Source organism: Sturnus vulgaris, chromosome 2, assembly GCF_052056855.1.
Source record: "Sturnus vulgaris isolate bStuVul1 chromosome 2, bStuVul1.hap1, whole genome shotgun sequence".
NCBI lineage: Eukaryota > Metazoa > Chordata > Aves > Passeriformes > Sturnidae > Sturnus > Sturnus vulgaris.
The window spans coordinates 59,312,054-59,888,769 of NC_142244.1; the positions used below are offsets into that span (position 1 = coordinate 59,312,054).

At 39.8% G+C, this 576,716-nt stretch overlaps 5 protein-coding genes and 1 long non-coding RNA gene across 18 annotated transcripts; 3 read left to right on the top strand and 3 right to left on the bottom strand.

Moving 5' to 3' along the window:
- Positions 1-50,603: 50,603 nt before the first annotated feature.
- Positions 50,604-58,382, bottom strand: LACC1 (laccase domain multifunctional purine nucleosidase 1). Its single transcript, XM_014895392.2, has 6 exons — positions 58,088-58,382; positions 54,222-54,817; positions 53,499-53,680; positions 52,846-53,011; positions 52,046-52,271; positions 50,604-51,595 (listed from the first exon to the last, which is right to left on the bottom strand). Exons 2-6 carry the CDS (start codon positions 54,787-54,789, stop codon positions 51,421-51,423), a joined length of 1,317 nt encoding a protein of 438 aa, XP_014750878.2. The 5' UTR covers positions 54,790-54,817; positions 58,088-58,382; the 3' UTR covers positions 50,604-51,420.
- On the top strand, positions 56,178-68,676 carry CCDC122 (coiled-coil domain containing 122). 3 transcript variants are annotated; one of them, XM_088159692.1, is made up of 5 exons: positions 56,178-56,553; positions 60,434-60,566; positions 62,094-62,492; positions 63,607-63,723; positions 66,358-68,676. In XM_088159692.1, exons 1-5 carry the CDS (start codon positions 56,492-56,494, stop codon positions 66,520-66,522), a joined length of 876 nt encoding a protein of 291 aa, XP_088015818.1. In that variant the 5' UTR covers positions 56,178-56,491; the 3' UTR covers positions 66,523-68,676. The 3 variants fall into 3 exon arrangements, with proteins under 3 accessions (XP_088015818.1, XP_088015819.1, XP_014750882.2); XM_088159693.1 differs by lacking the exon at positions 56,178-56,553 and adding an exon at positions 59,708-59,784; XM_014895396.2 differs by lacking the exon at positions 56,178-56,553 and having other exon boundaries at positions 60,200-60,566.
- A 9,383-nt stretch (positions 68,677-78,059) lies between these two features.
- On the bottom strand, positions 78,060-89,370 carry LOC148224812 (uncharacterized). The gene is made up of 4 exons (XR_015801494.1): positions 89,307-89,370; positions 84,948-85,060; positions 84,125-84,339; positions 78,060-78,872 (listed from the first exon to the last, which is right to left on the bottom strand). It is a non-coding gene; the product is annotated as an uncharacterized LOC148224812 (long non-coding RNA).
- Positions 89,371-89,474: 104 nt separating this feature from the next.
- Positions 89,475-443,281, top strand: ENOX1 (ecto-NOX disulfide-thiol exchanger 1). Of its 4 annotated transcripts, none has more exons than XM_088159695.1 (18): positions 89,475-89,525; positions 161,669-161,745; positions 200,801-200,878; positions 294,886-294,996; positions 310,271-310,405; positions 311,237-311,374; positions 343,598-343,771; positions 345,254-345,460; positions 352,122-352,355; positions 362,886-363,098; positions 376,629-376,735; positions 380,014-380,131; positions 400,104-400,288; positions 415,182-415,289; positions 419,944-420,000; positions 436,131-436,233; positions 439,217-439,302; positions 442,324-443,281. In XM_088159695.1, exons 5-18 carry the CDS (start codon positions 310,396-310,398, stop codon positions 442,453-442,455), a joined length of 1,872 nt encoding a protein of 623 aa, XP_088015821.1. In that variant the 5' UTR covers positions 89,475-89,525; positions 161,669-161,745; positions 200,801-200,878; positions 294,886-294,996; positions 310,271-310,395; the 3' UTR covers positions 442,456-443,281. The 4 variants fall into 4 exon arrangements, with proteins under 4 accessions (XP_088015821.1, XP_088015822.1, XP_088015820.1 ...); XM_088159696.1 differs by lacking the exon at positions 294,886-294,996 and adding an exon at positions 304,474-304,502; XM_088159694.1 differs by lacking the exon at positions 294,886-294,996.
- Positions 443,282-476,787: 33,506 nt separating this feature from the next.
- On the bottom strand, positions 476,788-496,049 carry DNAJC15 (DnaJ heat shock protein family (Hsp40) member C15). The gene is made up of 6 exons (XM_014891468.2): positions 495,925-496,049; positions 490,114-490,165; positions 488,630-488,703; positions 482,259-482,335; positions 480,339-480,409; positions 476,788-477,260 (listed from the first exon to the last, which is right to left on the bottom strand). Exons 1-6 carry the CDS (start codon positions 496,024-496,026, stop codon positions 477,190-477,192), a joined length of 447 nt encoding a protein of 148 aa, XP_014746954.1. The 5' UTR covers positions 496,027-496,049; the 3' UTR covers positions 476,788-477,189.
- A 7,553-nt stretch (positions 496,050-503,602) lies between these two features.
- EPSTI1 (epithelial stromal interaction 1) lies at positions 503,603-552,995 on the top strand. Of its 8 annotated transcripts, XR_015801495.1 has the most exons (13): positions 503,604-503,887; positions 514,072-514,130; positions 516,123-516,206; positions 520,025-520,098; positions 520,729-520,812; positions 526,411-526,484; positions 537,635-537,728; positions 540,886-540,969; positions 543,715-543,788; positions 545,751-545,848; positions 545,940-546,100; positions 550,860-550,892; positions 552,382-552,995. XR_015801495.1 is itself a non-coding variant. In XM_014891464.2 (12 exons), exons 1-10 carry the CDS (start codon positions 503,691-503,693, stop codon positions 545,836-545,838), a joined length of 912 nt encoding a protein of 303 aa, XP_014746950.1. In that variant the 5' UTR covers positions 503,605-503,690; the 3' UTR covers positions 545,839-545,848; positions 550,860-550,892; positions 552,382-552,995. The 8 variants fall into 8 exon arrangements, 5 of the variants coding, with proteins under 5 accessions (XP_014746950.1, XP_088015825.1, XP_088015824.1 ...); XR_015801497.1 differs by lacking the exon at positions 543,715-543,788 and having other exon boundaries at positions 503,603-503,887; XM_014891464.2 differs by lacking the exon at positions 545,940-546,100 and having other exon boundaries at positions 503,605-503,887.
- The last annotated feature ends 23,721 nt before the right edge of the window (positions 552,996-576,716 follow it).

Below are 576,716 nucleotides of genomic sequence, written 5' to 3' on the forward strand. Positions count from 1 at the left end.
CTGTAGATACGAAGTCTTTAGATATGGTTTGCATGAATACTGTTTCCTTCTGAGGATGACTTGCATGTGTAATCCAAGACAAGTGGGAAGGCTTCAGGACTAGGCTATAGTCATTTCAGAAGGGATATAGGAAATAAGCCTAACATTTTTGTGTTGGAATGCAAGGTGATACAGAGTTGATAATCAACCACAAATTTTAAAAAAGTCAGTTTAATGAGTGGTGAATTTACCATGCTTTCTCATAGAATGAATCACAAAATGGTTTTGGTTGGAAGGGACCTTTTAAAGGTCTTCTAGTCCAACCCCCCTGCAATGAGACTCTTCTAGTAGGCCAGGTAGCTCAGAGCTCCATCTGACCTGACCTTGAATATTTCCAGGGATGGGGAATAAACAGAGACTGATAAGTACATTAGCCAATTCCATTGAACTTTTGCTCAAATTTTATCGGGCCTGTAGTTAGGCCACACTCATACTCTGTTCTATTTGCCATTCCAATAGTCTTCTCTCCCAGAAGCTAAAGAGAGAAAACCAATTTAAATTTTTTCATAGAGTTTAACTGAAAAAGCCAGGATAACAACTGCCTAGGATATTATGACATTATCTAAGCTGTATGGGTAATGGTAGCAATTGAATGGTAGGAAATTGGAAATGGCTGCTATGAGGTATACTCACATAATTCATATACATGCACCTAACTCACATTCTAATTAAATAACTACTTAAAACCCCTGTAGGTGTTGTGCTCAGAGCTCGTCTTTCCTTGGGCTATACAGCAAATCATTTATTTGCAAGTCAATGGGAGACACTAGCTTCTAGAAAGAAAGGGATTTTATTAAGGCAGTTTATTTATACTTTAAATATTTGATAATATTTTGACTACAGAATAATTTGCATTCTAAATAAGAATTAGTTTTGCACTTCACAAAATTAGAATATGTAAAAAACCTCATGAAAGAATCTAAAATTAAGTAACAAGTGTTAATATTAAATTCACTTCGGAATCCAGTCAATTGATTAGGGATTTTTCAAGCACATAATCATGATTTTCCTATAGTACATACTTCTTCAGTCAGGGGTATGTATTTAGTGTTTTGGGATTGGAGGTTTTTTGTGACATGTTTACAAAAAAATTATATTGAATCAGAACAAAAAAAAGTTAAAATGCACATCCCCCCTAGGACTGGAAATCTCAGATATAGGGAAGGAGAGAGATTGAAAAAGGCTTTGTGTGATATTGGATTATTGGATTATTCAGTATCTGTCTTTGGGGAGAGCTAGTGTCATACACTGATATTTGTTCCTGTTTTGTGGTCTGTATGTGGGCAACATTTGTGTACCTCCCGTACTAAGTCTACAGAAATGTAAACACAACTAAAGTCCATGCGCCAGCTCTGTGGACTCTAGAGCCTACTAGTAAAGAGCATGTAACCCAATCCATGGGGGTAGGAATCAGTCTGGAAATATGGTTTTCCTCAAATCAGCCATAAAGCATGAAAAAGCACAAGCTTCTGAATTTACACATTCTCATAACTGCAGGCGTTTCTAATATAATCTCTGCCCTTTATTCAGTGGTGACAAGTCCTGAGGGGGCAAAGGAGTAGGATGAAGCAGTGACTCTTGCACTCTCTGGCCTAATTATCACTTCATCAACCCTAGCAGTGTCAAAAAAGGAATGTCAATCCATTTTCAGCTCTTGACTCCCTTGTGCCTCAGAAGGCCCCTTCATTTTTAAGAATTTTAAAAGCAATTTCTGTGACTCTGAGATTTATCTTATTACTATTTTTTCATCTCTTTCTACTACTACCACGGCTACTACTAGGTTTTGTCCTTCAAAACTTTTTGTACACATTCCAGAGAACAACCTGTTAAAGCCCAGTGCTGCTTCTGAGTAATTTCCCAGACTGTTTGTCTCCTGACTGGAGCAAAATAGGAATCTTAAGCATGATGAGCAATGAAGATAATTGAGCAGAGCAAACAAATCTTTACTTCTTTTGAGAGAAAGAGGGGAGAAAATAGACTTGGATCTACTGGATCATAAGAGAGATGAAGAAAAGAGAGAAAGCTATGCTTATCCCAGAGATGGAACTCCATTACAGCCTCAAATCCTCTGGCTTTGCAGAAGTTAATACTTGCTGGTGAACTTTGCTTTTTTGCTGCACTACAACAGCAGCTTCTAGCCAACTCCCTGACTTCTCTGGGAAGACTCTCCTGGTTTCTATTCCTCACACCTGCAGTGTTGAGTCATCATGTTTAAAAGGTGTAGCTGGCACACTTCATGGCTCCCTTGCTATGGCTGTGCAGAGAGAAGTCTCTGCACTGGAGACAGCAAGGACTGTGATGTGCAGAGGAAGCTACAGCAGTGTTACATCTCAATGGCACAGGCAGAAACAGAAGGGTGAGAGGTTAACCACACTTCTCTTGGATGGTGCTGAGGGAAGAGGAGTGGACAAAAGGAGTAGTCACATTGATTTTGGCCAGAATGTTTAAGGGACACCTGGTCAAAAAGATCTGTATGCAGAGGTTGTGAACGGCAGGAGCCAGGCATTAACAGGGTTTTTCTATAATGCAAAATGAAAGACTGCCCTGCCACTTGCCAGCCTTTCAATGCCTATCCATGTTACTTTGCATACCTACATTCTACAGTGAATTAAAAATTGCACCGGGTGAATTGAATGTGGGCTAGTAGAGTGTTCACACTGGTGTGGAGACTGTAGAGCAGCTGTGAACAGTGCACAGGGAGCTCCTTCATCCTCTCATCATCCTCCATCACTGCTCTGGGGGCTCCAGGGTCCTTCAAAACCTCACACAAAGCCTTTGCACACACATGTACATCACTTCAATATGAGTTGAAGGGTTAAAATGTTATCTAGCCTTGAAACAGGCACTAGGAAAAACAAGATCTGGTTGATACTTGTCTGGATGTGGCCAAAGCTCCTGGCTGCTGCTACCAGGAGACTTCTTGGCAGGAATACAAGAAGATAGTGCTGGATTCCATTCAGCACAGAGCTGTGAAGCTGGGGAACAATACCTGCCTGGCCTGCTCTGAGCCTCCAGTATGAATTATTCTGTCACTGTATGAGCCTATGAAGTGCTGAGGTCCAGCTATGTACGGATTCAGGACAGAAGCTGGAGCTCCAAGGCAGCTACGTAGATTTTACAGCATTTCCAGGTTGTATTTGTCTCTGTGCTGAAGTCTGTTCTACGCAGACACAAAGTGGAGCCTGAGAACCTCTGTCTTAACCATGAAGGGACACTAATTATGCAGTAGTAGTAATTTATTTTCAAACGCTCAGCTGCAGCACTTCAGTACCCATGGACATGGGCCCTGTGGTCAAAGGCACCCTAAAGAGCTTTCCAGACATGTGTCCATCCAGGTCTGTCACCTCCACATCGGGAAGACAAAATTTATCTTCTTTTTTTCAACATTACCTATGGCTGGGTAGCATTTGAATCCCAGACTCACTGCTAAACAGCAGCAGAGTCTTGGGAGACTTGGATTTTGCTCTGCCTTCAACTTGTGTGTTTTTTGTACAAGCTTGAGAATTTCAGCTGAGGCAGGTTTTCTGTTTGACTCTCAACACTTTCAAGTATTATCCACACAGGAGCCTCAAGTTTCCAGGAGGTGGGAGTTTTTCCTTCCATGGTTGTTGCTGAAGCTTAAACATACTGTCATCACTTCAAATCACCAAAATGAAACCTTCGTTTATTTTCAGCTATCACTGTGCTTGGGAAGGACTAGGAAGATCCCTGGTCAGACACTGCCTTCCTACCCTGAAACTTATAAACAGCTGCTCAGGTCTCCTGCCAGCATCAGAGTGGAAGACGGGGCTGTCCTGCCTTGCTTTAATCCCAGTGTTTCCCGAAGAAGTAATGATATGATGTGGCTCCTGACCCTCTCCTTCCTCATTAGATCCTGAATCAAGCACTCCTTAAACCCTAGTTTCTGTAAATAAATGATTCATATGGAATTAGAATTGCAAATTCTAATTACCAAATAAGATAAAAATCCAGAACTTCAGTGGGTTATTGAAGACCCAGATGAATGGCCAAACAAGCCAGAAAACTTTTAAATGAGATGGTAAATAAAGCTGTAAGACTTACTTGGAACAAAACCCTTTACTAAGTCTTTTCATTTACTTTGTAGGTATGTCTCATGGGTGTTTGGGTGATTGGAACAGCACCCACCAGATCCACTAATTGCATCAAATCCAGGTGCTTGCTTGAAGCCAACATTTACCTATGCAAATTAACATTTTTGTGTTCAAAGTAAATTCCAGCAGCTACTCACGTGTACCAGCAGCTGCAATTACTCTTTGTTTTCACCCAAACAAGTTTTTGCATGTGCATCCGTTGTGCCTGTTTATGAAAATGTTATTTATAAATATTAATTTTATATTTTAATAACTTCTATTTACACTCCTCAAAAAGACCAAATTACTGCTGCAGTAACTGGCTCAACACTGACAAGTACTTAGGCTGAGATAGAACAGATACTTCTCTGCAGTGCATGCCAGCTTAAACTATTCCTACCCCCTGCTTCTTCTAGAAGTATCTGTGTCAATAAAATCGTCTTATAATTTCTTTTCTTCTGCAGCCAAGTAAACACCTTTAATTACATTCAATTAATGTGGATTTTGCCTTACATGGAGGCCTGAATTTGGATCATATCCCAACAACTTCAATTTCCCTATCACTGTGTCATAATTATTATTGATGCCTGAATCTGTAAATTGGTGTTGCTAAAGCTCAGATGATTTTTCATATTCATGCAGCAAGGATAAAATAATAAAATAAAATTGCTACCTCAGTCATTTAAAAAAAAAAAAAATTTTTCTGAAGTTATATACAAGAGTAATGGCCTCAGCAGTCCCACTGTTGACCCAGAGGCTATTTTGTTGTTTTGTTAGCCAAGATGCCCTTAGCTTGTCAATTCATCTTTCCTGATAGATTAGTGAAACACAGAGGGATCCACATTTTCCTACTGTTTTCTTCAGAGTAACAAATGGCTGTGCCAGCTCCAGCTATGCCAGATGGTGCTGTACAGGAACATCCCTCTCTCACTGGGTTTCTGCAGGGATCCTGCTACCCTGCACAGCCCTGCCACTGTTCAGGTCAGTCTGAAGCAATTACAGGCTGACATCCTGTTTGTTGAGACCTGCCATAGTGCAGGGTCTCACCCCACAGGCTGCTGCACACATTTCACTCAGCATTCAGGTGGGAAGCATTCAAAGCTCCCAGTGCTTTATCTGTAGCCATGACTGTCCACATCCTTCAGGCTCTGGGTTTTATGCAGTTTGTGAAGTGAACTCAGTGAAGACCTTGGTTAGGAGAGAATTAGAGGTGTTAGATTTACACAAAACATGCAGGTTTTATTATACTGATAACAACTCCCATTTCCAAACCACAGGGACTTTTGTGGTGTCATTTCAGTCAACTGCACAGAGTTACTTTTGGGAGCTTCTAGGACATAGCTTGTTGTCATCCTCTCAGAAGCAAATTTTTCTACCACCTGGTGGGTTAAAGGCTTTCCAATTAGATGATTTTTTACCCTGAGATGCTAAGCTCCCCTTAGCATAGAGAGAACTTTTACTGCTGGAAGTAACTAGAGATTATTGGTCTTCAGGGAATTCTATAAGGGTGGCTCTTCATTGAAGCAGGTTGATGGTTATTTGAAACAAAACTGAAGGTTATTTGAAAGGCTTGAGTATTGCTGTATTGTTGTGTTTGAGAGTTGATAACCCTAAGATTCCTCTCCTGGTTTGGTTGTTCTGCTATTTTAAATAGCACCAGTGACTCCCAGGGGAGAGGATGGACTTAGTTCTCCCTGTTAATAATTGCCACTAATAAATACCCAATGTCAAACAGCAGCTGGACTGGAAGATATCCTGCCCTCCTGCAGACTGTGATATTCCCCAGAGATGCCACCACTGCCAGCTAAAGCAGAAATTGCTGAAAAAAGCAGGTTCCATCTGTCCTAGACTTCCCCACATAAATGCAGAGCAGCTGGATGAAGAGCAGTGGGCTCCTAGGGAGCTGGTGGAGATAATGGGAAGTCACCAAGGTCCAGTTGGGTGCTGTGGTTTCACAGCCAGAAGAGAGCACAGGGCTGTGCACTGCACTGGGTAAACAGAAGTAAGCTGGTCTGTAAGGAATGCATGACAATACAGTGAGTCAGATTAGTTCCTAGAAAGAAAAAATAGGATAAAAATTTATTTTTTATGCCTCCTTAATTAGGCGGCTTTTGCATTGCAGAAGGCAGTGAAGCCAGTTCTGGGAAAGGCTCTTCTGGTGTCTCCCGAAGAAATCAGAGTGAACAAAGGCAAGCTGCCCTCTCCCCTTCCTCTCTGCAGAGTCTCAGCCTTGCTTCTCCTGATGCTGGAAATAAAAACAACACCGGTGGGAGCCGAGCTGCCTGGAGACACCATCGATTCTGCTTGATTTGTTTGCTGGCTCGCAGGCAATCTGGCAGAGCCCATCCACCTGCCAGACTGCAGGGGCTCGCTGTGTTGTGCCAGCAGTGCCTTGAGACCTGCCAGCACGCCGCTGCTGCTGACCCAGCAGAGCAGCCACTGGTGTGGATGTGCCACAGCCTCCCCTGCCCGCGCTGCTGAGGCTCTCCAAAGCAGCCAGGAGTGTGACCGACCCTAAACCCACTGCTGGTGAGCTCAGGGGTGGGCACTGCCTGCCTGGTGAATGTGGAAATTAAAAAGACAAAGACAAGGACCGTGCTTCACAATTCCTACCAGCCCCCTCTGCAGCTTCCCTTATCTCCAGGAGATAACATCACTCTGGGAGCTGCTCTCCTGCTGACAGGGAATGACCAGGGATGGATGTTTTTGCCTCTGAGCACCAGCCTGTGCACATGTGTTGGCTTTCTTTGCTCCAAACTCAAGTGCCAAATGTGACAGATCCAGCTGGGTCTGTGGAAGTCCCTCAGGTAGCAAGTGGGAGCACAAAAAGCTCAAGATCAAATGATTAATATAAATACTATTTTGCCTAATTTATTAAGTGCTCTCATCTCCACAGGTGAAGCTGAAGGAGCAGGCTCAGTTGCTTTGCAGCTGCTGCTGCAGCCTGGTTCTTCAGCACTCTGTCTTCACAGTGAGACAGTATCTGGAGTGGTGTGGGATTTCAGCTCACAGATGGTCATCCATGGAGAAAAGGGGAGAAAGACAGGGAGAATCATCAAATCAAATTGATATCTGCCCCAGATCTTGGGCTCCTCTGCAGAAAACCATCACCTGGAAATCTCACATTGGGGCTATCAGAGCAAAACCTTGTTTGAAAAGGAGTTTGATAAGGAAATTGAAATATTTTAGGGTCTCTGAAATGCAGAATGGGAAGTTTTGTAGCCTTCTGACACAGACTGCAGAATATTAAAAGTATTATTAAAAATAATATTATTTGAAAGCAATATAAAATTCACAAAACTTCAGACACACTGGCAACACAAAAGCTTGATGGTTCTGACCAGTCTCTGGTCAGAGAGACAGTAGATGTTGACTCCAAAAGCAAGATTCCTCCCCACTGCCTTAGCACTAGCAGCTTTGGGAAACCTTCCCTCTCTGTGCCTCCCTCTTCCCCCAGGCACACTTTGCCTCATCTCTCTCAACTCTCTATGTTCCCCAGGGTAGAGGTGCTCTCTTACTCATTTTAATACAGCCTCCAAAACTGCACTGATTTCAGCTCCTTGGTAGTACTTATTGAAAACAAGTCAGAGAAAACTGGGTTGGAAGAGACCTTGAGAGGTCACCAGGTCCATCTGCCTGTTCCAGCAGAATCAGATACTGATCTAATCTGTGCTGGACTTCTGCCACCTCCTGCTCTGCCAGCTTGATGAAAGCTACACAATTCTCCTTAATAAACTGTTCCACGGCTGCACTGTCATCTTTACCATGAGAAAGCTTTCCCTAGTACCCAAGCAAAATTTCTGTATTGATAATTTAAACCCCTTCCATTTTGTCTTATTCTGCAAGGACATAGAGAGCATGCCCTTTTTCTAGCTTGCAGTACTTATCCTATTTGAAAACTGGTACAAAACTGATATTTCTTCTAGACTAAACAATCCCAAAGATTTTCCTCACATGTATCAGTGCCAAAAGCAGCAAAGTCTTGACAATAATTTTAGTCTCACTAAAGAGAACTTTTGAACACAAGCGTACAGTGAATTTTCCAACAGCGGAAAACCCAACCTGGCAAGCAGAAGTGACAAGACAAATGCCTTCTGCACACTTGCTGATGCCCACCACTGTCTGCCTCCACATTAGCCTGAAACCCAAGGTGAAACTCAGCTACTCAGACCTCACAGAAAGTTTGCACAGATGTATGCAAATCTGCTGGCTTTGTGCTGCATTGCTTAGTGGCAGTTGGATGTGGGTGTGATGGCTGGCTAGGAAAGGGGAGGGAACAGCAGCCACATTGCACCTGCCCCAAGCCTCTTGTGTGAGCTGCCTGGGGCTGGTTGGCAGGGATGGGATGGGATGGGATGGGATGGGATGGGATGGGATGGGATGGGATGGGATGGGATGGGATGGGATGGGATGGGATGGGATGGGATGGGATGGGATGGGATGGGATAGAAGAAGATCTGAAGGGCAAGGGAGTAGCAATGTGAAGAGGAACATAAAACTGGAAAATCAAAAGCTGTGAGATGTCTGTGCAGGCCATCAGATTGTGAAGGAAAGTGAGCACTGCTCTTGCTATCTAACTTAGCTGTGGTGCTCAGTTGAGCAAAGGGCCCTGTTTCACTGCTTCCTCTGGTGCATGTGCTGCTTGCACTAACTTTTTACTCCTGCTCTGAAGTGCTGATGGAGCCAAGGTGCAGCATGCTAAGGACTATGACAATTCTCTGTGACTTCCCTCTCCTACCTTCCTTGACAGCCCAGACTCAGTGCCTGGTAAAAGCTTGGGAGAAAACAGGAATAAAGCAAAACAATCCTGCTGCCAAGTCAGGGCAATTGAAGCCAAAGACTGATGTAACAGTCAAAGAGTGCATAAATGACACCATTAAAATGCCCTTCTGTACCTTATCTGAAGATCCAGAAGCTGCAGGACACTGTAGGGAATTTGAGGAAAACATTTTCAAGCAATACTGGCAGTGACTAATAGCATATTAATTCACAATTACAGATGGGTATCAGATCCAGTGAACAGCAAGCTTTGAAAGGGCCAGGTAATCTCCTGAACACCAACTGCATCCAAAGGGGTCCTGGGTCTCAGGACACATGGCAAACTCCCTACAGGAATGTTTCCCTGCCATTTAGATGGTTTTGGGACAGTGTTAGGAACCGGCCAACAGCAAATAACATACAAATGTTCTGAGTTGATGTGCAAGGGACACTCCTTTTTCCTGGCATTTACTCTACTTTTTGCCTTGAATACACCAGGGTGAGTCCTGAGATATCCTTGGTGTGTTCACCACAACTTCAAATAGAAATCTTTTACTGTCTGTGTTTTGTAGTTCTTATCTAAGCCTTATATCTAACACAGCTGGAACAAAACTGCACTGTGGAATTCATGTGCTAAGCAGAAGTCCTTGCTGATGAGCAGCTTGCAAGCATCCAGTTTCTTTCAGAGCCATAACCACTTCTGACCTTTTCTCCATGTGACTTTAGGTTACTCTGGGCTCTCAGGTTAAAAACCCTGCACCAGCAGAGAAACTCCAGATGGAAGACTGCTTGTTTTCACCTTCCTCTGAATGTCCTGTCAAGCAATTTGCTGCCATTAAAAATCCAGACAAACAAGATAACTGCACACACAAGTCCTGTTTGTGCTGTTGGGCTTCTTTACTCTAAATATCGCTGGGTGGAGGAGCCCTGACCAATAACACAGTGGAGTCCTCTGCTTATCTGCACCAAGGCCTTGGCATCTGCAGAGGCAATAAGCCATTTTCCTTGAGCTGTTCAACCAGACACATAGATTTTTAGGGTATAAAACTAAGTAAACAGTCAAAAACTTTACTTGTGTTTCTCTTGCAGTTAGTGTAAAGAGGGAGATACTCCACAAAAGGGGTGCATCCCATCTTTCCTGGGCACCTTTTTAAGGATGGTGGTGACTCCCATCTTAGTGACATTTTTAGACCTGGCTCCTCCTGCTGTGGCAGGGAGACTTTCCATCTCTTGTTGGCTGAAGGCTGATGGAACCATGTTCTTTCGCTGCAAATTCTCATCTCACTCACTTCATTTTAAACCTGGAAGCTGCCCATGAAAATTAAAGGCTCAATTTCATAAGGTTCTTCCAGCTGCTCAACACAAGCCCTCCATCAACTGGCTAGTGAAGATGGGTTTACAGCAGCCTGGTAAAGTGATGCATACTAATGTGGCTTTGACTGAGTGGACCAAATTTTTTTTCCATAATAACATAAAGTTCCCTTAGGAAGCTCGTTCTCCTTGTGTCTCAAGAAGTCTGGACATGAGCATGTGTTGGCTTTGAAAGCACTCAGTGACTCAACTCCTCAATAGAGACCAATAGTGAGGGAGAAGTTTGGGTGGGTTTTTGTTGGGTGGGGTTGTTTTTCGTTTGGTTGGTTTGGGGTTTGTTTCTTTTTCCTTTGTTTTTCGTTTGCATTCTATACTTTGACTCTATCCCAGCAAGGGGAAAGCCAGCCAGAGGTGGCTGAATTTTCAAGTTTCTCTGTGTGTCCTCCAGAGAAGCTCAAATCCCAAAGCCACACAAACAGACCAACAGTGCAAGAATGGAAATCCTGTTCAGGTCCCAGTGAGGCTCATTCTTCAATGTCCTCTCTGCTTGATCTAAGCAGGGTTTGTCACAATCACCAGATTTTTGTCTTTTAACAAACATGACGTATCTTGGCTCCATTTCCTTCCTGGCTTATCATTATTTTGTTAGCTTGAAGATAACTTCCAGGAGATCTGCTCTCACCTTAAAGTCTGATCAAAGCAAATTCCCAGGGCTTTTTAAAAGAAGTTATAGGGGAAGAGGGTGGGTGTCTTTCTGTCTGGTAACAGTTTATTTTAATCTGCATGTTTTCTCCTTTTGTAATCCATAAGCACTCATGTGTTTAGAAGGCTTGCCAGTTATGATAGGTTTCCTTGACGTTACTGCAACAGGCAAGGCTAAACACAGCTGTCTGGTGCCTGGAATCCTTAGGAGTCCTGCAGGACCTGAGTAGGAAAAAATAAACTGAACTTTAGACATACTCAAGCTAAAGGGCTTTTTCAGCCAACTCCTTTGTAAATAGTCAAAAATTCTAAGTAGATATGGTGGGACAAATTTGTGTCTGGGGTCACTTCAGTAGCTATTCTGGCACTCTGCTCAGAATTCATTTGCTGCAGTTCATCGTCTACAAAAATCTTTGTGCTACGAACAGGCAGTACATAAATCAGAAACCAAGACTCAACTTCATAACTTTTATGTTCATGGAAATGAAGAGACAAGAACTACTAATAGAGAAGGCATGCATCTAAATGTCAATATAATACCACATTTGATGAGTTTTCATTAACTGCCAGAGCTGAAACAAACATTTCAGGATAATATGTGCCAAAACACTTTGAAATATTCAGAGAGCATATGAAGATGCATGCTGTGAAAAGGAGATAGATGCCATTCTCCATCATCTTTGATTTTCAGTCTAGATTTTGATTGTTCATCCAAGTTTTAGAGTAGACTGATAGGCTTCTGAGTCATAGTCTGGAAGGACAAACCAGACATTGATTATTATCCCAGAATAACACCAATGGAAAACGTGTCCAAACCTCCAGCAAGCCAAAATGCCCTACTTCTCCCCATAGGTAGTTTGTGATGGGTTGCTATTTTTTTGTATCCAAGTTCTAAGCTTAATTTGCAGTGCAGAAGGAGAGACTTTCCCACAGACGGATATTCAGAAGAGGAGCTGAATTCTGACACTCTGCAGTTGTACCTATCTTACTGCACCTGAGCACAATTCCAAGCTCCTCATCTGGAGGCATGCACCAGACATGTCCCAGCCCAGGTGCTCACCAGACTCTGAGCTTTTCTGTCACACAGCTTTCCACAGAGAGGCAACCCAAACCAGGTGTTGAGAACAGTCTGCTCTGAACAGGTCCTCAGTGAGGGAGGTGGGTGGCTCAAGTTTAATCCCATGCACGAGTGGACAAGCTTGGCTTCTGCCCTGGTCTCTGGAATAGCCTCTCCTCCTCCTCCTTCCATAGGAAAGTGAGTCCTGAGGACACGTGCTAATGGCAGGTGATGCAAATGCTTGCTCTGTGCATCCCCTTGGCACAGTGTAATTGGCCATCTGAAACCCTGCAAGGGGCCAGGGATGCAATGTGTCACTTAAACCCTGCATGAAGGCGGGGAGGACAGCTGGAGAAAAGTGTTGCAACACAATGACAAATCAGGGAATGAACTCAGAGGCATTAAGGAAGGGCAAACGATGAATTGGAAATGTTTTCGGAATTCATCCAAGCACCACACTTTTGTTTTATTTTCAAATGTACCACATCATAGGAAAGAGGCATGGCTCTCTAATGTTTCTCCTGGAGAAACCGGAATTGAATGTTATTTTTAGGAATAGTATGTGCAGATGTTCACCAGATATTAACTAATGTTTAAGTATTAATTACATGAGAGGTAATTTCTTTAGCAAGCACTTCATCTTCTGATTCATACAGCAGCTCTCCTGTTGCCTCTTTATCTTTAAAAAAATGAATATGTCAGTAATGCCAAAACCATACTAAGCACAACTTATACAAATGAACATTCTTCCAAAATAGCAACAACACCTGCTGTACATGTGCTTCTCCCAAAAGTCCCTAGATGACTTGGGTGAGTCTTCAGCAGGGAGTAGATATGTAATAATGAAGTTTAGGTGATGATTTGTAAACCAGTGAATACTCAAAGCAATAATCATAGCAAAAACTAGGAGAAATCTGCAGGATGAATTATGTTCCCACACCAGCCAGTGAGTCACCCTGAACATCACAAAGAGGACTGGCTAAATTAATCAGAAACTAGACCCTGTGTACAGCTTTCAGCAACCTCTCATAGTAAACAGCAGACCAGGTGATGTCAGACCTATAAATGTGCAAACTCACATGGACATTCACATACATGCTTCCTTCTCACAAGTAAGTCACGTTCATAATATATATTGGGATTTTGGGAGGTTTTATACCCACCTTCAGTGCTACTGTGTTACCTTTTAGAACCAGGTGAATTCAACAGAAAATACCATGGCAATATTTTGAAGGGCCATACTGTGTTTCGAAAAAGCGTTTCTTCATTAAAAATGCATTAAAAACCACCGAAATCTGAGGTACATATCAATATTATAGTAGGCACTTGAGGTTTACTTTCCTTAGATTGATCTCACTCCTGTGTAAAGTCTGCCTCGGTAAACGCCAGCTGTTTGGTTTTGTTGTTTTCTTTGAAATTGCTGTGCCCACATTGAAAAAGTCAGCTAAAGAATATCACAGTGAAAGCAGAACTCTTCTGTAGGAACTGATCTATTTCCTAGAACGTAGGAAAAAAAATCAAAGCTTGACATTATTCTTCCATGTTCAAAGACACGTCTTTAATCAATAAATTTATCTGATTCACTGCTAGTTTGACACCACTGAAACAGCAGAGGAATTGCACGTTCTTGTATATGACTTGAATTTGTTCCTAAACATAAATATGAATAAGCAGAGCATCTGCAGCTACTCTGGATGCACTGAAATGACAAGGACTATCAATCCTCATGCTTCAGGGTACATAATCTGATAACCAGCTGAGGTCAGGGAGAAATATCTCCCACTGGTATAATATTGTCTAATTGGATTCGTTATAAGCCTTTTATGTCTTTCTCTAAAAAATCTTATATTAGCCACTAGATGGGCCAATGGCCTGCTCTGGCATGGCAATTTCTGCATATCTAATCCACAAAACAGTTGGCAATGGGTGCTGCTCCTGTAATAACTGAATCAGCAGCACACCAGCTGGAAGGGACTCAGGCTGCATCCACACAGTGGCATAGAGCACTCCAGATGAGGTTTTAGTTAGGAGGTGGGAAAGAAGAGGAGGCTTTTTGCCATGGTGAGCACATTTATGGAATATCTGATTTACAGACATCTGATATAGCTGAGGTACAGCATCTGATGTACACATCACCTGACCTGGAATCTGGAAAAGGGCAAGAAAATTTGAATAGAATAGAATAGAATAGAATAGAATAGAATAGAATAGAATAGAATAGAATAGAATAGAATAATGTAGTGTAGCAGAATAGAGCATAGCATAGCATTGAACATATCTGAAGGTTGTATACAGGAACAAGGATCCTGTAACTGGAGGTGAGCCAGTGCTTGTCTGTGGAGCCCTGGCTAATCACATGCCAACCTACTTCTTTACTTCCACTGCAGAGAAGGAGAGCAGATGGGTGGGCTGGAATGAAATACAAAATAAAAGCAGGCGCCTATGGTCAACTTTACACAAAGGATGATAAAACCCCTCATTACCTAACAGAAAGCAAAAGTACATTAATACTTCTTTAATGGCGCTTCCCACAGAAGCAAAATCTGCATCTGCTTGTTAGCCACAAGGTGCTTGGGTGATTATCAGTGAAAGGGAGCAGAAGGCCGTATGTGATGCAATTAGGAAGGCTGCTCAGAGAGCAATTTCACTGCTGAAATGAGGTCCATGCTATCAGAAACAGAGATCCTCCCAGACTGTAGAAATCAGAAGACAGAGCGAGAGGTTTCTGTTATCCAGTTAGCTGAGTCATGGGTCAAGGTATATTTTCCATCCAAGGCCATTCTTTCTAATATGTCACACTTCAATGACACTTGAGACTCAAAAATGAGCAATCTTTTTTGTTTGGCTGCTTGCCAGGGTAGTTGGAGACTTCTGGGCTGTGCACAGACAATGCTTTACTCAACTAAAAGCAACCGTACTCTCTTTCTGTCCTCGGGAGGAGAGCAAAAACAAAAACAGCATCTTCATGTCCCTTTATGTGAAAAACACACTACTCAAAAAGGAAAAAAATAGTGCACTTGGTTTCTCTTTACATTTATCAACACCAGTGAATGTATCAGTTGGAATGAGTTTCCAGCTTCTCAAAGAAGCTCTCAGTAGATAAGTTTATCTGTCATGAATCATATACATAGGCTGCCCCATAACAAACAAAATAAACACTGCCACAGTCATTCTAAGGAACAACCCTGTTGACAGTTGTCTTGCTATCTTGTCTGCAATGCAGAGCAATATTCAGGTAGCTGAAGTAGCCCCAGGAGGATGGAGTTTTTCTGAAACTTTGTGTTTTCCTCATTTGACCTATTTACTCATATTTGGAAAAGTTTTGAGGAAATTCTTCTAGAAAAATGGGACACTGGTCTTGTTTAGACTAAAGGCTATTTATTATCTGTTAGAAGATGGTCAGCAGGTGAGGGTGGCTCACAGGCAAATCACACCTCCCTCCTGAGCTGAGCATGCTACATATAAATACCTCCACCCTGTGACAGTATGAGGCTGCTGGTTCTTCTGCATCTCTCATGGTCAAGAAAATGAGCCAGAAAATGCAGCATCTCTGTCTCTTACCTGCAAAACCCCAATGTGTCAAAAAGCAAATGGAACATCTTCTTTTCCCTTCCTGTTGACTTCAAGAAATGTATGTGGTGATCTGTACCTCTTGATCACTTGGGAGAATTTCAGTATTCTGACCATAAGAAGGTGAAGCATCCTCAATAAACTGATTGGGGTAAACTGGCCTTTGTATATTTGGGACTCAGATCCTAAGCAATACTTTTTGGTTTTTTGCTGGCATAGGCTGTGAACATCAGAGGAGACTCAGGGGGAAGGGACCTGGCCTTTCACTCACAACAAAACTTTTGAAACCACCTCTGTAATGTGCCTTCCTTCAGGTCCGCCTCAAGATACACCTGAGCACTTGTGACCTCTGAGCAATGTTACAACATGTTGTGGACAGAAGGGACAGCCACAGCACTTGTCCCCAGACAGATCTGTGAAGGTGGACTGTGAAGCACCTGCAGTGGTTGTGACCAGCAGATGTGAAAGGGCTGCACAGCTGGTCTCTTAACTGCAGGAGATTCCCTGACCCGTGGCCTCAGGGCAAAGGAGGTGACACAGAGACAGCAGCAGGCATGTGGCTAATGTTGACAGGGATGAGTAATTACTGAGTCACCACTTTTCATTGTTTTTCAGTTTGGTTTTGGCAGGGTGTTTGTCTGCCAGGTGGAGAGCATGAGAGATTCAAATCCCACTTTTCTTCCTGGGGACTGGGAACCAAGGTGCTGGCATATGTAGTTTCACTCCTAAAATCAACTACCCAAACTGAAAGGGACCACCAAGAGAGAAGTAGAGTTCACAGTTTCCAAAGTGTCAAAGCTGACACTGCTGCATTTCTCCCCATTTCTGATTCAAGGGGGGGATTCTGTTTCAAAAAAAACTTTTGTTCTCAGGCACAAGAAAGTGACACTTGAGGCTTTCTAAAAATAAATATGTAGTTAAAATGAACCTGGTACAATTCGTCCCTTAGCTCTGGAGAGCCCATAGAAGAGGGGGACGAAAGGAGAGGACAATGAATTTATAATCTGGCTTTTAGCAAGGTGTAAATTTACCACCCAGACTCCCACCCATTACACCACAGACAGGAAACCAGCTGGTGGAGGGTGCAGCAAGTTTGTTGTTCCTCCTCATACAATGACTATGTGTGTTATTGATTTCACAGGCCTAACCATGACTGGCGTATTTTTTAGATCTTGCCTGTTGCCCTTTTACGTTTTCAGATCAGCTATGCATTTCATCAGCCTCCTGCCCACCAGCAATCATAAAATATGAGCCTTTGTGGGAAAGCAGAGACGTAGAAAGAGTTTCTTATGAGACGGTGGCTGGGATTGTTCCAGACACCTCCAGCCAGCTGCTCTCCAGGCAGCAGCTTTGCCATACAAGAGACAGTAAACATCAGCTTTGGAAAGTCAGACAGTTGGGCCCTTTGGCTGCAGGCCACTGAACAAGCTCTCCTGACTACTGAGGCGTGGCTCGAAAAATAAAAGGGCTCTTTAGTGCTGATATCTTTGGACGCCACTGTGCAATATAGCTGGAATCAGTCCAAGGTTTCCTACCTGCTTTGCATCTTAGGCTATAAAACAAATCCACACACATCAGTTCTTTCCTGGTGCTTGGCTTTCATGAAAGTATCTCCTGCTGTTAATCCTGCCTGGTCCAGCCTCGGGCAATGCAATGTCACTGGGCTGCTGCATGGCCAGAGGTAACTGGAAGTAGATGATGTAACTGGTGGAGTGGTGTCATCTCTTTTCCAGGGTGCAATGCAGGAACTGTACTCCTTTGCATAAATTCTACCTACAGAAATTCTGCAGCCTGTGCCTTCCTCCTGACTGTCTGTAATGTCAGCTGTATCAGAAGAAGGCAGCACTGATGAGAAAGGCACTTTTTACAGATGAGGCAGGACTCTCATATTCTTGAGGGCCTTACAGTCAAACTATAGGAAAGACAGAGATGAAGACCAAAGGGTGATCAGCTCCTGTATATGGGGAAAGTAAATAATCTAGGATTCTGCAGTAGGGAAAAGAAAATTACATGGAATGTAAAATACTGCAGCTTTCCATATAGGTCAGAAAGTGTGTAATTGCTCACTGCAGGGGAGGAGCTGGGGACAGTGAATTAAATGATCAAGCAGAACATTTCAAGGAAACTAAAGGGAACATTCTTTCACACAAAACATAATTCAATAAGGAGAGTCACTGCCATAAATTTTTCTCTGCCATAAATTCACCACCATAAACTTTTTGAATACCAAAAGTACAAACAGGTCAATAAAAGAGAGTGTGAGCTCCAGGCCTGAAAGGGTAAGATGGAGAATGGCTCCAGAAGTCCATAATGCATGGATTTTATTAGAGGTTAGGTAGGTCCCCTTTCCCTTTCCCTGACCTCTTTCTTTCATTCTTTTTCAGTAGCTGCTACCAATAACTGTTAAAGACATGATACTGTCTTGATGGGCTTTTGATTTGACTCAGTGCAGACACTCTTCAGAGGTTTAATGGACCAGCTCCTCTTTGGAACAATTCCAATGTCTCCAATGAATATGAAGCAGAAATGATTTCCTACATGTCTGACAATTCCTGCTTTGTTTCCATTTCAGCATTTCCTAAGACTTAAAAGCAGCTCTTAGCCTCTGAACTTTTTCTTTGAGTTCATGTGTTGGTTCTTTCAGTTATGCTCAGCATTACATTAAGACAAGCATAAAAAAATACAGTATTGTTTTATTAAATTGTCACAACTAATAGTGCCAAACGAGGGGCTGAAACTCACATATATCCTGGTGATTGGATGAGGATGTACTACATTACTGCCACTCTGGACCTGAGCAATGTGAAGTACTTGTCAAGAGGGTAAAGGGCAGATCCCTGGATTCCCAAATATGGGAAACCCCTTGAAGGGGTGCAAGTGCTGGGTATGGCCAAGTGACCACAGCCAGCAGGTCAGGTCCCAGCCCCCCGAGGCAGCTCCCTCAGCCCCCAGCTGTTTCTGCAGAAGAGGGAGGACCGGGTAGGTCAAATCAGGTGTGTACGTATATGGGGGGTGTGTGCACTTACCTACACAATCTCCCAGTCAATGCAATGGGTCTGTTTTGGTACATTACAGGACACAGGCAGTGTTTCAAACCTTAGAAAGTTGCAAACAAATGGCATAGCCTGTTGTGGAACTAATTGATTCTAACAGTTTTGGTTTAGCTGTAGGATTGCTCCATTTTAAGATAGCACTAAAAGAAATTAAACATTTATACTATTTTTTGCTTTTAAATTTTATTTCTTTGCTCTTCTTCTAATTTCAGGGCTTCAGAATATATTCACCACCTCCTGGGACCCTTTTGTGGGTTGTCAGTTCTGCAATTTGTCTAGGTTACAAATCAGTTTGCTTTGCAGGTTTGTAGCTTGAACCAGAACTGCTAGTGGGAAACACGAATGAATGAAATGAAAGAGACCCTCCAGGCACCACATGGATTTATAGCACAGATTGCCAGTGCCACCTAGAAAACAGAATGAGATCAAACACTAATTCAACTGTGTCTGCAGGATGCTCTAGAATCCAACATGGCCAAAAATGGACATATCAGCCTTTTTTTAAAATACGAGTTACAGTTCTCATAAACCAACAGAACAGAAGGATACAAACTGGCCCTTTCAAGCCATTATGAGACTCGTATATATGCTTGCATATATTTACTGCATATACGTGTTTCTGTAGGCAGGTTTTTTCTTAATGCAAATTGCTTTGAAATGTTTTCAGCCCACATTTATTAACAGCAATGCAATCCTCTGTGTGAGACCTATTGGTGACCTTCCCTTGAAAACAAGATGCAATGAATATGGTGAAAGCTGTACACTTTTCTGTGATCACAGTCAGTAGATTTATGATTTAATAATCAGGAAAAAAGCAGTTAAAGAAAACCCTCCATCTCTCAACCTGCTAAGGGAACCTGATTGCTCCAGAGCTCAGTAAGAAGTCACAATTTAATAAACTCCACCTGGTGTTGCCTCACCAATGCTGCTTTGTACATCTCTATTGCCCAGGAAGTCTGAGGTTGGTTTTATTGTTCTGAGCCTTTTGATTATGCTCAAGCTAAAATGAGGGATTGCACATTCCAATTTGTGGTGACCCTGCCTTGTGAAAGGGCCTTACTGTGAGCAAAAATAGAAATGAGGCTCGTGACCCTGTGTTTTAAATCATTTATTGTCACTATAGTGTGTAGTCTTGATTTCGCAAAGCTTCTCTACCTGCACACTTAAATGTATGCTTAAAACCATTTGTTTTATCCAAACAGAACCATGTATTTAAATCTATATTTACACACAGGAACTTGGCTCAATGAAGTTGTAAAGCAAAATGTGATAACTGAGGTTTCATAGCAAGCCAGAATGAAGCTGTGACACAGTCCTAAATAATATGCAAATGGTGACATACATCACAGCTAATGTCATAGGAGGAAAGGAACATTTCTGGCATAGGGAAAAGATTGACACTGACAGCTAGTGGGGGGAAACTAAAAAAATCCTAAATCACACCAACAACACACACAAAAGTTGAAGCTGTCGCCATGCTAGGATCTCTAGAAAATAAAATACAAAACTCTCCATCTGCCTAACCAATATCAGAAAATGAGGCAAAAGCGTGAAACCAAAGAGGAGTATAAAGTCACTCCAATTGCTCCCAGATGCCCCCCAGCAGGGAAGGGGGAGAGATTAAATCAGCGGTATTGAAAGAGAGGGAATCCAGTGCATCCAAAGCAGAGCAGGACAAAAGTAAATTGAAGCCCACATAAGTGGTACTGAAAAATGGACAGCCTTTTTTTAAGGAGAACATGATCTGAGTACAAGTAAAATGAGTTCTCTGTTAGATTTGATTTAAGAGAAAGAAAAAAAAAATCACGGACAGACCACAGGAACAAAAATCCTGATTTAATTTTAACAAACTACAGTGAATGATGCAGACGGAACAGAGGGAGGGAGAGCTAAGTGGATGAGAGGTTAGTGTAGATTCCAGAAAAAGGAGCCTTTTCAGTAATTTCATTACACCTAACACAGCACCTGCCACAGTTTGAGCCATTTGTTTTCTCTCTGTGAGCTTCATATTTATTCTTGGATGATACTAAGTTTTATGTGTACAGATGCTACAGGATCTGAAAGAATTAGGAGAAATGTGTCAGAAGTCATAACTTGCTTCTTCATCCAAAAATATCCAAAGAAGTGCTGGATATCCTATTTCTACAAATGTTTACTACCCCAAACACAGAAGAGACAGCTGTGTATGAGCTTGTCCTGGCAAAGGAGTAGAGAGGGTAACCTCATCTACCCTTTCAGTCTCTGAGCTTTGATGATTCATATTTTGCAAGAGCAGCTTTGCTTATAAATAAGAGCAGGTTTAGCAAGTGAAACCAGTTAGCCTTTAAACAATTAATGAATGCCTCCTAACAAAAGGCAGAGCTTGAGCCCAAAGAGCAAACCCCTCTTGCTGCGAAATGCTTTCCAGAGTTTAATTTCACATGTAGGACCAGTAGCACTCACAGCAGGAAGGCAGAATGAGTCATGTGGGGAGGTTGGGAACTGGGATGAGAAAGCATTGCAAAAGTACTCGTAACATAAATTGCTTATCACTCTGTACTTTGTTCTTCAAACAGAGATGATTTTGACACTCTATCCTGTTTCAAGGAAAGAGGAAACCCTGGAGGGTGCTAGACCGAAGGCTAATCCCACCAGCACTCTTACCATCCTGAATGGCAGCAAAATTGTTTCTCATGCAATGCTATTAAGAGAAGACAAAATCAAGAAAAAAACAGATTCAGAAAGTGGGACTGCCTATTTGTTGCCCTGTTACTGTATGGACTGATTAATTTCAGAAAGGATGAAAGAGAAAAAAGCATCTTTCAGAGTTGCTATCTGTTTTCAGAGCCCTTTACGCGATTTTACATTAAAAAGTGCAAGGCAAAGATGTTCACATATCCTGGCAGTTCAGAAACTAAGGAAGCCTCCATCCAGTTTATCTCCAGCTTGGTACTCCCTTATCATTTATATCACTGCCAGTTCAACCGAGATAAAGGGAGCCTTCTTCTGAGGAAGAAGGGATTTTGCCCATCTAGGGGCAAGAGCACACATCCTCAAATCAGCTTACACTGGCTGTCATTTCACAGAGACTTTTATTCCTGAGAACCACCTGCACAAGTGACTCCACCAACCTTGTAGGGAAAAAAATTTTATATTCTTCCCACCACATTTCTCTGGATTGTTGAAATGATGCCTTTGGGAAATAGCAGAATAGTTACACTTAGGAAATAGATACAAGGATCAATTCCAGCTGCTTATATTTTTTTCATGTGTGTTTCTACCAATGGATTTTGTCATATCCTTTTTTTTCTCCCTCTATTTTTTTTTCATTTGTGGGTAGATGGAAATGTAGACAACAGTATGTTTCCTAAAGAGTGCTTGTTTTAAACAAGGCACTAGGTACCAAATGCTGATTCACAAATAAAAGTCCAACTTTGATTCCTCTCCTATGCTATCTCAGCCAAGATCCTAATACATGTATACCATAGTATCAGATTGACTCCTTCAGGGAATGAAAAAGTGATTTTCTTACTGATGTGATGGATAATTCATCCTGTTGAGAATCAGTGAAATCAGGGCAATCCAATCTATACTAGCAAAGATTATCACTCTCCTTCAATAAGGTGTTTTCCTTGTCTGCCATTGCTGCATCCTGGGAAGCAATTATGCTTGGCCAAAAAATTCCCTGATTCAAAATAAACAGCATATTGCCAAACTTTGGGAAATATGAAAGTGTCTTACTAAGGTAGAAGTCAGTCATTTCACTTAGTATATACGAGCATAGTCCAGTGTTTTGTTCCTCTGGCAGAGAGCAGAGACAGCTGCAGGAGCAGTGCAAAAGCCCAAGGAGCTTTTTTTTCCCCTCTCAACACCTGTGGCAGTCATCCACGCCAGGAAAAAATGGGGTAGAGACATTTCCCCCATGATCCAGCAACATTTAACACCAGTCTGTGCTGGGATGAGTGGACTGCCTCCATGGGCACTTGAGAACTGAAGCCAATAGAAAACCCTTGGAAAAACAGTTCAAATAGACACTGTATTGGCCCTGAGATATACAAGCAACTGAGATTTCTATGACATTTGGCTTTTTCATTTAGTTTGGGTGTTTCAAAATGGGTGCCATGAGCCCATTTTCCTTGATGCCTTTTTCACTGTGACATGGGAGTAGTAGCCTAGTGGTATTTCCCTTTGCTTTTGCCTGTCCACAGCAAGTTCCTGAGGAACTGAGCAAAACAAGAGTTTTGCCTGGCTGGCTAGGGATTGAGTGAGTCACTTGCTTGGGGGAATATGACTGTCATGTGTGGGGACTTTCTGCTTTCACAGATCACAGACAAGGAGGAAGAGCAGATTCCTGGTACAGTGCTCCATGGCACTCTGGGGAATCCAGAGATGGAGAAATAAAGGGATGTGGATCTCTAATTCAGAGCAGATTGAAAAAAAACAGTGTTGGAAAATGTCTGTATTTACAGACATATTACAGAACACAAGGATCACTTAATTCAGCAGCTGGAGACACAGGAACATCCATACCCTAGATTTAGGCTTGCTTATTGTGCTTTTAGTATGGGATTTAGCTTATTACCTTCTGGCATACATATGTGAGCCAAACAGACTCTGCTTCCTAAATTATAGTCAATGGAAGGAAAGAGGCACTTCCAAGCCATTGTTCACCTTACCTATTGTAAAATACTTCTGCAGGCTGAGACAAATTGAACTTGCAATGTCTTTCACCTGCAGTAATTGTACTCTAATCCTCACAAGGTAAAGTACATCACAGACCCATAGTGAACCTCCAATAAATATAATCTGCTAGAAGTATCCCAGTAAAGGTAATTTTTTACTTCATTAGACAGCTTATTTCACTAAGCAGCACTTTCTATATTATGCCTTGATCATCACCTATCCCGCAGCACAAATTAGCACTAAAGAAGCCTGCTGGCAGGGTCATGTGTCTATAAGATTCACACTCGGATATCCTGCCCAAACCCCCACCTGCATTGCTATCACTGTCCAGAAGCACTGAAGAGGCAGTGAACTCTGCCTACCAAAGTGCCTAAATGTGCTCGTCCATCAGCCTGCCACCCTGCCCCCCCCAAAGTCTGACTTGTCAAATATGTGAATTTCAGAAAGCTGAGACGGCATCACAGTCCATCTACTCCTGGTAGCACACGATGATGAGGAGCTCCAAATGCTTCTGGGAATCACATGCAGCCTAAGAGGGCTCCTTTGAAGAGGGAACAATGGGGACACTGCACGGTGCCTGGGCAACCTGCCTTTCCTAGTTCAGCTGCCAGCAAATCAGAGGATCCCAGGAGTCGAAATTCTGGCGTGGGGCACATCCTGGGGTGGCAGAGACACCACCACTCTGCATTGTAAATGCATTAAGCAAAGATGGAAAGTGAGGGAGCCAGGTGGGAGCTTCATGCTAAAACACACAGGACCTGGCAGGTCTGAGGACTGCAGCTGATGGTTTCAGGGAGGAGTTGTGTTCATCAATTCTGAGCTGGAAGGACAGGTTAATCATGCACACGGCCTAAAGCAAGGAAGGCAAAGAGATGAAAGCTGGGGAATCCCAAAGAGGTGAGAGGTGCAGCTACACACACCCCAGTAAAGAAAACCCTGAACTTCATTTTGGGAAGGGCAGCTTGCTCTGGTGTAAGAAGAAGCACACAACCTTGAGTGTTTGTCCAGGTGAACATCCGTGAGTAGCATATTTACATTCTTCCCCATATTAACAGTGGGCACATTTTTCTCTTCTGCTTAACCAGGTGAGCAGCTGCTTACATCTGATACAGCCTGATGCAGGGGTGGGCTGTGGCAAACAGCCTTTGCTCTCTTATCCTCAATGCTCCTGTATTTGTGAGTGTGTGTATGAGGCACATCCCATAGACTTTTGTCCTGAGAGGTTAGAGGTGATGGCTCACAAACTGAGCAGATTGAAATAGTACCTATTATCAATTTTCTTATTGTATGGGGCACAGATCCATGGAAAGGTTGAAGGTTATGTGAAGGTTATTGGAAATCTGCTGGACCAAACCTTTGGAAACCACTCCTCTAGGAGTCCTCTCTAGGTGATCATGGGAGAAGTTATCATTCGTGCGAGAGAACAAACAGGGCTATCACCACTCAAGTGATCTGAAATGAGGTGAGTTCAACTAAGTCAAAGCAGAGCTCTGTCTCTAACCCATGCCTAGTCATGTAAGTTAATCTTAACTTCCACTACATATGTACAAACAAGGGGTGGCACTGTCACCAGTGGTAGTCTTCTGGTGCTTTCTCTTACCCGTGACTGCACACAAGACTGTCTGAGATCAAGAAATTGCTGATTGTGCCTTGGGGTAACCGAGGCACACTCTGACACAAGGTAGTAAGCATTGGGCAGCTCATACACAATAATATGTTGTTTAGAAAATCTTGTCAGCCCACATCACTACATTGTAGCAAAGTTTTGGTTTCTACATGCTAGGTAGACAAACAAGAAGAGATTCAGAGTTAGGGCTGGCTCTTTACTAAAGATCTCTTACTCATGCAGAAACACTATCCAAATCACAGAGGATCAGGAAAACCAACTACAGGCTCCCTGAATTTCTGTATGAAGCAATCACAGTTACACAACTCATAATTGAATTTACTGCATTTAGCTTTCTGTTCTTTATTACAGTGTTGACTAATGAAGTCTTACTTGAGAATAAAACTCTGCTTCTGGTAACATTGTGGTGTTAATATAATTATTCATTGTCTATGTGTTGTGTTTGTGCTGGTGCTAAATAGCAGATTTTACAAGTGAAATCTGAAGAGTTTATTATAAGCAAAAATAATTAGCTTCCTATTCTGTAGGAACAAGTCTGTTGTCCACCAGACTGATTAGAACTTCAGTCAGTCTTGTGTAATGTTGCAACCAAATCTCTGAAATATTTTTTTTAAGGTTCAAAGACTTGAGAGTGAGGCAACTCATCTGGATATCATATGAAAAGGCTGACTACTTTCATTTATCTCTGTATCACCTTATTCACTGAACTGTCATTATACAGCTAAGAGGCTTCTATAATTATTTTTGTCCCTGTTTCTGTTATATAATTATAACACAATTTCATTTTATTTCTGTAGGGTCTACAAGTTCCTGTGTGCACAGGCAGAAAAGAAATTTCCAAAATCTAGGGAAACTTGAAGTCAAAAGCAACAAAAACAGAGACAGTCCACATTAGGAAAGATGTTAATTAATTCTAGAGCCATCAAGTAGACCAATGAGAATGATCAAACATCTGTGAAGGGACACGGCAACCTTTTTCAAGCATATGAAAGATTGTTCCTAACAAAGGAATTAATCTTCCCTTCAAGTATTTGTGTTAGGACAGGAATTAACCTGCAGCAATGAAGATTTCTCTGAAACATGAGGAAAAAGCTCTCTAATTGCAAGAACAGTGAAGCAGTGCAATAGACTTTCTAAAAAGACTGCAGATAATATTTTTTGTCAAGGAATTTAGACATCTGCCATCACTATGCATGCTGCTGTGGGATGACCCTTGAAGAGTCCTTCTGCTTTGTGAGTGTATGGGATAGCTGGGCAGGCTGGCAGGGCAGAGTAGACATATTCTGAGATGGGTGAGGGTCAGAACAACAGTAGAGCTGTCTGGGGTCACTAGGACAGGTGCTGGCAGGAGGCTTAGTCGTGACCTGTCAGGAGAGGAGCTGCTTTAGGACTGGATTTGTGGCTTGTGGGGGTCTAAAATGCAGTTTTAAAGAATCTATGTTGTAAAAGAATTTGAGTCCACATGCGATGTTCGAAAAGTGTATCTGCCTATGGTGCCATGCAAACACAAAAGGGAAAGAGTCACTGCCAGAAAAGGGCTCACATACAAATTTGTCAGCACCAGCATGTTGAGAGCCAGCTAGCCTCATACAAAGCTTTATCTGCAAGGCACAATGGTTAGTGGATAATGATTTATTTTTCTAAGCAGGTCCCTGCTCACCACAGTTCACAAGTAAAAACTCAGCCTAAAATCCTGAGGGTAGGATCTGTCACTGCAAGATGTGCCATGCTCCGTGTGAAGGAGGGGAGTGGGGCCAGGCACTCAGATATTTTGAGATTTAGTCCTCTCTCCAGAGAGCTGCCAGAGACATCACCAAATCTTTTACTATATCTGCTCAGAAAGGCAGGCCAGAAGTGCTGGGATCAGTTCATACAAATCTCTCCTCAGGTCTCTGTTGTGCAATGCTGGTTTCTGTTCCTCTTCTTGCAATAATAAACTGCAACTGCTGCTTCAGGGATTCTACAAAGGATGCAGCTTATGTAATATCCATTTAGAAATGACAAAGCTTTCTTTTTTGGGCCTTTCATGTAGTAGTCCACCCACATGCAGGCGGTGCACACAAATGACGTATCACCCGGGGGCCGAGACTTGCTGCAGAAATTGATAGTAAGCTGTTGTTATTCTAATTATGTGGTTGTCTTCCTTAATTAAAGCTATGCCACAGGTCATTTACCCTGGTGCAGAGTCCATGAACATTAATCCTGGCAGTGTTTTGGAATCAGAGAGTTCTCATTAGCATAGGATTGGCTGTGAGGGAAGTATAATAATCTGAAACCCTTTACAAAGGAATGTAAATTAGCATCCATGCCTCCCATGTACTATTGACATAGTGAATTATTTTACTGGCTAGAAATGAAAATGAGCACGGAGCAACGGCTCTGATAACTGCAGCTCAGGCTGTTCTGTGTTTGCTGTGGGGATTTCTGTGTGTGTGTGTGTGTGTGTGTGCATCCACAGCCAGAAACTCCAGTTATCATCTCTGATGGCTCACCAGCTCTCGAAGCTCAAGCTCCTCCCTATGCAAAGCATTGCAATCTGTTTACACTGAAGTAATAACTGAGAATAAAAAATAGACTTTAGAATGCCTTATTAATCCTGGTGTTCTTCACTCAGAACATGGAGCCCTATATTAGGAGTGGATTTAGGTTTGGGAGTGGCTTCTGAACCACACTGTAATACCAGGAATAATTCTTCAACTTGTCTAATCAAACAATGTTAGAAGTTTATTTCTGGTCACAAATCACACTTCAAGACAGATCTTTAGTTTTGCAAAGATTAAAACAGATCTCAGGTAGAGAAAAAAAAAAAAAGAAGCTGCTTTTTATCAAGCACTGATTCCACAGATCAGCAAGAACATCACCCACAGCTAATCAAAAAACACCTCTCCAAGGAGACAAGCAAACAGTGATCACCTATGCTAGAGCTGAAGAGAGGAACACCACACCCAGGGAGAGAAGTCAGATGTTCTGACTGCTGGTCCCCCACTCCATCTATCCCACACCATCCCTTTTGCATTATGGGATTATAGCAGGGTAGAAATAATAGACACAGGTCTACAATAGGAATTGTTCTTCTACAGAGTCAAGTTCTCCTTTATGTAGGATAATTACTTCCCTGGCACACTTCCCATCCTGCTCAAAAGCCAAGCAATGGCCATGGCTAACAGCCAACTATGGCCAACAGTACTATAATTTTGGAAATTCATTTTCAAAACAAAGAATTATGCTCCTCATAATAAAGTATAGCCAGGGCATTAAGCGATAAGTCCTGTTTTCCTCAAAGTTAAAGAAACCAGTTCTAAATACTGGCAATATTTACTGGAAGAAGAAAGAAAACACCCTAAAAATAGGAAATAGTGCATAAAAATGAGAAAAACCAGCTACTGATCTTAAGGGTTGCATTTAAACAGTGATAAAGCAGTCTGGAGTAAAGCAATTCCAATTCTATTTAATTTATGCTATGATATTGATAGGATCACCAGTAGCACAGTATCCAAGTAGTTCACAACACAGAGGTGATATTAGCAACATCATAATTCTACAGATGAAGAAATGAAAGTCCAAATTCTCAAAGTAATGAAAGTTTACAGATAAATATCTTGACAAAGTGACTTGCACTATAGTTGGTCAGGAAATCAAGTTCAGGTTTCTCACTCCCTCAGCAGCACTCACATAACTGGCTCAAGGTTTGCTTTCTGTGGGATGGTTTTGCTTTTGTTACAGTATAAAATAATTTTAACCAAGACCATATGGTGTTACTGAGTCCTATTCTGTGAGTTTAAGAACCGTTCAATCTCACTTGCACTCTGAGGAAAGTAACATATTTTCTTTTGAATGTTCAAAGTGATCTTGTCTGTGTTTGTGTGTGTGTGTGTGTGTGTGTGTGTGTGTGCGTGTGTGTTTGTTAACAACTCACAACTGATTTATTTTCCCAGGCATATCTCTGTTTTTAGCAGCCATTTGCTCCTGGTCTCCAGTCATCATCACACAGTAGTTTGAAACCAGCCTACTGTCATCAGAATTATTTGATCTTCAGGGTGAGAGAGCAATGATGGTTGTGGGCACTTCCAGAGAGTATCTGAATGTCACAACAGGAGGCTGGGAGCTGACGAAGAGGCTCCTTGCTCAAACAGAGGTTCAATGTTCTGATGCATTTAATCTTTTTTCTGTGTTTTGCTAGGGGCAAAAGAAGTTGGAACATCAGTTAACAAAAAGAAACCAAAAAACCACAGGGCTATAGAGTAGTTCTGGGAAGGACAAATTCAAGCAATCTCAACTACTGTCTACAATCAAACTTTTGCTCCTGATTAGATATCTAAAATGTCTGGGGTGTATAGGCAACAGTTTCTGGTTTTATTCTATGGCATTAACAAACGTGGCAAAGTTGGGGCAGCAGAGCCTTTGACAAAGGTGATCACCTAAATCAACCAGACATCCATAGGACACGAAGTGATTAATATTCTGGGCCTCAGAGAGGTGGTGAATGCCACTGCAAGTGCAATCCCTGTCATTCTTGAGAGGTCATGGTAGCCAGTCAAGATTCCCAATGACTGGAAAAAGGCAAAAGTCACAAACGTGTTCTTGAAGAAAACCAAGAAGGAGAAGCTTCTTGAAGAGGTGAGACCTTCTGCCCTACAAGCCAACACTTCTCACTTTTCAGTCCCTGTAAAGGTCATAGAGAGCATTTCCAGGCACACAAAGGACAATAAGGTGATTTGAATCAGCCAGCATGGATTTTCTGAGGGCAGATCATGTCTCACTTACCTGGTTTTCCTCTGTGATCAGATGATCAGCTCAGGGGACAATAGGAAAAGAGATGATGTTAATTTTGAAAGATCTTGGACACAGTGTCCCAAAGTGCCCTCACAGCAAAATTGGTCAGGCATTGACTGTGTAAGTAGAGAGCAGTTTGGACGAAAATCTGGCTGGACCTTTGGGTTCAAAGGCCTGTTATGAGCAGCATGAAATCCAGGTGGCATCCAGGTCATGGAACAATGGTGCCCATCTGTTCTATATCTTTATCCGTGACCTAAATGATAGGACAGAACTCTCAGCAAATTAATGGACGATACCACATTAGAGAGAACAGTTGATAAGCTGGAGAGTTGAAGTATTGCATGGAAGAAAAACAGCAGGCTGGAGATATGAGCTGACAAGAAAAATGAACTTCAAAAAAGGTAAATCGCTGCATCTGGGATATAGTCATTCCACTCCCCAGTATGGGCTGGGTTGTCAGCTGGATAGAAAGTAAGTTTGCAGGGAAGGATTGGGGTGATACAGTGGAGAGCAGGTTTAATATGAGCCAACAGTGTGCCATTTCTAGAAAGAGGGATGGCCACATACTGGGATCTGTCACCAAAAGCATAGCCAGCAGGTCAGCAGCACTACCTTTTGCTCACAACCTGGTGAGACCACACGTAGAGTAATATCTCCAATTTGGGATATACAAGGGGGAGCCCAGAGGAGGGCAACCAAGGTGGTCAGGGTGCTGGAGCACTCAGCATATGAGAAAAGGCTGAGATTTGTTGAGGAGAAATTACTGCTACAGTTGACTACAACTACTTGAACAGAAAGGTATAGAGAAGACTTCCTCCTCAGAGCTGCACAAAACCAGGAAAAGCACATGCTGCAACGTGCTAGCTCTGATTATGTATCTGGAAAAAAAAGATCATTCCACAGGTGGTAAAATATTGGCATAGATGCCCCAGAGAAGCTGTCTCCAAAGGTATCACATTTGGAGATACTCAGGACTTGACAGAGCTCTGAGCAGGCCGGTGTAGCTTGGTGCTACTTTGAGAAGCAGGTAGGACTAGATGACCTGGTGAGATCACTTTCAGCTAAAATTATCACGATTTTGCAATTCCGGGTGAGCCCAACGACTTGCATTTGTATTTTGAGAAGATAGCAAGTCCTAACCTGAAAATTTTAGAAGACAGAAAAGCCATTTCTACTATTACAATTGGGTTTCAGCCACAGTGATAGAAATGAGCTCTTTCTCTCCTCTCAAATTGCCTTCTCAGCGAAAGAAAAAAATGACTGCACAGAAATCAGAAATAACCAAGATTTACTTTATTTACATAACACCCCTGCCAAAAAAGCAGATGATCATTCCAGTGTGCTTTATTAGATATGCTGTCTAGGCTCTCATCAATTTGCATCACTTGCCATTACCTCCTGGGAGGGTCCTCAGGAATGAAGTCCTGGTACAGTCCCTGATATAGCCTCAAATGGGCCCTCCAGTGATCACAGAAACACAAATGCAAAGATATCCTAAAAAAACACGGTACACACAAAGGGCTTTTACTCTCCCAAGTAATTTTGGACAAACAGCCAAGTCATTGCCTCTCCTTCTATTTTTATCTGGGATGAAGCCCTTAAAATGAGGACTACAAGGGCAGAAGGGACAGACATAATTCCCAGAAAGCTGCTTGGTTGTGGGAGGTGAGTCCTCAGTGTCCCCGCAGAGAGCTGGAACATGAGCAGGGCGGGGAGCCTTGGGGTGAACACAGCTGGCTGTCCCTCCCCAGCTCTTGCACCGGGATCCAAGTAAAGTGAAATTTTTGCAGCCAGTTGCTGTTTTCATATCTGCATCACAGCATGCAACAGTGTTGATCCTTGTGTTTATATGGCTCCGATTACACAGGGAAAAAGACAGCTGTTCCCCTAAAAGAAGTCTTGTGGGGCTGCATCTATGCTGCTCAGCAGATCTTTTTGACTTTTCTTTCCCTGCCTTCATTCTCCGCCCAGCAATTCACAGCCGATGAGTGTTGTTTATAAGCACAATGTTGTTTCAGAGACAGTGTGATGCATCACAGGGGGATGTCCTCACTCAGACGTCAAGCTCAAGGCTGATCAAAAGTTGGACAAGGCTGCATTTGGCTTTTCTGACAGTGGACTGCAGCTGGTGGCTCTGTTTCTGCCACAGAAAGGGGAGGTAAGGGATGGCTGCTCCTTCATGCTCCACGGGGCGTGAAGGGCCGTGGGAGGAGAGACTGCTTCTTCTTCCAGGTGCAAACACAGCCCTCATGGCCTCAGCCTTGGCCTTGGCTGCCGTGGGCCATGGCTCTGCAGCCTGCACAGAGTGGCGATGGGCCATTCTGCAGGTCTGCCAACCAACTCCCCTCTGCAGCTGCTTTGTTTACCTGTGCTTTGTTTACTGTGGAAGAAAATGCCTGGGACCAAGGCAAGCGTCCAAACCCAAGCTGACACAGCTCATTTAGGCTTGGCAGGGAGTAGCCCTTCTGGATTCAAAGCCAGTGAAAGGATGGGACTGGCAAAAGGGCACTTTGCTGCCTATATTTCTTTAGAAAAGCTTTGTTTGTTGTGCTACCAGTCTTGGGAAAAGGGCCTTTGACAAAAGAAGGGCAGAACTACAAGAATTTGACTCTGATCTTGAGAGGAGAGGGAAAGCAAGGCCACGTTCTCTTAGTGTGGGTTTGTTTGGGTTTTTCCTTAAAACACAAAAGACAGAGAAAACAATGGACATTTTTATCCAGCAGGGATGGGCAGACATGTCCATGGGATGTCCTTTCAGGTCTTTACTTCTGGGGCCAGCCTGGCCTGGTCTACCTTGAACTTGCTGAAACAGAGAGCAAAGACAATAAAAACATTGCAATTGCACTTCTTGCAAGGTCCATACAGATAACATAGGGATACTGACTTCAGTGGGATTTAGGTACCCTATATAACTTTGGGGAACTGGACCTGAGGGTCTCCCCAGATGCTGAGTCCCTCCTCCAGGCATGGTCTGACTTTAGTTTATTGATTACTGGCTCTCTGTGTGTGTGTGCATGTGTGTGTGTGATATATTAAGTCATCTGACAAAAACTAGACATTCCTCAGGCTGTCAACCACAGAAGCATTTTCTTTAAATGTATGTACATGAAACCAATTTCATTACCAAAATGCTGGCAAACCCTCTGTCTTGCTTGAAGCTCCTAGAGTCCTTTGTTTCCAAAGGCACTAGTGGTGAGCAAATGCATCAGGCTTCAGGACAAGCCTGCTCTCTAAAATGGCAAAAAGTCATATCCAAATGACTCCTCCAAAACACACAGATAAATAAAGACAGAAATTTCAGTTCTGGGCTGGGAAAGTTGAAGGAGGGAAGTGGCTCTGCCAGGCAAAGCAGACAGACTGGCCACACAGAAACTGGTAAATATGGGAGACTCCCAGTTCCTGAAGCAGGACTCACATATCATGACCAGGGTGAGATGGTAGAGCACCCCTGAAGTCATTCTTGTCACCTCAGTCTCCTCCAGAAAGGAGATGTGGTATCCTGCATGTGTCCCTAGTCTGCATGATGTGGAGGCTGGGACTTGTGGTGGATCTTCCTATGTAGCCTCAGGCAGTCCCACATCAGCCACAGCAGTGCTCAAATAAGGACTGGGAGAACTACTGGGATGATGTGTGGTCAAAAACTGAAGGAACTGAATTAATGGAAAGGGCAGAACTGATTTCTGTTTGACAGGATTTGAAATATTTCTTTTTTTGCCTGTTTATTTTTATATCCTTCTTAAGACTTATTAAATTGGCTTCAAAACATAACAGTTAATCATTAAATATCCAGATTTCTAGGTTAAAAAAATCCATTATTTTTAGAAAATAGACATGATTTGTAATGACATTTACTAGAAACATTGTTCATAGCATAGCAAACACAAACACTGGACAAACAAATTGAAAGCTGAAAAATCTTCCTGCTAAGTTTCATTTAAAAAAATTTTAAAAAAAAACATTGTTTGGAACTTTTTAATATTGGATCATTTGAGCATCTGGAAGCACAAATGTAATCTCAAAACCAAAAGCAAGACAGGAGGGGAAAACCAAACCAAACAAACGCTTCCTAGCAATCCAAATGCTGTAAATGATGAAAAACTCCTTGCTGTGTTTGGATGCAATCCTGGATGGTTTTGTGGCGTTTTGAGTTACCAACTCACCCTTCAGAGACACAAGCACTCGTGTTTGACAGACTTGTGTGGGTAACCCCGAGATGTGGGGGCTGAGGTTACATGGAAATGCTCTTTTTTGGTAGGGTGTGTGCCCAGCTGTGGCAGGGGGGCACCTGCCTCCCGCTCGGAGCAGCCCTGTGACTGCTCCTGTAAGGTCACGGTGCGAATTCCCGGGTGGATGCGGTGCGGGTCCCCGGGTGGATGCGGTTCGGGTCCCCGGGTGGATGCGGTTCGGGTCCCCGGGTGGATGCGGTCCGCCCCGCGTGTCCGGGCGGACGGTGCCGCTGCGTGGTGCCGCGCCGGCACTGCAGGCTCTGCGGGATGCGTCCAGCCCCGCAGCCTCCCCGGACAAAGGAAAGGGGAAAGGCTGGGAGGGGGAAGAAGGACAGGTATTATCCCGGAGCGGGGGTTCAAGCACGGCCGAGCTCCAAGGATGCTTCTGACCGCAATCGCCCAAGCTGCCAGGGGCTGGCCAGCCGGGAATGGGCTTCGTTTCTTAAAACACGGGCTCAGCGTGATGGGGCTTAAGCTCAGCCTGAAAGGGTTCGTTGCGGGAACCACTGAGTCAACAAAAAAATACTCTCCTGAGCAGTGAGGATCCCGTGTTGCAGAGAATCCAGATCGGCTAAAAACCAAGTGAAATTAAAGGAAAATTCCTCTTTTTTTTTTTTTTTTTTTTTTTTTTTTTTTTTTTTTTTTTTCTCTGTCCAGATCATGCAAGGATTCAGGATGAGGATGTTTATAAGAAGCTTTGTTTTGTACATCAGGGACTTGCAGACCCTTGTGTTGTGCTGCAGCTGCTATTTACAGTGGATACTTAAGGAGGTATTTCAGTAAGAGACCAAGAGGAGCCAGAAACAGGAAAATGTAGTTCAAGGCCCTGTTCCCAGCCTACCAAGAGGATTGGGACAGACAGTCCTTCTCCAGCCCCTTGTGTCCCTTACCTGCCTCTGTTTTGCCCCTCTGCTGTTCCTGACACAGTGAAACAGTGCCTAAGACAGAGGGACATCCATCTAGAGCTGCCATCACGCAGATGACATCAGGAATAACGCTAACAGATGGCAGGTCTGAAGAGGAGCCGCTGCCACCAATGCAGGCTGGCAGGCAAACATTCCTGCTCTGGCAGCTGGAACAACGGCAGCGCAAATGAAACATGAACAATTTCCTCCCCGCCAGCAAAGAAAATAGCTCCAGGGAGAACCCAGGGAGAATAATTGTCAGCCTTCTCTAGGTATCATGGGAACACAGGCCATTCAGTAATCCCCTAGTAAACAACTGCGTCTTATTTTTAATACAGAATAAAACCCCAAGAATCTAAGAGTGGGTACTGCACAATCGCTGAATTAGCTGCACCCGTGCCCCCCTCCTTCTGACCTTTCACTGAAAATCACTGAAGTGAGGCATGCAGGAGTTCTACTGTAACCTAAATGGGCTCATAACAGAGGGTGAATCTCTTGTCACAGAACGATGCAGATAGAACAAATACTTAACATTCTTCTTGCTCCTGTCTTTGAAAAAGATGCTGATCATTAGACCAGTGAAATTCCTCCTTCTCTTGGGACTCAGCCAGGCCTCTCTGTCTTCAGATGCCTTTTTTCTTTTTTTTTTCTTTTTTTTTTTCTTTTTTTTTTTTTTCTTTAGTCATGGTTAAAATATGCTGCAGCCTTACAGCATGTACTGCAAGCTGGCTGGTGTGCCCCCAGAAACTTTCGGTAGCAGCAAGCAGGGACAGGGTTGATGCTGGCATTCACAATGCACATGGCTTATCTTCACTGATATTCAAAGAGCTACAACAACACAGAAATCCTGTAAGTCTCAATAAAGTCAGAATCCCGTAAATACTTGCTGGTAATTCATAATAATATACTAATAACCGGTGCTATTTGGTTTAATGGGACTGCTCCTCACAGAGGGAAATGTGTTGGACTACCAGAATATCTGCACTCAGGCTTTCCAGCAGCAGCTAGCTACGGGTACAAAGGGAATAATAAAAGAATAAGATAGACATACCTCCCTGATGCATTTTTCCAGTTTTCAGTAACTTCCTATGCCACTGGCACAGTACTTGACTTTTTGGCTCCTATTATAGGGAATGTTCTTCTATCTCCTGTGAAATTTAGCAAACACATCTGTTGTCATCCCAGCAGGTACCAGGATTCCCTCCAAGCAGGAGTCTCAACTATGATCATTTTATGCCATGGGGTCTACTTCACTTATATTTGCAGATTAGCCTGTTTAAGAGGTCTCTCTGAAATAAGAGACTTGTGTAAGGATAATGCAGTATATATATGACTACCTGCTTTTCTTTTCTGCAGGGACCCACTGAGCAACATATCTTTGGCCCTCGTATAAGAAAACTGATGAATACAAAACTGCCATGAACACAGATTGTAATGAGCACAGCTGCCGTTTAAAAAAGTAAAACGGCAAGCTATTTCTATATCCAGGCTTGGAGAGCAATCACTCTTCATACCCTGCAGCCTGGCACAGACACAGACCAAGAAAAGATAACGAGAGGCCTGCTCAGTCCTTATCACAATTTTTATTTTGCTTTCTTTTTCTAGGTCCTCTCTCCCCCTTGCCTTCACTGGTAAAACCCTGCTCTCATTTCCTCAGACATGGATGCAGCAGAAATAACATGGGTAGGAAGCATGTTTTCTTCTGCTAGATTACTGGCACCCAGGAGCTCCTCTCCAAAATTAATTCTCCAGCCAGTATCTCTCATCCAGCCTCGGGAGTGGAAAAAGCCACGGAGACAGACACGAATCACAGGTGATGCCTCTAAACCTCTTTTTATCCTCCCTTCAATCTGATTCAAGGGGGGGAGCAAAAAACCCCAGCATATTCTTGTAATGGCAAATAATAACTGTAAAGCCTCTGGCATTTCTCAGAGAAAGACCTGAATATATTTTGTCAGGACGGTTGGTTGAACACTGCTGCAGCTCCATAGCCCTTCATTTCTGTACACAAAGCCTCGAAACCATTAATTTCTTAGGAGAGAGAAGAGAGGTGGGAAATGGGGGGGTCTGGCTTATGATGTGAGCAGCAGCCAGGCTGCCCAGGACTTTGGCACATCTCCTCCCTGTGATGGGGAGGATTTGGTTTCCATGGCAGCAACGGCGTGATTTCCCCCACTCTTCCTCTCTGGGACTTATATTCCACAAATGCATGGGAGTTATATTTCCCCCCAAGGCTTTCATTTTTCTGCTGCATGGTTTTGTTGTGCTCCAGCAGGTCTGCCTTTTTCCGCCTTTTTCTGACACTGGTTTGGGGAGCGAGGGGGGGCCATGGGGATGCCGTGCAAGCATCACTCTTGCCTCCCTCTCCCTCTTAACACGGCTCCACAAAAGATGCAGTGTTCCCTGTCCCCAACTGACTCATCTTCGCTGAGGTCCCCCTTTTCCTTGCCTGTCTCCAGTGATCAGCTCACGCATGCCTGGCTTTCCATAACAGAACAGAGATGTGTGCAAGTGCCAGGCGCCCGCACAAAGCTGGAGCGCTGCCTGCAGAGGAAATGTCAATACAGGAACACCAGGCTATTTACAAAACCCCTTTTTATCCTGTGACAGAGATGCTTGTATCTGTAAATATACCTGCATATACTCCCCTTTTGATTTTACCCACGTGAAGCATATGAAGACTGTTGTTTCTCTTGATGAAGGGGACTTCTTTTTGTCAGTACAAAAGAGAGGAAAACATGCTCAGAAATAGGATGGCCTAACTGCAAACCACACCAAGTATTCTGGGGACTCGTAGGAGGATCTGAAAAGCAAAGCCAATTCATTTTTTGTAGCTGATCTGCCTTCAAAACAAGTGCTCCTTTAGTTGTACACATTTGACATTTATCTGCTTCAGGACCAAGGAACTGAGCTGTGTTCTTATTAGTATCATAAAATGTTTTCTTCTTCAGTATGCAGTCAATGCAGAGAAGAGGCCAAATTCTCTCTGATTTTAGCAGGCTTCCCAAGATATGGGTACACAATGTGTTGTGCATGTGTGCCAATATTTCCTGTGCTCTGGAACATCCCAACCCACATATCCAGGGCAAATGCACACCAGGGAGCCCTACTGGCAGCTGGGATGGGAGAGCTGGGGATCAGCACTGGGCAGAGCAATCCCCAGCTTTTAGATCACAGCTGGCACTGGTCCTACCAACACAGAGGCTGCCAGGCTGAGCCCACTTTTGGTGCGGGCTCACCATATAGGGCAAAAAGGTTACAGAGCCCTGCACAGCTTGATGCCTTGACCTCTCATGGAGCTCTCAGTCCATGCAGCAGTGGGAAGTGCACAGCTTGGCAGCCACCCACATTCAAATACTAGTCAAGACTATTCCTGCTGCTCTTACCAGATTGTTCCCACACTTACTGTTGCCGTCTCTTCATCTAGGAGAAAGAGAGTTCACTTATTGACATAAAGATATTTATTCGCTACCCTGTTGTTATTTATAGTCAGTAATGTTTCTAAACACCTTGAAATAAATGGTTTTGTCATTGCTTTATTGCTTTTAGTGATATCATTGGACTTATGTGGTGAAAGACACCCAAAGACTGCACTCAGGAATCAAGAGCTCCTTGTGGAAAGCAATGCTGAGATAAATTTGACCACAAAAATCTCATTAATTTCCATATGTCACTGAAATCTCCAGTCATCTTGGAAGGGCATTTTGCTGGAGAGCAACATCTGTTCTGGCTCAGAGAGATGGTAGTAAACATCACATCTTAATTAAAACTCTGTATACAGTTTTGGGAGACATACTGGTACCTCTGAGAAAAAAAAGGACTCTTAATGGCTTTGCTCCCATGTGCTGATAAAAAACGCCTGTTACTGTCCTTGTTTTGGCAAATGCCAAGTCCCCATTTGTCAGAGTCAGAAAAGAGTTTGGAGGAAAGGCAGCAAAAGGATTCTGACTCCTCTTGGCAGAGCGTCCCTTGGCTGATAAAATAGCTTTACTTTTCGCAACCACATTGGTAAGAAAACCCCTCTGTATTAGCTCCCAGAGCTTACAGATGTAGGGTACAGGTTTCGCATGGGATTTGTTAGGTACACTCTACCTTTTCTTCCACTGCACTTAAATATATCTCCAAATGTGTTTTTTTCTAGCAGCACAATGCAGGCAGATCCTGATACACTAGCTATTGCTTTATCAGTCAGGTTCACAAATTGATTGCAATGCAAATATTTCTTATTCTTAGGTTCCCTTTCTTGCAGACCTGCAACAGTACTAGCATAGTTATATTCTCATTCAATATGAATAAAAGAGTTTCAAAAACCTGTTTTCAGCATTCAACCCTGACTTGGGCCCTGCAAGTTTCCGATAAAAGTGAAATTTCATGAGAACCCTGTTCTAAAACTTCTTTTATTTGAAAAAGACTGGAATAAAACTGGGAATTCCCGAAAGGATGTACCAGCACACACAAATTATTAAAATATTTATTTTAGTTGAATTCATTCAATAAAAGGACCATTGCAGAGCCCTTCAGGATCAATCATGATATAGAAATAAAAATATTCAGCATATATAAGTGAGAATATTGGTTTCACCAAGCATCTGCCGAAGGCTTCCGTGGTTCCCACATTCTATCAAGTTCCTCTGAGGTCAAGCCGCCTGTGAGTTCTGGATCCTCATTGCCCAAACATCTCCACAGAAAATAAAATATGTGCTGGTCTTATCTAACTGCTGTGTAGGTGCACAAACCTGAGCTAGGTAAACCTTTTGTAGTCAGTGTTGCAATCTGTCAGATCTAGATAGCATAGTATGAAAATGAACCACACACAGATTTTCTCTCCTGACTATAAAGGAGGTCTTGGTTGACTAAATCAAGTGTAAATATCAATATTTCATCTGTCTGAAGTCAAAGAGCCACAGAATGATTTAATGTAGTCTGGAGCTCCAAAGCCCTACTCAGAGCAGGGCTAGCTTCAAAGTTAGATCTGAAAAGCTGAAGTCCTTGTCTAGCTGAGATTTTAAATTTCCATGGCTGCATATATTATTGCCTTGCTGAGTAATGCCCTCACTGGGAAGGAAAAAAAAAGACAGTTTCTATGCAATCAGAATTTCCCTTTACATAACTGCTAACTGCTCCTTTTTCCATCACTATGCAGCATGAGATCCTTTCACTCAGGGTTAATGTGACTCTGACTTTCTCTAAAATCCTTCATTAAAGCAGGCTATAAAGGTGTGAGCAATTCCCATCCTTGGTTCACAGGGCAACAGTCAGCTGTGCATTCTTTCAAAACGCATGAAACCCCAAAATATTTCAGATTATGGAGTGCGTGCTCAAATTCTGGGATTTCCCAGAAAAGCCTTTTTGTCCACTAGAATTTATATCCAGCACTAGTGCTGAAGTGGGAAGATTTATGCTAGGCCACTAATTTATTTTCTATTTTGGGTTCATCCTTCCTTTGATAGCTGAGCTGGATTTACACCTCTTGGCATAATCTGATGTTGGTACAAACATGCATTTTGCTTTTGGAGGCACAGCACAAAGGCTGCTCCACAATCCAGGCTATAACTCTTTCCCTGTAGGTCTTTCAATCTATATAAAGCACAGCATATCTGAGTACAAAGCAGATAGAAAGAGCACATAGGTCACAACTGCATGACTGTGATTGTCCAGTGAATCCTGTGAGTGTACTTTGTAAGTTGCAGCCTGCTTTAATTAGCTACATTTCTTTTTTTTTTTCTTTTAGCAGTAACCTGCTTGTTGTTTCAAAGAAAATTAATAAACAAATCAAACCAATCCAAAATTCATTCTATTTCTTTTTCTCTTAAGTAACTTGATATGATAGTACAATAAGTCAGCTTTACAACTTAAATATAAAAAAACCCTGATATTCATACATTTTGTTTCGTTATGAATGGTGTTGACATGAGTGCTGACCACAATTATGAGCTTATTCTGTGCTTTTGCTGAAAGCAAATGAATGATGCCATAGCCTCACTGTCAGGAATGTCTAGAATTGCAAAAATGAAGTAGATAGACGTAACAAAAAATCAGAATCTTAGTGATTTGTGTCTTTGCGAAAGTCTAAGCAGATAATTTCATAGATTTTTGTTTTACAAAGAAAATAGGAGCTGCATAAATATGTAAATGAGCCATCCAAGAATGAGCAAGCGGGAGAAATATTATTGCTATTTGGCTGGCTGGCATGATATATATATTAACAAAAACATGCTCAGAGTCATACATGGCTCTTATGTGCATTTTTAAACACAGATGCATAGCTGAAAGTGTGTGCCTATGCATGCAAAGAAGTGATAAAAATATGGATGGAAGCATATGCATTCAAATGAGTTGGCACATCTATTCAAACAGCAGAGAAATCTGTATGTGTCATGATATCCTCTCAATTCCAAGAATCTTTCTTCCTGGTCTTGTCTGCATGTTCTCAATCTCTTCTGAGATACTGGAGACCTCCAGCTTCATTGCTATATTTCACATTTTCTGCCAATAATTCTGTGATCACGGTCAAAATATTTTCCGTGTTAGACTTTCGCATATTGATCCTACCACCATATTCCTTTGTAAAACTACTCGTACTTGTTTTCATTTAGGAGCAATTTCTTTGTTAATCAGTATGGAGTAGAGTTTGGCCTCTTTAAGATGTCCCCTTACAGACTGATGAAGCCAGAAGTTTTCCATGTCCAGCTCACAGAGAATCCTTCCAAATCCAGGTCTAGTTCCCAGTGTGGTAGGCTTGAACAGTACTGTCATGATCACCACTGGAAAATAGTATCATCTCAAATTATATCCAATGTGATGAAAAAAATTAGAAGTTAATACTAGATAATGGAGAAAGAAGACTGCAAGGCACATCATTAAACAAATAACAAGAGAGAGGCCATGGCAGATTGGCTTTTGGATAACAGTACTCCATCCTCTTGTTTTTTAAGGGAGATGTTCTGCTCCCTATAAATAAAGAAAATTTTCCATTCCAAATTATTTGGGATTGTTCGCTTCAGTATTTAAACACACTCTCTTTGGTAGTGATTTTACAGTTCATATTCTTATTTTCACAAGTTTTATTCATTTTTTGCTGGCACTTATTCTCCCATCATGAAGACTTTGAACTTGTGTCCATAAAACACACTTTCAGTTCCCAAGCAGCTATACCTGGGGGAAGGTAATTCACACTCCTCCAGTCAAAGGACTAATCAGATTAATCACAACTGATCAGTAATTTAAAACACAAACCAAAACATCCACAAAACATTTGCACATCATCAATCCTCAAAGCTGAACATTTTAAATACCCCCCAATTCATAACACACCTATGAAACCTGCAATCTGCAAACAAAAGTAAAAAATGCTACAGCAATTTCAAATTGTTACCTCTGGTCACTACAAAATAAATAAGAATTAAAAAGCTGCTTCCCACAATGGACAAGGCAGGAAGCAGGAAACAGTTGAAATTTTCCTGAGTTGGTCTGTAGAAACTGCATATTCAGAATTCGAGAATTCTGATATCCCTATCTGTTAGAAAAGCATTCACTTTCACACAATGGGCCTTCTAACAGCATCCATAGTCAGTCTAAAACTGTGGAAAAGCATTACAGCATCCAAAGGTAGATAGTTATGACTTTTGAGAGGCATGAGGGTCACAAGCTTTTACAGCACAGAGCCAAAACCAACTTTGTCTCCCAAAACTCATGAAAAGGTGCTATTTTTTCATCATAGATGCTGTGTATTCGGGGTGTGCTGTGACAAATGCAAACTCTGCTGCAGACGTCCCCTAAACACATAGTAGGAATAACCACGGGACTTCCATTCTTTGGGCGTCTCCTAGAAATCTCCCCTTCTTCCTGAGATTTGAGGCCCTCTGGTATATGTCTCATGGCTCTGAAATTTTGGGATAGTGCTTTCAGGGCCTGGAAGTGTGGCACAATCCTACATGCCTCTTGATCTGTAGATCTTAAATATCTAGACCCTTCAGATCTTTGTGCATTGTCTGCAGAGCTGCTATTTTGTGAGCTGTGCTATTGGCATTGCTGTCCCTCGTAGTGTCATTGCCCAGGAAGAATAAAACCACCATAAATTCATAGATCACAAGTTTCTACTTAATATCATCTTATGAGAAGTGTGGAATACATATTAAACTGAACCTCAAAATCTTGAATCTACTACTACCAATATGGCTGAGCTAGGCAGGATCAAGAATATCAGAAATGTCTATTACTTCAAAACCAGTAGTGCTCAAGATGCTTGGTAACTTTGGACTGCACAAACTGGAGCAAAATATACAGTGGATAGGGAACAGAAAAATCTACCTTGCCATTCCACATGTTTCTATCAGAATCCAAGATAACTGGGTTATTTCTCTTCATGATCTACCTTTTCTCAGCACTGAATCCTTGCCCAGAGACTTAGGTGGCTGCCATGTAAATAAGGAATAGTTTCATTATATTTATCCCCTTTGTCCTCTCTGCCCTTCCAGGACTGATCAGGAGGTTGATCTGCCTTGTCCATTGTGAAATAACTTCCATCACAATAATTAGTACAGCTGAGATTAGAAATGTTAGTAAGTATTCACACAGGAGAGTACTTGCCCCCTATGCTCAAGACGTTCAGATGTGGCCTTATAGCAGCAGGGTGCCTGGACTTCTAAGCAGTAAGTTTGGGATTTGTTCCATAGCAAACAAGAAAAGATTCTTTAAAATTTAGGCTCTCATCTCTTGAGCCAAACATACATTCTGCCATTTATTCGTACAGCTCCCTTCAGAGAAATATTATGATGGAAAATCTTCCAAGTCTGCTGAATTGGGCTGTTAGCCAAGCTGAATGAGATTTCAAAAAGCAGTTTCTCTTCCATATTTTCAGTCCAGAAACACAGCTGCAGTGGACAAGGGCAGATTTGCCCTTCATTGCAATTATTCTGGCCACAGCAAGGTTCCAAAGTCCTGCATGCAGGTAATACATACAGTTGTCATTACCTGCCTCCCACAATTAACCGTGGTCCTCTGCCTGCCTGCATGGATTGGAAGCTTGTGAGTGCATGGTATGCCTGTAGCAGGGTTTGAATTAGGGATGAATAAAGAGGAGAACTGAGATATGTCCATAAGAATTCAATACTACAACCTGTCCAGGTTCTGGGGAAGAATCCTGACCACACAAAGAAGCTTCAATAGTTTTAGCAACTGTGGTAAATAGCTACACATAGGGAGATGCTTGGCAGAATCCCTCTCTGCTGGGACAATAAGGTAGGGGGCCACATTTCCACACTGATAAATTCTTCTTGCACTAAATCTTTAATAGGCAGGTGTAGAAATGTCTTCATCATCATGATGCTGTCTTTTTCTGCCTCTTGTATCCAAGAGTGTCTCACCATGAGTATCTGTTTCAGGCCAGCTGCATCCCAAATGAGATTTTTGTTCCCTGCTTCTGTTTGTGTATAACAGCCTCCAAGACTGCTGCAGAGCCAAGGAATGACTGGCTGCTTTTTCAGTCTCAGATATTGGCTCCATAGGAAGTGGTTCATCATTAGCCTGAGCACTCTTTAACTCACTTGCTAAAAGGAATGCTGCTGTATATCTCTTTTCTCCTATAATTTATTATAGTGGGCAAACAACCTCATTCTTTCCTTCTAGCCTCTGCCCAGTTTGCTAGGGATAAATGAGTATGTACAAAGGCATCCAGTCCTGATGTGAATATAATTCAAGGAATGAATTTTCAGCATCGCACATACGAGTATTTTTGATCCCTGCAAAAACTGTGAAATTATTTCCATATTATTTTAGTTTCCTAGTATCAGCTTTCCAACCTCAGATACTTAAAAAGTTTTTGCTTAAGTTATAAATTCTCTCCTACCATAAATTCTGTGCTAGCCTCAAAAATAACAACTGTTTTTCACTTTCTGGGTTGAGCCTCCTTCATGAAGATTGTTTCTGGAACAACGTGATGAATTATGAGTTATAGCCGGGAAGCCTAAAATCAATCCTAATTGAAGTGCAATAGGTTATGACTCTTGGAAAACAGGGAAAAGAGGGAAACCAAGGTCATTCAATTAAGGCTGTTTCAAGGGGTTTTTTTTTTGTATCAAAAACCACCACTTTGAAAGCCTAACAGAAAGAAACCAAGCCTCTGTACACAGTTCAAATGTCACTTTCCTTCTAAAAGAGCATGTAAGTGAAAGCTGATTAATACCTAATTGACATTAATAAGGCAGAAATTGGAGAACTAAGAGCTGAAGGGTAATCTTAGGAAAGACTAATGGAGTTAAATGTTGTATGTAAAACTTAGCTAAACATTTATTGAAGGGAATATAACAATCTGCAATCTATGAAGGAAATATTTATTGAAGAAATAAGAGGACTAGTTTATGCAGATAAATATACATAAATAGTAAGATGAACTCTGTGGCAGACAGGCTCTTTTCAGCATAAATTGACATTTTTATATTTGTTTTAATTTACAATGGTACTTCTTCAGTTTTAAAGTTTATTTCAGATTACTCCTAATATTCAAAATAGGAAATAAGAGCTGCTTCAAAAGTTGTATTGAAATCTGTCATCCTGAAGTTGTTGAAACTAGCTTTGTCTAAATCTTTACCCTTTCTCCTAAAAGAACATTTTAGAGAGGTCCAACTTCCCCATTTTGTGGTGCCTGTATTTTCTATCAGACTTTTATGTTAAATAGTAATGTAAACCAATGAAGAGGGGTCAGCTGAAGTTTGCACTTCCTAGCCAATATACACACAGCCAGTCCCCTCTTAAGAAGCCATTATTAAAGGAAGTTAGAGAAGCATAATTGTACATAGGACGAGACTCTAAAACCCAAACTATGTCACTCTGATGAACACATCTACTAGAAAAGGAGAGTGCATAATTATCTTTAACTTTCCCAACCTCATTAAAAGCAAAAAATTGCCACTAACCTAGCCCCTAAAACATTAAGTGAATGCAGGGTTGCTCAGGAGATTTTTCTCAAAATATCTCACCATATTTTTGCCACCATGGCATTTATGTTAGCAACATATAGTTTGAACAAAAGCTAGAACATAAACATCAGTATCAACTCTGCATCTGTGTTTCTGCCATGGCTAGCATGGAGTCATGTGAGCCAGGATATGTCCTGTGCTGAGAAAACTCATGGATCCAAGCTGCAGGGTAATTGAGGGAACTGAGGAAGATCTAAGTATCAAATACAGCAATAAACATCCACAAGCCTAAAGGAGCCTCTCTAAGGAGTTTCTTGATTGACTCACCCTTCATGTCCTGCAGCTTTCTATGGGGATGATATGAAGAAGAAAGCAGAGAGTCAAAATAAAATCATCCACATGACCCAGTTTTCTTTAATGGTAGTTTTATGAAGCACTTACTACAAGCACCTATTAAAACTGACTGAAAGTGTTTGAGTCACCTGTCACAGTTTTGTTTTCACAGCTGAGAATTTTGCGATTCATTCTTGTGCAGGAAAATTAAGCTCACATATTTCTAAGAAAGATAACCAAAGGAAACCAGAAATGTTTTCCTTTAGCTGCAACATATGCTTCAATACTGCTTTAGGATAGAGCTTAGTGCCTGAAAGAGAAATGCGAAGGTACTTATTTCAGAGAGCTGTCATTGGAAAAATCACTTTCAACTGAAACATCTGACTGGAACTATGATTCACTATTTAAAAATATTGCAAAAATTATACTATTTTAAAAAAAATTATACTAAAATTATATTATATCTTGAAATATAAACACTGTTTTCAGGCTCCCTTATTAAATGCGTGTTCAGTTTTATGGTAGGCTCACCCCTCATTTTTATGTTGCAACCTATTTATTTCAGATGTTTAGGCCTTTGCTACATGTAGAAGGGGAAAGATCAACAAAACAAACACAGTAGTTAGTAGTTCTGAATTACATTTGCACAAGAAGAGAGAAAACGAACCCTTAGATAAAGTTAATTGTGAAAAGAACTCTTAGTTTAGTCACATATTGATTTTTGTCTCAGATCTCTTTTCAGCTGCAGGAATCAAATAGAAATCCATGCCACTTCCCTGCTCCCACGACTGTCAGAATTCAGGTTGCCCTGGAGACATGATGCTGCATTTGTAGAAGGATAAGAGAGAGAACTCAGTCCTGCTGTCCTTTGGAGACCATGCTCCCAAAATTCTTCTGTGGGTCTCCTCTCAGCCCTGAGAGCTTGCAGACAGACAGCCAAGTATTTGTAATGCGAGATGCTATTGCAAATTAAATGCTTACTAATGAAAGATCAGAGGGATCACTTAAAAAAGCTAGCTTCCAATTTCTCTGCATGCCTTTGGGAAATAATCATGCTTTTTAGCAGCACAGCCACAGGCACTGTATATTTAAAGCAAGCACAACAGCAAAATCTCTCTGTCTTATAAAAAGGTGTTACACTGGATAATGATTAGTAGCATCCTGGATATAAGAATATACTCAACCAGGACAGTTTTTAAATTCACATACATATCTATCCAAGTCATTCATCCGTAAGCACTGGATAGTATCTGCTGGAAATGGAAAGTAGAACAAGCCAGCCTCACAGGCAGAGCTTGCTGTCAGTCTTTGGAGGTATGTAAATCCCTCAGCAGGTCAATACACTATTTCCTCTTTCACATATAGGATTTACTACTCCTGTCAGCACACTGTCCTGTTAATATTGTTGCACAAGAGGCTGGAGTTCAGGAAGGACTTTGGCACTCAGAGAACAAAAGCTTCACACACATGACATCAAGGCGAGTGCACACGCGCAGCCCCTCTGGGCCTGGGGACAAATGAATGCAGCTCATCTCCCTCTTTGCATCACCCAGCAGCAAATTGAACATGGAGTGGAAATGAGGACAGCAGTGAGGGAATCTAGGAATATTGACTTCTTTGCTATGTAAGCTGGAAAGTGGTAGCTCTTTTGGAAACCTGTAAAACGGGAATGGTTTGGAGGATAGTGATAAAGACCCTGTGCTGAGAACAGGAAGTTTCACACGGCTGCTAAAGGAAAAAAAAAGGCACAAGCAGACAAAAGAAAGCAGCACTGGTGCTGCTCTGAGCAGAATGGCATCTGTGTCTTCCAACCCCCTTCCAACCAGATTTACAGTCCTTGCAGGGCGATTGTGAGTGGTGCTGGACAGAAATACAGCGATGCACAAGAGATAAGCATGAGGAAAACAATACAACCACTTTGCAAGTGCCTGATACTGCTGGGGAAAGGAGATGCTTTCCTGTAATTGAATGCTTGTAATTTGGGAAGGATTACACACTTTCTGTGAGTCAAGATGTGCCCAAATGCTTTGCTGAACGTCCAGGCCCATGGCTTCTGAATTTATAGCCAATCGCAAAGGCAATGGTCAAATACAAAACTGCTTTGTTCCCATCCTGTCTCCTCAGGTTGTCAGCAGAAAGAGATCAGCAGCCACTGATAGAACTGACTCTACAAATGCACTTAAAACATTTTTCATCTAATTTCCTTAATAGTTTTCACCTTTGCCATACTTGTGGCAATAAAAGGCATGGCTTGGATAAACATTTCACTAATTATCTCAGGCTTTGATCTATGCTTCTGAAGTAGCACACTGCTTCCCCAGGCAGAAAGCTTTGCTAGAGCTGCCCTCTTCTACTGGAATAGTGAATAAAGCCTTTCTCAGAAATGTTTTAGTACACTTCATTCAAGTATATAATGTGAATAAAGAGGCTCATATTGAGAATTTACAATACTAGCAAATGTTAATTGCACAGGAACAACTAGCAAAAACAATATTCAATGTGTTCATGTCGTGTGCTCTCCTGAGGGCACACCATTACCATAATTAATAATGTTATTTAATAACAATTGTAGAGCAAATGCAGCTTATAAATTCAATGGATATTAGGTTAATAAATGGGATCTAATAATTAGTTAGGTACGGCTGAACAATTTATGAAGTATTTTAAGAGCTTCTCTAGAGATGGTGAATCAGGGGCGATGTGCTTGCCTCCTTCAGTGAGCAACAAGAATGAAAAGTAAATAAACAGTGAAACAGCCTAGTCTCCTTCTGATCATGCCCTTCCTCCAAAGTTTTCTTTTTAATACCAGGATTACAATGCCTTTGTAGCAAGGGCTTTTGAAAGAAGCTATGATTCAGAGCCTAGCCTGATTTGAGACTGAACCTTACAATATTTTTGCATCAGTTGTGGAGTTTTTCACCTCAGTCATCCATGTGTAAAACACTGTTTCCTGAAAGGTTTACAGTCATGTAATTTAAATTCATGCAAAAGAAAATAAAGAACAATTGTAGTAATGATTTATCTGCTCATTCTGATATTCTCTCCAGCTTGCACAGCCCTACCATGACCTGAAAATGGTATTTTTCTAAACATAAAATCTCTACTGTAATCCTTGAGCAGGTAAGAAAAAAGCAGGGCTTACTATCAGTATCATGTTAATGATAATATAATTGACTTAATATACTGTTGAGCATTTATAAGTGACCTAATATATTGTTGAGCATTTGAACTGTAGTAAGTAGCACAGTAGTGCTGCAAGGTCTTTCTACTTACTGCAAGGATAAATGAATTAGTTTAAAACCATCTTTGAGGTTAGACGGGATAACAGCAGGCACATGGGCCCCTATGATGTTTCAGCTGTCAAGTACCTTGCAGAACCAAGTAACTCAGCTGTTTTTGATGGCAAACCCTTGACACACAAGGGAAGAGGGTTAGGTGAAGGGCACCACTGACAGACAAGCTTTGGCTGAGTTTCAGGTGCAGGGACTGAAAGCTATGTAGTGCTACTGCCCCTATAGCTTCAAGAAGAACACCTTACTCACCTCACTGCTATGTCAATCAGTATCCATAAAGTGGTACAGACATCAGGGCAAAGGGACACAACTAAAAGGTGAAGGTATGCTGTTGGGTCGGTGTTTATAACTAGTGCAGCAAGATGAGCCTTTCAGTGTCCATATAATTATACTATCCTATATTTAGAACAAGTCAATAATACACATAATACATACCATACACACCATTAGCTGGTGTGCAGCAATGAGCTCGGCAACTCTAAACTGAGCAGTGTGAGTGTTGCCTCTGTTGGATCCTGAGCCTCCGGTTTGAAGCCAGCTGAATAGTGAAAGCAATGGAGGGGTTTTAAAGACATAACTGAAAATTGTCAGTGACTGCAGACTGTAATTTATTTTGTAGGTCAGAGAACATATTCAGAGCCAGGCTCTTCTCTGAGAAATACCATTTACAGGTAAAAGGAAGTTTTTAAAAAATGTCTGTTCTTCCAGAAAACAAGGAAAGGTCTAATTCGGTCAACTCCAAATCAAAAGGAAAACGGATTATTCCTCAAACACAGATATTAGAATAACTTGGCAGATGACTGTAGAGGCAAAAGTAGCAGTGTGTTCTGTGCTGTGCTGTGCTTTGCAAACTGCATGGTTTAGACCCCTATGCATGCATGCATGCATGCATGCATGCATCCATCCATCCATCCATCCATCCATCCATCCATCCATCCATCCATCCATCCATCCATCCATCCATGCCTCCAGGATGCAGGAGCAGCGCGAGCGAGCACTGACCTCTAGTGGGCAGAGCAGTGAGAGCGGGGAAGTCGCAGAATCCAAAACACAGAACACTTCATGCGCTCCGCTGGCCCGAGGCTTGTGCTTGGCAGCGCTGCAAGCTGCAATCAGCACAGCTTTACTGTTAGCAATCCCTCACTGTCTGCGTGTCAGAAGACATCATGTCTATTGTAAAATCTAGAGGCATTTTTTTAATGGCCAAAAGAAAACCGTGCACGCTTACTGCTTAGTAAGACACGTAAGTTCAACTACTGGACAGTAAAATTAACTCAGGATAAATTCACAGAACTTTTTAGATATTTATTGAATAACTTGGCATTGTTGAGACTCTGTCAATGACATTATCAAAACACCACTGTTTAAAGAAAAAGAGTCCTAAGGAGACATGAACCTACACATCATAAATTAAGAATTTTAGTCCTATTTTTCCTATAACTAAAAATTACAGAATGGTGAGAGTTCGGGTATTTTCAGTCTGCCCCAAAGGAGCCTGCTTGCTTCTCACTTTCAAGTTATTTCCATAGGAAAAGTCCTGTAAATATTTTGGACTTCTTTAAACTAATCCAAAGAAGAAAATTAATCCCATGCACAAACTTTTGTAAGGCTTCAGCTAAAACTATCAAAGTTGGGCATCTCAAACATGTAAAAATACTGGCACTACTGGCTTCCCTGCCTGCATTATCAATGTCATACTTAGTGTCATTCAGCAGTCTAAACCAGAAGCTAATGAAGACTGACATTTTTTGGGCTTCCACCACTTTAAGATAATGAGGTTTCTGGAAAATATTTGGTCAAGGAGGATCCATAAACTTGGAGCTTTTATCTGGGTCTTGTAGAAGGATTTTTCCACTGGTGTGGTTGTCCTTGTTTCCTTTGCACCCTGTCCCACACAAGAAGTGTTGTCCTCACACTACAGGTACTTATTCTTGCCTCAGAAGGGCAAGGAAAGGAACAAGCAGGAGAATCTCAAGACCCATGGATTCCCTGCTTCCAGCCTGTGAAAGAAAGGAGGAAAATCTTCTGTGAGGAGAACAGGATTCCAGACAATGCAGCACACTTATTATCTAAATGCTGTTCTAGATTAAGAGATACTGTCTCAGTCTTTGATTGATATGAAGCCAATCTGTGTCCCAAAGTTAGTGCCATCACGAAAGTGAGAGTAAAATTTATCAGGGTGGCATGCAGTACAGAAAGTGATGTTTTGGTGCTGGTCTGTGATAGAATCATCTTGGATGTTCTCAGGAAGAATCCCACCTCTCTCAAGAAGAATCCTGAAAAAAAAAGAGAAACAGAAAATATTTTTTGTACAGCCTCACATTCCATAAGGAACTATCATTAAGGTAGAACCTCAGGTACCAACTGAACAAACTGTGCCATTATTGTGATTGGAGCTTTCATTTGCTTTTTTAATTTATTTTTTCAGTATTAGACCAAAATAATTAATTCCTGTAATAATAATTAAATAATTAAATAATTAAAACCTGTAAAATCACAATAGATTTGTACTTTTGTCTATAATCCATAAACTGACAATATATAACAGTGTAACAATAAAAGAATGGCTGAAATCCAGCAAAAGTGAGCAAATACCATTCATTTAGAAGTATCCTTTTTTGACCTGCAAAGAACTAGAGAGTACTTTGTTGAGAACCCTCACCAGATTAGTGCTGAATATTGGTAATGAATGTGGAATTAATCTTTTGTTCCCTCAGGAGGCTTACCTCGTTGCTCTTCTGATATCAATATAAGGACTTGCAGAGTCAAATAGTCTCACACACTTTGGATCAATTCTGTGAAATTCTTTTGCTGATTCATGGGGAAGTTTATAGCAGCAAGGTCCCACAGATGGGCCCAGCACCACAAGGATATCTTTTACATTGCAGCCATATTCGGATACCATAGCATTCACTGTGGCCATAGACACTCCTAACAATGTGCCCTTCCATCCTGTGAGAAATGAGAGGTTGAAAAAAAATTGACATAAATTTTCTTTTTAATTTTCTAGCAGCTAAAAATATATGCAATTATTAAAGGCATAAACTAGGAGATGCATTTACACCTAAAGTTAAATAATTATATCTAATAATAAATTAGCTTAGAAACCCACCCTACTCCCTCCCCAAACCTACACATTAACACTCATCAGTTTTCTAGTATAATTTTGTGGAGATGGAAACTAGAGAGAAGTGTTTAGAATTCCAGAGTTCTTTTTCCCAAGTGTCCTGGTTTGGGCAATTAGAGCATAACTCACAGCTCCTCTGTGCTTGAAACATTTATGTGGGACTACAACAGAAATACTTCAGAAATATATTTTTATTATATGGTCAAATATTATTCTGCTTCAATTTTTTTTAGGAAAAAAACAAACCCCAGGCTCAAGATAGAGATATTTTTTGGAATAGACAGAAGCCAAGTTTGTGCTTGGGCATTGTTTGGAATAGATGTAAGAAAGCTTTGGGTCCTTGTATCTCAGTTTCAGTCCCAGGAAATCTCTGCATTGCACAGGGAGTGAAATTCCTACCAGAATGAGCAGCACCGCAGGCTCTTCTGATAGGATCAGCAAACAGCACGGGTATGCAGTCAGCACCTGGAGCTGCCAGCGTGACACCCTTCTGATTCGTAACTATTCCATCATAGTTGTCAGGCTCTGTCTTTCCCATAATACATACAGCATTAGCATGATCAACCTGCCAAAACAAAATCAGAATGTGGACAGTGATATGGCTACAAAACAACCCCGTTCTGACTAGTACAAGGTTTTTTCTTTGACGTGAAACACTCTTCTGCACTGATTACACGTGGAAATCAGACGAACCCTGCTCAAATGCTGTGATGTATCAGTAGAAAGCTACTATAGAAGCAATGGTGCATTTTTCTTTTAGGAGAAAGTGCTCTGATCATTTTTCTGATTATTCTACTTGTTAAGTAGAACTACTTGGTAAGTTAAATCTTAGAACAGACTTGGAAGAACCAGTGCTGCTTCTCCATACTTTTACAAATGGCTGATAGTTTGGATGGCTATTCCCTCAGACAAGCTGCCAGCATAAATGTTTTAATTGTCCTGCTTATCACGGGTTCTTGCTGACAAAGATAAGAATAATGCCGATAATTTAGCCAGTGATACATGAAGGAATATCTGAGCCATTTACTCGAATCCATCGTTTTATAAGATACCTTGACTCTGTAAAAAGCCTCTGGGTTAAATCCTGCAGCATTAGCTAGCCGGCGCAGATTTTCTTTAACAACAACTTGTGGGTCCCTCCGCTTGGAGCTGCTGAAGAGATTGCACGAGCTTAGAGTTGGTATGTAGGAGATCCCACCTGTCCTTGTGGTGAACCCATGTAAGAAAATATCACCTGGCAAGGCAAGAAAACACAACAAACAATTGCTTTCAAAATAAGATCAAACCAGCTATTATGTGAGTTTATACTGAAGAGACCTGGAATCAGCCAATCAAGTAATGCTTTACCTTGCATTTAGCTGTGGCATTTAAATTTAAGGATTCCTAATTTCCTTCTTGCTCATAATCATGCCACAGCAGGGACACTGAGACATCAGGCATGTCTGGAACTGCAGACCAGAAGAAACTCTTACCCTGCCTTTCCAAAGGATGATGGTAACTCTTGAAGTGTGTAATTCCCACACAGACAGGAAGAGATTTTATAGTCTGCCCTCACTAAACCCAGGACTGTGTTTCCTCGGATCACGCTCAGGCCCAGAATAGGCTTGCCAGCCTTTTACTGTATTTCTATTGACATTTCTTCCTCTTATATACATTATACACTATTACAACATCATATAGAGTTACTTGATGCCTGAAGGCATTTCCAAATCTCATCCATTTTGCAACACCCTTGGTAAGTCTCAGTAAAAACTTTTAGCTGAAACTCTCTTTACCTGGGATCAGGGAAGATCTGAGGATGGTGAGCTCCCCTTTCAGGCTTGGCAGGCTTTCCAAGTATTTCTGAATCTCACTTCGGATGAGTGCCACATCCTGTGAAGGAATCATTTGCCCTTCATGCTGGTGTTCAGATATCTGCAGGTTTTCACAGTCAGACACCACCTGTAAATCCTCGAATTCAAACTGGTAGACTTCTGTAAAGAGATGGTTTATATATACTTTCATTAAGTCTTTTCTTAAGGTAGGGAGAATAACTTTAATGATGCTCAGGTCTTTTTCATCCAGTCTCTGTTTGATGGTGTACAAAGCAGCAGCTGTAGTCTCAGCACATACCACCTCCAGTTTTCTCTTCAGACTCTGAAAACTTCTCAGAGCTGGAAACAAGAACTCTTGTTCACCTTTCCTTTCACTCCCCTGCCTCTGGCAACACATGACAAAAACACATGGAGCATGGATGGAAGACCATTTCTCAATAGCTTCCAGAGTGCTGTGCAGTAGTCCTTGAATGTTGTTCTGCAAGTTGGTTGGGAGGCTGAACAGATCTATCAGTACTGCTTCCACCATCTTCCAGGATATTTAAAGGTTTCTCCAACTGTCAAGTAGTAACAAAACACAAAAAGCAAACAAAAAGTCAAGAACAGCGCTGTTAGTCTGAGCACAGAATCATGTTAAGGCATTTAATTCAGTGATACTGGGTAGAGAAGGTACAGAGCAGTTAATTACTGACTTAGGCCTTCCCAGCTGCATCAAAAGAAATTCCAACAAAAGAAAACTAGCGGAAATGAGAATAATTATGTATTTATTTAAGCATTTAGGTATTTCCCTACCACCCCACCTACCTCAGGTCTTTCCCAGGTCAGGGATGATGAAAGGTTGGTACATAAGATTAGATTTATTGACTCAATTAACCCTCATTTGCCTAATGGATCTTCTTGACATGACTGATGGGCCGTCCTCCAGCTTCCACGATGCAAACAAATACAGAGGTCCCTTAGCTTCCTGGGACTGAAGGAGTTTCTGTAACAATTTCTTTGGAGGTGTTTAACATACTTATGGCTGAGGTGGAGCTCATGTCTGCTACCCCTCCTGGCAGTAGGGTGCTGAGCTATGAGGGCAATGACATTTTTTCCCCACAGGCCTTCATAAGACCTTCTGTACTTCTCTCTCTTGCGTTTCCAGAAGTATCAACTTGCTAATTTCTGACTTTTGTGTGAAGGGGCACGTGACCACGATAGTTCTTCTTTTCAGCATGCACAAGAACTCAGTAGAGGTTACTGAAACTTTACCTAGTAATGAAAGAAGTACTTAAAACTAAATTAAAGCATGAGAATACTGTGCACAACTTCCTGCCTCACCTTTTTCACTCTGCTAGCTGCACTCAGCTCTGAAACCAAGCTGTGTTAAGCTTACCTAATATCATCCTATCACTTACATTTTGTCCATGGTGCAATTCCAGTTTTGGTGGTTAGTTTTTCCCTTTTCTGAACTTTGTTGATCCAAGCCTAGCTAGGCCTACCTGCGGAAACTTGTCAATCCATCTTTTCCTCTCTCTGTTGCTATGAGGGCCTATTTTACACATCCTCTCAGAATTGTCTTACTTTCTTTTCTCTCTCTCTGATAATCTTTCTGTTTCCAGTGCAGGTATCCAGAGGTCTGGAACGAATGACTAGATCCCTCTGCTTTGGGAACCTTGAAGACACCTACTTAGATTTCATGACTAAGCACCGTGCTTGATCTAGGAGAAATATATCCACCTTTATCAACAGTTGTAAGACCCCATAATAATTCGGAGTAATCTGTCACACAGACTACAGAAACACAGAAGCAATTTCTGCATGAATATTAATTTACTTGTAGGAAAATTCATATTTTTGCATGAACAAAAAACTTGAGAATATTTTAAGTATTTGAAATCAATGCTCTGCTACCAGAGCAAACCACACCAAATAATGCTTGGCACTATTTTCCTGCCCCAAGACATCATTCTCCTGTAACCACATGAATATTCTGGCTTTACATCACTTCATTATCCTGCAAAAAAAATACTTCTGTGTGTATTTGAGGCTGATCATTATGGTAGACATGATGTATTCCTTGGCATTTTATAGATGACAGTAGATTCCCAGAGTTTCTACACTGAAATGAGAGGTCAAAGACCTATGTGGTTTTAAAGGATGGCTTATTTAGAGAAGTTTTACAGAAAACATTCTGTATTTTCTTCATTGTTCTTTCCCCCAGACTGGAAGAAAAATAATCCTGACTGAAAATGATGTTTTCCTTTCTGCGAATTGAACACTTACAAAGATTAATTAGCGACTATCAAAACAGGTGAGCTGAAAATACCAAGATGTGATAGCAGACAAAAGCAACCACCAAGGAATTTATGACTCCTGATTTTGCTCAGAGTATTATTTACACACAGCTGATAATGGATTTTAGAGGAAAGAGCTTGCTAAGAAAGCAGTCTGAAACAGACTCATGCCAAAGACCATGACTTGGGAAATCAGAGTATTTCCTTCCCTACCCTGACACTCTCTGTGGGAGGCCTGCTGCATGTGACATGATCCCAATCAAGGTATAGCTAATAGTTCCAGGGAAGGCAGTACAACAGAGGGGTGTAGCGCAAAAACAGATTATTGCTCCACTTCAGATATGTCAACAGTGGAAGGTAAATAGAGTTCATTGCTGTTCTTGTACTTGCCCAGAAAAATAACACCAAAGAAAGGGTGGAAAGAAAGTGTTTGATGAGGGAGAGGTAATTGCATACATTGTTATTCAGTTGTGTATGCACTGCAAAAACTCCACAGGGGCAATTATTGGGATGTATGCATAGAACAATGGGGCTGATTCACCCTTCCAGCTTTGCATCACAGAGTCGTAGTGAGGACAGTGGTGTCAGAATAAATTTGCTTACAATCATAGCAAAACTGGTTCCTTTCTAAGTCATTAAAAAAAAAAACTTTCTCAAAATACATGCTTGCCAAGCACAGCAACGTTTTAGCTTATGGGAGATGTATTATTTGGTTATTCAGGTTTTAATTAACATGCTCTACAGTCCCAGTGTTCCATCGAAGCCACATCCAAAAACACTTATTAAGGAGTTGATCGTTTCGGTACACAATTCAAGACAAATACTTGCACAGACTTGAAGCCAAGGCAACATATTATCTATTTTCTCACTCCCTGAAACTGGCAGTACAAACTTTTGGAGGTTATGAGATTTTCTTGCACAGATATCAAGAAAAGTAGGTCAAAGAAAACGATCGATAATGATATGAGAGGTGAGAAGGTAACAAGAGCAAAAAGTAGAAATGCAAAGTGAATACAGAAAAAGAACAATGAAGGAAATAAAACCAGGCTGCAGAGAAGAGACAGCCCAGGGTAGAAAAGAGATGCAAAAAAGCAATTTTCAAGAACCCCAGAAATCTAATTCTGAAAGTTCACTGTCGGCCAAGACAAGATTGCTGACAATTTCCTGCATCTTTGAATCCTGCTGGTCATATTACATTAGTAGAGAAACTGAGAGAAAAGACATAATTTTTTGAAAATTAAAATGGCAGGAGATATTTAACATCTGCCAGAGTGAGAAGCCCAGAGAAAGAAAACAGGTCATTGAAGCAGCCCAAAAGAACATTGATAATAGCACATGTATAAAATTTCAACATGAGCAAACACAAAAAAGAAACTCCAAAATCCAGGAGGAAAAAGAAATATATTTAAGCCTCTTAAGCTGGATTAAAATAAAACATTCTTCCTCTTTTAACCTAGGCTTTTTTAGGCAAGGTTGAGGAAACAGAAATCACCACATATAATGAAAATACTGAAGCATACGCAGTTTTCATAAACATAGGAGTTTACTTACAAAGGTAGACAATCCTATTAAATTCTGAAAGGCACCTTCTGATAAAATACACAGACATTTCCAGCTTTATATATCTCACTTCTTTCAATCTCAGAGCTGATTTGTACAAGCTGGAAATTCCTATGCTGCAGCGGGAACCTGTATTTCTTCTTTTCGACGGGACCCTGCTTTGCTGCTGGTCACACCGGAAAGAACAAACTGTTCTGCAAGGCACCAGCACGATTAACAAGTGCCCAGGGAGTGCTGAACGCGGAAGCAGCGTTAACCCCGCTGCGCTCACACCTTCTGCTGCGCCAGCTTTGCACAACCGCAAACCAACTCCCAAATGCACGGCGCGGCCAAACACAGCCCCACAAAGAAGTTAAAGGAAAACTTGTGCACAGAGAAGGAGTTTCCTTTTCTGAGCTGCAGCTGCATGTTCCATGGAAGAATTTGGCAGCCAGTCATGAAAAACTGTGTTCTGAACCTACACAGATAGGTTACACAATGTCAGCTTTTGGGGCCACAGGCCTCAAATGACGATGGCAATTTCTCCTTGCAGCAGTCGGGAATTTCACACAGCTTAGTGAAAGAGTCTTAATCCTTTGACAGGACAATGCAAAGGTTAAAAGGCAAGCAAGGAAATGAGGGATTTATATCAGGCTTGTGCAAGAATCAAATAATAAATACATTTCCTCAGCTGTGTTAAAATCATAGTCATGACTGTTAAGTATATGACAGTGGAAGAAAGGGACAAGAAAAAAAGGACAATAATTTTTGATGGAACAGAGGAATTAATAAAGTCTGATTTCCCATAAATTGCTGCCTCCCGTTCGTCCTTTCACTGCAAGCACAGTAAACGTACATTTCTGCCAGGTCCAAAACACACATGGTGTGCCATATCCCCTCCTGCTAATACATTCAGCATGTGCTGGACAGAGGGATGACAGCTGAGTCTTCCTCCCAAAGGGAACTGATGAGGCAACCTCGTCCTTCCTTACCCAGACATCTCTTTTCCTGAAGTTTGCAGAAATCGGTCATCTCTGAGGCTTTCCACCCCCGCTGCCAAATGTGACTGAGCTAGGTCATTAAAAATTGACAGAACTGCTGGGTGGAGAGAAACCAATGCAATCATTTTCTTTCCTTCAGCTGGACTAAGGAAGTAAAATTAATTACTGGTGTTATTTTTGGTGCAGAATGCTGAGAAGGAAAAGGTCAGAGAAGGGTACAAAACAATACTGAAAAATGACAAATTGACATCACCTGAATTAAATATTGTATTCAGCTTAAGCCTTCAGAAAAGGAATGAAATAAATAGGTCATACGCAGAGATGAGCAATTAGTTTATAAAACAGTAGTTACATATATATATATATATGTATTTATTTATTTATTTATGTAACTTGGTTAATATTATATATAATATATAATTAAGTTGCTTGCCATAACATGTAATATTTTTAATTAGATGTTAAATACGTTGTAAAAATATAAAAATCGAATTATAAAAATGATGCGATTTAGGATTAAAATTCCCTAGAATTCCCTAGATGAGTACAAGCGGGCCAGGGGCAAGTCCGTGCCTACAGAGCAGGGCACGGCATAGCCCAGAAGAAACTGGGACACGTCTCCTTCGTAACCCAGCGGCGCTCGGGAAAACCGGATGTTCTCTGCACAACAAACGATGGCAGCAAGTGCACTCTAATACAATGAAGGGGGTAGCTTGGGGAACTTGGGAGCAAAGGGCACGGAGCAGGATGGCCTCAGGCATAGAGGGCGAGCCACGGGTGGTGACACAGCCCCATATTTCCTGAGGCTTCCCTGCCGCCGCTTTCCCTCCGGCTCCCGCGGGATCGGCCCCTCTCCGGGCGGCACCGGCCCCTCTCCGGGCGGCACCGGCCCCTCTCCCGGTGGCACCGGCTGCTCTCCCGGCTCCCCGTGGCCCCGGGCTGCCGCAGGCCCGGGGCGGGCGCGGCCCGGGCGGTGCGGGCCCGGCGGGCTGAGGGGCGGCCCGCAGAGCGCTGCAGGTGCCGGGCGGCGGCCGCGGCAAGGCGGGCGCTCGGCAGAAACGCGAGAGAGCGGCCTCAGGCATGTCAGATGCTCTTTAAAAGTTACGACTGTGCTCACAAGCTGAGGATCTGTTCTGCAGAGAAGCCGGGAGAACGTCGCAATAGTTTAATGCTTTTAATTTTTATCTAATTCTCAGTGATTAGCTTCGAGTAACCTGTTCTTGCTAATTAAAAATTAACCAAATTAAATTAATAAGTCGATGTGCGATCCCACGGTGCAGCCCTCAATATTGTTTTGTGTACAAGAACTAAATGGAAAGAAGGTAAACAATTCACCTCTTTTTTTATCCCCCCCCAGTTCTTCACTTCTGCCTGAAATGGCCAAGCAAAATTCCCCGTCGCTAGCTGAAGTTGTAAAGCAAGTTGCAGAGCAGCAGCAGTCACAGGTGGCAGATGTGGAAAAAAGCAAAACAGTTCTTTTCCAATTGCAGGTAATAAGCCTTATTTAGAGTAGTTTAATCAATTATTTTTCATTAGATGAAGAAGTATTTCCTTGAACAAAATAAGCTGATGGTGCTTCATCATTCAGGTGTAAGGCAGCAATTCTGTGTGTGGTGTTTAGGTTCAGCCAAAACCGGGGCTGTGTATTGTTGTTTGTAATGCCACAACACAGCTGAGTTCATTGCAGCAGGTGAAACGTTGGTTTGTTACTTGAAAAAAACAAAACAAAACAAAAATACAGAGCTGAAGCCACAAAGCAAACACACAACAACTAAATGCAAAGGTTTTTGTCTTTGTTTTTTTTTGGTTTTTTTTTGTTTGCTTTTAGATTTTCACCATAGCATATTTTAGCATATTTTTGGACACAAAATACCTTTCCCCCGCCTTATGTTTGAAATAGGCATCCTAAATAGTCATGACATACTGGTATTATTCAATACTATTTTGTAAAATACTGGATATGTGTAGTTTTTGTGAAGACTCTGTGATAATTTCTCTTTTATTAAGCTATCAATTATTATTTAACCTTCAAGATCAAATTTCTGTTGAGAAAGTTACTTTTGTGATTACCATTGACGTTTTTGAGCATGGAAGAATGCAAATGGAAATAGTAGAGTTCCGATTATAACATCTGTGCATAGCTCTACAACTGAAATAATTGATATTTGAAATTTTGCACGAAGATAACATTTCTGAAGTAGCAGTGAAATCTTGTATTTTTTAGGAATGTCACTAGACTGGCAACACTTTACAAAAAGCTTTGTCCTGTATTCTGTAATATAGTCTGATAATGCTGCAAAAACAATTTGTGATCATACAATTTAAAAACATGTATCCGTCTTAAAAAAGACTCACAGAACTTTGAAGCGCTGGGTAATGACAGGTCCTTTCCAACCTTGATGGTTCTGTGATTTCCTATGATGGTTTGAAGCACTACTTCCTGGTTTTGTTCACTTTTGTCAGTGAGATTATGTAGAGGCCTTTTTAGGACTAGACACCTATTTCTTATGAGGTTGAAATTAGCTGTGATTAATTCAACTCCCAGCTACTGCTGTGATGAAATCAGGATTAAAAACCTCAGTTGAACAGTGAAGTTAAACTCCACCACCTGACACACCCCTCTATGTGTCTGTGTGGATTTGCAGGGGATTTTTTGCATCTTTGGTTATTTTTAGTCTGATTAGGACTTCACCAACTCTAAGCAAACATTAGAATTGGGTTTGATCTGCCACATTCTATATATCTTGCAACTGTGAAGAACTTAAAAGTGAGTTCAAAGGTATTTTATTTAATATTTTAGACTCAATCTAAGGGGAGAAGACTAAGATAGTATTATTACATTGTGCCTCTAAGATGATGATATTAAGAAATGTAAGCCTAATTATCTTCATTCAAACCAAATTAGACAAGTAAAAAAAAAAAAAGAGTGTTGAATAAATATAAATTACAGTGCTTAACTAGACACTTCATATTTTCCTCCAAAAAAATTCTTAAATGAACACTGAAATATTTTACAGGCAAAGTGTCAGGAACTAGAAAAAGAAATGAATTCTGTTCTGTTAGAAACAAAGACAACAGAAAAGGAAATACATCTGCAAGATGATGCCATAGAAGTGACAAAATATCAGTGTGAAAATCTGGAGGCTCAAGTAAGAGCCCTGTATTCTGAAAATTTAAAACTGAGGTGTGATGCAGAAACAGTACAAGAGGAGTTTGAGATGATACTTGCAAGAAATAATGAATATCGGGAAAAAATAAAGGATCATAAACATCTCTTTTGGGAGATGGAAAGTAAATTGCCAGTTATGATTGAACTTGCTAAAAAGAAAGAGTTTGTGGAAGAATTGAAGGCAAAGAAAGAGGATTTATTATGTGATCTCCAGAATCCAGAAGGATCTGTTATAAAACAAGTGCAGGTACTATATTTCCTTTTTGATTCTTTCCTTTTATGTGAAATAATTTTGACACAGTTCATATCATATGATTATTTTGTCTAATATGTTCATGGTTCATGAGGGACTGACTACAAGGGAATATAGGTAATTCATAATGCTGCATTAATAGGAGAAATTTTTACTTCAGTATGCAGTGAAAAATATCAGGGTTGTTATCTGTGTAATATTGTTAAAAAAAGTTTATGCTGTGATTAAATGAACTCAAATCTGAAAATATTACAGAGATGTAAATTAAGCTTTATCTTTGGATAAACTTAGATGGATGCTTTTCAGAATTCCATAGAAGATTACCATATTGTTACATTTTTCAGGTAAGAGCACAATATTCATTAAACTTTGCTGTCAACAAAATAAATTTGAGCTGTTTGCCAACAGGAGGTAGATTTGATGAAATGGTGATAGAAATAAGAAGACAGGAAAAATATGTTTGGTATTCTAATCTAACACTGTTGGTTTTGGTTGACCCAATTGAAATTTTTACTGAAAGGAACTACATGGGAATTTTTTTACCATGGAATTTTGCCAGTATATGGACAAACACAAGCATGAAGTTGAAATAGGATTGCAAATTTCAGCTTTGATGTAACTTGCATTATTGAAAATTTTATGGTACTCTATTAATGTAAATTGACAAAAATTTGTACAACAGATCTTTCAATACTGATAAATAAAGGCTAATTAACATTGTATTTTCCTATGAGAAAGAAAAATATATCTCAAATATTACATTAAATATTCTTCCATTTTGCAGTTAATTACATTTTAAATAAAGACCACCAAAATGAGCTCAACATCCTGTATTGTTGTAGTTTGCATATTTCAAATCAAGAGTATATATTCTTATAGGTGTAAAACCATGTGATAAAATATTTAATAGTTAATTTTTAATTACCCATTCTAAATTATTATATTTTTAATTAGTATGAATAGGTTTATTGTGAAATTGATTATTATAGACCTTTATCTCATCTCTATTTACTAAGACTGTTAAAATGAGACAGTTTTAATAAGTATATTAGATTAACTGTGCAGCATTTCAAGAAATGGATTTCTGTATCTTGACTTACATCTGCAGGAAAATATCACACTTTTAAAATGTGAAATCACAACATTGAAAGATGTCATCAATAAAAAAAGAGATCTGCTGGAAGAAGAGAAAAAAAAGCATGCTAAGCTTAGAAAAGAAATTGAGGTGAGTCATTGGAATAAAATTTAATTGCAGTTCTCCTGATGGAATGCAGATAATGCAAATGAAGTTTGAAGTACTTTATACACCATTTCTGGCTATGCATTGTTCAAGTATATGCAGCAATGTTCTTGTCTTAAATTCTGGATACTGATAGTCTTTCTAAAATTCAGAGCTTAATTGTGAAGAACATTTTTTTCTGAAGTCTTTTGAGAAGGAGTTAATCTGTTAACTTTTGGAATGATTCCTGGAAAAAGAAGAGCTCACTGCATGGTACTAAAGCAAATGCACATTTTAAAATTTCTGTAATACTTCTGAAATACTTTACATTTCACTGTTGACTTGATTATTAATGACTTGATAGGTCATCATTGGAAGAATCAAATGCAAAGGAAAATGGACTTCCCATGACTCTCCCTAATTTGAACTGACATTAAATTAGGAATAACACAGCAGCTCCTAATTAGCTGACATGATAAAATTCTGATCAATAGTTAAAACCTTCTCTTTTAAATAATTGAGCTATATTTTTCATTTTGTTCCTTACTAAAATACCCTGTATGATTAGATAATTTTTAATTTGGAAGTTTTGTACCATTTATCTTGTCAGTTCAAATAAATGCCACAAAATTTAATGAATGAAGTTTAATAATATAAAGATTAACTGATTTAAAGTTAGGTCTATTGCCCATTGTAAAATGTAGAAGGGAGAAAGAATCATTTTTTCATGTAACAGAGAACAGAGAGAATATTGAACCTGAAGAGCAAAACATAGCTGCTTTAGAATAGGTCTGCTAGTCAGCATTAGAGAAAATATTTTATTACAAAGGCAGCATCTTCCTAAGAAAATGCTCTAAACCCAAAGTTAAATTCGGTAGTCTAAAAAAGGTTCTGTTCTATTATTGAAATCAATGTAATTAAATAGTGAAGGTTAGCCTTCACTTTTGTTCTTCAGCTGTTTGGGTTATATGTTCTTTTTGTCTCAGAAGGAAGCAGGTTCAAACCCAAAGCCTTTCAGGATATTGTTTTCTATTAAGAACTCTCCTCAAAACAGTTCTGTTTTTAATATAAGAATTGACAGTGGATAGACAGAGACATTTATACCCAGCAGTCCTCAGCATAGCTTGGGAGAGAATACTCAAGCACAGGAATAAAGTGAGATACTAGGCACATGAATGAGTTTTATTGAGCTGCAGTGGTAGAATTCAGGTACAGACTGCTGGGACCTGATGTGCTCCAAGATATCCACAAATAATAGAAAATTTGTTGTTATGTAAAAGTAATTTTAAAAACTGCAGCCCAAAAGACTGTCTATTCCTCTGCCGCCCTCTTTCCCCAATGTCAGTGTGTGACTGTTTTACTCTTGGCAGATGCTTGCCTATCCTGTCCTTAATCCTGGTGGTGGAGGTACCCCAAATGCCCAGACAATTTTTTCTAGTGTTTGACTTCATGTACATAAGATCCAATAAAAAGCATGATGTTGTCCTCCCCTGTCTCCAGTAAACATATTAGCGCTCCCTCCCTTAGCAGATGTGCCAGACTGTTCCCAATAATGATGCTAGAGACACATTTCTAAAAAAAGCAGATAATATTGATCATAGATGTTTCAGTGTCATACAACGTAGTCCTAGTGATGCAGATGCCCCAAGCACTTGCTTAGATGAGTGAATCTGACAACATCCCTCAAAAAGTTGCAAACAATTACAGTAGAGAGTGAGGTAACATGAAGGAAGACAAGCCATCGCAAATAAAAGGCAGTAATTTATAGAACACCAGTGAGGCAGTTTGCTAGTTACTTGTGAAATTTAGGCAGTGAGATTTGCAGGAAGTCACTGACAGTGCTGTGGTTCTGATGTAGCTGTACATCATCATGTGCATGTGAAATACAGAGTATTAATGGTTCAATAAGCAGACACGAGTAATTTTACACTACCACTCATGCTATTTAAACTGGGGTAAGCAAGCCCAAATTTCATTAAGGGAATGCCCTTTTTAATTGTAGTGAATGTTTCATTCTTTTAACAATTCAGAATTCAAATTTTCAGAGGATTTTCTGTAGCAGCCGTTCTTCTCCACATAAGGCAGTAATGAGGGCAGAATTGACAGTCCTGCATTGCTGCAGTATTGCCTAAGAAAAATGTGCCATTTTAAATGCAGTAGAGCTACGAAGGTGCTACTAGAGCCATCGAGGTTACCTCATTTGTAATCCCATTTATACCCAAACAAGTTTATAGTCTTCTTTCTCACCTCTCATTCTGGAGCCTCAAATCTTCCACGTGCAAAGCCTTCCCAGAGCTGTGACTTGCTGAGTCCTTGGGTGGTATTTACTTTGTTAAATTTTAGACATCTACAGAGCAGGTATCTACACTGAACTCCGCATTTAAGCTTTTAGTAGGACAGAACTTTTCTTTCCTTAATGGGAGAGTGAGGCATGATTCATGTCCTAAACAAGACATCTGAAATAAGTCAGATGAATGGCTTCCTAGATGTCTCTGTCTCTTCAGTAGCTAAAAATAAATGTGGAATGACTTGGTCAAATGTCAGAATAAACACTTGGACAGAACTAGGTGAGCTGAACTCACCTCTGTAAATAGTTCTACTTGAACAAAATTTTGAAGTGATTTTTTTTTTTTTTTTTAGGTACAGAATAAGAGATATGATGCTATTTTAAAACGTTTGCATTGCCAACTGAACAAAGTCCATTCCAATAAAAGACAATGGCACTGGAACATTCAGCAGTTGGAGAGGAAGGCCGCAGAACTAAGAAAGTGTCTTGGAGTAGCAGAGTTACAAAACATCATGTAACAAACTTAACAAAGCTAGAATGTGAATTATCTTTTCCAGACAGGGGAGTTTTTTCTGGGAAAGCTACAAATCTTAAATAGCCTGATTACTGGGTCAGACCTCAGTGATTTATTTCTTTTTAAAGTTTTTCTCTCTTTCATTTTGTGGTCTTAACTAATAGCCACAATAATAGGTTAGCTGTTCAGGAATAACTTAGCTGTTCAGGAAGAAAGTTACTGACACTGCCAGGTGTTTTCAAAATATATGTCAATTTTATCTAAAAAGTTATTTGAAAGTCAAACAAATGAGATTTGGGAAGTTCCTTTAAATGTCATTTGGTCTTTGAAGGTTGGGATATATGCTGCTTTTCATACAGAAAAATTAATATTGGTATATATTTGCACTCCTGAGAGGCCAAAGTTATTTTATCTTTTATCCACATCCCTTTTTATTGCAACTTGCTAAGGAACTATGAAAGCTTTGATGGCCTGTATTTTGCTCTGTGGGAAGCTCATACAGAAGATATTACAGTCTGCCAGGATTTTCTGGCATGGGGGACAAAGGGGCCAAACGCTGTCCAGCTGTGGACAGCTTCTGTGGACAGAAAAAAGATTTTGGAACAAGTACACTCAGAACTAGACTTCAAATAATCTGACTTCAACTGGTCTAATAGATGTTAGCAAAGAGGAGTGAATAGGTACCACATCTGGACAGCTTTTAAAATGGAACAACTCACCTTCAAGAAATAGGAATGCATTACAGATGACTGATGATAGAAGAATTTATTATCTGGAGGATTTTAACTATTACTGGCCATCTAACATCTAAGTGCTTGATGATCTAAGATGACTCAACGTAAATGAGAAGGTATTAAAAATTCTTGTTAAAATGCTAATGAAGAGTAGCTATTTTTCTTTACATTCTTTTTATTTTTATATTGCTTGACATTTGAAGAATTTACAGAACTTTCCCTGCTTTTATAATTAAGGCAGTAGTTCTGCTTGGACATAACTTGTAATGTTTATCTGTTCTGCGAAAGTAGCTTTTTATTTAAGGTGTTATCTTGAATAATTTACTCATGAATATAAAATGAAGACTTGACTGTTTACTGTGAAAAATGTTAAATTGCTTATATATTATCTTATGAAAGCAAAGCTTAAAATGTAGTACTATTATTACCTTCATATATTAATGTATATTTACATTTCCTTTAATATGTTATTTCACTTAATATAAAGTTATTTTAAGCAATATCCTGATTCATGAAGGCTCTCAACATTGTTAGTCTCTTAAGGCTTTTTTACTCAGTCTTTTTCCCTTGCAATAATATGAACCAGACTGCTTTCATTAAAGCAATAAAGTAGAAATAAAAACTTCAATATCCTATGCTGTAGTAACATTATGTCCTGAATATTGAGTCTGATCGAGTTTGTAGCACAAAACTGTAACATTACAATTGTTACAATCCCTACACAGAACAAAATAGCATCCATTTTATGCATGTGTCTTCTAGAAAGGGTCCAGATCTGAAAAGTTAGAGAATTTACTGTTATTGTTAGCTTCAGCAATTAAATGCTCTTATTTTATTTTGCATGATTCCTAGTTTCAGTTTATTCATCCATCAAGTGAAATGGGTGTACTTTATATCAAGTATAATGATATAAGTAAAAATACTGATGCACTGTCTTCTTGATAGGTGCAGTAGTTCAAGCCTTCTAAAGCTACTGACTGTCAGATCTGACCAATAACTTTAGCTTAATGTATCCCCCCCAAAGTGCTACAACATCCAACATTTTCAGGGTTTTAAGACAATGTACCCTTAATTATGCCTTTTACCACTGATACTACCTTGTTTTTATTTTTAGTTTGTCATTATTTCTGCTCCAGAACAATTGATGCATCAAAGCATGTTTTGTATGTTACTTCAACTAAGTTCACTTTGGCATCTTTTACCATGGTCTAATATTACACTTTAGCCTTTCATTTATTACCAATTAAAAACAACTCTAGCAAACAATCCAAACGTTCTAATGTAACAACAACATCACACCTTTGTTTTTCTTTCTGACCAATGAAGATGTTCATTATTGCTTCCCTGGGAATTAGGGCGGTTTCTGCATATCAATACATGTACAGAATGACTCACTCATCTCAAATAAATACCTTGGACTTATATCTCCCTTGTTCCTTTTCATAAATCTCAGCAGTTTCCAGTATCTCAAATTACTTCTGTGGTTCTTTGTACATGTTTTGAAATTGTTTAATATAATTTAACAAGGGTGCATACAAGGGCTGTATACTCCCTTTACTGCTACAAGTGGAGGAAGTGTTCCCTTCTATACAAACACCTTCCTTATCATCCAAGGTCTAAGTTGTCTTATACTCCTTGCTCTTTGCAAGAGAGCCCATGTTTTTGCCTCCTGGGACCCTTGACCCCTTCATGGGATCAGCTACCAAAGGTGTATTCCTCCTTTTTCTTCAGTGTAAAACTTGCTTTTTCAGCACACATTCTTGAACTGTAACTACATTTTGTGGCAATAAGACTGAGAAGCTGAGGTGTACTTTAATTTCCAAAGCTCCCTCCATTCAGATGGGGACACAGCTAAACCATGCAACAGCTCCTTTCTGACCTGCACAGATGAGCTTCTTGGTAAAACTAGGATGTGAATTGGAAGGAATCACAAATGGCAGAGGATCTTTTTGATACAGAGTTCAGATATTACCAGGTATATCCCCAGTAGTTACCAGAGTATTTGAGACACAACTTAGTCCATTTAAATATGTATATTGAATAAACAAGTTTTATTACATGCATATACTGATTGTTGTTGTCATCCCACATCACTGTCCTAGTTAAATGGCACAATTATAATCTCTTATCCCACATAAGCACATCGTTTGTTTGTTTAACTCAACTGCCTTAAAACATGACTTGATTATCTTTTTAATATTGGAAGCTTTGTCCTCAGTTTCCAGACTTCTACTTTAGCCACTGACTATACCTGAAATCTGTATTCAGTGCTAAACACCACATTTTAGAGGATCAAACATAGTTTACCCACTTCCATTAAACAGAACTTTGTATAGCAAAGTACTTACATACTTTCCCAGGTGCAGCATCTCAAATTTAACATTCAGTGTTCAACAGAAAATAAATATAAGGAAGGTATAAACATTTTACTAGGGAATTACAGTTAATTGGAAGAAAACCTGGAGAAAAAAAAGTCAGCAGAAACAAGGAAATACAAATTACTGCCTTCTCTAAACTATCTGCATTCTGTACAACAAACAAAAAAAGAGAAATTATGTAGCTTTTTATAACAATATCTAGTTTCAACAAATCTTGGCAATCTGCTGAAGCATATTTTTCTTGGTACAACATTGAACAGTAGCAGTTTGATTCCAGGGCATTTTTCCCCCTCTTTGCAAGCAAGCACAGACAATAGGAGAATGGTTTATTATTTTTGGGAAATAACTTAATGAATGAACTTTATAGTCTTATTACACAAAGCTCTCTAAGCTCTGTTGGGGAACGTTGCTGCCAAACCCACATCAGTCATTTCTGAGGATGGATGTGGGGCTAAGGAAAGAATTTCTGGCTTCAGTCCTCTGCAGAGAATGGCAAGAGGGGTGACTGCCCACTCTGAACAACAAAACAGCAATGAGCAGTGGGTATGTAAATAACTAAGTGTGGGAAAACTTAACAACCAACGAGTCCTACCCACCAACTAGGAAAACTTTAAAGCACAGGAAACTGGATTTATTCCCACAATATAGAGGGGAACAGGGGGGAATTCCACACTTGACAGGGAAAATATACAGCTGTTGAATCACTCATGACATGCAGCAAATGTACAGTTGTATGATAAAGGGAGGTATTTCCCCATGCTGTAAGCTGATGCTCCACAGGAAACTCTTTCATGTGACTCAACAACCTCAGGTGCTGGAAGCAGAGGAAATGTGTCAGATAATGCAACATACCTGCTAAAATCACTGCTCTCATTAAGGCTACATCAGATAAACAACAGAACAACAGGGGAGGGAAGGAGGTAGGTGTCAGTGCTTTGCTGCCTTGCCTCTCTAACAGTTTGCCTTGTCTCTCAGGAGTCACTTGCAGAATTGTGTGCACAAGTGTGACAACAAGTAGTGCACGATATTCTACCATAGTTCTTACATGGTGCTTCAGAGGAAGAGGAATCATGACCATGTCATGCATTGATGGTACATCATGCTGCTGAGAATGAGAAAAAAAACCAAATTTCAGAACTCTTAGCTGATTTTCTGAAATGCATTAATATATTGTTACCAAAGTAATTATTAGATAATATTATATCATTAGATTAATAGTTAGAGGAAACAACATGTAATGACCTAAAAAAATCAAGAAAAATTTAACCATTAACTGCGAAGGGCAAACCAAGATAAACAAAAATATCCCTACCCCTGAAAACAAAGATAAATGTACTGCACATGGCCTATGTGGATGAAAGGGGGCCATCCAGAAGGACCTGGACAAGCTGAAGCAGTGGGCTCATGAAGTTCAAGAAGACCAGGTGCAAGGTGCTGGTGTCAAACCCTGGTGTCAACGCAGGTTGGGGGATGAGCAGCAGCCCTGCTGAGAAAGACTTGGGAATGCTGCTGGATGAGAGACTGACTATGACCCAGCAATTGTGCACTCACAGCCCAGAATGCCAAACATGTCCTGGGTTGCATCAAAAGCAGCATTGGCAGCAGGGTGAGGGAGGGTATTCTGCTCCTCTCTGGTGAGCAATCCCTGGATTGCTGTGTCCTGCTCTGGGGCCTCCAGCATAAGAAGGACATGGACTTGGCTGCAGCAGGTGCAAAGGAGGACATAAAGATGATCAGAGAGCTGCAGCACCTCTTTTGAGGATGAAAGAGTTGGGCTTGCTCAGCCCAGAGACGAGAAGACTCTGGGGAAACCTTACAGCACCTTCCAGATACCTAGAGGGAGCTACAGGAGAGCTGGAGAATTTTTACAAGGGCATATCGGACAAAGGCGTAATGGCTTAAACTGAAAGAGCTTTAATTTGGACTAGATGTAAGGAAGAAGCTTTTTACAATGAGGGTGGTGAGGCACTTGCACAGGTTGTCCATAGAGGTGGTGGATGCCCCATCGCTGAAATCTTTTAAGGTGAGGTTGGACTGGGCTTAGAGCAACCAGATCTAGTTGAAGAGTTCCCTGCTCATTCCAGGGGGTGTTGGACTAGATGCCATTTAAATATCTCTTCTAAGCGGAACCATTCTATGAAAGCAAACAGAAGAGACAGTTTTATTGTGTCACTGAATATAATTCTTGTTGAAAATGGTTGCTGCAATACCGAGCAAAGGATAATGATCTGTTGAGCAGAGATTTCTCCTTTTAGGAAGTCACATGAGCTCTTTCTACCTTTTTCAGTAGCTTTTTTATTTAAGATAGTTCAATGTTTGTACAGAATTCAGTAAAATTGTCTCTAAATCTTTCCAAGAGCAGCAAGCTTGTTAATATCTTATTATAAATGCCATATACCATATATTCAAAACTTATTGACTGTCACATAAAAACTTCGATGCTTTTCTGTCATCTGCACGTTGTAATAATTAACGCAATCCATCACTTGCAGTGATTTCAGCAAGGCTGGGGGGACCTTTCTGGGGTGGAGCAAACACCAGCATTTGAAACGCAGCTTCTGCTTCCCCGCACTGGCACTGAAGTCCAATAGTTCCCTCCAGTGGTGAAATGTCTTCTTACACGGCAAAGGTGCCTTTCATCTTCCGCTTTTGAAGGGTAATCATCGTGAGAAACGTTAACATTTCTACGAAACACGATGTATAATCCTAAATGCTATTTTTATTCCTAAAAGTGCAATATGAAAAGGAGATGCTGCGTATTCCAGATTTTACAACTGGAGGATTCAATGTATTCATTCTTAATTTTTGATCTACTTTTTAAAAAGGATGAATTTGGCAAATTTTCTTAGACCTTCTGTTTTCATCTTAGCTATAATGCAAAGTCCACTACAAACAGAAGGAATGCGCTTTTTTCTTATAAAATAACGAAAAATACAATTTTTTCCTTAGGTCACTATCTTCTTAATAAGAATTATTCTGTTTAAGATCCTTGACTCTTTGATGAAGAATATACTTCTGAATTACCAGATCAGACTCACAGCTGACTAAAACTGATAACAGTTGATAGTTACAGATTTACAATATATTATGTAAACCTGTGTTCCCAGGCTTCTAAAATAAGTCTGCCTGGACTGAATCTTTTGGCCTGAAACTGCAGTTCTGTCTCAAGGTCAGTGTTCTGGAAAGCTGAAACATAAGGTATGAGTGTCAGTGCTTGAGGCTCCCAATATACTTGCCAAGAGAAAGGCATCCTGCAGCTGATTCAGCTCTTGCATGCCTTATGGCACAGTCTTCCCACTTCAAAGGAATCCTAGTGCAACTATCCTTAAATTAAAAGAACTCAGTTAAATACCTATTTTGTGTTATATAAGCCCAGAAACAGCACAGACAGTCTGTTGTTTACACATATTTAAAGGTTTATTTTATGGGTGCATGCTGTGGAGAAAATGACAGCTTTGGCAGGGGATTTTAAGGGGAGAAGGAGGACAGTTTCGGGATAACCATCGTGTAATGACTGACTTCTAGAATTTTTCTCTTTTTGAGTAATGGCACAGAATTCTAATCTATTGAATCCTGACTTTATAACATTCCTATAAAATTTACACTAATAGACCAGTTGTCTTCTCAATCCCCTTGGATGAAAGCTGTCTGAGGCTCATGATTAAAATTTTATCCTCAGGCTTTGTCATATCTGTCATATTTACTAAAGGACTGGAATGCCCTGCCTCAGGTGCAGTACTGATGCATTATCTACCTTTTGTGCATCTTTACTAAAGTTATTACCATCTCTCAAATTATGAGTTCATATTGTTGCTGAGACTTCTCTAATTGCTAGTGCATTTATTTTGGGTTAACTGGTGCAGTTTGGAAAGTAAGCAAGTATTTTTGCAGAGGAGAGCCTGGGTATCTGATGGTTCTTCCTTTTTAGTCATGGAAGGAAAGAAACACTTGTAGGGATGCTTCATCTGAACTGCTTCACATAGTTACTTCAAGGTGACAGGAATTGTGCCCTAAAAAGTCCCATTTCTCTCAGTTGACTGTAAAAGGAGTGAAGTGTCACTACCTCAGATGTAAGTAACCATTATTCTGATGTCCAAAGTAAGGTAAGATATATCCAAACCTTAAATTCTTAAGCCATTGCAGCCACAAGATCACTATTAGTAAAGGCTCAATATTGTCTTATTGCTGGCCACATATTTTCCTTTGCATTTCTGGCCTTTCCTATTGATTTCCTGAGCTGCAAGCTTCTCATTTATATATTATGTTCAATAATGTAACAATTCAATGTTGTCATGTTTTCCCAAATATTACGCTGTGGAGCAGTGGAAAGCTGCCTTTAACAGCTATTTCCATTTGCAGTGAACCAGAGTAGGCTTTTGGCTAAAGATTTTTGCTTTCATGGTGGAGTACTCTCCTTTTTAGCATCTTTCAGTTTCTTTCATAGAACTCCCATTTTTCTTTTGCTTTTTTTCTATCTGCTTTTCTCCAGACTCACAATTTTCATCAACTATGGAAAAATAGCCATTTTGCAACATCAGCTAATATTCAGGGGAATCATCTTGCCTATCTTGGACACCTATTTAGAATTTAGTAGCTCACATTGTGGTGGTGCCTACAGAGAGGATCTGGATGGGAAGAAATCTACCACTTGGATAGCTAACATGAGGTAAGATGAGACTTCCTAGGGCTCTAAGATGGGTGGCATGTCACCTTTTAGCACGTTGCCTCTCTTGCCTGAAGAAAGAGTCCAAGGCAAATAGTTCTAAACTCATGGAGGATGATTAAAATTACATGACATAAATCCCATCTATTATCTCCAGATATCCCTGACTGACTGCAGGCCAGGAATTAATGTAGCTCTATCCATCGTATCCATAATTGAGTTACTCTGCACTGAGAGCAATAATACTTTCTGTGTTAAAGGATAGCAAGGAATAATTTTAGAAACTCTAATAAGTCGTGTGACCTCCATGCTACATTTCTGAAATTGAATTCTCCCATGGCAAGACAATTGCTCCCCCGCAGTCTGCCTCTCACTGCAGACAAGTCATAAGAAATAATTCAGCTATGGTTTCATGGTCTATAAATAATTTCCCTCCTTCCCACTCTGCTGTATTCTTTTCTTGTCTTTTATGTTTTAGCACATTCACAATTAGTTTCTGAATTATCAGGATATACAGACAGGCTAGCAGTGTCTTTGTAGTACTGCATCATTCCCTACTTCACCTCTCGCCCTAAGAAAATTTTACCTAAAGGTCTTGAGCATTCCAGTCATGTGAACTATCTCACCAGTTGTTAATAATACTTGCATCAGTGAAAATTTCCAGAGTCTTCTTTGCCACCTGGACTTTTAAAATTAGTACCTAATGACCAGAAAAACTTTGAGCAGTGGTTGGAATCAAAGTAATAAAAAGTATAGCAGAGGAATGTGAGACAGACACAGGCTGCAATGAGTAGAAGTAATAGAAATTGGGGAGGGGAAAGCAGTAGTGGAACATGAGGTTCCTAAGTCTGAAAAATCCTCAATGGTCAGCAGATAAGCTTGTCTTGCTCCAGCTGCTGGAGAACAGTAACAGTCCATGTTTCTGTCAGGGTCTGTTAACTCATGTGACAAAGACCTGAAGGATTGATCCTGTTGTTAACTCCAGGAGTGTCAGAAGAATCTCGCAAGGTTACTCTTTTTTTAAAACTGGCTCTTTGAACTAAGCTGTTTGTTTAATGCTCAGTTTTCCATGGAACTTCTTTCTCTTCTTCACGACGCCTCCAGTGCTTCCTCACAGGGTGCAGTAGCTGTTTAAATTCTTTAAGGCAGTAAGTGCAGCAGCTGGAGAGGTATCACCTAGATTCCATTGCAGCTCAACACTGCAGCTACTCCTTCACTCTGTCATCTAATGGCTCAAGTGTATTCAGCACAGCTTTTGCTGTCTTCTGCACTAGAAAAGAAATGTCTTGAAAGTCCCAGGTGAAAGAGAGTTTTCTTATTAATGTTCTATATTATGCTTCAGGCTCTATAAGGTATTCTGTTATTCAGCAGCGTATTGCAGTTCCTAAACCTCCAATACCCTTGAGATATGGTTTTACATTCGAGTTTTGGTGAGCTACCCATAATAACAGCAGAGTTCTATGGCTGAACTTGGAATCCTACCCAGAGTAAGGTTTCTCACAGAAGCGTGTGGAGAGGAAATTCATTCCAGTGCAGTTGATGTAATTCCCTGGTCTGCTTTTGAGGGAAGCTGTGTGCAGGAAAGATTTTATTTTCTAGGTAGGAAAAAAACATTTTTCAACAGGTTGTTTGCATTGCTGTATACAACCTCTCTCTGAATTGCTGAAAAATGTTGTTTCTATAGCCATACCCATTTTAATGAATTTCTCCTTAATAATTATTCAATTATTCATTCTGCTGCTCAAGAAAACCAGCATAACAATGATTTAACACAGCACTGCAGAAATTAGCGCTCACAAACCAACAAAGAAACACCTCACTACTTAAAAGGGGATCAAAGTGTGAAATCACAAGTAACTCTTTACAAAAGTAAATCACTACAATAACACCACTTCAGTTCTTAATAGCAGTCACAGTCTTTTGGTGGGTTTGACTCCTTTCCTTCAATACCTAAAAAGAAGCTACAGAGGATGATTATTCCATTTTAAGAAATGTAGCAATTAAGAATTTCAAAGCTTTTCTGGTTTTCTATTGAAAACTAGGATCTAATAGATCAATTGCTGAATCGCTGCAGCTTTTGTGTAGTCTAAACCTTCTCACTTCAGCAAATTGGAGTCTGGAGTGGAAAAGGGAACCATAGGTTGGCAGTTACACCCATAGGGTGTTTATCTGTCACTTTGCAAACTTAATCTAACTCACTTTGCCTTCATATTGCTCAAGCAGCTGCAGATGGTTTTCTTTCCATTTGAATGGCTTTGAATTCTCTGCTTCTCTCCTAAGTGCTTGCTTACTTTATTTTGTTTTTGTCTTCCTGTTGCATTGTAGGACTAGATCATGGTAGAAGGGATTTTGACTACTTTTTATGTTATTGGCACCAGAGACATTCGTAACCATGCTTACTTAGATCTTTGAGAGTGCTAATTTTCGCATACAAAGGGAGTGTTAAACTTTCTTTCCTGTCCTTCCCAAATGCTTTAATTTTCTGATACCATTTAGTATAATTTTATTTGCTTTTAATACTTGCATGTGGAAAACAATCTACATTGGGAAACAAACAACACAAAAGCTGTCATAAAAGCATAAAAGAGCAGCTGATCAGAGAAATAGCAATGCAACATTGTTTTTAGAAGCAATGGAACACAAGAAGAGCTGACATATTGTTATGCTAACATTTTTAATTAATGATGTATAAAAGGTCAAGTATAAATGAGAAAGATTTGCTAATAGAAAACGTGCTAGTATACTAAAAATAGAAGTTTAAATATGTGCAATAGAAAAGCCGAGAATTCTGAATAAATGTTTGATTGGAAATACATTGGTTGAGTTTCTTTTCTCTTCTGAATGGAAAATGAGGCATACTTGTGAGGGATAGCAAAAGGGAAACTTTGGCTATTGAGGTCAGATTACCAGTGTGAAATACGTGCCTACTATATTTCTTCCTCATTAATTTACAGCAATTGTCTTTGAGGCATAGTTGGGGACAAGTTTGTTTAACCTGACAATTCCTTTGAATTGATAGCCAAGTGGGAGCACTCCTTCAGTGGGGATTTAGCAGTCATGAAAGCGAATGGTCTGTTTCACAGCCATTAAAGCTCTTACTTCTGCAGATGTGCCTAGTAAACTCCAGCTGGGAACAACGCTCCTTAGCACATACACCACTGTAGTTCTTTAGTGCCGGGATTCCAAGTAACTCGTCTCCCTCCACAGCCTGCGCTTGGTGTTGTGTCTGATCAGCCCCCTCGCCTGCATGGCAAAGAGACTTTCCCTACTGGAATGGGCAGCAAGGCAGGACATCACCTGCAGCGAAGGACTCATCCTCTCCTCAAGTGTCTTGGTGAAATTAATTGCTCTAAGAAAGCAGAATTGCCCTGCAGTGGTGTCCTTCGCTAGAGCTTTTTGGTGGTGTTGGAGATGCCACAGCACATCCTTTCTTCCTGTGTTTGGGACAGAGGTGCTGACATTCAGAAAAGTCAAGGCAAACAGTTGCTTTTTTGAATTACAGATTTCCTTTTCTGTTGAGGTGCTCCACAAATGGTTCTGCCAGCATTTCCCATTACAATCTCCTATATTTAGAAATATACAGCTCCATCAAAAATGAAAGAATAGAACTTGGCCCTCTAGAGGGTGATTTTTTCCATGTGAGATAATTAAACAGATCCACATGGACAGTAAAATTCCTCTCTAGCCACCTGTGGCATTATACTCCTTCCATTCAATAAACATTTTCCTTGTTTTACTGCACGTTAAAAGGCTGATCTGTAATGAGTAATTTTCTTTCATTTTAATGAAAAAACAGACAAATTCTTAAAAAACACAGACAACTTAGCAACTCTGCTCAAAAGTGAAATGCAGACAAAATCTCTGATATTGTACCTCCCCTAAAGCAGTATAATCACAGTCATTTTCTGTCCCAGAGCCTGCAAAATATGGCAGAGACATTACAGAAGACAAAGCCACAATTGTTACTGCAAAATTACTAAGATTTGTAGTCATTAATTTCTGGAGAAGGAGAAAATGTGAAAGTTGAAGTCTTACATAGTATAAAGCCTGTAATCTGGTGCCATTTTTTAAACTGGAACAGTTTGATGAAACAGCTCTCAAACTTTTCCACTGTTTCCAGCATGCTCCTGAATTCTCTTCCAGTTTCAACTGCAGTCTTTAACTCCTGCTCCTGGCTGTGAATCCTGCTTTTGCAACGAAACCTCTCTTGCACTCACAGCCTTTACTGAGCTTTAATCCCGTGTTTATGAACCACTGTAGTTTTCACCCAGTATATTATTTTGTACATTCCGCTCTCCTTCATATATAACTATCACCAGGCTTTTTAATAAAGCTGCAAAAATGCATTAGAAATGACAACACTCATGCAAAATCATTGTCACTTGATGCTGCAAGAAGTACAAGTCGCATCTTTTGGTCTGCAAGGTGTCTGCCAACTCCAAGCTGCCTCGCAGCATTCTGCAGCAAATTTGGTCAGCACAGTCGAGGAAAAGGGATTGTCTGCACTGAAGTGATTGCTGTTTCCACTTCCTTTGTTATCGTTCCCATATCTGCAGCTCTTTGACATGGCAAGTCACTGCTGAGAGAGAAGTGTGAGGTGATTGTCAGCTGATGGCCCAGCATCAAAACAGACCAATTAGCAATGTCCCCATCTGCTGCCTAGGCTCATGCTTGTTCCCAGCCTGTTCTGGGAGCCAGGAACTGAGCTGGAAGCTGTGGCCTTTATGCACAGCAGCAAGTGGCCAATTTCTTCAATGCTACATGGTGTCCAAAGAAATTCTTACAGGATCTGGAGAATGGAAGTATTACCAGCACCTTTCTTACAGGAGCTAGCCTTTTCTCTTAAGAGACTTAACAGACTAGCTGGGGGCCATTTAAGACAGCAGGTTGGAGTTGGTGGCAAAAAATCAGCTTCTACCCTTGCACATCCGTACTAGGACAGAAACTGCCCTGTGTGGTGGAAAGAATCAATGTGCTGAATATCCTCTTCATTAGGTTAAAATCATACAGTAATCTGACACCGATAAAAAATGGAAAGGGAGACTAATGAAAACCTTATCCTGTATCTGGCAGGACACCAAATCCTTAGAACTTTGGATTTATGATACGGGGTCATCAACTACTGGGTAAACTAAACTGAGAAAATATTTGCACACGTTGACATGAAAACAGTCTGCTAGAGCAGGTTTGCCTGTTAATCACAAGCTGTATACCACTTTTATTGTCACTAGCTTCTTTGTGACCTCTAGAGTTCCCCCCTTTTATAAGTCATGATTACACATGTGGCAGTAGGGTTCTTACCCTGTGTTTTGTGATTTTACATTTCAGAAGCCTCTCATCTTAAGAGCTATCTGAAAGGCTTGCACAGTAACTACAGTGTTCCCAACTCCAAAATGGAGTTGCATTGCCTGAAATTCCTGTATATGTCTGTTGCCAAAACTCCTACTCCTGAGGACTATATCAAAATCCTACCTTGGTGTCTGGGAGTGGAGATGGGACTCTGCAGCGAGAGTTGTCTGAGTATCTTTGCCCTTCTGATTCTCAGCTGGTTAGAGTATGGTGCTAAAGTGTCAAGGCTGTGGGTTTGATCCCCATATGGGCCATTCACCTAGGAGCTGGACTTGAGTTGGTCCCTTCCAACTCAGAATACTCTGTGAAATCTACATCTGTGTCAAGAGATGGTTTCCAACTTCTTATATTTTTAAAATCACAAATCACTTCATGAGGCACAGGTAAACATGATCTTCATTGGCAGGAGATAAAGTTGAAGCCCAAGAAGCTGTAACTTGCTTTGATGTGGGTTTCACTTGTAGCAATAAAAGCCCTGATAACCTGCATTCCCATCCTTTCCTGCTTATCTGGTTCTTACTGGGTGAAGACTATCATGACAAACATATTTTATGACAAGTCAAACTGAAGGAGAGCACCTTCATGTGGATTTGCATCTGTTGGGGTTGTGTTATATCTAAGAAGAACTATTATTCATGCTTTTTCCTCCAAGGGGGCACTAAGAGACACTCTGCTTTTTTGTGAAGCACTTGACATAATTGTGTATTTTTGCAACTGTTTCCCCTTTGCCAGATACTGCGATTGCACTTTTTCTTAGGAAATCAGATTGAAATAGCTCTCCAGCCAATTTTGCTTTTTCAAGCAAATGATCTAGATAAATTAAAAGCAACAATAAAAATAATATCTCTGGCAGTTCCTTTATACGAGTCCAGTTTGACCCCAGAGGAGATGCCAAGACTGCTCAGTGTACCTAAGAGTAGAATATGTCACAGTTCATGTGGTTTTCTGAGGCATAAGCCAGAGAGTCAATCAGAAAAAATATTGACCTGTAAGAAAGAAATTGACCTGTAACATCTTTGTCTGTCTGTATACTTCTTCTGTCAGGGCTGTTTACATTTTCTACTTTGTTTAATAGTAGGAACTGGAGTGGGTGGAAGGGAAAAAGCCCATCATGATTGGCTGTTCTTTTTCTAACATAAATTTAATTGGGAAGGATTGGAGTAGCTCTCTTCTTCTCTCTGAGGAGCCTCATCCCTGATTTGTCCTCTGGGATGGCTGCATCTGGTTCAGCTTAGCTGTATCTGTCTTCAGTATCGACCCTTAATCCAGTTTCACATGTCTGCTGGAATCCTGCCTTTTCAGCCTTGCTTGCATCTTGCAATTTTTCTTTCTCCTACTGCTCTTATTTCATTTTAGGCTTGTTTTCTTTATGGACTCCTGTAAATCATCTGGAGATCCAAGAAGTATGCTATCTACAGTCCTGTTGGCTTGATTTCTTTGGTGTTTTAATGCTACTTGGAGTAGCTATATTGCACAATCGAACTGTGGCACTGACCAAAAAAAAAAAAAAAAAAAAGAGAGAGCCAGTAGATGGCACCATTTATTACATTATAGAAGATTCACAACCAGAGCTTGGAGGGTTTTACCCCTTAAACCTGGCTGTCAGTAAAACACAAATCAACCCTCCATTTTCAGAGATGTTACTTACAAGCTTAGTAGAGACCTCACTTTATATCCTTTCCCAGAGCTTCCTGGAAAGGACTCGGTGGCAATGCCTTAAATGGAAAAACATTTCAGAAACAATAATGGAACTAGAGGTCAATAGGATACAGCCCAGGGGAGCTTTCTTCTGTTTTGCTCTCAAAACACACCCCGCTGCTGCTTTACTTTCTTCATTCTATTAAATAACAGATTTACTTTGAGGCATATCTCCAAACCCAATAACTTCAGAAAAGAATCTAGCAATGGTCAATTACAGACATGGTTTAGCTCTTCTGTAATAATGAATAGCTGTATTTTATTACAACATATAGCAGCTGTTATCTAGGGCTCTCAGAGTGCTTCAGAACACTAATGAACACTTGCAACACCTCTGCCAGATAGGGAATAGTAATTCCCCAGGAGTCCCACTGACCTCAGTGGCTGCTTGCATGGTCCTACATGTCTGAGAAAGACATACTCATGTGAGTAAAGAATACAGTACGAGGAGTAAACAGTGCAATATATTTTATGTCATCTCAAGTATTTCTTTTTCCCAAAAGAAGTAAAAAAAAAAAAGGAAAAAGAGAAAGAGAAAAGGAAGTAGTTTTGTCTTTCAGGAGTTAGCCTCTACAGCATTTTTGGTGGGGGATCAGACTGCTTGCTTGAGGGTTAGCTCCAAGTTTTCAATTGATAGTGCATGCACTTTGTGTGCTTCAAAGACAGATTTAGTGACTTCAGCGTCATTTACTATTAAAGGTTAAAAGCTGTTGCTCTTTCTAATCTCCTGCTGCACAGCCAATGTAATTTTAATACTGTGTGCTGTAGAAAATGAAAGAAATGCAATGCTGAAACATTTAGAAGGATATATTTTTCCATCTTTAAGTTATGAAAACTGGCCGCAAAAATCTAGTAAGCGTTTCCAGTCAATGATAGTTTCCTGGCATCAAAAGATTCTGAAAATGAAATATCCAGCAGGGAAAAAAAAAACCCTACACACCAAGAGGAGAAGACAAAGAAAAAGAGAACAACTCAGATTTTCTATATTTATCTCTGTGTTATGTGTATCCGCTTCACTGGGTTGTCAATTTTAATTGGACTGCAACCTACTGCAGTTGGGTTCACACTGGTTCAATTAAAAAATCCTGTTGCTACTTTTTTTCCATATTACTCAGAGATAGGAGTATTGTAGGAGCAATAATGTTAACCCCAGTGTCCTGGCAGAATGCCAGCTTAGGTAATTATATTCTGCCGATGGAAATTTCAGTTGCCAATTCAGCTGAATATATTAGTCTTTATTTTCCATTCCTGATCATCACATTACATAGCACTGCTGTGTGTTGCTGAAGAGCCACCCTACCTGTGTGTGGCTGCTTTATAGTGATGGCTGAAATAAGGAAAAAAAAATCAGAATTTCTCCTCCTAGAAAAAAATCTAGACTATTTACAACATCACAATGCAATGTTTGGGTGAGAGTTACTTGAATTAAGGATTATTTGATAGAAGTATTCATGGAAAATGTGGATGGACTGTACAGATAGTGGCATGCACAAACTTTGGATAGTGATGTGGTTATGACACAGTGGAAGGATTTTATAGTCTCATTTAGGGAGATATTTGCAGGCAAGGTAGGTCAGGCTGAGCCTTTGACTTGAAGAATGATCTAGTTTGGGAAAAATAATCTTTTAACAGCCTATTTGATGAGATTGCACAAGGACTACTTATTACCTAAGGCAAAAAGAAGAGGCACAGGTGAGGAAAAAATGGTGATAATGCCCTCAGAGAAGAGTGTCTGGACATAGTAACTTTACACATCATTTTCTGCAAAGATGAACAGTTTAGGAAGAAATGAAACCTTCTTCCCCATCCTCCAAGAACAAAAATCAGGACTAGTCTACTGAAATTGAATCTTGCAGAAGGTTTACTTTTGTCTGTTTTGAAAATTACTTGTGGTGTTGTTGAAAAAACAGATATTTGTCCACAAAATATTCAGTACCTACTTAACTCAGTATTTATTGATATTAACATGAGAAAAATTGAACAAGTGCTTCGAGTATGCCTCCTTTCCCTTGATGGGGCAATAATATCTGGATAAGAACTGAGAACAAGGATTATGCCTGCTTGGAGTGATTTCTAAATAAAAAGTAGAAAATAAGGAGAACAGTGATGAAGTATAGTAGGCATTCATGAGACCAGCAGCGAAGAGACAGAATAATAACAATCAAAATACCAATCTTCTCTTTTGAAAAATCTCTGAAGCCAGTTAGGTGCGTTCTGACTCAAAAGGCAGAGAAGTATCTTAATTCTCACAGACTGTTGACCATAATTTGGCACCTACCTGTGATTTGTGCCTTGGGGATATCTACAGCTTACAAATATTCTTAGCGTTTGCTTCATTAGTGAGGAAACTGCATTTTTTAATTTGTCAGTCTGCTGTTTAGCTTGTATGATCCACACTGTCTCTCTACCTGAGTTTACTGAGCTTATGTAGTGTTGCCTTGTGAATTGTCTTCATTTTTTTTCCCTGTGGGATTATAAAGACCTCGTTCAGCAGACTTTTCCTTATCTAAGTCAGAGTGATTATTCTGAGAAGCCTCTTTGAGTTAGCTGGAGTTTCAGTGGAACTGGCCACAGGGTAGAAAATCATCTACGTGACCAATGATGTGAGCTTTGGCCCAAATATCCTGCTTCCCGTACGTGGTGGTTTTGAATTCTCCCAGATTTAATTTTTCACACCCAGGAGAAGAACACAGTTGTTTTCATTTTCTGATAGAGATTGGAAGATGACAACCAAGCTCCAGGGCCAGTGGCAGTTGCCAGGACTGGCAGCATTAGCTCACGTACCTGATCACAGGGCAGCGATGCCATCCGTTAGCGCACGGCACACGGGGAGCTGTCAGCTCTGGAGCAATCCAATTAAGTTACATGGTTTCTAAAGCTAGATGATTTGAGGAAGCTTAAAACAGAGTTAACACTGTGCTGGCTCAACGGCTGTGTCAATTATCTGGTTGTAGCTCTGCCTGCTGAAGCATGTAGAGGTTTTCTTCTCCCCTTCTTCCCTAAAGCAAGACCAGGGAGAACACATTAAAGTGTTAATTATTTCCTACCTTTATTATTATTTATTGAATGAGAATCCTTATATATATTTGAAAGAGATAGTAAAGATAAATAGAAAAGATATAACATAGCAAAAATCCCCGACAAAATAAATTGATTGTATAATGTATTTTTCAGACTTTTTCTGAAACTGAAATATTGAAGTTCCTTTATAATAGCTAAAGTGGCATTAATTTGCATGGAGGTCGCTATTTGACCTTTGCTGTGAGAAGCCTACATGTTCCTTGTCAAAATCTTTTCCTTCTAACCTTTAGTTTCAGATATCTGCCTGCATTTCTCTGTGCTATTCCCATTATCTTTGTATCTGAAATGCGTAAGACAGAAAAGGAAAGTGGCTTTGTGGCATAGCTTTCTATTTTTTACAGCATCTCTCTTTGTGGCAAGTTAATCAAAAGCCCTGTGTGAAGCCCTCTCTGAGCTCAGCCCTCCATCCTTCCCAGGTATTCAAGGACTTGCAGTCAGGTAACCCTATCACACTCTCACTGCAGGCTCCCCACAGGTACGTGTGCTTCACTTTTTGTCTAGTAATTTGTACAAGGAGCTGCCTTACCTGCTTTGTGGGAAACAGGCAAGATTATCATACTCCTCAGAACTCTGCTTCTTTTTAGTCAGAGGGATTGTCCATCCACAGAAAAATTACCTAGCTCCCCCTTGGTGAGAAGCCTGAGGAAAGAAAAGAGTCACTCACTGAGCACTAACAGCACCTGGCCTTCTTCATCTTACTGGGAAATTAAAATCAATTTTAAACAAAAACACTCTGCTGCCAGCTCTGAGAAGCAAAATCACAGTTGTGACAAAACAGATGATAAAATTAATACTGCCTTTACTGGGAACACAGTTTGAGCCCAGATATATTGATCTAAGAAATTACCAGTTTGATCTCATCTCCAACCTCAGAGCAGGAAGCAGGAGAGCTGCCTGCATCTGTACAGGAGTGAATACAATGTACCGTGTTATGTTTCAGGAAAGGTGAATTGCAAGAATAAAGGAAAATACACAAAATAAAGCTAAAGATGGAGGAGCAGAGTGGCTGTACACCTGCTTTGGAGACTCCTAAACCCAACCTAGTTCTGCAAAGGTTCCTCAGGATTTAACATTACCAGAGTGGGTAGAATTACTTAATTTTTATAATGTAATGGGGAAAACATCTTACTCTTGTATGCTGTGTCAGACACTGATGGAAAACGAACTATCTGTCTCAACAGTTTAGTTGGCATGAGCATTCCCATTAGCTCATGTCTTACAGAAAACTTTCTGCAAAATTCAGAGGTTAAGTCTGGCCTTCTATGAAGAATAAACCAATATTGGTGTGGATATTTTTGCAATGGCTTTTGAAGTATTGAACCATGGACTGCTTGTTGCTCAATTGCTCCATTCCATTTTTGGCATCAAGATATTTATCAACACATGTTGATACATTGCCTTGTTGTATTCTGTTTGCCAGCCAACAAAGCTGACTCGGGAAGATGGACACATGCATCCCTTCCAGTACAGAAATTATGTTCTCAGAACAAATTCAAGTCTTCTGCTGTGAACTTGAGTACAACATCATATTTAGAATTTAAGGGTTAAAAAAAAAATTAGCAAAAATGGTCCATCTGCAGTCACTGGCAAAACTCCCAAGGGAAAGCTAGGAAAAAGAAAAGGAATCAGGAAAATTTTAAAATGCAGTTTTCTCTTTTACTGTGTTTCTAATCCCATTTTCTTGGCTTCTCTTTGTCTTGCTTTGTTGTTGTTTGTCGCTAGCCTGCATGTTCTCAAGGCTTTATAATGCTTCATCTTAAGGGGGAACCTGGAGAGCATATTTTCCCTGCTAACAAATAACCTGGATCTTTTTTCATCACTGAAGCCAATCAGAGGCGGGAGATTACAGTTGGCGGAGGGCTGAGATTTGCATATTAACAGCGCAGTAATTGAAGAATAGCTGTCTTGCATTTAGACCAAACTGTGCCCTCTGATTCGCCAATGCAGATGAGGGATTCAAAGGTCAGTTTTGGGGTTTTTTTTGTTTTTGTTTTTGTTTTTTTTTTTAAGAGACGACTGTGCAGTCCTAATGATATTAAGTCAGACAGTGAACCCTGTATGCAGGATGTGAAGAAAGTGGAGTGAACCTGCTTGGCTGTGGCTCTGTCGTGGCACAGCCACTGTGCCCTCTTGAGTCTCCCTGCCTGTATCATATTGTGTATATTAATGTTTCAGCTTCACAGTTCTATTTCCATTAGGGAGAGATTGCCCGTGAGCCTCTTAGTGGATAAATAGGAATTTACAGCTTTCAAATATTCTCCTAAAGCTTGCAGGATCCACAGAAGAAGGAATTACACATTACTATTTTTTAAGCTTTAAAAGGTCCAGAGGGCCTAATTGTGCTCTCAGATATGTCTGTGCAGCTCTGATTGAAGTCTTGGGATATAATGCATGCTTATGCGACAGCTAAAATGAGTCCTTTTTTAAATTAAAAAAAAATAATCCTTCAGTTATTAAAAAATTAGATTCTAAAGTCTCCAGGGTCAAGTTAGCAAGTTCCCAAGAGCTATTCAGAACATAACAAAGTGACGTCTTGGCTGGAAGTCATCTCTGTACCAACCTGCAAGTAAAAAATAAATGCTGAACGTGAAATACAGTAATGACAGTAACACCTTCTTCTGCAGATTTGTGCATCCGTGTTTGTGTGCTTGCACTTGTCCAGGCAGTTCTGTGGCAAGGAAGGAGGGGACAACCCTAAACTGAAATAATGAAGTAACCTTAACAAATGTGTTCATGCTTCATTCAGTTACATTTAACAAGACAAATACTGGCAGAAATATTTTCTTTTACCTTTGTTTTATATCAAAAAAGGCTTATGCAATTGACAAGAGGAGTGTGGTTAAACCTTGTTCTGTTGTTGTTATCTATGAGTTTCTAAGTACAATTGCTTTTAGTGTTAGGAAAAAGGAGATGAAGAAGCAAATTTAACACAGCCAAAGGCAATACAGTTCAGAAATATATTCAGGTCCGGAAGTTTGTGTGGGTTTTTTAACTAGTCCTTGATTTTGCAAGCTAGTTTACACTACAGGTGAAATACAAGTTGTGCATGAATTTCCTCATGGGATTTCTGTGTCTTTTTCAAAAGGTGCTTGCTTAGGGGTGAACAGGCTTAGAGCCTGGGCTTTAAAAGACTGAAAAGATGTGTTTTACTATAAATAACTTAGAAGGGGATTCCCTAGCTACAATTACGTCTTACTTCCATCAGAGCTACATTTAATGGAAATCCTTCCAGCAACTTTTTCTTTATTCAGCTATCTACCACTAAAAAGCAAAGCAAGAACCAGTCAGGAAACAAGTAATCCACATCTGCACAGCTGGATCAAGAGTGGCTACTGCTCCTTACCTAAATCAGTGCATTAATTTCCTTATTTTGTCCTCCATGTGTGTCCTTGTGTAGCTCAGTATAATATGTGTCAGTATTATTTGTTGTCACTTCTCAAACTAAAGCTGTGACACTAACCCTGCCAGCCAAGAGAAAAAAGCTACACACAGAGGCAACACAAGCCAGTATTGTTTAAATCAGATGAGCCCAGTGGTGTGGAAATTGCTTCTGTTGCATAAGTGTACTCACTGGTAGACCCAAACTGATGGGCTGGTAAGCATACGTAATTAGCCCAACACCTGTGGATGTAATTCCATATTGCTTTGGTGAAAGAAGAACTGTGGAAAATAATAGGCAAGAGATCTTTCTATCAGATTCTCTTCCTACCACTAGAAATCATAGCTGCCGTCTGCAATGTTTAATACCTGATGTTAGTTTCCACCTTTCAGCTACAGCTGCTTTTCACCTGTCCACTAATTGTCACCTGGAAGTGTGCTGAAACACGTAAATGAGCATACAAAGGCTTTCTCCGGCACTAAATCACAACCATCTCTACCGAGGAAAGGGACTACTTACAGCAGCCCTGCATGGTAATTCAGGCCGGGAAAGAAGCAGGTTTCCCCCCTTCAAATAGCAGGAAGAGTTCAGATTAGCCAACACTGTCCTTGAGAGCATAAGTGCAGCTGCAAAAACTTTAACTCTGCTCAGGAGAGGCGTTCAGCAGCCTCTCTGGGAAAGCACTTGTTGCTGCCAGCACCCCTGGGCCCAGCGCCTTGTCCTGGGAAGAGCTGTCCTCGGCCACCTGCCCCACAGCTTCCCGGATGGAAAGGTGAGGTTAGGTGCTCTTGCCACATTTGAGGGTTGTCGCCTGCCCGGGAGATGAATAAGCAAAAACCCCTCTATCTACGGGTGTTCCCTAAAAGGTGCTGGTTTAAAGCCATGGCTAAAGGGTAGGTAGAAGCCTCGTAGACAAGACATGCAACTACTCCTCACGGGAGGATTCCCAAGGAAAGCACCGATCCCGTCGGATGGGGTGCAGCTCATCAACCTGCACAGGCTGTTGTAGCACAAGGGGCGTTTGAGGTGGGGGAGGCCTCGGGGAAAACTTGCGGCAGGATGCTCGGCTCAGGGTGCTTGGAGCTCCGCAGGGCCCGCTCCCCGCCACCCACCAGCGCCGGTTCCCGCCCCTCCGGCGGAGCGGGCTGCGCTCCCCGCGGCTGCGGCGCGGCTTCACCGCGCTCCGAGCGGCCCCGGCGCGGCTCCACCGCGCTCCGTGCCGCCCCAGCGCCCGCCCCAGGGGCCGCGCCCGGCACCTCCCCGCCGGGGCCGCTGTCCCCGGGACGCCGTGACGGCTGTGCGCTCCCCGCCCTTCTCACCGCCCCTCTCCCCTTTCCTCCTCCTCCTCCTCCTCTTCTTCCTCCTCCTCCTCCTCCTTCGGGAGCCTTGCCTCCCCTGCACACCTGCCTTGCCATTTGTCGGTGGCTTTGCTAGGAGGGGGAATTTTCCCTCGGTCCCTTGCAGCATCCCTCCCCGGCACACACACGCACACACACACACACATACATAGACACTCGCAGGCTCGCTCTCACAGCCGGACGGGCAGGAGCACCGCGCTGCCCGTGTCTCGGCGGCCGCCGCCTCTCCGCACGCCGGCCCCGCGCTCCCCGCCGCCGCGGGGCGTCCTCCGCCTGCTGCAGCGCCGCCGGGCCCGGCAGCCGCCGGAGGGGGGCGGCGGCGGCGGCTCCCGCTGCTCCGCGGCCCCGCACCGGCAGCGGGAGGGAGGTAGGTACGGCGGTCCCGCGGCGGCAGCCCGCCCCGGGCGGCTCCCGGCGCTGCGGAGGGACGGGGACGGAGGGAAGGAGGGAGGGGAGGGCAGCGGGAGAGGGGCGAGACGCGCTGCCCCAGCTCCGCCGGCGGCGCTCGCCTCGCCCGGCTCCTGCTCGGGCTCCGGCTGCGCTCCCGCGGGGCCCCCGCGCCGCCCCCGCCGCTGCCCGGCGCCCCCCCGGCACCGGCTCTTCCCGGTGAGTCAGAAAGTTTGCTCTCCTGGGCGCCCGGTGTTTGTTGTTGTTTGGGGTCCGCCTGTTTTAGGCTGGGCTTTTATTTTCCCGTTCCCGCTAGTGGGCTATTTATTTATTTATTTATTTCATTTCTTCCTTCTTTTTTTTTTTTTTTTTTTTTTTTAATTGCAGTCGGTGCTGCAGCGCGGGTAGAACGGGGCTCCCGCGGCCGGCGCTGCCCCCGCCTCGCCGGGCAGGCTCCCCCGGGGCACACGCGTGGGCAGGCGGGCAGCGCACCCGGGGCGGCCGGGGCCGGGAGCCGGGGTCCTTCCCGCTGCCCCCCTTCCCTCCAAGAGCTGCGTGCCTGCGGCTGCAGGTCGCCGGCAGCCCCCCTGCAGTTGGCAGAACAGTTTTTGGTGGCAGCTCGGCAGGAGACTGTCCCATTCCTCTCCTGTTTCTCCTCGTTCCTTGGGAGAGTGTTTTAAAACAGGTTTCAGTGAAGCTATAGGTGACAGGATCCCGGTGTCACCGAGACCTGCGCTCCGTTTTGTAACTAGCAGTGCTACTGTAGCGGGTTATCAGCTGGGAACAGCCGTATTCGATCCTGGTGAAGAGAGGGGTTGGTTGTGGGTCATGTCCATCTTCCGCTGCTTTCATCTAATTGCTAGAAGTAGCTTGCTGTTGTTCGGGGTAGAAGAAGCTTGCTTGCATTTTACTCTTTTGTTCTTTAATTCTAAATGTGGTTTAGTGGGGGCTCTTAGTTTCTGATAGGAAACTATGAGAAACTATAGAGGTTGAGTAAATCCATCTCTGAGCAGGAGAGTCAAGAAGCTTTTCAGGTCCTTCCCATGAACTATGTATTTTCTATGTTGTGTGTTGTCACCGCTTTTTTTTTTGTCTTATCACTGGGAGTTCTGCTGTAATATCCCAAAAGCTTTGATGTTTTTTAGCAATGAACCTAATTCATTTTTTTTCCCTCAAATTTAAAATGGAGTGATAAAATGCATAGGCATTAATAAGTAAGTTGAAAGGACTTTGAAATAGTGCATTTTGTGCATGGTGTGAAATTGTAGATATACATAAAAGAGTAATAACTCCTCTGCCGGATTTATTTTAAACCTTCTTCTCTATGACTTTGTTCTGAACTCTCTTTGTCTCTCAGCTTTTAAGTCTGATTGTTTTTTGCAGTTGAGGTCTCCTGTCATGTTGTGGGAATGCATTGGTAGGCACCCACTTTTGCCTGGTCCTCATAATCTTTTATTCTCTTATTTTGCAAAGACTTGCCACGGTCAAAAGTATGTGAAATTCGCTATTGTGGCTTTAAATTTTAGCTCGCTTTTCCTTTTATTTATTTCTCTATTTGTTAATTTATTTATTTATGTTACAACCGGAGGGGGAGAGTAGGGAATTGTCTCTGACTCTTCTATCTGTCAAAAAAAAAAAACCAAAAAACCAAAACAAAAAAGATTGCGTAAAGAAATTAAAGCACTGGAACGACCTAGATCTGAATTCCAAGAACAAAAATTACGGTGGCATGTATGCTTGCCCGCACCAGTCATTCTGCAGCATGTGGTATTTACAGAACTTGCAGTGCACAGTAGCTCTCCAGTAGTAAGAGAACGCTTTGTATCCTTGGAAGTGAGAGAGTCTTTGACAAGTCAGCAAAACTATAGATACAGTCAAGGAACGCTGATACACGTGTGAGTGTGTGCATATATAAATATCACCAGATTGCCTGAGTTCATTTTTCCTCAGTATAGTTTGTCTTCCTCAGCCTGGAATATATACATGCTTCCCCCTGAATTTTGAGGCTTTTTTTTACTGCTCTGCTCTGTGTGCATGTGCTTTAATGTTAGTCTTAATCTCGCTGTAAAATATAAAATAATCCGGTAATAGATTTAGAAGACTTTATTGCCAGGCAAACCAGGCAATAGATCATGAAATCAGACAATAGTATTTTGTTTCCTAGCAACCCCCTACTGCAAACAGAAAACAAAACGGTGGTGGATGCTTCCACATTATGATAGCTATATGTCGAAATCCCCAAGTAGTAGACACTGAAGTACTAATTGTGCTGGGAGATTCACTCCTATTTGTTTCAGCTGCTTTGTTAATATTTTCCTTTTTTTGAAAAAGATTTTCTGGGGTAAATGCAGTTAAATGTTTAAAATCTCACTCTGGTCTCTTAATAATAATGCCTGTTAGAATGAAGAGTGCACAAGATTAAGTAGAATTTTTGCCATTAAGAATGATTTGGAGGTGTGTGTTCTTATTGCAGGATTGTTTCTAAATCTGTGCTATTACGGACTCTTGAAAATCAGATATATCATCTCCTGTATCCAAGATCCAATATCTTTCTGGATTTTGTGTTGTTAGTCGTCCTTTAGCTTTGTGCTTTTAAACTATGTTTATTAGAATGTATTGAAAGAAAAATCATTTGTGGCTCCTAGGAATGGAAAGTAAAATCCAAAGTGCATCTTTGCCATGTTTATGTTCTTGGCACCCAGTTCAGCCCTTCCAAGGAATCAGTGCTATCACCGTTCAGCAGGATTGGGTCCTAAGCTGTCATCTTTCTAAAAGTGCTTTTGATAATGCAGTAATTCCCTTAGTAAGAGTGCCTGAGCACTGAAATGGCATCTCGACCCTGAATCAATCTGGGATGCACTTTGTGCACTGCCATCTATCTGAAAAAATCCATTAGTGCAAGCTGGAGATCTGACCTGGGATGGGTGCAGGTGTTAGTGCTCTGGAAGCTGCTGGAGATGCTAAGCTGCCATAGGAAAAGGAGGAGAGCAGGCACGGATGTACAATGCAGCAGAGAAGTTTCTATGCTTTTGTCTCTCTTTTACAGGAGAAAATGGCAAAAAAGTGTTTGCTGATTTTTACCTGCAAGTCTTCACTATCCAGCAGTATTTACAGACATCCCACAGTAAATTGAAACAGAGGTAGTTTTCCTATTGGTTGCATCAGTGATTCTGTGAAAGTGAAAATGTTATTCCAGTCTGGGAAACTGTAAAATCACAAGAAAAATTTGCTGTGGGGAAGACAGCAAACTCAGTCATGTATGCATTATTAAACAAGAGTATTCGCGCTTGGCATGGGAAGGGTGTTCTCTGAATGACTTAGGGGTTCGCAGTATTATTTAAGAGATCCCATGTGCAGTCACAGACAATTTATTTATATTGCCTATAGGTATTTTCCTGGTTCATCTCAAATACTGAGGTGCAAAAGGGTTACAGCAGATGCCACTTGAATAAAAAGGGTTGAAGTGGAATGGTCAGAGAGTATTATAATTCAGATAAATATCTATGAGCAGCTACTTTCTTGTCTATATTTGAAATCACATATTTTAGTGCATGTGTGGATGGTTTCGTTTAGAACATGCTAATTGAATTTTGGAAGGCTTTATGGATTGAGAGGAAGTAGTCATTTTCCAATTTTTCTTCTCCATTTCTTTCTCAGATGGCACTACTCCCAAAACTTGAATCTTACAATTAGGTAGTCCACAGATGAAGCTTGATATGGCTGCCTAATTGCAGTCCCTACTTCGCCTCTGCCTGTGTTTGCCAGGCAGCAGAATGAGAGAAGGCAAAGAAAACAAAAAGTACAAACAAAAAACAAGGGGGAGAGAAAGGTCATGAAGTATTCTGTATATAAACAATGGAAGTCATTTGGAAACGATTTAAAATGCTCTCCATGAAACTCCTTTTATGCCAGCTGCATTTGTCGCTGGTGGTGAATGTAAAGCTTTCATCTGCTGTAATGTGGGTTGGACACGATGGAGACAGCCAACCCATGACCCTAACCAAAGACCTTCTCCCTTCTTCCCACTAAACATCATCTTAAGCAGAACAGTGAGTTATGTTCATTCCATTTAAAGGTGTTTAGGAGACAGGAATTAGGAAATGGACAGCTTTGTTCTTTCTCTTTAACTGCGCAATCATGGTTGTGGCTAATGAGCTACCAGGGAATGTGCTGCATATCTTGCTGAGATACACAAGCTTTTCCAAATTTTTCACATGGCTTTCTTTTATTATTATTTTTCAAAGTGAGTACTGAAGTAATGAGAATATAGAGTTACTTACTGCATGTTTAAAGCTATAGGCTTCATGATTACTGTACTGAGGGATATTTACTTAGGTATTTATTTCCTGTTCTTCTTTTAAGAAAGGAATGAAAGCATGATGCAAGTTTTGGGCTCTCTTGAAGCTTGGTTTTTAAAACTCTGTTACCTTAAATCATTGAGCTGTCAATTCTTGCCCAATACAGAAAGTAGACCATCCAAGTGATTACAGAACCTGAGGATTTGGTTCAACACAACACTGATTTGCACACCCAACTTTTTATTTAAAGTGTATGTTTAAGCTCATCTCTACTTGCTGAGATGAACTGGATTTAAGAAAGTGGTGAGAGTTAGGCATGTAATTAAATGCTTTGTTGAATAGGGAAAAACCTTTAAAACTAATGTCTTTGCTTTGTAGTAAACAGAATTTCAGGACAATTCCTCCGGGAGAGTAGAGTGAAGGGAACAAGTAGGGGGAAAAGGCAAGTTGTTGGGGCGAGGGGTATCAAATCAGGAGCTTACTGGTGGGTGATAGTGATACTGAAAGGGATTGAGAATGAGTCTGGAGTAGGATTTGATTACAGAAAAGCATGGCTTGTGCTTGAGCTGTCAAGAGAAAGGTACCATTTTGGCGAACAAAGAGGTGGGATTCCCTTTTTCTAAGAATCTGTTGCAAACACATATGAAAACTGAATATCAACAGGAAAATATTGACAATTTGGCTGAAGCTCAAAGAAGAGCAACAAAATATTCAGGGGTCTGGAGGAACTAGCTTGGAGAGAAATATTAAAAAATAGACATCTCTAGTCTGGGACTGCATATGGGGAGATGGGTTAATTACCCATCTCCCCATAGGTAGTTAACATGGGGACATGTCAGATGTCTGTGTTTGAAATGTATTTTAGTCAAAGCAGTTAGATTTTTTTCCTGCCTTGTGGGAGAGAATACCTAGGACTAAATGGAGAAATTGAGGAAATAAAAATTTAAGATGAATTCTGGGCCAAAACTCAGCAATAGAAAAATGTATTGCAGCCTATATTAGCCTGGGTGAAGTGCAAGCCCCCCACAACTCTTCAGATGTTTAAAATAAGAGTAGGCAAATTTTTGGCACATGTACTGGGGAAGGCAATCCTACTTTTTCAAGGAGATGAAGCACAAGATCTAACAACCCCTTTTCGTGCTTCTATTTTGTTCTAGTTTCAGCTGAAGGTTACAGAAGATCAGATCCCAGCCTAGCCAACTTTGACTTGGCTTCCAGTGCTGAGACAGTTGTGTTTCGTGCTTTTATAATGCAAGATTCAAATGCAGGGTCATCATGTGGGCTGAGGTTGAGTCAGTGATGGGATGGTGGATGTACAAGGATTAGCTACAGTAGGTTTTTTACTAAACAGCTATGGGTTAGTAATTTGTTCGTTTTGCCTTTTGGAAATGAGGAGCATCACATGTGGTGTAGAGGGCACAGAGGTGACAGCTTCCTGTTTCTTGACAGTTTCTGCAGCATTTTTTAAAAATCATTTGAGGACACTTACTGCCATCAGGTGCAATGATGGATAGCAGGTACTGCTGCTTCACTCCTGTCCCCCATCACAATGCCCTGATGTCAGCACAGCTGTCTCCTGTGATCTGGCTAGTCAGTGTGCAGTGCAAGTCCTGATGACCTCTGCCACCAGTGGTGCGTTTTGTAGAAGAGACTGAGAAAGGGGGAGAGACATAGAGATGATGTTTCCAAGGATGCATTGCTTTAAATGTCTCCATCATCCATGTAAACTGGGAGAAGACTTAGCCAGGGAATGTGCAGGTTCAAGGTATCATGTCAGCTTTCTTGTGGAACCTTTTCCTGGGATTAATTTTATTCCAAGTCACACATTCACAGTGGTTTATTCCACGTCACATTATTCAAAGCATTCAGAAAAAAAAAATGTTGTGCAGACTGATATCATCAGGGAATGTTTTCCAACATCCATGCCAATTGCAGAGGAGGAGGTGGATTTCCCTCTGCTGTGCTTTATGGATACCTGACAGCCAACTGTTTAAACAAGCCTATTTTGGTAACCATTAGATAAAAAACAAGTGATCCCTTCTTAGTGTGTTAATGATTAAAACAGTAATCCTGCAGGAGTATCACATACAGGAGAAGGCTGATCTGGGGTACAGCTGGTTGGTGAGACTGACCTTTGGTTTAAGTACTTGACAGTGCAAGAAAAGAATGTTTTGAAGTAGTGGAAGACAGATTTAGGTCTTCTGTGTGCAGTATAATGAGGAAAAAAATGGTCTATTAAAAACCAGTACACTCTCAATACACTCCCAGGTGTATTTGCTTATATAGAAATCCTCTATAGAGGTAAGCCAGGTGCTTGTCTCTGGGAGTTGGTGGATAGGCTGGTGATGGAGGTCTGAGAAGAGGTTCATTTTGAAGGAATGAAATGAAGGAAGCTTTGTTTTTTAGGCAAAACATAAGGATTAAGACTGAGGTTGATTGCTAATGCGTTCTTCTGCTAGAGGGACAGTTTTTTGGGGATGGATAATTTGTTTGTGGATGGATAAATCAGATAAATAGAACCCATACAATTGATCAGGTGGATCAAGCTTGGTAGGTGCTGGTAGTCAAATTGTATAGATTGGTTTACTTAGAATTATTTGTGGGTGTTAATAACACTCTTTTATGTAAGTGTGTCTAAGATCAGGCTTGTTGGATGGGATAGTTTAGACTGAAAGGTACTGTGTAAATGTAAGATTATTATCTCTCCTTTGCAGGAAGAAGCTAGGTCAACAGTAATCTTAATTACAACTTGTTTCTGTTAATAGATCTTTATTTTTAGAGTTAGGTTAAATGAGGCTTTAAAGTGCTTTTATACAGGTACTTTTAACGTAGTGTTACCATTTAGGATGTGGGGTTTTGTATACTGGATCTTAACAATTCTTGTGGAGGAACAGTTTCGCCATGTCCAAAGTAGGTAATATACAGCTATTCTGGTATGGCAGGTTGTCTCTATGTAAGTTTTAAAGGGACTTGTGCCCTACACACCGTGTAAAAATGCTTCAGGACATAAGAGCTCTGCATAGGGTAGAATACAGTGAGGATTTAATAGTATTTTTAACAATTCTGTTTAGATTTATTCATTCCTTTTAGGAAGTATTTTGTCAGGGAAGCAAAGAAGAAATGAAATAGAAGGAGCTGATAAAGGTATGGGGTGAATTTAGGGAGGTGGATTGCAATAACCAGAATGAGAACATGCTCTTAGAACGAGCACTGGTACTTCTGCCCTTATAAAAAGTATTTCGGCAATGACAAATAAGTTTGTTTCATCTGAAAGCAGCAGATTGCTTCCTAGTATTTTGCTGGTCTGACATTCTGTGAAATTGTGTTATATCCTAATTCAGTGGCTGTTCTGTATATAGAATAAGAGCTTGCTATTTTCTACCAAGTGAACCATTCCCTCTCTTTCTGCAGTGGTAGAGGTATTTTGGTGTTAGAGGTCCGTAGATTAATCTTTTCTGATGACTTCTGATAGATGTTGGCATGACTCAGAAGAGAGAGCTGCGTTTGCTGAATAAGCGATCTGCTTAGTTCGGAGTTTTTCTTGGAGGTGGGACCTTTGCTTAGCAGTGAAATCTGCTGAGATCACAGGACAGGGCGGTATGGTTACTAACACATCACAGTGTGGCTGTGATCCTCTGCTGGCAGATATGGATGTGAGCAAGCACTCTGTGGATTTACCAGCTGTAAATGGGTGGTCTGCTCACGCATCCTCATGCCTCCCCCACACACGTCCTTCTGGCTTCTACTGTCTGCAGGCAGAGCATAAGTGGAAGTACTGGTGACAGGCTGTTCCGTAAGAAAGCTGATCATTTAAAAATCCTGGAAAATGCATTTGATTTAGAATCTTCTGTATGTTGTATTTCCATTAGTTTGCCTAAAATGGGCATCTCTCTGGTTAATTTCATTTTAGCTAATGAAGGCACCCTTGGCCATTTTTTTTGGTTCAAGTTTGTTCATATCTTCAAAGTAAGAAGAAATACCATTTGTGCTGATGAATCACTTTCTGCAGTGTAATCTCCCATTTCATATGAACCAGAGAGCCATTACCATTTAATTCATTGACAGCCAGTGAGGGAACATGCCATTTCAGTTCCTAGAGGGACCTGGGCAAAACTTGAGCAAGAGCCTCAGCGTGCTGTTGCCAATATACTTAGCTACCCAGTTTCTTGTCAATTCTGTAAGCTTAACACTATTATGTAAAAGCATGTAAAACCAGGTATGGTGTGTATGTCATTAGTTGGGTTTTTCAGTTTTATTCTTTGTGATATGCTTGCTTAACTTCTGTATCATTTTACAGAACAAATGTAATGTGTAGTTTATATTGTTTTCTTTACAAAAGAGAAGGGAGCTGTAAATTCACCCTACGAAGGAAACTATTAAATTTTTTTTTAAGCCAAAGGAGGCTGGAAAATTGGAATTTCTTTTTCAGTTTCTTGGAGAATACCAAGGGAGATTATATAACTGCATGAAATCTCTGGGGAAAAGGAGAAGAAGCCTTGCTGATAATGAAAGAACCTAGTAACTGCTTAATGTAATCCGCTCTTCATGGAAAATGATGAGAAGGGAGAGATGGGAGACCTGCACAGTCAGATCAAGCTTCATTTGTTCTAAGCTGAAAGTAGGCAGCACATCTGATGGGCAAATCTGTATAAGGCCAGCTTGTTGGTCTGACGCCTATGTTTATCTTTTCCACATTAACTAAGTTGATTCTGTTCAGTGTTATATGCTACAAATAAAACAGAAATTATAAAAGTAATAGTTTTCAGGTTCATCTTGCCCAAGAATTGAGGGAGTAGCTTGGAGTGAGTCAGTCAACTCACTGTAATCAAACAGTTCTTCTATATCTCAAGTATAAATGCTGCATGACTAGCTAGGCAGAAAGGACTAGTGGTCATCTTGAAATAATGAAGAAAATAAGTTTCTTCTGATTCTCCAGTGTCAGAAGGCTACCCACTGAAACTGAATATTGATTTGAAAGCAGAAGGTTGAATTTGATAATCCTGAAGATGAGATCCCTTGCATCATTGAACTGCAGCTTCAATCTTGATAGCTTCAAGCTTGATACAACCTTTGCATCATTGAAGTACGGCTGTGATGATCACTGAAGTCACTGTTCTGGGTTTCAGTGGCACTTCAATGTAATTTTGTTGTAGAAGAATCTTTTTTATATGGGGGGACTAAAAGCAAGAGTCACTTATGGTTTTAAACACGAGGAAAATGAAGTCTTCTGAGTTGGTGAGAAACCTCCTTTCATGCTAATACAAAATGAGCCATATAGAGTGAGATGTAAGCGTGTATGTACTGCCCTTTCAAAGACATTTAAATTCCACTAGTTCACTGTTAAACCGATGAAGGAAAAGGGCAGTGCAAAACTCAAAACCATACCTAAATGAAACAGCACTTCTGTTAATGCAAGGTGTTTAGTGAATATGAAAAGTCTTCAGAAAGTGGCTAGAAGCATCCATGCAAGACAAAATTCAGACCTTTGTAGTGCTCCCAGCCATGTCTCTAAGGGATGCCACGGGATGGCTGTACAACAAGGAGTCGTTCTCTAAGTGCCTGAGGAGCAAGCGTAGTAGTGGCAGAAACAAATTGAAATGAGGACTTCTGAGGTAGGTTTGTCCTGATGCTGAGTTCATCTTGGTGAGAGGGAACGGTCTGTATAATTAGCAGTTGGCTGGAAACAAAAAAGAGTATTTAGGCTTCCTTCCTTCAGTTACTCATGGACATCATTTGAGGAAGTTCTTACTTTTACTTTTGTCTCTACTCTGTGGTCCTCAATAATGCAGCTTTGTTTAAACAGAAGTTGAATGTGATTTCTGTAAAGACTTTTTATACTGCATTGTATAATTCTTTTATATTTCTATATAAATATAAAAATTCCCCAGAGACTCCCCAGGGAAGTGAAAATTTTAGGAAGGCGTGCAATGATGGTTTCAGAAGGATTTCCAGCAGCTACAGCCTGATGATGCTCCAGTTCTGATGGAAACTTTCTTCATCTAACTTGCAAATAACTGACATCAGATATCTGAGAAAAATACTGAAAGAGATTTCAGTAACTATAAAAACTGAATTGCAAGATTAAATGCTTTACATGAAGATGGAGAACGAGAAGAAGTCTGACCTACAAGGAAAAGGTCTAAATGCCCACAGTGAGTGGAGTAAAATAATTGCCTAAATATGTTGCCAGAAATAAAAACTTTCTAAAGTTTTTTATAGTGGCAAGGATGCAGAAGGATCCTAGCATGGGTTGTGTGGACACTGTGGGGCTTTATCAGTTGGTGCCCTTAAGAATTTGATAGATATAACTGTGTTGTCTCGAAAGAGTGCAACTGATCCTGTTGCATGGCTGCTTCCAGCTTTTTTTGTCTGTGATTCTCACCAAGCCCTACAGTGAGTGGGATAACAGGAAGTGAGACAGTCAGAAGGAGCATGGTTTCCTAACTTAAACTGAAATCCAGATGATCAGTCTGTTACCCCTGTTTGTGTCAGAACAGTGGAATATATAGCAGCTGAGTTGTAGGAGATGCTGGCAGTTGAACATGGATAGTTCAGGCTTGAAAATTTTCTTCCCTGTCCAGCTAAGTGTGTGGCCTTTTTCCATCTTGCACGGTTAGGCTTGAGACATTTTGATAAATTCACTTTGTCATGCATGATCCCCTGCTAACATAACTTGAGGTTCAGACCTGGCTGGTGCAAAACCATCCTGAAGCAAGCATAGCTGGAGAGAAGATTAATCTGTCTTCAAAAAGCTTATGTAGCCATATCCCAAATTGTTAGGGCACCCATGAAAATAAACTCAAAGAATGGTAGATCTTACTGTCTAGAGACTTACTACTCAGCTACTGTGTTTTTGTGTGTTTTGAGTTGCATGCTTTCGGTTTTGGACCATGTTGGAGGAATAATCATGTTACAAAATTAGTTTGGTAGTCTGCGGTTTGTGTTTTTAATAGAAAATGCTTTGTGGACGTCTTGCAGTGTTTCCAGTGGCTGTCTTCAATCAGAGGAAGAAAGTTGCTTGAGTTCTGGGAAGCATGTGAGGAAAAGACTAAGATTCCATTAGATGCTAGTTTCTGCTTTTCTCCAGATGTTTGCTCCATAAATAGTAGTAAAATAGCACGTAGACCAATAAAAATAACGTAGTATATTAGAAGTACCAGAATATGAGTTCTTTTGGCAGACAATGTTGAACTCTCCTAGAAAACAAATTAGTTCCTGTGCATTATGTGTTCATGGAGGTTAACATGAGTAATGAGTCAAATGTTCTTTTAAGATGTATGGGGCCAGATTCAGATCTCCAGTGATTTAAATTTTGAGTAATTCAAAAGATATTTATGAGTTATACTTCAATAACAGATTACAATCTGGTTCGTATTCTGTACGATTTTAATAAGGTTATAAAAGGGACATTCATCTTCATTTTCCAAATGTGTAGCAAGTTACATAATTAATCCAATGTTGTCTTCTTTCTGGAGGAGGCTGTTTAACTTGAATTTCTTTGTCAAATACCATGCAGACAAGTTCATGTGGTGGTTACATTAACTAATGATAGAGTTATCCAGATACATAGTTCTATCATTAAATTGAATTGTTTGCAGTAGAGAAAGAACACGTTGCTGAAGAGAAGAAAGCATGCAATTTTTGCAGTCACTATGCAATTAGCTCATATAACCCCTGTGCTCGTCATGCTTTGTGTAAGATCCAGGGTGACCAACTGTAGGTCATTTATGTGAGAACAAAGACCCTGGGGCTGAGAGACAGTTTATTAAGATAATACTGTGGTGTGAAGATCAGCTGTCACAGCAGTTTCCAATGGAAGCGTATCTGTATTTATTGAATGCTTGCATAAATAAGAGTTGCTTGAGTTGGGGTGTTTTGAATACTAAAGGATGGGGAAATAACCAGATAAATGGTGGTGGTGTGAGCATGGAACCGAACTCATCTTGTTTTCTGCAGGCTCCCCTTTGGTGGCAATGGCTCTGTGGATTTTCTGGTGCAAGATTGAGTGCCTGACATTTTAACCATGGGATGTTCATAATTTTTGCCCTTTAATCATCCACTTATTTTCATTAAAATGAAGGGACCTCTGTCAGTTTTGGGCACTCTCATCCAATGTCACCCAAAGTTAGCAAGGAAAAGGGAGGAGAAACAGATTAAGTTGCCGACAGAGCATCATTTAAGATTCATTCTCAGGAAGTAGGGCTAAAAAGTATTTTTCCCAGATGTTTCTCTTTCCAGATAGAAAAAAGAAAAGTTGAATTGAATTCTTTCATCCATGTCAAAGACTACAAAGTGTGTTGTCACTTGCTGGTGCGTCAGTGTATTTGTCATTGGGAAGCCCACAGCAATGTGCTTTCTAAATGGTTTATAAAAAATGGGCATACAATCTGTTTAAAACAAAATAAACTTGTTGCTTTTATCTGTTAAAGCAAAACAAAGCTGCTCTTGTTTGCAGACTACTCGATGACCTTAGCGTGTGTGTAATGGCACGTCTGGTGCACTGTTAGAACCAAAGTAAGAGAAGCAAGTTTTGTGTCACAGTGTCTCATAAAGCATTTTCTATGTATATTTTTCTACTAAAAATCTTTGATAATCTGTCGTTAAATATGAAAGATTCTTATTTCAGCTTTACAAGAGCATCAGATTCTTCTCTCTGAAGCACAAAGAAAACTCGGTGCTTAAGATTCAGCTTTGCAAACCCTTCCCCCTTCTTGAAACATTCATGTGGAAATACACCATTAACTGTGAAATTCCCTAGCAGCCTTAACAGCCTAGAAGAAGAGATCCAAACCCTAGGAATACTCAGTTCTCAAGAGCATTTGTACTGTCTTTTGTTAATATTAATTATATTCTAATAAGTGATTTGATAAATTCTTTTCAGGGTCTCTCTTGTTTTTTTCTCTCCATTCCAATGGTTGTTTTGTTGGAACAGTGCAATATTCCCCCTGGTGGGAAGTGGAACCCAAAGCTTCCTAGCATCTCTCCTAGAAAGCCTTCAAAAATCCACTTCATGGTGATTCCTTTGCTAATTTCTTTGCCAATCCGTTTTTTTTTTCTTTTGCTCTTTGTTTTTTTAGTGATGAATAAGTTTTGACAGCTGATAGAGGAATTATTAGTACTTTATAGCATAATAAATTGCTTGCTGACTCAGTTTAGGGGGAGAAGTAATTCTTTCATATACATGGTGGCAGTAATATGTAGTACCTTGATGGCTTTTCTACCTCTTAGTTCTCTTACCTAGTAAAGACTAGTCATCCTTACAAATCCAGAGCTGATGCTGTGGTATGCAGTATCTCAGGTGTCTCAGTGCTGAAAATCATTCAGGCGTTGCTTCAGCTCATCCTTAATCCCACAGGAGCTGAGAGATTCTGGCAAAAAATCCCACTGCTTGATGGAGACAGGGCTGAACACTAAAATGAAATCAAATGGAATTTCATTAGCCAATGAAATTAATTTCATTTACTTTTGTTCCAGCTCTGGTTTCTAGAGTAATTTTGGGGAAGGCATGTAGAGCTGTGGTAGTTTCTTGGGGTTAATTTGGTTTGTTTGTTTGTAGGGCCTTTTTTGGTTGGTGGATTTTGGTTGGTTGTTTTTTAAGCTGTAAGCAGTCCTTTCTGTATGCCTGTCTCTCTATCACTTTTTGTCTTTCATTTTTATAATCATCCTTTCTCCTTTTTTTAAAATAGCTGTATGTCCCATGTCTTTTTACCACAACTTCTGTTTCTTTTATAATTCAGACGTGTTATTTTCTGTTTAATGCACTGTCTTCTCTGTTGCTTTCCTTTTCTTTGCTCTCTTCATCCTTTTTACTTGCTTTTCTCACTATTTTATATTTTGAGGCTCTGTCCTAGAGATTCTAATTAATTTATTTCTACAGGGATAGAGTGTAGACTACTCTAGATTACCTCTTTTGTATTGTGCAAGTGAGAGAAATGTGCCCATGTTATATGAAGCAAAGATGGGTAGTGGATGTAGCCCAGCAGTGCTGTATGGCCACACTTAATTTCTTTTTGTTCCAAGGCTTAGAAACTCAAGTTTCTCACTTGAGTTCAGGGCTCGGGTAGGCTTTCCTGTCACCTTGCTCTCAAAAGCAATTTTCTAATAGCAATCTCTGTTTTGTTCCTTGCATTATATGCAAGGATTATAGGATCAGTAGTGTAAGAGGAGACCTGCGCCTCTTTAAGTGTAAGAGTTTTGTACAGTTTGTTAGAATGTTCATGTTTTTGCACGAAGAAAGCTTTGTTTTTATATAGGGATCCTTAATCTGAAGCAGTTGTTCCAAAGAAAGGGAAATTTGTGCCATTTATATTATTTTTTAAAAATAATATTATTATTATTATATTTATGTTTCATTATTTTTAAGTGGGTAAGTCAATTTGAGAAATGTAGTTATGTATTGTAAAGTCTGTAATCTTAAATGTTCAAGAAATATTCTCACATGTCTTAAGTATCAAAATTTGAGTATGAAATAGGTAATACTATTGGAAAGCTCAATGAGTGGTGAGCCAAAGTAATTAAGGAAAAGTAAATAATCTCTGAGGTTCTCGTTCCCCATGAAACTAATTTTGTATCTTATCCTTCATGTATTTAAAAATAGTTCCCTGCTAATTCAAGATGCTTGTGTACTATGTCTGTGAAGAGCACTTCAGTCCTATTGAAGGGGGATAGCAGATTAGGGAGTTATTTGAAACAGACAATTTTTTTTTATTTTAAGAGACACTTTCATTTGGGCAATCTTAAGTGAACAAATCTTGCTGGAAAATTAGTTTGATGTACAGCAAGACAGCAGGTGATCAGCCAATCATTTTGCGAGGGCTTATGACAAGGAAACATCTGGTTTTGTCTTTAAAGGCATACAGATGACAGTACTTTCTCGACAAAGATGAGCTTTTCTCCTCAGTCTAGTAAGGCCTTAAATGTTCTGCCATACATGCTTTCCTGTTTTACCTCTGCTGTTTGGAATATAGATTATTTTATCTTTTTCCCTAGACTAATAAAGTGTGCCTTGGGAGAGGAATGGGATGTATTAGAAGGGCAGGACTGCTCTGGAGCTGCAGTTCTGCTGTGCACGAGTCCGACAGTGGTCTGATAGGAGAGTGACACAATTTCACTGTCAGCTCCATCAGTATCTTCAGTAGTTATCTTAAGAGGGTTAATAAATCACTATGACATGTCTCCAGGTTTCTGTGCTGAAGAAAATTTATTTATTTCTGTGTGCATTCTGCTCATGAACTCCTGAGGTCTTCTGTTGCCCAAAGAGGCATAATGCATGTGTAGTTTTTTTTTCCTTACTCAAGGAGGTGCAGGTAGTGAAATGAGTCAGCAAGGCTGGACTAGCAAAGGGGCTCTGTTTGTGTGTACAGTGTGCATGAAGCATGGTGCTGTGCTGAAATGTGTGGAGGGCTCGCTCTGGGCATGTAACATAACTGCAAGGATTAGCAGCTTATGCAGTAGGTGTAGTGCAACCCCTTGGGCTCTGAACTGCCTGCCTCAGGTGTCGGGAGGATCTGCTCAGTGTGCAGGAACCCTGCAATTACAAGGTTCAGTCATAGCAGTTACATGCCTAAAGTAGACACTGCAGATGTATTCCCTCGCATCAGATGAGGATGTATGTGTAGCTTATTAAATAAGGATGCCAACCTGTTTGATAGCGAATTTAGAGGAGCAGAAGATGGTCCCTTTTTTTTCCAGATCTGCAGCCTTCTAAGATGAGCCAGTAAAGCTTTTTTAATATCTTTTTAATGTATGTTAAGAGAGAATTTCTGGTTAATTAACTGCAGATCCTTGTGCAAACTTAGAAGGACTGGAACTTCATGCACGTGTCTTGCTGTCATCCTCATGCTCTCTGAAATCACTGAGGAGTTCTGTGCAGAAAAAGTCCGTGCTTGGCCAGAGCCCTGCAGATTTGGTGAAAGAAAATAAAACTATCATTTAGCATTCTTGAGAGCAGGTAAACCTATTCAACGTAAAGGAAATTCTGTGACCTGTTATCTAGAGCAGGAAAACTGTTTTTTATTAATCAATCAAACCAAATGTTGGAAATAATAGGAAAAATTACTTGAGGGAGGTAAAAGCAGAGTTAAGGAATATTAGTAGGCAGCTGGTACTGTTTGTGAAAATAGACTATTCTTAAAGCTTTCATACGCTCTGTGTAGTATATAGGAAAAAAACCTTTCCCTTTTTCTTCCCAAGAGAAGCCATGATTTTATCTCAGTAATTGAAAATAATGTCTGAAGTTGTTCTTAACTAAATTTACATGAACCCTTTATATAATCTATTGTTATCTTTCATGGAATTTCTCAGTAAATGCTGCTGCCTGTGCTTGGATGGCATGATCCTATATAGAAAACAAGGCCGAGCACATCCTATTCATGACTCAAAGAACACCATTTCTAGCCTAATTATGGTGCCATTTGGCAGTGATGCTGTAGTTAAAGGTGATTGTTGGTGTTTCTGTTATAAATTGTGTGTACTTGAATGACTTCATTCATGCCAGGCAGAAGCCTGACTAGCTATTTACTTACTCATCTTTTTTCCCTTCATTAAAAATCCCTAGGTGAAGTAAAGTTCTGAATTTCTTTGGAAATATCTGTTAATCTATCAGTCTATTTGTTACAAAAATACTATGCTTTTCCTTCATTTCAAAACTTCCTTCTGTTGTGCATCACATGTGGTAACTGGTTGGTGACTTGCATCACTCAGCACTGTGAGTTGCTCAAAGAAAGCCATGCCTGTGAAAGAGGGGAAAAGAAACGCCAGAACATATGGAATTGTCTACGTTGAGCAATCTGTGCACAGTTATGTCTGCAAGCAGAGATGGTTTCAGTTGCCCCAGTTGCTGCAACTGGGCAATATTAATACAAGGACTTACTCCTTCCAAGGGAACATTGCCAGGTTCCTCACACTTCCGTGAACACTGAGCCATCCCTCTAGACATCACTCAGTAGTCAAATCTGTCACACTTGCATTAATATACATTAACTATTCTGTCATTTCCTGCTGCATAATGACCAGTGCTAGGTACAGTTGCATTTCTGTGTTTGTGGAAGAGATGGGGAAAAGAACCCAACTACACTCAATTAGAAAATGCTTTTAAGCAGTTCCCTCAAAAAAAAAAAGCACAGTGAGTTTTACAAAAATAGTGGTTAATGTGGGATTTTTTCAAAGCATCTCCTACTTCAAATGCTTTTTGTCTTTTTTAATTAGGCAAAGGGCCTCATCTGGTCTGTTGAACTTAGTGAGTGTTTCCTGAGTGACCTTCTAATGTCTGTTCAAGGCCCCCGAAGTGGTAATGCTGAGAGGTGTAATTGGCCCTATAAATCTCAGTGGGTCGTTAATTCTAAATCTCAATAATGTTAAGACCAGGATGCATGTAAATGAAGCAGAGTGATGAGCATAGCAGAAAGATTTATACAAGCATTTTCTTGCTTTGCTTTGCCCAGTAGTAGAAATTGTAATTTTGGCATAGAAACTTGCTTTCTGCCTTATAATCAATTCCCTTATATTACCTATGTGTTTTTAGAAATTTATAAATGCATCTTCTTGGGGAGATGGCTGGGCGTTTTTTTCTTTGCCTATCAGAAGGTAATAGAACATGACTTGTAAATCTCAGTAAGATTCATATAAGATCTTCAACTCTAAAAATTTAACGGGATAAAACAAATTTTCAAAATGTTATTGCACATAAAACACTTGCTCCTAATAATCATGGAATCACAGAACGGTTTGGGTTACAAGGGACCTTTAAAGATCATCTGGTTCCAATCCCTCTGCCGTGGCAGGGATGCCACTCACTAGACCAGGTTACTCAGCGCCCCATCCAGCCTGGCCTTGAACCCTTCCAGGGATGGAACAGCCACAATTTCTGTGGCCAGCCTATTCCAGAGTTCATTACTGCCACAGTGAAGAAGAGACAGTTCGAATTTTAAAGCACACATGTGAGTTTTGGTTTGGGCCTGTGGGTGACAGGCTCCTGAAGTGTGCAGGTCTGTAGTTGTCTCACAGGTACACAGGGGATGCTTATATCAAAGTGAGCTATGAATTCACCATCTCTGCAAGTACTTTACGAGAATTGCTAATGAAAGCCTTGTTGTTACTCAGTGTGACCAGAAAGGCTTTTCAGTGTGTTCCTTTTGAAAAAGAAAGGAAAAAAAAAAAAAAAAAAAAGAAAGGAAAAAAGAAAGTCTTACTTGGCTCTTGGCTCAGTAAGAATATTTATCTTGTTTCCACCAATCAGAAATTATTTTAATGTATCCTTATCTCATGGTATGTGTGGGGGGTGGTTGCTGCTCTATTAGAGCATAAACAAGGGGTCAAAAAAAAAGAAAATTAATCAGTGCAGTGGTGTGGATTTTGTCCTATGTCTTTTGATTGTCAACTGTGTGTCCTATCCATTCTAAAGTCCTCTTTCCACTTTCCCTTTGTGCAGTTTACCCTTCTTTGCTTCAGTCCCCTGACAGGTGTTGGTCAGAGGGATAACTTCCTTCAAGGCAAAAAGACCCCCAATGTATGCTAGCATAAACAGAACACTGGGAGGAAACAGTTAAGATAAAAAAATACAAAAACACACAGACAAAAAAAAAAAAAAAAAAGAATCAAGCTTTTAAAAATTAAACAGGCCATTTATGTGGGAAATTGAGTATTGGTGTTTTTATGTAATCTGAGGTGGAAAGGGAATTGTTTGATATCCCATACTGTTCTGATATAACAGCACGTTCAAGCTTTCTGAAAAATATATTTGTCATCATATCTACCTCTATTTATAATTGAAAAGAGAAATTATGAAAGCTTATTTCTTGGTCTCTGGCTTTTCTGTGCAAAGACATGTGCATTGCCATACCAATTCTGAGAGACTCTGTTAAGGATTATCCTTACAAATGCTGCTCAGGACTTAGCAGCAATGGGGGCTTAGGTAGGAGGAAAAGAAAAGGCAGGATTTGTTTGTTCGTGTGCAGGCACTTCCCTCTGTTCTTCAGGAATGAGCTTCAGTTTCAGTTTCATCTGAAATTTTGTGGCAAAGCAGCGACTTTGACTACAACTTTCTTTGGTTTTTGTACAGTGGATGCCATCAAGCCTTTTACTGTATCTGGAATAGTTCTGTATTCTTTTTTAAATCTATATTTAATCTTGTGCTGGTGCCCCTAACAGACATTAGTATTCATACACAAAATATACTACATGATATACTTAACCTGCCTAAGCTGGAGCCTGACCCAAGGGAAGTGTAAGTGGACCTGAAATAGATCAACTGATGAGTATTTCTATTGCAGAGAGCATGAGACATGCTTTGGTTCAGTTTTGAAACAAGAAAAACTAGGTCAGGATCTGGGATAATGAGAAAAGATGTAGCAAGAACATCTCTGCTGTAGATGAACCAGAATCTGATTCAGGCCAATCAGACTGTTTTTTGCAAAGAAGGATCAAATTCAGAATAGCTGTGAAGCTGCTTTAAGCCAAACTTCTGGCAGAGCACAGGTCTGCTGTGGTTGCAGAAATGGCTGATTTTTGAGAACTGTCAGCCAGTCAGGTTACACACCAGTCAGGTTACACCAAATATTCCCAAATAAAAGGTTCAAAAATGTTAATTCTACACATCTAACCAGAACAGATTTGCAGTTTTCAAGCCAGGTAGTACTTAATCTTGTGTAATAATATTTCTTTCTGCCACTTTTGTGTATTTAAGTTGGAATACAATTCCAGATTCTAGAATAGATAGCGTTTTCCCTGCTAAGAAACTTATCTGGGGATAGTAGAATAGCAAAATTCTATTTAGTTTTGCTATTTAGTTTATGAAACCTTGTTTATTGTCTTACTGTCTATGCCACAGATTTTTTTTTTAAACTTAAAATTATGGTAGCATTGAAGTTAGTGTTGGAAGATTTTTTCTATGAACTTCCATCTCAGAGATAAGAAGATCAGGATAAGAACATTCACAGGATCCACACACTCCTCTGGGTTGTCATTACAGGCACGGAAAAGAGATGTATGGTAGAACTTCACTTCTGTGGGCTCTGTGGTGTCATTTCCTTAAATGATGTGAATGGGAGAATTATCCCAGTGGTTGTTTGTTATGATCCTTCTCACTGTAAAGGTCGTTGCTAATTGCTGTTCATCATTTTGGAGAGACTATGCTCAAATATATCTTTGAATATTCATCTTCCATAGATTTGTGTCTAGGGGACTTAAAAGTGACAACATGAGTACATAATAAAAAAACCCCGTTTGCACATAAGCATCTTTAGTTCTTAAAAGTGAAGGAAGGAAGGAAGGAAAGAAGAAGGCAAGTAATTTTCCTCATAATTTACCTAACTTCATCTCTTTAATTCCTGCCTCAAACCCTCTATTTCTGCTCCTCTACACCCATAGTTTTGGTTAAGCAAAGGAGGTCCTTTCTCTTGGTGAAAGCCAAGGAAATCTCAGCAGCATTCATAACAACTTTGTAGTCCAACTATTTTCCTCTGTGTGCAGTATAGTACTTATTTTTCTTTATTCTATTTTAAAAATTTGTTGTCAGTTTTTACGTGTTTTGACTGAATCTTCAGTGTTCTCTACATCAAAAATGTTGGTGTTCCTTTTTCAAGCTCTTAGAAAAACACATCCAAGGGGAGGAAAATGTATAGTTTGTTTCTTCAGAATGCTGCTAGATTGTGATAAGAGTATCATTCTGACTAAGGTTTGATTTCTAATCTCATTTGTTTGGCTGCACAAACGTCTATGTTATATAAATATCACGGAGGATTATTTGCCTCAGTGCGGGGAAATTTTTCTTCTGAAAAAGCTTGATTTTTTTCAGAAACTCCTTGAGCGAGTTGGTTTGAAAACTGCTGTATTTATGTAATCTCAGCATTCCATTTATGAATTCTGGTTCAGTTGCTTTATCATGGGATGCCTCCAGCAATATGCAGTTGGAGCCTGGAGCAGGAGTGATAGATGACCATTAGCCTTGGTGGTGCCCACCAGAGTGGGAACTACTGGTGCTGGAGTCTTAGGAAAAGTCTTCAGCCAAATTACTCCACAGGGAAAGCAGTGGGAACATTCATTATTTTTCCAGAAGCAGAATAAAGTGAGTTTATAAACAGGACCCTGGGGAACTCGCTGAACTCCAGGAAGCTAGGCTGACTTCTTCAGGAAAGTAGTTTGCTTTGCATGACTGTCTGTCCTAGAAGGAAGGAAATGTCCCATACGGGTGATGGGGCAACATCATGTGGTTCAGTAGAGACATATGGGGAGGAAAAAAAGCCATCCTATATTCCTGTTAAGTGTCTTGTTTCAGTGTACTTTAGGGAAGGGAAGCAGAGAAATACAAGTCTAAATAAGGTAAAACTGACTGTATTAGTTCCAAGCTATGAATTCTGTGTGTCTATAAGAACATAGCTGGGAGAGAGTGTGATTTATCTAGCATGTTGTTTTTGGTATCTTTGCATACCCAGATCACATTTCTTTGAGGAAATAAAGGATGGGAAGGGTATCCAAAATGCATGTGACACATGGCTCAGGTAGAGAGCAAGGACTGCCTAGCATAGGCTGCTTAGGGGCACCCTGGCTGGGTTGGGTGTGTTGGGACCTGGATACAGTCATCTGGGAAACTATCCAAACTTTTTGAAAATGTGTGAAAATATACTGTCCAAGCCATATCAATTCCCTTAGAAAAAAATACAGAATTTTACTGCCAATTGTGTTTTGAATTGTATAGATTGGGAATCTATGCTCTTATTCATCATAGAATAGCAGGAGAACATAAGGATCATTTGGTCCAGCCAACCTTTTATGGCAAAAGCACATTCTAAACAAGATGGCCCAGCACCCTGTCCAGCCAAATCTTAGAAATGTCTAATGTTGAGAAATCCACCACTTCCCTGAAGGAATTATTCCTGTGTATGGCTGTTTTTGCTGTGAAAAATGTTCTTCTGTCATTGTAATCTCTTCAGGAGTAACTTGTACTCATTACCCTTTGTCTTTTTAATGTGACTCATTGTAAAAGGGATCTCCATCACCTTTGTGGCCACCCTTTAAATACTGTAGCATGATGAAAATTGTTTCCCCTAAGCCTTTTTTCCTCAAGGCTGAACAAAGCCTCCAGAAAGGCTGAGAGAACTGCCTGTCTTCTTGTGCCAGGCTTCCCAGTCGTTTTATCACCTTTGTGACCTATCTCTGGGCCCTCTCCATCCTGTTCACATCTATTTTGCTGTGGCCTGACAAGTGCTGAGTAGATTGGGACAATGCCTTTATCTCTGCTAGGGATGCCCTTGATGGTTCATCCTATTGGCTTATTTTGCCACAGCAGCTGCACACTGCTGTTCACTTCTATTGAGCTGCTTGTTCACCAGAACCCCCAGCTCTCTTTCCACAGAGCTGCTCCCCAGCTGGGGAGATACCAGCTTGTCCTGCACTGCTGGACTATACTTCCACTAGTGCAAGTTTTTACGTTCGTATTTGGTGAATTTCATCAAGTTCTTGTTAGCCTACACTTACAGGCTATCCAGGTCTTCCTGTGGAATGGCTCTCCCTTACAAAGTGCCCACTTCCCTGCTCAGTTTGATGTCTGTGGCAGATTTCATCCAGGTGCACTTGATCCCATCATCCAGATCACTTTTGAGGACATTAAACAGCATTAGGCCCAGTATTGATCTCTAGGACACCCCGCAGGTTGCCAGCTTGTAAAGGAGCTCTTTACCATCACCCTCTGAGTGCTAGTGGTCAGCCAGTTTACCACCTACCACATGGACCACTTGTCTAGACCTCAGTGCATCAGTTCTTAAGGAAGAAGTCATGTGAAACTGTATTGATGCTGGGGAAATCCAGGTAGACAATATCCATTGCTTAAGCCATATCAACTGAGCAGGTTCCTTTGTCAATGTGTTTAGGTTTGTCAAACATGCATTGCCCTTGGTGAATCCATGCTGACCTTTCCCAATTATGTGCTTCATCTGGCTTGTGATAGTTCCCAGAAGATTTTTTCCATAACTTTCCAAGGGAATGAAATATGACTGATGAGCCTTTAATATTCTGTATCTCCTTTAAGTCCTTGACAAAGATGGGAGTGACATTAGCCTTCTTCCAGTCTTCTGGGATGTCTCTCAGTCTGCATGATTTCTCAAAAATTATGGAGAACAGGCTCTCAGTGACATCAGCCAGCTCTCTTAACACCCTCATGAGAACATTGTTAGGGTGAATGAATTTGTTGGGTCAAGCTCAAATTCACAACCCAGCTCTGCCATCACTTGCAATGGCTCTGTGTTATACCTAACTTTTTGTTAACTCTGTGCAATAACCTAACTTTTTGTTTGCAAGGCTTAGGGCCCAACTATGCTTGTGATGACAGAAGTGAAGAAAGTGTTGAGAACCTATGCCTTGCCACTGTTTTTAGTGACTAATTCATCTTTCCTGTTCAACAGCAGGTCAATATTTTAGTTTTGTACCTGCCTTTTGTTTATATATCTGAAGAACTCTTTCTTGTAGTTTTTGTGCCTCTTGGGCTTATTTTCATTTGAGTTGAGCTGTTACTTTTCTACTTGCATCTTTGACACCATTTCTGCAACAACAGCAGATTCCTGACACTGGCCACATAGTTCTCAACTGGTATTTCTCCACGTGTCCATCCTTGCTATGCTCCTCTTGGTTTTGAGCAGGCTCAGAAGCTCACAGTTAAGCCAAAGGGATCTCTTGCTCCATCTGCTTCCCTTACCTTTAAAGGGGATGGACTCTTTGTGCTTCCAGGAGAGTGTTCTTGAAGAACTCCCAGCACTCACTAGCTCCTTCATGCTCCATGAAAGCTTTCAATGGAATTCCTCCCAAACATTGCCTAGTTCTGAATACCTGCTGCGCCAAGAATTAGTACAAATACTTTCTGTTAACCAAAGCTATTGTAATCGAAAAGCAGAAAGAAGGAGAGTTGTGTTTGTCAGACACTAAATATAAATCTGAAAGAAACGGTTTTACAGACTCTTTTAGTTTCTGCTGTGGCTCAGAGATTTGGAATCCTTTTTCAAGTGTACATTTGCCAGCAGCCAGGGCTTCCATAGTGCAAACTCCATCAATCATCTGCTTGTATTTCTGCAGCACACAGCACAGCCAACAGGGCATGAAAATCTAGACTGTCATTTCTTGGAACTAGGAGAGGTAGCAAGAGAGGCAGTGTATTTATTGAGAACCTCTGTGTGTGAGGATGTCATCTCACAGCCTTCTTGTTTTTCTCAGTTGTGGTGTTTTTTTTAAAGTGTCATATGCATCAATCTCTTAAGATGTCTAGTAAACTACATGACCAAAGCTGTTATGTGTCCTAGATACTCTTGATGTGTTTGATGTTGCTGAGAAAATGAGGAGTTAGTTTGCATCTTCAGAAAAAGTAGCCTGAATTCATCCCAGGTGACTTTGAAAATAAATGTTTCTCAAGGCCATCTATTCTAGAAACATACATCACCCAACCTTTCCCTTGTGTGGAGAGGCAGATACCTTTATAGATCTGTATTTGTGGGCGTAGAATTAGATCTTAGCATGGCTGCCATCTTCTCAAGATACCTGTTTCTCTGCATTGCCCAGACAAAGAGTCTAGAATTGTTCCTTTACTCAGTTCAGGTCCTTCAGCTGGGAGCAGCCTGTAGGTGGAATCTCTGATACTGTGGGCATGCAGCTTTTCTATAGCCTCTCTTCACCAGCTCTATACTCTTTTGCAATAATTTAGAAAAGCATGGACTACATATGCAGCTGAGATAGCTCATGATTGACCTTCAGCTGTGCTGACACAGGAACAGGTAGAAGTTGAGAAGACATGCTGACCATCCAGCACATCTTTCAAGTAGAAGTAAGAAAGGAAAGGTAGCTGCTACACCTAATTCAGGCATTCTGATGATCTTTGAGGATACAGAGCACCAAAGACAGCTGAGACCTGATCTGTGAAGTAACAACTTGCTAGAAAACTTTGGAGGGTGCCTTTGAGGGCTGAAGAATGGTATGGTTATATTAATGTGCTTAAGATCTGCTTATCTCCATGGGAAAACATGATTATTCCATTTTGAGAAGGAATAAGGAAAGACATATTTTGATACCTTTCAATCCAAAGAAGTCAGTTACCTTTTGGGTGCACTCAGAGGTACACTTTTGAAGGGAATATATGAAGGAGAAAGGGGTGCCTTTACTGGATGTACAGTTAAGAATTTGGGTATAACTGTAGTAAGTACTATTCATATATTTCATATTGTGTTAAGTTGGGATTTTTAAAAGAAGCTCATTACAACTTTATTATAAGTTAAGCAAATTACACTTTCTATCGTTTAAGTACTAATATTTTATTGAAGAACATTATTCACCAACTATAAATGCACTGGCAGTAGTCATATATGATTAACAATTAATTCTTACAATCATTGCATAAAACACAGAATAGGCATTGCTTTAATCCATGAAGTTCCCTGAGCAGAATGCCATAGGTGTGTGATCAGAGCACATACCTTCCATGCTGCTTGCCTATTCTATTCATCCTAAGTAATATCACGTATGGAAAGTGAAAATCGTTGAAATGCTAGTTAGTAATATTTGTAGGGCCCAGTATCCCTGGGTGACCTCCCTGAGACTGATTCCAAGCAGTTTGTGTTCCTAGGTTTAAACACTCTGCCTGATTTTTGAGACAGCTTTTTCCAGTTTTCCCCTCCCATAAATTTTTTTGTTAAGAAGATATTCTTTTTCAGTGTCTGGGGCTTTTAATTTTTGAATCATTCACAGATGGCAGAATGCTGCCTGGCTGTGGTGAGTGTCCCTGGATGCTGACACACTGCATTTCTGTGTTGTTTCAGCAACAAGGGGAGTTGAGTGCAGTCAAGGGGGCTCTGTTTTGTGGAGGGCCTTTTCTATTACAGGAATGATATGAGTGAAAACTAGCATCATGCTTTCTTAATTCCACAATGACAATAAAAGGACTGTGCATTAGTGGTGTTCTAGCTAGGTCATTGTCTTTTGAACGTCTTTATTAGGTCAGAAGACTTTAACATACACTTACATGCAGTCTCTGTTCTGAGCCCTCCACATCTATTATATGCCATGGAGGCTTTTAAAGTTTAGTTTAGCTCCCAGCATCATTCTTCAAATTACAGTAACTTACTTCTTGGCTGAGAGCACTTCTGTGAACTAATCTGTAATGTGTTTACTTTGGCTGGAGGAATTGAAATGCTTTAAAGGAAAAAAAAATTAAAAACTCCCCAAATGTTCCTGCAGCTTTGCTTTTTCCTCTTATTATGCTAATCTGATTGTTTTTAATGTGAGGACTTCTTTTGCCCTGGGTCTTAAATACTCTGCAGTGTCATAAAAGGTATACCACTTTACACCTAAGTAATGTTGACTTGTAAGTTAGAAAATCTGAAATTATCATTTAGAATACTGCACTGTGTAGGAATATGTCCATTTTTTCTGTTACTTTCCTGAAATATAAGAAGTCACCACATTTAACATCTATGAGGTCTTACCAGGATGTCCAACTAAGGCTGACAGACTGAATGTAAGAAGAACAAAAATACCTACTTTAATATTTGGTTTTTTAGTCTTTGGAAAAATAATTTATTATATGCCTTGGTTATTGCCATAATTTAAATAATGGGAAAATTAATGGAGCATTAGAGTTAATTGCCCTGTCTATACTTAGTGGGACAAAGAGATTCAGAAGTGAGAGATTTCTCAGTATTTGGGAAGTTTTGTTTCTTTATTCTCTGATAGTTAAGTTCACACCTCTGTGTAGCGTAACCATGGAGACCATTCTTGCCTTTTTTGTGGACTTTTCTTAGAAAAGACTAGGCTAATGCTCACACTAATTCAAGAGGTAATGTAGAATTCTCTTTAAATATCCTTGCACAATTCTTGTAAGGGTACCTAGAATCTTGTATTTCTTTCTGCTCCCCCATTCTTTCAGAGAAATCCCAGTGGGTAATAATTTGCCTTCAGGCTTTGCAGTGAGTGGTTCAGGTAAGTAGGCTCTGTTGCACGCCCCGTGCAGTTAATACATAGGCAAAAGTGATGAAGGAGAGTGCAGCTTGGGACTCACTGATGTCGCAGTGCTGATGATATGCAGGCCTGCTGCCCTTGTGCTGGACCCAGCTGCTAATTTCCTAATGTTTGGCTGGAGCCTGGGCTTGGATAAAAGGGAGCTGGCTGTAGCTTGGGCCAGATAATTTGGAGATGCTAATGGCTCATTTGTTAAAACAAGTAGAGGGCTTGGCAAAGGGAGAGGGAGGTTCTTTCTGCCTCACCTCACCCTTTCCCACCGCTTTCCACCTTGAGAGTGTTTATTTTGTGAGTGCTCTTTGGAGTGCTCATGGACACTGGTGTTCCTAGGTTTGCTGGCAAGGGGAGCAGTTGCTGTTCTGTACTGTGCACATCATCTCTGGGGGGCCTGGTTTCAGGAGAAAAAGGAATGTACAGCAGAAGTGCACCATTTTGTTCCATTTCTTCCTCGTTTCTTCCTGGCACCAGCACTGTGAACTCTGTGCCTCTCCTGCTGCCAGTCCCTTCCCATCCCTCAGGAAGAATGCAGCTCCAAGCAGTGAACAGCTGAGCTCAGCAGAACACACATGCCGTGGCACCAGTGCCAGAAGCAGGTGAGGGGGCAAAGAAGCGACGAGTGACCCCAATCCAAAGGCTCTGAGCCCAAACCAAGCCCCAGCAAGGCCAGTGCAGCCAGTGGAGTGGTCCAGAGAGAGTGGCACTACGTGGAGTCAAACCAGTCTGAAGAAGACAGCACTGTGTGCAGTCAAACCTAAGGAATGGAGCAGTCCAAAAGCTGGGTGCATGGCGCAGTGTGGACGATCCGGCTTTTTGGGGGTTTGTCCCTCATTGTCTCTCATTGGGGAAGAGGAACGCTAGCTGTGGGGAGCATCCACCATCTTGTGTTTGTCCCAGCAGCCACACAGAACTGAGCTGAGGGGGTGGTGAACACCTTTTCTGTGTAAAGCACCTTCTCCTTTGTATACTTTTGTTACTAATATTGCTGCGTCACTGTGTTTCTTACTCCATTGCTGTTTGCTTTCAGTAACTTGTTATCTCAACCCATGGTCTCTGCCTTTGTCCCTCTCTCACCAGAGTGGGGCTAAGAGAAGGGGAAAGGCTTATCTGAAGTTTAATTTCCATTTGGTTTTGAACCACCACAGCTAGTCACAAATGCACCTTTCCATCTTTCTTCTTTGTGATTACAAGTGTTTCTTGTGAAGATGGGTCATCCTGTCGTACGTGTTTCTGATTGGTACATTCTGGCTTTTTGCAGTGGCTTATCCATGAGTGTGTCTGTGCAAGCCACTTGAGAGAGAGGAAGAAATGTCACCTGTTGCAGGCCATTGACTGCCAGTTACTGATTTGGGCTGGTGGCATGAACACATTTATGTCTGTGGTTAAAAGTTCTGTATTTCTTTTCTCTTTTGGCCTGGATTCAAGGAGCTTTATGCAGAATAGTTTGGCTTTGCTTGAGATTTATTGCTGGAGTTGAGATAGGTTCTTATGTGCACCCATAGGAGATGAAGACTGTTGGTACATATGTCTTCAGCATGTTAGCCTAGATGGTGTGTGCACAAGCTCTCCTTTGGGGCCATGGTCCCTGCTCCTTGTGAAGAAGCCATCACACACCAACCGAGCTTCCTCACTGACAGATCAGTTCCAGAAAGAAGTGAACTTTCCGCTTAGGAGATTGTGGCTGTTTTTTGGCAAATAAGTACTTCGTGTTGCTCCTTAAAGAGGGAAATTCTGCAAGATTTTCTGTCTGTCTTCAGTAGCAGTGCCCCAGCTCAACAGCTTGAGGTTAGGTATTTTAAGCTGTTGTATCAGTGTGATCAGCACTGGGCTTAGTGATGTGTGGAGACAGTTTCTCACAGGACAGTCAGATCCAAATTCTCTACTAGTTACAGAAGAATTTTACAGTATGAAACATAAAGGTGGTTTATATATATATAAATTATATAATACATATATTTTTACTTGCTCCATATCCACTAGCTCAAATTGAGGACATATGGCTGCATGATTTACAAGCTGTAGCTTCCATTGTTAGCCATAAGTAGGAGACAGTATGGAAGTGACAGTGGGGTGGATTGCTGTGGTCAGGTCTGCATTTGGGTGGAGCAGATGAAATTGTGCCAGGTAATAATGGAGAAAAGCTATCACTGGCCACCTTTTACAAGTGAGATGCCCAAGCATAGAGGTGTGAATTTGAATGTACATCCGGAGGCATGGGATCTAATTTGGAGTGCCGCAGACTTGATTAAAACATGACAGTAGACAGCTCTTGCCATCTTGGATTTGACCCAGAATGAACATTTCTGAATACTAGAAAATAAATATGAACTGGACCTTGAAGTAGGCTTTCAGGTTTGTGTACAGGGTATACTTACATAGGTTTTTATTGTTTCAGTAGAAGACTATTTGATACTCTAGATTTCAAAAGATTCTCTAGCTAACTGCAATTAGAATATTAGAAATGTGTGATAAATACGGGTTTGGTCACTTGGTAAAAATGCTTTGATACAACTTTCTTTAGCTGGCATTGTACAAGATATTTTTTTAATTTACAATGTATGTTCATCATAAAGGGATCAAAATACACTGTAATTGAAATAGCTTTGTTTCCAGGGCAATTCTTTCCTCAATTATTTTTATGTGTTCTCTACTTCATATTCCCTCAATTGAACTGTTTTATTTTTAGCATTTTTATCACTTTTTAGTGGTGAATTTGTTCCTGTTGGAGTTTGGGCTTTGTCATTTCATTTAGCAATTTTCCTGGGAAGTCAGAATGTTACATAAATGTAGAAAAGATGTGCTGTACATCAGTTTTGATTATCTTGAAAGCACTACAGAGTTTAAATCTATAAACACATGTACAGATATTTTAAGCACAGTAACGATTCTGCTAAACTTGATGAGTCTGTTTTCAAAGTTAGAGGAATAGGAATTTCTGAGCACTAAGTGCACAGACCTTCACTTGCCTCTGAAATTCATTCTTTCCAGAGTGTGGCTTACTAATAGTAGGGGTGTATTTTTTTTTTTTTTAACAGAGTAATAGGAAAAACGTTAGAGGGAAGCAAGGTCTTCTGGTGGCATGAAGATGACAGTTTGAAAGATGCTGCGCAGGGTCCATTTTTCAGCTAATGCCCCTTTTATCCACAGCTGACAGCAGCAGCAGAGCAACAAAATCTTGCTCCTTAAGCTTCATGGTTCATTCTTAGTGATCTGCTTTTTTTTGGTTAGTAAATCACACTAGCTAATAAGATGTTTTAATATATGATAATATATTTTAATAGCTATCTGGTGTAACTATTAAATTATAATATTGCCTGTTAAACTCCATTACTAATTACTGAGAATTTTCTTTGGAAAAGGTGATTCCCCACCCCCATCTGCTTTTGCCCCTAGGGAAGCTTTATTAGTTTCAACAGAGACTTGCTAGTGATGTTTTTTTCCTTTTTACAAATAGGTTGGAGTTTGGAGTGCCTTTTAGTAGAATCTCTAGGTGTTTCTGGAAGCAAAACATTAAAAAGTAAAGACTAATTGGATTATTCAGGAAGAAAGGAGAAAATACAAAATAGGGACATTGGAAATAAGGGTGACCACTGAATAGAGCTCAGGGAGTAAAAATACACATGTGGGAGATGGAGGGAGAGGGGAAGGCCACGATGGAGAAGGAAAAAAGAAAAAGAAACAACAACAAAAAAAGCAAACTGCTGTGCTTTGCCCAGGATATACAAAGAGCTCTAGGTACTTTCTGCAAAAGCAGCACTTCCTACATATTGTGGTGGGAATGCAGGCATTTCTCTTCTTTTGGATGAACTTTTCTCACAATTAAAAAAGTTTACCAAGGATTTTGTCTTTCCTACAAGTCTTCCACTCAGGAATTCTGTATTCATGCAGGGGAAGATGTACTTCTTGAAAAGTGTCTTTTTCCAGAGAGATGCAAATGTTGCACTTTTGCATAGTTGTAGAATCACATTAACCACCTTGAGAAGAGCAGAGGCTTTGTGCTCTCCAATAATTTTCTTTCTTTGGGAAGCTGGCAAGAATTTAAATGTTCTTCTAAATCTTCTAGTAAAAATTAGTATGTTCCTAACACTGTAAAAGCACTAAAGATGCAATGGTCCCTAATCACCATCAAACAAAGGATGAGATCTTAGTTTGATGGAAAAACCAAGTGCTCCTTTGGCTCCACTTTGAGGAAGTTTGACCCTGATACCCATCAAGAACACAACAGAGCAGCAAGTGAAGGGCACTTATGCAAGTAAAGTCCTTATGCATGATAACATAGTAGGACTTTATGGAGACACTGCAAAATTTTCTTCTAAATACCCAGTGGCAGATGACTTCTTGTACAGAAAGAACAAGATTTTGTTGTTTGTTTTGTGCAGCCCTTCTGTTTCCCAGCCTCTGTGTTCTCTAAGTGACACACTTGTGTCGGGGGATTTTGGCATAGTGGCAAATGTTTCCTTTTAAATTGCAGATACTCTACAAGGAAGAACCATTGCAACTTCCTCTTTTAATTTTGCATCCCACCCCTCTTCCTGCTGAGACACCTGTCTGTACTGTTTCACAAGGTCAGACCAGTGATACCACAGTTGTCTATTTTTTCTTTAGAAGGACCGTGATTATGTTCATGAAATGTTATTTTATCAAGACTCATCAAGTAAGGGGTAAAAGCAGAATAAATTTCATCATCTAACAATATTTTGTGGGGGAAATTTTCCAGAATCAGATGTTTTAAGAAAAAATACACTGAAATTGTAAGACCTGTTGTTCATAAGCAGTAGTTAAACTCCTGGCCTAAATGTAGCATGAATGTCGAGGCAAGGTGCAGAAGCTTTCTCCAAGCAGCCTGTGTTCAGCCATTGAAATTTCCACAGACTCTGACAAAGTAAATCAGTATATACTCCTATTGGGTCTGTTTGGTAAATTGTTTGAACAAGTTCCTCATTTCTCAGTAACATCTACTACCTGAGGACTGCCATAAAAATATGCAAGATACTAGCCTGTCTGCCTATCACTAACAGAGTTGAAGTGGTTTGAACAGAAAAGCCAAGTTAGGCCATGTCTTAGGATGATCTCCAAGTCTATGCAGCATGGAGGACAAAGGAATGAGTCTTCAAACTGCTTTAAAAAGCAGAACTTTATCAGTGCTGCCACGAAGACTGGCATCACTACAGCAACTGCTTTACCCTTTTCCTCAGCCTTTACATTTAACATCCAGAGCACACAAGGGACAGAATCTTACCAACTGTAGTATGTGTGACATATCTCAATGACAAGTGGAGAAACTCCAGTGATTAAGAGTTTGGTGATCTCTGAGTGGTATTATAGGAGGAGCTTTCCTGGCCTGCACACTCCAGTGTTAAGACAAAAGAAAGGAAAATGTGGCACCCAGATGGCCACCCAGCTGTTTTCTCACTCCCCCTCTTCAGCAGAACAGGGGGAGAACATGAGATGAAGTATAGGTTGAGTTCAAGACAGTTGAATGAGGAAAAGAGAAGGCAAAGCAAAGCAAAACGATTTGGTCTCTACTTCCATCTGCAGGGAATGTCCAGCTGCTCAGGGAGAAGCAGCAATCCCATTACACATAGCAGGTGCTTCAGAAGACAAATACCTTAATAATGAATGCACTTCTCCTTTGCCTTTCTCCTAACTGTATTGCTGAGTATTACACTGTACACTATGGGATGTCCCTTTGGTCAGCTGTCCTGGCTGAATCCCCTTCTGACCAATTGCCCACTCCCAGCCTCCTGGCCCCTGGGGCTGTGGGAGAGATGGCCTTGGTGCTGTGTGGGTGATGCTCAGCAGCAGACAACATCTGGGTGTGTTACCAGCACACTCCTAGACACAAGAGTGAAGCACAGCACTGTGAGATCGGCTGTGAGGAGTGTCAGCTCCAAACCAGGCAGGCCCACTACAGCAAGGAAAGTAATCTTTCCATGAAGAGACAAAAGGACAGAGAAGCTGTCCTTGCAGAGACAAAAATATAAGGAACAGTACCAAACAGGCACCTGTGCACAGGAGCACCTTGTGGAGAGAAAGCCAGTGCTAGTGCTGAGTGTGAGAGTTTAATCCAGCACGTCCTGCAGTCTCTACAAAGCAACTTCCATAAGAAGTAAATGGCTGTTCAGGGGTTTCAGCAGATGTGTAATATTTTCAACACTTGCTGCTCAAAGGTAGTAGTGATTGTAAAAGATGTAAATTTTGTAGTTAACATTGATGGTGCCTGACAGTACTGTTCACCATCCTAAGGAAGGGAGCAAGCACAAATCCCGCTCTTACTTGTTATCAAACAGCATAATCATGAACAATGTCTGAAAATACCATATAGATGTGGAATAAACTTTAGGCTACTCTGTGGTGTGGTTAGTTACTACAGGAAAAATCTGCACATATTTATTTGTGTGGTAAATGGCACTATTACTCATGCTGTTTCTTTAGTGAGTTATTTTGACTAAAGTGCCACAGTTCCACAAAATGACCCATCAACTTATAATAAAATGCTCTTTTAGTAAGTTACTGCTGAAGGGATGTACTCAGAAAGTAATGAAAATCTACCAGGCTTCATAACACAAGTTTTCATTTCCGTTTTTTCAGTCTGTTGCAAAGTTTCTAGACAGGCCATCCATAACAAGGCCTAGATAATTTGCTTAGGAAGCTGCCTTTGCTGTATTTAACCTTTTTGTGGTCAGTATTTTGTATTTCTAGATCCTACTTCATTAATGAGGTTGAAAAATACTGTCATTGCAAATTAGTTATGGGTCAGCAGCTGCTAATTTTACAATGTTGCACTATTTTCTTCTCAGCTTTGCAGACACTCTCATATCTCGTTTTATGGCTGCCTGGGGATAGATGTGAATATCAAGCAGAATCCAAAACTTTTTTTTCTTCTATCCAAATACCTAGCCAATGGTTCCACTAAAATTTGGAAGCCTAATTTAAGTATTCTGAAAGAGAAAGGTTGTAAATGCAGGTGTCATGATAAAAGCATAAAAGTTGTGTAAATAGGACAACCTGTTGTGATTTTGCCCAGAAAAGCTGGGTCCCTTATAGGGGGAAGTCCCTTATAAGTTGCTTATAATTCCCTTATATGTGAAAGTATTCAGGGCCAGGTTGGAGGGGGTTTTGAGGACTTGTCTAGCATAAGGTGTCCCAGTCCTTGGCAAGGAGCTGGAGCTAGATGATATTTAAGGTCCCTTCCAACACATGGAATGATTCATGCTGTTGAGAAACTTCTTTTGTTTAGAACAGTGATTCACAGTGAAGGTCACAAGAATCATCTCATGGCATGTCAGTGATCCCAGGAGAATAAGAAACTCAGAAACCCAGAACCCTCTCCCTGTCTTCTCCCCACCAATTCTGTAAGAATTTTACAATTTTGGGGCAATTTTGTGGCATTTTCTTTACTGCAAATCATCTGTTTGCTAGAATAGTTTCAGCACCAAGCTGGATAGCTACTGGCCAGTCATGACTGCTGAAGAGGAGAATAGAGAGCTTTTAAAAGAGCACATTTCTCCCTGTTGAAAGACAATCTCCTCTCTCCCATCACAGTTTTGAGATTAGAGCCTCATGGAGACCTGGATGCAGTTATTCTGCAGTTTGTCACTCATCTCCATTGTTTACTTCTCAGCACTCCAGATGAATTTTGGCCTCAATATACAGTTGCCAGGGGAAAAGTGTAATGCAAACTTTTGTTTCGCAATGGTCATCTTAGGTTTCCTCAACCTGGAACAGCAGCTTCCTGAAAAAGGCTGTGCCAGGTAGAGTTCATCTTACCCTCTTCGTGTGCTCCTTTGTCTAGGTGAGATTAAAAATCTTGTTTTTTCTCCACAACTCTGTGACTTTTAGCAAATATAATGTGTTACTGTCTGCCAGTGGAGTTGAATGTAGTATTTCTTCTATTAGTTGGTGTAAGTTTAAAAATACTGCCGTGATCCACAAAGAGAAAGTAAAAGCTGCCAATGAAATGTTAGAGAGGAATCTGGGAAATTACCTAGTTAGACCTATGTGGTGTGAACTCATCATTGCAAGTTCAGTGGGAAGCTGCTGAAAGCCGTATGTGTGGATCCAGTTACTTAGAAATGCTTCTACCATAGCTAAAGTATGAGAAGGAGGGAAAGAAGAGGAGGAAAGAGCAAGCCCAGCAGACCTTCCTTGCAGACAAACGCAGGGCCAACCCCGTTTCTTCTTCTGACCTCCTGAACCACAGATTCTCGGGGCTTGTGTGCATATTTCCTTATGAAAGAGACCCTTGCTACCATCTTTGTAATAAAGTGTCTGGAGTAAATGTATCCATATAAAGAGACGATAGGGATATAAAAACATTTTTTTGGTTGTCTCTGGGAAGATCAAAGCTCAAACCTGCTTTTGTGAGGATTCAGAAGATTAATAACATCATGTTTCTTTCGTTTATGGGCGTGGTATGTTGGGGCTCAGTCCAGCAAACATGTAGGTGTATGACTGATGTCATTCAGGTTGCAAGCTACACCCAGTATATTTTATAAGGTCCTGTTGGAGACTTTAAGCCATCTTATGGCCTGAATGAACTTCATATGAAGTTGCACTCTAGAGGGTTTTTCAGCCAGCAGCTGATTATTTTCATGAGGCCTCAGATGTGGATTTTTCAGAGATCTTGAATAGAGCACTCTGATGCTTTTGTAGTCCAGGTGGCAGGAGTGTGGGCAAGAGAATAAGCAGAGGCAGTTCCAGTCACTGCCATGAACATTTCTTCCTGCTTAGGATGGTGATTTCCTCACTCCTCATTGGTAGGCTTTCAGTCCCTTTGTATACCAAATGATACTCTGCGCAGAAAATTCTGTGCTTCAAGTGGAGAATAAGGAGTAATGAGGATTTCAAAATGAAATTGTTGGGTCCCAGATGTCTACTAAGTAGATTTGCATGTCTTTCCGAAATTTACTCCAAAATACATCCATCTTTGGATGTTGTTTTCTATTCTGTATATCTATATATTGTGAATATGCTCAGTATTAGAAGTCCCTAAACCTACATTTGATTCCAAAAGGACAATTAAATTTTTATTTTTTCTTGTGTACAATGTGTTTCTCTCACTTTTTTCTTTTATTCTATTCCCTAAAAAACATAGCCAGAAAAAGTGGTTATGACCAACATTGCAGCTTTGACTAAACTTGGAAATGGAAAGCAGGAGTTAAAGTTGAAAATTGGATCTTAAAATAAACTCTTCAACTCATTTTGTTGGTGGTGATTACATTAGTGTCCAAGAAAATGTGTGATCTTATATATTACGCATGCTATAGTCCTTAGGCAAAATAGGGTTAGATGAGGACAGTGTCAGATGTAGCATTTGTCATTACCTTTCAGTTGCCTAATTTCATGCTGTTGTGGATTTGTGTTGAGCTATTATACTTGAATGTAGATTTTTCTCTGATTTAATGAAGTTTTTTTTACAAAAATTCTTCTTGGCATGCTTTATTTCTGTGTCACTTTCAACAGCAGAAATGTTTCTTGTTAAATGCAAACTCTTCTCCAGTTTTGATTCTTCTTTAAAGAAAATAGTGTGTGAAAGTAATTTCAACTATTTGCTTCTCTTTTGTAATACTGATAACGTGTGCTATTAATGACCTTGCCATTGTATGGTTAAAAATATTTTTTTTCCTGTTCAGTAACTCTACCTTCTGTTGTGTAACTGTTCCATAAAGGTCATATTTTTACCAGACAATAATCTTAAATGTCATGCTTTCCATTATGTTTAACTACTTCATATCTAGATATATACCTGGTGGAGCAGAGTACTTTGCTAAATGAGTTTTGGAGATTGTCAAAGTAATTTAATTCAAAATAAAAGGAATGTCGTTATTCTTCCTATGCCTGTACATTGCTACTTTGATATCATCATCAGTTTTGAGAATACATGTAGTTGATCTGTTTTCTGTTTATAAATGTGGCTGATGTACTTTATAGCAAAACAACAGTGCTTAACACATGGCAATGATTTAACAAAAAGAAACACTTTGTGCCTGAATGCCGTTTGCCTTCTGGCATTCTCTTGGGATTCCCATAAAACACGGGAAGTGCAACAACTACCTGCATGTTTGAGGATGCAAGTGTCTGACCAGGGGTACTTATATATAGTGGTTATGTATTTTTGGAGCAGTGTTTAAATATTTCATAGTGGTTTATTTGGGCATATGTGTGTTAGGTGGGGCATGCAGTGCACCCCACAGCAGAAGGTGACCTGTAACCTCTACAACATTAAAGGCTTTTACTGCAGGATTTAGCCTAGTATTTGAAATACTTGTGGTCTTTGCTGCATGTTCTACAGGGAGGACACAAACCTGGCAGGATTTTGTTTCTATTCTCAGACTTTTACTTCCATTATTGTTCCAGACTGTTTGCATTTCCCTTAAAATCTTTCCTCTTTGGCTTCTTCTTCCTCCTTCTTTTATATGTAGGATAGTGGTTTAGAAGGAACTAACGAGGGAAGATGGGAAGGCTTCCTCATAATACCTCACTGAGGGAGAATTTACTTCATGAAGCAAAGAGTTAAGCTGCCTTACACAGCCAATTAAGTGTATGCAGTCTTTTACTATGCATGCCTGCCCTTATGGAGGTAATAGTAATTTATGTAGGTAGCTTCTGTCATTCTCTCTTAGTGACCTGGGCTCAGACTGTTACATGTTCAGTGCAGCTTGACAGTGAGGGAAGAAGACTTATATATATACACAGGTGTAAGGCAGGATTGTTAAAACTGAGGTAGTAAGGTGAAGTTAAAGATCATATTGTTTGCTCATCATTTGCAAGCAGGTAAAAAATCAGGTCTGGTAACTCTTGCAAGGTCCTTGACCAGTCATTAAATTACTTGCCTTAAGAAAGACCCGCCAAGTTGGCAATTAATGGGACATAGTCCAGCCAAGAATGTCTTAAAATTAGTCGTGTATGAAATTGTGGTATAAATTTCTTTTGCCTCCCTACAGTTTCTGCTGGTTCATAAGTGGTGAATCACTGCTGGCCTATTATTGAACTGGGCTTATCTGAAATGATACTAAATGTAGAGATTATTTTGCACTTTTTGGTATTGGAAGATGAGTTGCCATCTTTAAGAGATATATGTTGAAATATAAAGTAAGAGTATACTTTGTATCTATTAGGTTTTGTTTTTCTGAGATTGCATATGTATATTTTGCCACAAAAATACATGTATGTATGTGGGTATATGTGTACTGTGTATGTATTTTATAAAATTGTTTGCATCTAAAGTATAACTGTTATGTACCATCCTTGCTCTGGCCTGATTGCAGGCTTGTGTTTCTTTTCAAGACAATTATTGGCTTGACTCTGAGAAGAGCACCAACAAAACCAGCCTGCTTTTTGGTATCTGATTGCTTCTCGGTGTCTGAAACACAGTAACCCTCATCTCCACATTTCCATGTATGAACTCTCATAGACTGCCAGTAGCATTTACAGGTCTTAGTATTTAGGAACCTGAGCCATAAACAAGGGCCCTCCATTTGTGAGGGCACAAGACAGAGTTGTGTGTAAGCTATTTAGGAAAGCAGCCAAAGGGCAGTGAGGTAAGAGAGAGCAGAGGGCTATGGGCAAGTTAGAGAACTACAAGGAAATGGTGACACAAGTATTGACCAGCATGGCAAGCAGTAGGTTTAGCACATAAAGAAAAAATAAATTTGGAGGCATCTCAACAAAGCATATTTTAGTGGATTTTTCATGGCAATGTTTAGCTAGTACAGTGGAAACTAACATCACCATAAAAAGTGGGAAAATATATCAGGTGTAAGATTACAGTAAAGAATCTTTAGAAGTGAGGACAAGTTATGTTGGATGCACAAAGGCAAAAAGGAGTGATGTGGTTAAAGTGAATGACAAAGGAAAACAACCTTTGCAACAGGCAAGATTTTGTGTGTTAGATATAGAGAAGAGGATGCCTGTAATGATGGATCTGATAAGATTTTTGGGCAGGAACATAATAGGTTATGTAGAACAAATCCACTGAATTGACACATAATTGGGATTTCAGAGACTATCTGAGTTGAAAATGTCGTCCATATTGTGGTTTGCATAACAAATAAGACAGTGATGTTGTCCAAAGTGATTAGAGGAGGGTATGGAGAGCTGAGACAGGGGAGGATGTTACCTGCTTTATTTTACTCATTCTAGTCTTAGGCAAGATTTCTCATGGGGAGGAAAGAGGGAGAAGGATTACAAGGGGGATTTTAGTGTTATGGGAAGAGGATTTAATGGGAACAGTAGAAGGGAAGGCAAGAGCAGAAATGGTAGATTTATTGCTTGTCCACTGGGAATTTTTGTTTGCTGATGTGCAGAGATAAGGCACGGATGAAAGGAAATTAAGGACAGAGCTGGTTTGAGTGCCCCATAGGAAGCTGGCAGAGGACGATACCACCTGAAATTTGATATTCCTTTGATTAAGAAGGACTGTAAGGATAAAACATCTATGGAGGTTTGTGTGTATTTTATCATGTATCTACAACTCAAGACTGTAGGATGTAATAAATTTTGAGATAATTTTTGAAGACGGCTGATTTTATTGCCAGAAACATTTAGATCTGGGGAAACATTTAAAAGATGGATGAAAACTGATTTGGAGTAGTAATTATGTGCTCTAGGGAACAATGATAGCTATCAGAAGATTATGCACTTGTTGGGGTGCCATACTTGAGATGAGAATAAGCTCTTTTTGAAGACAACCAGTGAGAACCGAAAAAAAAAAATTCTCTCTGGATTATGCTGTACTGCAAATAACCACAGATGAGAATTTCTACATAAATCATATCGGTAGCTAAGTATATATATATATATATATATGTATATATTTTTAGAGGTGATGAGCATTTGTTTATTCCTCTTTTGAACAGTTACTCCTGTGATGCAGACTTCAAAGAATAGGAAAGAGAGCATAGCCTCCCTTAGGATTTCATCTCTATTCAGGAAAACAAGTAGTACTTTAAAATTCACTTAGTTTTTTTAGATTTCACTAATTTCTGGGATTTAGATTGTCAATTCATGTAAAATGGCATGAAGTTGTTGAAGTGAATAGTTCAGAGAAACTGACAATGCACATTAAAAATTGTGTTTAGAGCAGAATTTATGTTAAAAACCCACCCTATTATTGTTTCAATTGCTCAGAGAGTTTCTTTCATTGTGTTAGACTTTAGGAGATTTTTCTCTGTGTGTGTGTGTATATAGAAGGTCCCAAGTGACATCTGGAAAACAATACATGGAGTAATAACTTGGGGGAGAAGACTAGCCAGTTGTAGTCCCAGGCTCGATTATGGCTAGACTAAGGAAGTGAATTCTGTTCAGTACTCTAATTCATAAGATGGCAGTGAAGAAAATTGACAAAATCGTAAGTGATATTTCAAAATAGTTTTTAAAGCATGTTCGCCAATAAAGGGAATCAAAGTATAAAACTTCTGAAAAACAACCCCAAACCCAAAACAGACTTGATGCCAAATCTCAGTAATTTGTAGAAGGTAAGTAACTTTTTAAAGTTAGTGAATAGGAGAAAAACTCCATGACTTTAATAAAGAATCTGCATTCTTTATGCAGCTGTTCTTTTGTTTGTTTTTATAAGTTCTGATCTAGGTGAATGTAGTATAATTTTTAATCTAAAAAGTTGAATATTTAGAATCTTTGACTCCGTACATAGACCTTTTTTTTATATGTATTTGCTATGTTTCTCATCTTTTTCTGTCAGGAATTTTGAGTTATTAGTGACTGCCATGAAGAGCCAGACCCTTGTCAATATTGCAGAACAGTATGATAGGGCCCTTTGAATATGGTATGAAAGGAAAGCTGGAAGCTCACCATCTGGAAGAGACCATCAGTGAGCTAAAGCTGGCATTTCTGGCTTTCTGCCAGACCTTTCCTGCTGTCTGACTAACCTCAGGATTGGACAAGGAGGGATCTCCAGGTGGCTTAGTGTCCTGATTTTCCTTCTCTCTGCCCCACTGAGTGAAGTAACCTGCAGTACAGCCAGAATGGTGCAGTCCTGCTTTCAGAGGTTAGACAATATATAAAAGTAAGGAAATAAAGATGCAAAAAACCCCCCAAAAGAAACAAAAAAACCCAACAAAAAATACAAACAAACAAAAACAACCAGAAAAACTGTAGAAGAAAGCTTAAAATCCATGTATTTTGCTGGCAAAATCAACAGTTTGAGTCTCCCTATGGCTTCATAGAAATGTTAGCTGTAGGGAACCTCTGGGTGTTTTTACTCAAATTCCCTGCTCAAAGCAGGACTATTACTAACACCACTTCAGATCAGCCAGGCTTTCATTGGTGCACATTGGTGAGCTGGTTTCATATGCTGGACCGTTGTGCAGACGAGGAACCTTTCTTTGCAGCAAATACAGCTCCTTGTTCTTTTTGTCTCTGCCTTTCCTTTGCAAACAGCCAGCATCCATGACCATATTCTGGTCACATGTGCTACCTCACATCTGGGATTCTGATTATGCCACAGCTCTGCTATCGTACACAAACTTCCAATTCTACTTGTTCATTGCTCAAACTCTGTTCAGTGGTGTACCTACTGCTGTTTGAGAAGCCTGAATGCTCTCTGTTTCATGGCTTTCTCCAATATGTACTTCCCCTTTATCTGCACTGCTTCCTCATTTACTTCTTTATTTAGCTACCATTCCCTCAGGACTCTATCTTAAAGCTTTCTCCACTGGGTAGCAAACCTGTTTGCAAAGATGTGCTCTTGTGTGGACCTTGATCTGAGATCATCCAGCATCATGTCTGTAAGCATGGGACTGGGGATAGAAGAAGGAACTACACTACTTAGCTGATTGAGATTGAAGTGCTTCTTCACATTTTTACAGCTCAGGACCATTATGGTAAGGTAGTGAAATTCGTCTGGACACAGTGATGTCCTGCTGTGTCCTTAGTTCATGAGATTCATCAAACTGGCTAAGCAAGGACTTAATGCGCCTTGCAGGAGCTTGTGTGAGGTGTTCAGAAGTTAATGAGCTGAATTAATTCTAAGAAAACTGAAAATAAAGTCTCAACTCTATATAGATAGAGAGATATGTATAGGTACATATATAGCTGTTGGAAAGAACGTTCCTGAGGAGCAAGAGAGTTTATGAGGCATTTTGATGTCTTTATATGAAGCTGTACAAATTTCAGCCACTTAACTTTAGCAGGAATATCCTGGAGTGTTTGAAGTGGGTGAATAATTTAAAATAAATAAGGTCAATGAAGAAGACCCTGTTTGCCAGTCTGAAATGTAAATTCTGAAGAACCTTTAGAGATTTTGTTAATACAGAAAAAAGAGAGTAAGTTATTAGGTCCTGCAGTTTATAAACTGTTGGGGTGAAGAAAGTTCAGTTATCTCAGCACTTTGTTTGGTAAAGATATTTCAGCACGTGGCCATCAGTCTTTGTTGTGTGAAAATTTAACTTTTTTTTTTTAATATTCTTGAAAGTACATCTGAGAGGGTTCATGAAGACTACATGAGATGTCTAGATGTTTTTCTCAGAAGCAGTCTGTGAACAATATGCCATCTTTTAAAAACATTATTAATGATGTTACTTCCTGTTCCAGAATTGCCCTTGGCTACAGGAATAGGTAAAATTTTTATGGTGACATTTGCATTCTCTACTATTAAATAGGTGGGTTTTTTCTACTGTTTTACTTCAGGGCAGGCATTTGGCAAATATAGCAACTGTGGTTGTTGGACTGGATTCCTTTCTGAAAATTTTATTGCCTGTGCAAGCATAATGTGGACACACGCAGCAAAATTTGAAGTACATATAGTGAATACCACAAAAAAAGTTCATAGGCCATTTTTTCTTTCAAAGTTTATTAGTAATCATGAAAACACTCAGGCAGAGTTTGCTTTTTGACAGTTTGCTTTTTGTGGTCAATAAGGTGTGCTTATTGTCAGAACTCTGTAAAGGTTTTCTCACCTCTCACCTGTCTCATATACATCACCTGACTACAACAGAGCATGATATTGGACAATGAAGATCATGGTAAAATGTAATGTATGTTGGTGTAATGTTTGAATTAGATTTGATACTTCAGTCTTTCTTTTGCTTCCCTCAATAAAAGATCTCTGAGAGGTAACTGTTACCACTGCATTAATAATAATGTCTGCTGTAAGATAAGGACAGCTAGATTATTCAGTCATGGTGGCTTTGATGAAGGAAGTGTACTGCATCAGCAGGGTGTGTGGTCCACACAATTGTTGTGGTCTCACTTCAGAGTTACTCATGAGTAAGACAAAAGGGTATGGTTCTGAGCAGTACCCATTCCTTCTGTGCCTTTGCAAGAAAGCAGGAGGGAGCTCAGTGGAGCTCCTTTGCTGCTGCTAATAGTTCTGGAGGTCTGTGTTGGGATACTGAGAGGATGTAGTATGTGAAGATGTGGTGATCATTGCATGTCTGCCACAAGTTCCAACTCTTATGAAGTGCCAGGAAAAAAAAAATCAATCTGACAGCTGTTCCTCTGTGAACTGGCCCTGGGAATTGCTGAACATCATTGGCACACACAGTTGTGCATCTGACCTAGGGATGAATAGCTCTGAATTTTGTTAACCCCTGAGAGCACTCATGGAAAAGAAATTCAGAAATCTTTTAGGCTATCTTGGTATCCCAAGGCAGGATCAGTTACATTCTGTCAGATCCCTAGTTTGTTCTTAAAAACATTCTATTCCAGTGTGGCACAGTTCTTACTCTTACAAAATAAAAATCTTTCTTGCTGCAGTTTGAACATATTGCTTATCATTCTGTCTTTTGTGGATGTTTCTTATTTTCAGCAGCCAGTTTGGTATATAGCAACTTACAGATCTCCTTTTTTATGTCTTTTTTCATACATGAAACAATCCTCATTCTGTCCAGGTTTCCTCACAGGTTATGTTTTCTAGAAATCTGTCTCTGCAATTGTTCTGCATCTTTCTTGGAGTGTGATGCCCCAAACTGAACATAAGACAGGTCTGTTCAGAGAGGATTACTTCACTAATGCTGTAGCTTTTTAATGGTATTGTACATTTATGCAATATACAGTAAAATAGGCATTCTTTTCTTGAGATCCTCTCCTACAGAAATGAAACTGAAAAAGTGGTTCCTCCTGCATTTATACAGTTCATTATTCATGCAATTAATTACACTGTTAATTACTAAGATACCCAAGTACCTTGTATGTGTTTCTAGTAATTGACTCCTATGCCACCCTTAAGCTGTAGATTGGACCCAGCATCAAATAAACATTAGAAGGTAGGTGCCTAAATGTACATCATATGTTAGTGGTGTCACTAAATTCCCAATCTAGTCAATGGAGCCTGGCCAATTGGACATGCCTTACTGAGGGTCGGATGAAGAATCTCATTTAGGTCCCCAAACACCAATAACTGTATTGACTTGTCCTCCATTAACTGTAAAAATAATTAGTTTACAATCTGGACTGGGATCTCATTTACCCATGTCATTCTGATTTCTGATCCTGCCTTCAAAGATACTTGCAGTCTCTTAGAGCTCAGTATCGTCTGGGAATTTCATAAACATAACTTCTATTCCACTGCTGAAGCCATAGATATAAATATTGAATGGCATTGGACCTGAAACAACCTCCACAACCCTATGGAGCCCTGCACAACATGCTGCTCCGTTGTGATTTCAGCAATTGTTTTCTGAGGGTTTCTTCAACTAGACAGCACCCATGTTAGCACTTGAATAATTAATTTAAGCCTGCTGTTGAAAAATGCTTTGCTGTTTTGTGGTTTTTGCATCCTTAGGATTATGAATTCTCTTATTTTACAGTGACATTAGAAAAAAACATCCTATTCCCCTCCTCCCTTTATTAAACTGCTCTCTTTACCTTCTGTGTCAAAAGCTGACTTCAGTTGATTTTGAATTTTTGCAGAACAAAATGTCCTGATGTATTTCTTTCTCAACTACTCCCAGATGCAGAAGTAGTTAAAAGACATACTATTCCAGTCCTGTACTCTGCATGGTTCTGGCAATGTTTTGAAAAATCTTTTCTCCCAGATCTCCCTGGTTTGGTGGTTTGCAACAGATCTCCACCATGGGAGTGTTCCTGGCTTTTTCATCTCTACCTTTGCAATCATCACATGAAGTTTTCCCAAGATCCCTATGGCCTGAAACTACATCAGTTCTGTGTGTTCTTAATGTACAATGCAGCACCAACCCTTTTGAAAGAGCAGTGCCTCTTTATAACCCCACAAGGGTTATCCACGTCTCTGTTACTCCAATTAAATAAGAGTTTCTTTAGATATGTGGCTTCTCCAGTTTCTTTCCAATTGTGTAGTGTGGGCACTTAGAACTTCAGTGGACTCATTCACTGTTCTTTCTTTATGTTCTTAATTAGTTTATTTCAAGTAGCTCTCAGACCCCAACATAAATCCTTTTCAAAGATCCTCACAGGATTTTGGTTTTTTTTCCACACCAAGACTGACTTAAAAGTATTTTTCAGTTAATGCAATAAATCAGAGTGTAAAGATGCTTTCCTCATTTTCATCGTATGAGCTCCATTCCTGTCCGTTTGCTTACACAGTGCTGCCCACTTGCTTTGGAAGCCAAATTCCTCAGCATCTCCCAAGTCTGAAATAGAAAAATGTCTCATCAGGAATAGGTTCAGTTAGAAGTCTTTTTGCTTCTACATCTAGCAAGTTGTTTCCTTGTTGCTGCAGTGGTGGCACCGATTGTGGTATTTGAAACAGTAAGTTGGCACCATCCACTGTGTTTCTTCTCCTTCGTGCTCCTGAGCTGGAGCTTGTTTGTGTTGGAGATGCAGCTTTGCCAGCCACTTCGTGTCTTGCACAGGACTGGAATGCTGTCTTTCAGATTTCACTGTGAAACTTACTTCTTTGATCTTGTAGTTTCATTTCAGCACATACAATTTCAGTCCGCACTTGTGACAGTGAAAATAAGAGCCTTGTAACTCTTAACCCAGGCCTCTTGTGCTCAAACTGGTTTCCTCATCAGGGGTTTAGAAAGCAAGGCATGCTTTTGATGTGGCAGATTAAGAATTGTGTCTTATTTTAGAACTTTTTCATACCAGGGTTCCTTAAATAAAATATGTGGAGTTCCAGCTAGGATACTTGATCTCTGAGTATTTATTTTCCATTTAAATAAATTGATTTTGCACTGTTCTGATGAGGTCAGGGTGCCAGACTTTAGGTTTACTTGATCTTAGCAGAAGCGGGTGTTGTGCTAAAGAAATTCCACTGCACTGGGAGGCTTTGAACCTTGTGGTTTTGGCAACAGTGTCTTTCGACTTGCCAGCAGACCTACAGTGAAACCCTACAGTGTCTGTCTTGAACGGCAGTGAAACAGTTAGCAATGCTAACATTTAGAACAGCTGTAGTTGCTTCTCTGGTGTTGCCATCCAAAGGGGGAGAGGGGCCTTGAGCTTGGACCTCCGTGGTGGCAAGGTGGGAGCACAGCCAGATCCACGGCATTCAGGCTTTTGGCCAGGGCCAAGATGCTTCAGGTGAACTACATTCCTTGAAAGCTGGATAAAGGAGAAGTGGAACTGTAAACTAGGGGCAAATGTATATTCCATGTTCTTTTCTGGACCTCATGCCCAAGTAACTTTAAGCCTCTTTTATCTTCTTTCTTTCATGTACAAAGTCGTGTCCTTTAGCTCATTTGTAACACACGAGCTTTTCGCTCCAAAACCTCCATCTCAGTCTTGGGTGTTGGCCAGCATTTGGGAGTCTCAAGTTCTGAATTTGTGTAATTTTTCTCTTTGAAGTGCTTTAATTTGCCAGTTCTAGGAAGAGCTATCAGAGTGGGGTCTGTTCCCTTTTCATGGCTCAAAGGGGGCCTGCTTATGACATATCTAATCAAATGGAATTAGGGGGAAGATGCAGACTGTGGTTTTGATTCCTATTAGTGAGAGCCTGAAGAATTACTTTCCTGCGTGAGCTCTGATATTCACTATGTTATTTAAAGGCCTAATGGTCTGTCATGTATAATTTATGCAATAGAGGTGCATTTCCATTATATTAGATGCAGAATGATATTAGCAGCAATAAACTGCTCCAATTGTACTTTTTTTTGGTTTTTTTGAGGTATCACAAAAGATATTTGAATAGCCTTTCCCCCTAAATTTATTTTACTCTGCTCAAAAAATCATGGAATCAGAACTATTTGAGGCTTGAATGGATCTCTGAAGTCCATCTGGTCCAACTGCTTCTTAAAATAGATCAAATTACTCAGAGCCTTAGTTGGATTTTGAGCATCTCCAAGGATGGATGTCCCAGATTTTGTGGGTACAGGAGGCATTTCTGTCACTGTATGACCCCTCTTTTGACAATTTTTCCACCCTCTTATATTCAGTGAGAATATCCTTTATCACAAAGTGTGTTTATTGCCTTTTGTGTTGCCACCTTGAATCTTTGGGAAGAGTTTGGCTTTATTTTCTCACTACCATCCTTTTAGGTAGCTATAGACAGCAGTAAAACCTCTGCTTATCATCATTTTCTAAAGGCTGAAAACCTCCTGAGTTTCACAGCTTTATCTTATATGTAATTTTCTCCAGAATTTAATTTGTTTCTGAGACAAAAGTATATTATATATGACTTTTACTATTTATTTTATTTTGTTGGGAATTGTAGGTCACTGTTGTGCAAATTAGGGGTTTTTGTAGAGCATATATGTGTGAATGTGTATTTCTGAAGTTTCTCTGGATAATATGTAGAATGTTATATTTAATGCTACTGAAATTTCAAATCTTTCTTTTTGTAAGTAATAATTGAGATAATATAAAATGGAAATTTACAGTAGTGCTTTTTGTCTGTCTGTCCATATATCTACCACAGAATGATAGAGGAAAAAAGTAGTCCTGTCCTTGAGACTTTATTTCACCAGAAGTACATTACATATCACCTGTTGATGATTTCTTCTGTTCAGCTTGGAGGCAATGATCTTCAGCTGGATTCCCCAGAGAGCTAATCAGAGTCAGTGCTACTGTTGGGATTAACCATGAGAAATTTCTGAGCTCTCCTTGGCAACTCTTACCCAGCTCTGGAGCATTTGTTGTCAACAGAAAGACCAAATTCTGCCAGACCTGATGGTGGGCAGGAGAACATTCCACTACAGCATCGTGCAGCTCTGCTAGAAAGGCGAGGAAGCTGCTGCCTAAGGTGCATATCCAAGGAATCTGAAGAGTCTGCTGATCAAACCAAGCTCCTTTGGCATTCAGGTTTGCAAATTTAAATTGAAGATAATTGAGGGTTTAAACTTCCCCTTAAACATAGATGATATTGTTTTCTAGGTAATCAAGTTCCTAGTTCTCAGAACCTTTAGGCTGTCTTTTGTAAAGCCTTGCAAACCAATGCCTTGTCAGTGAAGACAATAATTGATACTGTCCTTGAACCTCCTGCAAGTCCTTGCTTTTTGGCACAGACTTTATTACTCAAATATGAAAAAGCTGGGAGTTAACACGCAAACTTGCAATTCCCTGATCTTAGCAGATGGATCATAGCCATTTCAGAGATCAATGATTGGTAACTGAATTATTCACCCTCTTAGCAAGGAAATATCTTGGAATCTGATCTGCAGTTTTCTTCAGGAAGCCCTAGTCATTTGCAGATAAGTTTTTTTTTCCCACTTGGAAAGAATTTTATGTGTACTAGATGCTCTTTGTCTTCCAGCTCTCATTTAAAATTAAAAAAAAAAAAGTCTGTCTAATCCCTAATCCTCTCCTGGGGTTCTTAAATTTTGCTGGAGAGTATAACCTGTCATAGTATCTAAATGTGCATCCTTTCAATGTGAAGATTTTGGTTCCTCTTACATAAAAATTTAAATATGTGTCTGGCAAGATATCTGCTTCCTACATGTTTCAAACAAATATTTTTACTTTAACAGCAAATGTTATCTTCTTAGTAATATGTAATGAGCTGTTAACTAGTATTTTCTGAGTCCTGATACTCAAATATGTAGGAATATATTAAAAACTGTGTTTTACCATCTTTTTGGGCTAATTCTTTCCTGCTTTTCTTGCTGTAAGCCAGTAAATTCCTTGTTTGGTTTCGTGTTTCTATCACAGAGTGCTGCAAAGCTCATATTTTTTCTGAAGCAACCTATAAATGCCTGTCTCCCAGAATCTTTGCTGTTTTCCTTTCTCTTGACAATGAGCCATCTTTCTCAACGTCTTCTTTACAAATTGCCACTTCTACAATGTTTCCTAGTTTTGCCAGTATTGCAGTGCCCCATGGTTTGGTAGCAGTGGCAGGGAAGCTCTCAGTGGCTGGCTTGGTGAGATCCCCCTTTGCCTTGTGCCAGGAAGGATGGGCACGCTGGGAATCGAGCAGGGAAGAGCACAGAAATTGAGCAGCAAAGAGCAGAGCTGTTGGAAGAGAGGGATTTCTGAAGTGGCCTCTTTGCTTGCTGAAGAGCCCTGTCGTGGTGCCCAGCCTGTGAGCAGATGAGGAGTAGGGAGGAGACGGGCTGAAACCCTGGTTGCTTATCTCCACGCTCTTCTCAGTTGCTCTGTTTTTCATGCCTCCAGCTCAGCTGTAAAGCAATAATTAACCTGAGCCTTTTAATTTCTCCCAGTTGGCTTTAAATTAACTCTGTTGTCATGTTGCGTGGAGTAATCCTTCAGGCATCAAAGATTTGAATTTTTTATGGCTGCATGGGTATTTACTGTTTGGTCAGTTTTCATTTTATTATTATAATGGTATTCATTATTTTTGGAATGTTGACATTTGTGGAGAAGAGTGTCTTAGATACTGCACACATAGAGAAGAGAAAAGAAAAATCCCTGCTCTGTTAGCGCTGCAGAGAAGTAAAAAGATTTTAACAGTATTCGTGGCCAAACCTCCTAATGTGAGATAAAATGTGGCAAATTAGTTTGAGAAAATTTCAGTTGAAAATCCTGTTACTAACCTCTGTTTCTTTCTTGAATAGACTTTTGTTTGTTTAGATGTACTGAAGTGGTATTGTTTGCAGTTGTTTTAGGTACAGACAGCTCTTTTCAAGGCAGGACAATTTTGGGTTTCTTGTAAATGGCATTCTTTAAACAGTTTGCAATAGGAAAGAGCCAAGGAAAAGACAGGATCTTTATTTCAGCACAGACTCTCATAAATCTCATATTAGTATCAAAACAGTGGGACTAGTGATAATTTTTTTAGTATATCATAGGTTTATTTGTGCTCTAGTTACTGGAGAGTCTAAAACTGCTGTTTTATTAGTGTTGTTCAGTAATATGGTCCGTAACTATAAAGCCTATTAAACACTTCATAAAGCCTTCAAGGAAACTTCTTACAAATGTTACACTGTGTTTTTATAAGTTATAACTCTCTGGAAATTGGCTTATTATCCATTTTCCATCAAAGTGAAGTGTTCAGAAGAGTGGAAGATGACCTAATGTAATCTAGATTGAAAGCATCAGTGAAACTTGATGTTGATCCTTGATTTGATATTGTATATGTTAACAGTGAATTCTTGTCAAAACGCATGTAGCTAGATGGAAGGCAAGCGAGAAAGACGTAGCCAGAAATTAAGGCTGCTGCTTGCATCGCTGTAGTAACAATAATTTTTTTAGTGAAGCTGTAGCCTGCTTATTTATTTGTGAAATGAGTGACAGAAACTCCAGCACAGGACAAGATAATATGGATAGGGTGAACTTTAAATATTCAGAACATGAACTCGCTTCTTTGCATTTGTTAAATGATGGTATGGAAATCTAGTAACGTACAAAAACTAATCTAGCAGTGTGCCAAAGTAATTAAAGCAAAGTAAATAATCTCCAGTGTTCTTATTCCCCACAGAAAATGTTTAATATCTTATCTTTCCAAAGTAGTTTTCTGCTAATTCATGATGTCTTTGTAGACTCTCCTTATTCAGCCAGTGTTGTTGTTTTCCATGGTGTGGAAATTTCTCCCATCCTGTCATAAGGGGGAAAAACGTGTTGGGTACTGTCTGTATTCCAAGAATTATATTTCTTCCCTACAGTGGAAATAATTAAGCCTACAGCTGTAATCACCTCTGGTCATTTACTGTTTACTTAGCCAAAGGGCTTTGTTTACCTCATGTGTATGCAGTATATGATACTTTATAACATTGTCTGAGTGCTGTGGGACATCTTGTTGCTGGAATCCAGGGACCTGATGCTGATTTTGTTTTGGTACAAATTAGAAGTAACTCTGTAAAAGTTGGTGAAGCATGAGGCTGTTGTGAGGCAGATCAGATTATCTGTCTTTGAGTCATCCCTAAATATTAGACTCTGATGACCCGTTGCTCTTGAAGTTCCCTGTTACTGCAGACAGGAGAAACAGAATAGGTCATAAATTGTGTTAAAATTGGCCATTATTCCTACATAGGAGAGCATGTTCCCTTACCTATTACTGTATGCTGAAACTTAGTTTTAAATGAGCCAATAAGTAATGTTCAAGTCAGTGCAGTGATGCAGTGGTCTGACCTGAAACCACTCTTTTTGTTTTGATGCTGATTACAAGAATGTAATGTAATGTGTAGACAAGGAAATGACAGAAGACAGGAAGAGCAGATGCTAGGCAATTAATGTACTTTTTTGACCAAAGGGGACAAAAAGTCACTGGTTCTAAACAAAAGATCCTTTGGAGACTGCATGATCATCTTTCAGTCTGGACTTTCTGTCTCACATCACAGCCACTGTGAGAGGATCGTGGTCGCATTGATTGTTGGAAAATTGCCAGTTCTGTTACATCCCTTTATATCCAAATAAATGTTAGTTTTTGTGTGATGGATGGTGCCTTTATTGGGAACTTCCAGGTGTTATGGGGAGGCTGAATCCAGCAGTCCAGTTAAGATGAGGATGCTAGAGCTGCATGTCCCTGGGTCCAAGCAGCAGCAGGACCAGGCTGTATTCCTTCAGGAGCGTGCTAGTAGGCACACACACATGCAATACACATGATATACATGGCCAGCTGCACAGATCCACAGACACACCTTGTACTGATGCAAGCTTGAACAACAGCAGTGACCACATCCTGCTCCCCTCGCTGGCTGCCCAGCACTTACACCTCTTATTAGGAGTATATAATGTGTATATGTACAGTGTGGACAGTCACTGTTCCCTAAATATCCTATTTCTGCTGGTGCTGGCACTTGGACATATGAGCTGCCAAAGCCTCTGTTTTGGTCCAGCTTCCAGAACAAGCTCGCTGACACACAGGCATGGACACAAATGCACACTACAGATGCCCTGGCAGCTGGTCTTCCACATGCCAATAATCCAGTAGCTGGCTCTGGGTCCTCTTCCTTCACACAGGTGTCCCAATCTACACCCAGGCACTCCAGTCCCTGCAGCAGCTGGCTGGGACTCCCCTGGTCCCTGTGATAGCCACCTCCTCTGGTGGCCTTGTCCATGGGGACAGGCTATAGGATGACCCAAATAGCCTCTCCCATGGAATTCTGGTAATGGATGACTCCTCTGGTCCCCAGGGTGAAAGCTGCCTTTGTGGGGCTGAGTTAGGGGTTATGTCTCCCATGGGTTACTGGGGCTCCCTGAGCTGCCACGGTGCCTCCAGGCATCTGTGTGCTGGAGATGGGAGGACTCTAGTGATGGGATAGGGGAAATGGGGCAGGAAAAGATTTGGGTACTCCTTGCAGACTGATGAGCCCCTGTGTTCCTTTGGGTGTGTGCAGAGCAGTTTTTACCACAATCATCTAACACCAGGTAGCTAGACAGAGCAGGTTCAGTGGAGCAGCTTTTCCTTAATGTTTCTTGACATTAACAGCTCCATTTCTCAATTAGATTGGGAAAATAAAGTTGATTATGCATGTCTGCAGGGTGACACTGTACTGTTGACCAGTAACTGTAAAGTAAACAGGAAAGGTCGCAATAAATAGTGTTTTAGTTTAGTTATACCACCTAGAAGGCCACAGCAACTTACAGCAAGGCTGTTGTTATTGTTCCTATGGCCAGTAAGCAATGTTTAAAATACTTATATATGTATAAAGCGATAGATTTGAATAACATGGCTCTGTTTTTTTTGAGAGCACTTTATGTAAATATAGAAGAGTTCTTGTGCGTGTTTCTTTAGTAGCATTTCCATGTACTTGTTTTGTTTCCAGTAAATATTGCGAGCTTAAGCCTGCCTGTAAAACAACTTCCGTCTTTGCACTCTGACAGAAATTGCATTCTGAGATGAGATGTACAGATAAAGATATTTGAAGAAAATAGTGGATTTGCTTAGATAACACTGATGCTTTTATAAGGCCATTAATAAAGGTCTGTCAGAGCTAACAAAAACTCTTTAGAGGGTACAATGCAAAAGTGTTTAGTGTTAGCTTTAGTTTAATTTTCCCTAGTTAGGCCATACTCATTTCCTCCAAGGAAAACAGGACTGCTTATTTTTGCTAATTAGAAGTACATCACTGGTCTGAATCACATCTGTAATTAGTAGCAAGACTTTAAGTAGATGTCAGAGATTTTTTTTTGGTATACGATTTGCATTGTTAATCTACTATACATGCATACGTATGCGTAAATACAGATTTAATGAACAAAAGGAGCAGCTGGTTGTTTTTCAAAGCAATCAGGTGCTTCATAGGCTGACATTGTTGTTCCTTCTGCTCAGAGCTGAATTTGTTGCATCTGAACAGCTCGATTTTGTCACTGGAAAATAACTGGGGTTGGGAAACCAGAAAATATGCCTCTGCTTTGCTTCTGTCATCCACTCAGTCTAGTAATGCACTCCACAGAAGTGTTGGTGTAAATAGCATTCCTTAGGCTTGTTTGCTTGATTTTTGAGACAGATAGAGGGAAGAAAGTGCTCAAAGGAGGGAAAGATTTTGAGGGAAGGCTTGCAGCGAAGCAGGCCTGGGGGATGGAAGAGCTGGTTTGGAGCATGGTTCATGTCCCTTCTGAGTCCAAATTGAACCACTGAATAGGTGCAAATGTAGATGGCAGGATAAAAATGGAAACTATTCAAACCAAAAGCAATTAACTTGTATACAGATGGCTTTCTGGCATTCACAGCTGCATAGATTTTGGTTGTGTACTTTTTTAGATGTGCCACAGAAGGTTAAAGCCTCTATACGTCCATCTCCAGCTGTTCATGCACATAAAATAGATAAGAAAATTAAGCCAAGTGAGCATTGTGTGTAGTGCCAGACTTGCTTGCCGAGATAGGCATCTCAAACAGTAGTGCAACATCCTGGCCTGTCAGATGGCCCTTGTATTGGCCTTTTATGAGAAGAAATTACATATTTTATATCAAAGGAGTCACTTCAATTTCATAAAAATGAAATATGGAGAAGTGCTACATATATGTCATATCTCTAGGATAAAACCTAGGGCTGAGAACCCTGAACAGAGGTGGAGGATTGCTGAAAATATGAAATGTAAGTTCTTCAAGCAGCTTTGATATATCCTGGAAACCGTGTCTCTGGAAACTCTATGATTTAAGCTGTTTGACATAGAAACAAGCATGCTCTTCATGTGCTCTTTATACTCCAATGCAGGCAATTAAGTTTTAAAAAAACTTGTTAAGCCATGCTTTAAAAAAATGAAACCATTTTGGGTTAATGTGAAATATGCTTTGATTTGCATGTAGAACATGATAAATACTGGTTTGGGTCAGTAGAAACCTGCATTTTTCTCTTGCATTTCTTCACCTTAAACCAAAAAAACCCAACAGCTTGGAAATATCTGGTTCAAATGGTCAAAACAGTTAGACCACGTTTCCCAAGACTGTAGCTGTAGTGTAAGTGCCTCTGCAGATATTTCAGGCTGGTACACAACCACTATTGCAATGCAATTACTGCTCCGTGTGCATATGTTGGCTGTGAGTTGTCACCACTGCTCAAGTGGAACAGTTGCAGCCCTGGCATAAAATTATCTGAATTTTGTTTCTCAAATTTTTTGTGGCATTATTAACTATAATGATCTGTCTGAAGCTTCAGGTTTTGGGGTTTGCCTTGGTGTTTCTTATCAACCACAGCTGCAAAAAAACCCAAAAAAACTCCTTTATCTGTTTTACTTTTGGTCTGACTTCCAACTGAAAAGCACCATAGCCATCACCTGGTGAAGCCCAGTTGGCTGGCAGACCATTGGAGGGCTTCCCAGAGGGCCCCAGTCTTTCCTTATCAACTGTGTGCAGTATGGATCTGTGCATGGATTGCTCTTAATCTCTGCCTGCTCCTGCTGTGTCGGCACAGTTGGTGAGTCTGCAGCTGTAGGAGCCATGTGCTTCATCTTCCTGCTTATTTCTTACAGAGCTCCCTTTTGGCCAGTGGGTACCTGGGAAGGGATGTCAAGGGTCCAGCTTCTTCTCTGTTCTGAGAAGTGGGACCTAGTCTTTCAGACAGGAATTCTCTGTGGGAAATGAGTGGGTCCATCCTGCCAAATCTAGAGGGATATTGCACCTGTTTACTCATCACTAATAAGACTTCTCTGTTTAATGTTCTCTGGGGTATGTGTTTCTCCCTTGATCTACTTGATGTGCTTTCTTGTGGTTAATGATCTGAATTTGCCAAGCACACTGACTCATTTTGGTGCTGGTTTCCATTATGTAAGCTATTAACGGGTCACTGCTCAGATGCTGGAAAATCTGTTTCAGGCTAATAGCAAGGTGCACAAGTGCCTCTCCATGGTATATTTGCTACCTGTGCACACGTGTTCTGGCTTGATAGTTGGTAGCAAATCCCACAGCAATATGGGATGCTGCATCTATTCTATTAGCAGTCAATTCCTAATCATCCTCTCATTAACACATACAACACTTCACCTTTTCTAGGGTTTTTTTACTATGTGACTGAAGGAGAGTGAGAGGAAACATGCTGACATGCAGAGGAAGGTGTTGATAAGTACGGAAATCAAATTCTTCCCAGGAGAAGCAGTGTTCTTGCAGTAGAGGAGGTAATAATGCAGAGTAAGGAAGTGTCTTGGAGATGCATATTAAATCTGTCTCTCTGGCATTTTCCCTGAAAGTCAGTAACAAGGCTGTTGAGGAATTTGAATTTATGAAGGCAATTCAGAAGAGAAGTAGTGCGACACAGAAAAGCATTGAAGAAAACTTGGTGGGGTTTATTTTAGGTCCCAAGTATTGACAACTCAAAATGACACTGTAGCAGCAGACAGCAATTACTGCGGGAGCAGATCCTTCTGTTGCCTTTTCTTTCTTACATTCAGATAATGTCCTTTTGCTTACAGATGGTTCCTTCATATGCACACAGAGATTTTTAGTGTTTCCTTCACTGTATAGATAGAGAATTGATGAATGAAAATTAGAGATGGGTCTAAGCTTGGATTTTATTTCTGAAATTCACCCATTTTCCATGAGGAGAGGATCATGCTTTCTGGCTGTTGCAACACTCCTAGAAGAAAAGAGTTCAGGTTATTTTCTTCTTATATGCTGTTTCTATGGCTGAAAGCCCCTAACAGGGTGAGCTTTCATTTGTTGATTTTTTTTTTTCTCTCTAGATGATGTCTGAAAATCTTTCAGGGAATGAAAAAGGTGAGCAAGGAAACAAAAACCCCACTCAAAAGAACCTACCATTGATGCCTCATTCATTTTGGAGGAAGATCTCTAAGTTAGGCCTCTCATGACTAGGATAATCGTAGGAGGAGCTTTCATTCATACAATCATTCACAGGCTGATGGCTTAAGTCAAAGATCTTTGATGGCAATACCTTTCCTTACCAGGGAGAAAATGAAAAACCCAGTCTTTGGATGTGCATGCACAGAAAGGAAATATCACAGTTAATGTGTATGCTTTTCAGCATAAAGCAGTGCAGAGACAGTTTCCCTAGAAGAAAAAAAGGACACTGAAGGATTTATTGTGTTGCGGTATTTATTATGTAAGAGGAATTTGCATGGTAAAGAGAGAAAGCAGATTTTATTCAGAATATAGAGGACGGGATGAATGATGTTAATGAAAAGCTGATTGATGGGAGCAGAAGTTTGTCTACTATGCCACTCATATTTTCTGAACCCCAGCAATCATTTTATGGACATCTGAGTTAAATGATGGGTATATGAATCCTTTGGCAAGCTAAATTTTTATAGTCTGCTGTGCCAAGATGGTGGTGGGATGAATCCAGATGTAATCCTACAGATGTTAGTTAGGGGGCCTGTTCTCCTCAGTTAAGAGGACAGCTTCAGAGAGTGATTTAGCCCAGATATGTTTGGCATTGCATTTTGGCACTACGATCTCTCCCCACATGGAGTGGAAATGTAATACAGGCACAGCTTGGACTTAATCCATCCTCTTCTAGGTCCTTCACCAGCTATTTCAGTCAGGACTCCAGTTGCCATATACTCCTTGCTTTGTCCCATTGAAACTGAGGGGGCCTAGACAAGGGGTGGATGGTTGTTTAGATGCCTCTGTTTTTCTTCAAACACAGGAGCCGTTTTGATTAATGGGTGGTACTCTGACGGTTGTGATTGTTCTGTTTATTTCGGTTCTTGTTCTAAGAATAAGACTGCTTGAATCGCTGTGGTAATAAATGTGATCCCAAGTAGAAGCATGTGTTTTGCAGACTATTTTTGTTATCTGATTGGGTTTCTTCACATCCTCCTTTTGTGACTAAGTTGAACCCACAGTCTGCCGAGTGTCTGCCAGGATAAGAACCTGCCTGCCAGACTCAATGCCACTAATCATTTCCCTGTTTCGCTTATTTCAGCTAACATCCCTAAACATCAGCTAGCAGGTCCTGAAAAGAGCTTGTTTGGTGGATGGAAATCAGTGTCCTGATTTCTCTTTGACAACTCCTAGTGTTGTGCTGGTGGCCATAATTGGTAGGACATCACATCCCAAGAATTCCTCTATGGCACTACCACAGCTTGAGATTGCTTTGAGCCCCCTTTGTAGCAAATAGAAATATCCTATAAGAAATTAACTCTGCAGGGATGAAGGGCTTGTAAACCAAGTGTTCAGAGTGACACCTTAAACTGAGGCACTGTGAAAAGCCAAGATTATGTGCCCTCACTTGAAGCCTAGCAATCAAGCTGACAGCATGGAGATTGCCTTGTGGTACACTATTATCAATTAACCACCTGTCAGGGATTTTCTGTGACTCAAAGAAGTAATGGTTGGCTGACTGCTGCTTCCTAGGTAGTTCCTCATAATATTGTCTTATTTCCTCTGTCTTAGGTAAAATCTAATCTTTGACATTGCAAACGATTTGTCTTTGTTCTCATTATGTCATGCATGTCTGTGAGATGAGTCAGACACACAACTCATCATGACCAAGACAGCTGGAATTATACAGAAGATACTGATTTAGTTGCTATTATTGTTTTCTCTAATATATGGGAAGTCAACCATATGTTAATTATTTGTCTTCAGACCAGCTCCATTAAAATTAAACTGGTATTGTTAGTGGCGAGAAAATCTCTTTCAGTCATGTGAAAACACTGTGTAGCCAGCAGACCTTGTGATCCTTTTCTTGGGTTATAAATCTTTCAAAACATGGTGTGTCAGTGTGCCTTTCTTCCCTAAGTGAAAGATGGGACCCTTTACTCTTCTGTATTTGTTACTAGTCTTTATTAATTGCATGTATCTTAAAATTCACAGTTTGTGGACAACTGTTCTTCCTTTACCTGAACCTACAGAGGGATCTAATGCAGGAGAACCATAAGATGATCTGTTAAGATTGCATGGGGGATGGTGGTTAATTAACCTGTCGTGGTTAAAAACCTCGGCCTTCACTATTGGAGTTGTGAGACATGTGCTTCCAAACTCCCATTTTCTGAATTACAGAATTTGTACAGTGCTGTCAATGTTTAGTTCTCTTTGTCTTAGGAAGGGTTAAACTGAAAAAAATCCAACCCACTCTGTGATCTAAAGAAAAACTGGGAAGACTTTTTGTCTTAAAACTGTTGAATAGCTTCCTGTGCAGACAGGGAGTGTTATCTAACTGACTGAAACAATTTTAAAATATGATATGCCTCCACTGCATGAATAAATTTTACAATTTGGGCCTTAATTGGGTAATGCAATTGCACTCACAGACACTTCAACATTGTGGCAACAATCAATGCATATAAACTTACTGGATTTCTGTATGTAGTTATCTAAGAATCTCATTTGTAATCAAACAGTCTTCTTCTAATTCAGAATGCCGAGCCAATTTTGGTAGTCTTTTGTAAATGTTTCTAATTTGAAAATGCCCTATAATTGTTACGTTTGCTCAATAGTACAAAGTGCAGGGGGAGTCCAGGGGTATTTTGGCTTTGATCTGAATGTGTCACCCACTACATACACAGAGCTGTAGTCCCTAACAATTCTTGGGACACACTATAGAGATATTTGTGAATACTTTGTGAAGATGAGTATCCCTTCGTTCTCCCTTTTGTCTCCTTTATCCCCCAAACTAAAAACCATCCAAAGAAAACCTTGAAACAGTCCTCAGGACGGTAGGTTAAAATGTGGAGCTCAAAACAAGAGAGGTGCTATTGATGGTGTTTAATCCTAAAACTCAGAACTCAGACTCCCAAATTGGAAGATTTTAAGAAAAAGGAAAGCTTTCCCCCACCTCAATCTTCATGCAGTTTAATTTTCCACAACTTCTCTCACTGTGGGTGTGTGGAGGTTGGAAGTAATTTGAGGTTGAAAAGTGCAGCTTTGATTTGGGGCCTTCTGTACTTATTCCAGCTGAGATGGTTGCCTTTTACTTACTCTATAACAAGGACAACGGTTCCATGCTTTTTATTTCTGTCCAGCTTCTTCCTTCCTATTTTGCCACTTGGCCCTCTAGACATCCTGCTCAAGTAGGCCTATTAACATTCAAAATCCCAAGCCTCCAAATACTTTTTCTAGCCTTCGAGTTTCTCTTTTCAGTTGAATAAAAGCGGTTTGATGTGGCAGGTGTTTGTTTAGTTGGTTGGTAGGGTGCTTTTTATGGCTTTTCTTTTTGTTTATTGGTTTGGGGTTTTTTTTGGGGGGGGGGAATTGTTGTGCGGTTTTGGTGTTTTGTTTTGTTTTGTTTTGTTTTTTTTTTTTCCCATTCACTTTATCAGTTTTCCATTACCTTTTACATAAAAATCTGAGGTTGTGGCAGGACTTCCTATCAGTTTTGGTTTCCTAAAAGTGAGCACACTGAATCAATGACCTCAAAAACTTCTGGTACCTAATGCTGAGTGTTAGAGTAAGTGCTTAACAGTAAGCTAGAGTCATTCCACTTCTTCCTTCATCTGTTCCTCTGTGTGGCATTTGGAAAATGCTTTAATCAGCTTTCCCATTCCTCTGTCTCATCGCATTCAGGTCTTGCTATTTGCTTTTTGTTTTTGCTTTGCTTAGACATCATGCAGAAAACAAGCCCAGGGGCAGCAGCACAGACTTTGTTGCTGGATTTACATGCAGAGCTCTGCCCAGGTTGCCCAGAAAGCTTCAGGATAAAATGAGTTCATCATGTTCTCAGGGTATTCTGGTAGGCAGTGTTTTCTGCCTCACGGTCATTTGGACATGATAAAATTCTGCCTCATACAGGCTCATTCCCTGTCTGCCCCCTTTCCTATCCCTACCCACTGCCCTGATCATGTATCCACCCCATGCAGTCCCCAGACCTGTCCTTGGGCCCCAGTGCCTTCCCATTGATTATCTTCCATCATCTGCACATCCCAGGCTGCTCTTAGAACCCCATCCAGCAGCCCTGTGTGTCCAGCCCCTCCGAACTCTACTGCAGCAGCTGTTTTTTCTCTCAGCATAGGTTCAGACCCATTAAAAGCAGTGGGTTCATCCCACCGAGGCAAGGTGCAGGTGGACTGCAGGGTCACAGCTGCCACCTTATTGCCAGAACTCGTCTCCAGGAGTAGGAATTAGCAGCTGCATCGGTTAAAGGGTGGCTCATGCTTTATGTTGAGTGTTATCTTAAAACAAGAGAAGAAAAAAAATCTCAAATGTAGAAGCATTTAGAAGGATTGTGTGTGATAAAATTCTAATTTTTGCTTTTTCCTAACTCCTTTGGCAAAGGAAAGAAAGTAGGAAAATAATAATTTGGGTTCTCATATGGGAAGTTCATTGGAAAAGGGGAAGAAATCAGGGAGGAATAACGTGGATAATTCAGAATGAGTGGCACAAACTGTGAGCTGTTGATCACTGCTTTGTTATGCAGACATAGATTTCCATTAATATTCCTTCTTTTGAAAAACAGAAATCCTGTCTCTGCTGTTGTATGTTTAATTGAGCACTTGAGGCAAAAAACCCCTCACGACAAAAAATAAAGCAAAACATAACAAAAGACCCTATGGTATGCAGATTTATTCTTCAGATGATGTTCATAGAATGCTTTGGTTTTTTTTTTTTTTTTTAGAAAAGTTGTTTCCTGCTGTACATCCTAACTAGATTCTCTGAAGTCTCAGACCTCTCCCATGAAGTGGGTAAAGGGGTTTTGTCACCATCACAGAATGCAACTGCTGTGGGAAAACTGGAGTTGAAATTAGTTTTGGGAAGCTAATATTACACTTGAAAACACTTTCTTCAGAAAATATATTTTTGTGTATATATATATGCTATTAAGGCCATCTAATATTTTCTGGAGAGAGAAATCAAATCCACAGTTAAATTGAATAGTCATTGCTTAAGAAGGCTTCTGTTACTTGTGGCTTAACTGTAACAGAAAACAGACTGTGTATTAGCACAGACTCTCAGGAAGATATTTTATTTATAAAATGTCAAAGCCTCTTCAAAATTAATGAGTAAAATATTGCTTGTCTTTAAAAATGAGTATCACAACTTTAAGAAAATGTTGTTGCCCCACTCCTTGTAGATCAACATGTGGCAAGATTATTTCAGTGGAAATTTGTGCCCGCAGGCTATGTATTTTTTGTGTTTTGTTGAACACCGGTTGGCATCTGAGATCAAGAAAGCTTAAACCAATTATGAGTAGCTGGTGCAGCAAAAATCATGATTGATACATTTACAACACAGGGTCGATTCTTCTGGCAATGTTATTGTATTTAGAGGGGGAAAGGGGACATCAGGCATGCGACTTTGTAGCCCTGAATTAACACAGTGCTCTGACCACATACAGATGTTTCCTCCCTCTGTGCAATCAGTGTGTCTTGCACTGATTGCAGCCTGCAGACCTCAAAGAAGAAACAGCTGTGCAATTGTTGCTAAGCCTATTTCCTCTTCCCTCTGACTTATTGGATTATTTAATTCAGCAGAATGATAGGAATTTAAAAATGAGAAAGCGCTGTTGAGTCATCTAGTCCATCTTGCAACAGGATTGTCCTCTCCAGATCTTTGTCCAGTCATGGAAAGGCTTTGTGATGTAATTGGACTTCAGCCAATTTCCTTTGGAAGATTATTCTACAATAGAATACACTTCATTATAAGAATTTTTCCCTGTCAGCCTAAACTTTACTTTGCTTGGTATAATCACATTATTCTTAGCTATATTTTCCTGAGAAACCCTATTAAAAAAATCCTTAGTGTGTGTATCCTTCCAGAGCTTGTAGATAATTATCATATTTCCCTTTCAATAGTGGCTTTAGTCAAGCTATACATATTTAGTTATTTTAATATTTTCCTACAAATCAGCCTTCCTGATGACTTTTATTGCTATCATTGAGCCAAATCTCAAATTCTTCTATTTAGTATTCAAATAGAAAAGGCAGGACTGAATAAAGACTTACAGATTAGATCATGATGTCATTGAAAACTCATCCTTTGAACCAGTGTTTGTGCCTTCAGATCTGTCTGAATGCCAGCTCTCCTGAGGCAGACTTCAGTCATAAGATTTGTCTCAACTTTCTTATCTACAGCCTAAGTGCCTACATCAAAGCTACTCTCCCTAGATTCCTTTTATGATCATTGGAGTCTATAGCTGCATGCAATTAATCTAAGCTGTTTTAGGTATCCACATTTAGGATGAGAGGAATTGAGTTCTAGAGGTTTGTATTTCTCTCTTTCTAAGGTCTCTGTCCTGGACCTGACTTCCGTGGTATTTAAATATGAGATGCGTGGATTTTTTGGACTGTGGCTCAAGAAGTGAGAAGAGTCAGTCTTGACCATGGCAATGCCACTTCAGTTTCAAAACAGCAGCAGAGTGGTTTGATGCATTGTGTGTCCTGAGACCATTCCTAACACAGCCGAATGGCATTGAATTCAACACACAAGTATGATGGTTACATTGAATAGTGGGGTGGATGAAATTGCCTTTTGCATAGGCACAGAATCACAGAATATCTCCAGTTGACAGGCACCCCTAAGGATCATTGAGCCCAACTCCCTGCTCCTTGCAGGACAACCTAAAACTAAACCATATGACTAAGAGCATTGTCCAGATGCACCTTGAGCTCTGACAGGCTTGGTGTTGCAACCACTTCCCTGGGGAGCCTGTTCCAGAGACCAGTCACCTTCCCACTGAACTTCTCTGTGTCCAGTCTGAGCTGAAGCAAGTACAGCATTTACCCAGAGAGTATGAGTCTAGATGCCAGATATATTGGTTTTCAAGTTTCTTTGGATTGAAGGAAATCTATGATCAATGCCTTTCATTTTCAAAAGCCTCTAAAAAATGGCTCTTACATGACAGATGCCAGTAACTCTTCCCTTCTCTATCAGGTATTTCTTCTCTGCTGACAGCTTAGTGCTCACAATCCTCACTGCAGCCCTGGGCAGATGTCTGCTCAGATGCAGTTCTTGCCTCTAGACATTTGTTATGGATTGCTCTCCATACAGGTCCATTCCTGGTTTATACTGGAGTAACTAGGAAAAGAAATCAGCATCTGCCTGTGGTTGGTTACATTCTGTCGAACTTCCTGATAAAATATGCGAAGCTTCCATTCCTAATAACTTGTATACAATGTCCAGGAAATAAAACCTTTGTATTAAATTACTTTTGGAGGGCAAACACCAGAGAAGGAGGCGAGCTGTTGAAATTGAGGAATAATAACTGCTCAAGATAATAGGTTTATTAATTAGTCCTGAATGAATTTAGACTGAACATCAACAGAAATCTTTCAAACAGCCCAAGAGGGCGAAGTTCTGGAATAAACTCCCAAGTGCACTAGTTGAGAAGAAAAGCAAAATAATTTGGAGAGAATTTGGTAAATATAGGGAAGTTGTTATGAGAATACATAGAAGTATTTTCAGGGATTGAAAATAGCCAGCCAGGCATGCAATGTGAAGTCATAGTGTTACTAAAAGGGCTAAATAGGAGACTGACCACTGCTTATGTGTCTACACTATCACCTATTTCATGTTTAATGCAGAGGTTAGTGGCTTCTGCTGGTTATTTACAGATTTCAGAAGGCCGCAGTCCAAGGTCAGTACAAGAATTTCCTTGTTGTTTCCAGACCCTTGGAGTTTGGGATGTCTCTTCTTGAAAAACATATGGGTCTTTTGTTGGTGATGCTAGGAAGGGCTTGTGTGGAGTGCATGTGTCTGTGGAAAAGACACTGTGTCATCAGTCTTCGTGGGCAAAGCAGGAACAGAAACCTGGACAAGACTCTTATGAGAAGTGTATTCCTTCAATACAGCAGCCCAAGCACTGTACCCTGCCTTTTCCCAGCTGAAGCCTCTGCTGAAAGCTTGCTAGTCAATGGGTTCTGCTCCTAATTCAGGGTAACTGGAACAAAATGCAGCTACCCTCATCATTCACAGAGACATGCAATCCTCAGAGACTGCAAGCCTACCACAGCATGCTATAAGTCATGGTGACACTGGCAGACAGAGTACAGGGCTGTCTGTTGGGACAGCTAACTTTGAAGCATCAGCATACTGGAGATGAGAAGGACTTGGAGCAGTGTGTGTTAGGCAGGTATTTTTAGCTGCCTTTTCTTAAAATTGCCCTGCTTTCCTAATACTGTTTTATCATCACCATGGTGAACTAATTCTGCCACTAGCCTGTCTGCTAATAATTCTTATCTTGATAAGCTATTCCTCATTGGATCTGACTTTTCAGAGAATGACATCTTGGTGCCTGGCCTCCTTTCCTAACAGCAGGCGTGACTGACTGCTTAGGAAGACTTCCTAGATTCCTCTCAAGTTGTTTGATCTTGCTCCTCTTCACAGCTCCACCTTCCATGTTTGTTTCTGTGACAGAAGAGAACATTATCCTTTTCTTTCTTTCAAGTAATATAAGCAAACACCTGTAAATTGCATTTGGCCCCCATTATGATAGGTGTCTATATGAAGGAGAACTTGATGGTCCTCTTGTTTCTCCTATGGATTTTTTGACTTACCTGTGGTTTCTGAGACGGGATGTTACTGGTGGATATTTCTGAGTGATTACTCCTTTTATGCATGAATGGGGTATCATAATCTTCAGATGTTATGGTACCAGTGTTTAAAGACTTTCCAGGACAAATGAATGTCATGGTCACACTGAATTTGCCCATGTTGTCTTCATAAGTCTTGTAAAAAATATTACCTGTATTGAACTTACTGGAACCTTTTTTTTACATTCCTTATGATGATTTGAAGAGGGGTTTCCAAGCATTGTTGCTTTAATTAGAAAAGGTAAAGGGTTAGAGATTTATTGCATCTATTGCATTCAGTTGTTTAGCTAGTCTTTCACTGGGATGAAGAGTGCAGTGCTTCTGCATTGCTTTTAAAACAAAAAAACCCAAAGGCACGTATTTCCTTATGAAATTTCTATTCCAATCTCTAGATTGCAGTGACAGCTGTACATTTCTTTGATTTCAGATGCTCTGTAGAGATGGAGGAAGGTGGCTTAGGCTCTGCATTGTTGAACCAAAAGCAGTGGCTGTGTTGTGTGCCTCCTCTGCCTTTGTCAGGGCAGGTGGGGACCCTTCCCTTCAGAAGTGTCTACCACAGTAATGTTGCTCAGTACTTCCACAGAAATATTTCAGGTTGGGAGTCTTTTCACCTGGGATGCTACTTTGGAGACAGACCAGAGCAGTGAGTCCCCTCTTGTATTTTCCCACGGGTCAGGGAAAGAAGGCATTTTTCAGCCACTGGAAATTCGCTTGCTTTGAGTAGAAAAAGGTCTGCAATCTAACAGACTCTTTTTTCCCCCTCATTTTTCTTTTTTAACAGGGAACAGGGGTTTGTACTAGCTTGTCAAGGAGCTTATCAAGCAAGGATTGCACTTTCTCATCTATGTCACTGTCAGTTCGGGATTATCCCAGAACTATTTGCTGTTACTGGTTGTGCTGCTGTCCAGCATAGGTAGTTTGTCCATAATAGTGATGAGTTAATACCCTCACTGCAATGGATGGCAGGAATCTGTCAGTGGGTAGGGTTGTGGGACTGGGTGGACTGTCTCTGCTTCCCACCTGTTTTGTTAAAGGAGTCCATCCTGATTTTAAATGCTGCTGTTCCTGAAGGAAAAAAAACCCAACAAACCACAAAGTAAGAGGTTAAAAAAATGTTTTCATGCATTATCATGTAGCACACTCCATTGCACACAGTGTGACTGTAATTTTGTCAGTGATGGTCTACAGCTTAATATACTTTATTGAAGCAGTTTTCTTCTGAATCTGGAATCCATATAAGAGGCTCTTTTTGTACCCTAAAATCTATTAGATGTTACATCTTAAGGGAGCTATAAGAATACTGACTCGCAAGAATGATAATTTTCTATTTCGGGGAAAAGTTAGAATGTTTAATTTTACTTATGATAATTAGTATAATTTTATATAGGTTCAGGAGATAAGAGGGGAGGGGAGGTGTGACATGGAGCTTCCTTAATTTGCCTTTATTACCTATATCAGCTGTGAATCTGTTGGCCTTGATGCACAGTCAAAAGGGGAGAGATTTTTCTGTACTTGTAGATTAATGTTAAAAGGAACAAATTTAAAATAGGGATGGTAATGATGGAAGCTGAAAGAGTTATTTTGAGAAATGAGGTATAATAAAGGAAGGCTTGTCAAGTTAATTTATTCCCTGATTTTAGTGTTCAACTGAATGCAAAGCTGGAGGACCAAATCTGAATGCAAAAACAAAAGACATAAAAATGAGAACTGCCTGCTTTGTTAAATATTGCTAACTGGCATCTAGAAGTGATACTGGCATCTAAAAGTGATACATAGTGTTAAAGATATCACCCCTTAATTGTCAGTTATATAAACCTAAATCTAGAAAAATGTTATAAACACTCACTCTAATGTATATTCATTTGCACAGAAATAAAAGCTTTTTCCACAGTGCCTGGCACATCCTGAATATTTAGTGTACCAGAATGGAAAGGATTTTACAAGTTAGTGCCTTTAAAATGAGGAGATCACAATACGTTTCTGACATGGTATTCCAGCTTGGACTCTTATTTTACAATTTAGTTAATTCTCAGTGCAGAAACTGTGGTCCCATGATAGAGAGATTTCAGAATCCTGCACCAAGTACTGCTCATCTTGGTCATTTTGCCTAAGGCACTGAGCAAAAGTTGTGTCTAGGTTTGACAGTAACAGCAATTACTTCTGTTTTAACAGGAAACATCTAATGCACGAAGGACCTAGTGCACAAGTCTTGTGAGGAGTGGCTGATGAAAGTGAAGTTGTTTAGCCTCGAGAAAAGGAAGCTTGGGAGGACCTTATCCCTCTCTACTTGAAAGGAAGTTGCAAACTGGTGGGAGTCAGTCTCCTCTCACAGGTTACCAGCAATAAAACAAGAGGAAATGGCCTGAAGTTGTGCAGGGAAAGTTCAGATTGGATATATGGAAAAAATGATTCAGTGAAAGGATGGTCAGGCATTGGAACAGGCTGCCAGGGAAGTGGTTGGGTCCCCAGCCCTGGGAGCATTTAGAAGTCATGTAGATGTGGTGCTTAGGCACATGATTTAATGGTGGCCTTGACAGTGCTGAGTTAATGGTTGGACTCAATGATGTCAGAGGTCTTTTACAACCCGAGTGGTTCTGTCATACTGTGACATAAAATACGAGTTGAAACTGTTTATCTGTTAGACTACTACACTGGGAATTCTCCTAGCATAACATAACCAAAAACTACTGGAGAAAGTGTTACCTAGTGTTTGTTTTCCTTTTATGGCCCCAGCATGAGAGACAAAGAGATAATGGTGGTACTTCACAGTCCTATTTCTCTTTCCCATTCCCTGGCCTTAAATGTAGGTGGAAAAGCCAAGATCTGGGAACTTTGCACCTTCTAGTTTCTGATGCACAAACTGTGCCATGTTCTTTTTCATGTGGTTTTTTTTTTTTTTTTCAAAGTAAAAAAAATTAGGGAAGTTCTGCTTATTTTTCCACAAAGTTCTTAAAGGTTGACTGTAGATTTTAGCTTCTTTGACAAAACACGAGTGTATTTTTATCTATTGTTATTCAAGTCAGTTGGTGAAAAGAACTTTCAGTTCTCAGGAGGGATAAATCTCTAGAAAATGTTGATTTTTTCCATCGAAAATAATTTTAGCTCATAAGCTATTCTTTCCTTATCTTGATAAAAAAAAAGATCAAATTTCTAGATCAATAATGTTGTTTTGTGGTGTGCTTTCATATCTGAGCATTTCTTCATGCTGTAAATATCAGCCTGACTTGCACTCAGGCTTCAACCTCACATCAAGCAAGAGCAGAAAAAAATAGGGGCTGTTTTAATGCAACAAGGCTTGGTAAAAACAATTTTTTAGAAGTGCCAGCATGTCAAAACATTGAAGGAAAATATTGAAGAGTACCAGTGTGCTTCCAGTTAGTCTCTTGCTGCATATTTTTTCTATTGAATAATCACATCTTCCCCTGCCTAAAGCAGTGGTTCATTGTATGTAATGTGTGCTTCAGGGCATTAAAGAAAAAAAAATTGAAATTATCTGGAGGAAACCAAATCACTTTATTTCAAAGACAAATTAGATTGATCTATATGATCATTCTCCATAGATTTCATAGGCATGTTACTTGTTGAAGTGGTATCAGGCGTTTTATATATTATAGCAATTTGCATACGTTCATTAAGCTGCGCTTTGTAAAGCTCTCTGACAGGGGCATTTGATGAATCCTTCTGTGGACTGCATAGCTGCTTTATGTGGAGCAATCTGTTAAATCATGCTTTTGTCCTTCAGTTTGTCAGAATCAGTAAGTGAAGCAGATGTTAATAACTGTGGGAGAGTTTGGGGTTTTTTGGTGTTTGCAGAATATGGGATAACTGTGAAGGGCATAATGTGTTTGTAAAAGTGACAGCTGGTGTTATGAAAGATAGAAAGTCTGCTACAAGTGAAAACTTTCTCTGGCATCTTTTAGCAACTCCAGGAGGCTTTTTGGGACAGTCAGGTGGGTGGTCAATTCTAAAATAAACACTGCTAATATTATGCACAGCAAATTGTGTGCTTGTACTTAACACACAATTGTTCTTATCTTTGGTTGCAAACGTTCTGTCACAGAGCTATCTCAGCCTTGCAATAATTCATAACATTTTTCTGTAAATATGTCATGAGAAATTCTCAGGTCAACAATCCCCTGAAATGTGTCTTTGAGAAATATAATCGCATGCATTATCGAATTAGTAGGGTTTTACACCCAGTGTGTTTGAAGATTACCTTTATGAGACAAGGTTTGCAGGACCTGACAGCTCAGTCCCTGGAATCTCTACCTATTGTCGCTTGGCTGAGGATGTTTCAGCCAGGGAACAGCATACATTTAGGTGGTTAATGTGCTACATCTGATGGGTGGTAATTCCTGTCAAGGTGTGGTAAGATGAAAGCTTGTTGCACTGCAGAGGCCTTGCAAGTGAAGGTAAAATGGGCAGTCATAAATTGGGTAAGAAACGAAGGGGATAAATAAGAGGGAAAACATGGCTTAGGGAGTGCCTCAAGAGAGGGCAGCAGAGGTGGAGGTGCTGATCTCCCTTCTCTGGGGACCAGTGACAGGACACAGGGACATGAAGTTGCAGGGAAGTTGAGACTGGGCATTATGAAAGGTACTTCACTAAGTAGGTGGGCAGTCACTGGAGCAGGATCCTCAATGTAATAGTCACAGCACCAAGCTTGTCAGAATCCAAAGAGTGTCCGGACAATGCTCCTAATCATTTGGTCTAGTTTTAGATAGTCCTGCAAGGAGCAGAGAGCTGAACTCAGTGATTCTTGGTGCCTTCCAACTGGAGATTTTCCGTGATTTTATGTGGAAAAAGTTGTTACAAGGCTAACTGATGAAGAAGTGGGAAAAAATTAAGGACATTACTGTAGGAGAAAAAGGAGGACATTACTGTAGAAAATAAAGGGTAAACTTTGGCCACCTTCTGATCTTGCAGATTTTTATTGGTATTATCTAGTAAGTAGCTCCCACTCATTTTAGAGGTGGTATTTGGCAGAGATTCACTTTAATGACATTCTCTTTGTGATTATGCATTATTGTGGAAATCTCTTGGTGAATTGAGTAGGAGGTGCAAAGGGTGGAGATGTAGTGATGTTACTCGTGCCTGTGTGATTGAATCTGAGCTTCTGAGCCTGGCTTGTCTGCAGCTGACATCAACAGCAGGAATGGCTACACAGTGCATAGAATAAATAATCGTAGAAGTTGTCGTGTTTGTTGTGATTGCCTGAAAATATGTAGAGAAGACCAGTGAGGGATTTCTGTTGTTCTTGCACATGAAAGTAGGCAGCAGCTACAAATCAACGAACTGTTGCTTTTGTAGAGAAGAATTGGCAGAATCTTTCATGCTGTTGCTGGATAAAAATTTCTACTGCTTCTGTTCCTCAGAGTGAGTCTTATCTTTCTGTCTGATTATCTTGCAAAAAATGAGCAGTGAAATAATTATCCATGCTGATATTTACATTTCATTGCTCTGCTTGAAAATTACCAGCTCACAAAAGGGAACAGAGGGAGTCCAGGACTCCTTGGGTGGGCTGATCCTTTGGGGAAGCAAATGTCTGCTCTTCAGCTGGGACAAATAGGTGCTCCCAGCCAGGTGATCATTGATGCATAGTGGGCATAGACAATTCTATAGCTTATTCTCTTTGCCTTCACTGGGAATCATGTGGCGGCTTCCAGTAGCACAGCTGCTGTGGAAAACTCAGGAAAAACTCTGTGGGGAAAAAAAGAGACAATACTTTTTCTAATATAGACTCTTAATTATCTTTAAGAGCTGTGGCTGTGTGGCAATCCTGTGTGAAATGGTGTTTCTTGTTCCAGAATGCCAAGTTGCCAATAGTACCACAGAAATATTCAGTAGAGCATGTACTAATGATGGTGATTACCCAGAACAGAGATCAGACCAAGTGCATTTGGACACATGAACTTTCCTCCCTTTTTTAGTTTTTCTTTTTTTTTTTTTTTTTCTCTTTTGTGTCTTTCCTTAGTCTGCTGAGCTTGTTTCTTTCTACTGCTGCAGCTTCTTCCTTTTTGTTTTGTTAAGCACATCAGATTTAACAAATGCGTTATGTTCAGGGTCACTGTGTGAGAATCACCAGGAAAATTTGCAGAGACTCTGGGACTAATTGTGATTAGGTGTTATATGTATCCTTACAAGAATGCACATCCAGAATTTCACACCTGTAACAGAACTGCCATGTTCAGCTTTTTTGGACGTTAAAGAAATAATTCACTTAAGGATACCTTTGATTTTTCCTGTGGTTTGCCTCTTCATATCACTGTTTTGCTGCAAGCTAAAGGCAGAATACTGCTTAAATGTACATAAGGATGTTTGTGGTTTACTAAATCATTTCTGTTTTCTGATATGCCACTGGCAGTTTTTCATACTCAATATGTTGATTTTGTTTCTTTCATTGCAAATGATTGTGGCAAAATTGCTATTTGAAAATTTTGGGGTTTTTTTGAGTTTTCTACTATTTTGAACTTGTGTAGAAATTGCTTAAGAATCTATACAATATTATATGCCTTAAATGTAATGCGCTATAAATTATCATACCATCACTGTTATCACCCACAACATTTCTTAGGTGGTGAACAGATTCAGAAGGACAGGCTCATAGACTCATTTCTAAGCAGTAATTTTGCATTATATATTTTTTCCATTATATATGCTTAAGCCATATACTTTTAATGACTTTAAATATATATAATCTTTTTACCAGATCTTGGATTCTGAACTTGAAGAAGTTCTTCAGGATTATATGCTTCCTGAAACTCGGAAGGTATCTGCAATAAATAGGTACGTGTAATGGATACATTCATGTTTTGTGTTGGATGGTTGGGACCGTGTGAGTTTTATTGGCAGTTTAATGCTGAGCTTCTTACAGCTCTTGATAAATCTCAGGTGCTGTAAATGGGACAGTGTGATGGATCTTTGCAGACTGAATTTTCAATAACATATGGTTATTGTAGGGCAGAAATTTGGAAGGACATGACATTCACAGTTGCTCAGAGATAAATGTTTAGCCAAACCCACAAACTTAACTTCAGAATGACAAAAAAGGTGGGTCTCCACAAGCTATTAAAAAGTTTTGAAGGTAAAATCAGTGAGAGGAAGTGGCTCTGCTCTTGATCCGTCAGTACTTGAGGCTGTGCTTCATCTGGTTTTACATCTGTGTTTCCTTTGGGGTTTTTTTTTGCAATTGTTGAAGCTGGTAAAGGTATGAATATAACTAAATATGGGAAGGAAATGACCATAAAGGTTGAAAACTGGGTATATTGAAGTTCCTGGAAATTTTCTTCTTAGGCTCACGTCTCCCTTCAATCATTTACAGTAAATATTCTGGCAATTTCAGAAATACATTCTTGCATATAACAAAGCAATTTTCAGGTGATTTCTTTTTTAAAAATCAGGTCACACTTCTTGGTTCTTGAAGTTCTGCTGAACTCCTAGCAATGGAGAAAGATAAATGAGAGAAGACTTAGAAGTTCTTATTCTTTCCAAAGAGTTCATAGACCTAGGCAATTTTTTTGAGATTCAGTTCAGTTTGAAAGAGTGAAAGGTTTCTTGGATACCTGGATGTAACAGCTGGACTTACCTTGATCTGTGTGAGACTTTGAAGAGATTTAAAAATGGGAAGAGGTTAAATGCTTATGCAAGAAATTCACAAAAATGGATTTTTGCACTAAGTTGCTTATTCTGTAAGAATTTGAATGCAACATATCTTCTTAATGTGCTTTACCTGTAGATCCCACGATATTTAGCAAAAGCTGGAGAAGAACCCTTGTCTCCAGTTTATGTATGGGTCAGGTACCTTCCTGGATCACTTTATGTCCTACTACTAGAGCTCCTGGATGTTCAGGGCTGTGTCCAGGCCTGTGAGAGGATCCCATGTCTAATCATCCTTTCAGAGTGGGTGCAAAAGATCAATGTTCCTGATGTTTACGTTTTCCTAAAATTTCCCATATCTATTGACGTGCCCTTTCTGCTCCCTTTTGTGATACACTTCTTCACTCTCATTTCTTCTGCTTTGTTTTCTACTTTGCTTTCTTGTTTTGCTTTCCCATGTTTTCTCCTCTTCTTAATTCATTTGCAGTGTCTGGAGATTAGCTGTAGTGAGACCTTACACAAGGAGGAGTTCCAGGAGAAAAAAATCATAGCAGAATGAGCTTCCCTTTTACTGCCTCTCTAGAGAGCCTGCTGTAAAAGGCAGCTTGCTGTCATTCCCGTAAATTTTCTTTTGCAGCCAGCTCTGCTGGGTGTCCCCTTTGTGCCCTGTGAACATCTGTGTTGCAGCTTACGTCTGAACCCAACCAGAGAACAAATGTGAGAACCTGCTTCTTATTTTGAGCAGGAAGCTGCTGCTATTAGTAGGGCACGTGGCCTTGGTTCACCTGCGACTTCTTAATCCCCAGCTGGGAGCAAACCAGCCGTCTGCATTCTCCCCTCCTGCCAGCTGTGCCCTTGTCCCTGGGGTAGCAAGTTTACCTGCTTTCCTCCAGACACTGCCCAGGACCTGTCGTTTTTCAGCATTCATTTTCTCCCTGAATTTTCCCCAAGATGTCACACAGAAAAGGAAGAAAGGAGTGAGCACTGCAGGACTTTGGTGACATAGTTTATTTTCTGCTGCTCCTGAAAACTTCTCCTTGCATACACACAGTCATGCAGGCACCACCCTTCTGCATAAGCAAGAAATATTTAAGCATTGAAGTGTTCAGACTCCAGGGATGCTGGAGCAGAAGAGAAAGCTTTATTTGCTAGGCTGTGCATAGGGGTTCCAAGAAAAGCCGGCAATGTTTCTATGCCAGTTTTGGACACAGCACAAGACAGCTTAGTGAGCATAAACTAGGATCTTAACCTCAAACAGACTTGCTTTAAAGAATTTTTTACTTTAAAAGGAAAAAAAAAAAAAGGGGTGAAGAAAAGGAAGCAGCAGTGCTGCCCAGTTTGCAAAAGTGCTATCCCACTTGGGCGTGCTCAGGAGTGCTTTATGTGCATAGGTGCTGAGCTGCAGTCTCTGTGGCATATGCGTGTCTCCAAGAGAAAAAGGAAATCTGTTGTGTCAAGTTGGCTTCAGCTTATGCTCGAAGGGCTGTTGTGACAAGCCTGGAAGGTGCAGAAACTTTTGTGAAAGATCAGGTGTGATAGCAGAGAGCGACTAACACTTGGGGGAGGAAGCTGGAGTATTTGAGGTCAGTCTAAGTTGGCAGCCATCAGCAGGCAAGGGAGCACAGCTGATTTAGCAAGCCCATGCACCAGTTCAGCAGCTTCCCTCAGATATTTGGGTTGGAACGACTCAGAATTAGCAAACCTTCCTGGCTGATGTTGCTGAAAAGGCTACTGGACAACTTTGTTTTCCTTTTCAGTAAATGAGTTCCCTTGCGGTAGAAGAGTATGTGAGTTTCCGAGCTTTTCAAGCCAGGTTAGAAAAAGTTGGCCCCTTTCTTTCCAAAACTATCCATCAAGGCAGTCCCAATGCACCCCAGACATCTCTGGGTGTGTGAATCCTGTGCAAGCAGTGGTCTCCTCTATTCGTTTTGTGAATGTACTTGTTATGGAGGGAAGGGCTGGTCTGGCTGATTGTATGGCTGTAAGTGCTGAAGAGCAAAAATTTCTAAACAAAAAAATCTGGTCCTCTTTAAACATTGGCGGACAGATATCTGTCTTCCATCTGTGGCAGCCTGTGCCAAACAGCAGAAGAACTGCAAAGTTCTTCTCAGAGGAATAACTGGCACGCTCCAACTTTTTTTTTTTTTTTTTTTAAACTTCACACAAATCTGAAACATTAAACACAGAAAGTAACGTTAAATGTGACGAGCAGGCAGAAACTGGGAAGTTCAGCTGGAAGGGCTGTGCATGGAACAAAGCCCTGGCACAGGGCATGGAGCACCTCAGCACTGCTGCTTGGGCTTTGCTGTCGAGTGACAGCAGGCAGCAGTCACCATTGTGGAGGCAGTCCCTCAGCTGTCCCCTCCTGTAGGGGCCAGGGAGGTGGCTGGTAGTCTTGAAGGTGTGTGTGGCTCACAAGACCCCTGCAGAGGTGCAGAGTGACTTATACCACGAGATGTGGCACCTGGAAGGAGGACGCTGAATACATACTCTATACCAAGTACACAAATTAGTCTTCTTTAAAGAAAAATAAAGCATTCTGACCAAACAAAGAACTTTCAGATACCAACTGTCAGGAAATAGTCTGAATTCTGCATTGAGCTTTCTTAAAAACACGAATGTTTTACCTCTTTGGAAACACTTTCAAACTGACTTTTCGCTTAGTAGTGTTACCAGGAAAAGGTAATGCATGAATCTTCTCTTCTGTAGCCAGTAGGGAAGTACTTCTCCCTTATCTGACCATGATTTGACAGAGAAGTTTCTCTGGACACATTGCTGGCTTATGTTCAGCTGGCTCTCAACCAGCACCCCCAGGTCCTTTTACACCAGGCAGCTTTCCAAACCATTTTTCCCAAAGCCTGTAGCATAGGGTTGTTGTAACACAAGAGCAGGACCCAGGACTTGGCCTTGTTGAACCTCATACAATTGTTCCTGGCCCATCAATCCGGCATGTCCAGATCCCTCTGCAGAGCCTTCTTGCCCTCCAGCAGATCGACATTCCCACCCAACTTAGTGTCCTCTGCAAGGAGACTGAGGGTGCACTTGATCCCCTTATCCTGACCATTGATAATGATATTAAGCAGAACTGTTTAATCGATTAGACTGAGATATTTTGTCTGCTCTTGTTCTTACTTAAGACTGCATCCAAAAAGGACTGTATTGTTTTCAGTGAGCTTGAATCAGTCTCATGGAGCAGCTGGGAAATAAAGCAGGACTGTGCATCAGCCATTGTGAACTAAGCAGTAGCAATTTGCTTTGGTTAGGGAAAGTGTCAGCTTTTAGCAGTTCCCTGTTCATTTGTAATTCGCTTCCCCATCTAGGCACACTATGTTTTTAGTAATATGCGCCTCTGCTGTGTTGTCCCTTTTATCAATCAAAGTTATTTTGCTTTTCTGACTTGGCGTGGTGTTGCAACTGTTTGTCTCCTTTGGCAGAGCTAGGAGAATGTGTGTTTATGATAGGTGATTACAAGGATATCACTTTGATGCCTGGGAGAAACTTCTCCTAATTCACTGGAACAGTTGTGGCCAAGTCCTGCTGCTAAACATGCCGTATGCTAGCCAGTAACACATGATATTAATAATTGAGGATGTCAATAATGGGTGACACAACTATCAGACTTAAAAAATAAAGCACTAATAAGGAGCTTTGAAATAGTCTTGTTTAAGATTGGTTGCTGTTTGTAACACCATTAATTCTGAACGGGAGTTTAATTCCAATTGCAAGAAAATGAGGGAAAATGAAGGTACTTTTTCTGCTTAAATGGATTAATGAATTTCAGTATGGAAGAAAGTAGCAGTCCCCTGTGTGAGTGTGTTTTGTCCATGTTACATTGCTCACCTAGCTGGCTGTCACCTGCAGGGATCATTTCAGTAGACCTCCCAAACCTCCCCTGCAGAGTCACTGCCTGTCACTACATCCTGTGTGTGCATGGGGTGTGGTAAATGGTAAATGTCCAAGTGGGATTTTTAGCTTGAACGCTCAAGAAACCAATGCCAACAGCAAAGAAAATGGGTACAATCTGCTGTTGGTTCTGTTATGCTTTTGCTCGAGGAAAATGTTTCCAAACTGGGGAGGCAGGTGCACACTCGTGTGGTGCCTTTTGTGTAGATACTAATGATGCCTCCAGTGCATCCCGACGTGTATCCCTATTCAGTGTGCGAGGGTTGGATCTGGAATCCTACCCACATAGAAAATGTGTAGTAGCTAAATGTAGCTACACATGAACAAAGTATCCTTATTTTGTCAAGATAAAATACCCAGCACAGAGTATCATAAATTGATCCCTGGAGGACAGACCCAGAATATAAACTGTAGTACTTTGAATATATGCGTGTTATAACCGTATTGAACACTGTGCAGCAATTTGTATTGTATTACAGCTGACAAAGTATTTTACCTCCTAATAACTAACTAGTGTAAATAGTGTTGAGATTTTCCCCATATTTATGATTATATTAATTGCTTTGTGTATTAATAACAGTTAAATGTCAGAACCCAAGCTCTAGCTGCCAGTAATCCACAACCAACTTGTTTGCACATTCAAAATACAAAACTGAAGAGTAATTGCCCTTTCTGCTAGTGCATATCAGAGCTCAAATTTTACATAGAAAAGCCCACTCTTAACTAAATATTGTAACATTCAATATCAAATCTAGTGGTAATAGAATGTCTTCCAGAAATTAAGAAAAACCCTCTAACAGATCAGAAGACATCTGATGAAAATCACTTTAGCTAGGAATTGTGACTTACTTCCAAATGAAGCTAAGTTTTGAAAAAAGATGTTTCCTGCTGTCGAAAGCAGCATTTTTCAGAGCCAAAGCTGGAACATCCATATGCAGTGCAATGTTTTTGTTTTGTAATGTGAGATAATTGGGCTAACAGAGTGTCACAAAGAAGCATTTGAGGATTGACTGAATTTTTCAAACAGAAGCTATTTTTCTGGAAAGTTTCCAGAGAAATAATCATTCTGCATTGCTATCTTGCGGACTATAGCATTTTTATTCTTAGAGACAAAGCAAATTGAGATTTCAGCATAAATCTAGCTAAAACTTCAGTTGAAGAAAGTAACTTCTTCAGCTTCAAGGGTTTTTTGTTTGTTTGTTTTTATTTTTTATTTTTGTTTGCTTGTTTTTTTTTAAACTTTTATGTTCTTTGTAGTTATGTTGCTTTATTTGTGTTGAAATCCTTGTTGGAGGCCAGCATTTAATATGGTTGATGGTTTTGAAATTTTGCAAACCACTAGCATTTGTGAGGGCAACAGAGTGAAGAGTCAGTTCCAACTTAATATTGCAGATGTACTCTGAATTATCCAGGGAAGAGCAAAGGTTGATTAAATTCACAAAATAAGGTGATTCATAGTTTTCTAAATATGTCACTCAGCCTAAAATTAACTCAATTATTTACCAGTCACACACATGCTAATGAATCCTGACAATCTCAATTGACCTGCTGCAATGAACTTTGCTGTCACCTAATATTATTTCCTCTGTATTTTCACTAGAAAGAGTGATTGTAGCATTTATCACGTGCAAAGCAAAAAGTGCTCGAGGATTTTATTATTTTTTAATACTTGCAATTGCAGGGCACTAGTAAATTAATTACATTTAATTAGAGACACTTCTTTTTTGTGAAAGTGTTTCCTAAAGTTTAATCCCCCAGAGATTTAACATGTGATAGTGATGAAAGTGGCTGCTTTTAAGGCAGCATTAATGATACAATTTGAGAAATGAAGTTGAGCTTATCTTTATATGCAAAATGTGACAAAATTACAAAACTTTAAAGCAAATATGGTATATAAGATTTATTATTATTTCTAAAATTAGAATCACCTTGGAATGCCATTTTTAGCTGTGTTACCAGTAGCTATAAGAAATTTGTAAATTAGCCAAAATAATAAATGAGTTTATCTACTTTCCTACTAAATACAGAAATATACAATTTAAATAAAAATGTGGTTATTCTGGATTTATACTTGAGTTACGGGTAAATCTCCAAAAGGCTGCCTTGGATTATGAAATGGTATCTCTTTCCTTTTCCAAGGTTTTTGCTTCAAAGCTTTACAGAATCCCGGATGAAAATCAACATTGATCCATAAAATAGACATCACAGTAGCATCCACATGGGTAGGGCACAACAGCTGAAAAGATTTCTGGCCTGCGGTTATTTCTGTCAGGGAAATGGAGATTGATAAAGATATAGATATATAATATTTAAAGCTGCTGGGCAATGGCAGGCTGTTTGCAGACAGCTGCATGTTCAGCCTCTCTTGCTAGAATGGTTAAGTGGCTAATTAAGTGGGCAAGTCAGGTCTGAGCCTACCCTCAGGGAGAAGACTGCTGTGTCTCAGCCTCCTGTGAAAGTTTTGGGAGAGAAGGGTTTGAAGCTGCAGCAGTCTCATTGTGAGTTGTGGTGCTGGCTACGAAATGGGTCTGCTAGAACCCATTGCACAGGATTTTACTCAGTAGCTGCCACCCACAGTGAAACATAAAAAGTTTTAAAAACCCTGAAAATTTCTGAAAACTGAAACTAAGGCATCATATTTAATTGAATTTCTTTCTAAGTAGTTCCAAATTGTTTCTGAATTTGTTTAGAAAGATGTTTGCTTGATGTTTTTGGTGTTTTTAAAAAAATAATTTCCATGATTTTCATACTTGATTCATTCAGTGACATCAGCTATGGTGACCGAACAGTTGTTTCCGTGGTGACAAATTGCAGTGTTACAAACAGGCTTGTATGAATCAGGTAAGAAAAACAGATCAACTATAAATGGAGAAAATTTGCTTACAAAAATAAACCAGAAATATTTGGTGAAAGTTTGCTGGAGAATGGCTTGGAAATCTAAAAATGATTGTAACATAGGTGAGTTTTCATTTCATCCAAAACTCCAGTGTGGCTGGTTTTATTGTGAAGCATGACAGGATCTGTCCACATCTGGTGACAGCAGCCACCTGGAGAATGCTAAAAATAGATAAGTAACTTCATAAGTAGTGTGAATTAATTTAACTGCAATAAAAAAATATATAGCTTCTTGCTCATCCTCTAAAATATGACAGCCAGCATCACAGCTCATTGTGATTAAGGTCTATCTTTCTAATAAATTGCATCTTAAAAGGATCTTGAGTGCTTCTCTTATGTGACAGATACAGTTCTGCTTCCACAGAGGTGCAAGCCAGGAGCTTGACCACTGAAGATGATGGAGCTACATCAGTCTTCTGTAAATTCAGGGAAAAGTGCCTTGCGGTCTCTATGTGTAAAAAGGAATGTATGTCCAAACTTAGGACGCCCCAAATTATATGTTACATGGCATACTGTATTGTCATGGATTACCATATATTTTGGCATACACAGTAGTAATGCCAAAAAGACCCTGGATATATCCAGTGACAATATAAATTAATTCCATGCTTCTCATGACAACTCTCAGTGGGAATATTGTGCCTTGGCTGGGCTCAGACGTTATTTCCAATAAGTATGGAAATAATGGCTCACAGTGCTGCAAAATGCTAGGAGATCTCCAGGGAAATCTCATCAGATTATGTGATAGGTTTGAAATTAATTCATGTCCCAACTGTATTTACACAATATACAGTTGTCTCTCTGATGGCTTATAAAGAAAGGTAAATGCAACCATCCTAAACCAGTGAGGGGACTTGCTGCAATATGCTCTCTTGGTAGAGAAGAGGTATTTTTCTGAGTTGTACACAAAGTACAAGCAACTCAGAAAATGGTTATATAACTTTCTTACACTGCACACTTATTGTTGTCTTGTTTGTAACCTCATTATGCCATATCATCATATTTCTTGCATTTCTCCTTGCCTCCAGTTCAGTAGACATGAATTTTCACATTGTCTTTTTTTTCCCTTTCAGATTTTCAAACTGTTGATAAATTTTTGCTTCTGGTGTGGGTATAACCCAGCTATAGATTCATCCATTGATATATACATACACCTATTGTTCCTAGATTGCTCTTTGGTGAAGACTTCTTTATGGCACTGTTCTGGTGTATTCACTGTCTGGTTTGGGATTGTGCCAATGGTTTGGAATATTTTTAAGTAGTGAATGTCTCAAGAAGCATATGATATATTTGCAAGCCCATCAACTGAGTTTCTTGAATTGGGCCTCCTCTGGAAGCCATAAGCTAAAAGCTCAAATATGAATCTTTATAAGATTTGCCGAAAATATGTTCTCTGGCCAAGAAGCATTTAAAGGACAAGGAGAGGAATGGTCTTCTTCAGAGATCTGCTTGAGTACTAGGGCTGAGTATTTTTGGAGACCCAGGGCAAAAGGGAAGTTAGCACTATATGTGATGAGCAAGGGCTGTGAGCCTGGACTTGATCTTTACTTTTTTTAAAACTATATGGCTTTTGACATTGCTTTTGAGAAGATGCAAATAAAATGGACAAGATACTGTGCATACTGCAGCTTCTCTCTCCTCTCACTGATTTAACTTTATTTTTATCTGGCTCCCACATCTATATCTCCCCTTCCCTTCCCTTCCCTTCCCTTCCCTTCCCTTCCCTTCCCTTCCCTTCCCTTCCCTTCCCTTCCCTTCCCTTCCCTTCCCTTCCCTTCCCTTCCCTTCCCTTCCCTTCCCTTCCCTTCCCTTCCCTTCCCTTCCCTTCCCTTCCCTTCCCTTCCCTTCCCTTCCCTTCCCTTCCCTTCCCTTCCATTGTAAAAAGGTATTTTCTTTGTTCCTGTGTAAATTCTCTTAGGTTTCCTCAAAGACTCAGCAGCACAGAGAAGAACCTCTAGGATCCTTTCTGTTGACTTTTCTTCTCTGCCAATAGACTGTCTACAGATAATTTTCTAGTTATTTTTTCTCATTTATTGTGCTTGCATTTACTCTTAAGAGAACTCCATTCTCCTTTTCTTTCCAATAGCTATCAGGTGTGGCAGGCAACGGGTTGATCGGGCAACCTACTTTCTGTCTCTTTACAGACTGGTTACTTCGATGGAAGCATTTGATTCAATGGTTTTGGTTTGCTGTAAACTCTAATTCTAGTGAAAGTTTCTTTTCCCCCCTCCATTTTTTTTGCTGATAGGATCAGTGTATCAGCATCCATATCTGGCACTGGAATCTAAATGTAATAGATACCTGGCTGCCTTTCATTAATCACATAGAAAACAACAGAAAATCAAAATAATAATTTATTTCGTCTAAATTCCAGATTCCAGTTGTCTTTATCACTTATAAAATCCATCTGACTACATATTAGAATCTCCTCCATTTTACCTGATAGGTACAAATACAACCACCTTTATTTCTACTTATTATTGATGGTAGCTACATTTTCTATATAATTAGGAATTGTATTTTTCCCTCATAAGCATTTGAGGAGGAGAAAGGACTGTATCGTTCTTTATTCTTGTTAGATTTGCTGAGCCAAAGTAGTTGGGACGGGACATGCACCATCCAAAGAGCTGTTCACTAAATTCTGATCGATCAGTCACTGAGATGGCCAAAAGCGAAACAGATTGGTGATATGCCTGCTGCTGACAGCAGAAATACAAGATAGTGAAATACAAGATGTTGCAGCAAGAGGGTCTGCGGCATCTTTATGACTGGTACTGATGTATGAGATGGAAAGAAATCAGGGTGTTTCAATGCTGGGTTTGTAAGTGGCAGTCTAGAGAAAAACAGTTGTTATTATCTATCAGCTAAACTGGTTTTCAATTGAATTGTTTGGGCCTTTGTTAACTTTATATGCCAAGAAATTAAAAATTTGAGTACCTTTCTTAGTGCTTTCTGAAGCATTGAAAATATGAACCTGAACAGTGTATGGTGCTTTAAAATTGTGTTTAGCATAGAGGTATTTATCTATTTGTCATGCAGAAGGAAAATTAATAATCTTCTTTGTGCACCAAAACTTTTATACTGAATGTTTTCTGAAATTTCATTATGTAAAAGCCCTATGGAAGCTGTGCTGTCCAAAATATTTTTCTTTTCATGTACTGTAATGTGTGTTTGTTCAAACAAAGAAATGCTTATCTGTTGAAAAGATAGCAGTGATAAATTACTTCAGCTTTCATGCTTACCTACTGTTTTCCATTTGGCATTAAATTCCTAGTTGAATCCCAGAGGCAGATATATCTGAATTCAAAAAGTTACCTTGATGCCTTTTTTTTTTTTTTTTTTAGCCAGCCCCTGTGTCCTGATGATAAAAAAAGGAAATTTAGTCATCAAAACCGTCCTTCTTATATAGTTTAAATCCCACTAGATATGAAAAGGGTTGCAATTTTTGTAATTTTCTCTGAACTATATTAATTTTCAGAGGCTGTGCAGGACCTCCACCTTTACTGCCACAACAGCAGCACTTTAGATATCAACAGTTTAAATATCAGTTGAATCCAAATAGCGTGCAAATTGAGCTTCCTATACTTACCCTGTCTCATTATGGATAATGTTGCATATGCTCTGTTAATCCTTTTGAAAAATTATTGACTACTGAATAACTTTCTTTTACTACTATAAATCATATCTTCTTGGTATTTTTTTCCATGTCATTGACTTTTAAGTTCAAGGGTCTGTTTTATTTTCATCAGAAAACAAATTTCTCTCTATGCTTAACATGAAATATTCTGGGCTCATGTTTTCCATTTTAATGGAGATTCATCACTCTCCCCTGCCTTCTTCTCACTGAATAAGTGATACTTATGCAATGCACAAGTAGAGCATACAAAAACAGAAGAGTAACAAAACAGTTCAAGAAGCTAAAAGGGAAAGTGACGTAAGTTAGCTGTATTAGCATATCTGAATGTGTAAGAAAAAGTAATTGTGAACTCTTGCCTTATTTGCCAATCTTTATCATGCATCAGTTGACAGACTAATTGTTATTTCCAAAATAACAACATTGGCTTTTAAGCAGGAGATGCTGTCTGTGCTAGCTGACTCTTCAGATGTTTATCTTTTCTACATTTCCGCTGATCCCTGTTGGTTGCCTCCTGAAGGAGTGTAGGCATCTGCTTGTGGAAGAGGTGGAATTTCTCACACTGCTTTAGTAGGAGAATTTCCTGCCCTGGGATGAACAAACAGGTGCTTGACCAAGCTCTTAACCTCAGTGTGTGACAGTTTCTATCTGATGATACATGTACTAAAATAGAATAGTTTGGTGGGAAGGCACCTACCACGGTTGAACTTCATGACCTCTTCAGGGCTGAAATATTGATACTGGGCTACAAAAACCAAGATATGGAGCATCTTCTTTTATAAGGTAAAATTCTGCTAGGCTCAATACACTACTCGTTATTAGAATTACTATTAACATCACTACTATTATTTTTTTTTTATTCCAGCTGGGTCCTCCACAATCCTAAAAGGATTATTTTAGTGTAAAATCCTACGAGGAAAGGTGCACTTTTAAATAATGAAAGTCAAGGACATTTAGTATCTTGCAGAGCTGACTCTACAGCAAAGGCAATATTACTGTTATTTCAGGGCCATCAAAATTCAAGCCCTTCACGTGTGGAAGAGCTGTCTGAAAAAATGATTTTGAAAATGCTACTTCACATTTAAAGTAGCTGCAAAAAATTGTCCCCAGGATGGTATTATCTGTATATAGCCAGTAGTTTAACAAGGAGCTCTTCCAGACATGTTCCTGCTCTTTTGAAACAAAATCTGTTTTCTGGAGTACATTAGCCTGCAGAGGAGAAGAAACAGGGAAGCTATTAATATATTTTCCCATTTAACCACAAATGCTCCTAACTCTCACTGAGAATATAGATAGTTCTCTTTTGGCAAGCAAATGCTGTTAAGGGCACTTTGCTGGATGCATTTGTGCTATTCTATAATCTTGGTGGTCTGCACAAACAAGCACAATACCCAGAAAAATGACAGCAGGTGTACATTAATTAAATACAAGAACCACCCTGGCTTGTTGGTAGAAGGGGAGAACATGCAGCTCACCTCCTGCTAATGGCATTATTGACTTCCCTTGTAAATTACTCCAGCCCTGCAGTCCTTCACTTTGGTGAGGACAGGATTTTGTTGGTGGGAGTTACAATTACTGGGATTTGGCCAGGGAATACCTTCTAAATTAACAGAGCCAGAATGCTGCAATTATTTCTTCCCAAAGAAAATATATATGTTTGTATGTATATATTTGGTTTTGTTGCTAGTATTTAGGCTGGGTAATTTGAAATGTGAATGAAGTAGGTAAGATGTATTTTGTGGAGTGTGAGATCATCCTTCTTGTGGAAAATCTTTCTGAAATTATTGCGTGGTGGGTAGAATTCAATCCATGCTATAGATAAAAGAGGCTGCTGTATAAAAATATTTTGATGAAGCACAGACACTGTCATGTCTACATGGTATGGTGAATTTCTTTATACTCAGAAAGTAATCCAAGCCTGTTAAAGACAAGTAAATAATATCAATTTTTTTCCTTTCCCCTTCCCCCCCTCTCTCTTTCTCTTTTTCTTTCCTCTGTATTACATATATGATAAAAATGCAAAAGTCTTTGGTGACCCTTCATGCATAGCACTACTCTATGTGAAAGTTTTGTGATGATGAAATTATCAAGAGAAAGCAAGAAACCAATTTAGCTATATTGTTATTACCATATTTAAAAAAAGGTAACCTTTGGAGAGGAGAGTTTCAGTGGACTGAAAATGTATCACAGCAATGAAGCAAGTGCTTCTCTGAGATGGTCATGGGGAAACAAAATATTCTGCCATCAGGCTCTTGCCCTCCTCCTCCCCCATCCCTGACAGCAGCACAATGTTTACTGTCGTTAGTGGCCACCTGCTTCCCTTCAAATCCTCCTCTTGCAAAACACAGTCATTTCAGAGCAGTCATTATACATTTGGAAACAGCAAAGCAACTTTCCAAACCCCACTGATTGTGTTGTATAGCAACCCCACTGTATGCCATTTCTGCTGCTTGGAAGGCTGGTAGCTGCTTGGCAAGCTGAAGAAGAAGCTTCTTCCCAATAACAGTGTTTTTTCTTTTGTCCCGGAGTGTGGTATTATTTTTCTAGTGGTATGATTAGGAAAGAAAATATATACAAAGCTTAAGAAATATTCCAATGTATTTATAATACAGTATTATGATGGGAATTAAATAAAGTCACTCAAGTGCTTGAGTTCATTCAAGTACTTTGGGAGCTTTTAAAAAGAAATAATTGTTGCATAGAAAGTCTTGCCTGAATAGCAATTATTTGATTAAAAGAATACTGGCCCAGGTCTTGTGCTTGGCTTTCTATGAGCTTAACCATGCAATCATTTTTTATTGCCATTGTTGAACCTAGATGGATTTAAATAGGGCTTCTCCCACGTAGGTTCTTTAATGATACTTTTAAGGAAGAGAGCACAAATAAATTGAAATGAAATCCCAAACTCACATCTCAAGGAAGAGGGTGGGACAGGGTGTGAAAGGAACCCTGGAGCTGTCGGAAACAGCAGGAACAGAATTATGCAGCAAGGAGACCAGGGAGCTGGAGTCTTTCTGAGGATGGAGAAACAACATTCTTTCTGCTGAGAGTCCTTTGCTTTGACTGGATGCAGATGACATTCTCTCTGAACCTACTGCTGCCTACAACAATACTTCCAAATGCAACTGGCACCCGTTCCTGCTGCCTGCAAGCAGTTATAGAAAAGCAAGCTGAGTTTCTAGGTTTTGTTAGACCCACCCTACCAAAGAAATACAATTTCTTAATTGTGCATGAGGAGAATAAAAACAAAATAAATGGAGAAGTCATGCTAAAATTTTTGTAAGACTTGAAAAAACTTGTATTTTGTCAATTGAAATCTGGAGTGTTGAGAAGGAATGACATTGCATCGTGGCAGATCTCAACAAGGATTGAGAAAGGGTTTTGCAGAGTGAATAGCAGCTGATTGTTAAAGCATGGTTGCTACATGGTTGATGGCAGGAAAAATGGCTAAAACTCTAAAATATCATATAGTAGAAAGTAAGTTTTAAGAAGAATTCTGTCTGCAAAAGCCTTGTGCTATAAAATTCCTCTTGCCAAGAGTGGAACAAGGACTTCACAGATAAAGAAATAGCAACAAACACAGCTGTTCCAGAGGTGATGGAAATGTGCTTGGAGCAATGATGCAAGCCCTCAGTGATGATGGGTGTGTTGCCCATATCATCCTCTTCCAAAGAAGTCCAGAAATACTCAGTGCATCCTTAATAGTCTGGAGAAACTTGGCAAGAATTGTCACTGAGTATTTATTTGAAATGTAGTTGCAGGGAAGTATGAAGCAGATACTCATTTAATCTCAAGACTACAGAAAGATGTGAAAAAAGACCCAAACAACTCAGAGGTGCAATTATTTACCTTAAGGCATCTGATTTTTACAGGTTCAAAGAAAACAGATCTGTTTCTTGTCTACTGCTGTTGGAAATTTTGCAGGGTTTATATAGAGAGTATTCTGGTTTTCATTAAATAAATACCTTTAAACAAGTTATAACAGAATTCTGGAGGATTACCACAGTAGTCTATTCCTGTTGACATTAAGTGATAATGTCTGAGAAGCTGCCACCATAACTTGCTGTTATTAGTGTTCTGTCACGTATTTGCATCGGGTCACTCCTGTACTTGGCATAACCTGAAATGATTGCAAGATTCTTGGTATGAGAAGAAAATATGTGAAATTATTGGGTTTTTCTTCACTAGTGGCTGGGGGGAGGAAATCATTGTTTCAAGTTCTTTTCTGGTGTTCAGGAAGAAATGGATTGAAAAGACAAAAAGAAACTCAGTACTCCAGGAGTATGAATGAAGAAACCATAGAAGAGTATGTTGTTCTTTTAGTCTCACATCCAGTTTTCAAAATAGCTGGATAAATTCAGAAGTAAGGGATTTTTTTTGTTACAATAAACATATACTTCAAAAAAAATCCCCCTAAAGTAAAAAATTTAATGGATTATGCCTGCCCATCATCAATAGCTGTTTCCATGAACAAGAAAAGATATTTAAAAAAATAGTACAGGTAGTATTATAACTTATATTGGAATTTTGACACCACAGGTCTGCATAAAATCAATGCATTTTAGCCATTCAGCCTCAGCTGTTAAGGATTTTAATGAGTCCCTTCACTTTGTAGATTCTGAGTTAGTATAAACTGTTTCCTTTACATCCTTTTCATGAGCCCAAGAGATTCAACATCCCTGGAGAAGATGCTGAACAAAGACAGGATTTCTAGCAGAGAATCCTCTGCCCATTTGCTTTGGACATCAGGCAGTAAGGTCCTGGTGGTTGCTATTAGATTACCCCTGTTCAGAGTATTAAACAAGGTTAAAATTCGAGTTAATTTTTTATCTAGACATTGTGACTCAGTGGGAAATGGGTATGTTATTCTGGGATAGGATTTGACCTAAATTTGTTTCTTGGTTTGATTTGCATACTGACCTCTTATATTTGAGATCTCTGAACTCTCTTCTGTGGTCTGAAAAAATTGCTGAGTTGATCAGTGCTAGTAATTCAAATTACAATATCTGACATTTCTTTGCTGATCTGTTCTGTTTGTATATATCTCTGAGCGTGTTCCCCAGTCAATACTAGTGTCTCAGTAATTCCAAGCTGTGTCTGGGAGAATATTTTACCTAAAAGAAAAACAAGCATTTGAAGTGGTGGGGAGTGGCTGGAACTGGACTTTAGGCTTGTCAATAGAGTGAAGGAGGGAATCAGTTTGAATGATGTTCAGATACAGCGGCTGTTTCATCTTCATCCCCTTTATGCTGTGCGTGAAAAGTAGCAGAAGAGGTGGAGAGAGAAGTCACTTTAAAAGAAAAAGAAACCAAGGAAAAATGTAGAAAAGCATAGCATGGAGCAAAGTTGGGAGAATAGGTGGAATGAGTCTGCCTAGAGTGGGATAAAAACACCAGAGGAAACGTGGTAAAGCCCCTTCCAAGGACTCTGAATCTCTGCTCAGCACTTCAAGGCAGCTTTCTCCAGGCTAGCAATTCCATCTAGCTGGTTTGAGGAGCTTCAGGTAGCAATGAAGATGCAATGGCAAAGACTTTAGCTTGGCTGTTCAGGGATCCTAGGAAAATACTTTGGATGTTGTCATGCTGATATCTGTGTTACTTTGTTGTAACAACCCTTACCAACCGGGAAAAACAGACTAAGGCAGTGCAGTAATGTCTCAGTGCTGCAAATGCACCTTTGTTCTCTCCTGCTTTCCACCATTTGCTCCCCATTGCCCAAAGGCTTTTTATCCTCTGCTTCTTCTACCTAGTTAAAGGTCCTTGACTAAATATGTAGCAAGGCAGACTTGCTGAAGCAGATTCTTGATCTGACATCAATCCAGCTTTAAATTTGCATATGAAAATGTAATAGGGTAATTTATCACCTTTATTCTGGTAAAGAGATAAAATTGCAGGCAGCTAACAACCTTCATTTGTATGTTGAAAGTTAGAGGCAAGTTATGCAGTTAGATAGCAGCACCTTTCCTTTTCTGATGTGGATTACCCAGAGGAGTAATCATAATTCATAGTTTTCCACTGGCAACTTTACCTGATACTGGCAGGTAAATCACAGAGCAGAGCATGGTGCTGTCCTTGAGCTTTGATACTTTCAATTGTGGCAGGTCTTAAAAAAAAAAATTCAGTATAACCCATGCAGGACTTTCAGCACAGCTTTTAAAAATAACTAAGGAGTTTGAAAAGACTGTGCTCTATATGAAAGCAGACAATAAAGTGAGTGTGTGGAGGAGGCTTCATTAAGATTGTTTGACCTATGAGCAAAATAAAGAGGAGGACAAGACAGGCTTTCCTAGTGATTTACTTTCTATGCCTATGAATCATGTTTTTTTTCTTCTGTTATTGTGATTGCATTTTTTTTTCTCAGCACTGCTCACCCTATCATTATGGGTAGAAAATGTAAAGGGATTGTGATATTTTCTCTGCAGTCATGAAAGGAACAGGACACTTCAAGGGCATGCTATAAAAGTTGTTAGGACTTCAAGATGCTGTAGCTTGTTCATCTGGAAGCACTATGTACGATCCGTATTGGATTAATGCAAGTAATGATGGGGGATGCTGGCTATACCATAAGCAATATTGATCTCACATATTTACTTTTTAAGTTACCAATTACGTTAATTTTCCTCTTTTTCCCCAGAATTTCTGGGTGAGTACACTTTTGAGGCTGTAAATCCCATGGGAAGGAGCCAGGCAGTTCATGCTGGCAAAGAATCTGGCAAAAGACATTGCTTAAATATTTGCCAAGAGCAACAGTGGCTTGTTTGAAAAATAACTGTATGTTTCAGCCATTGTCTTAGGGGGCTTATTGGAAAAAAGCAAATAGAGGCACAAAATTTTGAACTTTTTATAAAGCTATCAAAATATTAAGGAGTATTTTAGTGTAATTTAAATATATTTTAGTATCATTTGATGTGGGTTGGCTTTTTTGCTATTTTTGGTCGAGAGGAAGGGAAGAGAAAGCAGGAGGGGCTGTGTGCTGTGCAGTCAGTGAGAAACCTTGGAATTGGAAAGTACAAAATGAAAAACAGCAGATGTGAAACAGTGGTTTCTGACTTCCTTCTTATGAGCACAAATGTATCAACTTAATAACATCATTTAAAACCCCTCTTTTGGGGCCATGGAAGTAAAGAACGTGGAAATAATTAGTAGTAGTCGAAACAAATCCACAACAAGTCATTTGTTCTTGGTGAAATGTTTCTCCGTGTTGCTTTATGGTTTCTATCTGTCCAGACAAAGTATTCCCCGGACATAAGGGAACACTTCTGACATTGTATAAGATTTCTATGCAAGACTATAACGTGGGCATGGCTTTGTCACAAAAGACAAATGTTCCTCGCAATGTGCAGCAGAGCTCTTTGCTGACTGAAGGGAAAGATGGAAGTGCCAGTGATACACCACACTGCAGGCATAATTGCCTTCAAATATAATAATTTTAATCCAATTATACCAGCCAGAGAACTGGTGGGCTTTCATACTTGTGGTGTTGTGAAAGTGGTGGTAAAGTGAAATATTTTTACTGGTGGTAAAGTGAAATATTAGTTGAGCTATGCAGCCAAATAACTAGAGAGGATTTATTTATGACAGTTACTGGTGTTTTTCAGAACATCAAAGACCTAGCCAGCAGATTATGCAGCAGATGTATTACATGAAGTAGAATTGATCATGATTTTCTGGATATTTGGGGATTTTGTAAAAACGGAGAGCATAATTATTGAATAACTTCTACTACAGTTCTCACAGGTTTTTTTGTTGTTTTGATCCTCCCTCCCATACTAGTTACCTTGATCTGGCAGAATATGAATTTTCCCTTAATAGAAGTTGGGAGAAGGATCATCAGCTCCTAATTAACTCAGCACACTTGACATTGTGCTACGAAATATGTGATGTGTCTAAAGGTAGATTGGTTTATCTTAAGGTTTGTGTTTTTGAGCTCAAGCAGCCTGAGTAGTGTTTTTCTTCAAGAGGAGCTTAGGCAGTAGGAGTGGTACAAATCTTCTCAAGCTGTGCAAGAGTGGCAGGAAACATGGGCTGTTATCAACAGAGCAAATGCAGGTCACTCGCAGGTGGGTTGAAGGATATTTTTTCCCATTTTGTTTAAATATCTGCAGGCAGCCAGAAGCATTCTAATTTTTGAAGTGCTGTTTTGTTAACTGAAAGAACCTAATGAAATTTTTGCATATGAGTTGCAGCATGAGCTCTCAGCACTTTTGAAGGCAGCAGTGACAGTGGATGAAGTCTGTGAGGGGTTGAGGCAGACATTATAGCACTCTTGACCCATCGTTGTTGCTTTTCTATGATGTGCCAAGACAATCCTATAAACACTAACCACCTCCAAAGTGGATAAGCTGCTGTGCTGAAGTGTGAGGGTGGGCATGACAGGTAAAGAAAGGCAGAAAGTAAATGCAGCTGTTTGGTGTCTGTAGCACATGCCAGCACCACTGACAGCAATAGGATCACTCCCCTTTTTACCAGCAGCAGTGTTAGTTTTGTGGCATCCGAATATTACTGGACTTCAGGAGACTTGTGGCAGATTTCTGAGGAAGTCTCCAACTGAGAGTAGATTTGCTTAGGTCTTCCATGAAAAATCCACTAAATCAAAAGACACCATTTGGGATAAAAAATTTGTGATGTTCAGAGTGGTGGGTTCCCTACTGATAGCACTGAGTGTGATAACAGATATTGCTCTGTTATCTGACACATTTAGTTCAGATTAAAGCTTACACAAGTGTGAAAACATCCCTTTTCACTGTAGAAATGTTTGAAGAATTTCTCCTGGGAACAGCACTGAGCTGGTAGGTCGTTTTCGAGGTCCTTTTAGTCTAACAGGCCTTTCCCAACTCTGGAAAGCTTATGACAGTCAAGGGAAAAGTTGAATAGCCTTTGCTGGGATGCTGCAACAGCTTCATGAGAAATAGAAGTGGGTCATTCTGGATGTAAAATTCAACTGAAACATGTTTTGTCAGCACTGAGACATTTGAAGATCCATCTGCAGAGGGTGTGTCCACTTCTTCTGCCATGACATCTGTTTGGAAGAAAGTGTAAAATTTCCTTTGTGATTCACACTAGAGCTACAGAACTGGGAAATTCCCTCTTCTCTCGTTATGCTTGCTGTCTCACCCTTGAGTGGAAAGGACTGTGGTTTGCTAAAGGTCCAAGTGAAAATGAACTTTAAAAAAAAATATGTGTGGAATCAAATGGTAATTTCTCTCCTCATAGAGACTGGGAAATTTAGCTCTTATTGTGACACTGTTAAAATAGCTGAAAATTGTTTAACTAATAAAACACCATAGAAAGGATTGTTGTGAGGCATCCTTTCCAAAGTGGGATAATGAGTAAGAGAACAGAAGGCAAAATGCAGAAATTTGTTTCAGAATCATGGATATTGTATGTTAAATATTACTGTTTATAGTGGAAAAACCTGCTATTTTAAACTACTCTTCAAAATCTCGTGGTTTGGACTAGTTAATTTTGTTTCCTGCTTGGGTTTGAACATATCATGTCCCTTGGAAATTAGACGTTGTATCTAGTGTTCCCAGTAGTAGTGCATTAAGCTGCAAAGTGCTGGATTTCAAGCATATTAAGCAGTAAGTACTCTTGAGTTTTATTGTTGCCACATACCTTCTGATAGCCAGTCCCATAATCATATAATGTGATGCCTCAAAGTGATATGTTTATTGTTCTAAAAAGATTAATAGGCAGATGTTGACCCTGGCAGCCAGATAGAAGGGAAGATTTCCAAAGCATTAAATGTGATATTGAATTTGCTGCATTGAGTGATCTGTATTTCAGCTAGGTTGTTCATCTGTTAATTGTGATCTGTAAGTCCAGTTAAAAATGTTTTTTAAAATACTGTCAGAAAGTCAAATCCTGTATTTGCAGTCCTAGTGGGCAGAGGATAAGGTCAATTTCTTTTCTTATTGTGGTATCCTGAACACTTCAAAATGCTTCTATATCTATGCATTTTGAAGTGAATGCTGCTGTAAAATCCAGGTCACTTCAGTTGCTTTAAAACACAATCTCTGAGGATTTTTGATAATGTTGACTACTGTATCCACCTCTGGGGCTCCCAGCATAAGAAGGAAATGGACCTGTTGGAGTGGTTCCAGAAGAGGGCCACAAAGATTATCAGAGGACTGGAGCACCTCTCCAATGAAGGCAGGCAGAGAGAATTGGGGTTCTTCAGTCTGGAGAAGGCTCTGGAGAGACCTTATAACACCTTCCAGCAACTAAAGGGGTCCTACAAGAGAGCAGGAGAGGGAATTTTCGCCAGGGCATGTGAACAGGATAAGGAGTAATAACCTTAAACTGAAAGATTAAATACTAGGATGAAATTATTTACTGTGAGGGTGGAGAGGCAATGGAACAGGTTGCCCAGGGAAGTTTTAGAAGCCCCATCCCTGGAAATGTTCCAGGCCAGGTTCGATGGGGCTTTAAGCAACCTGGTCAAGTGGAAGATGTCTCTGCTCATGTTATGGAGGTTGGAACTAGATGATCTGTAAGCTCCCTTCACACCCAAACTGTCCTTTGATACATGCCCACTGAGTTAGAAAAAATGATTCCCTCAAGGCAGAGTTTCTTAGCATGGGCACAGTCTTACAGCAAAGCATCAGAGCAGACTTTTTTGTCAAGAGGAGCAGCCTCTGTCTCATACTTTGCAGCTCAGATAATGGGTGGATGAAGCACAGGACAACTGCTGAGCACATAAACATATCTTTAAAGGGATCTATTTTGAGGAATTACAGAAAATAGAGTCTGTTTGGAATAATCTAGCAAGTACTCAAGTTTATTTTCCATTGTCTGTGAAAGCAAGGAGATTAGTGCTTACCCACAGAGGAATCACATTAGATCTCCCTTTTAAGTTGTTACAGGATATACAATTGAGTAGGATATACAGTTGAGTAGGCATGTCTGTAGGGCTGAAATGAGAGAACTGTCTCTCATTTGTTTTCTTCAGTCAAGCATAAATCTCTAATTTTAAGGGCATTCTACCCTTGGTTTAGATTTGTTTATTTTAGTTTTACAGTCTCCATTTAAAATCCATTTTAATGAGCTGTTTATGCAATGATAGTGTTTTTAATATATGTTTAGGTTTTGTGCAACTCTAAGTCAGGCAATGATGTGTGAAGAGGGCATGAATTAATAATATGGCAAAGGCAACTGGAATACCTCCAATGTACCAGCCAAATGAGATTTTGAAGTGGGACTGTCTGCCCGTTTGCTTGCCTCTGCCTCAGACCCCAGTTCAAGCTGCTGTTTCTCTCTTCAGGAGTGACTTTTCTTTTCTGGCCTTGTTGCATCCTGAACCTAGTTAGGACACCCAGATTGGTGCATGAGTGATATCAATGGAGGTGTGGGTTTGAGTGTGGGATCAAGGTCAGGGAATGGAGGAATGCCAGGGAAACCAGCATTTCTTCCCATATGCCATCATTCTGCACTTAACTCACTCGGTATGGGTGAAGTAGAATGGTAACAAGACTCAAGTCAGCACCTCAAATCAGCTCTGCAGTAATCTTTACTCAAGGCCATAGATGGCCAGCTTGGGACCCTCTGCCAGTGTTTGAAAAGTGTTGCAAGTAAACCCAGATTCCAGAAGCGTCTCCAATAGGGAACATGGTGCATGAATGTTAGCTGGGCAAAGATTTTCAAACGCTGTGTTTGACTTTTCTAATCATGGTAGATCTGCATGGGACAGTTTGGTGACCTGAACCTTGCCACAGTGCAAGGTATGACAGGGCCTTTTGATGCTCTTTATGTGTTCCTACTTCCTGACCACTCATAAGAGGCTTCATAATTTGTCTCCAGACATACCTTGAATATAATAACAAGAATAATTAAAACTCAAATAGCAATTTGGTGCTCTGACCATCTGGGATCCAGCCTGAGAGATGAGATGTAGTACAGACCCTAAAGCTGTTAGTAAGGTAAGCTTTCTTCCTTTTTTTTTTTTTTTTGTAATTAATTTAAATGGCTCTTAAGTTATTTTTAAATGAGTTCATACTCACAACAGCTTTGAAAATTTGTGTCTTGCCGGTGGGATCTGACTGCTGCTTCTACTGCTGTGCCTCAGTCTGATTCCCAGCTGGAAAAACCAAACCTCTGTATCAGCTGGGTGCAACCTCAGCACAGTGATAAAGGAAAGTGAATAAATAGTTGGAAGCTTTTCTAAACATCATGTAGAGAATCCTCTTTTTAATATATGAACCCCAGGGAGAAAGGAAAACAAGGAGGAAAAGGATATTGCATTTGCTTTATTAGAGTAAGTGTGTGATGGCTCTGTTACTTGCTTGAAAAGAGGATGCCAAGAAGTATCGAGTGCATGAAGTTAAAGCTGATGGAAGTGTTTTATGGAATATCACTTTCTAGCAAGGTTTTCTGTTCTCATTGTAGAGGTTTTCTGTTCTGCTTTTCATCCTGGAAAGGCTGGATTGGGTTTTATTCTACTAAGGAAACCAACTGCACATTGAGTGCTAAGGGAGGAGCTGGAAGAATGGCAGAACCAGAGCAGTTAATTCTGGCCTCACCTTGGGGCTTCTGCATCCCAAGTATGGCAGCAGAGTAAAGAGGAGTCACAACTGCACTGATTATTTTCCAGTGTGAAATAGTGTCTCTGTGGCAGGGTGTGACACTCCAGTGCTGGCACTTCTAGCCTCGTTAAGCTTGCTATTAAGAGACAGATCTAATGCTATCAGGTGCAGTGGTACACTGATGCAAATAAGCAACTTTCAGGGCCCAAGTTAAGCCGGGGGACACTGCACCCGGTCACTTTGGCAGCTCATTTGGAGTCAGGAGGGCTTATGTGAAACTGGGTAACAAACACTGAGGTGGTTGGTGTATCTCATGCCTCCTTAGCTGGGACAAGCTTCCTGTGGGTATGGTGGAGTTACACTTCCAAAAGCCTGTGCAGGAGGACCGATGAGAATGAATTCCAGCTAGCATCAAAGGGGGGAGGGAATCCTTTCAGATGCCACATGCAGAGGAAAGGTAAAGAGGTGATTGTTTCCTTAAGAACTTCTTTTAAGTTACAGGTGAAGCTGAGGCAAAAGAGAAACTCTTTCTCTTATCTAAATGTGGACATAGGTTTTTGGCACTGACTGCTGAGTAGTCTAATACTGACTACACCATTTTTTTCTTCATTTAAAAAAAATCTGTCTTTAATGCAGGAGAACTGGCAAAAAGAAACATCCTGAAATTTTTTTCATTTTGCAGCCAACACCACAAAACAAAAAATCAGGTCTTGGTGACTCAGCTCTTAGCAGTGTTGTCCCATGCTTTGGTGCAGCAGTGAGTGCAAAAGCAGTAGTTTGAAGAGATAATGCTGCCACATGTGGCCAGCTGAGCCCTGATATGGGCTTCAGTGCTGTCATCTTCAGGGCTGTTGGTCAGACAGCTTATACCTTCTGCTCTCAATATGCTTATGTCACCAGGAAGGTTTTGGGGCTGAAGCAGCCAAAAGGCACTTTTTCAGGGCCAACCAAAAGGTGCATTTTCTCCCAGGGGCTCCTTTCTTGTTTGTTTGGGGGTTTTATTGGTTTTTTTTTTTTCCTTTTCTTTTTACTGGTTGCTTTGTGCCTAACAGACAGTTGCAGTCCTCACTTGAAGATATGCATCATGGTGGGCAGCTTGGGGTTGAGCTGAGCAATTGTGCCAGCTGTCTTTCAAACCTGGGTTTTTCAGTCTAATCTCAGCATTTACAGTTCTTGCTGCCGAGAACTATCAGGCCCAAGAACAAGTAACATCACCAAAAAGGCACTTCAGCAGTTTGTATTTCAGTCCATCTTTAGCAACTGTCTTTTAAATTTCCTGTGGATCTTATAGGAGCCATATGAAGTACCCTGGAAAGCTTTGTCAAAGGAGGGGTACCAAGATGCTAGGGGGAATTGCCACTGAGGGTTATGGAACCATCTTCCCAGCCCTTTTCAGCTCATTCCCAGGTTGTGAGCCAGGAAAGTTCCTGCTTGATTCAAGCCTATCAGAGTGTGATTCCCAGATATTTTACCTGTGTCCAGGGAATGTCTCGTGGTAAGAGTACAACTGCACTTAGTACAACTAAGTACAGCAGCTCAGGAGAGTGCAGGGAGGAGGACAGGGGGAGGGACCTAGCAGAACCAGACAGTTTAACTGTGAGACAATTCGCTTCTCCTTCACCTGGACAGCCAGGCAGTGCCTTCAGCTTCTGTCTGAGGAGCTTCTCTTCAGCAGTTAATTTGCACCTTTTCACTATCTCACCAGATCCAGGGTAAATAAATAAATACATACATACGTACATATATATTAATAGAAAAAAAAAACCCTAGCACTTTAAAAATATCAAAATCACCACTAGAAAAACAGAATAATTGTAGGAAGAAGAAAAGCTTGGTTGCAAGTGGGCCACATAGAGGAGAGACCACAAATTTCTTGTTGCAAACAGATTATTTCCATTCTGGTGTGCTGTTCACTGTAGAAAAATTCCACTTTGGTCCTCAAACAAGACGACAGAGGAGGATGACATCCTGGAACTGTCTTCCACCACCTTTGAAGGACTGGGACAATCTTTCCACTCAGAGTTTCGGAATAACTTCTGCTGCATGGGACCAATAAGCTTGAAGCCCTTGAAGAGGCAAGAAACAGAGCTGGTTCAGTCCAAATTGTCTTGCAGCTTTATTAGGAGGAGGGCAGCACATTTGTATGTTATTGTCTAGACATGTACAAACAGACTATTTCTGTGTATCCTTCAGAAAATAAAAAGTGACCCTCCAGGAGTCTGTCCATGCTTCTGTCTTTGCCCCAGGCTGGAAAAAGGTTTTAGAAAAGTTAGGTTCTGAATGAGAATATCCTTTTGGAAGCAAAGGAAGGGGGAAATTAGCTACCCAAGAATAGCAGTTTATTGTAGCAATGGTGTATAGATGCTGCCCTCCATCTGGTGGGGTAGGGCAGGATAGAGACAAATGCTGCCCAGGAGAGCCTGCCTACCCCTCAGTGCTGCTGTGTGACCATTCATTTCTGTACTCTGTACTCCTGCCCTTGCAGATAATTTCTAACCTTTTTTTTTCCCCACTCTCTGCCTCACTCTGTTGGTTATTTACTCAGAACATGATTTTCAGCCCCGTCAAAACACTTCAACCTGCATTCTCATCTCTTTAGTCCTGTTTTCCTTAATCCATTCTTGCTCCTCAGCTTTCCCATATGCTGCTAAAAGCTAAAAGAGACCCCCTTATCCTCAAATAAAATTTAAAAAGTACTACTGAGTTGTGAATGTAGTGACTGTCTAATCTGGCAATTGTCCTCTCTTCCCCTTCTTTCTCCCAAAGGCTTTGCTGTTCAGCTTCCCTCTTTCACTTCTGCAGTAGGAGTAAATTCCTTGCAACAGAGGAGTATCTTTTGCTTATCCATTTTAATCACAACCTTAATGATAATTCAAATTGTATAAGGCACAGATTGGACTCTGTGCCCAAACTGTACAGGACTGAGACCCTATAGTGTGTTACTGGAAAAGTCTGTCTTATTCCTGTAGGTGAAACAACAGATCCTGTTAGCGGGAAATGAAATGATTAATAACAACTGGCCCGTGCTGTTCCTCTGACAAGCCAGCTTGTTGAGAGTGGTTTGGTGACTGATAAGATAAGGGAGTGGAAAAGAGACGTTGAGAGGCTGTTTCATTGAAACTTAAACAAATCTCACATGCTGTAAATTGGTTGATGTCCTGCCCTAATACTTCACTTTTGTTATTAACCAGAAAAACAAAATCAAATCAAAGTTCCCAAGGCAAAACAAAACAAAGTGAAAGTTCCCAAGGCACAGCAAACCAAAATAGGCTAAATAAAAATATGCTGAAAGACATGCATAATATATTAACTGTAGTTTGCTTCATTTGTAAAGAGCAAAAGAGAACAAATAACCAATGTTTTTGCCCCTTACGGGCCTTTGTCTTCTCTGAGCTGTTCAGTGGAGGAAAAGATTTTCAAAAACATTTTTTTCATAAGATTTTCCAAGCTGCCCTGCAAATATGTATTAACTATTAACTTGGTTTTGGGTTTTTTTTGAATCAGGACATTTCCAGCTCTCTGACTAATTGGAGTAAATTTATGCCAACAATAATGTAACCAATTCAAACCTGCACACCTTTCTATGTCTAGCAAGTGGGTGCTACTGAGCTGTACAGAACAATTTACAAGCTGCCAGGATTAGACATTTAAACATCATTTCTGTGATATCCTCCTCAAAATTGCAGCTAACAATTTAGAAGCCTTTTTTTTTTTTCTTCCCATCTTAGTCATACATCCTCTTAAAATGTAATTCTAAGTAATGTAGATTTAAAGACTAATTTAAAATCAAGTGTTTATTTTTCGGTTTCTTTTTGTTTCTTTTTAATTTTTTTTTCCTAGAGGGGGTGTATCCTGCAAATGCTTTAGAAATGAGAGCCTTATTTCCAGTACTGATACAACCGTTCTGGCTCCAGTGCTGTCCTCAGCCTGACTCCTGTCCACATGCTGTCTAGTCCACACCCAGCTGGCTGCCGTTCTGTGCCAGAGCTTGCTGACACAGCCATCACTTGGAAACTTGTAGGAAATACCATCAAAATATGTCCAAAACAGAACAGCATGGGATTTCTGAGGGACTTGATATCCTCTTCTGCACTTAAAGCACTGTAGATATATATATACACTGTGGTGCTGTTGGCAGATGGAAACTAGTGTTTTTATGAAGTTGATTTAAAAGGTGACAGATTCCAGGCAGACAAAACAAAACAGATTTTCTTGCTATTCTAATTCCTGCTGGATATACACCCGGATATCTAAAGAAACAGTGTGCTTTTCAAACCTTTACCTGAAATGACCTTGCAGAAATCTAGAGAATTGTCTTTGCAAACTTGTAGTCAAAGAATGTGTAAGGACATCTTTTGTGAACCAGTTCTCAAAACAGGCTCAGGCTTTCTTTGTGACCCCCTTTCACCCCATGAAAATCCCTTTCTAATTTTTTAACAGTTTCTGTGTTTGAAAGCTTAAAAAACTGAATTGGAATATTTCAATCTAACTGAAGAACATTTACAAAAGTAGAAACTTGTATTGCAGAGAAGAGCCCCACTTGTGTTTGTAGGGTGCAAAATACATTGTATGCTGCTGTACATGCAGCTGTCCCTGGTTTTGGAAATTATTTATGAGAGCTTTCATCCCTCACAGATGTCTTGCTTTTATGATTTTTAATATGCACGTGTATTTGCAGACACAGAAGTTATCTGCACAAAGGGTTGCTGTTCTTTTGAGATTATGGCTTTTAGGATTAGGCTACTAGAGGCCCTATCTCCATCTTTTCCAGAGCTGACCTCTGTTTGTGCTTAGTTTTCAGTGTAAACTGCCTGTGCATGCAGCTTTTCCATTATTCTATTAGTATTTCCTTTACCAGCTCATGACATAGATTCTTTAGCAATGAGCATATTGCAAATGCACATACAAGTCAGTTGCAGGCACAGGAGGAACCTGTCTTGTTCCAAACAACCTTACTTTATGTAGCTATAGTGGCTGAAGTGCAGTGGAGTGCTTTGCAATTTTAGCATTGATTCAAGAAGAATTTATTCCAATGCAGAATTCTTCTGCTCTTTGGGGTTTAGTAGTCACAGGCTAGTTCTGCAGAATCTTTCCATGTGCAGGGCTATAGGGATGTGAAAGGATGCCATTAAGATTCTCCCTTGGATGACACACCCTGATACATGCTTGCTGTTTTTTGGAGGAGTTGTTTATTTTTTTTCATTCAAATTTTTCTTTGCTAAAAGCTTTCTGCCAGTAATTGCAGGCTCCAAAGTCAGCGGTAACATGGCAAAGACACATCCCAAATATAACGGATCCTAATTATACTTTCATTTCTTAAAGTCTCTGTCAGGCTGATTTCTGCTTAAAGAGCAGCTTGCCAAACTGGAAGTGAGCTGGCTGGTGATGTGGGTAGGAAAACTATGCAGAAAAATAATGACCTTTCCCTCTGTCAAGGGCATCTGCCTGCTCGTTACTGCAATGATGTGGTGTCACAGAATCCCTCAGGTGTCCTCACTGATTCCTGCTGATAGAAATCCAGAAATCCTCCACTCTGCTCAAGCAGACCTTTTTTGTATGTTCATGTGGACATGATGAGACACACGTATATCCCCTCCAGGCTTAATTATGTGACACATGACTGTGAGTGAAAGAGGAGGCCAGCAAGGAGCTCCAGCAAATCTCCATCTGGGCAGCTTTTCTAGCCAGAAGTAGTCCTGTGGAACTCCCACCAGCACTTCTCATTCTTCTAGTCTGGAGTCGAAAAAAAGGAATGTATTTCTATATTGTGGCTTGCTCTGAGTAGTTTAAGACAGCAGTTTTCAACCTCAGTTGCACTGCTAACCTCTCCCAACCACAAAAAATCACTGTGTGGCCCTAGTCTCATCCCATTACTTAAAATAAACACAAACATGGCAAGTGCTTCTACCCTTGCTAGAAGTATTTTGTGTGTAGAGTCATAAACGCTGGTTTTAGAGGAGGCAGTTCAGTCCAAAAGACCATTTTCTGCTTTGCATAAACCTGCATAAATTTTGCTGGGTCAAGGATAAGACTTTATTGCAAGTAACTCTCTGTAACAAACCAGTAACAAATGAAACCAGAATATGCCTCTTTTGACAGAGGGCAAAGTTGGGGAAAAAAAAGGAAAAAAAGGCAGAAGAGAAAGTTTGTACAGCTCAATAACTTTTGACGTTTTTATTGCCTTCCTTCCAGGAAAATGGAAGAAGTGGACAATGTTTCTGATCATTGGAAGGGACTTGGGGAAAGTCTTGTCCACATAGGAAATCTGTGTTGGCAGAAGAGTGTCCATGGCAGGCAGTTACTCATCTGAGTAATTCCCTAAAGGTTAACCAGAATTCCTATTTGATGGGCAGATTTCCCAAATCATTGAACTGATCAGAAGCTTTGCTCCAATGCTTTGAGCACTATTCCAGGTGTCAGATCCTCCTTCATTCCTTTTCTTTTTCTCCAGTAACAAAGAAGAAACTCGAGTTTTGCTTTTGATTGTTCCCTATGATCAGCTCCTGATAGGGACTCAATTCGTGCTGCTGTTGCCTCTGTAAAAAACCCCCATGGCAATGCAAAGTTCCTTTTTCATTAGTAGGGACAGCATTTGCAGGCCTGATAAAAGCATTCTCCTCCGGGTTGTTGTTTTCTTTAGACTTACTACTGCTACCATGTCTCATGCAGACTTCATGGTCCTAATGCTAAAATGACTCTTTCCTGAGGGAGTTACTCACAGAGGTGGTAGACACATCACTATTTTTCCTCCCCTGTGTGTGTATGCTTTCTTTCTGGTATCTCAGAAATGTTTCCCTCCTGTTATTAGTAGTCTCATTTCATGGTATATGGAGATTATGGTATTGTGTATTGGAGATGAGACTTTGCCAAGCAATGATTTTTCTTTTTTTTTTTTTAATTTGCAGGATATTGTTGGTTTGGATAGCAGATGCAAATATGTAATCTCGTAAGAAAGACTGTATGGATTGCAGTCTTTATGTATATATTCTGTGTTGCAGAAATGCCTCCACTGTCAGTTGGTTCATGGGCCACATTTGGCCCATTTTATGATCTATTCATGATGGTGCTGTACAGTGTCTAATCATGCTAGACTGATAATAAAAAAATCTGTGTTTGCATGATACAGTTCTCCATTATATTATAATGGAGAAATTACTGCTGTTTTTATTCCTGTTAGGATCAGCAGTAATTTAAGCTCAGTTGTAGCTGCTTTGATATAAGTGGTTATGTGCTTTGAAATATTATGGTGTTCCCTACCTTTCTCCCCTCATATGTGTATAGTCTTTCCCAAATGGCTGGGCTGCTTTACCTGTGAGCCTGCTACTGCTCTGGGCTTGGATGGCTGACTTTAATCTCTCTTTCAGTGCTACCCCAGTCATACTAAAACTCTGTGTCTTTTGCTCACATTTGGGCACATATTTGTAGGGTATTTTGTTCTATCTCTGTGCTCTGCTGACTTTGGATATTTTTAGCTGGACCTAGCTTGGTGGGAAGTTGTAATTGTCCTTCATTCAGCACATATGAGACCACAGCTGAAGTACTGTACCTGATTTTGGGCTCCCCAGTACAGGAAAGGCATAGGTAGACTGAAGCAAGGCCCCTGGAGGACCACCAAGATGTACTGTGAACTGGAGCAGAGGATGTATGAGAAGGAGTGGAGACATCTGGGACTGTTCAGATCAAGAGAAGGTCACTGGGGAATCTTACTGCTGTCTAAGACTGCCTAATGGGAGGGGATACATAAATCAGACCTTTTCAAAGGTGCATGATGACAGGAAAAGAAGCAACAGACACAATTTGGAACATTTGAAATTCTGACTGTATACATTTGGATGGAGAAAAGTCACCATAGGTATGATCAAAGACTGACACAAATTGTCCAGAAAGGCTGTGAAATCTCCAACCTCAAAGCTGTAAAAAACTTGACTGGAGAAGACTCTGAGCAATCTCCTTTAAGCTCAAGAGGACCCTCAGTGTCCTTTCCAATACAAATTATTCTGTGACAACCTTAACCTCAGCGAGAGAGAGAGCAGATGATACAGGCAGCTTTGAAAGTCTGGATGGAAAGCTCTGGGAATCACTCTCCAGAGAAATTGGATTTGGGGCATAGCTAGTTACAGAATCATAGAACAGCCCAGATTGGAAAAGACCTCGAAAGATCATCTGTCCAACGGTTTGTGGAAAAAGAAGCCTAGATGACAATATCTAGCACCCTGTCCAATTGCACCTGGAAAACCTCCAGAGACAGAAATTCTATCATATCCCTTGGGAGGTCATTCCAGTGGTTGATTGTTCCCAGAGTAAAAATCTATTTTTCATATTGAGCTGAAACCTCTCTTGGTACAACTTTTATCCATTGCCCTTCTTCTTTTCCCGGTGTCTCCTTGAGAAGAGAAAGCCTCCATTCTCTTTGTAGCTGCCCTTTGAGTAGTGGAATACTGTGATGAGGTCCCTCTAGCCCTCTCTTTTCCAGGGTGAAGAGAGGCAATGACTGAATGTAATTCTCATCCAGAGTTTTATAAACAGTTCCACTGAAAGAGAGGAGGGCAAGACAGCTTGCAGGAAGGTGAAGGACAGAGACAGTAATTCCAGCCAGTTCTGATGCCTTGAAGTCACACCCTCCCAGATTGGTCTCCTCAACTTGCTGTTGTTTATACTTTTTGGGCCTGAAGCTGCAACAGTGTCCTTGGTTCTCAGGCTAGAAAATGATTGTTTTGTCTAACTAAACTGTGAAGAGAGCTTGTTAACACTCTATATGAAGTTCAGAGTTATATACTAATGCAGCACAGAAATATGAAAAATATGAAAGCTAAAACTTAAGTAAACATTCCCTCTTCTATTTTTGGAGGACTTGGAGAGGAACTGGGCACAGAATACCACTGCTGACCTGCAGCTTGTCCAGGACTGCTGTGGTTTAATCCCAGCCAGCAACTAAGTACCATGCAGCCATTCACTCCCCCCATCTCCCAACACCCCTCCCTGTGGGGAGGAGAATTGGGAAAAAAGTAAAAGTTGTGGATTGAGATAGGAACGGTTTAATAAATGAAGTAAAATAAAATTTAATATTAATGATAACAATAATACTGCTGCTAATGATTATAATAATAGTTATTGTAATGAAAAAAGAAGAGAGAAGTAAACCCCCAGAAAAACAAGTGGTGCACAATACAGTTGCTCACCACCAACTGACCAAATGCCCTGCCCATTTCTGAGCATGATGTTCTATGTTATGAAATATCCCATTGATCATTTGGGATCATCTGTCCTGGCCATACTCCCTCAACTCCTTGACTGGCAGAGCACGGGAACATGAAAAGTCCTTGACTCAAGGTAAGCACTACTTATCGACAATTAAAACATCAGAGTCTTATCAGCCTTATTCTCCTGATACATCCAAAACACAGCACTGTACCAACTACTAGGAAGAAAATTAACCCTATCCTAGCTAAAACTGGGATAAGGACACATCTAGTAGACAAATGATGTGGAACACTGGCTGATAACCCTACATGGGGTTAGTAAGCAGGATCCTGAACAAGATGCTCACAGTTAGGCAGGGCTATCTGTCTTCCTTTGCTCCCTCCCTTACTGCCTGTCTGCCTGCCTTCAGTCCTGGGTAACACCCAAGCTGCTGGCAGCACAGCAAGGAGGCTGGTGAGGATCGTTGCATTAACCGTTGTTAAAGGCTGTTAGCATTGTGTGCTGTGACATGTACCTGGTATTTATTACTTTTCCCTGGATTGCATGTTATCATCTTGGATGGATGTGAGCCAGTTTCCAAATCCTGCCCTTCTTCTTTCCCTCCCACGTGTTCAAAATCCAGCTGTGTTCAGCAGGTATAAAAATGCTGACCTAGAGAGCCCATGACAGCCAGCTGCACTCCCCTATTCCCTTTCTCTCCTGTTTCCTTCACTCATTTTTCAAATGAAGCAGTTCTGCACTTTCTGGTGCTCAAAATGGGAACTGTGCTTCTCGGAGCAGAAACTTTCTGCCCTTGCTGTCAGTCACACAAGGAGTTCATGTGCCAGCTGCACCAGGTTAGGAAAAGAATCACTTGTACAGGTGCAGGGAGAGCCAGCTTGTCTATAATTCAGTTTTCAAGCATATAGTATGTTTTGCTCAAGCAAATAATTAATTAAGTAGAAGAAAAGACACCTGTCACACTCAGAGGGTTCGAAAAGTGGAGCAGCCCTCTCTACCTGGCATTGCAGAAATGTGGCTAAGAAAATACATGATGAAATGGGGGTGAAATTTGTTGCAGTGAAAAACTGAACAAAACCAGCACCCGTTGCTTCTGTGCTTTTTGACTGTCATACATTAAATGCCCAGACCCATCAGGACACCACCGTTCATTATTTTATTATGGAGAAGATGCAACCTAGGAATCTCTGGAAACTCAGGGAGGCATGAGGGTATTTTTTTTTCCCCTCTGAAAACCTTTTTTCTTGAAAAGTAAGCAGGACAGATAAAAAGGGAACATTCCCTTCATTGTCATGATATTGGTGAATTAAGGTATCCTGGGACCAAGAGTCTAAACAAAGGGGTATACTGGAGTGTAACCACACTGTGTGAATTGAAAGTCAATAGCAAAAAGCTACGTACAAGTAAGCAACTTCACATCATCTCCATCAGTCCAGGGCACTGAGTATCCCTGCATGCTCCAAGCCAAGCGTTGGATTGTTTGGGGGCTGGGAATTGCACTGTTGGAAGTCACAGGCTGCCAACCTGTTCCCACAGACACAGGCAATTCCTGCAGTGAGCCAAAAATTAAACTTCGTGGCCAAGAGTTAAACCTTGTAAACCTGTGTCAAATAACAACCCTTTCGTAGTTCATATGGTGTTTATGCATTTGTACTGTTAAAGAATAAGTCTTATTTGGAAATAGGTCTCAATTTTTAAATCTTTTAAATTTCCCTCTTTACATACTGTTCTTGCACTATAAGAAGGCAACATCTGCTGCTTTTAAAATGTACTGTTAGCTCTAAGACTTGAACAAATGCTACATTAAGTTAATCAACCTCTTTAGACCAGTGGGTCATGGCACTGAAACTGCCTGTTCATGAAAGCTCAAAATTCTTCAGCTTTGGAAATCATGGAAGCACATAAATCACTCAAAATAAACCCACAGAGAAATTACCTCCCCTTCCCCACTGCTGTCCTGCTGTGGGAAAGACCTTCTGCTATCCCTGATTTCCCCCTGGAGTGAAATCACATCCACCATTCAATACAAAATTAATAAAGGTATATAGAGCATGTTGAGCAAACACTGACATATCCCCAATGGTGAATTTACATCCCCCCCTTCTGTTTAAAATTAATAAAGGAAGGCAAGGCGTGCAAAACCAACACAGGAGAGTATAAAACCCCTCATGTAAAGCCCGCCAAGGCTTGGCATTGAGGGCGGGCTCCTGCGCTGGAGTCAGCGGCTCTAAGCGTGAGGCAAATCACACAGTGGAAATGCTGCTTCCCTTTCTTGGGCAGGTTCAGGAGGGCTGCCTGGCAGCATACCCAGTGGATTTGTCACTCAGGAGTGGGCATTGCCTCAGCTATTTGATGTGTTTGCAGCGTTTCTGTGACATTCCCTCCTTCCTGCAGGTGATGTGCAGGATAAAAGATGCTGTTTAAATTGGAGTCTTGCTCAGCTGCATCTCACCTTCCACTTGCCTTCTGCCCTTCTCTCTCCCAAAGGCACACTCTGCTGTCATCAGCATATAGTTATGGGTCTGTAGAAATGTTCTGTGATGTGAACAGCCAGCCAAAGGCTTCATGGGCTGTTGTGATGGACCAGGGACTGCTGGAGCAAGGGATTGAAGATACTGTGAATGTCTGTAGCATTCTCCCCCTTCAGAAAATGCCTGGTTTTAGTATAGAAAATAGGTAAGCATCTTCAAACACTTCTTAGATAATCTGCCTCAATGATTCCCAGGTGAACTGGGAAGCCTGGCATGGAGGTCAAATACCAGCAAGGTGGGCTTTCACAGCTATCCTACAGAAATTATATATAATCCTTTATACTCAAAGCAGTCAATAACCTCTTCTTTACCAGCACCTGTTACATCTGTACCCTTCAGAGCTATGCCAGCCCCCTCCACAAGTGCCAGCCATTGATCCAGCTGCAGAAACTTCCCATAACTGATCGTGAACAGTTGGAAACTGTCAGTTTTCAAAATGTTTATGACCACACATTTCTGAAGAGATAAGCTGTCTTGTGTTGCATGCTGGCTTCAGGTTAAGCTATTCTTTATCACTCTGATGTTTTGTAGACACCGCTGGTTACTCCCAGGTTTGCAGCATCAGCTTCTCCCTCCAGTTCATGTGTATTTTATGAGCCCAGAGATGTTTTGGCAGAAAGTGGAGCTGTGCCAAAAAGAGTTGTTCCTGCTTGTCTTCATGCTTGCCTTTTTTTCTGTACTTGCAGCGTCTGTAGAAGGGGAATGTTGTAGCTGTGGCAAGGAAAAGCTGCCCAAACTGCTTCGTAGAGTGATGGCTGGTGCTCATATTTACAGCTGTCCAGGAGCAGTGTGTCAAACGTGTGTCTTAGGTCCTCACCTGCCAACTCCTCACACTGCTTCTAAGAGAAATTGCACCAGTTTGTGGTGATCTATTGGAGGTCTGCAAATGGTACCAGTTGCCACAAAAAAGCCGCATTTATTTGGAGACTGCCTTGCAAAGACTCGGGAGATTTTTTCAAGCTTGCTGTCCCATGTGGGATCACACCAGTCATCAGGCATCCCCCTCGTGTCCTATGGGACAGACCCACAGTGTCCTCCACCTGCCAGCACTTCAATGGGACTTCAGTGGGTACAAGGCCAAGGCTAATCTATGAATTCTGGAAGTGTATTCTGCAAGCAATGCCCTTTTAGCTAACTTAAAGGTGAACTGCTCGTTTGGATGAGGAACTGTGTGCAAGGTGAGATGAAGCTGTTGCAAGAAAACATCTTCCTTCCAAGAAAATTCCTTTCCATAGGGGAGCCTTTAGTCATCTTTGTAACCTTTGTCATCCTCTCTTCCCTGGGGAGTTTACTCTATGACCTTTGCTATTCTACCAAGGCACCTCATAAATTATTATTCTTTTAAATGGCGCTTAGACTGTTGTTGTGACTGCTAGCCTTGAAGATTTGCAGTCTACCCTGTAATTTTGAGGGGGAAAAAACGGTTAAGTGACAGAAGAAATATTGTACTTCACGATAAAACTACTTTTGTGTTTCATTTTCCACTCAAGTCATTCATATCCCTGTCACTAACCTCATTCAGGTCAAGGGCTTGAGGCAGAGAATGGGCATAATATTTTTGGTCAGACTGATGCATCTGAATATTGCAAACATCTGTAATTTTGAAATTGAAATGAACATTATGTTAAATCCTCAGGCAAATATTATCAAGGCATAATAGATTACTGAAGTTTGCATTTTTTTTTGGCAATTCAGACCAAGGCTCTGTTGACTCGTTATTCCAGACATTAATGAACCTGTTTACACAAAGGGAACTCCTTCTTATGGCTGCAAATTAGATCTTGGATTCTGCAAACTGCATAGGAAAATCTGTGTGCCAAGTAGTTGAGATAATAATGAAAAAATTAATCAGCCACACATTAAATGTGAAGCATGGAAGAAAACATCTGCAGCACTCAGTGGACGTCTGGGTAACATACTTGCAGTGCTGTTTTGCCAGCTTACATCTGGAGTGGTTCATGAGAAGAGAACAGATGCTAGTGTGAAATAGGTCATCATAGCAGCAGGGCATCAGAACAGAACACATTTCTTTTTTTTCTTGCAGTAACAGCTATTTCTTTTTATTCACACCAATTATGAAAATGTTAGCCAAGTATGCAATGTGAATGCATGTATTGTGACAAGCCAATACTCCTAAAGGGTGTCAAGGTAAAAAAATAACCTAATGAAGAGGCTTCAGAGAAGCCCTTTTGCATTACACACTGAGTATTCTTTGACAGACATAGTGATTATTTTTTGTTCAGATTATGATTTTTTTTCTTCCCCCATGCTTTATTTTTGTATTTAGTAGAGATGTTACTAAATGCCTTCTAGGTGGCAAATGCCCAGAAGCGAAGATGCTAATTCAGGCGAGTTTCATCAGTCATTTCAAAAGAGAGGTCACACAGATAAGAGAAATGAACAGTACACAGTATGTGAAGCAGTGACATTCAATGAGCCCTTGTCACTAGCAGCCATTAGCATGGAGGCCTGCTGTTACATTTCAGTGCTTTATGTGCTTTTCTTGTCCAGGCAGGGAGCCTTCGGAGCACTCTAACAGTTCGTAGCGTACAAGTTATTGTTTCTTTCTTGAATGCTTTGTATTTTTAGTACCATTTCGATTTCTCCATGGCCCCTTGTGCATCTAAATTTTAAAGAGAATCAAAGAATGCATAATTCATATCTGTCCCAGAGGTAATGGAATGACTCAATGATATCCGTGAAGGAGATGATTTTAAATTTCATGTCTTATGCAAGAGGTCATATTTATACAAAAAGTGCAAGAATTGGTCTCAGGGATACACAGATAATTATCCTTACAGTAATGAGTGTGGATTCCGGGAGAGAGTTCCCTCGGAAGGGAAGCTTTAGTGTCTTGTGTTTCACCATCACTTATGTATCGTGGCATCATGGTTGTCATGACTGAAAATTTAGCAACTGATAGATTTCAGGCTACAAGTTGTATTTTGACTTGGAATAGCACTTGCAGGAGGTGTGAAAAGACAGGTTTGCTTTGATTCTGTTGAAGTATTCATGCAAGATACGAAGCATTTGTTTACTGCTGAAATGGTTTCCTTCATTTAAAATAAAAACAATTGTTTATTGATGTTGGGCAGAACCCACCAGTAGATGCTTTGTCACAGAGCACAATTCCACTAGACTGTTTCTGCTGTCGTTTCCCAAAAGCCTAGAAGTGCCAAGGCTAGAAATAAGTGCTTGGTTCTGTGGTATGCTATATGTTTGAAAATGCACTTTAAGGTCTGTATTACAGACAGTTCAAAGGGAATATAAATTGGTGCAGTATTCTCTCTTTTCTTCTAATCCAGTTCCATATATTTGTTGCATTTTTATCCTGAAACATATCTTTAAAAACAACTTACCACTTTGCATTTTATTTAACTTGGACTTTGCTATATTTATATGATTGTTATGATCTAGCTGCTCCTGTAGTGAAAATGTTTAACATCCTCTAAAACAATTGTACTCTGACTTTTAGCATTGTGTATCCAAGGAGACAGCTGATCTTACTTGCTTTTCCTTTGGAAACTTCCTAGTTTTAACTCTTCTTTCCACTTTTTGCAGGATTGGCCATGAGAATTTCTAACGTTCCATTGGAAATACTGTGATGGGGCCACTAAGAAGTTACCTTCCAGTGTACAGGTCTGTACACTGTATTGTATTCTGACTATTTTTTGTGGTTTAGGAATGGTATTCTCCGATTTAGTGTTCCTACTGAAACCACTCCAAGCTCTATGTTGCTCACTCCCCTCCTTTCTCCCTGCCTTGCTCCCTCCTTCCCTCCCCCTTCCTCTCCCCCTTGGTGGACTGGTGAGGAGAGTGGGAGTTACAAAAGATAAAGATCACGGATTGAGATAAGAACAATCTTCTGGAAACAGCAATGAGATAAGAAAAGGAACAGTAACAGCAACAATACTAATGACAGTGTGTGTAAGAGAGAGAAATCTTGCTGACCCTGTGGAAAGCTCTGACAATACACGGCCACTCCCTCTGCCATGATACCCCAGTCCAGAATCAAGTCCTTTCCCTGGTCCTTGGCAGATGACCTGAGGTGGTACAGGATAACTTCTGGATCCTGGCCATACCCGATGCTGGCTATTGCAAAAAGAAACCCTGCCCCGGCTGGAACCAGGACAGTATTTCAGCATGTAGACCCTTGTGGTGACTTGTTATCTTTTTATCTTGAATGCCTGCAAACCAAATCCAGCTTTATGCTGTAGAAAGTGTTGTGAAAAATTATTTTTGTTTCTCACCAGATGCTTAGGACATAACTATATTCTGTTACTGTTGTAACAGCTGTAGAGTAACCCATTTGTCTTTCCTTCGAAGTGAATGATTGCAGTTTACAGAGTTGAACTGCAGAAAGGAATTGGGCCTGTGTGTCATTTTCTTCTCACTGCTATGCCTTTCAGTATGTTTTGGAGCTGCATTACCCTAAAAGGCCCTGCAATCGATTGCTTCCACCCAGTTTGCTCATATGTGAGCAGCTGACCATAGTTACAGCTGTGGATGTTTTCAGAAGAACACTTAGCAGAGGATCAGCAGAGTTACTGAAGCTTTTGGGTCAGGAGGAGCTCAGGTTCATAGAAAGTTTACGAAAATGGAAGAAAAAGTTTATATTTAAGAGACTGTAAAAAGAATATAATAATAATGGTGTGAGTCCTGTAGTGTCAGTGTGGCAAGAAGTGGTGAGAAGCCTGTAGCTAATGCTATGTCCTTGTCAGCTGAAATGATAGTGTGGCCAGCAATCACTCTGATTTAGAGGATAGAAAACACTCCTCTGCATTTCAATATGTTTTTCTATGCAGCTATATAACGGAGAAAAATTTGATTTCTTACTGCTTTCAAAGCTAGTACTGAACAGCATTTTTATAGAAACTGCTAAGAAAAATGTGTGGGAATCAACTTTTCTATCTGAGTAGTCATACCTTGCTATCAGTCACATTTGAGGTCTGTAGGAATTGTATGTCCTAAATAACAATTTTCAAAAATGTTCGTTTTGGAATATGCTGTATTTCATTTGTTTGGTTTACCTTGGCGTGCTTTGGGTGTGACTGCTTTCCTTGTTGACTCTGTAGTCACATACTGTTTCATTAATCTAGGAATTCTGCAGGGAAAGTAGCCTGTAAACCTTAAGCAAAATCAGATGGATTTAGGAGATGAGAGGCATCCAAAGCAACTTTCAATTCGTTCTTGGAAATGATTATGATTTGGTAATACATTTTAAAAGCAACATAGCTCCAAGACCCTTTAGAAATTCTTTGAACTTACATGTAAACCTCACACAAGGGCACAGCTTCTGTAATGAGCAAAACCCTTACATCAGACTGGTTGAGATACTGCAGATACAAATCTGATGGTGGTGCCTTGGGCCTGTGTTGAGTGAAAGCTGTGTGTTCAAAAATAAGTAGCTTTTCAGTGTAATTGAACAACTGTTGAATGATCTGTGTCATCCTAAGGCTTTGACTGCACTGCTTCTTTCTTTAATGATGATATCCCTTCAGGCAAAATTTGTGGTTTTCTTAGACGGGGGTGGGGAGAAAGAAGTGCAAAACACTGGAAGACATTTGGGATAAAGGGAGAAAACTAGTTGCAGTGTTGGCATTTGCATACTTTACTTTGCTAGCAGCAGCAGCTTTATAAAATCTTTCTTTCCAGACCTGTCTATGAGTGTTGTTTGAATCACGGCTCACCAAAGGCTTCCAAGAGTTACTGCTAAAACTGCCAAAGCAAAGTGAGGTTGGGCCTGTGTGTTAATAATGTGATACAAACAGCAATGTGATGCAATCAACAGCTGCCATATGGAGAAAGTTTTAGGCAAGTCATTTGTCTAAAACACATTTTAAAAGTTTCCCTGTTCAGCAGTCTAGTTCTTGGAAAACTGTGATGTACATACAAATTAGTATTGTGCCATTTAAAAAGAGGATAAATATGATATTCATATGTACATGTTGGATGTATGTATATTAAGTGGCATAAAGTAGTTGGGTATAGGTGTACTGTACCTTCATTATAATGCAGAAGCAAAGGAAAACCAATTAAATTAAAAAGCAAGACAGTTCTACTGTAAAGGAGATAGAAGGTGTGATTTCCTCTTGGAAAGTCTTGCCCTGAGGTATTATCAAAAGATATTGGCAGAAATAGATATTTACATCAATAAGAATGACATCATAGATATATTTTTCATATTATGCCTTTATGAAGAAGTTACAGCAGTTACACAGCAGTGACAGAAGGCTACACTCGCCAAGCCTCAGCCTGGGGTCTGGATGAAGCTGCTTCTGCAACTGTGTACCACTCTCTCTTGTACCACTTCTCTGCAGTGTCTGGTATTGATGTTGAATGGAAACAGGATAGTGATCTAGCTAAATAATTCGTTTAACCTGGGTCAGCTATTTCCATTTATCCCATGTCTTTCACTGCAAATTTCAAGGGTTTTTTTGTCATTTGTAAGTATCTCCTCCTCCTGTCCCACCAGAAGCTCCAATGGAGGATTGCAGTGAGAAAGCAGAGGGAGCTGGTGCACAAACCAGGATTGTGGAGGAGCATAGTTAACTTTGTGCATCTTATATGTAAATTACCTGGCTACAAAAAGGCAGGAGGGAAAGGGGATATTACTGCCTGGAAATATGCCATGTGTGTATTTGATGCATATATTTGAATTATTGAAAAGATGGGAACAAAATAGTTTGGTAGCTGGAGAAAATCTGTAAGCTAGATGCTTGAAGGAAATATGGGAAGATAAAACGAGAAGGTGGGGGAAGTGAATCTCACAAAGCTGCCATGGAGGGAAGGTTATATTTTATTAGAAGAGAAATCCAAACAAGATTGATTTTGTCAAAACTCTTTGTGCCCAAATAATGAGTCTCAGGTGCAAGCTAATTATAAGCACAATGATCTGGTGCAAGGACTTAAGCACAAGTCTTGTAAGGAGTGACTGAGGGAGCTAGGGGTGTTTAGTCTGAAAAAAAAGGAGGCTCAGGGAAAACCTGTCATTCTCTACAACTGCCTGAAAGGAGAGTGTAATGAGGTGAGAGTTCGTCTCTTCTCCCATGTTACAAGCAGTGGGGTTAGAGGAAACAGCCTCAAGTTGCACCAGGGAAGGTTTAGATTGGATATTAAGAAAAATTTCTTCACGGAAAGGTTTGTCCAGCTGGAACAGGCTGTCCAGGGAGGTGATGGAGTCATCATTCCTGTAAGTGTCCAAAAAACATGGGCATGTGGCACTTAGGGACATGGTTTAGTGGTGAACATGGCCATGCTGGGTTAACAGTTGGACTCGATGATCTTGGAGGTCTTTTCCAACCTCAGCAATTCAATGATTTTATATGCATTTGTTATTTTCATTTTTGAATGGTGGCTCAGAGTGTGTGTTACCATCCAGCTCTGATTTTTTGTTTCCCACAGCAAGACACAGAACAAGTTACTATGAGAAAATCTAGAATGGCAGTTTGCTCACCTGAGTAAGAGCTGTGGCCAGAGGAGCTGCAAGAGGCTGAAACTCATATATATGCAGGAAGAGCAAATAAGCAACCAACCCAGACAGCAGATTGATCTTTTTCTGGATTTTATGTTTTGAGTTCTTTTCAAGGTATTTCTAGGAATGGTTGCAAATACCACCTCTGCTGCAGGAATGGTCCAGAAACATCCTTAAATACTTCCCTGTTGTTTAATTATAGCTACTTCCCAAAAGAATGGGAAACCAATTGAGAGACTCCTGCAAACGAAGCAAAGTTTCATAGGCTCAGGTTAGGAGTAAGGCTCTTTGCTTGCCTCACTCCAGTGCCATCATCTTCTGCTTCAAAGTGGCACTTTGATGATAATCTTTGCCTATCTTAATTCCTGAGGCATAACATAAAAAGAAGGGAGATCTTTGATGTCAATGGTCAAGAACACCTTAGGACACCAAAGATAATTTGGCTCATTTGCCTTCACTATCAGCAAGAGCAGAGTTGTCTAGATAATCAGAGAGATATATTTATCTAATCTGTCAGTGAAGAATATTTCAGTGCCACCCCATGTAATCTCTTCCAGACCTACACAACACTTGGGTATTTCTAAAATCCACGTTATGCTCTATTTGCTCCATAGGAAGCCATTTGGTGTCTTATTTATAGTGAAGCTAGAGAACAGTTCTTTATGGTAATCTTTCAAATATTAGAAGGGAAAATGACTTTACATTGTAGCTGATTTAGGTTGTTCATCTGTTTTTCAGAATAAGCATTTTCAGATCTCATAGGTCCCATTTCAAATACTTCTTTCCTGTCTTCATCCTTCCATGTGTTGCTAAATTCTTGGTACAAGTGCCGGCATTAAGAAGCTGAATATAGTCAATACAACTTCCAGATAATACAAATTATGTAAAATAAGACCAGAATTTAAAAGTTCAATAATTAATTATGGAACTACACCCTCAGCTAAAATGACTCCAATCTGTATTATGCCTCAGCTGTGTGTAAATGGAGTCACTGTTAGTGCCTTCTCTCTCTTCCACCAGTTAAACTCTCTCAGTATGATACTGGGTAATGAATGACACTGTTGGAGGAGCACTAAGTGTGCAACTGATGGCTTTCAGCATATGGATAATGTCACATCTTGTACCTTTTCATTGCCTGCATTCTGCCTGCACAGAAGTAGCTGAACAATAGATGAGGTGAAATGGTGGCCAGAGCACATTTCAGAAACAATAATTGTCCATTAGGTCCCTCTAAAAGAAAGGCAGCAAAGAACTGCTAAGTTTTGTATCCCTAAGGCCCTCAGAAGACTCAATCGCCTGTCATGAATAATAATAATAATAGAAGAGAGAGGACAGCTGTTCAACTGAACACCATCAGTATTGACACCTTCCAGGAGTAGTAATCCCCTTGACCGAAGCAGGTGTCACAATAAGATAAAAGTCATAAGTTCCAGTGAGAGTCTGTTGCCATATACAGAAAGATATGAATTGATTTCACTTCTGAAAGGCTGTTAAAACATCTCCAGCTGAGAGGAGAAATCCACTGTCACCACTACTGTTCAAGTCTCCAGAAACAGCTCTGAAACTTGAAGAGATATTACTTAAAAAACAAAGACTGTTCATATGGTCAAGCACCAACCAAAATGAATAGTTAAAAACCAACCTTTATTTTTTTCCACCACAGCACAGAACAATATTGGCAGGGTTTTGTCCTTTTCTCCTGCTTTTTAGCTAAAGTATGAAAAAAGGCTACCTGTTCAAGTAGTAAACATTAAAGGATTTTTTGAATTAGTTTACATGAGGGCAAATAATAGAATCTTGGAATCATTTAGGTTGACAAAGACCTTTAAGATCATCAAGTCCTACCCTTACCCCAGCACTGCTGAGTCCACCCTAAACCATGTTCGTAAGTGCCACATCTACATGTCTTTTAACTACCTCCAGGGATGGTGACTCCACCGTTTTCCTTGGGCAACCTATTCCAATACTTGACAACTCTTCTAATGAAGAAATTTCCTCTAATATCCAAGATAAACCTCCCCTGGTGCAACTTGAGGCCATTTCCTATTGTCCTGTCACTTGTTATTTGGGAGAAAAGGTTGACCCCACCTCAGTACAACCTTCTTTCAGGCAGTTGTAGAGAGCAGTAAGATCTCCCTGAGCCTCCTCCAGGCTAAACAACCCCAGATTCCTCAGGCACTCCTCATAAGACTTGTGCTCAAAACCTTCACCATCTTCCTTGCTCTTCTCTGGACATGCCCCAGCACCTGAAGGGTACAGAACTGAACACAGTACTTGAAGTGTGGCCTCAACAGTGCTGAGTGCAGGGGGATTGTCACTACCCTAATCCTACTGGCCACATAATTCCTGAATGATGGCGAGTTTGATCCTGCAATTAATATATTCACAGTGCTATCAGCATTAGAAAATGCCTGTGATAAGTATTCACCTCTTTTTTGTCAGTTAAAAGTCTTTGACACCAACTTAATTTTGGACCGAGCTTTGTTCATCTTCAGAACTCAAAGCTGAGCAAAGTCAAATCAAGATCATAAGTAATAGTAAGGCAAAGTCTTGATTTTAACGAAGTTCCAGCCTTCTTTCTAGGCTGAGGTGTAGCACATACAGCATTCTGGGATTGAGAGTCCCAAGATATACTGCTCCAGAATGACTCAGGTTTCTAGGCTCAATTATCACTTCAGAAAAGGGAAAATACAGAAAAAGTGACTCCTAGATGCCTCAAGTTAAAAAACTAACCAGAATAAAAAAAACAAAGCTTGAAGGAAACCATGTCAACTTTAATATGGTTGGTTGACTGTATGGAAGAAATGACCCAAAAATGGCTGTAGGCAACCATTCAGGAAAGAATGTGTTTCTGCTTAATGTCATTGATCCCACATTCAGAAAAAAAACCCGAAACAAACACTGAATATTAAATTCCAGAAGTGTTATGAGAATCTGAGGAATCTTGACCAACTTTGCTCAAACAGGAAAAAGTAGAAAGATGAAAAAATATCTTGGGTCAAGCTACTCTTTAACTTTGAGCCTTCAGAGCACTATTAAAAATTAACTAAGGAAATGATAATACATACTATTGCTCAAAATATCCTAGAACTAAAAGAAAAAAAGTTCTTCATCCAAGTAGCCACAGGTTTTTGTCCTAGAACTATCCTAGAAAATTAGGAAGTAGCTTGAGGGTCCTGCAGCGTTATCACTTGTACTGACACTTCCCTTTAGAGCTGGGGCTGACCCATTTCTGAGGGCCTCCACTGATGGAGTTCTCTGAGCAATTCATTCCAATGCTTAATTTCCCTTACAATTAGAAAAATACTTTTTTTTCTTTTCTTAACATGTAAGTTACTTCTACCTGCAATGAAGAGGAATAGGTTATTCCCTTTTTTCTTGCAACCATATTTGAAATTTTCAGTCTGTTTTGTCAGGTTTCCCCAAGTTCTGTCTTCTTTGCATTAATCAACAAATTATTCCTTCAATTTTTTGTCATGTTTTTAAGAGTACTCACTGCTAGTCGGTTACACCCTCTTTAAAATGTGGCATCCAACACTTCACCTAAGGTTATGGCTGAACTCTTTCCAAAACAAAGTAATAAAGGAGAATTCCCTCTTGTGTCTTGTAGATAACATTCTCCTTTTTATTTCCAATCTAATATTCACATATATGTGACAGTGACTGTTGAAGCTTGTGCTCTACTGGCTAACCTCAGGTCTTGCATAGCGAGAAAAGCCTATTTAGTTATTTCCCACTGAGTGTTTGCTAAGTTAACTGTTTCTGACCTCACTTCTCAAAGTTAATTGCCAGCAGCTCTAAGTTTGTCTCAGTCAGTGATATATGTATTCTAGGGTGAAATTTGTAAGGCCTAGACAATTCGAAAAATTTTAACTTATCTCAGTTCTTTCTAATCTATTTTTTCCTATTATGAACGGAATTGCCATTCCTTTGTCTTCAGTGTTCACTTTTGTGCCTCTCTGATCTCCACTGATCCTGCTAATAGCTTTTCCTCCTGGTGTGTGGCAAACCACCTGTCCTCTCCCTCTTGCTAATACTGGTTTCTTACTATTGCGCTTAGAGGTTTTCTTAGGAAATTCTCCTACCTTTACAGCCCCCAACAAAAGTACGCTGAAATGTTACATTGACTGGAGGAAGGTCATTGAAAGACAATTTCCATAATATGGGACTTCACAGAGGCACTAGAATTACAAGAGCAGTTGAAGATAGTAACGACAGTACTTGACAGGTTGCACGCAGATGTCCCTATTCTTACAGTCTCAGAAAAAACCTGACCTGATATAACTGAAATAAGAACCTGCACCAAAGAGAATAAAAGAAAACATTTCAGAGGGACCAAGGATCCTGAATGCAAAGGTCAAGTATTAAATCCAGGAGAGGGCTGACTCTGAAATATAGCACCCTGTTTGTAAAATTGATTGATATCATGTGTTTTGCTTAAAGGAGACTTAATTGCTTCATAATGCCATTCTTCAATGTTTTAGGGCCACTAATTCACTTTAGTTAATCATGATGTTCTGTATTCCTGGCAGTCCGTGAAACTTTCCTGAGTGTTGCTCTCTTCACCTAGCTTTTTTACTCTTTTGAGGTGACAATGCAACAAGCAGAGAAAAGAGAGTGGAGATGATTATAGAGTAACAGATTAAAGACGTAGTTTATTCTGCAGTGAATTCTTATGCCATTACCCAGTATTCCTTTCTTTTTGCCGGCTTTTTTTTTTTTCTTTTTTTTTTTTTCTTCTTTCTTGGAGGGTTGTGTGAGCTATTCAGCAATGTTTTGGAAATCCTGGCCAAAGTTCTGCAGACCAGCTCCTGTCAGGCGCTTGTGTCTGTCACACATGAGTGAGATCAATCAAATGCCCTATCTGTTCCCAATGAAGTGTAGATATACAGAGATACCTGGTTGTTCTCTTGCTCTGGGGCATGAAGCATTTTGAGCCTCTGATCTTTCTATAATCCTTACAGGAACATTCCCCTTTAATGCTAGAGGCCTTTGTCTCCAGATTTTGTAATGGTCACTCCTGCAACCCTTCCACCATTAATGCATCTTTGATTTTTCCACCTCCGTAGCTCCGTGTGTAGGTTGAAGTCAGTTGGGATTTCTGTTTAGGAAGTTTGTCTCTGCCAAGAGCCATACAGCCAGCAGGCAGCTTGCAGTGCCACAGGATGGGCTTTCAGAAAAGAAGTCAATGTTTGATAGCCAAATGCAATGAAGTATTTTAAGGTCTTAAAGTAGTAAAAAAACTCCACGAATCATAGATGTCCTTTATGACAGCGTTTTGTTTCTTTGGAGGTGTTTCACTGCATATTCTGAAGATTCACTTGACTGCTGGCAGTCTCAGCACTGAATGCATGATGTGCTTAAGACTGTGGAGCCTAAATCAAAGTGGAGGGTTTTAACTTAGCAGCCTGTGGCTGGTTATGAAGCTTTTCCTTACTTCCTTAGTTCTCCACTTGTACTCCCCTCTGCAGAATTTCCCCCAAAGTTGAAATCTTGGTTTATATTTCAGTCTACCAGGATTTGGGTGCTCAGTTAAAGTCCATGGGCCTACAGCTAAGGGTTTGCCTCTCCACAGTGGAGGACGAGTTCTCTGTCCATTTTCCAAGCCAACCAGAAGCTGTGTATCACAGTCAGGAAGATGCTGAGTACAAGCTAATAAATTTCCATGATTGGCATCAGTGCATTCAGCTTGGCCTCAGCACTGCTGGTGAGTTGATGTGGCTTCCAGTTGTCTCCAACCCAGAACAGAGCAAACACTCAGGGGGCTGGTGTCATCTCCCACACCATGCAGGCACCTGCTATGCTAGACTTTGCACAACATTTAAAGCACCCCAGAGCCCTGGAAACAAAGTACTCTGTGAGCAGAGAAGAAGCCTCCTTCAATGGATTAACGTCCCCAGTCCCTTAAAAGTCCCCCCTCAGTTTCCTGGCTGTCCCTCATGTCCCTGGGGGCGAGGCATGTCGGTGCCAGCTGGCAGGGCTGCCCACACCTGCCCATCCATGGGCTGCTCCCAGGCACAGCTCACGTTGGCTGCTCTGCCTGCCTCCCTCTCCCTAGGCAGCAATTTGTGTGCAGCTTCACCGTCCGGCTGCTGGTTTTCATTAAACTTCCAGTAATGAAATTACCTCTTGTGACTTCTCTCCAACTTTTATGCTGGCTCAAAAGTGGGTTCAGATTTGCTACTGCCCCTGTTCTGCCAGGAAAGGTGTAATAGATGGACAGGCAGAGGTTCAGTTAAAAATAACCACAGTGAATGAGACTCAGACTTGTTCTTTGCGCTTAGGCTGCATTTTTATATTATTTCGATACTGTATTACACAGATCTGATCTGGGAGCATACTGCCTTCCAGCTCTCATTTCCACACTCATCACCAGAGGCTGCCCTCCTTTTGGCAGAGCTTAAAGGCTCAGCAGATCCTTTGTAAGTGGGAACTGAGAAATGATTCATGTTAAAAGAAACATTTTTTAAAAAGATTTTCTTTAATGACCCTAGTATGGTTTTGGGTATGGCTAGGAAAATTATTGAGCCAGGGCAGCTGGGGGATGTGGTGGAGGGGGGAATGGGTCAGAAACAAGGCTCTGTGCTACTCACCAACATTGAGAACTTTATATCCCTCAGTGCAACCAGAAGTAAGTCCCTGATCCTTAGTCTGCTTATCTCTACGTGTTTTATCTCCACAGTTTGGTAGCTTATAGGAGCCGGTCCCAGGAGAGAAACTGAACAATAAAAAAAGCGAATTTTTAAACTGATGGAAACGTTTTTACTAGAAAATTGAAAATTTTGAATGTTCTTGATGTCTTGATGTTCTTCTGTATTTCTGGCGTCTCAGCTTTCATGACTGCATGATCTCTCCAGTACTTTATTGTTCATATTCCTTGTTCAGTATGGGAGATGATCAAAAATTTTCACTTTAGGTCTTCCAAGAGGTGAGATAAAGAACAAGAAGTTTGATCTCAAAAAGATTTAACTGTACTGTGGTCCGTAACTGAGTCAATTACTTTGAGTATCAATAGTATGACAGAATATTCAAGGCCACTTCGGCTTGGCTGTAGAAAATGACAAGTATAATGAGGAGCATATGTTCCATTGTCTTCATGTTTGTTTTGTTTTCCTTCATGGAAAGAGTCGACTGATGTGACTGGAGCATTTTGCCCTTGGGATTATTACTAGCTTCTTAATAAAAAAAAAATCTGAGTAATTTGACTATGTTGCCAACTCTACTCTGGTCCCTGCTCCAGCTGAGACAGGTTATAGATTGGACGAGATTTGAAGCGACATTCCTTTTCAAAGAATTGTTTGGTGAAAAAGCAAAGAGCCGTTACCTCTTTAAGAGAATCTGTCACCTTGTCCTCTAGAAGAAAGGCAACAACAATCTTTTCCAATAATGCACCCGTTATCTCCCTCCTGGAATTTATCAGGCAAGAAACATATTGATCCAATTTGCAGGTTGCAGCCTGTAGTTCTCTAAACATGTCCAAACCCCTGGCACATGATGATGGCCAGAACTTAGTCTGAATTTAGTTTGCAGACATGTACCTACCCCCCTGCTTTCTCCCTTGTGGATTGCTGTTCTTTTTACAATCCAAGCAACCTAAAGTAAAAGAAACTTCCTCTGTTTAAACTCATTAATTTTAACTCTGTTCTTTAGGAAATTCTCTTACAATGTTTTTCTCCATGGTTTCTCACCAGCTGTGAATTTGGAGCAAAAAATAAGGCATGAAAGTGTTTATATCCAAGCAAAATATGCTTAATTGGAGTTGAAAAAAGGATCTAGAAACTTTTTTCTATTTATTATTTATAAATTGTTGTCATTTCTTAATGGAGATAGTATTTTGTTTACATAGAAATGGCACTTCACTTTTAATCTCTGGGCCTGTTCTTTAGGATTGTTTTTTAAGATAACAGACAATCTATACTTCTCAGAGAACCCTGTTGTAATGATTCACTGTGCTTTACCCATCATTATCAAACAAAAATGAATGTGAAATCATTCATTTTCTGATCGATTTAGAGTGTGACAGATAAATCTTCCTTGTTTGTTAGAAACCACTTAGAGAGGCTACTATGGCAACAAAATTAATGACAAAGAAGGAAGCTGTTAATTAATTGTTCAGGCTGACTAGAATAAGAAAATCCTGAATCTTTGCTAAATCCATTTACTACCACCCCAGTCACTCTTGGTTATTTATTTGAAGAGCTAGTCCATCTTTTTACTGCACTGGAGAAAGAAAGACTTCTATGATAATAGAACTGAAAGGGCACACGGACTTCATTAGCCTTCCCCCTGTGATCCTGTAGGACGTGATGGCTGAAGTTTGGGTCGTGCTCACAGTGATCCCCTCAGCTGCTGATGATTTGATGAATAAAGCTGATAATGCCTTTAGGCCACTAAGGACATAAACAAATAGGAATAGTCCCTGCCTCCAGAGGTTTACAGTCCACAAAGCTGATACATGCCAAGCAAAAAGTAATACTGGGATGCTGGCAAAAAAAGGGTATTTCCAATTGCTTTTTGAATTAGTCCTGGGATGCTACCAGAGAAATTATGTTGATGTGTGTTAGTAGGCATGAGATGAGTTGAGGAATATGTGATCTCCCCAGGAAGAGAGGAAGAACTCTTGAGATGCCTATAGGCAGTTAAGTATATAAACTACAGCAGTTTCCTTACTACTAAACTTTGCATATTATACTCTATAAAGCAGGATTGATGTTTTCTACCACAGGAGGATCAGCCAACAAACTGATTTGAGGCATAACTTATGGAGAGACTGATCCATTTTTCTTTCCAGAATAAATTACAGTTTGAGAAAATAAATACATCTCTATAGAGAGTTCAGAGCATGAAAAGTTTAGGCACTGTCCATTTTTATATTTATTTAACTGAAAGAGCCGGTCATATGGTGGAAATGCAGATGCTCTAAGGTCTGTTACCATATGGCCAAAACTCTGCTTTTCCAGAGAATATTGATTGATGGGTAAGGTGTCTGCTTTTTGAAGTGGGGTGAGGAGTTATTACCATGTAGCAACAGGATGTTCCTTCTCCCTTCTTGTTTGGCATTGTTTACTTTTCTGTCAGCTTTCCAGACATATGACAATTGACCTTCTAAAGTATCACATCTATGGAATTAGAAGCTTATGGAATATGAACTGGGGAACCAAAGAGTACCCACTTTAAATTCCACAATGAAATTCCTTCAACAGATGATTCTTCTTCACAAAGGCAGCAATTTTGCCTCCAAATAACTTAGGAATAAGCTTCCAAAGCTGTGACAGGAATCAAAAGTAGTGATTGAACAACTGAGAAGCATTTGGTTTTTTGTAATATTTCTTCAATAAAGAGCTAAAACCAGATTACTGATGTAAAAGAATAAACTCAAATGCTGCTTGCAACAGCGTATTACATTCTTCTCCCGGTGGAACCCAAGGAGTTGTTACTCTAGTGGCTCTTTCCCCACTAGGTTACATAATTTCTCTATTAGATTGAAAGGTTACACTATAAAACATAAGTGCCGTGAGTTGGCATTTCCAAAAAAAGGTGCTGGTGGCTGCTCACAAGCAGTGCAGAAGTGTGCTCCATAGCAACATGTAGGTTTGCAACGCTGTGAGCCTTATCTTCTTCTTGCTGCCATATATGTGTACACACACACACACACACATATATATATATATACACATGTATATGTGTAGCAGGGTTACCTACTGTGCAGGACATGATCATGGTCCCCCACCCTTTTTTTGGACAAAACTGTGATTTATGTCAGGTGGCTAGGAGGGCTTTGTGGGTACATGTGATGATGGCTGTGTTGGTAAGCAGAGATGTGCAGTGGCTGCTGAGAGATGTTCCCTTACTTGAAAGTAGCCATTAGAATATTTCTTCCTTTCACTCGTTCTAATGTTTACCAATCTTAGCTGAATCTTTGCTCTCTAAGGAGGGGCAGAGGAAAAAAGCCTCAATGCAAATAACAGCAAGGGGATTCCTTTTCAATCAGTAATAAAGATATCAAAGGCTATCCTCTTTTCCAGGTGCTCTTCTGTTTCTGCCACCTATGATATCTACACCAAACATGGTGCCATCAGTCAGCTACGGTGTGGTGGATTCATGCATATTTACCAATTTGCAAATTATGCATGGAGAGCTCTTAGCATAGCTGTTTCTTTGTCTTTCTGCTTTTCTTCCTTCACTAATGATTTAAAATGTTTACATGCCTAGCATCAGAGGCTGTATTCTATGCTTGCTGTTTGCCTTTGTACACCAATTAGGTCTTTGTAATTTAAATGATGTTTTATTTGTTGATTTGGAAGCATCCTTGTTGGTAGAATGAGGTTTTCTTCATCCTGCAACTGTTCTTTGATATAATGATTTATTAAGGTACTAGGAGAAATATTGATCCCGCTAATAGCTTCTGCTTTGCCGCAGAATGCCTTACATTTTACTCGCTGAAAGGACCATATTCCTTTCCTCATCATCTGATTGACCATAAATGCTTTGGCCTTTCCCCAGCAATTATCACGCTTACCAAAGCAATGGGTAAAAGTCAAGTATTTATAGACTAATTAGAGAATTCAGCATGTCCAAATGTGTACTTTACATAGCACAAAGAGTTAGAGGACAGCTTTGAAATTAGGGAGTGGGTCCATGCTGCTCAAAAACAAATTAGCAAATTCAGAGGAATTATGTATTTACTATCGATTAGGACAATCTTTCTGAGAATTGCTATGAGAAGTTGTGTGCTGGGCCTGTGATTTATTAATGGCATTTATGCTTACATTACATTGGTATTTTCCACTGTATTCTCTGTCATCTATTCTAACCTCCTCTTTCTTGAGAAAGCTTTCTAATGTTAATGCCTGCAAGGTGGTGGGGAAGGCATCAATTTCGTAACCCATCTGGAGCTAATTCCTTTTGTAGTTTCTATTAACCACCTAGGAAAATTCATCATTTCTATAGTACTACAAATGCTGACAGGGAATAGGGGACAGCTCCCTGGAAAATATGGGACAAGGCTTTTAAGGATTCAGCAAAATGAAGCCAAATGGAGGTGGAGGTGGCCTGATCAGTGGATTAGTGCCTCCATCAGGCTGCTTAAATTTGTGGATACAGCACTTTGAAAAACAGTTTCCTATATTTAATCTCATTGGGGCATCCTGTTTTATCCCATTTTGCCCTGCTGGGGCATCTGTAGACTTGTGTTGCAAATTTAAACCAGTTAGTGAAAACACTAGACATGTGTTAACACATGTTAATTTTTATGCTTCACAGTTAGAGCAAGTTTCTGGCTCTTTCAGGATCGGAAAGATTGACTGGGGGAAGATCATGAGAAATTGTTTTTTTGCAGTCCTTTAAAAAATTTCCTCCAGTGAAGACTGCTGAAAATGGAACAGAAAGCAAGTTTTGCTGCTGTTCATAGATGTCACTTTCTCCTGTGCAATTCCATACTCCTGGAACTCTGGCCAGAAAGCACAGAGTAGAATATTGTTGCCTTGCATTAAGATCTGTGTCTTGAAATATCCATGTATTAGTCTGTTCAAGATTTGTTTTTAGTTAACATTTGGTACTTGTGTTATATTTTACTAAGTGTGAGCACTGTTGCTAGTGAAGCTGTCATATAGGTGAGAAGACTTTTGTCACCTGCATGAGAGCTAGTCACCCTGCATAGCCAGTGGAGACAAACAGGCATTTCTAGGACAAGAATCATCTCAGCTTTAAATAGGCAGGCAAAATAAATCAGATTCATCACACCCTAGAAGTGTTTCTCTCTGTTAACAGTGAAGGGAGCTGTGAGTGACTAGCTCAGAGGGAGGTGTCCACAGATCAGTGAGATGAACCCATACTGGTGTGATACATGGGATGAGTTACCCCCTGTGAGTCCTCAGAGGAAAGAATATGTTGCTGAGAAAGTCTGGATAGCATGCTCAAACTCAATCTCATTTTTTTCGATTATCTGAATTAGCTGAGGTCTATCTTACAGGTCCAGCCAGGTTGCTGCTGGTCTGGATGTAATTTGCATGTAGGAGGTGGGTGTTTTACAGGTGTAGATCTGTACAGCTCCTTACTGCCAGCAGAGCTCTGCTGGCTGCACCAGCACAGGATCTGATCAGCAGAAGGGTAGCTCTGCTCCTGAATTACAGCAGCAGTCAGGGGGTGAGATTTTTATCTTCCTTTAAGCAGGATAACGTGATCTATGGCTGGGCCTTGTTCCAGCCACAGTAACAGGCTGGAACAGTGGTGGGAGGGACAGGGGGAAGAGGGATCCCCTTTGCAGTAAGTGCAAAGAGGGGCCAGGTTGTATCCAGGTGCTGTGTTTGAATCACCCTGGCCCATATGGAAGGAATGGCAAGGATCCCAATCCATGACCAGAATTGTCAATAGACGCCCTTAAGTAATTTCTCTACAGCAACATATCTCTGAATGTTAATTAATAATTGATCTTGTTATGTATGTAGAGGACTCCCTATAATTCAATTCTCTATATTTATGTCTCATAAATGACTCTGCCTTGTCAGATTTTATGGTGAAATAGTAGATCCAAAAATTAACATAATGTAACAACCAAATCACATATATAGCCTTGATCTGAAAACTCTTTTGCCCATGAATAATTTTAGTTATTACAACTAAACTCACTGGAACTTATATGTGCTTTTGCAGGATGAGAGTGACAATGTTTATTAAATTAATTTCTTTCATACACGGCATGTTTTCAAATGAAACTAATTTATCTGTCATGTATCTAGCCGTTTTTCAGCATATATTATGTAATTAATTTTTTAAAGTGTGGTTCTAGTGAAATCAGAGGCCTAACTAATATTTAAAGTAGATATTTAGACGAAACTGAATCTGAGTTAATGTTATGAAAGAGAATATTACTTTGTATATGTGTATGTCTTAATATGTATTATACTGTTTAATACATGTTATTATATATGTGTGCAGTTATAAATATCTATGCATGGCTGGGCATATACAGGTAGATATGCATGCATAGGTGCATGTAAGACTTGCTGTCTCCATACATATATCTATATTTATATTTATGTAGCTGTGCAGATTCTGTGTGTTTGAAAATACTGACAATTTCTTTACTTACTAAATATATGCACACCCAGGTGTACTCATGCTAGTCTGACTCAAACCCATCTATCTTTGCTTTCAAATAAACAATCTTGTTCTATTTCTGAAGTTTAAAACAAGTGCTCCCCTTGTGAGGACCCGTGGCTTTGTAACTCTGGGAAGAAGGAGACTCATAAGATTCAGTTCTAATGCTCATCCGGAGCTGCAGTGTGGACAAATGTCATCAGCTTTGTGCCAGTGTGTTGTGAAGCTGAAGAAATGTTGCACTTTGTAATGACACTGTGCTTATATATTGTTTTGCTGAGAAGAGGGAATGAAAGGAAGGAAAGAACTTTGCCTGTAGTCTCTAAATTAAAAATTATAAGGGAAAAGGTTCTCCAATGTTTTTGCATTTAAATAAAACAATAAGGAATATTTAAATGCAAGAATAAGGAGATTCACTGAGCTTGTTTTTAGAATATTGCTTAATGATATACAAATAATCACTAGGATTGCAGTGTTTGAAATGAGTGTGGTTTATGATCTAATGTCTAAAGATCATTAACCGGCATCTGCTAGTTTCTGGAAAAAGTGCTGAAAAAAGCCCCGAATATAAACTCCTTCAGTTAAATTGCCCTTTTTATATGCTGTAAGTAATGGGGAGAGAACCATAGAGAAGTCTGGAGGTGCTGCTCACATTTAGGTAAAATGATTTTATTCTCTGCCATTCAGAATTGACATGGAGAGATTACTTTGTTTCCCTTGTAAGTGAAAAAATGGTTGTTTTTCTTTGCTTACTTCTTTTATTTTAAATGGACTCAGGCAGCCATGAAGGCTTTTAGACAGGACATTTGGCCCACGGGGCTGGCAGCACTGACTTTAATGCATTACTTACTGACCTTAATCCCTGATATTGTAGATCTCAGTTAAGATGCTCAGCATTCCCACGTGGAGCTGCTTTCTCATAGCTGTGCTCACGTGGTGATGTTCCTCAAGGCACAAGATGCCCTGTTCACGTTGGTGCAAAGCACTGCTGGGTGCCAATGAAGCTGTCCAGGAGTGGCCCCTGAGGGAGAAATTCTGAGTGTGAGATGTGCTGGTGTGTGGGTGTCCCTGCCATCATGTTCCTGGTTGTCCTGTTTGGGTAGTGTAGGCGTAAGTAAATCAGATGAGTACTGCTGTGCTTATAGTTTGAGCTTGTAATATATAAACATCCCATCTTCCAAACTTCTCCTCATAAGGTTTCTTTATTATATTCAGAGACTTTTCCAATAAACTTGTCAGGCTCTATGTAAGAGGAAGACTTTTTAAGATTGGATCCCTTAAAAAAGATAAGATAAAAGTGCATCAGTGCCCATTAGGGATGAAATTTTCAAAAAAAGGGCATTCTGTTGAGCTCTGTTTTGACATTGTTAGCTTATACGTTCCTTCTTTTGTGTGACATGCATTACAAACATCTCTGCCAGAGGCTTTTTATTTTGGAGTTGATCTGAATTTTAGGTCAGACACTTAAAAATGGAGTTAAACAAAGGTGATGAAATTATGCTAAGTGAGGTTTTTCAATTACCTTTATTTTTTAAAAAAGAAACTACCTGGAAGGTGTCACTTATATTGTTATAGTGGCAAACAGGTATCATTACTGAAAATTCAGCCAATAAATGTCTACAGGAAAGCATCTACAGATGCAATATGTTCTGTACACAGCATCACCCCCCAGTAAATGAAAGCACTTTGGGTAGCTGGTTCCTCAGTGAAACAGAAGAATGCTTTGGCCTTTCTTTACTGGGGAAAGGAACATACTTTGGGCTGGTAGCATAGCAGGCAGTACACATCTGATTCTCGCTGTAACTTTCCCTGATGAGGTATGTTTATATTCCAGCTCTCTGCATGATCACCAGTCATTAAATACTGTCATTCAGGAATAGATGTGCTGAGGGTTTTTGCAGAGATGCTGATAATGTATAAACAGGAGTTAGAGGAGCTCAGCAGCATTTGGTTGCACTTTTCAGTTCAGTGTTTTGACATGTGGTCCTTTGTAAGGGGTTTAACCCTGGTCTACTCCAGTTCTGTAAAACGAGGCCAAGCAATTACTGTCTACAAAACAGACTTAACCCAGGCATTAATTTGTTGGTGTTTGTGAGCTCCTTGCAATGACACTCGAGGATGTTGAAAACAATCTAAACTATACCAATATATATTTAAAAGAGAAACTATTTTCAAAACTTTTATTGAAAGTTTCAGAGGAAGAGTATAGAAAGAACCAATGTTTTAGTTTTATTAAGCTAAACTTGAAATAGATCAGCCTTCTGAGCAATATACTTATCTTTGGGTATAACAGAAGATGTTCCTGCATACATCAGGCTGGACTCAGGTGTCATTTTCTCTAAGGCAACTGAGAAATATGCTTTCTCTTTCCTGTGATTCAGGGTCCTGCAATCCAAGGAGAAAAAGGGTTTCAGAAAGAGAAATTACAGTTCCTTTAAGTTTATATCAACATTATCACACAACTGAAAAGGTCAGGAAATTTGAGATTGTCTGTAATGATACAGATAATGTACAGACTCAGGTGGGCTAACGAGAAGAAGGCAATGGATTTGTGCTGACATAGCATGGACAGCATTAGAGCTATTTATTTAGCTGTTCTTGGCTAATTAATACCGTAAAATTTCATTTTTATGTACCTTTGGACATATACTGCTGGGGAAATGTCAAGTTGAGCATGAGGGGAGGCTGGATTCATCCCTATGATTTGAAAAGAAGGATAGGAGCTGAGTTTCTCTGCTTGACTGCTTTAGGTGGCTTGCTTTTAGGTAGGGCCAACTAGACATGCCCAGACCATATACCTGGACCAACCTTTGTCCTCATAAATCTCTTGTTCTTCTAGAAGAGTTGGCTTTTTAATTGGTCTTTGTCCTGCTACCTGAACAGGATCAGATGAATTTCTCCGTTAGGGAATCACAGAGCTATGTGCTGTGAATTCTAATGTGGAAAAATCACTGTGCAGGAAGCAAAGAAAAAGAAGTGCTAAATTAAAAAAGCTTTTAACCTGATATAAATAATCTTTGTTGCCAGTCACTACACGATATCAGGGATCAAACTTGTTTTTTTCTAGCAAACATTTGGGTAAGCTTCTTAGAATATGTAGATGACATTGGAAATCACTCCTGAGTGGTTTGTTGAGTTGATTTTTTTTCTCTTCTTTCTGAGGTTCTTATTTTAAATCAATTTACAAGTCTCCAATGTCATAAGCAAAATATTTCATTATTATATTAAAGGAAGAAAAGTGCCCTTGGCCTGTGATCACGTTGACCAAGATTTTATGGTGGAATTTTAAATCCTCTAACCATAGGGATTTGTAATTTGAAATATAGATGCAACCTTGGAATGTACAGTTTCAGCTTTGTTGACTGTGATAAATATGAGCTATAAAGTAAACCTGTGCCCTTAACCAGATTGGATCAAGCATCATTGCTGAAGCTCCTTTGCCATTTTTCTGTTTCTCTTCCAAGCATCTGGTTCTACACATCACTGTTCTCCATTTCAAGGTTTTATTTTTTTCTGAGGCTGAGGTTAAGGAATTGTCACATCCCAAGGGGAATCTTTGTTTTATTTTTTAATCTATCTTGCTGTAGCTTTATTTCTGCAGCAAGTGGTTTCGGTAATCCATACTGATGAGTTGTCTGCTCTCCAGGTAGGGTTGACAGGTAGATTTATGAACCAGGAGAAGATAATCTGCTTCCACAAGGGGTCACTGGTAGCAGTGCACACAGCAACTAGTTTCTGCCATGCTTCTATAAAAGGCAGGTTTAGACAAGCCTCTCATCAAATGGAATAAAAAAGGAAAGGGAGTTCTAACTCTTTAGAAGTACACTCTATGTACTTTACAAAGAAAAGGGGCAAGATAGTTAAATGAGAATGCTTTTAAGAATTTCTTTCCTTTCAGTAGGCAGGTGTCAGAAGACCATTGTGCCCTCCCCATCTGAGTTGGGACTTCACCATTCCCTGCTGGTAGGGGGTGCTTGGCTGATGTTGCTTCAGAGTCTGAGTCTTAACAGCCATGAGGATTGCTGGAGCTACAGAGAGCATAACAGGAAATTGTTAATTCATCCACAGAGTCTGTATGAGTAATTAAAGCAATTCTCCTGAAATCCATATACCTGCCTGCCTATTGTTAAAAGAGGTTGCCACAGGGTGTAATTTTAGGACACTCCTCTTCCAGTCTCTTTGTGCGCAGTCAGTGAAGGTTCCTGGTGTCAGGAGACAAATCTCCCTTTTAATTTTTCAGTCTGCCTGAAAATCACCTTTGGAGAGAGGCAACCCCATTAAGAGGAATTAATGGAGCCCTTTCTGTAGGCAGGGTTCTGCCCAAAGTGCTGGTGCTTATAAAAATCAGGACATTTAATGAGTATGTTATTTCTGTGTTCCTAAAGGTTTATTTCAAATTTGATTGTCTCATGGTGCATGTAGCTCTCCAGCACACTGAAAAATACCAAGCGTTTTTTTGTCTTGTTTTGGCATCCTGTCCGTGTGCAGCTCCCAGTCCCCCAAGGATAAACAGAGGAAAGCTTTGTTCTGCTATCTGCTGATAATTTTCTAAAGGTCAATGTTGTCATCCCTTTTACAGGAAATCTTACCTGTCAACGGCTGCCCAAAATGACTAAAAGATATTTCTTTGCATTTCACCTTCACTGGGGGTTTCCATGCAAGGCATTGGCTAAGCCTTTTTGCATTCAAATATACTATGTATAAATTCATTTTTTTAAACAATGTTCTGCCTTTGCAATCATTATCTCTCTTGTTCCTTGCCTGCCATTCACACCAGTTCTAAAATTCCTGGAATGTATAGCACAGATTCCCAACATAATGCTTTAATTGCTGATACGGTGTGGTATTTTTTTCTCCTCTTTTCTTTTTCCTGGAAGAAGAACAAATTTAGTATTCATGCAAGGTGAAGAGACTGTAACTCCCAACAGCACAGTTTTATCTCTTAGCATTTAGAGATGACTTTTAGAGCTGGTCGTTGTGAGGAGTAAGTTTCTCTTCAGAGAAAATCCTCACTGCCATCAGTTCTGACATGTCTCTAGGATGTTCCAGAAGGACTTTGTCTGCTTCTGCATTCCCATTCAGCACTGCCTGACATAATCGCAGCTGCCCGGTCCTCTCAGCCAGATGGGAGTTTCATTCACCTCTAGATTCGTTAGAAACAGATGTTTTCCTCAGAGGAAAGGAAAAAGAGGTGGGAAAACACACCAGCTGCTTTCTATTGTGGAAAAATCTATCTAATTCAGGGTGGAATTTTTGGTCACAACCCGTAAGTGTTTGTCCTGGGAACCATGGCTAATTTGTACTGGAGTGCACACCACTCACCTGAGATGTGCAATGGCAAATGGCAGGTTGCAGACTTGAACAAAAGGTTCTTTGCAAAGATCTTGAACAGTTGAAATCAGTATTTTCACCCCAATGCAGATTCCTTTGGTTCTCTTCTAATTAGCATGCTTTTGTAGGATGTGAATATTGCTTTTTGCCCAGCTCTAATCGTATACCAGGGTTTGGGCTAGAAGTAATAAATAAGAAACATTTTAATATGGATTAAATAAACATTTATCTCCTTGAATTGGTCAGAGACAAATTAATTGTTTTATTCTTCTGATCTACTAATTACATGTACAGGCAAGCCCATGTAAGCTTTTTCTGCATGCTCTGTCATTAAAGAATGGATTACATTGGAATTAAATTACTGTATTTCCATCAAAGGTCTCAGTGGGTCAGGGTGGTTGGCAAGATTTATAGGCTAAAAAGGAGGAAGCCAGTGGATGTCGGTGTGTAAGAGATACATTGTTCTGCTGGGGGAGTTATCATTTCCTGAGAGTCTGGATTGTGCTTTTTCTTACCATATTTTTGCACCCTTGCACTGCCTGGACATTAATTCTAAATTCCTGTAGGTTTTTTGCCCTTTCAACCACCGGGAAACATAGTGTCAATTGCATGTTTTCTGAGTCTCAGCTTCACATGGAAATGCAAGGGATCATGATGACAATGCCTCATTTTCTAGGATGAGATCTTTTCGTGGTCCTGTTCTGTCTACAATGGGGCTTTGTGTTTGTTGGCTGTGAATACACACAGAATTTCTTTCTCCCTGCTGTAAGTATTATAACTGTCTTCCACCTCTTCCTCTGGCTACAAAGAAAAGCAGATGGGAGTGGAAAAGTGATAAAAAACTTGACAAAAAAATTGTTTCTTGAAGGTGAGATTCACAGGCAGAAAAGACAGTAGATGTCACTTTTGGGTCAACAGCACAGAACAGTGATTTAAGAAAGAGGGAACAACTCTATTATTTTAAAAAGTGACAGATAATTTTAGCCATCCAGGTTTTTTCCACCCTATCATAAGAGATCTTTTCTCAAATTTTGATTTAATAATTAGAAAATATATGTAATTATGGTGCAGACTGGAAAGCTTCAGAAAATTGCAGGTGTCAGATTATTTTATCCCCTTTTCTAGGTACGAAAAGCTTATCTGCACAAAAGAGAAGAAATTGCAGAGATGTGAAATGTAAATGGTCACTTAACAAAAATTAAATACCTAAATACCTAAATTTATGCTGATTTCTAATCAACCCTCTGTTTGGGCAGCATGCAAAGGAAAAGCAGGAAATCATAAGCACTATTTGAGACTTGCTTCTCTAAGCCATATTAGTTGCATTATTACCATAATTAACACATTCTCTAATCAAACCACCAGAGATTGCTCCAGGTTCTGGGCTTTGGGACAAATTACTGCTCTGTATGAAAGCCAGCAAAAACACAGAGTTTTTTTCTGTCAGTCTCGGGGGTGTCAGCATTCCCAGCGATGGTCAAGGAGCTTTTGCAGGACTGGATCAGAGCCAGGGTTTTACGAGAGGAGCTGCACATCCCTCCCTCGGCGCGGTCCTGACCTGTTCTGCCGCACAGCGGTGCAGGAGATGCAGAGCTGGTTTCTGTGTCAGCAGTGCAGATTCTCCAGTCACCTAAGGCGACACAGCAATCATGAAAACACACACACCAAGCAAGCAGGTGGATTTTACTCGGACAAAACTCAGCAGAGCTTTGGGAGGGCCCAGCAGCCTCTCCTTGCCCTCATGCAATTTGCCCTTGAGACTTTCCAAATGGGTGGTTGTGTGCGGAAAATCTCAGAAAGACTTGGTGACTTGTACAGCTCCATCAAGTTTCACTGAATAGCTATTTACAGGGAGAGTGAATGAGTGAATAGCTGCCAGACAATTTGTGATGTGTGTTGCTGAAAAGCAGAAGATAAGACAGCATTTCCTATCATAATCTACTAACTCAGACATGTTTAATCTTGCCATGTTTTTTTTCCTGGTGAATGAAGAACGTTGAAGGAGAGGATGGAGAGGTGGCAGAGAACACTGTTCTGACCTTGAATCTGCAATATCTGCAATATCTGTATATTTATTTGAACTTATATTCTTTGAATGCTGTTTTTCCATATGAGTTGCTGTGACAGGAAAGGGGGAGGCAGCTGCATGACAGTGAATGGGCCATGAAAAGTTCTCTGTTATTATGTTGTCCACATCTTTGGGAATCCTGCTGGTGGGAAATTTTTCTGAATCACAGATGTCTGTCTACCCAGGCTGAAACTCACACAACTATCTGGAGAGAGGAAAAGTAAGGGACTTTTGTAGGAGCACAGGAACTGACACATAATTTGGGTATCCTTGAGTTCTAAACTGGCTGTAAAAGTAGCTGAGAGAAAGGGTGAAGGAAGTCAGAAAGAAATTAAGAAATTTCCCATTAGGTTTCATTGCAAAGATTTTTTATATGCCTGTTTCTAAATACTTTGTAGTCATATAGTCTTCATAATCTCATTATCTAATATATACAGTCACAAAATCACAGAATCTGATGGAGGAGGCTGGAAGCACCTCTGAGATCGTGTAGTCCAGCCCCTCTGCTCATAACAGGGCTGTGTCCAGTCAGGTTTTGTATATCTGTGTATCTACGACCTCTCTGAGCTACCTATGCCAGTGTTTAACCACCCATGTACTAAAAAAGTGTTTGTTAGTTTGGTTGGTTTTTTGTATTCAGGCAGAATTTCCTGTGTTTCAGTCTGTGCTCTTTGTTTCTTATCCTGTTTCTGGGTGCCACTAAGAAGAGTCTGGCACTGTTTGCTTTACCTGCCTCAGATATTTCTACACAGGGATATAAGATCCCCTTGAGGCTATTCTTCTCTAGACTGAAGAGTTCCAGCTCTCCTCACAAGCTAGATGCTCCATTCCCTTCATCATCTTTCTGACCTTTTTCTGGACACACTCCAGCAAGTCCATGTCTCTGGGAAGCCCAGAGCTGGATGTTGTCAGATGCACAAAAGGCGAAACAATTGAATGCTTCAGACTTACTTGATTTACTTGATTTAATAATTAGAAAATACACGTAATTATGGTGCAGACTAAAAAGCTTCAGAAAATTTAAGGAAATTTAGGAAATGTAAGAGCTTTAAAGAAATTTCAGAAAATATAAAGCATTTTTTAATATTTTTATCATAATTCTGTATGATGAGGGTTTACATTTACCCATCTGGCCTGGTGTGGAGAGAAAGTACATCTTGAGCATCTCGTCCAGTGCTGCAGTAAAGCAGAGAGGGCCTCAAAATTAGTTTAGGTGTCTCAGTGCAATGTCCCATTGAATTCTGGATCTATCCAAGAATGGTGATTCCACAGCCCTTCTAGGCCCTTATACCACTGCTGCATTACTCTCATTAGAGAGAAAATTTTCTGTATGTCCAACTGTAATTTCCCTTACAGCTTGTCATTGCTGGCTTTCATCTTTTCACTGTGGACTCCAAGAAGGTGTGTCTTCACCCTTGCTCCAACCCAGCTCCTTTAGCCTCTCCTCATGTGCCAAGTGCTCCACCTCCTGCTGTCATAGTTGATTTCTACTCTACTCACTGCCAATATCTCTTTTGCACTTTGAGCCTCAAAGCTGGACACGTCATTCCAGATGTGGCCTCATGAGGGCTGAATAGAGGGGAACAAGCACTTTCCTTGGTCTGAAAGCTGACCCACTTAATGCTTTACCACATAATGTGTGTTGGCATGGACTGTGTCCTCCAGTAATTGTTGCTTGAAATTTCTGGTTTTAGTGTGGTTTTCTAGTTTAGGTCTCTCTAAAGTTTTATCAAAAACTCTCAGCTGATAAATAAAAGTTATCTGCAGCTTTCACTGTCTTGCAATTCTCCCCACACACATGCTTTTCTCTTCTGTCATATATTTATGAAATGTCATAAAACAAGAGGAAATCTCAAAGGAACTGTTAATTATTTTTTTCCAAGATGGAAGTTATCAATTAAACATTATTCTTTTTTTCCTGTATCCTGCCTGTTTTTCATCTCTGACATTATCCTTCATTCATTCATGGCTGATTAGTTCCTGTATTAGCTTCTTCTGTAACAACCCATCAGAGACCTGTTGGAGGTTGTCTGCTGCATTACTCTGGGATGTCAGCCACAGGCAAGGAAAAGATGCTGGTAGATGCTGTACAAACAGAAAAAGAAAAGTTTGCAACCATCTGAAACAGCTCAATTTTCAGATTAAATGTTGTGGGTCAGCATATCTCAATCTGTTCCTGGTTACTTTGGGAAGAGACTTCATGGGGTGCTTCTCTAAGTTTCTGATGTTGTACATGTCCTGTTTTGTAAAATTAGCCTTAAGAAAAGGAGATCACAGACAGCCACTAGAGCCCAGCTTAAGTATATCTGTTGGCAAAATTTTTTGTGGTCAGAAGGTATTCCTAGGGACTGGTTGAGGGGCTGCAACAAAGTAGTGTTTTAAATTTCTCACAAATGTGACATAGAGTCTCAAGAGACACTACAAAGTTGGCAAGTGATGAGTAGAAGCAGGAACTGTGGACTGTTCAGGTGTGAGAGTTGACCTTTGGATGCTGCATAGAATGAGCAATAAGGTGGAAGAGTCCTTGAAAGTGAAGGCCAGCTGATTGTTTGGTATGAAAAGGAAAAGGAGCCAGGAAGATGAGTGAAAAGAAAGCCAGGCTGGGGAATGATCTCTGCAGCAGCATTGTGGATCAATACACCATCAGGGCATGAATGAGTTTGTCAGTGGCCAGGAAAAGGATGTTGGAGTAATTGAGACATAAGGTGATAAGAGCCTAGATAAGAATTTAACAGCAGGACTGGGAGTGAGAGGTGCATCAGAGATATGTTAATTGGAAGGAATCTGCAAAACCTTAGGTACATCCACACAGCTGGCACACTGCAGTACTGCAGCTGGTGGGGATCAGCCTGAAAACCTTCCCTCCAGAGAGCTCAGCAACCAGGGGCAGCGAAGGAAGGTGTGGTGACGTGGGCTTTGATGTGGGCTGGCTGTACTCAAATGGGCTACTATGAGTTCACTTGTGGCTGCCACTGGATTTCACTACTCTTCTGCTCATGTGCTTTGCACCTGTAGCAGGTGGAAACTTCTAAGCTCTAAGAAAGGTTCCTTTCTTTTTATTTTTAACTTTGAGCTCTTTGGCCCCTGTGCACACAAGTACTTGCAGTTTCCAATTCCTAAGGTTAGTCGGCTTCTCACATATCATTATTTCCTGCACATCCTCTTTCTTCCTCTTGATACTGAAGTTGCTAGCATGACACTGGGTAAGAACACTGGTAAAAACTTCTTCCAGAATGTTTTCAACTTCTGGAAGAAGACAGAATTTGGCCAGTTGGATAACTGTATGCAGGAAATTAAAAAGCAAAGCTCAGACATCCTCATCTCCCCAAGGCAAACAAAAAGAATCAACCAAAAACATTGCCAAAGGTGGAAAAACTGATCTCAGTCCTGCAGGATGTTAGACTGGGAGGTGGGGCGGGGGGGGGAAGCGCAATGTAACATAGACACTATTTCCCAGTAACTGTATTATAGCTCCAAGTCTTATTTCCAAGTCACTTATCTCATTAAAATCTGTCTCATGCGCTTTCCTGAGGCCCATTTGGGGCATTTCCATGCGAGCAGCACAGTGCTTTGGGGGGAGGCACAGGGCTGCCCACATCCAAGTGGGAGCTCTGCAAATAACTTCAAGTAATTTGGCTTCAAGATGCACAGGGCTGAGCTTTACTCACCACGTCAGCTGAAATAATGATTTCTCCTCTAACAGGCAAAAGGAACCTCTCTCATGGAACAACAAAAGATCATAAATATGACCTTAACTTTAATACTTGGTTTTGTTTGCAGTGACATAGGAATTATTTTATGTTCTGCACATATGTGACGCACCTGCTACACATGAGGATTCTTACTAAGGTAGAATCTTGAGACATATGAGTAAGACAGTGGATTACTCATAGGGAAAATCATAGTTTAAAAATTCTTTCTGACATCTGCCATGCATTGTTTTTCAAAAAAGTCTGAAAACTTTGAATTAACCTTGGTACTTTATGGTTTCTAGGGAGCTGCAATAAAGCTTGTGCTCTAATACCTTTTAGAGAGAGAAAGTGGAAAAAAAATCAGTTGGAGCAGAGGGATGCAGCAGCATGAGAAATGTCGCCTGTGACATTTAAGCTCAATTTAATCTGCTGTGACACTAGTAACATTTGTTGGTGACTTAGGGGAGAGGATGTTTGCAGTGGTGGGTGGGATCACGGATGTCATCTGATTTTAAGGCTAGTGCCTTGGATGAACCATCTTTTCATGATGCTGACAGGGAGTTTTTTACTGAAGCACAGAAATCCTGGTAATGCACAGTTTGTCATTTGTATGCTTTAGTCCAGTGTGGCTGATGCAGTACGTATTTTCCATTACTGCTCAGCAACATGTGAAAATCTTGTTCAGGGAAATTCCTTCTCTCATGCAGTGATAACCAGATCTCCTGGTTGTTCAATTCTTTATCCATGACCTGTTTCTATGGTACATGTCAGTGAAAACTAGATAGAGGACACCAAATAAATTTTCTCATTAATTCTTGCCAGAGTATCTGTCCTATAAGAAGCACAATTAAACCCATTCCTAATCCCTGAGCTATGCATTCTGCAGGGCTGATGCAATTTCAGCTGATAATATAAATGGATTGTAATGAAATTCACGTGTAGCCAAGGAAGGTCTTTCTGCTTTATAAACAAAGAGGCAGCTCTTTTGGTGAGGTAGTGTCTATGGGAGATGTTTGGTGTTTCTGCTTCAATGTATTGTTTCTACACTGCTTTTTTTACATTTCTTTTCTGTCCTACAGTTCTGCAACTTTGCAATAGATGTGGGCTTCACTCTCAACCCTGACATTTTCATTTTTTAAACCTAAGACTCTTCAGCATTTAGCTTTGTCCTAAGTCTTAAAGGAAAAAAAAAAAAAAAAAACAAAAGAAGGAAAATGAAACCTAAACCAAATCCAGGATGAAGTTTGATAAATTCTTTGTAATGTATTATTTCAAATAGAAGAGTCAGATGTCATCATGCGGGATTATTTTTCTTAAACTCTGACAGCTTTACATGTAAGGGAAGAATGAAATCTCATTCTGCTAGACTTGGCCTATGCCATTTCATTTAGCAAGCTAGCAAAAACAAGTGTATATGGTTGGCTTACACATGCACACATTTTGATGACTGGATGATGTAATTTATTTGCTATGCTGCTTTTGGTAAAATGTGTGTTTGTTGTACTCCTTTTGATATTTTGATTGGGTTTGATATTTTTTTAACAAGAAAAAATTGAAAGAGTGGGTAAAGCTGTTAGTTCTGTTTGGGAACTGATGTGCTGTCTCAGTTTTGAGCTGCTCTGGGGGAATTAATTTGTGTCTGCTGGAACTGAGCCCAAAAGTATCTTTTAAATTACACCAGTACGTCGCCTGTTCTTTGCTAGCTGGAGTCCCAGCAGGACTTGGCATGGTGTGTCCATCCAGCTGTAGCTCAGACACCACTGCAGTGGGAATCTCCCCAGTACCTCTGGCAGGGCAGTCTCTCCTAAGGGTATCCCTGTTGCATTATCCTGCAGCCTTTAGGTAGTCTAAAGAAATTGAGTAGGAATCTGATGTAGGTATCTTCTGAGAAGGAACAAACAGTTTTTCACGTCTCTTTTCCTTCTGTCTGCATCTCTTTTGGGGTTCACCACAAGGACAATAAAGGTGATTTTTTAGAGGAATCTAACTCTTTCAAATAAATGAACCCAGTGCAGGCACTCTGAATAAAGGTGGCAGGATGTCCTTAGCTGAGGGCCGTTTTCCAAGCTAAAGGAAAAAAATATAAACGTAAAAAGCCAAGCATGACTTAAACCAAACCAGAAAAAATAAAGAACACCTGCAAAATCCAGGAAACTGCCAGACTGCAAAAAGTCCTTATCTTTTGAGTCCATGCTCATGAAGCAGCCAATTATGTTGGAGAGTATAGAGCCCAGAAACTTCTTACTATTAATAACTATGGGCTGTTGTCTACTGGAATAGATAGCAGTATCACAGATTTAACAAACCGTCAGGTCTTAAACTGGTTTAATGCCTTGGTAAGGATAGGCTGGAACCTCTGTTCCAGACTTTAAAAACTGAGTTGAAATTAACGTGTAAGACTGTAACTAAGTTAACAAGGGCCCCAGACTGTGTTAACAAGAGCCATATAGTCCTAGGGAGGCACATGAAAACCCTAAGGTGCAAGGGCTGAATGAGTGCGACTTTTCCTGTGTATTTAGAAATCTGTTACATTTTGATGGGATTTTTTGAATTAATAAAAAGGAGATGGATAATTGCATCAGAAAAAGCCATTTATTGTCATGCCTGGGCAGCACAGGGGATACATGACAAAGGTTCAGTTTTGCAGGATTGCAGCTCTGGCTTGCAGACCCTTCCAGGGTGCCCACTGCATGCTTGGAGCCAGGACCATGCCACTGTGCTACGGTTGTGGTAAGAGCTTTTAAAAATCACACTCAGCAATCTCTGCTCCACACTGCCATCTCCTCTCCCAGACAAAACCCTGTGAGCTTGGGCACAGATAATGAATACATCATTTATTGAGACATTCAAAGCAGGACTTGGCCATTACGCAGCTGATTGCATAGAGACTGAATGTGAGTGCAGACACAGATCCTGCTGACAGGCTTGAAGTGCACAAGACTCAGCAAAGCCTGGAATTCTTGTGGTTTTCGTCAGTAGTTTTCCTCAAAATGCTGAGAGCAGGTGTGTAATTGAAGACACGTGATCTAGTATAGTGAGTACAGAAATCCTGTTCTCCAGAAATTACTTTTGTATGGGGAGGAAAAACAGCAAAGAGCTGCATTTCTCTCCTTACTGACGCAGCAGTGTGGACAGGACACAAAGTAAATGTGACACAATTGCGAGGAGCAAACCACCATCCCTGCCCGAGGTTGTTCCACTCTGCACGAAGGGTTGCAGTTCTCTCTCCAGCACATTCCAGGGCAGAGGCACAGCCTTGCTGGTGCAAGGCACATGATAGCAGGGACCGAGCTAACCCAAACATCTCCCCTCTCTCTGCTGGTCCCTTTCGGTCAGGTTCAAGCTGTGCTTACCCACACACACCTCACCAGAGCTGAGGAGCTGCCCACAATCCCCAGCTCTGCTTGTGGTCTTGCATTCCCTAGGAATCCAGCCACAATTCCAAATGTCTCTGACAGCTTGTTCTGGATAAAGAAGGTGGTACAGTTTTATCCACTTTGCAGGAATTTGTATTTTTGGTAAGAATCCTTTCCTTTTAATATCTTTTTCTTTTTTGTCCCTCTTGTCTATCCCTCATTCCTCCCTTAGCTGAAAGAAGCCGCATTATATCTGAGTTCTACTCTGCAGAGCATGGATTTGAAATTAACAGAAAGAGTTAGTCCACTCCTAGTTTATTAAAAACTGTTTTTCTGGGACTGATAAGGAAACCAATTAAAAGCCATGAAGTCTATTTTCATAATAATGCTAAATGGGGCACTTCATAAATTGAAGCTTCACCATGCAAAGAAAGTTTAATAAAATGAGTCCAGAAATCTTTAAAGTGTAGGGTAGTAACTTTTTTTTCCACTTGTTTCAAAATTCGTCCTTAATTCTTGCTCCATATTTAAACAAACTTCCTGCACACAGCCAGGAGGCAGTGCAACAGCTGTTCTGTGGACTGAAAGTCAATGGGATATTTGCTTGAGGACATGGCAGAAGAGGGTCAATTGTATGCAGTGAACAAATAATTTATTAGGTTGGCCTCATTTCTTCTTTGTCATTTATCTGTGAACTGAACATAATTTCAGCAGTGCTGTTTGTTTTTCAGAGTTTGACACATGGAAACATAAATAAACGAATGTGACTGCTGAATTTCTCATGAACTTTAATAGCTTATATAACTAGATATTCAAACATATTGGTTTTGCTCTTTTAATTGGATATATGGTACTGGTTTCAGTCTCCTAGCTGAATAGCAGTTACTGACCTCTGGGATAAATTAATGTGCAAAAATCAAAATGTATTTTCTATAAGATTTCTGCTGAATCATTTTAGAATTCCAGGCACAGAATTGTTTTTCAAAGATCTGGGGAATGGCAAGCAGACTTGAAAGAAATAAGCAAAATAAGAAAAATAGTCAAAATAAGTTTATTTCCCTACTTCAGACAAATATGTGAAGAAAGTTAGTTCTTTTGACAGTTTCTGTTAGGGCTTTAGCCATCTTAGTTAGCAGATATGATCACTCCTTTAAGCAGTTTTAAAGTTAAAAACAAGAGGGCTTTATTGATACTCTCTGTAAACAGTATTATAACTTTCACTCATGTCTAAATGCAGTGTGCATATTAAGTGCCTATTCTCGTGGCAATAAACATGGTTTAGTAAAATTTATATTTTGATGTGCATGGAAGTAAATCAGCAGAAGATTGGGTGAACTGAAATGTGTAAACTTTTCTAGCTGAAGGAACTGAATTACTGAAATGCAAAACTAGTTACCTGCTTCATTAAGAACTATGAGTACAGACGGTTTCTGTGGGAAAAAAAAAAGTGATGGGAAGCAATTGGCTAGAGAGTGATTGCAGAGATAGTGTTGGTGCTAATTGACTTGTTCTGGATGTACACAAAATCAGATTTGCCAATCATATCTGCTTTTTGTAAATGATAATATTATGGCAATTAAAGGATAAATCACTTTTCCATGATGTTGCTGTATTAACTTAAAGTGATCATCTGGGTTTAATTCAGATCTGAGAAAAAACAATTTATTTCAAAGTGTTAGCTTTCAAGTCTTATTTCTTCGTGTGCGCTCTGAGTGCTTTTTGTCTGCTATATATTGACGGTTCTCATGCTCAGACTGCTGATCCTAAGGGTGTTCATATAAACAGATGTTCCTCATATCCTGTCTGGGTTATTTTTCCCCCCTTCTTTATAGAAGTCATAATTCTACTGTATGTAGTGCTGTAGACATTTTCATGGTAGAAAGCCACAGTGTCTTTCATAAATGCTGTTTCCCATGATAGACCAAAAAGCGTGTGGATCCCATGGTGATGGATGTTCATTGGAGGCAGCCTGGGCTGCAGCAGCAGAAAACAGATACATGAGACACCAAGGCACTGTCTCATAGTTAACCTTAGGGAGAAACAACCTAAAATGTAAAAATGAACTTGCTAAGAGATATTTTACTCAGTAGGTTGGGGGGAAAACTGAAATTCTCTTCTGTAAAGGTTTTGATTGTTTGAGTTTTTTTACCTCGTGCTTCAGCTATTTCACTTTCAATTTGCTGAATTTCCTCTGCACACAGAACAATTATTTCTCTCATGTCTACATGACGGACCAGGAGGGGTTACCTAAAAGGGAGGCTTCTCCTTGGCTTCAGACCCTGAGGGTCTGCTGTGCAGGCTTGCTCTGAGAAGCTCAGGCTAATAACTGTGGGAAGAAGGGGTCTGAAAACTCCAAATCAAGAGATCATCATATTGAACAAGAATCACAGAACTCTCTCTGTGGAAGTGGGCTGAAGATTTATGGAGAACTTTTTTTTTTTACTCTTGCAGCAGGTAGAGGAGTGATGGATTTTGTTTTAATCTAGCCCAGTAGGATGAGAGAAAATGGAGTTATGTTGAACTGACTACAGAAAAAACATTCTCTGAGTTTGCTACAAATAGATAAAATGTTTCTCGCAGTTTGTAAAAATTACAGTGAAAAATGAACTACAACACAGAGACAGCATGACTTCTGTTTATAAATGTTTGTATTTCATGCTGAGAATTCCTTCAGCTAAGTAGATTCCTTTAAAAATATCTGAAGATTAGAAAATCTGACTCAAAAAAAAGTTGATTTAATGGATTAAATGTACAAGAATTAAATTCTTCTTCATACAGGACAGAGTGGAATTGCCCATTGGACAGCTGTTCATGCAGTAACCATGTCATTCTTGAGCCTGGTGCCCTCTGAACCCGTGCTCACGAGTGGACACTGTATTTTGCAAACTGGTCATTAACACTTGGCTTTGTCACCCTGGAAGGGTGAGCCATACAGTGAGCTAAGCCCACTGCAGGATTAACAAGTGTTTTTACTAGCCTATTTATTTCAGTAATTCAGGTTCTCAAACAGCAGGTGGGGGAAAAAAAAACAACCAAAAATATTAAGAGTGTATCATTTTTCTGAACTATTGACCAAATCACGTGTTCTGATCTTTAGTAATACGTTTTCACTAACTTGTCATTCATTTTCTCTCTTTCCTTCATCCTTCTCCCCATTTGATACCAAGCACCTCTGCTTGTATCAATTTTGCACATTGTTCTTCTGATGTTCTCCTCATAAACATTGGCTATTTCCTCAAGCTCTATTAGTAGGATGTTACAGAAGCTAAGCAGCATGGACTATAATATATCCAGTACTTTTACACTGTGTGTCAAAACTGGTCACAGATAGCTGTTAAAATCATTAGCCTTACATGTCTTACCTCCACTGGAATAGATGGCAGTGGTTTCATTAGCTGTGATGAGGAGATACCTGATCATCTGCCTATTTTCAAATATGTCATGGGGTCACAGCAGGAGACCTCTTCCAGAAAGGTTCGGATCACAGCCCAAGCCCTGAGTGCACACCTGGGGGTTTCGGTAGGATGTGAAACAGAAGGTTCAGCTACCCAGAAATCCTCTCTATAAATAGTAGTGAGGGATATGTGGAGTGCTCTGCTGTGCTAGAAGATGCCCCTTTAATGTGGAAAATGCAATGAGAGAGGAACCGACCTTCTTGAGAACCTGTATTTGGGAGGTGCCAAGCACCTGAGAACGTGATGCTGAGTAGTGAATTGCTTTATCAATATTTTGACAGAGATGGAGCCTCCATGGAAGGAGAAAAGTACAGAGTAGAGGTAGCTTTGTGCCTCTGGTTTATTTTGAAGGATTTCCAGTCATTCTAACAATCTCACCATCTCCTGGCATCTCTCGGTGTGCGCTGACGATCTTTGTGCTTCAGCAAGATCAAACCATTGAGGGCAGAGCTGGCCAGTTGTGTTGGCAGCTCTCAGTGCAAGGGGAACCTGACGAGGATCCTGTCTCAAAGGAAAGTGAATTCAGGACCCACAAGGAACATTATGCACAGTTGAATATTGAAGTGTTTGTCTCTGTTCAGGAGTTTATCGAAACACTGTTGAATTGTATCTTCAGCCTGAACTAGCAACATCTATTGTGCTGAATAGAAGACCCTTGATGGTTCTGAGCTACTTATCTGTGTTTGTTCTCTTCAAAAATGTTTTTTTAGCATAGTCACTTCTTAGAGCTGAGCAGCACCAGACAAGGAAGCCAGTGTGCACTTTGCTGAAGGAACAGTGATCCTTGCTTGAGGGTCCAGTGGTCACTGACAAATGTGTGCAACCCCCTTCTGCACCGGGCAGTCGTGGTTATCCCTGTTCTTGAGTAAGGAACTAAAAAAAATGTGAATTTCAAGTGGCTTTCCAAGCCATAGACGCTCCATGACACTGTTTTGTCTGTACTGTAAGGTCTGGCTCACCCTTTGAATTGATATGTTCAGACTGGCATTCCAAAGCTGAAGGAACAACTGGGACCTTCCAGAGATCAGAAAATTACATAGATTCATAAAGTATTTAGTTTACAATTAACACATGAAAACACAATGTGTATTTCTATTACTTGACACAAGCAAGATGTCATGTGGAGGAAATAAATCTCTGACAAGATTACACTATTTTTTTTTTAATTTTGGATTTTCACTTCAGAAGACACTTTTCATTTAAGGCTACAATATAAATTTTTTTTTTATGTATCTTGAGATTCAATCACTGTTTTCCTTTTTGACATGCTTTGCTTATTACACTCCCCCAATAACGCCAGAGTGTTTGTCTTCTGAAACTTTTTCCCAACCTGTGAAAAAAATGTATGTCTTTGTGTATATAATGGATATGAGCTCTCTTTTAAATCTGCAGAGGAGGTGGAGATGGAAAACGTGGTGCCAATGAGCTCCTTCCTCAGTAGGGTCTGTGCCTGTAGGTGACCCTGTCCATCCTGATCCTGCCTGCCAGCAGATGGTACCAGCACAGGGACTGGACCTGTCCAGGGAAAAGACACAAGTCCATTCCAGCTCAGGGGAGCAGAGGAGGTCAGGGACACATTCTCACAGGTTTTAGTAAGCAAAAAAAATTGTCAATGTTTCATCATTATAATCCTCTCCACTTCTGGCTACTATGTTTTGCAGTAGTCTCAACCCAAGTCTGTTATGTATTTTCACATTTTTTTGACACCTCAAAGTGAAAACTGACTTTTCTCTTTTCTCCACTTTAGAGAAAAATTCAGAAAACACTCTGCACAAAAAAATGTCTAAGATGATATTCTTCTGCATAATTTTCAGCGATCTGCAGATTTGTGTCACATGATGGCTGTTAAAGCCTGCATTCAAAACCTTTCTGCAGAGAGCATGCTCAGGTTGTGATATGGTTAAATGCTAACTAAAAATTAAGAACATTTTGAATATCTGCTTGAGAAATTTAATTATGTCATGATTTGAAATTTGTAGACTTCAGTATCTGTAAGAATGCTACTTAATTTCCTGGAAATGCTATTAGACTTATGCTCCGATCAGCTGGAATATTTTATTCATAATCATGTGGCACTCAGTGCCCATAATTAACAATTGTGTGTCAATTTGTCAAGCACCATAAAAGACAAATGGGAAGGCAAACTGTACTCTCACTTTTGCCTTTTCAGCAAATATTTTTCATTATAAATCCCATTTTCTAGAGGAGTTCCTGAGATTACTTTGGTATTTTAGTCATTTAAAAACAAACAGTAGTCGGTTTGCAATTACATGCATTCCTGACTGGAAACGCTTCTGGATACAGTATTGCAGTTTATCTTATTGTCTGTCAGTAGCAGAGAGGAATGTTCCTTCTGTAGGCTGTCAGAAATATCTGGCAGGTAACTAAATTGTCCTTTTCAGTTTCGGGTAGATGCTGATCTAGTGTGTTGCCTCTGCTCCTGGTCTGTCACACACAGCACTGCAAGGTGCTCAATTCCTCAGAAAATCAGGGTCTGCTCCCTTTGTCTTTCTTTTCCTCTTTTCTCTTTCATTTCTCTGTTCATTCCCAGTGATGGCAACCATGTTAGTGAGGGTAAGACATGCTCATTTTATTAATTTCTGAGGACCTTGATAGTAAATTACCAGCAGGCATCTGAAGGATGATAGTTCAAATGAACAAACAAAATAAATCGATGGTTCTTGCACACTCCTTGGTAGTGGCTGTCACCACACCACTTTTCTTCAGAAGGCAAAAAACTCCTGTTCTGTGTAGGCAGAAATCAGACTTCAACAGAGGCAAGTATTGATAGGGTTAAGGCATTTATTCTTGTATGCTTCACTAGACAGTCTGGATTCCTGTCCTGCCACTGAATCTGCCCATCTCAATAAACATCTGTGGTTTCCGTAGAGTTCTGTAGGTACAGGTTTGTAAGCAGAGTTTAGCAATTTTTTGTATTCATTTTGTATACCTATCCTATTTTTTTGTCAGAAATCCCAGTACAGAAATGCTGGCTTAGAAGCAGGGATTCATTTTTCCTTATTTATAGTAGGTAATACTCCTATAGGACCTATGCACATAACAAATGCAAACAAACAAACAAAACCTCCTGAAATGGTGAAAGTTAAGTAGTTTGTGCATTTTCTAGCATTATGGAGTTTTGGTTTTCTGGGGATTTTTTTCAATTTGTTTGTTTTTACCTACTTGTGTTCCTTGGTTATCCCATAAAACTTCCAGTCACAGTTGTTGCTGGTCACCAGGCACAGTGCCATGATATGGACAGACTGACAGGTCTGCTTTCACAGACAAGACTAATATCATGCTAAACCTGACTGGTGACCCTCTATAACTATTTTTCATGCCTATAGAACAAAAAAAAAAATACGGAAGAACCTATTTTAGAGGGGAAAAAAAGGGTGGAAATTCTTTTTGCTATTTGAGTGCCTTGAAAGTGGGGCTTAAGACATAGGAAGTCATAGAATTTAAATCATACCAATGGCAGACCAAGGAATTTATGTGGGTCATCTGGGATTTGTTTTTTTACTACATTTAAGTTTTATGTATGACCTGTAATCACTTGCTGGGGCAAAAAGCAAATGCAACAGAAGGGGCAGGAGGATGTGAGCAAATCATGCTTGACTGTGAAATGGTGCACCTCAACCCTGCTTTGAAAGAACCACTTCCTGGGCAGGGAGTAACCATGATTGCAAGCCTCCCTCTGACTATGGGAGCCTTTTGAAAATGCTGTTACATAAATGCCATATTTTGGCTCATTCTGTGGATCCTTTTCTCACTAGGAACTGTACTAAAACTTCTAAGAGGTTTATGAAACGGGTATTAGACATAAATGTTTTTTTCTAAATGGGATTAAGTCCAAGATTCAGTCTTTAACGTTCCCTTACATTTCTTAAACTACCACAGTCCATTTCCCATGTGTCTATACCCACATTTATTTTCTTAACACTCTTAAAATTATTGGTGCAAACTTGACTTTTCTTATTGATCTCTCTTTTTTTGATCATTCTGGTGTACTTCCCCTTCTGTTTCAAATGTCTTTGACTTTTCTACTCTCTCTTTTGCTTTTCATATAGAATTTAAATGCTGTGCCAACAAAGCACTGAAGTAAAAGCTTATATTTTGATGTGATGATATTCCCCAGTGCATTTGACCCACCATTCACAATAAAGCCTTACTCCTTGCTGGATGACTCATATCAGGAAGTAACTTTTAATGGATGTTTTTTGTGCAAATATCCTATGCCACCTCCATATTAAAGAGATCAGTTGTTTATGAGAGAACTCTGGCCTATATCTTTCAATAGGGAAGTTTGTCAGTGTAGTACTACAGTTGAGATTTAAATAATTTTGCCTGGAAATCTTTTGGAGCATCCCCCACTGCCACTGTAATCATGTCTCCTTTTTTGCTTCTGGTGATGGATCCATGTATTTTAGCTGGATCTTAGGAGAACTATGCAGTTATAGATACTAAAGGTGAACTTCAGAGTGTTCTAGTTTAAAGATAGGCCAGGGTGGTAGCTGTGAGGTGCCCTAAACATCTGGCAGCAGGGCAGATGACCACATAGTGGTTTAATTCCACCTCACAATGTAAGTGGACTTCATCATGTAAAATACAAATAGCACTTATCAAAACCCTCTGATATGGAGGTTTTCCCCTTTTAGAAAATAATTTCTCTTTGCCTAAGATTTAGAAAAGGACGTTGGAAACTAGGTCTTAGCATCTTATTTCAGAAGTGAGATGAAAGAACAGATTTGGGCTAGAGGGCTTGAACCCTCTCTTGGCACACAGAGTTTAGGAACATACATACCTCTTGACAGAGGTGTCATCTTAGAAATGTTTGAGTTTTCCTTCCACTTTTCCCATTGGAAGGCTGATTCCAAATCCAGTTAAAGGCTAGGAACTTTATTTGCATTCCGAGCCTAAATATATTCAGGAACAACCTTTATCCATTTGTTTTGTGACACCATTACCTTTTATCTTGAATAGTTCTTTATTAATAATTAATAGGGTATTAATTAATATTTAATAGAGAGCAAACACATCCTCCCTTACCTTTCCCCTTAGCTGTTTCACTTCATTTTGCTAGACTAAACAATCTAAGCTCCTCTAATCTCCCTTGAAGAAAAGAAAGCTCTCTCCAAAATGATTTTTGCAGACATTTTCTACACCTGGTCTATTTTCATTTTATGATGGCCAAACTCCAGCTTGCAAAATGCATGTGGCTCATGAGCTCTTACAATGTGTCTCTTTTGCTGATTATTCAGTGTTAGTGCTGCTGCCCAAAATACAAGTGAAGTGTATTGCCAGCACTGCAAGGTAAGAAAATGGAATAAATAGGCACAGGATCAATGCACAATGCCCTGGTACATGTGATGCTTCTAGTATTAAGAAGCAGCTTCCAACTCTTCTGTGTATTCCACAGTGTTGGCAGGACCAAGGATGCAGGAACAAGGTAGGACATGATATTTCACTGGGGAGATGTGCAAAAGTGGGGAGGCTGATAAGGTGGGAGCAATAATTTTTAGAGAGGTGCAGGGCACAATAGTGAAGGTGAGGAGGACGCATCCTTTGGGCTCCAACCATTTTGCAATGGTCTTAGGGACCATTGCTCAGATGAAATGTTAATGCAGGTGGTCTGGAGCCCAGCTGTCCTGTTAGCTTTATCACCCTACGTGTGTCTCTGTGGCAGGCTGCAGTAGCACCTGAGCCATGTGAACACACCAGCCGCAGTGCTGGGATGCTGCTTTAGCATGAGATTCTACCTGGGCTGGTTAGCCCTTCTCACACAGCCAGGCTGCTCCAGCATCAAGGCTGGCACTTAGGTTCAGCCTGACTCTGGATATCATGGCCAGGCATAGTAGGCTTAGAGGATTGGCATATAAACAGCAGAAAAATCTCCCAGAGTCTGGAGTGTTTGTCAGGTACGTAAATATCTCAGATTATTTTTCCCTAAATTATCCCTATGGGGATCGTTTATGCAGCAGTTTTATAACTAGTTTTTGCATAAAATATAGTCCTGGTACTCAGGTTATCTTTTATGTAGTCAAACATTTTATTGTTTGCATGCTAATCTAAACTCTTCATCACTGAATGCCTTCAGCAGCCGTAGTCTGGTTTTCCTATGGCGCTTTGCTTTGGAAAAGAAAATGAATGTGTCTGCTTCTCCTAATCATAAATTCAGTCTCCTGTTTCTTTGTTATAATTCTTTTGATGTGAACAAAACTCCAAAGCCATTTTTTTGTGAAATTTAAAAAGCTGGTATGCTTAAGAATGCAAATGTGCTAACAATGAACCCTCTTCGTCTGAATGTTTAGTAAAAGCTGGGGCAACGTCTATGTTGAAAGAGTTCTTTCAGTTTTAATACTTTACTCTTGATTGTGCCTGAGATGCCATTTCCAGCCTTGAAGTAAGTACAGGATTTATTGTTCCAAAGTGGTACAGTGATAAGTTCAGACGTCTAGTTTACTTTGTTTGGGAGCCTCTTTTTAATGTCTCTTAGAAAAGTATAACTGTGGTAGAGGAGCCCAGATGACAAAGGGAGCCTGAGTAACCTAGGATTTCCAGTTTGCTGGAGTATGTTGGGGTGTACCAAAGTTTAGGATGTAAGTCTGTCTCACTGCAGAGTTCATGAAGTCGTGGCAATGAAGATTAACACTCCTGATAAGGCACACCCACCCTGTAATGTGAGGGCTAAAACACATCTCAAAGTGCTTGACATGCAGGTCTCATTTTATCTGCATCTATATATGTGCTGTATGTATAGCACTACACATTCCTTGGTTTTGTCAGCACAGATATCCAAACTCAGTTGCCACCTGCTTGCATTTGATTACAGCTCCCAAACCAACCTGTGCTTAATTTACCACCATTTGAAGCTTTCATGCCCTCAGGGTTAGGAATGGCTGGCTGCTTCCTGGCCAGTGAGAAGCGAGATCCTTGCACCCACAGACCTCACCTCTTGGTTTGAGGTGAGAAGCAGCAGGTCACTGATACAGTGTCACAGTAAGGATTGTTTGGATCCAAACCATTTCTTTCCACTGAGTCAATTGTAGGAGGGATGCTGAAGATAAAATAATAGTAATTTTCATATGCAGGCTAAAATGAGCAAGGCAGGTGCTCTTCTGCAGAGGCTGTGCCCAATGAATGCCTCAGGGAGTAAGAAAGGGACTTCACTGTGGTACAAGACACCTTTGGGGCCAGAAGCCTCAGCCACAGCAGCTTTTCATAGCCTGGTAGTAATCCAAGACCAAAATGTATCTGCACCTCTAATTTGGGGGTTTTTTTTCCCCATATTTTCCTCTGTTTTTTTCTTCCTACAAAGATTAAATTCAAGATTAAAAAAAATCAAATCTCTGCTGTAGGATGATACCTGGAACAATAATTGGATCAAATGAATAATGTGCATTTTTACTCATAGTCTGAAGTGTCCTAGTTTGTGTGATGGATTAATCACCGTTTCCTTGTGAATTATGTCATCACTTTCAAAATGATATCTTAGTTTCCATAGAGTGGCTGAAGCCATAGACAGCTGCCTTATTAACTGCTTGTTCATATCAGCTCTATGAAACTAGAGTTTTAGTTAGTTGTAATGGTTAAAGAAGGTGGGGAAAAAATTCCCAGGAGGTCACAGTTTACATGAAATAACAAGTTTCATCAAGATGCAGTTGTCAATTTTAAATTGTGTGTTGCCAGTTTGTGTCTGAGGCATGCTGAACAAAGTAATCAGGGTCACAGTTAATCAGGACATACCTGATTCCCCCTCAAAACCAGGGAAGCCCAGTGGTGGCAGATACAGGATATTATTTCAGCTGTATCCTATATTTAAAAAAAAACACCTGGGAGCAATAGTTACTAGCATTAGTGACATTCAGCCAACTTATGCAGCATTTTGGGCTCCATTATAAATAGGAAAAAATCACAGTTCACGAAATGTAGGGACCAAATTTTTTTATAATGAGTTATCCATTTGCCAATTTTTTTTTAGGCTTTAAATGACCATATTGCAAAACTGGATGATTTCAGATTAGGATAATTACCATGTGGGTTTCAGGAGGTAGGGGAAAAACAGGACTTTTGCAACTTGTTCCCAAAGACACCTTTGATAGGAGAAGGGAAAAGGGAAACACCCTAAAGAGAGATGGATGGATGGATGGATGGATGGATGGATGGATGGATGGATGGATGGATGGATGGATGGATGGAAGGAAGGAAGGAAGGAAGGGGAGTAAATACTATTAAATGTTTGCTTTAGTAAAGGTGTTTGTTTGTGCTTTCTGGGGTGTAATAAATATTGTCCAAAGTGCAAAATGTGCAATTCTGCAAGACAGACTCAAAACACTACAATCAAATCCTCCAGCCTGCTGAGAGTGTTCAGCCTACCATAATTTAGAGTTTGTCATTAATAACTGGCACGCTTTGCAGACATATTTCTTATTCCATCATGCATTAGAAATTTTAATCAAATTGGTCTTAGCATGCTAAAAGCATGATCATTTGCCAGGAAATTTCATTGGTCAGGAATAAATACATTGAGAAATAATAATTCTGAATGCTGAAAGTCAACTTTAAACTTTCTTTTATATTTACAGGTTTCCATCATCTTTGTGTAGGACTGTGATGTGTAAACTCTTTTCCCAGCACAAATTTGGGTTATAAATCTAAGTCTCCAATATCATGTTCCATCATAAATAAAAAGAAATCAAATTTGTTGAGTCAGCTTTTTATTATTTCTTTTTTTTTTCCCAGTTCAGAATCAACTTCTGATTTTTGATTTATTAGATTATTCCATCGACTGCCAACTGAAAGGCTAATGCAGGAACAGCCTCACTGGGTCAGATCAAAAGTTGGTCTAACTCAATACTTGGGTCTTCAGCTCTGAAATTAAAGCCTAGGAAAGAGTCCAAGAGGACAGGCAGGTATAGCTATTTCCAAGAAATACTTTGTACTGCTTCATTTCATTGCTCAAAGACTACCTGAGCCAGAGGTGATAGCCCTTGAAAGATTCCTGATACCTCTGAATCGGTCCTGTCATCTTTTCAGGGCATGTAAACATCTAGCAGGTACAGCTTCCCATGGCAAGGACTTGCACACAGTTGTATGATGTGCTATATGAAGAACCACATCTTTTTGCTGGTTCTGTAGCATGCTAGTTTCATGTGATATGCTCCTGTTCTTCGCTGTATCTTCAGATAGGATGAACAGATTCCTTTCCATCCTCTTCATTCATCTGATGATTCTGTGAATGTCTGTCACATCCCATCCTTAGTCATTGCTTTCCCAGGCTGGAAATAACTCTGTGTAGTTATTTTCACCTGCAAACTGCTCCATACCATTGAGTGTGCTTGCCACCTTCCTTTTGGTCTGCTAAATTTTTCCACTTCTTTTTTGGGTAGAGAAACCAGGAGATAAGGATGGAACTTTTGCAATGAGAGAATGATATTTCTGTTTGTTTTCCCTTTCTTTCCTAGTAATTTGCTTTATTGTTCTGGTTTAACACCAAACAGTATCTAGGCACTACACAGCTGCTCACTCACTTTCTCCTGGTGGGATGAGAAAGAGAATTAAAAGTATAAAGTGGGAAACCTCATGGCTTGACTTTAACAGGTAAAGCCAAAGCCACACACAAAAAGCAAAGCAGAAAAAGTATTCTGTTCACCGTTTCCCACGGGCAGGCACACAGGTGTTCAGTCATCTCCAGGAAAGTAGGACTCAATCATAGATAAAGTGACTTGGGAAAACAAAGACCATAACTCTGAATGCTCTTCTCCTTCCTCCTTCTTCCCTCAGCTTTGTATGCTGAGCATGATGACATATGGTCTGGAGTATCCCTTTGATCAGTTGTGCTCAGCTCTCCAGGCTGTGTCCCTTCCCAGCTCTTGTGCACCCCAGGTCCTCTCTGGTGTGGTGGGGTGAGAGGCAGAAAGGGCCCTGACTCCGTGTCAGCCCTGCTCAGCTGTGACAAACACATCCCTGTGTTACCAACACTGTTTTGGTCACAAATCCAAAACACAGCTCCATACCAGCTACAGTGAAGAAAATTAACTCTATCTCAGCAAAACCCAGCACATTTACTTTCATGAGCGCTGAGCTGAGCTGTTTGAAGGGCTGACTGTTGTGACTCTGAAATCTCATTTGTGCCTGATGATAGCCTACAGCAGACTTTATCACCCTGTGTAAAAAGTCATTGTTGTTGGTTTTTTTCCACGTCCAAGACTCTCAAATTACATGTTTTCCGTTTTACCTGCTATTTAACTGCTTGGGTTCTGAGCTACAAAGAATGCAGTGGTATTGGTGGTGTCGGAACAAGAGGGTGCTCTTGGAGCAAATCTGATTGTCTCTACTTAACATGCATTGTACACACAGTTTGAAGTTTGAATCATGTGTGGTCTTCATCAGCAACTATTTTACTGTACACATCTGCTCCTGTTGATCCTTGGTTCTTCCTAGTTTTGACATGGCATCAAGCCTTACTGCAGTACCTCACCACTTGCCCTTATTTTTACCTTCCAGAGCAAATTGGTGTAATCGACATGGGTGTTAAAAAATGGCAAATATTATGCAGTTTAGGTTCAAGATGTTAGACCAACGTCATTGAGTAGGGATACATTTTTCCTCCAGATCTTCTTATATGTACCATTTCTTACCAGTTATTTTCTACTACTGTGCCTGATACTTTGAGTGTTTCTTATGAACTAGTTAAAAAAAAATTAAAAATCTTGGCTGTTTCCAGTACTTGTCTCCTTTATATTATTATTTTCAATGAAAGAGAAGCTGCCAAAAGTAAGGGAGGGAAGTACTTGAGTTTGAGGGAATGGCAAATTCTTTAAAATTGGCACACTTGATAACTGATCTTCAACATTTGATTTCATGAGAAACAAAACCAGGGACTGGTGTTGAATGAATATGTTGTTGGGGGATGATGAACAAGCTGGTGTGGTTTATATAAATTGTCTCAGTAACCTTGTGGTCACAGCAGTGGTTATGATATAAAACCTCTTTAACTTGCAGGATTATCACATTTTGCAGTGCTCTGTCTTTCCATTTCAATAGGCAGAATTTCACTTATTGGCGCACTTGATTGTAGGTCTGAAGGAACCAATTTTCTGTTCCTTTTGAGACGGAAACTCATCTTGCTGGACTTCTATTTATGACCTCTTGACAGTGCTTATATTTTATTTAGGAAATTGTTTTCATTGGTTCAGTTTGCTCAACCAAAAACCTCCAGGCACTTAATTCAGCTTTAGATGCGCAGAGTAGGATAAATGCGTAAATTGATGCAGTGCAATGATTTATGATTAATTTGACCTTCTGCTGTTTTGATGTCTAGTTTTTCCCATCTATCACACCTGGGATTGGAGTAGCCTGGTGGAGGAGTCAAAAAAGGCATATGAAGTGCCCTAGGCATCTGTCTGTGAAACGGGGGACTGAGAATTCCTTCCATGAAACTTCTGATTATTGTGAAGCCATAACTGGCCTCATAAATATAACAGGATCTCCTGGTGTCTGGTCTCTTTAGTATGGTGTGAAATCGACCTTGAGATTAGAAGCAAACAGTCTGATCTGGAAAAATTTTAGGCAGGTATTTTTGAATAGTTAGAAGAAAATAAGCCCAGTATTTTTATTATATTGAGTAACAGACTCCCCTTTGTCAAATGGCTAACGTGCTTCACAACTGCAATCTTCTTTGCAGTTGTTCTGCCAAAACTGCTAATAAATTAAATCCTTATTGTTAGACATATTTATGAAATATTAGTTTCGTTCCTGAGCTACATGCCTATTTTTTAGTACATTTACAGAATTAACATGCTTCTGTTGCATATTTATAAATCTTAAATATCGTTAACTTTGAATCACAGAATTAAGTGGTAACGGTGATTATTCTTTTATTGTGAGAACGGAATAGGCATCTGTTCATTGAGTTTACAAGATAACATCTGGTGCAGAGGGTGCCAAACAGCCAGCTATTCTGCAAATTGAGTGCCAGAAGATGACTTCTAAAGCAAAGTCTGTGCTGCAAAGACAATGGCGCAATGCCTGGACAGAATTCAGAGGATGTGTGCTGCAAGGATGGATCTCAGCCATGCTGTCAGCGGGCAGGAGAAACACTCCCCTCACATCTCTTGCTGCACAAACAGGGTTAGTCACCTGCTATTCTCTGGGCTCTTCTTGTAGGTATTAATAGAGTGGTTGAGACAGGACTGGACTGATTCTCTGACGCCTTCAAGTGACTGCCACATCTACCTCACGGCTAGGGGTATCCATGGGAGAACTTGTCTGCTTGCACCCTGCTTGCATGAGGGGTGGCCCTAGCTCAGTGAAGCTGGGGAAACAGTCTTTGTGTGTGCTGTGTTCCCCTCTCAGTTCACCACAGGGTGTGCTCTTTCTGCCAACTTGAAAGGATCTAAGGGTGCCCTGTCTGAACAGTTCTGCAGTAGCAAAGCAGCATGCATAATTTACAGATATTTACTTTATGAGAAAGAACTTATGTAGCCAACTAACAAACCCATGTGATATGCTGTTGAACAGTTTTCATCTAGGTATGAGTATATCATGGAAGGAAAACCACACAAGAACTGAAGCAAGAGTAAATCATAAAGCAATTAAATGCAATCAAACAAGGAGCTGGTTAAAAGCCTACAGAAATGGAAACGTTATAAACACAGTCCCTCCAGATGGGACAATGCAGACCTACTTTAAGCCTTATCATTGCCTCATTAATACTAGTATAAACTCCAATTTAATCTATTTTATTTGTCTTCAGATTATTTGAAATATTCTCTTTTACTTAAATTTTTTTCCGTCTCTTCTGCCATGTTCTTTGTCTTTCTTTACCTAGTTAAGCCATTCAGAAAAAAACATCTTTTTGTCTCTTTTAATGATCTGAAGCATAATTCTTGAATTTATTCTGCTTATTCTTCAAGCACTCTTTTCTGGCCCAGAGAGGTTTTATGTAATTCATGTTGCCACAGTGTTGGAAAGTATTATTGGGAAAGGAAAGAAACATTTTGGTCGTATTAGAGCATTAAAAAATGCTTTCACACTGCATCTTTGAAAAAAATAATGTATTTCTAACAAAGCTGCATGGAGTCTCAGCTGGAGGTGACTGTATAGCAGTATGTACCTCATGTTAGATCTAAATTTATCTGACTATAGTCAACCAAAAGCAGATGCAGCATTAGTTGTATAAACTGAATATAAAGGCAGTCACTTTGGAGAGACAGTCTTTAACAAAACACTTATTTCCTATTCAATTTTCAGATTGTTATGTTGCTCTAAGGGACTGATGACAAGTGATCATGCTGTTTTGATGGGGCTTCCTGATTGACATCAGATTTTATTAGTGGCATTAGTATTGAAGGGAAAGGTCACAGGTTGGTTATGGTTCATTCTACCTGCCCGTCTCACTCAGCAACCAGGAAATGTCCAGTTATTTTCTGGTTTTATGCTTCTTTTAACATTTTAATATTTCATATGGGTAAAGTGCAAGTTAATCATGTTTATGCATTAATAAAAGCTACATAAAGCGTTTCAGTTAGTCAGTTGAATGCAATAATTTCAGAGATGTGGTAATAACCTTAAGTGATGTTTTGAATACACTTCATATAAATTAATCCATTGGATGGGACAAAAGTGATGTTTTCTAGGCATCCAGTAATTGTCATGTTCACTGATTCCTGCAGCCACTCTGAGCAGATGCTGGTAGCTTTCCTTCATCATCCAAAGTCTTTCCATGTTGTATGTATGAATTGTATCCTTGTGTTGTGAACAGTGCCTCCACTCCAATTTTCCCTTCCCAGTTAAGACCTCCATAGATTGAAAAAATATAATTCCAAAACCTCAAGGAATATTCAACTCCTTTCAGGGGATGATGGTTTAATTGCCTGCATGGATTTTTTACCAGAGCCCATCAGGTGCACAGAGGTGAGAGGCATCTTCTCCCATTGCTGTTCCTGCTTGCTCCGCCTCTGTGCAGAGCAGTTTTCAGGCTTATAGGTGATTGCAGGGATAAAACTGCACAAAGTAATTGTTTCTGCCCTTTTGGCATGCCTCTAATGGTAGAGAAGAGGAAAGAATGTATTACCCTGTCTTCTGTCATCTGCATCAGAAGGACGCATGTTGAATGTTGGACCACGCACTCAGGCGTTGCATCCATAAATGAAACAGGCAGAAGAAGGACTAAAGGGAAGGGGCTAGCTCAGAGGAAGAGACATTTAATTCTGTGGTGGATTTTGAGCTGCATTTTTGTGGAAAATGAAGGGCATAATCAGTTTGAATAATGTAAACTAATCTTTATCTGTCATAGCAGTCTTCTTTCCCCAAATTAGTGTTAAACCCCATCTATAGTAACTAATGCTATCATCTGTCATAAATATTTGGACTCTTGTTCTTCCTCAATAAATGATGATTGCATTAAGTAAATATTTAGCAATTAGATAGCATATCTATTTTGGCTTTCTTCTCCACTTGTGTCTTTGAGCACGCCACAAAAAGACTCAAAACTCTTTTTGGCTCCCCCATGCTTTCCACTTTTTTCTCTGTGTAAATATGCAGTTGAAATTTCCTGTTGTATGTTTCTAAACTCAGCAGTGAAAAGGCAGTTTAAAAGCCAGGCCATGCAGCTTAGGAAGGATAAAGGAAATGAGGAACAAAACCAGTCTACAGCTCCAGTATAAATGTGGTTACACAGCGGAACAGGGTACTTGCACTTTGCAAGTCAGATTTTCTGCACTTCTCCTATCAACAGACCTACAGGAAAAGAAAATAAAAATCAAACATGATCCTAGTATGCTGGAATTTTAGATGGTCATTAACGACTGCAGGGTCTATTTTGAGAGGTGAGAAATGCTTTGGCTTTCATTGTTTATATTCTTTGGTGCATAACTCCTTGCAGAACGGAAGACACAAATAAAACCGTTCTGTTTGTCACGTACATCTTTGGTGTGTCCATTACTGCAGACAGAAACATCTCCATGCTCCTGCGTTTTATAAGCTTCAGGCACAGGGTGAATAAATATGTACTTGAAAACATAGTATAAAAGATCACAAATTTTGGTTTAAATGTAAAAAAATTATATTCCCTTTTGTCATCTGAAAGCAACAAAGCTTATGTACATAGTCATTGTTCTATTTAAATCTAGACTAGCAGTAGCTCCACCTATTTTAGCCTCTACCCTCAACAATATATCTTGTTCTCTAAAAGGTGTTTTCTCTCTCCAGTGGGAACCCTTTTTGTTCCTAAACAAAGCCCTGAAAAGGTCACATTGGAAATCTGAGTTCCAGGTAATTCAAATGTAAGCCTAAGTTTAAAAATGATGTGTCTGCAGCTTGCCAAGTGCTATTAGAATCTACAGTGTTAGTTTAGATTCAAGTCGAATAGAGCAGTATCCATTGGGAAATTATGCTTTCCTGAGAAGCATGTATGGATTTTTTCTTTCTGTATACCTTTCCAATAAATATTATGATACCAAGTTTCTGTTTCCCATGAATTCTTTATTTAGGTTAAGTATTATGTGTGAACTCTGATTTCATGGTTTAGTCCTGATCAAAGTAGCTGATTTTTTTTTTTTATTTATTTATCTGGTAGAGAATTGTATTAAAACATTCAGCAAACTCACATGGCCGTCCAAATACACGTGATTTGTAGTAACACAAGTCCAGTTATATAGTAAGGAATAGAAATGAAAATACTTAAAACTGCAAGGGAAGAAGAATTTTGGTTTTACTGTTCAGATCCACAGTTGAGACCTGGAGGTACAAAAGTGAAATTCATGGGTTGAGATAAGAAAAGTTGACTGGAAACAGCAGTGAGATAAGAAAATGAACAGTAATGGCAACTATATTGATGAAAAAAGTGTACAAAAGAAAGAGTGATTTACATGCAAAATGCTCCTGCACACCCTGGGTGACAATGAACAAAGGCAAATGGCTTCCCCTTCCTGCCACATTTCCTCCACTGAAACCCCTACTACTCTTCCAGGACACCAGAGAATCCCTTACTCCCACCCTGGCAGTGCTGTGAAACGGTACAGAATAACCTCCAGGCCCTGCCCCCTCAGCCACACCCCTCTCTCTTTTTTGCAAGATTAAACTTCATGTTCCTTGTTTTGTCTCTGAAGTCTGGTGCACGCCTGTTCATTCCTAAGAGACTTTGATCAGCATAGCTCTGTCTACTTCTGTGGGATACACGGATGCATAACTTCTCACAGGCTGTGGTTCATCCTGGTCTTTTCAAGTTGATGGCCCATTCTTCAGTCTGACACTTTCTGGACAGAGTGGAAACTAATAGGGGACTGAAAATCACATCCATATAAAGGTAACTGACATCAATTGTGGGTTTGGGAGGCTTGGAGTTTTGGTCCAGACAGACTTTGAGTGAAATGTCAGTTGTGGAAGGGCTTCTTATGCCTAGTGACATCCATTGAACCTCCTGGCATTCAGAGCATGAATGAAATTCTTCTTGTGTATTTTTCACTCTGCACGAAAAATAAACATGGAAGTGTTAAAACTAGTAGACACAATAGAATGGAGAATGCTGTTGCTAAGCATCACTTAAAAGGCCATTCTTCTCCAAAAAGTGTTGGTAAATACATTGCTGTTTGACTCAGGAGATCTAATCCCCGAGTGTATTCAGAATGCTATCTTCAAATGCTAACAATAAAAATAAAGGGTTTTTTCCCCCCTATATATTTTACTTGTGTTAGCACAGCAGAGTCAACATCTCTAAACATGAGCTCTTTCTTTTCACCTGTCAATAGAGTGGTTCTGAGTGTTCTGCTTGCAAACCCCAAATCATCCCCTGTGATGTGTGCCAATGCAGTGGCCGTTGCACAACCAAGGCAGGGTGAAGGACAAGGATGGAAAGGACACCAATGGACAAACTGGACTCACACAGTTGCTGTTCACTGTCAGAACCTCCAGAAAATGTTCAGCCAATCTAGAAAATGCCAATTTTATGAACTAGAAATATTTCACCTGTAAGACATGGAGTTAGAGCATCATTAGGAGTAGTGGTCCTCAGTCCAACTGAGAATATCAATTCTGTCAGGAGCTAGGGCTATAGTGCAGGGCTATCTGCAGCAGGATTTCCACATTTCCTGGACAAGAAGTGGAGAATCTAGGAGCTCAGATGTGTGTCATGCTTTTTGACTCCATTACAGAGACCTGGAGGCCAAGCAGAACCAACCTTGTTCCAAAGCTGTCCTGACAAGGCTATACTGAATCACATACATCCCAGGCAACTGAAGATTTCTAGGTGCAGGCAAGGATAGACGATTCCATTTTCAAGATGCAGCTGCACAAGTTCCTGAATTGCCCAGGGATGTTGTCCTAATCAAAACATGGTACATGCTACCATTAATACCAGAAGCATGGAAAGTTTTTAACCCAGTTTGCATTAATGGGGATGGATAAAGGCTTCTTCAACAGGAAGAAAGATCAATAGAAAAAGTAAAGAGAATTCTAAACTGAAGCCAGTTGGCAGGAAAAAACCAATTGCACTCTAATCTTCAAATAAAGATATTGAACCATGCTTAATGATGAAATATTATTTTATTAATTGGGACTCCCTGTCAAAGTCCATTGAAAAAATGCCTGAGTACTCAGAGGAAAGTTCATGTCCCTTGCTGCTAGGGTCACTTTGTAGCTGGAACATCCCTGTGGGCATCCTGGAACACAGCAGCACAGCCTCAGGCTTGAGCAACATCCACTGCAATGCACAGATCCTCTCGGCTTTACTCCTCTCAAACCCATGAAGAATTGCACAGCTGTCAATTTTTGGCCTTCCGGATTGTTCAGTGATATTCAATTGAGTGGCTGAAGCACATCTCAGGGCTGCCTTCAGGATTTTCAGGGATGTATATATACCTGCTCTCTTGTAGAAACATTATACACCAGAACTATAAAAACTCTCACTATCGTTTTTAGAGGGCAGCAGACCTGTCACCCATGTCACCCAGATGTCACCCATCCCCTATGGCTTCCAAGCATCGGATTTGACTGCTCATCTAAATACAAAGATGAGCTCTGCCATCTTATATTTATCTCTTCCCAACCTGTGTTGCTCTTTCACTCTGAATGTCAAATCTTTCATGAAAATGCATCTGTCATTATGTGGTGCTTCTTGTTCATAAGCTTTCCCGACACCTTGAAATTTTGCAACATGTCCCCAACCTCTCTTAACAAATGGGTAAATTTGGCAACAAAGTGGCTTTTTCTCATCATTCATAATATGCTGTAAACTGGCTGGTACAACCCCAGAATCAAGGAGGAAGTTTGATAAGATTTAAGCCTGCTTGAGTAGTTTCTCTCAGAAATATGTCTGGTGGTAACAAGTTCATTGAAGTAGTGGAGTTGTTCTATTTACCTGTTAGTATATTACTATATCAGAGAGAGAAGTGAAGTGGTGCCCAACTGCAGCATTGACATAATTTAAATAGCATTTTAGCAGGGGTTTACTGCTGGGAAGCTGCCAGCTGTAGTGTGTGTATATGTGTGTGTATGTGCGTGGCTGTACGTGCACAGACACGCCAAACCCTGCCTTGTGTGCAGAGCAGGTGCAGTTCCTTCACCCATGCTGGACATCTGTGACATCCTCTGTGGCCTCGGTTCAATTCTGCGCTGAGCTGGAGCTGGATGACACTCAGACTTTGTGTGGATGGTGTGGTTAATCCAGCTTTGTGCACTGCCAGTTAAGCAGCACAAAAGCATGAAGGACTTCACTGCAGTGGGCAGTGCTCGTCCCAAGGGTCTGGCACAGTAACTGAGGAGTTAGTCACACCATAGTTCTTTAGGAACTGCAGCCACTGAGCAAGTAACTATTTTACTCTCAGCTGCGTTAAGGAAATCTGTTTTCCTACATTTTAAATCTTGCTTCCATGCTTTTCCTTAATGCTTTTGAAGAACTGTGATCCTCTTCGGTTGCTGTTGCCTGACAAGGTGCATATTAGCAAAAGGGCAAATGTGGAACAAAATGCTGTGATGAATTTTATGTTTCAGCTGCTTTTCAGAAGGAACTTGTAAACCAGATAAATTTTGTCTGCAAACAAAGAAACTATAAAGTAGTCACAGATGTTGTTTCATTTTAAGCACAGTGTAAATAAGAGTATTCATAAAACTTTTATGGACTGTATCTGTACCTTTTTTTCTGCAATGTTACAGAAAAAAATTAATAACTCCCTTCTATCATCAAAGAAAAAAATAGAATTTTGCCCTACTTTCATGGTGAAAAAAAAAATTGAAGTGTATTTCTATACATGCATCACTATACGACTCCTGATAGCCTGTAAAAATTAATGTTGACTCTTCCATCACCATGTGATTATTTAGACTAGTGTCAGAGGAGCTACGAAAATCTTGACCATACATCACACATATAGTGACTATAGTTCAGTGACACATATATTTATGTGTCAGTGACACAGAAGATCCTTTTCTCCTGTGAGTACCTTTTATGTAGGTGCATCATGTCTGCATAGTCATAAATTAGCACAATGAAGCCTTATGGTACTCAAATCTATTTTTCACTGCAGAGACTACAATTTTTTAAAGTTTTGAATATATTTCAGCTTTCATCCCAAAAGATTTTACAGAATCTCACTGAATCTTTTGTAGTTGAGAATTTGACTGTGGTTAGATTAGAACTGGACTTCTGCAAATTTGTAACAATAATTTATAAACTCGTAACAGAGTATCAGATAGCTGCAGTTGCTGCTTCCTTTACCATGAATAGTAGTAAGAGCAGTGTCTAAGTGAATACAAGTTGGATACTTGTATCAGAATAAAAAAGATAATATTAAACTGGAAAAAGCCATTTTCTACAATCTGATGGAAGTGTCTTTAGAAAATAAAGACCCTTGGTTTTCACAAGCAGTAGCTGTGTATGTAGTTGTGTTTAGTACCTGATTCATCTTCAGCTAAGCAGAGGATTTGCTGTGAACTAAAATTAAAGATATTGGAAAATTCAAAGTATTTCCAGTTTGCTAGAGTTCTTCCACTTCTTGTCTGAGCAAAGACTTCTGCCATAGAGCTTAAAAACATGCAATGAATGTATGACATGAAATTTCCATCAGTCAAACCAGCACTCTCTAGACATACTCATATTGTATGTAAACCATGCACATTTTCCAGGCAATCCTTTATGGAAGCTCTTTGCAGAGATCTTGCAGCAAGAGAAGCCATGAGGGTTCCGTTCAGCAGAAACAAAGGAATGTCTCTTTTCAGTTTTGCATTGTACAGAGATCTCTGCTTGCAGTGGTCTCAATAAAAAGTACAATACAAAAGTAAATGCTGGGTGAAATGGTCCTTCATAAGTCTGTCCATAAGTGTCCCACCTGTAGCTCTCTCAGCAGATAACAGCAGCTGAAAAAAGAAGAGATCTTCTTTACTCACAAGGTAAAGTGAAAGACTGAGAACATTCAGTGTTTGTATGCCCTTGGAAGTTTAGTAAAACTGGGGAACTGCCAAATCAAAATAGCATCCTGGGGATACTCCTATGCTTCTTTTGTTATTTTTGGCATTGAGTTAATGCTGAGGTTTTATACTTGTATCACCTTTCTTTCTTTCTTTCTTTCTTTCTTTCTTTCTTTCTTTCTTTCTTTCTTTCTTTCTTTCTTTCTTTCTTTCTTTCTTTCTTTCTTTCTTTCTTTCTTTCTTTCTTTCTTTCTTTCTTCCTTGTTTCCTTTCCTTTTTTTCTACCCCAAGCCCCCTTAAGAAGCAGAAAAAACTATAAATGCTTTAATGATGCCTTTGTAGTACTAAACCACTTTTGAAGCACCTATAAAGCTGTTCCTAAATACCTCAACCTTGCTAAATCACTTTAACAGTGCATTCTTATCTGTGTATCTGTCAAAGTAGGTAGTCATGGAGGCTTATCTGTGCATGTTCAATATCCTAAATCTGTCCAAGATAAGGACAACATGGAAAAAAGAATAGAAAACTGTAAGGTATATGAAAATGTTAAAAATGGTGAGAGAAATTTACTTTTATGTAAACCCATTTAATTTTGAAAGGTTAAGTGGCAGGTGGATTTTGTTTTGCTGATATCTGAACCTCTCCAGTGCAGATGTGTACAGCAGTGGTACTCGCCTGAAGGTGGTATAGCTAGACAAGAAAAATAGGCATGTCTAAAATAGGTCAGATGAACCAGCTGCCAAAACTCACCCATTTCTCTCTTGTGCCTGTAGAAACAGCCTCAAATGTTAAATATCTGCTTTGCAAATGACCAGTGTTCAGCAAGATGAACCACGCTCCTACTGTCTCACAGATATTGATTAGCAAAATTCATTAAGCAATAGGAGAGATGTTAAATGCTGTTGAGATATAAAGGTTCTGCTTTAAAAAAAAATCATTGTCAGATCGGACATGGAAGAAAAAGAATGGAACAAAGGCAAAATTTTATCTGTTTTTTGGGAAGCAGAGGCATGGTTAACAGGTTAAACCAGTTTCAATCATCTGGAAATTAACCATCCCTGAGGTTAATGGGAAAGCTAAATTTCCCAGGAGATATTTGTCCCAGTTGATCTTTATCAAATACATTGACCTATTTTTTAGTGTCCAGGCTGGGATATTGATTTTTCAGGGTATTTCATAGAATTTTATATGTTCCAGACACAATGGATAATGATTTCAATCTATAGCTGTGCTCCTGCCGTGTCACCTCCAACCCAAAATGAAGTTGTCTGATTAGCATAGCTTATCCAGCACCCCCGAAGTAATTTATAAGTGGCAAATGAAGAAACTGGTTCTCACCACTGAAATTCTACTGCCTCTACATATGGCCTTTTTTATTCTGTAATTCCACCTTCTATTCCTGAAATATGTTCAGCCTTCTGCAACTAAGTGGCTGTGAGTCCTGCAAGGAAATAAAGCCATCTTCACTTTTCACCCTAAACCTACTCAATAAAAATAACCACTACTGAACTGCTGAATGAAGCAAGCATTAATGTAGAGTCCCATGCCTAATCTGTATCCTATTTAAAGGGGATATAATAAAAAAATGCCTAGATTGGGATATTGCTTGCCTCCTGAGATTTTGACTTAAGAGTCCGATAGTGTCTCTTCTTTAGAAACTAAGAAGCTAGAAATGATATCTTACATGCCACCGCTCACAGGCTAACTGCAGGTTAAGATGTCTGGATTCATAGTTCATACCTCTCCCATTTGAGTTAGTTGAAAGACTGATGATAATAATAAGCTGTCTGCCCTCTTTGGACACCAGAAATTAAAGGAGGACCAAGACAGTAATTTTCCTTGTGAATTTCAGACGTATTTTGTTAAAACGGAGGAATGTGAGAAATGAAGCTCTGTAGGATCAATTCAGCCTTCTGAAGAGAGACATGTAACGATTACTTACAGACTAGTTTGACTCTTACACCTTCCAAGCTGATGGTTATTCTGCCACTCATATGTTTTCTCCCCACACTCTGTCCCTGTATTTCTTGCTCTTTTTTCTTTCTGTCTCTTTCTACATCTTTTATTCATGTTGGTATCTTTTCTGTCCACTATTTACTTCTTTGCACGAAATCAGAATGAGTAAGTTTAGTCTGTCCTTTTTGAGTCATCTGAAACATAGACATTGACATTTGAACCAGCCTCTCAGAACTTCCTCTGCATTCTTTGCAGAGAAACAAACCTTTCCAGGGACAGGTCATACCATCATGAAATACACAGGTAACATCTGATATAGCTAAAATATAGTGTCTAAGATCAGTTACCCCTCATGAAAACCCTCTTTTTTCCATTGACTCTAAACAGTCTATTCCAGATTGTAATGTCTTCTTTTCTAGGAGGCAAAAGATAGGGCGCATGAATCCTCTCTGGAGCTTTCTCTTCTCCTATGGCAACAGGACATTACTTCAGGGGAAAGAGTGGGTGCAAAGAAGAAGATTCTTCGTAGTGTTAGAGATAATGCCCAGAGTCAACAGGAGTGGTTGTGGAATAAGGTCAGTTTAATTTGTGAAAGTACAGTTTGGGGACTGGAGCTTCATGGGCTGGGCTACACTCAAGTGCAGACCTCATCCACGGAGAATTTGGTGCTACCAGAAGTCAGATGTGTGAGGATTCTCTGCTGAGGACAGGCAATAACCATTTCACAGATCACAGGTCTATGCAGAAAAATTTGAATAGGTGTTCTCAAATGAAGCCTTATTTGACTCTGCTTACTATATGTGTTTTCCTGGGGACAGTAGAACATTTAAAAAAAATACACAGAAAGAATAAATATCCCTGTTAACCATGTTCTCAGAGACAACTCAATTGTTTAGATGAACTAGCAGAAGTTGATTTTAATTTTTGTTCTTCTTTGAGCAGGATGGCAGGAGAGGATAGGTGAGGGAGGAGAGCCTGAGGCAGAATCTCAAATAGAAAACTTGAGCCTTCATGGCTGGTGAAGCTCTAAACTACAATTACAGATCTACAGGATTATTCAATCAAAAATATACATGTTGTTCAAGTTGTTTAAAGTTAATATTTTATGTATAGTTTTCTTTCACTGCCATTCAAGGGGAAGGAATACAATCTATATTTTCAGCTGGAATTTTTTTATCAGTTTAAACCAGGCCAGTGTCATAACTTACTTTCCCTGTATTCTCCATATCTCGATGTACTTGAAATTGTTTCTGAGGGGAAACTAGCAGAAATGTCAGGCTTTTCAACCTGCTTCCATTTTCAATCCAGCTTGCTTTGCCCTTAAAATACCAAACCTTCTGGGAGCCTCTCTACATGACATAGACTATAAAAGGTATCAATAACAACAGCAGTTCCTGCTGTGGAAGGGACTGTAATTGCAAATGCCTAGAATCTGAAGCTTCATTATAGAGAAGGCAAATATTCTGCAGTCTGGTTCTCATGGGTATATTCTGTCTTTCCCTAACAAATCACCACTTCAAGAGTAAGTTTTCTTTTTATTTATTTACTTATTTATTTACTTTAAAAAATAATTGAGCACAAACCGGTGCACCTCTACAAGTGGCAGAATATTGAAAGTGAAAAAAAATGCTGCTGAAAAATAATTTAAGAAATAATAATAGTAATAATAGAAGAGTAAATGTTTTACATACATCTTCATGTTAGTCTGATTTAAAGCTTGATGACCACACACTTGGACTGAATTCCCAGCAAGACATATTTCTCCTTGTGTACATAAATAAGATGTGTTTGTATAGCTGTAAGTCCTGAGTTTGCAGTGTAGCTTGGTGCTTATAATAGAGGAATAAATATTAGTTTTATGCTTGATAATTTTAACAGCATTTGAAAAATAGGACATAATAAAATATAAACATAATATTTTAAAATATAGGCATGTATTTTCTTTACACACAGGTTTATATTTCACCTCTGTACACAGTGACAGCTTGCTAAGGAAAAGCACATTTGCAATGTAACTTGCCTGCAGTCATTAGCTTCTTTCTACTTTTTAAACTATTCCTTTTAAATTACTGCAGAGTAATCTCACCAGAAAAATGTTTCTGTCCATTGTTTTTGGCACTGTGCCTTATTAAGATATTTTTAGTTGTCTGTTCTCATTTTACAGTTCATGTGAATATATGAATACCAAAACTAACTGCCCAAAGCACTATTTCCTGCCTTCTGCAGGTGTTTAACTTCCACATATCAGCACTGAAGTTTATGAGATTTGCAAGTTATGGGCGCCTCTTTGAATATTATGCTACTAATTTATTATTCTACAAATTTAGATCAATTATTCCCACTAATTAATTCACCTGTAAATATCCTGCACCAAATCACATACTAATGATAGAAGCACTGTTAGTGTGAACTACCTTTTTTTAAAGACAGGGTAACTATAGAAAAAATTGCAGTCTGAAGGCTGTGAAGAGCCCTCATTTGACTGTTCAGATGTAGACCTCTGTAATTCCATGCATTGCTTGTGATTTCTCCAATGTTTTACCATTTCTCATAACAAAAGAACACATTCCCAGATGAGCCCCTTCTGTTTACAAGTATTAAATAAAACTCAATACAGCTTAGCTATAAAATGTAACATTTAAATGCTGTTATTTTATATAGAATATTAAGAAAGAGCTGTTCTTAAAGCTGTTTCTCCTAAAGCAAGAAAAAAATTGTCACTGAAGTAACAAACCTCAGAATGCTGTTAGAGTTCCTGAATATCTGGCCATTTTAATTCATTCAGTATAGCTGTGATTCTGTTTATTCCAGCCTTTGCACTGGTTGCAAAAACACTCTTGCCAAGCCTGAACAAACCACCTAATCCAACCCAACCTCCCCAGAGAGATTAATCCTTCATGTGACACTGAAAAGCAGTCAGCCACAGACATCCTTTCAGAAGCTTGACTCTTTCAAAGTGCATGACTACCAGCCTTTCTAAAATGCTCCTCAGGCATCCTGCTTCTGCACTGAGAGACAGTTCTTACCCATAAAAGCATCAACTAGGTATTCCACTACCAGCCACCAGAGAATCCACCAGGACACAGAGACACCTTCTGTGCAAGGTGTTTACCTTTAAGCATGTGCATCTGTCCTTCCAGCCATCAGGGCTGTCCCAGAACCCAAGAGCAGTTCCAGAAACTCACAAAACTCTCATCCATCCATCCATCCATCCATCCATCCATCCATCCATCCATCCATCCATCCATCCATCCATCCATCCACCTTTCCAACACCTGCACTGTAGAGTCAAACAGATTGAGCTAAAGGTCTAAAGGACTGCAGGTATCTGGTGGTAGTTGTGGGTTCTCCAAGCTGCTAGAGCCCTCTTTGGTGTTATCTTTTCCTCTTGATGACAACCAGCCTTGTAAACGTCCATCCATCTACCTAAATGCAAACACAGGTGCACCTGGATACTCTTTCCATAGCTGCAGGCTCTCTCTGTCACAGCAGAATTATTGCACTTTGTTAAAAGTCAGCCTTCAAAAGGGTCCAGAGTTCCAGGCTTGCAGACAGGCTGTGCTCTGGTATTTGCAAAAATACTGTGTTATTGCTTGGTAATTCAAGAATAATTATTTGAGGTCACTGCCTGAGAAGTGAAGAGTAGCAGAAGAGAGATCATCTGCTTATACCTGCTAAACCCCAACACAGAGGTTGGCATTTCAGCTTGAACTAAACTGGTTATGTGGTATTTTGTATGCAAGAGCTGGAGGTATGGATGTCTATTTGTTTTTATATGCCAGACAGTGAAACGTCACATCTTTCGAGAAATCCTTTCCCTGTTTCTGTACAGTCACATCCACTCCACTTCAGTGTCTACAGTAAATTCAAGCTTTTTGTTCTTATTGAGTGTATGGGAGAGTGCAACAACAGGACAGAAAATGGGGTTTTCTTTCCTTTTTACTGCCATAGCAGCAAAGTCATTCTTTACATTTAAGTGATTGTCACCTATGCAAATGTGCTGGAGACATTGAGTCTGTGTAGCTGTGGAAGAGACTACAGGTTTTGAAATCACAGGGGTAACAGAAGTATAAACAGTGCCCTAACATTGTTTCCTAGTCCTTTGATGCTAGTAAAGATGTAGGTTGAGGAATGTCCATCTCCTTTTCAGATCCCAGTCTGATTAGTCAGAGCTCAGAATTAATTCTGTCACCATTTTTTCTTCATTTAATATAAGACAATTCATGTGAAGTCACTGGTGGACAGAAGGGGTGAGCTAAACACAGCCATTAAAGTGTCCCTTTCTTAGGATTAAAAATGTGTTGAAACTGGTTTGTCAATGCAGATTAGCAAAGCAATGGGCTGAGATGATGAGGGCTATTTTTCTCTGGTGTCATCTCTCCAATATACCTTTACAACCTCTGCATTGCTGAAGGACTATATGCTAAAGAGTGTGCCAAAACATTCTTTTAATCTCTTTTGGAGAACAGGAATAGCTTTGGAAAGCCTCACATTTAAAAAGACTGGTAAATATTCTGTTCAAAAATTACAAGTCAAACCCTTAGGTTTATTTATTATTATTTATTTAATTTTATTTAATTAGTCAAACCCTTTGTTTATTTTTAACTGAGTTTGCCTTCAGAATACCCCAAGTGATGTGACTGCACAGTTCTATGGATTTATCACTTGCCAAGTTTCAAATTTTTAAAAATCAAAGCCCTTTTTTTTGAAGACCGCTAACAAGCATAGAAAATGTCCTCTGCACTGCTAACTACATAAAAATGACCCAGATTTAATTTGTTTTGAAAATTATTTGTGGCAAAAAAATACTCCCAGGCTGAAGTGCTCTTTGCCAAATGTAGTCTGCAGTGATGGTCTGCAGGCCAAATTGTGAAACCACTGAAAAAACAGGGCTGTTAGGGGAAATCCTGACATTACCTCTGCCTATCTACATGTTTACAGACAACGAGTAATGTTCTCTATTTCATTGCATGCAAAATCAATGTATTTACCTAGTAGATCCATCATTTTATGAGAGTTTTAAAAAATCTTCCTTAAACTCATTTTATGCTTCCCCAAATCCATATTTTTTATTGATAGTGAAAATGAGATAAATTCATTGGAAGCAGACAATAAAACCTGTATGCATAAGGCAGTTTACTTACTGCTTATGCAAGAGAATGTGTGTTTATTATACTTTTGATGAACTGTCCAGGCTCTGTTTATAAAGTTGATTTTTTTTATTCTGCAGTGGTCATACAGTGTTTCACTGAATGCTTCTTATCTGAACCCTGAGGTAGTCTATAAACCTTGAATCTGAAAGTAGAGGCATGTCAGACATAAAACAGGAAATGTGGAAGTTTTGAGGAGTATTTCAGGTGATTTTGAAAAATATGTCATAGCTAATAAGAAGAAATGCTGCTCTAGGGTAAAGAAAAAATTTCAGGAGTGAGGAGTGAAGATATTCTTTAAAAGAGGTTTTAGCTAGGAGACAAGAATCAGGTGCAAAATGAAGCTGGTATTATGCTTGTGAATAATGAGGAAGTTACATTTGTGTAATGGATGTTAAGAAATCTATGTTTCCATGAGAATGGATTCAGAGAGGTGACAGAAATCAAACTGAATAATGGAAATCAGACTATCAGGTTTTCAATAGCTGTGTCGGGGAAGAATTTATTCCTGGAAGTCTTATCCAATACTAAGGACAGGAAAGAAGCAGAGTAATGGAAGAGGAGGATATCAAGTGCATATTCAGAGCTTTATAATCTATTACTTGTTATTCAGCTCTGACTGGGACATTAGAGATGTAGTGATGATGGGATGTGAGCTTCAGAATGCATTTTGAGGAACAAAATTTTCCTTTTCTGTCATTAGATTTTTATTCATATTTTACTTAATGGAAACTTGACATTGATGGCTGGAAGGTTGTGACTGTGTACTTGTGAAAATGCCCTTTTTTACAGAGTTTTGAAAAGGATCAACCCGTAGTTTAAACTCTGTACATTACATTTGTAATTTTGGGAATCTGGTGCATTTGGCAGACTTTAGGAAATTGCACAGCAGAATTGCTAACTCTTTGGTATGTGAATGCTCCAGAAAAGAGTGTGATAAAAGCTGTCCAATCTTTCCTTATTTTATGCTTTTCTTTAAGTGACAGAGATTTCAGGTTGTGTGATTTAAGTATACTCTTTACATGTTGCTCCCTTCACACGTACCTTCACTACATCCTCATTTTTGTGTTTTACCTTTCTTCCATCAGATAGTTTTTCTCCTTTCCCTAAATGGCTCAATATTTTTCTGCTTTTATATATATACATAATGTCGTGTAAATATCTACACAAAATGTGCAAGGGAGATGCCTGTTAATGAAGTGTTCTCCCTTCTGTACTGGGCAGAGAAGCTTTGTGGCTTCTCTTTCATAATCCTAGTCCAAAGAGATTCAGGACATACAGCAGTTAAACAGGAAAAATCATGAGTTTCCTTACTCCCATGCCATCAGGGCAAAGGAAGACTCTAGATTTTTTTAGTGTCATGTAAAGTAAAAGAAGTGCTATGGTCCCTCTTCAACTATCCCAAGACTTCAGGGAAAACAAGAGGGGATGGGGTTTCTTTCACATCTCTTCTGGACTAGAGGATCAGTATAAAAAAAGATGAGACTCCCTCTGCTGTGTTTAGTTTTCTGCAAAGAGATGGTGCAGGCCAAGGTGTAGACAGCAACCAAGGGTGCAGGGGGAGCTCTATGTGTACAAATTCGTTTCTTGTGGCCTCTTGGTGATGTTTCTGTAAATACATCAGCAGCTAAAGGAGGGCTAAGGAGAATCGCCATCCTTTATTGAATGTAGTGGGAAACAGCGACAAAGGATGAGGAAGAGGCTGAGGTACTTAGTGCCTTCTTTGCCTTTCACAGTAAGATCAGCTGTTCTCAGGGTGCCCAGCCCTCTGAGGTGGAAGACAGGAGCAGGGAGCAGAGTGAAGCCCCATCATCCCAGGGTGGGTGGTCAGTGACCTGCCTCACCACTTAGGCACACACAGCTGTATGAGGTCAACTGGGCTCCACCCAAGGGTGCTGAGGGAGCTGGTGGAGGTGCTCACCAAGGCACTCCCCACCATTTACCAGCAGTCCTGGCTAAATGTGGAAGTCCCTATTGACTGGGGGTTGGCAAATGTGATGCTCATCTGTGAGAGGGCTGGAAGGAGAATCCAAGGAGCTACAGGCCTGACCTTGTTCCTGGGAAAGGTCATGGAGCAAATCACCTTGAATGCCATCAACCAGCAGGTACAGGATAACTCAGCAATCAGGCCCTGCCAGCATGGTTTTAAGAAAGGCAGGTCCTGCTTGACCAACCTCATCTCCTTCTGTGACAAAGGGAGCCACTTAGCTGGATGGGGGAGGGATGCTGATGAAGGATCTGGAGCACAGATGTAATGAGGAATGGCTGAGGGATTTGGGGTTGTTCAGCCTGGAGAAGAGGAGGCTCAGGGCAGCCTTATGGCTCTCCACAACTGCCTTAAAGGAGGTAGCCAGGTGGGAGTCAGTCTGTTCTCCCAAGTAGCAGGCAGTAGGGGGGATTTAGATTGGGTATTAGGAAAAATTTCTTCACAGAAGGAGTTGTCAAGTTTTGGAACAGGCTGCCTAGGGAAGTGTTTGGGTCACCTGCCCTGGAGGTGTTCAAAAGACTCGTAGATGTAATGCTTAGTGACATGGTTTAGTTGTGACCTCAGTTGGACTCAATGATCTCAAAGGTCTAGTACGTCCACTTTCAATACTTGACCTTCCATAAATGTTTTCTGTCTGCAGATCCTTACAGAATCACAGAAAGGGTAAGGCTGGCTAGCATCTCTAGAAATCATCTAGCCCAACCCTTTGCTCAGAATAGAGTCAGCTACAGCACAATGTGCAGGACCATGATCTCTTGAATGTCGAAAATGTACCAGGGTGAAGATGCCACAACCTCTCTGGGCCTGCCTCCGTCTTGGCTATGCTTAAAATAAAAAAAAAAAAAAAATTCCTAGATTTACATGGAATTTTTTATATTTCAGTTTGTCTTTTTTGTCTTATCTTGTCACTGTCTGCCACTGGGAAGAATCTGGTTCAATCTTTGTTTCCCACCCCATCAGATATTTCTAGATACTCATACATATACATATACATATACATATACATATACATATACATATACATATACATATACATATACATATACATATACGTATAGGTAAAATTCCCTCGGCCTCTCTTCTTCCAGGCTGAATAGTCCCAAGTCTCTCAACCCTTTCTTATCTCAAAGATAATCCAGACCTTTCAGCACCTTTATGGTCTTTTGCTGGACTCATTCCATTGTGTCCACGTCTTGTCTCCTACTGGAGATCCCAACACGAGGCCCAACTCTTCATTTGTGCCTCACCAATGCTAACAGAGGGAAAGAATGACTTCCTTTGACCTGTTGGTGTCCCTCTGCCTTGTGCAGTCCAGGAAGCTGCAAGGGGACATTACCTGTCCTACAGGTTCCCTGTGCCCTTTTCTGTAAAGCTGCTTTCCAGATATTATGGCTCAGCATGCACTGGTGCTTGGGGTTATTCACCAGGGGCAGGACTTGACCTCTTCCTTAACTGAATTGCATAAGGTTCCTGTCAGCCCATTTCTCCAGCCTGTCCAAGGCCCCCTGGATGGCAGACTTACCTTTTGGTGTACCAGTCACTCCTTTCACTTTTGTATCTTCTGCAAATGCGCTGAGGATGCACCCTGCCCCATCATCCAGGTCATTAATGAAGATTCTGAACAGTACTCACCCTAGTATAAATCATCACAAGGGACCAGATAGTCCACTGATCACAGCCCTCTAGGTCCAGCCATTTGGCCAATTTTCAGCCCACTACATGCTCATAAATTCTGTTCTCAACATACTTGAAAATCCTGCAAAGTATCTCACAGTGGCTCAAGGTTTCTCCTCATATCTAATGATATCTAAAATCACAGAGAGGTTTGTTCTGTTTTATGTCAGAGACTATACAAGGTCATGCAGTAAATTTTTGGAAGAGCTATGGAATAAAACCAGATTTCCTATATTTTAACTGTTCAAAACTTCATGTCTCTGCTGCCTTTACTGACTAGATTTAGAATATAGACCTGTATTTGCACAGAGAATTTTCTTTGTCACAGTCTCTTTTTCCCAACTGTACTTTAAATACATCTATAAATTTTTAATAATACTTTATATTTTTCCATCATGGGTAACTGAAAAGGACAGAAAACATAATGCGTGAGAACATCCTGCCTTTGGACAGCTGCATCGTCACAAGTGTACTTTCATCCAAAACACCATTCTAATGGAAATAAACAGACGTGGAAATTCTGCTTGTCTGCTGCAGACCATTCTTAGGCTTTTCTTAAAAGCCTGGCCTGAAGAAGAATTGTCTGAAACAGATTGAGCAATGTCTTGCTAAGAAATGGTTGGAGAAAGTGTGTGGGGAAGAAAGCAGAAATGAATACAGCTCTATGGGTAGCACAACTACAACTACACGTGTTCACGCCCGATAAAGACGTAAGAGTTGGTTGCATTCCCAAGCTTCTGAATATATGTATAATTGAATAGTCATAATGTACTCTGAATTCAGGGCTGGTCATTTGTATTTTAGATTGCCTTCAAAGTGGTGAAGCCTTTCTTCTTCAAAACTTAGCTGATACTCATTGCCTGTAATGCTAACTTTTCATTCCAGTGTGACTTCCAATCATGTGACATGTTTTGACTTAGGAAATTCTAGCAAAATCCTGGGAGTCGGGATTCTCTTATTAAGATTCAGTAAGTTCCATTTAAAAATAGATACTATTTAATTTTTTTCTGCTTGGGACTCAATTCCAGTGTCTCATAGGACTGAAGGAATTTTTCTTTTTACTATCAGGACTTCTAGGGGGAGGAGGAAACTGAAAAAATCACTTTAATGTATATATATATGTATATATGTGTGTGTATAAATGTGTGTGTATGCATACACCATTTGCTTTTCAAGAAGAATGTATTTAGCCTCACTCCCCGTTTCACACCTGAGAAAAGGAGCGCCTGCTTTGTGCAGGTCAGAGCCACGGCAGTAGCCCCATCCATGATGGTGCACATTAAGACATCCTGTTTGTCCAGTGGACTGGCCATGCTACTGGTGGATGTGATGGGAGCCATAAAAATGTGTTTTGAAACAACACTGCCGTGAATTATTTTCTTAAGAGGTCGGTTGAGCACTGGCGTCACATATTAGATGAGGCATTTTACTTTTACAGGTCATATTAACATTTTCAGGTGATGAGTGTGATGTTGAATGCCTTTGTTGTGACTGATGTCCTCTGTACCAGAATTGTCACAGACAATAGTTACAGAGGCACAGCAAAGAACCTGTGTTTTCCACATCTGAGCTAAAGGAGCTTTCAGTTAAAACACTTTTTAACCAGTGAGTGCCTGGCTACACAGTTCCTAGCAAGTGATTCTTGGAAACGGCAAGCTTTAGAGAAAATAAATGAGAACTACAGTGTTATTTTTTCAGTCTGCAATTATCTGAAGTTGTTGTCAATAGAAATAGTTGCATACATTTGTCTTCATTAATCATTTCAAGGTGTTGCTTTTTGATGCAGCCAGCCCTAGCAGTTCACAGGCACTTTAATTTTCCAATTATTGTACCTGTGGCTCAGAACAGATACTGATTAGTTTCACATTTTGGTCTGTGGGCAGCTTAATGTTCTTGTCACCTTACATTGAGTTTTAAATGTGCAGAGTGTAAGAGAATGTCAGATATGCTCCCAAGTCTTCGGGTCAGGCTCAGCAAGTTATGATATTTCCAAGTACTGTACTGATGGGTTTCTGAAAGATGGATGAGAGAACAAGATATGGGTTTAGGATCCTATCAAAAAAGTAATGATTCTTCGTGTAAAGTACATGTGAGTGATTTTGTGTTGTCTTCTTTTTCACACAAATTTTCAGCTGAAGGTGATGCTGCTGGCTGCTATAACAGCAGTAGAAAAGGAAGTTACGATAGCAGCAAGGCAACAGCAGTGCCTTTCAATATTTTCATACAATTACAAGACCTTTTCAAACTGTAGTTGTGAAACCAAAGGAGAAAATAAATTTTGAAAAGCCCTAAACACAAAGATTAACTTTATAACAAATAGAAATGTTGACTGTCTCCTTTATATCAATTGTGTACCAGCTATGACTCATCCATGCATGCTTTTTTCTTTCCAAAAACTGACATAGAAGAAATCCCCTCCAAAACACAAAACCACGCTGAACATCTGCTGTCTAGGTATTCATTAGTTCTGTCTGCTCTGCTTTTGGCTAATTGCCAGGGAGGGAAGTTGGATAGTTTATGGGGACTTAACGTGGTGGCAGTTACAGTGGTAAAGATCGTGTAACATTTGATAAAACCTAGGAAATGTCAAAACATGTAGCCTCCCAAACATAAAGTTTATTTACTGGTTTCCCATGCACTTTGTTTGCTACAATACTGCCTGCACAACTGATAACAGAAAATGTATTTAATAACTACTCAGTGCTAATATGCTGTAGTATGCATGACTGACTAATTTAATTTATCTCTGATTAAGCCTATTATGTTTGAGATCACTTTACAGAAGAGACTTTTTTTGCCAGCTGTAAGCTTATTTGAATTGTAATATAAGTTAATAATGTGTGAAATAACTACTGGTGCCTGCTTCTAAATGTTAATTTTACCAAATCACTTCCTGAGTTAGTGCGTACACAGCTCATCCATTGCAGTGTCGTTAGTGGCGTGTTTGGATGTAAGATTGGACAGGTAAAAAGGCAGGTGCGTGGCAAGGGGATCAATGGCTGTTGTTTCTGCTGAGAAAAAGCAAAATAAATAAAATCATAGCCCAGCTGGGGATGGCACACCATCCGTATAATGACAGCATCATCTGAGAAGGAACCCTCAGGATGTTCTGCATCTTGAAGCATTTGTTTCCTACCAAGTGCAAAGAGGAATAGGGGCTCCTCAGGAAAACAGAGAGAGGAACATATTAAACAAACATTTGTGCAAAAGGCAGTCATTAGTATATTTAAATAGGAAAGTAGCCATTTGGGTGGAATTCTAAATTTTTCTCAGACTGAGGGTAGAGCTGGAAAAGAATTGGGGATAAAAACCAAACAGAACCAAAACAAACCCCAAACAATTAAAACCTGGGAAATGTAAGGGGGATAAAAGTTCTGCCAAGGAAAGCTAAACATTTTTTCTCTAGGGACAAGGTGGACTGTTTCTTGTTTCCCCTCCACTCTTTCCTGTGGTCTAACTTTTAGAGTAGGCAGACCCCTAATGGGCACAAGCTGTATCTCAGAGCTGTTGATCCCTGGCAGATGAAACTTCGCAATGTCTGTGCTTTAGCCACTTGTTTCTCTGAGGGGCTGAAAAATGCTCTCAGTTGCCGATTTGGAAAAAACTATGTGTTCATCAGTTGTTGCTTTCATTAAAAAAAACATAATTATGTATAGTCTTGCTTTAATATATCTTTATTTTGAATCTGCTGAGAAAATTCAAGTGGAGAGAATGAAGTCTTCTTCCTTGTTTAGAGAAACAAGTGTGATGGCTTGGGGTTTAGTCTATGAGATTATTTACAAGCATTTGCCTAAATTATGTGTACTTTGCATTTAAATATATGCAATTTCAACTGGAATAAAAGGAAGTCAAATCTTTTCTCTGTCAGATTAGTGTATCTCTTCATAATAGAAAATATATAAGATACTGTACTTACTGCATCAGACTGAGCTGCCAAAACAATGTCACTTAACTAGCGTGGAAAGTAAAGTATGCTGCACATAATTTCTTTTCATGTCATTCTGTTCCACCCTCCAAACATTTCTGGCATGTGATAGCATGTGGAATGTCAAGCATCGTTGTTCACATTTTGTCATGCTATCTCATATAGATCAGTTATCAGCAAGTCGAGCTGCACAGCAGCTCTGATTTCAAGGACTGTTTTCACAGCATGTCAAATCCTAGCTGGCAGGACAGGACTTTGGCAGGCCCCCTGCAATGGTGGGGATGCAGGAACACATGCAGCTAGAATGTACTGTGCAGAGTAAATTTCTGGTGTTGCATAATGACAAAAAGAATGGTATTTTTATAAAAATATCTGCTATGGTGGTTTCAGGGTTGGAGATGGCATTGCCAAGGCTCTTCCTCCTGTTTGCTCAGAGCAGTTAATCAGTAAGAGTTGGCGGGACAGACATGTCTGTGTTAGCATCAGACAGAGATGGGACTGATGCTGTTACAGACCGCTGGCAAGGTGAAATGTTTGTGCAGAATCACATGGAGGGTGTGTGGTACCCTGACTTCCCGTGCTTTGTATAATCTTCCAGGTGTAATCCAGGGCTGAATGTGATACACAGAGATCTGAAAGTGTGGTGCTGTATATAACTTAGAGCTAGCTCTGCATGCTAGCACAGACTTCAGAAGTGCCAGTTATGCTCTTGCTGGTCCTAATTGTCAGGCCTGGAGACAAGGAGTTACTGGGGAGAATTTTCTCTTTGAGAGTTGCATCATCACAATCATCACTGTCCTGAGAGCACTCAGGCTTGCCCCAGGTGTGAAGGTTTCTTCTATATCCTCTACTTTTTGCCTGGGCAGATATGAGATAGAGAAATTATTTAGTTTACTCACTTTTTTTTAATAAGGAGGAGGATTCTTTTAAAAATTATAAATGAACACCTTTTTCCTTTTTTTTTTATTTCTTGCTAAGACTAGCAGACTGAGCTTCTTCATCTGACAAAGTGGATCACAGTAATTCAATGTGTAGATCAGTCAATGCTGAAAATCTTTTTCTCTTTCTACAAATTATACATACTTAGGGATAGGAGAGTAGAATTTGATGTTGCATATTCCCTATTTATAAGAGAAAAGTTCTGAAGAGTAATTAAAGAAAGAAGGTAAAATGCTTGGTTGTAAATAATCTATATTTTAGTGACTTTCACAGTCATGAGGCAGTCTCTTAGATGCTTTGAATGTGTTAATTGTAAATGTATTGTATTATTACCTGCAAATGTCTGTGATGTACACGGTTAATCACCCCCTGCTCAAACACTCCTCATGCAAGGCTTTTGGAATTCTCCGTGGCTCAGTTCAACACAGAAGCCATCAGTGGATCAGCTCTTTACAGAGGGCCAAGCGAAGACTAGGACTGCCTTCTCTCCATCCTCTTTCATCTTTCTTTTCCCCCCAATGCCTGAATTGAGATTGATCATTTAGCAGGAAAAAAAGACACTATGAGCAGCGAAGCGTAACTCAATACAATGCTGAAAGCTGCTTAGCTGTCGTATCAGACTCAACTTACTCTTAAGCAAAGATTAGCCAGGATAACTTCTGTACAAGCCTGTAAATCTGCTTAGCGATCTGTGACTCTTATGGGTAAATAATGCTTCCTAAACACAGCCTTTGGACGTGGTGAGAGTCCCCTTTTTGAATGACTGATAAATAGAAGCCAAATTATTTCTTCTGGGAAAGAAAATACTGTTCAAGGTACTACAACATAGGAAGCCAAAAGTGAATTCATATCTTAGCTAACCTAGATATATTTTGCAAAAGCTTATTTTAACTGTGACACCCCATAAATATTTGTTCTTAGAAAGTTTATTTTCTTGCAACAATGATTGTCTCACCTTTTCTTTAAAAAATTAACAAAGAAATATGGCATTATAGACCTCCAAAAGGTTTTGAAGTTTTTGAAAACTCAAAACTTTGAAAGTTTACCATTTCTGTTCGCCTTCATTGCACTGATATTTCTTTAGCTCCTTAGATGAATACAAACTATGTACAAAAAACATATAAAAGCAATCCACAAGGAAACATCAATGTAATTTTCTGCACCAACACTTAAAGGCTCTGGAGTTCATGAAGACTTAACATTGAATAAAGAGCATATTTTTTGCCATATGTTTTTAAATTTTACTTCTTGATCTGAAAAGAAAAATAAAAAAAGGCAACACAAATATGTATAAAGGATCCAAAAATGTTTTGAAAAATAAAAATATAGTGTTTTATAAGATACCCTAATACGTCAAATGAGTCTTTTCTTTTTGCTATGTCATTATTTGGCATAACTTCTTTACTGTTTTTGTCTACTTAAGTCTAAATGAAAATCCCTGAAGCCCTGTAAAGTTGGGGGGACATACAAGGCAACTTGTAAGGATTAATACTATGTGGGTTTTTATTTTATTTATTTTTTTTTTTTAATTTTGATGACTGTATTCTCCCTTTATTTTCCAAATCAGTCCAAATTCCAGGATGCTTTTCGCTTCAACCAAGTCCATTAGGGTTTTTTTTGTGGTCTTGTTCAGGAAACCTCTGTCATCAGTGAAGCTTGTGATTAACAATAGCTTCATGGCATGAAATGTGGTAGCAAGCACTCTGGGTTTTTTGTTTGGGATTGCTAAAGGGCTTATATGTCCGTTTAGACCTTGGTCATCCTATTGGGCTTTTACAAAACTGACATGGTTTTAGCCTTCTTCCACTTCTCTGGAATTTCTCTGTTGGTCTAAGATTAATTAAAAATCAATGCTGGTGGTTCAAAACCACCTAATTTAGCTTTTTACACAAAAGTGCTGATACAGCTGCTGTTTAATATGCTTCCAAGCCACTTTACAAGCAAAGAAAGTATTTATCATAGCTGAATGTGAATTGAAACATCAAAGTAGCTCAGTAAACTGCACCTATGTATCGTGGCAGGGGTGGGTCAAGGACAGTGATGGAGGGATTGCAGGCATCTCCTGAGAATGTCCCAGACTTCTTTGTAGAGGCATTTCAGGTTCACTTACCAAATGATGACACAGAGAAGAAAAGCTCAATCTAAGAAAGCACTGTAGAAGATAATAAAAAAGGAAACACTGACCATCATAACACTTGAAAATCCAAATGAACTAGCATGAAACTAGAATAAAGAAGTGCATTTGGCAGAGAGGCACACTTAGTGTGGAAGAATGAACTTTGTAGAAGCTTCTTCTTACCAACAAAAGCAGAAGCGATCTATTTATTGAGCATGTTTAACTTTCCTGCATCTTTATTGGCATTACTATGATTTCTGTCCAGAAAAGCACCAATGTCATTGCTGAGATTCCTCTTCTGCTTGTCATACTTCGAAAATTGATGATGTCCTTTAGTCTACATAACATCGATTCTTTTTTCTTCTTTCATTTTTTTCTTAATCATCTAATGTATATTAATTGCAATCCATTTCCCTATGTTCCCTGATGTGGATTATTTTTTATGTCTATTTTTACTTCACTAGATCAGTGTGATGATTCAGGCAAGTATTCATTCTTTTTCTTTGTTAATGGCTTTTTTTAGTGTCTGATAAAATGTTCTTAAACAGGTCCCAGCTTTCATCTTTTTCCCACATAAACTGTTTCTCCCAGCTGAATTTGCTCATAATTGTTCTCAGGATTGCAAAATGAATCCTTTTAGCACATCAGGTATATTTGTTTTCATGTTATCCTGTTTGTGATTAAGAAACATAATGAGCAAAAGGTGACATTCATAAAGAAGCAACTGCTAATTCTTAGTTCTGTGGTAAATTTTATGTTATCATTCAAGATTAGGTAGAATATAAAATTCCCGCAAGCTAAATGCAGTTCTTACTGAGTTCAGAAAACATCCTTATGTAGAATTTTTTAAATCTTTTTATTTATTTCAAGGCAGCACAAAGCCTCCAGCATGTGCCACTAAGTCCTCTGTGGTAACTCAGATTTCTCTCCTACACAGTATAAACAGATGCTTGAGGAATCCCTCATCAGCATTTTCCTCAGTGTATTTGTGGTCTGGAACTGGTATCACCCTGCTTTTCTTGCACAGCCTTACTTTCAAAAGCATTCCAGCCTCTGAATGCCTCCCTCCACCACCCCAGGATGGGCTGTGGGAAGATTCAGTTGTTTCTGTCCAGCAAACACTTCTCCATCCTACGGCCACAGCTGCAGCCTGTCTTTATTACTCAGCCAGCCCAGGGAAACCAAAGATTTCACTGGGTTGTGGTCAGTGTGTAAAACCACTTAATTCAAGAGATTTTGTATTTTTCGAAGAACCATGGAATCTTCTGAGTTGGGAGGGACTGCCAAGGATCATGGAGTCCAACTCCTGGCCCTCTGTAGCACACCCCAAGAGTCACACCCTGTGCCTGGGAGCATTGTCCAAATGCTCCTTGGGCTCTGCCAGGCTGGTGCTGTGACCACTTCCCTGGGGAGCTGTTCCAGTGCCCAACCACCCTCTGGCTGAAGAACCTTTTCCTGATATCCAACCTAAATCTCCCAACACAGCTTCAGGCCATTCCCTGGGGTCCTGTCACTGTCACCCCAGAGCAGAGATCAGTGCCTGCCCCTCCTCTTCCCCTCATGAGGAAGCTGAAGATCACAATGAGGGCTCCCCACAGTCTCCTCCAGGCTGAACAGTTCAGACTTATAAGAAGTGCCAGTCTTACAGGAAATGTCAGGCTGATAAAACTCTGGCCTTTATCAAGGTGGCAGTGCTGGGTTAGTGTTTAATGGTGGAAGTCAATCATCTTAAAGTTCTTTTCCAACCCAAATGATTCTATGATTCTATTAAAAAAGAGTAGAGTACCTTTCTAAGAAATTATGGGTATATGGGAAATATGGGATATCTCCACACATCTCTGTGTCAGGGCTGCTTCTAAGGGCCAGGGAAGCTGTGAGGGTGGCAGTGCAGGAACAGGAGCAGGAGCAGTGGCCTTGCTGGCCAGGGCTGGGACCAGGAGGACACAGGGCCAGACACAGCACAGCTACAGCACAGTGTGGGCAGGGAGAGAGGAATAGGGCTGAGCACAAACAGCTGCTGAGCCGTGGGGGAAGAGGGTCCCAGCAGGGCATCTCACACCCCACACTGCAGCTGATCTACACCACATTCAGCTGGCATTGATCAAGCAGGACTAAAGTGGCTGCTGATCATTCCCAAAGGGTTATTGCTTCTCATTACAGCAGTGAAATAAGCAAAGCTTCAGGTTACACAGGTGGTGCTTGCTGATACTAAACATGGCATCAACTTTCTCCGCCTATGGTGAGTTTAAAAAGACTATAATCTGAATTTAGTATGCTTTTCACTTGACTTTCACGCCAGACCTAAATACAAATTGTATAAGAATATCTTTAAATGTTATTTCTGAAGTGGTAAAAGACCCTCAGTACAGCCCTTCAGTAGAGAAAAGTACACCCCAAAGTAGAGAAAGCTATTAGGTATGTTATTGTTTTAAATTTTAATCTGTTCTGATATTCCTGAAATGCTCTGTCTGTAATGTCTTTTGTATTAATCATCATAAATATTTTATCCTTTCTGGGGAGGATATGCTGATGTAATGTCTAAGAGAGTGAGGCAGCTTATCTCAGCTACTTCATCATACTTGCTAGACTTAAAATGAATATCAAGAAGTCCCAGCAAAGATTTTGGGCAGATAATAAAGGAAAAAAGATGGATAAAGATACAAAATGGTAACCACATGTAGCTATTTTCTTGCTTGCTGTTCTCGAATTCACAGAAACCAGAGGTCCTTTGTAGTGCAGCTGCACAACTTCCGTAGGTGCAGCACTCCCTGTTACAAAAATAGTGGGCTTTGGGGATGAGGAAAGTCCCCAAAAGGTGTGATAAAGGTTTCAAAAGCAAATGTCTGCTGACTTCTTGTATTATTTTCTTTTCTATGCTGCTCTCTAAAGAACGGTCAACCTTGATAGGACTGGGTCAGTAGCTTCATGCCTGTGCTTGGTCTCTGGAAAAAAATGAAGGGACATGATGGTACAGAACATGAAATGGTGGCCTGAGTGATGTGAACATCTCCTGTCTCACAGCTCATCCCATCTCACAGCTCGTCTGGTGGTGGGCAGGTATGAGCTTGAGTGTATAGTTTATTCCTGTTTTCCACATGCAAATAAGTGGAATTTCAGGCTTTACCTAGGATTTTGTCACCATATTCACTTTGCAATTAGGAGAACTATCTTGGATAAAACTGTGCTATGATTTTCAGTGGTTGGTGTCTTGTAGGGTAATGCACAGCATTTGTCTATTACCTGGATCAAACTTTCTTGCTATGGAACAGATCAAATCTTGACAAAGATTTTGGTGTAGCCTTCCATACTGGCATTTAAGGCACTTGCACTCATCACCCTTCTGTAAAAATACCAAGTGTTTCCCATCTTGAACATTCTGGAATGTGTGCCCAGGCTCTGTCTCAGAATCAGATGGACTGGTACTGGCATGTGTACATAAATAATTAATGGCTGTTTATCCAGGTACTACAATGCCTTCTGGTTGTTTTTTGTTGTTGTTTTTTTTTTTTAATTGCAGCCTATGAAAAGTGTTGCTTAGCTTACTTCTTGGCCAAGAGTAAAGTGGGATCAGAACAAGACAGCCAGAGAAATGCATATTTTAGAACATTAAATAGATTTCTAAAAAAGATATGCTCTTCCTTTTGAAAGTCACTCCTGTCCCCAAATTGTGGGCATGTTTGCTTCTCATTATTAGCAGTCATTTGAAGGAGAAAATGAGAGAGGGAGCATTTGGGGAGAGGCTGCCAAACACACAGCAGAGCCCTGGGTTAGGAGGATGTGGATTTAATGCATGGCGCTGGTTGTGAGAGCATTTTGTACATCTGATTTGGTTCGTGGACTGGATCCATTTGTGGAGGGGAGTCTTGGCTATTATTGTTTGGTCCCTATGTCTTATTTTAGCTTCACATTACTCAATGTCTGATTATGTTGGACAATACTCAGTGTTGCTGCTGAGAACATTTTGGACAGCAGTGACAAAATGCCAAGGATTATGTCCATATCATTCTATCACGGCTTAGGAAACCTGTGAGAGTGAGCCAAGGCAGGCACTGGATGCTTTGCAGAAGGAAGGGTGCCAGCCTAGGATAAATTAACTAAGTTTGTCTCCCATCTTTTCTCTCACCCTGTCTGTATAACAAGAAGATGAATTGCAAGTCCTCAAACCCATTGAGTGATAGCCTTGAGTCTAAAAATTGTAAGAGGGAAGAGGAAACCTACTTTGATACAGTGGGGTGGGAATTTTGCAGATCCTGGGAATTCTGTCATCGTGTTAAGAGCTGAGATCATTACTGGGCATGCTGTTCAGCAAAGCAGGATTTCTGTCCATATTTTCTTTTCAAGTTTATCCAGCCTGTTTTACAGCTGTGATCACTTGTGCCACAGCCCAGTCCAAAGGCTGGCACGTCTATGTAAATATATATATATATAGGCATAACATCAGTTATTCGTACTTGCTATCTGAAATTGTGAGTTGCTGCTTTGAAAAGAATGGATACCTGAATATTGGGTTGTTATGTGAACCAAACAAAACCAGACAGAATATTTGGCACATAAGGAAGTAGTATATTTCATTTCATTGTAATGTTTTCAGTGGATCCAAAATTCACTAGCTATCCTGAATTCACAAATTGTCTTCAATGCTGCATATCATCTTTTTATCTTAGGTTTATCTGGAACAAGTATCTATGTCAACCAAACCAGAGATTTCAGGAGTACTGATTATTTCACCCAGGTTAATATTACCTTACAATAAAACCTGTTCTTTGTGGATTCGCTTACTTAGGGCAATACTGCTCACATATAGAAGATGATACTAAAATCTCTAGGCATATTTTTGTAAGTAACTGAAATTACTGTGACATTTACGATATTCCCTTTTCTTAGATTAGGGAATGAAGCAGTTACTTAAATTACTTTCAAAGCAAAATTATGGAAATTTCCATTTAGGATTTACACTGAAAAAATGAAAGCATAAAGTGCCATTTTGGCTGGTACAACTATATTTTAGCATCCCCTATGCTCAGTGGCATACTGGATGTGAGGACACATTGCCTTCTTGTCTCTTTGCCCAGCTGAAGAGGGGATGCATGTCACAAGAGGGACACGTGTCATTCACACATTCAACTCTATGAGGGACCAGTGCAAGGTTTTCTGCCTCTTTAGACAGCCTGAGGGTCTGCAGTAGCAGGGTGAACTTAAGATGCAGAGAATATGGGGAAAGGGGTTTGAGATAAGAGCTGAACTGGTGGAGATGTCCTAGACAGACAAGAGGTCAGCTGTGTGGAGAAAGTTACCTTGCCCATCAATTCTCTAAGAACAGCTGGGGAAACAGAATGGGGAGCTCTGCAGACACAGTGGGGCTGGGGGGAAAGGTGCAGGAGGCTGTAACAGGAGCTGTTACAGACAAGCTGTGGATGCCCCATCCCAGGAAGTGTTCAAAGCCAGGTTGGATGGGGCTTTGAGCAGTCTGGGAAAGGTGACATCTTTCTAGGGAAAGGTGTCACTGCCTGTGGCAGCAAGGTTGTAACTGGATGTTCTTTAAGGTACCTTCCAACCCAAGCCATTCCATGATTAGTGAATGTTCTTTTCCCCCTAGAAAATCCTTCTACATCCTCCTTTCTTTGGGATATGAGTCTCTGAGCTCACATTTCCTAGAGCTTGCAGACTTGTTGCTATCCAGCATCGTATTATCACTCTGGCTTATAAAAGGCAGTTTGCCCTCCCCATTCATCTCCAATGATGCCTCGTCACCTTCTTGGTGCTCTGGAGGAAAAGGAAAAAAAGATTTAGAAAAAGAAAATACAGAGGGTCCTTCCACAGGAGGCACTGCAGTTGTTGCCAGAATTAGGTGTGAAGGTGGCAGCTTTTGAAATGTAAGGAGTTTCCTCCCCTTCTCCACCAGATTTGCAGCACCAAGACATAGGGTGAGACTGCTTATCTTATCCCTTCCTTTCCAAACATTGACAGTGCTTATCAAGAACTAATAAAGTATGCTGGGCCCATCTCTGGGCAATGTCTAGCTGCCTGTGTTTCAAGTTTTACCTTAAAAACACTGCCTGGACCTTTCAATTTTTTTTCTTTCTGCTAGCTTCATGAAGTTACTAGGAGTTTAAAAAAATTTTAAAAAGAAAACTTTGGTACTTAACTCAGAAGTTGAACAAAAGTAGTGCAAAAATACTGCAATAGGTATTGAGTAAAAATGTCTGTTGTGGTAACTGTTCTGGGTATAGCTGCTCTTTCATGACAACTCCTTTGAATTATTTCCATGTGGAACAGAGCAGCTCTGACAGCAGCACTTTTTTAGAGGGAGGCAATTTCCCTCATATATGACTTGTCAGCTGCTAACTGTGGGTGTGTAAATATAGCTGAAATTTGGAAATAGTGCCGATCTGGCAGAGGTTTTGGGCGGTTATTTATGACTGAACCGATGAGATTTACCAAGTTCAGATTGATGGTAAATGTTGCAGGGCAGGTACATCACCCAAGCTTGTGTTTGTGGGGAGCACTTTGACAGTTTTATATTGATTTCAATAATGCAATTCTTCTATAAACAGCTAAGTGGTGGATAACGTGTGTAATTTATATAATAACTGTAAGAATATTCAGAAGCACCTCACTTTAATTTTACTTCAGTCTTATTGACCTTTTCTTCTCCCTTTGCTTTTGCACTTGTGTCCTTCTCTCATCATTCTCATATCTTATTTGGGATTTCTCTTTCTCCTACTCCATCTTTCAGCCAAACTCCCATGAGACGTGGGAACCTCCCTCCATACCTCCAGCATCAGTAACCTCATTTGTTTGTGAAGCATCTGCTTTATCTCTGTAGTTTTAACCCACAAATTTATTTCTTCTTGCTTAGTTTGTCTTGCATCATCCAGTGCCATGTTCCTGGTTTGTGTTCTGTCTCTGGTAAGCAATCTTTCTGAGTGTAATCCCTCCCCTGACTTGCCTTGGTGCTCTTGACATGTCAGCCTTTAATTTCTGTCTACACGAAGAACAGAGAGTCTACTACAGGCAAGCTCTCAGGTCAGCTTTGCCATAAAGACAGTTATTTCAAAATAATTTTAAGCTCATGGGGCCTTAACTAAGAAAGGTTTTATGAGCTTTTAGAGGGCTAAGAATATGTCTGTTATTTCAATCCAACTAAAGATGCCAGTACTATAGTTACATATCTCAGCCTTCTGCAAGAACTTCTTCTCTGACTGGAAGCTCTTCTCCTGAGAAATCAAATGAAGGCTTTTCTATCTTACTTTCAAGGTGTCATCTCCCTTTTGATCTGGCTATTTATGAGAGCTTCTCATCCACATAGTCCAGAGAGAGTACTATAGAGCACAAAGCACCTTTTCTGTCATCATCTCCATGTCTGAAGTGCCAGATCCTCTGTTCCCTAAAATTCAAATAAATTCACTTCTTATCCCTCATTGTATCTAAATGTGGCAAAAGAATAGAAGAACCTCCTCCTTTTTTCAGGAGATTTTCAAATGCTATTACTAGTCAAAATTTCACTCCATCAAAGTATTGAAGAAGGTGCAAAAAACTCAAAGAATAATTAGTAAAAGAAACATAGAAATCAGAAGATGAGAACTTCCTCTTTCAAGAACAGCAGTTTGTTTTAGTTGTGTCTAATGTGATCTCTAGGACAGAGGATTGCCTTTATTTGTGCTGAGTCTTTGCTGCATAGAGCAGCAAGCTTATATTGAAACTTCAAGAACTTCAAGTTAGTCATTTAGCTTGAGTTGTCTGAAAGCTGGAATTTTGCATGGATTCGCATTTCTTGCAGATGTCTGTCACATACAGCAAATGTTGCTGGCAGATTGCCCTCAAAAACTCAGGGGAAAAAATAAGATCCTTGAAAAAGTGTAATACTAATGACTTACAGCCACTTCATATCTAATAGCTAGTGAATGCACGTCTTGCTTGAGAGGAATGGGAACAGGCAAGCTTGGAACTGACTTAGTGTTGAGAGGCTTTGTGTTGTTTTTGAAGGAACTCTTGCAAGTTCTCTATTTGGTAGCTGACTTTTTAAAATGCAGTCAAATCAGTATGTGATGATGACAGAAATAATCATATTATTCTAAGTTTGACTCAAAATATGTATTCCATTAGACAAAAAATAACAAATTATTCAGAAAATATACTCTAATATGCTTTGCTGGGTTTCAGTGTCTCCAGGGAACTTCATTTTATGACTTTTAGCTTGCCTTAAAGCCCCAGAATGTGATTCACAATCTCACCATCCTATTAGTTCATGTTTCTGTTTGGAAAGTGAATCAATTTCTGTATCTGATGTGTGTATAAACAGCTTCTTTTTCCTTATAGTCTCAAGGGAAATCATGAAATGTCAGAGAATAAAGGTACACAGAGATATAGATAAATTCCAGTGCTGAAAGCTGGAAGTTAAGATATATCCAAACATTAGAACTTTAATAAGAATTCAATGATCAGTGCTTTGCCAGCGATGTGACAATGTGCTCTCTCCCACTTTCCAGCTATTTGTACACACTGTACTTTGGTCACTGGGTGCAGTAACCAGGAAAGAACAAAATACTTGGCAAATTAAATCTAAAGATTTCCACTCCTGCTGCAGAACAGATAGATGTAATGTACCATTTCATCTTAAACCAAATTACGTACCAGGACATTTAGATACTTATTTCTGAAGACATCAGTGTATAATGTCTGATATCATAAGGACTGAGATGCTTAAATTCCAATCATGAAAAAATCTTTAAACTGAAAGCAGAGATACCTGAACTAAACAGCTCTGTGTACCTAATCTTTCCCCCACGCTGACTTTCTTACTGTTCATTCAAGTACACATCTAAAACAGGGACTTGAGCAAAAGCCCTTTGAAGTAGATGATAATCTGTCAGCTGGCTTGGCCACTGCTTGGACATCACCTATATGTTTTGTCTTTGTAACAAATGCTTTAGATATTTCTTGAGTGTTGATAGAGTATGTGATAGGCACGATGGAGCTGAGACAGCTGAGTCTGTTTGGTGTTGTTTGTTATCTTCAGCTATTATCTTCTGCACATTAGTGGAGCTAATGCTCCACAGCACGCCTTTGCAATAGCTTTGCCACAAAAGATTTTTGAGGAAAAGAATTTTGAGGAAAGACATAGATGTTACCTTCAGGATCTAAATGTTGTCTTCAGCTATTTAATGAGGATATAAGGAAGCCCCCTACTAGATGTTCCTTGTAAGGGGAAAGTGACACGAGACGGAATGGACATAAATTGCAATGTGGGAAATCCCACTTGATATTAGGGGAAAAGAAACCCAGCCAAAAAACCGAATCACAGGAATGTAGTCAAGCATTAGAGCAGGTTGCACTTGGAGATATTCAAACCTGACAGTCTTGAGCAACCAGATCTGACTTGGTCACACCTAGAGCAGGGGATTGCACCAAGTGACTGCCAAAGATACCCCCCAGCCTATGTTGTTCTGTGCTTCTATGAATTCTGGTTTTTTATGTAGTTTGCTGTTTTCATCTAACTCTTAAATAAAGGAGAAATGTTCAGTCTGTTTTCAGAACCTACTGGGTTTACTCTCATTTACTTACGCAGTTGAGAAATGGAAAGGTTGCTAAAGAAAGGATTCAGTGAACTGCAAAACCATATACTTCTCTCTGGAGCCATGCATTTTATACATTTGGTTTATAATACCCAGTAGAAAACATGTGCTGAGAGCAATGATTTTATGAGCTGAGGTATTTGTATCCATGAATAAGATTTATTTGCAGTGTTTTCCTCTCTTTTTAATGAACAAAACAAATACAAGTATTTTGTGGTTGTTTGGAATAATAAAACATGCCTGCTTTCAAACTGAAAATAAGATCAAGTCTAATAAATGTAATTATTACCACTGATAGGTCTAGTTTTCCATAAAAATATAAGCATCTCTTTTTGCTGTTTCTAATAATCTGCATCTTAGTGGATGTATGTCTTTTGCACAGTGTACTTTTGCAATACTTCTGCCCCAGAATATTTTCCTTGTGAAGTTATTAAAGTCGAGACTTTTAAAAACTCTTGTCAGAAACTGAGAATTAAAACTGGTCCTGTTTGAAGTAAAATTGTTTCAAGCAATTTTCCAGTGAAATAACCCAAGTGTGCTTTTGCAAATTAAGAAGTCACACATTTCTACTTGAAATATTTTTTTCCATTTTTTAAGTAGAGTTGTAAAGGAGTTGTAACATGAAGTGTATTATGAGCTGAAATTCTGGTCAATAAGTTTGGCTTGATTTGGGGTGGTTAAATAGACTTTGTATGTCAGAATTTCTTATAGCATAGAAGAATGATCTCTTATTTAACATGCAATGTATTTTATAGTATATTACAGCAAAGGATGGAATATTTTTATGGAATATGTACATCTAGAATATGAATGCTAGGTCTTATATGGATGCTGTGTTTTAATTCATCTGGCAGCTAAGCCACACACATCCCTTCACTCCCTCTCCTGGTGGCATGGGGGAGAGAATAAGAAGGGTTAAAGTGAGAAAATCTGGCTAGTTTAATAGGTAAAGCAAAAGCTGAGCGCACAAGCAGAGGAAAACAGGGAATCCATTCATCACTTCCCATGGGCAGGCAGGTGTTCAGCCATCCCTACGAAAGCAGGGCTCCATCACATGTAATTGTGACTTGGGAAGACAAACACCATCACTCTGAACATTTCCCACTTCCTTCTCCTTCCCCCAGCTTTATATGCTGAGCATGACACCATCTGTTACGGGATATCCCTATGGTCATCTGGGGTCAGCTGTCCTGGCTGTGTCCCCTCCCAGCTCCTTGCACACTCCCAGCCACTCTCTGGTCAGGTGAGAGGCAGAAAGGGCCCTGACTCAGTGTCAGCCCTGCTCAGCTGTGACGAACACATCCCTGTGTCATCAACACTGTTCTCAGCAAAAATCCACAGCACAGCCGCCTACCAGCTACAGTGAAGAAAGTTAACCCTCTTCTAGCTAAAACCAGCTCAATGGACTTCAATATATCTGTTCTGTAATAAAAGTCTGGAAATAGGACAAACCTGTCTCTGGAAGGAAAATAACAAAATGATTAAACTTCCTTGATTTGGTAGATACAACTGGGTTGTCGTCAAAACAGACACTCCAGTAGCACTGCTTCTAGATATGAAACAACCTGGGAAGTGAATGATGGTGCAAAACTTTAAACTGCAGAGGAAGCTTACATTTTTTTTCTAAAGCTAGTTATATCTCAATAAATGTTTCTGTTCTTCTCTGAAAAGTAGAGTAGAAACTAGAACAGAATCAGGATGGTTTAATATAAATACCATACATGGGGTTTTTCTTCCTACCACATCATATAGCTATTGTTGAAACATCTGGCTTTATAACTAGTGGTTTTTTTCCTTTTCATTTGGGATAGATCTTGCACAGTTCTGCCTTCTTGGGGAAAAAGGAAAGATAGCCCGTGAAAACTGATGTTTCTTGCAAGAAACATTTACAGTAAAGACCAGATGGATTTCATCAGTATTATTTACTTAGCCAGCAAGGGCTGTTTATCAGTACAATATACAGATCATTGTAAGCTTATAAAAGTGAAATGAAAAATGAAATAGTTGTGACCAAATCAGTTAAGTTTCACTCTTACTTTCTGAGCATTGGCTTTCTTGGCTGCTAAATAAAGCTTTTGAGGAATAAAGCTTTGACTTCACAAACTAAAATGTATTGTATAGTTTAATGGTAAGCAGCCAAGAGTGTAATTTTTGAGAGACTAAAACAATTTGTCTTTTTCCGTGAAAGTTTCCTGAAGCATTTTCATGACAAAAACAGTGATGTTTTACACACAGGTTACTCTGGGGCAAGGACTGCTTTAAATTGTATTTAATTTTCAATAGTTTTTCCACTACATACTTGTTGAGCAAAAAATAAGCACAATTAATTATTTTGCTTAGAAATATCTAATACTCTAAGTATCTATATGCTTTAATCTCCAAGAAACCATTGCAGAGAATTACAATATTCTCAAGATATCGCCATTAGGATAAATGATGATTGACACTTACTCACTAAGGCATAATTGATTTCCAAAAGCAGTGGATTTAGCTTCCCTTTGAAAAGCTTTTTTGCCCTATATTAATGAACAGCAAACTTCAGAAGAGAAGCACCTCGTGCAAGCTTTTGGTTACACACAGGCATATGTTCTGTGTGAGTAATGCTGCTTTAGATGTGTATGCCTCCTGAAGAGGAAAGCGTTGTACAAAAGTCAGCAGAGAGAATCTTTACACATGAAGTGCAGACATAAAACAATGCCTAGGAAAACACCATCTAATTTAATGCACAGTGTGGCTGGGAAATTACTGTCGAGTAAGCTTGCAGTGCAGAGCCAAACCTTGCAGAAATGTGTGAAGAGTGCTCAGATACAAAATCAAGATAAATATCTTACTTCTATCCCTGGTTTGCTTGTCAGGCTGTCCTCCTTTCCCTTTTCTTTCTGCTATTTTACAAGAAGCATCTGCTTTCCAGAGGATGGGAGAATTTCAGCTATAGTGTATGTGAGGTTTTATCTGCTTTTTTTCTATTTGCTAATTCTGTGGATTTGATAACCATCTCTCTATTATCTAGTCTTTGCTTTTCTATAGAGTTAAATTGGTTCTACTGCTTGCTCTTCAGCTGCAGTGCAGGATGGCAGTGTGTCCTCAGCACACACCTCCTGCACCCGTGGTTCAGGAGTACCCTTCCAAACTATATGCATGTAGTGTATTTATGTGACTTCTGTCACATGCCATGGGATTCCTTCTGGGGTTCAACACTGTGGCTTTCAGGAGGAAGACAGCTACTGATTCTTTATTCCAGGGCCACAGTTTCACCATGGTGAGTGGCTGCTGTGGTGTTGGGAGCACTCAGCACACCTTGGCTTGTTAGAGATGAGTGGTTTGTAACAAGAAATTACACTGCCGGAGAGCAAATTAGTGATTGATGTAAAATGGGGACTTCTAGATTGTAATTGTGCTAGCAAGATATGAGACAAAGCTTAAAGTATAATTTTAACAGTATTTAATTAAGTGGAACAGTAGCTTAACTACCACAATCCTAACTAAACACATATAGAAGAATTGCAAAGTATAAATACTCATTTTTGCTAAGTTGCCTCTGCCATCAGTGTCTGATTTGGCAATAGGGTGATTGACTTGAAGCTAATTTAAAATGGCTCAATTTACAAACTAAATTTTATATATTTTCCAATTGTTCTCCTTTAATGCAGGCAGAGAAAGGTGACTCATCCTCTTGCATGGTTCACTGGGTGGGGAGAAAATGACATATTTCATCTGGTCACTGACATCTTACTGTCATTTCATTTTGTGTGTAGCAATTAAAGCAAAGTGAATCACTTACCTGACAAATTTAGTCTCTTGTTCTTTCAATGGAAGTTATTATTACCTCTAGTTTATATTTGTTTGAGTTGCCTGATGGCAGGTTTCTCTCATCACCTCAGTTGCTGACAAACTGTAATTAGGTATCCTTGTTCACAGTGCTAGATGAAGAAGTTGCAGGGAACTGGTGCAGTTTCTTTACGGTTTGTTTAATTAACTTTGGATGCTGGATCCAAAAGATCTGGGGAGCCTGGCCTCCCTTGCTTTGTCAAGCTGTGTAAATCCCCTATCAATTATACCTCCTATTCTGGAAACAAACACTGGAGCATACAAGCTTTGAATTTGCTTTACATGACTCTTTGTAGGAAGCAAATATAAAAGGAGCTTGTGTTCAGCCACAATACATTCATTGCTAATTTGAAGTGAATATTTATAACTTTCTTTTTACTATTAACCTGACACTATGAGCAATTACAGGAGCATTCAGCTAAATCTGCCCAGCCTGTGCCTGGTCAGAATTTTCTTTCCCCGTGTTTCTAATACATTTCCTACACACTATTTTGTCCTTAATGCCTTTATAGCTTGTTTATTGGAAACAGGTTTTTAATTATTTTTCAACAGTACTGGAGACCTGATTTAATGAGCAATTGTTAGATATACTAGGGAGACACATTCACCTGATTAATGTGATAGTTAACTGAGCAACAAAATTGCCTCATGAAGAAGCAGCTGTACACAGAGTTGAAGCAGTAAAAAAGTTTGAGGGAATGTAAAGAAAATACTTGACAGATACTTTAAGATAGGATACTGAGCAATTTGGAGCCTAAGTACAAATACACAGTGTTGGATGGCTGGTTGGTTGGTTGGTCTGTTAGTGCATGCATGTGTGCACACAAACATGCCCATATTTGTTAGGAGACAGATAATATAGGCTTGACTGAAAGATACTGCACTGGACTGCTGGGATGTTCAACGACTGTAGAAAAAAATGAAGAGGATGGGTCCTTCAGGTGTGTGTCAGAGACAAAACTGTGCTGCAGCCAATGCTTTAATGGCATGCAGTGTTGTTGTCCAGCTTCAGTGCTAATGTGTGCTTTTGGAAACAAGTCTGTCCTTTGAGAAATAGGTCTTCTCAGAGGGAGGAGAAGAAGAATGTAAGAGAGAAGAAGTTTGACATTCTTTAGTTGTCAGAGCTCACACTGGGGTATTTCTTGTGTCACTGACTTGCTCTTATCAGCAGCACTTACATTCTCAGTTTGGAAGCTTGTGGTCAGCTCAAAGGATGAGACTGACATGATCACCACAAAATTTTAGTACTGATAGTTTCGCTCATGCATTTCAATGTCATCTTCTCTCCTCTTTGCAAGCAGCATTTGCAAAGGAAGATGATGCAGGGTAGCCCAGTAGAAACTCATGACTGTATAATCAGGTTTCATTCCTTCAGAGGGCTGTGGCATCCATGGAGAGAAGGATCCTCAAGGTGGACACAAGGTGCACTGAGGCCAAAAAGTGGTGTGGTAGCAGACACAGGTAGAAGAGGAGAATTAAGTATGGATGCTAGAGGAAGCACAGCCTAGCTAGCTTCTCTCATGTAGTTCCCAGCCTGGATTATATGATGGATATTGCTTTACAAGCTTGAAAATACAGAATATTTCAAAGTCATGGTATATTATAAACCATACCACTTACAGACTTACTGGACCCCTTTATGGCTGATGGCCTTGTGTTCCTGCTCACTCATATACTAGTGAGGGCAGGAACTTTTTTTTTCCAAAAAGAAAAGTGAGGTTTTTGTATGGGATGTTGTATTCTTGTTCACATGATTTAAACAGATGAGAGCTGTATAGATTATAAAGAACTCGCTCTGGGAAAATGAACTGACTTTCCGTGCAATTACTCTGGGAGCACGGATTAGGGAGAAGATACTTTGCCAAGATCAAATCTAAGTAAAAGCAGGCTGGACACATTACTGGGATTATAAGAGATTTGAAGAAAATAGAGAAAAATGAAAAGGCAATTAACATACACCTGTTTGGAAGAGGAAAATGCTCCTATGAGCATCAAATTCTCTGCCCCACTTTTAACTGGTTCGGCTTGTTTCCATTGTGACAAATAACTTGGACAATTCTTTGCAAAGCAGTTTTACTTCCTTGCCTTGCTAACCTGATGGAAATACAAATTGTTTTATTTAGGATTTGTATGCTTCTTTCAAAAGCAGGAGGGTTACTGGTCTGATGGTTGGAGAATCAGAGTAGAATTCAGTGGATCTGGATTAATTTCAAATTTCTGTCATAGCTTTGCTTTAGGAGATTTTAATTTTTGGGGGTTTTGCCTGCACCTCATTTTATTCATGTTGTCTGCAAAAATGAGAGAATGATCCTTATGTTCCACCCATGCTATCAGGCCTTACCAATTTAGCTGGTGGGATTTTGGGGGCTCTGCATGTCTGTGCCGTGGGTCAGCAGTGCTCCAGCCCTTCCAGACCACACCAGCCCTCTGCTTAAGAAGTTTTTGTCTTTCCTGGCTTGAAAGGATAGTTCCCAGTGATGCTTTGATTTGGGCTGTATTTGCCTTTGTTATTTTCACATGGCGTGGTCTTTAGAGCTCTTGTGTGGCAGACCCGTGGTGCTGGAGCCAGCGGGGTGGCTGTGCAGGGCAGCTCTGAGCATGGCAGAGCATCTCATGGGGGCCTTAAACAGGTCACAGCCCAGCACACTGACTGGGCACCTGCCTCATCTCTGCCTCTTCAGCAAATGCTCTAAACGTAAACGTGTTCCAGTGTTTCGCTGTTGATGGGTGATCTCCAAAATGTGCTGATGTGCTCTGCTGGATAAGGATGAGGATTTCTTTCTGGAAAAACTCATTACAGGACAGACACGAGCATTGCCTTCGTTTTTAAGTAAGAGGCTTGACACTTTGCCATTTATATGGCAGCCAAAGTAGACAAAAGCAAAACATACTTTTAAAATTGTTTCCTGGCATATAAATAGAGATTATTTAGTGTTATAATTTGCACATGTGTTATATTTTAGTGCTATCAAACTAAACTATATGATGGCAACCACTCCTGCTAACCTTGTGTTCTTCAAACCCAACAAACGTCATCTGTTGAACTCAACACTGAGTTTGTTGAGTCCAATTTTTGGTTGTTTTATTGTGTTTTGTTTGGTTGATTGGTTTGGGGTTTGGAATCTTTTTTTGGTTTGGCTTAATTTTCCTTATTTGGAAAGCAATCAGGGTAAGAGATTTGAAGTGGTGCGATCATGTGTTCCAATGCAGAGTGTTCTTCTATGTTTTACGAAGACCATCCTAAAAAAATGCTGATTATAAAAAAAATAGCAGATAATATATTATACTGTCACCTTTGAAAAATTTGGGAGTTTAATTTAATTTAACCGCTGGCTATTTATATGTCTTTGAAACTTGCCATAAATCTAACACCGTGCAGCTAATAAACAGCAACAGGAAAAGTGGTCAATCCAAAGTGCATACAGTCAGAGCATCCTGGCCTGCATGTATCAACTTCCATATGGAAAACTAACAAGTCTGGACTTCTAAAATGCCTGAGATAGGGCAGCTTTTGAAGCAAAAGCAGCAGCCGAAGTCTTTAAAAGCAACTGTCTAATTCACGTGTGTTTATTCATACATGCATATATATATATTTACAAACGGTATGATATGTATTCACACCTGGTACAGCAGTATGAATGGCAAAAGTGGTGTACAATTCCCTTCTGAAAAACTGTCTGCATTAACTGTTTACTCCTTTTCCCTCATCCGAGTAACCAGGCACATTTGCAAAGCTCAACCGTTCACTAGCTCACACTTAGAGGAAAACTTGGCATGATTTCCTTCTGTGTAAGCAGGGCCCCTTCACTAATTTGTTTGACACAGATATGGTCCTGAGGAGTCCCTTAAAAGGGATTTAGATCCCTCCCTACCATTGTCATCCTTTGTGTTTTGTCCAGGTGCACATTCTGCAACTGTCTCAACAAAGCGGGTTCCTTTGTTTGTTTGGTTTTTCTTCTTCCCAGGACCCAAGTATTAACACTTCTGGTAGGGGGCATGTAACAGAAATGTATTTGCCAAATGGTGCTGCCTCTTTCCTTGGATATGGGAAAGCATTTTGTGGAAATGGGAAAACCAAATGAATAGAGCCCGCCAGTTCCACACGCCTCCTGTCTGCAAACATCCCCACCCTGGGTACGTGGGCTGTGTTACTGACTCAGGGGAATGGGTTTAGAGAAGCCCTTTGTTGAAATATTGGCAGCACATCACTGGACTTGCAGATGGAGCAACTTGCTGAACAGATGGATTCGCAGTTTTCTCAAAGAAAGGGAAGGTACTTGATGTACCACGGTGGGAAAGAAGGGAGGGTATTCCAGGCAGATGGAAAGGCAGGAAAGAAGGCACATTCTGTGCTTTTTTGGTGCACTTGGAGCCTAGAAATCTCTTTCTGGCAAACTTGGGAAAGCATAAGCACAGCACTCTGTGAGAGGGCAAAGGGATTGTAACAGATGTGGAGGAAGTTATTTGCACAGAAGCAATGAAAATGAAGGCTGAGACTAGGAAAAGCCAGAGTGCATAACTGAGTATTATGTGCTAGGCATGGGAAAGAGCTCCTGCCCTGCACCATTGGAGGTGCACTCTATTAAGGAACAGGATTAGTGCCAGAAGAGCATGTCTGGAAGAAAGGACTGATTAGTATTTCAAGGTCTATTGTGTTGTGGAAGAGGCTGGAGATAAATATCATCTGCCACTGTGAAGCCAGGAATCCCCGTGTTTCTGCAGTGTGTGCATTGGTTTTGTGGTGGCGCAGTTTGTTCAGTGCCATTGCTTGGATATCGTGTTGCCTCTTTTCTTCTGCTGTTCCTTCTCCCCTCCCCATCTTGTTCTTACCTCACTTCCATCTCAATCGTTAGGGCAGGATCAGTCCTGTGCAGCACCCAAGAGTCTGTAAACCTGACTTGAAATCGTGTTCCCTGATCCAGTATTTACTGCTAAAATCTTCATGCAGTTTCCAAATGCAGCAGTGTGAACTGAAAGAAGTGATCATATTTTGGTGTTGTGTGTTAACTCCTTACAACTTTCCAGTCACTTCACACATGCACACACCAGACTTAGCAGAAATATACTTTATCATAGTACCATTTATGATTTAATAATAATGGACTTTTATCTTTATTTTTACCCCTTAGCTTAATTAGAAAATTTCAGCATCTTAGAATGCAGACATTAAAGCTGTTTAGCTATAGTAAGGATGCCAAAGGCCTTGGAAATTCAGATTTTCTGGGAAATGAATGCGATAAAGGGCAAAAATGTTATTTCCAAGTGTGATTCACTGCTGAAAGCAGCTATGCAAAATTATCACTTTCTTAAATAATGGCTTTGGCTTTTGTTCATAGTCAGGGTTGTGTCTACAGCAAAAGGAGTGTTTAAAGTATTTTTTTGAAAAATAAAATGACCTGGATTACACAGCCACTTTTGCATCAATTGTGCTCAGTTTTACAGGACTGAATTATCAGGGAGGCTCTGAGGTAAAATGAACAAGGAATCTCATCACTGAATTTTAGTATGAACATTTTTCAGGTTGTTGTGTCTGAATCTCTGCCAAGTTTCAGCCCCATAATAAATTAAGTCCAACCCACACAAAGTAAGGAAATAAAAAAGGAGGGGAAACAACCCAACTTCTACCAGGCAAAAACAGTAGGCATTTTTTATGGGGAAACAAGTGGCCAAGAATAATTTATTGGAAAAATAATTATCTAAAGAGAGACTGGGCTCTTCCCTCTAATTGGAAATGATAACATTTTCCGGCCTTACTAAACACAGGACAGGATCATCATTTTGCTTCACCAGCCTGGCTAAATTAAAGTTGAGAAGTTGCTTTCCTCAAATTTTATTTCTTGTGACACCTAATACTGCAACTGAGCCCACTTCCCTTTCTCTATGGCAAAATCTAATCTGGCTGCCACAGGACCTGTGAAAATCATGGAGGTGATGAGCCAGGGTATGCTTTCTGCATTGTATGTCTGGCTTATTTAATCTCTATTCACCCTCAGATAATAAATATTTCATATGTTGGACAAGTGAAAGGTTTCATTCAGCTGCAGATCTGCTTCCACGGCAACTGATTCTTCTCATTTGAACAGTTTAAATGTGTTGAAAACAGAGCTTGCTTTCTGTTTTTTCTCCGCTGTGGTTTTATGTGTAATATATTATTTGTTTTCTCCCTCCTGTCCTTCCTACGAGCAGACACAGAAAAGCCGACAGCATTAACAAGTAATTCTAAACAATTTATAATCCAAACATATTCTCTCTTCCAGTCAAAATGGGATGAAAAATGCCATTTCATTTGACAAGCATAGAGGAAATGTCTAGAGATACGAAATTGCCCGGGTTAGCATCTATAAATACTCTGTACACAAAAAATGAATGCAATCACAGTACTACTTTATGCTTTACAGTATGTTTCTCTATTGCTTCTGGGTGTTTCCTCAATACCATTGTCCACCAATTCAGTTAATAGGGTTGGGTTTGGTTTTGGGCTTTTTAATGGGGGGAGGCAGTATCCCAGGTCTTTCTCTAAGAAAGGTTTCCTTCTCTAAGAAAAGCTGCTAGCTAAAAGCTGAAGCGAAAATGTCTGCAACCATATCTGATTTCTGCCAATGCTAGTGCTTGTGATGGATCTTCTGGAACATGTCTGCTGCATCCTTTGCATCTTGCAGAAGGAGATCTTTGGAAGCATAGCTTAGCTCATTCTTCCTCTGCACATTTCCATGCAAAGCAGGCATCTGCTGTCCCTCTTCCTCTCAAGCCATCCCCACATCTGGACTCTCTGACTCATGCTATGCTCCGTGCCCAACTCCATACCTCTGTCTGCATACATGGCTGGTGGCTTCACAAAGCATTTCTGTTGCCTGCCTGCTGAGTCAGTTGTGACTTGGTGCAGTGGTGAAATTTTGGTAGATGGGCTCCAAGTAAAGGGATTTTCCCTTTACCATCTCCTATCAGGCTCAGAGATATTTTCACTTGCATTTGACCATCTGTGTGGATGCTCCCGTGATGCAGTTATGGCAGAATGGGGACATCATTTCATAAGGCACACAGCTGTCTTAGGAAAGAAGTTAGAGAACACATCACAGGGGGTGATTTAGGAGTTTTAGATGTGATGAAGAACCATGCATAGGTGGCTTGTTTGATCTCTCTGTCCTTTCCTTTTATTTACTATATAGCTTTCGAGTGTTGCTATGTTTGGGGATTAGGACATTCTAGATCAGTTTGAAGAAACTGACATGGCATGATGCACAACTGCTGTTTTGGGTTTAGGGGGAGATGGAAAATGGGTACAGCCTCTGATAGGTGTCTTTGTCTGTACCTGGTAGCTCTGTGGCAGATTCCCCCTATTAGAAACAATTGAACTATATCTGACCTTGCAGTCCTCTCCCTTCTGTTTCCAGGCATATAGATTTTAGCCAGCAGGTCTCTGGTTAACCCCTCCTCACTGTTGTTTATTTCCTGCCACTCTGCAGACACACCACTGAGCATTAAGTATGTGAATTCAAAGACGCTTCCTCTCTCCTGTACAGTCTTAATAGCAAACAGTCACGAGCTGGGCTTCTCCAGGCAGAATTTCTACCTAAGAAACATAGGTTTCAGGAATATGCCCTTTCTCTCACCCTTTTCAGATTGCATTAAAAGCATCCACTTCAAGAAACTACAACAGTGTTTATTCAAGCTTTGAATTTGGAAGTCGTGCCGGGATCCCTGCCACGGCATGCTTGAACCGTGAAACCCAGGTCAGTTCCATTTTTTGGTTTTCATGTACTGGGACTGTGCTGCAGCTGTTTGAGCTACCAGGTCTCTGTGGAAGCAATACTTCTTTTAACATGCAGAAAACATCAGATTTGATTTTATAACCTTACCTCTTGTTTAGGTTTTGGGTTTTTTTGTAGTACTAAACAAAATGTCAGGGTGGCATGTCAGTGAACATAATGCGTTCAAAAAGAATCATGCTGACAGGCTCGAAAATGAAATACTCTCTTTTAAACAGGCAGGAACAGCTCTGATTTTCCTTCCTGCCCACCGGGCTATACTTGGACTTGAGAGGACAGCTGTGCTTCATCTCCCTTTTGCTCTGTCACTGTGACTGCTGGCAATTGCACTGTATAATGCAATCCTGGGCTGTGGGATATGACCAGTTTCAATCAATGTTCACTGAAGTTGACTTTGTGACTCAAAGGCTACTGACTTAATAGCCCATTAGTTTTGTCAGTGAATCAACCCCTTCTCTCTTCAAACCTTCTATGGTGTTGAGCAGTTTGTGGGTTTTTCATATTGCTAGAGAGAAAGATGCTGGGTTATTGCACTGGATACAGCTGAAAAGGTGTTACTAGGTTTGCGTGAGGCACTTTCAGAAAAGGATCTTTTTGTTACTAATTCTATATCTCAGACTCCAAATTCATATAGAGTTTGCGTTTCTGAAACTTCATGTGAGTAGTCTTTTACTGCAAGGTGGATTTGTGGAGGGAAAATCAAAGTTTACAAAATTTGGTACCTGCAATGTTTGTTTCCCCCAAATGTACATTGGAAAACTCTGTTTGAAGGCACAGTACTGTTTATCTACTTATTGGGAAAACATCTGGAGGCAACAGTACTTTATGCAAGGAAATTTGTTGGTGTTTGACTTGTGTTTCTGCCTTACCTTTAATTCCTTTCTGATCCCTAGTGATTGCCTGCTTTGATATTGCTAGAGTGCTCTTGGAATAAGTGCTCCTCTCAGTGAAAGTTACACTGCTGTCATTTTTTAATGTTTCATATAATGGGTGAAGAATAATCTGGAATACACCCAAACATGGGCATTTTGTCACCATGAAGCCTGCAGTTAGAGCCATTGTCCCATTCAGTCACCAGATAAGAGTCTGGAGAGCAAATACCATGTCCAGCTCCACATCTTCTCTGGCTCTTCCATGGTATGTTCAGTTCCTCTGCTTCTAAGCATGCTTCCCCTCTTTCCAACTTTTTTCCTTTGTGCATTTGTTCCTTGTCTAATTATTTTAGGTGAAGTCTGCAACAGCTGAACAGAATGCATTAAAGATAGAGGTCTGTGATTTTCCCGTGGCAGAAAATTTTGTATGGAAAGATAAATATCTTTTTGGATATTATCTTTGTCTAAGACAATGGGAAGATAAGTTCTGAGTGGCTGGAAATGTTGTAACTGCACCATTAATGTTTAATTACTATTGGCAGCCAAGAAGTGCCTTTCTGGATTATCCAGACACTCAGCTTCTGAGATGTGCATAGGTGGCAGAAAGTGATAAAGCTCATGAAACCGCACCTCTGGGAACATGTAATAGGATCTTTCCTGTGATATGCAAATTATGCTGCCAAGTTGCTGTATAAACAATTCATGGGAGATGTAGTGAGAGGTAGTTAAATAACTGGATCACATATCAAAGATAAAATCTATCACTGGGAATGGAAAAATGTGCTAAAAGAGTGGTTTTGCTTTTAAAAATAAATAAATAATGAACCGAAAAATATCTTTGCCCAAAGCATATAGTAGCACTGAAGAGTAAATAGCAAATGATTTATCACAATTGTTGCAGTTCAGAGTAAACAAGCATTTAGGCAACTAGTGTGCACAGAGCTTGTGAAAACCAGGACTTTTCCTAGTACAAGTAAGCCAGTAATGCTGCTTTTTTATTCTTTTTTCTTTTTTCCTTTTTCTGGTAACTGAGAAAAAAAGATTACTTCACAAATGTTAATTTTGTTACTTTTCAGGCAGATATGCACTGCTTACTTTTCAGTGATAAAACTGATCCTGTAGTTTCTATTCTAAGCATGAGCAAAGATCTCAGGCGGCCCTGCAAAATGTATTTCGGAGTCATATATAGCCATAGATCAATGAGTGTGAGCAAACTGTATTGACACCAGCAGAAACTGAGCTCATGCCTTCAGCCTGAGTTTCTAATTTTTGCATTTCACACTGTTTTAGGAAAGGATTCCAGATAATAGCACTCCTTCAGTAAATCAAAGATTACTCTTTCACAAATGGTACTGGAGCTTTCATTGATTCTCTGTCCAACTTCACTGTTCTTCCATAGAGGTCAATTCCTGTAGCACTTGTCTTCCCTCAGCCATTTCCTATATCTGCTGTTCATTTAGGATCTGATGTAGCTCAGTTGAAGCTCAGTGAGAAGCCTCTGTATCTCTCCTTAGTGGGAGCTGCATGTGCTGGAGTCCTCAGGAGCCAGCAGAAAATTTAAGAAGGCAGCAGGGCATATTAAAGCATCATAGGTCAAGGGAAATATTTTTGACCTGTGATTTTGTTTTGCTATGTAGCAGGAATGACACTCTAGATAGAATTGTACAGCCACAATAAACAGGTCCCACATTCAACAAATGTATTGAATTCTGTTCTTTATTTAATCAACAGAAACTATGTCAGATGATCTTCCAGGAGCAATATCACCTAATTAACTGTAATTAAGGTATATTATAACTACAGGATTTGAAACTAGATGGATCTGTCTCTTGACATTTCATATTTGGATATTTTTTTCCTGCTAAGTCTCTTAATATGCTTCAATTAATGATAACAGGGGCCAGGGCATTCTCAGTGATGGATCTGCATACATGAATCTTAGTATCACTGAGATGAGATGAAGCATGAATCTTTCCATCGTTAAACTCCCCTTAGAAACATAACTGAATTCCAATTAAACTGAATTTACTAGCACAAATGTTGATTATGAGGAACTTAAGGGTCAAAGCTTGATTGTCTTATCCTGTAAAGTGCAAAAACCTGTGCCAGACACGACAGGAAAGCTGGTGACTTGTCTGCAGAGTCCTCAGAAGTTCTGTAACCATTCATAGCAGGTATGGCATCCCTTTTCATTCACTGAGAAGTCATACAAAACTGATTTTTTCAGGCCCTATTTGAACAAGCAGATTTTAAATTCTAGTGCCTCACAAAGGTTTTATCATCTAGAAAATTATTTCTTCTCTCTCTGCACTGTGGCAGGTACCCAATCTTCACCAACTGATAAGCATTTGGAGACTTAATCAGTAGTAAACCTTTATATAGATAGCTTAACAATTAAGACATTTAAACTATTCCTGAATGAAAGGAAATTGCCAGCTTTAAAGAGAGAATTTCCTAGCTCAGGCATTTCTGGCCATGTAATTAAACTAAATACGCTGCTTCCTTGCCCCTAGCCACAGTTGTCCTAAGAAGATTAACAACATTGAATTTCTACCCAGGCTGAAATCTTGTTTGTACACTGAAATATGGACCCTGAAATAACATGGCAGTGCACTACATGGTTACTCCTCCCAAACTCAGTGATGCTTCACTGTGAAGTGAAGCCAGTGATGCCAGTGATCCACAGTATCACCAATCCACAGGACTCAGGGAGGAGTTCACTATTTTGAAGATGAGTACAGATGAAACCACGTTTCTGCAGAACTTACTATGGTGTGTAGATACTTGTCTGAAGTAATCTATTAGATGTCATAGAGCATATGCAATCAGAAGATCTTGCAGAAAACACTGGGGAAAAAAAAGATTAAAAGCCTGTTTCCCATGTTATTCGACTGAGCAACTCCATTATGATCAGGATTTAATTTAAGTGATCTACTCTATTTATGATTGCACAATATAATCGTGTTCCTGGGATTGTTATTTCTTTCTGTCATTTATTTTTAGCTACCTCAATTCTCTGCAACTTCTTAAAGAAAATATTTCTTAGATTTATTTGAATTGTATTTCCAAGTAGAATTGTAATTCACCTTATCTGATTGAGAAATGACATGATTACAAACTTTTAGTTTTCTTTTAAGATACCAGTAAACATTTTTTTTGAGTCTCATATTTTGCTTGCATCTTATGTGCCCACACTTGCTTGATCACATGCAGGAAATATTTTTGTACGCTGGTGCTATGCATGACTATGAAAGAAGCTGTAGATAGAACAAGATGAGATACAGGCTGTAATTTACACCTGACAGAGTGTGAATTTCATTGCAAGTGCTTTTAAAGGAAACTTGCTATTTTCTCCACGTTCAGATAAACAGTGATGCCATAGAAAATTACGATAATTTTTTGTTTTTGTTGTTGTTTGCTTGTTTTGTTTATTCCACTCTGCTTTAGTTTTGAGCTTTATGGAGAAAGGATAGGATGGTCCTAAACCTAATGCAATCCTGTGTTATCTGCAGGCCAAGTCATGGTCCTGTGATGCTGGACATACCCCATAAGCAGAGAACAGCCTGACCAGGCAAAATTAATGAAGTCTGGGATAAAGAAAGTGTAATCGGACCATTTCGTGGGCAGGGGATCAAGGTTGAAATTACTTGCCAAAGGTGTGTTGTAGAGCTATATGAAGAACAGGAATCTCCTGGATCCCCATCAAGTTTCTTTTTAATTTCTAGAGAACTGAAGACTCGTATTTGTTTTGGCTGAATTGCAATTTGGATAGTTTGGAAGACGTTTGCAGGCAGAAGGGCTCTATTAAGTCTTTCCCACCAAAAGAAATATTAGTAGGCAATTAAAAGAATAACAAATGGAACCCATTCAAAATGCTCCACTTGCTGTTGCTCTGAGCTTCAAGCAAGAAAGTACATAGAGGTCTATTAACCTGACCACTTATATATCAGAGGCCACTAGTGTCACTTGGGCACTCCTAAATTAAACCATATATTTTAGACAGAAATATAGCGGTCTCTCAAAGCATTTTCCTTTGAGACCATAAATTCAAAGGACAGGGCTTTGTCCTCTGCATGTATCTGCTTTGCACTTCCTGTAGTGTCACCTGGATAAGCAAGGGCAGTTCATACTCCTGTCAGTTTAATCTCTTGCATCATCGCCATTATTTTGATTAATTTGATACCTCGGAGCTTTAAAGAACAAAGAAACCATTAACAGCATGAGCAGAGATGGTGCCAAAGAGGCTGGACACTGACCCTGGCACGCTGTTCTCCTCCTGTGTGCCAGAAGAGCGCTGTGCTGCTGTAGGGAGGGTGGTGAGCAGTGGCCACCAAGCTACACTGGGGAAGCTGATGGAAACTGCTGCACCCCAGAGCCCTCTGCCTGGGCCATGTACTTTGCATGGTCAAGGGGTGAGTCAAGATTGACTCCATGAGAGCATGGTGCATAAATTTTCTGGATGACAGTATAAACAAGTCAAAAGCCATGAGATACCATATTCATAGCTACAGGCCAAATGCTTTATTCATAATGTTGCAGTGAAAGTATTAACATTGCATTTGTTTAAAAAGTAACTAGGAGGCCATTTGTGACCCTTATAATACACATGTGGAGCAGTGCTCTACTGGTTTACACTGGTTATGTTCTGCTTTATATTTTCCAGAGGGTCAATTTGCAAGGATCTTTACTGCTATTTATGAATATAAGTAACTAATTTACCAAAGTTTCACAAAGTAGCTTCATGGCTTCTGCTTCATGGTTAAAGGTTCTGCAAATCTTTTGGTCTTGTTGTTGACTTTGGGTTGTTTGTGATTGTATCTTGAAGGCTAGAAATATGTATTACGGTAAAGTAAATACATTATTCTTGTTATTGCCCTTGTTATTAGAAAATATTTATATAGCGCAGTAAATTGACATTGTACTTTGCCAACACAGATAAAGGCAAATTCTCTGCCCCGAAGAGCTTATAATTCAAATAAGAAAAGACAAACAAATGTACAACACTTCAGAAAATGGTGGATGAGAGGATTATTAACTACGTGAGTGAAAGAGGTGGAAGAGCTGAACGAGGAGACAGAAGGATTCTACGACCATCATTATTCCTAGTTTTACAACACAGTGGCACCTTAAAAGCCTCAAATGGGATGAAAGCCTGGCTGCACAAGGGGCTATGCAGAAGCCTGGCAAGGGGGTGGCCTTGTCTCTGTGTCTTAAGGCAGTGCTGCCTCGCTTATATCCCTGCCTGGAGGGCACCTGGCTAAAGCCAGCATCAGTCCAATTACAGCACAAGGAACACCACGTTTCCAGTAGGTTTTAGCCCTGCCTGAGGGAAAATCCACATGATTTCCTGCCCTGAAGAATTGCAACTGAAATTGAAGAGAAGAAATGCGCATACAAGAAGACATTTCAGGGAAAGGGGAGTGGAAGGATTATTGTCTCAGTAAAGGTAGGGCAGGACCACCCGAAGGGAAGGAGAGCTTTTAGCATCATTATATTCACCCTGATCTGCAGCTATAGCCTCTTCCATCCTGACCCCCTGGCAGCTAGTTTCAAGGCAGAAGCATTGAAATAATTTTTGTTGCCTGATCATATTTGATGCACACATAGTAGCTGCTGTTTTCCTGATTTGACCTCATGTTAGCTGTGGAATTGCTTCTCCCTCAGTGCCCACAGAGTATGTGATAATCCTAAATTTATGTAACTTGCTAGTGGTTCCATAAACAACTGTTTAGAAAACAGGCAAAATTCCTGGCTCTGCTTAGCAACTTAATTCAACCTCTGAGGAAAGCTAATGGGTGTGTGGTAGCACAAAGACCCTGGAAGCTCTGCTTTGTCCTGTGAGAGGTCAAAAATATTCATTGTTTGCCTCATTTATCTATGGCAAACTACCTCATAAATCAGAAAGGACAGAGGGAAACTCCCTGTAGTTTTCCTTAGTTCTGGTTCAAAAACAGATGCTGTCCCCAAATATGGCAAGAATGATGAAGAAAGACCAGAGCAGCCTTGGCAAGGCTGGTGGGCAGAAACAGGGGACTGTGGTAGCCAAGAGGTGTGTGTGATTTACACTGATCTTTAAAACGGGAATTACAAGGAGAAAGAAAGTTAAGTGTCTGGTAAAGAAATGGGGCTGAGGAGATGGGATTCATCATTTGGGAGTAGGAAGAAAAGGTCCAGGATGAATTTTGTCTCCAGAGAAAAGGCAGATAATAGGGCATTACAGTTGTTGGAAATGTGTTAGAGTGGGCAGCTCCTGCTGTGAAACACTAATAGTTGTATGTAGGCATATTCACTGGGGATGGCCAGAAAAATAATCAGAAAGACAACCATATCTCTCTCTCTCTAATTTGTGTGTATCTATATCTGGGAACATTCTCATGAGCTGCTGCAAACTGAGTCGTGCATTCTGTTCTCCTGCAGCTCACTGTGCTGGAGTTACCAGGCAAAGGACAGGAGTGGGAGCCAAGTCCCTCAGGACTGAGTGTCTTGCTGGGATTCATATGGCATGCAGGTAGCAGAGTGACAACTGAGCTCCCAAGGCACAGTTTGCTCAGCCCAGCTCATCTCATCCCATGGGTGTCTGACAAAACAGATGTTCATATACAAAACTGCAGTGTAGACTTCCAGCCAGAGGAGTGAGATGTGCACCTCCGAGGTGAGCTTCATTGCCTCGCAAAGTAGGTGTCGGAAACAAGCTGGCAGAAGTATCTGGTTCTACCCATTGGCAATGACAACAGCAAGAAAGCTCAAGCACAGTTGTCTGCATTGGCAGAATTTAGGTGAGGTGAATCCCTCCCTTCTCTAATACAAGAGCACAGTGTAACGAACAGTAACATCTTGGCTATGAAGAGCTATTTAGGTGAGAGAATGGCCCATGGCAGATTAAGGCAAGAAATGTGCCTACACTGTAGGGGGACTGTGGAGTCAATGGATGGAAACAAAATAATGCAAAGAAAAGCAAGAAAAAGTATTATGAGATAAATGAAGAACAGGAGGTGCACTAAGAAGAATGGAAGGATTGCAAGATAAATGACCCAGGGAGCATGCTGGCAATTTAGAGTTTGTAGCTGGAGAAAATATCCTGAATGTGATGTGCTAAAAGGGGATGGTAGCTTTCAGAGTGAGGACAGATGTAAGCTGGTAAAAGAGATAGTAGGTTTTTCTTGTAAGCAAAATTTAACACCAGAAACCTTGAATTAAAACAAACAAAACCGGCATAAATCTCTTTTCCAGATTTTCTTCGAACAGTCATCACGGAGAGAATAATTGATGGTATTGCATAAAATTTTGATCAATATGACTTTAGCTTACTTTAATATTCTGCAAAAAATGCTCTGCAGATCATCCTTGCACTTAAACAAGGACACTTAGATGTCACCTCTTGCTATAACTTGACCCAATGATTTTAAAATATTTTAAAAATATGAAAATAGTTTGACTGACAGGTTTGGGGTTTTTTCCCCCAACGAATGTCTGCCTGAAAAGACAGGCTGCCTTAACTCCAAGAGTTCAATTATACAGATTCTGAAAGAGAAGAAAAATGATAATGAATGCATTTTAGAAACTTTTGAAGAATTACTTAAAATAGACTTTCCATACATAATGTTACCATGTAAAACTCAACTGTATCCTGGTCTTCTGGGACTAGGAGACAGCAGTCTGTATTCATTTGGAAATTCAATAGCAAGGCACCCCTGCCTCTGATGGGTCTGGTTGATACAGTCCCTGGGGCTCTGCCAGAGACAGGGCTTACCCATCAAGCTATTCATTTTTTCAGGAGGTGACATGGGAATGATTTCACTTTAGGTTAGCTAAAATGCTCTTTCTGGAAGTGTGTCCCAGCTTGCTTTGGTCTCTTCTTTTTCCCTTTTGTCTTAGTTCTTCTTTAAAAACACTCAACCAAACCACCATTTGTATTTCAGGTACTTGATGTAGGTTTAGTAAACATGAAGCAAGAACATTTTGTATGGTACAGTGAGTGAGAGAAGTTATTTGATAGGTGTGGCGCATTTATTCTCTCAAGCCCAAAAAGATGAGAAATAGCATGTACAGCCTATATGACTGCCCAAGGTACTCTATGGCATCAGGAAGGCATTCCAGCACCTCTCATTTCAGTATTCAGCCTTTCAATGAAGTTGCTGAAGTGTCTTTGTTCAAAATCTTCTTTGGAAGATTGCTTCCCCTTTTTTCTAAAATGCAGTGGTGTGGGATGTCATGTTTCTAAAATAACCACTGGCCTTTAGTAGAAAATAGTGTGATAAAAGGCTTGCTATTAAAACACTCGCGTAAATAATTAAAGCATTTCAGAATATTTTGTTGTTGTTAAATATAAATGAAGTTAAAATGCAAACATTTAAAGAATGGATTGTCCTAATTTAGTCAGTAAGTCACTGTTCTTTTAAATGGGAATCAAGTGAGTCACAACTGCAAGCCATCTTGGCAGGGTGAAAAACAGAGATGCAATCATCAATTCACAACAGTGTTTTGTGTTCAAGGAGTAATCAGACCTGTTTTTATCAAGACTGTGCTGCATTGCTAGCCAGCAACATGGCTTTTTTTTTTCCTCTTCCAGATGATTTTGGAACTACATACGCTTTTTCAGTAAGTATGCTGGACTTCTATAATGCTTTGCTTAATGTGCGTCCAGATTCCGTTATTTATAGACTTCAGCATAATCAGACTGCAGCTGCTAAAATGCATGCAAAACAAAAAGCACATTTGTAACCTGTTAAGGGCTTGCTCTGAGATGCCAGTGAAGTCTGGGATTTACCATGAAATATTACCAAGTGACCTTTCAAGAAGTATCACCAGAGAATACCTGTTTATCTTGGAGACCTTAATTTTATTTTTCTTTCTCTATTGAAATCTTGCAGTGTTCTGCTTTCCAAGGGAAGTCTGGCCTTTGTGTATACCATGTGTTATCTTCAAGAAGTGCTGGGACAGCGGATTTAAGTAATGCAGCATCTCAAATGAACAGTTCTTCCAGAAAATACGTTTTATAAAATTTGCCTTTGTTGAATATAGAGGGAAACTGTAAATATATTGTGATTTTTCTCGAAGTTGTCTTAGTCCTATCAGTATGGATATGATTTACTCATTAACTGTTTCTTGAGTGAAAATAGGCGGAAAGGATCCCTTGCACTCATGGGAAAACTTACATATTCGGTCTACATAGTTAAAAATGAGAGGTCTTAATGCACCAGCACGTATTTTATGAGTTTATAAGATGGCAATGTAGGTTTTTAGTGGCATAATACAGAATGAACAAAGGTGTTCTAAATCATTCATAAGACAAAAAATTGGAAAGATTATGTGAGTGAACACAAAACCAGAGCTCTTATTTAGGCTCCAAGGGAGCTTATCTTCCCTAGCTTATGCCTAATGAAGCTGTTTTCTTAAGGAAAGTGCTGGTTCCTGCAAAATTAATCTTTGCTTTCAAGGGCCTTCTGTAAGAGGGAGATGTGGCAGAAAAATCCACATAAACAGGGTGATTCTGGAGATGCTGGAAACCAACTGGTCCTTGCAGTAGAGCTGCAGGGAGGTGAAGCATACAGTAGATGCATAAGTTAGGATCCCCTCCCAGAAAAAAAAGATTTGGTTCCAAAAAGGCTTTAGAACATGATGTAATTTTTTACTTGCTGTAGTAAATGCTTTTTTTGGAAATTGTTGCAAGAAATGTGTTTTCCTTCAATTCATTTTGAATTTGTGAATTTGGGTGATGTTTTCTAGGTGTCTGCATACCATTAACCATGCAAAACAATGCCCCCTCTCGTAACACTGCATATGCAATACTATAAAAATATTTTTAAAAGCCGTCTTTGGATTCACGTTGGAGATGCTCTTTTTTTCATGTAGCCCAGGTAGGATGGCTATGGCAAAAAAATATCATTTTCATTGCTGCTACTCCCATCTTTCTTCATCGTAAGATGGTCAGAAAGAAATGAACAGTGACTTACAGTATATCCTTGTCTAGCTTTTCTTGCCATTTCTCCCTTCTTTACTGGGAATCCTGCATGCAGCTGGAGAAACAAAAACACTGGGAAGAACCAGTACAAAATGCTTGATATATTTTAGAAGACAGCTGGAGGTAGCCTGATAAATGACCTGTACTTTGGCAGGTCAGGTGGAGTGTGACCAACCTAATGACCACTGTCCTATGAATCACAGTGAATAGTAACAAACACTTTGGAATTGCCATTCTTTTAAGAGCTGGAAAACTCACCTAGATGTAACAGTTCACAGGATTCCACATTGCTCCTTCCCATCTGTGTTTCCTCAAGAATCAGCACCAATAGCATTTAATGACTTGTACTCCCAGCTTTCAAAAGGCTGATGCTATTAGTCTTTTCCTTGAAGGATTTAGTGGTCACAAAAATTAGGCAAAGAGCTGAAATAACTGAAGGTCACTCAGCAGGTCGATGTCAGAGTTGGGCAGAGAAACTCCTCCTTGCACCCCAGGGCTGGCTGCTGACCCAGGTGCTCCACAGAGCCTTGTTACAATGGTGCATTTAATCAGCTTCACTGTGTTGTAACTCATTGTGGTGTTATGGATATCTAAAGGGTAGGATTTTAACTTCACAATCTGCTGTTATTGAATTAGTTTTATGTTGTGTTAATTTCTTTGTCTCATGGCATTCATTGCCTGTGATAATTGATGCACAATATATAACCGACTTCTGTATTCATTTGGGTAACTGCATTTAATTGCCTGGTATAAAATATGTGCACTAAGTACAATCTGCTATGACTGAGAAGTGCTCATTGGTATGGACTCGAGGGTGCTTTATCTTCCTGACAACCTGTCTGAGGGAAGTCTAAATGTCTCTTGCAATTCACCATCCAAGGACTGGTACATGCATGGTATCTGCAAAAAGAGAGACCACCAAAAAAGTATAAAGTGAAATCGCCTTAAAAAATATTTGGCATCAAAATTTTGTTAATCAGAAGCTCTTAAATTATTATTTTTATTAATGTCCCTGCCTCTCCCAAACATCAAGGAATAGCAGGGCCCAGAATATTTTATACATTTCTCCTGTAAATCAGGATTATGGTTTTATTTGCTTCTGAAGTTACTCCCCTGGAGTAGAGCTACTTCCATGCCCAAGTGTTTATAAAAACAGATTTCTTTTACATATATCTTCAGGTCATTAATGCCTGGAGAAGTATTAGTGAACTGTAAATCAGGAATGCTCTCTAAAGGTGTGATGTCAGTGAAATGGTGTTGCTTAATGTCTGCTCAGGTTACACAAGATCTCTGCATAAGCTTACACTTTCTTGCCTGTTTAACTAGTAACTGTGATTCAATGTATTATTAAGAAAGCAAGAATCTTTGCTAGTAGATGTATTTCTCATCAAACTTAGGATCTTGCTTTTTATATGACTTAGACAGCGTCTTTGTTTTCCTTGCTTGTTTTGTTTCCAGTGTCATGAAGGGTATAATAGTGCAGTGTCTGAGCTACACAAAGAAATGCTGAAATTTGCCCAAAGCTGATTTTATTTTAAGCATTAATGAAACCTTCTCTATACAATTTTTCAGAAGTTTTTAAACAAAACCTAATGTTTGAGTCTAAATCAGGTATGAAATGCCTGTGAGACTATTTTTGCCTTATTGTGTTGCTCTGTGTTAATGTAACCACTGAGTTGTCACTAGAAGGGATGTTCACAATTAGTATTTTTCTTTTTAAAAGAGCTAGTTTCTACAGTCTGTGTCCTTCAGGATGGAGCATTAGTTCTGCCTACAGCTTACTGCAAATTATTCAGTGTTCATAGGTTCGTTTATGCTTGTTATTCAACTCTCTTCCACTGACAAAATAGCCTGAAGCAGTTCTTGGTTAGATAGAACTAGTTCCACTTTAGGCTCCTCACGTTCTCTTTTATGGCTTTTCCCCTGGTTCACCCTGCACTGCATCGAGGTACTTTTGATGAAACAGTAGACCTGATGGTCAGAGAGAAAGCAAAGCTGCCCCAAGCCAGGGTGGGCTACAAGAGTGTATTTCGAGCAAAGACATCTTTGGATATTGGGCAGACCTGGTGGTATAGTGCACCCTGAGTTTCACCAATTTAAGCTACTGATTCTGCTTTCATTCATATTAATGGTGTTATGTTCTACTTCCTCTGCAAGGACTTTAACAAATACTTGTAGATAATTCATGAAAGTATACCAAAGTTTGAAATATGTGAACAACATGTCAGAAGGCAAACACCAGAAAGTCATTCCCAGTAGACTGAGGTGTGTTTGCTGCACTTCTGGCAGAACAGGTGCAACTGCAGTGTGGGCTTGGGCAGGAGAGTGTGTAGTGTTCAGCAGCAGACCTGTCGCCTGGAACACACTGCACCAAACAGTAAAATGTGGGCAAGGGGGATGGGAGAGGGAGTCCAACACCCATTTTCTTCCTCTTATCCCAGCAATCCATGCCTATCTGAGATGCCTTTGCCATAAAACCATGGGGCAGTACCTCCTTCCTCCCCATTAATTGTGGTGATGCTTTATGGGGACAAGCAAGTAGCACACAGCAAGGTATGAAGAGGCATTTCATCACTGCTGGTTTTTAAATGCTCCTTTCTTCCTCAAGGCAACAAGGCTTCTGGTCAGGGGAAGAGGTGAACCACTCTCATCTGGGCTATTCAGAATATAAAATTGTAAATCGGGATTGATTTGGCAGTGATTCATAAAGAGCAAGGAGGGCTGTACTGTGTGAGAAATAACTCATTGACAAGGAATAATTCAGCCAGCCCTAACCTCAAAACAGATGTTTGTGGTCAGGAGTTTATAGCCTCAGTGGAAAGGGCTAAGTACAAGTTTAAAGAGCTGAACAGGAGACACCCAGTTTTTAAAAACTTGACATAAATCTTGGCTGCCTTGCCTTATGTTATAGTCACATTCCCTGCAGAGGACTTCCATTTAGTGTTTGTTTGGTGTTTATAGATGTTATTTAAAAGCTAATTTTATGATACAAATATTTTATGTTATGTATAATGAATAGTGGAGATCAAATAAGAACGGGAATTGCAAATTCAAATATTAAGGGTTGATAAATACTGATTTTTAAGTAGACCCACTGTAGATTTGAACAAAATGCTTTTTCAACTAGTATGCTGGTTATTTGTAAATTACAACTTACAAAAATATGTAGATCATTGTCTGAGCCTGCCTTTTTCATACTTTTACTGCCATTGATTTGGTCATGTTCCTATGAAATGATGTGTACAGTGTCATGGAACTAAACCATAAAACTTTCTGGCTTGTACTTTATGCACATCAAATGAAAAAAAGAAAAGTGTGGGAGGTACTAAGCTAAAATATAGTGTAATTATGTTAATCCTGTCTTTTCTAAAGATGAATCCTTCAGGTCTGCATGTTGGAAACCTCTTAATTATGGTCTTTCAAGTAGTTTTTTAAAGTCAGCACAGCTATTCTAGGGCTGAACGAGTCACCAAGATTCACCTGCACAGTGCTAATGACCTCCCTGAACACTTGTAAGCTTCTGGCCAGTTGCTGGCCCCTGGTACCCGACACTGTGGATCACTCTGGACCCATTAGGCTACTGGACAGACAAAAAAAATTGTCCTTCCTTCACCCAGAGTCCCCATGTACCTTGTGCACAAAGAGTAACTTGGGCCTGTGTATGTGATCATCCTCAGCCCAGTGTTTTCAGGCCCTGCTGGAAGTGCTCACACCTCTTACCTGTTCAGCCTCCTTTCTGATGAGCAATGTGAGCCTCCCAAACAATGACAGCAACAGCAAGAAGTTGCCCTTATGTAAAATTCATGGTCTGACAGACACCTGATGAGAGCAATGTGTTTTAGCTAGAAACAGATACTGCACTTTTGCTTTGAGCTAACTAACCCCTGCGAGCCACGGGTGCAGTGTTAGTTAAGGAGCAGGCATCATCCTCAGCTTTGTTAGGTTTTCTTTGCCACATCTCTGCAGGCTCCATTCTGTAAGTCATTGCATAGTATTTTCTTTCCTCTTTCCATCTCAGAACAGACAGCTATTTCCTTGAAACTTGCAACATCAGTTAATTGTTAACAGTTAAAAAAAAAAATTCGTATTCATCCCTTAATATGTTCTTTCAGCTGATGCCTTCGTGCCGAGGAGGCTGTGTAGCTACTGATAAGACCTACTTTGTGAAGGGCTTTTCAGCGGCCTGACAGGTGCATTCGTGGTATTGTTTGTTCAGCAGGCAGGGACGAGCGCCCGCTGGAACGCCTCTAGAGAGGCTGTGGAATGTGTGCACAGGGGCTGGGGCTGGCGATCCGCAGGGAGAGGGCAGGAGCTGCGAGTGCCTCCCAAAGAGGTCGGCTCCTTGTTGTTGTTGTTGTGTTCTGACTGTGGCACTCAGAGCTGATTTCCATCTTTTCTCTTTCAGAGCCTAATGAGCTGTGTCTGGGCCCTGTGCTTGGTGATATCCCATCTCAAGATGCTGCTAATACAGTAGCGAATTATTCCTAACTGAAGAAGTCTAACACAAGAAAAAATATCCAGGGAATAGCAATGGCTGCCGGTAAATATCTCGGGTCTGCAAAGGCCGTAAGAAAATAACTGAAAAGAGCTGATTTCAGGTGTGACTGAGGAGGGGAGAAGTAAAAATGTGTGATCACATCTTGTGTCTGGTGTTTCAGTATCAGAAAGGTGCCATCCCTTAACTACCTGACCTACTCTTCCCCATCAAAGGAAGATCCATACCTGGGCTCTGTCTATTTTGACCATATTGGTGATATTTCTTTTCAGTTTTAGAAGAAAACTTGCTATTTGCAATAGTGAATGGATTTTGTTTGAGCTCATTGTAGTTAGGGGATAATGTGTTCTTAAATCTTTTACAAAAATAAAAAATTGCACCTTATGGAAAACAGGTCTTTCACAGGTTTCAGGCAAGTTCCACAGCTATTTATGTATCATTAAGTTCTATCAGAGTGTTGCAGGGCATTTTATTCAGGTTGGAAGAGGCCTCAGAAGGTCTCCAATCCAACCTCCTATTTAAAGCAGGGCAGAGATAGGGTCGAACCAGCTGTTCAGGGGTTTATCAAATTGTGTCTTGAAAGGTGCCAGGGATGGTGACTGCACAGCCTGTTCTACTTCTTGACTATCCCCTTGGTGAAATAGTTTTCTCTTTTCCTTGTGCCATTTTATGGCTGTTGTGAATGTTTCCAATGTCTTTATGCTCTATTATACGATACCAAGAACTATTATCAATGATCTAAAGATGAATCATAATTAGGAAACAAAACAAACCAAACATAAACAGTGGTTGTGATACGTAATTTTCACTGAAAGTTTTGGTTAAAAATTGTTGTGCATTGGCTTTTCTACTTACAGCATGTTTACTTTCTTGCAGCAGCTGATGGTTTGGGAAGTATAGCTATAGATACCACACAGCTTAACATGTCAGTCACTGATCCCACGGCTTGGGCTACAGCTATGAATAATCTGGGGATGGTTCCAGTAGGACTAGCAGGACAACAGCTTGTGACAGGTAAGAATTTGCTTTTTTAAAAAACATTGCTTGCATCAATCGTGAATTCTTCGTGTCCTTTGAAAAATATATGGAATGTTTTCCGAGGATATTGTATTTTTATGTTCTGAAAACATCACCTATGATTAATATTGCATACTGTATATTAGTCTCTTCTTGTAGTAGGTATGTAATCCATATTATATTTTGACCTTGTGAAAAACTAAAACTCTCAGGAGAAATAGAACAGCTAAAGCATTAATCTTTATGCTGGGTCAAGACTAGGAGGCAGGTCATGTAAGAGGAACATTTTTTTCTTTTGTTTCTCTGTTCAAGCAGGGTGTTTTGAGGTTCTGCCAAGGAATACCCTGGGCTGAGAACCCTTGACTGGAGATTTTGGAATTGTGTTAATTGGGCAGAAAATCATGAAGTCTGTCCAGTTCATATGCTCAGTTGATATTAGTGAACTGAAGCTTTCCTGCCAGGTGTGTGCTTATTTATTTTCTGACTGGTTCCATGAAATTGAATGTCAAGAGTTTGTTCTTGTTAGACTTTGTAATTTTCTTCCCAATCATACTTTAGAAGAGTGTTGCAAGGTTCTACTTATTTGTAGCACCCACATAAACAGTATTTTGAAACCAGCAATACTTTACAGATAAGACTGGACATAGCACACTTTGTTGTCAACAGTAAAGGCCCAATTAGTAGGAGACATTAAAACTTCTTTGCTCCTGTGATGTAGAGAATTATTATTTATGTATGGGTGGGTGCCCTGTAGACACAAGCCACATGCTAGGCATATGACAGATTCCCTCTGGAAGCTGCACCGCCACTTCACCTTAAGAAGAGCTGTGTAATATCTGTATCAGAGCAGCATCCTGTCACATCTGTGCCTTTCCACATAGATGTGGATGCCGTGAGCCAGGTCATGATGTAAATCACTCTGCTTGCCTCACCAGGGAGGCCTGATACTTAATTTTGGCCAAATATGCCCCCTCCTGACACTGGGAACTGAGTGGAGCTGTGCCAGTTCACAGCTGATGATCTGGCTCTGAATTACCTGTTTTGCAGGCTGGTACACTAAGCTGCAAGAAAGCTGATTTAGAGCAAATCAGTCTCAAGCAGAGAGCTGAGCTGGTGGAGGCTATGAACTGATTGGTGATCTCTGGCTTTAACCCCATGCTCCTGATTAAAAGAAACAAGCAAAGCCATCCACTCCTTGGGATCCAATTCTCTTCAATGCTTCTGTCAACGGCCTGGATGCAGAAGCTGAGTCCACACTAAGTTTACTGATGATACTACATAAAAGAGAAGCTGTTGATTCTCTGGAGGGTAGATTGGCCTAACAGGGAGCCTGGATAGATAACAGGGCTGGGCAATCACCAACTGTGTGATGTTTAATCAGGACAAATGCCAGATTCTGCACCTGGGACTACGTAATCTTGGATGTATGAGTGGACTGGGAGAGAAGAGGCTGGAATGCAGCCCTGCAGAAAGAATCTGCTGGGTTTTGTTGGTGGGAAGCTCAGTGTCAGTCAATATTGAGTCCTGTTGGCCAAAAGGGCCAACCTAGATTGCATTAGGCACAGTGTAACTAACCACTCAAAAGAAGCATTTATGCCCCTTTACTCAGCTTTGGTGCAGCCTCACCATGAGAGCTGTGTGTGGTTAAGAGTCATATGAAAAATATGAGAGTGATGAGTGTGTTCAACAGAAGGCAACAAAGATGATGAAAGGGACTAGAGGGCAAGGCTTGTCAGGAGCAGCTGTGGACCCTAGGTTTGTTCAGCTTAGAGAAGAGGAGGCTGAGGAGTTGCTGTCTACAACATCCTAATGAATGTGAGTGCAGAGGGTGATGCTTATCTCTTCTCTCTGGCGTCCAGTGATAGGATGTGAGGCAATGACTTAAAGCTGCATCAGGGGACACTCAGATTTGTTATGAGGAATAAGTTCATCTCTGTGAGGGTGGTCAAGCCCTGGAACAAGCTACTCAGGGATGTGGTTATGGCCTGTTGTTCAAGAAGTGTTTGGACAACACTCTTGGATAGATGCTATAATTTGTACCATGCGGAGTTAGGAGCTGGCCTTGATCATTATGAGTCCCTCCCAGCTCAGAACATTTAATGATTCTATGTGTTGTTGGGGAAACAACTTTTTCCATTTTCCAGTGGGGCTTTGCCTGTAGGTGTTGTGCTCAACGTGAACGCGATTACCTCCAACCTGGAAATAGTCACATGTCAAAAGCAGCTTCTGCCGTTTTCATTTATAAGCATCCTAGTTGCATGTGCTGTGGAAGTTTGCCCTGCCTTTTTCTCTTGCTCTATTCTGTCTCTTCAGTTTCAGTGTAAATTTTGTCCTCAGGTGTGCTATGCAATCCCTACGTGGCAGCCTCATTTCAGGTGCACTGCTTTTCCCCACAAGGGAGGATCTCCAGGATTTTATACCATTGACAGCCCCCTGCTGTAACTTCCATAATTATGTGTATCACGTATTGTAAAGATGTTGTACAAGTCAGTTCATATTTGTTCAGCATTTTCAATGTATGAAAGGTGCCGTAAGTAATAAATATTAATTACTGAAGTGCTGCCTGATTTCTCTACAGGTGCAGAATAACTTCTTTTATTTCCTTTCCTATTGTTTTTCTTTGTTTTAGATTCATTTGTATTTTCAAGGTAAATAGGTGCTTTGACGCTTCATTATATTTCCTTAAGATTCATAAGCTTTTGACACATTTTCTTTATGGCAGATCCATAATAGCAAAACTTCAGTTTGCCATGGAAATACTTAGAGATTTATTTGCTCTAATATATTTGCTGTATCTATGTTCAGCGAGGGTTGTATCATTATGTTCAACCAAATATATAACTAGTCCGTAGCTATTTTTGGCTTTTTCATTTTTGTGCTAACTATTTGTCCATCTTTAAAGTTTTTATGTGGGTTTTTGTTGTTTTGTTTTGTTTTGTTTTTTGTCCCCAGTCTTGCTGATAGCTAAGAAAGCAGTGAGTAGTTTAGATTGATCTTGGAGAGACTGTGATCTTTACTGGATATCTTTACATAACCTGACATAGTCTGAAATTTGGTGTATGGTATTCTCCTGTATCCTGACATGTCTCTTAGTCCTCTGGTCCATCAGTGCTCAAAGGACTTATGCATTCATGGACTTTCCTTCCCCAAACTGACCAGTTCCTGACTGCTGTACAGAGCATTTTTGTTCTCTTATGTATAGAGTCCATATGAACCATTAAGTCTTTCTAGAGGTTTCTCAGGCCTTTTTTTCACCCCAGCAGTTCTTAACTTTGCTGCTGTGTAACACTCTGGGATGACTGCCTTGTAACAGTAATGCTCCCCAGTTTGCAATCTGCAAAGCTCTTGTCTAGCTCAAGAGTTTGCTAAAATGACAACCAAAGCTTCCGCAACATCTGGCCAATGCTCTTCTCTCAGCCTCGAATGACTGCTGTCTGATCTTGGTAACTAATCAATTTTAAGCACTGCTAACCTTTTAATACCAGTTTAGGTGATATCTGCACTCTATTTAATTCCTTATCTCCCAGTGCCGTAAAATTGGATTTTTGATCTGGGCAAATGTCAGAACCTTTCATTTGTAAAGATGGGCTCCTGTTAATAGTTATATAATATCTCTAGGGTGTCTACATATATTTTGCTTACACTTATTCAGAAAGCTTACTTTTTTCCATGGTTTTGGCTGCTGCATTACATATATACACTGCTATATGCATTTATACATTGTATATACATAATTCATAAAATAAATTGTAGTTTAATAATACATTAGTTAAAGTGTTAAAGATTGATGTGAAATAGTTATGGCTGAAAAATATTTTCAGTCTAAATTTCCCCTTTCAGCAGGTTATAATTTCTTAAAAAAATGTACCTTTTAGGCTGAATTTTCTCATGGTTGCTTTTAGCCCAGAGGAAAAAACAATCTGGAAAAGTTGAAGGAAATCTGTTAAACTGCTTTTGAATCATCTAGGCCTTAAAAGTGCTGTTTTCTATGCTTTGAGACTTTGAGGAAAATGGTCAAGTGATAGGGGAAGGTTAGTTTGTAGTTCATCTTTTTGAGAACTAAATCCTCTTTTTGCACTCAGCAACTCTGATTCAAGTGCATCTTTCAAGTACATTCAAGTCTGCTGTTTTGTTTAGATTTTAGGACGAGAAGAAATACTCAGTGACCTAAGCCAATCAAGAATGTTTTATTTTGGTTTTGCACTGGTATTTTTTAAAGGAAATTTTGACATTCCTGGATCTAGAGTTCTTGCACTTTCATTTATTTTAGCAAATGCTCTATCAGATCACCTGTTTTCTAAGGGAAGATATCCTCCTGAGAAAATTATTCACTTCTCTGGTTCAGTTCAGTTCTCCTTTCACTAATTAACCAGTACTCTGAGAAACAGGAAGCAATTTTGAGGCGCTTTCCTCTAGATGACCTAAACATTTGTGAGTCAAAAATGGTGTATGTCAAAAAGTTCCCCAGTAGAAATGAACCTGAAGAGTGGTACACAAGTGGTAATTCATTTAGCCTTTATGTTAAGCTCATGCCCTGTGACGCATATTTGTGCTCTTACAGAGTAAAATAACAAACCACAAGGGCAGACATCCAAGATGAAAGTTACAGGTCTGCCTGGAAGTCAAGGGTATGTCTGAAAACTGATGCCTTCTGCTTATATACAGAATAATTATTAAGGCACATTGTTCCATAGTAGCTTGGCCAATATGCCTCAGCCTCAAGATACTAAAATTTTCAGTAACACCCAGGTTTTGTATTTTTTTTTTCCCGAAGCTAGTCTTTGACCACTTGTACAAAATCCTAGTGAAATCCTAGGGACAAGGAACCTTTGAAGCCTAACATCTTGCTTACCAAAAGATATAGAAAAGAACACCATTTTTGTGGCATCAGGCATCTATTTTTCAGACAATAGAGGTTGTGAAACATTAGGCACTTACATCAACCTTTTCTGCTTTTTCATTTGTCTCTGCTTTCCCCAAACACTTGTCTTTTGACCTGGTTTCAGTGGAACATAGGAGCTGTCAGTTCCAATCAGGTCACCTCGCTCAGGACTGTGCTTTTGACAGTGTTGGGTATCAGTTACTTCATAGGGAGATAGCCACAAGGCAAATCCATGCTGAAGTACTGCTCTCTCCCATGCATTCTCCTCTTGATCATTAATAAATAAAATGAGGTTCCCCAAACTAGAAGTTATCTATCCAAATCAAGTCAGGAAAACTTCACTTTTGGAAGCAATGCCTGCTGCAGTAAGTCGTTACAATCCTAAAACTGCAACCCCAGACATACTTTTTAATAACAGAAAGATTTGTGAAATTTTGATCTAGAGACTCCTAAATCTCAATACACAAGATTAAATGTGCTTCCCAGAATTTTATTAGCTCGAGGCCTACAAGTGTTTGGAGTCATAATATTCAGACTCTCTTTTTCTCCAGAATGAAGACTGTAACTGAAGGCAATCACTATATTCAGATTCCAGGCATGCTTTATTAATTATTGTTCACTGTAGGTTATCATATGCTGACTAAATTGTAAACATATTCCTCACTGTTCTGGTTGTGTACCATTTTTGTAACATTAATGAAGAAAAATCAAATCAAGTAGAAAACTAAGATCTTTTTGATTATATTCAGCAGCTCCCCAAAGAAAGACTGTACAGTGCTGAAGATTTTAAGTAGTCAGCTGGCCAGAGGACTGTCATGTGTATACCTCTTCTTCTGTGGCCTCCCCATTACTGAAGGCTTGGAGCCACTGGTAGCCATCTGGCAGTCTCATTTCACTCTACCCCTGCTACCCTATTACCTATTAAAGCTTCCTTTTTCTACACTCCATTGCTTAGCCACTAATCCAATGTGCTGATGAGTCCATAATTCGAATCACCTAAGAGAATGCCTAACAAAACACAGCTTCCTTTTCTGTAATTAACACTTAACTCCTGTATCTTGTTATAGTCTATCCACAAAAATTTTGAAGAGAGTCACTTTTCCAAGGAAAAACATGCTTGAGCATCTATAATTTGTGACTGAATTTTGGCACTCTCAATATGTAAGCTTTGATGTTTGAGGCACTCCATGAGCTCAGGTTCCCTGCCTGTGAAAGCTGCAGACCACCAGAGCTGAAGAGTTCTGCAGCCCCATGGCACAGTGGTATTCAGTGTCTTTACCTCTGTTCAAGCACTGGCTTGACACCTGGCAGTAAAAAAAGATATTGAAAGTCTTAATAAAATCCATGTTTTCCATAGATTTTACAATCATCTCAAGGTTACAAGTATCTTCAGAAGGCATCTTCTCATCTTTTATGGCTTTCCAACCTGTTTTATGCATAGTGTTTTGTTAACAAGTTGGCTTATGATGCAAAAGAAATGGAGTAAGGTATGCTCTGAAAAAAGATAAATCCTTAATTTTATTTTAGTTCCTTTCTATCTTATTATCTTCACTATAGAAACATTTTAGTCAAGAGGAAAAGATATACCATTCAAATTATCTGAATGATCCATCAGAATAATTACAGTTGTATGAAACATACTCTTAAGGATTAGTGTTGCACTTATACCCAGATAAAACTACGTATTTTTATTACCAAGACACAGGAGAACAGCAAGGGTGAGAGAGAATAGGTTCTGTGGGAATCCCAGTATGCAGAACCCCTGGGAACATCTCTAAAGTATTATAGACTAGTGTAACAAGTAGGTTTTTTTCATTGACCTGAAAAGCGCCTGCAGAGTTAATCACACTTTCTATCATGTGAGTGTTACTCAAGGAGACTTCACTCCAGGGGACATTAAAGTGCTAGGAACAAACACAGTCAGTTTACAACAGAAAAAGGAGAGAAAGATTTGACAGCCAGAGGAAATGTGGCAGAAACTCTCGAGTGCCTTTTGACACGCTATCAGGGTTAAGTGTGCCTCTTAGGTCATTCAAGTATCTCCTCTATATTAGACCTTAATTGAGGCCAGGGATGAAGGTAATGATTAAAATCTGCTCGGTGCTTGAAAATAAATAGTACTTTTTAACATGGTATGAAGGGCTGAATGTCCCAAGTAAACAAGATTCAGAGGTGAGCAGGGCCACGTAGAGGGAAGTGTTAAGTGCAAAGCTGATGTTGAATGTGGAGTGGAGGTTTTTTTAGGAATATAATATCTGCCTATCTGCTATTATACTTCTATCCAAGCCAGTTAACAGTTTAGAAAAACAGACTGATTACTATTTGGCATACTCTTCTTAATGGTCTCAATTTATGATGCAAGCCATCTTCTTTGGATATTTTGGCATTTTGTTTTAGGTTTGTTTTTTTTTAATTCCTGGCTGTTGGTAATTATACCACCAACAATCTGTTTGGCATGTTCTTATTTGATGTTACAGTAAAGTAACATAAGGAAATATTTTATTTTTGCAGAAGTTTTCCCCATCTTTTATCTTGCTTTGGAAAGCCTCCATTCCTATTATTTTCCATGTGTTTGTTTATTCTAGACCAGAAAGCCCATGAGTAATTATGAGCATCCCACTGCATAAAGTAAGCCAAGAGGCTGTTGGGAACCATTTGCTACTGACTGTTTAGTTCTGTTGGAGTATAGCTTTGCCTGCAGCCCTTTCACTTCCAAGGATCCCAGGTACCTTGGCCAACACAGGGAGCCCAGTGTAACCTGGGTGAAATACTGTTTGCTGATGGAAAAATTGAGTTCTTTTGGATAGAAGTCAATAGAAAAAGCAGATTGACCATTTTAACTAATCAAAGACAATGTATGAATACCAGGTTACATAAATTCAGGGGTGAAAAAGTCTTGTTAATGGCAGGTTTCTGGAGGGTGAGCTGCTGAGCACAGTCGAGGTGTTTAGTGAAGGCAAAGGGAAGGTGATGCTACCTGAAGCCCTTAGGCCAAAGTTGTTTGCAGGTTCTGTAGGTGTTCCACAGGGGATGGACACAGCAGTCCCAAGAGGATTGTTAGCTCAGTCCATGTGCAGCGTTCTCAGGAGGGTGCAGATGGCACTGACTGGGGCAGTCCCACAGCAAAACTTCTTGGGAGGGGTAGACTTGAATATGAATGGATCCCAAGGATGCCATCCCAAATCAAGGCTATAAAGTCCTTTGTTCTTCCCTAGTCAGGCTCTCTTTGCCTACATGGGTTAGACCTTGGCCCCTGGGGAGGAAGCATGAGAAGCCTGATTTCTATGTTTCAGCATGAGGAAAAGAACATAAGCATGGTTTTCTTTCCTTTCTGCCCCCTGTGCTTCAAATGCCCTTTGCTTATAGCATGAGAACTAGGTCTCACAAAGAGCGTGAAGATGCACATTCAGTTCAAGGCAGGAGTCTGTGAAATATGAGCAGAACCAATCAGTGTGTAAAAATGTCTTTTGATGGTCCAATACTGAAGAAGAAAGTTGGGTTTCAGTTAGCCTAATCCCTGGGCATGTGAGGGAGTTTGTAACAGAATACTTCATTAATGTTGTCTTTGGTCAGATAAACAATGGATTTGCCACACCTTCCCTGCTGTGGTGGTGACAAATGATGTGGGTGACAGCAGCTCTGAGTAATGTCTCTGTAATGGGAAGCAGCTGGCCACTGGAGTAGTTCCCTTAGTGGACGTGGAGGTGAAACATAATTAAGCTTAATACATACAATATGCTCTAACATGTAGTATTGGATTTAGATTGTATTCTATGGATTTAGATTGTATTCTGCCCAAATATAAAAGATATTCTGTTGCTGTAGCTTAAGAAATTTAATAGAGCTATTCATGAAGAAGAACAGCTTTATCTGTCTTTCCTGGTTTTGCACATTTCTTATTCCAATTTTTCTTTTCCTAAAAAATTATTTTCTTGGCTCTAGCAGATTTTCCTTTATAGGTAATCTCCTCTTCCCCACCACAATGCCCACATTGTTTAGTAATTATTTGTTATTTCCATTCGGGAAAGGCTTAGAGATACAGACCTCTAGTAAGTTAAACAATGCCTGAACCCTTAAGAGTCAATCCTGGCCCAAATTGCACATGGTCTGTTTCCTTTTACTTAGATAAACCAGGTAGGTAAGGGACTGCATAGAAACAATGGGATAATACTGATTGGCATGAAAAGCAGCAGTGATTATGGAGCCTCCTGTCTATTATGTAGGTTTTTTATAGGTATCTAGGCACAGCAGTAATATGGTGCCAAGTGAAAAAGCAGTTTTAACTCTTTTTATCTGATATTCTGACTCAGGCACTGAAGAAGAGGAAAACTATTTTGCACATTAGAAACAGGCAGACGATTCCTGCCTTCTCTTCCTCTTTGTGCTGCTGTGATATTTAGAGAAGGATTTGGAAAAGGGAAGGGAGAGAGCCTTGGTAGCATTTAGAGAAGACAGCACTGTGGGAGAAGGTGCAGATGTGCTTAATGTCACCTTTTTCATAAAGATCTAGTAGCACCATCTGTGTTTCAGAAAAGTCTTGTCCAGACTGCACTGAAGGGACGGGGCAAGTTGTATGTTTCTCCAACACTTTTTCTTCTTTCTGTCACAATTGTATTTCAAGTGGTTCATTTCCCTAGGAATAAATGTGGAATATTATAACTGACTGCAGTGTTAAAGTTTAACTTATTTTGAGCTGCCTCTGTCAATAGCATTTAACCCTTCTGTTGGAAATCTCCTGTTTCAGGTCTTGATCTATACTTGGACTTGCATGACTTAAACCTTTCCAAGAATAGTCACTGAAACCTTTTCTGGCACCTTTTGGTAACATTTTTGGCACTTTAATTAAGCATGCTTAATTGAAGCATTTTTGCAACATTTCAGATTATCCTAAACTTTATCTGCTATAATAGGCAGTAACATAAATTAATTAAGTATTCATTAAAATAGCAATAAATTCAGCAAAACAAGAGGACAGGAAAAAGTGACTAGAATTTTTGTCTTTTAATTCACACTAAATGTGTTTAAACCCAAACACAGTGCTGCTGTCCTTTAATGTAATAAATGTCACAGCATCCTTTTATTTCTTCATTCTGTTTTTAATACTTTCTAGGTCTTAGGCAAAGGCCATAGGTTGTGGACAGAGAGAGCTCAGAAGCTGCACCTGGATTTCAGGACTGTGTGCATGTAGCATGGGAGTAGCTGGTTTTAATGAACTGCTTGTTATAAATATTGTGGGTCCCTTTATATGAATTTAAAAAATCATGTACAAGTTTGTTCTTGCTATTCACCAGCCTCTGTAAAGCAGGATTTCTCTTCCAATTCTTCCTACATATGTTGCCTTTTAACTTTGTGTCCTTTTGTTCTGGTCTGTCTAATTACCTCAAGTAGATAATCAAGCTTGATTTTATAATAAACCATAGCTGGCTCAGGCTTGTCATGACTGATTTGTCGATTCCCAAGACTAAAGACTTTCAACCTCAAGACTAAGATCATTTCTGGCTGCAATTCAGGATATTAATTCTGAACTTTGAAATCTAAATGTGGAATATGTGTCCTGTGTTTCCCCTTTAAAAAGAGAAAACTGACAGTGTTTCTTTTGGGGGTTTTTTGTTTCTTTTTTTGGTTGTTGTTGTTTGTTTGTGTTTTTTTTTGTTTTGGGGTTTTTTTGGTTTGGTTTTTTGTCTTTTGGTGGTGGTGTTAGAGTGGAATTTAAACTGGAATTAAGATAAAACAAACCCAAACCATCTGATTCTGCAGTAGTAGTCTTACATGTAACCATCATTACCAAGGTTGCAGGTAAGGGGGCTATTATATATGAATGGAAGTTACTAGGAGAGAGCCTCCAAAGCAAACATGCATCTCCATCAAGGATCCCAGCACATATTTCCCTATAACTTCAGCACTGCCTGATGGGGTGGCACCTGTCTCTACGTGTGTGCATGCCTTCAAAATGTAAAGGTGTGATGCTGAGGGGACGGATGATAGTTCATGACTCATATACACCATTTGGTGTCCCCTAGGGACTGCCTCTCTTCCAGTGTCTTACTTCAGCAAGTGAGCTCATCAGGGACACGAGAGCTAACCATCCTTCCAGCTATTCATACAGGGATTTGAGGCCCTGAGTTCTCAGTGGAGGGCTTTTTTTACCTCTGCTCTTTTAGCAGACAGTTGTGTTCCTCCCTCTCTGCTTTCTGGTTTCCCCTAATCTCTGTTTTTCCATCAACAAAGCAGTGTCATAGATTTGAATGCAATCTCTGTAATGCTACAGATGTCTACTAATGGGTTCTCAGCTTCCTCAAGTGTAATAGAGGGATTCCATTATTCTAAGGATCATGTAACAGAAACATTATCACACATCTGCATGTTCTAGCCACTCTTTCTGGGTTCTGTAATTCTGCCTTCTGAATGCTAACAGGCTTATGGATCTAGTGGCATTTTTTCAGAGTTTTCTTGTTAGAATTCAAAGACAGTTTGAGGGTTTACATATTTCTTAGGTTGTTTGCCTTGTTCTCATTCAATTATTTCACATTTTCCAATGCAGAATAGTATCTGGCCTCTGTGGGCCGTGTTGCGTGAGAGCTGCATCTCGCTAGACTGGATTGCATGACCTATTATTTGTTTTGCTTCCAAGATTTGTTTCATCTATAGCCTTGAGATATTCTGTTTAATGCCTCATCCACATATGTATATAGTAAGCATGAACTAAAGATGTCCTCTGGCAGGCTTTTTTTATTCCTCACCATGTTTTTATGATCTAAAGATGACAATCTGTTATAGTTCTCTTTTACAGTTTTGTTATAGATTGAAAATATCAGGAAAGTACACAATACTTGATGGCTGCATAAAAATAGAGTTTACAGGTCTGCAAGTTCTTCATGTTCTGCAAACTCATTTTGAGATTTAAAGGGTAACAAACCTGTTTTTGCTCTGGCATCAGTAAAAGACAGTAGTAAGATGTTGGGCAAATACTGTTGTTGGAGTCTTGATTGTCCTCCGTGGAGTTTCAGAGATGAATGCAGAGAAGAGAGTGATCCCAGGGTGAGGTGGAGAGAGCTCCTCCATCAATAGTACAGACCAGAATAGGACCCAGTTCCCCTATTCCATTTGTAGAGGTTTGCAGAGCCAGCAGGAATAAGAGGTTGTAATTTTTTTCTCCCCTGTGTTAGTAAAATAAAGGAAAATGAATCTAGCCATAAAATACCAGGCTTCATCTGTCTTTTAGATTAGAAAACTGGTGAAAAAAAACAAGCAAAAAAAGTAGTTTCCATTACATATAATTAACCCCTTCATTTAAAGCCCAGGTCCACTCACAGCCTGTGCTGCTCTGACCTCAGAGACTCTGCCAATAACAAACCAACCTCTGGGAGTGCAAAGATGAGAAGAGAGAGGCAGCATCACAGCAGACTCCTCCAACACAGATTTGCTCACAGAGCAAGGAAGCAAGTGGTGTGCATTTCTAGGAGCAGGCAGTACTCCTGCCTGCCTTTTGCACAAACCAAGATTTGTGGGTAAAGCTTATATTGTTTCTTAGACCAACTCATGTAGCTAGAAAAATATGCACCAGCCCTCTGATCGTCTGAGGCAACCAGGGGACTAAAACTTTAATTATAGCAGACAGTAAAAATGTGAATTCAAAGGAAGGAGTAGTTTTTGCAGTACACTATAATTTTCCCCCCTTTATTAATCTTTTTATCTGCCATAGGCTTACCTATCTGTTCCTTTACAGAATAATCACAGTGTCTTCACTTCTCTTTTAATATTCCCTTTATTTTACAGGTGCCAAGCGGATTTTTTGTCTGCCTGACTTAACATATCTAATTAAACTCAAAGGATGTGATACCTATGTGTACCGCTTCTCAGACCTGAACATGGAATTCTCCTCTTTTTTCTGACTACACTGACCCATAAGCCTTGTCCTGTTTTTGCTTTTAGACCATTACAGCTACAACAGTACTATTACAAATGTGTGACATTATCTTTAAATGTAGCCCTCCAAATCCAGACCCACAGGATAATGGTCAGTTTATGGCTGTAAGAAAAGATCCCACGTGTAAAAGGCATAGTCATCTTCTAAGGGCAAAGCAACAATTTGAGCTAGATTTTATACACAGAAGACTTCATTCCTTTATTCTTGCCCTGTGCCTCTTAGCCATTAATCTCTCATATGGAAACTTGTCAAGTACTTTTGGAAATTGAAACAAATATGCTACTTCCATTCTTATTTTTCTTATAATTTATAAACACAATGTCTGAAAAAAGCCCCAGCTCCTCTTCCCATGCTCTGTATCTTCTAAATCCCTTTTGCCTCATTCAAAATGGACTGCTGTTCCATTTCAGTCTGACACATTTTTCATCTTGTCCCTTTTTCAACAGTTTTCTGGTCAATGGCTTTTGTGAAATTTTCATGTGATGAAGCTCTTCAATGTTTTAAACATGTCTGAAAATCTCATCCTTGTCAGTAAATGTCTTGGCTGTTCCCTGTATGCAGAACCACTCAAGAATATAACAGCATCTTTTCTAACGTGGCTTAACCAAAATGAGACTCTTCTAAGTTGCTTCTCTAGTTCACAGTAATTTTTCCACCAAGTCTGAGTTTGAGATTTAATTCCTTTTTGTTGCTTGTGTTCAATAAGGCAATGCAGTAATTTCCCAGTGGTTTCTTTATAGAAGGAAGTGCATGGTTCTGCCTCCCTGTTACTGGATGCACAACAGGAGTGACAAAGAAAGGCCTGTGATGATAGTAGGTTTCTGCCATAGCTTTTGGAAAGAGATAAAAAATCTCCTTCAAGGGATGCAGAAATGGCTGCAGGTGGGACAAATCACTCTACAAAAATCTTCACCTATTCCAGCTTTTCCATATGGAGAGATTAAAGGTTCCTGTGTGATATGCCGTGGTTAGATGTTTTGGTGTGGGTGATATGAATCTTTCTGAATCTATAGTGAGGGCCCAGATTGGTTTTATCTTCATTGCATCTGAAAGTGATTTCTACAATAAAGCTGCTGCTTTTTTTCTCAGGGAACAAAGAAATCCCTCACAAAAAGACTCATCATTCCCTGATATTAGATTAGACCCAAGATGAAAGTAGATTTTTGTTTCAGAACTTGAATTGAATTACAGAAAAGGTTCCTGGATTGTGTCATCTCTGAGTTGTCGTATTGTCACAAAATAGGGGAAGACAGAGAGAAAAATTCAATTTTCCTGGGATCAGCCTTGCTTTGTTGAGTTTAGATTATATCAGCCTTTGAATTAGGAATGTTGCTGTGGCATTTATGCCCTTCGAAGCTGTTGTGTTCATGGAAAACTGCAGAAACTCGGCTAAGAAACAGACGGAGGTGGGCAGAGGGAGGGTGAGGTTCGTCTCTCCCAAGGATTCCTGCTGGAATACCTGAGTGACAAAGCCAGAGGGAATGAGTACAGGCATGTGAGAGAAAGCTGAGCTACCAAATCCAGGCCACAGTGGCTGCTGCCAAGTTGTCATGGAGCTCACTCTGAAGGGCTGTCTTAGACACAGACCTGCACTTGCCTGTGCAGCTTGCAGGTAGCAACTTTCAGGTTTTGTAGCCGATATTTTGTATATTTTGTTAATTAAACAGTTGTAAGTGATTGCACATTACATGTTAGCAGTGTTGTAGAATGAATGTTTTGTGAGCATGGATAAGCTGAATGTGACTTTAGACATACACTCTGATGCCACTTCTCCACTAATTACATTTACAATTTAGAGCTGTCTGTAAGATAGAAGAGCCTACTGTGCTGATATTCACTGACAGAAAGTTTTCAAATCACCTTACCAGCCAGATGTTCTAAACAAGAATTTGACAGTTGGTCCATAAATCAAGTCAAGCATTTCATCATTGTTCTCTTAGGTGCCTCTTGCATTTAAGCCTGTTTAGCTAAACACATACATTTACTTAAGATAAACTGTAAAAATAACATCTGGAGATCTTTTCTCTGAAGGAAAATGCCAAAGGGTCTTACACAAGGATCAAGCGCATTTTATAAACTGTGGCTGGGATTTTGGAATTCAAGCTGAATAAATGTGCTTTCAGCTTTTGAGGGGATCAAGGGCCAGTATTATTTAAATGTTCTTTTTTACTTTCTTTTCACTCTGCAGGGAATGTGCTCTCACCAAAGAGTTCTTATATTTCTTATTCCATAATGAGTTTCTGTTTTCATCCTTGTCACCAGGGACCCTGGCACAGTCCTGCTAGTAGCAGTGTAGTCACGCTGGTGGAACTGGATAGAAAGTGCAGCCCAAAATATTTATTTTAGAGTATTCTGCTTTGCAGTAGATTGCCATCAAAGGGCAACGTCAAAGAAGAAGTTGCTGGGTGGTTTACCTTTTCATCTTTACTTATATCAACCATCTCTTTTTTCATCTCCCCCTCCTTTTTTTTTGAGATCTATGAGTTTCTTTTTCTCCTGAAGAGGCTTTTGGTTTTTTCCCTGACAGTTTTTTTCTTAGAAAATCATTCTAATAAGCTGTGGTTTGCTGACCTTCAGGATCAGTGTTACTATGCTTTTTAGCTTTGCTGAGTATCAGTTTGGTCACTTTGCTTTTTCACATTCCGTTCACAACATGACGGAGAATTCTGCTGAAATTTAACAAGCCCTAGGGAAAAAGATTCAGTCAAGTGCAGTCAGATTTATAAAGTGGCAGATAAAGTGGGAAGGGTTTTCCATTACTTCTGCCACATTGGGTGGTTTGTTTTTTTGTTTTTTTTTTGATGGATGGGCTATGTCTCATCTATGGTTTGGAATGATGCCAGTTCATGTTTGGAGGGGTACCGTGACCATGACTGTTCATGATAAGGTAAGACCTATAATCTGGAAACGTTGGAAAAGGTGGGGGCAAAATTATTACACGTTAATTCCTGGCCTGGTACCATAGTTATTTTGTGATTTAGCTCTCAGGAGCACAACTTGTTTCATAATGTGAGACTGGCATTTAATCTGAGAAACCTGACTGTTTTGAGAATTATACAAGGCAGCATGGAGCTGTTTAATGTTTAACTGACAACAAAACATAAAGATGCTGGCCATAATTCTATCTGAAGTAGTATACTTTCCTGTGAAGCTCAGACAAGTATGTTCTTGATTTAAATATCTGGAACTACAGTACATGGTGTGAAACATAAATCCTCTCAGTACTGGAACCCAGAGACCAAAGGAGCCAGTTGGAAACCTCTCTGAACAGCAAATTTATCGGTTGAGTTAAAACTCCTTATGCTAGGCTTAGAAAGGACCTTTCTTAACCTCGTCCTTCTGTCCCATTTCAGCAGTGCAAATAAGCTATAAAGCTGCCTAAAATGTCAAAGGCCAAAAATTCACTGGCGTGGCAAAGGTGGTTAAGAGCTGGCATTAGGCAGAGCAGAGCAGAGGGCACGTGGCCCATTAGCAGCCTTTGTTAAGTACCAGCCTCACAAAACTCAAAACTGTCCTGCGGCCACTTCAGCACTAAGCAAAGGACAAAGCAGTCACTGGCAGTCCCAGGTGCTAAATTCCTCTTCCCTAGGCTCCCCTGAATACAGCTGGAGTAGAGCTGAGCACATAACCTGCCGAGCTAATCAGTTCAGCTGGTGTGAAAATACCCAAGCAAATCTACTGACTCAACCAGCCCAACCATATGGGCTGCCTGTGGATTTTAACCCATCCACCCCATGCCAACCAAGCTGATGGCATGGCCAGTCACTGTCCCTCCTCTCCTCCTCCACCACTATCTCCCTGTGTGCCTTTTCCTGTGCTCATTTGAGAGCAACAGGGAGAGCTGAGCTCCTTCTGATGGAGAGGAGGGCTAGGGAGGGTAGGTGATATCGGCTCTGACACCTTCTGTCTTTGGCCCTGGAGTAGATGCAAAATGCTGCTATCACCTGCCTGGCCCTCACTTACTGCTAAAAAAGCTGTTTTCTGCCTCCCTGGTAAAACTGGTATTAGGTGGGGACCTAAGAGCTGGTTCAGAGTGGACCATGGTACATCCTGGTCATGATGCATCCTCTTGTCTGAAAAGTTGGTTTCGCTTCCAAACTCCTGAAGAGTAGAAATGTTTCAAATGCAAAGGTCAGCAAGTGAACAAAGCCAAACTTTCAGAACTTTGCAAACCTCTCCTAGGATCGGCATGAAAGATATTTTTTTCCGTAAATGAGAAGAGAGACAAGAATAGCAAGACTTGGGGGAAATTCTGCTTGCTGGCATTGTTGTTTTCTGTGTTCTGTTGTTGGAAAAATCACAGGCAGAACATGAGAGGCAAGACCCAATTAGCTGCTCCGGACCTGACAGGCTTTTAGGCTGCTCAGACAATCTTCTGATTTAACCACTATGATCTTAGCAAGTGTCACAAGGTTACATTTGTCCTCACCAGCTAAGCTGGAAACCTCGCAGGCTGAAGGCAAAGAAAGTAGAAGGAAACTTTAGAGTTCAAGATACAAAAAGCTGAAACAAATCATTTCAAATGTTAACAATAGCTGAGATCTTTCTGCTTCAACTCTTTCCTTGTTTGCTGAGCAGAGGCACAAACATAATCCAGGACGTTCGTGGAAGATGTAATCCTTTGTGATTTCAGCTATTAAAGCCAAAAATAAACCTATTTTTCAGAGTATGAGTGAATATAATTTTATTCAAAGGCATAATTTGCCTGAATTTTCTGGTAGAGTTTAAAGAGAATGGCAAATGTTGCTGCTCCAATGCAAAGGCTTTTCAATTCTGAAATATCACATCCTCCCTCAGAAGTCTGGAGGGGCTACAGCTGCTGAGATACAACATCAGGTTTTTTTAAATAATGAAATAAAAAAAACCCAAGGACTTTTCTCTGGCTCCATTTGTGCAGCAGTCGAATTGTTCAGACTAAGATTTTCCAGAGTATTTCAGCCTCAGGCAGATATTCGATGTGTAAAATTTCAGTCCAAACTGTTAATGATTGGCAAAGCTAAAAGCAACTGACAGCAGGGTGTTGTAATAGGAAGTGTCAGACAATTTTAATAATAGATGACCCTGCCTCCTGTTCAATCACTTTGAACCCTTTTGTAGTCTAAGGTGTATGGTGTATTTCTGTGTGTGTTTTTTGTCTGCATTTCTTCCTTTCTTTATATTTTAATTCAGATAAGATCTTAATTCGGTTAAGTTTTATGTAACATGGAGTTTCATGGGAATAATTCTTGTTGCAATTAGGAAGTGTTTCCACCTACCTGTTCTTCATTTATAACCTCTTCATTTATTTCACTAAATGCTTCTCAGTTTTGTATCATATAACAGAGCCCACAGTACCTGTCCACCTCTCCCCTCTATAAAATTCATGAGCTTTGTAATGCTCTGACACGACTGCTTCTTCTCCCCAGTGAGCAATCCAAGGCTTTTTCAGCCATGGTTCCTCTAAGCTACTTCATAATGTTCCTGATGATACTCATTGTCCTGCTTTCACTGTGCTTTTGTATTCCTTGGAGAGGATGGAGTGAGTAATACAGAGCATGGTATGTCAGGTGAGAGTCAGGGTGTTCTAAAATGCTTGTAGTAATTTTCCCATACCTTTTTCTCTTATCCCTTATCCAGGCTAACCTTTAATTGGCTTCCCTGACCCCTTCAATACACAGTGCCACGCTGCCAGGTCTTTACTGCACGACCCATTCAGACTGTCCTCTGCAAAGAGACTCATTTGGGATTTGTTAGCACTGACATCCTTGTGCTTTCCTTTCTTCCTTGTCTTTGGTTTCTCTAAAATGCCTTTTATATATAAATATATTTTTTCAGGCAATTAGTTCTATGTCTGTTGTTATATCTTTTGATGTAACATTACTCTCTCTCTTTTCAATACAATTATTAACATTACCTCAAATCACACCACTTATCTCAGATGGAAAGCGTTTGTTAGTTCCTGTTCTTGAATTTCCATCTCTTTGGCCAGCTTCTGACCTGTATCAATCATAACAAGACCTTGTCTCTCACTTTATGCTTGCACAGTTTCTTTGACAGCCTCTTGGGAAAGACTTTAGCAAAGATTTTTTTTTTCAGTCTTATATAATTACCCACTATTTATTTGGCATTGCTCAATTATTCTGCATTGTACATAGCATTTCAAACACAACTACACATTGCTCAATTATGCTGCATTTATTGTACACAGAATTTCAAATACAACTACACCTTTATCCCCAACACATTTGCATGCTGCAAGTGGTCTTATGTTATTTTTATATTACTTCATTACCAGAGATTGTAGTTGTTCACCTTGTAAAACAATGCTTAATGAAGTTGGTGAAGGAGGTTTGGGTTAGGGTTCCTTTTTCATATTTGAAAAAATATGCTAAAGATATATTAAGAACAATATTATCGTATATCCTTGAACTGACAGCCAACACTCTGCCAATTTTCATCTTGGAATTTACTTCTAAAGTTGACTCACAAAACTCCAAAAAAACAAAATAAAGCTGTTGACAGAACCCTAGCTGTGGAAATGTATAAGGTGAGGCAAAAGAAGCACCTTAATGTGGATAACATATTTTAGTTCACAATTGTTACAAAGAAATACATTTCCACTGAAAATGGGATAAAGAAGAATTATAATTTGAAAGAAAGTCTGTCTGACATCATTTGGCTTTATTTTAATTTGTAAAAAAATAGATACTTCTTGAAATAATGAATTTATCTTCTGCTCTTGGTGTTTGTAAACCTTTCTTGACAGTATTGTTAAAAAAGTCACATTGTTAAAAAAGAGTGTTCTGATGGTAAATTGTAAATACCAAGAAGAGCAATTTCATTTCTGAATGCTGGGGTTGATTGTGTGTGTGTGAAATTGTTATACACTTATTTCACTGTTCTGCAATATTATCAGCTGAACCTTTGGTGCAGGCTGCCAGAAATTATAGATTAAATATTCTAGCAGCAAGAATTTAAAAGTAACAAGTTTTGCACACAACCACTAATATAATCTAAATTAAAATGTGTTATGCACAGGAGATACAAAACTTGGATTATTCCTTAATTGAATAAAAGTTGAGCTAATTCTGTGCACTCAGTCTGCTTCCTCTAGTATGCTCTTCATTTATAGAAGTTCTGATTTCTTTTCAGACAAGATTTTTCCCTGTTAAACTAAGTAATGAAATATGATATTGTAAGAATGTTGTCAAGACTGCTACTTTCCAAAGTGAAATATAGCCCTCTCTTTTTACCCACAATGAGAGACAGACAAGAACAATACCTGTATGTTAAGCTATTTTGGAGGTACAGAGATGCAAGTGTTCTTGGAGAGATTCCTTCTTCCTCCTATAAGCATTTCTTGTATTTTTAGTCCCTTTTTTGGTGAAGAACGTGCTGAGAGGTTTGTGTCTGTTAGGAAATAAAAACTATGTCATAATAAATTCCTTGAAAAGACATAAGAGGTTTATACAAATGTTTCAAGATGTATTTTTTTTTCTGGTTGATTTGGAAGTTTCTTATTTATTCATCCTATTTTTACCTATTTTTTAGAAGACTCCAGGCACTGCTGTGATTGAGCTAAGCTAATGGCTGGCCAGAGAGCCCCAGCTGTTTTATATTTGGCCTGGTGTTCTCCACATGCTCATCTCTGGTTTATTATTAGTTGAGGCATCCATTTCCCCTTGCTGTGAGAGACAGGAGAGATGGAAGGAGTCACTGGGGGCCAAAAGGCATTAACCCAGTTCTGTGCACTGCCCTGCACAGGTCCCAGAGAATCTTAAAAGAACCTCAGGATGATTTAACCCATTCCAGCTGGCTGCCCCTGGGCTATTTGCCAAAATCAGAGTTTATTAGTCCGCACCGTTCCATTGATAATGGCTCTGGTACTGAGGCCCCGGGGAGGGAGGCTGCAGAGCAGCTGGCTACTCTGGCAGCTCTAGCTGCTGCTGACCTTCCTTGTACTAGAGAAATGCCCAGATGGTGGAAAGAAGGGTTTTCTGCTCTGTGAGATATACAGAAGGAATGGAGATGAGCTGAAAAATGTATTCATAATGTTGTAATTATTGTACTTGTGCTGGAAAACTTCATGGTTGTGACCCAAATGTCAAAACATGCAGAAATTTCTGTCTAAGTCTGTTAAAAGGCTGAGGTAACAGCTTTCAGACATATGGACTACCCTTATTTACCTTAGCATGATGCACATTCTCCTGACACTGTTTTAATGTCAAGCCTCTTCTAAACTGGTCAATGGGATAATTACTGTACTCAAATAGCATGAAGAGGAATTGCTATATTATGAAGTTAGGGGTGTCCCATTTGGGGTTTCTCTACGAGCCGTGGAGAGTACTCCAACTACCACCATTGCTGGCCATTTGGCCATTGAGTCTGGCTGCCTAAAACAGGCACTTCAGAGGGCCCTTGTGCTTACATCATCAGGATCTACAATCATTGAGTCATTGAATTCATAGATGGAAGGGGAATTTGAAACATTGTCTTGAATTGCAATGAATGCATCAGAAAATTTTCAAACCTTGTGAAATTTGAGAAGTGGGGAGGTTGCCAAAGGAAGCCTTCACTAAGAGATGTTTCAAAAACTATAATTTTTAGATCAAGCTCAATACTACATTCATGAATGTACAAGCTGCAGATCAAGCAATATTAACCTGTGGTAGTTTATAGCATTTATTTAATTAATATTTTTCACTTATTTATTTGTGTTTGAGAACAAGGGTGAAATCCCAGGTTTAACAATGAAAAAGATAAAAAACCCCTCTCCTGTTTGATAAGCAACATATTCCGTTTTTGTCTAACAGACTTTATTACCTTCCTTCTGGCAGATCTCTGGCTAAAAACTGAGGATGTTGCAAATCATTCAAAGATGAGGGTGTTGTGGATTATCCAAAGCTAGAGAAAAGAAGATTGTCTGAGAATTGTGACTAAATTCCACCGTCTTTTTTGCCCTTCTTCATCATTTGAATGTGGAAGGAATAGTACTTACAACAGTACTTTCCATTCTGTTGGTTTATACAACTTTCAGCCCATCCTCCTCAACGCAAAGTTGCTCGTTGTGTCTGATTCTACATCCTCTGCCATCTCTGTCTATGTGCAAGCTCCCTTGTCACCACAGGTCACTGTCCTCCTCCCCTCGTGGCTCCCCAGTGCTGTGACCCCTGTGAATTCACAGATCTTTCTGGTCTGGATGGAGCTGTGCTGCCCATGGCCTGAGCCCTTAGCTACAGTTGTGTGAGGTGAAAGAATGTAAAGTAAGGCACCTACTTAGTAAGGCTAAATGGCTTCTCATTCTTCATATTCCTGAAGAGCTGTAGTCCTCAACACTCTGTATTTTCAGTGAGACCTAAGCACATGGGTGTGTTTTCAGGCTGCTGAGGTGCTAGATGGTTTTATAGCAAAAATCTAGCCAAAATAGCTTTGTCATAGTGCATTGGAGTTTAATTAAGCTAGCTCTTTCTGCAGACACTCAGGGGCATTACTTGCTGCTCTCAACTCCGGATTCTTTTCAGATCATGTTTTATGTAGCATGGTATTCTCAAGATAGGATTCTTGGTTAATTCTTAACCAATAAACAGTTTATTAATTCACCAAGTACCACTCTATACTTACTCAACAGTTAGTTAATCAAATTCAAATCCAACATGTATTCTGCTCATGCAGCGAGCATTCAAATATTGTCCTACAAGTTACTGCCATAAACTGTATGGAGGTCAAACAGTTCTAGTGGAAGATAATACAAAATTTTAAGATGTCTTACTACATTCATATACAGACAGCAAATATTTACTGTATCTAGTATACTTAACCTTCTTCTAGTACTCAGTGGGTTAAAGATACTGTAGATTTAAGAGTTTTGACACTGTAATTTAAATGATTTAACATAAAAGAGACTAGGAAAATAATACCAGGAATAATAATTTAAAATTATACCTTAAGTCTCTCTTTTGGCTGTCTGCTCAGGCTTTTAAAAGAGAAGCATGCATGTAGAATAACTTGGTTAAAAGTTTGAAATATCGTCACTCAAGATTTTCCAGCTGATTTCACAGGACAACTTTCTGTCATCTCTTGTAAGGGCACCAAAAGAAATACATCCTGTGCAATAAAGCTCATTGTTGTTTTCATCCAAATATAAACCTGGAGGAGGCATAAAACTTCCTCTGCTTTAGGAAGCCCCTAAGCAACAGAGTGAGTGTTGGAGATTGGGAGAATATTATACAGAAGTGTTATTTCAGAATTGTTCTTTTCTGGTACTAAACAAAATTAGGGATTTGCTGGTAGAGGCAGGTGTCTGGGCTAGAGGGCTAGAAGGACTCTTCTGTCTGTCAGGGCACAGTTTTTGTTGTGTTTCTGTGAGAATTTGACTGTGCAGGTGGTACACCTTTCAGGGTTGTACAGCTTCTTTCCAGTTTTGGCAAGGCTGTTCTTACTCCTGTGACCCTGGAGAGGCAAGGAGAGTGTTTGTATGCATTCCACAGATTCAAGAATCCACACAGTAACTCCAGCTTAATAGCCAGAATTTCTTTCATGATTCATGAGAAAAATGAGTCCCTTTTGTTTTCATTTGGAAAACGTCCAATGGAATGTCTGAATTTCTTTTTTTTTTTCACCCATTTTCTCTGAGGTCACATTAATAACCAGAATATGGTATTTTACCATCTTTTACACGCTGAAAGATTTTTATGTTTCATTTATTATAAGGGTTATATTTCAGTATTAGCGTAGCCTGGGAATTGAAATTTTTTCTTATTTCTCCAATTTCTTTTCAGCATTCATTTATATCTTAGGAGCTTATATCTTCCAATAAACTTTTTTGTGGGGAGGGCCTGTACAAATGCCTCTCAGATTTCTGGAATGCAGCACTTTCCTAGATATCACACAAGAAAAAATCCATTAACAGTTCCTAGGCTGAGTAATCATGTTTTATTTATTTATTTTCTCATCTTCTAGGGCTTTGAAGTGAAAGGTGATCTTGTTTTCAAGGAACATGGCAAAGTTTTATTCTAAAATAAAGAGGTTCATTTGGCAAACAGGCTGAACAGCTTCCAGTGGAGCTTAGAGAGGCTACTTAGTTCGGCTAAGGCTAACCTTACTAAATAGCCCACTGTGATGGGCTCAAAATTGAACAAATTGAAGGAAAAATCTCAGAACAGGGGAAGATTGTCCCAAGCAGCAAATAGTGAATGCACAAGGACTTTTGAAAGTCAGGAAATTACGTCTGTGCACATTTTACAGCATATAGGCAATGCATTACATTGCATCTTGCATATTGACCAGCCCCATATTTTTGCAAACCAGCTCAGGAGCCATTAACTGGGGACCAGGTGGCACTGTGCACAATTTGCATTTTTGTTATTTTCTTCACAATGAACTTGTGACTGACCCCATGTAAGGAAGTGATTTATTGGCGAAAAGGTGGAAGAAGCCCATTGTTCCTATTCTGTGGAAAGGTTCTTAAGCAGTAGAGACTCTGGGAAGGTCAATACTCTGGATGTTGTGAGGTGCTATAAACTCATGAATCCTTCAAAATCCTGCACAGGTCAAAAGAGCCTGTGGATAAGGCATGGACACAGACAGTCCAGACAATGTTATTGTCTTTTCCTCTTTCCCTCTCCTTTATCTCTTTCCCTGCATTTATTGTTATTTTTAATTTTGTCTCCAAATTTTTCCTTCTTTTGCTATTTTTTTGTTTTCTACCACTTCAAATTTCATCCCCACAAGTTTCTTCTGCAATGGCAATGGGGTTTTCCACGTGGAAGAGCAGTTAATTGTGTATGGAGACTAAGATTAGTCACTTTTTTTATGACTTAGCTTCATACACATGCAACTGTCAGGCATTAAAAACTGACAAGCCATCATCAGATTGCCTCAATATTAAGTCCTGAGTTTTCCAGATCACTCTTGGGCTTGTCTGTCAGGTACTTTTTTGCAGATATATTCTAAGAGGAAACAAAATAGAAATAGATTCACCGTGGGCAGGTAGTGCCTGAAACCCCTCTGAGGTAAAAATGGTACTGGTGGCTATCCATAAGCAGAAACAGTATTAGAAATAACATTAACATTGTAGATTTCTTTATGAAACATGTTGAAATTGCGTCTTTGGAGGAGAATGGCATCCATTGTGGTAACACTTTGTTGTATTATTATTATTTGTTATTCTCTCCTATTATTTGCATTGCATTAGAAGCTCTAAACAAGATTGAGGTCCTGTTGTGCCAAGCGCTGCAGCAATAAAAGGTGAACCAGGATTCAACCCATGATTTGCTTGTAAAAAGAGAAGGTGATTTTCTTTAATTTAGTCTTTGTCATGTATATTGCTCTAAATATAGTGTTTGTCAAGTGATTTTGTGGGCAGGGATCAAGAGGACAGAATTGCTTTTAGTGTTTTCAGCATAACTAGCTCAGAAGAACAGCATCTAAAGTTTTGGGATTGCCTGCTGTAAACTATTTCTCTGTGCAGAAGCATGCTTTCTTCAAAAAAGCAAGTACAATAATACAGCCCTGAAGCTTTGTCAGTGATATATCGTCTCATAGATGTAATTTTCAAGTGGCAAGTGTTTTGATGATGCTACAAGGGCTTTGTTTATGAAGTGGGTCTGGCAGACACTGTAGAGTTCACATAAATTACAGCTTCATTGATTATTAATGAGAAACATTCATCTGGGTTTCCCTTCACCCTCTGTTTTGTCAAAACTCCCTTAGAGCCTTGTAGTTGCCACAGACCAGGCTCTGTTTCACAGAATGTAGCTCGTGCTGAATGGTGTTAATGGGGATCCCCTGGCCAACTGAGAAAGCCAGAGGTCAAGAAGCTGATTTCCTGGCCCTTCTCAACTCACTCCTTTCCACTCCTCCAAATATGCACCTCCACATGTGCACACACACACAAACATTGATCCTGCACCTCTTACTCCTGTTCCTGTGGGAGTCCTGTGCTCACATGGTCCTTCATTGATTGTGTTCCTGCAGCATCTCTGTAAGGGCATCTGCCCACATCTTCAGCACGCAGTTCTTCGACAATTCAGGACTAGAGGAGCACCTACAAAGACATCTCTGCCCTTGCACTTACCTTCTCAGGATTTTGAAAGGGGCCAAAATCAGAGGTTCCATATCCATAATCCTTTGTAGCAGTTTCTCAGAGACAAAGGTCACTTTACCAAACACATGGCAAAATATAAAAGCAGAAGTGAAATCTGGAATTTTGTGGGTAAGGTGAATAAGATTTCTCAGGATAGAAGAACCAGAAGGTGCACGTGGAACCATGTTTTAGCAAAGAAAAGGAAGCACAATTCCCAACTCAGTTGCTACTCACTAGCACACTGTGAAAGCCACATATATAAACAGGTTCCAATGGATTCAAAATATAAGTAGGTACCTAGCAGGATTTAGTAAAAAGGTATAAATCAAATTATGTAATAAATGCCTACTAGAAAGCATTGTTCAGTTATGATCTCTATCATTGAAAATATGTAAGCACCCAATGTATAAAAGCTAAGAATATTTTGCTCTTTGCCAGCTTATTTCTTATTCTGGTGCCTCAGGCATCTGCTACTGGCCACAGTCAGATGGTCCTTGCTCTGAGACAGGATGGTAGTGGCTAAGCTGATCAAATGGAGGAGATGTCAGACGTTTTTTACCCTGCCTTTGTTTATTGCTATGTGCCTAGAAGTTTACCAGACAATCTAGCATCTATTTTAGAGACAGACAAGTCTAGATGTTTAATAATGTCTAAACTGGTCAAGGAAATGTATTCAAAGATGCTGATGAGAGAAGCCCTAAATATTGACCAAATGAGCCACTTCCACCAAAATCTTTGTGAAACATAGAAGGTTCTAGGTATTGAATGACCAAGGAAAACAGTGCTCCAACCTTGATCTCTAGCTGGCAGCTGAATATGCATTCTTAATTGCTCATAGGGAAAATATTAGATTGTGATGATAATAAAGGCACTGGCAGACTGCAGAGTTTTGAGGGAGAATTTTAGATAAAAGTACAAGACCTTTTTAGAGTAACTCTTCATTCTGTGTTAAATTTGCTCTTTTCCAGGAGAATTTTAATTTCAACTTTTAGAAGTCAACTCAGTATTCAGTCTCAGAATACTCAGCAATGGTGTTTCTGAAGTACTCAATCAAATATCTGGTCTCCAGCATCTTTTTTTTTCCTCCACAGAAAACAAAGTTTAACAAGCATCCTAATACATTTACTACCAGCTGCTGCTGGGACTGTCCTAGTCCTTTCAGTTCACGTTAGCATTCCCTAGCAGAAAACAGACTATTTTTGTAGGTGTAGAATTATCACTCCCACACCATGGGAACCTTTTCAATGTTTATTATTTTTTGTTAGTTGCTTTATGCTCAGATCATTGTTTTCACTGCTCACCATTTCTCTGTGTGTTTGACCAGCAAGTCTGAGCCACATGGCTGATGATGTCCATAGTGGAAACCTTCCATGTGTGCGAGCAGGGGCTCACAAACAAACCCTTTTTTGTGGATGTTCTTATGCATCCAACAGAAATACAACTTGGCAGCTGTCATAAAACTCCACAGAAACAATTGGCAGTTGCAGGCAAAAAAACCCACAAAACAAAAAAACAGACAAAAAACAGACCCAAGAGCTGATACTGTGAATTGTAGAGGGGATTATACCCTTTAAAAGTGATTTTGAGCAGATAAATACCTTGTGGCAGGGGCTGGTGGAAATGTGATGGTAACTTTAGTATTGGCAATGGAGTGCAATACCCAAAAGCACAGCTGGCAGGAGTAAACATCCTTCTTACCTAGTCACAGCAACAATGTGGCAAAAATATAAGGTGATTCAGACACCAATCATTGCCAAAGAAGGAAAGGAGGATGGTTCTACAAAATCGTATGGCTATTTTTGTGGAAGACAATGTTGTTCCTGCCCTTCCAAAATGGACCCTAATAAAAGCAATTGTTTTACACTACTTACTGTGTTAGAATGTAGCTTTCATCAAAAGGATTTTATTGTTCTTCTGGTTTTTCAGAATCAGAGTTTTCCTGTGAAGTGTTTTTTTCTTTTATTCCGCTTGAAAGAGAATGAAGCTCTAAAAACTACTCCACATATTCAAGGTTTTTCTTATTGACTCTCTAACTGCCAATTCCAAATATTTGCATCCAGAGGTTTTAATTTTTCTCCACCATGCCAATTTCTTATCAGATGAAATAGGAATTAACTTGTTTTGCCAAATTTAGGCAGAACATGGACTTCAAAATACTGATGTTAAATGCTTTTATTTTCCTATACAAATATGTGAATGTTCAAGCCTTTTGTACAGTACTCACAAGGACTCTTAACTTGATCAACATGTACTTTTCCATTCTTAAAGTTCTTTATGATCTCTGATTACTTTCCATTTTAATGATTTCATTTAGTAATTGTTTATTAACATTTTTAAACGAAAATTTTGTCTCTTCTTCTGTTTTTTTTAAATAATTTATAAACCCTTACCTAGCTGCATAAATATATATATCTTTTTAAAGAGAATCTATGATCAATTAAAGCATAAAGTATTGCTTTTTTTAACTCTTAAGATGTGTTGCTTATAAATGTAATATATCTTTTTGTTTAGTGTAATATAATAATGTCTACAATATCTTTATAATCATGTCTTTAAGGTGTTCTGTTAAAAATCATACATGGGCAGGATTGATTCCTATTTTTTTGGAATACTTGCATAACTCTTATAATTTTCTTTCATGCTGAAGACCAACAATCTTACCAGTTTGTTCAACAGGAGTTGCCTCCAGTGCTAAGTTTGGTGTCCTGGCCCTGCTCCAGATAGGCAATTTGCCAGGACATGGAGCAGACTGCAGTGGTGGTGCTGATGGATGATCATCCCTTGTTTCAAGACAAGAGCTATATATCCAACTTCTATTATTGCACCACTCAATAGCATTAATATAGTTAAACTCAGGATTCTTCTAGATCCTATCACAGATGTGGCAAATTTATTGACTTTCCTTTCCGGTGACTTTATCGTTCATTTTTCTCTGCACCTCAGACTCCAGACTAGTATTTCCTTTGGACATCTCATCTATAGACTCTTGTCATGGTTTGTCAGCAAGAGCCAGGTGGCATGCATCAGCTCCTCTGGAGATGCAAGCACCACCAGTCTCTTCGGGGTCTAAACAAGAGCTTCATTCTTTAGAAATTCATCTGGATTTTCCATCACTGCAATGCATGATAATAGTCTTTAGTTTTCAGAGAATGATTTTCATTTCCAGGGTGCTCAACCATTGGTACCTGTGCATCCTCTCAGTGCTCATGCCATGTATAAAAGCATTTCATTCTTAATTTAGCACGCTGGGAAAATGAAGCAATTGATTCAAGAGGACAGTGAAAGTAAACCTAGTCAGGGTTAAAATCTATTTGTGCCTTCAGTAGTCTTGCTATTGACCTTAGCATGGCTTGGATTAGTACCTGCAAGGTGTGGAATTAGATTTCAAGAGTTATTGACTGAGTGCTCTTCAGTATACCTCAGCACAATCACCTTCTGAAGACACAGAGTCCCAGCATTCCTAGAAGGATATTCCATGAGTGTTGGACTGGACCCCAGCACTTTGCTCATGCTCTTTTAGATTGATTCTGGTTGTAAAAGAAACTGATGACAAAGCTGTGTACTTATTTAACACAGGCAAAGTTACTCACAAAGTCACATTTCCTTGGATGTGCCAGGAATTAGTGGCAAATAATTTTCTTCTGCTTGATTCACAAGCCTGTTCTGATTAGCATGCATCTTAAAAGCTCTCCCTCCCCATGCCCAGATTCACAGTGTTTGTGGACATGTGTTTCCCTGTGGTCATCTCCCTGAGATTTTTTTTTTTCTCTGTGTCTACACCACTGCCAAAGGAAAATTCAGAAAACTGTACCTTATTGAAACCTGCCGTCTTTGCTCTGGGTGAGAGCATGTGCCTGTGGTTTGGGCAGAGTTTGCTGTTATTTCATGCCACTAGCCCTGGAGAGAAGCTGAAATGTGTCTGGTGGTTGTCTTAAGGACAGAATAGCAAAAGCTAAATACACTTTGTGGTAGCACTTGCCAGATGATGATCATTTTCCTTGGCTGTGACATGGGGCCTGAAAGGTACTTAGGGGACAGGGAGAACTTGGCCTTCTGTCCATCATCCTGTACCCATGTTTCAGAATGCTGCAGGTCTGCTGTGGATATTGGATTCAATATGAAATTTCTTATCTGGCTGGGACTGTAGCAGACCCTGCACTTGTCCAGAGGAATGGACAAAATGCCTCATTTGGACTCTCCTGATCCCAGGAGAGTTCTGGTATGACACAGTGTGTTGGATGTTAGCGTGGTGACCCGCTTTGCATCCCACTGAGCTCTATGGGATGCTTTAACAGCAAATAGCCAGGATGGAGTTCCACACACAGCCAGAGAGTGCTACACAGGATGGTCTTCTGTCAGAAGCCTGACTTGTAAAAATGAGATTAAGATTATTAGCATAGCCTAAGGACTTCTTTGAATTATATGTTGCTCTTTCACCTCTAACTTTATCACTCAGAATTCACCATGAATATTTAATATATAGCCATCACTGCATCTTGCAGAATAAACGACAGGCTCCAAGTTTCAAAGCTAAATCTGAAAAGCAATGCATATACATCAATACTGAAAAAAAAGCATCACACCCAGAGCAAATCCTTTTTCATAAACCCACTTATTAAAAAAAGTAATGTAATATCATGACTTTTCATTAATACTAGTCTTCACTAAGCCCAAAGCAAATCCTTGCTTACTGTGCACTTGCTACGCTTGTTGTACAGGACTGCCTGAAGGTGGTAAAGGCTCACAGTCGGTGCGTGAAGAACAGGGAGCATGCAGTTGAGACAGATATGAGCTCTCTTAGAGTAGCTCTCAGTCCTCAGTTGTCCTTCCCGGAGAAGACGATTATGGATGTTCCACAGGAATAATAATGCTAATTTTGAGCCCCCACAGAGTGCTTTACACCTTCAAAGTGCTATAAAAAAGTGAGCTAGTACTCAACAGTAAGTGAGTATTGCTGTGCCTGTTTTATAGATGTAGAAATGAAGATATGGAAAGGTCAGAGGGCTGACCCAAGGCCACATAGCTTCTCAGCAGCAGATTTGGGATGAAGAAACTGGTGTCTCTCTGGTCACATTTCATTAATCATGCTGGCCTTTAAAAATCAGCTCAGATCTCGTGTATGTATATGTGTGCGTATATACATACATATAAAATGCTTGAGAAGTTGTTGTTTCCCTCTTCCCTTTGCTTCATCAAAATAAACAAGCTCCTGAGCTACCAAACCCCATGTTTACACGTATCACTAAATACTTTCCAGTTGCTAGCCAGAAAACTCAGCAGAAAATCTGTATAGAACACCAAAGTAACTCTCTTCTTTTAAATAATTGATGATGCCAAATAGCAGCAGTGTTATGCCAACAAAGAGATAGGTCTCTCAAAATATTTTATTCATTATACCTCAAGAAACCCAAAGCCTTGTTTTTAACGAAAGCGAATTTCAGAAGTTGGCTCTCGGTTCCTCTGAAACATCTGCTTATTACAATTCTTGGTGTTAAAGCACTGGTGCTCCCCAGTAAATCTTTCAGCTTTAAGTAATACGTATGGAAGTCTTGGCAAAGAGATCAGGAAGGAGAAAGAGCAATGCTTGCCAAATATTCATTTTACTTTATGAGGCTGTAGTGCTATATGTTAATAGTACATGTGTTGAGGAGAATCTACTAATCCGATTAAATAACAAGAAGGAATTAATTCCAAGGTTCAAAAAGACCCCATTCTGTGCAGCTGAAAATTTATATTCCAGAGTAAAATTGTTTAGAAGTCTTGGCTAACTAGACTTCTATAAAGCAGCCAGAAATGCATCTTTCTCTGTATTGTTTGTAAATCAAGGTCACATGTGTGAGAAGGCTATGTTGTGATAAATCTGTCTGACAATTAGATGGAGAGGACATATCAATGTTAAATTATATTCTTTGTATGCTTTGGGCAGAAAGCAATGTAAACACCCCAGTAGCATTATGAACAAAAAATTGGATTCCAGATAATAACAGATAATCGTGGTGCATGGTTTTACACTTTAATGTGCTATGTTTTACTCAGTCGTGTTAATATTTTCGATTATGTAACATTCCCTTTTTTATGCGTAGTTTATTTTTTTTCCACTGAGAATGCAGCTCCCTCCTCCTCATCCCCCTCCTCCTCTTCCTTTCCCTCTCTCTCTCCTTCTCCCTATCTTCTCCCTATTTCTCTGCCTTTTCTTTTTTTCCATTTTTCCTTTTCTCCTTCTCCTAATTCTCAAAGTGACGCTTGTGGGAACAAACAAGGAAAACAAAGTGAAACTGTCTGTACAAGAAAATTTTAACAGGTAGTTTCAAGATTTATAAGCTGGGATTTTATGTTCTATACTTACAGATTCAATCTGTGTACCAGGCTTTGATCCAAGCCTTAGCATGATGACTGGAATCACTCCGATTAACCCAATGATACCAGGCATGGGGTTAGTGCCGCCACCACCACCAACAGATGTGCCTGTAGTCAAAGAAATAATTCACTGCAAAAGCTGCACGCTCTTCCCTCCAAACCCAAGTAAGTGGACCTGAAGAAAGAATATTCCTTTCCTAAATATATTGCATGAATTTTTTTTATCTAATATCAGTTATGCTTTTTAATTACAGGCATGTGTGGTCTTTCCTTCTAAGGTCTATTCTGTGTAAAGCATGGTATGGTATAGGAGCATCCTTTTTCATCTCTGTAAGGTCACATAAAAAAAAATGCAGCTTCTACACAAAGAAAAGTACTTAAAGAAAAGTAACACAGCCTAAAGATCTACAGTGCTCATAGTTGATACCTGTCTTTCCAGTAGATCAGGATGTCACAAAACATAAAGGTTATGTGGTGCTCTCCTGTTCCTTCTGTGACTGCCCAAATAGAAAACTCTTCCCCCTGAGATACAAAGGCACAAACCCTGATTTTGTGTGCTGGTTCCATGAGGTTCAGAGATATCATACCAGTGACTTTCACTATTACTGTGAAATGAGAACGTTAGGCAAATGTTCAGGTGCTCTGGATTTGCAGTGTACCCAGATCACAGTTTAATCAAACTGGTTATATATGAGTATATAGGTATGTGTATATATATGTACACTTTAAAGCTGTAACCTCCTTTAGTGTGTAAAAGGACCAAAAAAGTAAGTCATATTATCAGATTCCTTCTTTGAGAATTACTTTCATTGTGTATAGACAAGGTGAAGTGTTATGGTAGCTTCTTTTTTAACACAGCTTTCAAAAATTTAATAATTTTTCTGATATAAGTGTGTATACATTCTCTCTGTATATACATTAAGGTAGCATTTCTAGCTACTCCACCTCATGAGCACTTGTAAACAATGAGGTTATCCTTCCCCTGTGCTGGCGTCTGCTCCATTATCTGGCAACAAGACAAAACAGATAACCGGCACAGTGTTTTCATCATGCTGTCACTTTGTTGTGTTTCCCACTTTGTTCTTCTGTTTGCTGTGCTCCTGCACTCTGAGACAGAAATGAAATTATGCTAATATCAGGGAAAGGTGTCCAGCCGAAGTGCACAGGGTGAGCACAGCATGGGCTTGCTCACAGCCCCCACACTTGGTGAGCATGGTGAGTGATGGGTATGAGCCAGAGATGATGCAGTTCAGGCTTTGAATGCACTGCACTAGAGACTGAGATCTGTGCTCAGGGTCAAATCAGTTGCAGAAGCTCCTCTGCTTTGAAGCAGAATATTTTTCTGTTTTTTGTGTGGCTGTACAGGGAAAAGAAAGACCCTTTTAGACCACACCGTCTGTCCTGGACAACAACCTGCAGGGGCAGGAATTAATGTTCAAAGTACCACCTAAAGCTTGACAGAGCTAATATTCAAGTAATCAATTTTGGATAGTTTCTGCAATCTTCAATTATTTTGCTTGTCCCTCTCTTCTGCCTCTATACTATGTCAAGTAACTGTTGCTGCCCAGAACTGATTAAAGGGGTGAATAGAGCCAATAGATCAAAAGACAAATTTTGTATTCCAATGTGATTTCTGTTTTGACTTAGATCTTCCACCACCTTCAACAAGAGAGAGACCTCCTGGGTGTAAAACAGTGTTTGTTGGAGGATTACCAGAAAACGCAACGGAGGAAATTATTCAGGAAGTCTTTGAGCAGTGTGGAGATATAACAGCAATTCGGAAAAGCAAGAAGAATTTTTGTCACATTCGTTTTGCAGAGGAGTTCATGGTTGATAAAGCCATTTACCTTTCTGGTACTTCACATTCTTTAATGGATTTTCCTTGCTTCTCATTTGTATTTTGTGATGCTAATGCTTGCTTATTTTCTTAGCTTTTATCTCAGCAAGTCTTTCTTGAACTCAGTGGCTGTAGCATGGAGTGGCAAGGAGCAATTCTGTTATTTCTCTCTGTCTGCCAAGACTCATGCATGGTGTTGTATGTTACTTAACTGGGAGCAATTTCCTGACATCCCGACAATGCAGCAGATCATGAAATTCACCACAGAACAATCTTATTTTCGATTTACGCAGGTTTATATAGTTTTGCTCGCAGGTTGTGGAAAGAGGAGGGCACCAGGCCAGGAACTCTGCTGTTTTCCAGTGCCAATTTTTCTGATAGGCTGGCAATTTCACTGGCATATTTTTATAGATTTGTGGTGCAGCCTGAATAAAGTCTGTCTTTATGCATGCATGTATTCAGCTACTGCATGGGTTAGATTCTGAGCCCCATCTGTAGGCTGCGTCTGTTGCCTCCCATGACAACGAGTGCTACAGAAACTACAGGGTGTAAAATTTCAGAATAGCTTTATTTTCCAACAAAGGAACAGACGAAAAAAGACCCAAAACAAAGCAGAAACCAAGCAAACAAACAACCCCCCCAACCTCTAATTCACAGGGAAAAAAATTAAGGCAAAAGATGAAAAACAAATCTGCTTTCACATTTTAGGCTTCTGTGACTTCTTGAGGTTAAAATCTCCTTCATTTGAGGATTGACTTGCTAACCAAGTCCTTTTTCACCTTACTGGGTTGGCTTACACGCACTGTATGTATTTGTCTGCACTCCACAGGCTGGTTCATCCATCTTTCTGAGTCCTGGAGAGACTCAAAAGCACTGTTTTGCCTCGCAATTGTAGTGTAACACTTTCAACTCATATGTAATGTATTCTTGAATAAACAAAGTGCAGGGACTGCTCCTTGGCCAAGACAAGCTGATACAGACTGGCTTACATACACCCACCCTGTTCCAGGTGACCTTAAATCACCCACTGGAACCATCCTTTTGAGCTGGGAGAGAGTTAACAACCCAGGATTCTTGTTTGAGCTCCCACTCTGACCATCTCCTGTTTAGCAATAAGCACAGAATCTCAACATCCTGTAGGTATCCATAGGAGGCTCACACAGCTAGAAACAAGCTATCTCTCAAATCACCATCAACTAAAGAGAGAGAGAGAGAGAGAGAGAGAGAGAGAGAGAGAAAGAAAGAAAGAAAGAGAACAAGAGAAAGAAAGAAAGAAAGAAAGAAAGAAAGAAAGAAAGAAAGAAAGAAAGAAAGAAAGAAAGAAAGAAAGAAAGAAAGAAAGAAAGAAAGAAAGAAAGAAAGAAAGAAAGAGAACAAGAGAAAGAGAGAAAGAAAGAAAAAGAAAAAAAGAAGCCTCTCAACTTTTGAAATATGTAATCAGGAAAAACCTAGCTCCTTTGTTTCACAAAGGTTTTCCTTAGGATTTTTAGGTTGTTTGAGGGTTTTTTTCTAACTTGCTTGCTTTCTTTAAATACCTATTTGAAGAACTACAGAAAATGATGATTTTTATGGGGTCTGTGTAAATCTGTTGCTGATTTCCATGCTTCTTATTTATTTGCTTTTTCATGGTACTCCCAAAATGCTGTAGATCGTTGCAGCATATTAGAGGCATCACAAGCAGTAGCACATTTAGCAGCTTCCAGCTTCTGTTTAGGGGACCCTAGTAACAGAACAGAAGAGAGGCACACCAGATTCCATAGGAACTGGTATTACTGTATTATGATCAACAAACGGTGGCAAAAAAGAGAGCAAAGAAAAGCTCAAAAATGTGAAGGCTGATACCCTGCACCAGAACCAGTGCTCCTCCAACTCGGCTTCCTGCTTCTCAGCAGCAAAGGCTGCACTCTTTGCTTCTCTCCAAGTCAAGTTTTATTTTAATTTCATTTGTCTTAAATCCTGAAGGACCATAGAGGTAGGAAATTCTGTGTGCTGCCATGTGTTCTCATTCATAATGCACTGGACCGCTCAGAAGACGGGACATGAGTAGAAAAAGAGGTGGAAGATTCCTTTTCTCATTCTTCCTCATTTGGAATTTTCTGCAAATTTACTTCCAAGTTCCTGATCCATCCATCTTTCCTTCTGTCACAGTCATGCTGCTGTCTGTGCTTCCTTTTATATCCGCAGCATCCCTGCCCATCATTTTTTCCCTCCACACCTTTTCATTCTTCCAAAGGGTTGTACCTATTGTCTCCAACCAGACAAGGGAAAGAACAAGTGGAACTGACAGGGATGAGAAAGAAATGCAGGAGCACTCTGTAGCCACGTTCCACTTCTTTTTACCAAGGCTGCTGAGCTCTGCAGAGGAAACATGAAGCACTGACCGTTCCCCCACCACTACCAGGGAGGTCTGCACTAGGCAGGGGCATGTTTTCCTTGTATTGAAATATTGGGGATGGTTTACCAGTCTTTATTCCATTCTCAAACATAATATATTCTGAAATGGTGGGAACAAAGCATATTTTTAAGGCATTTTATTTTCCCTGTAAGAGACAAAAGAGATGTACAAATATAGTATGTGTATTATATTAGGAGAAAGTCATGCCTTTGATATTTCTGGTATAATGATAATTTTGTCTACCTAATCAGTTTTATCTGTCTACCCCATCTAATCTCATCAAGTTTTGCATTTATCCCATGCTTATCATCAGAATAGAGCAAGTGATTACAAAATCCATCAAGCAGTTTAATCACTGATTTTTTTTTCCTTTGTATTCCCAAGTAAATGTGTATGAAAGGGAGACCGGATGGGTAGAAGGCTATGATAAAAATGTTGACTTGAGGAATGCTAGGTTTCATTTAACCCTTAAAGATATATTTTGATCTCCCAAAGAAAAGACTTTCTAAAATCATCATACCAGCCCATGAGAAAGCTCTTTCTCAAAACTGTATGTACTTTACTCATTTGGCTGATAACTCCTGCAACTATTGATGGCCTCAGACTTGAATATATGAGACAAACAGGTCTCTGCAGGCAGACCCGTTTATACCCCAAAAGCTCATGTATGCATTTTTCTTGTGCTGATATTTTCCCCTGTGGGTTTCCTTTCAGTACCATTTACTCGTTTATTTTGATCTGATCACCATTAACACTCTGATCTAGATCCCCAGTTAGCCCTCAGCTATTGGCTGGTCCCCAGTAAAGCAACACTCAAAGGTAAGTCAAGCCATGGAGTTTGCACTAGACCTGTGATATGAAAATACTGTTTGATTTTTATTTAGCACCTTCATTAACTTTTCCTGTTTCTTCTCCTTTAAAGTGAGGATCTTGGCAAGTTCCCAAAGTCTTTTCCTCTTCCACTGTGTGCAAACCTGAAATTAAAAATGACAAGCCAGGCACAAAGTTAATGCTTGCTGTAGCCCTGAGCAAAGAGATGGGGAAAAAAATTCATTGCCCATGCATGAAGGGGAGGCAGTGCCAGGTGTTTCTCTCATGCATTTAAACACCCTCAAACATCAATAGGGAGACATGATATTGAAAAAGAACGAGCCTCCCAGCTGCCTTGGGGCTCAAAATTTCCAGCACAGATGGGTGCCTGAGGATCTCGTGTACAAAATAGAACCTGCCAGTTGTGCATGCAGGGTCTTTCTGGTTATCAACCCATGAAAGAGTCTGTTCTTCACTGCCAGGCCATTGGTCCTATAGTGTCTGCAAAGCCTAATATATGAGGGTGCAAGAAACCATCCTAATGGCATTTGTTGTTTTTGTTAAGGGAAAGATGCCAAACTGTGAGCGTTCTGGTCTGGCTTTGAAGCTAACCCTGCTCTGGACTAGGTGATATCCAAGGTCCCTTCTTAGCCAGGTTGTTCAAGTTTCTGTGCTGGTGGAAATCACATGGCTGGCTGACAGCCTTCAATCTTTAGGGTTAAACAAGCAGTCACTTTTTTTTTTAGTGTGATTCATGGTAAATTTCCAAAATCTCTTGATTTGAAGGCACTTAAACTGGTATCCCAAGGGAACCATTTGTCCAGTGCCACTGCAATGTACACTGTTCTGGTTCTTTTATTTACTTAAAAAATGAGGGCCACTTTAACACAACTCAGCTTTGCCAGTGCACACAAAACCTATAGATGCACAGTCCTTTTCATTAATTCTTTATTCAGCTTATGTGAGGGGCCTTGAAGTCCACAAGAGTTTTGCCTCCTGCAGTGCTGCATTTCTGTCTCTGCCCATAACTATTGTGCTCCTGCCAATGGAGACAAAAGATGGTGGGGGGAGAGGAAGAGAGATTGAGTCTTCCTGGAAAGTGCAGCCCAGCTGGGAGATCTAATTTTAGGTTCACGAGACCTGGCACCTTGGCAGTGTCCTTTTCACTGCTGATCATGCTGTTCTGGCACAGAGCGAGCACTGTGTGAGGAATGCAGCTGGCACGCCAAACTGGCGGGGAGCAGGGGGCTAACATTTGTCACAGCTATCAGGGTAGCTGCACCACTGACCCCTTTTGGCTGACTCCTTTGTGCCTACACCTCTATAGATAAAACCATATAATTACACCCTCATTAGTTCTGAAAGGTCACCCACGCTCTTCTTCTATTATGTCACACTGAATAGGATGTATCTGTAACCCTTCCCTTCCCACCTTGGAACTAGAGCTACATATATGGCCACAAAAAGCTTTTTGAGGGAAAGAGAGGTGTTTACGTCTCTAAGCTAGAGAAAGCAGAGTCAAGAGGAATTTAAACAATAAACAATCTCCTCCATTGCCACTCCAGTTTTATTTCACCCCAAGCTCCTGAATCTTGGAGATCAGATTTGATAGGTTCCATTGGTAGGAACCTACCAAAACCATTCCTTGGTGAAGCAGTTTTTTGTGCCTTCTGGTTTTGAAGGACCTCTGAAACATTCAGCTCAAGTTTTTCATCTGGGTTTGGGCTCCTTGCTGGACAATGAAAGTCATATCTTTTCCTCACCTGCAGACTCCTTTGCTGAACTCCCCAAGGTGTTTGAAAGGAAAATATCAAATCAAAAGGCATCCAGATTAATTTTTATTTGAAGGATCACTATATATATGGATATTTAATGTCTTTGAAGCTATTGTCTCACGTCTGCTGTAGTACAGACAATTCCTTGTATTCATACAGCAGGATGTTTTTCCAGCAGTAAAAGAGTATGCCTAGATATGCATTTTTGCAAGGATGTGCTTAATCTACCACACAATTCTCAGCTTTGTTATTCCTGGAGGGAGCTTGGAACTGAGTTTTAACTGTGGTGGTGAGGTGCTAAAGCTCTTAAAACCACAGGGAAACCACAAGACTGGAAGTTAGGTTCTCTTGGATTGCAGATCAAAAGCAGCAAACACCATCTTTCCTGACATTTTGAATAGAAGTTTCCTCTTCCTGGAGTTATTATGCAGTGGTTGCAGTAGTGTGCTTTTCTGAAGAGCTTCCTGTGTGCCAGCTCAGCACAGAGTTCATCTCTGCAGCATCCTGTCATTTGAGAAATCTCTGCTGGGCTGTTGCATGTTGGCATGAAGAAATTGGAGCTATCCTGTGTAGACTGATTAATTTTACCCACATTTGAAGACTCTGTAGCTTTCTACATAGTATTTTCTCACACTTTCTCTGAGTTGTCATTTTAAAACTTAGATGAACTGCTCTGTATATATTTTTGTGCTTCAGAAATAAAACTTGGAAAAAAGACAGGTGCCTAAATATGGCCACAAAAAGCTCCTCTTACAGCTCTGGCATGATTTTTTTGACCTCTGACAGTAGTCAAGGGTTTTAGTTCAGAGCAGGGCCCTTTTGTACTGCTGTGTAGCCCTTAACTTGAAGCCTTTGCAGTGTGCTAACTTTAGAATATGATACACTGACCAAATTACGAATATGCAGAATATCCCTAAAGATAAGGCACAACAGATCTCATTATTTGTTCTGAAAGGAGTCTTGCAAATGCCTAATAAATCTGTCCCTACTTTAGAAATTACTTTAAGGAATTATGAACTCAATTAATTTATAGGTGATTTATATTTGCTGCTAGATTATTTTCACTGGGGAATTTGAAAATAGTGGTTGCAATTGTAAAGTCTCAAAATTTGATCTAGCATCACTGTAGTTATGGAACCATCCTCTTTGTAGCACAGGAATTTATGTAGCACAATTTCCCCGTTCACCTGTAGTCATGGTTATTAGAAAATTCAGCCTTTCCCCATACTTCCAATTCCTTTGGCAGGGTGGAGACAAACACTAGACTGAACATGATCTCAACAGGATCAGGGGAAGAAAGACTCTCCATTCAGACTAAAACAATATTGGGTTTTTTGGGGTTTTTTTTTGTAATTGTTTTTTGTTTATCTGATTGTTGTGCTTTTAAGAGTTGGGAGCATCAAGTGCAAGAATTACATATTTTGACAGACTTCTAAACAGAAATGTAGGTTTTATACCTTAGGGTTGACTTTTCAGTTCATCTACTATGGTGATAGGTGGTCCAGGAAATTGTGAAGAAAAATGAGTGGATGGATGTTTATCTTCTTGTGAAAACATGATGATTGATAGATATTGCATAGACATGTGGAAATCTGTTAATGTACATTTTTACCTGGCTGCACTTGAAAAGGGGGGAAAAATGAAGAAAAATTTAAGCAAATAAATCCTGCAACAGTTAGTTCTACTTCTTGATTTCAGGTTACCGCATGAGATTAGGATCTAGCACAGACAAAAAGGATTCAGGTCGCCTTCATGTTGATTTTGCTCAGGCAAGAGATGACTTTTATGAATGGGAATGCAAACAAAGAATGTTGGCCAGAGAAGAACGCCACAGACGCAAAATGGAAGAAGACAGACTGCGCCCTCCTTCACCTCCAGCAATAATGCATTATTCTGAACACGAAGCTGCTTTGCTGGCTGAAAAATTGAAAGGTAAGCAGCATTTGCTACTTCTCAGTTTATTATTCCTTAAAAGCAGGAGCCATGCAGAGGCCAGAGCAGTGAAGAGTTTCTCTGTGATGTGTTTCATTACTTGCCCTGTTAGCTCTCCCCCACTGAAATGGCTTTCTTTGCCCTTTCTATGCCAATGGTGATGATACTCGCCCACCTGCTGGAAATGCATGACATCTGTCTATCTACCTGTGCTTTAACAGCTGAAACACAGCCTTCAGAATGCTACAGATGGGCTTTTTTTTCTGTTAAGTTGCTGAAATCGTGTATCTTGGAAATACTCTCACAGTAAGATAACTTGTTGCAAGCATCCTTCTTCATATGAAAGGCCTTATTCTTAAAATTAATTTAATTCTTGACATGTAGGTTACTCCATCACATGCATTTGACTGTCTCTGGCATTCAAATTGTCCTCATGAGCTGACAAAACTTATCTCTGACACACACCATCCATTCTTTCATTCCCTCTTTAGGGTTAGAATTACTTGTGCAGTATGGTGTCATGTTTTGGTATGTGTTTGCTTCCTTGTTTGTTTTTTTCTAGGTGCATTTCCTGAGTTAATAGTTTTCAAGGGTGCACTTTGAGGATTCATTTTATTTTAATAGCTAACATAAACAGCAAGAAGGGAAGAAATAAAGTTATTCATGGTAACAAAATTTAAAAGAAATATCTAGTAAACAACTCTTACACTGCTTGGAGTTGTATTTATTTTCATCAAGTGTTTAGCAGTTGTGTTTGGCATTCTTTCCCCCATGATGGCCAGGCACATTGCTTAACTGTGTGCCAGGTCACAAGAAGCTGTGATTCTTGCCACTATTTCAGAATTATCTAGATTAGGCTTAGACTATCCAGCTGTCATCACGCTGGTCTCTGTTCTAACTATGAAACGTGTCTGGGCAGCTGAAGAAGGACAGTGCAAAGTGTTTCATCCTTGGAGCGTGGAGCAGAGATGCACCCTGCTGTCTCTCTGAGTACTGCATTGGTTGCTGTTAGTTGTCACTACTACCTCAGTCACTTACTAGTTTGGCTGACTCTCATCCCCACCAAATACACTTCTCCATAAAATCATGGATCTATCCAACTGATAGATTGGTAAAATAACCCAGATGGGTTGATAGACCAGGAGAAAAGAGGCCGTAGTATAAGAAATTTTAATTCATACCTAGCTTCCAGTCTAGTTTTAGATCCATCTGGTTTTAGTTGAATATTTTAGGAGTTAATCTTTTGTAGGGAAGTTTTTCTTTATGTTGTAAGGCCTACAGGTTTCCTGAACTAAACCAGAAAAAGCAAGAAGTCTGGACAATTTCTTCCATATGGCTAGTCATTGCTTGGGGCAAATGAATGTGGTTTTTTGCAAGATGTTTAAGATGACTATATTTAGAAGGATTTTTCTTTTCATTTTGGGAAGTTTCCATACTTAATTAAAATCTACTCCGAGCATTTATGCCTTTGGTTCTCCTAAGGGAAATTTAACCAGAGCTTGACATACATGCTCAAGTTTAGTATAAAAAATTTTTAGCACAATATAGACCAATGCTATAACTGTTTCTCTGGAAATAAACTTTCAGCAATGTACCATATTAAAAAAAAAATAGAGAGAAAAGAGTAGTTGGTTTTTTTTGTTGTTGTTGAAAATTATTAAAATCCAGGAAAATAATATATTGCAATTTTAAAAGTTCTGCTAATTAACAGTTGCCTTGTTGTGACATTAAAGACACCAGCCCTGGATCTGTACAGATAGTTAAGGGTGGAGAATGCAGAAAAGACCACTATATTCTCAGTGGGCATGAGGTATGCCCTGTTCTAGGTAGTAAAGAAAGCAGAGGTGAGCTTCAACAGTTACACTGGTCTATTTTACGTTCCCTATGGCATCACACCCATAGGGTAAAATAGTGGTGTTTAACTTTATGGGCTCCCTTGGGCAACATGGAATCACCACATGAGCTCTTTGTGACATCCTAAAAAAAAGAAGTAACACAACAATAAAAAAAATTTTTCAACTCTGGCAAAGGACAGTTCATGCAATAGAATCATATTAAGACCTTTAACATTGAGTCTGGCCATCATCATACATTCACAATTTAAATATGGGCTTGAGTGAAAGTAGCAGAATATATATATATATATATACACACACACACACATAACCTACATAGACATACACATATACACATACACTCAGAGATATGTAGAACTTGGAGTTAAAATCACACATTTGAACTGGTGCAAAAGCCTGGACAATTCATCCTAAAGTAAAGAGGGATCACAATATATCTGCACTTGGCAAGATTTAACCTGAAAGATTGGTTCTTCAGCAGATGCTCTGCAGTTATTTTCTTAAGGAAAGGTATGGTGCCCACTTCAAAAGACTCCTGAGCTCTGTTGCCAGCTCATGAGACAGAGCTGCAGGTGCCCAATATGCAGGTTTCAGCTCCTGCAGTGCCTCCAGAAGCTCACAGGGCAACATTAGCTAAAAAGCAAGCCAAAATAACTAAGCATATCTCAACCCAAGATACTGCTATGCAACCACAGATGTAGATAACTTGGTCTGAATCCAAGCAATTTTTGTTGTCAAAATAACCTTGGAAATTCCTGACAGCAAGGAAATCTTATGGTGAGCAGACATGGAGTAGGCTTATCAGCCGCTCCCCTAATGTGGTCTAGATATTTACTGAGTTTGTAACAGAGGTGACAGTATCTTTTTTTTTCACCTTCTGCAAACCGCAGCCTAAGACTAAGAACTCATTGGTTTAACAGACTTGGCTGGAAGCTCTTGCCCCAGTGTTGTCAGCATAGTCCTATTCCTCTGGTGTGCCGAAATCACCTGGTACACCCGTGACTGTGGGTGAGAGAGTACAGAGGAACTTTTATGCCAGTTGAAACAGAAGTTAATTGTAAATTTCAGCCAGGTAGTCTTCACTGGTGTGGAGCTTTACAGAGCAAAGGAACCAGTTCTTCAGTGCCTGGTGACTGGGACTGGGGATCCACTGTATGTGAGGCCTCATATACATGAAGATTTATTACATACTCTCCATTCCCTGTGGACTACCCTGAATCCCTTCATATCTGCAAAGGACTTGGTTTGAACATTTGATTTTTGCAGAAATTAAAGAAACCCATCAAACCACAGACCAGTGCAATTTTTCACTACTTTCCAATTTAGTGTGTGGCAAACAGTGTTTGTTTATGTGTATCTCCCTTCCCCTTTTGCCTTTTTCCTTTTTAAAAAAAAATTATTACAATCTTCAGTAGTCCTGCAAATGAAGTCCTTCTTAACTCTCTCCTTGTTGGCAGTATGGACATTTTTTTTCCTGGACCATTCATGCCATTAGCCTGAGCCTTGGTTATCAGAATGAAATGAGCTCCAGCATTCCAACAAGATGAGTAACATGAAGAGCACTGAGCTCCTTCTCATCTGTGATGTGAATTCTGGGAATCCAGGGTCATTTACAGTGAAGTGTAAATGTTATTTACCTCGTTAAACAGCCCTTGAAAGTAGATCCTGAGTTCTTGTTTTGACAAAACCAGCAGAATATTTTGTCTTCTGCTATTACACTACTTTCACTTCTTCTGGTTCATTGCAGCATTTGTGTGTGTCTGATATTTTAATTCCTCAGTGTTAAATCAGATGTGTTATTACTGCACAGTGAAATGTGTCAGTAGATATTTAGGTTCAAATTTGCATGATCTGACATCTATTTTCCTGGGTGCGTCATAAACATTTAAGTCATGTGGTGCCCAGAACATGACACAACTGGAGATAGGCTGAACCTTTTTAAGTGGAATGCTGCTCTGTCAGGTGCATTGGAACAAAACATTTTAATCTCTGCTTATGACATTTGTATTTCAAAGCAGAATTTCGAACATTATGGTTTTCTTAATTCAAGCATATCTGTACCTAATGGTATCATCTTCAGAAATCACTTCTTGCAAATAAGATTCTTTAAAATGCTACATCTGTCTTACTTGCTGTGAGTAGCTAAATAGTTCTATCACCTAACAAAAGAATCTCTTTATATCTGAATATCTGGCTTTTTAAATATTTTGAGCAAAGGAGACATAAATATCTTAGTGTTATATACAATACCCTGGAATTTACCTCCCTTTTTAATATAGTGTTTCTTTATGAGCATGGGGAAGTTACACGGTTTTTCATTTTAAGAAATATAATTTAAAAATTGAGAAGCTGCTTCTTTGCCAGGCACTGCATTATCCCCTGAAGAGAGCACAGATTGGAAATTTAAATAAATAGATGGCAGTTACAGTAGAATGAACTAACCAGGGATGTGCATTGCACAAGACTCAGGTAGCATCAAGCCTGGCAATCTCAACTCTTGCACATCGTTTAAAATATAAACAACATTTAATTGCTTGGGAGATAGGATATTTCACTAAGAAGAAAAATACCCTGCTTTCATTATCACCCTGCACTTGGGAGCCAGACTGGTGGAGCACTGCAGAAAGAGTGCAGTTATGCAGAGAGGCAAGTCTCACCCAGAAAGGATCAAATTCAGTGCAGAGCTACGTCAGGAGAGGCAAAGTGAGATCCTATGAACAAATCCAGTGAACGCCAGGTTTAAATGCTGAGACCTTTTTTTAGCGCAGTTTTTTTTTTTTTTTTATTAGTGGTATATCAGAGCCCTAAAACAGACATATTTCGATGCTTAAGCATCAAATCTGTTCACTCACCCTTCTTGGTTTTAGATTATAATTTTCTCCTTCCCTCTTCCATATGCTGCTGACATCTGCTGTGGCACAATACATCTGGCTCTGAGAGCCTTGCACAGGGGCTGTGAGCAGGCATGGTGCGAGGGCACTTTTGTCTGCTGGCAGAAGAGCATAAGGTGGGTTCAGCTATCAGCAGCCTGGTAGCCCAATTCCCTGGGCACCTCCCTCCCAAAGCCTACAGGAGGTGTGCTCACTGCTTACTGCATTGCTGAAAGCATCCTCCCTCACTTCAGCTGTATTGTATCAATGCAGGTTTTGAGGTTTTAATATAAACCCACTGGATTAAATGTACCACACCACAAAGTGACTCAAGTTAATTACTAAGAGCTGGGAAATGGCAGCTCACTGCTCTGAAAGTTTGTGGTGTGATTTTGAGAAATAGGGAAGAAACTCAATACCCTCATAATTACTTTTCATTGGAAATAATGGCATCAGCAGGAGAAGATAATGGATTTCTGAGCCTGACATGAAACACCCACCCCTGGAAGAATCTTGTGTGATTTAATTTGAAAGAAAGAAAGAGTTTGATTATGTAGGGGGGAGAGACTACTTTTTAATATATCTTCTAGTGAACATGTACATGTATTTTTATCAAATCTAGTGTCAGCTAGACATTTGTTACGTAACTGGAAAAGTTTCTTGGTTATAGTATGCAGTTAAGGCTATTTAAAAAATAGTAAGGTGGATACTAATAATTCTTTAAAAGAACCCTTTGGCAGTAAGAATTTGTATTTCTTGATTCTCACTTGTTATGCAATGCCACTGGGTTAAAAATGTTATTAATCCCAAAAGTACTAGACTGATATGTGTGATGCATAGCAAAATTATATAAGGGATTTGAGTAGAAAAAAAAGAAGGTGAGGGTAGTAGACTGAAGAGTTGTGTTTCTAGGTCACTGGCAGACACTGTACAGAAGAAGCTCTTAAGCCAAGAGAAAAATAGGTTGTCATTTTGGCACTAGAAGTGAGTGGTGTGTGCTGGGAAGCAAATTGTTCCTGATGCACAGGGGAGCTGGGCTGAGCCTGCTGATGAGAGAGGTTAGTGAACCTTTTCTCTGACCTGATTCACCCACAGCAGTTGCCTCCTAAGGTTTATTATTTTTGTATTGGATTCAGTGTTTGCATTTTAAAAATCTTAGTTATAGTTTAATAAATTATCAAATCAGAAGTCCAATCAAGAGTAACCTTGGCCATACATCCTCCCCTGGGTGCAGTTATACATAATGAAGAAGTTTGCATCCTGAACTGAACTCTGCCACCTTCCAGTTATAACTGAAGTGGGCCCAGTTTGACAAACTGGAACTGGAGTCTGACCAGCTCCAGGCAGACTGAGGGCAGGGTAACCATGAGCAAAGGGATAGTGCTGAGTGTGGGGATGAGACAGGGAACACATCTTCCCATGCACTGCTACAGCTGGCAGAGGACAGGCTGTTAATCAGAGGCAAAGTAGGAGGGACGTATCCCACCACTTGTCCTTTCTCTGCCTGCCCTGCAGCACAGTCGTGCTCAGTGCTCCCAAGAACACCTTCAAGGGGTGTTTGTTAATTGGGTTTCTGCTGGTAGGGCAGAACTTGGCATAAAGGTATAGCTGCCCCTTCCCATCTTACAGAGGGGCCAGAGAACAATGAGATCATTTATACAGCCCAAAACATAGGCAAACAGCACAGGAGCTTTCTAGGTGCGGTCACTGGAGCAAAGACCAACAGCTCTGTCTTTCCAGCATGTCCTTGCAAGCCTGGGAGGTTGCATTAGGGGAGCAAGATTAGGGACAGGAGATAGTGTATGGTGACACTGGGCAGCACCATAGCCCATAGGACACTGTAGAAGGTTTGCTGTGATTTAGTGAGGCTCCAAATGTTACGTGAAATATCTCAGATACTTTTCAAACCTCTGAGAAATAGTTGAAAGGGTTGAAAAGATAGTAACAAGGCTAAATCTGTAGCCCAGTGTTTGATCTTGTCCTAGCTAGAAGTCCCGCAAGCAATGTCACTCTTGAAACACAGAAATACCAAGTTAGCTGTATTTGCAATATATCTATAAATGTAAAAATTATAGAAATAAGAGTGTTTGAGTGCCTGGCTTCAGAGTGATAGATTAGTCTATATCCTTTCTAATGGCTAAGACCTTAGACACCATCACCCAAGCTGTGAAAGCACTTTATGGAGGTGCTTAACACTGAGAGATAAATAGTCACATTTGAGGGTACTCCGAGCTGTATTCTGCCCTGTGTTACACCAGGGAAATTCCATAAGCTGAAAGGAAAGCCTCTGTTTCCAACACCTTTTCCCAGGATACCATTTTGTAACAGTTGTTATCATAGCTTTTTCAATTAAATGTTTATTCCAGTTGGGTTTACTTAGAGGTGGTCAAATCACAAACAGAAAAAAGCAAAACATTTGTCAACAATTATTCCATTTTTTCATAGAAATATTCCTGTTAACAATTTTCTGGGCAGCTCTAGGGATGCATTTTCTTTTCTTTATATTTCATTTCATCTAAATTGCGAGCTAGTATTTAAATGTCAAATATCTTTAGTTGATATAAGAGGAATTTGAAATATCTTATCTCTAGAGCCCTGTGATTGAGTGTGGCAGCACCTGGAAATCTCTATCGACAGACACCCAGCAAGGCATCCTCGATGGATGGGTAATCTTCAAACGACACGACGTTGTCAGAGCTTGTGTTAGAACTGCCCTTTACGGGACACCAGGGATGCAAGGGCTGGGTGGGTGCTTGCAGCAGGTGCTTTTGTGGAATGGTTGGGATTACTCCAACCAAACATGTGCCTGCTGCAGAGATGGCCATACAGGAACAGGCCAACCCAGGCTCCCTTTGCAGCCAGTTGGGGGAAGCAGGCACTCCTGGAGCACAGTTCACCTCGCTGTTAAACAGATAACAAAGACAGGACTGATAAAGCCTACCTTATTTGCTTAGAATATGCTGTGACTTGGAGGAGAAAAGAGCTCTAAGAGTAAGAAATAATTTGCCACATGTTTATTTTAAAAGAACAATTACATATGGGAACATGTCTTATATAAAGGAATTTATTTGAAGAGTGTGTTTTTAAACAGTGTATAATTATGTGCATCCTACCATGAGGGAATAATTTTGAACAGAATTAGGAGTTTTGTTTTATTTTTTTAATGAACGGCTGCAATCATAAGGCAGCTCATGCTCTGTTTAAATTAGATTCCATTGCTGCATCTCTTCTACTATTTATCTACTAACTAAGAAAGAAATGAACAATCTCATATAAAAATCTGATTTTCTAAAGTAATCTCTCATTGCTCAGAAAGAGTCACTGTATTCTGGATGAAAAAAATGGATTCACAGTGAGTTACCTTATACCAGTTCACGGAGTGAGCTCAAGAATATAGAAGTTAGAAATTAAGGTGAAATAAATTTTAAAACTGTAGAGAAACGATTTTATTAACTAATGTTAATGTTCCTGTTGTGCATATTTTACCCTCTAGCATTTTTGAATGTAACTTCTAATTATGTAATCAATGAAGATGCTGATGTTTACCAATGAAATGATTTTTTTCTGCTCATACAGAGCTGTGAATTAACTATTACAGTCCCAGAGACCTCTGCAGCTCCCTAGAATTGCAGTATGATGAAAACATGCTTTCAGCATGTCTTTTTAAATGGGTAGAATCTATGTGGCAGAAGGATGATATGTTTACGAACATCCCTTACAGACACCCACTGTGCCTGATAAAAACAAAATGAGGGGAGGGTGTTTTTATTTCATAGAGATTCTATAGCAAAGCAACACATAAATGAGTACTGGGGAGAGACTAACATAAGGAAAAGGGAGGATGTTTCTGTGCTGCTGATTTTCCTCATGCATGGGAATATCTTAACATGGCCAGAAACCAGTACAGGTTATTCTTATTTACTGGTGTAATTATAATAAACATTGTGTTCCGGGGATGAGTTCTTGGCTGTATTGCATCTTTGACATTCAGTTCCCATGCAATTCAGCAGACTGAAGATTTTGCCCAAGTCTTCTGGAGAGCCTTATCCTTGTGTTTTTCTTGCAGTGAAGAGGCTTTGCATGTGTCTTGTTTACATTTTGCTTTTCTGGGGTCTATATTCAGCCAACCTCGCTCATCAGAGCCACTTAATACATTCCTGCTGCATATGTATCCAGCCGAGCTCAGAAGTGGAGTCTAATCCAAGGAGACAATATGAAATGAAAGGATGCTCATGTGACTCTTCCTGCCCAGCTAAATTAATGAATGGTGATAATGAATCACATGTTAATGTTTTGCAACAGATACACCACTGTATGTGTTAGGGTGTTATGTGTTATTTTGCAGTCTTTTCTTTAGGGATCTTAGGTGAACATGCCTATTCAGCTGTGGAGAGTGAATCTTACTGCTGTAGCTGAAAGCATGTTTCAGTTAATAAGATGTTAAAAGATCAGGCAATGTAAAAATCTCTTCTTCAGAGGCTGTGGGCACAGAGCATGTCACTAGTCCTCTGTATTTTAGGCTATTTGCCTTTTAGGTAAGTGATTATTGATTCAGAATAAAAGCCAAAATCATCACTTAACAATTGGTGTTTCATTATTCTTTGTACATTTACAAACTGTGTCACATGTTTCTGTATCCTGTAACACAGTTGGCTGGGTTTAGTATTTTCCAGTTTTTGTTTTGTCTGTTGGTTTTGACTACACTATATTTTCCTGCTATAACCTATACCTTCTCCTACAAAAAAGGTATGCATGCTTTCTAAAATATATATAAAGAAATGTAACCAAAAAGCACTAGATGAGATGTTTAAAATGAGTTGTTGGGAAATTGAAGTTTTATAGAATAAAATCCTGGTGAAAAAATGATATTGAATTGCACAAAAGTGGTTCCACAGGAAGACACTGTTGTAATAATATTTTCTTGCAGTTCAGTCTAAATGGGACTTAAAAAGAAATGTTTCCTCTTAATCCTGATGAAGCCTGAAGTGTAATGGATGCTGCGCTTAGAGTCTTCTGAGGAAGCTGAGAGCACTGTCAGAGGAAAGAAGATTACCTGGGGAGGGAGTGTACAAAGTCTAGCCTTCAGTTTTGGCAATCTTTCTGCAGAGAAAAACAACATTTGTTACCTGAATGGTAAACATGAAGCTGTAATCCAGGTGTTTTCCTGGATTCATCTGGAATCCTTTAAAAAAACATATATAATGTGAAACATTAAACAAATAGTACAAAACAAATAATGCAGAATGAATGCAGGCACGTCATCTGTTCAAAGCAGTTCCTTGTAATTAATCAGTGTTTTGAGGAGGAATTGTTCAGCCTCAGTATTGTTCCTTAATTAACAACATGATGTTAGTGAAATCTGTTGACAGAAGTATGGCTGAGCCCAAGCTCCAATACTGAGCTTTTGGCTGAGCAGATTAACACAGACACATTTCATTTCCTCAGTGAATCCAGTACCACAGAGGTCTCCTTGCTCCTGCTGTAAGGTCATTCCATATTACTGAATGGCTTAAGGGAGACATTGTGAGAGTGAAGACTTATGCCACAGGGAAGGGGGGAGGCTGCTTTTTGTTGTAAGAAAGCTATGAAAATGAGGAGAAGACAAGTCTTGAAGGAAGATTTATGTAGTTTCACATGGCTGTATTGGCTTCTTACATCTGATAGAGCAAAGGACACAAAAGTTGCCCAATATGATATAGTGCAAGCAGGATTTATGGTGATTTTAATGTGACATGGAGCAGAAAATGTGTTCTCAGCAGGATATTTATGCCTGCAATTTGAAACCCGTGCTTTGATTGTTCTAGACGATAGCAAGTTTTCCGAGGCCATCACGGTGCTGCTCACCTGGATTGAGCGGGGCGAGGTGAATCGTCGCTCTGCCAACCAGTTCTATTCCATGGTGCAGTCGGCCAACAGCCACGTCCGCCGGCTCATGAACGAAAAGGCGGCTCACGAGCAGGAAATGGAGCAAGCCAAGGAGAGTTTCAAAAATGCCTTAACAGGGATCCTCACTCAATGTAAGTAACTCCCTTTTTGTCAGTGTTGTAGTGATGGTGGTGGTGGTGGTAGTAGTGGTTTTATCATTTTGCTTGTTTGTTTGGGGGTAAGTAGTTGCAATGCAGTCATGCTCTACTTCACATCCTATTCCATACTCTATGGCAGTTTGGAGGATCAAGGACCATTCCTAAGAACTTTTTATTCAAGGTGAGCAAAATTTCAGTAGTTTGGTTTTTTTTATTAATAGATGAAGACGTGCTCTATTCACAATGTCTACCGTTATGTAGACATACCACTTCAAGAATGGACAAGACAGAAGCCTCGCTGCTCTGAGAAAAGATCGTGGGTTTTTTGAGAGAGGAATATATAGCCTATGTGTGGCAGCTAGTTAACTAGGTCAATTACAGAATAGAGCACAATTAGGTAATATTTTTAGCCTGGGTTTAGGTAAAAGGCAGTATAATCCAATAACTTTCAGGGATATATTTAACTTTCAGGGTAAAGGCCACCTCCACAGTAGAAATTTATGCTGTACTGCTGCTGGCATCAGGACTGGTTGGCTGATACAATGCCAGTATTAATTGGGCAGATAAACTGTCTTAAATATCTAGTGCTGGCAGCTATTTCCTTAGTACAGAAATACAATCAATGAACTTACTCTAATGAGGTTCCCTCATAAAGTAATTTTCTTCAAAGGCAGGAGAGGAGAGGAGAGGAGAGGAGAGGAGAGGAGAGGAGAGGAGAGGAGAGGAGAGGAGAGGAGAGGAGAGGAGAGGAGAGGAGAGGAGAGGAGAGGAGAGGAGAGGAGAGGAGAGGAGAGGAGAGGAGAGGAGAGGAGAGGAGAGGAGAGGAGAGGAGAGGAGAGGAGAGGAGAGGAGAGGAGAGGAGAGGAGAGGAGAGGAGAGGAGAGGAGAGGAGAGGAGAGGAGAGGAGAGGAGAGGAGAAAAATATGAGGAAAAAAAAAGAAAAGGCAAGGAAGAAAAGAGAAAGAAAACTGATTTATTTGTTGGTGGTTTTTAACATGTCTATTCATGGCTCCTCAAGGAAGGGGCATATAATAATCAGAAAGGTGAAGCCTGGAGCCAGCTCTCATGTGCCAGTTGAGAACAAGACCCAAGGTAATTTACCAGATAGAGAACAGTGAAGTTGTTACATTGTAATTTCTGAATCATACCCTTAATCTTTATATTTAAGAAAAAAAAAGTCCTGAAGTCTTTTGTGCAATTTATTTCTGGTCCCTCAGTGGACATCCTTTAAAAGTCAGCGTTGAAGGCATAAGCTTGGATGGACTTGTCTGACCTAGGAGAGCAGCCACTAAAGATTTCTGCATAAGTGATGGAGGGCTCAGCATGTCAGAAGACCAATTCACCGTTGGGCATATATCCTAATATAAGAGTTTAGATGCCAGAAGTTAGAAACTAAGATTCTGGGCCAAAGACACTTGATTTCTGCGGACATATGTTCAGAGAGTAAATTTAAAAGACCAGCTAATTCCCGTGGTAGTTTGCTAGGCAATATTGTCTTCCCTCTCAGCATCTAAAAGGCAGTGTGAGGCACAGAGATGCAGGCACCACGCATGGCGTGCTGTTCAGTTCACACCAGGGCCTCTCCAGTTTTGTGTGCGACAGCCAGCTCTAGCATTCAGAAATGCCTTCTTCAGCTGCATTAAAAAAAGTCCCCCATTGTCAGCAGGCTGAACTTTAGTTAAATCAGTCTAAATTAGCCCATTTGTCACCAACTGTTGTAGAACATCTGTCACTTGGAAATAGAGATCCCTGTAGTTTCAGGTGGAAATTTGCAGTTTTGGCTATCTGTTTTGTTCTTGTAATGTGCTGAATGCTGAACTTACAAAAACAGAAATAGCTCTGGCTTCAAAATGTGAGTTTCCTAGTGCCACAGTAACAGCAGTGCCTGGAAGAAGAAAGTTTCTGACAGATCTGGCCTAGGAGGATAAGGTCAGCCAAAAGCAGCCTCAGGGAAAGGTGTTACACTGTGAATTTTATAAGAACAAGTTTTACAAGCTTTCCAGATGTTCCCCATTGTTTATTTTATAAACATCATAAACATTGGCCATTATTAGCATTAATATGTCTTATTAAAATTCCTTGCAAACTTGCTGCGAACAGATGGATGATGTTTTTCCTTTGCACATGTATATGCCTAAGATTGTTAAGCATGGAGATTCTGAAATGAGTTTCCCTTTTTCAAGGAAATTTGAATTGAGCTGGATTTGAATGGATCTGAGGAATGTTTTTATTCATATTTTTCCATTGTTGTTCCACAGTCCTGCATAATTGGTTACAATATATCAGTTGCTTTATGAAGAAGAATTTGAGAATACAAGATGTCCAAAATAGGTGTGTGTGGCCTATTAAATTCTGCAGAGTGACAAAAACTCACTTCTGCTCTTCTGCAATAAGGATCCAAAAGACTAGTGTAATGCTGCAGCTGTGTGGCCATTTGACATAAACAATACTGTGTTTTAAAAATATCATGTGGCAGTCCTCTCTCATGAGCTAGGTCAGATGTCAACTTGGAGCTGACCATTCTGGGCTTTCTTTGCAGTCAGAAGAGGAAAATAAGAATCTCCATGGAATGAGTCATCAAACTGACCTCATGGTGCTCTTCCAATGAGATGAATCATCCCTTGGATGAGCCGTTTTTTCTCTGCTGCCCATAGAAGATTCACAGGGGGTCTAGGTCTGAACCAGATGTCCCACTTTTTGCCTGCCTTATTGAGAGCAGATTAATCCCACTTACTGTGTACAGCATTGATACAGACGGTTGTAGCATAAGGGAAGAACTTGGAGTTGGATAAAAATGCCAGCAATGAATGTTATGGGGAGTGAAAAAGAAATAGAATTGGCTTCAAATGCACTCACCTGAAACACACACACACACACTGTCTTAGTGGGTCTCAGTACAAAATACTTTCTTATTAATGAGGATTACTGTGACCAGAACATTTCATCTTATGGCCCAACTACTAAAGAAGAAAAGGCGTTGAAATCCCTGCTACAAATTTGTGCCTGGAGGTATTTAGGAGATTACTGAGCAGATTACCCCTAAAAATTTGGGTCAATTGTTCAGCACATGAATTAATTACCTGATCAAGGTACTTGTGCCAGGATAATCTGTGAAATAAAGTGTATTACTGCAGTCACACTACAAATTTACAGCACCTGATTTAAGTGCTACAGGGACTCTTAGCCTTGGTATAGTGCTTCTTCACTTATTTAAGGGCTAAAGAGAAAAAAATGTCCATTTCCTTATTTTTTATTAAATTATTTGATTTTTCTAGATTTGAGTTTGAGCTTAAAGTATGGATTGTTTTCAAGGATTTTGGATAGGTATGTCTTTGTCGTTTGACATTTACTTTACTTCCAGGCATCACCACAGCTTAGATACATGTGACACTGCCCCCTGACTTTCTGTTCATCTCTGTTTCGTTTCCTCCCAAACCACCTTTTTAGCCTGAGGTTTACAGGTGTTGATCCTCATGTTTAAGGAAAATGGAGGCCCTAGAGATATCCCTGTTGGGCTGTTGGTGTCTTTTTAGACTACACCAAAGCTGCAATTACCTCCTCTGACTCTCTTCTCCATGCACTGTAAACTTTACCTACCTCTTACTGAGTTTTCAGACTATTTAATGCAGTCTGCCTTGACAACACTGACAAAAGTACCTACAAGTGAATAAAAATTACACACTCAAAAATTAATTTGATATCTAAAGAGTAAGACTCACAAGGTGGTGAAAATGTCCCAGTATACAAGTTCATAGGTTACACACACAGTGTAATGAGGATAAATTCCCCATGGCTGGTTACTGAGCAGATTACGACACTCCATCATTTGGTCATTTTTGTCCATTTTACTAATGAATTAATGGACTTAGTGGACTCTGAAACCAGGTCCCCATCAGAGTCTATGAATCAGTCTCTTGTGTGCCTGTGGGGGAGCAGTGGGAGGGAGATTTTTAGCGTGTAGCCCCCCGGCCAGATTATTTGACATAGAATCATAGAATCAATAAGATTGATAAAGGCCTCCAAGATCATTTGAGTCCAGCCTTTGGATGAATACCACCTTGCCAACTAAGTGCCATGTCCAGTCATTTCTTAAACACTTCCAGGGATGGTGCCTTCACCACTGCCCTGGGCAGCCTGTTCCAATGGCTAACCACCCTTCCAGTAAAAAAATTCTTCCTGATGCCCAGCATGAACATGAACAAGGGGGAATGGCTTTGAACAGAATGGGGTCTGGTTTAGATTAGATATCAGGAAGAAATGTACCATGAGAGTGGTGAGACACTGGCACAGGCTGCCCAGAGAAGCTGTGAATGCTCCATCCCTGGAAGTGTTCAAGGCCAGGTTGGAGCTTTGAGCAACCTGATCTAGTGGAAGGTGTCCCTGCCCATAGCAGGGGATTGGAACTCAATGATCCTTAAGGTCCATTCCAAGCCAAGCCATTCTATGATACTATGGATTATGAGATTATGCAGTCTACTGCTTTGCCTGTTGCTAAGCATCTTTGGCCCTTATTTGTGAAACAGGAAGTGAAGCTAGATTCAGCTTTGAGTTGATTCAGTAGGCCTGTCCATTTAGGAAGAATCAAAGGTTTGGGAGATTGGGAGGAGACTGTGTATCATGTGCCCCTTTTTGGGAATCTCACAATTGTCACCTTGAGTTTTCCTTTCCTTTCTACTAAAGGACTCCAGTGGTATATTAGTTTTTTTTCAAATAGCTGATAGGTATCTGATATGAGTTAAACCCCTGTCAAAAAAAAAAAAAATAATAGTTAAACAATTGTGAAGGGAAAAGCATTCTCAGTAGACTAAATGAAATTCTCCTCCTGTCTTCATTTTCAGGTTTCTTCATTTTCATTCTCTGATCTCCCTGGATATGATCTAATCAATTCTAACACTATAAATGCCTTCACAGATAGAATCTGCATTTTTTTAATACTAAAAGAGTAAGAAAAATGTTAAAAATCCTTTTTGAGCTCTCTTCCAAAAAAGTGATTGGCATCAGTTTTGTTTTTGTCTTTACAGGTTCACTTCAGAAGTTGCTCTCTTGCTTTAGAAAAGATAGAATTTACATTGGTATAATGGTGATTGCTAAAATCACTGTTTCATCTGATTTGCTTTAAATTCCATATTTCAGTACTTCCTCCCAAAAATCCTTCCACTTTTTGGTATTCTCATAGCACTAAAAATAAAGCCAGTTTCGTTTCAGGTATTGAAAGCATGCTGGTTAAAATTCTCTTAGCAGTCAGACTTTTTATATACAACCATGCTTTCCAGAGTATTCTTTGAATTGCTCCACATTAATAACAACTTTTAAAAGGATTTTCCTGTTCTTTAATTGTCCAGTCTTACAGTCTTTCTTTCCTTTGCCACTGACTAATTCAAAAATATGAGCTTACTTTATGTGCAATTTTTAGGTCATCATTAAGCTCTTTGTGAAAGAGATTGAGTCATATAATGTGTTTTTACAGTGCAGCCCAGTTCTCAGTTGGTGTCACAGAATGCCACTATAATACAAATAAAAACATTAATCATGCATGTCATTAGTTGCCACTATTACTTTCTACCTTGATGCATTTCTAAAAAAGACAGAAAAAATAAGTGAAAAATAACATCTATAATCCATCCAGTTCCTTTTGTTAGCTCATTTAGTCAGTGTGCTCTTGGTTTGTTTCTATACTCATAATTTGTCCAGTAAAGCTCAGCTGGATCTCTTCATTCTTTTTTCAGTTGTCTTTCTGTGAGATTTTCTGTGTCATATACACATGTTCACAAAAGCATTTCTGTACAGAATGCTGTGGCAGTGTCAGAGAATAGAGATGAAAGGCTCCATTTTTATTTTACCTTGCATTCTTGTAGTTCCTCCCTTTCTTTTGGCAGTATAACCCTTTGTGATTGCTGTTTGTAGTGTTTCTCATAGCTTATTCTTCTGACTCATTTCCTTTGAATTTTTGCATTCTTCCCATTGTCTTTAGCTTTCACTCCACCTAAAGTCAATATGAGTCTTGGTATCGATTTAAACATAGCCAGAATTTCAACAGAAGCTCTTCTGTTATTTTTAAGAGGTTTTTTGTTTTTTTTAATGTAGTCCATTAAATATGCATGTTATTTTTCAGAAAAATGAAAGCACACCTTCCAAGACATTTCAGTCTATTTTGACAATTCATGCCACTTGCTAGATGATGACACAAAGTTCAAGTCAAAGAAGCATGTACTTTAATCACGTGGAAATATGTGCTTGGTTTTGACTTGCCTTGCTAAGTAGAGACAGGGGTAAGGGCCTGATGTGTCACAGAACTGAGCTGTAAATGTTCTATGGAAATAAAGGACGAGGGAAGAGGCATTAGGCAAGGAAGGAAAGATGGAGGTTTCACCCAAAAGGATGAGTTGGCTCTGCATACTATGTGGTCTGCACATCTAAAGCTGTTCAGACTGCTTATAAATGATTGACTAAACCTTATAAATATGAATAATCCTATGCAACTATGTGTGATTGAAATACTCGCTCCCTTCAATGTGCACTAGTCATGCTTCATGTCAAATCACTGGATTTGTCACAAATGGTGTAGTTTGTGATGATGACAGAGATGTTATGGGGCAAGGAGAGAGTTTTGGAAAGGGATAGACTATGTGGGAGAGAAAGATGGACACACACAGTAGGAACAAAAATACAGAAGGATGAAGTCATGGCAGGCAAGGGAACATAAGGTACGGCAACAAATGGAGAAGAAAATTTCACATCTAAAGTGTGTGAGAAAATTTTTTGTTTTGATCGCCAGAAGAGGCTATGGCTGTTGAAACCTCCTTATCCACATCTTTATCCTTTTTCTTCAGCAAAAGAAACCATATTATGCCCCAAACAAATACAGCCCTCCTGATCTCCTAGGAACAGATTCCTGCATAATTATTACTTGACTTAATGAGACCTGCAATGACTTAGTCCCATTTATGATGTTTCTACATTGCAGAGTTCCCTGGGAGTTCTCTTTTTGGACAGATTTACCAAAAAATGGCAGTTCCCACTTTTGCTATTTTTAAATCTGAGAGCTGAAAAGAAAGGTGTGCCAAACAATAAATAAAAGAAAGAACAGGTAATTAACTGCAGTACTTTGGGGATGGTTTATAATCTTGTCAAGCTGGTGAGGAAAGCAGCATTCACTTCATTTTTCTTTGAGTTGGTGGGGGGGCAGCTGAGCTTTTTCTAGGTTTTTTTTCTGGTTGTCAACACAAGGTCCATAAAGTCCATTCAGTAATGTAAGATGGTGGCATTGAAAGAGCAGGTACTGTACATTTGGAGTTGCCCTGCTGTGTTGTGCTGGTCTGATGTCAGGCTCCTGTTTGTAGAGAAATGACATGAAGGTGAAGTGGTCTTGTTGAGTCCGAGTGATTTATCACATGGCACAGCGCCAGCTCTTGCGGTTACACCAAGCTGTCAGTTTCTCTGTTGTAAATTAAACCACGGTTTCACAACCTGAAAGATTTTCAAAGCTTGAATTTTAGACAGATCTTCTAGCAATACCTTGCAGGGCAAACTGGTCTCTCTTTAATTAAATTTTTATTTTATTTCAAAGTTTAACAAGGAGCGTTCTATTTCTAGAACTATCAATTGTTGATATACATACCTTAGACAAGTTACTGCACAGGTTTCATTTTGAATCCTGTAAATTGGGCACTTTTAGTGTCCCCATAATGCTCCTTCTTTCACTGTTCCCCACTGGGTTTTGTGAGTGTTGTGGTATAAGCACTTTTTTTTTCTTTTGTCTATGTGGAAGGATCTCCTTATTAGTATTAGAAAGAAGTATTTCTTCCTGCATCACCCAGATGTAGACCACTGACATTCACTCAGTCTCTTAGTAAGCCACACGAGCAGATTGACTAGGACCATTCTGAGTCAGATGGAACAGGAAGAGGGACCAAACGTGAACCCAGACACAAAACCTGCTGGTCTCAAATGCTGTAGGCCTAATCAAAGGGAAATGTGGAAATAATTTAGAGAGAGGACATTTTTTCATGTATTCAGGTAGGTGAGACAGCGTAGATAGAAGAGGAAAACATCCTTCTTCTCTGGTAAGTCTTGTAATTGCTCTCTGCACTGCTGAGACCTCTGTCCCAGGATGAGAGCAGAAAAGGTGAGACTGCTGGTAAAGGATGACCCTCCTCACTATGTCTGCAGGATTTAATTAATTAATTAATTAATTAAGCTGAGCTAGGGCAGGCTGGCCCATACTGTTCAGCAGATAAAAAGTTGTTGCTCTGGGTCAGCTAGTGTTTTCCCACAAAATGTGGTTCAGGTTAGAGTTTGATGCAGGCCAAGTAGTCTCCCAGAAAAGCATCTTTTTGGGAGGAGAGAAGCGCCGTTGCTGCAGGGACACAGCATGTTGTGCCCATTGGTTTCAGGAAACAAGAATGGTCCCTGGCTGGTTTTGATTGCTAGTACAGATGTAATTATTGGTAGAAGGACAGTTTGAGGAATGGCATCCTTGCAAGCTGACCGCCCACACAGCAGAATGATTTGGGAGATAAATCACTGCAGGCACCATTCTCTCGGTCTGTCCAAAAGGGTGGAATTTGGGGATATAATAGTGAAATCCTGTGGTTTTCTCCTTCATCATGCTATGTCTTAACATCATGTCTTAAGGAACCTACAAGCATCTGGGCAGCATGCCGACCAAATTTCTCTGATGGAGTTGCAGATAACTGTGGATTATAAAATTTTTTTTTTAAAAAACACAGCCAAACACAAAACTCCAACAAAATCAAGAACAAAGTGAAACAGCTATGGCATTTATCTGGGGCAGATGAGGTATTTTGTACTTTGTATTTTGAAGATATATCTGTCAAAACCTGTATCTTCATTATACAAATCTATAATGGCCTTTGCTTATGTATCCTGCTGTGGTATGCTTTACTTTAAGGATCCATCTCTTGCATTATCTGCAGTTTTCCCTAGGGTGATATTTCCAACTCTGATGTTTTCCTCTGCTAGTCAAAGGCAATCACATCTGTTTCTCCGTCTGTGAATTGAGTAACACGGAGAGGCTGCAGGTTTTCAGCTCTAAAAGTGAGAAAGGCAAATTCTTTTTTGAAAGTAAACAGTACCATAACCAAAAGAATGAGTGCTTGGCTCAAATTAATTAAAATAATACCCGTTTCATTACTCTGCAATCTGTCTACCATTTCTCTTACTAATATCACATGTCATTTACCTATGCACAATTTCAGCCTTGGACTAATGCTAAGTTCTGTTCACTTCATTACCAAATGCCTTTCAGGACTGTTGCCAAAAATATTCTCTTCCCTATCCAAAACTGACCTGGAGACTCTAATTCATTCACTACAGCATCTAGCCTTGACTACTGTAACTCCTTGGTTTGCTGGGCTTGGAGCCAAATCGATTGGCAGACTGCAGCTTAGTCAGAATTCAGCAACAGGGCTTCTGACCCAAACCACGCCAACTCTATATCCTCCCTGTGCTGCGACTCTATATTTGAAAAGTGTGTTATACATTTACTGTAACAGTTTCCTTTGCACTATAATTTTATGGGTGGAATTTTTCTTTTACCCTTCATGTCAACTGTCACACTCTTACAGAATTTTTTTGCGCTAAATTGTTGTATATTCTACTCTGACACGTGCAGTAATTTATTGCAAAGCCCTTTTCATCCTGTGTCCTTAATTGGTGGAATTTGGAGTAAAATTCTATAAGAAATCTGATTATTTTATCTGTCAGCCAAGACTTTTGTTTTTATTCTAACACATTTTTTTGTTTCTATTTTGTTTCTTTTTCTATTTTAAATACTATATATTATATAGTATAAAATAATATTTTTGGCAGCTTACAATGTAATAAGCAAAGGAAAAATTGAGTACTTCTTAACTCCTGAACACAGAGATAAATTTCAGCCTTCACTCAATCATATATTTTAAATAGACTGCCTGATAAATGTAATGCAGGGTAAAAGTGTTCTCTCTACCTCTTAATCTGTAGATGAGGCTGCACTTTGGTTCTCATTGATTTTTGTTTTTCTTTAGTAGTACAATTTTCAAATATCCTGTATCAAATATTTTCTTGCCCTGGAGATGTTCTAGTTTTCCATTTAATACAATCTTCTATGCAACTTCTGCAGGCATTATTTAAGGGATTTTTGCTGATTTTCTTAGTTTTTCTTGTTTTTACATTTATACTTGGTAGCAATACTTTTTCCAGGTAGTATTCTTTATGGCAGCAGAAACCGAGGCTTAAAGTTTCTATTAATATACTTACTATCAGTTGGCACCTCTAATAAAATGTATTGCACTTGCATATCACTCCAGGCTTAGTTGTTTGAGTCTTTCTAGTTATTTATAACACAGCAGAAAAACAATTAGATAATAATCCTTTGTCCAAAACATGCTGCGTAAATTAGCAGCCACAGAATAAGTCATTAGGAGAGATGCAATTACTTACATCTTGTAAGTTATATTGATGGGAAAAACATGACATGTTATGGACCCTTCCAGAACAATGTGGATTTTTAAATCCTAATTTAGTAAGGAAACAGCTCTGCATATGGTCAATGAAAATTTGATATAGCATAGAACTCACTAACAGATGTTTGACAATGAATATTTCATGTTACTTAATAATTCTACTTACCAGTCACAGTTGACACTACAGTTGACTGGAGTTCAAGGTGCCTTAGAGAGATAGATATGACTTGTTATATAGTTTTGGAAATTCCTTCCTGGAGATCAGAAAATAATCTGAAAACCATGGTCACCAGTGAGACTCGGATGATGTAGATATCTGCCCAAAATCTCGGGCCTCTCTTTGGCCAAGTGTTACCCAGACACAGACAAAAAATGAGTTAACTGGGGAGTTTCTCAGCTAATATAACCCTTTCATGGCTTCTCCTTAGGGATGGATCTACCATCCCTATGGGCTGTGTGCTGCTGGATCACTTACCCATACAACTTTGATCCTGATCAGGAGTGGGTACATCTGTCTTGTCTTCCAATTTCCCAGACCACAAGCATTATGCCAACTTTAGGCTTCCAGGCTATCTATGAGAAAACAAATGAGTCTTGGTGCAACGAGAACAGATGTGGCAGAGCAGGTTTACATTGAATTGCCATCTCATAGCACATGAATGCAGGATTTTGGTGCAGTACAAAAAGATGCAAAGGCACTTCCCTGTACAGTCAAACCATGGCCTTGGCTGCTGTTTAGCTCTAATGTAGTTTTTGGAGACCTTTTATGTTGGAATTCACAAAGCTTCATAGCCTCCTAGATTGCTGTGAATATTGCTGTACGTACACTTACACTTTCTTTGAATGGTATGTTGGTCCTTGATACATACTAGTTTAGTATTCTCCTCTGCATTTTCCTTTTTATTATCCCTTGCTGCCTGTTTTGTAAAGTTTCTTTAAATGCCTTGATTTTTAGCATGTTATACTATCGTACCTCTTGTCACTTTTTTAATTCCAAAAGGTTAGGTAAGTGAAGAAGATCCTTTTAATATTAACTTTCTGTACTGCAGTTATATAAGAAGAAGCTATGGTATCTTCCTCGCTTGTGTTTCTATTGAGGAAAGTTTCTGAAATTATCAGATAATGACTTTTGATTAATCTTAGCACCTGTTCACATAATGGAAATTAAACACTTTAAAGTTCAAATGTTTTTCAAAATTCAGTTGATCTTATTAATACTTAATAGTGGAAAATGGCAAACCAGCTCTTGCTCATATCTTTGTGAATCTTTTCTGCTTGAATTTCCACTTGCAAACTGGAAACAGATTGTTGATTAACCAAAATTTTCTGAGCACCTGGGTCATCAACAGAACAACAGTAACTAAATTCAAGCCTGAATTTCTATACACATAATAATAGAGTGCCTTACCATTTTCATTGTTTTCAAATTAATTGAAAAAATATACACAGCATTACTTCCTTGATACATCCACTCTTCAGTCTAAGCAAGTTCTAATGTGCTGAAATTATCACATCTACTTCTGAAAGTTTAATGGATTACAAATGGGTAAGATCATCACAGTAGGTCTGAGGCACTTTCTTTATTGTAAACTACCTATACATATTCGTTTTAAAAGAAAATGAACTACAATTATTTTTTATTACTTTAGAAGGTAATTAATCACCCCTGAAAGAAAAACTTCTGTTCAAAATGTTGTAATCTTCTGGAACTTGAAAGCAGTCTTCGAAAGTGGTAAAAAAACCCCAGAGAACAGAAGAAATGTGCTCAAATAAGAGAGATTTAACTTTCCATTCTAGACATGAAAAATACTTCTTTAGTAGGTGAGCTCCCCATTTTAGGAAGGATGAGTTGTTATGTATAATAAGATTCTCTACATCTCTGACTTAAGCAAAGAATGAGAGAAGCTCTAGATCAGCAAGATAAGGGACCAGGGCAGAGGGTTTTAATAGCACTCCTGCCACCACTTTTCAGTGAGAGGAGCAAGAAGCACTGCAAGCTGCAACTTGGTAAAGAAAGGACATTGTTTCCACCCAGGAATCTAAAGAGATAGATAGCAAAGAACCTTGTCAAAGAGCTGAAGCATTTTTCAGTTCGACTTCCCAGGTTGGCACAGCTGCTCATTCAGGAGCACAGCTGAGGTCATTTGCAGAAAATCTGGATTTATTAGTGTTTTCTTCAGTTAATTGTGCTGGGATCAAGGCAACTTACATCTTGGCCAAATTATTTTTAGGCAGGTCACCATTGTGGAAGGACAATTTTGCTTTTAACTGAAGAGAAATAAAAGAGTGTTGAGAGAAAAGCATTCTCAACTGAGATGAACAAATAGCTAAGAACTTGAGGATCTTAATTATCCTAGATAACTGATATAAATATTGATGTTTGGCTTCAGAACAAATTCATTAGAGTTGAATGAGGGAAGCCCATTTCACATCTGTTCTTCATCATAAGTGAAAGAAAAAGGTGTCTGTTCATGTAAGTAACCACACAGAGGCCATGGAGACAGCACTGATCTACCACAGGTGAGCCCTTTGACATTGAATAGAGGAGAAGCAGCAGCTGCAGCCACAGAGTGCAGAGTTGGTGCATGGTTTAGCCCTTCCCACCTGCTGGCAGGTTCCCACTGTCACATAGTGACCCTTCAAAGCAGAGCCTGCCTGCCTGCCTTCCGCTCGTCTGTGCGCCGCTGCCGCGGGGGAACACGTACGTGCCAGGTGGATGTCTCGAGGGTCACTCCTGTGGTCACACACCTATTGCCACACATGCAAAGGAGTGTGCCAGCACAGGGAGTGGTAGCAGACATCACGGGGAAGCAGCTGCATGCTTGGTTCTTGGTGCATAGTTAAGAGTTGTGTAGACTAAAGTTATGGAGACAGACTTGAAGGGAGACATCTCCAACATTGATGCAATGTAAGTACAAAAGACACGTCATTGGATGGATATTGATGATGTTGTTTCAGTAATGACATCATCCATAGACTCCTAGTGTCTTTGCTTTGCTTCTCTATAGTGATCACAACATAAATTGCTTGTCTTGTTTGACTTCCTTGTTCACCAAAGTTGAGCAGATTGTCGCCGTTTTCAACGCTTCTACCAGACAAAAAGCTTGGGACCATTTCTCGAAAGCCCAGCGAAAGAACATAGACATTTGGCGAAAGCATTCTGAGGTTGGTGATTTTATTTTTACTTTCTATCCATCATCTCACAGCTGGATTGACACAGAACGAGTGTGATTGTAGCTGGACATAGTGTATTTGGCAATATTTACAGCTGCCATTTTAGCTGTTAATCAACTGGCCGTTTACACTCTCGTCTGCAGTATGAATTGCTCCCATTGCTCTCATTATGGTAATAGTCATTAAATAACATGAAGACAGGGAGCAATGTGTTTTTATTTTTCATGCAAAATTTGAGAAATCATTAGAAGATTATGTTTACTATCTAAAATAATGAACTGAAGTAGTGAAATTAGGAACAATATTTTCAAATAGGAATTTAGGAGTCATCGTGATCTGTTTTTAAAAGAATTCTGTGACAAAGATTTTTTTCTTCTCTGTGCCATCTTATGGTTATTATAAGATGACTTTGAGTGAAAACAAAATAAAAAAATTATTTCCTAAGTAATGACTTAAGAATATTAAGTCTGTAACTGTGGCCTATTCCTTCCCATTTGTTCTATGTTTATCTTTAAAAAAGTAGATACATTGCTTGTATTGAGTCTAAGTATTATGCTTGCAAAGAAACCAGTATAAATGTAATCATACAACCACACAGAGTAAGCAGTGTGAGACCATGCATGTGTGACTGTCATAAGCATGAGCAGGGGAAATGGGATTCTAACTCCCCTTGCTGTGAGTGGCAGCAAAGGAAGTGCTAGACCTCATCCTGTGCTTTGGTCATCCAGCTTTCGATTTTAATTCAGTATATACGCTATGAGCCTGTATTTTAAAAAGTAAGTACCGCTGTCTTTGTTTTCTTTCTTTCTTCTTCCTTTTTTTTTAAATTTTAATATGAGCAATTGACATACACTTGGTTTACCGTCATGTGGTACAGTGTGTTGATTGTTACTATCACAGTCCTCTAAATGATTTTTCTCTGTCTCAGAATAAAAACTTTAGAAGGTAAGGTGCACTTATTTAATTATTTTGTAGTACACTTGTAAAATAAGTGTTGTACACTTAGTTTGAGAAACACTGAAGTGCTGTGATATAAATCATTTGGATAACATTTTAAGTGTCCATTAACTAATGCTAAATTACAGTTGAATACCAATGGCACTAAATGTAACATCCACATGAATACCAAATGAATACTTTATTATCAGTGCTATTATGGTGAATACAAAATTACTTCAATAATGGGACACTTAAAATAAAATGTTAGCATAATTTATTGGTACAAACTGTATTTTGCATTTTGCTCACAAATATTTCATATACATAGTGGATATTGCCTTTGTTCAATCGAAAGTTGGGAAGTTGGGGATTGATCTTTGCCTTATCTTTTAGAGAAATATGAAAATATAATTTGTGAGTAGATTATTTTAATTATATTAAGATCATCCCTTCTTAAACTAACTTTCTGTAAAGGGATGTGGTATGTCATTCATTTGCTGGTTTCTAAATATTTAATAAACTGAAATGTGTAAGAGTCAGACTTTCTAGAAATGTCAATTCTTTACTCTTTTTTCAAAAATTACTGCCTTTTGTTTTTCTGAGAGGAGGACAACTAAAACAATTCAAAATGATGTAAACATGTAGCTAAGCCAATATATTTTGGAAAAGCCTGTTTTTCAGATATGAAATGTGATGCAAATAAACCAAATGGTATATTTGATTTAAATTGTATCTTCTAACCATGGTATTATCTGCTGATTTGTTTAATTATTACTTGATCACCTTCCAGTTTTTTGCTGAATTTAGAAAAGCTTTACTAGAAACCCAAGGCAAAGAAAAGCCTCATAAACATAGACATTCTCTGTAGAAAATTACTGACTTTGCTGATAATGTAGACACTGATGCATCAAGGACATTTGTCCACTAATGAGGGAGTAAATGCAAGCGGATGTCTGCTCATGTATGCAGCATTCTTCCCCAGGAAAATGTGAGGGTGGCCTTTTCCAATAAGGAATTCAGAAATGGCCTGCCAATTTCTTCTAGTGACACTTCTGATTCCATTAGAGAGTGGCTGTCAATTTAGCCTTTTAATAACTTTTGGTTTTTTTAATTTGAAATTATTCCCCTGTAAAACACCCATTAATTAGGTTCCTTGCCTTTGCTGGGATTAATGAGTACACATACATTTTTCAGAATATTTGAGATCTGCTGATGAACCAAGGATACAGCGCAAGAGAAACGCCTTCCCTTTTTTTCACGCAGCCCCTCTCTGACAGATTATTGTTAATTGCACAGAGCTGTTGTCGGACTCCTCAATGCTGTCTCCTCCTTCCACACGACTCTCCCTTGTTTCAAAGATTTCAAACCACCTCTTTGGGAATTAAGCTCTTTGTTGGCAGAAAAATTAACTGTCTGCGGGTGGACAAAGCCTACACTAATCACAGTGCAGCATCCCCATGTTACACCTGACAGGATTATTAGGACAAAATAGAGTCCTCTCAATCTTCTCAGTGCTGCCATTAAAAAGGCAGCCGCTGCGCCCGCGCCAGCTTTTCTCCCCAGGACAAAGACTGTCTAGACTCCTACAAAGCCCGGTGCCTGCCGATCCTTTTCCCGGTGACATGTGCAGGGGCTGCCTGCCTGCCCTTGAGCCGTCACCCGGACACCGAGCTGTCCTCCTGCCACTCATGTTGGATCAAGATGCAAAGATGTTCAGGCCAGCGTTGTGGGACTGGGTCTTTTAAATCCAAGGCAATCTGGGCGTAGGGACGGAGGGTGAGGTTCCTTTGACCAGCATTAGGCACTTACAAATACACAGATCTTCAGATGCATTGTCTGCTCTCAGCTCCCTTTGCAATCAGCAGAGAGAGCAAGGCACTTTCAGGGTGCCTTTTAGTTAATACAACTTTGTGTGCTGGAGACACCCACATTTGGCCAAGTGAATTGTACCCCAAGTGGCAGAGGGAAGCAAGAATTAGCTATCCCTTAAGCAGGCTGACAATCTCTTTATCAGTCTGCTTTATACACCAGTTTTAAGTATTTTCCCTGCTGTTAAAACATTCTCCTGTTTAGTAGACCTAAAGATCACTCATGGGGGAAAGTCACTTTTTCTCTTGTTTTCTCTTGAGTGTTACTTTTGATAAACTCAGTTCTTTCAGAAAAAGAATTCCCCTTGCTTCTATTTTTATAAATATTCCTACTCAAATAAATATGATTATAATGATAAATGATGTATAATTAAAATCAGATCAGTATTAAAAACAGATACTAAATAATGCATATTGACTTTATGGGTGTTAATACTGACAAAAGGTAATTTTGGATTTTAGGAGCTCCGAAATGCTCACAGTGAACAGCTCATGGGAATCCGCCGGGAAGAGGAGATGGAAATGTCCGATGATGACAGTGGTGACAATCCCAGTAAAAAGCTGAGAGTAGATGATTCAGGTAAATATATGCAAGTGTTGTTTTATTAAAAGCAAACAAAAACTTACATATGAGAAGTGACATGTTAATACTTGATTATATAAGACAGTGTCTTATTTTAAACCCTCATAAATTAGTTACTTGAATGATGCAAGCTGTCTCTAGGAGATGTCTGTCACTGGCTATGTTCTATAATGATCAGAATTCTCCAGTTCTGCCCTTGGCTGGAAGCATTATGTTGCCTTGTTGCACTCTCTGCAGGTTTGCATGACAGCATTTCATTCCATGGTAGAAACAATGTTCTATTATGAGACCAGTTCAAGTTATGCTTTAGTCAGTGTTCTCTAAGCTGTACCTTTCTTTGCAACAAAGACATAATAATCTCAATATAAGAAATAGCATTTCTGTGGGGCTTTTTTGGTTGCATACTGGCTTTCTATTTCACACTATGGTACTGCATTCTGCATGAATTAGACACTGATTAGTTGGCTGTCATGAGTCCAAGAATAAGGGTGCATGTAATGTGAATAAGAAAAACAGCTTTTTCAGCCTTCTGCAAATACTCTGCTATTCAGGATGGACACCAAGAGGTGGCTCAGGAGCTGCCAGAGTTACTAACTGGTAACATGATCTGGATGTGTGCTTTGCTCTACTTCTTGGTATTGGCTAATAATTTGTGAGTTGCTAACAAGGGTTTGCTTGTTTAGACACTCATATAAAAAATGAAATCTTCAGTAGCTGAAGCAAAGGCATGACTAGAAACTGCCAGGCAGCAGTGAACTTTCAGAAAAATAAAGAAGGAAGGAATAATATTGAAATAATATCAGTCTCCACTAGGGTAATCCTGATCTAGTCCTTTTCATATAGGCACCACAGTAAGAAAGGAAAGAATTTCATCCATTCAATGCTTTCAAGTCTTGTTTGCCAGTTGAAATGTGTGAATTCAAACTTACAGAGACAAGAACTCTGGCTTCTTCTGTGACAAGATACTGTGTGAGGCTGAAGGTCCCCAGAAGTAAAGACCAAAGGAAGGAGTGTCATTCTATCGAAGAAATTTTTACTGTGACATCTCTCTTGAGGGGAGATTTAATATTTTTCCTGGAAGAAAAATGCAACAATAAAATCCATAAAGGGCAGCCTTAATTTTTGCTAGGCTAATTTTGTGGATTTGTATTTTCTAGATGCCATTAGCAGAGTGTTTGAAGCTGAGACAGTAGGTCTCAGGACCTGCTAGAAATCAGCAATTTTTATGACTATCTAATCATTTTACATTGACTGTGTCCACTCTCATGGAGAAGTCATTAGAACTAACCACAGGAAGGTAGAGCCAGAGATACATATAGCCTGCATGCCAGAAGAGGAGCAGGAATATTTTGAAGTGTAATACTTACCAATTCAGCCAGGTTTAACATATGCATGCTTAGGGCAGAGCTGTGTTGGTCATTCATTTTGTAACACCACAGATAGGAAAGCATGTTTGGTTTTCATGCATGAAAAAAGACATTACTGTCAGAAGTTTTGATATCTGAGATTTTTACAGCGTTCTATCCCAAACAATTTCAGGTTATTTGTATTGTTACAATGTGGGCACTTGAGAAAACCCAATACTGTGTTGCATTCTAAATCAAAATTTAGCAATATGAATCCACTTGAGTACGTGTCCATCATTGTTTGTTGTACCATTCATCATCTTAAACTCAGTGGAGTTGATCCATCCTGCTGCATACAAAGTCATCCACTTCTCAAATTAATGTTATGGCTTTCTTCTTTCAACACTACACTCTCACTTAAAGCAAGTGCATTTGGTTCTTCTGTCAATGACAGAATAAAGGAAACTTGGAATTATATCTAAAGAGCTATTGGGTATAAAACATTGGTAAATGAAAATAAACTGAAAAAGGACTTTTTTTTATTATTACTCTCATGTACAGAAATGTGATTCTTCTTTCCTTCTTCTGGCATTTTTTAAAATTACTATTTGTGTTAGCTGCCTCCTCTTTTTCTTTTTTTTCATCTCTTTCTAATTGCATCATTTCAGAACCACCACTTTATCTCACTCGAGTGGCTATTTGTATTCACAGTAACCTCTGTTGTATGAAGAATGTCTTTTAAAGAGTTTTTTTTCACAAAGAAACCATCTTGCACAGTAAGAAAACATTGTCACTTTCTTTATTTTTAACCCCTTTTCTTAATTTTTTTTCTAAGTACTTAGCCTTGGGAAGAGCAAGACTTGAATAACATGGAAATATTGTGCCTCCTCAATTCAAGGACAGCGCACACACATAAAGTTTTAAAAGTCTCAATCCAAAAGTAGCTGAAGAAGTGAGACATGATGAATTGATTTGCATGGTTCCAGAGCTCTGGACTGTGTGTTCTGCCATTCCAACAGTTTTCTTGAGGACGTTATTTTTCAGCCTGCCCTTTTTGACAGTGTGAGCAAGACTGCTGGGAAGTTACAACCCCAAAGCTAAAATAAGTGATAGAGATTCCCTCAGGCTTCAACACCTGTGTCAAGTCTTTTTTTCAGTGGTTCACCTGGTTAAGTCACTGCTAGTACAAGAAGGCTTAATTAATTCAACAATTTAGAATGAGTTCTAAGACCTCATTCTGTCTCAGTAAAGTGTAGTTTCAGGAGTCTCCCAGCATAATTTCTTCTTTTCTGGAAGAAAACACACTGAGTGCATCACATCTTCTCACAGCTAGATAGTTGGAATGAAAACTTTCCTCTAGGATATCTGAAGATAAGCCTATTAATCACCCTGAGAAAAAGAGGATGGATTCCAGCCCCAGCATTTGAAAATATACTGCAATACATCTAAGCCCTGAGATTGTGAAGAAGTACTTCAGTGCTTGGGTGCTTGTCCAGAGTTGCTGGACATGTGGTTTCAGAGTGATGTGGTTTGACCTAGCTGGCAACTAAGTATGACTCAGCTGCTTGCTCACTCCCCTAGCCCAGTGCAGTGGGGAGGAGAATCAGAAAAAATGTAGCAAGTTGTGAGTTGACATTAAGGACAGATTAATAATTGAACAAAATATAATTATGATGATAATGGTAATAATAGTAGTAGTAGTAGTAATAGTAGTAGTAATGATGATGAAAAGGAGAGAGAAATGCCAATAAAATCCTAGAGAAAAAAGTGATGCACAATTGCTTACCACCCTCTGACTAATGCCCACCTTGTCCCTCAGCATTAATTTACCCCTCCTGGCCAACTCCCCCCATTTTATATACTGAGCATCCCCACTGCTCTGTGGTATGGAATAAAGGAATGATATGGGATGGATATGATATGGAATACCCCTCTGGCTAATTTGGGTCGCCTGTCCCAGCCATGCTCTCTCCAGGCTTCTTGCTCACCTCCTCACTAGCAGAGCATGGGGAACTGACAAGTCCTTGGTTATTTCATCTGCAAATTGTGTTTCTGCTAGCTATTAATGAACTTGGTTTATTGCTATCAGTGACTCAGTGGCAGAGCTGGAATGAGAGCTGGCATCTCCAATCTCCTAAACCTGTCTTCCACTCCCTAGTTGACATTGCAGGCCTGGGCCACTGTCTGCTGCTAATCCAGGTGTTTTGCAGGTCATTCTCCCCAGGCTCAGTCAGTACCCTGTCAGTACTCCATTCTGCAAGCTGAATCTTCAAGGAAAAGGAAAGAAAGCTTCACTACTTTTTTGTTATGTTGGAGATCATCTCAAATTGCTGGAAGGATAGCCTGAAGAAATCCCTAGGGTATCCAGTAAGTTGGTTCAACTGACACATGTGTCTGGTTTATAGGAAATCCTCCCAGTTTCACAGACTAAAAGTAATTTGCATTCCAGGAAAAGCTGGAAAAAGGCTGACCTGAGACTGAGTGAATCTCATTCGTGGGACCATCTTTTACTTCTTCTTTCCCCCCCGCCCCTGCAAAATTCAGCCTTTATACAGTGATTTTTCTGCCATTTGGACTTTGTAGTTTGAAAGAGACAAGAGGATTGCTGAAGTTAAGCTGGAAGATTGCTAAGAAAAAAATAATAATGATGATTGGCAACTCAGTTAATATGTTTGAAAGTCAAGATGCAGCTACTGGGGCATTAGCTCAAGGGAGACAAAAGAGATTCAGTGCTGGAGTCTCAAGGATATACAAAATCTTCAGAATGATCAGGATTTATGGAGGCTTCCTCTCCCACCTGCTGGCACAGGGAGTAAGGAACCACATGTAAAAGCCTCAAAAGTGATTTCAAGAATTAGTAAAGATGTGTTTTGAAGTTTGGCTTATGCCTACAAGGCACCTGTTATTTTACTGTAAGGGAAGGTGGATTAATCTTTTGCTCTTGCAGTACACAGCAACAGCATGCCATTAATTCTAGCAACTCCAATTTCAGTGAGAGACTGGAGCTGGTGCTGAGGGAAAGAATGAAATGCACTGTGCTTGGAGAGGAGTGCAGGAAAGATAGTTGTGTGACTATGGTGTTTGACTGGGATCCCAGAGCTCTAGGCCAAATCCCAGCTCTCCTACATATCCTCTGCCCAGACTAGTCAATGAATTTGTATTGTCTCAGTTCTCCAGTATCAAATGGAGACAATGGTTCGTCCTTTCATTCAGCCACTTCCTGGTCTGTCCACGTGGATAATAAGTTTCTTGATATAGGCCTCCCTCCAGCTCAACAGACTTGCAATAGGCTACACATTTGACCCTTGGAGCATTTCATCACCATTGTACTACCTCTGATGAAGTAGTTTAATAATATCTCAGAGGCTGTGTGCACATAATAAATTGCAAGCTGCATAGTGCAAGCCCAGTTTGAATATGTAAGATTGGTGCTGCTTTGCAAGTTAGGGAGGAGATCCTCCATGGCAGCATTTTCAAACATACCTAAAGTGGGTGCCAAACTTAAATACTGAAGTTGGATCTTTAATTTTGTTCTGAACTGATCTGTCCTATTTGCTGCATCAGGTATGTCACTTGCTGTAAGAGACAGGCTGAATAGTGGGCAGTTCATCTCACAGAAGAATATAAGTCCTTGTGCAACTCAGTATTTGAAAATCCCACCCTGGTCCACACAGCGTAAAACAGGCTTTGGGATATTGTTTACAAGTCTGTCTTGAAAGTTGCAAGCCTGGCAAGTCTTCAGGGAAAGCCTGAAACAACACCAAAGTGATCTGTGTCAAGCTTATTCATCTTTTCTCTGCAATTCAATCCTCTTTTTGCTTTCTCTAAGGCTTTTGTGAATGCAGTGATACACAGTAGAATGGGAATAGGTTTATAGGTGGATTAAACTGGTAGGAAAGCTTTATATTGCTTGTTAAAACTTTGAATAGAAATCACCAAGTCCTAGCTGTGTAGAGCTGAGCTTTGGGTTTCCTTTGTTTCCTACTGAACAAGTGTCACAACAGCTCTCCTGTCAGATCTTCTTCTTTTTCTTCCTGCTGATCTCAGAGATCAGATAATTCTCCCTTCCTTTCTCGTAAGACTAAACTTTTGGATTTATGGGAAATTTTGTTTCAAACATAAGTCTGATTTATTTTTCTCTCATTAATCTCCATCTCATAGATTTTTGGCATCAGACTTTATTGGTATTTAACAAACTCATAATTTTCCTTATTGTCATTTTAAACACTCATTGATAAACATAATGTAAAATAACAAAATGCATTTACTTTAGAAATTAATGAGCTAGCATTGCTTTTTATTCCTTAAATAAAGTGGTACCATTTCAAAGCCATAAGCAGCTGGTATCATAAGCAGCCCTGCAGTGATAAACAAATAAACCCTGTCAACAGACACCACCAACCTGATTTTGGGAGCATTCTCAAGGAAAAGAACATGTTTAAAATGTGAGGCTCTGAATGGTCACTGTAGTGACACAGTCCCCTCTCTGGCCAGGGAAGACAGATGAACAACCCTTTTGAGCTCTGTGAGCAGAGTAACTTCCCTTCGAATGGAAATGCTCTGGGCACAGCAGACAATCGGCACAGCTCCCTGGAACCATCAGGGGTGATCACTAGAAAGCAGCACAAGATGATTACTTCCTCTGTGCTGGGAAAAGTCTGCTCTAGTGTCTTTCACAGCATGCCTGTTCAGAGCTGTTATCATCAGGCAGGCTCCAATTTTGTGCCATAAAATGCATTCCATTTTTCCCACAGCTTTTACAAAAATAGGGTGAAGTTCAGGATGCATGTAAGCAAGGGCCTAATTTTATGCCCCTGTTTTTAAGTCCATTTGCCTCTAATAATACTTTTTGTGCAGCTGAATTTAGCAGAAAAGTCTTGATGAATCAGGGCTGAATGTAGTTCCCTGGGGAGTAAAGTCCTGTCCCAGGCCCTGGGCCAATTCTTCTAGGTCTTGTACAACACATAGGCTGCAGGGTGGAGGTCTCTGCTCGTCCTGTGCATGCAGCAGTGAAGGGGTTAATCTAACTTCCACATTTTGGAGGAAACAAGCACTTCAAAGGCATTTTCCTAATATGGGGTGTAGGAGAATGTCCTGTTTACTATGGAACAAGTCTGTTGTGCTTTGATGCTTTTCCACTGCCAGAAATACTATTATCTAGATTACAATTTATCAAGTTTTCTGGGTGTTTCATACTGATGAGGTTTTATGCAGGATCATTACATATGAGAATAGATTTAATCCTGTTTTTAGTAAGCTTTAAGGACACTGAGGGATTATTTATGTAATAAGATGCAAAGTTGCTATGGAAAACGCTATAGCAACCTAACATCTTCACAAAACCAAGCAGCCACTTGTGACAGCAGTCTAAATTTACATTTATTTTAGTGTTATTTTATTGACATTCTTAGTGTCTCCTTTTGACAGCATGTTAAAATATGTTTTGCATTCATGGTAGAACAAAATTAACAGCATGTTGTTGGAATGAAGATGATGCTTGTAATTCTTGGAGATAATTTGTAGCATATTTCATTTTGTGTAAATAGCATTAAAATAATAGCGAAAAGAAGCTCAGGTGCATCCCATCTATTCGTAATTGAGAAAACAATGTACATTGAAAGTAATATTTTACAAGTCAGTGAAAACTAAACTGCTATTATTTGTTCCATATTGGAATGAAAATATTTTTAAGAAAAAAATGATTTTGTTATTAGAATTTATTTCAAATCCTATATCTTTTATTATAACTTTCCCAATTCAGGATACAGGCTATAATTTTTCATTAGGTTTCATAAAACAAGGCATCACTTCTAACGTGTAAACTTACAGTTTGATAGGGGATTGCCCTATTTAAATGTGATTTTTCTAAAACATAGGATAAAAATACATATTGCCCCTTAGGAAGTTAAATAAAAAGGGAAAGAATAAACAAACACAAAGTGATGAAACAGTCTGAACTCTGTCCTCTGCTCATTGCAGTTAATAATGAAACTCACATTGAATTCAATGTGAGCAGAAGCAAGCTCTGTATATTGATTTTCTCCATCCCCCTCCATTAAGAGTCCTGAAGCACGGCTGTAACATTGTTGAAGTGGGATGTTGGCAGCAAAATCAATAAAAGACAATATTAGAACATATGCTGTTTTCAGCTTCCTCACAATCTGATATAGCTTGTATTAGCATTCTTCTCCAAATTACATTTCATGCTTTCTATAAAGTGACCTTCCTTACAGCGTGCCCTCTCCAATATAAAACTTCTGTGGTTTTTCTTTCATATTTAGCCTTCAAGAGAATGAGCCCTATTTATAACAGTGAAGGTGGTTGATTCTGAGCAGAGCACAAAGAACAGATTCCTTCAAGAGTGGCTTTAGCCTAAATGTTATTTCTGACTTCCAATGAAAGATCATTTCTATTAGTGTTCAAACTGAGATCTAGGGGTTGCATTTTCTTAATCATGCTGCCCTTCATGCCCTCTTATTTTTAGAAGCTCTTACCCTGGCACAAGAGACAAACTTCCAGATATTGCTTGAGGTGGAGATTTAGGTGCCTTCTTACCTGCCATTATTTCCAAGAATCATCAGCCATTGCCAACGTGTCAGAGGAAATAATGATCAGAAAGCAGAATCTTTTCTAATGTCAGTACAAGCTTGTAAGCTCATAATTGCAGGTCTGGGGAGTGTTCTTATGTCATGAGACATGCAAGGGTGGCTGAAGCTTCCAGAGCATTAAAAGCTTCCTTTTCAAGCATGAATTTTCTACTTCTTTGTGTGTCCAGCTGATTGGCAGTCTGTGGTGTAGTTTCATGCCAGGAGTTAAAAACACACCCAGCAGAGTTCCTGCTTGAAGCTGTGGGCTACAGAAATCCCCAAACTGCTTCTAGTTAGTGATGCTGTTTTACTTTGATGAATGAATCTTAGATTCAGAGGAGTTTCATGATGTCCTGCTCTTGTTTTGGATAAAGGCCATTGCAAGAAAATAAGCTACTTACTAATGACACATTTCCATAGTATAGCATTTTTGTGACAAGTATATTGTGGGATTTGATTCATAAATTTGAAAGCCAAGAGGATTCAAAGCTGCTTGGAGCTGAGTGATCTTCTTTTAGTCTTATTTGGGTTTAGATTCATGGCAGAGAGAAACAAAGAACTGTCCTCTAGGATGTGAAATGACAGGCTGAAGAACTAGATATGACACCAATTTATTCCTGTTCTCCAGCAGTTCTAGCGTGTGACTCCTTGAAAACCAGCATGCAGAAAGGTAGTTTGTTTTGTTGGTGGTGGTTTTTGGTTTTGTTTTTAAATTACAAATTTTTATTGGGTTTTTTTGTTGTTTGTTTGCCTTTCAGGGGGCAAAATAGTTTGCAACATCTTGTTTATTTATCCAGCCCTCCAAATATTTGATACATTGTAAGTTTTATTGGGTGCAAGAACTGTGCAAGCATGTCTTTACAGCACTAGGATCCAGTGATTGCTGGGCTGCTTTTGCAATAGCCAAGTGCCCACCTCACATATCAACCAGGTACCTCTCTGGAGGTACTTGGGTGGTTGCTAGTTCCTAACACCATTTCCTTCATTGCTTCTTTGTCATGTGTCAGATACAGACTATCTTCTTAAATTTGTCTGGAGACTAGTGAGCATTTTAACAGTCAAGGAAGAACATGATAAAAAGCAATAACTCTCCTTATGTTGTTCTGAGATAGTCATCTGTCTCATAATGTTTTGTTGAAAGATTTTGAGATGTCTGTGCTATAAAACCTTGATCCTACAAGCTAGTCCCTGCTGGGTCAGAGTGTTTGCTCTCACGTTCTGCTCAACACCTGCAGATAAAATGTCCTAAGTCGTGGCTTACTCGGAAAATCTGGTACAAGGACTATTTCACACTTACCTCTTCAAAGCTACACACTCTCTGCAAATTTCAATAAAATGTCTGTTTCTGAAAGGCCTGAAAGTACCTAACTAAGCTCTGCAGAGCCCTGTTACCTGCAAGTTTGCGACACATTTCATTTTTCAGAAGCTGAGAAAATACCTGCTAAACATGTTAAACTGTGAAAAAGCACAGAGGCCTCTATTTGCATATACTGAATGTTCTGGAAGCAGAAGGAGGGGAGAAAAGGAGGTTTGGGCTTGCAGATACAGCTTTTCTGAACACCCTTCCGTTCACATATGGGATAAATTGCTCAGGAAATGGTCTCTGAATGTGAGGGTCAAAAATTACAAGCTTCATGTCATCATTTGCTTATGCCTTCTAAGGTAGAAAGGGGTAAAAGTGTATTCTCATTTAAAATCCATTTTTATCTAAGGCAAAAGTAACTGAGCAAGTATTTCAGTATAATGCACAATTTTAAAAGAAAAATTAACTCAGCCCTCTAATCCACTACAAGGTCGGAGAGATAGCTGGATAAATGCTCTCCTGCAATTTAAGGTGCAATAGAATTTTGTTCAAAAGTGGTTTATCCTCACATTTATGGAAAGCATTTTACGTTTATGAACAAAATTTGCCTATTATAAATCAGACCTATTCAAATCACCACAAGTCATTTAAACCACTCAGATCAGCTCTTTCTTCCCTAATGAATGTGACAAATTGAGGAATTCACGTGCTCACTGTCAAGTTTGTTTCAAAGTAGCAATGGCATTTTATTCATAAATCCTACAGATCGGTTTTTTCAAGTTCTTGCCGTGGCGCTGAGCCTGAATGCAGTTCCTAGTTCAAATACCAAAAGCAGTGGTGCAGCCATGTGTCTGTAAATGCCAGTGCTGCCTAAGTCTGAGTAAAAATATAAGAGGCACTTCAGCTCCTAGGAGGTAACCAGCAGTGACCCACCTACATGGAGGTTTACCTGTATACAATAATCCTTGAATATCCTAAGTTATTTATGTCTCACCTGTACATGCACACATACAATACCTTTGTGCAATGTATATAAGATTATGTAACATATATGAAACACTTGGCATTCATCAGCATCTCTTCTGCAATGCAGAGTTCACATGTCTGCACCCTCAGCTGCAAAGCACCAGTAGTACAAGCAGTGTTTGCCATTACTGGTGTGGGAGTCAGTCATCAGTGACACGTGGTATCTCCCCAATAACAGCACTTTTCTTATTTTCTTCATTCCTTCACTCTCGAGACTAAAATCTCCTCTGCTCATTTTTAGTATTACATGAATACAGTAATTTTTAAAATATTGATTAGAGGAAAAAGCCACTTCTTTGCTAGCATCTTTAAAGAACAGTATCTGTAAAAATGTTGTAACAGTTTTTTTCTCAATTAGGAAAAAAAGTATAACCTCTAAAAGAGATTTATTTATTGTTTGATTGATCATATTTAACTGAGGCAGCAGTTACTGGTAAGCATTAAGTTTCAGAAAAATTCACCTCATCACAAACCAAATACACTAATAAGAAGTGGCTTTTTGTGGATTTTGAAAATACCAGAATTGCGACTATTTTTGACCAAAGTTATATTCCTACATTTTACTATGATGGCTTTCTTCCTAACCAACTCGATTAAAGCCCACCCAACAGAGATGTCTGTGCAGAGCCACATCTTCCCTTTCCTGTCTCCCCTTATACACATGCCAGGTCAGCTGGTATTGGTGCATATCATGGCTGCTGGTAGAAGAAATGCAACCCAAAGTGTAGAGGAAGAAAGGCCCCTTGCTTTAAAGAGGTGACCTGCAGAAACTGGTCTCAATGGGCCAGATTAACTAGCAGCTGTCAAAATATCATTTAGAAGCTATGTAAGGTTCCTGTTCTCCAAAGAGATGCTGTCAAGTAAAATAAACCTGAAATGTGTCAGGCTTTGATATTATTGTAACAACGTGGTCTCTTCCAAATTCCAAATATTCGTTTCGGTAATGTGATGTGACATCTTTGTAGGAAAAGTCCAAAATGCTTAATGCTGCTATTTACCTGGGACAGATTTGGGTGACAAGGGACTAGGGAATGTACTGCAAAATAAGTATGAGTGAGGGAAGAGAGGAACATCTGGCCATGTCCGGTAAGTGGGAATTACAAATGAGCAAATAGATGGACTCATCCATTTAGAGCTGGAGATGAACTGAACAGAACCAGTGCAAAGGTAAAAGAGAGGAGGATACAAAGACAGGGGTAGGAAGATTGGCTTAAAGTGGGAAATTAGTCTTGCATCTTTGCAGCCCTTTGGAGAAAGTTGGATCACTGTTCCAGTGTGTTTTCTGCAGCCAGGAGGTCTGGATCAGTTATCCCAAACTGATCACTGCAGTCAATGATCGCTTGTAAAACTGTAGCAAGTAATCTACATCTTTATTCCGTGGACTGACTAAAACAGCTAGATTAAGTTAGTGTTTTTAATTAAAACTCAGTTTGTCAGAGCATGATTAAAAAGGAAGAGCCAAGATCCACAGTCTAGAAAGTTTGGAAGTCACTATTCCAAACCAGAGGTTTGCAGTTAATGATCTCTCTAGGCCTTTAAATAAAGTGTGAGATATCATGGGATTCATCATAATGCCACAGGAGTTGGCAGCACAGCTCTCTGGGACATTCTTAGTGCCCTGCAGAGCCAGCATTTGCCTATGACTTTTTTTTTATTAGTCCCAGCTGGACAATAATAGGTCCTCCTTTCCCTGTATCTTCTCTGGTATTTGCAAAGAGATGTGCGTCATTACACAAGAAATAATAAGCCTTCATAAATTTCTGGTGAGCCACAGGTGTGGCAAACCTAGGAAAGAGTAGTGATATTGCTGATGTCTGCTAAGCAGGGAGAAATTTCGTAAACTGAGAAAAATCACTTGTCAGACAAACATTTTTGTTTCTCAAAAGTGAAGAAGTCTGTCCTGAATGGGATGGATAAGATTGCAATTAATGGACTCACAGAATCATAGCATGGCTTGTGTTGGAAGGGGCCTTAAATATCATCTAGTTCCAACCTGGCCTTGAACATTGCCACGGATGGGGCATCCACAGCTTCTCTGGGCAGCCTGTGCCAATGCCTCACCACCCTCACAGAAAGGAATTTCTTCCTATTATCTAATCTAGATCTGCTCTCAGTTTGAAGCTATTCTTCCTGGTCCCCTCACTACATTGCCTTGTAAATAGTCATACTCCAGCTTTCTTAGAGGCTCTCTTCTTTCTTTCTTTCCCTTCCTTCCTTCCTTCCTTCCTTCCTTCCTTCCTTCCTTCCTTCCTTCCTTCCTTCCTTCCTTCCTTCCTTCCTTCCTTCCTTCCTTCCTTCCTTCCTTCCTTCCTTCCTTCCTTCCTTCCTTCCTTCCTTCCTTCCTTCCTTCCTTCCTTCCTTCCTTCCTTCCTTCCTTCCTTCCTTCCTTCCTTCCTTCCTTCCTTCCTTCCTTCCTTCCTTCCTTCCTTCCTTCCATCTTTTTATTTCCTTTAATTTAGCATCTTTCTATTTACTAATTGTTCACCACCAACTTTTATGTGAATAGGGAGCCTGAAAATAATTCTCATGATTATTCAATTTGAACATCTGCTATCATGAATGTAACTGGTACAATGAGCTTCTCTGCTTTGAACATAAGCTGCATGGAAAGGAAAATACTTTGAAGCAACTGTACCTGAATTAAACAGATTTCGCAAAATCTCCCTCACAGTGTGCAGGGCCTAACTCCTACTAACATTAATGACAATAAACCCTTCTCATATAGGATAATTAGTGCCCTCAGAGTTTAAATTTGCAGGTACCAAGACGTTCAAATGAAGTGTGCTTAGCATTTTAAAATAATGTAGAAATTTCTTCATTGTTTGGTTGCATTATGTCTGAAAGGGGAAAAAAGAAACTGTTTATAGCTAGGTTAGCTTGTAATTGCTCCAAATTATTTATTTTTGTGCCATGAAAATTCTGTTTCTAGAGTTTATTCATGATACTTAGCTAGCTGTTTTCAAGCTGTAAGGAAAGTGTGTATTTAGAAAAAAACTCAAGTGACATAGTCTGTTTTTGCAGGAATGAGGGAGAGCTGTGGAACAGCTACTTGTTAAAGAATGCATTGTAGAAAGAAGCTTTTAACTGCTAATATCAGATGTATTTCTATGCACTTGTCATTGGCATCTGAGCACTATGATGCCTTGAGAGGCTGAGTAGAAGAAAGGCTAGACAGCATTAAAGGAATAAAGTAGGTACTTATTAAAAGGCCTTCAAAGGATACAGCTTGGGCAGTACAAGAGCCTAGCTGAGGCTACATCCAAGATGGATGACTGGTCACACATTTTTACACTTTGAAAGTTTTGGTCCATTTACATATTGGGGTCAGTTGTCCAATTACAGCTTCAGGTTATGAGGTCCCATCCTCCCATATTGCTCTCTTCAATTCAATGTTTATACTTTCTGGGCCCAGAGCTGCAACAGTGTCCTTGGTTCTCGGGCTGGAAAAGGATTGTTTTGTCCAGCTAAACTGTGAAGAGAGCTTTCTAACACTTTATATTAAGTTCAGAGCTATATACTAATGCAATACAGAACCTGGAAAATATGAAAGCTAAAACTTAAGGCACCACTATGCTGGTGATCAGGTATTTGGTAAGTGTCCATAAAGAAAAGCAAGCATCCTCTGGGAACTCAAGACAATGGATCAAAACTGCTTTAGATATTGGATGCCTCAGGATGCTGATACTGTGAAGTGGGCTCAACAAGATGTCTCAAAGTGACCAAGGTGTACTTGTCAAGTCTTCCTCTTTCAGAAAGCTTCTTGTAGAATACTGAGAGAAGGGTCACAGCTGTGACACTTGGTGCTGGAGATGTTGGTTATCACCTGCCAATTTGCTCCATGTGTCACTTCACCTCAGAGGCTATACAGCTTGCTATCTGCAATGAGGGCTGTGCCTTCCTTCCCACCATCTTGCACAACTCCTCCAAACCTGACCTTCCCACACATCCCAAAGTGTGGAGCTACTGATTCACACACACACACACACACACACACTCCCATTGAGTGATCATAATAGGACCCTCAGGCTCTAGCACAAAATTAAATTTTTAGTGGGCTGGATCACTAAGCACAGACTTAGAGGGTAAAAATGAATGACAGTCTAGTGGTCCTATCTCGTTATAATCATAGAATTACAGAATGGTTTAGACAGGAAGGGACCTTAAGGATCCTCTAGTTACAATTTCCCTGCCATGAGTAGGGGTGCCACCCACTATATCTCCTAAGACCATCCAAACGAAACTTCTGCAAGGACTATCTTCCTTACTAATGACGAATTACATTATTGTACAACTTAGCCTGTTTTCTACAGCATCAAAACGCAGTTTGTGCTCTTCCAGATCCTCCAGAAACATTTTTCTTTGCCAATTTTCCCCTGCTTATACTGCTTCACAGTTCACCTATTTGAAAAACAAGCAGGCTAGCTAGAGGCCAGGGATAACTTTTATTGTTTGTATTTATAGTTGTGAACTTTGTGTCCTTATTTTTCTCCACTCACATTTGTTTAGTCCCTCAAGCTGAAAACTCTTTGAAGAAGTAGCTGTGTCTTGCAAGATGGCTTTTTTGACATTGAAAATACTCTGCAATGGTAGTGATGAAACAAATTACCTTAATATCCATTATTTTGACATGTTTTGATGCTTCTGTTTTTGCTGTAATCAAAAGGAGCATTATGTCATTTAAACCCTCATTTTCAAGTCAGGAAATCAGGATAATGGCATTAATAGAAACTCAGATGGCAGGAAGGTTTGGGAGTAGGTTCTTTCACTGCTTTCATCTTCCTTGCTATATCAATACATCAGTTCAAAAACCCTGAAAAATTCTGCTGGTTAGACCAAAAGTCTGGACAAATGTCACAGAAGTTCTCAGTTTTATGATCTGTTTCTGTACAAATATAGAAGAATCTATAGAAAATATAAACTATAGAAGAAGTTCTGCTAGGAGGACATACAGAAGATTCTTAGTCTGAATTTACAGGCAGGTTTTCTCTTATTGATTTTAGTATTTGTCATTTGTTTTTTAGATACTACTTTCAGATTTCTTTAGGCTCTTGAGGTAACCTACTGCTTGTGCTTTTCTACTCAGTGTGTCCTCAGTATGCAAATTAGTAGACTGTCATTAACATTAATGTTATTAGGGCATCATCTAATCAGTAATCCACAGTGCAGGTGTGCATTAGTAGAAATAGTAGAAAATTTTGAATTCTCTCTAATGTCCTCAATAAATAAATGCGTTCAGAGATGTGGGGTGTCAGCTTTATTTCCTGGCCACTATGACACGATGTGGGTCATAAAAGACTACAATTAACTCCCATCACCTATGAAGACTTACTCTGTTTTGGCTCCTGTGGGTATTTATATGTATTAGGTTAAATGCAGTCACTGAGTACCAGCTGAAAGTGAAAAGTGCTAGTCAGAAAGAACACATTCTTCTAACTATCCAAGGTTGATGCCCTAGAAAAATAAAGTTAGTTGCTTGTTTCTTCTGAGACATCCATCAATGAATAAGTCCTTAGATTTCAGTGGATTTCTAATCAGGCAGTCATTTCTTGTATTAAAGAGGGTGTCTTTTTGATTTGGATCTAGTCTGGATCCACTAAATGGAATCTATCTTGCTGCTGAGGCTGTTGCCAAATTGAATATAACACTTCTGCCTCAGCACAAAGAAATCACACTAACCTCTTGGAAGTCTTTGAAACATCAGTGCAAAGGTTTCCTTCACGTGTATATGTCTAATCTTCCTTCAGCTGCTTCTCTGAGGCTGGCAGGTATCATTTTGCATCCCTCAGTGAAAATGCTGTAAAGAGAATATTGAGCTGTTTTCCAGCTGTGTTTGTTTAGGTAGGAATATTTTCTTCTACTTGAAGTACGGCAGCTATTTGGGATTGTTGTCAGCTTTCTTTTGATATAGATTCCTTGTATATAGTTCTTCTGTAAATGTTTTCAGCATTCATTGTCTTCTTATCTGAAGATATTTTTAGTCTGCCTCAGAGAGGGATTTTGCAGATGAGTATCTGAACTACCAAATGTAAAATTGCTTGAGATGAGATGAACAAAATTTTTTTTTCAACTCAAACTACATTCAGCATCTTTGTCAATGAACTCTTAGCAAAAATTTATGCAAAATTTGAAAAAAACTTTTTAAAATGCAGTTTCTCTTCCCACAAAATTGTCTTCTATTTTTAATTTAATATTCAACGAAGTGCCTTTCTCTCTATCCTATATAATAAATCACGTATCATTATATATAATTGTTGTAAATGAAATATAATTTAAAATAAATCATAGGATATTTTTATAGAATATATATTTTGCCTGGAATCAAAAGAGATATGAACTCAGAGTTATTTTAATCTTGATGCACTAGAGCATAAATATCTTTAAATTGTAGTTATGTTAGGTCAACACAAAGAATGTGTCTGATTTTGTTTAAAACAAGTACCCAATGCTGAATGAGCTGGATACCCTGAGGTCTGTCAGATGTCTTCCTTTTGTCTTATTCTCCTTTTCTGTTAACTATTCTGTCCATACATGTTAGGAACCAAGTATCTGTAGCTTTAAATTAAACAGCAACCTATATAACATGTGGTTAATGTCATATCATTTACAGACTCTTATCTATAATTAATTCATTTAAAAGTTTGTGGCCATTTAATACTTTGTTACACCGTTACTGTATGTGTAAGAACATATTTCTTATTTCTTCATATTTCTTTCATATTTATTTAAGAAAATATTTCTGCCTTGGAGCCTGCTGTTACTTGCTCTGCTACGAGTGGTTAGGATGACCACCCAAGTGTATAATAATTTCGATAAGGCACTCTACACCTGAGGGAATCCTGCCTATCAGAAACGTATCTCTTCTGTATTCTTATTCTCTCACTTTAGGTGGCTTGGGATATTTTCATTTTGTCTTGAAATAGATTGCAACATCTTCCAGACACAGCCTTTGTCTTCTGGTGTGCAGAAAAGATCAGGACACCACCCTTGGATGGAACTTCTTAGTAGCACCGCAATGTATTTACTGTTATACAGGTTTTAATATTATATATTACATATAATTTTTAAAGCAATGAAATAATAGCATTCAGAGGTGCATTTCTGTTTTTGAAGAGTAAAAACCTGTACTGCATTCCTACAGGGTAAACAGACAGTTACCTTCATTGCTCCTATGTATTGTGACTTGTTCCATTTGTATTAGTTATTTTTTAAACTCTAATAGGTTCATCACATACAGGTTACTTGCTTTTGTGAGATGTTGTGTTCCTTTTCATTTCTCCTATATTGCTGACCCTGTAGCAGACATCTCTTGCTGTCTGTAGCCTCACTTAATAGCCTGAACTCACCTAGGAGTACAGAAAGGAGAAGAAGTTCTCCAATTAGGCTGTAGTGAGGCACAGAAAATAGTCAAGCAACCTTTCTAGGTAAGGCAGTCTGAAACTCAGCTGGATCTGGGTCAGAACCCACATTTCAGTGGGGAAATACACAGGCCTCACACCCCCATTTGTACAGCAGCTCTCAGAAGTGTTTTGAGAGCTGAAGTAGATGATGAGCAGCAGGAGAACTACTGCTCCTGAGCCGCTGTAGGAACTTGAGTGCATCCCTGATGGTCTCTATTCCTGTTCTCAGGGAGCTGAAGGGTAGGCAGTTTCTGGCTAGAATTTAGTGTTCTATTAAAAAACCCCAAAGTTATAAATTTTGTGAGAGTCTAATTGGTAGAAGCAAGAGAGTACAAATGGCAGAGAGACTTTTCACCAGGGGCTGTAGTGACAAGACAAGGGGAAACAGTTATAAACTGAAAGAGGGTAGGTTTAGATTAGACATAAGGAAGAAATATTTTAGGATGAGGGTGGTAAGACAATTGCACAAGTTGTACTAAATCATCTTTAGAGGTCCTTTCCAACACAAACTATTTAATTTTGACTTGAGATTTTTTTTTTGGACTGATGTTTCTGTTTGCTTGGCCTCTTATTATTATTTTTTTTAAATCCTGTCTTTTATTATAGCTTGTTGGCTCTTAAAAAATAAAAAAAAAACAAAACTAAAAAAATACTTCATCCTTTTATTTGCCGATTGGACTCATCAGTGCAATTTCTTGAGGGTAAATTTTGTCATGGAAGGATGATTACATGCTTTTCAGAACAATTAAGTTTGATGTAACAATACTGTAACTCTTGCTAAATCTTGCAGAGAGTAAAATACCCAAATTAAGCACAGTAACCAATCTGTGTCTGTATTGAATAGTAGCTGACTGTACTTTATTTTGAATAATGCATTTGTATTACTTTAAAAGTAGTAAAAATGATCTGAGATGAAGGCAGGTTTGTCCTACCAAAGATAAAACATTTTTATTGCTAGTGAAATATTGTGACATTCTACCTAATTGCTGGTATAATTTCACAAATGTGCTGAATCATGTTATCATGGGGAACAGGGGACTCTTTATCTGCAGAAGGTCTAGTCAAGAGGTGCCTAGTATTAAATGGAGTTAATATGCAATTTCATATAATTTGGAGTTTAACCATACTGCTGTTGTAGGTGGGCAAAAAAGAATTCTGTGATACCAAGCCTGAAATCATTTAATCAGGAATGTAAATCAGTTATGTGGTTCAGTTACCAAATGTTGATAGAACTGGCTATAGTAGATTGTTGTTTTTTAATTACAGCTGCTCTGTAATGTTGTTGTGCCACCAGGTTCCAAGAAAGAAAATAGCATGGTATGGCAGTTTGCTGTGCTAAATGACCACTGCTACTGCCAAATATAAATACTACCAGGAGTGGGTTCTTCTATAGGATGATAGCCACATCCCTAATTAATGAATGCCACCTTTCCCTATATGTATTTATGTTCAGATAATTTATTTAAATAATGTTCCTACTACATACTTTATAGCCCTCTGCCTTTTGCTACACAAATTTTAGCTTATATTGCAGACTGTGCAAGTCATTTGGCAAATGTAATTTCCATCCCTGCATACTAATCGATTTCTTCACAAACACCTGCTATCAGTTATGATAATAAAAATGCCATTCTAAATTGAAAAGGGGCCAAATGGAGCTTCCTAAGGAAATGACTTAAGTGTCTTTCAATGCCTTTAATGTAGTAATGTTCTTGTAGTGCCAACACTTTTTTTCAGCATTTGCATTTTATATAATTTTTTTCTATTACATCATTTTTCTGTCTAAATGGTTCCTCATAATTGTTGCTGTGAAGTAGTTCATAGCAAGGCTGGAGCGAAATTTCTGTGTTTCCTCTCTCATGGGACTAAATCCAGCAACTTTACATTGGGAAAATTCCTTAGCACAGACCTGACTGGAACATCTGGCCACTGTGCAAGTATAAATACTAAATGGCTGTATCAGTTCCTATAACATCACTGGGAAAACGTTGTAAAGTTGGTGAGTGCCTTGCCCTTGGACTGCATGCCAGTTTCTTCCTAAAATATAAGCCTAAATTTAGCAGCCAGATTGCAAGTAGCATTTGAATTATCCAGGGTCACTTTATGGCTTCTTCCATCCCAGGAAATAACCTCCCAGCAACAATTCTTGCCAGAACCTAATCATTTTCAGCTCTGCTGGGTCTTGTCTCAGCTCCGAAATATCTCACTGGTGTTCAGCTGTATTGTCATCTCTCCAGACAATGTCCTCTGCATTATTTGAAAGTAAATAAACCATTTCACTGATCTTTTCACATTTTCATTCTCTCTTAGCTCTAGCCGCCCAAGCATACGCGCTAAAGGAAGAGAACGATAGTCTTCGATGGCAGCTGGATGCTTATAGGAACGAAGTGGAGCTCCTGAAGCAGGAGAAAGGACAGCTCTTTCGAACAGAAGAAAGCCTTACAAAGGACCAGCAGCTGCAGTTCCTACAGCAGACAATGCAAGGCATGCAGCAGGTATTGCTAAGGAAGAAAAGAACAGGTCTTCTATTTTAGGAAAGTGGTACCATGGGGCTCTGCTGTACTCAAGACTATTCATTAAAGTCCTGATTTCTTTTCAGAAAATCACTGGGAATTTGGATGGGGCAAAAGGGGGGAGAATTTGGGGATATATTTTGGCATAGTCATTATAGGAATTAATAAACTGAAAACCCATTGATCATTCAAGAAAACTCCTTATGCAGTTGCTAGTTATGAGCAAATTGCTCTGTTCCTCTTCTCACTTAATCCAACTGGCCCTGGTACTGCACAAATTTTTTTTTTAAAAATGGCCTAATGTATCATAGTCAATGTACTGTGGTGTCTTCATTTACATTCATTTGCATCCTTTTATCTGCTATTGTTTGAGAATGACTGAGAAATCAGCGTGTCCCGACTACCCTCTTAACTTGCAAATCATTAGCAGCATCAGTGCTATTTCCTGAGCTATTATCATTTATGCTGACCCATGGATGTAACCTTTTCATTCAGACAGTTTTTAAGTGGTTTAGTGCAGCAAAAAAGCTTTTTCTCTGACACCAGTCAACGAGAAACTGCACTGTGTCCCTGCAGGGGCAAGGGGTGTCAGTTTATCATAATTATTATCCCTTATTTGTTAGTGTGCTCCTGACACTCTGCTGGGTGAGTCTTGGCAAGCATATCCAGACTGCTCCCACTGTGTTGTCTGACATATCCACTGACACATGACCTCATCCAGCATGCATGTGTGCAGCATCTTCCCTGCCCAGGCACTTGTGTTCAGCTGGTACATGACAGAGCACCAGGGCAGTGGCTCACCACAGTGCTGGGTTGTGCTCCCAGCTGGAGTGGAGCTTCTCCACCTGGCACTGCAGAGGTTAATTTTCTTCCTTCATCTGTAGCATGGCACACACTCCTCTGTCACCCCCAGTTACTAGATTCCAGAAGGAGACAAGCTGTACCCACTTCCAGACTGTACTAAGCTGCTTTTGTATGGCAAAACCCAGGAGATGCTAATTTACATACGAGCTGCCTTGTTGGTTTAGGAATTGCATGGCTGTCCTGGTACCCATCGAATCCAGCAAGTCTGGAAATCCCAACTAACACCCAATAACAGAGCACAAGGCAACCCTACACACACATTGATATCAGCACAAGCCCCTTTAAGCCTGCAAAGTTTTACAAAATATGGGTAATTTATTGTATGGTGGAATAATTCTGACCAAAATACTTTAAAAGTTGAAAGGAAGTAATTGGTAGTTCAGGAATAAACTCTTTCCGAGATTTCAGAATTAAGTCATTACTCAGAAATACTTGAGGTTTCTGTATACTTTAGATAAGCTTGAGGTCTGTTCATGATCTTATCCTTATATAAATGGATATTTAAATATCACTGGTTTTAATAAATTTAACACCATATGTAAAGATTGTGCTATATTTCATCCATTAAAATTTCTCCATTAAAATTAGTGAAAAGTAGGCATAAAGTACTACTGAATAAAAATTCTGAAGTCCTTGCACCCATTTGGCATTATTATAATTTTCTGTCTGGGGTCTGGATGAAGTATAATCAAGTCTGTAGAATATAAATAGATTTTTATTGAACTTCAAGCAAATGTTAATAATGCAAATCGATAACACAGAGTAACTGACTAATCTCTCTGTTCAGCTGGCCATGGACACTGTAGTCCCTATTCCTCTGAGAGTTTCTGTGTTCGTGACAGTTTTGCTGTGAGGTTCTCCATTTTTCTAGTTTGCCATCTCAGGGTCAGACCTACTTGCTCCCAATGGGATATAATTAGAGATGGCCCAAGGAGCTGGAGAAGACACTGCAGATAATCCAGTCTGACAATATGCTGAGGAGAGCAGCAACACAGAAGCACGGGAGGTGAAGTTCAGAATATTTGGTGGGAAATTATCAGTCAGTTAAGCAGCTGGATGATGGTTTTGGATTTCAGTAATTAGCCACAGTCATGACATCCCATAACCTTTGTGATTTTCATGCAGTTAAGGCATGAATATGTAGAAATAAACCTTTGATTTAGGTAGACTCAGTTTTATCTCAGCTTGGTTTTGTAAATGTTGAGAGATGACAACCTTAGCTGAAATCCGTCAGTGTAGCAGGTGCTCAGCATCTATGGAAATCAGTCTCACTATGAAATATTAAATATATATCCAGGACTTGAGTATAAATAATTTAACAGGAAGACCTGTATTCCCTTTTATCCTTTTGTATATATTAAAATTAATTTCAGACAAGGTAAACTGAATGCCACTGAATTCCTGAGCCCTTCATATACGTCAGCATTAAAAAACATACTTCTCCTTTTCTCCTCATTCTCCCCCACTTTTTCATACACTTCTCCTTCTAACTCTGAAAACTAGAGAGCAAGTCATATGAGCTTCAGCCTGAAAAGCAGATTTATCTGAGAAAAACTGAATGCACTTTCAGAATCAAGACATTTTTTATAAACATATTTGGTGCCAAACAATAGCAAATAACACAACACCGATGTATTTTTAATGTACTTCTACCATCTGGATATTTTTCAGGATTTTTCCCTGTGTTTGCAGGACTGATGAAATGAATGTTTATTTTCTCTTCCATCACTCCCACTGATCCAAAGTAGCATCAGGAAAATCACACAGATGTTTGCTTATAAAGTGTACCTTATGGGCAGTAGTAGCAACCTCCTTATTTGCTGTGTCTAAAAAAAGAAAATCCTTTGGACTAATGACATTGAACTTATGGGGGTTTTAGTCAACTTCCTCCATAAAACTGTGTCACAGTTTAATTTCATACCCACTGTGAGATCTCAAACAAATGGAAATAATGTCTTGTATCCATGGTAACAAATGAGATACACTTTACCTGATTTTGAGATGGAAATTGAATTAACTTGTCACTGCTGCATAGGTGGTATTGCCTTCAATTTATTTCTATATGAGAACACACATACCAAGAAGATCACTTTTTGAATGGCTCTTTTTCTAGTAGTGTTTGGTATGCTCTAAAAAAAGTCTGTGATCACAAGAAAGGATGTTTTAGTTGTAACTATTTTTGCAACACTTCACAGCACAGCTGTAAGATTTTTTTTAATCTTCCCTCTCTGTCTGAAATGTTTCACCAGATACATGACTCTAGGTAATGCAGAAAATATCACCTAGTAGTGTTGCTTAATGCTTGAAATTATAAAGCTCAATTTTCAGTGGGTATATAATTTCTCCAAATTTTAACCATTTAGTCTAGCATTGTGGAATAGCAAGCAGAATTCTTTTGAAAAAAAAATCCTCAACAATATCTTTCAGCCATTGCAAGAACAAAGCATGAAGAATATACTTGTATTGTATATTGTCCATCAAATATAATTCTTGAAGAAATGTGCTTGCCACCTTTATGCTTTGAAACAAAGGCTCAGAATTCGACAGTGAGTCTCTATTGAATTAATGATGTGTTCCACATCCTTTATACAATCTGTCTGAAACTGATAGTGTTAGCAGGCCTTTGAAAAAATGTCAGTTTGCCACATAGGAGATGACACTCATTAGCATGCGTTCGAGTAAATTTTAGATTTTTACTGGTCGCCCAGGATTGTTCATGAGCCACTTACACAGCACAGCCATCAGTGCAATGTTTTAAGCTTCGAATTAGTCCTTAGTCTACAGAGCACACTTCCTTTAGCATGGCTCTAATTTAATAAGTCAGCTGCACCTTTTTTGTCAGGTTTAACTGGCCAAGGTATGGGGCCATGGTTGTACAGCCGTGCTGATTCCTGATGCATTTGCCAATAGGCTGGTAATTTTGCATGGTGCTTCATTGCATCATGTAAATGCAGGATAATATTCTTTCCTGTCATAACTCCCTGAGTATGATGGCCTGAATTTAGCTCCTGCAGGCAAGGGTGTCATCAACAAATCCCCATTTAAATCATGCTTCCATCTATGTTATGTCCAGGAAAGCTATACAAGTGCCAACAGTTCTGCTACTGCACATGCTGGGGTATGTCTGAGACATTTAAGTGGCATCTCATTGCCCCCATCCCCTAAGGGGCCTGATTCACTGTCTGGGCTTGGGATCCTACTCCTAATACCCAGTGACAGCACAGGCTCCCCTTTGCTGGCAGGGGTGCATGAAAGCCCAGCCATGGGTTACTGCAGCAGCAGGGGATGCACCGCAGTGCCTCTGAAAATTTGTGCTCGAGCTAGAAAGCCAGAACAAAGGGAACAGTGCTGTGTGGTGGGTGTATGGCTTACATAAAGGCTGACACACTGCACTGAGTGCCACCAACTCAGCTCAGTGTGTCTCAGCAGGAGACTCAACATATTCTGGCCCTGCTGATGACCCACATGGGTGTCACTCTGATTCAGTCCACTGATAAAAGTCCACTATTGTCTTCTCTTCTTTTTCTCCCCAGACAATACCAGTTTAATGTGAATTGCAATGCAGATTGTGAACCTGAGCACTCAGAAGCCAGGGGCTGCCAGAACCACTGCCTGTGCATTTTTCTTTGTATACCTCAGAGACCCTTCCCCATTTGGTGCCGGAGGCAGAGAGTACACACTTAATCATCACCTGTTCAATACCTTCCTGTCCTCTCTGTTCAATATGCAGCTCAAGGTCTTTCTGCAAAGGCCATATTGCTCCTGACATTTCCTACCTACTGAGGACTTTCTTTTGCAGTTGACTTATAATTTAACATGTGAAATAAATAGCACGTGCATCTGAGACTGATACATCTTTTTTAGAGCTCTGATAAATGCCAGATGACTAGCAATCATCAAATCACAGAATCATTTAGGTTCTAAAGGATCTTTAAGATCATCAGATCCAACAATTAACCCAGTATTGCCCAGTCCACCACTAAGCCATGTCCCTAAGCACAGCATCTACACATCTTTTAAATACCTCCAGGGATGGTGACTCCGCCACTTCCCTGGGCAGCCTGTTCCAAAGCTTGAAAATCTTTTTGGTGGAGAAATTTTTCCTAATACCCAGCCCTAAACCTCATTTCAGGCTTTCAGTGTTCATGCACCCTCAAGGGAGGGTGGTCTGGGTATGTATTTGGTGATGTGGACTGTGGGGAGCACACAATTCCCACAGTACCACCACTGGGAGACAGATTACAACCCTTTTGTCTAATTGAGGTGTCACAAGGGTCATCTATCAGCTTTTTCAGAAAGACCATGTACCTCTAAAATATAGTAACTCTCCTTAGTAGAAAACCCAAAGATAACTAATGTTGGCCTCACTATGCTGCCTTTGAAATTAATTGAATTTCTACCATTCCCAGCCATTAGAGCAGAGCCAATCCATTTTCAGATGGAGCTAGCAGAATTTTTTTTCTACAAGCAAAGATGGCACTGCTCAGGTCTTTCCTTCTCCTGTTTTAGTAGTTTTTTCTCATACAAGTAGTAGAACTGAATATTCCCATATTCACACTTTCAGTGGGAGCAGGGACAAAAAGAACATCAATGTACAGGAGGTTGCAACAAACAGTAGGGCAGGGCATTTTGAGACTTCTTTTCCCTCATCAATCTTTTAACCAATCTACCACCTATTAAGTTCCAATAAGCCTCAGCTGGCATTGAGGTCTGCAGGTTTCAGATCCTTCACAGGTGCTGTTAACTGTCACAGCCATTCCTTTCTGTCACACACAAATGTTCTGAAATGTCAGAAGCCACAGACATAGATGCTGGTGGTGAAAATTGCTGAATCTGGTGATCTGTAAGTGCCACGGCCATTATAACAATGGTGTACCTTTAAATATACAGGTTCTAGTAGCAGTTTAGTGCTGAAATTAAGATCATTGTTGAATAGATGGAGCATGTTATGGCTATATTTATTAATATAGCCTAAGTGCAGAGGGGATTTGTAGCCTTTTTTTATTCCATCTAATTCTTGCTCACCAGATATCTATTCAGCATACAACCCAACCAATGTACTTATGCACAACTATAAACTGATGCTTCTACAAAGTAGATTAAAGAAGTATAAATAAATTTTACCTGGTAAGTAAACAGACCAGAATAATTACATTGGAAATTTTTTAATTGCTGTTCTTGCACTATGAATTCCAGTTAGATTTCTTTTTTCCTGTAAAAGTGGCACTGGAGTACTAATGACAGTACTGATAACCTTATAGGGAATGGATACAAGTTACTTGTGAGGGACTGGACCCAGCATCCATTTCCACGCCTGTTCCTTCTCTCACCCAGTGGCTGATATTTGAAAACAGATTAAGAAATATGTGGTCTCCCGAGAGAGAGAAATGTTCTCATAAGTGTTGTCTTAGTTCCCTTGTGCTTTTCAGGGCTCTGTGCAGTCCAACCCATGTTTAAACTTCCAGAAAACATTTACTCTTTTGATTATATTAAAAAAAAAAAAGAAGAAAAGGAGCATCTGGCAATTAAGTGCTATTTATTTACCAGATCTCAGACAAGCCAAATGGGTTCTCTTCTCTGTTTAACAACCTTTCTTTATTGAAAGTAGTGTTTGATTTCCCACTTCTGCAGCCACCACTTCAATAATATTAGGAGAGCGTAAATAAGGGCCCACAGATACTTCAGGCACCACATTCCCGACAGCTGTTATAGTGGTAAGATGGAGGAGAGTAGCATCTTTTTTCCTCCTAGTGCTGGCAAAGCTAGACTGAGATTGGCAGCAAGAATAAACCCTTCACAGAGAAATAATTGGGTGCACATATTATATTTACAATATGAAATAAATGAACTAATATCTTCATTAACATGCTTGTGTAGTCTAGTGGTGGTAAAGGACAAATCTTGTAAGTTTTACAGTCCAGTGATCTTACATGAATTTTTTAAAAGATCCTAAATACTAGCATTGGATTGCTGATTAGAATTTCCAAATGTGTTTGATGCTATCAGTGCTAAGAACTCTGTTTCCATTACTAGGAATTCTGTTTCAGTGGAAATTACACTGAGTAAATTGATTCTCTTCCATAATATCGTTCTTCTAATTAAATTTTTATTCCCCATCAAAATAAATAAATTATTTTTTCTTGAATAGGAAATCCAAATTTAAAAGATCTGTTTTGGTTTGTTGAGAAAAGGCATGCTGTGTCTTGCTTATTTTCAGTCCCATGAAAGAAGAGATGGGATCACACTGCTCAAGTGCCATTAAGTGGTGAGGAGTTCTCCACAATGGACTGTACAGGTGAAAGGCTGGAGAAGATGATGTCGTTATGACTAGAAGATGATCATGTCTTCCTTTGGCTGTGCATCATGCAAGGTGCCATCTTGTTGCCTTGTAGGACAGATATGAGGGCAGAGGGAACATGACTCTCATTTGGGATCAGTCCACTTTCTTTGGTCAGGATCTACTCACCTGCTGTCAGTAAAGCCAAGGGCTATGTGATATTCCAGTCACCTCATTTAGCAAAGAAAGGAGGGAGCTTCATTGATGAGGTACAATGGGCTTTTGTCAGGCTTCTCCACAGCCACCACCAAAATAAAGGACCTTGTGTAATTTGCTGTGAAACCCAGGTCACAGAGAGGGATCCCTGACGCTTTAGAGCTAAGTGTCTTATTAATAAATTTAAATTCTGAAATGAAGAATTGATTCTGTAAGGTTCCTAAGGACTTGGTCTTTCCTTCATTTGCTGCAAAAGTCCATAGCTGACTGAAGACAACTTGTCTTTCTTGACTAGTGAGAGATACACTTGAAAATAACTTGGCAGAGGAAAGCTGTAGACTGTCTCTTAAAGCCATTCATTGCACCACCCATGTTCTCCTTTCCTCTGCTGCCCAGCCCTTAACACTGCTTCTTGTAGCTGGTGTGGCTAAATTGCTAAGCCTCACAGAAACAAAAGAAATTGAGAGCTAATTTTGTGATATCTATCAGCTGTTCTCTAGAATCCTAGAAAAACTGAAGTCAGAAGATACATCTGAAGGTCATGTACAGCTCTGCTCAAATCAGGGGCATCTCTGGAGCTGTCTTGGTTTTGTTCGGGACCTTGTCCAGCTATGGTCTCAGTACCCCCAAGGATGGAAAGTCAACAGCTTCTCTGAGCCCTTGCTCAAGAGGCTGGCCACCCTCACTGTGGAATACTTTCCTGCTGTGTAATAAAAATGTTTATTGCTGTCTATTTGTCCTCAACCCCCTTATTCAAGAAAAGCCTAACTCCACCTCCTCTGTAACCTCCCTCTAGGTAGTTTCAGTGTGTCTGTGGCCATCTGTCTTTTTTCTCTTTTGGTTTATTTCTTAGGGTACAGGCTTGCCTGCAACTACTCTGAGCACTGTAGAGCTGTAGGGCCCCTGAAGTCTCAAAATAGATACAATAATAATAATAATAATAATAATAATAATAATAATAATAATAATAATAATAATAATAATAATAATAGTAGCAGGGGAAGGGGAGCATGGCAGACACCTCCTTAAGGAAGCAGCTAGACAGATCTGTTCTTTAGTGCCATCACACATATTCCCCCAGCAGATGTGTATCCGGCCCTCTCTCAGGTGGTGGTTAACTTTTGGAGCAAACATGTTCAGCATGATCTTTGCCTCTGGCCAGAGAGCCAAGAAAACTCACTTTGCAGGTGAATGCCTGTCAAACAGGAGCTGGGCTATTCATCCACATGCAGCTTTTCACCAGCCCTCTTTCATCATTGCAAACCCCATGATCCATCCAAATAATGCCCATCCATACTGCCAGGGACACAGCCAGTCCCTGAGAGCTGGCAGGGATGAGATACATTGCACTATTACACTGTGTTTCTTTTTAATCCCTTAAAAAACCCAAACTCACAGCCATACTCTTTATTTTAATAATGCCTTGCTGCAACATGGTTAACTTCCTTGAGGGCTCATTTCTAAAGCTTCTTTGACTTGTCTTTCACATTCTCCTGTTTCCTTGGTGATTTGTCAGGCCTCATCAGCATCTTGTTACTAATGCATATTTGCTCAGCTGAGAAGTCACTTTCTCATTATTCAAGCCTGCCATGTGCTGGCCATTTGTGATATGAAATCTTGTCTGACTTGCAAAAAGAGAAAGACACTTTTCCAGACAGTCCATGGGAGTACTGGGAGAGGGATTTTTATTTTGCAAATGGTTGATTTCACTTTAATTCATTTTTTCTTTTCCTCCTACCTAAGGAAGATTCCGAAAGGAAACGTTTACCGTCTTTCCCCTCTGTATTTGTGAACAGCTTCTAAGAATTTCAAAACATTCATTTCCTTGCAATTTTTGTCATTTTCCATTTGGCAAACTCTAACTTCTTTTTCTTTATATAAAATAAAGTTAGGAAAGATGGAACAAGGTTTTGCTTGGGGAAAGAGAAAAAATATAATAAAACATCACAAATTGTTATCATAAGTGAGCATTTTAATTTTTAGCTGAACTCTGCAGTCATTTGGATGTCTGTGGTTTCATGCTTTTCAGATCTCTGATTCTTGTGTAGTTTTGGGAAAAGGACTTCACTTTTGCACAAGTGAGTTCTGCTTCCTAGGGTTACTGTTTTACATGCATGCCTTGGCTTCTTTTGGACTGAAAAAAAAGTAGCATTGGTTGGAATACAGCCTGCCTATTTGAGACACATAATTTCCACCTTCTTTTTAGGTGCCTAATGAATCCATTTTTCCATATAGGGATATGTTTTCTATAGGCAGTAAGTGAAGAGTAATATGAATGTTTCTCCTACACATTAGATGGGCAGGAGAACCCAGTTTGCCTGAGTTCTCTGGGTGTTGAAGATGACCATTCAGCTAAGTTGGCTCAGTTAAGCTGTGTAAGAGCATCCCTGTTTGACTGATCCACTAATTTCGGAGACCTTTAATGGAGATCATTTCTGGACAAATGGGAAAGTCTGTGCCTCGTTCCCGTGGCTGAACAGGCTGGGGTTGCTGGAACTGCCTGCACAACCCGTGATTGACATCAGCGCTCCCACCCCTCCCACCACCTCTGAGAGCACTCAGAGGTGCTCTTTTGTCTGCCCCTCCTTACTGCCCTTTCTATAAGATCTTTGTAACCTTTTCATACTTCATTTCAAGCAGCTGTAGAGAAAATCATAAACAAAATAGCAGGGGCAGGACCATTCAGCAGTATAACTGCTAAACTTGTGGCAAATGCTGGTTTTCCTTTTACATTATTCTGCCAGCCTTACAACATCCTAAGTATAGCCTCAGGCCCTGCGGTCACTTCTGATCTGCCTCCCTTTTCTTTGCATGCAACATTGTTGGTTTCATGCTGGTAATCATGATTTCTTTATGGGATCCTTGTCTGTCCAGCTAGGCTTGGAATATGACCACACTTCTAGGTACGTCCATATTTTATATTCAAATCCACACTGCCTTTTGGGGAGCAATGAAGAACTGTGGGCAGGGAGGAGGAGAGGAAATAGAAGGAGTATTTCATGGCTGCACAGTGCTACACAACAGCAAGCTATTACTTTCCCTTTAGGACTTCTCATATATTCCGAGGCAGTGTGTGCTGCTCAGTTGTTAGCATTCTTGGCCACGCTGGCACTGCATTGTACACAGCCTGAGTAATTCAGCTGGCTTCAATAATGCCATCTATATTTAATGTTTCAGAAGCTGCGAAGATTGGTTTAAGATGGTAATTTTCTGTCTGCGCTTTTGAGATCTATGCAATATGGGTGGTACTGAGCTGTCTCTGGCAGCAATTCAGCATTGGAGTGGGAATGTGTGAAAAAAAAAAGAATCAAAATAAAACACACACCCTCTTTCGCCCCACATAATGAAATTAGCTGCCCACTTATTATGTACAGGGAGGATTTGATCCTCGTGAATGAAGGAAGCTTAACACAGAATAGTGATATCTACCATTTCTACGCAGACCAGTTCCAGAGCTGCAAAGGGAAGCAATGTCTTGCATTTGTTTGAGGGGTCTAAAATGCATTGATTGATCTCTGGACAGGCAACCAGGAGGTTAATTCTTTCTGGCTTTCACATCTCTTGTATGGAAATACCAGTAAGAGGATATTAGTGATGTCTGCCAGTCTGATCTGGTCCTACTACACAGCTCCATCTCCTAGGGTCAAGCTGGCAGCTGTGGTGACAAATGCTTTTGGTTGCATGTAGCTGAGCTTCCAGGCTGCTACTGGTGGAGCTCTGCAGGTGTCTCTCTTCAGGATCATCAGAGCTGTGATGAGCTCTGTGATGTGCTTTTCTGCTTCCTGACAGTTGCATTTTGATTCAGGGAAAAGACACTTGCCTAACATGCAAGGCACCCTCACAGGCCCAAAGAATTGCACACTGGGGACATGGAATAAAACAGAAATATGAGCCAGGTATTTCCTGGCTGTACAGCCATGAAACCAGTTCATTTCCTGATAAAACTGGGGAACTTCTGTCTGAATGGTGTGTCACAAAGCTAGGAACATCAGAGCCTAAAGGGAATGGCCAGAAATGTGAGACAAGATTGAAAGAATAGACACTTGTATAGCTGTGGTGCCCATCAGTGTAGTTGGTCGATTTCCTACACAGGAAAACTCTGGCAGAAAGGCTGTGTGAGATGGCAAAGTAGGTGAAACAGTATCAGACAGTATAATCATTGAAATCAAGAGTATTTTTTTATTTTGATTGATTTGCAAGAAATTTGAAGGGCAGAAGAAATATCTATAGGATCAATTTTTAATAAGCAGATATATGTATGAAAAACAGTAATTCTGAATAATTAATACCTGAATCTTGGCATAATTCCTTATAATCTTTATGGAAAACCTGTCTGTTTATGAGCAGGCGTGACAGCACTCCCTGTTATGAAACTTGTCTCATTTCTGCCAGTGTAAGATCCTTTTCCCATTTGCTTCTAACTTTGCCAAACATCACGTGTTTGTGCTGAAATTTTAAGGCTGTTCATCTGTCTTAGGCTGATATTTCTTTCAGTCACATTTATTTCTTCATTTTCCCAAATGAGACTAAAAGAGAAAAATACACTGTTTGGCGGGTATAACTCCTTGTTACAACTTCTTGGTGGCAGCATCTACCACTCAGGAAAAAGAAATATCCAAACCCAACCCATGCAAAATTAGCAGGTTCTGCAGCTTTTAGAGATAAATACGAGGGAGAAAAAAAGAAAGTTAAACCCCCAAGGGATGGTTCCAAATTTTAAATGATTTTGACATCTCTGGAGGTTGAATGAGAAGGTCCCAGTCCTGTGAATGAAAAACCTTCAATATGACTGGGAATAGAATATCTTAGTTACAGTTACTCTGCTTTCCACCCCTGTGAAAATAGGGCACGTTTACTGGTTTTGGAGCCTATGCACACACAGTAAACCTTCAATAGTTGACAGTTTAACCACTAAGACTGCTAGAAGGTTTTATCTCATATCAAGCGCTTTGTAGCTCATACTCCAATAAGAATGCACACTCTTTTACCCCAGGGAAACTGAGAATGTTGGATATTTTCCTGGGATTCCTGTTCCTCGCTGGTCCAGAGCCAAGTACAAAGATGCAGAGCATCACATCTCCCTCTCTCTCTCATGCTCTCAGTCTCTTCCACACCAATTCCTCCCATGCTCAGACAGTTTTGGAAAAAAATGCCTTAAACGCAAAACAGGAAAAGTCAGGGTCAAAAGAAGAGATATATAATTAGACTAAATCACAGTGGGACATCACAGTGGGAGATGTGAAAATAAAACAGGCGAAGTTTGTGAGCTGATCTGCAATAAGTAAAACATGGACATGGAAGAACCATGGGGAGGGGGTGGGTGGGATAGAGAAGGAGGTTTAACTTCAGTTGTGTAAACAAGTTCAACCCAAGAGTCAATCTTGGTTTCCTCTTTGTAACAGTAATTCTGTAGTGAAAGGTTATTCAGGGGCAAGATGAACTGAAATCTCACTTGGGATCTTCCAGATGTGAGTTGATGTTGTTCAAAAGGATGGCCTGTAGGGTTTCTCCCAGAAGCTGGAGTAAAATTCTCTCAACCAGGTTGAAGGTGGAGTCTGGCCACACTGGTGAGACATAACTGCTCAAAGACTGAAATGGGGGCAAAGACTCCTTTCTCATTGTATGTTCAGGTGTGTGAGGTTAAACAGCTTGCAGCTGTGAAGGAGAGGACATCTCACCAGCTGCTATTAGCTGATAGTCTGCTTATCACACCTCAGATGTTTCACTAGTGACCACTGAGAGGGCTTATGGCATCTTTCTGGTGTCTTGTGTTTTCTGCTTCTCTTCTGAGGAATGGAGTCCATTCTTTCTAAATTGCAGACATCAGCTAGAACTATCCTAGGGGAACCTTAAAAGTATGTTACAAAATGAGTTTACATGGGGTGACTAGATAGTCCCTTCTGCATGGGTATCAGCATGTGACCTACAGCAGTGTACACAAATCCAGTGTGTTTTCTGAAAACGTTGGAATTAGTACCCAATAGGCAAGGAGAACATTTCCCTTTTTGAGAAATGCCAAAGCAGAGTTTCCCACGCAAAAGTTGGTTGGGTATGAGCCTCAATGGAAGAGACCTATTTATTTCTTGGAAAAATCTTGAGATTCAAAATGATCTTGTGCTGTGGTATAGTGAAAACACATACCAGAATGTCTCTTGAAGGCTCCCAGGGAACAGTCCAGGAGGCATGATCCATCAAAAAGCTAACCAACTCAGCTGGACTGTAGAGTGCATGAGATATAATCAGACATATACCCACGTGGATTTTTACTTCAGTGGCTGAATTAATCCATCATACTGATGTTCACTTACAACAGAAATACACTACCAATAACTCCACCAGCCCCTGAAATGTCATCTGTTTCCAAGTCACTCTGAAAACAATGCTGACACCACGTCCTTTGATGCCTGAGACTTCCAGTGCTGTGGAACAAGGCCAAGACTTTTTCTAGGTTTGCTGTCTCTAACTTATCAAGAGCCTGAACACCTGCAACATCAGTTTGAGTCAGCCACCAGCCCTAAGCACAACCATAAACTAAGCTTTAGATGTAGGTACATGGTTAAGTCAGTAATGCATGTTAGTAAAGCAATTAGTAGTTCAATTAGTCCTTTAAATGGAGTGTGCTTACGAGCAATATGTTGCCCCAGAAAATCATAGTTTCCTTTCTTATTCACTAAGAGAAAGCACATGAACTCTTTTCTTAACCTCTTCGTCTGCTCTTGCTCTTCATCAGTGTCTAACATTCTTCACATCAATACAAAAACATATAACTATTTCAGAATTAATTAAATCTACTGACCTGCTCTTGACAGTCACAATAAATCTATGCAGAATCTAAAGCTAGCGAACACCAGGGGACGTGGGCTTTCAAATATGCTTTTTCATCCCAGAATTCTCTTCATAAAAATAGATTTTGGTCATAGCTTTTTGTTTTGACAGTAGATCAGCAGTCTTCCTGGCTGATATATTGATTGTAGGGCATCAGTCTTCCTGATCTAATAAAATATCGCAGCACAAGGGAAAAAAAAAGGGAAGCTTTTGTCTTCTTGGCAAGTCAGTCTGAAAGCTTTCCAGAATATTGCTTTGCATAGAATGAAAATGGCTGTGGGCCAATGACTAATTATATTAAAGGGTTGTGCTTTTAAATTATTTATGTACCATAATGTTTACCCCGGTATTATTAAAACCACCACATATACTTCTACAAATAAGATTTTGGTTCAGATGAATGTGACAGTCACTCTGTGGATGACATACTATACCAGGAGTTTTTACTTTAATGTAATAAATAGCTTAATGCACATTAACAGATGCATTACTTGTGGTGCACTGCTGCAGAAGGAGATGCAGATGAAAATAATTTACCTCTGGTCTCCATTTAGACACAGAAGATTATGCAACAATAATAAATGTAGGAGCAGACTGCAAAACATTGTTTGAAATGAGGATTTGTCAAACCGGGGATTTTAAACTGCTTTGGATCCAGACGAGGCTAACCAGAAACTTCTTTTGTTTGTGCAGCAATTGCTGAGCATACAGGAAGAATTAAATAACAAAAAATCCGAACTGGAGCAAGCAAAGGAAGAGCAAACGCATACACAAGCGATGCTTAAAGTCCTGCAGGAACAGGTGGGTGATTTTGGCAGGAGAAATGCTGGATTAGGCATGCTAAGGGGAAGGAAGGCGAAACAATTACCTCTGAAAGTCTCGTGGCTTCACCTCCAAAATCCATAGGAGTCTGACCACAGAATATGCTGTGAGCAAGACCTAACCTTATGTGGCCTGTCTGTCTGCTCTGATTAGGCTAACAGTGTTTGAGAAGACAGAGTGAAAAGGGACCCTTACTTTATACTACCCAGTAGTGGATTTCATGTCTTGAGTAGTATTTCCTCTTATGTATACTATATGTGTATCAGTGATAAGTGTTTTTGCTCTGCATTAAAAAAAAAATATTGGGGGAGTTAAATATACCTGAGCCAAAACAACTCTTCATTTCAAGATTAGCACTGGAAAAAAAACACGTTTTGGCATCTCCTGTGTAATTCACATGAGTATATAAAAAAACTTACAGTGGCATTATCATAATGGCATTAAAAAAGTAGTTATCAATGCACTTACTTAAACAGTGAGAATCACATCTCTGTAAATCTGATTATCCCACGTTCTTTGATACTAAAGTGTACTATGACACAGATAAATATATTTGACAGTATTGTTTTATAAGGCTTGTAAGATGGATAGCTACACAGCAAAAAGCAAGTCTGGCCCTAAATCTGTAAATCTAGAGAAGAAACAGTGCATTGTGTGCAAGCACAGTGTGCACAAATATGTGTTTTCTGTATAGACCATGTGGCTTGGACACACTGAAATTGAAAATCCCACCTGTGCTGCACAGGCACAGTCTCTGTTTTGAGACCTTATTTTAACCCTTTCTATATAAACTTCCAGCTAAAATATTTAATGACTTGGTTAAGTATTTGCAGTTTAAGGTCTGTGGGATCTGAATTGCAGAGGTGGCAGAGATTCAAAATGCTGATAATTGCTATGTTAAATATTTTTCATCATGTATGTCTGAGTATGTCTGCAGACAGATGTATGCATTTAATGTACACATTAAGAAAAGTAAATTATGTTTATTTCAGATTTTTAATGTTCACTATGAAAGCTGGGACATTGTTCCACATTTAAGATTTATCTTTTAACACATCTGATGACAAATATATTCTGCAAAGTGATAATTCAGATTCTGGAAGCTTTTATGTTCAGATGCATGTTCTTAGCACTTATGGTCATAGAGAGAACCTAAATGAAAGCTGAGGCAAGACTGTAATACAGAAAATGCCATGAGGAAGAATGGAATTGGTAATGACAGAATCTTTATAAACACAGATTCCACCAGGTCTCTTGAGCTAATTGCATCTCATTTCCATTTTCACATGGCTTTTAAGGTATAGCATTATAAAGTGCTTTAAAAAAAAAAAAAAAAAAAGAAAAACTGAAATTGCATGAAATTATTTTATATCTTTGTAGCAATTATATGTTGCAAAAACATATAGGAAGATCTTGCAATGGGAGGCCTAGTAGGGACCACCAGGGCAGCCTTCTGAATCTCTGCAGACTCTTACTAATTGCAAATCAAATGTGCACTCATGCTAGGCAGACAGGCGAAACAGTAGCTGGAAGAAAGGCAGGATGGATCTGCATTTCTCTTGAGAATCAGTTCTGAAACACGCCTAAGGCCAAGACTGTAAGTAGCCAGAATTCCTGAAGAGTGCTAGGCAGCCAGTGTGCTCCTCCAAGGACCCTGAACGAGTTCCAAAAGTTTCCAGAGCAGCAGAAGCCCTAGCAGTAATGACCCCCACTTGCCAAGACTCACAGCTTTCCTTTACAAGCACAACAGCTTATTTCTGTGTTTTATCCACAATGGGTATTGAAAATCATCCAGCCAAGTCAAGTAAATAGAGCATTTCTTTCAAAAATAAATAGCGCAGGACTCCTGCCTTGACTTTATGGCTTGGTTTTGTGATAGGTTTGCTAAAAACTGCCTTTTCATCCAAAGCTGGCAAAGGGATCCTGCCCTGCCTCACTCAGGGTGTGTTTGCCTGGGGAGGTGCAGCTGTCCGAGCATGGCTGCTCCATGCACCCACCCAGTCACACCCAGCCTGGGATGTCCTGCTGGGAGAAGTCCTGCTTGCTGGTGCCCCATATTGCACTGCTGCAGTCAAAGGCTTCTGAATCACATCTGGCCGTCAGCTCTGCTTGTCTGAGGGATTTACACCCACTGGTTTGAGTCTGGCCTACCCCTGCACAGCATTAGATTTATCAGATACTTCTGATTCCTCATCCCTTCTCCTTCCAGGCAGGCTCCTGGTTGTTGCTGGCACTAGCTCTGTGTGTTGCCTCAGCTAACATCACACTCGCCCCTGATTTACCCTGGAGTCAGAGTAGGGGGCAAGGCAAGTCCCTTTTTTTCCAATATTGTACATTTTTCTGAGCTTCCTGTTCCACCATTTCTCTATTTAACATGTGAGAGAAGAATATAATTTAAATAATAATTTAGAAAAAGAAATTTTGGAAAAAAGGAGACTTCACCCCTTTAACCTATGGGAATGCTCACTTTCTACCCTTAAGTTTTCCACCACTATCTCCACTGGCTCACCTCCACCTCTTCCTGCAGAGGTCCTAGTCCTGGCATGGATGCAAGCACCTTCCTGCCTGAGCTCTGGCATCCTTTTCAGAGCATGGTGTGCAATAAAAGAAATGGAGAGGCTCAAGTATCCTCTCTGCATTATGTTCACTGATGAAGCAGTGCCAGGGCTATGATGGAGGGAAACCATGGTGGGGCTCAGCCTGCAAGACCACAGTGGGCTGCAGGCTGAGCCCAGTCTCCCATCAAACCCGTGTGTGGCTGATGGGAAGTGGCATGTCACCACAAGAGCACTTTGCCAGCGACCCACAGCCACCAAGGGGTGACGGCACTTTATCAACCTGGAAAGGGAAAGGCAAAGCACAAGCAATGAACAGCATTCCTTGAGTGTTCAAGACACTTTCATCAGCATGCAGAACAGTTTCACAAAACCAAGCATGCTCTCCTGACCTCATATTTAGATGAGTGACTCAGCTGGACCCAAAAGGACTGCTCATGTTGGGTGAATTTCTATAAAGAAGAAGTGGCAGAATCAGGAAACAGCTCTTCCAACATCTCACACTGCGATGCATAAATACCTAATTCTGGTGCTTGGCAGGAAGTAGCCATCTCAGCTCATTCCTACCAGCTCTCTTTACAGTGAGGTTGTTTCACAGGATGGTTATTTTTTCAGGGTAGGGAAAACATGTAGCATTCATTGGAAATGCACCACCCTGCTGTCAGTTGCACACTTCTTGAGGCTTTTGAAAGATGAGCTTCAGCGAATTGAACCAGGAGACCTCATGATTTTGCAGTCCCCAGATATCCTTTGTACTATTTTATCAGAAAGTGCTTCCCTCTTCCCTCGCCATCAGGACCAGTTTAGTGGCTTGAGCAGCAGTTCCTGAATTGGTGCAGATCACAGCCCTGCATCGTAAGGTACAAACAGACCATGGCCTGCTTACCTTAATTGTCAGACTGGAAACTGAACTGTTCAATCACATTCAGTTCAGCTTTTGCTGCCACGTAGCAAAAATATGATGGAGGTAACCAACACCCATAGATGGTAGTCCACCAACACTTCTGAGTCAGACACTAATCAATACATATTAGTGTTCAATCTCATAAGGATTTTAGGAGTGTTGCCAATCAGAGCCACAGCTGTAGAATCAACAGTTACATCAAACCCAGCTTCTTCAGCAAAAAAAGGAATTCAGAGGAAAGTTGTGTTTATTGTTCCCCATCCCTCCCCTCTCCCTCCATCCCCCTGCTCCACATGATATCTAATGTGAATTAAATTACAATAAAATCATGACTCTTTAGAGATTAACCTAAAGAGCAAATGATTCTGTGAGTTTCATTTAAGTGTACAAACCTCCATGGCTTACAGGCTCAGGAGAGCTGTGGTGTCTCCTCTTTGCTCTGTTTGCTCAATCACAGGATGAACAACAGCATATTTCATTGTGGCTCAAGATGTGAGCCAGGACTTTCCTTAAATCTCCTGAGAGTGATCTTTACAATTCCAATGTAATCCTGGATTTTCCCCTAAAAGCTAATTCAGGAGGGAAAAAAAATCTGTTTAGGTCATATATTTGCAGTGTCTCCTCAGTTCTTCCTGCCACTAGTTAAATAAAAGAGCTGTTCTTCACTTCCCCTCCTTTTCCATCATACCCAGGAGCCATGTCAGTTATTTAGGTACGTTGTCAGGAAGACAATATATAGTAGCACTTCGGCATCTTACCTCAAAATATATCATTCAAAAGTAATCATTGGCAAAACACTATTTAGCTAGTGGCAAGTTGCAAATATTGTAAAGTTTAAATTAATAGCAACAACAATGGGAAATTAAATTGTTTATTATTCTTGAGAGAGAAATCTGTGCACCTTTTATGCCTTGAAACTACTTTCTAATCTTATTATTTAAAAAATAATGACCCAGTTGTATTATTTTTCTTTTTTTTTTGCCAACCTATCAAGCCTTAAGTATGTTGGTTTCAAAATGGTTTGAGCAAAAACTCATTAGAATTATATGCTCCATCTGTTTTTCTCATTGGAAGCTTTATAAAATGCTCCTTCAAATAAATCAAAGATAACTGTGTGAAATACTGAAGTAATGTGCTTGTTTTGTTCTGTTTTGGTTTTTTTCACTCTTTGCAGTTAAAAAGCGCCAAGGAATTAGCAGAAATCAATGGGCATGATGAATCTCAAGCAAATGTAGGTACATCTGTTTATATATAGATTTAGTACATGTATGTGTATGGTCTCAAATTTACTATGTATGTCTTAAAGCTGTTAGAATGGCTGAATGATTTGTACATCCAGTTTGAAGTGTCTGGTTTTTTTTCTTGAAGCCACAGGTTCAAATCCTAACAAACTTCATTCGAAGTAGATAAATTGGGTTCCATGCAATTTACTTTGTAGGATTTATTTGGATGAGACTTTAACAACCAGTGTCCTACTTGCTCTATGTGGGCGTTAAAGATACCATGGAAACGACTGGAAAAGAAATGCTTTTCCTTAGTGTCCTGTCCAGGATTAGTCAAGCTACAAAGCTATACCATTTGTCTCTGTGGCTGCCACCTTGCAGCTGGGCAGGCCTGGCCATATTTCAGTTCTGAGTGAAGTGGTTTGTATATGTGTATAATTTTGAAACAGTCAATTTTCACAAAAGGACTAAATTAATTCATTGAATCATTATTTTGTCCAAAAACATTAAAGGACTCTTAAGGTCTTGTTTTTTAGAACCTGCTGCCGAAAAAAAAAAAAATTGCTTCTGTTATTCCCTTAATGATTGCAGTCAAAACAGCAATTTCCATAAGGGGGAAGAGAAAAAAAAAGGAGTTTCTTGTTATGTTTGTCATCCAAACGTGCAGTCTTGTGCTTTTTCATAAACATATGAGTATTAAAACCAACTACATGTGATATCTTCCTCCTGGCCGAGTGAATTAGCAACAGTTTAAGCACTAATATATTAACATCTGGTTTAGTCCATGTGTTTTCTAAAGGCTCAGTCAGGAAAACAGTTCTATTTTAAACCTGAATGGAAGGCTCAAATTTTGCGAACTGCTTTTTTGATAAGGAAATGTTGTTGTTGTTTTTTAATCCTTTCCTAAATCTCATTCATTGTGATCCTTTTCCGCAGTGAAGTCGATAGAGCCTCGTAGCTCTCAGCGTTTGGACAGGAGACATTCAATATTGTCTGATAGCTCCAACAAATCTGCAGCTGCAGACTGTCTGCACACCATCCCATTGCCCCTTTGAAAGATTCTGTTTGCAAACCAAAAATACATTAATCCAATCATGATCTTGAAATATTCACATACGCTAGCTAAAAGCTATTGGTTGTTGTACAATAGCTGGTTGCAGGTTTCCCAAAGGAAATCCTAGAGGAATATCTACATGTAAGTCTTAGAAACTCTCTAAAAGAACTTGTAAAAGAACTTGCTTCCTCACCAAAAATGTGGATGAAACAATGCTTTGCAGTATTGAAATGTTTTAAAGGGAAATTACCTGAAAGCTTCAAGTTGTAACATTTTGGCTCATGTATAACTGGATAAACAGAAGTACTTGAAAGTTTTGTATTTATATAATACAAAGCTTGAAATAGCATTAAAAGGAAACATTTCAATTGTGTTAAGAGAGTATTTCAGTATATCATTCCCAGATACCTAGAACAAAATATTTAAGAATCTTTGTTTGATAGTAAATTTTTCAAAATGTTGTATTTTGATCTAGTTTGTAAATGTGTAAGTTCCTCAAATGCCTAAATTTTCCATAGGATAGAAAGTCTGTTTCCTGCTGCTCTTTTCTCTTCCCCAGCTGATCTCATAGCAATATATGACTCTTAAGAAAAGAAGTCAATACCTAGATTAATGGCAAAGAGGGAAACCAGATAGTTACAATTATTGAGTCACAGTCGCAGCCATGTATTCAACAATAATACCACCGTGAAATCAGAGAAAGCACAGCAGTACAAATGGAAATAGAGAAATAGAGGGAAAGAACTGATGTTAAAACATTTCCTACAATAATGAACTTTGTAAAACGGAAGCTGAAGTGCCTTTTAAACAATTGTCATTTATATCAAATATGTAGCAGTCAGGTTGTGCCTTGCAGGTTGTCTCCACATACATTCTCAGCAGACTCTGTGGGTTTTGCCCCTGGCCACTGTGCAAATCAGGGATGATCAAAGAGAAGAAGGCTTGGTGGTTCCTACGTAGTTCTTAGTGAACTGTGATGCATATAATTGGATTAGGACATATTTGTTACAGATGACAGGTTGAATTCAGCAAATGAAATACCTCTACATGCTGAGCAGTAGTGGGAGGTGTTGGTAAGGAAAAATGGCAACGTATGCCTGTTCACTGAACACACAATCTTATCTTCACACTGTGGCATATTTAGATTACTTACTCTGCAGAAAATCAGGCTCCTAGAAAGGACAGAAGAAACTTTAGGCACAGTGCATAAACATCAAGAAAGCCCATACTGTAACCTTAAAGATTACATTCTTCACTCAGGATTTCTCCTGGTGGTATTAGTCTGTGTCATCTTTTACATTGGAAAATGGTGTTATTTAAAATAAAGGTGGAAATATTTTTCTTAGCAAAATCAGATATGGATGAAAATGTATACTGAGACCTATCCTGGTCTTCTACATATGCGAGACCATCCTGAAAGGGAGACAAAAATCTGGACACCTTTGGAAAAATAAAAACTTCCCTCCTGAAGTAATTTATAGGTGCTCAACCTAAAAATTGACCTTCATTTTTTTTCTCTTGTTTTTGCAGGAAAATTAACTAAGTTGATTAAGAGGCTGGAGCAATTGCAATGTTACATTCCCTGCATGTCAGTTCATGCACAAATCTGCGGGGGTGGAATAGAACAAAATTTTAGTGTATTGCCAGTACATCTATTATTTCCAGAAAGCAAAACCATCTTACAAGGTTCTGTACAGAGTCATAAGGGTGTTTCATGAGTGATTTGCCAGGTACATGCAGTAATATTTGTTATGGCTGTTGACATTTCCCAGCTATACTCTGTGTCAGGAAAGGCCAAATGTCGGGCTCAGGCAGTACACAAAGCCCAGGATTCTGGCCTGGTGTTAACAGAGACTTCAACAGCCAGCACTGCCAGAGGTTCTGTCACTGAGTGCTCATTTCCATCACTCCTGTGCTTGGGAAGAGATCAGTCCTTGCTTCTAATCTGACCCCCTTTTCATTTCCTCTTTGTTGCTGCATATAATGGAATTTCATTCACATCTCTGTCTTAACTGAAGTGAAAATAATGACCAATGGACAATCATAATTTCAGATATAATCCTCTTCAAGGATGTTCCCAGACTCTTGGGGCCTGAATACATCCAACATGGAAAAAATAGTCTTGCTTGAGAGCTGTGCTCAAGTAGAGACCATTTTGCAATTTGAAATGCTAATCACATGTTTTGTGACTAACTCTACAAAGACAATTCATTCTTCTACTCTTTCTGTAAGTTCAGGGGCTTTCTGTGAAGTCTCTAGTACACAAATTAATTCTGTGTTTTGATCAAAGATCTCCGTTTGCTCATTTCTGAATTCAGTATAGATATGGCACTGCATGCAAATACAGTGACTGCATCCCTGGTTTGGGGGTCAGAAGGTTAACATCCATGGTATCCTTCTACTATAAATGGAGAAAGGAGGATTTTTTTTTATACAAGTCTCATTTTAGAATTACTTGGTAAGTTTGTTGCTCTCCGTTGTCAGCTATCTGCCTTCCTTAGATGGCTGCTGTGAATAATTCCTACCCTTCGTAAAACTGCTGCAAAATTGTAATCAAGACTATCAGTTTGCCACATTCAGACCAAAGCAAGACATGGGTGATGGTCACAGAAGCATTTTGAATGTCGATTGCAATTTCAAGGCAAAGTCCTGACATTTTTGAAGTCACTAAAGAAATTCCCATCAGGTTAAAAAAATCAGAATTTTGCCAAAAGACTTTTAGGGTTACCTCATTATCACCAAGACATAATCAAATTAATATATTTCAGAGAACTGATTTCACCACAAAGTTTTTCTTGACCAGCTTTTTGTTCTGTTTGAGTTTCACTGTTTGAACAAAGTACTGACTTTGACTGCATTTGTCTGTCTGCCTTCAGTTAGTGTCTCCTGCAGCTTGGACACAATGTTCTGTGGGTTTTTCTCCAGACACAAAATCAATAATATTAAGTAGGGATGCATTTTTCTATTTGAATGCTTGAAGCTGTTGTCAGAGCATTTCTTGAGTCCAACCAAGCATCTCACATTTAATCTTGATTCTTCCTTTAATTTTTGTCTATTGTGCTTGCTTTTGAAGCAGTTTCCAAATGATCCGTGACTCTGAGGAGGGGGATATATCACTGCATTGCTCACTTTATACCAAAGTGATGATATTCCTAACCATGCCCTATATTTCTCTTTTCATGGAGTAGGTTAATCACTGATGATCTTCATCAAAGAAAAGATGGTTCTTAAGTGAGGCTTTCTTTTCCAACAAGTCAGGCAAACATTTAAAAAGCTAACCCACTTATACTTTTGGAAAAGTCTGTAATTCCATCAGACTCACCAGAGTTCACTTCTTGTACTTCACTCTGCAAAGCTTTAATTTAAGCATCTAAGGGTGCCTGCTGTGAATATCTCATATTACTGTACGTGTTAGTACACACATGCCATTTGATGTGGCAGCTCCACTTAGTGTGGAGCATCACATTGAGCCAGGTGAGATGGAAAGCACCCTGAGCACAGGGAGAGGAGCAGGAGCTAGAAGAGTGCAAAATTCTCCCAGTAGTTTAGGAGTATGAGATAGAAGTTGGTCATCATTATGATGAAGATCCCAAGTGATTGCTGATTCTTCTGCTTCACTTCCTTGTGCGTGCAATAGTCATTTCCTGCTTTTCCCACTCTTCAAAGGCTTGCTCTTCCTAGAACAGCACAGGCTTGCAGTAAAAAATGTGCTCAATGTGGCTTATATAAGAGAAATTTGAGTCTAAAATTAAAGGCCAGAAAATCCCAGTGCAGGTCTTGCAGATTTCAGGATTTTTTGTGTTTTTCTTTCCTGTCTGAGCTTCCCAAGTTTGTAGGCTGTGAACCTTTTCCCCAGCAAACTGATGTTAGTCACTGAGTACCTTCCTTGGGCTCCCCCAGTGAGGTCCTCTGGCCTTGCAGCAGGCATTTCTGGAGCACAGGGGTGTGATTGGGCACTGCAGAAACTGAGGCAGTGACACTTGGGTGCTTTAGAGGATCAGGAAAGGGTCCTGGTGGCCTCTCCATACCCATGAGCTCAAGGCTGACATTCCCTGCAGGGAATGACAGAAGTTGGGGTTTGTCTCTCTGCCACACCTGAGAAGAAAAGAGCACAGACTATGGGCACCTTCCAGCCCCTTTTGTTGTAACTGCTCCCTTCTGCAAGTGTATAAAGAGAGCAGGCAGGAACAATGGAGAGTGCAGGATGAGGACAGCTCCTTGAGAAGAGAGAAGTGGGGTTTGGTTTCTTGTCATGGGTGTGTTGTGTCATTAGGAGAAGATGCAGGGACCCTTACCCTGATTGGATTGGAGCTGTCAGGGGGGCTTTAGAGAGATGTGTTTACTGTCTGTATTCAGGTTCTTCTGTCCTGGTGGGACCAGTACCAGGGGGTGAGGAGTGGCTGTGCCTCTTTCTACTCCCTACCTTTTCCATTCCAGCCATCTATTTATAGCCCTTCCATCACTCATTTCTTCTCATTTCCTTCAATTTAAGGCACATGGAGCATGATAGATTCAAGCAGCGCTGCCCGTTCGCAGATCAGCAGCTTTCCTACTTACTGCGACAGGCATGAGGAATGACCACCTCCTGCATTCAATACCATGAGGCCTGAAAAGTAGCAGGAGTTTAACAGGCTGTTTAGGATGTTAGCAAAGATCCCACTCAGCCTTCAGAAGTTCTTTTACACTGGTAGATCAAATCTCCCCGAGTTCCCCCCTTTGCCACCCCAGCCGTGGTTTGCCATTTCAGAAGACAGTGAGAGTTTCATTAGCTGACATGGTACAGATGTCTCTGCTGGCTGAATCAGTCTCTGAGATTCCAGCCATGATTGAACCCTACAGGGAGCAAACGGGAAGCAGACCAAGGTATATTCTGACACAGAATGTGCTACCTGAAGTGGATCTGGCAATAACCCCTTTGTTAATGTGCAGCAAGAAATCACACCACTTCCCTTGTCCCTAATTAAGAGTGTCAGAGTGACTTAGCTTTTGATTGCAGTGAATTCTGATCATCCGAGGGAGGAGAAAGAGAACTCTGAGACACAATGATAAAACCCATTCAGCCACCCACTCAGCAAATCACAGAAGTTTTTTTTACTTTAAATTTCATATGAGCTCCACAGGGAGACAGATCTTCAATGCCCAGAGCTACCTGACATTTTAATAATATCTGATCATTATGTGGAGCCTTTCATCCCAAAGCATTTTCCCTGAGTATTTATACTGCACACGTATACAGGAGTCATCCTGTCATTTCTAGTGAGGAATAACATTCAGCCTTATACATATGCAGCTGTGTGCTTAACCCACACAGTGTGTAAGGCAGATTGGCTTGTCAGAGCAGTCAGGCTCCCCCACAACCACCTGAAGGATGATGGGCCACCTCTGCTTCAGCCACAAGCCTGCTACTGCACTCCTGGGGGTTGTACACCACACTGACACGCCTTCCAACCAGATTTCAGGGAATAGACAGGAAAAAAGTGACAGAAGTGAGAAAGGAACTTCAATATTCCCAAGAGCCACTCTTCACAGAATGGTTTTCATTTGAAAGATCTTTAAAGATCATCTAGCTCCAATCCCCTGACATGGGCAGAGACAACTTTCACTAGACTAGATTGCTCAAAGCCCCATCCAGCCTGGCCTGGAACACTTCCAGGGATGGGGCATCCACAACTTCTCTGAGAAACCTATGCCAGTGTCTCACCACCCTCACAGTAAAGAATTTCTTCCTTGAATCTGATCTAAGCCTGCCCTGTCAGTGCGAAGCCATTTCTACTTGTCCTGTTCCAACACGGCCTTGTAGAAGTCCCTCTCCAGCTCTCTTGCAGCCCCCTTTAGGTATGTGAAGATACTCCAAGGTCTCTCCTTAGAACCTTCTCTTCTCCAGGCTGAGCAACCCCAACAGTCGTGTCCTCACAGGACAGTTGCTCCAGCCCTCTTATCATCTTCATGACCCTCCTCTGACATTGCTCCAAGAGGTCCATGTCCTTCCTAGGCTGGGAGCCCCAGAGCTGGATGCAGCACTGCAGGTGGGGTCTCAGCAGAGCAGAGCAGAGTGGCAGAACCCCCTCCCTTGCCTGGACCCTCTGGACATGCTGGACACTCTTCTTTTGATGCAGCCCAGGATACAATTGGCTTTCTGGGCTGCAAGCTCACATTGCTGGGTCATGTTGAGCTTCTCATCAAACAATATTCCCAAGTCACTCTAAGGAACCTCAGAAAGAGTTTGTTATCCTGATCAAGATCCACTCCAAAGGAATAAGAACTCCTAAGTGTTTAAGTACTTCTTGCATATTCAGATGTGAAGATTCCTAAAGTTAATACCTTTCAAATACAAAACCAAGAAGAAAGCCATTCACTCTCATAAGACATTTAAGGTTGGTTTTCCTTGCCTTCTTTTTATTTCAACAAACAACATTTTCAAAACTTGTACAAGTCTCAGAAGGGAAACAAACTGCTTTTCTCTCCCTCTCTCTCTCTCTCTAACTTTTCTTTTGGAAGTGCATAGTTCTAGAGGAGATTGCAAGAGCGATATTTGTGCTAAAGACCATTTCAAAGGATTTTCATAAATTCTCAATCTCAAGTAAACATGAAGTATCTCCTCCTACAGTGACTTCAGCAGAGCTGGTGGGCAAGTGATGCTTTCAAGCCAGCCATTGGTTTGCTGCAATTCCCTAAAACAAAGCATGCAAAATGACAATTACCTTTTATCTTGCAAAACAACCACCTTCACATCACATAAAACATCTGTGTTAAGTCATCAAGAACCTACACATAAATCCAGCTTTAGAAAATGAAGCAACCTGATCATACTTTTGAAAATGAGCATGAAGTAACTTTCCTATTAGTCATCCATATTTTGCATATGTACATTCCCATAAAATATATGTGCTCAAATACAATGAAAAAAATATGAAGAGATAGTTACAATGAGAAAAGATTTTCAGATTATTGCTAGTTGCCTAAAACTCAGCAGGTGAATGTTACAATAATAAAAGCTTTATAATGAAAAAGTTGAAAGCATCTCTCTGGCAAATGGATCAGAAAAATAGGATGTCAAGAGCACCATAATACAATTAATCTTCACTCCTGAAAATGCTTCAGTTATGTAGGATAAATCAGATAAAAAAACCGTAGATCCCTCCATTTGAAGTTTTTCATTTGCAAGGTCTTACCTTCACAGTTCTAATTCGTCTACATTGCTGTTCTATAATTTTATTGCCATATAATTTTTCAAGTTTTCAACTGCTTATTTGTTAATACCAGTGCACTCTTAAATTTACAATAACAGTAAATACTATATAAGTGTATTTTAAAAGTAAATTTCTATATGAGCATCCTTTAAAAGTAATTACAATGTGCTGTTTCTGACAAAACCAATACTGACTTCTTACACACAACAAAATAAGTTACCATGTTTAGGCTTGATTTGAATGAAAAGATGAAACCTGGTGTCTATCATTTCTAATAACAGACCAGTCATATTCACCAACAGTGCAGCATATGGCAAATGTGTCCTTCTGCATCATTAGGCAGGTAGTAGAAGGAGAAGGATCTTGTAAGATCCTGGAAGAAAACACTGGAAAGCAAAGGCTTTTTAAAATGAATTTTTGACCTGGTGCTTACTCTAACAGTGGCACTAGCTACTTGTGAGAGCTCTGGTTTTGGGCAGATGGTTGGATGCCTCATTCCTTGCCTTATTCTTTTCATATGTGATGCAGCACTGCAAATTTTTACTGTAAACTGAGATATCCCAGTACAAATAGAAAAGGCCAAGAAACCTCTATGCATATAGACAGTGTGTCACAAGGCCATTTAAGTTAGTGCTAGCCACTTTTCTAAAATCAGTTCTTAGGCTGTGAGGAGCCAGGACGATGTAAAAGATAAGCTTTTTAGGAAGTAGTTAATTCACCAGCACAAGATAATTCATTTGACGCAACAAAAGAATGATATTAATCAAAATTATGAGCAATTTTCTAGTCAGAGTACTTTTAGAGGAGTAGTCAGCAGAGAGTCAGAAACAGTCACTCAAGGGGACAGACTGAGAGAAGAGCTATGTAACAAACATGATATTTATTTAAGTTAGGAAAATTTTAAGTTGCTTTCAGAGTTCAGACACTCAACCAAATTTTCACACATCATATCACAGCACAGTGTGTAGCTGATGAAGGGGAACAAGTTCCATTAAAGAAAGAATTAGAGACATTTTGCCCAAACCCAAGTATTACTGGTTTTGGGAGATGCTGAATCCTGGAAGCCTGACAGAGACAAGGTGGTCATAACTCTATGGAATCAACATGTAGCTGCACTGAGCACATATTCCTCACAGGCGTGTGGAAGAACTCACATCTACAACACATGCATACGTGGCCACACAGGTCAGCACAAACTCAGCATCCATAAACATGAGCAGCACTGAGGTACACAAACAGCCCTTTCTGGCTGAGCATGGTAAAAGTCCATTAGTGGGAAATACATGTGCAGACTTACATATACACACAATGTGAATCCCTCCAGAAACTGGACTTTGACTCTCAGGCTGTCTTATAACTGGCTCTTCACACACACACACACAAATTAGTCATTTAGCCATTCCCCAGGCTCCGTGGTGTCCCTAGTTGGTGGCTTGGATCCCTAGATCCCTCTAACTGCAGCACTCCAGGCTGCAGTGGCTCTCTGTCACTGCAGCTGCTCTGCTCAGATGCCTTCACAGTCCCCCCATGCACACAGAACAGAGTCCCTCATCCAGGAAAAATTAGTTTAATGGGTATTATACACTGATCATGGCCAGATAAGTGTACTGACCAGCAACCTGATTGCATACAACCACTCCCTTTTATCCCCTCTCAAACTACCATGATTCCTCCTTTTTCCTGCTACTTCTTGCCCTGCTGAGAACACTCAGTTAGGTTTTGTACAACCACATAGTGCTCTGCTCCTACATCCCATAACAAGTCCCATATTCCTACAGGCAATGCTCCCTCAGTCTGTAGGATATTTCAGAGAGGTGGACTGATGTTCATTGTGTCATGTTTGGCCCCTGGGGCTGATACTTTCCTGTGACAACTGGGTCAGGGGACTCTGCTTTCTCTGGTTAGGTTATTACATTTTCCCCGTCTGTAAAGGTGCCTCTGTACTCCTTTGTGCGTGTGGAAATAAGACTTGGGTCACAAGTATCACAAGGATGGAGGAAGTGATGGTGGTGGGAAAATCCCTTCTGCAGGGGACAGAGGCACCTCTCTGTTGATAAGGGTGCAGGACTGGAATGTTGCAGAGAAGCTGCTGAGCCATTGGATTGCTATCTTTCTGTTGCACATCCACGTGCTCTGCCACTGCAGCTGATCCTGCTCTGAGCAGAAGGTTGGACTAGAGATCTCCCAAGGTCATCTGCATGATTTTGTGATGCTGTGATCATCTGAGTCACAATCATTGCCTGTGAGTGTACTCATACGTTGCCACATTTGCAAGGAAATTTGATTTAAGTTAAATTTAAATAAGCTCTTTCACTGTAGCTTAGTTCAACTTGGATTGAATAATTGTGAATTCACCATAGATGAGAACATAGACAAGGACAGTAGCCCATTCTCAACTGACAACCATGCTAAGCTGTCAGAAGTTGTCCTGTACCTCAACCTTGCATGTCCCCATAAATTTAAGGTGCCTGACTTGATGTGCATTGAAAGTATTGCAAGACTTCCATTCACTTGATAGGTTATTGAATTATGCTCCACTCAGATTAAAACTGCAAGATTAAATTTTCAGATGTAGTTCTGAAGTACATTTAAAGAAAGACTAGCAAAGCAAACCCATCTATACCAGGCTATAGGAGGTCCACAGATAAATGCAAATAAATTAAATACATACAGTTCTTCATGCTTCAGGCGACTTTCTACCCAAGTCTGCAGTCCAACCTGGCTGGTCCTCAAAAAGCAGTTTGGGCAGACTCACCTGAAGTCCAAGCCTGGTTCTGTGTGCTCAGAGCAGGCACACGTATGCCTTTCAATACCTTATAGGCTGCAGATTTGGTTCCATGGGTGTACGGCTCTTTCTTCTACCAGAATTTTAAAATTACCTTTTATTTCCAAGCTTACAGCCATCTCTCTGGCCTGCTGTTAATAGCCTGCAAGATTTTTGCTTATGTTTCAGATATATAGTTTTTTCTCCTCCTACTCATTTTCTCTCATAAATCCCCTGGCTGATGAGAAAGTGTGGTGTATCCCTTACATCTAACAACATTCAGCAGTTGCTCTGTTTTGCCTGCTGTGACAAGCATCAAGTCTTTCCCTTTTCTGCCGCTGTTTTAATGCCTCAGACAATTGGCTTTGTACATATAGTAAAAATGCAAACTTTTCCAGAGGCTGGTAGGTTTAAGGGATTTTTACTGGGCCTTTCAGAAAATACAATATTATTTTTTCCCCTTCACCACACGATTCTTCAGAATTCAATAAACTACACCAAAGAAAATGAGGTCTTTGAAGATGCAATGCAAGCAGTCATCATTCCCCCTAGATTCAAAGATAATTATCAAATACTTGGATTACCCAGAGAGTGGAGTGAATATTTCATCTCTCTGAATGTCATTGCATCCTGGGCACATCAGGTATCTTCAATGTCACATTCATTAAATCCTATATTCTGCCTTTCAAAGCAGAGTCCTGAACAACAGATAGTATAGATCTGCACTCTGGCCAGTGGAGTTTCCAGGCAGGGCAGCTACTGTGCAAGCCCTGTTCAACTCTTGCTCAGTTTATGGAGAATATCAAGTCCTCACTCCCCTCATTTTTAGGAATGCTTGTATTTTCAGGCAAAAAGAAATATTTTATAGTGTCTGCCTTTTTTGCAGTTCAAGACTGACCTGAAGAGGATTAATGTTATCTAGATTGAGAGCTTCTTATTTAATATCTTACTTTCTCATAGGGGAAAAAAGAAACCAATAAAGGAGAGAAAGATCCAATTTATCTAGCCTAAATATCTGGAGCTTTCTGATCTGCTAGAGCCCTGGAGTGCAGAGCTAGCCTTTTGTTCTTACAGGATCTGTGACTATCTTCTGTAGAATATCACCACATCTCTTCTACTCTTCAGGAGCTCTGTGTCTTTTCTCTGGGAAGTGAATTTCTCTGAAGAGTCACTCTCTCATTTGCTGTGTCTCCAGTGCCAGACCCAGCTGCTCTCTGGACAGTGAGACCAGGCAGCTTTTGGAGCAATATATTTGCCCATGCCTCTTCCAAAAGAAGCCAAGATGCTTGAGTGAAAGATGAAAAGTAAACTTCTCTCCCATCTTACAGCCAACCTTTATACATCCTTGTGCAAAACTGCCGTGTATGACTCTCCACAGCTATCAGCTCTGTGGCAATGGTCATGTCAGAGACCTGCTTGTGTAAATTAAAAGTCCATGGGATAAAATTGTTGTTTGCTGTCCTTTGCTTCATCCAGAAAGTTCTCCTGAAAGTTTTCCAGAAAGTTCTCCTGAAAGTTTTCCAGAAAGACTCTCTGTCTGTTTCTCCCTCCCTGGCTCAAATGTAGGGAGCCCTGAATCAAAATGCTGGTCCCAAGGGATATCTGCAAAACCATAGGGATTGCAATATCATGAGGCAAATTCATGTCTTTTCATCATCTGCTGATCGATTAAAGAGTTATTTGCAAAAAAAAAAGCTCTAAGCTGGCAATGGTGAGAGCATCACACAGGATGGTTGCATTCATACTGAGCATCTCCAAAGCTGTCGTCATCAAATTGGTCCTCCTCATTTTCCAATACCTGACACAATTGAATAATAATTAGGACCAGGTCCCTAATGATCTCCAGGTGTGATTTAACCTGGATTAAGCCTTTCACACACTGTGTTTAGTTGTCACAAGGTCATTTCATTTCTAATAAGTACCAGTTTGCACATGCTCAGCTGTGTTCTTGTCCTTTAATGCAGTAACTGACAGATGGTAGCAAAATATTCCTTTTATAATGAAACCTGCTGAAGGAGACTGCTTAGGGCCTCAGAAAATATAATTTGCCAAATAAAGAATGGTCTCCAGGAAAGAAAGGAAATACTGTAATGCAGCATAAATTAAATAATTTTCCTCAGGCATCTGGTGATCAGTGGCTTTTTCTTATACCAGAGAGGTGACCTAACTGTTTTTTCCAATTATTTATTGCCTCGTTCACCTTTATACTCTTAAAAGTCTTGTTTCTGTGGGTTAACATAAGTAGTGCCTCTAAAAAAGTGTAAATTAACTGCATGAGGGTTTGTTGTAAAGGCTTTATAGGTACCAGATCTGTATCTGCAGTATGCTGTCAGATTCTTAAGGTTTTCACTTATGCTATAATTAGCCCAGTTTCTGGGTGAATTTCACACCCGTTTTTTAGACCCAATTATGCCATTTCTCTTAAACCACTATTAATTCCAAGCAGTCTGAATTCTGATCTATTTTATGTGACTATGCACACCCTGTATTTTTGCATGGCCTGTGCAAACTTCTTTTGGCAGCTGAATACATCAGAGTGATCTAATTTATTATCTACTGTGAGGCAGGTAGCATTGGATGGCAGAAACCTCTACTTTTAAAGCCTTCAAGAGCCTGTAACTTTCTTCTAAAGCCAGTGGTTTGCTGAGTATCTATCTTTGCCACTCATTTCCTCAGGCTTCCCCATAAATTTTTTTTTACTCTTTTATCCTCTGTTCCAACACAGAGCTAAGGAAGACTTGATATGACTTCCTTTAGCATCCATTTACACTGTCCTATAAATCATACAAAACGTTCTGCACAGGCTCAAATCTGGGCATTAAATGAGAATCCATCTGTTCGTTGTTCCCAATGGGATTATAGTTTCTTTCTCTGCATCACTGCTTGACAAAACTTCTAATCCCACCTGAAACTGCAAGTGTGCTGTGTTTGGGATCTGTTATATCAAATACACATCTCCCTGCTCCCACCTTCCCCTCTCAGGAATTGCTATTTTTAGACTGCTTTTCTTTCTCTGATGAAGTCAAAGTTACTTCCTAACCTATACAAGCTCTGGTGGCATATGCTGCTCTGCTTTTCTGCTGCAGTATCACAAAATCTGTCATCCAGCTCTGTTCTGATCTGTAACCCCCTTGTCGTTACTGCCCTCTTGGAGAAAGTTGTGTTTCATTTTCATTTCTTGCCTGGGTTTCCTTTCACTGCTTTTGGATGTCATGGTCAGCAGTAGCTCAGAACTTGCATTAGCCTTTGGCTCTGCCAGGACAATTTAGAGCATGCTGCTGCTATAATGTGCCTTGTGCATTACAACACTACAGGAGTGTCAGTGTCAAGGTGATGTAGCTGCCAGAGCACCCAGGAATACCATCATTTTAAGAGGGGATCACTGCCAACTCTTGAACTGCAGACTCCCTAAACTAAAATACACAACTAAAAAGCCATTTTATCTCTACTAACTAAAAAGCCAGCAAAGACTGACACGTGCACAACTACACACGGATCTGTGGCCAGGAGAAATGCCTCAGTGGCCATTGCAATGGCAGCAAACCTCGGGTGACCCAGTGGACCTCACACCTCCTTCTGTGTGAGCCAGGGCCTGTCAGAGCCCCTTGCTGCTGGGGGCTGAGGATGCACATGTGCACACAGAGTTCCTTAGCTGGCACATGGCAGCTTGTTCTTCACTGTGACATAAAGGAACACTCGAAGCCACGATGCCTCTGAGCCATTGGGCGCTGCCCATCCATCAGATGAGAGCCCAGACTAAGTCACTGGGGGTTTGGGGTTATGTTTGTTGTTTCTTTTTCTTTTTCAATTAAAAATGAGGAAGTGTGCAACTCTTTTTACCAGTCTCACAGACTGTGAAGCCTTTAGTCATCCATAAAGAGGCACATTTGACATATTTTGGAGTTTATGCCTTTTTTTAGCATGGATTATTCACACCTTCCAACATGCCTCAGTGCAACCCAAGCCCAGTGTCCCTCTTTTATTGCCAAAAATGCTTGCCAAAATTTTTGGAGCAAGGCACCACACCATGGGTATGTCCTAAATGAGCCACATCATTATACCAAATAGTACATACTTGCTTGCATTTAAGGCTGCCCAGTCCCACACAAGCTCCAGCAGCTTACCTTGACTCCCTCAAACAGAACAAGGGCACCATTCCTTCACAGTCCCACCTCACACCACCGTGTCACCAGCACCATGCTCTCTGCCTCCGAGGTTTTGCATGGAACTTCTGAGCATTTCACAGAGCAGATGCAGCACATGAATCACTGCCTCACTGAGGAACGAGTTATTGCACATTGGCTGCTCCATGGAAACAGCCCATAGATATGCTTGGATATTGTGCAATACACTCTGAGGCCACTTGCATGCCTTGGAAATAATTTATTTACTTGACATATACCTAGTCACACAACTGCCTGGGTACTTCTGACAGAGCATCTGCTATGTGATCTCTCAGATGAAATTTAGGTGATTTAGGCCACCTGATTCCAGAAAAAAAAGACCTCCAAGTAGGAATCTTGACTTGTTTGCCTTTCATGTTGGTGCTTTTTCAGTCCTTTAAACAAGATACCTTTATGCAAACCACCTGTTAGGAATGGTCTTCCTGAAATGTGCCGACTCCCAAAACATGCCTGAGAATTGTTTGGGATGGCCCAATGCCATGCCAGGCACTGGTTGAAGAGTGTAGCAGGGCAGAGAGCTGTGCTCTAGTAGCTAGAAATGTTGTTAGTGACTGCTAAATTTACTTTTATGGCTGTAGCTGAATGTCTGCATCCATGTTCCCTGGAGGCGGTCTTGGTTTACAGCTTTAATAGCTACAAAATGTGAGTTTCTGACCATCCCCACACTTTATGGCACAATCCCTTCAGCTGTTGTAATGAAGAAGCACTAGCAACAAAGTTATTACTTACTCCCCAAGCAAAAATTCTCTTCGTGGCAGCACTTGGCATAAAGATAGTTCAAAATGTGTCTTAATAATCTGCAAACGAATCAATTATTTATAATTGTCTTGTCTTTAGATGTGAATTAAAGTAATGATTTTTTTATAGAGTTGAAAGGAAGCAGACAAGTTTAATTGAGGTAAATGAAATCTACATGACCACCTGTTTGTTTTTTTAAACTTTATAGGAAATCAATGTATTGACAGTAGCATTGGTCAACCAGGACAGAGAAAAAAACTCAGAGAAACGAAGCCCCGGTCTAAAATCAGAGAAAGAGGCACTATTAATAGGTAAGATAACCCCAAAGAAGACTTTTGAGAACAAAATGCCTTCTAAGAAGTTTCTGTTTTGCATATGTGTTTACACATATCTTTGTGCTAATTAAAGTAAAAAAGAAAAATTGACCTTTTGTTTTTTAAATCTGTATTCAGAATGGCTTTTAGTAAGAAAAATCCTAAAATGCTAATGCAGTTTGCCCTTCTGAAAAATTCTGCAGTTTAATGAGAGGATTTCAGGTGCAAAGAAAATTGCAGGGTCTGCATTTAGACTTGCAGCATGAATGTATGATGACTTTATTTACATCAGGATTTAGCAGGCCAGAGTTGTATAGCTTGTTATATGATTATTACACAAAGTGGTGAAGGAGAAGGGGATGGAAATAATATTAGTAAACTACCAAGCAAAAAATACATATACTGCATGTATTAAGCAAGCCAGATTTATGCCTTTGACATTAGGTAAGGGAATTAGCAATATGAATATTTATAAAGAATACCACAAGGACTGTCATACCCTTTACCTAGAATAAAATTTTTAAAATAAACTCTTAAATAGTGCCTAAAGCTAAAGATTATAGGCAGTGGGCCAGCTAACTGGTATCAGGCATTTAGCCACACAGAACTGGCTGTACTCATGCTACCCTTCAGGGAATATGCCCCATTTAGACCCATGCATATTTTGGATTTGGTTTCAGTGGGGTAGGTTTTCAGGGAGCACAAAGGCCCACAGTTCCAAAGTGTACCCTATGGCATGGCAACAGAAATGTTGACCTGAAAGAACAGGTTTAATTTCTTTGGTTTGGTCTTTTCACAAATCAGTGGTATCCTGATAAATGACAGTTCCAAAACTACCTTAGTTTGTATAAGTGCAACTCATTTTCATCACCTAGGCACCAAGAAGATTACTGGTTTATTGCTGAGGCACGGATTCAGCAATTCATAAGTTCAGTTCACACCAAAGAGGTCATTGGAAAGTGAAGAATTTATTTAAACTTTTAAAGAGCTTAGTGCACAAACTCCCTGTGACTAGTGAGATGCAAAACAGTGGAATGTACAGAAATGTATGACTTGATTGAATTCTGCTTGTTATAATTAAATCTGAAACTTTTAATTGCAGGGGACAGTACTTGATCTTTTCATTCTGTAAGAAAGACAGCAAGCATGGGATTTTAAGAACAAAATATCAAACGTTTTTCTAGGTCACTCACTACTTGCACCAAACAGTGGCAGTGCCCCAAAGTGGGTCCTGTACATCTGCTGTTCAGTGGCACACTCAGATAAACAGAACAACCTCAGTTCAGATATTACTGGTCATAATAACCCCACAACTGACTCACTGTTACAGTTCAAAGATTAGAGATTCCTCAAGATGGATTTCATGTTATCTCTTCCTCTGAGGCATGATCAGGTGTGGCAAGGGAAAAATGGGCCTAAAATGGGCCTTCCCTCCATCCATTCACTAAGTTTTCCTGTATTTAAAAAAATACAATGTTGTCGTAGAGGAAAAGAACATAAAAGAAAAAAAATAAAAAGTTATCATGGAACTCCAGTCAATAACTACAAAATATTGACAAATTACTTATTATTTACATTATATGAAAGAGCTGGCTTTGAATATCCTGAATTGAAAAGCCTCGGGAACCACATAACAGATGCAATGACACTGATAAAATGTGATTTGAGTACAAATTGAATTTCCAGTCATCTCATCCAAGTGTGATGCTCTTGGCTTTTGCTTCTAGAGCTCTTGTGTGATTACCTGTAGTCACCCACAGCACAAAGAAGGTCACTGCTGCTAGGACTTGCCATAGTAAAAAATTTAATACACGCCACTTCTTAGGCAGGACCAAAAGTTTGTGCATGCTGTTTGAAAAGTGGAGGAGGAAAAAAGATGTTCTTTGCAAAGCCAGTCTAAAATACATTTAATATTGCTTATCAGTTTCAACCGCGGCCAGTACTTGGGGAAAAACAAAATCCAAGATTATCCTAATTCATTCAGCATCAAGAAAGCAGTATGGCCCGCAGTACAGAAGATACAATGACCCATTTTTGTCATTTGTAAGCATTTTTAATCCTGGTGTTTATGATTTAAGTATAAGAAATTCCCCTAGGGTGGTTCAGCTAAGAAGCCCATCCAAAGAGAGTTGAAAATATTTGTTCTGATTCTTACAGTTCAGCTCTCCCCAAGCAGCAAGTAACACACATGCCATTTTGTATTTTCACTTTGTTTGCTTAGAAGAGGAGAAATTGGATAGTGCTTTTAATAGCAATACTGATGCCCCAAATCTTGTTTTCTCTGGTCATCATTATTAATGCTTGATTTTCACTGCAGGAAAAAAATCTAGACTTAGATCCTGACTCCTTCTAAGCCACTTTTAATTCCCATACCTTTTATAATCATCCTGAGAACAGCAATGAAGATAGACAGAATATGCTCTCTCTTAAGAAAAAGGAAATAAGCAAATATGTCATAAAGCATTTGTGTTTTCTTCAGCAGTAGTTAGGGGTAATACGGATTAAACACTTTTCATAACCAGCATCTGCATAATTGCTAGAAAAATTTGAGGGAGTGAGGATTCTGACACTATTGTATGAAACGTTTTCACAACAGAGAATCCAGTGAAGGGGAAAAAAACAATAATTTTATCATTACAATATCCACAATTTTATATTGGTAAATCAAGCATAAAATTAGTAGTTGAAATGCTCCCAGCAAGGCTTTGTTTAGAAATTCTTTTACTCATCAGTATATTATCTTGGTCACTTACTTGCTAACTGCTGTCATTCCTGAAGATGAGCTATTGTATTTAGCATTTTACTATGACTGTATTAAAAATGTGCTGTTTTGTTATGTTTATTGGGTTGTGCAAGGAAAATAAGAACCATAATTCATACTGAAAAACCTGCAAGAACAGACTCTTCAGAATTATTTTTCCTATTTTAACGTTACAGTAACTGAGGTAATTTTAATATTTTTTGTCTGTTTTTAATACAGGTATCATATCCACATTTCTTCACGTCCACCCTTTTGGAGCCAATATAGAGTATCTTTGGTCTTATATGCAGCAGTTGGACTCTAGGGTAAAAAAAAATTAATCAAAATCTGTTTTCTCTTTAGAAATATTGTATTATTCTTTACTGCAGGTTAAACTCTTCATGCATTTCCATTAGAAAGTTAATGGGATATGGGGCTTGGGGGTTTGCAGTCTTTATTCATTTGCAAATTACAGTGCACGTGCTTGTGTTGAGGTCTTTGCCTTGCACTGCTTAGCTATCCTTTGTGGCACAGAAGAGCAGAGCTCTACGTGGCAAAGACTAGCAGCTGATTTTATGACACATGATTCTGAAATATAGCTGCTGAGAAAAAAAGCAGAACAAGGGGCAGGTGTGGCCATGGCCATCAAACTGTGCAGCTTTTGGAGATGGCCCTTTATTCTTTGAAAAGTTGTTAGTTGTGTGTCACACTGAATGAACCTTCATGAACACAGGAATGGACCATGTTGCATGTCCTTTGTTTCCATGTGGGAGCAGAGACAACCACATAAAGGAATTGGGTGACCCTACTAATTTCAGTGAAGCTGTGGCCAAGACAAAAGTGAGGCCAACACAAAACAGTATGCAAAGTGTTTAATGCGTCATTTCATACAGTCCACAGTCAATACACACCTGTAGGATGAGATTCTTTGACTTACTTTTTAATATATGCTGTAGAATGAGACGAAACCAAGCTTCCAAATGTGCCTGTTCCTCTGCACTGAATATTAAGCTGGTCACAGGTGAGGAGCTCAAGTGTGAAATGATCAGGTGAATGGTACTCCAAGTGCTACACAGCAGCTCTGCAGGATGCCAGGCTGCAGAAGACACTTAGCAGATGCAGGGGTCACTCTGCAGCCAGCCACAGCTCTGTCCCACATCTGCCAATACTTGGATGATGGTGCTTTGCCAGATCTTCTTGCAACTCCTTTGATTCTAATGTTTTGTTCCTGATCAGCCCCCTCAGCCCATAGCTAATCAGCTTCCCACTGCTTTGATGGGCTGCTTCATGCTTCTGGACCATCCTGGATCCTTCCTCTATTTCTATGGAGAAATGCTAAAAGTAGAGGAGATCCAGTACTAGAAGCTCACTGGAATTTCAACAGGCTGCACTGATGAGTGAGGAAGGATAATGAATTTGTTAGGCACTCCCTTCAGGCCATGGCAACTCAGATTTGCTAGTGCTTTACTGCCCACTGCCACCCACAATGAAAAGGGAATAGGGGATGAGAATGGGAGAAAGATGTGATAAACTGGTGAATTTCAATTCTTTTTTAAATGTCTCGTTTTATCAAGACCTAATGAATCCAGAGCTTCACACCTCCAGCCATTCTGCTTCCCTGTGCCCCTGCCACACAGCACTTTACTTTGTCTTGTCCTGCATCACCCAGTCTGTCCAATGTCCTCAGTTATCTTTCAAGTCCTTCCTTAACACAGCATTTGGCTAAGTTTCAACTGCTTTTTCTCCTGGATGATCTCTCCAGCTCTGTATCTCGAGTGATAACAGCAATCACCCAAAATATGGACTCTCTGGGCTGCAGCCGTGCTGCTCATTGCTTCTGCTCAGTGAGCTCTTGAACATTCTCTCCCTGCACTGCTGTGGTCCCTTCTTGTGCATGACTGTGGGCTCTGTCCTTGAGTTTTTGCTCACATGAGTAGCATGTGGGCTTCCATGAGGCTGCCAGGGTCAAGCTCTTGACTTGTAAAGAGAGCCCTCAAGGAAGGAGCATTGTCTCCCTCTCTGCAGCTACCACCAGACCTACCTACTGCATAATAAACACAAGCTGCAAAACTTGACCTCGTTGGTTTATTTTGGAAGCAACTGCTTGTAGAAACAAATTACTTTTTAATAGCGCGATCCAGAGATGCAATCTCAGAGATGAATTTCAATTACTTTCCATGGTTAGCCTGTCATTCCTCGCCTGAACAGGAATGATAAGGTCAGCACACCCGTGTGGGCTGAGGGCTCAGTATAGAGCTCAGATACATTGCACAAAAGTAACCAGACACCCACTGCTGCCATGTGAGCACTTAAAAGATGCATTGGATCATGCTGAGACTTTAGACTGCCTCCAACACTGAGTTTTGGTGACAACTTTAACAAATCATTTAATCTTTCTGCTGCAGTAACCTCTGCAGAAAAATAAGAGACAATAGATATTTCTGGCCTTCTTTGTGTGTACTGAGGTATAATTAGCACATTCAGGTTTATATACTGTTTTAAAAAGGAAAGGTTTCACCATGGAAGGTTTCTACTAGTATGAATAAGTAGAAAGTTTCCAGAGAAACCTTTCAAACCATGGAGATACCTGTGCATAACAGGCAGCATCCATAGATTTCTTTGCTGTTCCTTTCATGACCACCACTTTTGAAGCAGTAGGATAAAACGGCTCATATTCTATGACTGTTAATTTCTTGACTTCCCTACTGACTATACCAGGAAGGTTGCTTTTGTGAAAGTGTTTTCCGTAATGAGAGCACCTTGCCTGTTAGGAAGGTGAGCAGTCATTAAGGTTTCAAAATGATAAAAACATCCTGACCAATGCAGAACTGGAGCTTTGCTGCTTAATTCTCTGGGGCTGCTGAACTGGGTAAGACCCAGGGAAGATGGTTCCATGGGTAGTCAGCCTTCAGTAACAATAGAGAGCTGATTAAAGTATTTTTGAAAGAGAAAAACTGGTGAAGCTGGGAGAAGAATTAAAAAATGTGTAGGCTGAAAAGAATAAGGTCCCATCTGCTTCCTCCTCCTCACAAGAACATCCATGACTGTAGTTTTTAGATGGACTTCATATCACACTGTGGCCACAGCCCCGACATGGCAGCTGTCATTGCTTTACAGTGGGATGCCACCTACAAGAGCAAAATCATTCCTGCAAGGAATATGCACTTGCTTTGGGGTCTGGAAAGTTGTGTTAGGCTAAGGTTAAATTAAAAAAAGAATGGTTGGCTGTTTTCATGTGGCCTGGATTTGTCTCCCCCGCACCCCTATTATATCTGTTCTTAATGTTTCCTCTTTAGAAGCTACAGGGCAGCTTTCTCATTTTAATTTTACCTTTGTTTCTTTCTCAGATCTCCGCAAATGAGATAGAAATGCTTTTGATGAGATTGCCACACATGTTTAAACAAGAATTCACTGGTGTAGGAGCAACACTGGAAAAGAGGTGGAAGTTTTGTGCCTTTGAAGGAATTAAAACTGTCTGACTGTGACTAGTAATGAAGCTATGCAGAAGAAGAAGAATTCCTAGAGCATGGCAGGGTTATAAAGTATTAAAGTAAGAAATTTGGGTTTGGGCACCTAGTAGTATGTTTTCAAAGTTATCCAAGCCTAATTTTAGTTACATTTGTGACGTTCTCTTGTGAGTGGAAATGTAGTTGTGCACCAGTTCCTAAAATAAAATAAAATTTTTTAAAAAGTTTCAAAATGTGACAGATTGTTTCCTATGAAAACTGAAGAAAGATACCACAGTCATAATGATTTCAAAATACTACATGTCCTACATCTAAGAAAAGCTCATTGAGCAAACAGTTAAGGAGAAGGATTGCCCAGTTATGGTCGCTAAGCTACAGCAATTTATATGTAATATGTAGTAGAACTCATTAAGTTTTGTTATAGGAAGTTCTTTCTGTTTAGTAAGAGAATTGAGTAATTTTACAGTGAGGAGAAGCATACCAAAAGAAAACTTGAAGATGTGTCTGAAGTTATTGTATTTTGTAAATTAAGTTATATGCTGTACCAGGGATTTTTGCCTTATTGAAAGAGGCCTGAAAATGTGATTGGAGTCCTCAAGAATGCTTTATCAAGAATATTATTTTTCTAATGTAACTATTCTCCATTACAAGTTCTTTTAACATGGATTGCATATCAATTTTCATAAACATGTAAATAAGGAGGAAACCAGTGTTACTGTATTGTATTTGGTATGTAACATTCAGGTTTATGCATCAAAATAAATATTCAGTTGCATTACTGTTACAAATTTTATAGCAGATATATTAATTTTTATCAATAAATATGACTTCTACCATATTGTTTGTATAAGTATTTCTTCTGATGTTATTGAATTTTAATCGATCCAGCAAGAGTCTCCTGGAACTTATCTTTTCCCTACCTGAACTATTAATTGCAGATAACTTGGTGAAATGAATTATAAATCAAAAAAGAGCTTGCAATATTAGCTAAGATTTAAATAATTTAAAATATTGGTAGAGGAAGCACCAGCATGGACCTTTGATTTGGTTTTTTTTCAACAAGCAGATGGGTGAAAAACGAACATGTTCAAATTTCCTGTTTTCATTGCTGTATTGGGTAAGAACTGCTGTGGGTAAGAAGCAGCAGCCCCCTCTTTGCCACACCCCAGTGCAGGCACCCAGATACATATCAGGGTGATGTTTCACTCAGGCCCTTCAGTAAACAGCAATTAGTGTCAAATGCATTTAGTAGTGAAGGAACTCTCCAACATGGCTTTTCATGATTGCTGCTTTAGGACCTATTTCTCTTCTGGCATCTACCTGGAATATAGAAATATTAAATGAAATGTTAATTGTGTACAAAAGGGGAAAAGAAAGAGGCTTAGCAGGTCTATTATGGGGAAAAAAAATTATGCTTTCAGGCAGTACACACAGAATTTAAAAAATCAAATACATCTCAATTATGGTTGCTATAGAGCCTGTGATAAGTTACTCAGGTGAAGCTAGTAATTATATGCCAGTTATGTTAATGAAAATTAACTAGTTTAATCCAAGTAACAACTCTTTCCTCTCTTGAGATCATACAGTTTCATGAATAATTCTGGCAAAAATGTGTTAGGTCTGACAGCTTGTATTTAGGTACTGTAACATGAATGTGTATGGATGCCACTTAGTTTGGGGAAAAGAGATGTGAGAAAACTTTCACGTCAGCATACTCCATGCCATACTTATTTATTATACTGTGTTCTTCCTTTCCTTGTGTCCTCCTTTTTTTTCCTTTATATTATCATCTCTCTCACAAAACAACTTCAAATCCAGACAGTCCAAAAACCTTTTTTTTTTACAGAACCTTGTAACCTAATTACTATATTTGTTTTGCATGTATTTTTCTTCTTTTTTTTTTCTTCGTGGGTTTTCTGTGTCTGTTGAGACCATCCAAGCTTTAGAAGAGTACCTTTTTTGTCCTTTTATATTACGAGCTAAAAGGGAACCTCCTTCACTGGCTTCTAGATAGTGCCAAAACATGTAGGCATCCTGCAATATTCTAACATATCAGTTGAGAACTTCAAACCCAGGGAGATGGTCAGTGAATGTCAGGTTGAGCCCAAGAACGAGCTTTAACTTTGTGTGCTGTGGGGCAAACTGGATTAAAATGTAGAGCTCCATCATTTAGGTGCTGAAGTGTCCCTGTGATGATTCTTGGGGTATCCAGCTGGGAGTTCTGCAGTTAATACAGTGAGATTAATAACAAGAAAGCCGCTTTTGATACAGGATTTTTTTAATACGGGAAAGCCACCTAGACTGGACATTAGGAAGCATTTCTTTAATGAGATGATGGCCAAACGCTGGAATGGGCTTCAAGAGAGATGGTTAATGCACCACAGCTGTCAGTGTTTAAGGACATTTGCCTTTAATGACATTATTTAACTTTTTGTCAGCCCTGACAGGGAGTGGTCAGGCAATTGAGTTACATGATCCTCATAGGTCCCCACAAGACCTAAAGCCAGTTTCTGCAGCTGAGTCAGGTTGAAGGAAGATGCACATTTGGCAAAGACTCAAAGGCAGTCACGGTTAGCAGGATATTCACAACAGCAGGGGGAGAAAAAAAAAAAAGGACAAAGAAGAAAAAATCAAAGAGATATCACATCAGATTAGCCATGAGCTCAAGAGATGAGTTTGAGATTGAGAGCAACAGCCTGGCGTGCAACTGCAAGTTATGGAAGAAAGTTATAGCAGTGTCCCCTCTTCTCAAACAGGGACTACTGGAGCAGGAGAAGATTTGGTTTCTAACTGCCCAAACATGCTAAGGGCATTTTGCATGGAGTTTTAAGTTAAGTTGGCCTGAACTTCTGTTCTCCCAGGAGAGCTTCTCAGACCATCCTCAGCTTTGAACTGTCTTGGACTGATGGCAGGGGTGACTTTCATCAGCTTAGGGGGGCCAGCCTCTTACTGCATTGTATCTGATTCCCACTAGAAGGATTAAGAGATACGCTGTGCAAAACCTGTTGGACAAATGTGCTTTTAACCCTGCACATTCACGGGAGATAAGTGTAACCTCTCTGTTAAACTGCATTTTATGTCCACAAGAGATGCTTTCTGTTTGATCACGTTTGATGAAGACTGCATTATCCCCATCACTGAAAAGGAAATTCTTAATACCTCCTCATACATAGTGGAGTCAATTGTTTATTGAAGTGTGTGTGTTTAGGGCAAAACTTGCATGTTCAGGACTACCAGAGCATCACATTCACTTAAGGAACAGCTATACTGAGATGTAGAGAAAATCCTGTATCAAGCTATGCTACATTTAGCTACACATGATGTGCAGCAAATGCTGTGGAATCTAAAGCGAGAAAATTGGATGTAAGAGCATTCTGGGTGGTTTGTTTAAGTAAAAATTCTGATCTTGTAAGCATTGTTTTATTTAAAATCAGGATGGCTTTGACAGTCAGTTTTAGTATGACAAAAAAGTTCTGGGATGATATGAGTTGATTTGGGGAAGGAGATTTGGAGATAAAAGGAGGGAAAGGAGAGAGTTTGCTTTAGATATTCTTTTGGTGCCTCTGACACCAGTAATTACCAGGTCTGATGTAGAACTGATGTCCATTTTTTCCACTTAACAAATGCACCTCAGTGTTCAGTATTAAAAGTGGGAGGTTTTTAAAATTTCTTTTTTTTTTTTTCTGTGAAGAGGTACAAGTTGTCCCTTGACTTGTCACTCTGGTTATCCTAAGTTCTACAGTTCTTTCACCCTAACTTTTCCCTCAAAATGAAAGCAGAAACAGCATCAAATTCTTTCTGGTTCTGTGTGTGACTGGACACCAAAAATTCACTATGTATTTACTGAGTTAAAATGGAATGTTTCAAGAACAAGTAAGTCAACTGAAAAAGCAGCCAGATCAGGAAATTATGCTTACAAGGTACAAATACTCTGACTATATAAACCCATTACACTGAATTTATAAGCAAAATCAAATATATATGCTCAGGAGTACCTTAGATTAAGTGTTTTGCCTCACACTGGGTAACACTGTGCCTATTCAGATTTAATAGGCTGACTCCAATGTCAGATGCCCTTTCAACAGGGATATTTGTGGGGCAGCAAGAGGAAAAAAAGTATATATTCCTTTAAACCCAGCAGACAGCATTCCTGCAATCATACCACCTACATATTACAACTCTTTGCTCAGGCTGGTAAGTACCTCTTGCCAATTTATGTACTTTTATACGCATAACATTGAAGCCTAAAAATAAAAATGGACTTGGACTGCTACTGTCTTAGCCATGTCACTGTTAATTCTGTAGTAATCCCAATAGCATATGGTGGATTAAAATACACCTCCCATAAAATCATCCAGTCGTAGTCTAGGTTATCAACTGATGAAAAAGATATTTTTTTTTCTTGATAGTTTCTTAGAAGAGATTGGTGTTGTCAAAATTGGGTCCTAACTTCCTAACTTCATTTTTTCTGGCTTCTTCTAGTCAGTTTTGCTTTTCTCTGCAAGATTAAATAATCCTTTAGTACTGCATATTTTCTCCCCGTGAAGATATTTATTTATTGTAGTCTATTTACTTCTTAGTATTCTTTCTCATAAGCTAAACAGATTGAGTTTTTAAGTGTTTTGCTATAAAGCATTTATCTTCTCTTCCTCAAATCATTGCATCCTTTTTTTTTTAAATATCCTTTCCAATTTTTCAAAACTTGCTTTAAAATATGTGTAGAAAAACTGTTACTTGAATTAAACGGATCACTTTTCAGCATACAGATACATAGCCACATCTCTGTTCCAATTCAACTCTTTGCCTCCTGTTCCTGTCAGACTATGAGCTGAACACCAATGTCAAAGCAGTAACACAAGTGAATCGCTGTTGGGTCATTTTCTTTATCCTGGTGTAAGAGATTCCTGTGCATAGATATGTTTCTGTCTGCTAAAGCCTGGCTTTTTTATCCCCACTGACAGGCTTGCTTGTGCAAGGCCAAAGGTCTCACCCCATGAGGGTATTTTGAGGCTTAGATCCCATGCACAGTCCTGTTCTTCGCTATGGGGTAGGTTTGGATAACTCTTAGATGTTTATAGCCTTTCATGATTAAAATGGGGTAATCAGATTTGCTGTCAGCATTCAGAGGGCAATCGCACAGGCTTTGTCTAGACTAGGGTTTAAATGTGTGTCATTAGCACATATTAGCTGATACATTTTAAAAGTCTGATGCAGACAAGGCATAATGCCTTTAATGTGAAAAGCTGGCTGAGTTAGGCCCTTGGGCATTGGCGTTGACACTGGTTTGTCTATTTTAGAATTTTAGAATAAGTTAGCTGAGGGCTTGCCTGAAAAGACCAGTTAATTGGGAAGAAGATAGGCTATGAATTTAAAGGGCTGCTCCAGAACTTAAAGCCAGAAAAAGATTCATTCTCAAGTAGTTGCTCTGAAATAGGTCAATATAATAGCAATATACACTTAAGTAGGTAAGTTTTGCCTCACTTTTTTTCTTTTTTATTTTTTTTTTCTTTTCTGCAGATAAAAACAGTTCCTATATTAGAGTTGTTGTATTTAAAAATTAACCCTCTGGTGCAATTCTCTTTTTATCACTGCTCCTTACTGAACACAGCTGATTAGCCTGGTTGTGTCTGGGGAGGAGGCTGGAAAACTTGTACACTCTGCAGATCTGATTGCTGACGTTAAAAGCTGACTTGCATTTCACAGGGGGAAGATATGGTATGCTTGTGAGAGGAAATATGAGTAAAGCAACAGAAGACCATAAAATAGGATTAAAAATAGAGACTGAAGGGATTTTGTTAGAACCTGGCGTTCCATTAAAAAAAAACAAACATGCAAATCCCAGGACATCCCAGAAGCCTGGTATAAACTAAGAGGGGAAACAAGGAAGAAGAGGAGATAAAATTTCATAATAAAAATCATTGTAAACTGTGGTGGTATTGAATTTATGAGAGTTTGTGCATTTCCTCAGCTGGATCTGCCCATGGAGTCAGCTGCATCAGGTGTTGTGACTCTGTAAAGAGGAACCACCCAAAATTATTCTGCAGTTGGCTTATCCCAAAAACAAGCTCAGATAGTACTAACTTCAAATGCAAAGGAGCCCCTGGCTGCAAGAAAAATTTTCATCTCTAGCTCTACCAGTTCACTGGCTGAGGGTGATGTTAGCAAAAACATTTTCCTTGTCCTTGAAGGTTGGTGAGAATATATATTACTCATGGAAAGCAAATATTTGCCAGGTAATCAGAACTCATTTAAGAGTGTCATTTCCACCCCTCCACTCTTGACCTGCTGTCACCTTGGTTGAACTTATCACCTTGGTTAGATGGAGACAAAAAAAAGCTGAAGTCCCATCAGGGTGGAAAATACACTTTTGTCTTGAGAAAAACAGCCATGGATAAACATCATGCCACCTTTTCAAGGCTGGTTTGTCTAATAAGGAATTTCAAGGCAGGAGCTCCTTTGCAGGGTGATACTGGAAGCTGGTTTTGTGCAATAAAGCATACTGACAGAGAAAGAAGCCAGATGGTGTCTCAACAGCCCGAATTTTCTAAAAACACGTTTCCTACCCTGAGAAGTTCTTGACTGACAACTCTGGAAACAGGTGTTTTATTTGTCCACAGGGCAGCACAGGGAAGGCATCTAATACTGTCCCAGCAGAGGTCTACAGAAATCACCTGCCATTTCATTCCCATCCCTATGAAGTCCTTGGCTCATCTGTCCAAACTGCAGAGGAAGGGGACGTCTGCAGAATGCACATTTGACCCTGATTTCAGTCCACGGAACTTCTGCTAGTTAAAACTTTAGCTTCGGGGCTGGATTTGAATCTCTGAACTGTCAAATGGATAAACTGGTGTCTTAAGGAAATTATCCAATGACAGAGGAGGGGAAGGCAGGCTTTCTTGAAGCACAAATATACCCTGGCAAACCCCTTCTTCTCCCTCAGTCTTCACAGTGACCAAGAAGATTTGGAAGCATGTAGCTGGCAAAGAGGTTCATCCTATTAGAAAAGACAGAGAAGAGCTCATGTTATATTTACACAGAATGTTTTGAGATGGGTTTTTTAAGTCTAAAGACAACTCTTCGCAGTTTATAGCCATGAGATGTTCTTAAAACAAAGGTTAGTACTGAGAAATGGAGAAGCAATGAAAAAATATTATTATCTTTTATGAGTACTTTTTTAGTCTTCCCCTTTGAAGAGATTTCAGTGTGGGGGCTGAAATCCCTACTGTTTCAAAGGCTTACAGTTAAGAGAAGGAACAATGCAGGATTTGCAGCCTTTGCTTGATTTTTGTGGTCTGTGTAGTTCAAATATGCAAAGAAAACTGAAAGTGTGTGCCCAGGTGAAATGGAACTGGGCAGTCACACAGAACTGTTGCTTTTCTGCAGTGCAGAGCTTTTTATTTACAGTAGCAAATCCTGGGCAGATGGTCAGAAGTTCAATGATGTACACTGGTTATGCAATCTGGAAATCTGTATATGTTTAGGATTGAGACCCTAAATTTTTGTCTTTCTTTCAAGAATGCTGAGTTTTCTGTCATATGCAGCATTGAGAAAGATATCAGAGGGTGATCTGGATGGATCTGGGGAAAGAGGCCGAATCAAAGGCCAGCTAGAGATGTGACTGTCACACAGTACATATCCCCACAAGCAATGAACAGGCTAATTTGGCCACGGGAGACACCACAGGTGTGATTGTACAGCCTCTGCCCGGTTCAATACATTCTACTTACTGCTTCCAGGTTAAACAATATGATAATGTTTGGGTTGCCTTCTTCTGGACTTCTTTCTACCGGGTTTCTTCTTCTGGAAAGTTAATTTAGAGGTAGTTCAAGCCTTTTTTCAGGCATTTAACAAGCCGTACCATCAACAGGAAACTATGGATGATCTGCAGCAATAGTGGGTGGATCCGAATTGGAGAAAGAACCTGGACAACTTCTTCCTGAATTTGCTAAGCCTTGAAATTATTTTATTTACAATTTCCAAAGGAGAAGGAGCAGCAAAAACATTTCCAGAAATAACCAGAATAAGGTTTTATCTTGCAGATCCATTTGGCCCACACCTGTGTCACATTCCCCACCTATGCAGGCAACGATGTTCAGAAGAAAGCAGAAGGTGTTCCAGAGATTAAGTCATGTGAGGAATTCAAGGTTTGGGAAGGTTATAAAAAGGTTCCTTGTGGGCAAGCCCACAATCAATGTTACTGTTCTTCTGTGTAACTAATCTAAAGTAAGGTGTTCATTAACTCTCTTTATTTGATGCATTGTGAAACAAACAGAATGAGAATGTTTAGGCTGGCAAAAAAAGCAACACAAAATCCCACAAGAACTCAGTGTAACAGCGTACATCAAGGGCTAAGTAACAAAGAAAATAGCTCTGGATACACAAAGTCTCAGATTTGCAGCTAGGCAGGAAGTGCACAAATTCAAAGCTATGCTTGAGTACCAAGGCTCTTCTCCCAGCAGAGATGTTGAGAAATGACCACCATGTGCCAGAACATAGAACATAACTCACTGCTAAAAAGTTATCTCAAATCACATTTACATGGCAACTTACTGACTTGGGCTAAGACCTTCACTTTTTGAACTAATGGGTATCTGAGAGGTGTCACCAAGCAAACAGAGACAAAGGGAATCAGTGACCAAATCCAATACTAAAGCTACTCAGCAACAGTCCAAAAACCCAGCCATACATTGTTTTCTCTCAAGAATTTTCTTTTAAAAGCCACCAATACCAGGACTTTCAATGTCATGTGGACATAGAGCCAAAGATGTGAGGGATGTCAGCCATTCAACTAACTTTGCAGAATATCCTGTCACTGGAGGCACTCACCACTTCATACTATGGTCCAGAGTGCAGAGCCTAATTTTTCTTTGTCCAGCTGAGCACTTTATCTGCTGAACTATTGGATAGGCAAAATGTCCCACTGTCACAGATGCCATTGCTTCATGCAAGGTTGTATCCATCCAACATGTTCCGAGGACATCTACCAGGCTGATGCCCTTCCTGCAGCTGAAGGTGCACACCTGGCTTCTCAGCACTCCTAACTCTGGGGTTTCAGTTCTCAGACCTTTGTGTAGAATTGATTGAGAGCAATGATCCTCCGAATTCAAAGTCTGAGAGTCACTCACATTCTGAGTAACGTAAGAAAACCGAAGAAACACAGACCTTGTGTGTACTCCCATGGGTGGACATTCTTCTTGGGATTCTAAGGAGACCTTTCTAATAGTCTTCTTAATCCAGCCTTTATCCCTTCTCTTTCTATCTGCAGATTCATATGGGTTTGTGTATGTGTGTGTGAGGTCTCCAGACCATTTGAGTGGACGATGGCTTTTTGTTTCCTCAGTGCATCAGGTCTTTTAGTTTGTTCATTATGTGGTTTCTGTTTATTTTAGTGCAAGTCATACAAATAGAGGTGAATTATAAAGGAAAAATGTCTAGCAAGCCACATAATAGAATACATCTAACAATAATCTCATATATAGGGGAAAATCTACATGTAAATGACATTCTGTCCAGTTTACAAAGAAGAAAGGAATGAGCAATTGCAACTGAGACCCATAAAGATTTATATAAATGAATAATATTAATTAGCCTTGAAAGATGAAAGGCTGCCTACTCAGAGTAATTTTATCCTGATGGACCAAAAGCTACCACTTACTTAAATTTTCAATCAAATATGAGAAACAAGAAGTCCAAACTGTAGTGTCTAATTGATACCATGGATTACCAGTACCTAGCTTCAGGAACTAACACTACTCCTACAGGATCTAAATTCAGGAGAGCAACTGTGACTCAAGGCTTGTGTCATATGACTGGAAAAGCAGCTACAAAGCCTCTGTCTGACATCTGGCAGGTAGGGGCAGAATCCAGCCTTCAGCCAGCAGGTCCCATGTAAACAGGTCCGGACCTTGCTTTCTCAGCCCAGTTATGCTGGTAAACAAGAACCAGCTTCCACCTATCACTATCACTGTCACTGTTTTTCAGGCATCATGCCAAGAGATGTGACACTGCAGTCAGCTGAGGAGGAAGAAGCATGAGAAAAGGGCACTCGGTCCTCACTGCAGGTAGCTGCTGAGACAGTGATGACTTTACTCAAAGCACAGAGAGCTGGAGAATGGTGGTTGACAGTGGCTTTATCTCATCCCAGTTTAGCTCTCAAGCAGACAGATCTGGTGCTCAGTCGCATCCACAGTCCTGCACTGCCACCTCATTAAGGGGGTTTATGAATCCATCTTCAGCTGTGGCTCACTGCACATGCCAGACCACAGCCTTCCACCAGCCTTCCGATTTCAGTGCAGTAGGGAAACAGCTGGTAAATGTTGCCACTTGAGGAGGGTTTTCATTGGTAGGGACTGTGATTGCTGTTTTCTGGGGGGCTCCTAAATCTGCAGAGCACCTCCTTGGTGTCGCTACCCTCAAAAGCAATGCTGCTTGTTGAAGGTGTCAGTCAGCAGCCAACACTGCCACTCTGACACACACAGGCAGTGATTCATTCACGTCACCTACCAAGGAGGCCAGTCACACAAAGGTCACGGTGCTGCAGACAAAGTAAATAGTTTACTATAATGTATGTGGTGAATAATAATGCCAAGCTTTAGATCATCTTCATAGAACAGAGGAGAGGATGGGGAAACGTGTGTTTCCCCATGCTTAAGATTTCTTGAAGATCAGAATCAGGGGAAAATGAAGTTGAGAGGATGTGGGTAGGAGAGGAGCTCCTTGAATCAACTTTTTTCTCCTGTATCCCAGCCTTATATACAAAATGCAACATATATGATCTGTGTATAAATGAGCAAAACTTGTAGTGCATATCAAATCCGCAATCAAAATAATTTATATTTTAATGTTTCAGCAAAGACTGACTCTGACTACAAACACTTCACAGACTAATTTTCAGATTCATGAGTTTTTGCTTCGTTAGCCTACATGTTCTCTGAGCTCTCTGCCAAAAAATATTTCCTTTCTTGCACTGAAATGTAACACTGACATGTGTCAAACTACTTCTTTTGTATGGGCTTAAGCACACTTCTTCCTCTTTCTGCTTTTGTAGATTCATACATATTAGACACACATCTTTGGTTTTTAATTATAAAATTAATGTAGACAGCAACAAGAAATAAAGCTGACAAATCTAATTTCCCAAGTAACTCAATATCATCTCAGGATCTCTGAGGGAAAAAAACAAATATGTCCAAGGGGTTACAAGAATGTTTCTAAAGGAACAAACATTTAAAAAAGAAAAAAAAAAGATTATCAGATTAAGAAAGCATATCCCTAACATCAAAATCCATATTTATCACCAGCTAGGAGAATGTGATAGAATTTTAAATATTACATAACTTTTAATACTGCTTCTAATCCCAGACATATAGAGGAAAAATAGCATCTATCTGTCTATCTATCTATCTATCTATCTATCTATCTATCTATCTAATCTTTCCATGTCATAAATGCATCTTAAAAGAAAATAATTTCTAAAATTGTTGCTTAATGATCCTATACAAGATGTTTGGAATATTTCCTTTTTAAAGCACCAATATACAGCCAATTGCAAAACAAACAGCTCTGTAAGGATTCAGTACATCCACATATGAGGGTCAGACCTTAGACTCCAGAGAAGCTGGTATTCTTCTCCACTGCTATCAGTAGAGAAGCCAATTTCTCAGTTAAGCAATGGAAATTGAAAGAGTGGGCTGAGAGACCTACGTAAGAAATTAATGAAGTCCTGTCCAGGGCCACAAAGAAGCTCAGAACTGTGTTTATGACACGGTGCTCTCCAAAGTCCTCAGTTCTTTTCTGAAGGACTGAGTTGGAGCTGCTCCATGGAATGCCCATTGGTCCAGCTCAGCACCAGAACCTGAATCTCAATGTCCAGTGCTCCCTAGTGCAGAAGCAGCCAGGCCATGGGAACTGCATGGCACAGCATCTAGTTTTTCTCACACTGCCGTGTCTTTCAGGTGATGTCCATGCCCATGTCTACAAGGAGGGAGTCATAGAGACATAACAGAAGCCTTTGCCTACCTAGCTCAGAGACATGTAGGTTTCAGAGGATGAGGCCCTAGTTTACACTCCCAAAGGTTGGTGTGTGAGCAGAGTGCTTTTGCTCCCTTTAGAGGCAGTGGAAAAGCAAGCCACCAAGTTAGGCTGAGAGAGTTTGCAGCACTATTCAGCTTCCCAGATGTAGGTGCCTGTTTTAGAGAGAGGTACTTTTATATCCAGCCAGCTGGGTGGCTCCCCAAACTCCACTGACTGCATGTGTGATAGCAGACAAGTTCATCTGGTTGGGCTGTAGCTTAGGCTAACATGGACCACGTCTGCCTGCCAGAGCCAGGGTGAACATTGAGACTTTTACAATTCCCACTTCATTTTCCAGTCTACTAAAAAAAATCAATTCCATCCACAGCCAAAAACTTGCTTGGAGGAACCTGTAGCTTTTTGGTCTATGGGTCTTGCTGACCCATCATTATTTTATTTTATACAGTCTCACTCTGAGCTGTGCATGAATGTATTTGGTCTCTAGCATGCAAAACTTTTCAGAATCTCTTAAAAGGCTTCATTTGGCAGTGGAATTTATGCAAGTGTGTATTAATGATTTGGCATCTTAAAGGGGTTATTTTGAGTGCCATCCTTAACTTCATTACCATTAAATTATTCCTTAAATTATTCCAAAGAGATTGTGGCCTAATGCTTTGAACCAATTAAAAAATTCATATGTCGAGTTTGTCATAGTCCACAGTCAAGACTACATTTAAACAGTGGAAACCAGTTAAGCAGTTTCTGGGAGACCAGGAGATGTTTATCTCAGTTACGCAATGTTGACACATATCTATATTTTTTCTCCATAGCGTGATTTTGCAATCAAAACTTAAACAGGTGGAAATCCATCACAAATACCTAAATCATATGGTAAAACACAATCCACACAGCCCTTATTTTGTAAGTAATTATTGCCACATGCACGCAGTAAAGCTGAAAAGCTCCTAGAAATCAAGTTCCATTTGAACAATCAATCCCAGGTGGTTTCCACTCCTAAAGAAGAACATAATAGAAAACAGCATCTTGAGAGAAACATTCATCTCCAATAATTTGGCTGTGCCCTGTAAGGTCAGCATGCAAACAGTCCAAATCTCAGGATTGCAGTCCATTTCCCTTATAGATGTAATACTAAAGGACAAAATCAAGGAATAATGGGCTTTCTTAATCCTTCATGTGATCCTAGGACTGGCCATAGGAACTACTGGAGGAGTTTTTAAGAGTGGAAAGTGTGAGGAATGTAGCTATTCCATATAAACTATTCTAATGAATGCTGTTTATCCTTCGCCTATGCTGCACTGATTCACTGCAAGGGAAAAGGAAATACGGACAACTGAATGTACACTTGGATTCATCCTTAGGTTAATGTGGTCAGAGCAAAATCTTTTAGCTACTGACCAAGAGATCAATTACTTATTATGATCAATGACCACTGAAAATACATTTAAAATATTTTTTCAAGTTGAAATCCATGCCTTGTGAGGTGTTTTCTTAATTAGAAGAAAGTTCGGCTGTGTGAACATGACTTTTGGGGGTTAAGGGGTATGTAAGAGACAATTCTGTTACTTACATGAACACTTTATTTTCCTGTCATGCATTTCCACACCTCCTGAGGTTTTGCTAAGTACTTTAAAGTTACTGTGGGATAGGGGACAATTGGTATTACCACTATAAAATCTTCCCCTCAGTCCACCACAGCATGAATCAGAAGTATAAATTGCTGTGCCTAAGTGGGTGAAGTAAGAAATAGACTGTTCCCACTGGAAAGATAAGTGACTGGAAATGAGCCCAAAAATTTGTGCTTAGGAGTCGCAAAGCTGGAATACTGCTAGAGTGGATTACCAGGGAAACCAGCAATGAGTAGGAACCAGAGCCTAAACATCTGACTCTGTTTTCCTGGCATACATTTTGGAGAGATGCAGTGTACATAAAGAACTTGGATACACTTCACTGCCCATCTCGATAAAGAGACATTTTTTACTAAATTGCTATTGAAAAGAATTTCTCACTGGTTTAACCTTTGATTTCTAAGTGTTCTCCTTTCTATATCCAATGACCTTGGGTTACAGCAAACAGCATCTTCTTTTTGCCTACATGAAGGCACTGGAATGGTAAAAGAGGAAGGATGAATCTTTGCAATTAAACTCCTTATGTCAGTGGCGCAGGACCCTCTACATGTTCTGCTTTGCCTAGAGATGGAGGTGGAATGCTGACCCACCCTACATTTCCTCTTTTGATAAACACTGCCAGGAGGTAATTATAACAACAGTCCTCCCTTGCCATCTCCCTATCTCCATCTTTCCACTTCCTGAATAAAAGAAAGAGTCTTGCTGCTTTTATATATTTTCCAAATCACTGGTACATCTTCTAAGTTTTGCATTTTCAGCTGACTTTCAATCCCAACTCCAAGAGGTTTTTTTCCCCCTACATTTGCAAGAACTGGAAATATATTCTAGAAAAATGTCTTAAAAACCACTAATGACCCCGAGATGGCCAAGCTCAGACCTGTATATATGTATACACATGCACATAGGCAGCTTCTCTGCAAGGTCTACTATGAATGCAGAATTTGCCCTAATTCTGAGAAACTCACTCCTCCACACTCACACATACTCTAATGCACTCCTTCTTGTACCAATCCACCCTCTCCCACGCTGGCATATATATTTTCTCTCTCCTTCACCACTCTCTTTGCCTCTGAGCTAAATTACTCTACTGTGGAAACTGCCATCAGCAATTTTCACCCTTTGCTGCTCTTTCAAGGAGTTTATGCAGTGGTGCAGTCATGATGCTCAATTAGTTACTTGATATCTTTCGAGCTATTTCCCAACTATTTGCACGCATGTGCTACAGAACAGCAATGTCTCTCTCATCTCTGTGCACTTAGGGCATGGGCTGAGCTGGATGAGGTTGAATCTTTGTGTTGATCTCTTAATCAGAATCAAATGGGTGTTTTGGCATGATGTTGCTCGCTTTACAAGGTCTCTGCCCAGCTACAAAGCACCTGCATATTAACTCTATTTTATGGGAAGAAGGTTAGTTCAGAGGCTGAAGCAGTATCCTAGGAATTGGAGTCAGCTCTCAGACCCTGGTGCCATCACTAAAGGGATTGATGTCCTGGTCTTTTTGCTCAAGTGTGTAGCACCACCCAGCTGCTTGTTCCCATCCTCACAGCTCATGGTGAAGACTGTGATGAACAGGCTGAACATTCTGAGGCTGGTTCAGAGTAAAGTCAGACAGGTTGTCTTAGATCCAGATGTGCCCCATGAGGACACTGCATTATTCCCAGGTCAGAGATGTGTGAGTGGCTGTGAACCATTTTTCTTACAGGCAGGCTTGAAAGGAAGTGAGGAGGTCCCAGCTGAATTCATAGCTTGAGCTCTTGACCCCTTTTGACTTTCCCAGGTGGCCATGAGAAAAGTCTTCTAACTTTTCTGCACTTCAGTTTCTCAGTTATAACATAACATACTTTCTACCTCGTGGGGAAATTTTGAGGACAAAACCATAAAAGACTGTGAGCACTATCACTCTAGAGTAACAAAGGATACAAGTGCCCAAGAAAAATTTTGCTCTTCATATGTGAGAATAAAAAACCAAATAAACTAGGTTAAAATGCTTACATTTGGGATAGATGGGGGAGTGTTATAAAGCTTGCTTATTGCTTGTCTACAGAGCCCTACGATGCTGTAGAACGAGTTGGTGTTAGAATTATACCATAATCTTCACAGTTTCATGAGCTGAACAAGACATGGTAGATGATTTTTTTGAACTAGTCCCTTAGATTTATTCTTTGTGAATCACAAAATATAATCAAATGCATGCATATGAGTAGGCCTAAGAGAATCTAAGTGGAGTGACAAAGTAGATTAGTCTTTATCTCACATTAAAATGGTGGGTCCTTAATATTGATTATTCTCAGGCAATAATCTTGGTGGTAATATCTAAAAAGCTGGGCTGAAGCACTCAGCTGCTGCAGGAAGAATAGTAGGAACTCATTTCTCACCCAAGGGCATGTCGAAGAGGTGGGAATTTAAGGAAATCGTAGCTTCTTGAAAATCTAGATTAATTTATACTGATCTCCTTGGAAAAAGTTTTCATTGATAGTACCTGCTCCCATGAAAATCTCATGCTGCCAAGATCAGCTTTTTGTTCAAGAGAAATGTTGATTTTGTGGGAAGTGAAAGGAACCTTTACTCAGCTATTCTGATCTTTTAAGTAAATATTTATTTATTTTCTTCATGAAGTTATAAAGTTTCTTGGGAGTACAGATAACGTAGCAGGAGGAAAAGTAATTACTGTAATTTTGCCTGTGCTTTCAGAAAATAATCCATCTGATAAGCACCCCATTTACATTTTGTGAATTGCACAGCTCAGCATAGAGGCATCTCAGCTAGATGCATGCAGTCCATGTTTATCAAATACTATGATTCTCCTGCTAACAGAAGGATTTCTCTTGGCCTTTTTTCTTTTCAAGGATCAGATTATTAAGATGTCATTGACATTAACCATGCTTGCATGCATTTCTCGAGGAATTATGTGGTCAGAGGTGGTCCCTGAGGGTTAGAAATCCTTTGAAACAAGAAAGGAGAACCACAGCTCATGAGGACAGTCAGACACCAAACAGCTGCTCCTACTTTTCACAGACCCAAAGTAGGTCCAAACCCCCTTTGCATCTCTGGGACAGGGATGGTACAAGCATCCAACCAGCTCTTTTCTGTCATCTTCTTAAATGTTTACTTTCTAGCAGAGAAAAACATCTGTCCCTTTGATTTTCTGGGGATAAATGAGAAGCCTCTAAAAGAAAACCTTGTTAATTCCCTGTGCTACAGATGACATCAAATAAGATATTCTTTAGGAAGTGAAGTGACAGGCTGTGGCTGACCTAGCAGCCATGCCTGCCAGGTAGCATGAGGACAGCCAGTTCCTGTCAACGTGAATGTGGACTGAAGGCACGCAGCACCTGGCATGATTAAGCCCAAACCAAAAGCAGCCTTTCTCATCGAAATTGCACTGCCTTCCTCCTTCCCAAAAGGCACACTAATTTGTATGAGTTTTCTATCCTTGGCAGTTGTTTCCAACTGAGCTCTTTTGACCTCCCTTCCCATCCTTTGATGGGAGAGGGAGGTGTGTGCACACCAGCTGAGAGATCTAGAGCACCTCAGAGGTAGCCCGGGTCTACTTCCACTGGCAACACCACCTTTTCTTTCCTATCATCCCACCTCATTTCAACCTCCTCTGCATCTCCTTTTTCCAAGCAAAGCCTGGGAAAGGGACAGGCAGGTGCACATCCAAGCATCGTTCAAGCATAGGCTCAGGGTTTGCAGAGATGCTGTGAAATAGTCGTGTCACACACTGTCCAAGCATGAGAATGAAAAAGGAAGGATGTCACCTGCTTGGAGGGGGTCTGAGGACTCCTCTCTTTCTCCCCTTCTCCTGAACTTTTCCTATCAAGCCTCAACCCAAGTGGAAGCTGAGCTATGTCTTCTTATGTAGGTTTCCAGTAGGAGAGGTGTTCATTACGTTTTATTATTTCTTGTGCAGGAATTTGTAGCTCTCAAACAGCCTCCATGTGACATACAGTAATACATTTTTTTTCTTCAGAATACCTTCCTCTGTGTTTTTACACTTTCTATCCTCTGCAGAGGAACACAGAAAATATTTCTAAGGCATCAGGCTTGTTACACAGACTTTTCCTCACTGCCTATGTGCCAAAGCATTTCACAGTAAGACTTACGAGGCTGCGTACAGTGAAATGCAAGGAAAGCTGTTGCAGAATGACGCCACAGTGTGAGTGGGAGAGGGAAGGAGGAGTCAGTCATGACACCAACAACTGAAGGAGAAATAAATTAAGAGTCATAAAACAAACTGCCATTCAAAACTCCCTTTCCACAGCAAGGCCATTACTGAGGTTTCTGTTGGCTCCACAAAATGAGAATAATTGGAGAATGGTCCTTAGTATACATTTCAGTTCCTGTCCTGAGTGTCACAGTCACCCTCTTTCATTGTCTAGCTGCAAACATAGAGGAAAATATACTTGGCTCAGCAGCTCCACCTTTTAACACCTCCTTCAAAGTGTATGGAGAAACAGGGGTCAGAAAAATGGTATCATGTCCAGGGCTGTCCAGGGTTTTTCTCACAGAGACCCTCCCACCTTCCTACTGCTCGAAATGCAGTGCAATATAACTCTGTAAAAAACACTTTGTGATTTTGGGGTTTTGTCTTAATTGCACTTGCATGAAAGAAACCACCCTTTGAGTGAAGAAAGTATCAGTACAAATATACAAAAAACTAGTCACTGGGTAATATAAATATATTTTCCATTAACTCATTTCCAGACAAATAAAGCCTGCATTTGTTTAGTGACCCTTAACCTTAGTCTTAGAACAGCTCTTGAAAAACTGAGCAAACAAACTCAAAGCCCACTTATTTTGCTAGATTTCACAATGAATCTCTGCTCTGCCATGCTTAGCAAAAAACCAAAACAAAATAAGACACCAGAAGGAAAACTCTGTAATAAAGGATAGATAATCTTCTTCCTCCTTTGGGAAAAATGTCTTCTCTCTATCTTCACCGGAATACTTTTAACACACACACCCACACACACTGCCTTTGCTTCCCACACATCCTCCCACATGGTTTTGTGGACTCACCATCTTCCCTGGCTTATAAACAGCAACATGCTCTGGTCCAAAAGCACTGTAGATGCCAGCAGTGCTGTGTAAACTGTATCTGTTCAATGCCTTATCAGTACCCATGCCAGACACAACTAGAGTTCAAAAATTGCATGGAATACTAGGTACTGGAGGTGAAATAGCACATTATCAAGATGAGGAAGGAAAACCTGGATCACTGAATCCAAGTGCTACTTTTGAATACATTATCTGTCTCTCTGTCTGTGCCACATAGCAGAAATGTTTTAGGAATGTCTTTCCATCCCCATGTGTCTATAACTGAAAGGTTTTCCTCAGCATTCAAGATCCTTATGTGTGGAGGGAGCAGAAACCATTTCTGAAGCAGAAACCCTCTCCAAGCCCCTGGAAGGAGCCCCATGGAAGACAATACCTTAAAGATAAGAAATTGCTTGCTTAGAGTGACTAATACCAAGAAGTATTTTGCCTCCCCTTGTAGAACCCTGTGTTATCTTTCTGTAATATTAGTGGTTCATTTTCCTTTTATATTATTGGTTAGTTTCTCATCTAAAGTCCTTTGTAGATTGGTTAGTTTTAGAATTCCCTTGGTAATCAGTGCAAAATGTAAAACCCTCAAAATAGATAAAAACTCCTTAGAAACCCCACCCAGTGGATATGCTAGATTGGACCCCTTCACAGAATAAACTTTATGGAACTTTCCTGTCTACATATCTCGATTATCTTTTCTCTGCTGGCTCAGAAGGCACCTTGCAAGCAAAATTCTATCTGGGCAAGGCTTGCAAACGTGCCTTGTTGCTGAGAACTGCTTGGGCAGTTTTGGGGGCTCTCAGAGGCCCCCCAACACCTGCGACACTTATGTACCCTCTGACATAATATCCAGGCTTTTATCCATTTCTTTGATACATTAAAATATAAAACCACTTGGATCTTGAAGCAGATAACACATGAAATCAGATGCTGTACCCAATCAGCTTTCATGCCACTGCTGAAGCTGTCACCAAGATGGTCGTTCCCTTGATTTTGAGTGTGCAAAATGTTAAAAGCTGTTTGTGCTTGCACTGGAGCCTCCTTCTTCCTATGAATTTTATTTAGCCTGCCTCATTGCATACACACCAATGTATTGCATGGTTTATAATGTCCTTCCTATCCATCTGACTTACCTGTGAGAGAAGAGCTCTCCTTTTCAGTGTGATATAACCTGACCTTTCCCAACAGCTATTGATTATGTTTTTGTCTTTCTTCAAATGCTTGCATGTCTGCTGGTGCCTGTGTTCTGTCAATTCAGTAACAACTGGCCCTGTTGTTAGTTTGGTGATCTGAGAATATTATAATACTCATTGGCAATGGGAAATTTGCAATATTTTGCCACCAAGAGTTTTATGATACCTATTTCCAGTGAGTAACTAGATCTCCCACAGCCTTTACCAACACTGCTCTTTATATGCATAAAGCTGTCTTAACACGCACTCTCAACTTCACTCTTTGCAAGATAGTGTATCTAGAAGTCATCCCACACAAGGTAATTAGAAGTTTACAACAGAAATTTCAGCCTGTTTCTAATCCAAGACTGTCTACAGTACTTCAGTCTCTAAAAAGAAAACATCCTTTTTTACCTTTGTCTTTAGATTGCCAAGTAGAGCAAGCATTTGAATTCAGAAAGCTGCTCTCTTTCCCCCTCATGGACTGCTTCTCTGGATTCCTAAACCTTGCAAATAAAAAGCTACCGTTTTCTCCTTCATCTGAACAGTTCTGTAGGAAAGGATAAGGATGTTAAAATTCACAAGATAACCATTTCATATCTGAGGCCTTGAAAAAAATGCACCATGGGGTCTGGAGAGCAGGGAAAAGAAGGCCCTGGAGAATGATATTTCCTAAAGATTCATCTTAGCAGTTGCAATTAACTTCCTCAATGCCTTTTGGATAGAAGTTATCAGATAAGAGATCGAGAGAGAGAACATGATTTAGCTCTAGCAAGTCTCGATTTACAATCTGTCTTCCCTGATCTGTGCTCATTTTGTGCAACTCCTGTGTCATGTTCCTCTCTTGCAGAGATGGAAGAAAGAGTTTAAGTCAAAATAGATAAGTGTAGAGCCCCCAGAAGCCAAAATGAAATGTCTCTTAATAGCATTTTCATGGCACTCACTGTATCCTACAGGACTATTATGAGGGGAATTTCATCTCCTTTACTCGAAAAAGCTTTGGTGACATTCCGGAAAAAAATGCATAATGCAGCAATTTAAAATACCTAAAATATTTGGTTCAAGTTTCCTGGATTTCAATCCTACCAGAGCAAAAATGTATGCAGGAAGGGAGGTGCAGAAGAAAAGGGAGAGAAATAGAAAAAACCCTCTCTCCCTTCCTCCTTTTGCTCTCTTCTCCCACCTCTCCCTGACTGATACAAAATTGACCTGTTGATCGAGGAGGAGGATGCTGCTGCAGAAGAACACCTCTCTGCCAGGCTTCTCTGTGGAGAGGTCTGATTTCCATGAGCATGAACAGGAGACCTCTCCCTGATCATGTTTCCAGGACTGGATTATTAACGGCTGTATTTCCATCCCTTTAATTACTTCCTCTTCTGGTGATGTCTTTTTTAGTCTTACAGCAGCGAATGCACACCCCGTACATACTGAGTAATGAAAATGCACAATCAAGGCACACATGCCTTGCAACTGCTGTTTATACCCAAGGATTTAAAACTGGTAACAAGGGAGGTTAATGCTATTCTTAGGAGATAACACTCGTTGCTATAGTGAAGATCTGTCACTCACTCTTGGGAAGATGGCACCTGAGCTACGAATATTTGATAGCATTTTTGCTTTTGAGATGAGCAGTAGTAATTACTCCAAAGCAGATACCAACCCCTCTGATTCTGAGCAGATATCTCATGTATGTGCTTTGTATTTGAACAGGCTCCTGTCTGCCTTCTCGGTGGCTCAATGTGCTGGCATTGATTGGGATTTTCAACACCTGAAGAAACAAAAGCAAACAGCAAGAGCTGGTGTCAGAAGATAAAAATAGTCTCACACAAAAATCCCAAAACTACCAGGAGACTTAATTTTTTTGTTGTTTAATGGGTGTTACAGTTTGTAACATACATGTTATCATATCCTGAGGATCCTTCAGCTTTTTAAAATATATAAAATTTAATTAGGCCTGATCTGCTGATCACAACTTCATGATCTGCACTTCCTACTAAAATTTATCCAGGCAATAATCCACAAGAAATCGGTTGTTTTCAGCAGTTTATGACTTGTTATTTAACATTTAACAGAATGGCAATTTATTTTGGTAACAACCAATACTGAGAGGTTTATTGCCATTGTAAACCATAATCAACTGTTTGTATCATGACCAGTTTTTCAAGATATAAAAATGGCCAGCTGCACTGGAAAATTGCTTAGCAGCTATAAAAATTTGCACCGAAGATTATGTATGAGGTTATTTCACCTTAAAGGTCAAAAGTCTTTAGAGAAACCACTTTCTTCAGTGGTCATTTTCAGCAGACTGGTAAAACCCAACCCTAGAAGGACAATACAGAAGCTATTCCCAGTAATATTTTGAATTATGAATATGAAAAAGGAGATGGATAATACAGAAGATTGCACTTTCTTTATCACAGCATCAGGGCAGAAACTAAATCTTGTTGTCTTTATAGATGTTGCAACTATTTTGCTGAATTGTACCGTACTCATCAAATAGCTTCATCATCAAGGCTTCAAATTGATCTCTTAGTATCAGACAACTGGACACAGATTTCATATTTGATATGTTTAGAAAGATTCAAAATATTTCCATTTTGATTGGAATAAGTTACAAATGAAAGCATAAGTTTTTTAAATGGTGTATCAGTTCTTCATCTTAAATCATTAGAGAGCAGCAAATCTCAATGAGTAAACAGTGAATAATTCAAGTTTACAAATTACTTTCTGTTAGTCTCAAAAATATATTTACAAACAGTCCTTTTTTTCCTACTTATTTTGCTAATATTTCTTTTTACTCCATAGTTGCTGTAGTAGTTACTGCAGAATACTTGAGCTGAGTTTTAGCACAATACCTCTTTTATATCCACTGTGTCAGTGGTTATGCACATTTGCACAGTTCATGCAAATGTTCACGTGGGAATAATACCAATTCTTTCCTCTTAACACTTGTGCCTAGTTCCAAAGTTCATTCTTCTAATCTATTTGTGCTACTAAAACTTTCACTAAGCAAAGCCTTTCTCTCACAGAGAAGAAAAATGGATGAAAAACACCTATTTATTTAAACCTTTGAGCAGGTAAGAGCAGGTAGGAGTTGGGTTTTTTTAAATTTATGTTTAGTAGTATTCATTCAACTCTTTAGTGTTGATTGGAATTTCTGGTAGAGAGCTTTAATTCATTTTTTCCTCCAGTTTTCAAACATCATGAAGCAAGTTAATCCCTACTGTAACTCCAGGGAATTTGAGGAAATTATGGCAGAGATTACTTTGGCATTGCATTTCTTGTTTAAAGTGCTTACCTGCGCACATACACTTTTTAAATATGAAGAGTGATGGCTGCTGATTTTCATTATTCACATTCAAATGATGTGAAATATAGGAAATGCATGACTTCAATTCTCTCATAACTTTTTGGATTTCACTTCCTGGAACTTGGAGCAGGTTACTAGGATCGCCAGAAAAATGGAGCTGTTGCTACTCTTTTGCTGGAAACAGAAGTGTTTTGAACCTCCACAAAGGTGTCTAACAGGCTGCTAAAGAAAAGAAAACTGAAGAGACATCCTCCTTGGAAGAAAAGACCACCATGTCAATCATCTTAGAAACAAGAAGATAATTTCTCTTTAAAGCAAAATCAAAATAACAACAAACACTTATTTTTTACTCATTCACAAGCCTAGAAATAATAAATTACATGAAAGAAACTGAACCAAAGTCCTCAGGAAAAAGCTCCACAAACTCATATCCACTGCCTTGTCATATTCAGCCTGTCTTTCAGGCTATTAAGAATTCTCTTCAGCCCTGGGCATTGGTAGCAAAACTGCAGCAATGAGGATCAGGCAATCTTGCCTGCTAGTCAGAGGCATTAGCAATTTGCTGGTTGCAGAAAAACTAAAAATAAAAGGGGAGTATTTAATAAAGCAACAAAAGCAAGGCAACCTCATTTCTGCCAGGCTGCCTCGGTATAGGTAGAGTCTACGAAGTATCAGATATGAAGAGCATTTTATACTTGTTCAATGCTTCTCCACAAGAGCAACCAGGGATAAAAAAGCAGGCACAAAGGTCAGTGGAAAAAACCCTGTATTCTTCAGTTTACCTTTCCTGACTGAAATAACTCGCTATCAGAATCATTAGCAACCGCTATTGGATGGACGCAGAGGAAAATGTGAATCAGAGGGTGGCTTTTCCAGGCATGGGTGAGTTATTTAATTGAAGCAATGCCTTTGTCTTTTATAAATCATTTTCCGTTCCACATTCTGATGAAACACTGAGTCATTCAAAAATTTGAAAGTATTTATGTTCATTCTTTTTGCCACATTTTGGGAAATGGTGTCATGACCCCCAACCCCTCAACTCCAGGTCTTTTGTAAGGTGTAAGCCATCACTTAATATGGCTTTTCTTCTTTTGTCTAGAATTACACACCTTAGCCGTTGGTATCATTAATAGCTTTAGAGTTGTCATGTTTTCAGTTTTTCAAATTGAGCTGTAAAAGACTACGCTTGCATATTTATTAAAGACTATTGGTAACAAGCTTGTAGGAGTAGACTCACTTTTAGGGCTGTGATGTCATTTGCTTATGAGTTCAGCATCCTCACCCAGGGACAACCCAAACGAGGAGCTCACCAGGTACCAAGGACACCTCAGCACTCTGCTTTTTCTTGTCATCCATGGCTTTTGAAAGAGGACTTTTCACAATATAGAACCAACTTAGGAGTGCTTTCCACCTGCACTCTCAATAAAAAAAAAAAAACCTGTGTTTTTTTCAACTAAGCTTCAAGCCAACCTGAGTAAAGAGGTCAACTTTCCCATGCACTGGCTGCTCAGAAGCTAGAGCTGAAGCAGCACAAGCTGATTTATATTCTGTAGGGTCACTTAAACCCTCAAGTGTTAAGCTGAAGTGTCAGGCAGGTCCCCATGGGGCAAATCTCTGCAGCTCTTGGAGCACTGTTTCTTAGGAGAAGAGTTCCACCCCTCATTTAAATTTGTTTTGTATTGTGGATTTCTTCCTTCCTCAGAATTGGAAGGACTAATTAGAAATAGTTATCACTGCTGACATTCAAAGCATTATTAGAACGGCAGCCCGCTGAAAAAAAAAAAAAGAAAATTCATTGTATTGTAGGGCATCCTGCTAATTCAGGTGTTGTTAGACTCCACTGGGGTCACCTTTAAAGCTTTTCACAGCTTCAGGTCTAGCAACCTGGTTTTCATGGCAAAGCAGTAAGACTGGAGTACAACTGATGCCCTCTGAACCTCTGTTTGTTAGTTTGTTTGGTTTTTTGTTTGTTTGTTTGGTTGGGGTTTTGGGGTTTTTTTTGTTGTTGTTGTTTGTTTGTTTTGGGGGGCTGGCGGGGGAGGAGGGGGAAACTGTTTCCATGAGCTGAAAAGGCCCAGGCAAGCTTCTGTGTTTCAGAACCGAAGTCCTCCCCTGCTGCTGCATTAACGTCTGCAAATGTTTTTCCTTTGCTTTTGTTATATGGGCTCTGTAAGGTGCTATCTCTAGTTTTGTCACAGAATTTCAGCTGAACATTTATAGGCATAAATAAATCCATTCCTCTGGTGAGGAGAGGAGACAGGGGGAGAAGAGTTGGACTCACTGATCCTTGTGGGTTCCTTCCAGCTCAGGATAGTCTGTGGTTCCCTTCTATGATTCTGTAGGACAGCCAAACCTGAAGCACATGAAGGATGCTTGTGTGTGCCTGGCACAAGCAGCTCTAAAAGTGCCCCTGCCAAAGGCAGCTCCTCTCCAGCACCTCCATGTGCACCTATGCATTCACATCAGGGCAAGACAGAGACTGCAGGATAGCTGATGTCATTTCAACTCATTGAAATTACAGCCCCATCACAAGCACTGCTACAAGAAGGAGTCACATGCAAGCCACAGGAGCCTTTAAGATGGTATAAGCAGGTCACACTGCTGCTACCTACACACACAAAACATCCAATAGAGACTCTCGGTCAGTTAGGAAGATGTGTCACATTTTCATTCTGTCTTCAGACTTTGATAGAGCCAAAATAGTCTAGCTTCACACCTTTTAAACCATATCCCTTTGGGGGTGGGAGGATATATGCTGCTGAGGGGAAGAAGAAAACTCTTTTGTATATATGTATTTAATTCTCAGCAGCTGATGGTCTATTCAGCTTGCTAACCAACTTTACATATGTAACTTCAGTGCTTAGCAGAAGATAGACTCACAATTTTGAGGAAGGGGGGAAAAAAAACCAACCCTAAATCACATTTAGAGATTCTGGGCAGATTCCAGGATTAAAATGGAAACAGGAAGAAACTTTCCAGAAGTTTAGGAGAGAAAGAAAATTCCTCTACATGTTGCTGAAAAATGTTTGTAATGTCTACAGAAGTCATCACTGCAGTGTAATCCTTCCTTCCATCCCCCCAAACAGTTTTCAGTTATCTTCTCTGTTCATGATTGCCTTTATATTGTCATTGACATTGTGTTGCATTAAGCCAGTCTCTAATATTAGATGCAATTATGATACGTGACATTGAAATTGTGCTTAAAGTAAGATTCCACTTGAAGGAGTCACCTTAGATTTATGTCTTTGTAAAGCTGTTTATTGCTTTTGTGATTGTGCTATCAAGTATTCTTTGTATACGAGTACCAAGGTGCCAACAGCAAGATCCAAAAGAGATAAAAGGAGCCAAACATTTAAGTAACTTGAATTATGATGTCTGCAGTTAGACTTGTGCTCTAGAAACATCTCCCCAGCTGTTTCTCCATCTCAGTTTTGGGAAGTACTGCAGTTATATTTTTTTCTTGATTTAACCTCTGGGTCCTCAGGACTGTGTCATGCCTCTGCACAGTGCTAGAATTAAATCTATTAGTGCTAATAGCCCCTATACCCAGACATCAAGAAACTAGGAAATTAGATTACCCATGGATGTGTTGGAGCCAAAGTGACTCTTGATCCCCCACTGGACGTACTGGCACACTGTCAGGTCTAGTGGAAATTAAGAGTTTAAAACATTTTGCGGATTTACCTCAGTATTCTCGGTTATAAACTTTTTACCCCAGACTTAGAAAACTGGACCACAACCTGATCTTTTTATCTCAAATATCATATTCTGAAAGTTTCTGTGTCATATTGTGCCATGGGTCACACTGACTTGTAAGAATGCCTGTTACAGCATCTTGTCAGTGGCAACACACAAGCATAACTCACTGGCAATTAACTCCACTAAGAGTAAGATCCAGCTACTTCACAGTTAAAATCATGACAGCAATAGAGTTAACAGCAAAAAACAAATTTAGAAGGAGAAGAAAAAAAAACAACAAAAATAAGATGTGACAAGTGCTTATTTACGTAGTCATTTTTCAGGAGCTGAGCTGCACTTCAATACATAAATGCATTGTACCTTTAGTAAAACCTTCCTCCTGAATAGCTAATAAGTTATATTTAAGTGCTTTCACCAATGAACTGACTTACTTTAGTTACTGTGAAATCATTTTTATTATCCTTCTGTCCAAAAAAGTTGGAGGTAGCTAAAATCATTTTGGTGCACTTCCTGCAAGATCATGAATTATTGAAGACTGGAGGTAGAGTGGTTGAATGAAGAAAAAGACAGATAGTGAGGGCACTTTCACAGTTACTGAGAAAATGGCTTGAGAGGAAGGCAGGAGCCCTGGAAATATCTGCAGGATTGTACCTTAATGATGGCAATGGTGGAAAAGACCAACACCAACTCTTCAAACATTGAAATATTTAATTGTGTAATGACAATGTATAGAGATGCCAACTGAGTACATAAGGAAGTTGCGGATGTTGCTTTGTGGCATAGCTCCTGGATCCCAGCTTGCTCTGCCAGGTATTTAAGGCCCCTGCTGAAAGGGTACCCATGTGCTGTTGAGAGTGATATGGACTGGTGGCTAAATAATACATCAGGATCAGAAGAAACACAGCAAATCGGAGCTTGCAAAGGACTTTCTTTACCTCAAATGGGAATCACACTGCTTCTTCCCCCAGCTGCGAGTAAAATAAACCTAACTGGGATCTGGCAGTCCTCTACTTAATTCAAGAAACTTGATCAGTTGTCAGTAACTCAGCACTCTGATCTTTAAGCCTCTCTTAGGTGATCAATTTGTCCCCTGCAGCAGTTCCTTCCACAGAAATTCCCACTGATGCCAGTGTGGGAAGCACTAAACAATTATAGGCTGGCCCACTGTTGAACACAGTAACTAGGTGCTGATGATTTCAGGAGGTATTTGTCTGTTTGTGCCACTGGCAGTTTTACAAGGCATAACATCTTTGTTCTTGGCCCAGTGGAGAGTAGAATGCTTCCCACCACCCAGTATCAAGAACAAAGGACTGACTGTACCAGCAGCACCAAGACTGGACCCAGAGGCCCCAGAAGCATTGGCTCCAGGACACCAACAGAGAGCGGTATTAAAATGCTTATATTTTGTATTGTGCAGCTCTCAATACTATTTTAAATATGATTCTAAGTTCAGCTGTACTTCAGACTTTATTTATGACTACAGTAACATTATTTTTGTCATTATAGTTCTGCCATCTATCCTCCCCACTGGATCTCATTGCATAGGACAATTCAGGTTGGGAGGGACTTCAGAAGATCCTTGGTCTTATCTGCTGTGCCAAGTAAAGCCACATGCAGGGTCAGAACAGTGGATTTTGAAAAACTCACAAGTAAGGAGAATGCACAACCTCTCTGGGCAACCTGTGGCACTGATGGATTGTGGGGTGAAACAGGATTATTTATGTCCAACCTCTATCTCCCTTTTCAACTCGTGCCCCTTTGCTCTCAGCTTTCCACCATGCATGACTGTGGAGAGCCTGTACCCATGTTCTTTATGCCCTTATAATGCTGAAGGGCTGCTCTGAGGCCCCCCAGCAGCACTTTCTTTCTGCAGGGTGAACAAGGCCTACTCCCTCAGCCCCTCCTCACAGGGCAAGTGCTCCAGCCCTCAAACACTGGGGTGGCCTTTGATGGACCTGCTGTGGTTGGCCAATGTCCATCCTGTTCAGAGGTCTCCAGACTGGATGCCACAGCACGGTGTGGCTGGCTGAGAAGAGCTGTGTGTGCTGATCTGGTGCCCAAGCTCCTGTTCGCACAGCTGAGAGGCTGATGTCCCTCTCTGCTGCCAGGACATGCCACAAGCTCTTGTTCTTGCTGTGCTCCACGCCCCTTTCAGCAGAATTGCTCCCCAGCCTGGCATTCCCCAGTCCTAGAACTTCAAGAGGCACTTCCTCCCCACCTGGCTCTGCACCTATCCTTGTAGAATTTCATGAAGGGTTCCCAACACCCTGTTCCTGCTGCCTCTCCAAGTCTCCCTGAATGTCAGCTCTTCCCTCCACTGTAAAGTGTTTCACATCATTTGGCATCATTGGTAAATTTGATGAGAGAGAACTCAGTCTCCCTCTCCAGGTCACTGAGAAGTTTGTTAAACAGGAAAAAAAACAGGACAAACCAGCCTTTCCACACAGTAAGCCCCTTAACCACTTCCATCTGCTCCCAGTCAAGCCAACAACTTATCTATTGAGCTCTTCACTAGAATTATGTTTACACTATTTTCATTGTATTACAGAATCACAGAATGGTTTGGGTTGAAAGGGACATTAAAGAGCCTCCGGTCCAACCCCCTGCCATGGGCAGGGACACCTTCCTTTAGACCAGATTGCTCAGGCCCCAATCCAGCCTGCCTTGAACACTTCCAGGGATGAACATCCGTAACTACTCTCAATAACATGTACCAGTGCCTCGCTATCCCCATATTGAAGAATTTCTTCCTAACATTGTATTAGTCAAATTGTATTCCCTGGAACGTTTAGAACCTCTACTATTCTTTGCACCATAAACTGTTCACTCACCTGCCAGATGTAAGGAACACCTAAACTGCCCAGAACAAATCCAACGGTCAGGAGAAATCCAAAACCACGCGTTATGTAATATTTACAGCATATAGCAATTTTGGAGAACTTTGCCACTATTTAAAATGAGAGTTTATTAGATGTAGTATTTGCCATATTAAAAAAAAAAAAAGAATCCAGCTAATTAACCTCTCCTTGTATAAGCTAGTATATAAATAAAAAAATTGCAATAGCACAGTAGAGGTGTTTTAATGTCACATGAAGCTGTAGAGCAATTACTCTGTGTTCCATAACTAGCACTTGAAAATCTTAAGAATGCTAATCTGATGTTACTATTGTCAAAATGATATTTCTCGTTCTAAGTAGTTTTGCAATTTCCTAGTAATAAAGGAACTAGGTGTATTGCTAACTAGGATGACAATTCAAGTATTCACGAGTATCCATGGTTCATTGACCATTAACAATCAGTAAGACATCAAACGATGATTTAGAATTCCCTCCCTCCTACTCAATTCCCCCAGAGTAAAATACAAAAGCATATCTTAAATGTAGCTTAAATGTAAATCATTTGCAAACAGAAAATTTTATTTGGGCAAAATCCCAAAAAGCCATCATTTTTTTGGTTTTGCCTCATTTTTAAAAAGTTTGGTACAAGCATCTTGTGCAAATAGAGTATGATGACAGAACATTATTTCCTTAAAAGACTCATAACTACACTGTATGTATCCATACCAGAGCAACACTAAGAATAAACTCAATAAAACACAAAAATTAGAGACATTTGGGTGGTGTGTATTGATTTATTTTTTAAATTGGCTTCCTATTTATGCACATAATTGAATTAAGGCCTCAAATTCACTTTGGCATTACTTTTGCTGTCTTGATCTGATTTGGAAAATTTAGTAAACAAAAAAAAAAAAAAAAAAAATCAAGAAAAGTTTTCTTTTTTAAAATGTGCCCCAGTACAGATGCAAAATTTCACACAGGATCCAGAAAAGCTCTGTGTATGTGCATAAACACATGCGTGCTTATACATACATGTACACACAACCTGTTGCTTGAGTAATTGCTGAAATGATGAAGTTCAAAAGCCCCAAGATTGTGCTGGTGTTGATCCAAATCCATGTGGCTTTACAATCTATACACAAAATCCTGCTGCTTATGACCCCAGGAAAACATTCATTTTGTCATAATTCAACTAGAAATTCTGGGAAGTTTAGCTGGCCATTTAGTACCAGTCTATCGTGCTGCTTGCCAAAGTCAGACTAGCAAACAGAAGCTCATAAAAGAGCCGGAATTAAAGGAAAACCCAAAAGACCAACATGTGGGAAATGAATCTCCTAAGAAGTCAGTAATACCTCAGCTGGTGAATTTCCTTAAGTTGTTTAGATGTCGTTTCACAGTTTGAAGCTGACCCGAGCTCAGTACTCAGGAATTGCACAGGCTTTATGAGCCTTACATTTAGCAGCAAGGCACAGCTGTAGCAGGAAGCAGAGCAAGTGCTGTCACCTCCTTAGCCCAGCTTCATCACCTGAGTAGCAGGTCAGATATTGTGATTTTCACACCCAGGCTGATGAGGCACCCTACAACCACAGACAGCAGATCAGGCTTTTTAGGGAAATGAGGACACCAGACACCCAATCTGTTGGTTTAAGGATAAGAAAAGCATTGAACTGAGCAAAGACCTTGCAAGAAGAAAGTAATTTTACACCTATACAGAAGCAAAAATCCAAGCACACAGGACAGTAAATTTGTACTTTTAAAACTACCTAGAAGATCAAGTAAAGGTTTTGTGAACTGTCTCTCAATTTTATCCCAGTCCCATCCTAAGCCAAGAGTTTTGCAAGTGGCACTCATGCATAGGCAGATAACCAAATTTCACTGGGTGTTTTTGTAGACCTATCCCTAACTTTGCTGTATGAAGAGTAAAGAATGAAATATTAGGTAAAACTTCCACATACTAAAAGCATAAACCAGGCAGAATCACCCACAGCAATGCCATATAAATGCACTCAGTCCTGCCTGACTTCTGAAACTGTAGAAAATATCTGGGACTGGTTATCATCCAAGTAGAAAAACACCTGGGAATTCCCAAGCTAAGTTACAGATGAACATTTTCTGAACATTAAAGCAACATATGAAAAATGAGTCTGCTTGTACTACAGATGGACAGAAATTGCACCAGAATAAATCAACCTCTATGCACTTTTCTTACACAAAAAACACTTACCCATCTGACAAGTAAAGAAAATAGTCTCAAGAGGCTGAATATTTTTAAGATTAAATTACTGGGCTATGTTTTTAAAAACAGTAGCATCCTGTTCTTCCTAGCCCAGTTGAGCATCAATCCAGGTGCTGTTTTGCAAGGCAGTCTCCAAAGACATTCCTCAGCCTGCCATGTTGACTATCAGCAACAACTAATGGAGCAGCACTTCCATGATTAGCCTTTCCCTGTCCTATATTCATCTTTCTAAACATCACTTAGTAGGTAAAGCAAGCTGTGCAAGTAAACAGACGAAAAAATATATGCTATTGTATGTATGATGCTTTCCCAACTGCTCCTCAGTAGCTTCATTCATTTTACAGCATTTTCCAGAGATAGGATGAGCCAGTTAATCGCTGAATTTTTAAATTTGTTAATTTATCAAATCTGTTAACTAGTCAATAGTCTGCTCTGACAAAAAAAATTGAGAAAGCAGAACTAGAACTGTTTTATTTAGTTTTGTTAAGGACCACCTCTCTCATAACTGAAAGGCTGAAAAAGTCTTTCGGCCAAAATAACCCAATATAAATAATTATATCAGGAAGAAAATTATCAACAATGGAATCTCACAGAAAAATACAAACCCTCTACTTCTTACGAAGACATGGGAAGTTCATTTTTAAGAACAGAGCAAGGAGCCATCTTTAATGCATTTGTTTTAACTGATACTTTAGTACAGCTCTTTGCAACTCATTTTACTCAGGAAAAAAGTAGCTATATGAAAACAACAGCTAGTCAGTTCAAAATCATTCAGCAGAATGCTTTTACCACCTACCATTCACATCAATTTTGACTTTGCACAATGATTCATATCACTTACAGATTCCACTTCAGAAAATTAGAATACCACTATTTCACTTGTCTCACCCCAAAATGAAAACTGTCACGGTTCTATTTTTTGCCAATACACACTGATACACCAGTGAAAAGAATGACCAACCCTGAATATGTGCATTAATTGATGGTGGCTACTCCTTTAACAAGAACCAATTAAAGCTACTGCACAGGAATAAACTATTTTCATTCAAGTTTCCTGTATTAAAGCAGTAGTGATATGATGTAACTGTAGTACTTGTATAGGCAGGTTTCTCCCAGTGGTCTTTTTTGCTTTATCCAGTGAAATTGTGCCATATGTCTTGCCACTCTAATTGCAACGAAGTCTCTAAAGTACTTAGAATTAGTATTTTCTTTTACGGACAACTTAAATTTTTTTCATGTCTCTTTGATGAAAGTAAGGGAATTGTGACAAAGTGGGAAGAATCTGATAAAAAAGAATTCGTACTTTTTCTTCCTTTCAAGGAAAAATTCACATAATCTGCAGCCACCATTGGATGAACTACAAATGCATGTTCTGGTGAATAAATAATTAAAGCATCCAACCTCATATTAACTGCTCTTAGCCACTTACCTCTGGCTAAATAACCTAGAAAATGGAGTATCTAAATGTTGTATTTGTAGCACTTTAGTAAGCTGTTTGTTGTACTTTTAATGACAGTGTTTGAATAGACACTAAAAGTTTTTCAGTCTTGCACTAAATACACTAGACTGTCTATGCTTAGATGACATAATTCAACTGCAGACAATCTATTGGTAGTAATCTGCAGCAGCCAAGAGCCCCAAATAGCACCTACCCTGAGCTGTCAATTAAAACTTGTTCTCTCCAAAGTGTGAGATCCATGACTTCAGGACTCCCCAAAGCCAGCACTAGATTGCTAGGATGCTACATAAAGGAGGGAAGTATGTATGGTCTAGGGTATGAGGCATAATGCAGAAATGTGAGCATTACTGGAGAACTAACCCAGAAAGTGCTCCCGGAGCCATGTGCAAAGCATGTTTGTTCCCTGCTGTATCAGTTCTACACCAGGCTCACACCACTGGGCTAACCTAGACAAGCAGCAGCCTGGAAAATTCATCTAAACCATGCCACATGGACCTACCTTCTTTCAATCCCACTGCCATGAAAATCCTTGCAGAAACCCCAACTGCTACAGATCAAACATACTCTGTGACTTGAAGTAAAAGCATGTCTAAATAATTACTTGACAATTTCAGAGATCCTTTCATACGTAAAAGAAGTAACCAAACCCAAGAATCCTCCTTCATAACTCAAAGCCCCATAAACACATCTTGAGGATGCTGCAGTCTGTAGCTCCAGCAGTCATTTTGTCCTGAACTGCAGCTCTCAAACTGCACCCATGAACAAACTCTACTACTTCACAAATGAACAGATTCAAGTGTAAGGTGGTGCTGGAAACTTGCCAAATGGGATCTGTCATATTTCCTGAGACTCAATGCACTGTCACAGATTTTATGGCTACCCTAAAGATAGGGTTGTTTCTGTACTAATAAAGAAACAACCCTATATTAAAGACTGTTTTTAAATTTTTATTTTAAAAGATCCAAAATTTAACAAAAGAAACAAATACTGCTGAAAAAAAACCACAGTCAAAAGAACTTTTTTGAAGCTTGTAAGGGATTATAATTCAGTAAGAATACACTAAAATGGGACAGAATCATAGAACATCTTGAGTTGGAAGGAACCCACAAGGATCATCATTCCAACTCCCTGCTCCTTGTAGGAGCATAACTGTACATAACTTTACATAACTGTAAAAGATTTAAGTTTGCTTTTAAATAATCTTAACATTTTAATTATGACGATAAATATGAGCAATCAATGTTAAGAAACTGTGCAGAGCAAGCAGACATGAAAGTTATTGCACAATCTATCTGCTGAATCTTCTATGACCGAAGGGTTCGGGTTTCAGTTTTTGGCACTGGATTCCAACAAGTCTTTTGCTTCATTTATTTTTGTTGCTAAGTAAGGTGATCCACCTGAGAAAAGAAAGGGGAAAGGAATACTGTTAACACATTAGTATTAAGGACCAAACTACCTCCCTTGCAGCATCTCTTTATTACTCACTTTTATTAGCTCTTTCCTACATAGATCCTTTTGATACAAATGACATTGATAAGAAGTAAACTGATTGATAAGGAAATATGAGAAACATTAAATCACTGCAGAATAACATACAAGAACTTGTCTTAGAGACAAGACCAAAATCTGAAATCACTTTACATCCTGTGGGGATGGGATCCCTAGATCTGCAGTGGGATGCTACTGCAAATGTATGCAAGGTCAGCTGTCCTGAATATCCACTCAAACTTAACAGCTATTACTTCCACTCATTCTAAAAACTGAGGGGTAAAATTTTAAAATAACTTTGACGAAGAATTATTGTGCAAGCATCTCCTGTGTGAGATGCCCAGAGCTACCAGCCAGAGACCATCACATTAAAGCTATTTAAACATGGTATGCCTTCTAACTCCTACTGCTGAACACTGTCATTGCTCTACGCTCCATCTAACAATCTGATTACAGTTCAACAGTCTTTTTGTGTTTGGGTTTTTTTCACTCTCCCCTTGAGTGCCAACCATCTGCCCACAGTCACCAAAAACAATACTGCAAGGTCTATATCAGTAACTTACCACTTACAATAATACACCTGTATTTTTATGCAAAAATGTGATTCCAGCAGTACTGTGCACTGCATAGCCTTTTCCAAGGCATTTGTTCAACCTTATTTTTCTCATTCACCATTTCATTCATTCTATTAATCAGAAAAGACAATGATAGAATAAACATGCAGAGCTAGTTGTAGACACATACAAATACGAAAGTGAGGCTTGCTTAAAGACTTCTTTAGGACATTGGTGCAGGAATCCAAATCAGTATAAAGTCATTTCGTGGTGTAGTAAAACAGCCAGAAAAAAAAAATTCTTTTCCATGGTTTGGTCTTGTTTGAGTGTTGTAGTTCTAATAGGTAACCCACACTGGAGTAAAGTGAGGCAGGGCAAGGGATGAGTAATGAATTGGCTGTTGAAGAAAGAATTTATTTTTTTATTTTTTTAAAATCAAGTAGCTTTGTAGCAAGGAATAGCATTATTATTGACTACTGCTTCTTTCACAGAGTAGATAAGAGGATCAAACAAACAGTAAAGACTAAAACCTGCAATAAAAAATGTACTCCAAGTAATTTTTAAATGTGTCTTGATTTTCTACATGTCTAGAATACAGGATATTAAAGTAAATTCAAATCTGTTGGAAGTGTTTTCACTACATTTACATCCTTAAGTGCCATATTAATTTTGTAGCCCTCCAATGAGAGGAAATTCAATCTCATGATTGCCTAAGTGTTTGTTTATAATTAAGGCAAGTCCAAAAGGTTTCTCTCTTCCTTTTTTTTCTGTGAGGAAATGTTCTTTCATAAAATTTGTAACTGATAACATACAATGTATCAATATAAAAAAAATTTAAAACCGAACTGTAAAGATTAATAAGCAACCATTACAGTAGTACTCTCTGGGGATATTATTATGCCGATTTCTATATATTTCCTATTTATTTCTAATATTTCACTCTCCAACAGTTCAGATCTCAGAATATATGTAACTTAAAATCTGAAATTACTGCTCTTCCTTCTATCAACTCCAGGTGGTAAAATATTATTTTAAAATTACATTATACCATTGAATATTATTTTAAATGAACATCTGTGCTACCCACAGCCAGAAGTGATCTACACACAAGCAAACAAGCCTCTCTGTGATGCCACATTTTCAAGATTACTCCAGGCCCTCATTCTGCAGCTAAAGATATTACACAAGGCTTTTTTATACAGCCATGCCAGAAGAGCTTCAGGGGCATCGAGAGGCACAAATCCCTTCAACTGGTGCTCCCACTGAGAAAATGCTCCATGTCTCACTATCACACAGGAGGGCTCACTACATCCATCCAAACCTACACTGTGCCCAGCTGCAGGGGCATTAAAACTCCAAGAGTGCAGCATGAAAATCTTTGTTAGGGCTGTTAGGATCTTCCTAACAGGAACCATCTCTTCAGATCTACTCAATATCCACATGGAGATTTACAATTCTCTCTGGCTCATGTGTTCACATACTGCTACAACAAACTCAGAAGTTCACTATTAATAAAATTTGACCTAATAGGGACTCTGGTGTTGAAGAGACTTTTGGCCACTGTAATATACTAGAAATGAAGAAGAGAATTTCCTTTCTGGGTCTGTGCAACTCATACATTATAACAAGAGTAAAAAATAAAAGTTTGAAATCAAACAAGCAGGACAAGTTTTCAAACAAGCTTTGAAACGAACTGAGGGGTGAAGACAGAAAAGCATCAACTAAACATTTTCCATGGCCAGTGGACACAATTACTTTTTCATTTTCTTAAAATGGGGTGCTGGTAGGGAGCCCGTAATTCTGTCAAAAAGATACAAAAACCCTCTGATTTCCCCTTTTGACTTCTGAAATAAAGTGCAACTCTTCACCATCTGTTATTTTAAAGTAGAAACAGCAATGAACATATGGGCTTTCTTTCTCAACCAGCTGTAGTGTAGTTAAAGTTATAATAATAGCCTTCTTCTAAGATAAATTTACATTAAAAACCTGGCCACTAAAGCAACAGTGCCCAGCTTTACATTCTTTCCAAGTGAATTCCATAAAGTCTGAAATCTATCAATGATGTTCTTAGTAACTGCAAAACATTTCCCCACAGAAACCTACTTTCATGCATTCAACTGGTCCATCACAGTTCAAAACAGTAATTTTAGTTTAATATAAAATTTTTATAGCTTATTTTTCTTTATTTTTCAAGAAGTTTTTGCGAGGTGTGGAAAACTGGTCCCCGAGCTCATAGTTTCAACTGAAGCAGCACAAGTACAGGAAACAACTTTAAAGAAAAATGAGTAAAACCAGTTCATAAAGCTTAGAGAAGACAAGCAGAAGCTCAAGTCAATAAATAAACAACAAACATTTGCACTTGATGTGGTTATTTACACAGTCAGAAAGCCGCTTCCTTTCCAGCCCTAGTTAAGAAAAGTAATAATTATTTACCTTTATCAGGATGATTCAAAATCATGATTTTCCTATGCGCTGTTCTGATTTTGTCCTTGCCAGCAGATGGACTGCAAAAACAAATTGAAGTGCTTACAAGAAATGCCAGAGCACTCAAGCTAAAAATTAACGTTTATACTGGCTTCAAAAATAATTAAAACTTGAGATTTTCACCATCTTGTGGACAAAACATAAAACTGCATCTCTGAGGAAGCAACAACAACAAAGGCATGTAAGGCAAAGAGAATGACATTTTTCAAAAGTCTGTGTATTTGACACATACCAATATCTTACAGGTTTTTGTAAAATGCAATACATTCACTTATTTAAGATAAATAATTCGAGGGGGGGAATAGGATAGTCCCAACAGTTCTAGAGTATATCTGGTTGGTTATTCTAGCATTAAATGCGGAAAACACAATTTTTCCTCCAAGAAAATAAATATTTTTATGATCAGTGACAAAACAGGAAATATTTAATATTGTCACATTTTGTTCTCCTGTAAATATTTTTATAGCAGCTATAAATTTTTTTTCTTTCTGCTGAGGCCCGAAAAAAATGCCTGTATGTGTTATTTTTGCAAAGCCGTGCAACGTGTTACATTCAGGGACATGCTGATTTACAGGTGCTACCTACATAATGTTGTTTACTTCAATGACATACATAAAATATGTATTTGGCCTAAATTAAATACAAAATATGTACCTTACCAGACAAATAACCACTTATGGATGCAGTATGCCAACACAGTAAGGCTCTTGTATGCAAAAGGACAGTTTGAATGGTTCAGTTCTTTTATAATTTGTTAGTATGCAGAAATGAATCAGTGTTTTCCACTTCAGGTGACTTCTTAATCAGTGATGATTCAATTAATTAATCTTTCTGTAGATACAGCTTGAATGCAAGGTATCAGCCCAACTAAATTCCTGAGGTAAACAACTTCTCTAATCATTATTCTGTCACAGAAATTAGGGTATGCTGCAAAAATAGTTCACAGAACTGCATAAGAAAATAATACTTCAGTTGAACAGAAAGTAACCTAGAAAGTAAGAAACAGAGGGTGAAAGGACTTGGATTATATCAATACAAAACCGAAATTATTTATCACATAACTATAAATAAAAATCATCTATATTTTGATATGTAAAGCTGTTTATAATACTGTAAAGGAAAGATGTTATACCACATTTAGAACCTCAGATGGCCAAACCATAACTGGGGAAAAGTGGCAATTGCATATTACAGAAGATCATGCAGGTCTGCTCAAAGAAGCAACTGTGTAAAAAGAGGTGTTTACTTCAAATTTACTTAGTTTATGAGATATTGCTTATCCCACAATGAGCTCTAAAGATTCTTTATCACTGGAAAAAAATATATTATGTCAAAATCACATTTTCCTTGACTCACAATCTGAGTCACACCAACGTCATGCTGCCTTCTAACATTACCAACTGGCCAAGAAGTCTATCACTGTGGAGGGAACAGCTGATACACTGGAGGGCAGGGATGACATTCAGAGGCGCCTCGAGAGGCTGCAGGAAGGGGCTGACAAGAACCCTTCACAGAATTCCACAAGGACAGGTGCAGAGCAGGGTACTTGGGATGAAGTCTCCCTTGCAATGCTAGAGGCTGGGAAATGCCTGGCTGGGGAGTGCCTCTGCTGAAAGGGACCCAGGGTACAGCAAGAACAATTCTCCACTGCAGTATGTTACCATGCCTTCAATCCAAACAAAAGTCACATGTTTTATGAGCAATTTATTGTTTGCTTTTTAGTTTGAGTATTAGAATAATTTATAAGCCATTAGAAGTCTTTTACAAATAAAGTTATGTCTTTGGCAAGAGTATTCCACATTTTTGAAACATGCATCTGCTTCATTCAGTACTTGCTAAAGTAAAAACATATTGATGCAACACACTTACCTTACACCTAAAATAAGACTTGCTTCTCGCCTACTCATTTTCTGTTCAAATCCTCCTTTATAGTATGATGAAAGACTCTAAAAACAAGAAAGGGGGAAAAAAAAGCAATAATTAGTTCATGTACAAGGTGCCAGGAACTAAACTGTAGTTATATGACCTCATTCAGAGCATTACAAACATCTATAAGTAATTTTGAAGGCATGGCATGACTGGAAACCAGATAATATGAAAGGACTTCTCCTGAGTGATAACAGATACAAAAACCAACTTAAAAATAACTACCTGTGTTTTTACAATCTTCTACTGTTTACAAGAGATATTAATAGCTATAACCACTAAAATCCTGCCTCCAAACAAAAAAGTCCAGAATCAAACTACATACTAGCATAGGATGGTAGAGTGTGTGTATTGGGGAGGGCATGGGAGGGAAGGTAGGATAATTGTTGAGAACAGTACTGGTACCATCACAACGGAAAATGCCAGAAGTGACAATACTTTGGCATCCATGGATGTTATGGACAAACATTGCAGATATTTCTACAAAGCAAGTAGGTAAATAAACCTGACAACTATTAGATACAGGATCTGGGGTTAATTTTTTTAAACTCATTGTCATATGAAACTTTACCCACTGTTTTAAGAAGGGAAGAAAAAACAGTGGAAAAGAACATTAAAAAGGAGATGGAGATGAGAACAAATCATTACAGCAATTGTCATAGAGAATGGGTTGAAAGTATATTTGTCAACCATAAATCTATTTTAAATTATTAAAAAAACCTAAGGAACCACCATTGATGGTTGGCAGTGATCACAATGTGAATGTTTCTGAAGTCCCAGAGGTATCAGATGTAGCTCCAGACCTTGGGGAACTAGCACACAGAAATCACTCAACCAAGACTGAAGTTTATTCCTCAGTGCAAAACCTATCAACTGGGGGAAAATAAGCTTCTTTTGCTGCTATCAAAGGGAAGTCTGACCCAAGAGCTGAGACTATATTAAGTATTCCTTTTACCCCCAAGTAAAATGTGCCTGGCCCTTGAAAAAACACTCTTCTCACTAAATACAGCCATTCATATTCAGTGAGAATTTTGCCTTATGTCTACACAAACTCTCTTATATAATTTCAAAACCATTATATAGCATTTAAAGGTTCTGCCTATGATATCTAAGCAAAGCCTTTAAGCTTAGGAGAGATACTCACCCAATAGCATGGTTCAGAAGTACTTCACCTATTGCTACCATAAAGTCACATGCAACCACAGAAGAGATTTTTTTAGTGTGTTGTTATGATCCAAGACTAATTTTACCTTCCTTCTTCCCAACCCAAACTATGAATAAAGTAACCACTGCTGTAACACTATAGGTATCAAAGCTGAAGGAATGGTGGATTTGCCATGCCAACAGTGAGAATCTGCGGAGGAACCACTTCTGCAACTACAGGGTAACACAAACCAGGCCTATAATAATGCACATGGACATGACAGGTTAGAGGGTGCAACACACTAAGGGAACACACAGCACTTCTCTGGTTCTCAGAAGGGAAATTATGACAATAATTTAATGGCCAAAAGGTAACACCTTCGAAGATCAGAACTGCACAGAAATTTGCAACAATGCCCAACAATTACAACAAGCAAAAGAGAAAAGCATATGTTCTCTCAAAGTTTTCCCAGAAACATTTGCTCCCAAAACAGTCTAGGTACAGATAGTTTCCTGAATTCTTCTCCACCCTTCAACTCTGACATGCAACTCTAATGCAGGAGACCACCAGTCTGCTATTAATGCAGAGAAGAGCAACATTTGAATTTTCTTTATCACAGCTTGTCTCTGTCCTTGGTAGATTTCATCTAAAACACTATTTAAAATGACAGACTAGGGAGGGATGGCTGCAGACTTACGTTCAGAAATATTTTGCATGTTTTTAAAGCCTACTTCCCTGACACTTGTTCTAACCTTAGGAAGTCTCGGTTCACCTCCAAAAGGAATGAAAAAAGAAATTCTGTTGCCTGTGTCCTTTCACACATAAAAATGGTTTGTTGAATCATCTCCAAGAAAAAATATTTTCTTTTCATAAGTGAAACATATAGCAACAATAATCAATTCTTAAATTAAGATCTCCATCCTAAGCAGAATTTAAAGCAGAAGGAAATTACACATAAAAGCATTTTTCCTGTTGGTTAGAAAAAAGAGGAAGAAACACTTAGACTTCAATTTAGTCAACACCCTGGCAAATTTCTAGTTCCCTAATGAAAGCACTTTTGCATGCTACTCAAACTAAAACATTTTTTTCCTAGTTGTAAATTCTAAGTAATGGTTGAGATGATATTTTTCTGTTATAAGAACTCCTTGACAAGCAGGTAGTTCTAGACACCGGATTATTTATTAGCTCCAGCAATTGCAAAGAAAATTTTGTACTGGAAAAATCATTGAAATAAGCTCTTCATTCCTTTGTACTATGTGAGAGAAGGGAAGGAGGTATAATTTTATTTACTTAATTTCCTTGCACATTATTAATGTTTAGCAATTTATGTAAGTCCTTCTGTCTGAACAAATACTATTAATAGGTTTGGAGCACAGGGAGGGACAGAAAATGGCTGCACTTGCTTTGCAGACATCTATTCAGTCATGCAAATCTTTGCAAAAACAACAAGAAAAGAAAATCCAATGCATAGGGACCATGACATCTCCAAGATACTTTTTCTGCTTAGCAAAGGGACAGCATAATCACTGTTTCCATGCCAGTTAAGAGACTGAAAACACCAAAACTGACACCATATATTTTATTACGTGGAGTAGTGAATTTTTCTGGAAACCAATAGAAGCCTCCACCGAAAAGGTAACAAACACTGGAGATAAAAAACCAAACCCAAAAAACAAACTACAAACAATTTAGAAGCTATGTTATAATACACAATTTTGCTAATATCAACTTTAACTTCCCTCACTTTAGTTTGAAAAGAAATCTTATAAAATGGACTGCATTGTTCTCCGGAAACTTTATTTTCAATTAAGGACAAAAGAGACGGTTGCTACCCTTACCTCTCAATTCAGAACTCTATAGTCTGAGCAGAATCAGATCCAATAAGGAAAATAGAGTGGGAAAACCTAACGATGTGCTACAGAAGACATAATTTTGTTATGGAACACAGAGTTTCATGATTGTGGGATTTGTTCACTTCATTTGGTGTAGAATGGCTGTTTCTGTCTTCAATATCTTCTTTCTTTCTATCTATCTACCTATGAAAGGTAATGAATGCTACTGAAATACTTGCTTCTTTATTTCATACTTTAAGGAAATATTAATAGTATAACTAATGGCATTAATTCTGAGGAAGAAAAGCCAAATGACTACTTAGAGCAATGCACCTTCTAGTGGCAACAGATTCTTCCCACTACACACAGAAACAAAACAGTTTCACTGGCATTTGTGACACCAGTGACAAAACCATGCTCAAATGAAAAAAAAAATTCTGTGGGAGCAAGCATTATGACTTCTCATAGAGTGGAAACGACAATGTCTCCTCTAGTGTCTTTCTCCACTAAAAGAAAGATGATAGAAAACTTCAAGACTAAATTACACAAGCATTTACAAATATATATTCTTAAATATGAAGTAACTGTCTTAAATGAGAGGTAAAAATTCAGAAGAAAGCTCTTACTTGCCTCTGCTTACTATTTCTGACTAAAAGATGAGTGCAGTTGTTGACTGTACACGTTACTTATTTACGTAAGTAAATAGGAAGTGTAAAATCCTCAAGATACAGCAAGCAGCATTTTAAATGATCAGTTCATAATTGCTCAGCTTGACCTTTCCCAAGTCATTTATTAGTGAGCAGACAGTAAGAATAAACAGCATCTGTATTACCTTGTGTGATTGGGAGGGACCAACATCAACTGAGATTTCTACTGCAAACAGAGCGGGATAAATTGAATGGAGGAGGAAGAGTGGGGGCTTACAGAGGAAGGCAGCTGTTCACAGACTCTCAAGAAAAAGGATACCATGAGGGACAAGGTTTCATTCTAGAAAGCCACAATCAGCACTGAAATTTATAGTGACCAAATAAGGTGCCTTCAAACACCATAGAAACCCAGCAAAGTAACACTGAGCCCAGACACTAAAGGTCATGAGATGCTTTTTCCAGTAAGCACAGGTAAAATAACCTTGATAACCTTTGTCAGTACAGTGTAAAGGGCAATAAGCTGTCAAAAAACATGATGAAAGTTCTAATTCACAAATTATAATCATCAGCTTCAAGTTCCACAAAATCATGTAAAACTACTAAAATAAGCAGTCTGGAGAATAAGCACTAACATGGGACCTTTGCATTTAATCTTATCTCTATTGTTTAAAAGAAAATAATTAATTGCTAGGGGAAGAAGAAAATAATATTAAAAAACACAAACCAAGAAAGTAGTACCTGTAGAGTAGTAGAAGTCAAATAATCTTGGCTAAGAATTATACAAGGATCTTCAATTTGGACCATGGTTGTAGAAGAAAAATATTATCATTATCCTCTCACAAATATAAAGCCAGCAAATAAACACAGTAAATGGCAAACAGGAAGATATTTCATCTTACACTGAAAACTTGTATTTTCAAGTTCAGAAATAGAATAGCAGAAGAGATACCCTATTGGAAATCAACACACAGTTCTGGGCAGAAAAGCAGGATAGGCAGTTAAGGCAGACAGAGGATACTGCTCCAGGGACTAGGAACACTTAGAATGCAGAAGCTCCTGGTTTGCTCTTTACAGTTGTTCATGAATTCTGCAGGGCTCAAAGTCAGTGTGGTAAAAATGGGATAGGTCTGTAATGAGCTTGGCTCAGTCTGTATTGAGGGGTGCAGCTTCCTAGGAACAGGCAGCTCTCTGCGCAGTAGCATGTCACATTTCAATGTGTTAAAAAGAGTCACTGCCTACTTTCTTATGTGAATGTATCTGAATTTAGATTCTCTAGCCTATATCTACAAATGGATAGAAAAAGAATTGCTGGAGTAAAACTGCTAGGGAGGGAGGGTGAAGACTGAAGCACTCCATACTCTGAAGCCACACGTACTGCTAGCTACATCTAGCAAGCCTGCAAGTCAGCCTGTATCTGTATCATATGAAAGCAATTTAATTCACAGTACCTAAAATCCCCTCTGTTGTTTTGGCAGGCAATATGGGAATATCACAAAATTTTTTCTGAAATAGGAAAAAAAAAATTGACATTGGTCTCACAACAGCAATGCAATAAGAGGGACAGAAAGCAAAAAAAGTTTTCCAGGAGCAGTGTTTCTGGCTGAAACACATGGCAAGCAAAAACAAATGTGGACCAGCCCCAGGAGGACAGTTGAATCTTCTCCCCAGGAAGCTTGCACCTTCAGCACAGGAACACCAAGCACAGATAGCAAATTAATTTGGACCACAGTGTTGTCTGCCTAGATAGGCTCTGTGCTGCAACTGGCCTAACATTAGTAGGTACAATGCTAATATTATGTTTTTTAAAAACCTACCTTTAGTATATTTTTCAGGAAATAATAATCTGCAACAACTACTCCCTGAACATGCTCACCCATCAGCATCAGGAAGGGAATAGCATTCTTTTGCTGTGGATAAGTGTACACAGACTATGAATTCTAAAAGAACATACTACCACAAACCGACATCTATCTCATTGGGAATTACTTCAATCAAACAGGAATGGAACACACCTATTTATTTACCAGAGGAAAACATAGTCACTGAAGCAGTAAATAAATGCTCTCAAATATTCCCTGCATATACATCCCACACAACGTTCTACTTCTTGATTTTTATCTCATTACTGTGTTTTTTAACAAGTAGGGAAAAACCAAAGAACAAAACCCTAGTTAAAAGTTCATATTAGCCAGAGAAGAAGAAAAAGATAACTCAAATGTTAACCGGCACACAAGCTCTCCCATCTCCATGGCAACCCATCCTAGAAGTTCATCAATTTGTCTTCTTGATTTTTAACACTGTGTATGAAAGACTAAATTCTTTCTGTTTTAGCTGCTGGAAAAGATACTGCATGTCATCACTTTGCAATACTTAGGAATTAGTGACTTTCTCACAATGTACTTGAACAATTTATCTTTACATTCACTAGTAAAGGGTTCCAAAACAAGGAACATGAGCTGAAAAAACTGCAACTGTTTATCAAGCTCATAAAACACTTTTTGATACAGCTTCATCTATAGGGATTTAAAATATAGCAGACAACATGCCAGAACTTACACAGTAGGGAGCAGCTCTACCCTGGGAAAAAAATTATCTACCTGGCAGTTAACTGTATTTAACATAAAATGTACCCTTTCTGACTACCTGAAATACAAAATAATAAATTTAGCATAAAGTAGTATCTAAACTTACAGAAGCCGAAATCCTTTTTGCTGCCTCTGTAATTGCCTGCTCCAATGGTTTCCAAACGCGGAAAGCATAACGACCTGAAAAAGATGGAGGTTAAATGAAATATTCACTAAAATGCAAAAAAATCCCACAAACAAGCTCCAACTTACATTCACCGGCCTAGAGTGAAATGAATTTGGGTTTAAAAAAGCCTCAAACTATTGGGAGAGGGAGAAGAATTTTAGTCTATTGTATCTAAAAAACCTAGTCATGGACTGCAAAGACCCATTGTGTTTACTCACTATTTAACTCACTAAATAAATAGATTTAAATACATTTCAATATGATAAATGAAGGTATTTGCCTTGTGAACTTTAGGAAAAAGGGCGGTTTGAAACATTAGCTTTGTGTATACATTATTTATTAAACACTGTTCAAAGGTTGTATCTTCAAAAAAAGAAATCCATGTACTACACATTTCTTGCTGTGATGCTGTATGCTTAATTACACACCTTGTAAATACTGCATTTTTAATTTCGTTACAAAAAGACGATCTTCTGGGATTCAGAGCCATTCAACGCAACACTAGCACTGAATGTCTATAGCTAGGAAAGACCAGAGGGATTCCTGTAAGGCTGTGTTCCCAGAAGTACAAAGGTCTATCAATACCAGAATCAAGATTTATGCCATGTTACTGGAGGATTTTCCATGTAAATCCTCTCTCCAAAAACAAACAATAGTTATTGTTTCAACTATTCTTTAGCAATGTAACTTACTATTACACACAATGGAAAAACTGTTTATAAAATGTGGCTCTGCTTCATTCAAATAGCATCTTGCATTCATTCTTAAAACACTTTCCATGTAAGTTTTAGCAATCTAAGCATCTGCCTATGTTAATGCAGAAGCTAAAACCACATTAGAGTATCTCTGTTGAAATGTTGTAATATACCATTACCTCACACTTCTTAATGCTATCTGTTAAGAATTATTTCATGTTAAACTTATGCCCTTGTGTTCAAGCTAGAACCTATTTTTCAGAGTAACAAACAGTCCAGATGCAAAGAGTTCAGGTAATAAACAATGTAGTATGGAAACAGTAAGATAAATCACTGTAATCACTAAAACCTTTTATTTTCCTCTATTTCAATTTGTCGAGGATCACCTTAGTATCACAGCATCTTGTTGCACTCTTCTGTACTAAAGGGCCTCCACACTGCAGTATGTTATTAAGTAAATAAGCTTTTCACCTTTCATTTTGTAGACAAAAAGCAGATGGAGCATTTTAGCTGTGGTCCATAAAATTACATTCTCCAGACTTCTGCACCTTTTTCAAAAAGAACTTCGGAATTTATGACTTTGAAGAGACAGAAACTATAGGTGGATACCATTTTCCATAATACTCTCAAGCAACCTTTCCACTTTCCACTATTTATATTGATAAAAACTTCATTAACCCTTCTGGAAACCACAGCTTACAAATGAGTTTCACTGGTAATTTACCTTACCTGCAAATGCAACAGTTGCAACACCAAGTCCAAGTGCTATCATAGTCCTGGCCTAAAGCAGAGAAACAGGAATCAGAACAACATGCAAATTTTAATTTGACATATACACACTTTTACTTTAACAACAAGTATTTCTGATGTCCGATATGGACATTTCATTTATAACTTACAAGAACGATGGATGTTCTGTATTCCAAGGTTACATTAGATTTTCTAGTTCAGTTCCATTAATCCATTCTAACACATCAGGTTTTACTTGAACTACCCACTAGCAAATCAGTGAACACACACTGAAATCAGCATGATAAAAACACAAGGCACACAACTATACAGGATTACTTGAAATTACTTGTGCAGACTACTTCAACACAGTATCAGTTAATTACAATAACATGAAGAACTAACTTAAAACTCCCATATCAGGTGTATGTATTTTTCTACATAGTGCTTGAAAAAGTCAGGCACTTCAAGAAGGATAAGAAGTATCCCCATGTTGAACAAGAAGCTGAAGAAAGGTATGAAGTAGACCTTGAAGAAAGGACTGACTTCTCACATGTTTGCAGAATTCAGGAAGGGTAACAAGCTCTCCACTTCTAAAAAGCCTCCATGTAATCTTTGAAACAAAGGAAACAGTCATCTGTAGCATTACCTGTCTTATCATACAACAGTTCAATAAAGCCTTGAATTTCCCCCTGGGAAACCAGAGAAATCAGATTAGGTTTATCTTGAATTCAAAACATAATGACAGCGAAAATGCTTTTATCACCAGACTGTCTCTTCTATACATGACTTACTTCCACAATTATCCCATAACTGGTTTATATGTTTTATACAAGCAATTCTGACAAAAGGACTTAAAGCTCCAACTTCAATGTGAATGTCCTAACGACTGGATATGGAGCCAAGATGCCTTTGCCACTAAGATTTCTGGGGCTAAAATACTCTGGTTTTGACTGTATCCAACCTCATTTATAGACTGTGGGAGCAGGGGGAGAGTTCAGAAATACTTCTTTTCAAAGCCTTCCTAGAGATGGCCTAGATCACGGGATGGCAACTTGCCCAGCAAACAGGTGGCTGTGCACGATGCAGGTGCTGCCCTCACGCCCAGAGGCTCCTAGGGGTTTGGTTCTGAAGACGAGTGGCTGTGACGGCTGCCTGTAGCACTGAGCTCAGGACAGAAGAAGTCACAACCTCCTCTGAGGTCACCGAGGGGCAGCTGCATTCCCACCTACCTGAGGGGGAATTCTTGCCTTAGAAATTTGCCTGTATATTACATTTTAGTAATCTAACGCTTCCATTTCAGTGCAGTCTTCAGTCTCAATATTAGCATTCATTTCTGAATGTAAAAATAATGTAGTAGTTTTATGTCTGTTGTTCCTTTTAGTTCCACAAAATTTCCTCTCATATTTTCCCCATGAAAAAGTTTAAGCATGTTATCTTAAATGGTAGATGATGTAAAATTGTGAAGCATACAGTTCATCTCCTCACTAAACAAAAACTCTTTTCATTTCTTCTCACAAATCAGTATTCCCAGGCTCTCAATATTCAAACATTCAGAAAAATTCCTCCATTTAGACATGAACCACAAACAGCCACCTTTCTGGAAATATCATAACCCTATAGGAATTCTATATTATTCTGTCCTGTGTTTTGTGACCATGGATTAATACTCGAGAGTTTCCTTGACTTATTCAGACTGACAGCTAGGATCTTTTACTAAGTGGTTACAGTAAATTAAGAGCTCAACAATGTGTAAAATAGATCATGCTGGCAAAAAAAAAATTATTAGCCTGCAATTGTCCAAATTAAGTTATACTTGCTTTGTCACCAAAAAGGTGGTTTAAGTCAGCAGTTTACAAGATGTGCAGGTTCCAACAAGGCATTAGCAGCAGACACAGCAGTGTAAGATTGCAGGTTTGGCTTTTTCTTGAGACTTTTAATCTCATAAAAGCAGTGGCAACTTCAAGTACTAACCAGTAAGTTCTTTAAGTCCAACTTGACTCAGTTTCCTTTTCCATGCTCACTCAACTCAGCTGAGTATTTAAAAGAATCAGTCAAGGTTAGCCTGGTGCTTTGAAATGTAAACTCCAAAGCTTCAATTAAATGCACTCCTTTCTGGTCAATATTAAATGAAAGCAACTCACTTTCTCTGTGGAAGTCAGCAGTTCATTTACAGAATGCTAATACAACCACCACCATGATCATTTTTGTCTCCTATTGCTTGAAATTGCATTTCATAAGAGATAAATAAATAAATACATACTCACTGACTTTCAATTATGACAGAATTGACCTTCCTCCCCCGCCAAAAATGCTATTAAGAAACTTCCAAGATGTGGATTTTAAATGAAATCATTATGTTAAGATCCAAGAGGGAAAAATAAGAAATAAAATATTAAAAGCTAACATCTGTCCCTTTCTTTATTCAATGAATCAGCTCCCAAAGGTTACTCATCAACCCCATGCTATTCTGCTGATCTCAGTATTTTAATTTTACTATGTAATTCAGTCTTCAGTAACAAACCCTGTTAAAGGAAACTAATGAAAAAGTTATGCTAAATCTGCAAAACCTGAATTTTCTTAATCCTTTTCAGAAATGAGTATAAGAAAACACAAGCAATTAGAAAGGCAACTGCAAGACCTGATTTACCTAAGCATTTGGCAAACAAGAGCATAAAGCATGCTGATTAACACACAGTATGTTAGAAAACAGAGATTTTTCTGCCTACTCCTTTAATATTTAATTCTCTGGTAGCCTTAATTTTTAGCAGAGGAAATAGGGGAGGATGAGATATTATTTTTGCAAATCCCCAATCCATGGTGCCCTTCTAACTTAATCATATTCAAAAATAAAATTACATATGTAGTTCTCAGCATTAGAACCCCTTCTATGAAGTAGAAAAAAAGTTAAATTTATAAACAAAAGGAGAATTTCAAATGCATAATTGTAAAACTTCAGCACAACACTCTTACATTTGACAACGGGCTGCAAATGTGAATGCTTTCCAAACATTAAAACCTATCTGCCTGCATAGGATTTGGATTTTAAACTGGTTCTTCTACCACAACCAGTGGAACACCCCTCTCAGTCAAATGAATAATATTTTGCCCTCCTCACTATTAAGTCTCATACACACAGCAGGAGCCCTACAGTCTTTTGCCTTGGAAACCTACAGTGAGCAGAACAGAATTAAAAGCACAGAGAAAATAGTAATTTGTTTTCATGGGTTAAATGGCATTTTGCAATTAATCCATGCTTAATCATGGACCAGCAAAACAGGAAGTATGTATCTACATTCAAATAAATACAAAAGTATAAACTGCTTAACTAAAATTTTTTTATGGTTTGGTTTATTTGTTGTGGGTTTTTTTTAGTTCTGTACGCTACTAAAAAGTACAATACACAAATATATTAACTAAGTGTACAAAAATATTTCTGAAAATAGATATTCCCTTAAAAAAAATTCTTGAAATATAAATGATTGTTTGGTATAGAAGATAGAATAAGGCTTCTATTCCTCAGAAGAGTAGTTAGAGTTTATTGGAATGCTGTTCTAGACCAAACCACCTTACTAATACTATGTGGAGGGAGAACCATTTTGAAGTGGGATTATGCTATAAACTCTATGCAACTGATTTGATTTCATAATCTAGTGTTTTCCTCCTAGTCTTAATCTTCCTATGAAATTTAATTTGTTTTCCAACAGTGAATTAAAAGCAATTTCAGGTAGATGCTGTTCTCTATACTGACCAAATTCTCACATCATTTTGTGTTAATTTACAGCAACCTTTCTGGTTTGTATACAAAGCTACAACTACAGTTCTAGATAGTATTTCATAGGAAATTGAACCAGAACAAGATTCACTAATAGAACAATCACCGTAAGATATTAAAATGAATCTTCTTAAGTATATATTAATTAACAAAGGCTCTCGTGGGCGATCTTTGAGAACAGACTCCTCATGATTCCACTGCTGCTCTTCCATTGCTCCAAATGCTTCTGTGAAACAACTACAAGAGTAAATGTGATGACGATCAGGTGACTTTCAGCTAATACCCTGGACTAAAGAATAAATTTCAATAGAAAACTGCAGATGTCCAGTCCTTTAAAGATATGCCTCAGTAAGAATGTGACAGTACTCATACAAACATAGCAAGCCATGCTAACTCCAAATGCAATTTTTATCCCAGATGGGTAAGAAAGCCCAAAGACACAATAAAACTCTAGGAATTCCCTGTTAGCATTCTGCAGGGAGAATGGCCATTGACAATAATGAGTTTCGGAGCCAGCCTCTTAAGATTATACACTTGCTGTTAAGCACACAGGAAGATTCTTCTGTGGGAATAATAAAAAAAAAAAAAAAAAAAAAAGGTCCTAGACTGTAGTAACAATGAATAAATAACTTGGAACTGTGAATTTTAAAACCGTGTTTTAAAAGAGTAGAAATATTGTAGAGACAACTTCACACACACAGTTAGGTTAGGCAAGCAAGACTTTTAAGCCATTTAAAAAATGTGAAAACTTCACCATCTGGGTCTTTAAGCTGTGTGTTCTTCCCAATTCTCTTCCAATGGGAACTCACTGTTCTCTGAACTAGTTGAAGTGACAGGAAAGAAGATGCGATGCAAAGTCCCAGAATCCTTTACTCTAGAGCACGATACAGCACAGGAAACTTTGGAGACATTCTGCCTCCACCCAGCCTTTCCAACATTACAAAGTAGCAGATGAGAATTACTTTTCTGAAACAGAGCTCTACAAAACCTTCAACACTCAAACCTGCCTCCGGTAATAACATTTGCACAGTGGGTGAAAATGCATCAAGCATCACCTCTTCATGGCAGGGAACAAAATTCTCAGCCTTGTTTGCAAATGCTGGGACTGAAGTGTTCCCACATACCCTGCTGTGGAATCCCAGAAGATAAGGGGCTAATGTGTATGTTCCAAACACCCACTGGCTGTGCAGCCAACCAAGGACTCTTGATAGTGACAAACAAGAATTGCTGGTAATAAAAACCAAGGATTGTTGGTATTAACATGCCATGGGAAAGACCCAAGATGTGGCTGGAGAGGATGTGGGCCGTGCAGAGGCAGGGCAGCACCTTTCCTTGTTCTAGTTCCTGGAGGTAAACATAGCACAGTGCAGCGCAAGGATGAGGCCAAGAAGTGGGCACGGACTGTAGGGAGGGATCAAACCCACCAAAAGCCCCCAAGCCCTCCAGCCCGTTTCCAGAATTGCACTGAAAGTGAGAAACCTGTCTTCTTGACAGGGAAAACCTATCCGTAAAAAAGTATCCCAAGGCACCGCCAGGGCATTTCATCATCCGGACTGATGCTTGAACCAGGACTGGTGATTTCATTTACTCTCTCTTTTCCTCTTTCTTTCTTTTTCTCTTTCTTTTCTCTCTTCCTTTTCACCCTACCCCTTTATCCAAAACCCGCTGCCGTGTGCTTACATAGTAGGTCAGAGCCAACATTTCCACGCCAACCATGTAACGCACTTAATAAAACTTTCCAACTGTAGACCCTGCACCTTCCGTCATTGCCTGGGACCACGAGCATTTACGAGCCCCAGGTGCGCCCTTCCCCTCACGGGTGGGACGCCACGCCCGCTGCCCTCGCTACAGCTGCACCCGCGGCACGGAGCTAAGACCCTCTGCCCCAAACCTCCCTGCGCAGCCCGGAGGGGAGCGGAGAGCGCCCCGCCGCCCCGTTCACACACGTCACCCTTCACATGTGTGAATGCCCGGAGTGAGAACGGGGCAGCAGCAGCCTAGCGCCTCCGGGGGTGGGGGTCCTGCCATGCGCTCACCATCCCCCGGTCCAGCTCGGCTTGGCCCTTGCCGGCGCCCGTAGGGGCCCGGGTGTACTCGGCATAGCGCAGGCCCTCGGTGGAGGACGCGGCGCCCTCCATGATGGCGCGAGGAGGAGCGAACACTACGGGTCGGTTGGAGGGACAAACAGCGCGGCAGGACGGAGCGCGAAGGGCCTCTGCCCGCCAGGCCAAGGCAGGCGCGCCGCATCCCGGGAGAGGCGGGAAACGGAGCGATAAGGGATAATCAACGCAGACATTAGAGATAATCAGTGCATTAACAAACAGGAGCAGGAGGGGGAAAACATTCAGGCCACACGGAAATTATTCGTGCCCATCTTCAGGATACAGGATTTTAGAAAGTTGGGGGGGGGACACATGTAGGAGAAAGGATAAAGCGTAATTAATCTGAGGGGGAAAACAAAACAAAACAAAAAAAACACTAAAAATGCATTTTTAAATTTACACGCTTGCAGCTCAGTTGGTGTCTGTATATGTTTCACTGGTTTTATACTCTGATTCCTGGCAAACGCTGCCACTTTGGATCAAGTTCACCCTTCTGGAAGCGCTCCTCATCTGTTGCCTCCTTGTGCAAAAGTTGCCCATCGCCTTTCGTCCCGTACCACATCAGTAGAATGCTCAGCCCCGTGTCCATACAGCAGTGAAGCAGCTCTTCCCTTGTGCTTCTTTTCCTTCCCTCCTGCTGGCAGTGCTGGCGATGGAATTGGATCATCGGGTTGCTAAGCGGTGTGACTGGACAAAAAGAATTGCTCTTCTTACCTCCTATTTCAAACGACGATTGCTCTTCCGAGTATCTCTTAAGTATCTTTTTGAAGTACCATAGAGGTGAGCTGACCACATACAGCATTTCATTAACCTTAGAAAGAGGTATAAATTTAACTTTCTACTGAACAAGTCATTGAAGTTGCTTGATGATCCATTCGTCAAGAGATGCATTCATTTTTACTTCTTCATTGGATGTATAACATACAATCACGTATGATTATTTTTTTAAACCTTCAGTGGAATTGGATTTCTTAGAAACTTAAAACTTATCTTAGAATCAACAAAAATGTACCCAACTAATATTTTTTGTATTCTTTTATTTGCACAGAACTCATGCAGAATAGTATGTCACTTACTATATTCTTGATTAGCAAACCCAGCTTAAGAAGCAATAAATTGAAAGTTTTGGAATTTAGGGTCTCTTCCTCAGTTTTACAAGCTGATCTCTGAGACCGCTTAACAGGTAAGAGTCTGTTCTCATTAATCCAAAGCTGTGCTTCTGCTATTTTGCCCAAATACTGATGTCTCCTGGTCACAGCAGCCAAGTTGTTCCTCCTTAATAAGTATCAAATCCAGAAAAGCATCAGCCCTTGTCAGGTGCTTGATCACCTTTGGAAGGAAATCTATGAACTCAGGAAATATTTGATGTCGTTGTAAGGGTAGCAAAATTGAACTCTTAAAGACACTGGGTCATGATATGGTCCACACAAATACATCCAGGCGCACTCTGAGATGGAGAACAGTGCTCAAAACATCTTTTTCATATCACCAGCCACTCTATTGCTGCTGCTTTCTGGACAGACAGCCACAGGAAGCATATCGATTACACAGAGCAAACCAGATAATCAACAGGAGGAACATGTATCTTCTGCCAGAAGTGAAACAGCATAGTTTGTTTTCTTTGGAAGAAAGGAGGGGAAGAATGAAAGCAGCTGGGTCTTTGGATATGGTTCTCTCCCGAAGCTCCTCTCAGCGAGGCACAGCTGTGTGCTGTGTTATGCACAGGATGGAGCTGGTAGAGACAATCTGTCCATTACTATTTAATTCAATCCTAAACACTGGTGTGTTCCAGCATATTGTCACTATTAATGTGTAGCAATGTTGTCCAGATTTGTTATGCCATTGAAGTTAATTGCCTGCATGTTTTTCCTATAAATTATTTTCCTAAGCAGTCTGTGCTACAGTATTCGGTGTTGTAGTCAGGATCCATTCTGGCAAGAGTCTCTGTCAGGAATGAAGGAGAATCTAGAAATGGATACCAGGTTAAATCTTGTGAAATTCATAACAAGGAGCATATGTGTGCTTAGGATTTTTACCACTGAGAATTTCCAAAGAACCTGTAAATGTAGCACCTGATTAGTGAAATTAGAATGCCACGGACCAAAGTTTCATCCTAAAGATTAAAGTTTCTGAGGTCAGGCAGAGAAGAGAGTGTAATTAAAAGTTATCAAGGAAATCATGAGGCATATCATATAAAACTGGAAAAGTCAGTACTTGAGCCTTGCTGAATTGTCATGTGCATACAAATGAATGAAGAATAAATCTTCCCAGTCAGGATTAGAAGTTGGAAGAGTTAATTCTCCTATGAGCATTTGTATGTTTAATTACCACAATATACTATAAAAGTAAAAAGAGGCATGAGCTGTGGACTTCTACTAATTTCTTTAGGCAATATATTCGGAAAAATAGCACAATGAAGAATGTAATGTTCTTTCTAGACACTATAATTGTCTGTGTGACACCTTTGGTTGACTAGGTACTACAAGGTAGTATATTATATAAAATCCTAAGCTGGAACTAATCATGGCCTTTAGGAATTCAAAGAGTATAATTATTCCTTGAAGAAGATGGTATATATGCCTAAAAGCTCAGGTATCTTTTGTGAATAAGTAAATCTATGCTTTAAAAGCTGTTAAGAAAAAGATCTATTCAGGAATACTGTAAATACTATTCTAATACTACCAGACTTCTCAAGGACTTCTTTCCTGCAGACACACAGCTGGAGCAATGGCTCTTAGAGATCTTTGCTTCTGATACCATTTGTGCAGTTTACGAGTTAATTTTGCCTTTTCCAATAGATCTTTTGCAGGCATTTTTAATGGTATAAAACATTAATCTGTAGTCCTGATTGTTTTTATAATGTCAGACCTTTAAAATAGCCCTGCTTTATTATTTGGTGTTATTTATATAGCAATATAGATATGCATAGCACTCTCCAGGCTAAAGGGTTGCTCCTAAAATGTAGCAATAATCTTCAGGCACTGGACCTCAATGCAGAAAATTCTGGACATCAGGTTAATTATATTTTGAATCCCCACTTCTCTTTGCTGAAGCATTATTAGCTAAATGAGAGGTGGAGCTGCTATACTGCTGAAGGATACTGTAGAGAAAGCAAGGGTCAATTTTCTTTTAGAGGGTGGAAGATGATCGTTTTTGACAGGTACCGTCAATTTCAGCTTTTTGCAATAAAATGGGAAGTGTGTGCAGCATTTCACATCTCCTAAACAGATTACCCAACACATCTACACACACGCAGTTGTCAAAGCTAATGGCATTCTTTCTGCTGAACCTGACAAATTCCAGTTCTCAATCTAAACAAGCATAAATCTTAAACAAATGTTGACATTTTACCCTCCTCCTGGGGCTCCTCTCCAGGGAGCAGAGAAATTTCTCTTCTCCAGCACCCTCAGCTGTAACAATTAGTGCTATCAACCCTGCAGAAAGTGATCAACCTAATTGTACAAAAAGGTAGAGTACTCAGCCAGAAAAACATTGGTAAAGTGCACCTCTAAAAATTCAATTCGTATTTTGCCATCATGGTATAACAACTCTATAAGCATTGCTAATTATAGGTATTACTCTAGGGATATTTGCCATTGCTCTAAAATATAGGCATATGTTCCCAATTGTCAATTACTCAGTATGCTCTGTAGTATATTCAGCTGTGTGTCTTACCTACTTAGCCAGAATATCCAGGGAAAAAAGCTTTGTATGTGAACCCTTGAGCATCATATTCAGCTGTTGGACTAAGTGTTTTAGTGCTGATGACAAAGGAAAAAGCATTTCTCCAGCAATCAAGGCCGCCTGATACCATTTTTAGGCTTCTGAGAAAAATAGAGAGTGGACTGTACAAAAACTTGCCTGTCCTGGCTTTCCTTTCAAAGATCTTCTTCAGTTTGATGCTTTTCTTCAAGCTTTAGGCTTCTAGTATCCTTGAATTAAATAAAAATCTTAGCTTTTAATGAAACGTGTCTGTCGTTGTGGAAAAAACCCCTTGAACATGAAAAACCTTAAAATGCTATAAACCAACAGTGAAATAATGAAGAACGAACAGTTGTCTTCTGGCAAGGAAAGATAGGGAACATTACATTGGTTTAATTTTATGGGGGTTTTAATACTATTTCTTTAATATAAGAGAGTTTTATCTTATCTAACATTCCCAAAGATATGATGACATGGCTGACCCAGATGCTTTATAGTGAGAAAAGGTCTCTGATACCTCTCATTTTTGGTATAGTTCACAGTGCTGCAGAGTTGGAAATAAAGGTTCAGAACAAAATGTTCCTCCACAGAAGTTATTTTGGTTTATTATTGCAATTTCATGAAAAACACAGGTGAGGGAGGGAATATGACGATTCTTAATATTTCACATGTCCACTGAGGAATTTTCTTAGAGCAAAAGATAGATCATTTTCTATCTTTCTGTCTCCCACAAAAGAAAAGAAAAAAATGGTTGTTAATAGCTGGAGGCAACAGAGCTTTACAGACAAAAAAAATTATTTTGATGAATGAATTTTCTCACTCCTTTTCCTGTTTTCCCCCCTGTCCTACTGGCAGGGAGGGAGGGAGGGAGGGAGCCACCAGCTGTGCGAGTGCTCACTTCGTAGCAAGTGCAGCACAGCCTCAGATCCAGTTAGGGATGTGCAACAACTATAAATATAGCCCCTTAGATAGAATTGGCAGCCAGTATTTGGTGAGTCTAGAAAAATATAAGTGCTGAATTAAAATCCTTATGGAGGATTTGGGAAGGTTTGAGATTTGGTGGTGTTTGCATGTTTCGGGAGACTGAATACTTTGGCATTTTCTTATGTTTTAGAATCAATTCAACATCTACGACACTAAATAGGACTGGAGGCTGATCGTTTTTCCTAAACACAGCTAGTACAGACTCATATATATGCTGCCCAAGACTAACCTCCATTAGGTTAGAGTAGCTAAGTGGCTGGGTTCATCCCAGCAGAGGTAATATGCATGTCCTTACCAAAATCCAAGCGTCCTGAGAGCCTTAGGTGGTACTGCCGTGGTGCTGGAACTTGATTATTATTTTGGGTATATTTCAGCTCAATGCGTCTGAAGCAATATAAGAGCTGGGTTGCAGCCTGTGAAATGTGTTTTAGTAGCATGAAACTGAAGGGCTTATGAATGATACACTAGAGTATCACACACAGGCTGTGGGGTGAGTTTGAGATTGCTGGGATAGTGATGAAGAGGTGTTTAGGGTGGACAAATTAAATCTGGTAGACTTGTTAATACTGACTTTCTGGGGGTCATGTCTGGCAGGAACTGTCCTTAGAGCCAGACCTGGATGTTGTCATGGATAGAGTTAGTTTGGATTGTCCACAACAGAGCTATGAAATAAATGAGCATGGAAGCAAGAAAAGTGATCAAGCTTCTAGTGCTTGAGTTCATTTCATATCCCTCTTTTTTGAGCGATATAGATATAAATATTTAGATTCTACAGTTGCTGTTTTCAGCCAAAAGTTTCTAAATTTCAACCAGAAAACGATACTAGATCTGAATTTTACACAACATTACAGGATTGAAGACACAGCAGCAGTGGCCACATTAATTATAATCAATTTTCATAATTAAATATGGGTTATTAAGACATCAATCTGCGTGGATAAGAACACTCCAGATGTCAAAGCTGGATTTTTACCAGGATGTCTGTAGCCACAGCTGTTATCCCACAAATCTTTGCAGTCCTCAGACATGACTTTGCTATAATTTCTGTACTACTTGTAGTGCTTCTGCATTTCCTGTATAGACCCTGCAGTTCTGTGGAAGGGAGTAAGCTTCATGCTTGCATTCATTTGCCAGCACCTTGTACTTTAAATACATATATATATTTGTGAAGAGAGGTGATACAAGGGACTAGGCACCAGTTCATCCCTTTACAATACACTGCCCTTGCACTCCAAAGTCTGCAGAATGATTTGTGTACAAATGAAGATCATCTGTGCTGCAGAGCATGTTAGGAGGGACGAGGGGAGGGAGAGACCAGTGGTGCTGCCTTATTGAGACAGACTTAGGAGATGTGTCTTATGGAAATGGAAGCTCTGGGAGGTGAGCTGCTGGTCACAGGGTTCCAAGGAGCATTACAATCTCCAGGCAGCCTGTGGCTTTCTGTATGGCATTTTACTTTACTCCTTTCCCTGCATGTGCAGGGAGTGCTGTAAGACCTAGGTGGTCTGAGCACTCAGGAAACCTGGCCAAGTGTGTTTTTAGTGTAGCCTGATCAGCTGAGGACAGGGTGGTGAGATCTGCATGTGTGGAGCTGGACCTCCTTAGTTCTGCTGCATAATCCTGGAGTAGCACTGCTAGTTCTTTTTCGCTTGGGTTAGAAGTTGTTAAACATCTTTTATTTACTAATGATATTAAGGAGGTGGTTGTCCCCAGCCCTGCAGATCCCATTGATACACTGCCACTAGTTAGATGTGGTCACTCAAAGGATCTCCAGTTTCAATAAGTGGATCATGTATTTGTCCTCTATTCAGGTAGATTTAGGAAAGACAAAGTAAAGAGGTTTTCTGATTGAGCAGAATTAAAAGGCTGAAAAAAAATCGGAATTTTTTCAGAACCATTGCCTTAAGATTTATCTGAAGGTTAGTTTTTAGTTTTTCTTTCATCTTTCTTTGTACACTCATGCAAAATAGAAACCAGAAAAACCCCTTGTGAGAGACTGGGCTATCAAAACAATTGCCCATTTGTGAAGGCACCAGGGTGCTTTGCTGAGACCAGGTTTGCAATCCCTCGAGAAATATGAGTTTTAGGGTATGCAATGGCAAATCTCTGGTCTGCATAAGACAGAGGAGGTGAATTTATAACTTCCAGAGTTTTCAAGCTGGGCTCTGAGGCCAATAAGAGGCAGACCTTGTGGAGACAGGATGGTGCTTTTCATCATGCCAAATTGCCCTCTCTTACACACACCCCCCACCGATGGAACAAGATCTTCAATCATCACTTTGACCAGCAGCAATGCTCAAGTCTCATTGTAAATCCAGAGGTGGTACTTAGTGTCTTCCTACTCTTACCCCTTCTTTCTCTTAATTTTTTTCCTTTGCACATTTTAAGTGGTTTCTTTATGCTTTCATATTGCCATATTACTATAGATAATAATAACCAAAATGGCTACATAGCTGCTTTCCATTGCAACCAGGTTTTTCACATATATATATATATATATATATATATATATATATATATATATATATTTGCAAGCACTGATCATGCAGTGTTTTTTCACTCTAATTTGACCCTATTAATAAGAACCTGGGTTACCTTCACCTTCTGTTACGGGTCATAATACCAAGAGTTATTCTGTCATAGGGAAGTACCAGGTTAAAAAAATGTCAGAAATATATCAGAAATATATGTCAGAAATACATTAGAAAAATGTGAGACCTCCCCATGCTTCTGCACAAACTGTTGTCACCTGGTTTATTAGTACAGATCAGCTTTGCTGTCACCCTGTGACTCTTGTATGCCTGTGTGCTGTGACCGAGATGATGAAACTTGAGCTTCAGCTGGAGGATGCCTCAGAAACCAGTACATTTCTTGGCATGCCTGCCAATCGAAAGTTCAGGAAGGGGAGGAGCTTAGCACGAATTGAAACTGATTTGTGGTAACTAAAGTTTTGAGCCTTTCCCTAGCTGTAGCAGCAATAGTGGTTTCTGTCAAGGCAAGGTACTTGCAAAATCATGTCTGGGGTTGGAGGCTGGAGGGAAGGCAGCAGGTACAGGACAGCTACTGCCTCCAATACTCCACCTTCCTCTCAGGGTAACCCCTGGCATGGCAACAATGAAACGGAGAAGGATGAAAGCACCCAGAAGCTGACAGCATCTGAAGAGAAACAAAGAGGCCAAGCATCAGCCCAGCAACAGCAGCAAGATCGGTAGTAAGTAACAAGGAGCCTGACTAAGATGATTTACCTGTACTGGGTGCCTGTTCTCCTGCTTGCTAGAGGTGTGCACCTTCAAAGGTGCAAATACTTTACAGAGAGCCTGAATGTGGCTGAGCACACAAGCAGCATGTTGGCATCTTCTTGAAGGTTCCTACATGGGACCTGAGTTATTCTGGCAGGCTTCTTGATAGCATGGCTTACACCCTGTGTTATAGCATGGCCAGTTCTGTACCTTGGACACTGGCATATGTGGTGTCTGTTTCTTGGCATCTTTTTTCAAACTGAAATTTCAAATTTGGTTCTAGCTCCCTGTTTTCTGTGTCTTCTAATATTTCATTCTAGAAAGTCTAAAAATACTTAGCTTGGCTTAAGAGATGGATATAGGCTGCATTCCAGCACTGCTTTGCATGCATTCAAGGATACAGAACAGCTTCCAGGAACTTCATGCTCACAAAACTAAAACCAAAGCTTCAGCATTTTGTGCTGTATTGCAAGCTATGCTTAGTCCATCTCTAGCTTTCCATTGACAGTCCTGAGATAGCTTGTATAAGCTGTGTCTTGCAGATATGCACATGTGTTTGATATAAATATGCTTAGATGACCACAGCTAAGTGTTTGTTCCTTTTCCCCAGATATGCTTCTTCTGAGCTCTTAGTAACAGTGCATGTAATGCTAAGATTGTTATTATTGCTATGTGCTTATCTTGCTTCTTCTGTTTTTCAAAGGGCAGCTGGCAAATCTGCCAACTGTTTCAGTTTCCCTTCTTTCTGGGTGAAGAGGGTGGAGCCACCTGTGGAGGAGGTGGCAGGCAGCTGATGGCGAGCAGAGATCAGCAGCTCTCCATTGAACCCATGAATGCTTGCCTGTTAGTTAGTAATGATACAGGGACTAATAAGAACTGAGTGCCTTTAAAATCCACCAGCGCTTCAATGACTGACTTTCAGGAGAGCAAACGACAATTCTTTAGTTACAGTCTGTTTATTTTCTGCCACTTCCAAACATGAAAAGTTCTCTGTCTTGCCTGCTCTCATAGTGCCGGGTATCCACAGTAGACCAAGGACAGCCCCCGTTTGTTTATGTAGCTGTGCTGTGTGCATTTTGTTGCTGTTTGGGTTTTTTTGGGAGGGAGGAGGGGGCAGCAAGGCTAGTGGGAGTTTTCCCATTGGCATGACTGTGTTTACTCAGTTTTTGTCTGGCATACAAACCCCCTGGTAAAGGTTAGGTGAATAATTAATCAATTGGTTTGCCAGAGCTCCCTGCAGAATTTGAGGCCAGGGCACGTATAATCACACAAATCCCTGTTCCCTCTTTCATCTTACATGATTCTTGCAGACATAAAGCTGTTGTGCATCCACTGCAAAGACCGAGTAGTATTTTCTGGTATGTGAAAATATTCTCTCTCTGTGTCTTCATAAAGTTCTAACAAAGAATTAATTCCTACATCTTGGATGTACAAATTAAAGTCTGCATTAGTATTCAGTTAATGAGAAGAGGGATGAGGGAAAGGCAGATTGGAATAGAAACCATGTAATATAAGTGGGATACTAATACTCTAATAAAAAATGAAGTGAACGAGAGTGGGGTTTGCATCCTTCCCCTGAGAAAGGGGATGCTACCTGGCATGAATGGGATGAAGCCACTTAAACTGCAATTTCCTTAACTAACACAGATTTAAGGAGAAGATAGCATCTGAAATACTGAAACAGAATAGCAGAGAGCTTTCTCCAAAAAAAAAAATTGTTTCATTCATCATTACTTTGTTAATGTTCTCAAGTTACATTTCAAGAAAGATTTCAGATTAAAATATTTTAACAGTGATAAAGCTGACTCAGCTTTTTAGCCACCAACCCATTTTAATATGACCTTTAAAATTAAAATACTGGGGCACCCTTAGAATGGTCCAGGTTTTCATGCTCTGGGATAACAAGAGCAGTTGGAGAGCTCAAGTCACAGGGTGACAGTAAGAGAAAAAAAGTACACGCTAGCATTACTAAAGGATTTCTGGAATATGCATAGCACAGGGAATATGAGGGGCCTAAGTAGGATACTGCTGTGCCAAGTCGTGTCTCCATTCCAGCTTCTGCTTGCTATTTTTTTGGAAATAGGGATATGGTTTTGCTGCCAAAAAAGCAGGAGTTGGAGTCTCGTTTGAAGGCTGTGTGAATTGTTTCCATGCAAATTCTCTGTCTCAGGCTGTGAGAGAAATTGAGAGTGGGAAAACATCTCAGGAGCATCTTAGGATTGGATCAGGAGACCTTTTGTTTAGATTGGACACATGAAATATGTGTGGGATGTAGCATGTTGCAGTCCTGTTCAGTACTCAGTATTCAAACTGGACTATTTAAATTATGAGGTGGGCAGTTGGTGATAAGAGATAGTTTTGCTTTGGAAAAAACCCTTATATGATACGTCAAGGGTGAGAAGTGACAATAAAATGGTTCTAATTAAGAAAAACACTTGTTCAAATGCAGAATTGAAGTCACAATTTGCACATTTCTGTCCAGTTATACATAGATTGTGGTTTCAGGCCAAGGAGAAAAAAGTCACCAGGATGACAAGAGCTTGAAACTGCTTATAATAATAAGCTTGCATTTAAGTGGCTTCACTTTGTCTGCTAAGTGCCATGAAATTAACTTGTAGAAAGCAAATTCCCAAATTGCCCCCGTTTATACCTATTCAGAAACAAAAGTCTGTACAGAAGAAAGGTGGAGGAAAGTGGGGAAATTAGAGGGTGAACTATAGCTAGTGCCTGAAAAAGAAACTGCTGCCCCCATTCAGCAGTCTGCCTTTAGCACCTTTAAAGCTGCCAAGAATAATATTGGTTCTGGTAAAATTCGTTTAAAACTGAAATTCAAAATAATAAAGCCTGAAGACATATTGCTGCACAGCTGGTAACAGTCCTTCATCATTTCGTTTGAAAGGAGAGTGAACTTGCTAGAAAGCTTGGCTTGAGAAATTGTATTCTTTGACTGCTGGAGCCAAATCTATCAGAGCTTTCTTTCCTTCCTTTTCCAGTCTTAATCCTGAATTTGAAAAAAAAAAAAAGGCAAAAATATCTATGGTGTTATAAGACCCCTCATCCTATTGCTGACAGACTATACTTAGCAGTTCTGATTTTTTTTTCTTTCATGAACTAAAGTTTCTGTAAAAGAAAAAAAAAGTCTACCAAACTGTAGGCAGACTTTTAGCAAAATGCTTGTTTTTCCCACTGCCCAGTAATTTGAATTACAGAAAATCTGTTGAGAGTTTAGCTCCCCACTTGCTGCACAGAAGTCTCTCAACCCTCTGTCTTTCAGGCTGATGTACTAATGTTTACAGCCCAGTGGATTGCTTCAGAGATGCCTGGCTTCTCTGTGGTCAGTAGCCAGCCTTTTCTGCAGACACAGGATTGGTGGCAGGGTGTACATAAGGCAGTAACTATACTGTTAGTTTTGACTGGGGGGCTGCTGTTCCATATAATTCTTGGGGGAGGGAAGGAAGTCCTTCCAAATTCTGTATTCGAAGGCTTTTTTGGAAGAGCTTGTTTTGCACAAGCCCTGACATGTTCTCTTGATGTATAGCTTGATGAGGAGCTGTGGCAAGGTGATGAATAAGGAATGTATGGGAGGATGCTGTGTTTGGGCAGGGGCAATGAAAGGACAAATTCTCTGATGCAGAGACAGCGGAGGAGGAAATACATTGTTGAAAAGAAAAGAAGGGGAGAAGCAGACGTGAATTTGCCACTAGCTCAAATCTCAATGTTCATATGATACAGCATCTGACCTGCTGAGCTCTCCAGGCACGCTGGCAAGCCTGGCATGCAACACATGCACGTCTCTGCAGGGGATAGCTGGGCTCAGCACTTGGTGGTGCCAAGCCCAGCGCCTGGCCTGCCCACGGATGATGCTCCATGCTCCTCCGGGCTAGTGATTACCAAGTGCTCCAGCTGGCTCTGGCATGCTCCCTACATCCCTGACACTGTGCTGCACTGAGGGAACTGAGCTGCTCCAGGACGTGGGGACAGCATGAGCATGGCCATGCCTGACTTTTCTAGACTTTGCTGGGTCTGATGCTGATCTACAGCACTGCCAAAGTGAACTCTGCCCCTTTGGTCAGCACAGCCTGACCAATGGCACGTTAGTGTTTTCAGGGGACAGAAAGCTGTGCTGTGAGCCAAGTCTGGGCTGAAAGCTACCCCTTGGCTCCCTGATTTGATCCTTCAGGGTGACAATTTCCTTGGATCTTTAGAAGTTGGTTGAGATTGTCCAAAACAGAGTACTGACTGAAGTACCTGCCCTTCTTTCTGGTGTGCTAAGACCACAACAAGCTGCTGAGTCTGAGCCTCATCTAAACTGTTGGAAATTCAGTTCCAAGTTTCAGTTTTAGACTTTGGACCAAATTTTAGCTTCAGGAATTTCTCTACAAGCCTGGGGTAACAGCAGAACCTCTGGTCTGTTTCTTTCCTGCAGATTTTTGACTCTTACTTTCTCCTGCGCTGCTCTCTGCAGCCCTTTCCCTTCTCACTCTTTCCCTTGAAAGGTCACTTCTTCAGGATTTAACTCTTTGCTTTAACCAAAAGCCTCACAATGGCAAAAATGTCTATTCTCAATGAAAGGGACCAGATACAGAATTGAGTTACCCTGGTTTAATTACCTTCCAGACATCATTTGAACTGTGGTAATCAAGTGCATTCCTGGCACGTGGCAAACACAGGACAAAGTCCGTGGAGGTAGATTTTTAGTGACAAACATTTCCTGCTAATGTCGTTAATTTTCTGCCTCTCATGTTAAGAGCACATGTGCAGTGAGGATGAATCAGACTGTGTGTAATGCTAAGCCCTAGTAAATCACTTTTGTCTCTGAGCTGCAAACTGGTAAGATGATGCCATTGATAAAGATGGAAAGCCAGAGCCCCAGGCCTGCATGCAAGGTTTGTACACTCTCCTAGAGCTCTGCTTATGGCACTGCTGGGACACAGAGCATATTGCTCAGCTGAGGTCTAGAACTGTGGCTGTCAATTATCATTAGCATCTGGCTGTGTGTACATTGCAAAATAGGGATACCTACAGGACAGTTCTCTGCTTGCTGGGATTTGGCATCTTGTAGCCCTTTAATTTGGCAGCTTCTGCACTGCTCAGCAGCATATGGCTGCTCCATCAGGCATGGGAGCTTTGGTGAAAACAATACTTTGTGGTGGTGTGGACTTGACAGCTCTTAAAACAATTCCTGATAAATGAATGCAAAGTTCAGCTTAGTGTATCTTTGAAGGAAATTCAAGAGTTGGGTTTGGTAGTTTGATCTCTTTTCTCTTTAAACTTGGTCTTAACATACTATCTAATGCAGTATCTCACCCATATCGTTCCCTATGTCCCTCCTCAGACTAATCTGCCTACGTCTCCTTACCAAGATTTAATAATTTGTATTGCTCTCCAACTTCATGTTCCTTAGTTTCTGTTATGGAGAGCACTCTGCCCACAGAGCAAGATATTTGGCTTCCAGCTCTGTGACATTTATGTACCAATGCACCCATGGTATAAAGCACAGTGGAATTGGAAATAGTTTATAACACCCATTCCTTTGTAACTCTTTAAACTATTTCACACTTCATTTGAAAATCTCTCCTGTGGTAGATGGCTGGAGTGGACTTGAGGAAAAACTGAAGAGCACAGTTCTGCAAAAACTATTACCAGTGAACAGCAGTCCTCATGTGTTTTTTCAGCTTTAGAAATAAATTATTTTATACAAATCTGAAAGAAAGTAGAACAAAAGTTGCTGTGCTCAATGCCTTCAAAGCACTGCAAAGATGTCCTTGAGCTAGTTAGAAGACTAGACTTACACATATGATTCAGAATTTAAGTTTTCAGATGTGATTTTCCTTATGTAACTGATCACTCAAAGTGTAAACTACCATTAGAGATTATCTATGACTGTATTGCCTGTTTCTCATGACTGAAATGTTTTATTTCTCTCTCTGTATGTGCTGGTTTTGGCTTGAGTAGAGCTTATTTTCTTCATAGTAGCTGCTATGGGGCTACAGTTTGGATTTGTGATTGCTAACACAGGGATGTTTTTGTTACAGGTGAGCCGGACTGACACTGAGTCAGAGCCTTTTCTCACCCCACCCCACCAGAGAGGGCTGGGGGTGCACAAGGAGTTGTGAGAGGGCACAGTGGGGACAGCTGACCCCAGCTGGCAGAGGTGTATCCCATAAGATATGGTGTCATGCTCAGCATACGTAGCTGGGGGAAGGAGAAGGAGGGGTGAGATGCACCAAGTGATGGTGTTTGTCTTTCCAAGTCACCGTTGTGTGTGAAGTAGCCCTGCTTTCCTGGGGCTGGCCTGCCCATGGGAAGTGGTGAATCCATTCCATGTCCTGCTTTGCTTGTATGTGCGACTTTTGCAACCTGTTAAACTCTCTTTATCTCAACCCATGATTTTTCTTTCTAAACTTTCTAATTCTCCCTCCCATCCCATGAGGAGCAGAGCGAGCAAGCAGCTGTGTGGTGCCTAGTTAGTGGCTGGGGTTAAACCACAACGATATATTGTTACATAAGTGTTTATCATCCCACAACTCTGGTATATTGTGTGTATCTGCTTGAAAAATCATAGGACATTCCTTTTTTTATTTCAGTATAAATTCATTCTTTTTTTGGGTTATAACTTTCTTACTCTCATTAATATCTGCTCAGTCTGTGTAATGAGTCAATACATTCCCATTTTCTGCAGAGAAAATAAAACAAAAAACACTTATCAAGATTAATATGATCCATAAGGCAGAAGATGATTTTTCTTTTTTGAAGAGCCATAACTGGGGTAAGATGTTCTTTCGCCCCTTTCCGGTGACTTCTGTATTTGTATTTATAAAACAACCCTATCTCAAAGATAGGCTTAAGTCTTGTAACAATTGAAATCATTATTAGGAAAACTGTAAAGTTAAATTCTTTATAATCTTTTCTGTCTGTGGACTTTGAAGCGCTTCATATATTGGTATAAAGCACAAAATTCTGCACACCACTGATAGCTTCAAATCTTCACATTTCCTTAATTGCTCCCCAGGTAAGTAGGATAATTTGCTTCAGACTTATGGCTACTGTGGCAACCCAGAAACTGATTGGAATATTAAATTGACAGGCTGTAGCAGGTTTTATGGGCTTAACTGGATCAGAGGTTTTGCCTGAACAAAGAAATGGCATACAATATCCTGCAAACTGGATAAAAACATGAGGTGAAAGCTGGTGGTGGGTTTTTGCATTAACTTTCCTTCAAAAACAGAATCTCCAGAAAATAAGGGATATTAGGTGCAGATTTAAAAACTGGTAGGGCAGGTGGAGTCTCTCAGGCAACAGCTCATCTGGCTCCTCTTCTGTAGGATTAAAAGGCAAGGAATCAATTTGGACCCTGACATTCCCCCCTCCCACAAGAAGTTTACCATGCACTTACTCTTCCTTCCCCCTGATCAGAGAATCTCAGAATAATTCTTTAAGAGACCTTAAAGGTCATCTAGTTCCAACCCCCCTGCCATGGGCAGGAATCCTTCCACTAGACCAGGCTATTCAGAATCCCATCCAGCCTGGTCTTAAACACCTCCAGGGATGGGGAATCCACAACATCTCTGGGCAACTTGTGCCAGTGTCTCACCACCCTCACAGTAAAGAATTTCTTTCTAGTATCTAACCTAAACCTGCCCTCCTTCAGCTTAAGGCCATTCCTTGGGTACCAATACCCAAAACCACACTCTGACATATCTTTCCAGAGACCAAGGTGAATACTATAAAGTTAGATAAACTCAATAATGCTCCCCTCACCTTTTTTTTTCCTTATAATTTCTAATAGTAATTAAAACAAAACATTAAATAAAAGACAAAGAAAAGTTGGTGTCCTGTTCTCCCCTTCCCTTCCCCACTGGAGACTTGGCATCCTCACTTTCTTTGCCTTTATTTCAATGAAATGGAAACAAATGTTGCTTTTAAATAAGCACTGTTTTAAGCACAACAACTCTTTATCTGCTCTCTGGAATCCAAACAGATGTTAAATGTACTGTAACCTCTACCTCTTTTGTAAACTGTCTATATCTTTGCTATATTTCATGTGCAGTCCTTCTGAGGTGCTGATGATGAGGCCGTGGTCAGGTACCAAAATACTGGGCCCCACCTGGCCTCTTGGGGTCTGAGCCTTCCAGCCAAAAAGCAGAAGCAGATAAAGGAAATGATTCATGGCAAAAGGGCTAGATTTGATACCTTGATTTCTCATACATGTTCAGACAAGCCAAGGTATTTTTTTAAAAAAATTGATTATAACTTGAAACAAATCAACCAGACAAATACTGTTTGAAGTCATCAAAGCACATGGTATAAAAGCTCTTCTGCCCTCTAGTGCTGTGAAACAGCGTGATATCTTAGATGCACTGATCGATTTTTGGGAGGGGAAGATATGTAGCATTGCAACCCACAATTCAGCCACTTTTATCACTGCCAAAGGGAAAGGAGGGGAGTTTAAAAGGTGCTTAATAATTTTTGTGTATGAGCTTGAGAGAAATATGATCTTAATATCTGAAACGAAAACAAAAGCTATAAAAAGTTTCAAAACAGATGAATTGTACAGCAGCTCGTTAAAGGCACTTTGGGATAAATTGGAAATGCTACTACTCAATCAAATAGAGAAAAATCTGAAACAACATCACTGATGGAGAATGTTATGCCATGAGCGAGATGTGTTGTCAAAGCTTCTTTTAAGTAATGTTTGCACTTGTTGTGGTGAATGCCAGTGGGGCGTTGCTGCTCTCTTTACTCCTGCTTTGAGGGTCTGGGATTCATGGAGACGTGCAGAACAGTCTCACCATCGCAGGGGCACCAGAGTGTGCTGGCAGAAAAGGAAAAGATCATATTAAATGGCACCATTAAAGCTCACGGCTGTATCTTTACTAGTTTAATCTCATAAATTAATCCACATCCTCCTAGAATAAGTCTTCAAAGAGAAAGAGGTAATTGGATATAAATACTCTCTTACCAAGCCCTGAATTACAGTGATACGGCAGCAGGCAGCTTTGGGCACTTTGATCTCTTTGCATGATTTTCATTCCCCTTTTAAGCCTTAGTCTTGGGCCTTATTGTTTCACTGCTTTTCCACTGCCATTTTCTCTCTCTGCTTACTAGTTTGTCCTCAAGCCATTTCCTGTGGCCTTTCCTGAAGAGGCTCAGCCTTCACCCCTAATTATAATTTGCTAGCTGTTCTTGTCCTTATGCTTTCCTTGCAATGAAGCCAGATGAAATATTTGTGCCCACATGTGCATATGAAACCCTGCCTTGACTCTGATGCGTGGGGTCAACTGCTGCTTAGTCCATTTCTGGTAAACCTGCACCCCCATTGCACAGCTTCTGCTGAGTGGGAGCTATGTAAGCTCCTACTCACACAATACACCTTGGAGATAAAACCCTTTGTCTTCTCCAAGTGGAACTGACACGTTTTCATCACTCTTTTGATCACCTCGAGTCTCTTAATGCACTCTGAACACTGTCTTGCCTCTTTGCTGTCACATTAGATTGATAGCTCTTTGAGACAGCAACTGCATTTTGAATTAAGTCTGGCAAAAGAGGGCCCTTGTCCTGATTCAGTGAGTCGCACCTTAGGCAGCAAGATGAATATGCCCAAGGAATTCCTGGTGCCTGAAAATGAAAGGCTGACAAGGAAACTGAAGCTCAGGCAGAGAGTAAGTCATCTGGGTCCAACACAAACATCGCAAAGTGCAACTTTCCACACTCCTTGGACAACTTTTGGGCAGATTGCCTAAGTCCACAAGGTGCTTGGTGCCTACAAGGTAAGGGGTGGGACTGCCAGCACCAGTGCTCTTCCCAGTAGACAGTGGTCTTCCACATGGAGCATTTCAATTCAAGGAAGTGATTTGATTTGAAATGCATGAGATTTGAGGCCAGCAGTTTAGAGTAAGTCTTGAATAAGACCGACAAAGGCTATGCTAAAAGTTCCTGAAAATGTTATTCTTGGTATCTGCTGCCAATTCCAAATATAACAAGTATTTCTAGAGTAGTTACCAAAAAATCTTAAAGAACTGAATCAGAATAAATACTAGTTTTTCTATGAAGTTGTTTCCTACAACAGCAGAAAACTGACTTTGCTGATGAAGGGACTCTTTCAGTCCTGATTTTCTATAAACAGGAAAAATAAGAGTGTATTCTTTCATTTTAGTGTTGGCCCATATGTCTTGGTAACTCCAAATGAAACCAGAAGAAAACAGTTGCAGCAAAGTAAGTTGAGTTGTCTAATATCATAATACATTATTTCTACTTGAATAACTTTAGGGTTTTAGCATTTTATTGCTCTTGCAATTTTTATCCTCATATTTACAATGCTTTTATATGTACAGCTATGACAGTAATGCCAATGCTATGAGCATTCTCCATGATCATGTAGCTTTTCTTAAGATGGATTCATCATCTGGCTTCACTTCATGCAGAATAAATCTTGTTCAGAAGGGTTTTGGTAATTTCAGTGCAGGAGCTGTTCAAGGTGGTTTTTACAAGACTATGCTGGAATTAGCTCTATCCAACTTTTACAGGATTGAATTCATATTGGGGAACTTTGAAGAGTCTCAGGGTTAGGAGGATGAAGAACAAAACTATAAATAAGAAATCTTTTTGAAAATACTCCCGTGTGGATACTAAAGCAGCTGCAGATGCTCTTGGTTCTTGAACATGCATTTAAGGATAGTAGGTGGGTCTTTCACTGAAGCTGGTAAAAGTCATTTTAGATGGAAAGTCTTTGTGAATATATGTTCACTTTTGCATGGTTGTGAGTCTTGCTGGTGAAAGTAGCTAAGCAGGAACACCCTGAACCTCTATCAGAAAGATCAGGCATATGTTGAAACCTTTATTGGCAAAGTTACAGAAGAGTCAGTTGTGAAATAAATTCTGTATACAGAGGTGACTAACTGAGCACAGCAGTCCTATGCACCTGGACATTGATTTATGCTGATTGATTGACTGATTGATTATGAAAGCTGAAGGAGCATGAATCAGAACTTCTCATGTCTTGAGTCCTCAAGGAAACAGTGCAATTAAATCCTTTCTTCTCAAACATTATGAGTTTGGCTGAAATGCTTTACTAGCAGGCTGGTATGGGTTTGGTTTCCTTTGGTTGCAAGAAGGAAAATGGACTTATCATGAACCAAACTATAATCTTTTTGAAGGAAGAATAGCAGCAGATTGTCTTAGACCTGACTGTGATGTTAACAGCAAAGGTGCTGCTGCTCTAATAAAGATCTGTTTTCATTTTGTGGTGCCAGTATGAAAGGTCTGAAGTATGTCAAGTATTTCTGGCTTGGATGCTAGCAGAATTAGGATCTCATTGAAAGCAGTCTCTACTTAAATGTTTGTTTTAAGTGTGAAATAAAAAGTTGTTCTCTGTCTTTTGGGTCTCTTTAGAAGCCTACCCAAATACTGGCTTTATCCTCTTAGAGGAGGGCTGGTGTTAGCCTCCAATAGCCATAGCCAGCCATTAGGATATATGGTTAGTAAGAGTGACATAAGTTTCCAGGGCAACAGAAGTGCTACTGTAAATCACAACTCCTCTACCCAAAGGCTTTGTTGGCCTTGCTATTGAAAAGAATTGTGTATTTCCTCTGTTAGCCGACAAAGAGGGCAGTTAAATCAGCCATCCTAAGAGCATATGGCTGCACCCCGGCTGTATTGACTGCCACTGACTACACTGGGAGCTTGCTGCCCATCTCACATGTGGGTGCCTGTGTTGAAGTGTCTTAATTTGAAGCTGATTCATGCATTCCTCCTGTTTTTATTTAGGGAGCATGTGGTTGGGAGAGAAAATTACTTTTCATTTCCCTGCTGGGGAGCATTACACCACAAGGATTTCCCTCTATGCAGCAATAACATCTTCATTGTAACAACCTCTGCTTTACCTGCTGGAATAAATACTGTGGCACTTACCTATAGGTTCCCAGGGGTTAAAAAAACAGTCTATGGGCACTCTCCTAGCTGGTTTTGCCTTTACTTTTAGGGTTGAGTCCTGGGGTTCCTCACTATTACAGTCTCAAGTTAGGGAAAATGTTTGCCTTATTAGCTGATTATTGCAGTGTCTGCATAACCTCTTGTGGGGATGTCTGCATCCCTTGAGAACAAGTTTGTTCCTGGATGGTCTTCAGAATTACATGCAATTAGCAGTAATGGCTGCTTCTTAGTATTCCTCTAACTTCCGTATATTTATTTCTTTTTATACCTGCTCAGTTGCTAAGAAAGAGCTCGATGACCTGGAGCAATGGAAGAAGGAACACAGGCCAGGGCCAATTACCTTGGTGCCACAGAGACTGGGTAAGACATGTAAATCAGCAATTGAGAATTGCAGAATTTAATTTTCCAAGGCATGAGACATTTTTCACTTTTTCTCGCTACTTACTAAAGAGATTCAGTGTCAATAAGGGCTGACATGAGCCTATTGTACGTGCCCTGTGCTTCTTGATGATCATGGCAAGGAAGATGTTTCTGAAACAAAACAGCACAGATTGTCACTCAAGAAATCTGTCAAGATCAGAGTAGAAAATTTGTACTAACATTTGGGGAAAACAGGTGGATTAACCCTCCTGCTGTTTACACTGTCTGTGGTTGATGTCTCTGAGGGGGCACACACTTGTCATTAGTGTGCAGATGGACAGCATGTTGGAGACCCTCCAGTTACCTATGAGAAAACTCCTCTGTGTTACTATGTGTGCTTTCCTGGCTGCTGGCTCTTGAAGAGGCAAAAGTGATCCCTGCAGCTTCAGCATTTGCAGGTTAAATGTGCATGGAGCCTTGTATTACCAATTTTATAAAGATAAAAACAGGCGAGTAAATGAAAAACAGGGTAAAAAGCTGCAAGAACTTAAGACACCCTGAACATAACTGATGTGTTTGCTAAGATAACCAAGATGTTTTCTGGATGGGTGAGGGAAAGTATAGGAGATATCTTGAATTGCAACCATTATAAAGTATTGAATTTAGTGATATTTCAGAGTTAGTTTAAAAACATTTTATAAACGAAGAGCTGCCCTTCCTTACCATGGCTGTTGTAGGAGAATTTGGGGTGCACAGTGCAGGATGTGTTTTGCTTTGACCTGTAAATTAAGTTCTTTCTCTGCCAGGCTACACAAGATAAATTTTTGGTGGTGTACAGTGTATAAAAATAGGCAGCAGGTGGGAGACAGAGGAATTTGAACTGACTTCAACCCAGAATTTATTTTTGGCTCAAGGTGATCATGGTCCCACATGTTCTGCCCTGCAGCTGAGTCACAGTTGTTTGCAGTGGTGGCAATACCCCGTATTCCCACCATCATGTGCAGTTGTGTGGCCAGACACAGTCTTTGTGAGTTCATGTGTAACATCTGGTCCTAGGAACTTGTGAGTAGTTCCTAGAAGACATATTTCTCTCACGAGTAGACTTTTTGCTGAAGAAAGTGAAATCTGGAAAAAGAAATTTGGTATGTCTGGTGTGTGCAGGCTGGCTGTGTGACTGAGGGTGTCCCTTAAAGCTGAAGTGACTGAGTGTCACTGCATTTAAAATCTTCCTTGGCAAAGAAGCAACTTAAAAGAAAAAAATAAAGGAAGAAAATACGATGTTGTTAGTCACTCTCTAGCTGCCACTCATACTCCTGGAAACTAAGACACGGGCACTGTGTTCACTGCCTCTGAAAAGAACTGAGGTGCAAAGATTATTAGAACATATTCCCATAGGAACACGTTTGGAGCTGAAATGGCATCTCTAATTTCATCACTGTAGGTACTCATTAAGGGAAAAAAGTATCATGTGTTATTTTCTCAGAGAGATTTTAAGGGACTACACATCTAGGCCAAATCACTAAATAAAATCTCTAAATAAAGTTGAAGTTTATTAAGTTGAAGTTTTTTAACACTTCTGCTTTCCATGGGGAATAAATATTCTGGATTTCAACTCTAATATTTGACTGGCAAACTTTCAGGCATCATGGAGAGATGAGAGCAATGAAGAATGCAAGTTCTACTTTCCTCCATAAGCCACGAGTGGAGCAACAAATCATGCCTGATAAATGCAATAGTCTCTTTTCTGGTATTATATATGAGCACCACACCCTCTGACTTCAGTGGAGCATTTGACACATTACAGTCAAGCCAACCTGTATGAATTAAACCTGGCTGAAGGGCTATAGGCAATTCCTAATAATGATCAGGAAAATGTTTGTTCTGAGATGATGTCCACCAGTACCGACAAAAAAACTACAGTGCATAAAAGAAAATTTACCAATAAAAGGCTAAACAAAGAGAAGGATTAGGCATCCAAGAGGTTTTGAAACCTGTGTAGCAGCAGTTTTATTCTCTAGACCTGGGGAAGAGACACTCTAGAATGCCAGCTGTATGCTTATCGCTACTCCAAGCTTATTGCTTGTATACTGTATGGCCACTCTCTTGAGAACTTAGGGATTTATTTGTATCCATAGGAATGTTGCCACACTTAGGGAATCGATCTCCCATTCACTGAATGTCACAAAAGCTCCAAAGATTAGTTACCTTCCATTAGTAAATGGAGAGAGCTACCTTTAGACAAGAATGATCCCTCCTGAAAGGTCCAGTATAGCTGTCTTACATTCCATAGAATGGTTTGAGTCTGAAGGAAACTTAAGTATCATTTAGTTTTAACTGCCCTGCCAGGGGCAGGGATGCCTTCCACTAGACTAGGTTGCTCGAAGAACAATCCAACCTGGCCTTGAACACTTCCGGAGATGGGACATCCACAGCTTCTCTGGCCATTTTGTGCCAGTGCTTCAGCATCCCATAGTGAAACATTTCTTTGTTATAGTCAATCTAAATCTCTCATCTTTCAGTTTAAAGCCATTGTTCCTTGTCCTTCTACTGTATGCTCTTGCAAAAATTCCCTCTCCAGCTCTCTCGTAGGCCCCTTCAGATACTGAAAGGAGGTCTCCTTGGAGCCTTCACCTCTCCTGGGGGAACAGTCCTGGCTCTCAGCCTGTCTTCACAGGAGAGGTGCTCCAGCCCTCTGAGCACCTTTGACCCATGGACTCAATCCAGCAGGTCCATGTCCTTCTTACACTGGGGACTCCAGAGCTGGATGAAGCACTGCAGGTGGGGTCTCAGCAGAGCAGAGCAGAGGGACAGGATCACATTCCCTCCACTGGCTGCCCATGCTGCTTTTGATACAGCCCAGGATATCAGGCGCCTAAGGTAGCACAGATTGGTCCAGCTGCTTCTATAGAATTAAGAATCACATTAAGGGCAATTTCTCATGAAAAAAAATAAATTGGGAAAATACAGCCCCCATCCTCAGAATGGAGTGAGGGCTGCTGTTATTTTTGCAACAACTGAAGAATATAAATTATTTCCTTTCCAACAGCAATAAAATATTTTGGAAAATAGAGCAGAGTAATAGAATCAAAGTCACTCCCTTCATCCCCTAACACCTAGTATAATTTTCTTTGTGTGGTTGGGGTTTTTTTGCTTGTGGGGGTTTTGTTTCTTTTTATTGAAGGCTGAACATTATGGCCAGAGCTTTAGATGTTCACAAAAGAGTCCATGGCTTTGGAAAAGGACACCTTCTACTACCTGGATATGAATGTGAGGTCTATGGGAAAAGGCTTTTACTTCCATTTCAGAAAGGGGATTCTTCTTTGAGCTCCAAGATGTTACTTAGAAAATACTAAAATGATAGCGTCCCATTAGATCTGGCAGAGTCCAAGATCCTAAATTTGATATAAGAGAAACTTTCTAGCAATAGAATTTCTGACTGTATGTGTGTGACAAACTGAGCAAAGGTGGGGATAGCTGGATGTGAAAATGAAAACTCACCTGCAAAGCATGACTGATTTCCTGAAAATGGAATAGTTCCTCAGTAAACTGGTCATACATTGCAGGGACATATTTGTTGGTAGAGTGGATGATACAATGGGTGCTCTGTAAATAATAGGCAAGTGCTTTTGATGGATGAAAGAAATGATCAAAAAGGTCTCCTATCTGTTCTCTTTAATGTTAGACAGCTTCTGTAATTATGAAAAATTTCCCGTATATGTGTACATCCAATTTGTTATACTGTTGTATTGTGAATTGACTGGCATTTGCAGATAAAATGCTCATATAAAGTGCTATTTCTATTTTTATGTTGTTTTAAGGTGGAAACGAATCAGAGGCTCAAGTAAGACAAAACCAGCAAATGATTCTCATGCAATCTAAATACCAGAAAAAGGTCAGTAAGAATAAATGTGTTTGTTTATTTTAGAACTCAAAAGAAAGTTTTTCCTGTAGTGTTTTGTATGACTATAAAATGAACTCACAGCTGCTTGACAGAAAAAAGTCATGAAACCTGATGAAAGCAGCAGAAAATCAGAAACTAATGTTCTGCACCAAAGAAGATGAGAAATCTTTCCATAAATATGTAGCAATCTGTATCACAGATGATATCTCAAATAACAAGCAGAACAGTTGTAAAGCCACTTAAATGCCATGCTGTGTCTTCCGGCATGCTGCTTACGCTTGGACTAATTGATCAATGTACCACCCTGTCCCGTGCTTATGTGGAAATGTTGTTCCTGTTACAAGAGGTATAAATACTTGTAAGTTATCAATCAGCTGTGCAAGTCCTTGCATGCATTCCCATTTATTGGTCCTGGATTTCTCAGCCTTCTATAAGCCAATATTGGAGTAGCTGTTGCACAGCCTGCATTATTCAGTGTCTTATTTTAAGGGAAAAAAATCCAGAAAGTTTCCTCTAACACACTTTAGATTTGAAAGATGTGCACTATAGGAGTCAAGTTGCCTTATGTGTTCCTTATATACATAAATATGTAAAATAACTTCCTATGTTTATGTCACGCAGCAAAAGAGAGAAGAGTACGTAAAAGCAAAAAAGGCAGCTGAAGAAGCTGAAATCTTGAAAAAGAGAGCAATTCAGAGAGAAAAGGTAAATCTGGTTACTGCAGACTTGAAGCCATATAACAGTTCATATCTTGATGCTTGATTTTGCTGGACTGCACGGAGCTGGCTAATTAAGTTAAGTGGTAGCCCTGGATGGTATCGAGGAATTAAGTAGTCCTCCTACTCTTTGTAAATGCCTGCCTGGGTTTTAGAGGCTTGAGTGCTCCTTTGACTCATCAGAAACTCCAGCCTTTCAGTTGCATCTAGCTGGCAGAGTTAGCAGAAAGGGAGAACATGAAGGTCAGGAGTAAACTATGTGCAGGTTATCTGGTTTGCTTTGGCATGAGCTCGCTCTCTAAGATTGGATTGTAGCAGTTGGCACAAAGACCTTCTAGAAATTCATAATTGCCTGTGCACATAGGAAGAATACTAGAAAATCCAGCCTGTCAGGTTGGAAAAGATATCCAAATCATGGAAAGGTCAGTGTAGTCTACCTGCATTGTGCTGAGAGCACCCTGAAATTCAACTACCCCTCCAGCCCTTCTATGGCCTGCATACCTAAGTGTCTTGCTAATAGGTCTGATCACTCTTCTTTCTAATATTCTCCATATATTGACACCAATAATAGATCACTTTCAAATTTTCTTTTATTATTTTGAATTTGTTTGGTTTCTTTAGTTCTTCTCACAAAGCATCTTCTTGTCCTTTGTGCTGCACAAGCCTTTGTAAAAGTTCATTTTTGTCTCCTTGGTGGCAACCAAGTCGTACTTGCTTGAGAATGCAGTGTGGAATTTAAATGAAAAATGAAAGGAGAGGGAGCATAATACTGATGTGCTCATTAACAAGGAGAGAAAGGGAGATTTCAGGTTTGCAAGTTTTGTCTCCACAACAGTAAAAATGATTTTCTGTGCAGAAACTGAATGTTGAGAGTTAATTAAAAAGTCGTCGATACTGGTTGGCGTACAAGAGCACACATAAACAAAAATAACTGTAATTGCCTCTAGGTAAGGGTTAGCCTGTTCCTGGTCTCTCAGTGCTTAGTATTATACTTTGGGCATAAGCTCATATACAATAACTTACAGGGACAATAAATATTATCACCTGAAAACATCGTTAGCTGTTACCATCTCATGTATAGCTCCAGATGCAGTGATGACAGCAGTGGAAAAGAGTGGATTAATTATTTAATATATGTTGTTTGCCCATGGGCATCAGACAAGAAAAATGTTACAAGACTGCTATAATTTCTAGTTACACCTGGAAAATATATTGATGTATCAGGTTTGTTTTCATGCTCTTTAATTTCCTTACCTTCACTCCCACAGATTATAAAATCTTTATAGATGTTGTAGATAGTAAAACTGTAAGTATTCATTTTTTTCTGAAGGAGGATGCAACATCGCAGCAAACATCTTTGCCAAACAGATTGTCTAATTTGACTAAATAAACATATACCCACAAAACAATCAAACAAAACAGAGGTGCGTGAAAGGGAACTCTTAGTTTGAATTTGTTTATTCAGATTGTCTTCCACAATTGTGATTGAGCTGATGAAGATTTCTTCTTCTAAGATGATTAGGTATTAAAAATTCAACCTTGTGTTTAAGGAGAGCATGCTGAAAAGCTCCAGGAAGGTGTCAATTTGGCTATCTCACCCTCTCTATAGATGAAAGGCTCCCAAGGCCTGAGAATGACACAGATCCTACTGATGATCCTACCAACAAGCAGTGTTGGGCTCTGTTTACCAAAGGAAAGGAGCTTTTTATTTGAAGTGATAGATTTGTATTCAACTGCACCTGTGGGGCATTGGCTGGGAGCATGTCTTTCTACAAGTTCACAGGCCGTCTTTTCTTGCTGGCCAGCCCTTCTTTTGCTCAGGGTTATTATTCATTCAATAAAAAACCAAATTGTGTGACAGTCTGAGAGGAGATAATAGCTAGCCAGCTTTATCAGCAGGAGCCCTGGAACTTTCACAGCTGGAAAGCTTCTTTGCCAACAGACATGAATGGTGAAGCCTTACAGACTAATGTGCAATGACTAGAACGGGTGCTGATACTCAGCTCAGTTCTTCCTTGATTGTAAGGATGATGTACTGTAAGCCAGTGACTTAGGATCTGTTTATATTACTGTTTTAATGTTGATTTTTCAGAGAAAAGCAGCATCCCTTTTCCAATTATCTTTGTGAACAAGTGAAAACTGTGTGTCTGCCAAAGCAGTATGCAAGTATGGAAGGTCTGCCTTATTATCTGTACTAGTCCACCTGCCTGTCTCAGTCATTCTTTAACTAACTGGGGTTATTAGCTGCTGGAAGACCAGCTTGGCATCTACCTTGTCTCTCTCCAGCTTCCAGAGAGAGGAAAGATTCTTCATTCTGTGCTCCACAGAGCCACCTTGTGTGAACAAATACTTCAGTCTCCCGTGCACTTCATGACAGGCAGCTTGTCCTGGGACTGTTGGGGTTTGTTCATGGGGTAACTGTGGACTGCCTCAGTTTGGGTATTTGAAGCTAATGGTCTGACTGCTCAGTGAAATAATTTGGAAGAGACTTTGTAACATGAGCAGAGAATTCCCTTTTTCTGTATTTTTCCCTGATGCTGAGATGTGTGTCTAATCCGCAGAAAGTGTTGAAGTACATGAGAGGTAGTTTTTTTATTATTTGCTCATTAGTAGTAGATGCCTGGAATTGGTATTTTTTGTGCAGCCCTCCACGTCACAGTGTTTGACCAGACTGGATCGTAATTTCCTTTGTGTCTATTGGGTGAAAGGACTGTCAAAGTTCCCAAAAAAAAGAAGCAAGCAGCTGAATTTGGCTTCTTTTTTTTTGAACTTTTCTCATTTGTGTTGTATGTAAAATTGGATTACTTCAGTGCAATGGATATTTCTGTTTCCTGTCACTGAATTTCTATTGCTGTTACGCTGCCTTTAGCCTTTCCTTGTACTGTTTAGGTCTTGACTAAGTATTAAAAGATTGAAACAATTTGAAGTGAAAAGGCTCGGTGTAATTCTACTGCATGCAACGCTTTTTCTCACACATTATGTAGTAAACAGTCCTGCCATCTTCAGAAACTGTCTTATTTAAGATAAGCTGTAATTTTGTTTTATTCTTTATCAAATCATGTGCTCTTTAATTTGACTGTGTTGATCAGCATGAGTGACCCTTTTTCAGGAATTTGTTAAAACCGGGCACTTTCTAGACTTTCTGCTAACATTTTTCAACATGTTTACCTTCAATATCACAGCTGTTCCACTCTTGGCTTTTTCAACATGGTGCCAAATGTGGAGTGCTTTGGCAATGTCTACTGATAAATTGTCATTAGTTAGAGAATGTCCCCATCCTGTCGCCTGTCACTTGTATGCATTCTTAAGCAGGTGTCCCAGGGTGAACTTCCAGAGTGAAAAATAGTCATGCCAGACACAAGTGAGTAATTTCAAGATGCTGGAGTTTTCTCCAGCATTCATTCTGGTGGTAGAATAGCTGTAGGATATTCCTTTATTTTTTTTCATTTAGTGGGAGACAGGGTTGATACTGAAGGTTTGTATTTATCAAAGTTAATATCACTGTTCTCTTGATGTCACTAGCTAGGAGCCAGACCACAACAAGTCCTGTGAGCTTTGGATTTTTTCAGAACTTTTTGAATTCCTTTTTTTGAACTTTCAGGAGCCTTGCAATGTGAAGTTGGATCCCACATCTAATGCTTTTTCAAAAGTGAAGGCATCAGCTTGCAGTATTGAGCAGTGTTGGGGAAAAGCCTGGGAGCTATGGCTGTGTCTCAAGGGTATCAGCATCACCTTGGACAATAACACAAGCCATAAGATTTCTTTTCTGCCTCTTTCCTTTCTTTTCCTGTAAACTGTGATGCTGCACAAATGAGTGGGAGTTTTTTTGCCTAAAGCACCATCTGTGTCTAGGTTAGGGACAAACAGTATATCCCCTGAACACTCTAAAATCACCCATACTGTGTAGTGATGCTCCCTTACTACAGTTTAGTTAAATTTTTGAATTGCATCAGTATGTCATACGTTCTGTCACTGTCCCTGCATGTCAAATGAGTGAACAACAGGACATCTTATTCAGAGATTCCCCTTCCTCCTTTTGTTTATTTCTCACTGCCTTTTTCCAAATAACAGCTACCAAGTCTTTTGCCTTCCAGCAGTTTATATCATCACACGACATAGTGGCTCTTTTCCTATCTGCAGACATCTGAAAGGATTTTCTTTCTTGATCCAATGCATGCGAAGGAGGAATTTGCACTTGTTTTGCAAATCTCTTTCAGACAGTCATTCTTTATCCAATTAAAAAATACACATCCTGAAATTGCTAAAGGCAGAGTAATTGAGTAACTGCCAGTAGAATTGTAATTTTTCTGAAATGTTTTTCATTGCAGGACAAAAAGAAGATTGTGGAACTGGGGGTTTCAACCCTATTCTTAATACACCTTACCCCGTTACACATTTCCTCCTCCTTGTTCTCCCTGTCCTTGCAGAGTACCTCTGCTCAGGCAGTGTTCTCTCCCTGATTTGGGGCTCTGGCCACAGGGGCTATTTTCACCTACACCTCCCTTCTCATCTCTGCAAGGTATTGTCTGAAATTTCCAGGGCACTTTGTTCAGAGCAATGTCTGTTGCTGGGTTACCGAGCAATTACCTTTTTTCATTTTGAGGGTGGGCAATGATCAGAGTGACAGTCTGAGGCTGTATTTTGCTCCACATGTGAGTTGTGATCATTTCCTGGGAGCTCTTACTGGAGCATCCCCCCACCAACTGCAGTGTGGGAGTTCAAAATATAGCAGGCTGGAATCTCAGGTTGGCACTTCTAATTTGTGCTTTTCATACACTGAACTGCCTTTTAACTGCTCTTCCCGCTGGACCTAACTGCATCCTGTGAGCCATAACAAAAATTTGTCTGGCCTCCTTTTCATTGGAATTTAACTTGAACTGCATGTTGCTAGTTCTGTAGGTTTTGCTTTATTTTAATGTTTTAGTCTACTTGAATTTGGGATTTAGGCAGCTTAGATGATACTTCCATTGGAAATTATGTGCAATTTTATATTAAAGGACTTAATAATTTGTGCAGTATCCAGACTTACAGAGGAGTTTTATGTGTCAAGGATTTGGTTGGCTCTTGCACCAGATGTGGTATCCGAGGCAGAAGAATTCTGGTTTAAGTACAAATGTCTCCCACTTTCATCTGTCTTAGCATGTATTCAACTGGCCAGTACCTTATGCTCCTGCAGGTCAGGTCTGTGAGCTACATGGACTCACATCACTGCACTGTCAATGCCACAGGACTATCATCTGCTTGGGTGCAGTGGTTGAGGTCTTCTGCCTTCTTGCAAGGACCAAGGTTGCATCAGTTGCACCCGAGATGTCCCCAGCAGGGCTGTGATGGCTGTGAAGGCTCACAAGGCTTTTTGGGTAGATGGGTACTAGCAGCACCATGTCATTTTCTAATTTAACAGGTCTATTGACTAGGAGATGTTTGTTCATGAGTGAATACCTTTATATTTGAGATTGGGTCACTTCTGTACCCAACTGCTATAAATCTTTTAAAAACCAAAATATTGAAATATTGGAATTGAAATAATTGATGTTTGGTTTTGGTTTCTTGGAAATCTCAAGTATTTTTTCCTGGTTTTAATGCTTAGGCAGAGAGACTTGAAGTTAAAAAAAGACAAGAAGAAATGCAAAGAAGAGAGATGCTTCTTGAAGATCAAAAGTAGTAAGTAAAATTTGAAACTTATTATCTAAAATTCCTGATCTACTTGTCCTTCTGTTTTGTTTGTTTGGGTTTTTAATTATTATTTAATATTATCCTATTTGTTTGCATTTTTTTCCTGGTTTGGGGCTCAGGAAGAATTTGGCTTCTGTAGGTATTTTTTTCAATTTTTGTCTTTAAATTTTTTACTTCAACACAATGGGCACAAACTGAATCACAGGAGGTTCCTACTAAATACTTTTGTACTCTGAGGGTAGCTGAACATGAATACAGGTTACCCAGGCAGGTTGTGGATTCTCCATCCTTGAACATATTCAAAAGTTCTGGGCAGCTGTCTCAAGGTGGCCCCAGTTGAGCAGAGGGTGGGACAAGATGACATCCAGAGGTCCCTTCCAACCTCAATGATTTTATGATTCTGTAAAATATTCAAGCCTCCTCCACACCTTATTCCGTGATAGATTTTGTCCTGTAGATCTCTCTTAGCTTCTTAAAACATATACTTTGAAATTAAAGTTGTGAATTATAAAATGATTTTGTGCTTTCATTCTCACACTGAATCAATATCTAATCATTCAATCTAAGACTAATTATCAAAACAGAATCTAAATTACATCTCCACCCATTTGTTTTGTTGATTAGTAAAGAAGTCTAACTCACATGTAAATAATGAAGACTTCCTCTATTTAGCATAATCCTACTTAAACGTGGAGATCTGTTGTAAAGACCTATTTCCCAAGAATACCTCCTTAATGTCAGATTTAGATACAGCCTAAATCCTGATATAATTAATTCCATTGGCAGTAAAGTTCCTGCCTTGCCCATTCACTCTACACCATTTATTTGGTTTTAACTGATCCAAACTGATTCTATCAGATAATTAACACACAATGCTGTTTTGTCACCTTTACCTTTTTTATCTTTGGCTTCTGAAGTTACTCACCTGTATTCTTAGCCTGATTGATTGCTTTTTCTTCCTCTGTGACCTTTAAAGAAGTCACTTCTGTCCCATGCTAGTGGCTCCAGTTCCTTCATCATTTGCCCAGACTGTTCTCTAAGGTACAGACATTTTAGTGCTTTGTCACTGATTCCAGCTTTTCTTGTATTTTCCCTTTTGTTTCTTCCCATTTGGCTTTAGGCATAACTCTTTTCCTTAATATGTTGCCAGTATTTGTCTCTAGATATTGGTATTTGGCTTGCTGTTTTTCCTGGTGTGGATGCCTACACACACACACACACACACACACACCTTGATTCCTCAGGAATTCTGAAGATACAGCTTTAGATCTCTGCCTGTTTCTGACAGACTAGACACTTCAATTCTCTTTGAGCCTAAATCAACAACAGACACATCAGATCTTTGCAGTGCAAGGTCCTCAGTTATGGGCCTTGCTTTTCCTCAGGGGGTTGTCAGGGTTCCTGTGTTCCCATTTAATCTGATTTTTTATCTTAAGTCATTTTCAGCTATGAATGACACATATCTCTTCCCTCCCTTCACCTTCCCTGTCTATACCTTTTTTTGCTTAGGGTGAAATGAATTCTGCTATTGAGTGCTCTTTTCCATTAAAAGTAAATTTGGTTTTGCAAAAGCAGGCCCAAGCCCTCTGAAACACAGGAAAACAAGAAATGGCCACAAGCGAAAAATTTCTTCAACAAAAGAGTGGCCAAGCATTGGAACAGGCAGCCCAGGGAAGTGGTTGAGTCACCATCCTTGGTGGTATTTAAAAACATGTACATGTGGTGCTTAGGGAAATGGTTGAGTGCTGCACTTGGCAGTGCTGCCTTAATGGTTGGACTTGATGATCACAGAGGTCTTTTCCAGCACAAATGATTGTGTGTGGGTTTTCCAGCACAAATTATTCTGTGTGGGCAGCCAGATAGTCTCCAGGTGGTGCAGGAGCTCTGGGTGCCTGGGCACTGCTTGGCAGCCATTGATTAAGGAAAGCCTTGTGAACATTCAGCTGATATTATCTCTGATGAAAGTGAAGATGGACTCATCACTAGAACTCCATTGCTCGAGTTTGACTATCAGAACATTATTTGTATGTACTATGTATTGAACGTACACCAGGAGGGCCCTATAGATCCTTCACCTGGAGGAAGTGAGCTGAAAACCTACCTCCAGTGAATGCAATTTAGGTTGAGCAAAGCCCTTATATGCTGCAGTGTTAAGAAAACTTGCCTGTCAGACCATCCAGGAGCCACTCTGTCAGTCAATCTGGCACCACCTGAGCTGGGACTGAAGCCCCTTTGTAGCCACAGCCCCCATGCTAACACAGTCACACCAGGTTCAAACCAGGTTTCCTGCCAGTTCAACTCCAGATTTCCCATTGCAGAGTCCCAGATGTCCAGATACTTAAAATAATTTAATCACGGTGCAATAACTAAGTAATAAAATAGCAGCTTGAGCTGGTGCTTCCAAGGAGGTGCCCTGAACAAAGGAACCCCATGGCTTTTATCATCTCACAGTCTAAGCACAGAGAAGTTTGGGGGCTGTAATTTCTGCCAGTGTCCATTCCCCTGGCCAAGTGACAGGTCCCCAGGCCCTTTGTTATGCAAAAGGTTGGCATTTCATGGTCCTTTGCCTGGGGCTCAGGCTCCAGCCCCCCAAAGCTCAACCTGCAGCTGGACATTGAGCTACCTGCAGAGAATGTATTCCTCAGCAGACACAGGGACACTAGTGCCTTCTCTGGAGGGAAGGAATTCTCTGGTGGGCACAGGAAGGGGAGTGTGTACACCGGAGATTGTTGAGGATGCATTGATCGCTAAGAGACCTTGGCATTAAGGAGCACAGCATCCAAGAGTAATGAAAAGCTAATGTGTGACATTTCAGATTTTGTGAAGTAACTCCACTGAAGTACTGCTGGTCATTAGTGACACATTCACATAGAAGTGCTTGGTATTTAGAGATGTGATTTTGCCTACCATGCAAAATGGAGTGACTCATTACTTCCTTTCTCTAAGACCCTTCATCTAGAGGCAAAGAGAACAAATAGAAGGTTGTGTCCCTTTCCTCAATGTCTGTGCTGGAGTATTTTGATCTCCTCTGCTTGCTGGGAATGGGGGGAAGGAAGGTCATGTGCTGCATATAAAGCAGTGACCTCTGTAAAGTCATGGCCTATAGAGCCATTTCCAAAGATAAGCTCCCTTGTTAGTCTGTCCTCTCTAAGATCTGTAGCTGCAACATCACAATTTTCCTGAGGAGATCAATGGCTACCAGCCGTCTCATTAACTGGGAAACCTTTTAAAATTGATCACCACCTCCAGCTGTATCGGCCTCCAAGGGGTACAGCCCAATCAGTACCTCTCCTGCATGAAGTGCCCCTTCTATTTGATAAGGAAAGGCACTTAAGATTCTCATATCATTAACAATAAAGTATGATGCTGCCCCAGAATTTCGTTTTTCTGATTAAATTCCTGTCACTATCAAAAAAAAAGAGCTTCTCACTGAAATCCCCTTTCAAAGGGTCTAACACGAACTGAGTGCTAAAAAGATTGTCTGTAACCTTGTGTGCTGTCTACAGAATATAGTTATTTCCTATCTCTTGAAATCCCTTTTAACTTCTTTGTGTACAGCAGGTCCTTGAAAGTCAGCTGTATCTGTTACCACAGTTGCTTGAATATGTGTTTGTGTCTTGTGAGAATGTAGTCTAGACAGGAATGCAGACTGCCATGAAAAAGTCTGCAAGCTTCAGATTTTTGGGATCAGCCCCTCCTCTGACCCTGGTGGACTCAGGCTTTTTTCAGTGACTAAAACAGAAAAAAACTCACAAGGTGTCTCCTGAAGCAATTGTGTATTAAAACCCTTAAGAGCTCTTAAGAGCAGACTTTGGGGTGGAGAAGTTTCTGCATAGCAGGATTACTGTAGTTTGTGCTAACAGAGAAGAAGCACATGAGAGATTTGTTGGTGACAGTGTTGCTGTGGTTCTGTCCCTGACAGATTTAGAAAATGGAGAATATGTGTTGACTTTTTACCAGAAATTACTTACACATTCAGTGGAGTCCTTCCTTCTGAGTCATGATATCCTGGATGCATTTTGCATTATTGGCCTGATTGTGTTTCTGTCGGTGCATTAAAAGGTAACGGAGGCTCATGTAGTCCTTACTTTGCAATTGCTAATCCATGCGAGGGAAGAACTGAGTGCCCATCTTTCCAAAAGGAAACAGGACTTTGCAGGACATCCCTCTTTAGTTAGTGCACCACAGTTGTCATTTAAACAGTAATGAGGGTGGATATGTCATGACTCGCTGTTTTCAGAGGCTTGCTGTGCAGACTGTGTGATTCTGTGTCTGAACTGTAGGGTGTCTTATCATGCGGTTTTAGCCCAGATCTCTAGTTAGATGCTTTTATTATATTTGTATTCAACTTTCCAGAAATTATAGTGTTGGATGGAGTCCACTGTTTTTCTAGTAGCCATCTACCTATTTATGTAATGGAAAAAGCAGTCTAAAAAATAGGGTTACTTTCTAATAGTACGTGATGACTGTTGTGTCACTTCATCTTTGCTACATATTCATGCCTCTGTTTTCGTGAAGGTTGTATTCCTGTAAAAATTCCTGGCACTGCTGCACTCGGGTACATGTGCACATACAATATATTCTGCTCAGAATCTGGAGCTGGAAACAGAATTTGCCAGAGTGTCTCTGAGTGCATATTCCAAACACAATGCAGGAGGTTCACCAAACCAAGCTGATATACGCCTGCCTGCCAAAGCAGTTTTCTCAAAAGTCATAAAATGCAGGAGAATAAAACCTGAATCAAAACAGAATTTTTATTTATTTATCAATTTTTACAGGATAAATGCTAGTGTCCTTGCCAGTTTTCAGTCCCCTATGATGTGTGGTTCAAACAGCAGGCTGGCAACAAATTTTCCCCACAGAAGTGCAAGTGTAAACCTGACCAGACTTTTAATACAGGTTGCTAAAGAGAATGAAAGAGGGCCTGCACAAAAAGCATTTGCAGCCTTGAGAATCCTTTGTTTGCTTCTTTTCACCACAATTGTCTTCGTTTTGTTCATTTGCTCCTGATTATTTTAAGCGTTGTCAATTATTTAGCTAACAGGCAGAAAACTAGGCTTTTATAGACATCCAAAGGGACTCTCTTGAGTGTAATAATGAAAGCAGTTTATTGAACGCCTGTGAGGTTGCTTTCTAATTGTGCGCATTAATCTGCCCATGCAAGCTGGCTGAAAATATAGAAGCAGATTGCACATGCAGATGGAGCACACAGAATGGAATGCAATAGACTTACACAAAACTGCATTTTCCTTAAAACTGGATTTATGCTTATTACTTCAGATAATAAATGAAGCTTACATCTAAAATAACATCCAGGAATACTTGGTGGGAGGAATGAATAGCCAAGCTGTGTTATTTCATCCAGTCAGGGAAACAAAAAAAGCAGGTGGGTTGAGAGGATAGATTAGTTTTGAGTGTGAGTAGGAAATGATGAAAATAATTCTGCTGAGAAAGTTGCTTTTTATTTTTCTTTAAACAACTTATTTTAATACTTTCTTGAAGCCTTATACCTAAGATGAACTAGTGCCACATTTTTTTTATTTTTCTTATCCTCAAACTCAGGAACAGATACTCAAGAACTTGCAGACAAGAAATCCTCGTAGCCAAAGAGAGCAATGTTTGATAACTATCATTAAGTTTGTCCAAGTCATCTGTACTATGATCTTGCATTACTGCCAGTGAAGTCTGTGAATACTGTATTAAGCTTGGTACGTTGCTACTGGGAGGATTTCTGTTGGAAAGCAGGTGGACTAAATATCCAGAGAATGGCCTTTCTTCATAGTAAAGGGCATTGCAGAAGAGCCATCAGCATCATACATGAATTTGATGTGTTAATTATTTCATGTAATTTTTTACCATAAAGCCTCCAAAAAAAGATGAGTCCCCCACCTACACACACTCCAGAAATGAACATTAGTTCATGCTGGCAAATTTGCACATGGCTGATGTTTGTTTATTATTCTTCTCCAAAAATGGACTCTGTCCTGCAACTCAGGATAAGAATTGAGGTACAAGAGAACCATGATCCCTCTGGAGTTGAAGGCATGTTTGTTGCTGACAGACAGAGATGTTTTTACTACTTTGCCCCTTGTCATGGTCCAGCTGTGGGAAAAATGGCAGTTGCTTGTAACCTGCTGAATTTATTTAAACTGAGTAAACTGGCTGTGGTACATCTCTGCAAAGAAGAGGGGATGTGAGAGGAAGCATGTGTAACTGTGTACTAGCAAAAAGCCATGTATCTTAGGTGGGATTATTTTCACAAACCGTATTATTGGCCCCCCAGGTTCATTCCCACTTTACCAAATTGCAAGTCTGGATTACACCTCCCTTTGGAGTCTCTTTCTCCATCTTCCAACCAAAAAAGTGTTGGAGAGCTTCTTCTTTTTTAATACTTGGTTTTGTTATGCCAGTAGCCCCGGTACCAGCCAGCCTACCTTGTGGGTCACAGCAAATGCCTGACCAAAATGTAATGGCAGTGCACAAGGAAGAGCTCTCCCTGAGGAAGGAACAAGGGCATCAGTGAAAATACACCCACCATGGACCTTACTGGAATAAAGGATAACTTTTCTTCTGGGCAGGCTTTTGTAGGGTTATGCAACTGATCTTAATTTCTGCAAAATTTGAGGAAGTTGTTATGCTTAGCCAATTATTTTGGAGTGGGAAAAAGTTGTAGGCATACTTGCTGGTGCTGCAAAAAAATTTCTTTAATTAATTTCGGGTTGAGTTCTTTTGTTGTTGGATTGTTTTCTTTTCTGAGAGGGTGAGTCCTGCTGTATGTATCATGAAACTTCTGGTTAGATGTGTGAAACTATATTTATTATGTATTATATATGTATTATATGTATTATGCATGGTTCTTAGTTTTCCAGCTGAATTGGAAGAAAATGGTGAAATTTCACTTTAGCACTGTTTACAGGCAATTAATTTGGAAGCTGATGAGTCCATGTTATTCAACCCTAAATGCTTCTTCTGTGGTCTTAGTGACTACTCAAATTGTCTCGTCTTTGCAATGACTATGATGATTTATGTGCTTTAGGGTTCTTTATTTTTTTATTTTTTTATTACTATTTTTGAATGACTCAGCATGCTTGTGGATGTTCATTAGAGCAGAACTGTAATGGTGGAGATCCTGCAGCTTGAGAAAACAAGAAGTTCATGAGCTGTCTTGTTTTCAGTAGTAGTAAGAATTGGCCATTATATTTTACAAATTGTCAAGAGAAATAAATAGATTTATGATAAATGCAGAAGTATTGTGCTGCCTTTTTTTTTTTCTTTTTAAATCCAAGTGTACTGGCATAAAAGCTAGTGTATGTAAATGGTATACTGGCATTTCAATATCCATCAATTAAAGCAAAAGAATTAAATGCCACTGGTTCCATTGGGAAGAACTAACAAAGATTACAAGAAGGCTTTTTTAATTAATACATTTTTAACATTAGTCTGTAAAACAGACTTGAAGCTGCGAAGTTTATTTGTAGGCAGAAAAATTATTTTCTCTCTTTTCTGAGAGGAATACAGTCTCAAATGGAAAGCTTAGCAAGTAGTGCTATGTGACTCCTGGATGGAAGAAAATGCTGGGTCCTGAGTCTATATCCTCATTCATGCCCCTAAGGATGAATCCTTTTCAAAACTTTTGTTATCCTTGTAGATGTGACAGTAGTTAAAAGCAAATGACACACTAAATTGAAGACCTTACTCTGCAAAGGATTATAAGCCTTGGATCTTGCAATGAGATCATTTTGGGTCTTCAGATCTTTTGCAGTTGCATTCTGGAGTCAACTGTGGGGCTTTCTGCTTCTCAGCTGTCAGGGCAGGTGATCCTCTGGGACCATGTGAACTCCTACACAGGCCAGAGGCACCTTGGCTCACTCTGGCTTTTATAACTATCCTCTCATCTCACCCTACTGGGAATGTGGGCAGCATTTAGTCCCAAAGAGTAAGAAATGCTTGTGGGCTCACAAGTATCTTGTGAGTGCAGGCTGCCTGAATTACACAATTCTCAGTGGAACACCTAGCAAATTCATGGTTCTGCACTTTACACGTACTTGTTGAGCTTCATATAAATGGTTTTGCATAGCAGCTTTTAACAAAGGACTCTGCCTGAAGAGTAGCTGTGGAATGTAAAACCACATAGCCAAGGCTCCAGAGAGACCATCTGCAACATGGACTGGTTTCCACTGTCATGCACCAGCCCCTTCTAGCACATTTCTCAATGATCCTGGCAGCAGAGTTAATATTTTCCCATGACAGCTCTTAAGAGTTATTCAGACCCCAAATTCAGTAATGTGCTTCACTCTCTCACCTCTGCATTTCTACTGATAAATTAAACACTGTCAATCACTGTCACTTCTGAGGCCAACAGGCCTGAGAGTGCCTGCTTCCATTGCTAGAAAACTTTTTTACCTCCCAAAATGATGTGGTAGCATCTAAAATGCCTCTTGTGAGCTGTGGCTGATATTCACTCCTGGACAGAAGCCAGGAGTTCCTTGAGAAAGTGCTGTTTGGGACAGGTCAAAACTATTCTGGGAATAGTTACTGCTCTATAGATGTTGAGTTCCCATGCTAAGAGTAGTGCTTGGTGCTATTAAACACACCAATATGGGAGGAAGCTGTTTTAATTAGCAGAGCAAATAGTTTTTTCCCAATGGTGTAATGGGAGACTGGGCTACCAAGACAAAACACCCTCATATGATCACTCCAGTTTAACCAGACTATCAGTGGTTCCTTTCTCTTCAGACTGATGCTTCGGAGTAGCCAGAACTTAGACTAGCAGCCTGTAAGGAGAGTGCCTTCTTGGTTGGTCTAATCTTGTATCTCCTTTTGCCTAGCTGTGTTTGAAGGGAATCAGGATTCTGCTGTATTCAAATCAATTTCTTCATCTCATGCTCTTCTCTCCTTAATGTTACTAAGTTTAGAGGAATACATTTTAGCATTTTAGCCCTTGAAGTTTTAGCAAGTGAATGAGATGTTGCTCCAACTATCTGACTGTGCACTGGTATGCTGATTTCCTTCTGGAGATACTAATTTCCAGAACATTAATGGAGCAGTCATCTCCCTGAATTCTCTCTTTCTGTGCAGCCTGGTTTAAGCTATGCTCTGCATTGTTATGACCGCAGGTTTAGCATTGTGAAAAATACCATGCAGACATTGTCTGGCAACCCTAGGTGCATTGCCGGGTTTCCACAGATATGACACTCAACAGATTTACATGTATAAGACCTGACTTGTCTTTCATCAGAAAACTCAGAAGTCTGACTCCCTTTCTTGTGATAGGAACACTTCATTAATGTATTACATAATTTAATGAAGTCAGGTTCTTCTCTGTTTAAATGCAGTGCACAGTTTTGCTGAGGAACTTTATTTGCTTCCATTCTTGTCATTGTCTTTTCTAATACAAAAACTGAGTAAGCTTTTCACACGTCAGTGTACTGATCTGGGAAATTCAATGGCGTCCACCACATTTTTATGAGAAAACCATGAGAAAATTCCACATACTCCATGTCATTCTCTTGCCATCAATGAGGAATTAGGGCACCTAGGTATAGCACCAAGTTACCATATATTTATTCACAGAGCTTCAGCCTTCTCAGCTATACTCCAGATTTTCTGTAGGAGTTCTTAATCTTCCTGGTGTAGAAATAGTTATTTGATCAGTTTTAGCATAGGTAGAGAAACAAAAAATCTGCAATTTAAATCTTTGCATTCCCAAAATTATTCTGTGCAATCTTACCACTTAATAAGTCACCTTTCATGAAAAAAAATTGAGTGCTTAACACTTGTATAAGAAGACTATTAATTTGTTCAACTTTTATATACAGGTACTTTGTAGATCAGGGAAAACAGTGTTTCATCTGGATCTTTCCAATACTTGTGCATTGTCTGAGGTCTGTTAACTACCTAGGTAATGGAGGAAATGGAGTGAACTGGGAATGGTGAGACTCTAAAAGCTTGACTTGCTAGAACTTAAGCGAGTACTTTGTACCTGAAGTGGTAACATGGTTTAGTATTGTGTAGAGTAGCAGAGAAGAACTTGTGGTTTCTTGTTGTTTTTCCCAGCTTCTCAATATATCACTCCTTACTGACCAGCAGGACATTTTACCAATAATGTATTTACTCTCAGTTTTAGATCAGAGAGTGAAATATAAAAACACCCTTGGTCTGTTTCAGCTGTTAATCAGAATCACTCTTCAGCAGCCAAGGCTTGTTCTCTAAGTTTAAGTCTTTGGTAGTGGCATTTTCTCCCATACAGAGCTAGCTGTTTGCCCTGTGAGAAAAGTAAATGTTTGCGTTCAGTATCTCTTGAAGCTCTCTTTCTTCTCTCACTTCAGTACTTTCATGTTTCCCAAAGCTGTACACAGAAATAAAATTGCCTCTTTCCTCCAACTGTGTTCCTTTGAGTGAGAAAAGTCTTCAATATACGTGCCTTGGAGGGCAGGTTAAGAAACTGATTCCTCACCAGAGCACACAAACTCCCGTTCTTTGTTTTTGTTTGTGACCTATTTTAATCGTACTTGATCGAAACTGTGAGCAAAGTGATGCTACTTTAAAATTCTGGGTTTGTTAGGCATGCAACTGGAAAAAGAAAATTGCCCTTCCAGAATAAGAAATGAAAATGTTGTGCATTAACTGAAGACAAACATTTTTTCAATGGTACAAAATGCTTGAAAACCTTTCTGCTTGATAAAGTAATCTGTTGTAAGGCTGCATTGTATTAACTGTGAAGGAAAATTCCTGAAAATAATCTTTTAAAGTACTTAACTGAGATTTATAGATCTCGTAGAAGGATTTGCAGCAGTTCAGTGAAGCAATTGCATCCTCATGAAGTCCATTGGTATGTAAGTCTGTTTTATAGAAGCTTTACAATGAGGAAAGCATAGCCACTGTACACCCCAAATATGTGAATGACCATAATTGTTTGCTTAAAAAATCATCCCAGCAAGTGTCTTATCCATAGTATGGTTTCTGTATCCTCTGTGCCATTTGTCTGTTTCCATAAACTAACCTTTTTTTTCTACCTGTGATGTTTTTCAGCAGACACATGATAAAATGTCTAGGCTAGATTCCAAGGGTGGAATAAAAAGCTGTGTTTATTTTTATGGAGGTACTAACAATTCTATTTGAATTGAATTTCTTCATAGCAAAACCAATGAATTACTGAACAGATTGGACATGGGCTTGCCAAAGAGTGATTCCTGTCAGATTGCTAATCCTGGCCCAGAATCTACAGCATGGGTAAGCAAAACCATAGCGTGTGCTGTATTTTCTATCAGCTTTCCAGGTGCTGTCAATAGTGTAGTGTTAGAATATCCTAATTGAGCTTAATTGCCAAGACATAACTCAGTGAGCACCAAGGAGTCTTTCTGAGTGAATGAGACTGCCTACCTTGTCTCTTCCACACTGGAAGGGAATTCTGCATAGTAGAGGACTGCTCACAGATCTCTTTCTGATAAATGAGAACTAGATTTATATTCTAAGGTTAGATGAGAATCTTAAGTATGCCCTGTACCCATCCACTGGGGGTAAGCTTTTATGAAATCTCAATTAGTTCATGTCAGCAGATGCTTTACTGCATTAAAAATCCAGTCAAACGAGAAGCTTGTTTCTCACTGCATCCTAAAAGTGATTCCATACACTGCTTGAGGTCTTTGTCCCAGTTTGAACTAGTCGGGTAAGTATCAGTGTAATTAGGAAATAGATAAAGTATTGCTTCGATTTCATTATTGTAATTGACTCTAAGAGGCTTTTTCACATACAATTAGTCTCTTCATGTCTAAACCGAGCTTTCCTATTAATGTAAAAAGTTTCAGTGAGGAGTATTCACCCTGAGAGGGAAGTATTTCTGTAGGGAGGTTTGTAATTGGTGAATGACAGAGAACAGGGAGCCAAGGAAATGGAAATTAGCACTGGAAACAACTCAGCAGAAGTTTGGAAGTATCTGATCTGGGCAGTTCTCTCTTGTATACAGCCTTGAGCACCAACTGTTGGGTAACAAGAAGGGAAGATTTGACTCCATATTTCCTCAGATGCCTTAGAAATGGGAAAAAATCCTCCCTTTATAGAAATCGATGCCAACAGACACATCTGTCTTGTCTCTAGTATCTCTTCCTGGTTTTCATTGCATGAAAAAGGAAGGTGATATTGAAAATAGGTTCCATTCCCCTTTAATTCTTCAGGATATCTCTGAAAACCCTAAAGACATTTTAGCAAATGTGGGCAGATATATAGCTAGAAAGGGCCAATTTCTGCCCAGCACTGCTGGACAGAAGGACAATTGCAGGAGAATGGCTTTCAGAATGTATTTTCTAGTCCTGGATGAACAACCAAGATGAAGGGATATAGAAAGGGAGAAAAGATCTCTTGAAACCACTTGCACGTCCGTCTTGAAGCACCTACTGCTTCAAGCAGTGGGAAGTTTGCTCTTTGGTAGGGAAGACCCAGCTCTGCAGCCTTTGTACAGTGTGAGCATTGAACTGTGAAGACAAGTGAGTTTGTCCCCACGACTGCCTTGAATTTCAGCATTTTGGTGTGCTGTCTTTATATCCACACAGAAGTGGGTGGATGGCTGAAGGAGCCCTGAACTATTTCAGTTGTACATGTCCTACCTTTAGCCTTGGTGTTCTGCTTCACCTACCTTTGTGTAGCTTTCTCATTCCATGTTTTGACAGGTTTCTCAAAAAGTTGCTACATCCCATAGTTCATCTTTCACTCCACTATCATCCAAGCAGATAAAATACCTCATTTATCTCTACTGTTCTTTAGTACTAGCTGGCATTATACTTGTCTTTTGTGTGGCTGCATTTCTGTAGCTTTGTGAATCAAATAACCACTTGTTTGTAATGCAGCAATGCAGTTAGCAGTCTTCCCAACCAGCTTGGATGAGGTCCAGTCCATAGGCATAGACACAGCCTCTGAGCCAGGAATCCAAGGCACATGACCAGTGAGTTCTTATCTAAATGAACTTGGCATAGCACCAAAATGCTAAACCAATAGGAAAATTAGGATGTTGTTTTGGATGTTACCTTGAATATGTCCTTTGTCTGGAGTAATTAAAAGATTCAGTTTCAATGTATTTGAAATAGTGAAGTGTGATAAGCTTAGGACGTGCCTAACATGCATGCTAAAATGGGGAATATACCTACATGTATGTGATTTTTTAAAATTTGAAAATCTTGTCCTGAAAACAGCCTGGGACAATGTCATACAGATCAAAGTTTTTTCCTTCACATCATTTCTTGGATAGTGGTATTAATTTAGCACACCTAGCTCAACTATCCTTGCCAAATGTTACTTCACGTCCATGAGCAAATTTGACTTCTTTTGAGTGACTCTGTCATTGATGACTTTTTGGGCCTGCTTATTTAATCAAGTTCATAATTAATTTTAATCCTGTCTTTCAAAGTGTGACCAATCCTGTGTAGATTTTTATTGTCTTCCAACTTGATTAACATACTCTCCACACAATTCTCCAAGCCATTACAGAGAGTAATGAATAATATCGGACCCAGAATGAGTCTCCCTGGACACATGTAGCAACTTCTCCCAGCTCAAAATTGAGCTATTAATAATTTCCCTCTCTATTCAGTCTTTTTAGCAAATTATGTGCCTGTTGTTTTAATGGTGTCATTCTGCATGCATATATCAAGTTTTGGGAATATTCTGTAGACCTGTCAAACCTGCAGAATTCTTGCATTAAATTATACTAGCTCATTTTTTAGTGTGCTACACTATGTCCCTGCTCAAAGACCTTACTGTAGAAGTTTTAGTGTATAATATCCTAAGGATCCTCTAAGACCCTAATTGTAGGTTGGCTTTTTGCAAACAATTACAACTTGTGAAAGACCAGGGCTCGTTATTGTAATGAAAACCTATTGGAAAGTTATTACATTATTCATGATGTATAGTTAAGATTCTTAATTTTTTTGATGCCTCACAAATAATAGCAGGTTTGGTCTCTCCTGTTGCCCTACCTCCACAAAAAATCCTATATTCCGTTCTGTTACAAGGCTTCCATTCTGCTTTTTTATCTTGTTAATATTTTCAGTACTTTTCTTTCTTCCCAAAATACCCCATCTCATTATCATATATCCCGACTGTGTTTTCTGACTGCTCAGGATATCTTTATGGTTGTCACTGGGCCACAGAATAGCACTTGCTGTGACCACCTGGGTGTCATGCACAGGTGGACATTCAACTAAACCAAATGACTGAGAAGCTTTAGGCCACTTCTTGTTTAAATTCTAGTCTTGAGACGAATCTGTTTCGTAGGTAACTGGAATCATTCAACCATTTGTGTTTGTTAATTACCCATATAGCAATTTGAGAATAAGGTTTGGGAGTTTGGCCCCACTCTCACCACACCAATATATTTTTATTTTCTGCTGAACAATAGAAAAGAAGCCATGCCTATAAGCAAGCTCTTCGAGAGGATGAAAACAGACGATTAGAGGAAATGAAGCAAGAACAACAGAGGAAGGTAATTATACATTAACAGTTTGCATATTGTATCATTTTTGCATGCTGTGAAACCAATTAAATACATTGATTACTTGTAGCCTATGCACAGAGCTTCTCTTTAGCACAAGTGATTCAGACACTGTTTTCAAATATTGTGAGAGAGATGAGTCAAGCTGTAAAATTTGAACAGGGACAGGACAATTATCTTCTGAGTTCAAGGCTGTTTGCATCTGGAAAATGAGCTCCTTTTCACCTCTCCACTTGAATAATTGTGCAGAAGGTTTTTTGACCATAGCAACCAATTTCATAGGCTAAGGAAACCACTTTACACTCTTGCAGGCAGAAGTAATCTTACCGAGAAATTAAGAATGATCTCTCTGAATTGTCTCTTTCTAGAGAATTGAGAGCCATGGGCCCTGCTTTTTCAACTGGGGATGTGGAAATGCTCAGATTTGCTGTTAATTATAGTATGCCTCTCTATGCCCTCACTGACTACCTAACTAAAGAGTTTTGAATTGTTTAAAGAGCAGGCATTCCATAACTGCAACTTTGAATTCCATATTCTGCATATGCATCATGCATTGCCTGAAATGTGTAGTCCCTCTGGTAAGATTTGGGTACCATATCCACATAAAGTTCATCTACCAAAGGTGATGGCACTATGCAAAATTACCTGTCTCAGCTCCAGGTCTGACTGTGAAAGTACAGGGAGGGCAGCACTTGAAAATCTAGCAAATAATTTGAAAACGTGTGAACAAGTGCTGAGCCATTTTCTGTGCCTCTGCTGTTACTAACATCCAAATTAATGTTAAACTATTTCCCCAATAGGAGAATTTTAGCACAACAAATTCCATGCACTGAGTTTTTTCTAGAGATGGAGAACTTACTCATCCCCTCTTACAGATAGCTTTCTTTATGTGTTGAGGATGTGCTCTCATTTCATGATATTCTAACAGTTGTGATAGTGGGAAAAAAAAAGGTGGGGCAAAAGGGAGTCTCTTAATTGCTATCCCATCAGGTGTATGCTCATTCCCAGAATCTATACAGAGGAAAAATTTTTGAAAGCCAGCCTGGATGGGTGTAAAGATGATTCCTGTTGTCTGTACGTGAATCCTTCCAAAGAGAAAATAACCACAGACGTAAATTAGCATGCCCCTAATTCACGGGTTTGGTTTAAGGGACTTGTGTAGAGCTATAGACTCTAGCGATTTCCATGGGCTGCTAAGGAGGTGTTGGCTGCTTCTAAGGATGCTCTTTTTTGCTATGTGGTTCCAGGGTCTCCTTGCCTTCACAGTTGTTGCTACCTATTGTGCAGAGTAATGCACTACTTGCAAACCTACTGTAAATAATATGTATTTTAAGGGCTCCAGTAATTGTCCCTTGGGTATATGTTGGCTCGTTTCTACTTCAGACTAATATTTATTAAAGTAATTGTGAATTCTGTCTTGTGTGTACCTCCTAGCACAGTGTAGCTATAAAATGTGTAGGTATTGTCAGTTCCCTTTTTTCCTTCAGAACAGGTTTTAGTATGTATTGCTTGATTTAGAAATTTTCAGTACACTTTGAACACCGCATCATATACACACAATATATTTCAGAACATTACTCCAAGAGAGGAGTCGGCATATTGGAAAGTCAGATACTGAGTTTTAATTTTCAGGTTGAATAGTTATTTAAAATAGTGAAAATTGAGGTTGGCTTTTTTATTTCTTAATCGTGTTTCTTCTTTTAGGGCTAGACAAATATTGATACACAACACATTCTCAGTTATTGATTTTCTCCATACATTTATTGCATACTTTTTACTTAATGTTCCACTTAAATTGATTTAAAAAAAAAAAAAAGAAAGTCTTGTGGTTCCATTCAGTTATTGAAGCTTTTACCTAACCACATCATTTTATTTTAGTTTCTATTCCTACTGCTGTGCAGTTGCTATGGAAAACATGAAAGATGGGTCTGTTCCTTTGCCTTCCCCCTTGTCCTGCAAACCAAATCTCCTTTGCAGAAAGATCTGCAACTTCTTGGGTGCGTTGCAGGCAGAAGGAGCTGGACAAACAAGGACACATACAGACCAGAGTCATACCAACTGTATTTTCTTCGCAGTTCTGGCTAAAATTGCATGAGCAAACTCTCCTCAGAAAAGAATTCCTTTTGACACTGTTTATATACTTTAATACTATGTAAGGCTGGTAGTCTGCTGCAATGCTGGAAGCTTGTACATGTTTCCACCACACCATTTCAACAAGTACCATTTTCCCTCCTCACCCTGAAGGGAGCCCCAGTGAGCTGGAGGGACACACCACATCACATACCTCAGATCTCACCTTCTGCTTGCATTCTGTAGAAGCAGGAGGTGAAGTTCATGTCTCCCTTTTACCCTGTGGGTGTGACAGCTGTATTTGCTCCTGGCTTTGGCTGTTGTCTCCCTTGGACCCACCAGGAAATTCAAATCTGTGTTTTGGGACAAGGGGAAGCAGACTGGTTTCTGGCATGCACCCTTAAATGTGGGACTGCAAATGTCTGAATCTGTAACTTCCCACTTTTTAAGGCACAAACAAAAAAATCATCCACATACTGAACAGAAAAAACAGCTGAGTTTTTAACATAGTGCTGTCACATAAGTAAAATGCTGCTGAGAGAAGTTCTGACCCTAACTGAGGTTAACATCATGTGGAATTAATGGAGTTTGCAGCATAAGTATGTTAATTAAAGGTAAGTTAGTTTGTTTGTTTATTTGTTTTTTTCTCACTTTTATCAATGCCAGGCTGAATTGCTGGAATTTAAACAAAAGCAGGAGGAGGAAACCAGGACAAGAGCACTCAAAAATGAACAGAGGAGGTATGATGCAAAAAATGCAGAATACACTCGAATTGAATTCCCACCTGGAAAAGGTTTCAAAACTGCAGGCAACTCACGCTTTAGAAGACTATTGCAGTGAGGATCCCGACCTCATCTCTGGTTTAGCCTTGCTTTCAAATGAGCCACTAATATCCATCATTACAACTGCTCACTGTATACAGTATGACCCAGAGTGCCTTTCTCATTTTATTTATCCTATCAGCATAGGATACAGCAGAGGGTAGAAACTACTAATTGTTTCATGGATGACTGCTAGTACAGTAGCTTCAGCTACACAATTTGTCTGTGTATCTGTATGTGAACCTAGGTATTTATATATTTATATATATATATATATATATATATATATATATATATATATATGTTTTTATTTATTTTAGAATGTTCTACTTTGTCCATGCTGCATCTTGGGGTTGACTGTCTCTGAGGTTAACAGACAGAGAAAAAAACCTGGGATTTGGTATTGATTTAGATGGAACCTGCAGTGCAACAACACCTTCTGCAGCTGCATTTCTTTGTGCCCCCAGGCTGTGCCCCACTGCTGTGAGCTCTCTATGCTCAACAGTTCTCATCTTCTACTTCAGTCACTTAACTGACTTTTCATTATCTTGAAGAACAGCTTTATTCTCAGCTTTGTTTTCTGCTGGTAAAAAGAAACAATGCTCAGGCTCAAAAATAAAAACAACATTTGTTTCTTTTTTTTTTTTTATAATTACGTAAATATTTAAAAAAATACTTCTGTAGGCAACCACTCTTCAGACTGCTTTCATTTCTTTTTATTCTCTAGCAAAGACATTTAAATAATTACCCATAGTAGTTAATGAAGGATTTTTGATTCAGTCCATCTCATATCCCTAGACAGAAATAAACCAGTATTTTACTTTTTATCTCATTCTTACCAACATCATCGTAAAACATTAAAGCAACAGTCATGTCTAAGCATGTGTGTCAGTCCTAAGCAGTAATCAAAGGGGAAAAGAAACAGTTTTTCCAAAGAATCATAGAATGATTTGGGTTGGAAGGGACCTTAAAGGTCATCTAGTTCCAACACCTGCCATGGACAGGGACAGCTTCCACTAGACCAGGTTGCTCAAAGCCCAGTCCATTCTGGCCTGGAGCACTGCCAGGGATGGGACATCCACAGATCCCCTGGGCAACCTGTACCAGTGCCTCAGCACCCTCATAGTGAAGAATTTCTTCCTAATATCCAATCTCAATCTACCCTCTTTCAGTCTAAAGCCATTCTCCCTTGCCCCTTATCACATGCCCTTCTAAAAAGTCCCTCTCTGTCTCTCTTGTAGCCCATTTTAGGTACTAAAAGGCTGCTGTAAGGTCACCCAGCAGGCTTCTCTTCTCCATGCTGAACAATACCAATGTGAAAATATTTAAAACAGATTGAGGAAAACTCTGTCTGTATTCGTCCATGCTTTCCACACTGATAGAGCAGTGCAGAAAAATGCTGGAATTTCAGAGCTGGATGGTGGAGAAAGTTGTCAGCTGCATAAATTGTCTCTATTAGTAATAAGCTTAAGTGGGATTTTCCATTTTTATTAGGAAATCAGTGCTTATAGAAACATTCCTTGTGCACTGCAGTCTGAAAGATTACCTAAAGTGAATTGTCAAAATAGGTAACCTCCCTGAAAAACTGGGTGGTGGTATGCAGGTCATATTTCCATGGAGAATTTTGGTTCATTATGCAGAGCAGCCGAGGTGTGCCTTTTAATCACAACAGGCTGATCCCAGGATAAGGATGGTGAATTGAAAATTAAATCCACCTCATCTCATGCCTATCCATGGTTATGCAGCACCAGCTTGAAAAATACAGGAAGATGGGCACTGAACAGATGGAAAGGGAAAGCCACTAACAGAATGTTAAATTTCAATAGTTCGTGAACTTCTCAGCTGCCTTGAGTCATTATTAATTTTTTATTGTACTTTAAGGGTAAATAATGCTTTCCTGGACCGACTCCAGAACAAAACACAGCCTAATAACGTCTACCACCCTGGATATACTGGACAACCTCAATAATGGCACCTTGGTAAGTTTTTTGGTACAGAATGTAGAAACAATTAGATTGCTTAAACTTTAAATTTTTCTCCGGACATTGTTGTCTGTCTGTGTGTGTTTAGCCTGCCTGACAGAACTTACAGCACTGGCTGACTGTCCTCAATACCTTTGAAGAAGAAATTCTGTCTAAAATACAAGCTGTTCAAATAAGAAGAGAGAGGAGCAGCTGCTCTTGCAGCAGAACTTGCATGTAAGGTACTCACTGCAAGGGGCCACATCCAAGGTATTTTCTTAAGTTCAGAAGAAGGATAGTGAAATCGTTCGGGATTTTTTAAAAGTCTTTAAATGAAAGAAGCTTGGATATGCTGTAAATATTTTAATAAGATATTGAAGTTCGAAGGAAAAGAATCCTATATCTGTATCTATATATATATTCCCATGTAGACTATTCATTTTTTACCTATATAAAATTATGACAAAGAAGGCTCAACTACCTTTGATTTAAAATCAGTATTTGTAAGGATTCTTTGACTATATCTTGACCATAATCTATTAACCATCCATTCATTTTTTCAACTGTCCTAATGAGACATTAATGTGGCTGTTGTTTAGAATTGCACTTTTCAGTGTAAAAAATAAAAATTATATGTATTCCCCATGATGGAATTTTCCTTAAGGTTGAAACTGTATTGATGAAAGGACTCTAGTACACAAATGGAAGAGTTAGGAAGAAGCAAAATTATGAGAGTCTAAGAGAATTTAGTGTGTGGCAGTGCAGAAAAAGGTGTTTAGTTGATAAAAATATAAAAACTTGAATTGGATTGGTTGGTGAGGATGTGTATGTTGGCCAGTGAATACCAAGAAGAGCTCGGTTCAACCATCTCCAAAGTCAAGGCATAGTTTAAAAGCAGGTATTCTTGCACACATTTTCTGTGTACTGCAAGTGAGAAAAGGATGTCTTCATCACTACACACTTTGGGCAAGCCCTGGGGCTCAGGAACCTTGTAGTGGTTCTTGGTCTTAGTGAGGAGCCAGCTCCTCATGCCAGCTCAACCTCCCATAAGGTCTGTGAGCAGATGTCAGCAGCTTTACTGATCTGAAACACGTCAGGCAGTCCAGAAGCTGATGGAAGCCATTTTACAGATGTCCAGGCTAGTTAAAGAGTGTGACTAAGAGATAACAGTGTATGGGAGGCCTGAGTCACCTCCTGAAGGACAGCATGTCTGCAGATAGCAGAATTAGAGACTGCAGGCAGGACACAGCCACCTGGTAAATGGTGAAAGTGCAAAAGGTAAAGTCTGCTGGATGGTGCCTGGTTAACAAAGGCAACAAGGGCACTTTGTATCTTTCCTCCCCATTGGTGTACTGTTTCCTGATGAACTCCAAGGAAAATGCATGACACAACCAAGATCCTCAATATCTTACTTGAGCATCTCCACCAGAGCACCTGCCTTTGCCCCTGGAAACCTTGCCATTTTCTGCAGAGGTGGCAGGGGTTTGTCTTTAGCCAGATGCACATGCCCTCCTTCACAGGGCAGGTGTTGGTACCACCAAATGGGCATGCTTAGCCCAGGGACAGTTTTAACAACAGATGACTCTGTGGTGTATGCAGCCAATCCATGTGAGGGTTTTTTTAATATATATTCAAAGAATACATCAACACAAATGCAATAAAACTCCATGTATAGAAGTGATAAATCTCCTACTCTGTTATTTACTTAATGACTCCCAAGGAGCCTGCCTTCTGTGGGTAATGCTAGATCTATTTTTCCTTTATGTTATAACATGAGATTTGAAGACTAAACAGAGCAGGAAAAGATTAATAAACTATGAAAGAATATGTCAAAATGGATAGGAATTAAAAAATGAGTATTGGTAACAAGTAGAAGAAAGAAAAATAATCTCTCAAAAGATAGGCTGGAGGGAGCAATCTTAGTGTCTTTGATTATACCAAGATTCTTCTCCTTTCCTTTGGGATTTTAAACAAAAACAACTGAACTCCAGGCAGGGCTTACAAGTCATGTAGTCTTCAGCCTGGCATTTTACATTAAAAGGGAGTTAACTGAAACAGGTCAGACTATATACTAAGATTAAAAGAAGTTAGAAAGGTTCCCAAAATAAAGAAGGTAATTTTTGAGCCTATTCCATCTGTGCAGTCGCACCAAAGAAATATTTGTTCTCTTTCCCTCTTGTTTTATTTTTTTCCTGTTTGAACTCTTTACAGTCACAACAACTTCACACTTTACAGAAACTGAATGTTGTGCTCTATTGCTGTTATACCTACTCTATTTTTCACTGTTAGTTCTATTAGCCCGGTTTCCTAAAGAAATGAAGTTTGTACGATCATGCTGTCTGTCTGCGTGTAATAAGGTTTTCCAGCTGCTGGCCAATCTTAGACAAATTTGAAAAGGATTATAAGTCTCAGAGATAATTAAATTTCTCTGTGTTTTGTGAAAAGCAGTGACTAGCAGAGGAGACAGCCTAAAACAGTGCCCACTCTGAGGGGTGGTGCATTCTCTGCATTGTTTGACTGCAGCCCTCTGGCAGAACAGCATGGGCACAACTCCAGAGCAGCTGCAGCTCTGCCCTGATTTCCTGGGGGCTAGGGGATTCAGAAAGGGACATGGATATCACAGAAGACGTGGAGAAAAGGGGAGGAGGCTGAATATATTGTGTATGTCTGGGCAGAGGGCAGGAGAGAGCAGTTACATTGTCCCTTAAGCAATAGGAAATGAGTTTTCATTAATTAAAATGCCCTCTGGACAATTTGTGTTTTATTAGGAATATTTATAAGCTTTTATATCAAGAAGGATCTTCATGAATGTAATTTTTTCTGCATTTTTGATTAAAATGCCGGGGCACTCTCTAGGTGGCTATGTAGTATGTATCCTTTTTTAATAGGAGAACAACAGAATGAAGTTCCACTTCTATCTGTGAGCTACTGCACCCTTGAGAAAGCTCTGAGTCTTGCTGTATGCTATCAAGAAAGTTTTAATGCCCTTTGCACCGCCTTTGACATAAGGATAAGGCTTTTAGGATAGGAAGATAAGAAAATAACCGTTGTCCTTTCAATACTGAAGTTTAATAAATAAAATAATATCATGGAATCATAGAATGGTTTGGTTTGGAAGGGACCTTAAAGATCATTTAGTTCCAACCCCCCCTGCCATGGGCAGGGACACCTTCCATGAGACCAGGTTGCTCAAAGCTCCAGCCAACTTGGCCTTGAGCACTTCCAGGGATGGGGCATCCTCACCACCCTCACAGTAAAGAATTTCTTCCTAATTTAATCATTACTCAGCCGGGACTTAGAACTGAGACAGTATTTGTTCGCTGCTATGGCACAAATGATCAGTAAAACACTTTTGTTGTTCCAAAAGAATAACTTTAAAACAGTTACATGTTTTGTTATTCACTGCCTCGTGAGATTTGCCCATATCCAAGTATGTAGGTATTTGCAGAGACCAAACGCTAATGTGTGGCAAGCCTGTAACAGAGATCTTGTTAATTTTTTGCATGAAAATGGAGCACTGTCAAGAACCCTTTTGTTTATTCTGTAAATGGGGACAGGTCACATTGTGAACATATGGAATTTATAATTCTACTCTTCTTTAATGAGATACTAGTTGTCTTGCTGAAACTCTCTGAGCCATAGCAAACCCAGAATCTAGAAGCCAAGGTGACATATTATATCTTCCTGCCTCATGTCTCCATTAGATCCAGTGTGATGCATAAGAATGAGAAATGCTCCCTCGAATGCTGACTCTGCTCTTTCCATGGATGCATAATTCTAGATATTTGCTGTGGAAAGCAGCTATGCCCTGAATACACAGGTGCAGTGGGACAGGAAACCCCATTCTCTTCCTTTCCCATGTGCAGAACAGGAACTCAATAAGATGCTGGATAAATTTGTTTTGAGGAAACATGATTTACGGATAAAACTATTTTAGATAAACATGGTTTGTGGGTTTGCATTCTGTTTAGCTCTTGCAGCATGACCCATGGGAAAGTTTCTTTTCAGTCTCAACCAGCCCTTGATTTATGCTATTTGTGACCAGTTGAAGAGGGAGCAAGTCATGAAGTTTACTGTTGCACAGCAAAAAGAGCCACAGCTCAAAGGCCCCTGAAGTCACAAGGCCAGCATGCATGCCACAGGTTTCTGTAAACAATCTGTCTCTAACATACTTTCAGAAGAATCAAGTTGCACTAAAAATGCTGGTTTCCCAGAACAAGGAAAAAGCTTTTACTTAACATGGGAATATTGAGAAAAGAATATTTGTATAAGAAGGTTCCAGAATGCAATCCACAATGGTTACATTTGTTTAAATTAATAATGTGATTTGCTAACTTAGCTGTAAATTGGTTAGTCTATGTACAATCTGAGTTGAAAAGGTTATTAATTTGTTTCCTAAAATTGGTTGCTTTCTTGTTTATTGGGCTTTTTTCTTTTTACTGAAATTAACATGCTTGTCCGTCCTGACAGAAAATATAGAAACTACTTAGCAGAAGTATCAGCATCAATGAAGGGACCTCAGGTGAGTAGGTCCAGGCAGGCTATGGCTCAGTTTAATGATTTACCTCTGGCAAGGCTGTCAAACATCATATACAGATGTGTTTCACCTGCCTTGATCTTGAGCTTAATCATCCTTTGCTTTGAGAATCTCATCCTAAATGAGAATAGTGGCAATCTGGGCAGGAACAGAAGAAAATTCTCACTCTTTCAAACTGTATGAGGTTAAGGATTGAAGTATCCGAAGATATTTGAAATACTTCTAGATTTTTTTTTTCCCAAGCAGCAGCAAGATATGTTTATCTCTTCAGTCTACATCCTGCTATTTATTTAGAGTTCAAATCAAAGATGTTTCTTGCTAGGACTGGAATCTTGAAGAAAGAATCTTGCTTGTTATTTTAAGTGGAGTTTCAAAAGGGCTTCAAATAATCAAGAAAGCTCCACACAACCAGATAATCATAACTCCTCGCATAAATATGTAATTGTATTTGCACATTGTACATTGTACTGTATTTTTTTTTCTTTTATCCAGGAGTCAAACTACTTGGAATAAAGGAGGAGCAAGGTAAGAATAATTAATTTGTTTGTTCTTTTTAAGACAGTATTAATTTAGCTTTGAATTTGACATTTTGTTTTGACAACTTATGTAGTTTAATTTTGAAACAGTATGAGAAGGGATCTTAAAACAAATACATTCCAACTCTGTGTATGGGGGCCATGCAATGGTATACACCTAATCTGGAACATGATTTTTGTAAAGAATCACAGAACATGCATTTTGGGTAAGAAGAACTGATGATGGCATTGAAGGCATCTTCTGAGACTGCCTTGATATTTAGGCTACAACTTCACCACAGCCATGTTCTCTGCATCATAGGCTGTGCCTGGATAAACCTGAACAGCCCAGGGATGTGGCTGGAAGTGCAGGAGGTGACTCAGTAAATTTTAAGTGCTCTCAAGTGAAAGGGGATACTGTCATGGGCTGGGTTCTTCCAACTATTTTTCATGAACAAACAGGGAGACTATCCATATCAGTGGAGGTTGTCAGTAAAACACCACTATTGAATCAGAGAAATAAGGCCCTCTGTTTTAAAATGTCCTTTTCTTAAGGCTCACTGCACCTGTGTTCCTTTTTGGAAGGGGTTCCCTACTCCAATTCTTAATTCTGATACAAGTATGTCTACAGAGCCTTTACTTCTAGGCTTGGAGAGTTTTGAAACAAGTTCGGGTATTGACAAAGATTATTAGTTCCTTAGGAGATGGCTTTGACATAATTCTTTTTTTTGAGAGCTGACATTTTATAGAAAGGAATTTAAAATAATCAAACTGTTAAAAGCCCCTTGCTTCCAACCATTCTCCCACAAATCTAGATATTCTAATGTGACTTTCTTCATCATTTGCTATTCCAACAGTTATGTTAATATTTTTGCAGCAGGGCTTTATTCTGAAGAATGGTATCTAAATAATATTGTTGGCTTCCCATGAGTTGTCTTTTCAGTTTTATGAGAAGTAAAATTGTTATTAAAAATTTACTTAAATTCACTAAAGAAATGACAATGTGTAGATAAAGGCAATTCCCTGGAAGGGCAGAAATGGCTATTTTTTGCAGCCCACAGTTCTGCTAGGTTTTATAACCTGTGGACAGCTGAAGGAGTTCAACACATCCTTTGTTATTTTTCACCCTATTTACAATACCAAAAATTTGCATATGAACTGTACAAGAAATATGGATGGGTGTATTTTTAAGCCTTGTTTTACTGTTGTTCTGAAAACCCATTTCAGCCTACTACATTAATATATTGTTCAAAGAGTTGTTAATACATTGTTCAAAGAGTTGTTATTATGTCTGCAGATAATTAGTACATTTTGTGAATGTAATTTACTAAAAGATAGAAATCCCTTCATGAAGGCTTTACATAATTAAAAGCTAAAACCTGTTGGAAGAAAAGGAAGACTTTATTTTCCAATGGACTTAATCCCTGAGAAGTTGACTTTGAATTTTGTTTTTGCTGTAAAAGATAAATTTTAATTCTGTTTTCTCCCTCTTGTTGCAGGATATTTCAGAACCATTCACTTTTATCTGGCCTAGGCCAAATGACTTCATAAAAGCTCCAAGAAACTGCTCTTTATTGTAATTCTTTTCTTACCCTGACTTCAGCTGCACACCCTCGTCATGAGCAATCTGCAGAGACTGGTTTCTAGCTGTCATTATTCATGCATACATATTTGAAACAGCTGATTATGAAAGTCCTATTAAATTTTTAATAAGAATATATGTAATTCTTTTTCATAAATTGTTTTGCCTCTTGGAGAATGTAATTATCCCAGTCTTCGTGATCCCTGGAAAAGAAGACATAAGTGACTGCAGAATCTGCAGTAATATCTGTGTTTGCTTGCTTGCCTATACCTAGAAAAAACCCTTTCAGAGACAATCTGAAAAAGCACGTAGACTTTTCTTTTGGGAAGGGAAGGAGAAATGTTGCTGGGGTTTTCTTTGTCTGTTTTCTGGTGGTTTTTTTGTGGAAGTTTTGTGAAATTATTTTACTATTGTACTCAACAGCAGACACTCAAAAAGAAAAATGTGCATTGTAGGCAGTATCTTTTAAATAAGTTCTTAAAAAAATACAACACATGAAAGAAAGAAATAAAGCTTGAACACTGAAATGTATTTGATCTCTCTCATTTTTTGTGATATGGTGTAGTGTCTTTTCTCTTTGCCTGTTTTACCATGGTAACTTCTGTTACAGGAGTGGGGAACACTACTCCAACATTAGCTCTAGTTTCCTGCTTTTCTTTGTCCCTCTAGTTCAGTGGAATTTAATTTGTGTCTCCCAGTCTCTGAGACAGACAACAACATTTTAATGCTCTCTAAAAGTCAGCTACATGACCGAGATATTTCTAATGTCAAAGAAGGGTCTGCAGTACACATTACATGAGCCACGAGGAGAAGAAAAAGTGCCTGTGGCATTTGCAAGCATGTCTTAGGCCGAGTTAAAGGTCTCCTGAGGAATTTCATACAGCGTGCAGGCATACCATGATATTTTTCCATCACCTTTGCAACACAGAATTTTCATAATGAGCCACCTGAAGGTTTTTTTTGAATCATGGATGTTGCAATGTTTGCTTTCCCCTGTGGGACACTGTAGTTGTCTTTGGCTCAAAGAATTACTCAGATCTTTCATACTGCTAGCTAGCTGATGTTCATAAGAAATGCTGGAGATCTTGGCGATATTTTCTGGTTTAGCCTTTTTTTTGGATAAAAATTCCTGGGAAAATTCCTTGGGAAGACTTTTCCATACCTACATAGTGGTACTGCAGTGCAAGTGGTATTTGGCTCTGCCATTGGACTTCTCCTTTGAAAATTAAATATTCCTCTCCCTGCAAGAAATCCCTCACCCCAGCCTCCTTTGGTAGATATTAGGGCTGGGGCTAAATGTCTGCGAGTGGGCAATGTATACATGCATATATACATATATCTATATTTATTTTAAAGGAAATTACTTTGCTGTAGTCAGACCCTGGTATTGTACTTTAATGGGACTCACACTGGTAGGTGGTCTTTTTGAAGCAGTGAACCCAAAAGGCTGAGTGGGAGGGGAAGTTACCATTGTTCCCAACAAGTTGAAATTCGGTCTAACTGTGTTGCTGTGTATCCAAATAAAAAGGACTTTTTATTAACCTGTTACTTTCACATTCAGGAGCAGTGATGGCAGGTCACCTTGAGTAACCTCTTCCATTAAGCTTTTCTGCTTTCTTTTCGCTGTCTTCAAAGATGAAACTTGATCACAGTCTTCAAAGTGCTTCCCCTTATCCAGCATTTCAATCTCTTATTTGAAATGCTGTCTACAAACTATTTCAGACATTAACTATTCCAGCCCTTTTAATGGAGGAATATCTGAATTTTTCCTCCCCTATCTTTCTGAACAGAACAAACAAATCTATATGAACAGTGGCCCAGGAAGTGTCTTTGACAGTCATGCCCTGCAATGGAGATGATAAGAAGTTACATCCATCCACAAATTGATGTTAGCAGGATGTCTGGAAAAAGCAGTTCTTATCCTGTTGGAAAGCTTCCAGTATCTCCATACACACATACCCTGCCCAAACTGTAAGTTTGAGAGCAAAGGGCTGTTATGACATCTCTTTAAAGGCATTATAATGAAATAAACTGGTGGTAGACTGGGAGAACAGCTTCAGGTTTGTCAAGAGTCAGGAACTGAGAGTTGGGCATCTTTTCTATCTACTTGTTAGAGTAAACCTTTGATAAAGGTTTTCAAACTCAAATAATTCCTCTAGTTACAACTTACGCAAACCAAATTAATTATCTTGGTGCTCTTGCATAAAACCAGATTTTATTATTGTGTAACAGTAAATGGAGGGTTTGGGGTTTTTGTTTTGTTTTTAAATTTTTGTTGTCACAATATAATTTGCACTGATGATCTCCTTGTTATTTCAGAAAAATCCTTCCAGCAGGGAGTTGTGTGGATCTAGAAGTTGCAAGAGGAAACCCCCTTGCTTTTTCATTGCTGAGTCAAATTCATTTTAACAAACTGACTGAACCATTATGATCAGCTATTCTGAATTCCAATATAACTTGACAGCAAGACTCCTATGTTTAGATTTTATGGTCTGCCTAAATTAGAAACTACCTTCCTATGAAGAAATGTAGTATTTATTTAAGGACTTACAAGACTGATTCACTGTTATGTACTCAAAAGTTGTTCTTATGGTTTTTCTGTCCCTACTTTTAAAAATACCTTCCTGACTCCTAGTACAAACTTATCAAGTTCCATAAAACTGTTAATGAATTTTCTTAAGCAATTACTTGGTAAATTACAGTTTTCTGCTCCTGAGACTCTTCTTTTTCTCAATGTGCATAATTTGGACTGCTTCATTCAGTTTACAGGTTTTGTTCAGCTTTTATTTTAAAAATATTCCAGATTTACAGAAAGCCTTTGATGCAATGGGATTTGGTGTAACTGTATCTTCTTTTTGGTATGTGCCCCACTACTCAGACACTAAGAATATTATAAGCTACTAGAAAGGGAGTTAATCCATGGCTTACATTTTATGGTACTCATCCGTGTTCAGTTCACGCCTCTGCATCAAGAAATCCAAATCTGTGTTTCCTGTCTTGGAAAACATTTTAACCACCAGTTCTTTAGAGCAGTTCTTTAGAGCAGGTCTCAACACCCAGACTATTCTGCAAAAGAATAGAAATTCATGTGAAATGAGAAGACAACATGGCTTTATCTATTCCATGAGCTGGATGTTACTGCTGTGGCCCATGCCATGACTCTGCTCCTCATCATTGTCTTTGGAGCTCTGAGCAATCTGATCTAATGGAAGGTGTCCCTGCTCATAATAAGTGTTTGGAACTGATGATCTTTAGGGTCCCTTCCAACCCAAAACATTCCATGATTCTGTGATTTTAATGGCTCTCTCACATTGACTCCTTCCAGATATTTGTTTTCTCTACTTTTGCACCTGGAATACAAACTGTCTGGCAGAAATTCGTTCCACTCCTTCTCCTAAGTATTCCTCCACATTGCCTTCAGTCATTCCCCTTTTCTTGTAATCCAGGGGTTCTTCTTTAGTACTCTTGGCTGCTTCAACAGGATCTCTTTCTCCTATATCCTCTGGAATTAAAAATAGAAACAATATTATTGCTATTTGCTGCCTCAATGCAACATTTATTCTTTTGCAATCATTTGTCTTTCCTTTCTGACAGACCACTATGTTTGCTTGACTCCTTTCTATGTCCCCCATTTATCCCACCCTTTTCCATCTTGGCATGGGGCTGCATTAGGAAGAGCATTGACAGTGGGTCAAGGGATGTGATAATTCCCTTCTAGAGAGCACAGTGAGACACATCAGGAGTGCTGGGTCCAGTGCTTGGCTCCCCAGTACGAGAAGGTGACATATTGGAGTGAGTCCAGCCAAGGGGCATGAAGGTGGTGAAGGGACAGGAGCGTCTTTGATATGAGCACAGACTGAGAGAGCTGTGACTGTTGTGCCTGCAGAATATAAGGATCAGAGGGACTCACGTGTGAGTAAATATTGGGAAGGAGGGGACTGAAAGACATGAATTCAGGTGCCCAACAACAGCTCAAGGGCACAAGTTAAAATACAGAAAATTCTATTTAAACACACAAGCCTTTTCTTTTTCTCTTTTTTTTTTTTTCTTTTATTTTTTTTTAAAATAGCTTATCGGGCAGTGTCGCAGGTTGCCCAGAGAGGCTGCTGTGTTTGCATCCCTGGAGATATTCAAACCCCAACTGGACAGTCCTGAGCAACCTGCTGTCAGTGACCCTGCTCTGATCAGGACTAGGTGCTGTAGCAGCCACGGGCAGGCCCTCAGCAGATGCTGGCACTGTTAGCAAAGGTGGGAGCTTTCACTGTGACTGTCACTGGGTGGAAATGGAAGCTTCAAATGAGAAAATTCACCTGAGCTTCTTCAAACTCTCATTAAAGACTTTCCAAATTTCAAACCATTCTAGGGATTTCATCTGAGCTCTTTCTGATCTGCTCTCATTAAAAAGAGTGGGTTTATTTCTTGCCAACATTAAATAATTTTTTAAATTTCACTTTGAGCCCCCATTCCCTGTTCCTAGCTGTTTGATCTTTGCACTTAGCTCTTTAATTAAAAGAAGGCAAGCCAGCTTTTCCTGCTGCCTGGACCTCTCTCTAGGAGCTATCTTTATCTTTCATTCAGCTAGTGCCAACCACAGTCTTTACCATCAATTTCTCTTGCCTTCCCTCCCAATCCATGAACTCCCTTGAACTACATTGGGGTAAGACAGCCCTAATAGAAATGTTCTTTTTGAAAGATGATTCCCATTTAGTGTTTTCTTTTAAAGTCTCTCCAGCAAATTCTCAATTTTCTTATCTAGACTTTGAAGTTTGAATAGTTTGTTAATTTTATATGAGAAAGGTGTATGGCCTAGTATAACTCTGCTTTTTTAACAAATGCACATTTTGTCACACTAGAAATCCCACCATAAATGCAACTCCTACATATTTAAACTTTTATCTTACATTAAGCTGTGTTGTCTGGTGTTAATTATGCTGTTCACCCTTAATTCTTTATTGAACACATCCTCTTTTGCTTTCCTAAGATTTTGCCCTGGGTAAGCATTAAATTGACAGACCTAAAGTTAGTTTTTCAGCACATTATCCTTTGGAAACATTGAAAAATTTATGTCCTGTCTTCTCTGTTCAATCTTTTGGACAGTCACCATATCTCAGAGGATTTATTCAGTATCCTGCTTTGAAAGCAGCATTTTTACAAGCTCATCAGTTGATACGTCTACAGCCAGTGGTCCAAGTTTTCTGCTTTGTTGATATTTACTAACTCACTGTTTTACTAAAGAAATAAAAAATATATTTCTCTATTCCCATCTGAAATAGTCATCTGTCTGTTTCCCCGAAATAAATATGTATGTATATTACTATCAGAAGTGAGGATTCTGCATTTTTGCCTCTTCCCTGGAAGAGCGATGATTATGGAGCTAATTTGTGAGGGTGGCAGATTTCTGTGCTGATGTTCCTTTGAACCCTGCCTGGAGTGGGGTGCTTTCATAAGCCATAGTACATGACTGGTGGCCACTGGAGAAGCAGAGTATTTTACCATTGTAAAATTTCATCCTCACAGAAGATAAGATTTTAGTAGCCATCTTTCATATTTACTTATTTGTTTATTTATTTATTTACTTTATTTATTTATTTAGTCTTAGATGACAAAGGCAAAAATAAACTTATGAAAAGAAGAAAGTAAAAAATGAAGTCTTGGCATAGTTCTGATAACAAAGGTCTTATCCAACTAACTTCAAAGATGTGAGTAATACAATGGCTCAGCAGTCAAGAGCAGAACAGCCAGGTTGAATCTTTACAACCAATTTCTTAGCTGGTTGGTTCAATTGAATATGATCAATAAAAACCTAGGAAAAAAAGCATTTCTCACCTTAAGAATCTACAATTTCCTCCTTAATGTAAACTCTCCTATTCTATTTCTTGCTCTGCAGCTCTCTCTGTCTCCCCTTTTTTTTTTTTTTTTTTTAAGGTTCAGAAAACTTGATGACATGCTAGATTTCCATTTGGTTTGCTGAACTTCAGGACTGAAATGCTTCCTCCATCTTCATGGAGAGCCTGGTAAACAGATGTTGTGCTGTTTTAGCACATCTTGAAGGTCAGCAATTGCAAGCACAGCAGAGACCAGAGCCTTCAATCCTAGAAATTGGCCTGCTGTCATTATTCACATACCTGATCCAATCACATTTAAATAAAACAAAGACACGTGTCACAATGAACTAATCCAGACCTTTTACTGGAGGTTAAGTGCAAACTTTGCAAAGGTAAAACTTGTAATTCACAAGGAAGTTTCTCAGGTAAATTTCATCCAGTGTGACCAATTTCTTTTTAACCTGAATAAAACAGAAAACAAATAAACAGGGAAAAAAATCGGGCACCTCCCCCATCCCCCCCCCCAAAAAAAAAACCACAACAAAAAACCTCAGACTGCAAAACCAAATCAATTTAAAAAACCCAACCAATTTTTTTTTTCATTGCTTCCAAAGGCGAGGTTTGGTTTGACAGGCTTTAATTTTTTTGAGTTGGCCTTTATTTTACATGTCTTTTAAGAAGTTCTGCTGTACCTTTTCATTCTGGATCAATTCTGATGAATTTTCTGTTCTCTTGAACTTTTTTTCCTGTATGTGAGATCGAAACTTGAAGTACCAATTACTTAACTCTTTAAATCAATGTGTGTCTTGACTCTCCTTCATAAAAAAAAGACTGTTTGAAGCAGTGATTCATTCTGCTTTCTCTGTGTAATCTGAGAAAATGCATTGCTTGCTCTTTGCACACTGATAACTGTCTCCAGCAGAAGACAATAGTAAATACTTCAACTGAAATAGGTTAAACTGGTAAAAAAAAGCACAGCCATAAAGATAAAATAATTTAATATACAGATCCAGTGTGATTATTCTCTTACATGCTTCAGGTCCTTTTGATTTCAAGTAGGGTGGCCAGTACTTGAGTCTCCTGTAGGTTATCACAAAATGGACCTGCAGAAAGGGCAACTTTTAAGACTTGAGAGTCTGTCTGTGGGCTAACGAACAAGTACTGAAAACAAATGCTACTGTGCTAGCATTTTTCAAGATCTATGATTTGTAGAGGATATCCCTCTCACTGGTTTTACTTCAATTCTAGCACAAGTAGCAGTAATCTTTACAGCAGTCTTCTAATGGTGTGAGGCAGAATAAAGTGCAAAGGAATGTGGAATACAAATATGGAACTCGTAGAGGTTTGTAGTTTGCATGTGGAGAGGAGAAGTGAACACAAATTGTTCCTGAAAGAGAAGTTTATTTTCTCTTCCAAGGAGTGTTTTTACTGAGGAAAGGATTCAGTTTTCTGAACTTTCTGGAGAGCAGATCAGGGAGCCATCTGCTAGGGATCTTTGACACCTAAGATGAATCAGCCTCTGAGAATGTCTGTCTGTCTTGGCTTTCTATGGAGAGAACACAAATGATCACCACAGACTAGGTTCCTAATTTTTTTGATTATGTGAATCCCAACTAGAACAGCTAAGAACAGTTACTTACTTGCAGCATTTTCCCATAGTTGCAACTGTGTGTGTAGTCCCTGGAGCCTTTCTAAAAAATTGCTTTCACAAATAAACACAAGGGTTTTCCAGGAATTACAGCACTCCATGCTTCAATCTGTCTGTTATCACAAATTGGTCTTTGAGGCAAGTAAAGGGTTCAGAGATAAAAATTGAGGCCTTGGCACTAATTGATATCTATTAGCTGAAATCATATGTTGATATTTGAGGCAGTTTAAGCTTAAGGGCCATCTGAGATTAGAAATCTATTGTGTGAGCACACAGCACAGTGCATGGCTGTCTGCTGAGAGCCCTGGACCCAACAAGGCTGTGTTTAAACATTCAAGGCTGTGGGCAGGGGAATGGAAAGCAGAATACAGTGTATGAACAGTGACACCTGCTCATGTGTATATATCTGTGTGTGTATATATACATACATGCACACACGTTAAATGAATTATGTGATCCTACATTTGTGCTGGAGTTGGCACCACTGAGTGGGATTGTGAGGAGGAAATTCTAACTCTGGCTAACTGGCATCTTCCTGTTTCTTCCCTTTCTACAGCCTGCAGAGGCATCTCTGCCACTGATAGGCTTTCATTCACAACCCAACTTGAAGACACCTAGTCAGGGTCACGCCTTGAGAAGATGATGTGTTATGATTTTACGGTTACTAAAAAGCTTTTTCATCCCACCGTGTTTCACTCAGCTGCTGTTTGCCAGGGATCCATTTGAAAAGGGACAACACCTCACATAAATACCGCGTACCAGTACTGGGGTTTGTGTCACTTGATACACTATTTCATCCTAAAGGCAATATAGGCCACACAGACATGTAAGATACCTTGAATCTGACAGCATTTTAAATAAATATGTATGGTCAGATCATAAAAAGGGATAAATCGGTATAACCTTGCTGAAATTGGGTCCCTTAAGCTGCACCAGTTACATATCTCAATGCAAGTAGCTCTGAGCAGCTGAGTTTCATGCACTCAAGGAGTCACACAGCTGCCTCCAGGCATGTTGAGGGGATTTGCAGGCACCCCCTATGCCAGATTGGGCTGGCAACAGACTTAATCCTGGGAATCCTTTCAGGACAGCCTATTGCTACCACACCTGCTCACACCTCCTAAACACATCAACTGTGGACACACCGTGGGTGCCAAAGCAGTGGGATCATGCAAAACAGTAAAGGAGATGCTGGTGATGCCCACGAGGGTCAGTGATTTGCTAAGCCATAGTCTGATCTCAGTTACAACTAAAGGCCACAGACAATGGCAGAATCAGCCTATGTGTTTAATTGCAACAAGACATCTACCACAGAGCTGTGAGCCCAAGGATTTGGCTATTATGTTCAACTCTTCCACATGTCAGAGGAAAAGGCCAGCAGTATTATGTGCTAATAGCTCCCAGTAGTGAGGAGTTAGTCTTGTCTGTGAACACTTCCTTGCTAATGGATCTATGAAGTGTTTTCCTACTTTAATAAGGTACAGTTAGCCTGACAGAGGTGGTCCTCTGTGCCAAAGCCTACTCATGCAGGTTCTACAAATAATTTGTTCCATTTCCCCAAGCTCCCAGCAAATGGTCAATCATTCATTCAACAAAGGTTGCATTTCTCAAGCGTTTAGGGGCCAGTAAAAGTCTACCATAAACTTTTGCATTGAGCTTCTGCGCTGAGCATCCAGCAGTGTCACTTTCTCTATTATCTGGCCTTGTGCATGTATTGATCAGATACAGCTGGTTCCAGAGTGACCATGTCTGTTGCTAGGAATAGATCATGCTGAAATTTATTAACCCACTTTGCTGAGCTCTGCCACCCCAGTCAGCACTGCAGCATAAGTTGTGTTCACTCAGGATTTCCACTCCTTATTGAACAAGGATTACATCTGAGCAGCAGGGACTGGTGAGTCATCAAAGGGTATAAATTCTATGCTCTGTTTAAATGTTAGAAAGGTGGTAAATGTGTGATATATGAATAGTTAAAGTCTTGTACAGTTGGGAAAGCAGTGTGCTTGCTATAAGCACAATTTATTTTCAATATATTAAAAACTTCTTGAGATTTCTGCTGGTAAATATTACAAGGGGCTTCATTCTTATTGTGCAGTAATTAAAATGAATGTTTCAAAAATGCCTGCCCCAAGGCTGTAATGACAGTGAAAACAGATGAAGAAAATAAAAGTTAATGAAACTGGACCAGAGTTAAGAGATGTCACAAAACTGACTTTGTTCCATTTGTGCACATTCCATTTAGAAATATTTTATAGTTAGCATATAACTATTACTACACTTATAAATTAATCTTTGCTGACAGCAAATAGTTCATTATTGGGTACTCAGAGTCAGAGTTTAACACTGAGCACATAGCTTGCCAAAACTTTCAGCTTAGGGACAAAAATCTACAAAAGATGACAGTGACAAATGTACCATACATTTAATCTTTTGGACACTGCTCTGTGATCTTCTTGGGGGGCATCTCAAGACAGCTTTTTGTTGGAAGTGCTGACTTGGGTACCCCACAGGGCTCCCCCCATAGCAGAGGGGAGTCTGTGCATTCAAGTGAGCCCATGACATTGGCACTAAGTCTGTTCCCAGCCCACTCTGCCATTGGGGTGGCTGGAAGGCATCCATATGTTTGGGAACTGAGCAAGTCAGGGAGCACCATATGTTCCTCCCTGCTCTTTAAAAAAAAAAAAGCCAACCAAAATCACCCTCAACAACAACAACAACAAAAAAAAAGTTGGCTCACTCTTTGGACATGGATTAGCCTTTAGTATTAATTCCTAGTTTGATCATCCGCAAAAGAGAAGGGACGAGTTGTCTTTGTTGTAGGACTCTGCAAAAAATGCAAGAATGTGGCAGAATACAGAATGCTTCACCTAAGCTGGCACAAGGAACAATTCTGTCTTAAAATTGTGAGAGGGAGTCACTGGATGCATGGTCAAATAAGCCTGTCTCGAAACCATAGTGTTTTTGAAATAAAATGCCAGCTTGGAACAATACCAGACAGGATATAAGTAATTTTTAAAAACTCTTAACCAAACATAAAAACTCATTTGCTTAATTACAGCAATCAGAACGTAAAAGCACCTGAAATAATAAAATAAGATTTTTAAGTTCTCTGGTCTAAATAAAATGCTTATAAGAATGAAATGCACTTCTAACCTGAAAATATCATGAAAAGTAGATTAGGAAGAAACGTACTGAATTTAGGAAGGAAGTCCTGAAAGGAAACAAAGGACTAAAAGTCATAAGAAATAAAGAAAAGAGAAAGGAGCCAAGGGGAACAGCTAGATAGAGATGGAAATTAAGTGTCAGTCAAGCCTTTAATAGCAAGATGTATGAGCTGGATTTAGGTGTGATGCACAGCTCAGAGCTATTACAAGCCTTTCTTCCACATGCCTGGGAGAAATAACTTCATTCTGAGGCCCATCTTTGGAAGAAGTCTTGTAAAAACAATTGCACTAAAAAGAAGTTGGTCAAAAAGCCTATATACTTTCTTTCACAAGGCTTTTATCCATCTTGTTTTAGTGATCCATAGCACCAACCAGCAAAAGCACAGCTGCTTGCTAAGTGCAGTGATATGGTTTTAAAATGCTGTAGGCAGCTTTACAAACTACTGATTTCTATATGGCTTACAGGAGGACAAAAGTCAAAGAATCAAGGAAGAAGGAAATATGTGGAAGAGAGAGACCTAGAATTTGTACTGGATGCTAAGGACTGGTACCTAAGTAGAGTATGGAAAACATATCACTAAGCTGGTACAATAAAGCAGAGGCATGTTTCTCTACGGAGAAAATGTAAATGTTTTCATCTAATTTTGGTAGTGTGTCAATACATATACCAACTGTATTGCAGAATAATAGAGAGGAAGTGACAGCAATTTTCATGAATTGTGATGACATCCACAAATCCCAGTCTGCTGACATGAATTATCCTCATTTCTTTACTCCAAAGGAAATAAATTAATAAAAGGAGGTACTTTTCTGTTGCCAAGTAAGGCAGCAGTGCAGACAAAAGTAAGAGCTATAAGGTGTGAAACAGATGATATACCACCCTGAAAACTAATGACAAATGCCTTATCCTCACCATGAAAGGGAAGAAGGTAAAAGAATTCACTGATATTCCATGACTCCAGCAAGGTGAAACTTAGCTGAAGACAATGATGCTGAGCAGCAGAGCTAGATAAATTTTTTTCTACAAAAAGCCTGGAGAGTGGAGCTCTTAACTGATAATTTCTTATTGTATGTATATTATTCTGACTGTGGACAATACTTTTATCTCAGTTAAATGCTTCCATGTAACAGCAAACTTTGTCCCCGTCCTGTCCCTTGAGGAAATTTTCGTAATTGTGGGCATTTTTATTTTGCTATGCTGAGACTTATAATGGCTTCAGTAAAAAATTTAAATTTCAATTTTTTGCTTCTTAAAAATCTTAATTTTCCGTCTCTTTCTAAGCACTTCACAGATAGAATTCATCTGCATCTAAAACCAAAATACATAAATGCAAGGCAGTTACCTTTGGGTCCTTTTTGTGTAGTAAAAAAGGTTGTTGTTGCTGTTGGGGGACAAATCCTATCCTAAGATGAGCTTTTAATGTATGTCATTTAAAGTTATTTTGGAGGCCCCTCTCTCTTCATTGGCTACAAAAGGAGCCTCCTGGGAATATCTCAGCTTTAGATGTCCACTGCTATATAATGTAAAGCATGTTGACTTGGATCCCTTGAAAATAATGACATCTTCATATTCCTCTGTGGGTTGTGGGTCAATGGAACATGAGGAAAGTGCATCAGAAATCAGTGAGCAACATCTAGGAGTCCAGATTCTTCAGGTTCTATCAAATACTCTGCTTTGTTCTCAGAGGGCCCAAGCTGATGACTCTAAATTGATATCTATAAAGGTCAGATCAGACTGCAGGGAACCTGCCTTTGTGAAAACTAAAAATCCTGCCCGGAGCTGGTAATAGAATTGATGGGAAAAAGTTCATATAGTAAGTAACTATAATGAAGGCTCTCAAGGATATTGCTTGAGAAATTGTTTGCATTTAAACATGTGCTTTTTATGTTGGCTGGAATACGACAGCTATGTCATATTGTAAAGTGGTTTATTCAATAGGATCAGATTTGTAGAGCAAAATTGTTGCTGCTGATGACCCGAGACCCATACTATCCTTATTTTCAGTGGTTTGACTCTGGCCTAACTGCAGATTCAAGGCCCATTAGTGACTGGAGCACCACAGGAGTCCTTCCAATACTTTAGCTTCATTGATAAAGAACATGATCCAAGACTATTCTGAAATAAGAGTCCAAGTGGAGTGACTGGCACATCAAGGAAATTTGCTTCAAATGTATGCTGTTGATCTGAAGAACTGATGCTGACGCACAAAAATTTTCGATTCCACTGAAAATCTCAAGATTTTGAGGGAAACATACATGCAGAATCCAAATGAACCAAACGAGCCAAAGCATTTCCTTCCTTTTAAACTTTCTAAAGTATTTTATTTCAGAAACACTGGGAACAATTTTTTCTTCTTATAATGATGTATGAGTTCCCTGTATCTATGAAACTATAAAAGCAAGGCTTGTCTACCTACAATGCACAGAGGACTCCTTATGAGAGTATAAGAACTCTAAAGACAGCTTACCTGGGAATACAGTCAAGATGTCAGACAAGGCTCAGGTGTAAGTTTCATTGTGTGCAATATGTCACCATCATGTCCCTCTGAGTTTATTGAATCAGCATTTTTGTGTGTATGCTGAAAATTCTCAAATTGTTTATTCAGGCCAAATGCAAAGTCATCCCTCTAGAAATAAAGAATATGGACCAAATGGATTAGACAATTGTCCTGCTAGGCAATGACTTGGAGAAGACCTTGGATCTTATTAGATAAACAACTAATCTTTATCTCTTAGCAGTTCCTCCCAACTCCTGTGGGACTGTCTGCTTGGAGAATACTGATACATTTCCTACATATATATGTAGGAAGCTTCCCCTTTCTCTAGCATTGGGAAAAAATGTCATGGCTATCTGGTCTAATCTTGTCACTGTTTTTGAAAAAAAGTGACATAAAAAAAGTCAGAGTTCAGAGAAAAACACAATTAATATGAAGCCTGGAAAATGGATTTCAGCATGGCAGGCTGAAGGTGTGCCATCTTTGGCGTTTGTTGAGGAGCTTGTAGACTTACTCAAATTCAATGAGCTACATTACATGGAGAAAGTCTGGAAGGGCTATCTAGTTAAGTTCCTAGAAAGGAACCAAGGATTGAATGTTAAGTATATGGGATAAAAGCACACCAGATGTTAACTTCAGAGCCGAGACAGCGATATCCATCTAGAAAAAATGAGAAAGAGGCACCAAATTTTGCAAGTCAATAAGTTTTACCCTATTTCCAAGATAAGACCTCCAAGGGGACACATGTTCTCAGGGAAGTGGTTTCTATGTGTACACTTCCTTCAAGGTTTTAGGCGTTGTGCCTCTAAATCACAGTCTCAGAGTAACCCCTATTGGAGTTATGCTGAAGAAGCAAATGACCAGATCAACCAGTTACTTCTCCATCATTCCAAATCATTAAGCAAATCTAGATGTCTTTCTAAAAGTATTAATTTCTATTCCCACAGGGGAAGACAAGTTTGATTTAGAAAAAGATTAAAGTAAGAAAAGATTACAGGACTAATCTTAACAATTTTGTGTTGTTATTGTGACCGTCTACTTGAAATTATGACACCACAGGTTAAAAAATGTAGCCCCTAATTCGACAACAAATGTGCAATACCGATGAGAAAGCATGTTGTGCAGTGTAATTCCATGGTCTTTGTTGGTACATAGGAACTCACATAATCAATCCTGTGTCCCTTAAAATTAGGAATTATTCCAGTAAACTGTATGGAGAACTGAGTCATGTTTGCCAAGTTTCTAAATAAGTGCCAATGTGGAAAAGAGTCTCATGAATTGGGAAAGGGCAAGTGAACTAAACCATCGCTATTGTTTGATCTGTGATGCTCAGCTTCCAAACCTCTGCCTTCCTATAACATAACCATGGAATGGAGACGCTGAAGTGATCCCAAATTCAGGTTATTTTAATGTATTCCTGAGCATTGGCTTAAGGACTCCTTTTTGGCTGAAGTTAGCACAGGCATATGCACCTAAATAGTGAAAAAGGAATAATACACAACATTAATAAGCTCTGAAGGCAGTCAGATACTCCACTGTTTTCAGTCTCGTTAAAAGATATGGAATTCCTGCTCTGCTACTGTGCAACTAAGTAACAATAATGTGTTTAATGCTCTCGGGCTTGAACTCTCGCATTTTCACGTCCCAATGCAAGACCGAAAGACTTAGCAATGTAATTTTCTTTCTAAGCGTTTTCCTTTTAAATTGAATTAATTTCTCTTCCTTGCCTTGTGTGTGCACAGACCAATCCCACCTGCTCTCCTCATGTCAGTAAATCTATTGACACAATGAGACCGCCTTTGAGAGAGAGCATGGCCTGCCCTGGGATTCCTGGTGCACAGCAAAGCAAATTTGACGCAATTTCTAGAATTTTATGGCGTTACAGCTGCTTTCCTCCATGCTGCTTTTGTGTCCCCACAAGCTCATGTCTCCCTTTCTCGATTATCCTTGCCGGAGAGATGACTGCCATCTAGTGATCCCTGAACCTCCTTGTTCCCTATTGTCGCTTTACAATATGTCTTACAGCTCCAATCTCTTATTTTATAGCCTGCCCTCCTTCCCTTTTCCCCTAGTGTTATGAGCAATATCAATTATAAAGCTTTGAAACACAGCCTACCAATCCGAGCAAAGGACAGACTAAATGTGATATGAAGTCATAATTTTAGTCCACATAATTTTTTTTCTCCATCTGTATTTCATAGAAGGGATATTGGATTTCTGTGTTTCACTATAACCTTGCTGTCAAATAAAATCCTTCAGCAAGGAGGTGGGTTGTTTAACCCACCAGCAGTGAACCATTGATTATGGCTGAATGTATTCACCACGTTAATATGCCCATCTACCCTGGTACATGCAGTCTGTGCTTTTTGGCTGTTCCTCTGAGTGACTTGGTGCAGCTGCCTGTGTGTTGAGGGAGACAGAGCTCAACTGTTTCCAGCACCAAGGCAAGAAAACACACTCACAGCAAACCGTAATGACTTCATGCTGCAAAAGTGAGCATCCTCACTGCACAAGTCCTTAAACCTCAGCCATCCCCCAGCAGGTACTTTCCACAGCAGTGAGAAAATGAGACACTATATATAGAAACGCCTTTTCTGGAGTTGTTTAGTCACCTAATCCAAATTAGATACAAACTGTCCTTAATACATTAACATCTGAGCAAGGCTCAGAGGAGGTAAAGCTGTCTCTAAGTGCTGATAATTAATTTCCACATCTAATCCAATTAAAATGAACTTCAAAGGGATTTTAAGCAGGAAATCAAAAATATAAGGTATTCAAAATATGAAATATTACATTCTTTTCCCATAAAGCCCTATGTATTTCCACTTTAGCAAGTGAAAGTCTGCCTGCCTATTTGTCTGTGTGTCCATTTGGAAATGGAGGAAGGAGAAGAAGGAGGATAGCAAATTAAGTATTTCAGAGTGGCAGGCAAACAGCATACTCTGCAGATTGACATGTAGCCAGTCTGATTTAATAGGAAAAAAAAAACAATCAACAACTGTGAGACTAATGTTGAGCTGGCAGATTTTTCCATGCATCAGAATAGCAATCATATTAAAAAGGCAGGTGCTCAAAAACACTAGAGAAATCAGTGTGATTTACTCAGTGTGTTCAGGGAATCCCAGACACATGTTGATCCTGGGAGAAGAGCTAAAAGCTTCATTTTTCAGCAAGCAGAGAAGGGGCAATTCGACCAAAGACCATGAGGATCCTAGAAAATGTGATCTATCAAAGCATTACAAGTACAGTTGCTACAGGCAGGAGAACCACTTACATCCTATGATAAACCAGCCAAAAGCTGAAGTGAAATATACCTGGGGTAGCCACACTTCCACTGAGCTTCGTAGGTCTAGAGATGGTGCAAACAACATGACTAGTTTTGAAAATTATTCGGGTGGGATCTGTCATTTCTATTCTCTTAGATCAAATGACTTTCCAGAAGAATTGAAGGAAGCATGCACAGATACGAGGGGAAAGTGCATGGAGGAGGGATTTTGCAAATGACCTGGGTCCGTTTTAGCCTCAACCACGCTTTCTTGACAAAAAAAAAGTAGCTGCTACTCTGTCCTTGCCTCAGTCTTCCCATCTGGAAAAAGTGGTATTTGTGGCAGTCTTTGTCAAGCACTTCACAACCTATAGAGGTAAATACTACTCAAAATTAGTTTCTTGCAACAGAGCACACTGCAGGTATGTCTATATAACAAGATCAGTGCTGGCACTGCAGGTCGCAGCCACGTCTCCAGCTCAGTTTCAAACTGCCTTCAAAACTCCTTCCTAAAAGGCCGGCAAATGGGGTGAGCTATATCCTATCCTGCTAGCAGCACCTGGGCTGATAGTTTGAGGCCAGTTTATCTACAAAAGCTCAAGTCATGGGATGTGCTATGGAGAAGGCACCCTTTTGTGCCGGGCATTTGCATTGCTGGCAGAAAGCCTTCACACCTAGCAATCAGCTGCTAAACTTAGCAGTGAACAGTGGGGATGTTCCAATCCGGCTGTGGCAGCAGGTGGCTTAGCAATAATTAGTCACATTCTTCTTTCCTCACAGGCATCAATTCATTTCCACATTATGTCTCTGTGCCTGTCTTATTGATTAGTGATACACAGCGCAACCCAGGGAAGCCATTCCTGGTCAAACAAAACTCTCGACTAATATGCCAAAAAATATGCCATGAAAATTGTCTACCCAAGCAAAGTACTCAATAAAAACAGAAAACAACGTCCCCAGGAGACAACCTGTGTAGTCTGTGACCCTGTCCACTCATATCATGCTATAGCCAAACTGTAAACCTAAGTGCTGCCGGCATCTTCCCAAGGAAAGTGTTCATAGGGAGGTACAAGCTCTGGAAACCCAAAGGGTTATGTCCCCATGAGCTGGCATCTCTAGCTTGTGAGGCTCAGGGTTCACTGAAAGAGAGATCTTGTCTCAAGGCAGCCTGAAAGGTTTTTTGGGTTTTTTTGGTTTTTTTTTTTTTTTTGCAAAAAAACAAGGTGTCCTTGAGAGATGAAACCTGGCTCAGCAGATGTCATTCAGCACGAGCAATGCTTCCCTGGCAGCAAACAGTGCCACAGAGCACCATCCACCTTCCAGGTTGGACTAATTAAAGGGCAGCTACTCTGCCAGCTGGACAGTCAATGTTTTTTGTACTCTGATAATGGAAGGTATTCATTTGCTGTATACCTTTATGAAGTAAAACAGCTCCCAAGGCCCTTTGATTAAAAAGAGGACAGTGGAAGCATAGAATATTTTCTGTTTTCCTGGGTTTGTAAGCATCAGAATTTGAGGAGTCTTGAAAATGCTTCCACACTCTCAAACAAAGGAATTCCTTCCTTCCAAACAATACCCAATACTCCACTGGACTTCTGAGAAAGCACGAGGAATTGAATTGTAACATTGGTTATTTCATGTTGCTTCCAGTGATAATGGAGCACTTCTTCCTATTATAAAAGAGCATTTTGTAACTCATTCTGTTATTTGGGCTGTAAAAGGTTTGCTTTGAGATGTTTATTATTTACTCGATACTTAATTGCCACGCTAGAATGCATTTACAGAACAGCATATACTGACTTTTACGATCAATTGGGTGGTTCTGTTTCTCCCTAAAAAGCAAACAAAATATTTCCTGTTGTGTTTCAGTTATCCATTGATCCTTAGGCAAAAATAGCAAAAATTCAGAATAATATGGTTGTGATATAATACACATGCAGTTTTATAGTGGAATTTGTTTTGTCCATTTATGTTTCTGATTGGCTGCTTGGGCAGAAGGAAATTAAGCCATAAAGAATAAGTTGTACATGATATTTCAATTTTGGAGGAATGGCAAAAGAAATGAGAATGCTGGGGGCCCACATACATTCATCTCTCTTGGTATCCAGAAGTAAAATGATATGTCACATAGAGCTGCCCTAGCTCTTCACAGCTTTTTTCACTGTATCATTTCAGTAAAAATAGCATTAAAAGGAAAACCAAACCCTCAACCAATATTGCTGTAAACAGCTTGAATGTGACTCAGTTTTTACGACACAGATGACAGCTCTCTATCTCTCCAGCCGTTCCTTTTAAGTCTGCCTGACCATCACAACATTTCACCCAGCACAAATGGGCAGCAGTGTGGATGTACTCGTATTGCTTATAAACAGGTCTGAAAGGCTCCCTCAGCCAGTGTGCATTTGAATAGTCTTTGCATGCCTTTGGGCAGGTGGATAACTAACCACAGCGTGACCACGCTGTGAGAAATCAAATCTATTCTCTGACCAGCACTTCTCCTTTCTTTTACTTAATTTTCCATTTTTTTCTTTCTGGTACCTGAAAAGCCAATTAGCGAGAGAGAGTAAAAGGAACATAAGTCATTTAAAATACCCCATCACATTAAAAGTACAGATTTAAAATGCAGTTTGATAAGTAGATCATTTATTCTTTTGCAGACACCTTTGCTTTTTTCTGCAGTGAAAGAGAACATTTTCTTTTAATGGCCACTGGCATGACAGCAGGAGGCTGCCTTCAATGAAAGGTACACTTAGCCATAAATTTGGATATGGTGTCAAACTGTCATGATTAAGGAATTACGTTACGTTAGGTCGTGAAAAGTGTACAGAAATATTATAAAGAAAAAATGGCATCGTGCTACATAGCAAGGCAAAATGTCCTCATATGTATTGTAAGCAGACACTTCAATCAGTTTTCCTTAAGTATAATTTTTTCTCACGTAATGGGTTATTGTACTGCTGGTCCATTGCTGGTCTCCTGCATGGGGCCAGCCCAAGGGCTCCTGCAGTCCCCAGGACTGCACTGCTTCTCTTCAACAGGTTCTGGACAGGAGCTCTCCCATGGCTCCCAAGCCAAGAAATCAGCAGAAATGGTGACTGCTGAAGAGCAAAGCCTGCTGATAGAAACAGGGAAAGACATTTTTCACCCCTGATGTTCATAAAAAATTTTGAAAGCACCTTTATTTTTTTTCCCCACGAGAATGCCTGTATGTATATAGAAAAACAAAATTAATTTAAACATTTATTTTTTAAAAAAGAAACAAACAATAATCCTCCATCAAATTTCAGGAGTCTCTCAAGTTTTTGTTAATATAGACTTAAAGGTCAAAATAGTCTGAATTTTAATGTAGAAAGCTATTGTCTGTCAGAGATACAGACTGGATGGCTGAGCATCAGTATATTAACCCATAAAGTATATGGCTTAATCTTTTGATTGCTTATGATATGTTATATTGTATCTATATATATGTATAATACATATGGATTAGATTATTTTTATGTGCACTGTTTCAAATTTGTATATAAAATTTAGGTATAAAAATGTTAATATATAATAAAATACGCTAATGCATAATAGAAATTATTAAATATATATAAATATTTTCAGAGACACCCAGGTGTTCAAGTATACATACATAAATGCATCTATATATATTTGAAATGGTATGATATATATATATATATATATATATATATGTTTATTGAAATTGGATATTGAAAGTGGATAGGGTTTGTCCTACTGTGTGCCCTTCACTTTGTCTTGATTATTCTAAATCCAGAATCTGTTTCAAAGTTGTCATTATCCTTATTATAATGATCTCTGTTTTACTTTGGATACCACTGACAACCCTGGAATGAGATGCAGTGAGGGCATTTACCATAGGCAGAAAAGCCTTACTTTGGGGAATCATACCCTAGGTAACTTCTTGCCAATCAACAAAAAAAAAATCCACTAACTTCTCTGGGTATTAATGAAAAGAAGATAAAACTTTTAGATAAACTAGGTTTTTAAACAGCACAGAAATATCTCTCTCCCCTCTTGCCCACCACATTGTCACCTACAGCCAGAGTCCCTCCAGATGTTCTTGTCCCAGCATAAGTTGCTCACGGCTGAAGTCCCTCGGGGGTGTCCCAGCCTCAGCATTGATCATCCATGGCCACAATCCTCATGGATGTCACTACCCTTTTTGGCACCAGTTTTCTTCTCACAGAATCATTAGGGTTGGAAATTACCTCCATGATCATCAGCTCCAATCCTTAATCCCAAAAGATGCCTGCTGCCAGTTTCTTTCTTAAATTTTTCTGAGCAAGGGCTCTGGGTTTTTCACAGACTGGATAACGGTGAAGATTTTTCATGCTGTAGTTTCTCCATCGTTTCACGTGTCCTAGGGGCAGTGTGCTGCTGATTTCAGCTGGCACACAGTGGCCTGTGAACCTCTCCAGCACACTCCCCTTGATGGAAGCACCTGCAGCATGAGTCCCAGTCTGCAAGGTATGACCCTGAAAAACTCCACCCATCACCTCTTATAAACAGATATTTGAAGATCATTTTCTGAGTCTTACAAGTTAACCTGAGCAATCGAAGTGAACCACAGTGATTGCTCCAGTGCCCCCAGCCCAGGCCATGTGTCACACATGGAGGCTGAGAAACCCTGACCTGTACTTGGCTGTGAAGATACCTCTGCACAGACTGGTCTGTGTGAAGCACATGAAGTGAAGCAGTGGCTGAAGTTTGCCCATGGGATCAAAGTATTTACCTTAAATCTTCAATTACTCATTAAACTATAAAACAATGTCCTTTAAGAGGTGGGCAGTGAACTTACTGAATTGGAGAGCAGGAGTCTGTGTAACCAGTGCTGTACCCATGAGAAGTGGGAAGGGTGTTGGCTATGTCCATGTAGAATAAATGTGGAAATGTTGCCCCTGTGTCATGGTGTACTACTAGCCATGAAGACTTAGGACAGACCTTAGTAGGGCCTATTGCAAGCCAGTGCAGCTCCTGACCTAACTACAAAACTGAAGGAAATCTGACAGAGCAGAGCATTGGGGACAGGATGGAGACAACCTTTTCATCCACACTGCGCAGTACACCACGTGGAGATATCCTGAGTGAAAAATGAGCCAGTGCTTTGAATACTATACATTGTACTCCAGCAGGTTTGTTTCCATGGGCATTAACCCAGAAATTCATGTAGGCTAAGCTCTTATATACTTTACCTTGTTGTGACTGCCACAGATTCTTATTAAAGGTTCCAGTGATTTTGCTCCTGTGCCACAATAACATTTTTCTTGTGAAATTAATTGAGTTTCTTTCATGCAAATGCCAGGCTCCTAAACTACTCATTCAGGGTGAAGCAGGTATCATAGAATCATGGAATGGTTCAGGTTGGAAGAGACCTTATAGGTCGTTTAGATCCAAACCCTTGCAACGTGCAGGGACATCTTTCAATAGACCAGGCTTCTCAATGCCCCATCCAACCTGGCCTTTAACGTTTAGGGTCTTAGGGCATCCTCAGCCAGAGACTGGAAATTTACAACTATGCACAGCTCCTTAAGAAAGGAAAATGGAAAAATAATGTGCTGGGCTGATATTTTCTGAGGTTTCTAGGTTTTCTGATGACACAGGATAGGAACCTAAACTGTGTTCAAGCCAGGGTCTCGCTGCAAGTGCCTACCAGAGTAGGAGGCAATGAACTGGACTCTTCAGGGCTTTACCCATCATTTGAAGTTTTCCAACTGAAATTGTTCCTTTTTCTTATCATAGGTCCTGTCTAAATATGGTCCCAACAATCTGTAAAAGTAAAGAAGGCTTTCTTATTTGGTGTGTGAGTAGAGACAATATGTTGAGACTGCACAGTACTTCCGACATTCCTTTCTGTTGTCTGTATACCTCTTTCTGGATGACTCACAACCAGTAATTTGTGCCATATACTTCAGTCTTATTTCAGTACCAGTCTATCTCATGAAAGCAGGAATAACTGCACTAAACAACATCCTTTCTTGCACACCCCCAGCCTATCCTTTACATAGCAATGTCTCCTGCCATTGCACCTTTGAAAACTGGCCAGTCCTGGACAAGAATGCTTTCTCTGCCTTTGTGTTGTTTCATGCGTCCTTTGATGGAGTGGGCTCTCTAGAGCCATTTGCAAACAACATACACTTTGAGGAACTTTTTTCCATTTATGGCAAAAATCTTGGGAAGCCTTCAGCTCATGGCCCACTAACCACACAGCTCTTAGAAGCACTTGGCAATGGCTTCTTTGTCATCTTTTCTGGTGGCTGGTGATCAGACTGTGTATCCATCTCATGCCTGGAACTGTCATACTGGCATCATTCTTTTCCAAGGAGCAAAACCATCAATCTCTTTTTTATTTTTTTTTCCTGAGGAAATAATTTGCTTGTTCCTCCTGGGCGTCTTTTGGCAAATGTGCTGATCAGTTGTTTTGCATCACTGATGTTTTGCAGTGGAGTTCCAGACTTCAGCTGTAGCTTATCCACAGAACTGTAACACTGCAGAAATGGTGTTGACTTGGAACTGCCTTTAATCTTACACAAGCTGCTCCTTTGGTCTTCCCCACTCATTATGTGGTGACTGTATTAATAGCTCTTGGCCTTCTGACACAATGTGCTCATCCATGGATGGCAAATCTTTTAGATATTGGCAGCAAATTTAGCTTAAAAAGCACCCCAACTCTCTCATTACTGATGGTGCCAAGACTAATCTCTGTCAATGTCAAATCTGGTAACAGGGCCAAGGACTTAGCATTGCTTCCCTAATTTGAATTTCAGATCTATTCTCTTCCTTTCAATCCAATCTTGTCTGTTTAGTCCTTTTCCCTTGGTGTTTAACCATATGCTGAGGAATCCAATTTTTTTACAGTTCTGAATCAAGATGGGGAGATCTATTGTCTCTCTAAATCCTGATGCTAGGTTGGTTAAATTTCTTCTTTTCAAACTGAACCTGATGATGTGAACTTCTCTGCTCTATTCCCTGCTGAAAGTGTGCATTTGCTCATGTGCTGCCAAGGATGTGTGGTTTCTGCTGCTGTACAGTGGGTCCTCATGCATGTGCAGGGAACTCTACAAACTTGCAGGAAAATGAGCCTATGGGTAATACACACTCCTGAACTCCTTTTATTGCAGATAAGTGATTTTCTTGTTTTTGCTCTGTGCTACAGATTTTTTACTGTTATTTCCTGCCTATCTTGCAATAATTATATGAAAATGAATCAGTAAATGTTTACAAAATACTCCAGACATAAAATTGCCAGATAAGTACTAAGTATTATTTTAATTAGAATTAATAGCAATAATAGAACTAGATTGAGAGCCTTTCCAAGACTGTAATACTTGTTTTCAGAGAGACCTTAAACTGACCTGATTATTTAGCAAGTTACTGCTACATAGGGTAGATAATTAAAAATAAATTACTATCAGGGTTCTAAAAGTAATTGAAAATCATGTTAATAAATTTAGATGGGAGAGAAAAAAGAGCCCAATGCAAAAAACAAGCCAGCTCATCTAGCCATCCCAAGGGTTTCTGAACAAATGCAAAAGATTGAAGCCTACAGGATATAGAACAAACCTATAAATCTCTGGACACCACTGGCAATTATTAGTGCTTGCCTAAAGACTTGACCTCTTAAGAAGTGGAGCAGAATCAACATGGCCCAGTGTGTCTAGCAGGGAGCTAGATGTAACCATCCCTTGAGGCAAAACAGAGTGCAGAATATGATGACAACGGTTTGCAGGTAGATCAGGTCATGCTCTGTTTGGATTAAGTGCTGTTGCAAGCTGAAAAGGGCCTTCACTGCCTTATTTATTACAGAATCAAAAGCACTCCAGTGGTTGATTGC

Bases quoted from the DNA above. Each gene is read 5' to 3' on its own strand.
- ENOX1 (XM_088159695.1), top strand. The intron at 343,772-345,253 runs GTAAGTGGACCT...GTTTTGACTTAG, and splicing joins GCTCTTCCCTCCAAACCCAA to ATCTTCCACCACCTTCAACA. The intron at 415,290-419,943 runs GTGGGTGATTTT...CACTCTTTGCAG, and splicing joins TTAAAGTCCTGCAGGAACAG to TTAAAAAGCGCCAAGGAATT.
- LACC1 (XM_014895392.2), bottom strand. From the start codon at position 54,789: ATGGTGGAAGCAGTACTGATAGATCTGTTCAGCCTCCCAACCAACTTG. The intron at 53,012-53,498 runs GTATCTTATAAA...TTGTTTTGGCAG, and splicing joins AGGCTTTTTACAGAGTCAAG to GTTGATCATGCTAATGCTGT. The intron at 52,272-52,845 runs GTAGGAATTTCA...CATTTCTCACAG, and splicing joins CTGCGGTGCTGCTCATTCTG to GATGGAAGGGCACATTGTTA.
- DNAJC15 (XM_014891468.2), bottom strand. From the start codon at position 496,026: ATGGAGGGCGCCGCGTCCTCCACCGAGGGCCTGCGCTATGCCGAGTAC. The intron at 480,410-482,258 runs GTAAGTGTGTTG...TTGTTTTTGCAG, and splicing joins AGTCTTATTTTAGGTGTAAG to TCCATCTGCTGGCAAGGACA. The intron at 477,261-480,338 runs GTAAATAATTAT...TTCTTTTCTCAG, and splicing joins TTTGAATCATCCTGATAAAG to GTGGATCACCTTACTTAGCA.
- EPSTI1 (XM_014891464.2), top strand. From the start codon at position 503,691: ATGTCTGGGGTTGGAGGCTGGAGGGAAGGCAGCAGGTACAGGACAGCT. The intron at 520,099-520,728 runs GTCAGTAAGAAT...TATGTCACGCAG, and splicing joins AATCTAAATACCAGAAAAAG to CAAAAGAGAGAAGAGTACGT. The intron at 526,485-537,634 runs GTAAGTAAAATT...ATTTCTTCATAG, and splicing joins CTTCTTGAAGATCAAAAGTA to CAAAACCAATGAATTACTGA.
- CCDC122 (XM_014895396.2), top strand. From the start codon at position 60,336: ATGTGCGATCCCACGGTGCAGCCCTCAATATTGTTTTGTGTACAAGAA. The intron at 60,567-62,093 runs GTAATAAGCCTT...AATATTTTACAG, and splicing joins CAGTTCTTTTCCAATTGCAG to GCAAAGTGTCAGGAACTAGA. The intron at 63,724-66,357 runs GTGAGTCATTGG...TTTTTTTTTTAG, and splicing joins AGCTTAGAAAAGAAATTGAG to GTACAGAATAAGAGATATGA.